We start from the raw sequence: 511,299 nt of genomic DNA, 5'->3' as shown, positions 1-511,299 counted from the left end.
CCTCTCAGGATCCTTTATATATGGACTGTGTAATGGGCAGTTCAGAAAAGAAAGAAAGCCTATTCAGTTATTTAGATAGAGTTGCACAGTCGGCTCAGAATGCACGTATTTTGTATTGAATTCTGTTAATATATTGTAACAAACTGCTTGGTAAATAATCTCCTTTATCAGAGATCGAAAATACCATTAAGACAAAAATAAATGGATAAGTTTGGTTAAGTCTGAAAAATGAAAGTAACGAACTAAACATTAACGCGGGAAATCTTGTACTTGCTTTAGCCAACTATAATCAAATGTGACATTTTGCAAAGAAACTGTATGTCTTTTTGAAAGTTTCCAGTTGTCTGTATTTGTAGCTGCTGTTTGCCGCTTACAACACTGCAAACTCTGTGAGCTGGGAGCTAGATTGTGCGTCTCCATCACTGGCAGACTGTCGAGACAGAACGAAACCTGTCTATTGCCACAAACATTCCTGGTTTCTGATGCAAGATGTAAATTCACTCTAAAAATGATAGTTCCCATCGGGACATTCCTTGGTATAGTTTTTACAACGTTTGATTCATTAACGCAAAAATAAGATAATTTGAGAAAGATAGATAGGATATTTGCAAGTTGTTAGGTGATGGTGTAAGGTATTTATATAAAGAAGGCGTTTGAAAGGGATTAATAGAAAATGGATTTGCATGTGTTTAACCCCTTAAGGACCAAACGTCTGGAATAAAAGGGAATCATGACATGTCACACATGTCATGTGTCCTTAAGGGGTTAAAGGTTTAACGAGAGACATTTAAGAGGAGGGTGCAATTAATTGCTAAGCATTGTGTGAATCTTATCTTTTGTTGAGTTAAAACTTTATATCAAAATAGGAACGTTCTCTAGATGATAAACTATCAAAGTAATATTCCCACCCCATGTGCAGAAAATTCAAATAAAGAGACTTCGTTAACCCTTGCAAGGTCTCTGTCCTGGCTGAAATCATGAATCTTGATGATCTTAGCCAATCCGATGCTTCCCCATAGTGAAGCATTGGCAGGCTAGTGCACATGCGCACCAATCAAATGTGGTCTACGAAAAGCATGTGATGGAATACAGAGTCTAAAAGTTACTGCAGTGAAAGACAGCCACTAGATGTGTGTTTAACCTTGCAACAAAAACCATTGCAGTTTCTAGAAAATAACGGCATTGTTTTTACTTTGCAGGGTTAAAACGACAGGGTCACTCAGTTAGTGTCCCTTTAAGACCAATAAAAACTCAGAGTTTACAGATATGTCATAATACCAAACACTACAAACATTTCTAAAAATGTTCTAAAGTGGCCAGGATTTGCAAATTGAATTCTGCCATTTTCCGTAGCCAGATGCCAGCTGTAACAAAACTGTGCCACTGCTGATAGGTTCTGTTAGCACTTTATGTAATAGAGGCTCTCAAAACGGAATACACAATAAGGTGCGACTCACCATTTCCACCTGTCTGCCATATTGTCGTGCTTTGCGGTGTCTTAAACCTAGCGCCCTGGGAACTGCCGTAGGTCATATTCCTGTTATCACAGCATATTGCTATACAGCTTACTGCCACACGGGTCAGTACCACTAAGACTGAGAAGAAGAATTGACCCAGTCGGATTCCCGTCTCTGATTGGTTCACAGAGTTACCAATGGGCGCGATATTTTCACCTCTCTGTAAATGTATTTTCTGTACAGAAGTATCAACTTAATGACTATTTGAAAGCAGAATTAAAATGTAATTTTCATTATTAGAGATAGTCTATACAGATGTATTAGAAGAACTACGAATATATATTGCACAGTAAATTAAAAAATAAAATGTGTTCTAACTTCTTAGTTCTGAGTTTGCGTGGTTTTTATTCTTGAGACAGTTTGATGTTCTCCATGTCGAAGAATTAATTTTAAGTCGACTTAAAATAGTGCTCATCCCCCTCAATTATCCAATCAGCTTCCACTAACTGGGAGGGGATTCATACTTGATTGCACTTAGTGCCTGAAAAATACAATATACTGCACAACTTCTGGATACAGGTTACATTACAGGGAGGTACAGTAAGTGCAGTAGGTATACAGTGTATGTCTATTTTATTTATATAGCACTAACAGGTGTACTCAGTGCTTTACAGGTTACATTACAGTAGAGGGAGGTACAGTAAGTGCAGTAGGTATACACTGTATGTATAATATATTTATATAGCACTAACAGGTGTACTCAGCACGTTACAGGTTACATTACAGTAGAGGGAGGTACAGTAAGTGCAGTAGGTATACAGTGTATGTATATTATATTTATATAGAGCTAACAGGTGTACTCAGCACTTTACAGGTTACATTACAGTAGAGGGAGGTACAGTAAGTGCAGTAGGTATACAGTGTATGTATATTATATTTATATAGCGCTAACAGGTGTACTCAGCACTTTACAGGTTACATTACAGTAGATGGGGGTACAGTAAGTGCAGTAGGTATACAGTGTATGTATATTTTATTTATATGGAGCTAACAGGTGTACTCAGCACTTTACAGGTTACATTACAGTAGAGGGAGGTACAGTAAGTGCAGTAGGTATACAGTGTATGTATATATTATTTATATGGCGCTAACAGGTGTACTCGGCACTTTACAGGTTACATTACAGTAGAGGGAGGTACAGTAAGTGCAGTAGGTATACAGTGTATGTATATTATATTTATATAGCGCTAACAGGTGTACTCAGCACTTTACAGGTTACATTACAGTAGAGGGAGGTACAGTAAGTGCAGTAGGTATACAGTGTATGTATATTATATTTATATAGCGCTAACAGGTGTACTCGGCACTTTACAGGTTACATTACAGTAGAGGGAGGTACAGTAAGTGCAGTAGGTATACAGTGTATGTATATATTATTTATATAGCGCTAACAGGTGTACTCAGTACTTTACAGGTTACATTACAGTAGAGGGAGGTACAGTAAGTGCAGTAGGTATACACTGTATGTATAATATATTTATATAGCACTAACAGGTGTACTCAGCACGTTACAGGTTACATTACAGTAGAGGGAGGTACAGTAAGTGCAGTAGGTATACAGTGTATGTATATTGTATTTATATAGTGCTAACAGGTGTACTGAGCACTTTACAGGTTACATTACAGTAGAGGGAGGTACAGTAAGTGCAGTAGGTATACAGTGTATGTATATTATATTTATATAGCGCTAACAGGTGTACTCAGCACTTTACAGGTTACATTACAGTAGAGGGAGGTACAGTAAGTGCAGTAGGTATACAGTGTATGTATATTATATTTATATAGAGCTAACAGGTGTACTCAGCACTTTACAGGTTACATTACAGTAGAGGGAGGTACAGTAAGTGCAGTAGGTATACAGTGTATGTATATTATATTTATATAGCGCTAACAGGTGTACTCGGCACTTTACAGGTTACATTACAGTAGAGGGAGGTACAGTAAGTGCAGTAGGTATACAGTGTATGTATATATTTATATAGCGCTAACAGGTGTACTCAGTACTTTACAGGTTACATTACAGTAGAGGGAGGTACAGTAAGTGCAGTAGGTATACAGTGTATGTATATTTTATTTATATAGCACTAACAGGTGTACTCAGTGCTTTACAGGTTACATTACAGTAGAGGGAGGTACAGTAAGTGCAGTAGGTATACAGTGTATGTATAATATATTTATATAGCACTAACAGGTGTACTCAGCACGTTACAGGTTACATTACAGTAGAGGGAGGTACAGTAAGTGCAGTAGGTATACAGTGTATGTATATTGTATTTATATAGTGCTAACAGGTGTACTGAGCACTTTACAGGTTACATTACAGTAGAGGGAGGTACAGTAAGTGCAGTAGGTATACAGTGTATGTATATTTTATTTATATAGCACTAACAGGTGTACTCAGTGCTTTACAGGTTACATTACAGTAGAGGGAGGTACAGTAAGTGCAGTAGGTATACAGTGTATGTATAATATATTTATATAGCACTAACAGGTGTACTGAGCACGTTACAGGTTACATTACAGTAGAGGGAGGTACAGTAAGTGCAGTAGGTATACAGTGTATGTATATTGTATTTATATAGTGCTAACAGGTGTACTGAGCACTTTACAGGTTACATTACAGTAGAGGGAGGTACGGTAGATATGCTCCATTTATATAAAAAATACTGTATGACTGTACAAGATATTAGATGGAAATATACAAAGTGCAGTATACATTTGATGTGTATATATAGCGCTATGGTCTTTGTATAGGTATGAATGGGTTTAACTATTTCTTTTAATCCGTTTATTAATGAGGTACTGCTAGCAGGAATACTGGGTCCCAGTTTAAGAATGCTCTCTGGCTGTGTTCAATGACCATTTGAATTTAATTTTAATCCTCCCTTTAGGATGAGTGCATTCTAAGTGTGACATATATGTATAGCTATTCTCCATTATGCAAATATTATTCCTCCGGTACCTTCAACTTTCTACATCTCCATATCTGGTCCTGACCTTCTTTTATTACATTACATTAACAAAGATAAATGTCAGGCTTCTGCTATATAAGATATTTAATCTAATGTGGACAGCCATGGGAATCATTTCCAAAATTGGTTTGTGTGTATAATTTATATATATATATATATATATATATATATAATTTTTTTTTTTTTTTTTTTTAAAGATTGTGGATATTCAACCAAAAGAGAGTCTAACTGAAAGCCATCTCTCTTCAGAAAGCAGAATTTAACCCTTTCAGTGTCAACTTGCCAAACGAGACCCCCTGGGCGACAATGTCAGCTTTTATTTTATGAATACCACGGGCCAAGCAAGTCCTTCAACATTATTCTTGTTGCCATGAAGTGTAAGAGTTGACGAGGGAAGTGTGAATACCGTGTCAAAATGACTGAACTGGAAACACACATTCTCCAACCTGGCTTTTTCGACTTTTCGTGATCTGCCATTTGTGATTCGAAATTGTAGATTATGCTAACGTAGTGTACTTATAATCTTAATTTTAATAATGACAGGAGGCGAGTATTTTGCATGACTTTCTTTACTCATGCTTCCAGCAGCACAAGTCAATCATCAAAACTTTAAACCAATCATAACAGTGCATAACCATATAAATAGCCTTGTATGTCACATGATTTCCTCTTTCTTTGGTGACAGGCTAGTCCATGTATTGTCTCGAAACAACAACAAAAAGTTCGTAAACATAAAATAGTCCAAACTTGTTCCATGGTAGTTTCAAACTGATAATTCATAACGGTATTGGAACTTGATTCGATAACTTCCACAACTGATGTGTCTTATCCGGATTCCATAACTGTCATCATGCTGCAAAAAACAGAAACGAGTGTAAGAGGATGGAAGTAGACTTATGTCCACATGATATCATCGCTACCGTGTCTATCCATACATAGTATCATAAATGTTAATCTATCTGATATGTACTATCTAGAATACCATAATACAGTCTATCCTCATCTATAAACCATTAACTAATATCAGACAATATACGGCTATTACCTCAAACTTTATCCCTATTCTCTTGATAAACTATAATAGTCATAACTGATCTATAAAACGTTGACATAAGACAACCCATAGAAACGGGAGTGGAGGGTGGGAAAATACTCGCCTCCTGTCATTATTAAAATTAAGATTATAATTACACTACGTTAGCATAATCTACAATTTTATTACATGACAGGAGGCTTCATATTTTGCATTTTTAAAGCTGAGGTAATAGAGAGAAAGATGCGTGTGTGGTTTGACGAAAATAAAATAACCGGAAAGTATCTTCCCGTGTCCAGTCCGCGGAACGTAATATATCCGCTAGGGATGCTCCCGCCGAGAACGCTCGCGATGCGGCTGCGCCCCTGACTGAGTGGGCTCTGAAACCCGTTTCTACACCCGCTAAGGATAGGATCCAACGTACCCATCGCGCCAGTGTAGTGGTGGTAACCGGTTTATAAGGTTTGGTGTATGACACCAACAGTTGACCTCTGTTAAAAGCACGAAGGTTTGCTGTAACCTCCACGTAACGAGTAAGTGTGGAAACTACACATAAACGGGGAACCGTAGGAAAAAAGGGGTAAAATATAGATGTCGAATTAGTTTTAGTTCTTCTAGACACCGTGAAGGTAACCCCTTCTGGTGTTATAGAGAAACCGTTCACGTCGAACGCTCGTACGTCCGAAACTCGTCGAAAAGAGACCAAACATAGTAGCAAGGTGAGTTTGGCCGACAGCTGACGTAGGGATAAGTCTACGTTGTCTGGCCAATTCCTAAGTAAACTGAGGACCACCTCTACGTCCCACATATGATTATACTTAGGTTCCGGTGGTCTGGATAGTTTGATGCCTCGTAGAAGGCGACATACCAAAGGATCCTGACCTACCGAAGAACCCTGTATTGGCACGTGTGCCGCTGAAATTGCTGATCTTGCCACATTAATGGAACGATATGATTTTCCCTCCGTGAAGAGGTTTGACAAATAATTCACCACTGTGGGAATAGGTGCTGTAAAGGGATCACAGTCTCTTCCCACACACCAGCGGGTCCATGTATTCCATGCTGATATGTAACTGCGTCGGGTACCTGGTGCCCAGGAATCCCATAAAAGGTCTTTAGCTGATTGCGATAGACCTTCGACAGACCAGGTTCCCCTGAAAGACTCCAAGCTACCAGTTCTAGATTCTCTTGTAGTATTAGTGGATGCGGTTCCCCTTGCGGGTCTGTCAATAGAAAGGGGAACGATGGTAGAAGTAGGGGATGGTCCTGTGTTAGGGCTAACAATTCCGGAAACCACGCCTGGCTCCTCCATAATGGTGTGATGAGTATCATCGAGATCTTGGTCGCTCTGATGCGATGGATCACTCTCGCTATCATCGCAAATGGTGGGAATGCGTACGCTCCCTTCGGGGGCCACTGTTGTAGGAAAGCATCCACCGCTTCGCATTGAGGGTCCGGCAGCCAGCTGTAATATCTCGGTAGCTGTGTATTCGTCCGTGACGCGAACAGGTCCACGATCAGTGGTCCCCTGATGTCTTTCACTGCTGAAAATATCGACGTGTCCAGTCGCCAGTCGCTGCCGTCTCTCCAGTGTCGAGAGAACCAATCTGCCGTGATATTGTTGATTCCCGGTAAGTATTCCGCCTTGATTGAAATGTTGCGGGGAATACAAAATTGGTATATCTCTTTCGTCGCCTCTGTCAGGTTTTTTGACCGAGCTCCCCCCAGGCGATTTATGTATTGGACTGCTGAAATGTTGTCCATACGTAGTAAGATGCAGCAGTTCGTCATCTCCTTGGCCAGACTGCGAATCGCAAATGATCCCGCGATCAGTTCCAGACAGTTGATGTGGAGACCCTGTTCCTCTTGGGACCATGGACCTCCTGTGGATGTGTGGGCGCAGTGGGCTCCCCAGCCCCAAAGGCTCGCGTCCGACTCCAATACAAAGTCCGGGTTCTTCCCGAAGATGGCTTTGCCGTTCCAGGCTTCCATGTGGAGTAGCCACCATCGAAGTTCCGTCCGAGCTTCTGTGGAGACGGGAATCCAGTGGTCGTATGTGAGTCCTGCTCGTAGGTAGTGAGCCTTCAGTCTCTGCATGGCCCGATAATGGAGCGGGCCCGGGAAGATCGCCTGTATTGACGAGGATAGTAGGCCTACTATCCTCGCTAGTAGTCTGAGCGGTATGGTGTCCCTCCTGAGTATGCGTCGAATTTCCTTGCGAATGGCCGCTATCTTGGATGCGGGGAGGCGTAGAACTCCCGCTTTGGAGTCTATCTCGAACCCGAGGAACTGGACTATCTGTGATGGTGTTAATGCTGATTTTTCTCTGTTCACTACAAATCCTAGCGATTCCAGAAAATGCATGGTAAATCTCGTCTGAGATTGAATTCTGGATTTTGATTCGCAGAAGATCAACAGATCGTCCAGGTAGATGAGGCAACGTATGCCCCTTCCTCTCAGATGTGCCATGACTGGTTTGAGGAGTTTCGTAAAACACCATGGCGCCGAGCTTAGTCCGAATGGGAGACATGTGAATTGACACGGGCGGCCCTTCCAGATGAACCGGAGAAAAGGACGACTCTCTCTTGCCATGGGGACCGACAGGTATGCGTCTTTTAAGTCTAGACGTGTGAACCAGTCGTGTTCGTTCAATAGGTCCCTCAGGAGGTGAATACCCTCCATTTTGAAATGGCGATAAGCCACAAATCCATTGAGTTCTCGTAGGTTGATAACTGGACGATAGTCTCCCGTCTTTTTTCTGACTACGAACATGTTGCTGAAGTAACCTTGGTCGTCTGCGGCGAATTCCACCGCTCCTTTCGCGAATAGGGCTCTTATCTCCGTGTCTATGATGCGTATCTGAGTCTCTGACGCCCGTATGGGTCGTGGTCGTCTGGTCTGGTATGGTGTCTGGGTGAATTCTATCACATATCCTCTCACGGTCTGAAGGATCCATGCGTCTGTGGAGATGTGTTCCCATTCCTGTGGAAAAAGGGACAGTCTGCCAGCAGTTAAACCAGAATGACATAACGGAAGACAGTTCGTGCTCACCTGAGTTGAATCGCCCCCGTCCTCTGCTCCGAGTGCCTCTGGTACGGAAGGATCCCCGTGTGAATGTGGCTCTTGTCGATGGGAAGAACTGCTGAGCCGCGTATGGACGGCTGGGGCCTGATGGCCAGAAGCGGCTGGTGGCTCGACCCCTCTGCCGACCAGCCCTGCCAAAAACACTCCGATTTGTTGGAGGGGTCCGAAAGACCTGTCTGATGGAGGATTGGGCCTTATTTAAAGTAGTAAATAGGCCGACGTGCTTCTTTAGTTCCGCCAGGAAGGGTTCTCCAAAGAGTAGTCCGTCTGCCCAAGGACCTAGCTCCTTCTTTCCCAGATCCAAGAGTTTGGTGTCTATCTTCAATAGAGCTGCCTTACGCCTTTCTGCGCACATGGCTGCGTTTGAATTTCCTAGGAGACAGATCGCTCGCTGTGCCCATTCTCTGATATCGTGCGCATCGAGGGGTGTCCCCTGAGTAAGCGCCAGGTCAGCGAAGTATAGTATCTTTGCCAGCGGGCCTATCATGTCTAGCATTTTGTCTTGGACCGACTTCATGCCTTTTTCAACTCCCTTTCGTGGGTCTCTGCCCGACCGGGACATAAACACCCCTACTGTGGTGTCAAACTCCGGTGTGATGGCAATTTTGTCAGGCAGTACGGGGCGCGGGCATTCTGCTTTAAGCTTAGCCCGGACTTCCTTATCCATTGGCTTCCGTAGCCAGAAATGTATAAATTGGGTCAAATGGTCCGGCAGGTTCCATTCGGACGATCTGGGGTGTCGAATCTGGCGAGGGTCGAACATGGGGATGCCCGTCTCGTCTAGGAACACCCCGTCTTCGTCTATGTTTGTTTTGTGGGAACCCACGTTGCCGGAGTGGCTTGCCCATTCCTGGCTCTGGCTGAACTCTCCGCTTTCCTGCGGTATGTCCTGCCAATCCTCCTCCTCGTCCGAGGGTGAGTTTTCAGCCCTCCATTCGTCCATTATTTCCAACAACGGAGGTGATGATGGTCCCTCCTCCTCTGAAGAGTGGTCTTGTGTAGGGGAGTGATCCAGGTGTCTTGACTGGCGGCTCCGTTTATGCAGACTTCCTCCCTCGTATCTTGGGAGATTCACACTGGAGCCCTTCCAGTGGCGTTTGGACGCCGCTGCCTCCGGCTTACGTTGTGTCGGATCTTTATCCTCCCTTTTTGATGGAGGTCTGGTGTCCGCCGCCTCCGGCGGTGACTGGGTTATCATCTTGGCCAGTGCTTTTTCCACCGATGCTGACACTGCAGCATTGATCATTGCCTGGAAGTCTACTGCTGATGTTGGGGTAGTGTCCGACATTATGTCTGTTTGTTCTTTCCTGTCTGTGGGGAGACAGAGTATACGTCAGTGCGTATATGGTTACACAGTGGCTTCCACGTACAACTGGGGTTCACCCGGTACCCTGTCTTAACAGTCACTAGGGTTGTGACTAGTGTATTATAGAGGGTTCAGCCTCTTAGTGACCGGGGTGTACGGTCAGTAATGGTGGGACGGAGCCCGGTATTGGTCGGGACGGAGCCCGGGTAATGGTCGGGACGGAGCCCGGGTAATGGTCGGGACGGAGCCCGGTAATGGTCGGGACGGAGCCCGGTAATGTGAGGTATCGAAAACCTCAGTACGCTTGTAATGAATTCACCCTTGTAAGTAACTTGTGGAAGGTATTGCCACTGAGTTGCGAGGATCACCCCAGTTGTACTATGGAGGTGCCGCATACAATAAAGCGTACTTGTATTTATTTATTTCTTTATTATTATTATCATTGTCATATTCATTTATTTATTTAATCAGTGTTTCCATCTGTGTGTGCACTCCTGTGAACATCCATTTCATTTGTATTGCAGCCTGAGCCTGATGGGAGTTATCCTGCTGGCTAAGTTTGTCAGCATATAGATCCACAGTGCAGTCTTTCCAGCCCAGCACTGTGACCACTTCCATTTACTTTCAAATCATTATCCTGTGTAAAACCTTTTTACCAATATTATATATGAACTTGGCAAAACGTTAGGAAAATTATGTGTGTGTGCCAGTTCGTGGGAATCACGAACTGGCGAAACCAAGATGGCCACCGAGGATCTCGCGAGATCCAAGATGGCCGCCGTTCGCGCGCAAATTTGCCGTGCGGTCCGCCATCGCGGTCCGCGATCGTGGACCGACGGTATCGGATGGCACCCCCCCCGTGCCCCCCACCCACCCCTCAGTACCCTGGGACTAGTAAGAGCTGGCGGTTCCGCGCGATCGCGGTAAAACGCCGCGAATCGCGTGAGACCGACAGGCAGAGATGCCAGGGAAAACTGGGCTCAGAACAGTAAAACGGCTAAGTGACAAAAACATATATAAGGGTAAGGGGCAATCAGAATAAAGGGGGGTTAACAGATACAGTATAGTGGCCCAAAGAATTAAAGGGGCCACAAGGTAAAAACTTTGCATAAATTGAAATAAGTAGAGAGCTAATACTCTGACCTGTGTCCTGGCTGGAAGCAGCAAAGAAAGAGGAAATCATGTGACATACAAGGCTATTTATATGGTTATGCACTGTTATGATTGGTTTAAAGTTTTGATGATTGACTTGTGCTGCTGGAAGCATGAGTAAAGAAAGTCATGCAAAATATGAAGCCTCCTGTCATGTAATAAAATTGGAATTCCCTAGTCAATTCCTGGTTTAATAAATAAACCCCTGACGACTTCGCTCATGTGCGCCTCTGGCTAATTGGTTCATTAATGCCAGAATCTAGATTCTGCATCTTCGAGGGACACTCCAGATAGAAAGTGATTTCCATTATTAGCACATTATATGTGTCAATACAAATAACACTCACTAATTGGTTGAATCAGACGGAGCCAGCCTTGCTGCTACGTTCCAGAGTGTCAATCACAAAGCCTGCTAGGCTCACGTATCTGGCCTGCGGGTACAGATAGCAGAGAAGAATGCTTTGAAACATTGATCACAAGTTCCCACGGTGTTGCTTGCCTGATCGGGGCCTACATGTCGCGCACACCCGCATGGGAGTAGTTAGCAAGAAGACAAGAACCAAGGCTGCCCAATACTCCATCGTGTGTCTTGCTGTGTGACAGGGATTAGGAATGACAGTGTTTGGGTGTGACTGATGATATATCACATCTGAGAATTGACCCACTAGCACAGTGCTCGTACTTTTGACATACACAGTGCTGTGAACACCCTGCACAGTATGACCTGAGTGGGGCTAGCTGTGAAGGAATCAGTCAACCTGACATACATTCACTGGCATGACTCTATGGCCTGCCAACCATCTCAACTGCCTACCTGTTGGGAGGTATGCAATAAGACCCCTTCGCTGTAATATACAAATTATTTTATTAGAAGTGAGATGACACGGGCGGGGGTGGGGGGAGATGGAAAGGCTGAGGAGACAGATGCAAACGAAGTTGGTTGGGGCCATCAGATGCTTTGTGTCTTATTGCATGTTACTAAGTTCAAGAAAAAAAAAAAAAGAAAGGTCATTGGGGGAACACCCGGAACATGCATTTCTCAGCAATGGTGCTGCTGTAGAGACCAACATTTATACAAAATAATGATTAAGGAACAGCGCAGACACAAAACCAGTTTTACAATTTACAAAGCTACTTTGCTAACCAAAATCTCGTCAAAGGAATAAAGTATTTGAGTAAAGACAAAAAAAGGGAATTTCCAGGGGGCGGCAAAAAAAACCTGCAGTCTCTTTGCCCAGGTAAATACCTTGTTTGCCTCGTTTTATGGGAGCCCAAGAGCTGGCCACATTTGGGCTTCCCCCGGGATAGGCAGCCAGGGAGCACTTTCCCCTGAGCTCTCTGCGCGACTCACAGTAATGCCGGGAGACGGAATATGATGTAATATTCCGGCTCCCGGCATCACTCTGCGGCTCGCGAGGGAGCTGAGCAGAGAGCTCAGGGGAAAGTGCTCCCTCGCTGAAAACTTAGAGCGCCCGCCCGCCTGGCCGCCTTCCCGCCCAGCAGCCCCACTGGAACCCAGGTGAAAAATCCACCCAGCTATCCAAAACGTAGGGAGGCTAGGTGGATTTAAATAAAAAAAAAAAAAAGAAGAAGAAATAATAATTGTGAGTGTGGGGAAATGTGAGTGTGAGTATCAGTGAATTTGAGTGAGTGTGTGTGTGTGTTTCAGTGAATGTGTGTGTCTTTCTGCCAGTGAATGTGTGTATCTGAATGATTGTATGCGTCTGTCAGCGTGTGTCTAAATAATTGTATGTGTGTCAGATTGTGTCAAATCAGTGAGTGTATGTGTGTGTATCTCAGTGTATCTGAGAGTGTGTGCTGCCCTTGAGTGTGTGTCTGTCAGTCAAAATGTGTGTAAGTTAACAGTTAACATTACATTTAAATTATGGAGTGCCTGAAATCTGTCATGCCTAGGGCAGCACCATATTAAAATACACCACTGATTTAACGTGCTATATATGGTTGGAGTCCAGACCAGATTCCTTTTGGGTTGAGCACCCCGCCCGCCCGCCCGCCCTTTGGAGGTGACCACGGGAAAATAGAAATTTGAGGAGGCTTTGGATAGCAATGTCACTTTAATTATAATTTTCATTTAACATAGAGCAGGTATATGATATGCACCGTGAGTATATACATTAAAGCACTTTCATGTACATTTGGCATGGTATATATTCATAATGCTTGTGGCGAAACCGACCTCGCCACGTGTCCTTGGAGGGGGCTGCTTGCCCGCCTCTTGCCTTTGGACTATGGACCAGACTTTATGTGAATGTGTTAACCCAGATAGCTATACCATGGAGCCTATTCATATAATGAAAGACTATGGGAAAGACTTTAGCTCCATGGCAATTGTACTGTGTGAGTAGGATCTGCGCGCTATTCGGTAGTTTTGTGCGCGCAGATCCCAGCTATCTGGGGATATGTGAAATGTCTGTGTGTTATGGATAAAAAGTAACTTTCTGTATTTTAAAGTGTTTTCTGTCTTTCTGTAACCATGTGGTTAATGGAGTCTGTCTCTGTGCTGGAGATAATTGGATTACTTCTCCAGCACAGAAGGCTCTGTAAAAACCGGTCTGAGCTGGAAAGCTAGGGGTTTTAAAAGATAATTTACTAACTTTTGAACCCCTGGTCGGATTCATGCCATTTTTTAATATGTTGTTCCCCTGAATGGATTGATTGTGGATATGTAATTTTATGTGAATGTGATGTATGGTTTTGAAGTTATAAATATTGTGTAAAAAGTATATTTTAAACTGTATGAATAATGGGATTATGTGTCACACTAAGGGGAGGGGATGTGTGGGAGGTAACATCTATGTCATTGGTTATTTTATGCCTCCCCCTGGGTGTGGCCTGTATGTGTACTCTTGTAATAAAAGCCAGGCTGGATGTGCCAGTCCAGAGTTCCTGTTTTACCCTCAAAGTGAAGTGTCGTCTCATTATTGGGGGAAGGATTTATTGCATGCTGTTCCAGTTGACTGCTAGGAGTGTAAGCCTATTCGTATGGTTCCTATTCAACGGTCTACAGCATTCCTATGCTTGAGAAGATTCATATGCTGCATCGGTTCGGTGATTGTGGTGTCTGCCAGAGTGCTTGGAGTCCTCAGGAAGCGCTAGGAGCATCCATTAACGGAGGTACCCAGTCGGGGTGCCAGGCGATCCGTTACAATGCTCTTATAACAGATTTTTTTAAATAGGCTTTAGTTTATTTAGCACTAACACTATTTAATTGGTCTCCATAGGCGTGCGCAGCCTGTTGCATTAGGGTGTGCACCCTAAAGCACAAACACACACGCCGCGTGTATATGTATTTTTATATATACACACACATATATATATATATATATATATATATATATATATATATATATATACATACACACACACAAATACAAGTATACGTAGGTGCAGTGTATGTGTGATTGTGAGCTGAGCTGTGCAGTGTGTGTGATTGTGAGCGGTGCAGCGTGTAAGGGGTGCAGTGTGTGTGATTGTGAGGGGTACAGTGTATGTAATTGTAAGGGGTACAGTTTGTGTAATTGTGAGGGATTCAGTGTGTGTGGGGTACAGTGTGTATGATTGTGAGGGGTGCACTGTGTGGGCGACAGGGGTTAGGAGGGTGGAGGGGCAGCAACAGGGGTTGAGGGGGTAGAGGGACAGGAGGTGGGGGGGTGGAGGGGCAGTGACAGGAGGTAGCGGGGGTAGACGGTTAGTGACAGAGGTTAGGGGGTAGTAACAGGGGTTAGGGGTGGTAGAGGGGTAGTGACGGGTTAGGGGTGGTAGAGGGGTAGTGACGGGTTAGGGGGATAGAGGGGTAATGACAGGGGTTGGGGATAGAGGGGTAATGACAGGGGTTGGGGATAGAGGGGCAGTGACAGGGGGTGGGGGAGTGGATGGGCAGTAACAGGGGTTAAGGGGGTTGGAGAGGCAGTGACATGGGTTAGGGGGGTAAAGGGGCAGTGACAGGGGTTAGGGGGGTAGAGTGGTGTGACAGGGGTTGGGGGGTAGAGGGGTAGTGACAGGGGTTGGGGTAGTGACAGGGGTTGGGGGTAGAGGGGCAGTGAACGGGGTTGGGGTAGAGGGGTAGTGACAGGGGTTGGGGGGGTAGAGACAGGAGTTAGGGGGGTAGAGGGGCAGTGACAGGGGTTGGGGGTGGGGAGGCAGTGACATGGGTTAGGGGGGTAGAGGGAAAGTGACAGGGGTTAGGGGGTAGTGACATGAGTTAGGGGGTAGTGACAGGAGTTAGGGGGGTAGTGACAGGAGTTAGGGGGGAGTGACAGGAGTTAGGGGGGAGTGACAGGAGTTAGGGGGGAGTGACAGGAGTTAGGGGGTAGTGACAGGAGTTAGGGGGGTAGTGACAGGGGTTAGGGGGGTAGTGACAAGGGTTAGGGGGGTAGTGACAAGGGTTAGGGGGGTAGTGACAGGGGTTAGGGGTTAGAGGGGTAGTGACAGGGGTTGGGGGGGTAGTGACAGGGGTTAGGGGGGTAGTGACAGGGGTTAAGGGGGTAGTGACAGGGGTTAGAGGGGGTAGTGACGGGGTTAGGGGGTAGTGACGGGGGTTAGGGGGGTAGTGACAGGGATTAGGGGGTAGTGAAAGGGGTTAGGGGGTTATAGGGGTAGTGACAGGGGTTAGGGGGTAGTGACAGGGGTTAGGGAGGTAGAGGGGTAGTGAAAGGGGTTAGAGGGGTAGTGACAGGGGTTAAGGGGGTAGTGACAGGGGTTAGGGGGTTATAGGGGTAGTGACAGGGGTAAGGGGGGTAGTGACAGGGGTTAGGGAGGTAGAGGGGTAGTGAAAGGGGTTAGAGGGGTAGTGACAGGGGTTAAGGGGGTAGTGACAGGGGTTGGGGGTAGTGACAGGGGTTGGGGGTAGAGGGGCAGTGAACGGGGTTGGGGTAGAGGGGTAGTGACAGGGGTTGGGGGGTAGAGACAGGAGTTAGGGGGGTAGAGGGGCAGTGACAGGGGTTGGGGGGTGGAGAGGCAGTAACATGGGTTAGGGGGGGTAGAGGGAAAGTGACAGGGGTTAGGGGGTAGTGACAGGAGTTAGGGGGTAGTGACAGGAGTTAGGGGGGGTAGTGACAGGAGTTAGGGGGTAGTGACAGGAGTTAGGGGGTAGTGACAGGAGTTAGGGGGGTAGTGACAGGGGTTAGGGGGGTAGTGACAAGGGTTAGGGGGGTAGTGACAGGGGTTAGGGGTTAGAGGGGTAGTGACAGGGGTTGGGGGGGTAGTGACAGGGGTTAGGGGGGTAGTGAACAGGGTTGGGGTAGAGGGGTAGTGACAGGGGTTGGGGGGTAGAGACAGGAGTTAGGGGGGTAGAGGGGCAGTGACAGGGGTTGGGGGGTGGAGAGGCAGTAACATGGGTTAGGGGGGGTAGAGGGAAAGTGACAGGGGTTAGGGGGTAGTGACAGGAGTTAGGGGGTAGTGACAGGAGTTAGGGGGGGTAGTGACAGGAGTTAGGGGGTAGTGACAGGAGTTAGGGGGGTAGTGACAGGGGTTAGGGGGGTAGTGACAAGGGTTAGGGGGGTAGTGACAGGGGTTAGGGGTTAGAGGGGTAGTGACAGGGGTTGGGGGGTAGTGACAGGGGTTAGGGGGGTAGTGACAGGGGTTAAGGGGGGTAGTGACAGGGGTTAGAGGGGGTAGTGACGGGGTTAGGGGGGTAGTGACGGGGTTAGGGGGGTAGTGACAGGGGTTAGGGGGGTAGTGACGGGGGTTAGGGAGTAGTGACAGGGGTTAGGGGGTTATAGAGGTAGTGACAGGGGTTAGGGGGGTAGTGACAGGGGTTAGGGGGGTAGTGACAGGGGTTAGGGAGGTAGTGACAGGGGTTAGGGAGGTAGAGGGGTAGTGACAGGGGTTAGAGGGGTAGTGAAAGGGGTTAGAGGGGTAGTGAAAGGGGTTAGAGGGGTAGTGACAGGGGTTAATGGGGTAGTGACAGGGGTTAAGGGGGTAGTGACAGGGGTTAAGGGGGTAGTGACAGGGGTTAGGGGGTTAGAGGGGTAGTGACAGGGGTTGGGGGTAGTGACAGGGGTTAGGGACAGGGCTTGGGGGGTAGTGACAGGGGTTAGGGACAGGGGTTAGAGGGGTAGTAGCAGGGGTTAGAGGGGTAGGGACAGGGGTTAGGGGGGGTGGGGGGCAGTGAGTGACAGGGGTTAGAGGGGTAGGGACAGGGGTTAGGGGGGGTGGGGGGCAGTGAGTGACAGGGGTTAGAGGGCTAGGGACAGGGGTTAGGGGGGGTATGAGTGCAGAGGCAGGGTGGGGGGGCAGTGAGTGACAGGGGGCAGAGGGGGGTTTAAATACCTGCCCTGGTGGTCCAGTGGGCGCCCTCTCTCTTCAGTCTGCAGCTCCGCCGGGAGTGAGCTGCAGACCACATGGTGAGTCTCGCGATCTCCAGGCAGAGCGTTGCCGTGGCAACGCTCTGACAGGCTGGAGATCGCGAGATACTTCAGTCTGCAGCTCACTCCCGGCGGAGCTGCAGACTGAGGATCAGGGCAGACGGACAGGAGGGGCCTCTCACCCGGCGGCATTGTGTGCACGCCGCCGGCCCCCTCCTGTGTCGGGTCCTCGGTCATAGACCGAGGACCCGACATGTTAGTCTGCCCAAAGGTAGTGCAGCACGGAGGTGTGATTAGGGTGTGCCCAGGCACACCCGGCACACCCCGTGCGCACGCCTATGTTGGTCTCCCATGTTGGTGTAGGACCCACCACCAATATTTAGGTACTCTGAAGTAGTGGTGGGCCTAACACGCTAGGGGTAGATGGTAGAACTGAATCCCCATATTTGTTTGCGGAGATAAGTGATTTTAAGTAGCTGTGTAAAATATAAAACTGTATTTGTGTATGTGCGCTTTTCCTTATTATTGTGAACGGCGTGATACAGTAATGTGAGCTAACTGCAGCTGAGTTTTTATGACGGAGGGCTCTGTAGTTATAGATTATTTCCCCCACTTTTTATTTGGCACTTTTTATTTGGGCAATGATTTTGACACAATCTATATCCATGGATGTATAGAGCGTATAATAACAGCACCCCTGTCTGGGTGGATTTAAATTATATGCAGTCGGTTTTCTCGTAAATCACTAAACAGAACTGAACGATGCGGTCAGGGTGACCTTGAAATAACGCGTACTTATGAGCTTCACCATCCGGCTAGAAGCTTCCTGAGAATCATTTAACTAGCTCTCATTCCCATTTTACTAAAAATCAAATTTACATATGTGCGGCTTGCAAGAATATTCACCATTGGATACATTATAAATAAATATTTTGTTTCTTTATCACCTCCTGCTTTGCTTAAAGAGGCAAACCATGCTGGAAGTGGAACACATTTTAATGCATTAAAAACAAACAATTCAAAAAAATCATCAAATATAAAGTGATACCTTTGAAGTTCATGCATTTGCCCCAGGCTTCACAGCTTCTGCAGAGCAGAGGAACACCTGTTTAAGATTCTTACAAGGATACTTCTCAACCTAGGCAAATTTTCTTACTGTGTGTGGGTTTTGCATTTAAAAATTTAAGCGAAAAAAAAAAAACATCACACACACACACACACGTTTAACTCACGTTATTACCAGCTGATGAAGCTAATCTGGTCTGATTTGCTTTTAATTTAGCTACATGAAATATTCTAATTGCCGCTGCATTTGAAGTTCTTCATTGCCTTTTAGGCTCCTATCCGTTTAGATAAGTGCCGATATGGTCTAAGTGTCTCTGGAGTCATTTAACCCCTTAAGGACACATGACATGTGTGACATGTCATGAATCCCTTTTATTACAGAAGTTTGGTCCTTAAGGGGTTAAAGTAAGCAGGACAGACTGGAGTTCCACTAAGCATATGGCAAGTGCCAAATTTAGGAGCAGAGAATTCTGGATTAGACAGAGTTCCTGTTCAATAAACTGCTTACAATGAACAATAGAAGTAAACAATATACACAGTAAAAGCCAATCAAATAATCCTTAAAGGGACACTATAGACACCAAAACAACTTTAGCTTAATGGAGCAGTTTTGGTGTATAGATCATAACCCTGCAGTCTCTTTGCTCAATTCTCTGCCATTTAGGAGTTAAATAACATTGCTTATACAGCCCTAGTCACACCTCCCTGAATGTGACTTACAAAGCCTTTCTAAACACTTCCTGTAAAGGAACCTAGATATTTTTGGTTCCCTTACTGCCCAATCTGTGTGCCACACCAGTTGGCGATTTCACCATCTGAGTTCTTTGCAAAATATAAAATAACCCAGAAAGTGACAAAGCAATTTTAATGTGCAGTTTTAAAGGTTGTAGATAATCTATTTTACTGATACATGTAATGTAAATTCAAAACGAAAAGAACTGATCATCGAGTTACAATAAACACATTTTTCGTGCATGTGAAAATGTCCTGAGTCTCAATACCGGTGGGTGAATGAAAAAGGCACAGAAAATGAGGGGAGATTGGGAGGTTTAATGGAAAGCAGAACGTAGAATAAAATAAAGAGCAGGGAGATTTAATGAAAAGGGGGTGGAGATGCAGAGAGAAGGTTTATGGAAGGTTTCGAGAATAGCGAAGACAAAGTCAACATTTTTAAAGGTCATTTGCACATTTCATAGAGTGGCCAACTCCGATATGCTTTACAGAATAACTGTAATTTCCTTTCCATTTGCCCATTAAATAAAAAAAAAAAGGTGCCAGAAGGAAATTAAATATGGAGTCTTGGTGACCTCAAACAATGAGATTGAAGGTCGAAGGGACTATGGATGTCTCTGGGATACCTTGGGTAGATTGGAGCTCCTCTATCAGGCTGTTGAGATACAATAACCTGGATTTCTGAGCAAGTTGCGAGTTTTACTACTGGGCTGCCGCAGATTCTTTTTTGCCATAATTAATTCTGTCACCCTTCTCTCGGTGATAAGACTAGAATCTAGGGTGACCGTGACACAATATGGTTTATAAACCATACTGTGGATTAAAAACTGAACTGCAATTGTGTTTTATGATCCCCCTTATGTCACTGAAGTGCATTTCTTCGTGTTCTCCCCAAACATTCATTGTACACCATGTTGTGTTCCTTTCATATGTATGCGTCTTATTAAAAAATCAATAAACAGAATATGAAAAAACAAAAACAAAGTATATTAAATATATGAACTTCAAAATGTAGGTTAATAGAGTGGAGTTGGGGGATTTTTTCCAAATCGTCTTCATGACCTAGGTTTTGTAATTTAGATTTCAATCCTCTACAATTCATTTTTTTATTTATATCCCCCCCCCCTACATTGGGAGGTATGAGATTGGGATGGGGTTGGCGTGTCCTGATGGGTTGTTGAGACTATGAGGTCCTGAGACTATTACCAAGTGACTCAGTGTCAAGTCAAATTACACAATATGAGAATATAGTAGCAGGCATGTCATATATTCCTCATTACACACCTTCAGGTAATGATTAGGAGAAATTATTTTTGTACACAAGGATTATTTTCTATTGCCGGTTAGATCTTCAGGCTTGATTTTGCCCTAGCAATACGCTTTTAAAATAAGTGTATTTAGCTCTTTGAATGACCAGGATTAGGCTCTCAAGTGGTTAAATCATAATGCTGGGCTGGAATGCAACAGTCCAAGAGAGAGGGGAGTGCGGTTTATTCACTAAACTGAGAATTTTGGGGAATGGACATGTCAACTGCAAATGTTAAGCCGAACGAAGAGAAGGCGGCAAAATACTGGACTTGTAGAATTTTCCAGTTCAGTTCTTTGGTTCTAAGTTTGCACTTCCCTTATTCATTCTGTACGAGTCTCAATTTAATCAATGAACCTCCAGATGTCCGATGCCACTAGGAGAGTTCCTCTTTGCTGGCGTTATCGAGTGAACCTCTGGCGGTGTATGCTGTGACTTGAAGCCAGTTATCCTGATCGAGCTTATTAATGCTCTTATCCCAGACTCCATTCCGCTTACCTCTCATATCGCTTAATGAGAACACCACTTGAATACAAATGGGCCGAAGCTCTCTGCAGCCCAACAGCTGGGGATCGGGATAAACAAACGCTGGTGTATTGCTGGATTATATTTCTTGCTAATCCCTTACAGGCCAGAGAGGATTGCTATAAATGTTATTTTATGTGGCTCAGTCAGGCCTCGCAGTTTATGAGGTACTTATACAGATCTCCATTCCATTTTTAAACAAATTCCTCTCGGATTTGTGTTTCCCAATGTCGAATCTCATGATGTACTTTTCTCCTTACATATAGGCCTGCTATTAATGTTTATACAGGATATTCAGTTATTTATCAAGCAGTGCATTAGCCCATCACCTGATTTAGAATGTAATTCCATTCATTAACCGTTCCATTCCTGCCAACATTTCAAGTGGTAAACTATGGAATGTTCTGGTTTTAGGAAATTGGCTGTGTGAGACCGGGGGGGCAGGTCTTTACCGCAGTGCAGTGGTGGGCTATCTGGGGGCAGTCTGCAGCAGGTCACAGAGGGGTGTACAAATCAAGCCCCTCTCACCTGAGCAGGCAGCTGCCTACTGGCACATTGCTTGGGGGGAAGGAGGGGGGGGTCATGCTCTGCTGCTGCCCTGTACAGATGCTGGAACCGGGATGTGATCACAACCCAGCCCGAGCATCAGCTGCAGGCAATCTGTGCAGAGAAAGAGTTCCCAGCAGCAAAGGAATGGAACCCAGGGGTAAAGTACCACTCAAGCTCAATTTAAAGGTAAGAAAAGGGAGAATGGGTGGACCTCTCTATGACAACCCCCCAAAACAAAAACAAAAATATTTAAATCATGTGTGTGTATGAGTCTATGTGTGTGCATATGAAAGTGTGTGTATGAGTGTGTACGTTTACGTGTGTGTTTATGTTGGAGTCCGTGTATTTGTATATAAATTATCTCCAGGGTATTGTATATGATTTGCGTGTTTCAGGAAGCCTAATTCAAAATGCGTGACTTGGGATGTCTGCAATAGCCAAGTTGGGGGATGAGCAATCTCCAAGCCAGGTATGTTTTCAGTTCAACGAATTAGAATTCGACTATTCCCCACTATTATATCATTTAATATTTAAAAAGTCCCAACAGATGTCACAGCGCTGTACAAATGCAAGAGGAAGAGATCATCCTGAAAATGAGTACAATCTAACAATTACAAACCTTTTATACAAAGAGTGCTGATAGGTGGCTTGTGAGCTTACAATCAAAAAAGTTCCGAATGGGGGTTGAGAGAAGAGTCGCAGGGCAGATTGAAATTGATGGTCAGAGATATAGAGGGAATTTGAAAAGCTCTTAGATTTTAGAGTAGTTATGGGAGATTCCAGGCACCTGGACAGCCATACTATAAAGGAAGATCAAGGACAGGTTAGACAGGATAGTGCTTGCCAAATTTAGGGATACGTTGTAGATGCAAGTGGAGCGGAGATAAAATTGAAAAGGGAGGGGAAGATTGGGAGGTAAGCACATGTTCCCTTGCACCTTCTGGAGAGGAGCAAGAAAAAGGAGAAGGGTTCTTTCGGAATAAAAGAACAACAATGTGTGAATGTAATTTTATATTTTTACCACCAGAACTCAGCTACCACTGGAGAAACTCATGTCAGAACCACCGGTCTGGAAAATGAAGTAAAGTCTACATGATGATGGCGGCAAGAATTGAGAATAAGGTGCTGCAGGGAAAAGTGATGGTGAAAGATGATGGGATGAAGAGGCTGAGTTTGAGGTGAAGATGCTGGTGTGGAAGTGGTGATGGCAGCATGGTGGGCGTTAGAAGAGAGAATGACCTAGGGTGACCAAGGAGAGACAATCACGGATGGCACAATCTCCTACCTAAATCTTTTTGGGTGGGATGAAGAGGCTGAGTCAGAGGAGAAGATGCTGGTGTGGAAGTGGTGGGCCTTAGAAGAGAGAATGACCTAGGGTGACCAAGGACAGACAATTATATCACGGATGGCACAATCTCCTACCTCAATCTTTTAGGGTGTGAAGAAGAGGCTGAGTCAGAGGAGAAGATGCTGGTGTGGAAGTGGTGGGCGTTAGGAGAGAGAATGACCTAGAGTGACCAAGGAGAAAATTATATCACTGAGGGCACGATCTCCTACCTCAATCTTTTGGGTAGGACAAAAAAAATGACATGATGGAATGGCTGAATTGATCTGAAATGAGGACGTTGGAATGTTAATGATAATGTTTTAACCATATAATAATTTATATAGCACATCATAGGTTATGTATCAGAAAATCTAATTTTATCCAAGAAGCGTATCAATTATTGTTATTAATGGGATTCCAATTAACCCGTCATGACAGGGTTATAACATCTCATGAAATAATGGTGCATTTATAGTGAATTAAAACATTTAATAGCTTTACAGGTATTGAATGCTTACCCCCTTTATAAAACTGAATGTACCGCTACATTAATGGGACCCCCACCTACCCCTTCCTACACCGTGATCTGAAACGTACCATTCTTCAACCCTTCTCCGCAGTAGATAAAGTGAATATAACAGGATCACGTGGATTTCATATTCTCCAGTACTTCTGAGAAATTAGTATGGATTAAAAAAAAAAAAAAAAATCAGTAAAAAAGAGAAAGTTTCACTTTTTTTTTGTGTGTTAATCGTTTATTATAAAAAATAATAAATAGCAAAAAATAGAAGGGCCAGAATCAATGGTTTATGTTTGGATGATTTCCTGTCTATTTTGCACCAAGCTGCCTGTGATTCGCCACCATCCTCAATACTTTAACTTATCTGTGAGTACGTCTGCTGCATTTGACATTTAAGGATGTAGGCGATAACATCCCCTGCAGCTGATTAACCCCTCCTGTCCCAGGGAAGTGCATTCGTAAAATTTGTTTCTCACCGTATGTTACTCAAATGCCAACAAGCCCTAAGCAGCGCGGTGAGTGTTAACGTGCAAAACCCACTAAGATGACTTGTACGTTTTCTTTGCAGTAACCAAAAAAAAACAAAATTAAAAAGTGATTTCCATAAAGTGATTATTCTCCTGGCTGCTTCCTGCTGTAAGTGGAGATTTGATTTTTTTTTTTTTAAACAGCCATCTATCGGATGGTATTCTGTGCCCTTTATAGGATATTAATTGTGCCCACTAATTGGGTAGAGGAAGCAACAAGTTCATGGCCTTTCACTCTCATACACGGGCTATGCCAAAAGGCTACGGATGTCAGGTTTAATATTTCAACTTTCAGTCTCAGAGTATCATTGCTTTTCCTGTGTCAGTGACGCTAATTAGGAGAGATGGTCAATTATAGATAGGTATAGATAGGTATGGAGACAGCATACGTAACGGTGAAGTGCGCATTATGGGAAAATAAAAGCCAATGAAGATTTTTGAAGACATCAGCTTTGTATTTATCCTATCCTAAGACACAGAGTTATAAATTACATGTGGGGTTTTAGGTTGTTTTTTTTTTTCTTTTGTTAACATGTTTCCACCAGGTTTTGTTCCACAGCAGTTGACTTGCCATTCCAGACTTGTACACCGTTGCTTCCATCTTGCTTCAGCTGTTTTGAGATTGATGGGAGTTACTTTAGTATCAAAATTTGCGGTTGCCATCATAAATTCTGCTGTCAGGAGAGGTTACATGAACCCCTTCCCACCTAACTGAATGTCCATGTAGTTGTTGTGGTGCTATGAGGGTGCGTGTGCTATTTCCCGATTCCAGGTCATTCTATTTTTAAGCTGTTTGACCACCACGGAGGGTCGCGGAGTCACTCACAGCCCTGCTCATACCACATTGGCAACAATCAATATTTGGGTGGCATGGATCGGTTGGGTGTTAAATCTATTTCTCCACAAGGTGGCAGTCTAAACACCGTCACCACTACAGTCTGTTAAAGTGGTTGCAAAGGCAGGAGTCTCTTCCCATCCCATGGTAAGCAGTTCAGCTGTTTTCGAACGATTTAACACTTACTTAAATTATATTTATTTATTTATTGAGGATGGGGAACTTCCTCTTTAGATATATCACGCATGGAGGTCAGCCTGGACCTGAGACATTCTTGAACACTTCATGAATCTGCTTTACAAGGAAACTGCCGCTTTTTTGGCAATGAATAAAACATGGAAAAGCCCCTTTTAACCTGAATTAACAGACTGTCATTTTAAAAAAAATCCAAGCACCATAACCACTGCAGTTTTATGTAATTATGCTGCTAGGAGTGCCCTGGCCCAGCTCAGATGGCACGGCGTTGGCTCTGCAGAGGAAGTAGTGGAGAAGGGAGAAGCACTTGGCGGACTTCAGGTACGATATCTAACCCCCCTAAATGGGCGTTACCAGAACACTCCTGGGACCATAATCACTACAGCAAGATGTAGTAAATATTGTGTTTGGAGTGATCCTTTAATTGTAATATTAAACTTTTAGAAATGGAAATTACAGTCCTGTTCAGCCCTTTTACATCAGGACACATTGCATTGAAGAAATAAAAACAACAAGATGGGGGAGATTTATCAAAATGTTATTTTCTAAAAAGTTTGGCAATCACCATAGAAACCAGTGGAACCAACCTACGCATTCAGTTGCATACTGCTCCCATTTTACGTGTTTGCATTATTTTAAATAATAAAACACTTTGATAAGACTCCCTTATTGGAGTTATGTATAAAAAGTATCTTTCGTGAAACGTGGTGCAAACATGGAAAAGAGGTGGTTGCAATGGTTTCCATGGAGATTGCCCTCTTTTCTTCTCAACGCTTTCCTATGGACGTTCTGCACGCTGAATGCGATTTTCGCATCCAGCATTGCAGAAGCACCTCTAGCGGCTGTCAATGAGACAGCCACAAGAGGCTGGATTAACCCTAAAGTAAACAAAGCAGTTTCTCTGAAACTGCTATGTTTACAGCAGGCAGGGTTAACCCTAGATGGACCTGGCACCCAGACCACTTCATTGAGCTGAAGTGGTCTGGGTGACTATAGTGTCCCTTTAAAGAAAGCGGGTAAGTAAACAGGATATTAAAAATCTTTGGAAGTGATCGTTGTCCTTTCAGTAACCTAAAAAAATAAAGTGACATCATCTGCAGGGACAACATTGTTAGCATTACACGTATCCGCTGGCAGATTAACTATAATGAAATCAAAATATTATGTGGTAAACCGCATTAAAATTCTTAGTATTTGACTAAACTGGATGACGAGCAGACCTCCTGCAGATATAATGACAAAACATGCCAACTAAATGTTGGAGCAACCTCACAACCCTAGAAGGAAGAGACTCTGTACAGTTTATACAATACATACATTGTATGTTTATAATAACAAGCTGGCCATTTATACAGTTATATATCCTACATGTCGGACACTCCACAATTCCTCACTCACTGTACTGCGTATCACACTATACACAGCACGTGTTAGAATTCCGTAACTGTTACTCTGTGAAATGGGTGTTTGAAGACAAAGCACGTATGGTATATCAGGGTTGTCGCCTGGCACTAACGTACAAGGCATGCCATACGGTATATCAGGGTTGTCATCTGGCACTAACGTACAAGGCATGCCATACGGTATATCAGGGTTGTCGCCTGGCACTAACGTACAAGGCATGCCATACGGTATATCAGGGTTGTCGCCTGGCACTAACGTACAAGGCATGCCATACGGTATATCAGGGTTGTCATCTGGCACTAACGTACAAGGCATGCCATACGGTATATCAGGGTTGTCATCTGGCACTAACGTACAAGGCATGCCATACGGTATATCAGGGTTGTCGCCTGGCACTAACGTACAAGGCATGCCATACGGTATATCAGGGTTGCCATCTGGCACTAACGTACAAGGCATGCCATACGGTATATCAGGGTTGTCGCCTGGCACTAACGTACAAGGCATGCCATACGGTATATCAGGGTTGTCGCCTGGCACTAACGTACAAGGCATGCCATACGGTATATCAGGGTTGTCATCTGGCACTAACGTACAAGGCATGCCATACGGTATATCAGGGTTGTCGCCTGGCACTAACGTACAAGGCATGCCATACGGTATATCAGGGTTGCCATCTGGCACTAACGTACAAGGCATGCCATACGGTATATCAGGGTTGTCATCTGGCACTAACGTACAAGGCATGCCATACGGTATATCAGGGTTGTCGCCTGGCACTAACGTACAAGGCATGCCATACGGTAAAGGACAGGATTGCCACAGATTGTCACTAACAAGATCAGATCCCCATGGATTGACAGACTGAGTTAAGAATATCAATCTGGAGATGAGAACTAGCAGGCGCAGGTTAGATTATTAGTTATGTAACATGAGCAAGTCATCAAATATACAGGAATCAAAACGGACCCTTGACAACACAGAAAAATAAATAATGTCCCTCTTACCATTAGTGGCATGCCCACTCCTCTTACCCCCGGGTGGCTAGGGGTCCCTAATCCCCTAATCAGCTCTTTTAATTATATAAGCCTTACCCACCCCTCCTCACCCCAATAAAAGTGAGAGGATCATTTAAAGGACCACTATAGTGCCCTGAGGGTGCCCCCACCCTCAGGGTCCTACTCCCGCCGGGTTGAAGGGGAGGGAGGGGGATTCTCTGAAACTGTTATGTTTACAGCAGGCAGGGTTAAACCTAGATGGACCTGGCACCCAGACCACTTCATTGAGCTGAAGTGGTCTTGGTGCCGATAGTGGTCCTTTAAAGAAATACCTGTAAAAAAAATAAAAAATACAACAACAAAAAAACACAACACATCACATACTTTCATTACTATTAAAAAAAATTACCACCCCCCCAGTTCACAATTTGCAAAAAACTAAAGGAAATTAAAAGCGGCCCGCCATCAAAAACTGATACAAATGAGCCCCTTAAGGGCTCTGTGCAGAATTAGATTCAAGGCGCCTATTAAGCATTTTTACACTTTGAATTCTCATTTGAGCGCTCTGATTGGTTGGCTTGTAAAGTATGTTTTAATGCTTCCACCCCTCCCCACCAATCAATAGGAGCAAAGGTCCCTTAATGTGACTTATTAAAAATTCAGAGAAGGGCTACTAAACTGGTTCATGGATTGCAGGATAAAACTTACCAGGAAAGGTTTAAGGATATTAACATGTATAGCTTGGAGGAAAGACGAGACAGGGGGGATATGATAGAAACATTTAAATACATAAAGGGAATCAACACAGTAAAGCAGGAAACTATATTTAAAAGAAGAAAATCTACCACAACAAGAGGACATAGTCTTAAATAATATAATATAATATAATATAAATAATATCAGGAAGTTATATTATTATTAGTCTACTGAGGGGGTAGTGGATGCATGGAATAGCCTTCCAGCTGAAGTGGTAGAGGTTAACACAGTAAAGGAGTTTAAGCATGCGTGGGATAGGCATAAGGCTATCCTAACTATAAGATGAGGCCAGGGACTAATGAAAGTATTTAGAAAATTGAGCAGACTAGATGGGCCGAATGGTTCTTATCTGCCGTCACATTATATGTTTCTATTTATGTATCTAAAATGTAAATTAGAGCAAGAACGATGTATCTTATTTACAGAGACTGATTTCTAAACACATTTATTGCAGTGTAAAGACACATTACTGGGAGTATTATTGTGTTGGAGCTCTGAGATACACAAACAGGTTTAGTCACTTCAGTGAGAATTCCAACAGATTTATTAACTAATGAGAGAATTCAACGTGAATTTCGAAGGTGAAAGTAGCGGAAATGGAAGCAAAGCCAACTTAAATTCCGCCTCTACCCCGCCCCCCAATTTGTCTACTTTGGCCTTAAATTTCAAATTCAACTTGTATTCCTGAAAATCCCCACGTTCGTAAATAATCCTGCCAGGCACATCAACAATGTAAAGCTCCTAGAAAACAGGGGCAGAGGAATTTGGGGACAAAACCGGGACTGTTCCTTATAAATAGGGACACTTGGGAGGTATGGAATTTCACTTAGTCCTACCCACTCAAGAACCCACTCCCTCACTACATGACAATACGACGTCAGGCATACCAAGAATATTTTCAGACAGACTCTACTGTCACATATCCCCGGTGTAGAAGAACTGCCTTTTATCCATTAAAGAACTACGAAATAAAACCTATTTCTCTTTTATCCATCTGTTGAATGTGGATACACTATATGTGTTACATGTTATGGGTTTGTTAGTTTTTTTTGTTCCAATTTAAAAAAAATATATATTTGTAACTTTAAAAACAGACACTATAAATCTGTGTTTAGGAACATGATGGGATCACGTTTAACCCCTTAAGGACACATGACATGTGTGACATGTCATGATTCCCTTTTATTTAAGAAGTTTGGTCCTTAAGGGGTTAAACCATAGCTGTATGAACAGAACCCCATGCAGTTAATCTGAGACTGCCTGCCCTGCTTATTTCAGATCTCCAGGCTTTATTTGTAACCATGTGATTATGTTGTAACACATCGATTGTCCCTTAAAAACCAGTGACTACAGCTGGGAGTAATCACGCACCACCACGATCACACAATAAAAGCGGCTATAAATAAAACGGCCATTGGTGAAACGGCCATTGTTCAGAGAGGTCACCTATTTTACTAGGGAAAAAAATACACTTTTTAAAGAAGAAAACCCGAGCCAGGAAAAAAAAGCAGTAAATCACACGAATGTTTAGATGAAGTGAGATCTGTTGATTTGAACAAATTAAACTGCGTCTCGAGAGATTTAAAAATAAATCAATACAAAAATCTTACCGTCGCACTAGATTTAAACTCCTGTAAGGCAAACATTTTTCATGTTTTGTTCTTATGGTTTTTCCATTTACTGGTACGATGAAAGCATGACCTCGATAAGCTGATCAATCGAAATCGTTTGTTTTCCTGTGGGCCGTGAGTGACAACTTGACAGCGCAAGCGGCATTATCCCCGATAAGTTTATTTTCAGCAGTGAGAATCTACGGGATGCTTGGGCCGATATTAAACCTTCGTCAGCGTTTGTGTCAATCCACAAGGGATCATTTGTCGCCTGAAATGTGATCGCCATGCAGTGAATCCGTGGTTCTTTAGATCTGATAGTTACTTCGCCTCCATGACACCTAGAATAACTATTTAAGGCTGTATCTTGCCCTTTAAATCCATGCCAATTTCAATAGAAGCACATTGGTTTTTAGTAAGGGCATAAGCCACAACTCTAACTAGAAAATTATCAGCTCAATACAAAATGTCACCTACTAGCCTCTGTATCAACAGACCAAGATAGACAGTTAGCATTAAAACATCTATATTTGCTGCTCCCTACAATGTAGACGTTACAAGCCCACAAAGCACAAAACTGCTGTTCTTAAAGGGGACCGAGCACTTCCTAGGGTTTTTAATATTACGTTTATTTATTATTTGTGAGGTAGGGAGAGTAGAATTCAGTGTGCTTGAATGCCTTTCTCTGTGAATCACAATATATATATATATATAAATAAAACACACCACTAGTCCCTAGCACAGCGGTGGATGGAGGAGGGGGAGTACCTGGACAAACGCTCCCCTTGAGAAGTCAGGCGTACCTGGCCTCTATCAGGGAGTGAATGAATAACCACCCCATGAAATGCCAGAAGCTACGTTAGATCTATTTCTGTGTGTTTGTATAGGTTTGTCTGAATGTGGGTGTAGAGGTATTTGTGTTTGACCACATGTATAAATCTATGTGTGGGTGTAGATATAAAAATGGATACAGTGACAAATGCCTATATGTGTCTGTGCAACTGTACACGACGATCTTCTTAAGATCAAATATGACTAAATCCAGCAGCACCCCTCCGGAATCCAGGCTCTGGATATACCTCTGTGGTGGCACCCCCTCACACATTGCAACGGGAAGGAGGGTTATTATGCTATAAATGCACAAAGGATCAGACATCCAAGGCTGTACGCAGGGTCTGACCAGCTTTACTGTGATAGACAGGTAAGGCATTGGTTATCTATTGTAAAGCATTAAATCTAAGCAGATTGAAGCTTCTATCCTGATGCACAAGTAGATGAATCTGTTTGTATAAGACAGTGATGGCAAATCATGGCACCCAGGTATTTCTGAACTACATTTCCCATAATGCTCAGCCACAAAATCAAGCTCATACACACATGCTGGGTAGAAATCAGGTGGACTCCCACAAGGGTCCCCATGCAGAAAGCTCCCAGGTGGGGACTATGGAACCTAGAATGGGGGCTTCTGCTGGAGGACATGGTAGGTTTTCCCAATGGGACCCATGAACAGGATTTCCATGAGACCCAAGATGAAGACATTTGCTGGGAGGGTTTCCTGACCGGGGCTTCTACAGGGCCCACTGCAACCCATGCCTTGCTGGCCAGCGACTGAAGTCTAGACTCTAAAACAAGACCCAATGTAAAGATCGTAAAGTCAATCTGGAGGGTCTAGTGGGGTGGGGATGGAGGATGGCAGCATGGCTTTAACTGATTTGTCTATAGCAATGGATGCCAAACCAGTTCTCACCCCCCGACCCCACCAGTCCAGGATCTAGGGATTCCCCAGTTGGATCTAAGGTGTTTTTAGAAGAAAAAAAAACACCTTAGACACAACTGTGCAATGCTTAAATCCAGGACTGGTTGGGGGAAAGTGGGGTGTGAGGACTGGTTTGGATAAGACTGGTCTATAGTAAGTAGGCTACCTAAAATGGGTTACACATTTGTATGTAAAATATGTGCACTCTAAAGAACTTTAAGGAAATAATTTGAATTACAGCTTTAGCAGCCTCTAGGAATTGGGTTTTGAGTGTTCATTATAAGCATACAAGATTGTATGTCTGTAAAGCGCAGAACAATGGCAGCACCCTTCCAAATGAGCTTATTGCGTAAATGAACGAGAACAGGAGTTAATGTCATTTTCAACAAGTAATTAAATGTATGATAAATGTGCGTTTCCTTTCTCTCCGAAAATACCATTGCTCACTATAAAACGTGCCTCTCTCAGAAGCCACATAACCAACCCTGGATATCGTCCACGTGGCACAGAGAACCAAAATAAAATGTACTTAATTGGCGCAAAACATTTTTATTGTTTATTCCAAACAGCCTCATTTCATTACCATCTTTACAAGCGAATATAAAAAAAAAAAAAAAAAAAGAACCGTCTATGTTTCAGCTCTAGCTCATGACAATAGACTTGTTTTAGTGTTTGTGTTGGGTTCAGTCTCAAGTCATCAGTTCCACATCTGTTTTATTTATTTTATTTTGTATCTCAAATGAAAATTAATTACGAATTCTCCCGGGGTAAAAAAAAAAAAGAGAATTTCTTTCATTCTATGACATTATTCCAAACTAATCTCGATCAGTTTTGGCAACAAATGACGCACACCAGGGGAAAAACAATATGCAAATCCTAGTGTGGTCTTTTGGACGGGAACAGTATGTTCTCAATGTTAAATAATAGAATAGTACGGGAAGATGAGGGGAAAAGCGCATTTTTAAGAATTGGACAGAAGAATTCTGGGATTAGCCCCCCAAAAATTGACACCATTAGTAATCTGAGCTGGGTTCAAATAAGTTTAACCGTTTCTTTCGTTTAAATGGTAAAAAAATATTACGCAATTTTACCGGTCACAGCGTTAATTTATTACATTACATTAAATCAGCAAATATTATTATATTTGGGTTAATATCATTGTAAAATTACTTCACTTCCAGCATATAAGCCCACCACTACGTTAGACGATATGGCCATATCGTGTTAAGCCCACCATTACGTTAGACGATATGGCCATATCGTGTTAAGCCCACCACTACGTTAGACGATATGGCCATATCGTGTTAAGCCCACCACTACGTTAGACGATATGGCCATATAGTGGAACTGAATCCCCATATTTCTTTGCCAAGGTGATTTTAAATAGCCGTATAAAATGTAAAGCTATTTTTTGGGGGTATGTGCTGTTGCTTTAATCATTTTTATTTTTTTTAATATATGTATATATATTTTGGTCTTGATAGCAGCACCACTGCTGAGAAATGCATGTTCTGGGTTTGACTGCAATCCTCTTTTTGTGTGTGTGTGTGTGTGTATTTGGAGTCTAGATCAGATTCCTCCTGAGTTGAGCATCCTGCCCCATTGAGCCCCTTTAAAGGTGACCACAGGAAAGCATACATTTGAGGAGAGTTCGTAGAAAAATGCAGTGAATATTGCAGTGAACATGCTCATCTCCCACGTTTAAATTACTGTAGGAGCACGCCAATTTTGGGGTACTGTGTCGTAGTGGTTGGCTTAATATATAAAGCCAAAGGAGAGCTGCAAACAAGTAAGTTTAAGTGAAAGCTCCATGATAGGGGGTCCACAGTCCACCAGGAACAACTAAAAATGGAGGTCCACAGGTGTCACAACAGTGAAGGCAAAAAATATATTTATTTGAGATCAAAAAGGAAAAAAAAAAGATACAAAAGTAGGATACATAACTGTAGGCCGAAACGTTGTATCTTTTTCTTATTTTTTTTGATCTCCAATAAATATATATTTTTTTGCCTTCACCTTGCGTTGCGACACCTGTGGACCTCTATTTTCAGGTGAGCTTAATACAATAGGGCCATATAGTGTAACCCGATCCCCATTTTTAATTGCCAAGCTGATTTACCCACAATCCATTATTCAAAAGAATTCCACCGAAGGGCAAACTGCAGACATCATGGAGAGAGGAGAACAAAATTAAGCCGCCCAGGTATAGAGGTCCAGCACAAGGAATAAAAGACAATATAAATAAACTCAAGTGGCAAAGAGGGGGTTATAATCATTAAAAATACAAGGGGCATAAAAAAGGAAAACCAAACCAATTAAAAAAAGCATGGTGAAGTTGGTCAATGGTTGGAGTGAGCCACAACCTGTTTGGACGGGAGTAGCAGTTCATCAGTTATATATATGTATAGATCACATATAGTTTGGATTGGAAGAGGACATGATTTAAGGGTCTTAACTGGTACTTCAGGTCAACAAGAACATGGAAAGGTAGAAGAATAGATCATATTCCTTCAATTGAAAAAACAACTAACTGGACTATGCAGAGGTTTGTGGAGAGGTAGATGTATTTATATTGAAGGGGGGGGGGGGGACAGAGTTTTTTTTATTTAAATCTCTGAAAGAGTACATTTAGAAAGTTCAGATTAAAGCCAGATTAAAATAAATAAAAAAGATTGGATCAAAGCTGCTGCATCGAGACGAGCCATAAAAGGGATCACACTAGAAGACCACGTGCATCTTTTAATATCCACCAAGGATGAATAAACACGTTTTTGAACATCAGAGGTTGCATTCTCTTTGGGAGCCTCCGGCTGATGCCATTAAAGGGTTATGGGAAGCCCAGACGAGGACTGACAGCAAGAGATCAATACACGGTCAATGCATTATGTGTAACTATCCAGGATTTTTGGGTAGCGTCCAGAATTTGCATTAGCTTGCAATTTGGTTCATATCTTATGTTAACCTATTAGCAATTCAATCAATGTAAAACAATCTTTCACCAGCAAGTGGACAGCACACACAAAGATTTCTTTAAAGTTATTTTCTCTTAACAACGTGTATGCTTCATGCATGTCTGCACCGTGCACAAAATGAGAGCATTGAGGCTAAAATACCTTTGCTGACATTTTTTTGGGGGAACATTATTTCTTCTGGGCCTTTTGGGAAGTAAATGAATCTCATTCCTGCAGATCATACTGCGATGTCTAATTTGGAGAGAATTGATTGCACTTATTACGGTTATTGATCAAGTCATCTGAGATCAGTTTGAACAGCAGGCTCAATCTTTCTTTCATTTCTATACAATTATTTTGTGGATTTTAAATGTGCGTCAGTAGATTGCAACTCGTCAGGGCAGCCAGTGGCAATGGCATGAGATCTTACAGCATCGCTATAGTACCCAGGATCACTCCTTCCAGACACTCCAGACTTGAACTATATGCAAAAACAATACATTTTAAAATAAAATAAAAGCACTGTATCTGCTGGAGATCTCTCAGATCAGATCAATTGTTCCTGTCTCACAAAATACAATACAGAGTTCCCTAATGGCGTGCTAAAATGTAGAATTGGCAGGGGCACTGCTAGGGGTGGTTGACAGGGGATGGAGCCCTGAGTGGGGTAATAAGCCCGGGTCAAATGTTGGCACCATTTCATTGTTAACCCTGAGCCTCCTGTAATACTGAGAGAGAAAGAACATCCCCCAACTATATCATTTGTAAAAGTGCACCAAATATGGAGTTCCATATTATACAGCACAGCGTGGGGGTATTGCTGAGAGTGCAGGGTGGGAATTCAGTGGGGAGCAGGGTTAATACAGTATAGCTCTTGGTTAATACTACAGTTATGGGGGTTTTAAATCTAGGTTTGTGTATTCCCCTATATTCAAAGTTTTACAAGTTTTCAAAGATACCAGTTAATGAGCCACTTTGGGCACCATCATTTCCTGACAGAGAAGTTTATTTAAACAATTATAACTTTGATTAAATACCTTAGGTGTTGATGAAGCCCCTGGAAGTGGGACTAATTACCCCAGAAACGCTACAGATAGTGGAGGGGTCAGGAGGGTATTATTATTATTATTATTATTTATCTTACTCAATGAAGCCATCTGATATAAAAAGAAAGATCACTTGTATAGTGCTCTGCAAAGCTACTATGGCAGAGGGGTTGGTGCCCCATTGGTGATTGTCAGGAGGGGGTGCTGGGGAACAGAATATCGCCGTACACCAATCGGTTAGTTGGGTAGTGTGGCAGGATTGCATAGAATACTGTGTGGCATGTGCTTGTTTCCTTCTTTCATTGAGATCCCATGAAGCACGCTGTTCATGGGTAGTGAGGATGGGACATAACAGAGACATCGGTATAGGTCATGACATATCTCCACCTTTCTCTTAGTGTAGGGGTCATTGGGCTTTCCTTTGGTCTCCAGGAGTTTCGGGATCCTAGCAACACCCCTGTTAAATACACTCACGGCAAGCGGTTTGAAAAGAATGCTGTTTGGGGTAGGTCAGAGCCGCACAATGGAGTGAATTACAACAGCAAACCGAAAACATTGTATCGACTCTGACACTGTAAATGGGGTTTATTGGGTGGAATAAAATCCCGGTCCTTGAAGCTCAACGCGCTGACCTGATTTCTCGCAATAGTCAGCAGATGCACACAGGCTTATTCGCCATTACAGATCAATGAACCACTTAAACAGTTAGCGTCTGTGGAGCCTTACTAAGGAACGGCTCACTTAGCCGTGCGTGACAGAGTTAAATGGTTTACCAGAATTTCTCTGTTCGTCTTAAAGGGACAGAAAATCACAGAGGCAGCAAATCGGGATTTGCTTTAAACCATGGGAATTTCTATTTCATTATGACACAATAGGGCTTTACTACAAATTCTAAGCCAGTGCTCTGCGTCGATATGACCCCAAGGCTCTGGATAAGGGAGGCAAATAGCAAGGATATCACTATTCGCTATCTGGCTGCAGACAGGTTGTGAATTAAAAGTAGTTCACTCATTACTGTTGGGGCTGAGACAGTGTACATACCTTTGATACAGAAGTCTTTCTGCCATGAGGGGTTGTACGTGTGGCTCAGGAGGCAGTCTAATGGTTCAACAGTTTTTTGGTGCAAAAACTATAAAGATTTGAGCATGCAAAAAAACACAGCATATTAATGAGGCCAAAATCTAGCAAATGCATTAGAGTTATTGGAGCGCAGAGTGTCCATTTAAGTTATTTAGAAACATTTATAGTGTGTGTGTGTGTGTGTGTGTGTACACATACACACATGTACACACTCTCTCTCAAACAAAATTGTATAAATATATAAATCGGGTAATCTGTCCCAGAATGCTTTGCTCTTAGCATATATTAGTGGATCCCAGACTGTGAGCAGGCAAACAATTAATTTCCATGTGGCTATGCACAGCATGGGGAATGGATCGGGAGCAATAACCTTTTTATTATATCCGCTATTCTGTGCATTTGCTAGCCATCTGACTAGCTCGACGCATGGATGCAGTTATCCGCTGATTTAAGCAGGACTGTGTTAAGTTAGCATGGTCAAATCTGTTATGTTACATGGATTTACAAAAAGAACTACAGCAACGTAACAATTTTAACTACAGAGGAAAATAACATTTTATTCACACCCATGACAAACAAGTCACACGTACTAACTCAGCAATGAAGAGCACAATCACAGCCCATTGATTCCCATTGATCGCAGCCCATTGATTCCACCGCAAGATGTCTAGCACGACTTATGCGGGGCAAAAAGGAAGACGAATCTAGCATTCCCATCGTTATTCTGCCTAATTACCGGTATCTTCATACGAGTTCTATGGTTCTTAGCAGTGGGCAACTTACTCAGATACATCTGGATCTACAATCACTTTCGCAATGTTACAGACTAGGACATCTTCTGAGACATCGCTCCATTCTAAGGACTCGGGTGAAGATGTCAATGATGCGAGACGCTGATGATAAACTGACTCTTAATATCGGGTTTATGAGTGAGAGAAAGGCAATTTCGAAAGCCACATTAACAAAATAAATCTCCCATCATAAATATTTCTGCAATTAGGGAAATAGCACCGGAGGTCTATCTGACACTTTTGTGAAAAGAAATCGCACATCAAGGGGGATTGATAGAAATGTTAGGGGTAAAGCAGCACTATCAATGTATGCAAAAGTCATGTGATGGTAACAGTGCCAGTTCAAATATAGGTCTTGTGACGGCCTTCCTGATAGTTACTAGAGGCTTTTCCTGCTTCTACTATAAGAAGCATTGGATTGGACAATATTGTGAATGACATCAGCTTGATGCTGACATCAATGGAGGCGGAGCTGGACACTAGGTGACTTATCATTTTAACTTAGCAAAGGGGGGTGTGGACAGTCATTACATCGCTAGAAGGCCACCTCTAACCCCAAAATAACAATAGTTAGTTTTGGGACTAAAGGCTCTCTTTAAAATGTATAAATCCTTTTATCCAAGAAAAAAAAACCTTTTCCTCACCACAGTATTTTTAGAACACCTTTAGCATGCTGTGTTATAGACTCTATTGTTAAATCAGTAATTAGGTACAGTTTCTTCTACTCTACAGAACTTTATAAAAGTTAAATTGTCACCGTGAAAGTCAAGAGTGTCTGGTGGAAAATTCTGCAGAGCGTCTGCCTGATTATCTAAGTCCTCACTGTCATCGATGTCAGAATGTGGGCATTTTCTAATAAACAGCAAGCCATTATCACAGTTAAGTGTTGGTTAGCACGTTCGACATATGGTTTCATTTGTAGAAGAATATTCTCTATAAATAGTCTCTACAATTATGCAAAGTATAACCTCATTACGTGAAACCCAGTGTATCCTCTGATAAAAAATTGGCAGAGAAATCTGGCTTCAGTCGTAAAAATAAATTGAGGAATTATGCAAAACAATGGGGAACTAGACCATGAGCGATAGAAATATTAACACCAAATGTATCGACGTGAACACAATATTGATATTTTATAGCATACTCTTTCAATTGTTTGACATAGTGGTCAATCACACCCTCATTCCCTTCATATGTTACTAGTTACTGCAATTATACTATTAAATCTCTCTGCTATAACCTCCAAAACCCCCCCTTGCTACCTCTTGTTTCATCTCCCCATTTTAACCATTAGATTGTTAGCTCATGGGCTATGTAGCAAAGTACTCTATATAAAATATCTTCAGAAGCCAGACCTCCGCTCACAGGCAGGGCCCTCTTTACCGTTTGCATTGGTCTCTTTGAAACACATCAACACTGCAAGAATTGGACTTTAATACAGCTTTGCATTTGCCAATATCTTTGAGAGGTATTCACTAAGGTGAGAAGTCAAAGCAAATTCAAAGTAAATTGAAAATTTGAGTTTAAAAGTCAGGACTTAAATTTGAAATTTACTTTGAATTCTCACTTAGTAAAGAAGCATGTACAGTGCTTGCAAAAGTATTCACCCCCTTGACTTTTTTTTCGCTATTTTGTTACATTACAGCCTTAAGTTCAATGTTTTATTAATCTGAATTATAAGTGATGGATCAGAACACAATAGTCTAAGTCTGGTGAAGTGAAATGAGAAAAATATATACATAAAACTTTTTTAGAAATAGAAAACAGAAAATTGACATGTGCGTATGTTTTCCCCCTTCTTTGTTATGAAGCCCATAAAAAGCTCTGGTGCAACCAATTACCTTCAGAAGTCACGTAATTAGTGAAATTATGTCCACATGTGTGCAATCTGTCACATGATCTGTAATTACATATATACACCTTTTTTGAAAGGCCCCAGAGGCTGCAACACCTAAGCAAGAGACAACCCCTAACCAAACACTGCCATGAAGACCAAGGAACTCTCCAAACAAGTAAGGGACATTGTTGTTGAGAAGTACAAGTCAGGGTTAGGTTATAAAAAAATATCTAAATCTTTGATGATCCCCAGGAGCACCATCAAATCTATCATAACCAAATGGAAAGAACATGGCACAACAGCAAACCTGCCAAGAGATGGCCGCCCACCAAAACACACGGACCAGGCAAGGAGGGCATTAATCAGAGAGGCAGCACAGATGCTAAGGTAACCCTGGAGGAGCTGCAGAGTTCCACAGCAGAGACTGGAGTATCTGTACATAGGACGACAATAAGCCGTACGCTCCATAGAGTTGGGTTTTATGGCAGAGTGGCCAGAAGAAAGCCATTACTTTCAACAAAAAATAAAATGGAACGTTTTGAGTTTGCGAAAATGCATGTGGGAGACTCCCAAAATGTATGGAGGAAGGTGCTCTGATCTGATGAGACTTAAACTGAACTTTTCAGCCATCAAAGAAAATGCTGGTGCAAACCCAACATATCACCCAAAGAACACCATCCCCACAGTGAAACATGGTGGTGACAGCATCATGCTGTGGGGATGTTTTTCAGAAGCCGGGACTGGGAAACTGGTCAGAATTGAGGGAAAGATGGATGGTGCTAAATACAGGGATATTCTTGAGCAAAACCTGCACCACTCTGTGCGTGATTTGAAGCTAGGACGGAGCTTCACCTTCCAGCAGGACAATGACCCCAAACACACTGCTAAAGCAACACGAGTGTTTTAAGGGGAAACAAGTAAATGTGTTGGAATGGCCTAGTCAAAGCCCAGACCTCAATCCAATAGAAAATCTGTGGTCAGTAGTGATGTCCCGAACGGTTCGCTGGCGAATAGTTCCTGGCGAACATCGCATGTTCGCGTTCGCCATGGATGGCGAACATATGCGATGTTCGGTCCGCCCCCTAGTCGTCATCATTGAGTAAACTTTGACCCTGTACCTCACAGTCAGCAGACACTTACCAGCCAATCAGCAGCAGACCCTCCCTCCCAGACCCTCCCACCTCCTAGACAGCATACAATTTAGATTAATTCTGAAGCGGCATTCTTTTTTTTTTTTTTGTATTTTTTATTGTGTGTTTATTATACATTATCCCCCCATAGCCAGTGACCTGTGTTTATTATACATTATCCCCCATAGCCAGTAACCTGTGTTTATTATACATTATCCCCCATAGCCAGTAACCTGTGTTTATTATACATTATCCTCACATAGCCAGTAACCTGTGTTTATTATACATTATCCCCCATAGCCAGTAACCTGTGTTTATTATACATTATCCTCCCATAGCCAGTTACCTGTGTTTATTATACATTATCCCTCCATAGCCAGTAACCTTTGTTTATTATACATTATCCCCCCATAGCCAGTAACCTGTGTTTATTATACATTATCCTCCTCATAGCCAGTAACCTGTGTTTATTATACATTATCCTCCCATAGCCAGTAACCTGTGTTTATTATACATTATCCTCCCATAGCCAGTAACCTGTGTTTATTATACATTATCCCCCCATAGACAGTAACCTGTGCTTATTATACATTATCTCCCCCATAGCCAGTAACCTGTGTTTATTATACATTATCCCCCCACAACCAGTAACCTGTGTTTATTATACATTATCCCCCATAGCCAGTAACCTGTGTTTATTATACATTATCCTCCCATAGCCAGTAACCTGTGTTTATTATACATTATCCTCCCCATAGCCAGTAACCTGTGTTTATTATACATTATCCTCCCCATAGCCAGTAACCTGTGTTTATTATAGATTATCCTCCCATAGCCAGTAACCTGTGTTTATTATACATTATCCCCCCCATAGCCAGTAACCTGTGTTTATTATACATTATCCCCCATAGTCATTTATCGTTGGACCTAGGCAGCATGATGTCTTAGGCCGGCCCAGAGAGTGAGTGAGTGAATAATATAATATATATGTTCAGAAACATATTAGTAATACCGTATATACTCGAGTATAAGCCGACCCGAACATAAGCCGAGGCCCCTAATTTTACCCCAAAAAACTGGGAAAACGTATTGACTCGAGTATAAGACTAGGGTGAGAAATGCAGCAGCTACTGGTAAATTTCTAAATAAAATTAGATCCTAAAAAAATATATTAATTGAATATTTATTTTACAGTGTGTGTGTGTATGAATGCAGTGTGTGTGTATGAATGCAGTGTGTGTGTATGAATGCAGTGTGTGTATGAATGCAGTGTGTGTATGAGTGCAGCGTGTGTGTATAAATGCAGTGTGTGTGTGTATGAGTGCAGCGTGTGTGTGTATGAGTGCAGCGTGTGTGTGTATGAGTGCAGCGTGTGTATGAGTGCAGCGTGTGTGTATGAGTGCAGCGTGTGTGTATGAGTGCAGCGTGTGTGTATGAGTGCAGCGTGTGTGTATGAGTGCAGCGTGTGTGTATGAGTGCAGCGTGTGTGTGTATGAGTGCAGCGTGTGTGTGTATGAGTGCAGTGTGTGTGTGTATGAGTGCAGTGTGTGTGTGTATGAGTGCAGTGTGTGTATGAGTGCAGCGTGTGTGTATGAGTGCAGCGTGTGTGTATGAGTGCAGCGTGTGTGTATGAGTTCAGTGTGTATGAGTGCAGTGTGTGTTTATGAGTGCAGTGTGTGTATGAGTGCAGCGTGTGTATGAGTGCAGCGTGTGTATGAGTGCAGCGTGTGTACGAGTGCAGTGTGTGTACGAGTGCAGTGTGTGTACGAGTGCAGCGTGTGTGTACGAGTGCAGCGTGTGTGTACGAGTGCAGCGTGTGTGTACGAGTGCAGCGTGTGTGTACGAGTGCAGCGTGTGTGTATGAGTGCAGTGTGTGTATGAGTGCAGCGTGTGCGTATGAATGCAGTGTGTGTATGAGTGCAGTGTGTGTATGAGTGCAGCGTGTGAGTATGAGTGCAGTGTGTATGAGTGCAGCGTGTGTGTATATGAGTGCAGTGTGTGTGTATATGAGTGCAGTGTGTCTGTATGAATGCAGTGTGTCTGTATGAATGCAGTGTGTGTATGAGTGCAGTGTGTGTGTATGAGTGCAGTGTGTGTGTATGAGTGCAGTGTGTGTGTATGCGTGCAGTGTGTGTGTGTATGAGTGCAGTGTGTATGAGTGCAGTGTGTGTATGACTGCAGTGTGTGTGTATGAATGCAGTGTGTGTATATGAGTGCAGTGTATGTGTATGAATGCAGTGTGTGTGTATGAGTGCAGTGTGTGTATGAGTGCAGTGTGTGTGTGTGTGTGTGTGTGTGTGTGTGTGTGTGTTGCAGAGCCGTGGGGGATGGGCAACTTTATTTTTATTTTTAATTATTTTAATATTTTTTTATTATTATTTCTTATTATTAAATTTAATTATTATTTTTTTATTATTATTATTATATTTTTTTTTTCGTCCCCCCCTCCCTGCTTGATACATGGCAGGGAGGGGGGCTCCTTCCCTGGTGGTCCAGTGGCATTGGCAGTTCAGTGGGGGGAGAGGGGGCTGGCAGAGCTGTAACTTACCTCTCCTGCAGCTCCTGTCAGCTCCCTCCTCCTCTGCGCCGTCCGTTCAGCTCTTCTGTCAGCTCACACTGTAAGTCTCGCGAGAGCCGCGGCTCTCGCGAGATTTACACTGGGAGCTGACCGAGGTGCTGAACGGACGGCGCGGAGGAGGAGGGAGCTGACAGGAGCTGCAGGAGAGGTAAGTAACATCTCTGCAGCCCCAGTCTGTATTATGGCAATGCAAATTGCCATAATACAGACTATTGACTCGAGTATAAGCCGAGTTGGGGGTTTTCAGCACAAAAAATGTGCTGAAAAACTCGGCTTATACTCGAGTATATACGGTATATGTAAATCGGGTTCATGCAAAGAGTGTGAAAAGGTATTAAAGAAAAACACACTTATTGCATCAAATTTACAAAGCCAAACTTTTAAAAGCTTTCCTCATTTCTTTCTCGGGATGAGGAATATATCGGTTGTAGACTGAGGATTTCCATCTGCCCAATCTTTTAATAATATGCACTGGAGTGTCAGTGTTGAAGGAGACCGAAGCTGCCCCTATTCTAAATGAAAGACCCGAGATATGGATACAACCCAATCTTAGGAGTAGTGTTCTGATGTAGAAGATGAATTTAGCCGTAGTCAGAGGGATTCAGTGAGAGTAGTGGTGAAATGTGTGTGGCATGACTGAGTGTGGGTAAGTAAGAGACAAGTATTTTAACTGGGCACTAGTTCTAGGTGGGATAAAGTGGTATAGCGGATGGATGAGTAGTTTGGTTCGTTTTAGAGGTTTGTAGAGAAAGTATATAGTGATCATGATTTTTAGCGATATCCAATATTTTTAAGGTGGTCCCAGTGCCACCACTCATATCTGGTGTCACAATAGCTTGCATTTAAAAAAAACAAAAAACTTTTTGGACTGTAATATAATAGCAGTCAGTTTCCTTCACACATGTGCGTTTCAGGGCCTGCCAGGGCACAGTGTCACACCAGTGCAACTCATATCTGGTGTAACAGTAGTGTACATTTAAAAAAAAAAAAACAGGGGGCTTGTTGTCACCTTTCGGGGACCCTTGGTGTTGTACGTGGCTGGGTGGAGGAAGAGACCTTCAATGACATCAGTGAGGACAAGGAACGGGACATGGCTAGCTTGGTATCCAACCTTGTGCAAATGGGGAGTTTGCGGTTGTGCAAATGGACTGTTTGCGGTTGTTTGCGGTGCGTTAAACAGGGAGTTTGGTCTGTCACTGTGAAGCGGGCGTAACCCTTACACTACCTGATCGATACAACATCATACCTGATGTTTTAAAGCATGTTATTTCAAACAATTTAGGAATGTTAGGTGATTTATGCCCTTTATGAATTAAAACCAGACTCTGCATCAACTATGTAATTTTCCATGGGAGTTTTGCCATGGATCCCCCTCCGGCATGCCACAGTCCAGGTGTTAGTCCCCTTGAAACAACTTTTCCATCACTATTGTGGCCAGAAAGAGTCCCTGTGGGTTTTAAAATTCGCCTGCCTATTGAAGTCTATGGCGGTTCGCCAGGTTTGCCCGTTCGCAAACATTTGCGGAAGTTCGCGTTCGCCATTCGCGAACGAAAAATTTCATGTTCGCGACATCACTAGTGGTCAGACTTAAAGATTGCTGTTCACAAGCGCAATCCATCCAACTTGAAGGAGCTGGAGCAGTTTTGCAAGGAGGAATGGGCAAAAATCCCAGTGGTAAGATGTGGCAAGCTCATAGAGACTTATCCAAAGCGACTTGGAGCTGTGATTACTGGAAAAGGTGGCTCTACAAAGTATTGACTTTAAGGGGGTGAATAGTTATGCACATTGACTTTTTCTGTTATTTTGTCCTATTTGTTGTTAGCTTCACAATAAAAAAAACAAAAAAAAAACATCTTCAAAGTTGTGGGCATGTTCTGTAAATTAAATGATGCAAATCAAACAATCCATGTTAATTCCAGGTTGTGAGGCAACAGAAACACGAAAAATGCCAAAGGGGGTGAATACTTTTGCAAGGCACTGTACGTGTTTATATTCCTATATTTGTTGTATTTTTGGCTCAGTTTTAACCTTATTTATGATTTAAACACATGATATCCCTAAGCGATTGCTAAATTGGTGTCTATTTTGACAGCACATAAAACAAATTCATGTCCTCGAAGTCGGAGGCACCACAATACTGGTGCTTTCTTCTGGTCTTAAAATAAAAATACTGTTGCATGCTTCGATTATTATTGGACGTTTTTTGTTTACGCCCTCCATAAAAGGTTGAAAGAGGGCATAATGACATGCACTTCCCCTTCATATTGCAACATGCTGTCTTTCTATATGCCTCAAACATTTACAAGTACAACTAAACAACTAGTACAACTAGCCATGTGGACACCAGCTGTGTCCTTGAGGAGATAGAAATACAAAAAATACAAAAACAAAAAAACAAAACAAAAAAAGAAATATGTTAAGAGCTAGGATTCCAGTTGCTAAGATAAAAGGAACCTTTAACACCGCTTGTCATCGAATTCATAGGTTTGTAGTTTTTTAACTCTCAAGCACAATAGTATAAATATAATATTGATGCGGAACAATGATTAACAGATAAAAAAAAAAATACAAACTTCAAGGATAAAAAGATAGAATAGGGACAAATGATATAGCTAGCAATTGCCAATTGCCATCTGTTCATTATAAAAAGTATCAAAAAGAAACAAAAAATGATATAAAATCTCTCTTAAGTTTCGGAAAGGCAATACATAAAAAAATTTAACTTGTTTTTAGCAGAGGGAGATGACGGATTGTATCAAATGATTATCCTGAGCATGTAGCAAATGGTTACTATCACATTGCGTCCTGCAGATACCATCTGTCCGTATGGCATTGTGTTAATCGAAAAGTGTTGGAGTGATGTTCTATTTATTTACTTAGTATAATTAAAGAAATACTTAGAAATTATATAGAGCACCTGATCCCATTCTATAAACGGCAGGACTTAACAAGTTAGGCTTCTGGTTGTGAGTGTTTTGATTTTGGTAGCAGGTGAGTTATCAAAAAATTATTTAGAGCCATAATTTTTGCACGTAGAGGATAATTGTTATCAGGTCGTCTGTAAGAAAGTTAAATAAACATTTTTTTTAAATAAAAATAGATTTATATTTAAAAAACAAAAACAAAAAACTGTTTAAAACCGGTTTCTAAATTGGTTTTGATTAAATAGGATTGTTGATCGGAAGGAGAAAAGCTCTTTTGGATTTTTATTATCCCTCCCATCTTTTGCCACCCTTCAACCATGAGGCCAATCTATGGATAATACACAAAGTATAACTCCCCCTGGTGCTTCGTAACTCCTGCCCCCTTTCCGTCTAATTGACTCCACTTAGGAAGAATGGTAAAAACTCATCCCACACCGAGTGCATATACCCTACCTGGTTTAATAAGCACATAGCTATGTGAATGGAGAAGTGTAAGTCACTCAGATCCTATATTCCTTGGGCAAAGCTCAAGACTATCGGAGTCTCCTACACCCTGGGGATTATCACAGCAACTACATCAAGCTACTGTGAAGCTATGTAGGAGAACAGCATGGAAACTGCATACAGAGATAAATAAGCTTAAACTATTGGTTTAATCAATATACTTTATAAAATATAGTGTCATATAAAGTAAGTAGTAGATTTCTGGGGTGGGGTTCATTTTTTATTAAATTTAAAAAAAAATGTAAACAAACTCACTTTTTGCTAAATTTTCCTTTTATCTATTTTTTTATTAGTATTATTATTTTATGTATTTCATTTGTTTTAATAGCTGCAGCTAGACTTTTCCCAATTTGTAATTTGACCGCCCATCTGCAATCACCAGGGTTATTCACTAGTCAAAATTGTTTGGAATTCAAAGTGGATTTTAAATTGTAGACCGAAGTTGCCGAACAGGAAGTATATCATGGAGAATTTTTACAATTGAGTTACTTTTTGGCCTTACATATTAAATACCCTTTGAATTCCGGACTTTTCTCACCTTCGTAAATACATTCTAATTCCCAGTTTAGCAAAACTCTCCCTATTTAAACCATTTTTTACCAATCAATAATATAGATTTTTCCATGTCTAAAGAGGGTTGCCGTTTTAAGTTTAACTGATATTGTTGTGTAAACTTATTTTACATTTCTGCTGATCATTGCTAGAAAATACACACAAAAAATAAACAACAACAACAAAAATGTAATGAAAAACAACTACCAAAAATCATTATCTGCAAAACACAGGCCTCAAGTTGTTACAACTCAAAATAAAACATAAAAAATATTCAGTTACAAACGGAGGTCATTTGCTAGAAATGTCTCTGTAGAAATATTTAGCCGCTACATAAAATGCTTTCTTCTTTAATAGGAGCAATTTATTTAGACATGTCTTACTGCATTGTTTGAAAAGCAGATGTTCCATTAAGTGTATTGTCCTTTAATCTTTAGCCATAGCTGTGTCTCGAGCCTTTCTTTCATTATTGTGACTAATATTACAAAGCAGTAAATATTATTTAACTGTTCGTTTGATGTCAGAGCAGGTTAGAATGAAACTACTCAGCCAGAAAAAAAGAACCAAAAATTATTAATAAAAAAAAAAAAACATACAAAACCACAGAAAATGTTAAAAAAAATTGAAATAATTTAAATATCAGCAATGTACAGTAAATACAATAAAAATACCAAGGATACTATAGTTGACTCAAATAAGACTCGAGTTGTATTTTGCATGTAATATTTGATTTAATTTTTAATCACTAATATACATCCTAAAAAAAAATTACAAATATAAAAATGTATTAAATTGCATTTAATTCTTTTACCGACATACGGTTTACAAATGCAATTCCAGTGGTCAATATTTGTCCATTGCTCTTGATGAAATGTAATTTAAATATTTGAAGAGTTAATAGAAACACTTTGCTTTTCTTAATAAGTTAACTTAACTTGATCTAATGTAGGGCAGAGCAAACACTGCAGATGGCTTGATTTGCTTTAAATATCTGATTAGATTGCCTTATTTTATACACTCTTCATTTAGGATATTTTAAAATATTAATATAAAACAATATCTATTTTTTAAGGTCACAGAGAATACAAAGCCAAATAGGCTTTAGAAGGCAAGAATGTAATGTTTCACCATGAATGCATGTAAAGCGTCCATGAGTATAGAAGTTGAATTTTCATTTGTGGGTTTTGCACAGGTTGATACATAAGTGAACGTTAGCTATGTTTTGGTAAATTTATTTTTACATTCACAAAATCTTATATGTTATAATTAGTGATGTCACGAACATAAAATTTTTGGTTCGCGAACCGCGAACGCGAATTTCCGCAAATGTTCGCAAACCAGGCGAACCGCCATAGACTTCAATAGGCAGGCGAATTTTAAAACCCACAGGGACTCTTTCTGGCCACAATAGTGATTGAAGGGGGGGGGAGACCTACTCTCCTTCCACCCCCCCCGGCCCCCAACCCTGGGCGGCGGGTGGGGGCCATAAAGATAATGAGGGGGGGGGACCTACTGTCCTCCCCCCCAGGCCCCCACCCCTGTGCGGCGGGTGGGGGGGACCTACTGTCCTCCCCCCCAGGCCCCCACCCCTGTGCGGCGGGTGGGGGCCATAAAGATAATGAGGGGGGGGACCTACTGTCCTTCCCCCCCAGGCCCCCCACCCCTGTGCGGCAGGTGGGGGCCATAATGATAATGAGGGGGGACCTACTGTCCTCCTCCCCCCGCCCCCACCCCTGGGCGGCGGGTGGGGGCCATAAAGATATTGAGGGGGGGACCTACTGTCCTCCCCCTCTCCGGCCCCCACCCCTGGGTGGCGGGTGGGGGCCATAAAGATAATGAGGGGGGGACCTACTGTCCTCCCCCTCTCCGGCCCCCACCCCTTGGCGGCAGGTGGGGGCCATAATGATAATGAGGGGGGGTCCTACTGTCCTCCCCCTCTCTGGCCCTCACCTCTGGGCGGTGGGTGGGGGCCATAATGATAATGAGGGGGGGGGGGACCTACTGTCCTCCCCCCCCTGGCCCCCACCCCTGGGCGGCGGCCATAAAGATAACGAGGTGGGGACCTACTGTCCACCCCCTCTCTGGCCCCCACCCCTGTGCGGCGGGTGGGGGCCCTAAAAAAAACAATAAGGGGGGACCTACTGTCCCCCCCAGCCCCCACCCCTGAGCAGTGGGTGGGGGCCCTAAAAAAATAAGGGGGGACCTACTGTCCTCCCCCTTGGCCCCCACCCCTGAGCGGCGGGTGGGGGCCCTAAATACAAATGGGGGGGGGATGGACCCTAGTCATCCCCTCCCCCCCCAAAAAAATTATCCCCCTACCTACCCCCCTCACCCTAAAAATAATGAGGGGGGGGGGCCTTTAACTAAGAACCTGTAAAAAAATAGAAAAAAACAACTTACCATTCGATGTTTTCTTTCTTCTAAAATCTTTTTTCAGCCCCAAAAAAGGCCAAATACAAAATCCTAATAACCGACGCAACTAAAACAAACAAAAAAAAAGAGCGCAAAAAAAAAATCCATCTTCACCCATGGAGGGCTCCGCACAGACTGAGCTCTGCAGGGCGGGGGAAGGCTTATAAATCCTTGCCACGCCCTGCAATTAGGCTAAGATTTTAAGCCCACCAATCAGAGTGCTCTTTGTCATTTTACACAGCGTGGGAAAATTCCAAAGAACTTTCCCACGCTGTATAAAATGACACAGAGCACTGTGATTGGATGGATTTCAAGCCCACCAATCAGAGTGCTCTTTGTCATTTTACACAGCGTGGGAAAGTTCTTTGGAATTTTCCTACGCTGTGTAAAATGACAAAGAGCACTCTGATTGGCTTAAACCAGCCAATCAGAGTATTCTTAGCCTAATTGCAGGGCGTGGCAAGGCTTTATAAGCCTTCCCCCGCCCTGCAGAGATCAGTCTGTGCGGAGCCCTCCATGGGTGAAGATGGATTATTATTTTTTGCGCTCGTTTTTTTTTTTTTTTTTTTTTTTATTGTGTCAGTTATTATGGTTTTTTATTTGGCCTTTTTTTGGGCTGAAAAAATAAGATTTTCCCCCATTCTGTATGGAACTTTATTGCATCCTTTCTTGCATTCTGTACCCACATGCTTCTTTGTCTCAATAAAAAGAGATTTCAAAATAGAAAAAAGAAGATTTTAGAAGAAAGAAAACATCGAATGGTAAGTAGTTTTTTTTCTAATTTTTTTTACAGGTTCTTAGTTAAAGGTCCCCCGCTCATTATTTTTAGGGTGAGTGGGGGTAGGTAGGGGGATAATTTTTTTTGGGGGGGAGGGGGTGACTAGGGTCCCCCTCGATTTGTATTTAGGGCCCCCACCCATCGCTCAGGGGTGGGGGCCGGGGGGGACAATAGGTCCCCCCCTTATTGGTTATTTTAGGGCCCCCACCCACCGCTCAGGGGTGGGGACCGGGGGGGGACAGTAGGTCCCGCCCATTGTGATTTATGGCCCCCACCCACCCCGCATGGGTGGGGGCCGGGGGGGAGGACAGTAGGTCCCCCTCATTATTTTTATGGCCCCCACCCACCGCGCAGGGGTGGGGGCAGGGGGGGGACAGTAGGTCCCCCCCTCATTATTTTTATGGCCCCCACCCAACGCTCACGGGTGGGGGTGGGGTGGAGGACAGTAGGTCCCCCCATTGTGATTTATGGCCCCCACCCACCGCGCAGGGGTGGGGGCCGGGGGGGGGAGGACAGTAGGCCCCCCCTTATTGTTTTATTTAAAGCCCCCACCCACCGCACAGGGGTGGGGGGAGTAGGTCCCCCCCCCTCAATATTCACTAAATGCCAAACATTGTTATACAGGGGAATATTCACTAAATCCCAAACATTGTTATATAGGGGAATATTCACAAAATGCCAAACATTGTTATACAGGGGAATATTCACTAAATGCCAAACATTGTTATATAGGGGAATATTCACTAAATGCCAAACATTGTTATACAGGGGAATATTCACTAAATGCCAAACATTGTTATACAGGGGAATATTCACTAAATGCCAAACATTGTTATATAGGGGAATATTCACTAAATGCCAAACATTGTTATATAGGGGAATATTCACTAAATACCAAACATTGTTATACAGGGGAATATTCACTAAATGCCAAACATTGTTATATAGGGGAATATTCACTAAATGCCAAACATTGTTATATAGGGGAATATTCACTAAATGCCAAACATTGTTATATAGGGGAATATTCACTAAATGCCAAACATTGTTATATAGGGGAATATTCACTAAATACCAAACATTGTTATATAGGGGAATATTCACTAAATGCAAAACATTGTTATATAGGGGAATATTCACTAAATGCCAAACATTGTTATATAGGGGAATATTCACTAAATACCAAACATTGTTATACAGGGGAATATTCACTAAATGCCAAACATTGTTATACAGGGGAATATTCACTAAATGCCAAACATTGTTATATAGGGGAATATTCACTAAATGCCAAACATTGTTATACAGGGGAATATTCACTAAATGCAAAACATTGTTATATAGGGGAATATTCACTAAATGCCAAACATTGTTATATAGGGGAATATTCACTAAATACCAAACATTGTTATACAGGGGAATATTCACTAAATGCCAAACATTGTTATACAGGGGAATATTCACTAAATGCAAAACATTGTTATATAGGGGAATATTCACTAAATGCCAAACATTGTTATATAGGGGAATATTCACTAAATGCAAAACATTGTTATACAGGGGAATATTCACTAAATGCAAAACATTGTTATACAGGGGAATATTCACTAAATGCCAAACATTGTTATATAGGGAAATATTCACTAAATGCAAAACATTGTTATATATTGGAATATTCACTAAATGCAAAACATTGTTATATAGGGGAATATTCACTAAATACCAAACATTGTTATACAGGGGAATATTCACTAAATACCAAACATTGTTATACAGGGGAATATTCACTAAATACCAAACATTGTTATACAGGGGAATAGTCACTAAATGCCAAACATTGTTATACAGGGGAATATTCACTAAATGCCAAACATTGTTATATAGGGGAATATTCACTACATGCCAAACATTGTTATATAGGGGAATATTCACTAAATACCAAACATTGTTATACAGGGGAATATTCACTAAATACCAAACATTGTTATACAGGGGAATAGTCACTAAATGCCAAACATTGTTATACAGGGGAATATTCACTAAATACCAAACATTGTTATATAGGGGAATATTCACTACATGCCAAACATTGTTATATAGGGGAATATTCACTAAATACCAAACATTGTTATATAGGGGAATATTCACTAAATGCCAAACATTGTTATATAGGGGAATATTCACTAAATGCCAAACATTGTTATATAGGGGAATATTCACTAAATACCAAACATTGTTATATAGGGGAATATTCACTAAATGCCAAACATTGTTATATAGGGGAATATTCACTAAATACCAAACATTGTTATATAGGGGAATATTCACTAAATACCAAACATTGTTATATAGGGGAATATTCACTAAATGCCAAACATTGTTATATAGGGGAATATTCACTAAATGCCAAACATTGTTATATAGGGGAATATTCACTAAATGCCAAACATTGTTATATAGGGGAATATTCACTAAATACCAAACATTGTTATATAGGGGAATATTCACTAAATGCCAAACATTGTTGTACAGGGGAATATTCAGTAAATGCCAAACATTGTTATATAGGGGAATATTCACTAAATACCAAACATTGTTATACAGGGGAATATTCACTAAATGCCAAACATTGTTATATAGGGGAATATTCACTAAATGCCAAACATTGTTATATAGGGGAATATTCACTAAATACCAAACATTGTTATACAGGGGAATATTCACTAAATGCCAAACATTGTTATATAGGGGAATATTCACTAAATGCCAAACATTGTTATATAGGGGAATATTCACTAAATGCCAAACATTGTTATATAGGGGAATATTCACTAAATGCCAAACATTGTTATATAGGGGAATATTCACTAAATACCAAACATTGTTATATAGGGGAATATTCACTACATGCCAAACATTGTTATATAGGGGAATATTCACTAAATACCAAACATTGTTATATAGGGGAATATTCACTAAATACCAAACATTGTTATATAGGGGAATATTCACTAAATACCAAACATTGTTATATAGGGGAATATTCACTAAATGCCAAACATTGTTGTACAGGGGAATATTCAGTAAATGCCAAACATTGTTATATAGGGGAATATTCACTAAATACCAAACATTGTTATACAGGGGAATATTCACTAAATGCCAAACATTGTTATATAGGGGAATATTCACTAAATGCCAAACATTGTTATATAGGGGAATATTCACTAAATACCAAACATTGTTATACAGGGGAATATTCACTAAATGCCAAACATTGTTATATAGGGGAATATTCACTAAATGCCAAACATTGTTATATAGGGGAATATTCACTAAATGCCAAACATTGTTATATAGGGGAATATTCACTAAATGCCAAACATTGTTATATAGGGGAATATTCACTAAATACCAAACATTGTTATATAGGGGAATATTCACTAAATGCCAAACATTGTTATATAGGGGAATATTCACTAAATGCCAAACATTGTTATACAGGGGAATATTCACTAAATGCAAAACATTGTTATATAGGGGAATATTCACTAAATACCAAACATTGTTATACAGGGGAATATTCACTAAATGCCAAACATTGTTATACAGGGGAATATTCACTAAATGCAAAACATTGTTATATAGGGGAATATTCACTAAATGCCAAACATTGTTATATAGGGGAATATTCACTAAATGCAAAACATTGTTATACAGGGGAATATTCACTAAATGCAAAACATTGTTATACAGGGGAATATTCACTAAATGCCAAACATTGTTATATAGGGAAATATTCACTAAATGCAAAACATTGTTATATATTGGAATATTCACTAAATGCAAAACATTGTTATATAGGGGAATATTCACTAAATACCAAACATTGTTATACAGGGGAATATTCACTAAATACCAAACATTGTTATACAGGGGAATATTCACTAAATACCAAACATTGTTATACAGGGGAATAGTCACTAAATGCCAAACATTGTTATACAGGGGAATATTCACTAAATGCCAAACATTGTTATATAGGGGAATATTCACTACATGCCAAACATTGTTATATAGGGGAATATTCACTAAATACCAAACATTGTTATACAGGGGAATATTCACTAAATACCAAACATTGTTATACAGGGGAATAGTCACTAAATGCCAAACATTGTTATATAGGGGAATATTCACTAAATACCAAACATTGTTATATAGGGGAATATTCACTACATGCCAAACATTGTTATATAGGGGAATATTCACTAAATACCAAACATTGTTATATAGGGGAATATTCACTAAATGCCAAACATTGTTATATAGGGGAATATTCACTAAATACCAAACATTGTTATATAGGGGAATATTCACTAAATGCCAAACATTGTTGTACAGGGGAATATTCAGTAAATGCCAAACATTGTTATATAGGGGAATATTCACTAAATACCAAACATTGTTATACAGGGGAATATTCACTAAATACCAAACATTGTTATACAGGGGAATATTCACTAAATACCAAACATTGTTATATAGGGGAATATTCACTAAATGCCAAACATTGTTATACAGGGGAATATTCACTAAATGCCAAACATTGTTATACAGGGGAATATTCACTAAATGCCAAACATTGTTATACAGGGGAATATTCACTAAATACCAAACATTGTTATATAGGGGAATATTCACTAAATGCCAAACATTGTTATACAGGGGAGTATTCACTAAATGCCAAACATTGTTATACAGGGGAATATTCACTAAGTACCAAACATTGTTATATAGGGGAATATTCACTAAATGCAAAACATTGTTATATAGGGGAATATTCACTAAATACCAAACATTGTTATACAGGGGAATATTCACTAAATGCAAAACATTGTTATATAGGGGAATATTCACTAAATACCAAACATTGTTATATAGGGGAATATTCACTAAATTCCAAACATTGTTATACAGGGGAATATTCACTAAATGCCAAACATTGTTATACAGGGGAATATTCACTAAATGCAAAACATTGTTATACAGGGGAATATTCACTAAATGCCAAACATTGTTATATAGGGAAATATTCACTAAATGCAAAACATTGTTATATATTGGAATATTCACTAAATGCAAAACATTGTTATATAGGGGAATATTCACTAAATACCAAACATTGTTATACAGGGGAATATTCAGTAAATGCCAAACATTGTTATATAGGGGAATATTCACTAAATACCAAACATTGTTATACAGGGGAATATTCACTAAATACCAAACATTGTTATACAGGGGAATATTCACTAAATACCAAACATTGTTATATAGGGGAATATTCACTAAATGCCAAACATTGTTATACAGGGGAATATTCACTAAATGCCAAACATTGTTATACAGGGGAATATTCACTAAATGCCAAACATTGTTATACAGGGGAATATTCACTAAATACCAAACATTGTTATATAGGGGAATATTCACTAAATGCCAAACATTGTTATACAGGGGAGTATTCACTAAATGCCAAACATTGTTATACAGGGGAATATTCACTAAGTACCAAACATTGTTATATAGGGGAATATTCACTAAATGCAAAACATTGTTATATAGGGGAATATTCACTAAATACCAAACATTGTTATACAGGGGAATATTCACTAAATGCAAAACATTGTTATATAGGGGAATATTCACTAAATACCAAACATTGTTATATAGGGGAATATTCACTAAATTCTAAACATTGTTATACAGGGGAATATTCACTAAATGCCAAACATTGTTATACAGGGGAATATTCACTAAATGCAAAACATTGTTATACAGGGGAATATTCACTAAATGCCAAACATTGTTATATAGGGAAATATTCACTAAATGCAAAACATTGTTATATATTGGAATATTCACTAAATGCAAAACATTGTTATATAGGGGAATATTCACTAAATACCAAACATTGTTATACAGGGGAATATTCACTAAATACCAAACATTGTTATACAGGGGAATAGTCACTAAATGCCAAACATTGTTATACAGGGGAATATTCACTAAATACCAAACATTGTTATATAGGGGAATATTCACTAAATGCCAAACATTGTTATATAGGGGAATATTCACTAAATGCCAAACATTGTTATACAGGGGAATATTCACTAAATGCCAAACATTGTTACATAGGGGAATATTCACTAAATGCCAAACATTGTTATACAGGGGAATATTCACTAAATGCCAAACATTGTTATATAGGGGAATATTCACTAAATACCAAACATTGTTATATAGGGGAATATTCACTACATGCCAAACATTGTTATACAGGGGGATATTCACTAAATGCCAAACATTGTTATATAGGGGAATATTCACTAAATACCAAACATTGTTATACAGGGGAATATTCACTAAATGCCAAACATTGTTATACAGGGGAATATTCACTAAATACCAAACATTGTTATACAGGGGAATATTCACTAAATGCCAAACATTGTTATATAGGGGAATATTCACTAAATACCAAACATTGTTATACAGGGGAATATTCACTAAATGCCAAACATTGTTATACAGGGGAATATTCACTAAATGCCAAACATTGTTATACAGGGGATGATTCACTAAATGCCAAACATTGTTATACAGGGGAATATTCACTAAATGCCAAACATTGTTATATAGGGGAATATTCACTAAATACCAAACATTGTTATACAGGGGATGATTCACTAAATGCCAAACATTGTTATACAGGGGAATATTCACTAAATGCCAAACATTGTTATATAGGGGAATATTCACTAAATACCAAACATTGTTATACAGGGGATGATTCACTAAATGCCAAACATTGTTATACAGGGGAATATTCACTAAATGCAAAACATTGTTATATAGGGGAATATTCACTAAATGCCAAACATTGTTATACAGGGGAATATTCACTAAATGCAAAACATTGTTATATAGGGGAATATTCACTAAATGCCAAACATTGTTATATAGGGGAATATTCACTAAATGCCAAACATTGTTATATAGGGGAATATTCACTAAATGCCAAACATTGTTATATAGGGGAATATTCACTAAATGCAAAACATTGTTATACAGGGGAATATTCACTAAATGCAAAACATTGTTATATAGGGGAATATTCACTAAATGCCAAACATTGTTATACAGGGGAATATTCACTAAATGCAAAACATTGTTATACAGGGGAATATTCACTAAATGCCAAACATTGTTATACAGGGGAATATTCACTAAATGCAAAACATTGTTATACAGGGGAATATTCACTAAATGCCAAACATTGTTATACAGGGGAATATTCACTAAATGCCAAACATTGTTATACAGGGGAATATTCACTAAATGCAAAACATTGTTATACAGGGGAATATTCACTAAATGCCAAACATTGTTATATAGGGAAATATTCACTAAATGCCAAACATTGTTATATAGGGGAATATACCAATGTTTGGCATTTAGTGAATATTCCCCTATATACCAATGTTTTGCATTTAGAAGAAAAACAAAATAATAATAATAATAATAAAAAATGATTGCAGCTTCCGAATGAATCTAAAATGGATGCTGTCCAGTAGGTGGGAGGGTCTGCTAGGGAGGGTCTGCTGCTGATTGGCTGTAATGTGTCTGCTGACTGTGAGGTACAGGGTCAAAGTTTACTCAATGATGACGAATAGGGGGCGGATCGAACATCGCATGTGTTCGCTTGCGGTGGCGAACGCGAACATGCTATGTTCGCCAGGAACTTTTCGCCAGCGAATAGTTCGGGACATCACTAGTTATAATTTAAAATTGCATGTCTGGCTGTTCTGGCACAGTCAAGGCATGCTATGCAAATTAGTTATTATGGAAGGTATGAAAGCATGCCTATATGTTTGCGCAGTGCTTTTCTGTAGCTGCTCAAGCGTACATGAGCACACTAGGAGAAGGGCTGGTCTCAATCCCCCCATACCTTCCAATATTGGGAGTTATGCTGTTCAGGTTGACATTTCCTCATTAGCTCGAACAGGAAAGAGGGGATGGGTAGCTGGGAATTGTAATTAAAACATTAAAAACAGCTTAATACTGAATGGATGCTAGAGCATGATTAACCATAAGGCAAACCTCGGAGGCCGATTATGGCCCAGGGATTAGACAGGGGTACCAAAATCATTAATTTGCCTGGCTCCTTTAACCATCCCTATGTAAAGATTGAAGGGAGGAGAGGGGGGAACTGGTAATCTGTTCAGGAACCCATGTGATCTTAATCCTTCTCTGATGGAAGGATAGACAGGACTCCTGATACTATAACCACTGCAAAGAGATGTAGCCTCTCCGCCAGTCTTTTAATGGACTACTGAAATAAGGAACGATTCCCCTGAGATCATTCCTTTGCTGGCCAGTTGGCCGGACAATTTTCAGTACTTCTTTCTTTATAAATAGGTATTGTTCACAAAAAGAAGAGAGTCTTCACGTTTGTTCACCTCAAACACTTAATATGGTTTAGATAAAATATATAGTCAACAAGATGACGTGTTTTCTACCCAGTCTGCATCATATAGGAACTGCAGTCTTCAACACAGGAAGCCTGGCCAAATCCCAAATCCCTGGCCAAAGCTTAACACGATATACTGTATATTGATATGAACTGCAGTCTCCTCACCAGTCTTCTTCCTAGAATTCCATTGATGGGAATTTGATTGCATTTTTCCCAAGAGGACGACTTAATCAAAAATTATCCCTGTGCATGAAAACTTTTTTGCTAAAATCTTTTATTTTTGTTATTTTCCATCGTTCCATAGTTATCCTGGTCTGTAGCAGTATGTTTTCAAAAAAATAATTTTTTTACATTAAAATTAAAAAATAAAATGCCATTTGTGTGCAATGAATCTAGGATTGGAAGAGTATTGAAAAGCTGTTGGGAATGACGAATGGACGTTTTTATTTGATTTTAGTTGATACAAAAAGTGCTGTTTCTCCCGCTTGCCTAATTAAAATCCAGGACCCTCATATAAATGCAGCCATTTGCATGTTAGATCAATAAACATCTGTTTTACAGCATCAACGTTTTTTGCCATAACACCTGAGGTGTCTAAATCTTGGTGGGAAATGCTCTCCACCAATAATATTTCCCTGTGCGTGCCAGGACTGAACTGTCACACAAAGATCAGTAGTGTTGTAGTGGATGCTGTGTGTGTAGAGACGACTATGGGGTGTATGGGCTGGTTAAGTGTGTCTGTGTGTGCAGGTAGGTCTGTCTGTATATAATATGTTTTGACATACCCCTGCTTACCTTCACTGGTGGTCCATAGGAGGGTGAGCTGAATTCCTAGTGGTCTGGGAGGGGGAGCTCCATCATCTGTACCAGTATCAAGTAGAGACCACTTTATGAGCACCCTCATTGTTCCTGTGCTTAGTCAATGACTCAGAGTTCCAGATGTGTCACTTTGGATCATCAAGAAGTGCCTGGGGAATTGAGAGAGTGGTCTACATATCCAATGAAGTGAGAGAGCGCAGGGAGATCATTTGATCTCCCTGCCAACTCTAGGAGAGCCCACTCAGAGGTGCAGCATCAGGCCTCTGTCTTAGCCTGGGCCCTACCGTAGGTGGTCGCCTAATGGGTAATCCGACTCTGTTATGGATATCGATTAAAACATCTAGACACCCCTGAAAAATTACTTGTCACCACAAGCCTTTAGGATCCTTGGTTAAATGGCGAAATATCCACTTGCCCGCGACTATAGAGCAAGTGTAAATTTTTAACCCTGGTATATTTAAACATCTGTCCACCGTCGTGGGACACAAGAGCAAAGCGTAGCATGAGCACATTAGTAAACTCAAAGTCAATGCAGTGCATATCTGTCTGTCATACCGTTACATGTGAGCTGGTAATTCCCCTTTCGGGCAGCTCGTATCACCAGTGACATGCATGGACGTCTAAATATTTGGGACATTCTACATCATGTAAACATAGAATATCAGTAAAAGAATATTTCATAGACATTCTTCATTTATGGTTACAACTTGAAAGCAGAAACTTTATGTAGGTAAATATTTATGTTATTGCAGACAAACACAGCTAAAAGTAATTGGTTTTCCCCGTCCCCGTTCCTCATTCCAATTTACAGAAGGACAGTGGCATTATGGAAAATAAACAGTGCCACTTGAGCCGGAAAAGAAATGTGATTCATTCTATTGTTCCTCCTAAAATACTCTTAACAAGCACCAGGACTGAATGCAATTATCATAATTGCAGATTATTTAGAAGCAAAACTGAAATTCTGAGCACAGCCAACACCGGAAAATAATAAGAATGTTTTTACGAGCCGCTTTACCAGCACAGTGTACCCTCAAAAACAAATCACAACTCAACCATAAATAAATGAAATGCCAGACGCATTTTACAAAACGGTCAAGTGTATTTGTGGGAAAAAAAAGAGGCAATAGATTTAATATATGAAAGATTAAGCATTAATCTTAAAGTCTTTGTTCACTTGGTCTATTGGAGCACTAAGCATAAAGGCATACGGCTGTTCGTTCTATATTAAGATTTTCTGGTTTGGTTTTTCGTTTTCACAAATTATTTCCATTTTACCAATAGGAAAGGATGTGATGCAAAGTGATGAATTTAGTACTTCGCGGGGGGCGGAGCCGAGCGAGCAAGCCGGCTGGTCGCATTTCGCATGGGCTCCGGCTCTCAGCGCTCAATAACGTAGCCAAATCGGGACACAGCGATGAAAGAGGCAGGCAACCAAAACTATTGGACTCACATAATGCCGGTGCAACCAACGATACCCGTATCGAACCCCGGCATGCCCGGGAAACGCTACAGCTGGCTTGGGCCTACCGGAGAAGGTGAGGGGGAAGGACGGCCGCCTTCCCGCCCGACTCAAAGGCCCCCAAGCGTACGAAATTCGCTTCCCCCCCCCCCCTATGGACCGGTTGGGGTCATCCCGGTCCCCGCCTGAAGGGAGACCCCACGCGCCGCACCAAACATCGGTTCCTGTCAGCCTTCAAAGCAACGCGGTGGTGAGAGCCCCCAAGCTGGCGGCACTGCCAGCACCAAATATTCGAGACCAACGACGACCAGATCCAACCCCAAGCACCAATGACACTGCTGATGACCCCATCGATGTACTATTCGACCGCTTCTGGGCGAAATGGCTACCACGGTTGCAAGCAGGGTCAGTTCCATCCACACCGTCCCCACAGGAGAAGGTATATGGCGGGAGGAAAATGGGGCCTCCACCTCAGGGCACAGAGGAATGGACAAAAGCGATGCTCCACAAAAGAGACCCTCCCGGGCTGGGAGCAACCAGGGGTAAACCCCGCAAGCGCCGACCACACCGGCGGAAAGATACCACAACTCTCCGCCATTTCCCGACAGGGACGACCATGGGCCACTACGGATCCCAGATCAGTGGAAGAGGGCGCTAGCTCCAATACAGTCCCGGGGCAGAGGGGACCACCCATCACCACAACGCCTTATGACCCCCTACAAGTACCGGCACCCGGCCCAGATAAGAGGTTCAGGGGTCCATCACGCCAGCACAATGCCGGGGCCACAACGGGAGAGGAACGACACTGCTGCTTCAAAGGGTCCCAAGGGCCGAGCTCACCTACCAAGCCTCTACCCAAACAGTGGAAATGAGGCAGAAGATCCTAAACGGGACTGCGACATACCGCCAAGGGCTCCCCAGGATACCGGGCAGCACCCAGAAGGGATTGGTTAAGCATGGGCAATGGCTCTGGACTGATCCCACGGCGATGCCTTGACCCACTCTGCCTGCGTGCCCTTGAGGTCTACCTACCCCGAACGGGCATGGACTAAATGAGACTGACTTGCGGACACATAACCCTCTCTAAATCTACTCTTGCTTTTTATATTCTCAAGGTTTGAAAAGAATCGTTATTTACTTGTGAATGCTATATAGATCTGTACTATAATTATTAGTGTATTGAAAGATGTATAATGTTGCCTCATCTTAGAATACCAACACCTCTTTCCTAACATAACGCTTCTGAGGCAGCTAAGCCATTCTGCTAGATGATATTCCACCCATAGCCTTCCACCATCAGCACTGCAATAGGCGATTGTACTTTCATTCTGACTGACTAATTTGTTATGCAATTTTTCTTGCCTTTTCTTTTCCTTTTTTTTTCTTTTTCTTTTTAATCGTATACACACTAGATGGGCAAGGTACCTAGCATTATAAACCTGCAACACCTTGGTCATTCGCTAATTGTGATCCTCTCAACACACACGTGACCTATTCCTGCTCACAGCCTGTCTTTGCAATGCTAATCGTTGTCTTAATGCTATACCACTTCAGCATGTAATATTAATTATAAAAATGTGCATGCATTATCATACCCCACTCTGTTTTCAAATGTTTATGAAAAAGCGTGAGGATTGCCTTTGGGGTACCTCATGCGTGTTGTTATCTCGTATGCACGACTAAAATAAAGAATAAAAAAAAAAAAAAAAAAAAAAGAATTTAGTACTTCGCAAACATTGTGATCTAAAGTCAGTTTAATTCACCACCATGTGCCAAAGTACTACCGCGTTAACAAGACCTAAAATCAGAATTGTGTACTGTGAAATGTGGGATTACTGCAAAGTGCAGAATTACTGCGAAGTGCAGAATTACTGCGAAGTGCGGATAGGTTTGTTTACTAAACCAAGTATTTATTGTAAAATTTGAGAATTTAAAATTTTGAACCGAAATTTACATTTGCATCTATAGTATACAGTAGTAGAGTGTTTCAGGTACATGCTTTAAATCTTTTTTTATACTTTAAATTCGGCCAGTCTAAGGCCTGTAATACGTTCATATATTTTAGTCAATTCTTCTGAAGTGTTTAACTTAGTTCTGTGTGTTGGGCCACAGCCTTATCCTGACATTATGGCACAGTGGTGAACAAGGTCACATATTTTGTGCCACTGGGCTTCAGTAATAGTCTATACAATGGATAGTTCCCATTTTGATACAAAGGATGGGGGGAGGATGCCCCTGTTACTGTTGAAGGATGGTACATAGTTATGATATGCCATGGGTTAAGGGGTATGGGTCCTGACATAGGGTATGAGCTCTTTAAACAAGTCAGGTTGTTGAGGAATTTTGCCAATATAGTCACTTATTTGTGCATATCAGATTTGTACCATAAAGTTAGGGTTTAGTTGGTCAAGGAATTTGGTGGACCAGGGGCAAAATATGCAGAAAATGCAGGCCAGTCGCTCAACCCCTCATCTGGTGCAAAATGTGGCTTATGAGTCAAAGGTAAGAGGAGTTAGAGGAATGAGGATAGTCCTAGTTTGGTGACCTGTGAGTACGATATCAATGTGACCTTAATAAAGGCTACAAGAAGAACATTTGGTCTGCAGTTGAGGGCAGCTCAACCACAGGAGAGCAGTAAGTGGCCTACCTACTTGGTGTGATTCGATTGATTCCCAAGGTTTCTGTATTCCATCTTGAGCCCACTCAACTACACGGAGTAAGTGACTGGAATGGAGGTAGAGCTTGAAGTCAGGGACAGCCATACCTCCCCTGTTTTTTTTGTTTTTTTTTGCCTGGGTTTGGTACCTTTTCATATAAAATTGATTAATAGAGTGCATAATGAGATAAATAATGATGACGATAAGTTAATTAGAAGGATTTGGAAGACATACAGGTTTATCAGCAATATATTAATTTTAGTAACCTCCATTCATCCCAGGCAGGAGATGTGCCAGCTCGCACACTGCCCTCTTTCGGTAAAATAATTTTGTGGCTTGGGTTTAAGTGATATAGTTAAAATCATTGATAAAGTGTGGGTATAGTGAAGGTGCCAATATTTATAGTACTTAAGGGGCAGGACATCCCTGACTTGGCAGTCTTGAAGGCAATAGCTAGTTCTTCTTGAGTTAGAGGGCCTCCAAGATTCCCACCATGTCGGGTGGGATGTGTTTTTAAACAAATGTGGAGAGGCAAGTTTGTATGTGAGTAGCCTGTGTCTGAACAGAGGCTGGAGAAGCTTGTGTGGGAAGAGCATGAAGAGAAGGATAGCATTGTTTTACAGCTGCAGTTATTTGGTTTCATAGATAGCCTTATTGACTGCTGTAGTTTCTCATTGTAGCCATGTATGATTTGGAGCATTTTTAGTTGATCATACGTGCTAGAAGTATACCACTCTTGTAACGTTCTGCGTAAAATAAGGACTTTCTGCAGAGTTTGCCCTGGTGTAAGATGCTCTTAGAGAGAGTGGAGAGCTCACTTTGTGCTTGGATCATTTTCTCTAGATGGGATTTGTCATGGGTTTCCTTGTGCATGTGTTCTATAATCCCCATCTTTTCCGTCAGGTCCAAGGTGGCTTCATCCTTTGATTTATTAAGGCCCGTGCTTTGGGATATAAAGAAACCCCTGATAATGGTTTTATAGGCTTCACACATAGTGAGTGGTGTCTTGTGATGGATTCTCGACAAAGTAGTGTGTAAGTATCTGCTGAGCTTCCTGTGTTACTAGCTGATTGTAGAGAAGTGTCTCCTGGAGTCTCCAGGTTGGGACTCTAGGCCTGGAGAGAGGGGAGGCTGGCATCATGGTTAAGGGAGTGTGATCAAACCAAGTTGTTGCTTTCTGTATGGCAGGTAGATAGTAATAAGAAAAAAAAATATTCACGTATAGCAGGAATTAGGGGTGGAATAAAAAGTAAAATCTTTGTCTGTGGGGTGTTGGTGTATCGGTTTGCAAATAGTGAGCAGGGTATGAGGCATGGTCCAAGATCGACCAGTGGAAGTATTGACAGTGAGGTGTAAAGCTACGTTGAAATCTTCCTCTAAAACAAGACAAGACATTCTATGATTAAGTCTGTAAGTGCCTTAAGGGCAGAGAAAAGAATTTACCCTATCGGGTATGAGGCACATACACGTTAGCTAGGGTATATGGTCAGTTGAGGATTGTTGCCCAGAAGAAGTTGTAACTGCCTTCCTTATCTTTCAGAGCAGACATGGCATGGCATGGCATTGATCTGTGAATTAGTATGGCTGTACCCCTAGGCTTTCCCTGGGAATTATAACTAAAGAAGCCAGTGTGTATAATTGGGGGTGACCACTGTGGGGTCTATTGAAAATAATTGATTTGTGCGTGTAGGCTCCTGCATTGTCCAAGTGCATGTGACCTCTTTTCTGGGGAGTTTAACCCATGGGAATTTAGAGAGAGAACGTTTAAGGAGACCTCAGCGCATGTGGTTCTGAGTTGGTTTATGGAGTTCAATCTGTGAGAAGTGGGTGCGTAGTGCTCCGTTGTTGCAGCAGGCAGAAGGAGAGTAGAGGGGAAAAAAGGTAAGAATAAGAGAAGGGGAGGGGGTAAAGGAGAAGGGAGTAGACAAAAATGTTACAAACAACATCCTGTCACGACTGCTAGTGTGGTCCAACACGCAGAAACTATGTTAAACATATACATAGAAAATAAAAAGGAAATAAAAGGATAGAACGTAAACCGGTCCTTAGAATAGCCGGACTAATACGTTGGAGACAGAGAATGGTCAAAGGGAAAGCCGAGGTCAAGGAAGCCAGAAAATACACAAATACCGTTTAAACAAGCCGTCAGGGGAACCAGAAATTGGAACAACAAGGAATAGCCAAGGTCAAGATACCAGAATATCAGAATCACAAGGATAAACGCACTCTCGGGAACCAGGAACAGGAAACCACGATGGGGCAAGGTACTGGGGCAAAGCAGGGATTTAAATATCCCTCTCTGGATACAAGCGAGATTTAACCTATTGGTGCCCTTGCTGTCCGCAACTTATACTCTGTAACATATATGTGTATTTCAAGTTTTGCAATGTAATTCTACGATGCTGATTGTTATAATACAGCTAGGCACTTACAACGCAACTAATAGAACGTTTTACTAGATATCAAGCAAACTACAAGAGTATTATAAGCATATTTTAAGCAACATCAAGCATAATACGCGTTGAAACGCGATCTTTTACTTTATTTGCTGTTTCGTATATGGCATTTCATACTGTTAATATAACTAATACGACCTTAATTTTTACTCATTAGCTATGTGCCCCAGTTTTGCATAATCTACTGTCACCCTCTAACTATATATCAGGATGGGCACTACTGTTAACAGTAACACGTTTTTGCTAACACTAAAAAAGAAAAAATGAAGCATCCTTTATCAGGAAATGTAACTGTTTAAGCTACCGCTGTATTCACCCTGTAATGTACCAGATATTGCATTCCCCTCTCTCTATTTTGTACCCAATCTGATATGCTTCAATAAAAGAAAGATTGACTAAATATCCCTCTCTGGGCTCTGATTGGTCAGAGGGTGACCTCTGACCCCAGAACGTGCGCGTGCGTTGGCTTTGTGACGTCACCCGCACGTCCGTATAACTTTTAGGGGCGGAGCCTATGATGGATGCGACCGAATGGTCGGCGCCATCTTTGGTTTGGGCACACTGCCTAGAAAACATGAAGGAGCGTTTCCCGGCTCGCCGACGAAACAGGTAAGCTTGCTTTATCGGCACAGACGCGCCGTGCGGCGGGCCGGGAGCCGTAACACATCCCAGTAACAAAGACTAGATTTAGTTAGACATGAGGCACCAGTGTTGAAAAAGCAGAGGTTCTCTACCACGATGAAGCAGAGTAGAAAAGCCCTCCTCAAGTATTTAGAACACTAACCTCTGGGGGTCACTGTTGGCCCCATGTTAAACAGCAAAAATTCAATATAAATGTGAATGCAATTCAACGGTCTACATGTATAGAAATTGGAAAAATACACAGTAAATGTGAGTAACCCCAAAATGTGTCCAAGTCTGCAGTGGGATCACAACACGAAGGAAGAGACTCTATACCGCTGTCGGAAACCTATCACTGCACCCTCAGGCCTCAGACATACAAATACATGGTAACAAGTAAGTGGCCGAAATTGTTCCTGTCCAGTGGTGACCACAAATCTTGAGTGATAGAAAGTCGGGGTAGTATATGACTTATGTACGCCATACATTCCCATGTTAAGCACAAGGGCACAGGTGAGCCCTGTCTGGGTTCATAATTCTAGGTGACTATGGGCATAAGGTGTTATAATGCACGGGAGGAGATGCAAACTGAAACCAAAAGGTCATTTATGAAGTGGAGTGCCAGGACCATCACAATCTGCAGTGAGCACAGACACAATTAACCTTCTAGTAGAGCTTGGGTATCAGCTACTTAAAGGCAAGATAATGGGAAAACCCTCTCTTTGTAGTAGTAAGTGATGGGGTGCGGGAAGTTGTAAGCAAGTATCAGCAGGCTGGAGTACTGGCTGTAAACCTGAAACAAAGAGAGTGAGTCAACAACTCTGCAACAGGAATCAGAGACAGGTATTGGGCATTAGACCCTGCACCACAGACCATCAGCCTGGCGAGTATAGAAGGGCATATGAATCTGGGGCTTCCTTTCTCCAAGACCCCCAAGTTTAAGGTTAAAGAGACAATTATAATTTACTCATCAGTCCCTGGGTTCTAGGACATCGCCATATCCTGTTGGATCCTCGCTAGGTCTGCAGACTCTGCAGTTGTAAAGTTGGAAGTCAGTCGGTGGCATAGTCTCTCAGTGCAACGGTGAGGGAGGAGCCACAGTCTGTGGTGGTTCTCTCAGTACCCAGCACATTCGCCTTTAGTGGATAACACTGGTGAGCAAATACCCTCCTGGGGGGCACGCTAGAGGGTGCTGTCCGAGCAGTGGCCACTGGCGGCTCGCAGGACGACCGCAAAAAGACCGGGATGATGGCATGGCCGCGGGGGCCTGGGGGGCCCCGCTCGGGGAACCCCGCTCGGGGAACCCTCTCCCCATTCCCCCATCCTAACAACCCCAACCCCGACCGCACACCCCCAATCCCTATCCCCCAGTGGTCCCACGACACACAACTAGGACAGACCTTCACTGCCCGGGACACAGGACGCCCCTATGGGGGCATCCATTTCATATCCAGCACACGCCATAACCAGACAGTCACGCCAGATGAGGGCGTAGAATAAAGAAAAACCAAAACGCCAGACGCAAACCGCAACCGACCCCAACCCAGACACACCCAGGCGACATAACCCCAAGACAGACAGAGACAAACGACGGGAGGGAATACCCAAAAGACCACGTACAACAACACGCACTAAGGCCCACAAGTTCACTTAAGGCTAGTGATCCCTGAAAATAAACTCAAACCTGCAAAGTAGTATCTCCTGACGAAGGAGGAAGCCTCCCGAATAAGGAATCGGACCTATCACAAAATGAAGAGTCCCCCCCCTACCTTAGCGGATACCCCCCTCACCAAAGCCTTCACCATACACACAAAATTGGCAAGACAATGACTTACACAGAAGACCCCAAAATATGGAGTCCCCTCACCACGTCCCACCGACCAACCCAAACTGTCGCTAGCTCACTCAACGAACCCCAAATTCTCTCATCTTCTTCCTCTCTTACCCGTAGTTACATCCTAACCCGGTTAGATGTTCTTAATTACATAAAAATTTGACAGAACAGAATCTTAACAGACGACCTTAAATTTACAACACCGAATAACAGACACATGCTATGGACACCCCTGCAAAGTGTTGTACTGTTATAATTATTGAAATACGGCTTTTGCATAAGCCCATGCATAACCTTAATTAATCACGCCTGTATTTACTGAATCTGTCAATCGAAAAATAAAGAATTTCAAAAAAAAAAAAAAAACACTGGTGAGCAACTCTGCAAAAATACAGCGGTATAACGGTTGTGTCCAGATGGTGAAGCCATGCCTCCATCTACCATTTCCAGAGGTGAGTCAAGTTGTACCACAGCAGCACAGGAGAACAGGAAACCTGTATGGTTGTGTAGCAGTTTGGAAACCAGCCATTTTCCTCAGCAGCCAAGTCACACCCCCAAATGATAGAAAATATATATTAGCAGATTAAAAAATGTAATTAAAAAAGAAAAGCTGAATATGTTTTATGCCATTTCCTACAATTCCTAGTAACTAAATGCCAAAATTATCCATTGCTTAATAGGCACAGCAAATAATTTCGGTTAATTGGTCCGACATTTTATATTTTTACTATGTATAAACTCCATTAAATGAAAAACTTTATTCATTTAACGTGAGTCAGAGTGGTTTTCTATTATAAGGAAAATCTTACAATTCAACAGAAACCCCACAGAGGATTTTAGCTAATATTTATTTTTAAAATCAAACTACAAATCTCACTAACGAAAATATTTATGTATATATATATATATATATATATATATATATAGATTATATATATATATATATATATATATATATATATATATATATATATATATATATATAGATAGATAGATAGATAGATAGATATAGCAGCATATTAACTGATCACATATGAAAGAAGCATCTGGTGCTAACATTTCTGGACACAAAGTGTTCTAAATACGAACGAAAGTTTCCCTCAGTAGAGACTAAATAAAGGAGAGCAGCCCCCCCTCCTGGGAACACACAATCAATCAATCAATACACAAATATATACACAAACACAAAGCCTAGATCAGCTGAAAAACGTTCAGTCTTTTCCTGGTCTGGGCAACAAATCCAAACTATCAACGCATATAAAAATAAAATAAAATAATATTATAAAATGGATCTCTACAAATTCATTTACATTATGCGTAATCAATAATTCATAAAAAACATCATAAACATGCATATTACATTTGCACAGAAAACAAAACCACAAAAATTCACACCATTTACACGTTTTTACTCAAATATCAAATTTACCATCAAAAATATAATTTCTAACATCAGAATTAAAACTTGTGGATGATAACATCCAATGTGAGTTAAATCTAAAAATTCTAATTTTTACGTCGTGCCATCGAAATTGCCAGCAAATATATAGATGTAATATTATACCTAGCGGAGGTTTGTATTTTGTAAGCGTTGGCTTTGTGCTTGGCTGCCCACATCATATTTCAAACTGAGCAGAGAGCATTATCGGATACGCATGGATGCCTGCACATCTTGCTGCCCAGCATAGCTGTGTTTTAGACCTGCCAAATTGTTATTAGCTTCCATTTTATAGCAACACTCTAAGCCAGGGATCACCAGAATTTTGCAGTAGTTATGGTGAAAGGAGTATTTTGGTACCATCTCCATCCTTTTTGTCAAATTGTTTGGGTGGATTGCAAAGCTTGGCCTCTCCCAGCAACCGAAGCTCAGAGCTCCTGTTGCCATGCAGATAATGTGGAGGTATAACTTCTAGAAGGCAATGATAAAATGTGAGCGGCAGGGGCGGGATTTTTGGTGCAAGAGAGCCTCCGTTACACGATTTTTACATTTGCATAACAGGTGCACTGTAAGGTTTCAGAAAATTAAAAACCACATACATATTTTTTTTCGGAATGAAATTACATTTTGAAACGACAAATTACCTATTTCGCACAAGGTTAAAATGATTTATTGCAAACTTAGTAAAAAGCATCGCACGCTGGCTCTCACATTTCCATATTTTATGGAATAAACAAAGGCTTGTTTTGCAGAAACATAAAAATTAAATAAGTCGGCATAGAAATTAAAGGCCGACAATAAAAGAAGCCTCGGCAAAAAGACTATCGTGGCAGCTCAGGAGAAAAAAAAAAAAAAAAGATATAGAATTTGTTTTTTTTTTACATTCTCTGTACCTGTTCTTGCAGGAGCACCTATTAAGGACAACTGACTTTAATATAAATATATATAATATTTTGGGCAAAATCAGTCATTTTTGTCGTTTAATATTGTTTTTTGTATTTTCAATCGCAACAAAATGGCGAAGACAGAAGCAAACAATATCAGTGAGTCCATACACGTTTTCCTTTCATTTATTTGATTTGTAGAGGATGCCCATGGATAAGATTCTCTTAGTGAAGTTTGTTCCAGGTAATTACGGAGACTTACACGGTTAATGCATCAAATTTACCATTCTGAAATACAAACATTTTATTTAAGAGGATGAGAGCAGACTTAATAGCTCCCAACTGATTCCTCTTCTGCAACTGTCACTAGTCTAATACTATCCTTACCTTTTTGTGTCACTTTACCGCACTCCCTCTAGCATGTAAGCTCATTGAGCAGGGCCCTCAACCCCTCTGTTCCTGTGTGTCCAACTTGTCTGGTTACAACTGCATGTCTGTTCATCCACCCATTGTAAAGCGCTGCGGAATTTCTATTTTATAATGTCTCATTGCATGCATATAAAATGACCAAGCTATAGCACAAGTGGGCAATCTTGCTTTAGATTCAAAAAGGTAAAACTCCTAAATCACCCGAATGGGTACCAGTCTCAGCAGTCGGCTTACTAGTACGTGTAGGTAAGGCCACGTTAGCATTTAGCAAGAAGCTTTTTCGTTGAGCACAGTTCCCTGCCTTCTCTATCTCAGTGAGCCAGAAGTTCCTGCTTATCACTCTCAGCCAATGAGCTTAGTCCGGCACTGCAGGCATAACTCATACAGTAAGCGTTCAGCTATCTGGCTGAGGTTAGTAGAGGTGGGAGGAGGCACACAGCAGACCGCAGGTAACAAGTCAAACCGCTCTGTAATGGTGTGACTCCTTACAATAGAGAGGCTTCGGGGAATTCCTGGCACCATAACTACTACAAACATCATGCCACTACAGCGTGGTGGGAAAAAACAAGTGCGCCATCATACAAATTTCTGATTCAAGCCTTTAACAGCAACAGAAGTAGCTGGCCTGGGCGGACAGGTGTTGGATTCAAGACTTTGATACTAAAACGCTCATTAATGGTTTAACACGTTGTGTAAAGCTGGCGCGCACGGGGATCTCTTCGCATCATAAAAACATTGATCCAATTAAGTTGTCATGGAGCCTGGATTTTTTTTTTTAAATGTCAAGAGGCTAAATAAAAATCGTCTAAACATTTTAAAGGCACAGCAATTAAGAACACACACACACTAAAAGAATGCGGAGCTCAGATTAAGACAGTCAGACGAATTTATACTTAAGCAGAGGGGAACTGAAATATGTAAACATGACATTTAATCGTACTGTTTTCTAAGGTGTAGATTAAATTATTGTAAATAATTGCAGTATTACTGACATATCCCATCTTTTCAAGTTACTGTGTGTATCTAACAATGCTGACGTGTCTTTATTGGACATTGCTATTTTCTCTGCACTACAAAATAAAGAAAGACAAAAAGTGAAGCTAGATAAAACGTAAATACATTTCAGAATTCACCATAAAATATATAGAAATAAAAAGATATGAAAGCAAGCCACAGCAATATGACAAAAAAATAAAAATAAGGGTAAAAAATGCAATTTCACAAAGGAAAAAAAAAAAAAGTAAGTCAGATTTCAAGTTAATATGTCATCCAAAATTCAAACTCAATTTTATGCTCTTAGAATTGACATGAACCCAAGTTGGTCATAACAGGTGTATTTAAGAAAAAAAACAAAAAAAAAAACACAAAAAAAACAATCAATTATACAATAGATGTTAATGAGAACAAACAGGAGTAAATGCTTGAATATCGTAAATCTATTTTTTTAAATTACGGTATTATTTATTTTTTTAAATATATTTATTTACGGTTTCTGCTTCCATACTCATACTTGTATATGAATCTGAAGAACTGTATAACATTACTTTTTAAAATGGCTTGACTGGTGGTGTATTTTTATCCTCTGTCATAATGGAGTCGACACAAGCAGACAAATCTTATTATGGTTTGAGAAAAGGAAGATTGATGATCCCTAGCCTGGAGACTTTAAAACACATCTGTAGCGTGAATTATGTGGGAATGGAGAAATTATGGCTTCAAAATCCTGAAAAACAAACATTTTTATACTCAGAAAAGTATTGTCCCCATAATTCTATATTTACTCAGCCTATTTGTCTTTGGCATGTCTGAAAAAAAAATGTGCGAGTTTTATTGTGTGTATAACAATGAAAACGGATCTTCAAAAACCTTCAAACACTTTATGCCCAACAAATAAACAGTTTGTTTGGTTTTAAGTAAATATACTTTATGTGAAGGTAAATCGAACAGAATGGTGTGTAGACAAAACACAGCTAGCTTCCACCTCCCCAAATCGGTCAATTTCTATATCTCGATTACTTTATTCCAGTAGATATTATAGATTAAAATTTGCATTTTATTTGGAGTGCAATCTAATCATATTTTGTCGGCGTTCGAAAAATAAATCAATCTAAAATATTTAAATAAAAAAATTAAAAAGTATAAAAACACCCAACATAAAAACGTGTTATTGGCATTTAATTATTTCTAATCTAAATTTTAGATCAGGCTAAGGGACTAAAATGCTAAATTACAGATAAGTAGTAAGAAAGAGGATGAATGGAAAATAAAGATGAAATTGAAACCAAATGGTGAAGATAAATCAGAACGAAAGGGGGGGGAGAAAGAGAAGACATAAAGGAAAATGGTAATAAAGGAAATTTAAGAGAATCTGAAACCAAGGAAAGGAGGACGGTTCAGGACACCAGTAGACTATGTAGGGGGAAGAAAATAATTGCCAAAAGAGGTAAAAGATAAAGAGCGGAGACGTAAAGAAGAGACGTTGAGAGGAGAGGATTAAAGGACCACTCTAGGCACCCAGACCACTTCAGCTTAATGAGGTGGTCTGGGTGCCAGGTCCCTCTAGGATTTACCCTTTTTTAAATAAACATAGCAGTTTCAGAGAAACTGCTATGTTTATAATGAGGGTTAATCCAGCCTCCAAAACCTCTAGTGGTTGTCTCATTGACAGCCGCTAGAGGCGCTTGCGTGCTTCTCACTGTGAAAATCACAGTGAGAAGACACCAGCGTGCATAGGAAAGCATTTAATGCTTTCCTATGCGACCGGCTGAATGCGCGCGTGGCTCCTGCCGCGCATGCGCATTTAGCCGATGACGTCGCGAGGAAGGAGGAGAGGAGGAGGAGAGCTCCCCGCCTGGCGCTAGAGAAAGGTAAGTGTTTAACCCCTTCCTCTCTCCAGAGCCCGGCGGGAGGGGGTCCCTGAAGGTCGGGGCAGCCTCAGGGAACTATAGTGCCAGGAAAACGAGTATGTTTTCCTGGCACTATCGTGGTCCTTTAAAGGAAGTCTAACGAGGGAAGATTCTTTTTTTTTTTTTTCTTGGCCCCAGCACTACGTAGTTCGACCAATGCACTCTACTATCCAGAGAGAACATCTAGCAAAAAAACAAATAAAAGTAATTCCCCAAACATTTTAAACCGTACACATAAATAATTAATGGTTAAATAGGTAATGTGAGAATGAAAATAAATCTAACATCAGCTTGATCAGTTAGAGCAGTGGTAATGTCACGGCCTTCATTCTGATTCCCGGTCAGATCGCGTCACCAGTGGGCAAGACACTCAACGGTATATATCCACCTACGTCAAATCCGCATAGGTTATACGCTTGTTTGAGCAGGCCCTTCTTCACCTCTTATGTATAACCTTTCTATAATTGTAAAGCTCTGCAAATACATTGGTGCTATATAAAATGGAAGAGTCTTGAGATCAGGTAACCGTTTAAGTCGTGCCTCCCCTATCCCCCCTGCAATCATGGCTTATTATTTCCTAGTATTAGTGGTTACATCCATGGAAATACCAAGTGTCTTCAAAAGTCAGTAACGCCAGACAATATGTATGTGTCATATTTAACTTGTGTGGGCTTGGTGTCACTCGTTTGTCAAAACGAATACACTATTATAAAGACACCGCATGGTGTACTCCTGCTGTGGACAATAATTATAACTTTCCGCAGAGACAAATGTGAACTCTGTGTCAGTTCTGTTCAGAGAACTATAAGAATGCGTAATGACCATATATTAAGCTAAAATAGCCCAACTGATAAGACGGTTGATTGATTCTGTTAGTCTGGAGTAAATGTGCAATTCTCTGGACACTCGTCCACAATTGATATCGCGTGCAATTTATGTTTTTGGTTTACAGGAAACTCACAAATGTGGGAGATATGGGTCGAATTGGAACAGGGTGGGCAATGTGGGTTCCGAAAATGGGCAAGCCCCACTGGAAAGGGCACAGGCTTGCCCATAGAAGGGACTTTCAGCCTGGTGATTTCAATACGTGCCATGCCAGGCACAGATCCAGGGAGGGTGCAACAGGGGAAGTGCATCACCCAAACTCCCAGCTTTTGGCACCTAAGTGTATTTTTTTATATTTTCTATAGTAATATAGTTTAATAATGAATAGGATAATATTTATCCTCCTTGCTGCATGTCAGCAGAATCATTTCTGAGCAAACATGAGGTTGGGTAGGGATCTAGGACGTAGCAGTCAATAACCTGTGGCATTTACCCTGCTCATCTTCCTCTTTGATGAATAGAGGAAGGAGATACATGACATGTGGATCCTTCACTACAAGAAGCAGCAGACGTGTGCAGACCTGCTTGCTTTTAGATCATATTCTGAGGGAGGTAATCTGTGAAAGAAAGCAGGACTGGAAAAGAAATTAAGTGAGAAATGAGGGCTGAATGGAGAAACAATGTGTGTCTGATAGGAAAGAGAGGTTGACTCAAAGAACGGGGTGCGGAAAATTAAATGGAGCTAGAGAAAGTATTAGGGGTATGAGAAGGATAGTAATAGCGAGCCAGTGAAGAGAAAGTATTTAAAAAAGGTCCACTAAAGGTACCCAGCCAGCTACATCTCAATAAAATGGTCTCGGTGCAGTGGGTTTGGTGTATTTTTAGTAAATAAACATTGCAAGGTTAACACTCTTCTAGTGGCCGACTTCCAGAGAGCTACTACAGGCATTTCCACTTCAAGAATGGCGTCCATCTCGGTCCGCGTCGAGAATGGCGTCCATCTCGGTCCGCGTCGAGAATGGCGTCCAGCTCGGTCCGCGTCGAGAATGGCGTCCAGCTCGGTCCGCGTCGAGAATGGCGTCCAGCTCGGTCCGCGTCGAGAATGGCGTCCATCTCGGTCCGCGTCGAGAATGGCGTCCATCTCGGTCCGCGTCGAGAATGGCGTCCATCTCGGTCCGCGTCGAGAATGGCGTCCATCTCAGTCCGCGTCGAGAATGGCGTCCATCTCGATTTGCCGCACATGCGGCCTAACCCCCCAATGCTTCTCTAGATCTGTAAGACTGATGAAGTCAGCCAAGGAGACGGGGTGAATCCGGAGAGAGCATTGGGGCGATGGAGAAAAGCAGCACAATCAATTCTAAGTCAGAGCCTAAAGATACCGGCTATTGGGCATAAGGCAATTGGGAGGGTCGTTAGGTAGCCAGATGCATGATATGTGTCACAGAGCCCAAGGTAGCAAACCCGGTTTCAACCAATGCCTTGTTTATATGGTGTCAGGATACAACTGAGATCCAACACGCAGAATGTAGAGACAAGGTAACGTATACTGGACCTTAGAATGGCCGGACTAACGTATAAGTACAAGGGTAGTCAAAGTCAAGCCGGGGTCAAGGAGTACAGAAAACAGGACAAGCGAAAGCCAAAGCTGGGTCAAGGACCACAGAAAACAGAATACTCATACAAAGCCAAGGTCAAAAGCCAGAATATAAATCACTGAATACAGAATAGCACTATTGGGACCAAAAATGAACCACAACAGGGCAAGGAACCTAACTCATGAAATCCTTTTTATACTGTGGCTGTAGCTTGTTAGGAAGGAAGCCACGCCCCCAAAACGTAATAACTCTGACATTTTGGTGATCCGTGATGTCATTTGCGTCATGACGTCGACGCCCCTTTTTGAGGCATAAAAAGGGGCGGAGCTATCACGGCTGGCGCGAAAACGGCTGGAGCAGGCAGGGGAGACCTGAAGAGGACCTGTGAAACATGTGAAAGGTGAGTAACTTAGGGGACAAGCCTGGTTAACATAGAAGGGATCCTGACATATGGTAGAGGAAGGCATACAAGAGGTGATATGAGGCAGAAGCCGAGATCACAGCCCTCCCAGCCCCAAGTCAATGCGAAGGCCTGCATCCCAGACCTACAGTCTCGGGTCCTCAGCAATGAGTCCAAGTCTTTCCCTGTAGAGGGAAGGCTGAAGCTCCTGATGGACTTTCGCCACCTGCAGCGATGGATCTTCAGCCTCCGTGGTCGATGCAGTGGGAGCTTTTACCTGCTGGCCTTCAGCCCAGGTGAGCTGGACTTAGGAGACTTATTTGCTTGTAGGGAGGCTAAGCCCCGGGGGGTCCACTCACCCCGCTCTGTTCTCTTCTCCTCTCGTGATTCCAGTTTGGTGTTGATGTTGCCGCAGAGCAGGCTTCTATTTTTGCCCAGAAGCTGTGAAAAAGCTCATTCAGGCATGTCAACATTTGCTTTGCTGTACCACAAGGAGCCTTCATGGACTGCGACGGTCCGAGTACCTGATGTGGCAGCCCATCCGCCACCTTGAGGACTTCTGCTGCCAGTCAGATAAGCATCGGAGTGGCTGCCTGATGTCTGCCAATTGATGGTGAGTAGGCCAGCGGGGCCCAGGACAACCCCCACCAGTCCAGAGGGAGGGGGGAGGGGACAGCTGTGTGCAAATGTCACTTTGTGAGTTAGAGAACTGGGAGAGCGGCCGCCTCTCCGCAGCTCATTTTCTTGTAGTCTGGTCAGGGAGGACCACTTGTGAGATTTCTTTTGATTCACTGGAGCCTCCGGATCAAGGTTGTTGTCGTAAGCGGTCAGAAGACACGAGTGGCCTGGGATTAAACAACCCGTTTTTTGGTACCAGATGCAGAAGCTTTCAAAAGCACGTCTAGTCCGATTATTAGTCCAGCTCCGCACTCCGAGAAAAGGAAAGTTAACAGCTACAGGACACTATCACGTTTGGATTTTATAATGCCAAAAGTTTAAACAGTTTGATTATCCCTCATTTTAAAAATGCAAAAAAAAAATTTATGATATGTCTGTATACATGAATGTAGGAGTGTAAATGTTTTTGTACTGTATTATATCACAAATCTTTGCAAAATATCCCACAGGAATAGAGCCCTCAACTCCGTCCATATTTGTATGTCAATTTTGGTATTGTCTCAGATGTATTGTACCATTGTCTTTTTTTCTTGTACTATTTGTACGCGTGTACAGCTCTGCAGAATGTGTTGGTGATTTATTAATTAAGTATAAATAATAAAAAATAAAACATTGCCAATAATAGAAACAAGGAGCAAGCACTTAACAATACGCCTTATGCTCCGTGCTCATGCTGGACCAAGGACCAAGTCATAGAGACTGTCCCGCTGAAAATCAGGACAGGAGGCCTGTAATTGATTAAGAAGGACAAGCAAAACAGCTGGAGTGCCTAGAGAGGGGACACCGTTGTAGTGAAATATTACTTTACAAGTTAAACAACTCCTAATGTGAAAAACAAATATCCTTTGAGAAGTAAATAGACCATATATTTGTCAAACACAATTGTAGAACCATTGAAACATGTGCACGTGGAACACAATTGTCCAACTGGCTGTTTCTCAACACCTGTTCACATTTCAGCAGGTCTGATCAGGCAGTGGTAGGTTTTAGCTCAGGAGAGATTACAGATGCTCCATGTAGAGGAAGTGACCTGCACCCAGCAGACCCCAGGTAAAATGTCAAGCAGTTATCACTAGACTATTCCTGGCACCATAACCACAACAGCAAGTTGTAGTGGTTATGGTGTTTGAAGTGTTACTTAAGAATAATTCAAATATAAAAATATAATATATTCATACACACACCCTACAAAGAGCCACTGTTTAACTAGTTAACACGGGGAGTCATATTTATTCATTAACTCTTCCAGTGCCAGGTGCGCAAGCACGACATCGAACAGCACTCGTGACAATACAAGGGTAAAATGAATGCCCTTTGGAATGTAATGATATATTTGAAGTACCAGTATTATTTCTAGACCAACCATATGTGTCATTTAACAAACTAATTACAGCAACATATGGCTTCCCAGAACCCTTTCGGTCAATTAGACTCTCTAAAATTAAACCGAATGGAGAAGTTGTTGATTGAATGATTCGCTCCCAGGAGGTGAGATGTGCAAAAGAAAATTGCATCCCACCCACATTCTGAATAACATCCTATGTAGAAATAATTAGCCGTGAAAGTTAAAAACCACGCTTTTCTATAGAGGTGTGCTAATCTGAAGGTCTCTCGGAAGACGTAGAAGAGTTACAGCGGGAGGGAGAACAAATCAGGATCTGGCAGAAGAAGAACCTGCATTGTATTAAGTTTAAACAAGGTGTCGAGACTGGAGGACGTAGAGGAGGAAAGTCACAAAAACAAGTAGTTTATAAAAAATAATAATTTATAAGCACGAATGAGTTAGTTCCAATATTAGATTTGAAGTGTACTGCAATTCAACCATTCAGAAAATACCACTATCTGACTGCAAGAGTTAGAGAAACACCATAGCATTAACCATACAAATTTGTATTCCTAACACTATAGTGTCCCTGTCCGTAGTCATATTTTGGTGTGCCCCCACACACCACCCGTTTGCAAATAAAATATAATATAAAAGTTTCACTTACCGTTTTCCATTGCCAATGATCCATTGCTGACCTCTCTACCTCCTCCACGATGGTTCAATCCAACGCTCCTCCACCTCCAGCAAAGACACGGAAGAAGCCTGGTTTCCTCCACGATGGTCCAAACTAATGCTCCTCACAGGGAGCATTGGAAACCTATTTAGTGACAGTAGGTTTACTTTTGGGGAGAAAAAAAAGGATATGCATTTTTTTACCTATACAGTTCCTTTATCCTTGCAATATAAACATTGCAGTTTCTAAATAAAGACATTTATTTTCTTTTACTTGTTACTTCCTTTACATTAATTGAGATGATGTGGCCTGGGGTACAATACTATTATATCCCATTAAAGAGCACTTATCCAGGTAAGCAGAACTTGGTGTCACTTTATAAGAAATACAATTTATTACACACACTGTGCTAGCCAAACTAGCCAGAGATCTACCTACTATTTTCTTGATCTCATTACTCTTTAAGAAGGGAATGGGTGGCTGTGATACAGCTGTACCACCGATTCTATAAACTAGGAATTCTGGGTATGCTGTGCATATAATTTAATTTGGGGCACAGCTACTCCATCCATGGCCAGCAGCAATGTTGGAGGAGGAAGGGATCTGTCGGTAAGCATATATCTTTTAAACTATAATTATTACTAGCAGAATATGTAGAGTTAAAAATGTATAACTATCTGAAGGTGAACTCATGATCCGTACATTTTATAAATGACTGATTTGTTCACTTTAAATTAAAAAGACACAATATATCACGGCAGGTTTAATAGCTGCTGCCACAATTGATGAACCAGCATCTTCCAGCAACCAATGGCGTGATAGAGTTAAATTGTGACCTGTTCTAACGCATTGACAATATGGTGGCAATCTGAGACAGATTTCGATATGTTTTTTTTTCTATATTTTTCTTTCAATGGAATTTCATTTCGAACACACACACGAACACACACAAACACACACACACACACACACACACACATACACCTTAAAAATAAATACATTCAAAAACACCAGCCCCCATTTTGGCGTCAGAGATGAAGGTTACAGAATTCTGCAGAGAATCTAACCTAGGATATATCTGATGATGTATACAGAGTTATCTGTGGATGATAGGTCTCATTGATTGATAATGCTCCTCTGGGAATCCTGGACTTAAAGGCACGTACTTACACAACAGTCGCCCTTAGATTGGCAACATAAATCTACGGCGCACTTAATCATGGGCGATTTCTGGATAAATCCATCAGTTTCAACATTATTGAAAGACTGAATCCGCAAAACCCAACTGAGCATGTTATGAGAATGAAAGAAAATAAATAGATAAAAACGGCTTAACCCTTTCTTTTTTATTTTTTTTTTAAATCAAGGGACAACGTTGTGTTCAACACTAGCAAAAAGCAGTAATAGAAAGTAATCATTTTAAAATTAAGATAAGAATCCGGCAATATTTACAGACAGTTTGTTAAACTGTGTTGTAGAATCCCTTCTAAAAAACACAGACATTTGGAAAAAAAAGTCAACAAAATTTTAATAAAAAAGAAAAAAAAAAAAAAAGTAGATCTCGCACCTGTTCCTTCTGCAGTGGTGTCTACATGAGACCAGGAAGTGCCTACATGCCCCACAGACTGTTCATCTGTATCGGTGCAGATGACATCTCAAAATTATAACGCAAGGAAAATAATGAGTATTCTGTGCTCTGCATCTGACATGAAGTACTTTGAACAAGAAAATTTGCTTTTATGCAGGGGCGCACCAAAGCCATTTTCAGTACATGAGACCGACTAATCAACGGCACTTAAAAGATTTCATCCATCATTTCAAGAGGCACAAGTACCGTCTAAAGTGTGCTGTGACTAATTACAGTCACACAGTATACAAAACAACAACATTAGGAGTGGGCAAGAGAAGAAATGAATAAATAGATTATGTATCTATATGAACACGAGTCCTGGAGCGTCAACGTTGGTTAGGTCCCATTAATGAGGGCATTAAAACCGTCTATGTGATTATGATGGATTACTCCAAAAACAGTGAATCAAAAACATTAATTATGCCACGTCAATTAAAGGACAAGTTTAGAATACTGATAAGATCTCTTCCTTTGGTCAAAATGGTCCTTAATCAAACCACATACTAAATGCCATGGAAAATGCCACTAACAGTTTGCCACTGGCGATTTCGTACTAAAATACTTTAAAGGGACACTCTAGGCACCCAGACCACTTTAGCTCATTGAAGTGGTCTGGGTGTTGTGTCCCTATTGCCCTTAGTGCTATAGGGAAACTGCAATGTGCCAGAGAAACTGTAATGTTTACATTACAGCACTAAGTCTGCCTCCAGTGGCTGTCTAGGGCTTCCTGAATAGAAATGGACCTTTTGACTCAATGCATTCCTATGGGGAGGTCTAATGAGGACGGGGGGGGGTGTAAGGGGGGGGGCTTCGACCCAGTGCTGAGGGTCATCGGCGCTGAGATAAGGTAAGTAAATAAAGGGTTTTTAACCCTTTATTTACAAGGGAGAGGGGAAAGTGAGGGAGGGGGGAGGCAAAGGGAGCGATAGCACGAGGAATACAGCTTTGTATTCCTGGCACTATACTATCCCTTTAAGTAATTGAGTCTATTTTATGTCTGGAATCAGCAGTGCTGCTCACAGACGCATTGAGCTGATGGATTGTGGCATTTGTCGCTCATGTGCTGTGTGTCTGCATTGCTTCTCTACGATTCATGATTTAGTATTTTACTTGAGTCCCATGTTGTGCGCACACATGTGGTTGGAGCATGTTGGCAGGAGAAAAATGACGACAAAAAAGCAGAAATAAATAATTCTCATGGCACAGATCTCTCGTCAGGTCATGGTGATGACACAAGGCAGTGGGTAATTGAGATAACTGGTCACATAGCCGATAGGTATAGCACAATGCAAAATAAATTAGCACCTAATAAATCTCTCTTCTACAACCCATGAAAAGGTATAGAACATGAATTAAAGTGGGGGTGGGGGAGGCAAATCTTGCCGGCCCCCACCTGTAATCCCTGCTATGAATAGAAGGACTGGCATTTTATGCTTCATATGCAAAGTGCATTAGTAAATTGAAAAAAGCTAAACTGTACAATATCTACAATCCTTTGCTGGTACCACCTGCTATCCTAGCAGAGATAACAGAATGAATACATTTATAAATTAAATGATTTTTAAAGACCTTAGAATAATAATCCATTTGATGGACGTTTGAGATTTTGTACCACAGCAATAAGAGCATAGAGGTGAACAGGTCAAAGCTCCTCTAATTAGGGGCTAAATAATTCCAAAGCTAGACAGACTCATTACGAGTCGATCTACAGCTATAGACATGCTCTAGGGTAATTCTGGATCCTTAGTGTGATCCTTCTATGGGGACTGTACAGATTCCGATGAGTAATAAATGGGGGGGAAAAAGCAAGCCAAACAGGGCAGCAATGAATTTAACTGATTTAAACACACACGTTTATAAGAAAGGATTGTTCTATAGACATTGTCGAGCTAAAAATCCACTGATGCAAGAATGTATGGACGTCTGGAAGTTGAAGTTTTGTGACAGAAGGAACGCTACCTGTTTGAGTGTACTGCACCTACGTTATAAAATGTAATGTTCTGCATTTGGAGAAAAAATAACAACACTGTTTAATCATCATATCAATTATGTGAGCATTTCTTTTTTAGTAGACAAATTGAGAAAAGATAATAAAGAAAATAAGACCTTTTTTTCTGGAATTACCTTTTTGTTGGCCGGTACTCTGCTACACATCTTGCAGATCTAGTTTGTAAAAAATTACGCTACTTGTTGCAACTGTGTTTTCTGCGGGTGGTGTGGACTACTACGCTCTCAGCCAATGAACTAATCCTGCACGGTTTTGCTCTGGAAAACTTACAAAAGCTTCTGGCAGAGAAAAAGGTGTACAGCATGTAAACCTGTGAAAACGTAGATAAACCAAAATGTATTTATTGTCAAATAGAGATATAAACATTTTAAAGGCTCTCTGCAGGATTAGTTCATTGGCTGAGAGCGTCAGTCGCTTCCAGCAGAGTGGAGGTGTGGAATGGTGCTCCGCTGACCCCAGAAAAGACAAACTTTTACTCAGTGGTTTGCCTACTTACACCGGGGGCATGCCAGAGCACTTATAGCATCATGACCACTACAACAGGGGTTCCGAACCCAGTCCTCAAGTACCCCCTACAATTCCAGGATTTTAGGATTTCCCTGTTGTGTCTAAAGTGTTATTTTTTCCCCCTTTTCTAAAAACACAGACAAAACTGGGTAATCCCTAAACCCTGGACTGTTAGGGGGTACTTGAGGACTGAGTTGGGAACCACTGCGCTACAATATGCCATGGTGGTTATGGTGTTTGGAGTGTCCCTTTAAATGAATACTAAGCCCACGCACAATCAGTAGAATCACCTTTGCCTTCTGAATTATTTGGGGGTAATCATTAAAAAACATGTGGCTTGCGTTAATCTGTGAGCATTTTTGTTTAATTTTATTTCAACCAAAAGAGGACCTGATCACGGGTCTAACGCGCATGTGAATTTATCTACACATTTCTCCTAATCTCATTCCGCAACTTGACTCTCCCATTGAGATTATTTACTGATGGAGATAAATATATAGAGCCATAAAATATGATATCATTCCATGCGTGGAAATGTATTCCACTGGCGTCATGCCCATCAGCTGGGTGAATTTGTGAGTAAGCTTAGTAAAGGGTTAAACACAAACAAGTCATTAGCTCAATCTGCGCACGGAACAAAATATTAAATAACTGTATAACACCACAAAAGCACTACGATCATCAGGGAGCTCTGTTTGGACGCCGTGACACGAAGAACGCCCAGTGCCAAAAGTACCTTATTGGGCATCAACATTTAAAATGAAGCATTCGCGGAAAATAGGAGGAAATTGACCATTATTTCCCCACGTAGACCTGCCATCAGTCCAAATAATACATTTTCTCCGTCCAATTATTTTTGTGAGCAGTTTTATCAAGCAGCAGGTTGTTGTTGTTTGTTATTTTCACTCTCCACATAAAGCACCACAAATGATTTGCCTGTTCCATACACATCATGATTGGCTACACTGAACAGCTTAATAATATAGATCTCGTTACACTGTATTTTTCTTGTCTGGTATCTCTGCGGGACCATTATGGAAAGGTAAGAGAAAAGTAATCAGTTGACGTGCACCTTTCAATCAGCCGAGAAGCCACTGGGGTATTTCATACATTACATTATAAATCCATTACTCTTATTTAGCCAGATAAGTGAACAGAAATATCGCTAAATTCTGGGCACTCAGTAAGAAACTGCAAAAGGCAATCAGCCACAACATACACACGCTTATTATATCTTCATCTGCAATCATTGGCAATGAAGGACAACCACTGGCAAGGCAGCGGTAGAGGACAACAATTATCATGATGCTTAGCAAGCCACTGCAAGCATGATGATTTATTTAATAACGCAAGACAAAAAAATATATATATAAATCTTATACAATATCACATTGAGTGAATTTGGCAAAAACAGCGTCGCAAAAATTCTCCAAAATCAGCTATTATCAAAGACCGGTCAAAAAAAACAGGGTCAAAATCCAGATAGTACCAGGGAGCCGGGACCCATGACCCGAGTCGTCCAGAGAGCCGGGAACCAAGACCCGAGTGGTCCAGAGAGCAGGGGCCAAAGACCCGAGTGGTCCAGAGAGCCGGGAACCAAGACCCGAGTGGTCCAGAGAGCCGGGAACCAAGACCCGAGTGGTCCAGAGAGCCGGGAACCAAGACCCGAGTGGTCCAGAGAGCCGGGAACCAAGACCCGAGTGGTCCAGAGAGCCGGGAACCAAGACCCGAGTGGTCCAGAGAGCCGGGAACCAAGACCCGAGTGGTCCAGAGAGCCGGGAACCAAGACCCGAGTGGTCCAGAGAGCCGGGAACCAAGACCCGAGTGGTCCAGAGAGCCGGGAACCAAGACCCGAGTGGTCCAGAGAGCCGGGAACCAAGACCCGAGTGGTCCAGAGAGCCGGGAACCAAGACCCGAGTGGTCCAGAGAGCCGGGAACCAAGACCCGAGTGGTCCAGAGAGCCGGGAACCAAGACCCGAGTGGTCCAGAGAGCCGGGAACCAAGACCCGAGTGGTCCAGAGAGCCGGGAACCAAGACCTGAGTGGTCCAGAGAGCCGGGAACCAAGACCAGAGTGGTCCAGAGAGCCGGGAACCAAGACCCGAGTGGTCCAGAGAGCCGGGAACCAAGACCCGAGTGGTCCAGAGAGCCGGGAACCAAGACCCGAGTGGTCCAGAGAGCCGGGAACCAAGACCCGAGTGGTCCAGAGAGCCGGGAACCAAGACCCGAGTGGTCCAGAGAGCCGGGAACCAAGACCCGAGTGGTCCAGAGAGCCGGGAACCAAGACCCGAGTGGTCCAGAGAGCCGGGAACCAAGACCCGAGTGGTCCAGAGAGCCGGGAACCAAGACCCGAGTGGTCCAGAGAGCCGGGAACCAAGACCCGAGTGGTCCAGAGAGCCGGGAACCAAGACCCGAGTGGTCCAGAGAGCCGGGAACCAAGACCTGAGTGGTCCAGAGAGCCGGGAACCAAGACCCGAGTGGTCCAGAGAGCCGGGAACCAAGACCCGAGTGGTCCAGAGAGCCGGGAACCAAGACCCGAGTGGTCCAGAGAGCCGGGAACCAAGACCCGAGTGGTCCAGAGAGCCGGGAACCAAGACCCGAGTGGTCCAGAGAGCCGGGAACCAAGACCCGAGTGGTCCAGAGAGCCGGGAACCAAGACCCGAGTGGTCCAGAGAGCCGGGAACCAAGACCCGAGTGGTCCAGAGAGCCGGGAACCAAGACCCGAGTGGTCCAGAGAGCCGGGAACCAAGACCCGAGTGGTCCAGAGAGCCGGGAACCAAGACCCGAGTGGTCCAGAGAGCCGGGAACCAAGACCCGAGTGGTCCAGAGAGCCGGGAACCAAGACCCGAGTGGTCCAGAGAGCCGGGAACCAAGACCCGAGTGGTCCAGAGAGCCGGGAACCAAGACCCGAGTGGTCCAGAGAGCCGGGAACCAAGACCCGAGTGGTCCAGAGAGCCGGGAACCAAGACCAGAGTGGTCCAGAGAGCCGGGAACCAAGACCAGAGTGGTCCAGAGAGCCGGGAACCAAGACCAGAGTGGTCCAGAGAGCCGGGAACCAAGACCAGAGTGGTCCAGAGAGCCGGGAACCAAGACCAGAGTGGTCCAGAGAGCCGGGAACCAAGACCAGAGTGGTCCAGAGAGCCGGGAACCAAGACCAGAGTGGTCCAGAGAGCCGGGAACCAAGACCAGAGTCGTCCAGAGAGCCGGGAACCAAGACCAGAGTGGTCCAGAGAGCCGGGAACCAAGACCCAAGTGGTCCAGAGAGCAGGGGCCAAAGACCCAAGTGGTCCAGAGAGCAGGGGCCAAAGACCCAAGTGGTCCAGAGAGCAGGGGCCAAAGACCCAAGTGGTCCAGAGAGCAGGGGCCAAAGACCCAGGTGGTCCAGAGAGCAGGGGCCAAAGACCCAAGTGGTCCAGAGAGCAGGGGCCAAAGACCCAAGTGGTCCAGAGAGCAGGGGCCAAAGCCCCAAGTGGTCCAGAGAGCAGGGGTCAAAGACCCAAGTGGTCCAGAGAGCAGGGGTCAAAGACCCAAGTGGTCCAGAGAGCAGGGGTCAAAGACCCAAGTGGTCCAGAGAGCAGGGGTCAAAGACCCAAGTGGTCCAGAGAGCAGGGCCCAAAGACCCAAGTGGTCCAGAGAGCAGGGCCCAAAGACCCAAGTGGTCCAGAGAGCAGGGCCCAAAGACCCATGTGGTCCAGAGAGCAGGGGCCCAAAGACCCATGTGGTCCAGAGAGCAGGGGCCAAAGACCCAAGTGGTCCAGAGAGCAGGGGCCAAAGACCCAAGTGGTCCAGAGAGCAGGGGCCAAAGACCCAAGTGGTCCAGAGAGCAGGGGCCAAAGACCCAAGTGGTCCAGAGAGCAGGGGTCAAAGACCCAAGTGGTCCAGAGAGCAGGGGCCAAAGACCCAAGTGGTCCAGAGAGCAGGGCCCAAAGACCCATGTGGTCCAGAGAGCAGGGGCCCAAGACCAGAGTGGTCCAGAGAGCCAGGAACCAAGACCCAAGTGGTCCAGAGAGCAGGGGCCAAAGACCCAAGTGGTCCAGAGAGCAGGGCCAAAGACCCAAGTGGTCCAGAGAGCAGGGGCCAAAGACCCAAGTGGTCCAGAGAGCAGGGGCCAAAGACCCAAGTGGTCCAGAGAGCAGGGGCCAAAGACCCAGGTGGTCCAGAGAGCAGGGGCCAAAGACCCAAGTGGTCCAGAGAGCAGGGGCCAAAGACCCAAGTGGTCCAGAGAGCAGGGGCCAAAGACCCAAGTGGTCCAGAGAGCAGGGGCCAAAGACCCAAGTGGTCCAGAGAGCAGGGGCCAAAGACCCAAGTGGTCCAGAGAGCAGGGGTCAAAGACCCAAGTGGTCCAGAGAGCAGGGGTCAAAGACCCAAGTGGTCCAGAGAGCAGGGGTCAAAGACCCAAGTGGTCCAGAGAGCAGGGGCCAAAGACCCAAGTGGTCCAGAGAGCAGGGCCCAAAGACCCATGTGGTCCAGAGAGCAGGGGCCCAAAGACCCATGTGGTCCAGAGAGCAGGGGCCAAAGACCCAAGTGGTCCAGAGAGCAGGGGCCCAAGACCCAAGTGGTCCAGAGAGCAGGGGCCAAGAGTTGTCAGTTGCAAACGGAATTGCAAATTTTAGACCAAAATAGCTTTGCAAAAATTCTCCAAGTTTGCTGAAGATGCAGACTGATCTGGATAGCCAGGGCTAAGCACCAATATACTGTGTACGTAGCACTAGTATATAATCTCTACACTAACATTTTTTAATGGTGTTCTCATATACTAAACCCAAGAAATTCTTTGTAGTTTTCTGCATTTTGCTTGAGGTGTCACGGGAATAGAATAAACCTACAAAAGAACCACTGAGACTTGAGCAAAGGCTGCTGCTGAACCTCTTGAGAATCAAGGCTGCCATTCAAGCTCTTCTTTACGAACTGACATCATAATGAGAAATATAAAAATAAATACATATTCTAGAGGTTCTGCAGCAGCTGTTCTGGGTCTGGAGAGTTCCCTTTCCATAGCAGTGTTAGTTTAAGAGTTTGATCTCCAGATATTTGAGCAAACAAGTTAATGGGACACAGTGTTGCCATTCTAAAATAAAGAGAGATAACCTGATCTATGGATCTGCCCCACATCCTAGTGATTTGCAATCCAGGACATCTATCCTTCCAGTTTGCTAGCTGAGAGCTATTGTGTGGGCAGGGGAGGGAATAGGACCCAGCAGCACCTCCTCCACACATACACAGAAGCTGAATGGATCTACATTGAGGATGTCAGCCAGATCCTGCTGCTAACCCTGGTTCAAACAGCAGCTCTTCCAGGTGCAGTGCACACTGACAGTCAGCTGGCTGAGGGTGATCTCCTCTGTACAGGAAGAGCTGGGGGCTCACACATTCCCCAGCCAGCCATGGATTGCCAAGTTGGTTCTAACATGGGGAAAGACAAATCTTCAATCATGAGGAAGAGGGCAGCCCTGCTGAGGAAAGGATGCAGCTTTGAGATACAAAGGTAAGAGGATTTGGTCCTGGCAGTGCCTGGGGTTAATGGGGTTAAACCTTCTGAATGCCAGGGGGCACTAAAAGGGGGAGGGGGATCAGTGCTGGGAGAATTCTTAGAAGCCAACTCTAAATCCAAGCTGTTACAATGTCCCAGGAAACATTTCTGGCTAACTTTATTCAGATTTTATTTAAAATGTGAGCATAGTGTTTAACCCTTTGCTGATACCCAAGGCTGCACTGTACAATCAGATCCTGGAAGGGTTAAGCTCGGCAATGTAGGTCCCAGCTGCTGTTTTAGGGATATAACGCACAATGCTTTGCCACGCAAAGCATGATGGGAGTTGTAGTTCAGAAACAGCCTGGGATCTCTGAATTTAACCATTAGCCCTTTAAGACTGCCAATTGGGACCCTATATCCTGGCATAGCCAAGGTTCAATGGGTTAACTCTGGCTGTGCCCTGGATAATACATAGAATTTTGCAATGATAAATAACCTATTCCAGCGATACTTGCAAACCTTAGCCACTCCAGCTGTTGTGGACAACATTTCCCATGATCCTTTGCCAGAGAGACATTTGTTCCCCACCAGCTGGATTGGCTGGGGTCAGCCATTCCTGCATTATGCTGTGATGTGGCTGTGGCATGGGTTAATAGCTATAAAGGAGGGATTGTGAGAGTGTTTTACTGTACTGGGGGAAAAAAAACACAACACCCACACAGGGAAAAAGGAAAGTTTCCAAAAACCTGCATGGCATGGATCTGCTACACAGCTGATAAAAACATTATCTGACATATGTCAGCGTACAGGGGGAATAAACGCAGTACTGCAATCAAACACACGCTCTAATATTCAGCAGAATAGGAGGCAGTTCGTATATTGTATTAGGTTATTTATTAAATGGACAACAGTACTGAATGAAATCTGAATTGCAAAATATAGGCAAAAAAACAGTCCATTCGTATTATTTCTCCAGCCCCACGATACTCACGGCTTTGCTATTTTAACTTGTGTTTTGTAATTCAGTTTTTAATTCTCTACAGTCCCACGGTTTAGTGGAGAATACACCCTAGCGTTCTGTTTGGAACCTGTAGTGGCTAAAACGGTTTATCACCAACGGTTGTAGAACTACGCCAACTGGGGACATAGCTTTGGATCCCCCCCAGATGTAGAGAAATGTACAGGTATTGTGGCAGCCATGATGCGGTCATTAAATTGGGATGATATGGGTATGTTGGTATTCTGTAGCGGAAGCCAGTGGCTTCTTGGCAGTTGGCAGAGTCCATCAGTGTGGACATAGAGAAGGTTTTTTTTGGTGATTACTACGGTTGTGGCTGAGCTTGAGAACCACTGATCTGTAAATATGTATCTGTAGAAATTATTACAATATATATATATTTTTTTCTAAAATAAAATGTTTTTTGAAGTTCTTGAAATTTCTTGTTCATCTTCATTTACCTTAACCGATGGCAGTCAACGCGTTAAAGGAACACTATAGTGTTAGGAATAAAAACCTGTCTTCCTAATGCTATAGTGCCCTAACCCTAGTTATATATAGCTTCTCCTCCATCCTTTTTCCAGTAAAAGTAATAAAATAAAGCTTTTAACTCACCTTTTTTCACAACCGAGACTCCCTCTGTGCTGCATATGTCTCCGCCTCCTGTGAGGTCATTGAGGAGGCTTGGTCTCCTTTGATAATGGCCCAATCCAACGCTTCTCATAGACTAACCTGATGTGCATGCGGGGCAAGCACGCACACGCATCCAGTACTTTTCATAGGAAAACATTTCATGTAAGCTTCTGCATCACGTGTCAGAGTTTTACTCGGTCAGTGCAGTGGAAGATTCCCTAGTGTAGGGATAGGCAACCTTTGGCACTCCATATGTTGTGGACTACATCCCACATAATGCTCTTATACCCATAATGCTGGTAAAGCATCATGGGAGGTGTTGCCTAAAACATCTGAAGTGCCGAAGGTTGCCTATGCCTGCTCTACTGGATTACAGGAAGATAGCTTCTAGAGGTATATTTAACCCTGGGGCGTATTAGCCGCGAGGCAAACCAGGCATTTGCCTTGGGCGGCATTTTCCAGGGGGCGGCAAAAAAAGCCGCCCCCCAAATGCTCAAGGCAAATGTCTTGTTAGCCTTGCGGCTAACAAGACATGCTGGGCTGCTGCTGGGCGGTCGGGCGGCGCTGCTGGGCGGGCGGCGAGGGAGCACTTCCTCTGAGCTGTCTGCTCAGCTCCCTCGCGCGCCCAGAGTGAGGCTGGGAGCCGGAATATGACATCATATTCCGGCTCCGCCTCCCAGCCTCACTGTGCGGCGCGCGAGGGAGCTGAGCAGACAGCTCAGAGGAAGTGCTCCCTCGCCGCCCGCCCAGCAGCGCCGCCCGACCGCCCAGCAGCCACTGGACCACCAGGGAAAAATTAATCACCCCCCCAGCATTCCCAAAGGTAAGGAGGCTGGGGGGGTTAAAGGAAGAAAAAAAAAAGTGTTAATGTGAGTGAGTGTGAGTGTCTGTTAGTGAGTGTGAGTGTGTGTGTGTCTGTTAGTGAGTGAGTGTGTGTCTGTTAGTGAGTGAGTGTGTGTCTGTTAGTGAGTGAGTGGGTGTCTGTTAGTGAGTGTGTGTCTGTTAGTGTGTGTGTCTGTTAGTGTGTGTGTCTGTTAGTGTGTGTGTCTGACTGTGTGTGTGTGTGTGTATGTTAGTGAGTGTGTGTGTCTGTTAGTGTGTGTCTGTTAGTGTGTGTCTGTTAGTGTGTGTCTGTTAGTGTGTGTCTGTTAGTGTGTGTCTGTTAGTGTGTGTCTGTTAGTGAGTGTGAGTTTGTCTGTTAGTGAGTGTGAGTTTGTCTGTTACTGAGTGTGAGTTTGTCTGTTAGTGTGTGTGTTTCTGTTAGCGAGTGTGTGTTTCTGTTAGCCTGTGTATGCGTATCTATCAGTGAATGTGTGTGTGTGTGTGTATTTAGAATGCGGGGCGGGGTAAAGGTTGGGTGGGGGTGGCGCGCGGGGGGGGGGGGGGGGGGGCGCCGCCTGAGTTTTGTTCTGCCTAGGGCAGCACAAAACCAGGATACACCACTGATTTAACCCTACAGTGTAAACATTGTAGTTTATATATTTTTTAAAAAGTACAATTGTTTACATTGCAGAGTTAAATAACAAGATCACTGCACCTAGTGGTCTGGGTGACTTTATTTGTCCTTTAAGACGCTTCATCAATTGTTACTTCACAAGATATGTATGCAATGTAAGTATTTTGGATAGGTCTTGTGGTTGTGCCAAATGATGAAGATCACACGAATGGCAATAAAGTGGGTCAAAAATAAAGCCCTCACGGTTTGTTTTGCTTTTGGGTCTTCCATGGTCAATTAGAGGAGAACCATTGAGTTGAGTAATAACATTTCTCGTTTTAAATTAACCAGATTGTCCCTGTAACTCAGAAAGCATGGTTTGTTCCTCGCAGACCCATATAAATCAATGTTTTAAGGTACATCTGAAACAGAAATTGGCTTATGCATTTGATCACAAACTTACTGCAGATTGGAGGAAATTGAGTTTTGTGGAGGGTTTTAAATAGTCTGTGAGGCATCAGCTGGCAGAGAAATGTTTGAAATATCTCAGCCATGATCCCTCAGCGAGCCTGCGCCCAAAGAAATGCATTTTAAGTAACAAAACATAGATTTCTAAACCCTTGCTAGTCTCCCATTTGTTCTAGACACTTTGCTTATAAAAGGAATTGCAATGTGCACATTTGTGTGACGTTGGACCCCCTGCGTGGCGAATCAAAAGATCTCCCCTGGCACGGAAATGCCTAATTATATAGTCTATTCAGCCATGTTATAGCAAAGTGTTGTTTAATACTGCGTGTGCACGACAGAATGCTTACTGTGTAAATAGCTAAATAAATACAAAAAAATAAATAAAGGAAAAAAAAATATATATATATATATATATATATATATATATATATATATATATATATATATATATATATATATCTCCAAGAAAGGCTATTAAACAAACAAAACGCCAAAGTAGTGCACCTTTCAAACTCCACTCCCCATATCTAACTTTCCACTTTTGTCCAAATACTTTTTGTGTAGGAGTACATCAAGCTGCATGTGAATTAGTGTATCACAGAGCTCCACAACAATAAAACTCACTGAGCATTAAAGCTCAAAGTAGTGAGTTTTTAAGCTGCAGTAAATGTGGTTAAGAAGTTAGTTTTGTTTGAAAAACAATCACAAATACTTATAAATCTATCTTAATCGTTATTGCAATGCTCAAATCTTTAACCATATCTCCGAACAAACAAAAGTGCCCCTCTTTGCCCAAAAACGACACATTTGCCAGAGACAGCGTGGCAGATACAAAAACATATCAGAAGAGATATCTGAGTATTTAGAGAAGTTACAAAAGTGGTGAAAGGTCAATATCAAAATACCTTGAACTTGATAAAGAAGACTACACATTAAAAGGGACACTCCAGTGCCCAACCCTCCCCCCCCCCCCCCCCAAAAAAAACACAACACTTTTTAGTAGATGTAACCGCAATTAAACCATGCATGCATTTAATTCCATTTGGTGTACATCTAAAATAGCTTGCAAAAGCTGCAATTCTCTTGTCTGCAGCCTTTGAAAGCCCTCCCCTTTTAACCTCACCCAGACTTCCTGTGATTGTCCAATCACAGACTTCCCAATGCAGCTCAATGAGAAGTCTTTGTAAGTCAGGTGCTCTGAGCAATTGCTGCCTCTTGAGTTTAGCTCTATTGAGCTAACCAAACCAGGAAGTAACAGGATCGGTTGTATAATTGCAGTGCCGATTTCTATTGAATTCTGCATACTTCATACATAAAGTACTTCAGCAAGCTATTGTGCTTGGAGTGTCTCTTTAATATTAGTAAATGCACATTCTCTAAACTAAAAATGAATAAGAATTGATGAGGGAATTGCAACTTTTGGCAAAAACTGACAAATTAGGGGAAAATAAATATCTAGAATACAACTGTATTTCCATCCTGGCTATTTTGTCCTAAAACTTGTAATATTCCTTTTATCATTTTCCTACAATTTCTGCCTTACAAGTGTATTTGCTACAGGGGGATTGCATATTTCACAATTACACAGCCAAGCAAAAATAGCGCACAAGATGGCCACACAGTTTCTTAGTGTTTGTATGTCTCTTTAAAGCTGCACTGTCACTGCCTAGGGACTTTGCTGAAGTCGAAAAAGACCCCTGATGGTGACATTGCTGGTGGCGGGGGGCAGTTAAAACTGAGCTTTATTTACATTAACAAGTCAGTCCCGGGCGCAGCCATTTTGTTCCAACGGTTCCTTTTTAGCTCGCCAGGAGCCAATGCCATTGCCTTACTTTCATGCATTGGCGAGAACAGCGTTGAGGTTGATGGTGGATCCTATGAGACCCTAAATAGAGCCAATTCCCTGCAGTCGTCACTTGCAACGCTGGTCGGGATTGACACTGTAGCTCCGCTCAGAGTCAAAGAAAGTCAGGTGGATGAAACTGAGACAAAAATAGTCCCTACTATTCCAACACAGTCAAAACAAGCATTTTAAAAAGATTCTGTATTTATGAAATGCCCATTTTGAAGATGATCAGAATTACTCTTTCATAGGAGACGTGAATGATTAATTTAGCGTTTTTCATTAACAGTAATAGTGGCTTTCAGCATGTTTAAATCGTTGGTATTAAAATTAAACCGGTCTAAATAAGAAATGTGAAATCCATATATGATATCTTTTCATTCCCAGAATGTACATTAACCAGATCCTCATTCGAATTCAAAAAGCTTTTGAAAGTGTCCACACGAAAAATGCGGGTTCTGCAGCCAACCTACAATGAACGTTTCACGTGGATCCTGTTTTAGAAAGGGAGATCTGACACACACATGGGAATGAAATGATCAAAGCTTAGCCATGTGTTGCAGATTGTGCTGGGCTAGGGAAAATTGTTTTATTTATTAAGAATCAGCTGGATCAGGTTTGCTGTGGCCAGTGAAGTCTGACCTTTGACAAGGAAGCGGTTACGTGCAACAAGGCTCACAATGCTCAGTCAATCAAGTGGTTGGTGGAACATAATGAGAATTGCAGTTAAAGGAACAATACAGTGACAGGAATACAAAGATGGATTCCTGTCACTGTATCTGTGAACGCAATGTTTAGCCCCCCTGGCAGAAAAGTGAAGGGTGATTTAACTCAACTTTTTCCAGCACCGCGAGGGCCTTTCTGCGGCTGGCCCCACCCATCCTCCTTGTCTGAGATTATCAAATTTGACTCTCTCAGCCAATCCAATAATTTCAAATAGGAAAGCATTGGAAAGCTATTGCGCATTCGTTGCAAAGTGCTGCACCAACCTGCATTTCTCATAGAGAAGCACCTTTAATTGCCGTCTGAGTGTGTGAGAGGTGTTACTAGGCACTGTAGGCAGTAATGTAAACACGGTCTGTTCATTTAAAAGGCAATGTTTACATTAAAAGGACTGCAGGGGCATCCTATGCACACCAGAACAACTACATTAAGCTGCAGTTGTTCTGGTGACTATAGTGTCCCTTTAACAGCAGATGGAGTTCCAGAGATAAGCCTTTATGTTTACCTGATCATAGAAATCGACAGCAGAAATCTTCTAAGATGGCTTAGCACAATGCGAGCCATATTCCAAGCTAACTAGCTATCCAAAAAGGTATGTAGATTGGATTATAAGTGATCAGACTTTAAATAGCAGTAGATCCATGCTCAGAAAATGGATTGACTCGTATGGAGAAAAAACAAAAAAGGCTTTGTCGAACAAAACACAGACACAGCAGTTTAAACACCCACACACTCAGGAATAAGCCCAGGGCTCAAACTCCCACTACTCTTGGACAGCAGAAACAGCTAGAATATTTATCAGCCCAAATACATAAACAAAGCAAAGTTCCCGGAGCACTATGCCGATTCCCAAGTCACTATGCACATTTAAATAATTAAAGTTTTTAGTATGATTCCAATGGCCATTGAAGTGTAAGCTCACCGGCTGCATCAATGGAAACCTCGTCGTAGGTAAGTGCTACACTAACAATTCCCAGTGTCCATTCAGCAAAAAGGCAAAATCTCTAATTAGACAGAAAGAGGTGTTCTCAGCATCCCCCCACAAACTAATTAACCCCTGATAGGACGCACATGAACATGGCTGCACTGAACATGGCTGTGTAACTGAAAAAACAATGAGCCCTGTGCTCAGACTCCCACTAATATTAGGCAGCAGCAAAGGCTATACAATTCATCATTTCAAATATATATTAAAAAAAAAAGCCCCAAAAAAGGTTCATATCTCACATCCATATGCATTTCCTTAATTTTTTAGCACAACTAGAATTTCGCTACAGGTCAGGATAAAATTACTCGAAAATTATTTACAGTTTTTATTTATTTTCATTTACAACAGGCAAAGTATGTCAATTAGTTATTTCTTGCAGTACTGTATACATGGCGCATGCGCGAATCCGTGGAATTGCAGCGATACAGTGGCGTTTACTGGGGTGAAGGAATACGGAAGTGACAGTTCCCCTTTAAATCACAGAGTTCTAGAAACTGTAGGATGTTTAGAATTGTTTAGTGTTAAATGTTTTGTGTGCTCTCCTGTTCCGCTGATGCTCTCTACCAACTAGGTGGATCTGACTGTTGAGCCTGTACAGCGCTATCTGTTGGTAACATCTGTTATATGCACTACCTGAATAGCAAGACTGTAATTTGCATATTCAGGTAGATTTGCATATTATGGTTTTGCAGGCAGAGGAGATATTTCTTCTCCACCCCTTTATTAAAGGGACACTATAGTCACCAGAACAACTATAGCTTAATGTAGTTGTTCTGGTGAGTATGATAGCTCCCTTCAGGCATTTTCATGCAATTTACATTGCCCCTAGGGACACCTCCAAGTGGCCATTCCTTAGATGGCCTCTGGAGGTGCTTCCTGGTTCAGGGCTGCACAGTAAGCAGCTCTGCCGTTCAGCGTTTGCACACTCTGCATGGAGACGCTGAATTTTCCTCATAGAAATGCGTTGATTCAATGCATCTTTATGAGGAGGTGCTGATTGGCCAAAACGGAATTTGGCCCCGCCCCAGTGACGATTTTAGCCAATCGAATGCTTTCCCCATTGGTAAAAATCGGACAGTTTGAAATAAGGTGAGTTTTAAACTTTTGTAGGGGGTTAAGGGGGAGCAAGCCACCTAAATGGTGGGTTTTGCATTATAGGGTCAGGAATACATGTTTGTGTTCCTGACCCTATAGTGATCCTTTAATATATGGTTATATGTATTAAACTGAGTGTGTCACCATAAGCTTAATGTACAGTGGATAGGGGCTAGTCCCAAGTGTGTTAGTTCTATTGAGAGCTGTGTGTCCAGGCTGGTTTATTCAGGGATCCAACTAAGAGAGTCTTCAAATTGGTTGGCTGATTGGATTGGTCACTAGATCCAAGGACAATATAAGAAAGAGTTAGGTCTGAGAGCCACGGGTGCCTTTGTGAAGGCAGGAACTGGTCACAGTGTAGGCAGAGTTGGGGATACCTGCCTGGGAGAGGAGCTGAAGAGGCGGAGGGGAGGATACATGCCTGAAAGGAAAGAGCTGCAGCCTGCTTCAGGGTGGAAGATGTTCTTAGTGACCCCAGTCGAGCTTCGGTGACTGAGGCTGAAGTGTTCCAGGGCCCCTTAAAACCAGCTAGGAAGCAGAACTGGTGGAGGTAGGTACCCAGTCAGAGTACAGGAGCTCCGTCACAACTATGAAACTAAAGACTCTGCTATGAGTGTGGAAGTGCCTCTAGTGGTGAATTAAGCCCTGCATTTAAAATGTTTCAAAACGTATCTACTAAACAGTAATGTTTTAGACTGCAAGGCTAACACGCCAGGGACACTACACCCAGACCACTTCAATGAGATTAGATTCTTTAATTCTTGAAAATTCTGAGTTTAGTGAATAACTCTGTTGGTATTTAGGAAACTGTTTTAATCTATACCAGATAAGAATAGCAGATAAATAAGTAATATGGCACAGTACATCACATAAAGAATATGCATAAAGAGAGATCCTACGGTTTATATTTCTATTTATCTACAAAAATAACCCCAGTATACCGGTTAATGTTAATGTTAATTTTTTTGATGCAAAAGAAATAGGCCTGGTTTGTTGAAGAACACAGCATTATGTTAGACAATGGAAAGCAGAACCTTTGTACATATTTAAACAAATTATACATATTGCAGAACAAACATGAAGAACAGGCTGTGTAACAGATTAACCCCTTTTCCTACTTATGTATATGCGTTGAAGGTATAGTATTTAAAGTGAAAAATATTTTTTGGAAATGTAGCTGTGAGCCCCAGAAATCCAAAGTACACAACAGTGAACCCCAAAAATCCCAGATTAATGCAGCAGTAAACCCCAACAATCCCAGGTTAACAGCAGCGATCACCAGAAATTCCTTAATAAACTATGCAGTGGGCTCCAGAAATTCAAGGCAAACTCAGCAGTGAGCTCAGCACTGCCCCAAACCCCAGAAATTGTTCAATAGACATATGCGGGCCACAGAAATCCCTTAGTAAAAACAGCACTGAGCCCCATTTATTCTCAGTAACCACAGTTGGGAACCACAGTAATACATCAATTAACACAACAGTGGGCCCTGGAAATTATCAATAAATATTGGAGTGAGCCCCAGAAATCCCCGGCCGTGAACCTTAGAAATCACTAAAAACACAGCTGTGAGACTTAAATCCCTGATAAGCACAGCAGTGAGACTCATGAACACAGCAGAACCCAGTCAATCCCTCAATAGACACAGCAGTGAGCCATAGGAATGCCTGAAAAACACTGGTCCCCATAAATCCAGTACACAGACTAAAGAGCCCCCAAAATTTCTTAATAAACACAACAGCCCCAGAAATGCCTTAAAAAAACACAGCAGTGAAAACCGAAAAAACAAATCAGTGAGCCTGATTAATCCCTCAATAAACACAGCAGTGTGCCATAGGAATCTGTGAAAAAAATCAGCCCCATCATTAGTAAACAACAATGGGCCCTAGAAATCCCTGAAAAAAATAGGAGTGAGCCCCAGAAGGCACAACATTATTGAGCCCCAGAAAACCCCAGTAAACACAGCGATAAGCCCCCTTTTAGATAGTCCAGTGAACCGAAGAAACAAGCAGTAAACAAAGAATTGAACCCTAGTCTGCAACAATGACCCCTCACATAACCATTTTATTAAATAAAGCTACTGACTCTTCTTTTCAACCACTGATGGAACCTCTTGGGCGGGCACTCTTATTCCCATGTGACTAGGTAGAGCCTATCACGTGACATTCTTGCCCAGGAGATTCTGGGAGCTTCAAAATATCCTGTAGATCTACAAGACTTGACTCCTCCAAGCTAGCAACCCAGGCTTCCTCATCCGGTATATTCTAGTCTCATCATGGTGTAGCTGAGTGCAGCATGGTCAAACCATGTACTATATGTAGGGTGATATCCTGCTGTCTGATATAGTAAGAGTTAAAGTTTTTGGGCTCTGCTCCTCAATTTGTTAGAGAATATAATGGATGCACTTAGCATTTGCTGGAAGCCTTTTAATCCTCTAATGCAGCTGTTATAGGGTCTCTATGGCTGCAACGAATTGCGAACCAATGCAGATGATAAATGACCTTGAAAATCAGCTGTACGGTATGACAGCCTGCAAATTGTATAAATCTCTTTTTCTGTAAAACGCAGGGCTGTGTTGAGTAATTTCGGAATTAAGTTTTGCATTTAACTGTCAGGTCTATTTAATATGTAGTTTTTCTTCACCTAGCTTCCTAAATTGCATTACAGAAAAGTATTTTTTTTATATATGTTTTGACCTTATTTCAATTTAGAAAAGGTTGGTAAAAAAAAAAAAAAAAAAAATATAGACAGTGTAGTGGATCCAGGGAAAGGCATCTCAGAGGAGGAGTCACGAACAGGCCAGCAATTTTCATGTGCTGGCCATCAACATGAAGAAGAGATACATGTCCAGGGAAAAAAAAATACTGGTCTAGCAACGCCAACTGAGTAATTTGAATGTATGAAAAATGCACACATTTAAATTCCCCCGCCACCCCAAAAAACCCCAAAAAACTGTCATACATGTTCACATGGAAAATGCTCACACTGAAAAATGCCCACATAGTAATAAGCTGTCTGAGGGGGTGTGATGAAATATTGAGTGATTTAGGCCACAATAGCAGAGTTAAAAGTATAGCTTAATGGGATAATTTGTCCAGCTATATATTACTACAGGTGCATGTTATTCCGTGTGGGCTTTTTGCTATGTGGGCACTTTTTTTGCGTGGGCAATGTTCTGTTTGGGCAACATTCCATGTGGGCATTTTTCAGTTTGAGCAATTTTCCGTGTGGGCATTTTTCAATGTGAGCAATTTTCCGTGTGGGCATTTTTTCAATGTGAGCATTTTTTCAATGTGAGCAATTTTCCATGCGGGCATTTTTCTTGTGCTTATTTATGATAGTGTTTTTATTTTCCTGTGGGCAATTTTCATGTGCGCTGCTTTCATAGATTTGAATTAGTGTTATTGTAACATAGCACAATTATTATTTAATTATACTTGATAAAATCACAACACAAATGTTTTCATATGAATATGAAATGATTTAACCATAAGATAATACCTATTCATGAAGATAATTGTTTATCTACAATTGTAGATTATGCTAACGTAGTGTACCTATAATCTTAATTTTAGTAATGACAGGAGGGGAATATTTTTGCATAACTCTCTTTACTGTAAAATCCAGCAGCACAGATCAAGCAGAAACAACCAATCAGAAACAAGTATCAAACTCTATAAAGGACCCTGTCAGCCTGATCACTTCCTCTTTCTTTGCTGTTTTTGTAGCGAAACAGTATATAACAGTCTAGAACAAAACCAAGTCCTTAAGAACAACGGAACAATCGATAACATCCAGAATTTGAAAAAAAGGTGACCGGAAACTCAATAGAAATAGATCCATTCCTGTGCAGAAGTTGATTACATGGAAAGGAAAGAAAAAGAAGTGACCGATTTTTGCCTGTTCACCACAAAGCCCAAGGACTCCAAAAAGTGAACGATAAAGTGCGTCTGAGAGCGCAGTCTGGACACTGTGTCGCAGAAAATCAGCAAATCGTCCAGGTAAATTAGGCAACGGATGTTCTTTGCCCGAAAGTGTACCATGAGCGACTTCAGCAGCTTTGTGAAGTACCACGGAGCCGAGCTGAGGCCAAACGGCAGACACGGGAACTGGCAGTCCTGTCGTCTCCAAACGATCCGTAGAAATCTCTGACTCTCCAACGTGATTGGTACTGAGAGGTATGCATCCTTGAGGTCGAGTCGTTGGCTTGCAGAAGGTCTCGAAGTAGGTGGAAGCCTTCCATTTTGAAGTGTCGGTAGATCACATAGCTTGGGTTGACGAAGGTTTATAATCTCCCGTCTTTTTCTTTACCAGGAAGATGTTGCTGAAGAATCCGCCTCCGTCCGGAGTGAATTGGAAAGCCCCTTTGTCGAAGAGGGAGAGTATTTCTTTGTCCACCAGGCGGCTGTGTTATTTTGACAAGTTTAGAGGAGGTGGGCGGGAAGTCTGAGCGGGGCGCGCATGAAATTCTATGGTGTAACCCCGAACGGTTTCTAGGACCCACGCATCCATAGTGATGGTCGTCCAGTTCTGAAATAGGAGAGACAACCTGCCTGCAGTAACTGTGGTAATAGGAGCAGACCATGCAAGTCTCACCTCTCGTGAAGCGACCCCGGCCACGTCCTCTAGTGCCTCTTGCTCTGTCCGAGACTCTATGGAACAAGGGTCTTGCCGAGGAAGTCAGGAAGAATGAAGACTGTGGAAAGGACCTGCGGCCCGTAGACCAAAAAACGGCTGGCGGCCTGGCCCCGTTCCCGACCCGCCCTTCCAAAAACACCTCTTGTGGGCGTGGAACTAAAGACCTGCTTGAGTGAAGTTTGTGCTTTGTTCAAGCTGGTGAATAAATTTACATGCTTCTTCAACTCTGCAATGAAAGGCTCTCTGAAGAGCAGTTCCTTGGAGCCCAGGTCTAAGAGCTTACTTAACATACATATGGCGCGTTGACTCCACTCCCTCATGTTGTTGGGATCCAACTGAGTGCCCTGAGATAGCGCCAAATCTGCAAAGTATAACATCTTCGCCAATTGGCCAAGTAGGTCCAGCAGCTCGTCCTGTGCCGATTTCAAGCCTTTCTCGACGCCTTTACGAGGGTCCCGGCCTGATCGGGACATAAACACCACTACCGATGTATCAAATTTGGGAGTGAGTGCAACTTTATTGGAGAGGAGCGGGCGAGGGCATTCGGCCCTGAGTTTGTCCCTTATGTCTTTCTCCAGTGGCTTGCGAAGCAAAAAATGCACGAACTGTGCCAGATGGTCAGGTAGGGACTATTCGGATGACCTAGGGTGCCTGATGGTACAAGGATCGAACAAGGGTTCTCCCAGGTCATCCAAGAAGACACCTTCTTCCGTGTGTTGGTCGGTCGTGTATCCGCTCTTCGAAAGCCATAACCCAACACTGTTTCCTTCACGTATCGGGAATCCAACTAGGGTAAGTCCTGCCAATCATCTTCCTCTGAGGCGGACCTCTCCGTGTGCCATTCATCCACCACTGCCATTGTTGGTGATGGGTAGGGGTCCACTTCAAGGAGTGAACCTGGGGGGAAGGTTCTGGTCTTTCGATTCTTTTGGAGCGCTTGTCTGGGCCTTTGCCTTTAGTCGTCGGGGGGAGGGGTGTTACCCCTTTCCAGTGGTGTTTGGGGCCTGCCCTCTACCCGGCGGTGTCCGTCCCAGTGAGGGCTTCCGTGTCCGGTGCCCCTGACTCTGGGGTCTGTGGCAGCACCCTCATTAAGGCATCTTCCACCAATGCTGCTACGGCAGCGTTGATCAACGCCTGGAGGTCTTGCGTCAAGTGTGGTGTGTCACTCATCTTGGGCAATTAATCCTGTTGGGGAACAGTGATAGTCAGGGTTCAGTCCCCACACATACAATACCCCACTGGGTGCCAGGCTCCTGGTACAACCGGGGTTCACCCAGAAATTGGTCAATGCTGAGTGTGACTCGGAAACCAATCCAAAGTGTCAGTGCCAATATGAGAGAGGCTAATCCTCGAATGTACGGATATCTGAGAGATGTGGAAGTCTCATATTAATATATGGGGAGGTATCCCCCTTGAACTCCCGGGCTGGGAGGTGGTTCCACAGGTGATGTGTATGGATGGGGGGTTCACCCCAGTTGTACATCAGAGCTGGACCTCCATGGTAAACAACAAGCCATGTATACACAGACAGCGTTTGCAGAATTGGACTACATGGATACCATGAGATGGGGCCTTAGGTAACTGGGGGCTCACCCCAGGTGGTGTGCCATGTAAACAGAGGACACCCACATATGGCAACTTATTACTTGGCACAGTAGCTGTATAAAACACTTTTGGTTCAGTAGCAGTGTAATCAGATTACATCCCAGCAACTGGTAAGTCACACAGCAATAGGAACAGACATATAAGACATATGAAGCATTGCAGCATAAATGACAGTTCTCATCCATTAATAGGTACCTGGAAGGTAAGTAGAAGCACTTGCAGGCCAGATGGTACAGCAGGTAAGTAATCCCAGCATCCAGATCGCGATATCGATCTGGAACGAAAACCAAGATGACGGTACTCGCAAGATTCAAGAAGGCCACTGCACGCGCGCAACGATCAGTGTTGCATGCAGCCACAGGCCTGCTGCGGACCACGACTATGCGACGCTAGTGTCCCCACCACCCTCCAAATCCCCACAGAGACCAGGTGCAGACCGTGGAACTGCGAGCGCGGCACACTATTTTGGGTTGCGGCGCGCCTGAGATAAGAGGGGAAACAGGAAGCACACAGCTCTGAGGGATAGTGACAGACTACAGTATAGGAAATACAGTTAGAAAATTAGTAGTCTAAAAGAGGGGTGAGGAGAAGGGAAAAGGAGAGACACAAAAAGCAATATACCTTCACATAAAATTTAAATAAATAAACCACAAAACCAGAAGGTATAACAGATATATAAATATGCAGTAGAAACACTAGGTAAAATACTCTGACCTGTGCAGTCTGGAGCAGCAAAGAAAGAGGAAGTGATGAGGCTGACAGGGTGCTTCATAGAGCTGGATACTTGTTTCTGATTGGTTGTTTCTGTTTGATCTGGGCTGCTGGATTTTACAGAGAGAGTTATGCAAAATATGAAGCCTCCTGTCATGTGATAAAATTATATATCTATCTTTGGTACTTTAAATTGCACATACATCTTGACCTTTACTTGCAAATTTTTATATGTGCATATTATTCCATTTGGGCATTTTTCAGTGTGAGCAATTTTCCATGTGGGTATTTTTCAGTGTGAGCAATATTCCATGTGGGCATTTTTCAGTGTGAGCAATATTCCATGTACGCATTTTTCCTGTGCCATTTATGACAGTGAGTTCTTGTCTGTGGGCAATTTTCATATGCACTTTTTTCTGATCAGTGAGCAATTCCTATTTTTCTCTGGCTCAGCGTAGACATGTTATTTAAAAGGAGCAATCGACGCAGCAAAGGTTTCTGGAACTTGTAAATTAATTGCTAGCTTTTTAGTGCCTCAACTACCTGGTAAGCTACAACTTCCAGAAATGATTACTTTATATACAGTTAGGGTTCCAATCCTTGTTTATATACCGCCGGGGTTCCCATCCTTGTTGATATACAGCCAGGGTTCCAATCCTTGTTTATATACAGCCGGGGTTCCAATCCTTGTTTATATACAGTTAGGGTTCCAATCCTTGTTTATATACAGCCAGGGTTCCAATCCTTGTTTATATACAGCCAGGGTTCCAATCCTTGTTTATATACAGCCAGGGTTCCAATCCTTGTTTATATACAGCCAGGGTTCCAATCCTTGTTTATATACAGCCGGGGTTCCAATCCTTGTTTATATACAGCCGGGGTTCCAATCCTTGTTTATATACAGCCGGGGTTCCAATCCTTGTTTATATACAGCCAGGGTTCCAATCCTTGTTTATATACAGTTAGGGTTCCAATCCTTGTTTATATACAGCCAGGGTTCCAATCCTTGTTTATATACAGCCAGGGTTCCAATCCTTGTTTATATACAGCCGGGGTTCCAATCCTTGTTTATATACAGCCGGGGTTCCAATCCTTGTTTATATACAGCCGGGGTTCCAATCCTTGTTTATATACAGCCGGTGTTCCAATCCTTGTTTATATACCGCCGGGGTTCCAATCCTTGTTTATATACCGCAGGGGTTCCAATCCTTGTTTATATACAGTTAGGGTTCCAATCCTTGTTTATATACAGCCGGGGTTCCAATCCTTGTTTATATACAGTTAGGGTTACAATCCTTGTTTATATACAGCCGGGGTTCCAATCATTGTTTATATACAGCCAGGGTTCAAATTCTTGTTTATATACCGCCGGGGTTCCAATCCTTGTTTATATACAGTTAGGGTTCCAATCCTTGTTTATATACCGCCGGGGTTCCAATCCTTGTTTATATACAGTTAGGGTTCCGATCGTTGTTTATATACAGCTAGGGTTCTGATCCTTGTTTATATACAGTTAGGGTTCCAATCCTTGTTTATATACAGCCGGGGTTCCAATCCTTGTTTATATACAGCCAGGGTTAAAATTCTTGTTTATATACCGCCGGGGTTCCAATCCTTGTTTATATACAGTTAGGGTTCCAATCCTTGTTTATATACCGCCGGGGTTCCAATCCTTGTTTATATACAGCCAGGGTTCCAATCCTTGTTTATATACAGCCGGGGTTCCAATCCTTGTTTATATACCGCCGGTGTTCCAATCCTTGTTTATATACCGCCGGGGTTCCAATCCTTGTTTATATACAGTTAGGGTTCCAATCCTTGTTTATATACAGCCGGGGTTCCAATCCTTGTTTATATACAGTTAGGGTTCCAATCCTTGTTTATATACAGTTAGGGTTCCAATCCTTGTTTATATACAGCCAGGGTTCAAATTCTTGTTTATATACCGCCGGGGTTCCAATCCTTGTTTATATACAGTTAGGGTTCCAATCCTTGTTTATATACCGCCGGGGTTCCAATCCTTGTTTATATACAGTTAGGGTTCCGATCGTTGTTTATATACAGTTAGGGTTCCGATCCTTGTTTATATACAGTTAGGGTTCCAATCCTTGTTTATATACAGCCGGGGTTCCAATCCTTGTTTATATACAGCCAGGGTTAAAATTCTTGTTTATATACCGCCGGGGTTCCAATCCTTGTTTATATACAGTTAGGGTTCCAATCCTTGTTTATATACCGCCGGGGTTCCAATCCTTGTTTATATACAGCCGGGGTTCCAATCCTTGTTTATATACCGCCGGTGTTCCAATCCTTGTTTATATACCGCCGGGGTTCCAATCCTTGTTTATATACAGTTAGGGTTCCAATCCTTGTTTATATACAGCCGGGGTTCCAATCCTTGTTTATATACAGTTAGGGTTCCAATCCTTGTTTATATACAGTTAGGGTTCCAATCCTTGTTTATATACAGCCGGGGTTCCAATCCTTGTTTATATACAGCCAGGGTTCAAATTCTTGTTTATATACCGCCGGGGTTCCAATCCTTGTTTATATACAGTTAGGGTTCCAATCCTTGTTTATATACAGTTAGGGTTCCGATCGTTGTTTATATACAGCCGGGGTTCCAATCCTTGTTGATATACAGCCAGGGTTCCAATCCTTGTTTATATACAGCTAGGGTTCCCATCCTTGTTGATATACAGCCGGGGTTCCAATCCTTGTTTATATACAGTTAGGGTTCCAATCCTTGTTTATATACAGTTAGGGTTCCAATCCTTGTTTATATACAGCCGGGGTTCCAATCCTTGTTTATATACAGTTAGGGTTCCAATCCTTGTTTATATGCAGTTAGGGTTCCAATCCTTGTTAATATACAGCCAGGGTTCCAATCCTTGTTTATATACAGCCAGGGTTCAAATTCTTGTTTATATACCGCCGGGGTTCCAATCCTTGTTTATATACAGTTAGGGTTCCAATCCTTGTTTATATACAGTTAGGGTTCCGATCGTTGTTTATATACAGCCGGGGTTCCAATCCTTGTTGATATACAGCCAGGGTTCCAATCCTTGTTTATATACAGCTAGGGTTCCCATCCTTGTTGATATACAGCCGGGGTTCCAATCCTTGTTTATATACAGTTAGGGTTCCAATCCTTGTTTATATACAGTTAGGGTTCCAATCCTTGTTTATATACAGCCGGGGTTCCAATCCTTGTTTATATACAGTTAGGGTTCCAATCCTTGTTTATATGCAGTTAGGGTTCCAATCCTTGTTAATATACAGCCAGGGTTCCAATCCTTGTTTATATACAGCCAGGGTTCAAATTCTTGTTTATATACCGCCGGGGTTCCAATCCTTGTTTATATACAGTTAGGGTTCCAATCCTTGTTTATATACCGCCGGGGTTCCAATCCTTGTTTATATACAGTTAGGGTTCCGATCGTTGTTTATATACAGCCGGGGTTCCAATCCTTGTTGATATACAGCCAGGGTTCCAATCCTTGTTTATATACAGCTAGGGTTCCCATCCTTGTTGATATACAGCCAGGGTTCCAATCCTTGTTTATATGCAGCCAGGGTTCCAATCCTTGTTTATATGCAGCCAGGGTTCCAATCCTTGTTTATATACAGCCGGGGTTCCAATCCTTGTTTATATGCAGCCAGGGTTCCAATCCTTGTTTATATACAGCCGGGGTTCCAATCCTTGTTTATATACAGCCGGGGTTCCAATCCTTGTTTATATACAGTTAGGGTTCCAATCCTTGTTTATATACAGTTAGGGTTCCGATCGTTGTTTATATACAGTTAGGGTTCCGATCATTGTTTATATACAGTTAGGGTTCCGATCATTGTTTATATACAGTTAGGGTTCCAATCCTTGTTTATATACAGCTAGGGTTCCCATCCTTGTTGATATACAGCCAGGGTTCCAATCCTTGTTTATATGCAGCCAGGGTTCCAATCCTTGTTTATATACAGCCGGGGTTCCAATCCTTGTTTATATACAGTTAGGGTTCCAATCCTTGTTTATATACAGCCAGGGTTCCAATCCTTGTTGATATACAGCCGGGGTTCAATCCTTGTTGATATACAGCCGGGGTTCCAATCCTTGTTGATATACAGCCGGGGTTCCAATCCTTGTTGATATACAGCCAGGGTTCCAATCCTTGTTTATATGCAGCCAGGGTTCCAATCCTTGTTTATATACAGCCGGGGTTCCAATCCTTGTTTATATACAGTTAGGGTTCCAATCCTTGTTTATATACAGTTAGGGTTCCGATCGTTGTTTATATACAGTTAGGGTTCCGATCATTGTTTATATACAGTTAGGGTTCCGATCATTGTTTATATACAGTTAGGGTTCCAATCCTTGTTTATATACAGCTAGGGTTCCCATCCTTGTTGATATACAGCCAGGGTTCCAATCCTTGTTTATATACAGCCAGGGTTCCAATCCTTGTTGATATACAGCCGGGGTTCAATCCTTGTTGATATACAGCCGGGGTTCCAATCCTTGTTGATATACAGCCGGGGTTCCAATCCTTGTTGATATACAGCCGGGGTTCCAATCCTTGTTGATATACAGCCGGGGTTCCAATCCTTGTTGATATACAGCCGGGGTTCAAATTCTTGTTTATATACAGCCGGGGTTCCCATCCTTGTTGATATATAGCCAGGGTTCCAATCCTTGTTTATATGCAGCCAGGGTTCCAATCCTTGTTTATATACAGCCGGGGTTCCAATCCTTGTTTATATACAGTTAGGGTTCCAATCCTTGTTTATATACAGCCAGGGTTCCAATCCTTGTTGATATACAGCCGGGGTTCAATCCTTGTTGATATACAGCCGGGGTTCCAATCCTTGTTGATATACAGCCGGGGTTCCAATCCTTGTTGATATACAGCCAGGGTTCCAATCCTTGTTTATATGCAGCCAGGGTTCCAATCCTTGTTTATATACAGCCGGGGTTCCAATCCTTGTTTATATACAGTTAGGGTTCCAATCCTTGTTTATATACAGTTAGGGTTCCGATCGTTGTTTATATACAGTTAGGGTTCCGATCATTGTTTATATACAGTTAGGGTTCCGATCATTGTTTATATACAGTTAGGGTTCCAATCCTTGTTTATATACAGCTAGGGTTCCCATCCTTGTTGATATACAGCCAGGGTTCCAATCCTTGTTTATATACAGCCAGGGTTCCAATCCTTGTTGATATACAGCCGGGGTTCAATCCTTGTTGATATACAGCCGGGGTTCCAATCCTTGTTGATATACAGCCGGGGTTCCAATCCTTGTTGATATACAGCCGGGGTTCCAATCCTTGTTGATATACAGCCGGGGTTCCAATCCTTGTTGATATACAGCCGGGGTTCAAATTCTTGTTTATATACAGCCGGGGTTCCCATCCTTGTTGATATATAGCCGAGGTTCCAATCCTTGTTTATATACAGCCAGGGTTCCAATCCTTGTTTATATACCGCCGGTGTTCCAATCCTTGTTTATATACCGCCGGGGTTCCAATCCTTGTTTATATACAGTTAGGGTTCCAATCCTTGTTTATATACAGCCGGGGTTCCAATCCTTGTTTATATACAGCCGGGGTTCCAATCCTTGTTTATATACCGATAGGGTTCCAATCCTTGTTTATATACCGATAGGGTTCCAATCCTTGTTTATATACAGTTAGGGTTCCAATCCTTGTTTATATACAGTTAGGGTTCCGATCATTGTTTATATACAGCTAGGGTTCCCATCCTTGTTGATATACAGCTAGGGTTCCCATCCTTGTTGATATGCAGCCAGGGTTCCAATCCTTGTTTATATGCAGCCAGGGTTCCAATCCTTGTTTAAATACAGCCGGGGTTCCAATCCTTGTTTATATACAGTTAGGGTTCCAATCCTTGTTGATATACAGCCGGGGTTCCAATCCTTGTTGATATACAGCCGGGGTTCCAATCCTTGTTGATATACAGCCGGGGTTCCAATCCTTGTTGATATACAGCCGGGGTTCCAATCCTTGTTGATATACAGCCGGGGTTCCAATCCTTGTTGATATACAGCCGGGGTTAAAATTCTTGTTGATATACAGCCGGGGTTAAAATTCTTGTTTATATACAGCCGGGGTTTCCATCCTTGTTGATATACAGCCGGGGTTCCAATCCTTGTTTATATACAGCCAGGGTTCCAATCCTTGTTTATATACAGCCGGGGTTCCAATCCTTGTTTATATACCGCCGGGGTTCCAATCCTTGTTTATATACAGTTAGGGTTCCGATCGTTGTTTATATACAGTTAGGGTTCCAATCCTTGTTTATATACAGTTAGGGTTCCAATCCTTGTTTATATACCGCCGGGGTTCCAATCCTTGTTTATATACCGCCGGGGTTCCAATCCTTGTTTATATACAGTTAGGGTTCCGATCGTTGTTTATATACAGTTAGGGTTCCAATCCTTGTTTATATACAGCCGGGGTTCCAATCCGTGTTTATATACAGTTAGGGTTCCACTCCTTGTTTATATACAGTTAGGTTTCCAATTCTTGTTTATATACAGTCAGGGTTCCAATCCTTGTTTATATACAGCTATGATTCCAATCCTTGTTTATATACAGTTAGGTTTCAAATCCTTGTTTATATACAGCTAGGTTTCCAATCCTTGTTTATATACAGCTATGGTTCCAATCCTTGTTTATATACAGCTAGGGTTCCAATCCTTGTTTATATACAGTTTGGGTTCCAATCCTTGTTTATATACAGCCAGGGTTCCGATCCTTGTTTATATACAGTTAGGGTTCCAATCCTTGTTTATATACAGCCGGGGTTCCAATCCATGTTTATATACAGCCGGGGTTCTGATCCTTGTTTATATACAGCTAGGGTTCCCATCCATGTTTATATACAGCCAGGGTTCCAATCCTTGTTTATATACAGTTAGGGTTCCAAACCTTTTTTATATACAGTTAGGGATCCAATCCTTGTTTATATACAGTTAGGGTTCCAATCCTTGTTTATATACAGTTAGGGTTCCAATCCTTGTTTATATACAGTTAGGGTTCCGATCCTTGTTTCCAATACTTGTTTATATACAGTTAGGGTTCCCATCCTTGTTTATATACAGCCAGGGTTCCAATCCTTGTTGATATACAGCCGGGGTTCAAATTCTTGTTTATATACAGCCGGGGTTTCCATCCTTGTTGATATACAGCCGGGGTTCCAATCCTTGTTTATATACAGCCAGGGTTCCAATTCTTGTTTATATACAGCCGGGGTTCCAATCCTTGTTTATATACCGCCGGGGTTCCAATCCTTGTTTATATACAGTTAGGGTTCCAATCCTTGTTTATATACCGCCGGGGTTCCAATCCTTGTTTATATACCGCCGGGGTTCCAATCCTTGTTTATATACCGCCGGGGTTCCAATCCTTGTTTATATACAGTTAGGGTTCCAATCCTTGTTTATATACAGCCGGGGTTCCAATCCTTGTTTATATACAGTTAGGGTTCCAATCCTTGTTTATATACCGCCGGGGTTCCAATCCTTGTTTATATACCGCCGGGGTTCCAATCCTTGTTTATATACAGTTAGGGTTCCGATCGTTGTTTATATACAGTTAGGGTTCCAATCCTTGTTTATATACAGCCGGGGTTCCAATCCGTGTTTATATACAGTTAGGGTTCCACTCCTTGTTTATATACAGTTAGGTTTCCAATTCTTGTTTATATACAGCTATGATTCCAATCCTTGTTTATATACAGTTAGGTTTCAAATCCTTGTTTATATACAGCTAGGTTTCCAATCCTTGTTTATATACAGCTATGGTTCCAATCCTTGTTTATATACAGTTAGGGTTCCAATCCTTGTTGATATACAGCCAGGGTTCCGATCCTTGTTTATATACAGTTAGGGTTCCAATCCTTGTTTATATACAGCCGGGGTTCCAATCCATGTTTATATACAGCCGGGGTTCTGATCCTTGTTTATATACAGCTAGGGTTCCCATCCATGTTTATATACAGCCAGGGTTCCAATCCTTGTTTATATACAGTTAGGGTTCCAAACCTTTTTTATATACAGTTAGGGTTCCAATCCTTGTTTATATACAGTTAGGGTTCCAATCCTTGTTTATATACAGTTAGGGTTCCGATCCTTGTTTCCAATACTTGTTTATATACAGTTAGGGTTCCCATCCTTGTTTATATACAGCCAGGGTTCCAATCCTTGTTGATATACAGCCGGGGTTCAAATTCTTGTTTATATACAGCCGGGGTTTCCATCCTTGTTGATATACAGCCGGGGTTCCAATCCTTGTTTATATACAGCCAGGGTTCCAATTCTTGTTTATATACAGCCGGGGTTCCAATCCTTGTTTATATACCGCCGGGGTTCCAATCCTTGTTTATATACAGTTAGGGTTCCAATCCTTGATTATATACAGTTAGGGTTCCAATCCTTGTTTATATACCGCCGGGGTTCCAATCCTTGTTTATATACAGTTAGGGTTCCGATCGTTGTTTATATACAGTTAGGGTTCCAATCCTTGTTTATATACAGCCGGGGTTCCAATCCGTGTTTATATACAGTTAGGGTTCCACTCCTTGTTTATATACAGTTAGGTTTCCAATTCTTGTTTATATACAGTCTGGGTTCCAATCCTTGTTTATATACAGCTATGATTCCAATCCTTGTTTATATACAGTTAGGTTTCCAATCCTTGTTTATATACAGCTAGGTTTCCAATCCTTGTTTATATACAGCTATGGTTCCAATCCTTGTTTATATACAGCTAGGGTTCCAATCCTTGTTTATTTACAGTTAGGGTTCCAATCCTTGTTTATATACAGCCAGGGTTCCAATCCTTGTTTATATACAGTTAGGGTTCCAATCCTTGTTTATATACAGCCGGGGTTCCAATCCATGTTTATATACAGCCGTGGTTCTGATCCATGTTTATATACAGCTAGGGTTCCCATCCATGTTTATATACAGCCAGGGTTCCAATCCTTGTTTATATACAGTTAGGGTTCCAAACCTTTTTTATATACAGTTAGGGATCCAATCCTTGTTTATATACAGTTAGGGTTCCAATAGTGTTCCAATCCTTGTTTATATACAGCTAGGGTTCCAATCCTTGTTTATATACAGTTAGGGTTCCGATCCTTGTTTCCAATACTTGTTTATATACAGTTAGGGTTCCCATCCTTGTTTATATACAGCCAGGGTTCCAATCCTTGTTTATATACAGTTAGGGTTCCAATCCTTGTTTATATACAGTTAGGGTTCCAATCCTTGTTTATATACAGCTAGGGTTCCAATCCTTGTTTATATACAGCTAGGGTTCCAATCCTTGTTTATATACAGTTAGGGTTCCAATCCTTGTTTATATACAGCCGGGGTTCCAATCCATCTTCATATACAGCCAGGGTCCCAATACTTGTTTATATACAGTTAGGGTTCCAATTCTTGTTGGTATACAGTTAGGTTTCCAATTCTTGTTTATATACAGCTATGGTTCGAATCCTTGTTTATATACAGTTAGGGTTCCAATCCTTGTTTATATACAGCTAGGGTTCCAATCCTTGTTTATATACAGTTAGGGTTCCAATCCTTATTAATATACAGCCAGGGTTCCAATCCTTGATTATATACAGTTAGGGTTCCAATCCTTGTTTATATACAGCCGGGGTTCCAATCCATGTTTATATACAGCCGGGGTTCCAATCCATGTTTATATACAACCGGTGTACCAATTCTTGTTTATATACAGTTAGGGTTCCAATCCTTGTTTATATACAGCCGGGGTTCCAATCCGTGTTTATATACAGTTAGGGTTCCACTCCTTGTTTATATACAGTTAGGTTTCCAATTCTTGTTTATATACAGTCAGGGTTCCAATCCTTGTTTATATACAGCTATGATTCCAATCCTTGTTTATATACAGTTAGGTTTCCAATCCTTGTTTATATACAGCTAGGTTTCCAATCCTTGTTTATATACAGCTATGGTTCCAATCCTTGTTTATATACAGCTAGGGTTCCAATCCTTGTTTATATACAGTTAGGGTTCCAATCCTTGTTTATATACAGCCAGGGTTCCAATCCTTGTTTATATACAGTTAGGGTTCCAATCCTTTTTTATATACAGTTAGGGATCCAATCCTTGTTTATATACAGTTAGGGATCCAATCCTTGTTTATATACAGTTAGGGTTCCAATAGTGTTCCAATCTTTGTTTATATACAGCTAGGGTTCCAATCCTTGTTTATATACAGTTAGGGTTCCGATCCTTGTTTCCAATACTTGTTTATATACAGTTAGGGTTCCCATCCTTGTTTATATACAGCCAGGGTTCCAATCCTTGTTTATATACAGTTAGGGTTCCAATCCTTGTATATATACAGTTAGGGTTCCAATCCTTGTTTATATACAGCTAGGGTTCCAATCCTTGTTTATATACAGCTAGGGTTCCAATCCTTGTTTATATACAGTTAGGGTTCCAATCCTTGTTTATATACAGCCGGGGTTCCAATCCATCTTCATATACAGCCAGGGTCTCAATACTTGTTTATATACAGTTAGGGTTCCAATTCTTGTTGGTATACAGTTAGGTTTCCAATTCTTGTTTATATACAGCTATGGTTCCAATCCTTGTTTATATACAGTTAGGGTTCCAATCCTTGTTTATATACAGCTAGGGTTCCAATCCTTGTTTATATACAGTTAGGGTTCCAATCCTTGTTAATATACAGCCAGGGTTCCAATCCTTGTTTATATACAGTTAGGGTTCCAATCCTTGTTTATATACAGCCGGGGTTCCAATCCATGTTTATATAGAACCGGTGTACCAATTCTTGTTTATATACAGCCAGGGTTCCAATCCTTGTTTATATACAGCCATGGTTCCAATCCTTGTTTATATACAGCCGGGGTTCTGATCCTTGTTTATATACAGCTAGGGTTCCCATCCTTGTTTATATACAGCCAGGGTTCCAATCCTTGTTTATATACAGTTAGGGTTCCAATCCTTTTTTATATACAGTTAGGGTTCCAATCCTTGTTTATATACAGTTAGGGTTCCAATAGTGTTCCAATCCTTGTTTATATACAGCTAGGGTTCCAATCCTTTTTTATATACAGCTAGGGTTCCAATCCTTGTTTATATACAACCAGGGTTCCAATCCTTGTTTATATACAACCAGGGTTCCAATACTTGTTTATATACAGTTAGGGTTCCGATCCTTGTTTCCAATACTTGTTTATATACAGTTAGGGTTCCAATCCTTGTTTATATACAGTTAGGGTTCCAATCGGGTTCCAATCCTTGTTTATATACAGCTAGGGTTTCAATCCTTGTTTATATACAGTTAGGGTTCCAATCCTTGTTTATGTACAGCCAGGGTTCCAATCCTTGTTTATATACAGCTAGGGTTCCAATCCTTGTTTATATACAGTTAGGGTTCCAATCCTTGTTTATGTACAGCCAGGGTTCCAATCCTTGTTTATATACAGTTAGGGTTCCAATTCTTGTTGGTATACAGTTAGGTTTCCAATTCTTGTTTATATACAGCTATGGTTCCAATCCTTGTTTATATACAGTTAGGGTTCCAATCCTTGTTTATATACAGCTAGGGTTCCAATCCTTGTTTATATGCAGTTAGGGTTCCAATCCTTGTTAATATACAGCCAGGGTTCCAATCCTTGTTTATATATTAGGGTTCCAATCCTTGTTTATATACAGCCGGGGTTCCAATCCATGTTTATATACAACCGGTGTACCAATTCTTGTTTATATACAGCCAGGGTTCCAATCCTTGTTTATATACAGCCAGGGTTCCAATCCTTGTTTATATACAGCCATGGTTCCAATCCTTGTTTATATACAGCCGGGGTTCTGATCCTTGTTTATATACAGCTAGGGTTCCCATCCTTGTTTATATACAGCCAGGGTTCCAATCCTTGTTTATATACAGTTAGGGTTCCAATCCTTTTTTATATACAGTTAGGGTTCCAATCCTTGTTTATATACAGTTAGGGTTCCAATAGTGTTCCAATCCTTGTTTATATACAGCTAGGGTTCCAATCCTTTTTTATATACAGCTAGGGTTCCAATCCTTGTTTATATACAACCAGGGTTCCAATCCTTGTTTATATACAGCTAGGGTTCCAATACTTTTTTATATACAGTTAGGGTTCCGATCCTAGTTTCCAATACTTGTTTATATACAGTTAGGGTTCCAATCCTTGTTTATATACAGTTAGGGTTCCAATCGGGTTCCAATCCTTGTTTATATACAGCCAGGGTTCCAATCCTTGTTTATATACAGCCAGGGTTCCAATCCTTGTTTATATACAGCCAGGGTTCCAAACCTTGTTTTTCTGGACACATACTCCTTATACACATGGATTGGCGGCACAAGAAAAGTGCTGCCCAATGGAATGCTAAAGTCAAATGATGGAGGGATATTAATTATTCAATGGTGAATCCATCAGCAGCACATGAATCCTACATACTGCAGTGCATCACTGTATTGGCAAATATATGTGTTCATTAAAATATGGTGGTCCAGGAAACCCTATACTCAACAGTATTTTTAGACAATAAAGGAGAACATGCCAGAAATGGTGGGCTTATAGGACTTTGCTAATTAGTAATAAAAAAAATAAAAAATTAAATTAAAGATAATAAAATTGTCCAAAAGAAAAATGACTTTAACCAAACCTACACATTTTACCAGACATGTGTGGGTGCCTGGAGTCTCCCTTTAACACTGGTTACAAGCTAGCGAGAGCAAATAGACCCACTAGCAACAATAGCCTGGAGCTAAGCTGACTATACACCTGCTATAGTGACAGGTTCCTTTATGAGATATTTTTGTATCATCTTCAGATCTCTCATAGTGAATAAGAATTTCCTGCAAATGAAATGTTATTCCATTCCCGGGCGGTCGCCGTGCTAGTGTCAAGCCATCGTATATATTGAATTGAAATAGTGCAATCATTATAAGTCGCAAAATGTTGCTTATTAGTATCTCAGATTGGGGATGTAGTGAATGTGAATGTGCAACGTTGATTGATATGATGCTATCATAATCATCTATGTTGGATAGTTTTGTAGTTTCCTTTCTTCATTATTTATTTTATAAAGGTTATGGTGCTAGGATGCTGTCGTTGAAAAAAGTAACAGAATTTTTTTGCCGCATTGTGTGTGTTTTTTTAAGTTCTTTCTCTGAACACTGGGCTTATCCCAAGTTTTGCTCTGATAGAATATGGGGAAATTACCTCATTCTGTCATTCGTACAGCTTGTGTCTACACAAACTGCTTCAAAAGACTTATCAATTGACACAAGCGTTGCACACAGCGTCCCTAGTAACCCAACGGAGAGGCTCTGTCTGGGAGGATGGGGTCTAAGTGGAATGTTCCAGAGTATTTAAAAGCGCTTGATCTGCACCTTAGATGCAGATTGGGTGTCTTGCCAGGCAGACTGTCCTAGTCCTGGTGTTGACAGTGTTTTTGGTATTTGTGCTTTCTAGAACAGTAGTAGATTTTCTGTTCATCAGAGGGTGGTGGTACAATATAGTCTGCGGACCTGTTAATGAGCGCTTAATGAACTGGGTCTGTGATCCAAAAGTGTCATCTCATTTGTTGGGAGATATTTTGACATAGGCATGTTATCTGCTTAAGAGAAGGATTAGGCATAGGGCATGACCTAGTTTCTGGTACGCACACCACAGGCAGGGGGTACAACAAGAAGTGGCTCGCTGGCCACCTTAGTGCTCTCCCCCACCCCCCTCTCCCCCCAGGTAGCGTCTGGCAGAGGGAGAATGGAGGATGAGATGGCTTCATGATCTTCCAGCATTGCTCCTTTGCACGCCCTGCAGTGATGCCAGGAGACGGGTTATGATGTCACTCCTGCTCCGGCATCACTAAACCGCGCATGCAAACGAAGCAGAGCAAGAAGATTACTCAAACCCCACACTGGACCCCAGGGGAAGGATCCACTCCAGCTATTACAAAGGTATGGAGGCTGGGTGGACGTAAATAAAAAAATTACTTAAATGATCATTTGTGAGTGTGTGAGAGAATGTGTATCTGTCCGTCAGTAAGTGTCTTGTCTGTGTCTGTCAGTGAATGTGTGTCCTCTGTGTGTGTGTGTTAGTATTATCTGTGTGTAAATGTGTGTCAGTGTTCTCTGTGTGTAACTATTAAGTCTGTATTGTATTTTCATTTTGTGACATAATACTTCAGATTAATAGTTCATACATTTCTCATACATTATGTCATGTTTATTTTTAAAATATTCTTTACTACCTGTAATCGGGCTTGTTCTCCAATATGGGATTCACTTAAATATCCGTGTCTGTATGTTTCACTTGGAACTGAAATCAACAGAAATAACTTTCTGGAGGCAGGGGTACTTGGGTGTTTTTTAGACCAACACTGGGTTACGACACTTGCTGGTCCAATGGGTTAAGAGCAAGAGCAAACGATGAAACGTGTTTGTGGGAACACCGGATCGTCCCTGGTGGCAGATAAGAAGGGACAGGACCATGAAGTTCAACCTCCCACGCATCGGTTTCTATGGCAGGTCCAAAAGAAAGCAGAAAGAAAAGTATGAATTGATTTCCAAGTATGGAACAATGAAGGAAAAAATGTCCTTTTTGATTCCAAATTGACAGATATCTCTTTGGACTTTCCTCTTGTCTCAAATGTATCACAAAGTAGGGGGTGATACTCTGGAAAAACATGACAGAAAATCATAACCTACTGTATATTAGCTATCTGTATACACTTGTTATATGCTGAATGTCCCGGAGGAAGTTGAGTGAGACGAAACGCGTTGGATGGCTTATAGCAGGGATAGGCAACCTTCGGCAATCCAGATGTTGTGGACTACATCCCCCATAATGCTCTTACACCCATAATGCTGGTAAGGCATCATGGGAGGTGTAGTCCAAAACATCTGGAGTGCCGAAGGTTGCCTATGCCTGGCTTATAGTGATTTGTTTTTACTGAATATGCTGCTTTTTAAACTTATACGTTTAAGTGGATAAATACTTTTTGGATATTTTAAAAGCTACCGTTAGATCCATTAGATTTTTTCACTTCTCTCCATGTTCTACAATGGCCGATACTTAATGGAGTGAAATCGGACTCTTTGGATTTGACCTATTGAGGGCTTGCAACACACCTGCATTTTACTGGAGGTCTTTACAATGCGCATATTGACTGATTAAGCGAGTGGCCAGTTACGCAGTTACACACTATGATTTTTTTTTGGCATGATTTTCACCCCCTATTTTGTATAGCCTATGAATGTAACCAGGGTAACACATGGACTAGAGGGAGTTTTAAATTAAATTAGTGGGTGTCTGGGGGCTCATTTGCCTGGCCAGGAAATTAAATTGTCGCATCCAGTGATTCACTTTTTGTTATGAACTCGGCATAATTATCCCCAATTTGTTATAATCATGCAGTTTGCACAAATAGATGCCCCCCCATTGTGGCTTGATAAGGGCGAGTGACTTGATGAGTCTGATTTATGCATTGCGTGGTTTTGTAATTTCTTTTACCTTGCAGGGAATGTACTCAGACATGCCTACAATTCCAGGAAATTGGTAGTGCTCTGTGATTAAATAGATGAATATGACAGACTCATGTTCTTTAAAGATCAGCTGTAGCAAGAATTCGTTTTCTTTGATTTTTTTCTCTCTCCCTAAAGTCACTCAGCCAATCATGACGCTCACTTGACTTTCTACAATTCTGATATTCTTATCCCAAATTCAGACCCCCAAGTCAAAACATGCCTTAAAGCACCATCATTGTAACAAAAAGGACAAAGTACAGTTTGACAGTTTTACTTACCTGATCCCAGTGTTGAAATCCTTGGTGCTGGGTTGTAGCTCCATGAGGGGGGGCGCTAATGTGCAATATTTTACACTGCAGCACTAAGTGTAATAGGGACACTGTACTCAGACCACTTAAATGAGCCGAAGTGGTCTGGGTGCCTATAGTGTCCCTTTAATTACATGTTAAATCTTTTGACTTTCCAGAACAGCAGAGGGATGCTAAGACAGGTTAACTTAAAGGGACACTCCAAACACCTAAAGCACTTTAAAGGACCACTATAGGCACCCAGACCACTTCAGCTTAATGAAGTGGTCTGGGTACCAGGTCCATCTAGGATTAACCCTGCCTGCTGTAAACATAGCAGTTTCAGAGAAACTGCTATGTTTACATATGGATTAATCCAGCCTCTAGTGGCTGTCTCATTGACAGGCGCTTGATTTTCACAGTGAGAAGACGCCAGCGTCCATAGGAAAGCATTGAGAATGCTTTCCTATGGACTGGCTGAATGCGCGCGCCGCTCTTGCCGCGCATGCAGCCGATGACTACCAAAGGAGGAGGAGAGTCCTCAGCGCAGAGGGAGCCCGCCGCTGGAGAAAGGTAAGATTTTAACCCTCCCCTTCCTCCCCTTCAGCCCGGCGGGAGTGGGACCCTGAGGGTGGGGGCACCCTCAGGGCACTATAGTTTGTTTTCCTGCCACTATAGTGGTCCTTTAACTTGCTTTAGTGCTTTATGTGTGAAGTGTACACCCTCTTTTTTTATTTGACAACAAAATGCAGAATTCAACAGAAACAGAGCTAAACTGAAGAGGGCAGCAATCACCATGCCTTGCAAACACTTCTCATTGAGCTGCATTGGGCAGTCTGTGATTGGACAGTCACAGAAAGTCTGGGCGGGGTTAGAAGGGGAGGGCTTGCAAAGGCTGCAGGCAAGAGATCTGAAGCTTTTGCAAGCTTTTTTTTTTTTTTTTTTTTTTAGATATACCCGAAGGGAAAAATTACCTATAGACTGTAGTTCTAGAATGTAAACTGTAGTTCTATAGCAGTTTAGAACCTACCTTTTATCTATCCATAGCTTCACATTTGTTTTACTCTCAGATTTTCTCAAAGGAAGGGTATCCGTGCCCCATTTCATGTTTTATCTATGCTAATTCCTAATCTCTACTTGAAATGTTCTGTACTGTGAAAAAACACACTTTTCACCGCTTGCAGGTGTGAGCGTCCTTGAGAGCAGAATGTCTCTGATTAGCGTGTTTACTCTGTGGATGGCGACTTTCTGTTTTTTTTTGTTATCACTGTTTATTATGAACAATTAACTTTTTGGTTTTTTTTCATGTGCTCTTCTAATCATGGCTTTTGAAGTATCCCTAATCAGTGATAAACTGCTCTCCTGATTTAATTTCATTATATTTTATTGTTTGTCGTGTAGTTTCCAAAAAAAAAAAAAAGGGAGAAAAAATATGTTTCCATCTGCTGGGTTCCCATAATTTTTTTGCGGAGGAAACAAAAAAACATCTGGAATAGACAAGGGAGCAGAGTATCACGGTACCTTCCCACGTCTGCCTTGTCTATCAGCCTCCACGTCACTCAGCGTCCTCCACATGTTCCTGAGTCCATTTTTGTTGCAGTGTCCGTGCTTCAAAAAAACGATGCAGGACATGGCGTTTCGTCCTTATCGTGGCATGTGGTAATGAAGGAAATGCCATAAATTCCCCTACTTTTATAAAAGTTGTGTTTTGACTAGAAGGCCGGGCCTTGTGGTCTCTGTAATACCCAATAGCGCATTTTCGGTTTATTGTAAATTATTGGCATTTGACCCAGCTTTTCTTGACTATCCTGCTCTCAGTTATCCTCTGAATCGTCTCTGTCTATCAAATTTGTGTTCTTCTTCTGTCTTTGACCTCGGTTATACCCTGGCCATACCTAAGGACTAGTACACTATAGTTTGTGTTTGCAATTACCAGTGATCTCCATAAAAATGATATACGGTAATGTTCAGACAAGCGAATGCTATTGTTTCCACGAAAATAAACTGATGTAATTAGCATATTGCAATAGGGATAAATGAGAGAAAATCAGAAATAAATAATTGATGATAAATATGTACTGCAAAATTTGAAGTTAAAAATGATGAATAAAAAAAAAAAAGTCTTGAGTTCAGTAATTATTTAATCTTCTTTTTGACCTCTCTTTGATTTGTTTCCATATTTGTTTGCTTAACTTACCAACATTACTATAATTGCTAAGGGACGATTTTTAACATTAAAATGAAATATATTTATTTTTGACGTTAGTTTGACGGGTGTTCCTTGTTTAGCTTACATTACTTCAAAACCCATGCATTCTTATCTCTGTAGCTGGATCTTATTGATCTACTGAAAGATCAATAATGGTAATATCTGGTCCAGTTACAAATATTATAGACCTGTAACACGATCCACCAATCCAGTCTGGTGTCTATCGTGCTGTGTGTAGTGATGTTGAATGGGAAAACCTTCAAAAGTTTTTAAGGAGGAAGCGTCTCTAGTGGCTGGCTGTCAGACTGTCAATCACTAGAGGCATGTTTTTAGCTAAATATAAAAATTGCTGTATCTCAGAAAAGAAAAATAAAGAGTTTAAGTTTAAAGTGGTTATGTCAATATTTTGCAAAACAACTGCGGCCACACCACCATCAGCAATTGGTGGGTCCTATCGAGCTCCTGGCCCTCCCTCTGCCAGGACTGCATTGTTGCTGCCACGAGACCGCAAACTCTCCGTAGACCATGCCTTTTTCCTCGCAGCGGTCGCTAGTGATGGCTAGGCGGGAAATGAAAAATTTCAAAATGTCATTTCAAAATTTGACCGGGCCTTTTGTCAATTATTGTCAGGCATATGAAAAGTACATAAGACACAGTAGTTCCTACTTTCCACTATGTATTTTAGGAAAAATAGAAGAGACAGTAATAAAAGAAGAATGGAACGAGAGATAGGAAAAAAGACAGATGAACTGATTGAAGTAAGTATAGTAATCCATATGCGAGTGACAGAGCCGCTTTAATTATCACAACCCTGCAGGTTTAATGGGGGAATTGAAGGGAGACAGATTCTTGCAGTATAACCTCCAGCATTCCCATAATTGCTTGAATTTTATTTCTGATGTTTGAGAAATGGTCCAAACCCTGCAAATAATACAGAGGTAACGGATAATATTGACCTTTCTTACTCCTTCACATCTGTCGTGTTTGATTCCATTTAATAGGGTGATCAAGCCAAAGAATCTCATTCTATTAAACCGAAGACAAACTTCAAAGACTCTCTTATGTTAATGCAGATTTTTATTAGGTACAGACCCGGTTTAAAGTGCCTGGTGTTTTTGCTCTTGGCCATCATTAAACCGTGGACTGACTGATAAGCCCATGATACCTTGCAAGGCAGAAATTGTGTGACTGCGTTCAGTACTCGACTCTCGAACAATAGAATTGGCCTCTGTGAAGCCAACAGTGGTTAATTAGTCTAGATATTATTAAAGAGGTCAGGCTAGCTCAGTAACTCCCGTCTGCATGCGTCTAAAAAGGAAAAGGTGGAATCAGTGATGCAGACCAGTGAAAGATCGGAAGCAGCAAATATGGGCACGTGAGAATGGTATACTTTACTGTGGACTTATATGGCATTAATGGTTTAAATGCTTTATTCAGCAACAGAAATATATTTTAAATATTGGAAATCTCTGCCCTAAATGTACATACTGAATTTTCCTTCTGCCCAAACAATTGCAAGTGCAAGAGTGTATGCTTTTCAGTTAGTGTGGGTTATAGCAGGTGTGGGGAGCTGCAGTGAACGTGCTGCTCAGGTAGTGTGGGTTATAGGAGGTGTGAGGAGGTGCAGTGAGCGTGCTGCTCAGGTAGTGTGGTTTATAGGAGGTGTGAGGAGGTGCAGTAAACGTGCTGCTCAGGTATTGTGGGTTATAGGAGGTGTGGGGAGCTGCAGTGAGCGTGCTGCTCAGGTAGTGTGTGTTATAGGAGGTGTGGGGAGCTGCAGTGAGCGTGCTGCTCAGGTAGTGTGTGTTATAGGAGGTGTGGAGAGCTGCAGTGAGCGTGCTGCTCAGGTAGTGTGGGTTATAGGAGGTGTGGGGAGCTGCAGTGAGTGTGCTGCTCAGGTAGTGTGGGTTATAGGAGGTGTGGAGAGCTGCAGTGAGCGTGCTGCTCTGGTAGTGTGTGTTATAGGAGGTGTGGAGAGCTGCAGTGAGCATGCTGCTCAGGTAGTGGGGGTTTAAAAGGTGTGGGGAGTAGCAGTGAGTGTGCTGCTCAGGTAGTGTGGGTTATAGGAGGTGTGAGGAGGTGCAGTGAGCGTGCTGCTCAGGTAGTGTGGGTTATAGGAGGTGTGAGGAGGTGCAGTGAACGTGCTGCTCAGGTAGTGTGTGTTATAGGAGGTGTGGAGAGCTGCAGTGAGCGTGCTGCTCAGGTAGTGTGGGTTATAGGAGGTGTGGGGAGCTGCAGTGAGTGTGCTGCTCAGGTAGTGTGAGTTATAGGAGGAGTGAGGAGGTGCAGTGAACGTGCTGCTCAGGTAGTGTGGTTTATAGGAGGTGTGAAGAGGTGCAGTGAACGTGCTTCTCAGGTAGTGTGGGTTATAGGAGGTGTGAGGAGGTGCAGAGAACGTGCTGCTTAGGTAGTGTGTGTTATAGGAGGTGTGGAGAGCTGCAGTGAGCGTGCTGCTCAGGTAGTGTGTGGTATAGGAGGTGTGGGGAGCTGCAGTGAGTGTGCTGCTCAGGTAGTGTGTGTTATAGGAGGTGTGGGGAGCTGCATTGAGTGTGCTCCTCAGGTAGTGTGTGTTATAGGAGATGTGGGGAGCTGCAGTGAGTGTGCTGCTCAGATAGTGTGGGTTATGTAGAGTGACAACTGCTACGTGAGATTATTTGCGGTTTATGTGACTTTGGTTCTATATGCTCAGACAATGCTGTAAATATGGGTTTGTTTACAATGTTTTTACTATCATTTTAACTACTGAACTTTTCAATATCCTGACTGATTTGATTTGACAGGCCTTCCTATTTCCAGCAATTCTCAAAGAGTAGGTTTAAACACAGCACAGCAGGCTTCAAGCTCGGAGCATTTCTCCTGTTCTAAGATTTCACAGATCTGTTCCTTTTAGTTCTCTGTCCTTTTAACATTTTTCTGGTTAACACATGTGCTTTGTTGTTGCATGTTTAGACACTTGGGCAAATCCATAAATGCTATTAGTGCACCCATATGACTCGAAATTTAAAAAACTATTCTACAAAAATCATTTAGTTGAGATGCATCATGTAAAATTCAAAATCCAGTATGCGAGTGCATTTCATTAATTATACAGTCTGTCTAAGAGCAGACATAGAAGACACCCTTGACACTGTGCAGTTATATAGATGACATTTTACAGAAATAGAGTAACAACATTCGTTAGCTGTGACATCGCCGACCTTTTAAACTCTTGTTTTGACAACCATCACAACTTATCCTGGCAGCTTCATGCCGGCAGCCCGAACCATTCTGCCATTAGCAGAATCTTCATTGCATATTTTATCATCGCTTATCTGTAAATGCTTAAACGTCATCTTTCACACAGGCGTTTTCATGTTTGAGGTGTAGAACTTATTAAATGTAAATGGTAAGTTTAGAATCTGCTACATAAAAACATAAATAAAACGCAAATGAATTGATGCTCATTTCTGATTTTGTAACACCGTAATAGTATTCTGAAATACCCAATGAAAAACCCATTAACCATTACCAATCTGAATAAAGTTGTTATAGTTCCAGGAGACCCCTGACGCTGGCTTACCGGTAAGTCTTAAACTGTTAACAAGCAATTTAATTTGGTAAGGTAAGCCTGTGCCAGGGACCTCCATGGAAATTATGTTGTTATGGTGCCTGGAGTGTTAATGGTTGGATAGTTACACACTTGACTCCAACTCGCTGAATGAAATTGCCAGTTATTTTCTTTTTTAGTCTGATTAGCACCAAAAATATACCGTGTTACATCAACATCATGTCATTTTGGCGCTGTTCAAGGTTATCGCTATTATAAAGTTATTTCTGAGAGTAATTGTTAAAGGGTTTCTCCAACCTTTTTAAAAAATCTGCGAACAATGCCCTATTGGCATTATTCTTCAGGGTCCTTCCAAAAAGTAAACACGGTTTTACACTTGGACTGATATAGAATATATTTTACCCTTGTTGAATTCTTGTCTCATATGGGTTTGACAATCCCGCTAACTCCATGTCTATTTTCCTGAATGTAACTGAAAAACTAAAAATAAAAAGTGTCCCCCCCCCCAAAAAAAAGGTTTAATTACCTTTATCCAGCTGCCCTTCCTCCTCCAAATAGCAATAACTCTGGATGTGCAGAATTATACGCACTTCAAAATGCGATCATGGTGGTTAGAGTAAACCTTTAAGGTTATTGCAGCACCCTACCATGGATTGCCAAATTTTATCATTGAATATCTTGTTGTAGACTCTAACTTGCACCCCACCATGGATTGCCAAATGTTATCATTGAATATCTTGTTGTAGACTCTAACTTGCACCCCACCATGGATTGCCAAATGTTATCTTTGAATATCTGGTAAGAGACTCTAACTTGCACCCTACCATGGATTGCCAAATGTTATCATTGAATATCTGGTAAGAGACTCTAACTTGCACCCTACCATGGATTGCCAAATTTTATCATTGAAGATCTTGTTATAGACTCTAACTTGCACCCTACCATGGATTGCCAAATGTTATCATTGAAGATATTGTTATAGACTCTAACTTGCACCCTACCATGGATTGCCAAATGTTATCATTGAAGATCTTGTTGTAGACTCTAACTTGCACCCTACCATGGATTGCCAAATGTTATCATTGAAGATATTGTTATAGACTCTAACTTGCACCCTACCGTGGATTGCCAGATGTTATCATTGAATATCTTGTTGTAGACTCTAACTTGCACCCTGCCATGGATTGCCAAATGTTATCATTGAATATCTTGTTATAGACTCTAACTTGCACCCTACCATGGATTGCCAAATTTTATCACTGACATCTTGTTATACTATAAGTTTCATCATTCTCAGCCAGGTAGACCATCCTTTGTTTCCAACACCACACACACTGTGCACAACTTTTTGATCCTATTTAAGACTTAGGGCTAGAGTCGTGTTCGCCAGATGCTCTCACCCACGAGTCGATATTCAAACCTTTTCTATTGTAATATGTGTTGTAAATGTGGCATGTGCACAATAGTAAATATAACTGGAAACCCACACAGACCTTTTTGTAACGTTTGAACTCACTGGTAACTCCCCTACAGCTGTGCTACAGACGGTACTCTGTAATTGAGAAACTAATTTGCTTCCCCTGTGAAGGCAGTCAGGCTTTCATTTACTTGTGGAGGCCTCTACATTGGGAATAGATTACATGAAGTGAATAATAGTAATCTGCAATTTTTCACATTTCAACCAGATTCTAAATTTTGTTGTTTAAATTTCACTATTAAAGGGACACTACAGGCACCACGACCATTTCATATCAATGAAGGAATCTGGGTGAAGTGGCCCTGCTCCCTTAACCCTGAAATGTAAACCATTGCAGTTTTAGGGAAATGTTTATCTTGCAGTGTTAAGACTCGGGATCGACCGTTTATCGGTTTTACCGTTATTATCGGCCAATATTCGGTATTTTCAGCAATATCGGTATAGGCCAATAGAGATACCGATATTGCCGATAATACATACCAGGACCGCCAGTAGGAAAGCATTGAGTCAATTCTTTTCTATGTGGAAGGCCTAAAATGTGCAATGTGTGCTCGCCACGCAATGACATTAGGTTCCCCCCATCAGGTGCTAATGAGAAACCTGATCCAGCTCAGAGGGAAAGTGTCTAAATGGTTATTGAACCCTTTCATGGTCGAGGGGGAGCGGGGGCGGTGTGGGGGTGTTGCGGGTGCAGAGGGTTACTATAGCGTTAGGAATACAGCTTTGTATCCCTAGTACCATAGTGTTCTTTTAAGTAATACTGCCCATCTTCAAGTCCCCTTTATTTGGAAACACTGCTTATCAAACCACAGACCATGCAGGTAATGACTTTTATAAATCTTGATATTCATTGCACAGAGAAGCACTCTGTAACAATATATCAGCTGTTGACTGCTGACCAAATCAGTAAGTGATGATTCCAAACTAACTGGACTTGAAGATGGATGCCCCCACAAAGCATATTGAATCTCTGAGGTGCAGTGAAAAGGGGTATAAAAAAAAAAAGCAATGTTTTCTTTTTAAAAGTTTAAGAGTGAGGGTGCTGAATGGCATAAAAACATGGGTGCGCAGCGCGCTGTGCTAATTTATGCCTGGATGTAAAAAATATTAACGGATGACGAAATATATGTTGTCTTTGTTCATCTCTGATCAAGTGTCAGGGATGTATTAACTTAAGTTTTGATTTCCTGGGATTTGACTCAAGATCTTCACCATTTCCCAAATTATTTTTTTCGCAGCATTTTTACTGTGTATTTTGACAGCCAATGGCCGATTCAGCACAGTTCACTGCCTAGTCGTTAAAAACCCTGACTTGTTATTCCCAATGCAAATGTCGTTCCCTTGGTCAGGATACTTCTTCTGCCACTGACTGAGACAGAGGTTTGAGAAACGTGTTTTGATTCTCTGTGGCAGAGGACATCTGACGGCATATCCATGCTTTGTTTGATTGCTTGTGTATTGTGAATGTACGGCCTGTCAGTGTGTTGGCTATATATGGATGTAGCAGCCCGTGGAGAGAGATTTCTTTTTTTATGCAAGGCTGGTTCTGAGATTAGTTGACTTGCACCTGTCATACATCACATGATGTCACTTGAAAAAGCATAAAATATCATCGACACGTCATGCCAGCAAATGTGTAGATTAATACGGATTTTGTAGGTAATTTGGCTTTACTGGCATATGCTGCTATTCTGGTACCATAGAAGTAAAGATGACATCTAAGGATGCCAAAAAAAAAAAACGCTGTGTGCAAGACCTCCCAAATGATCCCCTAATGATATGCTTACAGTCTGCTATTTTTTTTTCTTTTTTAAACCGTTTTTTTATTGTGAATGCAAAACACAAGTGGCTTGTCATTCATGGTAGCAGCATTAATGAGTCAGACAGATTGTCATGACAATTTCGGAGTGCATATGAAACATTTGACATTGACACCTTTCATCCCGCTACTTTTAACATGCATTGCTAGGCGTGGTGGGATGTGGTTCATCCATCTTGCAACCTAGGGTCCTTATTTGGAATAGAAGAATTCTGCAAAAAGCAGTGTGTCTTTATGTAAGTATTTATTATTACCGTATTTTGTATATTTGATGGCAGTTTTACCGGTGCGGTGCTTATAATATATATATATATATATATTTATATATATATATATATATATATACACATACATACACATACACCTACCAGAATGTCACTTTGATTTGTGGATGTCAACAAGTCCCCTTTAATTCTTTGTCAAGCAGATAATATGCGTCTATTTTTCCTATCACAGTATCAAGCATTTGCCATTAAAGGAACCCCCTGAAACAGTGTTTTATGTTTGTCATGTTTGAAATAAAGCGTAACATACAGTATTTACTTCAAACACTGGAAACAGTGCATGAAATAAGGGAATTATTCAATTTATTGGTGCATTGCTCGACTGATGATTCAGAGAAAAATAGGTTTGGCGTCTTGGAGATAAGGCTCTTTTTACCCTCTTTTGAAGCAAAATATCAGAGTTCCAAATTGTTTAATTTTTTTTACATTCGAACCTATAATGGCAACAACAAAGATGTGATACACTGAACCTCCATAAAGGCTATTATGTGACGTCTGTTAATACAAGACATTGAGTGGCTCATGTTGGGTGATAGAAAATTGCACCCTAAAGAGGCAGTAGTGTAGTGTAATAAGGCAGAATTATTATTTTATTTGTATTTTTTTTTTAGTTCTTTGGTGGGGGTGGGGATGAATAACTGAAATCACAAAATGTTTTAAGTCCCATTTATTTTCTTTTTTGTAAAATATTTTTTTCTAAAACTCAGCCTGTCCTCTCTTGTTCATTTCCCTCCTCTTCCTACACAATAACCCCCTTGCTGGTTCCTCCTCCTTCCTGGTTGGCTTCTTCGTTAGGACATTAGAGTCAGAATGGTGTGACATCTTTCACGTCATCCCTATATTCCTCAAGCAAATGGTAAAACGCTCTTGCTAGAGAATTGCTGTGATGGGGTGCAGGAGAACTGCCTGTTTTTCCCTCTGTAACTATATTTCATAGAGGTAAGGGGATGATTCTGAAAATGTATGTATATATACATACATACATACATACATACATACATACATACATACATACATACCACATAAGTTGTGGTTGGGAAAAAGTGTGGATGAAAACCCCTTCCACCTGCAATAAGTGGATAGTAAATGCAATGTTAAACACAAATACACACACCAGACAAGCCATAAGACTTGCTTTTACCACAGAAATCTCACTTTAACAGCTCACTCACTACTGCAAGGGATTCTGGGTAGGCATATGCAAATGCACTCAACAAAGAACCACATTTATGCCTGTTGTAATTTCAACTCATCAGCACGAGATAGGTTACTGGCTTGCTATGGAAGCTTGGCGTTACTTAAGTACATACCAAATAAGTTGTGGTGGGGAAAAAGTGTGGATGAAAACCCCTTCCACCTGAAATAAGTGGATAGTTAATGCAATATAATTTCCAAACACGCAAATATTTAATATCAAAGGAAAAATATTTTTTTGGTGGCCGGGTTTAGTGTATTAGACAGCGAGACAGATACAGAATAATTAAATAGCAAACCTAGGTTAAAGAAGTACAGAGTAACAACAGGATGAGAGAACAAGCCCTGGTCAGAACATCATCAAGATACAAGACAAATCGCAATCTTGATAAACCAATAACACACAGGAACACACTCTTAGGTTAGTTAAGACTATGACCATGCAATAAGCTCTGCAAGGATCGAGTTTAAAAAGGCCAAGGTCTAACATCATGACTATGGCGCCAAAACATCATAGGACAGCAACGCCAGAATAAGTCGGTGCTTCTGTAATTTTTGCTATAAATACAGTTAATGTTATAGCGTTCCACGTCACTCTTGACGCCAATGCAACTCACAGCGTCAATATGGAGATATGAGTTCAATGATAAACATCTCCTGTCAATCGCAATGCCTTGAGGGTGCAATGCGTCGTTAGGAAGCCCTGCGTCAAAATTGACTCAGGAGTGGCTGTCCAGTATCGTTAAGCTTGGCAGAACAAAGTTATCTTGAGGTGGGCAGCCTGACAATATGTTAGTCTAAATACCATAGCAACTTTGGTAAATGAATGGCATCCCTTTGGCTGAAGGCAGTCTCGCTACTCTGGATAACGCGGGAAATAGGAACATGAAGTCCCTGCAGACTTAAGCTCATTAAATTCCAAAATGAAGCAGGTTCTTCCATTAAGGAAACATAAAATGCCATGTGTTTCCATTAGGAGTTTATAGAACTAACGTATACATAAATGGGAGAAAATGTCATACCGCATATACTGTACTTACAAAAATTGGAGCGTTGATTGTATATTAAAGCAGGTAAGTTAATTTGCTGTAAGCTTCAATAATGCATTGCTCATCCAGGTGAATGGAATGTCCTTTTCACTTATCTATTTCTTTAATTCGCCCTGACTTATACCAAGAATGTTTCCGTCTGTCCCTCGTTATCTGTCAGTTGTCTGCTTTTCCTCCCCCAGGTGGATTCCATAATAAACTCTTTGGATACATTGGAAATAGTTTCCGTTGTGCTGTTGCCAAGCCAGCTTGCTGACACCATATTGTCTGTAGTAATCTTGGCTCTGCGTCCTACTGAAACGTCTCCTGCCCGATACATACTCCGAGAAGGAGAAGAAAGTGATTTATTTTACATGAGCTGAAAAAAAAACTCCGTTCCCAAGAACCTGCTTAGGTTCTTAATTTACCAAATCTGTATAAAGTGTCTGCGTTTTTGGGTGAGATTTTTAATATGTTCATATCATTAAAGGGACACTTTAGTCACTCAGACCATTTCAGCTCATTGAAGCGGTCTGGGTGCTGTGTCCCTTTTGCACCTAGTGCTGCAATGTAAAACATTACAATTCCAGAGAACTGCAATGTTTACAATGCAGCTCTAAGTCTGCCCTCAGTGGCTGTCTACTGCCGAGTGTAAAACTCGGGGCTATGAAATTCTGTGATTTTTATAATTTTGTCAGATTTTACCTAGGTAAGATCCTGGAACAATCAAACATGTCAGCTAAAAACTGGCAGAAACACTCACTGACAAACAAACACACCCTTACTGAAACAAACATACACACACACACACTCACACAAAATCACTAGATTATAAACACTTTTTTTTTATAAATTGAACAAGTTTCTACCAGTGGCCAGCCTTCTCTCTTTCCAACACTTGGCCGCTGGGATATGACGTCATCTATTCCAGCAGCCCTTAACACAATGTGAGCTGATTGGCCGCGAGCCACTGCCGCTCCTCGCAGCTCACATCCCCTCTGAGGCTTTAACTTTAATGAATTACTGAGCCGGCGCATCTGGAGGGGTAAGAGAGAGTGGTTTTATGTGCTCCCGCCGGTCACACGGACATCAATGTGCCTCTCGGCCGGTGTTCCATTAAGATGGTAGCACTGGCCCTTTGTCTGACATCCCCGTCCCCCTCCCTCCCTCTCGCTACCTGAAGTATGCCGCCGCCGCTGCCGTGAGAGAGCAAGATAGTCTCCCTCCTTCAGTTCGTGCTTTCTGAGAGCTGCACTGTCAGAAAGCACGAACGTGAGCATGCCCCCGGATCGGCTAGGCGGCCGCCCGGCCCAGCGGCAGCACGATGATGCGGCCATCCCCCCTCACACCCGTGTATAGGTCGAGCCTGCAATATACCATTAAGTTTGCAGGTAAAATTTCTCTACTTATACACGAGAATATACGGTATTTAATGATAATAATAGTGACCCGGACAGTTGCATAGTGTTGATTTATAAATGGGTAATCATCAGAAAATACTACTCTTCTTTATAAATTTTTGCTTTCTATTGTATTCCGATATATAAATTGGCCATATTTGTTTACAAGACGTAGAACTTGGAAAAGTGATCTAACTTTACTAAAGATTGGTAATATCTGGGCATAGGATTTTGCTTCTGTGGCGAGTCTGTTATTGATTTGAGATATTTTCGATTAGCAATGATTTTTATCTGTTTGTCCTTCACACCACTTGTATGTTACCATGTCTACATATACATTATTTTTTACATACCTTTTAGTGATTGGGGTGCCCAGTGGTAGTGAACAAAGCAACTTTAGCATAATGAAGCAGTTTTGGTGTATAGATCAAGCCTATCAAGTTTTACTGCTCAATTCACTGCCATTTAGGAGTTAAATCACTTTGTTTCTGTTTATGCAGCCCTAGTCACACCTCCCCTGACTGTGACTGACACAGCCTGCATGAAAACAAAATGACACAAATGAAAAAATGTAATCTCCTGCTCTGTAATTGACATTTAATCACACACAGTAGGCTCCTGCAAGGTCTAGCAAGCTATTAATAGAGCAGGATATCAGAAATTCTATATTAAACATAATTTGCAATTAAGGAAGTGTAATCACTAGATGACTCTTTACAGGAAGTGTTTAGCAAGGCTGTGCAAGTAGGGTTGCCACCTTTCTTGATAACAGCCATACTAATTAGCATAATTAATTATGCATTTGTGACATCACAATATGTAAATTACATGGAGTGATATTACAGAAAATCGTCAAAAAACTCCTTACAATTTGATTCTGCTGTAACAGTGATTGCTCCCACTGTCTCTACTGCGCCCAAAGGTAATACGTACATACACCTCAGGGAGGGAGAGTTGGTAGGTACCTCGAAGTAATAAAACAGAAAAAAACAATAATAGTGCAGTACAGTATTAAAGTGCAAAATTTGTGCTGGATAACTGTAGGAAAACCACTCACATAGAGTAGAGCTATATAAGAGCTCTGCTTTGTTCAGTGTGGAAAGTATAATCCCCGTCTAAGGATACAGGATGGTAGGGGTGGTATTGGTCCTCCAGATGCAAATGTAAATAAAAGAGAGAAGTGTCAGTGACACTTTTGATAAAGCCTCTGGAGAGGCGAAATGCGTTAAGTGGGACATTCTTTTTTTATGGACATTTGTACCTATATTGTTATATGTTAAATTTATACAATAAATAGTCTATTTTATTCAACTTAGCCATATATCCTTTATTATTTTAACCTACATTTTATGTCCTGTTGACTACCTGGTGCCACCATATCCTTAGGTGGGGATAGCACCACCCATGCTGTGAATACTAGAGCAGGTCTTGCTCTACAAATTGTAAGTACAATGCTTTGTTCTATTATTCTGGTTTATAGTACTTACTACACTATCAGAGTGCTTCTCTCTTTTATTTACATTTGCATCTGGAGGACCAATACCACCCTACCATCCTGTATCCTTAGACGGGGATTATACCGTCCACGCTGAACAAAGCAGAGCTCTTATATAGCTCTACTCTATGTGAGTGGTTTTCCCACAGTTATCCAGCACAAATTTGCACTTTAATATACTGTATTGCACTATTATTGTTTTTTTCTGTTTTATTACTTCGAGGTACCTACCAACTCTCCCTCCCTGAGGTGTATGTACGTATTACCTTTGGGCGCAGTATACGCCATATTTTTTTCTAAATTTAAATGAACACTATAGTGTTCCCCCTTTCCACCCTTTAATTAAAACACTCACCTTATTGCCTCATGCGCGTTGGGCCTTCCCTAAAGCATTAAAGGACCACTATAGTCACCCAGACCACTTCAGCTCAATGAAGTGGTCTGGGTGCCAGGTCTCCCAGGTTTTAACCCTGCAGCTGTAAACATAGCAGTTTCAGAGAAACTGCTATATTTACATTGCAGCAGGGGTCAAGTCCTGGGGAATAAAGTGTGGGAACTCACTCGAGTTCCACCCTCACCCCACCACCAGAAAAAAACAAAACTTGCATGCATATATAAACACGTACACATGCACACACACACACTCACAGACACACACACAGACTCACAGACACACACACACACAGAGACTCTCAGACACACAGGTACACACACACACATACATACATACACTCAGACACACACACACACACACACACACTCTCACACACACACACATGCATTCACAGACACACGCACTCACAGACACATACACACACACTCACAGACACATACACACACACTCACAGACACATACACACACACTCCCAGACACACACACTTACAGACACATACACACACCCACAGACACACACACACACACACACACACACTCCCAGACACATACACACACACACTCCCAGACAAACACACACACACACACACATACACACTCCCAGACACATACACACACTCTCACAGACACACACACACTCCCAGACACACACACACATACACACTCCCAGACACATACACAGACACACACACACATACACTCACAGACACATACACACTCCCAGACACACACACACATACACTCACAGACACACACACACACATACACACTCCCAAACACATACACAGACACACACACATACACTCACAGACACATACATACACTCACAGACACACACACTTACATACACAAAAATTATTTGTATTTTTTTTTTTAAATTTAAAAATGTCCACCCAGCCTCCCTACCTGGAGAGCTGGCGTGGACCTGTCCCTGGGGTTCAGTGCGGCTGGCTCTTGTCTCTCTGTCAGACACGGCGAGGGAGCTGTGTCCTCTCTGCTCCCTCTCGCCGCGCGGGCTGTCTGCTGATGCCGGGAGCCGGAAATGACGTCATATTCCGGCTCCCAGCATCAGCAAACGGCGCGGCGAGAGGGAGCAGAGAGGACACAGCTCCCTTGCCGCGTCTGACAGCGAGACAAGAGCCGGCCGGGGGGATCACCTCTTGGGCCCCCCATGACAGGGGGAACACGGGGACATTTGGGGGCGGCATTTTTTGCCGCCCCCTGAGTGCCTGCAGGACCATAAACGGGAACGGCGTTCCTGCACTAAAAAAAGTGCAGGAACGTCGTTCCCACTCGTTCCCGCAGGACTCGAGCCCTGCATTGCAGGGTTAATCCAGCCTCTAGTGGATGCCTTCCTGACAGCCGCTAGAGGCGCTTCTGCGATGCTCAATGCGAAAATCACATTAATCGCGCAGAACGTCCATAGGAAGGCATTGAGTAATGCTTTCCTATGAACGGTTTGAATGCACGCGCGGCTCTGGCCGCGCATGCGCATTCAGCTCCACTCGGGAGCTGACGTCGGAGGAGGAGGAGAGTTCCCTCGGCGCTGGATTACGTTAAGGGTTTTAACCACTTCAGCCCAGCGAGAAGGGGGCGCTGATGGTGGGGGGACCTGAAGACTATATAGTGTCTGGAAACCAATGTGTTTTCCTGGCACTATAGTGGTCCTTTAAATAAATGCTTTCCAATGGGGTTTTTGAAGAGGCTGGACATCCTCATGCCCAGTGAGGACGTCCAGCATCGTTTAACTGAGTTTAACTCTGTGAAACAACAGGAAGCGCCTCTAGTGGCTGTCTTGTAGACAACCACTAAAAGGCAGTCTTAACCCTGCAATATGAACAATGTCGTTTTTTTTTTTTAAATGTTTTAGAATGCAGGAGTAAAGGGACAGGGACAGTGCACCCAGAGCACTTTGATGAGATGAAGTGGCCAGGTTACCTATAGTATCCCCTTAATCTCCTGCCCCAACCCACATTATTATTTTTAGTTTTTAAATTACATTACTTCCAGTTACTGTTTAGTGAATAAACCCCAATCTACCAAGGTAACCCCTAAATAAGTTAAACTAGCAGATTGCGATGAGATCAGTTTATATTACACATCAAATGAAACAGACATAAAGCAGTAACAAAATAGACATTGCTGTGGAAACGGCCACTGTTTTGAAACCATAAACTGTACAAAAATATTAAAGGATGATAATAAAGCAATAAAATTAAAAGAACAAAAGAGGATGCATTAAAACCCCAGCACCCAAGTCATTTTCCAAATTCCAAAAATAACACCATTGAATACTGAATGATGAATTTAGATGTTGTTTCATTAAATGTTCTGTTTAAAATTACAAAAGCCTTGTAGACAATCTGAAAGTAATTTGTTCCTCCCCTCCCCCCGCTTTTAGGATAAAACTATGGGGTTTATGAAAGGAAGGCATTCATTTAATAATTTTGGATAATATTTTCAGATGACCACAATCTCGAAGAAAAACTTGATGATTTATATTTCTCTACAAAGTCACTGTTAAAGTCTACGGGAATTTTTGTAATTAACCCCTTAAGGACTGGACTTTTTTTGCGATGTTGTACATTTGCGACCAGGCATCTTTTTGACACTTTTGTGGTGTTTGTGTTTAGCTGTAATTTTCCGCTCTCTCATTTACTGTTCATATACAAATTATATATTGTTTTTTTCAGGACAAAAGGGGCTTTCTTTACATACCATTATTTATATAATCTCATGTAATTTAATTTTTAAAAAATGAAAAAATATGATGAAAAATTGAAAAAAAATACATGTTTTTTGACTTTTATGTGAAAAATCTTTTATTCATCTACAAAAGCGAATGAAAAAAACTGCTAAATAGATTCAAAATTTTGTCCTGAGTTTAAAAATACCCAGTGTTTACATGCTTTTTGCTATTTTTTTGCATGTTATAGGGCTATAAGTACAAGTAGGATATTGCGGTTTCAAAACATATATTTTTAAAATTTATCAATAGTGACATTGTAACACTATTATCTGTCATAAATCGCTGAATAACACCCCACATGTACATATTTTTTTTAAAGTAGACAACCCAGGGTATTCAATATGGGGTATGTCCAGACTTTTTTAGTAGCCACTTAGTCGCAAACACTGGCCAAAGTTAGCGTTCATATTTGTTTGTGTGTGAAAAAAGTAAAAAACTAAATTGAACGCTAATTTTGGCCAGTGTTTGTGACCAAGTGGTTACTAAAAAAGACTGGTCATACCCCATTTGCAATACCTTGGGTTGTCTTCTTTCGCAAATGGTATGCCATCATGGGGGTAATTCTCATTCCTGGGCTACCATACGCTCTCAAAGGCAACGTAACCAACCTGGTCATTTTCAATGTAAAAATATTTGACCCATATATTTGACCCTGTAACTTTCAAAAACGCTATAAAACCTGTACATGGGGGGTACTGTTATACTCGGGAGACTTTGCTGAACACAAATATTAGTGTTTCAAAACTGGAAAATGTATCACAACAATTATATCATCAGTAAACGTGCTGTTTATGTGTGAAAAATGCAAAAAAAGTCACTTTCACTGACAATATCATCGCTGTGATACGTTTTACTGTTTTGAATCACTAATATTTGTGTTCAGCAAAGTCTCCCGAGTAAAACAGTACCCCCCATGTACAGGTTTTAGGGTGTCGTAGAACGTTACAGGGTAAAATACAGTGCTAGCAAATTAAATTCTCTAGACTTTTGGCCTGGGTTGGCAGGCAGGTCCCTTAAATTGCAATCAATAAAATAACTTAATTATGTAAAAATATTACATAAATATGCACGTAGAATTTAAATATATATGCATATTTATATATTTGAAGTCTACGTGTATATTTATATAATTATTTATGTCATTTTGTATATGGACATATGAATAGTTTGTATTCTTTTTATTTATTTATATATACATAGATATATATACAATTTCATTCTAAGTGTATTTTGATATAAATATATATATATTAATATCAAAATACAGTTAGAATAACATTTCGTATAGATATATATATTTTTTTTTAATTTTTATTATTATTTTTAATTTTTTAAATTTAATTTAAATTATTTATTATTCGTATTTTATAATAATATATATATACAATATATATATAGTTATTATATATATTATATATATACGTGTGTAAATTAATTATAAGTGTATTTTTATATTAATATATGTACATATTAATATAAAAATACACTTAGCATGACATTATATATATGATATATAGACATATATTATATAGGTATAATATATGTCTATATATCATATATATACACATATATAATAATATTTTTTTTTTATTCACTATAACTTTAATTTTTTTTTGATTTTACACTGGCAGGGAGACTGCCTGTCAGCACAGACAGTCCCCCTGCAGGCAGAGTCTAGGACACCTATTGTGACCATGTGGTCGCCCTGTTGGGCGATCACATGGCCACAGGGGTCCTAATCCGCCATGGGGAGACTGTCTGGGCTGCAGGCAGTCTCCCCACAACGGGAGCAACGCCGATCGCCGCCGGGGGAACGACGGCGATCGGGTAAGTACCTCTTAAATTTAGGACGGTTCAGGACCGTCGTCGGTCGGCAACGCAAAAATGCCGATGACGGTCCTGAACCGTCCCGCGTCCTTAAGGGGTTAATACCAATTTTAAAAAGGTTTTCCATCGGGTTATGATAATGTGAAAAGCATATTACTCGGCTGTTATTATTATTATTATTATTGCCATTTATATAGCGCCAACAGATTCCGTAGCGCTTTACAATATTATGAGAGGGTGGATTTAACTATAAATAGGACAATTACAAGACAATTTACAGGAATGATAGGTTGAAGAGGGCCCTGCTCAAACGAGCTTACAGTCTATAGGATGTTCTAATGGCTGCCCATACATAGAACACTACTGTAAAGCTTAGATATGAGGTAAAATACCCTGTAATTTTTGCAGAGAGCAGCACTAGTAAGTTTAATTTTGAAGCAGGAAAACATCAGATGATATAGGGGTAGGATAGGGTTAGGACACCTTAAGTATGGGCTATCATACCTCAAACATTGTCTTCTCAAAAAACGAAAAGCCGTGGGTGGGATAATAGATGGTGGGTCAGTGATGTTAAATGTGTCATTAGTGCTGCCCAGAGAGGGAGGGCCACTTGGGAATAGGGTAGGTCTGTCCAAGGTATTGGCAGGGTATCCTGACATGAATGTGTAGGTGCTTTGTGTAGGATCTTAGTGATCTAAGTATGTGCTCGTGTTACACTTTTTGGGGACATTTTCCTGGTGTCCCCAAAAGCACAACACCAGGAAACAAAGTTGTAACGGCGTGACAGGACACTAAACTTGGGACAGTCCTGATGAAATTGGGATGGTTAGGAGTCGTAGGCCACCATCTCAGTTTTGTCATTTCTTCTATTTGCAAGGGCTACATTTACACCCTGCCTGTCAGGGTATGGTTGGGAAGGGGTGCTGGTAAGAGCAGGAACAACCATAAGTAGGAACCCAATATGCAAATAAACCACAATATTCCACAATAACAAAGGGAATTCAGTAGATTAGATACTTGAAAACCAATGAATAACACAAATGCAAATAAGAAGAACAGGAGAACTCAATTCAAGGAAACAGGCAGGTCTTTGGGACACGGGCCTTTTAGTTAAGGCCACCAGGAAACCTGAAACAAATTCAATAAAATGGAAACCAAAAAAGGAGTAAGAATGGAATGGAAGAATGGACTAAATAGGGAGAACATGATTACAAGGCATGGCCGGCTGGGACAGTCAGAGCTCTTCAGTCTAGGTCAGGGATAGGCAACCTTCGGCTCTCCAGATGTTTTGGACTACACCTCCCATGATGCTTTGCCAGCATTATGTGTGTAAGAGCATTATGGGGGATGTAGTCCACAACATCTGGAGAGCCGAAGGTTGCCTACCCCTGGTCTAGGTGCATCAGCCTACAACAGCACCACAGCAAGGTAATGGCACTGTGAGGTACTGCACCAGACTAAAGCGATCAGAACTTGTCCATCATGCAGGGGGTGCACCAGCCAGAAAATAATCCAAAAGATAACAGATCTAGGCACAATCCTCACAGTGATTATTGTGGTTTAATTGCATATTGGGTTCCTACTTATGGTTGTTGCTGCTCTTGCAGCGTAAGGTGAGAGCAAAAGTGGCACATATGAATTGGATCACAGCTGACCTCATTCAAATGTACCAGTTTCGGGATTCTTTGTGGTTAAAGTTCAAGGGTACTGGCTCTATGAACGATCACTGTGCATATAAACAATGGTGAAATGTATGCACTAAACAAACAAAATTGGCCAAGGCCCAATATTTCAACATATCAAACCCTAGAAACTTTTGGAAAATCATAAATAAATTACAAACTCCCCCAATCCACTCCCAACCCTCCACTGTCAAAGTGGACAACCAAACCCTTTCCTTGATTTTGCAAAGGCCACGACATTCTACTGCACAAACTAACAAACTCAGGTATTGGTGATCGACCGCTAACCAGGTTTCGATTATATGTATCAGATCGCTCGCAATATGTGTCCATTTCTGATAGCGACTCCCTCCCTCTCCCAGTCACATGTGGTGTTCCCCAAGGTTCCATTCTCGGCCCCCTACTAGTTACATTATTTATAAATGATCTGCCTAATGTCTGCAAATCTTCAAATGTACACATGTACGCAGACGACACAGTAATCTATGCACGCAAATCCGATCTACCGCAACTTGAGGCTGTGCTCCAAGACCAGTTTACAGAGGTAGAAAAGTGGATCACAAAAAAACAAACTTTTCCTAAACACTGTCAGAATGTCAGAAACTGTCAGAATGATCCTTGGGTATGTTGTTGGAACCCAATCTATCTTTCGGCCTCCACATAGAAAAACTTGCATCTAATCTTTATCCAAAAATAGGTGCCCTGTACAGAAACAAATCCTGTCTAAGCCCTACAGTAAAGGAAAAGATTGTACAGCAAATGCTAACGCCAATCATTGGTTATGGAGATGTAGCATATGCATCTGCACCGCAATCCCACATTAATAAACTCAATACATTGTATAACTCGTTCTGCCGATTTGTGCTACAATGCAGAGGCATAGCGTGGAGGGTGCAGGGGGGGCCGGCCGCACCGGGCGCAACATCTGGGGGGGGCGCCAGGGGCGTATTAGCCGCGAGGCAAACAAGGCATTTGCCTTGGGCGGCATTTTCCAGGGGGCGTCAAAAAAAGCCGCCCCCAAATGCCCAAGGCAAATGTCTTGTTAGCCTTGTGGCTAACAGACATGCCGGCGGGCTGCTAGGCTGGGCGGGCGGCATTGGTGGGCGGCCTGCGAGGGAGCACTTCCTCTGAGCTGTCTGCTCAGCTCCCTCGCGCGCCGCAGAGTGAGGCTGGGAGCCGGAATATGACGTCATATTCCGGCTCCCAGCCTCACTCTGCGACGCGCGAGGGAGCTGAGCAGACAGCTCAGGGGAAGTGCTCCCTCGCCAGCCTGCCGCCCGCCAATACCACCCGCCCAGCAGCCACTGGACCACCAGGGAGGAAGAGAACCCCCCCCCCAGCATTTCCAAAGGTAAGGATGCTGGGGGGGTTACATTTAAAAAAAAATATGTGTTAAAAATGTGAGTGTGTGTGTATGTCTGTTAGTGTGTGTGTGTATGTATGTATGTATGTTAGTGTGTGTGTGTGTGTGTATGTCTGTTAGTGTGTGTGTATCTGTTAGTGTGTGTATGTGTCTGTTAGTGTGTGTGTATGTATGTCTGTTAGTGTGTGTGTATGTCTGTTAGTGTGTGTGTATCTGTTAGTGTGTGTGTGTCTGTTAGAGTGTGTGTGTCTGCTAGTGTGTATGTGTCTGCTAGTGTGTATGTGTCTGTTAGTGTGTCTGTTAGTGTGTGTGTGTGTGTCTGTTAGTGTGTGTGTGTCTGTTAGTGTGTGTGTGTCTGTTAGTGTGTGTGTGTATGCATGTTAGTGTGTGTATGTATGTCTGTTAGTGTGTGTGTCTGTTAGTGTGTGTATGGATGTCTGTTAGTGTGTGTGTATCTGTTAGTGTGTGTGTATCTGTTAGTGTGTGTATGTGTCTGTTAGTGTGTGTGTGTGTGTGTCTGCTAGTGTGTATGTATGTCTGTTAGTGTGTGTGTGTGTCTGCTAGTGTGTATGTATGTCTGTTAGTGTGTGTGTGTCTGCTAGTGTGTATGTATGTCTGTTAGTGTGTGTGTGTGTGTATGTATGTCTGTTAGTGTGTGTGTCTGTTAGTATGCGTGTCTGTTAGTGTGTGTATGTATGTCTGTTAGTGTGTGTGTGTCTGTTAGTGTGTGCATGTGTATGTATGTGTGCGTGTGTATTATGTGTGTGTGTCTGTTAGTGTGTGTATGTATGTCTGTTAGTGTGTGTATGTATGTCTGTTAGTGTGTGTATGTATGTCTGTTAGTGCGTGTATGTATGTCTGTTAGTGCGTGTATGTATGTATGTTAGTGCGTGTATGTATGTCTGTTAGTGCATGTATGTATGTCTGTTAGTGCGTGTATGTATGTCTGTTAGTGCGTGTATGTATGTCTGTTAGTGTGTGTATGTATGTATGTCTGTTAGTGTGTGTGTATCTGTTAGTGTGTGTGTATCTGTTAGTGTGTGTGTGTGTCTGTTAGTGTGTGTATGTATGTCTGTTAGTGTGTATCTGTCAGTGTGTGTATGTGTCTGTTAGTGTGTGTGTGTGTCTGCTAGTGTGTATGTATGTCTGCTAGTGTGTGTGTGTATGTATGTCTGTTAGTGCGCGTGTCTGTTAGTGTGTGTGTGTGTGTGTTAGTGTGTGTGTGTGTCTGTTAGTGTGTGTGTGTGTCTGTTAGTGTGTTACTACATTTGTATATTTGTATTCATAGACCTGCTGAAAATGTGGAGAATGTGTAATGCATGTTCGCACTCAATAAAGTGTTGGAAAATAAACTTGTATTTAGATGCATTTTACTTTAATTAGTATTTTCATAACAAACAATACATGTGCTTGGGGGGTAAGGGTTTCTTTAACTAATCTAGTGGAAGAGACTTGAGTGCTAAAATCCACGGGTTAGGGGGCGCAAATTACTTGCCTTGCCCCGGGTGCTGACAACCCACGCTACGCCACTGCTACAATGTAATTACAGGACCCACCATTGTGATATGCTAAAATAACTAAACTGGCTGTCGCTGGAATCTAGACGCACCCTTTATCTTTCCAGCCTTTAAAAGCTCCCACCCTACCTGAGCAGAAGGCTCTCCCCGGCTGTTCCCACCTCCTATAACCTCCGATCCAGTCCCAGCACTTTATTTAGTCTACCTCAACACAAAAAGAAAGTGTCTTGATCCTCCTTTTCCTGCAGAGCACCGCAATTATGGAACGACCTCCTGCACGCTTTAAAAATATTCCCCAAACTACACGGAACTCTACGACCATAGAACACATCCTAAACACAATCAATCCCACCCGACAGACCCCCAAGACATAGACTCTTATCTCCGAGACATCCCCCTCCCTGCACTGTCCGAAGAAACTAAACAGCGCCTCACCTCACCTATCACAACGGAAGAAATTGCCCTCATAGTTAAATCACTCAAGCCTCATAAATGCCCGGGCCCGGATGGTTTTACGGGCCAATACTACAAATCATTCTCGGCTGCCCTACTTCCACACCTTGCCTCACTCTACAACTCGCTACTCCAGGGAGAGACTCTACCCTCAGATATGCTTAGATCAAACATTAGCCTGATTCCAAAACCAAACAAAACACTCACCGACCCAGGCCACTACAGGCCGATCTCCCTCCTCAATGTGGACTTTAAAATCTTCACGAAACTCCTGGCGAACCGCATCCAACACTCCCTACCCAAATTAATCCACCCCGATCAAGTGGGATTTATCCCATCAAGACAGGCCAATGATAACACCAGACGCACTCTAGATCTCATATGGGTAGCAACACACCGGAAGATCCCGACCCTCCTCCTGTCCATGGACGCCGAGAAGGCATTTGACCGCCTCCTCTGGCCTTTCCTTTTCGCCACCCTCAAAAAATTTGGCTTCCCCGATCCCCTGATTGAGGCCCTGTCCTCCCTCTATAATAACCCATTGGCCACCCTCCTCATACCCAACTCTAGCCCAACATCGATTACGATTAAAAATGGAACCAGACAGGGATGCCCCCTCTCCCCGCTTCTCTTCGCCCTCTCCCTGGAACCCTTCCTACAAAAAATACGCGACCCCATTAATCACCGGCATCACGGTGCGACAAAACGAATACAAAATATCAGCCTATGCTGATGATATCCTCCTCACACTTACAAACCCACTCCAATCCATACCCCCCCTACTGGCACTACTGGACGAGTACGCAGCAGTCTCGGGGTACAAATTAAACCTAGACAAAACCGAATCACTCCCAATCGGGATCCCAGAGAATGACCTGAAAGACCTACGACGCTCACACCCCTTTAAGTACAACGACATCAGCATCCCGTACCTCGGCATACTCCTACCGGCTAACCCCGACTCCACATATGAATTAAACTACCCCCCCTTAATCCGCAAAGCCTACACAGACCTCCAGACCTGGAACACCATGCCTATCTCATGGATGGGGAGGATAGCCTCCATTAAAATGAACTTACTCCCCAGATTCCTGTACCTATTTCAAACCCTACCCATCCCTATCTCCCGAAAGGACTTCAAAGCACTCCAGACAAAAATCGACAACTTCATTTGGTCTAACAAAAAACCCAGAATACGGAGATCCACAATGTACAAAACCACGAAAACAGGGGGGCTGGGACTCCCCAACTTCCTACACTACTTTCAAGCAGCCCAACTGACACAAATACAACACCTACATGCCCCCCCAGGTCTAAAATTATGGGTAGACCTCGAACACGACCTGATGGGTAGTGACCACCCCTCACTGCTCCTCTGGGTCCCCAAACAGTCCAGACCCACCACTCCACAAACGTCCCCAGCCCTCAACACCTCTTTTCAGGTATGGGATAAGACCACACCGAAAACCCGACTTATCAACTCCCCCTCACCCCTAACCCCAATCCTACGAAACAAACAATTTCCCCCCGGGATGAATCCCCGAGACTTCGCACATTTCGAGGACAACGGTCTCCTCCGTTTCTACCACTTCTTTCAATCCAACCAGCTGCTCCAATTCCCAGATCTGCCCCGGCACACGCCGCTCACTACTTTTGACTACTTCCGGTACCTCCAGATCCGCAGTTTCCTACAACACCCCCTCCACTCCTCCACGGCCACCGCTACCCTGACCCAATTCGAACGAGACTGCTTACATTCTCCGATACGCAGAGGCCAAATCTCCTTCATTTACCTACAACTAAACTCTTCCTCCCCGACAGAAGCACTCGCATACACCAAGGCGTGGGAAAGGGATATTGGCCCCCCCACTGACCCGTCAGACTGGTCGGCAATATGGGAGGCAACTGCTTCCCTTACTATATGTGTAAACCATAGGGAACAGGCCTATAAAACGCTCCTCAGATGGTACCTGACGCCCCTAAGGTTGAAACAGATGAAATGCTCGACCACTGACGAATGCTGGAAGGGCTGCGGGTCTCAGGGTACCTATATTCACGCCTGGTGGCATTGCCCCCACATAACACAACTCTGGACAAAAGTGGCAGACCTTACATCAGCTCTCCTACACACTGAGATTCCACTAGACCCATGGATCTGGCTACTATCCAAACCCCACACCCCCCTATTCAGGGCACAAAACAAACTACTCGCCAAGATCGCCTTAGCCACGCGTCGCACAATCGCCGAACAATGGGGCAACAAACACATTCCCACCCTGGACACAACCATCAGGAAAATAGAGGAAGCCAGGGAGATGGACAATCTATCGGCCCTACTCCACGACACAACCCACCACCACAATAAAATATGGGACCCCTGGGTCATTTATAGACTGACCCACCCTTAAAAATTCTCCCAACTCTGGAAGACAATCGCCCCGACCCCCTCCCCCACAAACCCTCCAAGATATCACTGCCCAGACCTTCCCTAACCCCCACACGCCTTCACCAGACCACTGGTAAACGTACCATCAATAGTAGCCCCACTCCATACTAACACCTCAACCCCCCCCCCTCACAAAGCTACCGACTCTCAATCGGAATCAACGGCAACACGTCCCCCCCACAACACCGACCCCTCACCACCCGAAACCCACAAAGGGCGAACACCCCCACCCCCCTCCCTCCCTAACTCTCACCACGAAACCCTCACCCCCCCAACCAGGCTCCTGACCCGAAGCGCCCGTCACAGAGCACTGACTTAGACAGATCAAGGTCTATCCACTGAACCAACTCCGCGCCATGACGTGAGGAACGGGCCTCATGGAGACCACAGAGACCTACGAACGTAAGCGTAACCCCCCCCACCTTCCCACCACCCTGCCCGTCCCTGTAATCCCCCCTAGACGTACAAGGTACTAGCCCATATACACGCCCACTAACTCACAGCCCACCTCCTGAACATTCCGGAGAACAACAGCCAACGTTTCCGCGGAAGACTATCGCTAATGACACCCGATACACCAACCACAACTATCTCAGTCTCCTTATCCCCAATCCGGAAATGCCAAACCGTAACTCACCTGAATATAAGGACAGTACTTGTACCCCCCCCCCCTTCCTTATACTGTATCCTGCAATAACAGTTGTGAACTTTGAAAATAAGGATTGTACTTGTACCCCCCCCTTTTTTTTTTTTTATTCTGTATCCTTCATTAACTGCTGAAAACTTTGAAAATAAGGATTGTACTTGTACCCCCCCCCCCCCCCTTTTTCATTCTGTACCCTGCATTAACAGTTGAAAACTTTGAAAATAAAGAATTTTGAAAAAAAAAAAAAAATATTCCCCAAGCCTAAAATCCTTTAAGAGATCCCTCTCTACACACCTCAAAACAGAATGCACCTGTCACGGTTGATTATATATTTCCTACCTGTTCTATGTTACATTGTGTATTTATTGTGTATTAGTATTGTTTTTGTAATTTATTGTACTCTATTGTATCAATGCAATGTTTTGTGGACACAGGACATACTTGAAAATGAGAGAAATCTCAATGTATCTTTCCTGGTAAAAGATTTTCTAAATAAATAAATAATGGGCTGTGTTTTGGCCATACCGTGCCAAGCTAAGGTTTAATAAATGCCTGGTATGGCCAAAATGTTATCCGTTATCTCCACACTACAAAAAAAGGACCACTTTCAGGATCCTGCAGAATCTTTTAAGTTTTGTTACATTTAAACTCTAGACCAGGGGTAAGCAACCTTTGGCATTCCAGATATTTTGGACTACATCTCCCGTTACATCTCCCTCTTACAGCCAAGATACTGGCAAAGCATCATGGAAGACGTAGTCTAAACCATCTGGAGTGCCGAAGGTTGCTTGCCCCTGGTCTAGACAGTCAGGCCTGCAGAGTGAGTTGAGGTGAGAGGTATGAGAAGTATCATCACTGAGGCAAAGTCAGAAACAGGCTAAGGACTAAGAGTATATAAGAGCGACACAACGAGAAGACAAGCCAAGGCCAAAGAATACCAGTAATAAGAATAGTCCGACAGAACTGGGTAACACTGTGTCAGTATGTGATGGGATTGTGCTGAAATCACGGATGGTGCCAGAAGCGATACAGCGCCCACAATTAACCTGACAGGCTCTTAGTAATCAATGACAAAGAGGCTGTTATCGCTAATGGCACTTATATATAATTTTTTCTGTCGGTTGTTGACTGTTGCCTTTATTTGGAGTAACTTGATCTTGCATTATGATTAATATCCAGCAGATGGCGCCCTAAGACAATAAATTCTTTATTCATTCCACACACACTGTAATAGTATATGTCGATGGATTTTTTTTTTTCTATACATATTTTTATTCTGCCTTCTAAAATGTTACATTTTGTAAATATGTATTTTTGATATCAATAAAAATATATAGGCTACAAATAACCAATCCTAAATTAAAATGTAGTAAGTAGCAACTAGAATAATAAGCATACCTTACCATTAACACAAAATTAATGTACCGTATATACTCGAGTATAAGCCGACCCGAATATAAGCCGAGGCCCCTAATTTTATCCCAAAAAACTGGGAAAACTTATTGACTCGAGTATAAGACTAGGGTGGGAAATGCAGCAGCTACTGGTAAATTTCTAAATAAAATTAGATCCTAAAAAAAATATATTAATTGAATATTTATTTACAGTGTGTGTATAATGAATGCAGTGTGTGCGTATGTGTGTGTGTATGAGTGCAGCGTGTGTATGAGTGCAGCGTGTGTGTATGAGTGCAGCGTGTGTGTATGAGTGCAGTGTGTGTGTATGAGTGCAGCGTGTGTGTATGAGTGCAGCGTGTGTGTGAGTGCAGTGTGTGTGCATGAATGCAGTGTGTGTGTGCATGAATGCAGTGTGTGTGTGTATGAATGCAGTGTGTGAATGCAGTGTGTGCAGGGCCAGTGCAAGGATATTTGCCGCCGTAGGCAAAAAAAAATTTGCCGCCCCCTCCCCCCCCCCATATGTCCTGACTTCCCCCCCTCCTCCCTCAGTGGTCCTTACCTCCCCACCCCCGTGTTCCTTCACTCCCCCCCCCAGTGGTCCTGACTCACCCCTCCCCTAGTGGTCCTTACCCTCCCCTCCCCTAGTGGTCCTTACCCTCCCCTCCCCTAGTGGTCCTTACCCTCCCCTCCCCTAGTGGTCCTTACCCTCCCCTCCCCTAGTGGTCCTTACTTCCCCCTCCCCTCCCATAGTGGTCCTTATCCCACCCCCTCCCTCTTATAGTGGTCCTTATCCCCCTTCTCCCTCCCATAGTGTTCCTTATCCCCCCCCATTCCTCCCATAGTGGTCCATATACCCCCCCCCTCCCTCCCATAGAGGTCCATATACCCCCCCTCCCTCCCATAGTGGTCCTTATACCCCCCCTCCCTCCCATAGTGGTCCTTATCCCACCCCCTCCCATAGTGGTCCTTATCCCACCCCCTCCCATAGTGGTCCTTATACCCCCCCTCCCTCCCATAGTGGTCCTTATACCCCCCTCCCTCCAATAGTGGTCCTTATCCCCCCCCCTCCCTCCCATAGTGGTCCTTATCCCCCCCCCTCCCTCCCATAGTGGTCCTTATACCCCCCTCCCTCCCATAGTGGTCCTTATCCCCCCCTCCCTCCCATAGTGGTCCTTATCCCCCCCCCTCCCTCCCATAGTGGTCCTTATACCCCCCCTCCCTCCCATAGTGGTCCTTATACCCCTCTCCCTCCAATAGTGGTCCTTATCCCCCCCCTCCCTCCCATAGTGGTCCTTATCCCCCCCCCCCCTCCCTCCCATAGTGGTCCTTATACCCCCCTCCCTCCCATAGTGGTCCTTATCCCCCCCCTCCCTCCCATAGTGGTCCTTATCCCCCCCCTCCCTCCCATAGTGGTCCTTATACCCCCCCCCTCCCATAGTGGTCCTTATACCCCTTTTTTTTGTTATTATTAATTTTTTTTATTATTATTATTTTTTTATTATTATTTCTTATTTTATTTATATATTTTTTTTTTTCGTCCCCCCTCCCTGCTTGATATATGGCAGGGAGGGGGGCTCTCCTTCCCTGGTGGTCCAGTGGCAGTTCAGTGGGGGGGAGAGGGGTGCTGGCAGAGCTGTACAGCACTCCTCTCCCCCAGTCTGTATTATGGCAATGCAAATTGCCATAATACAGACCTTGACTCGAGTATAAGCCGAGTTGGGGTTTTTCAGCCCAAAAAATGGGCTGAAAAACTCGGCTTATACTCGAGTATATACGGTAAGTAGAAATTAACATATAATTATAGTTACAGTTAAAGGAACACTTAAGTGTTTGAAATACAAGACCTAAAGTGTCTCTCTCCTAAACCTAAAGTGCCTCTCAGCCCCCGTGGCCCCATCTATGAAAGGGTAAAAAAACAAAACCTTTAACACACCCAATTCCAGCACCGATGTTCCTCTTCGACGTCCCACGTTTTTCCTTCGCCGATGAGGGGACCTAATGTACATGCGCTGCAAGCCGTTGGTTCAATGGGCATTGAATTGCCATTGAATCAGTACTTTCCTATGGGGGTTTTGAAGACGCTGGACGTCCTCATGCAAAGCGTGAGGTTGTCCAGTGTCGTTTCACGGAGTCAAACTTTGTGAAACTGCAGATAGCGCCTCTAGTGGCTGTCTGGTAGATAACCACTAGAGGCAGTCAACACTGCAATGTAAACATTAAAGTTCCTTTAAAACTGCAATGTTTTACATTGTTTGTCTGCCTCTGCTGTATCTGTCTTTCTTATCTGTCTACACATCTACTATGTCTGCTTGTCTGTCAATCTTGTTTACATATCTACTGTATGTCTGTGTTTGCCTTTCTTTGTCTTTCATATCTGTCGACCTTGCCTACTCATCTTGCATATCTATCTATCTTATCTGTCTGCCCATTTTGTTTGCATATCTACTGTATTTTATGTTTGTTTGTCATGTCATTCTTATGCACCTGTCGACATTGTCTACAAATCTCATACATCTGTATTTTTGTCTATCTGATTTGTCTTTCAATCTTGTCTACATAGCTACTCTATCTGTATGTTTGTCTGCCTGTCAATCTTCTCTATGTATGTATCTCATATATCTGTATGTCTGTTGATCTTGTCTGTCTAACTTATCGATTTCTCTCTCTCCCTACATTCATGCTAAGGTTGCAAATTAGAACACTGGGTAGCTTGTGTAGATAGTACAGTTCCCATTAATTTACAACTTCTGTTATACGTACTCTACGGAGCTTTGTATCTACCAGATTAATTTCCATTCAATGCATCTTTTACGCTATTATTTTTAAAATAACCATTTTCTGTTTCGGTTACAAAAACAAATGTTTGTAGATGGAATGTCCATGTGGGCTCTCCCCATAAATAGGACCTTCGTAAAGCCTTACACTGGGAGTGCCAAAATCATAGGTCCCCAGATTACATCATTTAGGATGGCGATTTGGTACCCAGAAACTTATTTATCCTGGTATCGAATGCTTGTCTAATCATTGTTGCTATAGAGTACTGTCTTCCCAGAATTCAATGAATTTTTTTCACTAAACACCAGATTTTGATCAATTGAAAACCAAATTGGAATATTTACTATAATATAATCTAAAACTCAATTGGAAAACTTAATAACATAAGTTATATTCAAATAATGCCTGTTTTAGCTTAAAATTTTCAATTAGTGAATGTTTAGCAAATAAAGCCCAATGAATCGACCTATGGGTTAACTTGAAACTTTTAATAAATAGACACTGTCAATTCTGTATTTTCACTTTTTTTTCATAGCCAAATATATAAAAAATGATAAAATCACCGGAAGCTGAGCAAAAGAGGTCAGCGGATATGAAAATGGAAAAAAGTGGGCATTAGACGCCTTCAGCAGGAAATTGAATTTTATCATTACGCATTTTTGTTGGCTTTTTTTTTTTTTCTTTTTTTTTGTGTGATTCTTTTTTCCTGTCTCCTCATATGAAAATGCTGTTAGGAATTCTGTTGTGATAGAGATTTTTATATCACCTGGACACTGAGGGAGAAAATTAAATAATAGTTTAATGAATAGCATTGCAATTTTAATAAAGTGGGTGTTAATATGGAGGTACATAACATATTAAATCATTCTAGCTAAACAAAACTATATATCCTACTTAGCATATATCAGAGACTATTTTTACTCATAAGGATTTAGTCAGGTAATAGTTAGTTGTGACAATTTGGTGACTTAAGTGCAAACTTTTAGTGCAAAATAAAGCCAGGTTTGAGATTCTTTTATTCATTCAAGCCCGGGTCTTGCTAACTTATTATGAACACAGCTCGTTGTTTCAAGAATAAAATTCTTCTGGGATTAAAAACGATAATTAAAGAAACACTGTAGTGTTAAAACACAATCCTTTGTTCCTATAGCTGTAGTGTTCTCCCCTGCCTTTAGTTTAATCCCCCCATCCCCACCAAATCTAAATAATAAAAAATGAAAAAAGAGATTTTACTTACCTCTTTTCCCACTCCTGTCCTTACAGCCTCTCGATCCACCTCCTGCAACATCACACAGAAGGCACTTTTGCCCGAGTTTAACTCGGTTCTCACAGTTGAAGTGAGTAACAAGGAGACAGCCACTAAAGGTGTGTTTAACCCTGAAATGTAAATATTGCCATATCTACTAAATGGCGAGGTTTCACATTGTAGGGATATAACTGATTGAGCTGAAGTAGGCTTTGTAGCTTCAGTGGTCCTTTAACCCCTTAAGGACACATGACATGTGTGACATGTCATGATTCCCTTTTATTCCAGAAGTTTGGTCCTTGAGGGGTTAAGTACAGAACAAGAGTTGAGGTAGAAGACGAATTAAGACGCAGTCTAGAAAGAATATTCAAGGAGATTTTCTTGATATATTTATCAATATTTTAGTTCAATAAATTCATATAATTGTTAGCTGTGATAGTGTTAGTGGTGGGGGTAGAACCAGGTGAAGTAGTGATTTAAAAATACTACTAAAAAGGGCTCTTGGGTTTAGAGACTAAATGCCTGCATTAGTTCTACTCTCTTGAGGCTTATGTGACGCACAGTCTGGCTCCTCTGTGGAATGGGAATGAGTTTTAATTTTTACTGTTAGGCTTGAGTGTTAAATTGCTATAACGACAAACTCTTTGCAGTGTGGGAGGACACGTATTAATTACAATTTACAAGCTCAAGTAAATACACAAATATTCTGCAGCTTCCATTTACTTCAGGTTGTGTAGGTTCAGGATAGCCAAATCCAGAACTTTTAGTAGATTGTATGACATAATGTAGTGCGTATACCTTCTATACATTAAAGTTGAACTATCACTTCCCGTTATGCTTATTTATTATGTTTAATTATCTCTTGATTTAATAGAAACGTGTTTGTAATGTAAAATATACAATTAAAAGATCACTAAAACTAAGCGGTTTTCCTGACACTATGCCCCCACCCTCAAGGTCCCCCTCCCACTTACCTTAATCCAGCGCCGGGCTCCCTCGGCGCTGGTGACCTCTCCTTTCCAGCCGCCGTCAGCAAGTGCTGCGCGCGCATTCAAGCTGTCAATAGGAAAGCATTTTTCAATAAGGCAAAATATGCCTCCTGCGTCGCAGATGCGCCTCTAGTGGCAGCCACTAGAGGCTGGCTTAACCCTGCAATGTAAACATAGCAGTTTGCATCTGCAGGGTTAAAACCTGAGGGACCTGGTACCCAGACCACTTCATTGAGCTGAAGTGGTCTGGGTGACTATAGTGTCCCTTTAAATGTAGGAATCACACAGCTCTTTACCCTGCAACTGGATGCCTCCATCTTAGTTCCCTGTCAGTGATTGTTCTAAGCTCTAGAGAAAGCATACAGACAAGAGGACAAATGATAATGTTTGTTTGCTATGTTTGCCCTGGCTTTACCTTGTCTGAACTTGGTTGTCATGTGCATTTCTAAATTTTTTATATAAATTTAAAAGAAAATGGAGCATTTCATGAAGAAAGGTTAAAGGTGATTTTCAATGTTTATTCGTTGGTGTAAGTTCCCCTTTAAGGAATGGGCACACCCCCTAATTCCAAGATTTTTCTCCACCGTACTGACAAAAAAGTGCTGATATTAGTATTTGGACAAGGGCTCACACACATTCTCACATGATAATGCGTTTTATATCTACTCTTTGTATAAATAATTAATTCAGATGAAACAATTACAAAGACTCCGTGTAAAGCCTCGGCGATTGACCACATTTCTGATGCCACTTACCGAAAGTTAATTGTCAATTAAGTAACATTTTTTCACGATTTCCAGTCTCGGGTGTGAAATTAGTATTCTGTTTAGATACCAAGTGTAAAAATTATATTGGAAATGGTTAAAGCATGAAAATCCCATATTAGCCCTAACGGTGGACTATGGTTTGCCGACTAGAAGCTTTCTCCAAACCCTGTTAGAGGAAAAAACATAAAAAAAGAACCCAAAAACAAATTAAACTAAAACAAAGATGTGCCCATCAACTGGTAAAACTGGAGTAAAACTAGTTGTTTTCAAATGGTAAGCTTTGTTCGATAAAGCATACGAATGGAGATTATCAGCAAATCGAAAGAACCGATACACTGAAAATTCTAAATTAAATAAATGAAAATTTAGAGTTTTCATTATATGGGTTCTTTTTATTTACTGTCTGAGTGTGTTGTGTGGTCACACTTATACCTTGTGTAGCTTACCTTTATAGATACCCAGTTTGTGCCCTATCTGTTCTGCAGTGGGTTTGGTACAGATTTGATACCATATTCCATACCTTCCTACATTGGGAGGTTTGGCTTGGGACAGGTGGGTGTGCCTTCAGGGGAGGCAGTTTGAGACACTTGTGTCACTGGCAATGCCCATAATGAGCAGGTATTTTAAGAAAGTTGGAGGGCCCTTCTACTGAAAGGGTGTGTCAGACCAGCATTAAACACGTCTTCATGCACTGCCGAAGTACTCTCCATACATTGCGAGCCTGTCTAATGATGTGATAGTGCTGTACTGCACAGGGGTCAGTAAAGCGGGTTGGCCTACTCTCTGACAGGCTCCCTGGCCAGACCCCAGTCTTCAGGACCAATTGAGAGAGTGCTGCTGAAGCGTTCCCTGCATGGTTCTGGTGCCCACTGCACAGTGCTCGCGCATCTAATCGGGATTGTCCTGACTGCATCATTTGTGTGTATTTACTTGAGCTTGTAAATTGTAATTAATACGTGTCCTCCCACACTGTGAGTCACATAAGTGTTGTGTTGTGTACACCCCACCTCCTATAGACTGTAAACTCATTTGAGCCCTCTTTAACCTATTGTTCCTGTAAGGTTTTGTAATTGTCTCATTTATTGTTAAATCTCCCCCTTTGATAATATTGTAATGTGCTAGGGACTGTGCTGGCGCTATATAAATACCAGTAATAATAATAAAATACAATAGCAAAAGGAATATCAGTGGTTTCACAAAAGAATAACTGGGCAGAAGTGGTCCGGGTGCCTGGAGTGACCCTTTAATTGGATTACTACCGTAGACAGGGCCGGACTGGGGATACAAAGCAGCCCTGGAAAAAATATATATGCCAGCCCCATAAGTCAATGCGCCATATATTGTCGCATGTAATATGTAAGGCTATGTCTTGCCACCCCACATGATTGAGTAAAAAAAAAAAATATATATATATATATATATATATATATATATATATATATATATATATATAGCTTTTTCTAATATAAAATATTGGTCCTTTCATAGTAAAACGTTTAATTATAAAGTAAGCATACTCACATGCAGACACAGACAATGTCACTGACACACACAAGTTCATTGATACACAGCCTCATAGACAAACAATCTCACTGATATACATAAGCTCATTGACATAAAAACACAAGCTCACTCACTAGCAGGCACACACACACATGCAAGCAAGCAAGCTCACTAGCAGGCGCGCGCACACACACACACACACACCGCTTAATGTAGTGGTTCTGGTGTCTATAGCCTGTTCCTGCAGGCTTTTCAATGTAAACACTGACTTTTCAGAGAAAAGGCAGTGTTTACATTGCTTCCAAGTGACACCTCCTAGTGACATCATGACACACAGACACACACCCACCCACCATGACACAGACACATACCATGACACACACACACCATGACACAGACAGACACATACCATGACACACACACACACTGACAGCATAACACATATTACCTGTGGGTGACCGGCCAGGGGGGTCATGCAGGGTAGAGAGCTGGGTGTGATGGCGGCCACTGGAGGAGCAGGGATGCAGTGGCGGATCCAGAGCCTGACCTCGGGAGGGGCACTTGCAGATTATTTAGAGAAATAATCCAGACACAATACCCACTACAGCTCAGTGTAGTGGTTATGGTGCCAGTACCCCCTCCCAGAGTAAGTAGTCAAACCGTTTAAGAACAGTTTGACAACTTACCTGAGGTCTGCTTGGAAATGGGGCTGTAGTAGGGCATAGGAGCAGGGGTGCAGTGTGTGTGTGTGTTTTGTAAGAAGGACTGTGTGAGCAGTGTGTGTGTGTGTGTGTGTGTGTGTGTGAAAGTTGCAGTGTGTACGTGAGGACGGCAGTGTGTGTTAGGGGGGGCAGTGTGTGTGTGTGCGTGGCAGTGTGAGTGGGGGGCAATGTGTGTATGGGGGGGAAGCTTGTGTGTATGGGGGGAAGTTTGTGTGTATGAAGCAGTGTATGTGTGTGGGGGGCCAATGTGTGTATTGGGGGCAGTGTATGTGGGCAATGTGTGTGTATGGGGGAAGTGTATATGTGTGGGATCAGTAGTATGTGTGTATGGGGGAAGTGTATATGTGTGGGATCAGTAGTATGTGTGTATGGGGGCAGTGTATGTATGTGGGGCAATGTGTGTGTATGGGGGCAGTCTATGTAGTTGGGGACAATGTGTGTATGTGTGTGATAAGGATGTGGGGCTTTTTTTCAATGTTTTTTTTTTGATAAAATGTTTTTTTTTTTTTAAATATAAATAATGTCCCCCCTCCCTTCTTACCTTTGTTTAGGGAGGAGGGGGGACATTTCTCAATCCCTGGTGGTCCGGTGGGGAATCTCTGGTGGTCCATGTGGTGAGAGTGAACTCTAGCCCCGGTCTCCAGGGCTAGAGTTCACTCTCGCGAGATCCGGAGCGTTGCCGTGGCAACGCTCCGTGCTCGCGAGAGAAGGACCTGGAGGAGCTGCAGACTGAGCTCCCCCGGGTCCTCTCTCTCTCCCTCCCCTGCCGGCGGCCAGCAAACAGTGCCTGCGGACCGGAGAGGGAGATCTCTGATCTCCCCTCCGGTCCATGAAGGCACATTGCAGGGCTGGCACTTGGACAGGCCAGCCCTGCATTAGCCGACAGGGGAGAGGGAGAACTTCGGATTCTCGGGGGGGCACTTGCAGTGCAGGGATGGCGTCCGCAGAAGAAACTGTGCTGGCGGCCGCTGGAGGAACTTTTCTGGCGGCCGCAGGGGAAGCTGTGCTGTGTCTGCTCCCCCGCCCTCACGCGCTACTGAATGAGACCGGGGCTGGAATATGATGTCATATTCCAGCCCCGGTCTCATTCAGTAGCGCGCTGGAGAGCAGACACAGCACAGCTTCCCCTGCGGCCGCCAGAAAAGTTCCTCCAGCGGCCGCCAGCACACCCACATGTCTGCCCGGCCCCAGGTGCCGACGGCCCACCGGGAAATTTCCCGGTATCCCGGTGGGCCAGTCCGGCCCTGACCGTAGATAAAAAAAAATTAGAAATAGTTACATAGGCTGAAAACAGACATGTTTCCATTAAGTTCAGCCTTTCTCATATCTAGTTTTGCTGTTGATCTAAAAGAAGGCAAAAAACCCAGCTTAGAGTGCTTTCCAATTTTGCAACAAACTAGGAAAAAAATCCTTCTTCACCCCAGAATGGCAGTCAGATTTATCCTTGGATCAAGACGCTATTACCCCACAAATTAAAATGCATATCCCTGAATATTATGCTTTTGCACGTATGCATCCAGCTGCAGTTTAAACATCTGTACAGACTCTGAATGAATAGTGAATGTATACTTAGCTTCAGTTATGTTTCGTAGTTGCTTTAGTTCCGGGTCACCCTAAAAGCAGGACACCCAGGAACAAAGACGGCACAGGAACCGAAAATTGGGATGGTTGGAAGGCATGAACTGTTTTTTCATAGACACAAACCTCATCTAGATCTGGTGAGGACCAAACTCCAGGATCCCATGTTATGACGTACATGATTCCATGTCATGACCCTTTGTAGTTCTGGCATTGTTCTGTTCAAAGCAACATTCTGCCTAATTATCAGATTTTCAGATAATGATCCACCCATGTACAAAGCTTAGTAAGCAAATGGAACAATCTACAATGCTTACTTGGCTAATTTATATGGAATACTAACTTGTTTCATCACAATAATTTGCATTATTTAGTAATTTGAAACATTCGCATTTGAGAACCAGAACAAAAACATTTCCGAGCTTAATGGCAGAAATAAGAAATAATTAGCAAATAACTGAATATATTCACTGTGGAAGCTAAAGGGCTAAACAATGTCTGCAGTTTTTTTTTTTTTAAAGATAAATCATGTTCCTGACAGTTGATTCCACAGGTAGTTACAGAAGTTCCGTGTTTACCTATCATCTTTTTCACTAAAAGGTGAGTTGTTGGGAATTCCATGAATTCAAATACAATTTTAAATTTAAATACAAAATAAATAAAAATCACTATTTAGTAGATATACCCCAAACAAAAACTTACATGCATTTAATTATTTATATTTTCATTGGAGTTATAGGTATAATCAGCCTGCCAAACCTGCAGTTCTCTTTTCTGCTACCTTAGCAAACGCTCCCATTCTAACCCCGCCTACACTTTCTGTGGATGTCCAATCACAGTCTTCCCAATACACTTCAATGCGAATTCAGGTATTCTTGGCAATTGCTGCCTCTTGAGGTCAGCTGCATTGAGCTAACGAAACCAGGAAGAAACATTACCTGTTGTCTGCTTCAGAGCCAAGGGGGTGTAACCAGATTAATTTATAAAAGTGTTAATTTCTATTAAAATCGCCACTTTTAGCAAAATGAAAAAAGAGGACAGACTCTTCACACATAAAGCTTTTCAGCAAGCTAAAGTTATTTAGGGGTCTGGAGAGACCCTTTAAGGCCCAAATAGTCAAACTCAAATCAGGTCACTGGGTTTTCACTTGACCTATTTTGGACTAAAAATTTATATTCACCTTGATTTAACATTTTAGTAAATAACTATGTGGCAGTTTTATTCACTAAAGTGACAATTCAATAGAATTTGCTAATTTAAGGGTAAAGTAGTTAGAAGCATAGCGGTCTCTGAGAATTTTTGTGGTTTGGCTATTTTGACATTAAATTTAAAATTTACTGTGAATTCACTCAGATTATGTGTAAATATTTAATTTTAAAATCATCTGCAAATCACTCGAGAGCCAATCAGCAAACACAATCCTAAAATCCCTTTAATCTACACAAGAAGGCATATTTGTCACTTACTCATTAAACCACCAGAGGGAGACATCACTTAACAGTTAAACCTGGAGTTAATACATAGCGCCTTATATAAAAATGTATTCAAAAACAGATTTATCCCTATTTCTGCCACTTTTTCCAATAGAAAAGTGTTCTGTTTCACTTTCATTGGCAATTTCTGAAGAAAATGGCTTAGATCACTTTCATCAAAAACTCTGCCTGCAAAATGTGTACCAATTAAAGAGCATTTGTTGGATATTCCATAATTTTATTCTTAAAGTTAAAACCGAGTAATTTTTGAGCTACAAATTCCTCCTCGGCTTTCTATTGAAATAGTTTTTTTTTTTTGTTCACTTGTATATCTAATAATATCATCTGCGTGGTTAGTCACCCCCTGTTAAAATGTGACTTTAGGAATATTTTTAGAAGGAAGTTTAAAGTATTGATGTCATTTAACTGTTTAACTTTTTTTTTAGAATACTTAGCTAAATATTCCCCATGTGTTTGCACAACATAATGCCAATAATTTAAATCTGAGTGTAGCACAATAGATTGGAAGAGCAAAGGTTCTGTATAACTCAAATGTATTTTATTTATCAAAGTGTGGCCGACATGTTTTTGTGTAATTTTTTTATGAACTTTTACTTTCAATGTGTCAGACTTTCATCGGTTGCTTTATTAACCACCATTTTTAAATATTCACCATTTTTTGGCATTTATCAATCTGTCTGACACTTTTTCTGAAAAAAAAAAACACTTTTTTTTTCACTTCTATTTTCTCTGCCGATCTAACTTTGGCGTTCTTTTGGGATGGACATTTCTGCAAAAATTAGTGGAATTTACGATGTAGAAAATTCTCACTTTTTAGATCACCATAAGAAATGCTGAAATAGTGACAGACTGTAAATAGTCACTTTTTAGAACATTTTGATTAATATCCCCTTTTGCCTTTATGAATAAGAATTACTTTAATACATTTAACACTTGGAAAAAGTTTATGGTGGGGAATAAATCAGCCCCCTATTTTAATATCATTGTATGTTTTCCCTTTATCATTGTGGAGCTTTTAACTCCTTATAATCACAAGGCAATGACGGCTAGAATTTACCATTTTTTAAGTGCATTGCAGCAATAATTGCGTTTAAAAATCAAAAAAATAGCCACTCTGAACTTTTAAAAGATTTAAAAAAAAAACATCTGAAGTTTATTGCATTTGCAATAAATCCCCAGACTTTACATTTGAAGTAGTTAGCGATGACAAGGAAATGATGACGAACCAGTCAGGCTGCACTATACTTTCAAAGAGTTGACTTTATCCAATAAATTCCTGGACAACATAGCACATTCACTCAGAGCTGAGGGTCACTATAGGACAATGCTGTTTGTCCTGTCTTTGCTAACGAGGGTTGCTGTTCATCCACTTACAAGGGCCGCCAACCTGATTTTCAATCGTATTAAACCATGTCACATATTTTATCAGGGGGTGACAAATGGCCATTAGTTCTCCGAGCTTGAAAACCATGTAGAACCAATTATTGGATATACAAGTGAGCAAGAAAACAGTTTCAATAAACAGCCAACGAGGAATTTGTAGCTCGAACGCCACTTGGTTTTACATTTCAGAATAGAATAGTCCGACAAATGCTCTGTAATCGGCACAATTCTTGCAGACAGAGTTATTGATGAAACTCCAAATTGTAGCAAATCGAAATCAGAATGTAAAATTTAGACCAAAATAGCTGCTTTGGACACATTCTCCACCTGAGCTACAGTCCCACCTTGGTTATTTTTACCTCTTTTGCCATTTGGCTTTCACATTGATACATTTAGGACTTCGGTGGATTAACCTGTACGTGTAATCAGAATTTGAAGATCTTTACTGGTAATGTTCACAAGTTTTGTAGAAAATTTGATCTTTGACTTGGTCCTATGTTCCTTTTGTATTGGTTTGTCTGTACTGCACTGTCTATTTACCCTGATTGTACAGCGCTGTGGCATATGTTAGCGCTTTATAAATACCAGTAACAATAATAATAATAATATAGAGATTTCTTCAGAATTAGCCAAGTTGGCCTAACATGTGCTAAAAACCTGCTACATACAAAATAGGCATCAGGCCATCACTTATTCCAATCCAAGCAATGACATTTAGCTTTTCCTATTTCCAAGGTTAATAAAAAGAGTACTATTGAGTTGGGTTTTAACACCTATTCACATTACTTACTGAAACATTTAAAAGAATCTTGATGTATCCTGGTGAAACACTTTGATTATATTTGACCTAATTAAACCCTACATTCTACCCATGATGAACTAATCATTTCATTCCCAGAACACAAGAGCTTGCGTAATATCAACACTCCTCTGCTGAACAACAGGCTTTCTCCTAAATCTCGCAGAAAGCGATTGTATCTCTCGCTGCAAAATGTTTTTAGTTTTTTGTTTTTTTTTTATAATGAAACTTGTTGCAAATGTGATGAGGAAGGCTATAGCGTCAAACGTAGGGAACCGTCTTCACAAAAATGACTGGTAATAAATTTAAAAAATGTAAAAAAAAAAAAAAAAGAAGCAATTGTTAATGAGTTGTTCAAACACAAAGTATTGAACCAAAAAGATACATAAATAAATATCGTGTTTTAGTGAAATAAGCTCAGTGGGGAAAAAAAATAAAAATGATAATGCATCTTTTCTCCTTGGTGTAACTGATTAAATGGCATAGTTATTCTCTCCTATATATTTTATAAACAGATCATGTGTGGATTCACGTAAAGGACCACTATAGTGCCAGGAAAACATACTCGTTTTCCTGGCACTATAGGGTCTCTAGGTCCCCCTCACCCTCAGGGTCCCACTCCCGTCGGGCTCTAGGGGGAGGATGGGGTTAATCCCTTACCTTTCTCCAGCGCCGGGCTCCCTCGGCGCTGGGGACTCTCCTCCTCCTTTCCCGTTATTGACTGAATGCGCATGCGCGGCAAGAGCCGCGAGCGCATTCAGCCAGTCCAAAGGAAAGCATTCTCAATGCTTTCCTATGGATGCTGGCGTCTTCTCACTGTGAAAATCACAGTGAGAAGCGCGGAAGCGCCTCTCGCGGCTGTCAATGAGACAGCCACTAGAGGCTAGATTAACCCATTTGTAAACAAAGCAGTTTACAGCAGAAAGGGTTAATCCTAGATGGACCTGGCACCCAGACCACTTCATTGAGCTGAAGTGGTCTGGGTGCCTATAGTGGTCCTTTAAAGGATCACTATAGGATCAGGAACACAAACATGTATTCCAGACCCTATAGTGTTTAACCCACCATTAAGTTGGCTTGCCCCCTATAAAAGTTTAAAACTCACCTTAGTTCCAGTCCCGCACGGGTCCGCCGGCGCAGGCTCCGTCCCCTTTGTGAAATCATCAAAATGGCCGATTTTTAGCCAACCCAATTGGGAATTGAATTAACGTATCTCTATGAGGAAAATTCAGCGTTCCCATGCAGAGTGTGGGGACGCTGAATGGCAGGGCTGCCTACTGCGCAGCACTGAGCCAGGAAGCACCTCCAGTGCCTCTGAAAAGGCAGTGTTTACATGAAAATGCCTGAAGGGAGCTATTATACTCACCAGAACAACTACATTAAGCTTTAGTTGTTCTGGTGACTATAGTGTCCCTTTAAAATATGCTGGTACAAGCTTGTACGTGTTTTTAAACATATGCACAGATTGAACACTAACAAAAAGGTAAAATAGCAAATTTCTCTTTTGTTGAGTTTTTGGCTCTTAGCTGGTTTACCTCAACACGTAATTGTTTATCTTAAAAAAAAAAAAAAAGATAGAAATCGGACTTCGGGCCACTATACACAGCTAGGGTAATGTAATAATGGATTGAGTAAGTATAACCCTACTATACTCCCACACATACCATGGAACTTTGCACTTAAGTTTTTATATATATATATATATTTGATTCTAAAAATGCCCATAGCCTGTTTAAATTCTTTAGTTGCCTTAACCCCTTAAGGACCAAACATCTGGAATAAAAGGGAATCATGACATGTCACACATGTCATGTGTCCTTAAGGGGTTAAAAGTTTTAAAACGTGACATAATATCAAGATGGTGGTCTCTACGCTGAAAAATGGTCATTTCCTCAATGATTAATTTGCAAAGTTTACTGTAACGTGGCTAAATGAATGAATGAAACTTTATTCTCAGCGAATTTTACGGCTTTAACTGTGCAGGTTTTATATAAATAATATCCAAATAAATTTGTTAATTTTTCACAGCATACACATCACTTTTCCTAATTGTTACTCATGGATAAGTTGTCTTTTGATTGATATGACTTTAACATTTAATTACGTGTAGCATCACCTTATATTGCATGTTTCTCACTATAAAATAAATATTTCATAGAATCTTGTTTCAGTGATTTAAAAGGACACCCTAAACACCAAAACAACTTTACAATGACAACGTTTTGGTGTATAGATCATTCCCCTGCAGTCTTACTGCTCAATTCTCTGCCATTTAGGAGTTAAAGTACTATGTTTATAGAGCCTTAGTCAAACATCCAGCATTTGACCTACATGGTCTCCCTGTACATTCCTATACAGAGAGATCTAATTTTAAACTTTTGTTATTGTACAGTATGTTTAATTTAGAATTTCTTATCTCCTGCTCTGTTACTAGTCTGCTAGACCCTGCAGGATCCTCATGCATGTGATTAAAGTTCAATTTCCAGAGTAGGAGATAAACAGGTCTAAAGTGAACACATTGGAGCTGCTCTTAAATCTGTTCCAGGGTCGGTCGCATGGTTGCGGGGCTCCCGACAATCGAGCTGACAAACCCCTTCTACAAACGAGCAAATACGACCCACATACGCTCCAGATACTCACCGAGACCCACACATCCTCAATGGGTCGGAAAATGAAAAAGGCGAGAGCCGAAAAACCACGACAAGGCATGGATATCGGGGCGATGTGGCGGCAAGCACAGGCCGCAACCGGAGCGCACATGGCGGCCATGCATGGCGGATGCTCTGATTTCTCGGACGGGACCTCTGAAGGAGAGGATGGGGACCACCCACAGCCCGAGACCATACAGGTACAAGCGCTGGTACAGGCACAGCCACCCATGAAAGCACCCACCCCAGTGACTATGGAGGCCCTAGGGGAACTCATGGCAGACCACCATAGAAAGATAGCTGCAGATGTGGCCCTACTTAGGGAGGACTTTAAACTCATCACAACCAGACTGGGAGCTGTGGAAGGCACCGCCAACAATCACACAACACAGATCGCAGAATTACAAACGGCATTACATAGCCTGAAGCAGCAAACCCTGCTCCACGAGCAGCTACTTGCCTCCCAAGAGGATAAACTTCGCCGTAACAACCTAAAACTTAGGGGAGTCCTGGACTCCGTCCCAGAGGCGGAACTACCACATTTGGCCAGAAGGCTTCTTACCACGCTAGTGACCCCGAAAGCAGCCAAGGCAATCACCCTCGATGGCATATTCCGCCTACCAAAGTCAGCGAGAGCCCCACCAACCGCCACAGGGGACCTCATAGTCCGGTTCCAGTCCATCAGTGACAAGCAGGCAATTATGGCGGCAGTTAGAGGCCAACCGACACTTACCTTTGAGGGGATGACACTATCCTTCTTCTCTGATCTATCAGGGGGGACATTGGCGTGGAGGAGATCCCTGGGCCCATTCACATCCCTCCTACGACGACACCAAGTCCGGTACCGCTGGGGTCCAGGGCGCGCCCTTCAGATTGACCGAGGAGGCAGCTTTCATATAGTCCATAACATTCAGGAGGCCACGGAGGCACTAGGACTATTGAACCTCCCCACGACCGCGCTCACTACAGCGACAGACAAGGCTGGATCCACGCGCCCACTAGGGAGGAACGCAGCCGCCGCACCGGAGTTTGTCCCTCGACGATCCCCTGCAAACCCTTACGTGGCAGCCACTACATGAACTGGAGCTCGATAATATGGGACTCACTTTAGGACATACAATACCCCCACCGTCGACCATTTGCATGAGACTCTATATATGTTACAGCTGAAACGATTTCGAGTTTTAATTTTACACTACGGAAATAGTTTAATCTTTTAGTTTTTCTTTTTTTTTTTTTTTTTTTCACTAACCTCACCAGAACGTGCCTAATAAGTCCATGCCTACACATATGTTGACACACACAGTGCACACTATCTTACAGCATAGGGGCTTCCTACGCAGTACCACACCTCCACTGGACCCGCTTCAGCTGCGACGCGCCACCAAACGGTGACATCGGCAGATAAAGGTCTAACGTTGCAGGTCTGGTCTTATGCAGCACTAGGCTGTGACCCTTATGCCTATCACAGATCACCCATCACACTAGGCCGACCATCCTATCTTAGCAGCACTGCTTCCTACACTCACTTTACTCTTAAACCAGACAAAACGTATTACTGTTGACATTTTTGTACATATTACAGGAGCACCCACACTAATACCGACAATCAAAAGCACTCTCACGCCATCTATCTATGGCTCCCCCGAGCTTCCACACAACGCAACACAGCTCATACCAACATAGGATAACTCTCATGAACATCCATGCACGGCGAATCATTATGCTTCAGAACCTAACTCTATGTAACCCATAATATGCTGGCAGCTATTGCCCCCCACAGCCAAACCAGCTACACTCATCATGTGTCATAGCTAGGTGTCCTGCGAATGTTATTCTCACACTGTTTTACTGCCATATGTCAACGCGACAACTTAATGCCAGTGGTGTTACTAGCTTATTCCTAAGTTTTTAATGTTTTTAGTTTTGCGACTGATAACTATCTTGCGAGAGGGTTTGCTTTATGTTAACTAGTTTTTGCTTATTTACAGTAGACGTACTCAACGTCCAAGTATTCACTTACACTCACAAAAAATGTGCAAGAAATCTGTATGTCATGACACTGTTATCTCATGTATGTTAAAATTGGGCTTGTACCGCTGTCGTGGCGCAGCAAGCTTGTTTTGTTCATGATTTGCACAATAAAACAAAGATTGACAATAAAGTGAACACATTGTGCTGTAATATCTGATTGGAAATGGAACCATTTTTTTTTCATGCAGGCTGTGAGAGTCACGGACAGGAGAAGTGTAGCTAGGGCTGCATAAATAGAAACAAATGATTTAGCTACTGCATAGAAAATAATTGAGCAGTGAGACAGCAGGGGCATGATCTATACACCAAAACTGCTTCATTAAGCTAAAGTTGTTTTGGTGATCAGAGTGTCCCTTTAACCTGGTTACACTTACTTGGCATTTCAACAGCCAACAGGTCGTGTTACTTCCTGGTCTGGTTAGCTCAGTGGAGCTAAACTCGAGAAAACTGCTCTATTAAAGGTACAATATAGGCACCTAGATCACTTCATCTTGATGAAGTGGCCTGGGTGTCATGCCCCACCCCCATTACTGTTTTAACCCTGCATTGCGGTTCTGCTGAATGGCAATGTTTTCATTGCAGGGATTAAATACATCTGTTACTCAGCGGCTCTTCCGATGAAACTCTATTATACTAATACCTACGGGAAATCATTGGATTGGCTGAGATCATCAATCATAATCTCAGCCAATGAGCCAGAGCTTCACCAAGGAGAGAAAGGGAAAGTAAAAAACCTCTTTCACTCCATTCAGGTGAGGGCTGGGAGTCTAAATGGCCAACACAACACTATAGTCACCCTTTAAGTTAAAGTTGTTTTAGTGCTTAGAGTATCGCTTTGAAGGTAACCTTTTATTCTGTCCTATTGTCTCTTTTCTCCTACTTGTTACTGCTTCAGGCAAGGATTGAAAACATATCGCTTTGTTTCAAGTTGTATTCATTACATTGATACAATGGCACCAACTGTGCAGTATTTTTTATTTGTTTTACCTTCGTGTATTTTTAAACTTGCCGTACATATATGTTTCATTTGTTATACTTTAACTTAAAGTGAACCGGTCATGGCAGGTTTACTTTTCGTGCTTCTAATTCCATAAGCAATAAATATATATTTGATGATAGGGAGAATTAATATATTGAATTGAACAAGGAACTATAAAAATAATGCTTAGACCAGTTTCAGTACTATCACAGCTGCCATTATGTTGGGTTTCTGGGTGTCATTATTGCATTAATGCTTAACTTCCCAGTGCAGTGTGCCGCCCCTCTATAACACACGGATCCTTCCTTTATAAGGACGCCAAAAGCCAGCTGTGTAGGTATAAAAATAACAAGTGCAGGCCCCCCTCCCACCAAGTCAACATGTTAGTATGTGCTTTCTCTTATAAATCTTATCTTTATGACTGAGTAAAGAGAAATTCCAGTATTAGAAAAAGGGTCCAGGCACTCGAATGTCTTCAGACACCTTTTTTTTTTAGAACAAGTGGAACTCTACAATGTTTTGACTCCCAATGGAGTCTTTGTCAAGCTACTTCACACCAAAGCTTGCAAACATTTGTAAGAAAATGGGAATTAAAAACAGAATGGAACTTAAGACACTATCCTCAAACTCAACCAACTATGGTACTGTGGAGAGCCAACCAAATATGGTACTATGGAGAGCCAACCAACTATGGTACTATGGAGAGCCAACCAACTATGGTACTATGGAGAGCCAATCAACTATGGTACTATGGAGAGCCAACCAACTATGGTACTATGGAGAGCCAACCAACTATGGTACTATGGAGAGACAACCAACTATGGTACTATGGAGAGCCAACCAACTATGATACTATGGAAAACCAACCAACTATGGTACTATGGAGAGCCAACCAACTATGGTACTATGGAAAACTAACCAACTATGGTACTATGGAGAGCCAACCAACTATGGTACTATGGAAAATCAACCAACGATGGTACTATGGAGAGCCAACCAACTATGGTACTAGGGAGAGAATAGGGTTGTAAACCCTTCTCAAATAAAATCAAGTTTAGATCTAAGGCAATACCGATTAGAAAAATAGTACCAGGAAACAAAGTTCATCTAGCCTCTGAAGCCATAAGTAAATCTTTTGAAGAATTCTATGAATCCCTGTAAAATCTACCTGATTCGAATTCTTCTGCGAAAGCAATGCAGGAGTTTTTAAATAAACTTAATCTCCCACAAATAGGGGATTCAGAGATGGGAGAACTGAACTCTCCTATAACACCTGAGGAAATTAGAGGGAACATAAAAAATTTGAAATAAGGGAATCGGCACTTTTCTACTAAAAGTTTGAACCCCTGATCTCCCCGGAGGCCTTAAAAGCATTTGGGTTTGTATAAATGTTTGTATAAATGTATGTAAGCTTTGGTGTGAAGTAACTTGACAAAGACTCCATTGGGAGTCGAAACGTTGCAATGTTCCACTTGTTCTAATAAAGGGGCCTGAAGACATTGGAGTGCCTGTACCCTTTTTCTAATACTGATATTTATTATCTTCTGGGCTTGTGCTGGCCCTTGGTTCAGCTAAGCACCCTATCGTAAGTGAATTGAGTGTGGTTCCTTTTCCATTTTTGAAATGCCGCATGAAATTGCCTGTGGGCCGGTGAGGGATCTTTGATCTCCCCACTGGCCCATCATGGAACACAGCGGGGCCGGCGCTCGGATACCGCTGGCCCTGCATGGACCCGCCGGGGAGGTCCTGTGACCTCCACTGCCGGCCTCGGCCCATGGCCATCATGGCACACCAGGCATTTGCCTGGTGTGCCCGATGGCCAGTCCGGGCCTGGTGCTTGGAGTACCGTTCCGTCATAATTAACCTCTTCATCCAAAATAATCCTTTGTGCAGAGATCATCATATCTTCAGGTTCACACCAGTCAAAATAAACAATTAATTGCAACGAATTGTAAACCAAACTGAAATATAGCTGGAAAGGAGATTTTAGTGTAGCTGTTTTTCTCTAAAATGTTCAGGGCTTTTTCAGTTATCTGCAGTTCACTGTTTAGAGCATATCTCCCAACACTGGGAGATAAGAGAAAGGGATGGCTGGCGTCACTTCCCACTCAAATTCTGGAAAAAGAGGCATGGCCGCCTACTGCAGGGACCTGTCTGGCGAGCCCCCATTATACAGAAAACTTTCCTGAAGCTCTCTCTGCATGGTCCTACTAATATTTATTTACAGTGCAAGTGCTTCTAGTAATGGATCAGGATCGTTGGGGGGACTAGTTTGGTGCGTAAACCTTACTGAGTCCACAAATACTTAAAGGTACACTATAGGCACCCAGACCACTTCAGCTCATTGAAGTGGTCTGGGTGTAGTGTCCCTATTGCCCATAGTGCTATAGGGAAACTGCAATGTGCCAGAGAAACTGCAATGTTTACATTACAGCACTAAGTCTGCCCCCAGTGGCTGTCTCCCACACAGCCACTGGGAGCACTTTCTGGATTGAAACGGACCTTTGGTCCAGTAAATGACGCTGGACGTCCTCACGCCCTGCATGAGAACACCCAGCATCAGATTTTTCCCCATAGGAAAGCATGGATTCAATGCTTCCCTATGGGGAGGTCTAATGCACGTGCCCGCTCATTGCGCAACATCGGAGAAAGCAGAGCGTTGACCCATTGCCGAGGGACATCAGCTCTGGGAGAAGCTAAGTAAATAAAGGGATTTTAACCCTTTATTTAATGCAGGTGAGATGGGGGAGGTGTGAGGGAGGCAGAGGGAGCGGAAGTGCCAGGCATACAGCTTAGTATTCCTGGCACTTTAATATCCCTTTCATTTTTAACTACATCTTCTGTTTGTTTGTTTTTCTAGTTTGCTCCTGTGAAATTTTTTTATCAATTGAACGCATGTTTCAGTGTGCCTGTAAGTGTCTGCTCATCATTGGGTCTTTGTATTGATCCGAGATTCAGCCATAACATTGCAGAGAGTCCAAATGACTGAAACAATTTGGCGTGCCCCACATACAACACAAGTGCACTATGAATGTTCTATTTATTGCCTTTAGCAAGATATTTGTTTTCCCAGTGTTTCGGAAGCCATGATTCTCCACACTTAACACGCATTGGGCTACCTTATTTATTTACCTAGTAAATGCCATCGATTCCTATTAAAACATGTTTTATTATTATTAATATAATGTTGTGTATATGTGAGTTTTTTTTCAGATTCAGATTACATCATGGCATACCTCCCAACATTCCAAATGGACAAAGAGGGAAACTATCATTTTTTTGTGATGTAACATGTGAGTGGGAGTGTGGCCAGGGGTGGGACTGTTCTGAAAATTTGTAGGTGACTTCCGAATAGCAATTTATGCAACTAAAATGTAATTTAGAATATGAACAATGTATTTTATTTACACAGACTGATTTCTAAACACATTTATTGTAGTGTAAAGACACATTACTGGGAGTATTATTGCTGTGGAGCTCTGTCTACACTCTGACACATTACTGGGAGTATTATTACCGTGGAGCTCTGTCTACACTCTGACACACCAACAATATGGAGATCCTAGAAAAGAGGGACATTAGGAGAGAAAAAAGGGACAAAACTGTATGGATTTAGGACCAAAATAGTAATTGTCCCTATTTAATACGGGTACATTCAAGGTATATCATGGAGAATCACCTTGATTGGAAAGCTCTAATATTTAATCTCTTTAGTTTGGAAAAATGTTGCCCTAGAGGGGATATGATAACATTATACAAATATATCCGGGGCCAGTGCGAACAATTGTCTGGAAATCTATTCATAAACAGGGCTATTCATAGGACATGAAGTCACGCATTTAGGCTGGAAGAAAGGAGGCAAAGGAAAGGTTTTTGGTTTTTACAGTAAGAACAATAGGGATGTGGAATTCTCTGCCTGAAGAGGTGATTTTATCAGAGTCCATACAGATGTTTAAAGGACCACTATAGGCACCCAGACCACTTCAGCTCAATGAAGTGGCCTGGGTGCCAGGTCCCCCTAGTTTTAACCCTGCAGCTGAAAACATAGCAGTTTCAGTGAAACTCTGAACGTACAAACTCCAAGTACCATGACCACTGCAAAACACTTTAATGATTGAAGGACTAATATTTGTCCCTCCTTGCCTTAAGGGCTATATTGTACCTGTATTTTACCCTCCCATGCTCTCCAGTTTTCAGTGCGTTGTTTTATTTTAAGATGTGACACTTTACTTGAAAAATTAAGCATTCTTCCAGCTCTCTGTTAATATAAAAAATAGCCTTGTGCGTCCTATAAAGTGATTTATAAGAAAAAAGAAAAGAGGACAATTTAAAAACAAAAAGCAATAAATTGATTTGATGGATGGAATCCAAGCAGAGATCTCACTTCGGAGATCAAGATCATTTTCGTTTATGTAAAACTTTAGCTTTTCAAACCAAATTAGTCATCAGCTTCCTCTTGTCCTGTAACACACCATTTTAGGAAAAGGGTTACGTTAATTGTGCTTGTTGAAAAACTGAGCCCACAGCGTTCATTCCATGCCAATTCTTCAACTTCTCTTCGCTGTTCAAGAAGTGCTTTAAAAAGACATGACTACCTCTGTAGAGGTTATATCGCTTAGACTGCCCTGGTGCTAGCCCCTAGTTTAATGTCAAACAATTTACGTAATCTAGTTTGATATAATCTAAGGCTCTGCTCTGTTCCTAGGGACTACCCAATTTTATATGCATCAATGATGTGGAATCATCAATACACACTATTAAAGGAACACTATAGTCACCAGAACAACTTCAATTTAATGAACCGGTTTTGGTGTATAGGTCATGCCCCTGCAGTCTCACTGCTCAATTACCTGCCATTTAGGAGTTAAATCACTTGGTTTATGCAGCCCCAACCACACCTTCCTTCATGTGACTTACACAGCATTCCTATACACTTCCTGTAAAATGATATCTAATGTTTAAACTTCCTTTATTGCACATTCTGTTTAATTTAGAATTTCTATTCTCCTGCTCTGTTAACACCTTGCAGAAGTCTCCTGTGTGTGATTAAAGTTCAATATACAGAATTGGAGATACAAACTTCAAAAGCAACTTAACATCTGATTGAAAATTAAACCATTTATGGACAGAAAAAAAAGTGATTTGACTCCTAAATGGCAGAGAATTGAGCAGCGAGACTGCAGGGGCATAATCTGAACACCAAAACAACTTCATTCAACTAAAGTTGTTTTGCTGATTATAGTGTCCCTTCAATTTCTTAATCTTAAAAGGGAGATCTTTGCTTGGATTCTATTCAACAACTATTATTATTTAATTTCATATAGTCTAGTTACTTAGAAATCACTTAAAGGACCACTATAGTGCCAGGAAAACATACTTGTTTTTCTGGCACTATAGTGCCCTGAGGGTGCCCCCACCCTCCCACTCCCGTGGCGCTGAAGAGGAAGGAAGGGGTTAATCCCTTACCTTTTTTCCAGCGCCGGGCTCCCTCGGCGCTGGGACTCTCCTCCCTCTTCTTCCGTCATCGGCTGAATGCGCATGCGTGGCAAGAGCCATACGCGCATTCAGCCAGTCTCATAGGAAAGCATTATCAATGCTTTCCTATGGACGCTGGCGTCTTCTCACTGTGAAAATCACAGTGAGAAGTGCAGAAGCGCCTCTAGCGGCTGTCAATGAGACAGCCACTAGAGACTGGATTAACCCACAGGTAAACATAGCAGTTTCTCTGAAACTGCTATGTTTACAGCAGAAAGGGTTAAACCTAGATGGACCTGGCACCCAGACCACTTCATTAAGCTGAAGTGGTCTGGGTGCCTATAGTGGTCCTTTAACAGGACTTATTTATTTAATAACAGACAGATGGTAAAATGCTGAATTTTTCAAGCAAAGTCACGTTATTTGTCCAAGCTGAACGGCAGTGATTGGCTCAGAGTGCTGGGGGCAGGCTAGCCCAGCAATGGCAGCCAATCAATTTCGTCAATGTTGGATGAAATCGACACGATAATGCGGAAGTATAAATTTGGTACTATCCATGTAGCCAATGGGGGAAGAGTCCCCCAGCACAGCCTATTGTTCCTAAACGGTTCAATATTATATCGAGGGACAGAGCTAGGACAGCCTATCCGCCACATAAGATGTCATGTACAGCATTTAGTGAAAATTTGTAGATTTCGAAGGGAGGGGCAGAATAATGGTGGGCTTATGGAAACAATCAATTATTATAAAAAATACAAAAAAAAATATATAAAAAAAAAAAATCAACACACAACTAACTATAACCCAACGTACAAACTGCACCTATTGAGTGAGTGCCTGGAGTGTCCCTTTAATATTTTAAAGACTGTCAAGGTTAGTCAGTTTAGAAACTTCCCAGGTATAATTAGCCTATAGTAATTATATTAATTATGATTGGGAGATAATCCTCTATATGATTCAGATGGAAAAAAATGACCTAATCATAGCTCATTTCGATAATCTTTAAATCTAAGGCTTTATTCACTAAACTAGGATTTGTGCAAAATTAGCCGAGTTGTATAATTTATTTTCATTTTGATTATTTTGGCCTGACATTTCTCCTTCATTTTCTGTTTTAATGAGCAACCCCCCCCCCCCCCCCCCATGAGTCCTACAGAGCGAGGTAACGAGCCAGTCACTCCGTGAACTGATTAATTCTTTCATTTCCATTCTTTCATTTGGTCCTTTTTTTTCTCAATTCCCTAAAAAAATAAATTCTTCCCTGTTTCCTCTCTCCATCTCTTCCACAAAGCACTATCCTCTTTTAAACAACTGCTATGATAACATAAATACACAGCAGCCTGTTATCCAAACCTTGCCCCTTGTTTACGTGGTGTAATCTTAATGACTATTTTCTACGTTTAGGGATTCCTCTGTCTCTGTATCTCTCTTCTTTCTCTCTCTTGTTTTGGGGAAAACGCTGGCTACAAGCCAAACCACAAGCCGTAGCTCCTAGCCGAACTGGAGAGAAAAAAAAAACATCCTCTCCTTCCTAACCCAGTCTAATACTGCAGCGAGTATGCTGCATTGCTCTCCCAGCCTATCCAGTATAAGCAATATTTATCATTTCTCCAAACTGCTACCAGAATTCACCCTGAATTCAGCTAGACGGACCCAGTGCCAATGAATTTGATGAATGCTTATCTGAAGTGGCCTGATACCATCTCTCCCTTTAACACCTTCTTCATATTTGTGTTTGAGACAGTAAAATGGGAAGCGACTGACAGCATGAGGTAAGGGTTGGCTACATTTTTGTTCTGTTTTGGGCTTTTTTTTCTTCTTCTGTGCTGCAAGAAGTGACGGAAGGCATCTTACGATGACCGTTGTTCCTTCTCGTGCGTCGGTTTTGCAGACTGAAAGTTGTAATTCTTGACCCAAGAGATGTCGACCGTTTTTGCATGGAATGTGTACAGTATAATGCAAAAGTACAGGCAAGACAGGGAAAAACTGAATGGCTTTGCTGGGGATTTGCATGATGAAGGTGGCATTTTAAAAACAGCCCCAAGGACTCGTTTGACAGGAAAAAGCACCCTCCAACGTGTACGGCTTCATGGGTGTTTGCATTGAAGTGATACATACAGCAAAAGGACGGGGGGGGGGGGGTGTTGAGGGGAGGTGTGTCTGTGTGGTACGGAGGAGGGGGTACGTAGCTCAGAATCCGACAGCAACATCAGGCGAAGGAGCAAGAAAATCTATAGAGCTCTTTAAACTGGGCTGATGCCCTTTCGAGCATCAAAAGAACCCAACATTCATTAGACAACAGGATCATACTCAACCTTCTGATTGGGTGGGAACATTTTTAGGGGGGGACGTCAGATATGCTGCTCCTGACATTGGAACAGTTTATTTTGGCTAATCCCGTTAATTGCTGCAAATATGCCCTTAATTTTCAGAATTTAACATACATGAATGCCTTCGGCAGTTTCTGTGTCCCTTTTATAAACAGCTGAGTGACACATTTACAAAGCGGCCTAAATGCTGCATTAACCCTTCTAGCAATGGATTACGGAAGGAATGTTTTCCATCACCTGCCCTGTGTTGATATTCATTTATATTCTGTCACTAAATGAGCTCATATGTATATATACAATCCACTGGTGTGCATATCCTCTAAACACCTTACCGCAGTGACAGCTTCTCTAGGCACTCAGCTGCCATGCACTACATTTCCCATAATTCCCAGCCTGCTACGTGGTTGGAGTGCCAATAACAAGTACACAGTTCTGTCTAGGAAATAGATATCAAAGGTTAGGAGGTATTGCTGCACTTACTACCGGGCAAGACGCTGCTTTAAATGTGTCTGTGTTATAATCTTCAAAGGACAGAAATATTGTTAAATGGTGTAAAAATTCATGGTTTTTGTGTTGTTTTTTGTTTTTATCACAGCAGGGCTGTTGTCCTAATCACACCTTCAACTGAAGGTTTTCTAGGGATGAAAATTAATTCTTGAACATACCCAGTATTTTTTGATCGCAGAAAGAAGCTAATCAGGGTTATTCACTAATGTGAGAATTTAAAGTGAATTTCACATTTAAACCTACACTCTCAGCAAATCAGCCTGGCTTGAGAAATATACTTTTCTTTCCAAGCCAGTTTTGTGAATGGGGAGTCACTGATTGGCTGAATGCATCTGTGACAAATGCTCCTTACCCTGGACGTTTGCTACGAACTCCTAAAGGAGTGTGAAAGCTGGCCTACTGCCCACTGACTTTGGGCAATATACATTGTGCCAATCTCCCTATTTTTCCTTCCGTTCGCAAGACATTTCCCTCCTGGTTAGTGGTAAATAGTTTCCCGAACACAAATAAATTTCCCCAGTTCGGCAGTTATAATCTACCGAACACCGACCACCCCGTGGGTCATTAACTACAAAGAAACCACAGACTTCGTTGCTCTACCTGTGTGGCCGCCGTTCGTGTAACCGAACAACACCTGCTGGAGAAAACTGCAGCCATCTTGTCGCACGAACGCAGGCTGCAGGACTTGGTCGTCGAGTGTCTGGAACTATAAGTTGGACACTCGACCTCGCGAACACCGGTAAAATCAAACGAACACCTGCTTCTTCCACGACAAGCCAGGAGCTAGATTGGCCGAAAATGTGAAATTCACTGTGAATTCACTTTGAATGAATAACCATCAAAGATTTAGATGTTTTGGGGGGAGGACCTTTCCACAGATCTATGTGGTTAAGGCAATCGATGGGGCATGTTCTAGTAGGAATTCTAATTTAGGAGATGGTTTATCCTCTTGCCAAGACAGTGTAAACAGAAAAAAAATATTGTCTAGCAAAACCAGCTCCAATTCACTCTAGGGAGACTTTGGGGCTTATGCATAAAGATCAGTGTGATGCTATGTGCAGTAACCATGGAAACCAACAATATGTTATTTCTCTTTGCTTCATACCCAGTAGATTATCCCATAGTTCTCCTATAACCCTTATGTGCTTTAGTATTGTAAATCCTTATAGCTCATTTATAAAGGGACACACAAAGTACTATAACCACTACAGCTTATTATAACAGATGGTGCTAGGAAGCCTCTGGGTGCCACCCTTCTGTATTTTGTTAGAACAGTTTCTAGTGGCTTGACAGGATAAGAGGAAGGTCCGACATCCGTAGCCCACTACCTAATAACGTCATAGTGGAGAACTCCCACTTTTTCTGTCCGAGCGTTGCCATGGGACGCAGAGAAGGATTAGGATCCCACAGGGCCAAGCAAATTCATGGTTCCAGGGTTCCTGTCTGACCTCCGGGCCCAAGGCAGCTGCCTTGGGTCGATTTATGGTTAATCTCATGCACTTGCTGTACAATGAGGGACTGTTAGGGCAAGTATATAGTAGGATTTAGTCATTTTTGGTGCAGAAGAATCTTTGTTAATTCCATGTGGCACCAGAAAAGACAGAATTACCCGACAGCCCACTGAATCCATGACGCAAAACGTCTTAGTTATTTGTTATTAGTATTTATATAGCTCTAACATATTCCGCAGCGCTGTACAATGATAGAAAGGGGATATTTGACATACAGACTATTAACAGACATGTGAAGTAGGCACTGGGCAAATGAGCTTACAGTCTACGAGGATATGAGGCAGGGAGGTATATATATCGTTGGATGTCTTGCCCACCTACTTGACTGGGATTAAAACCTGGATTTCCTGATATAAGACAGTAATGTTACCACTGCTCTAACCAAAACAGGGACACTTGGGAGGTATGCGTTTATGAGGAAACCTATAGCTGCCTTGCAACACATCAGCAAATTAAGTTATAGTGGTTTGGGTGACGTACCGCCCCTTTAAATGATCTGACCGAGATCCTCAAACTGTAACGCACTGCCCCTTTAAATGATCTGACTGAGAACCTCAATCTGTTCTCCTATAGTGCTTGCTATCAGTGGGCCTCTTTTCTTAAAGTGCTTGGGTAATTTAAGTAATCTTGAACCGTACAAGAAGACTCGGAGGAAGGGGAGGGGGGATACGCTGCATAATACGAACTACAGCCGTCACTGGTGACTTACAACCTTTCCAAGGCTATATTTTACAAGGATTGTAAGGCAATTGGGGCCAGCTTGTGAATAAATCAGTATGGCCCTAAGACAGGGCATTAACACAAATATCTCTTAATTAAAGGGTTATTCACGAAGCTAAAAATTGAATTACATGTTTTATGGGGAATAAATCCAAGCTGTAGTTCGCTATTTGATTTTTTTTTTCCAATTTAGTTTGATTTAAAATTCACAGTTTCCTTATCGATTCTCCCCAGTTACCAGTTTAGTGAATAAATCCCTAAATATGTATTTATTTATTTTTATATGTTGACATTTCTATTACATTTATAAAGTGAATAAACCTTCTGGTTTCTTCTGGAGTCCAACTTGTGTCTCGCAGAACTTGGTACTATGTGTCACCTACTCTGGTCACGTTCGATCATTTCAGCATTCTGGAAGGTGATCTGCAGACACATAAAAGGTGTTAATAGCACCCCAGGGTGTTTTTGCCCCCCAGGGTATATATGTGTGACTGCGTTGATGTCCTTGTGTGTGTGTGTGTGCGTGAATGACTGTGGGGGATGGAGTCTTGGTCCCAGGCAGTACAATGTGTTGGGCCAACCCTGTGGAGTTGGAAACATACCGGTAGTCGGAACTGGTTACTGAAATTTTTGAATCCCACTACTTCTAACTCCCCCCAACCTCCTCTTTTTTTTCTCCCTTCTCTCTCATCCTAGTTCTCTCTATATATATATGCTCTGGTTCTTCATGGAGACAGGAGCCCTCCTACATGACTGGGGACTCAGTGTTTAGCACACCTGAGAAATAACATGCTCTTGAGTTTGATTGTATAGCATACTGTCCGAAAACAAGAATAATTTACCTTTCCTGACCTCACACCCTAAATCTATTTTACAAGCTGTCACACTGTCAGCCGGCTGGATATTGGTCACCGAGCCCCTGTAGTTTGGAGTTCAGGTGTTAAGGGGTCTCTTTTTGGTCATTTATAACACTGATAGATTGCTCCTTACCATCGACTGCATGCTATGGGCTTCTTAATATCACTCTTTATTTGTGATGTACAAATGGCAGTCGTGCTTTGGGTTAGAAGCAACATTCCCTCAGTGCTGTATGCAATGCTCTTAAAAGAGGGAAATTTATGCCAAATAAATTTTTTCGCTCGTTCTGTTCCTTTAACTAACAGTGGTACATTATCTAGGTGTACATATTTGCCTAGTTTGATCATTCGTGACCTCGTGCAGAAGATAGAGGTGAATTGCAGAGGTGCATCCAATCCATACATTCATCTTGTTGCCTTTGAGGCCATAAATCATCCAATGCTGTGATTTATAGGAATGATTTACAATACATCAGGTTTAGGTATGGAGTACCTAGTTTGTTATTAAAAATTACCAATTCCAGGACCTCTTCACACACCTCCACCAGTGTCACATTGCCCTGGGTAGAAAAATCAATATTCCCAAGACTGCTTTTACAGGGGGCTTCAGGGGGCAGGGGGAGGGGGTGTTAAGAATTCTACAATTACCACTGAAACAGAATTGCATAGAAAGTTAATATCTAACCTTCCTATGTGCTTACGTTAACGTACTTTTTGTCTTATTCATTGAATATACTATTAATCATAGTAATAAATTATATAGTTTATATGTTTATAGTCACATCCATTCCAGTGATGTCACAGGCGCCATGTTCCACAGACTGCGGGTATTACACTAGTGAGTGTAAGACCCAAATTCTGCCCTGGCCAATATCTCGCCCCCCTCCAGTGCAGTTAGCCCTGCTGAGCTAGAAGCATGCTATGTCGAAGAAGAGGACAACCAGAGGGTTCTCTTGCTTTTCCCTATTACCCAATCCTCGGCATAAAGGTTTATGTCAATAATTGATTGCATCCTATGTTGGGGGAAGGACCAGATCTTTCAGCAAAGTTATTGCAAATTAGCTAGCATAAGGTATTTTGAGTGATGTGTTGCAGTAATTGGGGAGTTCTGGGGATAACCCCCAATTACTGCAGGATGGTGAGACATTGAACTTTAACTTAGGACTGTTTTGCGTAACCTGGGAATGTTGGAAAAATACATTATACAGCTCCAATAAAAGTAATACAGAGTTGAAATGTGACAGCTTTCACTTTTGTATAATTAAAGTAACAAGTTCCATATTTTATTTCTTTCCCTTAATGCTGGCATTTTCCTGGCTGCACAGAGCTACAGCGCACCCAGTCAGGTACAGTCTTATCCTTACGTACTTTGTGATTGTATTCAAGTCCGGATGTATGAAGTGCTATATGTGATGTGAATCAATTATAGACCGGCTCCAATGATTTGGCACCGCTCCTCTTTGCTTTCTGTCTCTCCTCTCTCTGTAACTCTATGTACACCCACCATAACTGTAAACCCCGTAATGTTAACCCTTTATTAACCCATTATGGCAGTCAACCAGTTATTTGGCTAAAAATGCTCAAAATAAAACAGAAAATGAAAGTGCCAACTTCAGACCCAGAATATACCCACTGACCTTGAAATCATTCCCACATATGCTGAGGCCCAGAAAACCAGGGCAAAAAAATGCCAAAGTACCGTTCACCTTGCAGCCAGATCCAGATATATTCCTTCTTGGCGCATTGTGTGTTTTCTTTAATTATTATCAATAACAATTGAAAGATGGCTGCCTCCAGTAGACTGTGTCATTGCACAATCATGCAAATGCAGAGCATCCAGAGCATCTTTGAATGATTACTATGTCAGTCAGCGGGATGCCCCCCTTGCAAATGCAGACCCTTGATCTGTGCATGATTGCTGATAGGTCAGTCTTCCTCTAAACCCACTGTATCTGCCCATTTACCCTGGGACCACGAGAATCTGCACATTCATTCTTAGAATCTAAACATTTACACAGAGAATCTGCCCATTCATCCTAAGAATCTTCGCTTTCTCTTTGACTGTAGCTGAGATGGAGATTTTTCCTATTTTTGCCTAAATTTGGCAGTTTGGCTTTCAGTTCACACAACAGTTGAGCTTGAGATTTATTTATTTTTATTTTTTTGAAAATCTGCCATTTGGCCTTTAAATTGTAAATCCCATGTGGAGACTCCCCTTTCGCAAATTACTGAATTAATTGCCATGTGTTGCTGTCTGTCAAAATTCAATGTGCGTCCCCTTGGCACTTTGTACCCATCGCATGGGATCAATGGCATGGTGGAAATCCTGACAGTCTGTATTTTGTAAAAGCCCTGTCTGCCTACACCTGGCACAGTCTGACTAATTAGCAAGGAGACACCATTGTCCTCCCCAGTTATCTGTTCCATTTTTACTTTGGTTCCCAACTGCTGTATTTAAAGGGGACCCTCACTCAGGAATTTTAATATAAATTTGATTCATCCCCCTATATTTAAAAAGATGTGCTCGTGAGGTCTAAAAAAAACCCACAGAATTATTTGTGTACGTTGTGCTCTTTTGTGCTCAATTGTTTAAGAAGAATGAGTCACACGGAATTCTGTGCTACGTAACTTGAAGGAACAACAATGTATTTAAAGTATTAAATGGTGTTATTGTATGTTTATGTTTGTAATGGTGGATATTGTCTCGCAAAGTCCTTCGTTAATACTTTAGTACTTCTACCTCTGTGATAAATATATTTCCCAGCAAGCTTTGCTCTTCTGTCCCATACTGCTGTATTCAGTTTGCCGCTCAACTGCTACATTACCGTAATTCTTTCCTCACCGCTGGAGTGGGTTAGTTCTGCCACTTCACAGCGCACACGATTCACTGTATTTGTTTACCTATTTTTTAAACAGTTTTTATTTCTGACACCGGAAAACACTCTAAGATGGAAAGCTTAATATTGTTCTTTTTTTTCGAAGCACGCGTAAACCTTGATGGATTATGAGAAAACAGACTGCTCTGACCAGATATCACAGTGCCTATGGTTGTTGACTCCCTGGCCTCCTGGGCACCCTCTGTGTGCTCTGGCATTGTCACTGATACAGAATGCTGTTACTCGGCCCCCTTTTATAACATGTATGGTGCTCACATCACACATGTCGTAAATGTGATGAGGTCACCACTGTGATGTCATGTGAACACGTTCTGACATCTCACTGACCAATGTGAAAGTTTAAGTGCCTATTTAAGCCACTCCTCTTGCCCTGTAGTGGTTTCCCTTCTGGTTAAATCAGAGATTGTATTAATTTCTCGTCTTGATTGCTGGCTTGTGTTTGACTATTCTCCTTGCTGTACTCCTTGACACCCTTGCTTATGTTATCGCTGTCTTCTGTTGTCCTAGACATTGGCTTGTATTCCCCAATTCTATAACCGTTCCTCAGACCTTTTATTTATTTTGCTATTAGTGTTAAGCTTGGCCACCTCTAAGGATAGGGAGTTAAATTGTGTCAAGGTAATTTGCCAGTTGTCTTCTTGTCCATGCTTGTTAGGGCTAGGTTTTAGGCTAAGTTAAAGAAGCATTCATAATCTGTCAAAAAATGGTGTCCTTTATACCCAATGTTGTTGCTACCCTAGTGTTGATGACTTTATGCCGCTGTGCCTTGTGATACTGGAGTCCTGGAGGTGGATCCTCGGTGGCTGCAGGCCTGCAGCACTCTGGTCCACCCAGTTACCTCCCCGATTCTTGTTGCTGGCATGGGGGTCCATTGTGATTAGCAAGATGGAGGCTCAAGCCCGTATGAAGGAAAGAGAGGGAGAAACTGGGCAAGGTGAAAAAGGCAATGCAGGGATGGTGATGTTGCTCAGATGGCACTGAGTCCCTCAGTCACTGCTCTGATTATGGGGGACATTGCTGGTGGTGTTACTTTGTCAGCCTGTTTAATCCTTTTAGTCCCTCCAAACAGTGATTGGATTTTCTAGTTCCTTGCTTTGGACTCCTGGTGTTCTGTATATTCTCCTGCATTTTTACCTTGTTTTTGTCCTAAACTCCAGAGATTGATTTCTGGTTTCTGACTTCAGCTAACCCTCTTGACTATGCCTTCTCACTGCCTGTCCTGACCTTCAGATCAACTGACAACATCGCTAGCTTTTTCCCTCTAATATACAGTTGCTTAGTTCTTTCTTTACTTATTATAAGCCACCGTGCCACCAAAGATCCATCAGGACCTTGTTCCCGCCTCCAGGTGCCCACTGAGGGTAGTCATCGCAAGGGAGGGCTATTCTACAACAGCTGAATTCTTTATACACTACTAGACTTCTAGTGGGTTTTCATACTTGAGCCAGGAAGATGCTGACACCCTCCATGAGTTGGTGACAGTCCCAAGCGCTTATTGCCCCTTCAGAATTCTTGTGCACAGAGGCCTTAGCCAATTCTGGACAAGTCAATAGTGTTTGTACAAGTATATATGACTGTTTATAGTTAACTGCACACAAGAACTTACAATGTGGATGCTAGATATAAAAGTGAGGACCACCGGGAAGTAAACGATCAATGGGGGACCAATGGCAAAGTGAGGATATTTTTAGAATTCTTTTGTTGTGGTTGTCTATGATAGTCCTCAGGCTCTGAATAAGCTATGGTGCCCAGCATCAAAGAGCAGACAATTTAGTTTTTGTGCAAACTCTGCATGGTGCTCTGTTTTAGATGAGACACTGGGAACAGCCAAGCCCAGTCTTTGAGAGTCCCACACACTGACGGTTCAATGTCCTCGCGTGCCTGCATTTATATGTTGCTTTCCATGAAGATTCCTGAAAAGCACATGAGAGAGCCTTGAATATTATGGGGGATGACATTGCCCATTCCTTGAAGAGTTGAAAAATGTGTTTCATACTTGTTTCTGCTGCTCCCCTCCACTCAGTAGCAGGTAATGGGGTGGAGGAATGGATGAAAACCTTCATTAAAGCGATTCTCTCACCATCTATGACAATGACTGTGACTGCTCTGCTGGCAGTACATTGGCTGAGGGATGCAGAGAAAGGTGAGTGTCCTTTGCGGCCGCCACCATCTTCTTCATGCCAGTTGTCTTCAGACAGCCACTAGAGGCACTTCCTGGATCCTAATGGATATGAGGTTGCCTAAATGACACTGGACGTCCTCTTGCTCTGCATGTGGACATTCAGCATAATTAAAATCCCATAGGAAAGCACTGATTCAATACTTTCCTATGGTGAAGGCCTAATGCGCTCTCCGTGCATGCACTTAAGGCCTCCCGTCGCCAGCCCTGAGGGACATCTGCACTGGAATCATTTGAGTAAGTAAAGGGTTTTTTAATCCTTTACATGCCGAGGGAGGGGGGGTCCAGAGGACACTATAGTGTTAGGAATACAGGTTTGTATTCAGGGGTCAAGTCCTGGGGAAAAAAGTGTGGGAACTCACCCAAGATTCCGCCTCCTTCCCCCCCCCCCCCCCCCCCCCGCCTTAAAAAAAATTGCACTCCTATGCATATAGTGCAGTGCAGGGTGTGTATAATAAATTTAGTGTGTTTGTAGTGAGTGCAGAGTGTGTATAATGAATGTAGTGTGTTTGTAGTAAGTGTAGAGTGTGTATAATGAATGCAGTGTGTTTGTAGTGAGTGCGGATTGTGTATAATAAATGTAGTGTGTTTGTGGTGAGAGCAGAGTATGTATAATGAAGTGTTTGTAGTGAGTGCAGTGTGTATAATAAATGTAGTGTGTTTGTAGTGAGTGCAGAATGTGTATAATGAATGTAGTGTGTGTGTAGTGAGTGCAGTGTGTATAATGAATATAGTGTGTAGTGAGTGCAAAGTGTGTATAGTGAATGTAGTGTGTTTGTAGTGAGTGCAGTGCGTATAATGAATGTAGTGTGTTTGTAGTGAGTGCAGAGTGTGTATAATGAATGTAGTGTGTTTGTAGTGAGTGCAGAGTGTGTATAATGAATGTAGTGTGTTTGTAGTGAGTGCAGAGTGTGTATAATGAATGTAGTGTGTTTGTAGTGAGTGCAGATTGTGTATAATGAATGCAGTGTATGTAGTGTGTTTGTAGTGAATGTAGTGTGTTTGTAGTGAGTGCAGAGTGTGTATAATGAATGTAGTGTGTAGTGAGTGCAGAGTGTGTATAATGAATGCAGAGTCTATATAATGAATGCAGAGTGTGTATAGTGAATGTAGTGTGTTTGTAGTGAGTGCAGAGTGTGTATAATGAATGCAGCGTGTATAATGAATGCAGTGTATGTAGTGTGTGTGTAGTGAATGCAGAGTGTGTATAATGAATGCAGAGTGTGTATAATGAATGCAGAGTGTGTATAATGAATGCAGAGTGTGTATAGTGAATGTAGTGTGTGTAGTGAGTGCAGTGTGTACAGTGAATTTAGTGTGTTTGTAATGAGTGCAGAGTGTGTATAATGAATGTAGTGTGTTTGTAGTAAGTGCAGATTGTGTATAATGAATGCAGTGTGTGTGCTGGATTATGTGTGTGTGTGTGGGTGGGTGCTGGATGATTGTGTGTGTGTGTGCTGGATGATGTGTGTGTGTGTTGGATGATGTGTGTGTGTGTCCTGGATTATGTGTGTGTGCTGGATTATGTGTGTCTGTGCTGGATTATGTGTGTGTGTGCGCTGGATGATGTGTGTGTGTGTGCTGGATGATGTGTGTGTGTGTGCTGGATGATGTGTGTGTGTGCTGGATTATGTGTGTGTGTACTGGATTATGTGTGTGTGTGTACTGGATTATGTGTGTGTGTACTGGATTATGTGTGTGTGTGTGCTGGATGATGTGTGTGTGTGTGTACTGGATGATGTGTGTGTGTGTGTACTGGATTATGTGTGTGTGTGTGCTGGATTATGTGTGTATGTGTGTGTGTGTACTGGATTATGTGTGTGTGTGTACTGGATTATGTGTGTGTGTGTGTGCTGGGTTATGTGTGTGTGTCTGCTGGATTATGTGTGTGTGTACTGGATTGTGTGTGTGTGTGCTGGATGATGTGTGTGTGTGTGTGTGCTGGATGATGTGTGTGTGTGTGTGTGTGTACTGGATTATGTGTGTGTGTACTGGATTATGTGTGTGTGTACTGGATTATGTGTGTGTGTGTGCTGGATTATGTGTGTGTGTGTGCTGGATTATGTGTGTGTGTGCTGGATTATGTGTGTGTGTGCTGGATTATGTGTGTGTGTACTGGATTATGTGTGTGTGTGTACTGGATTATGTGTGTGTGTGTACTGGATTATGTGTGTGTGTGTGTACTGGATTATGTGTGTGTGTGTACTGGATTGTGTGTGTGTGTGCTGGATTATGTGTGTGTGTGTGTACTGGATTATGTGTGTGTGCTGGATTTTGTGTGTGTGTGTGCTGGATTGTGTGTGTGCTGGATTATGTGTGTGTGTGCTGGATTATGTGTGTGTGTGTGCTGGATGATGGGGGGGATGCATTTGCTTTTTAACTTTTATGTGTGTTTTTTTTTTTTACTTTACTCCCCCCTCCCTGCTTCTTACCTTGTCAGGGAGGGGGGAGATCGCCTGGTGGTCCGGTGGAGGGTAGCAGCCGCTGCACACAGGGGCCATCACACGCGGCGTTCTTCTCCAGCTCTCTCAGCTTCAACTCTCGCGAGACTCGCCTGTGCGGAGCGTTGCCATGGTAACCCGTGGCAACGCTCTTACAGCTGCGGGTCTCGCGAGATTTGAAGCTGAGAGAGCTGGAGAAGAACGCCGCGTGTGATGGCCCCTGTGTGCAGTTAGCAGGGCAGGTCCTGCAGGACTGGGAACGGCGTTTCTGCTTTGGAAAAAGTGCAGGAACGCCGTTCCCATGCGTTCCTGCAGGACTCGAGCCCTGTTTGTATTCCTAACAATCTAGTATTCCTTTAGATAAAGGTAGCTTCTCCCAGGATTTATCCCAGAATTCCTGTATGTAAACCAAGATAACAAACAAAACATATACAGATACTGCTGCTGCTTAATGGAGAAGAATGGTACATATGGTGCAATACAGAAACCACAATTAATCTGTAAACTATAGGTTAATAGTAAGTATTCAAGGCACTACTTAATATTACCTTTATAAGTGTTATTAACCCCCTTGTTTACAGATTATTTGTGGTTAGTGTATTAACCCCCCAGTTTACAGATTATTTGTGGTTACTGTATTACGCTATATGTACCATTCTCTTCCCTTAGGCAGCTGTGTTTGTTACCTCAATATATCTTTTGACTGGGTTGGAATTTCAGTGGAATTCCAACACCGTCAATGTGAGTATCTTTATGAAATACTCATTTTGGAGGGGAGGGCTGGGTGACAGTGCCTCTTTAAATCAGTCTCCACGTGACGGTTTCCTATTTTCTCCAGTGACCAGACTAGTGACACGCTGGTACAGGGAGCGCAAACTGTGCTTTTATATAGGAATGTATATATTTTGACACTTTTGGAGTGGACACTACAGCTACAGTCATAGATATATACGCTGAATATTGTTTTAAAATAAAATGTATTCTAATTACATCCAGCAGACATTTGCACCACATTTGTTCTGCTATGAAGTACCGCCACGCCATTTTCGCCTGCCAGGCGCCCCTTAAAGCTGTATTGCTGATCTTCGCCTCTTCTTTCAAGGTGAACAAACAGGCTACACAGTATCTTTTGGTAAATGTATATTTTAACATCAGAAGCTTCTGCCAGCTTTGTTTCCCCAGCAGGATTTTTCCATAAAATATTAATGCCCTATCTCATCCAATCATCCCATCAAACAGTAACATTCTGTGTGTTTGATAATAGAACCTCTATCGGGAAGCGACATTGTCTGGAGGAGCAGTTGAAATTCAGCTAAAGGGGATTAATAAAGATCACAGCCATTTTTGCTCTCACTTTTTGCTGCTAATTATCTTCAGACGTTTGGTAAATAAAAAGTAGAGGATGGTTTTTCTTGTATTAAAGGATCACTATAGGGTCAGGAACACAAACATGTATTGCTGACCCTATAGTGTTTAACCCACCGTTTAGGTGGCTTGCTATGGGTGCAGGTGGCTGGTGGATGACGTCTGATACCTGCCTCTACATCACCAGAGAATCACCAGTCGCGGCTTGAGGCTGAACAGTATGACAAGGAGTCTCACTAAGCTCTGGCCACACTACAGGAATGAGCATTCACCTACACAGGGGACCTACCTGCAAGATAGACACTCAAACAGTTATTGATTATGGGTGACATGGCTTATCTGCCAGACTTCCCTGCCCACCTTCCAGGATGGTGGTGGGCCGCCAGGAGAGAAGAATCCAAAGGGCACAGTCAGTGGTGTATTTTGGATTTGTGCTGCCCTAGGCATGACTAAATTTGGGTACCCCCAAAATCTAAATTTGCCCCCCCGATTTGTGTCAAGGCCATTTTTTTTGACTGACAGACACATGCCCTCATTAAAACATGCACTGATATACACTCACTGACACATACAGTCATTGGCACACACTGTTTAACCAACACATACTTTCACCAGCATTTACTGACAGGCACACACTCTCAGATACACATAAAATGACATACACACACTGACACACTCACAGGCACACCCATTCTCACTCACAGACACACACTGACAGCTACACTCACTCACTCACAGTAAGGTGGACAGCCCCAGAACACAAGGCAAACAAGGCATTTGTCTGGGAGTTTGGGGTGGCATTTTTTGGCGCCCCCCCTGAAAGTGCCGCCCTAGGCAAATGCCTTGTTTGCCTTGTGGTAAATACATCCCTGGGCACAGTGCAAGGATGTCCATGGAAGGGGCGCTTCTACCTGGGAAATAAGGAAGTCCACCCATGAATGGACTTGGTCCTAAAGTGGGTGGCCAGGCTTGCCCCTTCAAGGCAGACGGCAGCCGCGACTGGTGATTCTCTCATGATGTAGAGGCAGGTATCAGACGTCCCCCCCGTCACCTGCACCCACAGCACTGTAAACCATTCATACCATTCATTTGCACGTATGGAAGAAATGGAGGGTGAGTGTAGGAGAGTATAGAGGGATTGCGACTGATAGTAAGGCTGCAGAGTGACTAACTATAAGATAATGCCAGAGTCTAATGAAAGTATTTATAAAATTGGGCAGACTAGATGGGCCGAATGGTTCTTATCTGCCGTCACATTCTATGTTTCTATAGCATATGGAGCGCTGCAGAAACTCTCTGAGCATGGTCCTAGTGCTTAGTCAATTCCTACAGAATTTGTCCCTGGAAGCTATTTTTGCTCTGAAAGTAACCCAAAATGTGTAGCTGTCACGGCAGATTCAGGATTGTTGGCACCTGTGGCATGGCCATGGCCCTGTCTGAACTCTTGGCCGCAGACAGCGGCCTTATGGGTAATGGAACTCACAGATGCCAGTTCTCCTGCTAATCAAATTATTTTGAAAAATAAATAGATTATTCTAAACAGAATAAAACTTTAGTCCTTGGTTTCTTTTATATAATGTTCCTTTTTGCCGGTTGCCTCACAGCGGGTTACCTGTCCTTTTTAATAATACTAGACTCGTTCCATAAACACAGCCTCAATAGAACCATGAACTACATAAGTGCATGGCTGATTCTTTTGGGAGAAGTCCAATTTTAACCTTCTTTTCTAGATGTTTAATGTATCAGTGTTTATGTATTCTTCTGATGCTATCCCTTAGGAAGTATGTAATGCAAAAGGGTAATAAGCGCTCTCTTCTCAAGGGTGAGCAGCAGTTCACCAACAAGGTGTTCCCTCTACCTTGTGATAAATGGACAGATAAAATAGAAAGGTGAACAGCGCTGTTCACCTTTCTATTTTATCTTAGGAAGTATGTGTATATGTTCTGTAAGTTAGATTAGGGTGGTTTGCAGACATAAAAATTCTGTGTTACTGTCAGATTTAATAGCCATAAGGAGCAAAAATGCAAAAAATTGTAATAAAAGGCTGCGTCTTCGGGGCGGGGCCTGAGCTTCATGGCGGCTGGACGTGCCTCGTGCGAGCTCCGAGCCCAATCTTCATTCCGAGCCGGAATAATTGCACTCCAGCCAGCCAGGACCCGCAAAAACGCATTGCACTTACCTCAGGAGCCAGCCGAGGTGCCCCGGGTCTGCCGCCCACGGGTGCACGGAGCTTTCACAGAGGGTGCCGGGAGTGAGGCCTAGCAGTGGCGCCAGACGGGTGAGGCGGCCGATCCCCCGCTCTGCGATACCTAGTGCCCTCCTAAGCCTGTAATAAGTGCCCTGTTTCCCCCCCCCGGACCGGTGGGGGTCATCCCGGTCCACCCTAATCCGCACCTGGAACCAAGCGACACACGATAATTTGCCCTAACTAGCCGAGCTATCGAAGCATATACGAAATGGCCGCCCAGCACAAGCCAAGAAGAGGGACCACAGACGGCCACCCACACTCTCCCTCCCTGGAGTCTTTGAATCGACTATGCCTAAGCTTCTGCAAGGCTCTTCATGACAGGGGTTTGACCTACTCTCACGCAGCTAGGGTGGTCGCCTCGTGGATCCGTCCAGCGATACGCCGCCGCCATTACGGACTCCCGTTGCAAGCCTTCAGGGTGGCCAGCCTGCCGAACAAAAGCCGACAACCTAGTCAGCGGAAAAAGGTCCCGAGCAAACTGGGCGCACACACCCAATCTCACCCACGCAGGTATGAGACCAATGGGCAACTCCACAGGCCCAGCCACGCACCCAAACATGGCATCTCAGACCAGCAAGTCACTCGGTCCCTATCCAGGGCTTCAGCAAAACACCACGCCACAGCACCAAAGAACATGGGGAGAAAACAAACCGGAGAGGGACTCACACCCAGTGCAATCAAGATCGCCTTAATGAACCCCCATGTTCCAGATCTTTGTTTCCCAGACTTGGGAATTGGCTGACTGGACGCAGATCATAGATCAGTGAAGTCCCTACTAAGCTAGTGACTTTAATATCCATGATTATAATGCCGGTTTTATACAGTATCACTATCTGTGTATGCTCGATTTGCTCTCAAGTTTACTCCTTATATACAGTACAGCTTTGCTAGCATAATATCTTGTTCACTCGTTTATCCTCATGATATGAAAACCATACTACTGTTATTACTACTATATGATCATACTATGCAGCTACGCAACAACCCACTAGTTTTGTTTAAAGCGAAAAGGTATAACCAGTTATGTTTCAAACTATACATACACTCACGCCATTACTAAGCATTTATACACATCTAGGAATGCATCTATGGCGTATAGATAAGCCTGTAACAAAAAATCTAAAAATGCGCATGTAGCGCTGCCACTGTTTATTAACTCGATGATTTGTACATATACGCTGTTGTGGCGTTCGTCAATATTTCTGTAACCACCTGCGCAACAAAAATAAAGAATTAAAAAAAAAAAAAAAGGCTGCGTCTTCAAAAGCAGCATTTTGACATTGAATGCCCAATATCAGTGATGTTATCAGGTGTTTGCATGCCTCCTGTAGTCCGATTTCCGGACCCTGTCCCGCAGATCTAAGTAAAGAACAGCATGTGCAAAATATTTAATGCACTCGTGCATCTGGGCTTTATGTCTCGTAGATGTGTAGAAAAGCATTTCAGCTTCACTAGAGCCTGGGGCATATCAGCATGGCTGCCCGTGGCGCAGAGTGTGTTTCTGACACTTTACATAGGGTCCCACCACCTCACTGCCCCGCGTGCATGCCTTCCAACTGTGGGAGAGATTTGTTTATGGATTACATTTCCCATGATTATCAGGGTTCCTGAGCAACATCTGTAGAATTAAAATTCACACTGTCACCAGACGATATTTTAAGCACTTAATAACATTTAAAGGAACATAATAGTATTAGGAATAATAAAATACAAATTGCACCCCCCCCCAATAAAGGGTTAAAAACATTTTAAACTTACCTGATTCCAGCACCAAAGTCCCAGCGATGGGAGGAACCTAATACACATGCGCGGTGAGCACGGCACATTTATCAGAACCGCACCATAGGAAAGCATTGTGGTTTCATGGAGTTAAACTCTATGGAAATCTTGGAAGTGCCTGTAGTAGCTCTCTGGAAAACAGCCACGAGAGGATGTCTGAACACTGCAATGGGATGTTTTCACTTGCAGGGTTAAGGGGACAGGGACAGTAAATCCAGACCACCTAAATGACATGAAGTGGTCTCGATGCCTATAGTGTCCATTTAAAATCACATGCAGGGTTATTCTCTAAACACTATTGCAGCATTCGGAAATACGAATGGTGACTTTGAGGCTAAAATATACAAGCTGTGACTATAACGGAGTCTTAGAATTTCTTTAAATGAACTATTTTGCCTAAATGTTTCTATTCTGGTGAATTAACTACAATGAAAAGTTTCAGGAAGAAACTCGTTGTGTTTCTCACCGGGATGGTGCCAAGGTGCCCGTGTCGTTTGTGACTTGTGGTACGCTGCCCCATCTTCCACGTGTGTATTCTGTTATATCTGATGGAAACGGCACATCTTTTTTTGGGCAGCTTTTGAGCTGCTGCTCAAATTATCGAGTATACTAATGACAAAATCATTCTTGATCCTATTTTACCCACAGCCTCTACTAACTGTATGTTTTTTATTTTTATTTTTAAAAGCTTGTTTAATTATTTTAATGATTGATGTTCAGTGACGGTGCTTTGCTGAATTTAGATGACTAGTGTATATATAATTGACTTTCCGTTCCTCTTATGGCCACAGGGGGCATGAGTCATGAAATGCAAAGCATAGCCAATAGGCGGACTTTGGTTTACTGGGCATGTATAGTTGTGCTTTGCAGTCCATTTTTATTAGTAACAATGGATACTGTACATATGCATTGTTTATTTTACAAATATATTCAGGGCTCATTACCGGTATATCTCGGAGACATTTGATTTGGCTTGCTCCCTACATTGCATGAAGTCCCAGGACATGAGATCTTAATTGTGCGTGAGTTCTGGCTGGTAACGGACTAATATTGATGATAATAAAATGTGTTAGCTGTCAAGTGATACTGTTTTTAATTAAACATAATGCAACACAATAACAGATAACCTTCCCAAACTACTAAACTAAATAAATTGCTGTAATTCAGTAAGGAGATAAAATATCCCAAAGAAATGTAAAGTCTGTGATTTTTTTTAATCTTCCAAAGAATCCCAAATATCTGATGTATCCAACGGGAGTAATAAGAATTCCTTAATGCAGTAAAATGTAACACGGAAATGTAAATTTCCTTGTAAGAGTCTTTAATAAAGAAGTACCTTAAAGGGACACTCCAATGCTGAATTTGAAATAAATAAATAGATTTTTAGTCGATATAACCCTAATTAAGACCTGAATGTACTTCATTATGCATTTCATTGGGGAGTATACCTAGAAACAGCTTGTAAAAGCTGCATATCTCTTGTCTGAAGCTTTTGCAAGCCCTCCCCTTCTAACCCCGCCCAGGCTTTCTGTTGCTGTCCAATCACAGGCTTCCCAATGCAGCTCAATGAGAAGTATTTAGTTCTCATTGCATTTGGCTCCACTGAGCTAACAAAACCAGGAAGTAACAGGCCTGGTTGTCTGATTGACAGCCACTTATAAAAGTGACAAAATAAAATATATAACAGCTTACAAATGCAATATTACATAAATTAGTGATTTGTTATTAACGTTGAAAATTGACTAAATTAAGCTTTATTTTGTCGGGTCTACAAATTGTTCCTGCTTGAAGTTGATTGGATGACTTGGTTTCTAGCTTTATTTTGTGAGAAGTGGGTGTGGCATGTAGACCCTGCCCACAACCTTTTTGCTCCCACTCATCCACTTTCCAGTTAAATCCGAACTGTTACTAGTGGGGACTATGGGAGTTTAGTGAAGATGCTGCAATACCCTCCATAAATATTATTGCGCATGCTTACCTTTGCTGCTGGCATTATTAAAACATGCACTTTCTTGTCCATCACTACAGTAGTGATACAGTGCTTTGAGGCAGTGTATCCAGTTCTGAACCAATGTTTATGTGAAAAGATCAAACTTCACAGGCCAGAATTCAAGGATTCTGATTGCAGGAGCCTTTTCCTGGCCTGTGGACAGTGGTGTATTCTAGTTTTGTGCTGCCCTAGGCATAACAAAACCTGGGCACCCCTCCGCCCCCTTTACAAATTTATCTTCCTGACAGACACGCTCTCAGTGATGCATGCACTGACATACACTCACTTACAGATACAGTCATTGCCACACACACAGGGCCGGCGCTACCATAAGGCGGCCCAGGCGGCCGCCTTAGGGCGCACCGGCCCTGGGGGCGCAAAATCAGGGTGACCGGAAGGAGGGAAGCGCACTGCGCTCCCCTCCAACCGACGACCTATTGTAGCGTGGCCGAGCGCCCGGTTCTGCGGGCGCGCGAGGGAGCACTCTCCCATGTGTGCTTCCTCTTCAGCTCCCTCGCGCGCCGCATACTGATACCGGAGCCGGAAGATGACGTCATCTTCCGGCTCCGGCATCCCTACGCGGTGCGCGAGGGAGCTGAAGAGGAAGCACACATGGGAGAGTGCTCCCTCGCGCCCGCCCGCCAGCCAGCCTGCCTACCCGCCCGCCAGCCAGCCTGCCTACCCGCCCAGGAGCCCAGCAGCACCACTGGACCCCAGGGAATCCCTTCAGCACTCCAAAAAGGTAAGGAGGCTGGGGGATTAAATTAAAAAAAAAAACATGTGTTAGTGTGTGTGTGTGTGTGTCTGCTAGTGAGTGTCAGTGTGTGTGTGTCTGCTAGTGAGTGTCAGTGTGTGTGTCTGCTAGTGAGCGTCAGTGTGTGTGTCTGCTAGTGAGCGTCAGTGAGTGTGTCTGCTAGTGAGCGTCAGTGAGTGTGTCTGCTAGTGAGCGTCATTGTGTGTGTCTGCTAGTGAGCGTCATTGTGTGTGTCTGCTAGTGAGCGTCAGTGAGTGTATCTGCTAGTGAGCGTCAGTGAGTGTGTCTGCTAGTGAGCGTCAGTGAGTGTGTCTGCTAGTGAGCGTCATTGTGTGTGTCTGCTAGTGAGCGTCATTGTGTGTGTCTGCTAGTGAGCGTCAGTGTGTGTGTCTGCTAGTGAGCGTCAGTGTGTGTCTGCTAGTGAGCGTCATTGTGTGTGTCTGCTAGTGAGCGTCATTGTGTGTGTCTGCTAGTGAGCGTCATTGTGTGTGTCTGCTAGTGAGCGTCAGTGAGTGTGTCTGCTAGTGAGCGTCAGTGAGTGTGTCTGCTAGTGAGCGTCAGTGAGTGTGTCTGCTAGTGAGCGTCAGTGAGTGTGTCTGCTAGTGAGTGTGTCTGCTAGTGAGTGTGTCTGCTAGTGAGTGTGTCTGCTAGTGAGTGTGTCTGCTAGTGTCAGTGAGTGTGTCTGCTAGTGTCAGTGAATGTGTCTGCTAGTGTCAGTGAATGTGTCTGCTAGTGTCAGTGAATGTGTCTGCTAGTGTCAGTGAGTGTGTCTGCTAGTGAGTGTCAGTGTGTCTGCTAGTGAGTGTCAGTGTGTGTCAGTGAGTGTGTCTGCTAGTGAGTCTCTTACTGAGTGTGTTTGTGTGTGTATTAGTGAGTCTGTTTGTCTGTTAGTGAGTGTGTGTTTGTCAGTGAGAGTGTATGTTTTGTAAGTGAGTGTGTATGTATGTCTGTCGCTGAGTGTGTCTGTCAGTAAATGTGTGTCCGTTAGCTGGTGTGTATGCATCTGTTCGTGAGAGTGTGTGTGTGTCTTCAGCACTTACCTTTCTCCCTTGGCGCTGGGGATTCCTCCGCCTCTCAGCTCCGAGTGCTCTTGCCACGCACGCATTCAAACCGCCCATAGGAAAGCATTACTCAATGCTTTCCTATGGACGTTCAGTGTTTTAGAATAGCGGAAGCTCCTCTAGAGGCTGTCAGTGAGACATCCACTAGAGGCTGAATTAACCCTCGGTGAAACATAGCAGTTTCTCTGAAACTGCTATGTTTTCAGCTGCAGGGTTAAAACTAGAGGGACCTGACACCCAGACCACTTCATTGAGCTGATGTGATCTGGGTGTCTGTAGTGGTCCTTTAAGTGTGTGTGCATCTGCATGCACTGGCGTACATACCGCGGTCGCAGGGGTCACAGCCCTGCGACCAGGTGCCCGCCGCCATGTGTTGCGGCCCCGGCCCGCGCAGAGTAAGCGCGAGGGGGGGGGGCACGGATCAATTTGCGCACTGGGGCCCCATGGGTCATGTGTACGCCACTGCACCTACCCTGGTGTCTGCCGCAGGCTGTGTGGAGGGGGCGAGGATATGAATGACATCATATCCCTGCTCCCTGTGTACCACACAGCGTGGCTGGCGCCCTGTGATGGGGCTGGGCTGCAGGACAGGACTCCAAGGAGCCAGACAGCATGCATCCAGGGGACAAGATTGAACTGATGTAAGTATGTAATTGTGTATGTCTATGTATGTATGTATGTCTCTGTATGTATGTATGTATGTAGGTCTCTGTATGCCTGTATGTCTGTACAAAATGTATGTGTCTGTATGTTTCTGTATGCCTGTATGTCTCTGTATGTACAAATGTATGTGTCTGTATGCCTGTATGTCTTTGTACGTATGTGTCTGTATGCCTGTATGTCTCTGTATACCTGTATATATGTATGTATCTGTATGACGGTATGTCTCTGTATGCGTGTATGTCTTTGTATGCCTGTATGTATGTGTCTGTATGCCTGGATGTCTCTGTATGTATGTTTCTGTATGTCTATGTATGTATGTATGTATGTATGTATGTGTCTGTATGACGGTATGCCTCTGTATGTATGTCTTTATATGCCTGCATGTCTCTGTATGCATGTATGTCTCTGTCTGTGTCTGTATGTCTCTGTATGATTATTTCTGTGTTTGTATGAACCTTATTTTAAACGAGGGTGGGGGGCACCAAAATGCATCTTCGCCTGTGTAACTAAAAATCCTAGCACCGGTCCTGCACACACACTGTTTAACCAAAACACACTTTCACTGAAACATACACATTAACAGGCATATGCACTCACCCATTCACAGTTACACTCACATTCACTGACAGGCACGCATTCACCGACAGACACATACACACACACACACACACTCACTGACAAGACACACATGCATATTCACTGACAGAAATGCATACACACTCACTGACAGATGCACACTAACTCAGTGTCAGACACACTAGGACACACATATACTCACTGACAAACACACATATACAACATTCACTGACAGACATGTATACACTCAGTGTCAGACACACATTGACTGACAGACACGCAAACACTAGCTGACAGACACACAGGCTGTGGTCCATCAGCGTAAGTATGAACTATAAAAATATCTTCTTTTATATATAAAAAATATACATACTATAAAAGTATCTTCTTTTATATAAAATCAAAAACTATATACAATATAGGTAGTTACACAATATGTGTGCAGATTTCCATATTGTTGCACTGCATTCTGGGGTTGTGGTAGAAATACCTGTTTTTATCAGATTGCTGTGTTTTAAGTATATTTATTTTATTAATCAGCTTATCAATTTGTAAATAATATGTTCTCGTGTTTCTGAAGCTATAATGTACGCATCATATACTTATAAACAAGTGTTACAGGGCATATACATAGAAACAAGGGGTTCTGCTCTCTAAAGTGATAGATGTGAGTGAACTTGTGTATGCTGCGGGTTTGATTGCTTTTGCAAATTTGAGATTACATGCTGCATGAGGTCACATTACAAGGGGAACGTTTATTTTTATTTTTTTTTAGACAAAAGGAACTGATTAGCCGAGAACACGGAATCACCCAATCATATACAATTCAGTACATACACATTCTAATAATTTGCATATCCTTTTATGATGTGTTTTATTGTGTACATCTGGAGGGCACGTATTTGTTTTTTGCCTTTTATTTTTTTCCTCATTATATTTTCACAATACTTCAATGTCACGCTGAATAGACACCAAAGTTTGTTTTTATGTGAAAACAAAACGTTGGAAGTGCCACCTGTTCCTATGCATTCTTTACTACCGACAGACATGTAGTCATCAAAATGTAATTCACTCGGCTCTACTCAATCATTCCACTTGTCATTCGTTAACACATATATAGCTGATAATATTGTAAAGCGCTATGGAATCTGTTGGCGCTATATAAATGGCAATAATAATAATAATAATGACTACATATTCAATCCAGCACAAGCCCTCTGACATAACCATCCCTTCATTAAGCCAAGAACCATGTTTTAAGTTCTTTATTTTGCCACCTAATACATCTGCAGTAAACGTTTAATGCGACACTCCAGGCATTGCAACCAGTTCAGGTTATTGTAGTAGTTATGGTGCAAGGAGTCTAGAGGTCCCGTCCATCAGATTTTTGTCTTACTATTTAAATTTAGTTTGTCGAAAAATGAAGGCCTCACTTACCGCAAGCCCTCCTCCTCAACCGTAGAGAGGGTGTGGCCATGGTAAAATGGGTGTCTCCACATGTTTTGCAGCGCCCACAATGCCCTTATAGCCATAATGCTGGCAAAGCACTGTGGAAGATGTAGTCCACAACATCTGGAGAGCCAAAGGCTGCTTGCCACTGTTAGGATATCCCCCTTTCCCACTTACTTTATTCCTTCTCCCAATTTATTTTTTTTACTTTTGTTTTGTGCTGATGTGTATGATGCTTGACCTCGGAGTGTAGAATGAAACAAAAAAAAGTATTACTCCACTGTCCCAATCCTAAAATGGAATGCCCATGCACAGAGAGGTGTTAAAGCATGGGCCGAATGCCTTGAGTATACTTTGCACAGCCCAAGCATGTGTCAGGGTGGCGGTCCGGTGCCCGGGACCCAGACACAGTGTCCAGGCGGCGGCGCATGGACCGGCACCCAATATGCCTGATGTTAAGTGGGAGTCTTCAGCGTGGAGGTGGATTAGCAGGGTCTGGTGCAGGGTAACCGCACGCCCCCTGGTGTTGAGCACCAGCGTTTGTGCAGCCACATACCAAGACCCTGATTCAGCTTAAGCGGATACCAGGAACTAGGAGTATGGAAATTAGCAGACCTCCCTGGAGCTGAATTGGGAGGCTCTGCAGCAAGATTGTATCCAGTACTAGAAACAAGGCAAGACTAGAGATAGGCACCAAACATGAAAACAAGACAGAACTAATAGAACCCAGAACCAGAGAAGGATAGTAAGCTAAACCCAGAACATATACACAAGACATGAGGAAAACATGAACATAACATGGGCATGACTGGACAGGACTGTACATGGACTGGGGATACAAACTAAAACAAGACAAGTTAACATAGGCAAAACAAGAGGAGAAATAACTAAGTACTAGATATGAAAATCATGGGGATTTAGTCACACTATATGATCATACATTGCATAAGCCTGCCAACAACACCAATGTACCCCATATCTGGCAGGTCCTACACTGCCTAATGTATGCTAAAATAACCACAGATTCAGAACACATATATAGCACTTACCTGCAAGAAAGGGCAGAAGCAGAGAGCAGCTGCCTGCAGGAACACTGAAACATAATGAATGACTGAAACAAACGAGTGTGGCAAATAAAACAAACATTTAAAGGAAACCTGGAGACTGGGAAATCCAGGGACGAACTATAGGAATGAACCCAGAAATCCCAGCATAAAGAAAACCAGACATAGAATAGAAAACCAAAAACCAAGAAAAAACAAACAAGAATTGAAACAAAAGTACAGGATACCAGAAGCCAAGTCCAGACATCAGAACAGAGCAGATCATGACAGCATGTTTGTTGATGTGCGAGCACTGTGCTTATTGGCGGCCATTTTTCTGGTGTTCCTGTTGAGAAAGGAGCTCTAACTTTGAAACCGGAACTATTATTATTAAGTTATCATTTAATTGTTAATATAATATGTTTAACACATTGTGCAACAGATTATTTTGTTAATTTTAGATGAACTTGTTTCTCAATTTATGTTCTGCATTTCTGAGTGGCCGTTTGTAAATATTTGTGGTTCCCATGATCACAAAAGTTTGTACAAGGGGACGTCTTGTTTTAGTAGTGTCCTGCAGACTGCAGCTTTTTTGGTCATTTGTAGGTGACCTCATAACCTATTGTAATAAAACAAGTAGTTTTGAACAAGAGAAAATTATTTAATATATATGCATTATTATTATTATTATTATCGCCATTTATATAGTACCAACAGATTCTGTAGCGCATTACAATATTATTAGAGGGGGGATTTAACTATAAATAGGACAATTACAATAAAACTTACAAGAACGATAGGTTGAAGAGGACCCTGCTCAAACGAGCTTACATTCTAAAGGGGATGGGGTATAACACACATTAGGACAGGAAATAGCAATCTAATAAGGTGGGAGTGAAGCAGAGCTGGAGGAGAGTAGAGTGCTGCCCTTTAGGAGAGAGTAAGAGACAGGTATGTAAGGTAGAGGTTACTCTGGGAGGCCATACGCTTTCCTAAAGAGCTGGATTTTAAGGCACTTCTTAAACGATTGAAGACTAGGGGAGAGTCTGATGGCGTTAGGCAGGCTATTACATAGGAAGGGAGCCGCCTGCGAGAAGTCCTGCAAGCATGAGTTGGCCGTACGGGTGCGAGCAGCAGACAGGAGAAGGTCACTGGCAGAGCGGAGAGACCGAGAAGGGGCATACCTATGGATCTGTGAAGACATATGAGGGGCTAGAATTGGTCAGTGCTTTATAGGTATGGGTTAGCACTTTGAATTGACTCCTATAGGATACAGGGAGCCAATGTAAGGACTGACAGAGGGGTGAGGTGAGAGGACCGACCAGAGAGGAAAATCAGTCTGGCGGCAGCATTCATTACAGACTGTAGCTGGGCAATATGGCTTTTGGGAAGACCAATCAGGAGAGGGTTACAATAATCCATGAGGGAAATTACTAGAGCATGGACAAGCTCCTTGGTAGCATCTTGCGTAAGAAAGGAGCGGATGCGGGCTATGTTTTTAAGATGGAATCTACAGGATTTGGTAACAGACTGGATGTGAGGCTCAAAGGTGAGGCCAGAGTCAAGTATTATGCCAAGACAGCGTGCTTGCAAGGATGGACTGATGTGGGTATCACTGACTTGAAGGGAGAGTGACTTTTGGATCAGTATTAGAAGGAGGAAAGACAAGGATCTCTGTTTTAGAGAGATTATGTTTCAGAAAGCAGGAGGACATCCAGTCAGAGATGAAAAAGAAAGGCAAGCAGTGACACGTTGCAGGACGGCAGGGGAGAGGTCCAGGAAGGAGAGATATAACTGGGTGTCATCAGTGTACAGGTGGTAGTGGAATCCAAATGAGGTAATAAGTTTGCCAAGATGGGCAGTATAAAGAGAAAATAGAAGGACAGAAGTAGAAGGACAGAGCCTTGGGGGACTCCAACCGAGACAGGACGAGGGGAGGAGGTATCATTAGAAAAAGAGACACTGAATGAGCGTTGGGAGAGATAAGAGGAAAACCAAGAGAGGACAGAGTCACAGCGACCGAGTGATTGAAGAGTTTGAAGAAGGAGAGCATGATCAACAGTGTCAAAGGCAGCAGAGAAGAATTAGTATAGAGTAGTTGCTTTTGGATTCATTTGTAAATGCTTAAATACATTTATACACACCACGCACAACTGTGGGTTTTATTGCTATGAAAAACCACGCTAAGCTAGCCCGGACCTACCTCACATAACCTTAGTGCTCACGAAAATTAGGGACAACTATCTCATGGACAAATTAACCGCACAGGTCCAAAAAAACGTCTCCACCTTTACCAAGGTATGGGAGCTGTGGGAACAATACTATGATCCAGCACTAGACACATGAGAGATGCCCAAACACACACACGCTTCCATTCGCACTAGGACCTGACATTTCCACTTAGGGAACATAATGAAAGCCCTCTAGAATGGCAGAGCCGTTTACATCTCTGTTCTGTTATCACTTTATTTATTTATGTAAGTACTTTATTATTTGTATTAATTGTAAAAAAAAAACTGGCAGACTGTCATGGTACAGCACTCCAATTGGTACTATAATGCACAACCACTCAATTACCTTTTCAAGTATGTACAATGCTATGTATAATGCACTTATGAACATTGGCTTCTGCGCAAGCCTTGGAGTATACCTCTGTCTTACTTTCTGTCAATGCAAAAATAAAGAAAAAGAAAAACACACTAAGCACCATAACCACTGCAGCACGCTATAGTGTTTATGTATTCAGGAGCTGCCTGGCACGGACCCTTTCACCAAACTGTATGTAGTCAAACTGATTTAGAATAGTTTGACTCGTTACGCCAGGCACCGCTCCCTGTCTGCAGTTTACAGAGAGCCAGAAGCTCACTGTAGGAGCTGAGCTGGGCGGTACAGGACTTACCTCATTGGCTAGGTCAGCTGACAGGCAGCGATCTAGCCCTGGACAGCAGGTCTTCGTTCCAGAGAGCTAACAGAATCTCCTAAGCATGAGTTTCTGGCTCTCTGTCGCCTGTTGTGGAGATAAGGACTGTAGTGGTTATGGTGTTTGGAGCGTTTTTTTAAGCTCATTGATAAACTCATCACAACAAAAATGTAACTGTGAGATTTCTTGCTGTGGAGCTTTGTGATTATCATATATACCTCACATGACGGCAAAGTTCTGAATTATTTCATGCTAACTGCAAATTCCTGTGGGTTTTATTGCTGCGGAGCTCTGTGATGCACTCATAGACGGAGCACATTGTTGTGAGTTTTATTGCTGTGAAGCTCTGTAATTCATTAATATACACTAAAGATTATGAGCCCCTCTAGTAAAGCATAATGCAGCCATCCAAAACTAAGAAAGATCTTTCACCGCAAGGAAAATAAATCAGTCAGTTTTACAAAACAATAAACAAAATGCACATCAGATTTAACAAGTGGTATAAAAGAATAAATATCAACAATACAGCGTAAATCTTCAAAACCCTTGAAATGGGAAGTATCATATTGTGAAAATATATTTAATTAGAAGTTTATCACACATATATATAAAAGGAAAAGGGCACTCCCTTAACAAGAAAATGTCTCAATCCGAAAGTCATCCAAACGATTAAAGGGACACTCGAGGCACTATAACCACTTGATGTGATTATGGTGCCGTGTCTCTCCAGGCACTGTCCTGCTCAGTGTTAAACCAGATCAGGATGGTTTAACGCTGAATGACAGTCACCACCTTTCCTGCTTTTCCTTTGAAAGGAGAAGTGTGTTTACCTTCTCGCACAGAGGAAATCGCTCCTGTCTTTGTGGTTTGTTACATAAATTTGTGTCAATCTTGAAGATACATTATTTGCAACGTGTTTTTTCTCATTGCGTAAATAGCATCCGGTGTAATGTTTTTGCTAATGTGTCGTTAGAAATACCATTAAGGAGGAATTTTCACCTCCTAAAGCCGGCTGCTATGAATAAGAATTGTCAGAACTATCATTCAAGGCTTTTCTTTTTAACCTATATTAGATTTTTCCCTTTACATTTTCTATTTTAAACATGATTTTTTTTATTTTTGATGTGACTTTTTATGGTCATTTGGTTCACAGGACAGAAATGGCGCTGAATATCTTTGTTAAAGGGACACTGTAGGCACCATAACCACTTAAATGAATTGAAGTGTCTTGGGGTCTGAAGTCGGTGAGCATCGAGTCCAGCATCATTGCTTTACTCACAGTTTAGTAGAGATGCTTAGTCCCTGGCAGCCTACAATCTCCAATAACATTCCTCCCAAAATTTGAAATAGACAAAGAAGGACACTTTAATTTTAGGGGTGTGTGTGGGGGTTGTGACCAGGGACAGGGCTGTAATGAAAAATTTGAAGTTTCTTACTAATGATTATTTATGCAACTAAAATGTATTTTAGAACAATAACAATGTATTCAGGGCCGGACTGGGACAAAAATTCAGCCCAGGCAATTAAAGGCAGAGCAGCCCACTATTAGGGGCGGGGTCAGAAAGGGGGCATGTCATGTCACCACCATTGACATTGACCCCTCCCCCCCACCAAATGAGTATGTTAATGTCACGCTTCTCCAGAGCATCTAGTGCTCTTAGATGAAGTAAATGGCATGTTGTTTCTTTTGGGGCGCAAGCATGCGCTGTGTTTCCTGGCGATTTGTCTCTGGTGTCCTCAATAGTGGGATACCAGAGATCAAAACAGGAACAGGGCTGTTAAAGTGTTGTGCATGTGTGGGGATGTTCCCTGTGGTGTTGTATATGTTTGGAGGTTGCATGTGTGTAGAGTGTGGAGTGTGTGGGCCTAGGGGCTGTAGTGTGTGCATGTAAAGAGCTGTACTGTGTGTTTGTGAGTGTATCTAAGGGCTCTAGTGTGTGTATGCATATAGGAGCTGTACAGCACATGTGTATAGGTGCTATAATGTATGCATAGGTGGTGTAGTGTGTATAGGGGGTGCGGAATATGTATTTATAGGGGATATAAATTAGTGTGTTTGCATGCAGGAGGTGTAATGCATGAAAGTGCAGGTAGTGTAATGTATGTTTAAGGGGTATAGAGTGTGTATGTGAGTGCCAGAGGTATAGTGTGTATATAAGGGGTATAGAGAGTGTGTGAAGTGTGTTTGTGTGTGAGTGCAGGAGGTGTAGTGTGGATATAGGGCTATAGAGTGTGCGCTGTGTGTTAATGCAGGGGCTGTAGTGTGTATATAGGGGTATAGAGTGTGTTTGTGTGTTCGTGCAGGGGGTGCAGTGTGTTTGTGTGTTAGTGCAGGGGGTGCTGTGTGTGTAGTGTGTTTGTGTGTTAGTTCAGGGGGTGCTGTGTGTGTAGTGTGTTTGTGTGTTAGTTCAGGGGGTGCTGTGTATAGTGTGCTTGCGTGTTAGTGCAGGGGGTGCAGTGTGTGTAGTGTGTTTGTGTGTTAGTGCAGTGTGTAATGTGTTTGTGTATTAGTGCAGGGGCTGCAGTGTGTTTGTGTGTTAGTTCAGTGTGTTTGTTAGTGCAGGGGCTGCGGTGTGTTTGTGTGTTAGTGTAGTGTGTTTGTTAGTGCAGGGGCTGCAGTGTGTTTGTGTGTTAGTGCAGTGTATTTGTTAGTGCAGGGGCTGCAGTGTGTTTCTGTGTTAGTGCAGTGTGTTTGTTAGTGCAGGGGCTGCAGTGTGTTTGTGTGTTAGTGCAGTGTGTTTGTTAGTGCATAGGCTGCAGTGTGTGTGTGTGTTAGTGCAGTGTGTTTTTTAGTGCAGGGGCTGCAGTGTGTTTGTGTGTTAGTGCAGTGTGTTTGTTAGTGCAGGGGTTGCAGTGTGTTTGTGTGTTAGTGCAGTGTGTTTGTTTGTATGTTAGTGCAGTGTGTTTGTCTGTTAGTGCAGGGTGTGCAGTGTGTTTGTGTGTTAGTGCACGGGGTGCAGTGTGTGTGTGTGTAGTGTGTGCATGTGAAGGGGGTTGTATATAGTGGATGATATGGCCATACATTATTAATTTAAGAATTAAACAAACAAAAAAAAGTTAAAAAAAATAAAATAAAATCCCATTTACTCCCGTTTAACTTGGTAGAAGAGAGAGGAAGCATTCACATACCTGGTGGTCCAGTGAGGGGGGCCACACCACGCACCGATCCCTGGTGGTCCAGCGACAGGTAATTCAGTCTGTACCCCGCAGGGTACAGACCATGTTTCTCTCCCTCTCGTGAGCTCTGTTTTTTACCATGGCAACACGGGTTACCATGGCAACACTCTGATAATCTCGGCGCTCGCGAGAGGAAGAGAAGGAAGCTGCTCTGCGCTCTCCCCTCCGGCCCATGATGGGAGACAGGACTCCATCTTGGGGCCGGTGCTGCGCTGCATGGGCCTGCAGGAGAGATCTCTTGATCTTTCCTGCCGGCCTCGGCCCATGGCCATCGCGGCCCACCGGGCCTGAATGTATCTTATTTACACAGACTGATTTCTAAACACAATTATTGTAGTTTAAAGACACATTACTGGGAGAAATATTGCTGTGGAGCTCTGTTATACACTCAGACACCAACAATATGGAGCTCCTAGAAAAGAGGGACATTAGGATAGAGAAGAGGGACAGAGATTTATGGGCACAAAATAGGGACTGTTCCTCATAAACAGGGACACTTGGGAGGTATGCAATGATGAAATTGCAAAGGTGGAGGTATGCATCACTTGATGCCATACCAGGGGCAGTGAGAGTGTCAGTCAATCTGTCCCAATCCCTGTTATACATTAGTATGGTACGAGGTGGAAGCTTAGCTTTGCCTACACTATATCGTCATTGGAGACCGGGCTGCCAGGGACTGAGACACCATAATCACTTCAATCAGTTAAAGTAGTTATGGTTCCTATAATGTTTCCTTGACCACAATTTACATTATGCTCAGCAAGCCTCCAGGTTCCTGTGATGCTAAATCAGCCTTAAGACGAGCTGTGCATCATGGGCAATATATCCTACAAATATCTTCAATCTTCAGTATCATGGATGCCTTAATGAGGAATCTTTAATTTCCTTTCAGAGTTATTCTCTAAGTGATTAACTGTTGGCAATTTAGACTGAATTCATAAAAAAATTAAACATTTTAGACAGTCGCCTATGGTTTCAGTTCAGCTTTATTGGTATAGAATGTCACATTCACTCTGAATTTCAGATAATTGTGTTACATTACCAATAAAGGCCGTGCGTGTAACTGCAATGGAGTCCGTTCTCTAAACAGTGAGTTTTTATTCCAAGTACCATACCCACTTCAGAGATTTAAAGTGATCATGGGGCCTGACATCTGTACGTGCAGCATTTTGCTGTGACACTTTGCACATACAGAGACAGAGTCCCTCCACCCCCATGACTCCCATATAGTCCCCTAACATCTGTTACCTTCAGGGGAGCAACGTCAGCAGAAAGACTGTCTTTTCTTAAAACACTGTTTTTGTTGTTGTTGTAGTCCTTAATTTAAGCCTGCGTTTTAGGAGTCGGTTGTCAGTTTACGGTTTACTGAATCACCCCCACTGTGATATTAAGCAGGTCTTCAGAGTTCCATTGCAGTAGGTTGTAGACTCCCACTTATTGACTTTTATAAAGCTTAAATGGACATTCAAGGGCATGAAGCACTTGTACGCTAACAGCTACTTAAAAAGTCTTCACAGGCTGTAACTGGCATACTTTGTATACATGTTTTAGTATGACTGTAAAGTTATTGTAAACAGACACGATAATATAGACATATATACATGTCCCAGTCCTGCATGAGATTAGTGGGGGTTACAGTCCGAGGTTGCAGCTATTTCAGCTGCCATCATTAAAACGTTTACTGGCACTACTCAGAAGTGTAACTCCCATTAAGCACTGTGCCCTGCTTGTGATTAGGGAGAAAGAGAGATACTTAATGGCACCACTTGCTGTGTCTATCTCTCTGTGTTTATGTATCTGTATGCGTCTATGTTTGTATGTCTATATGTGTATGTCTATATGTTTATCTCTGCGTATGCGTGTGCGTGACTATGTGTGCATACCTGTGTTTGTATATGTGTGTATTTGTCTTTTGCTGTGTGTGTGTCTATGTGTGCATACCTGTGTGTGTATATGTGTGTATTTGTCTTTTGCTGTATGTGTGTCTATGTGTGCATACCTGTGTGTGTATATGTGTGTATTTGTCTTTTGCTGTATGTGTGTCTATGTGTGCATACCTGTGTTTGGATATGTGTGTATTTGTCTTTTGCTGTATGTGTGTATCAGTGTGTATCTATGTGTGACTATGTGTGCATACCTGTGTTTGTATATGTGTGTATTTGTCTTTTGCTGCATGTCTGACTATGTGGGTATCTTTGTGTGTGTCTATGTGTATTTGTCTTTTGCTGTATGTGTGTATCAGTGTGTATAACTATATGTGTGTGTCTGTGTGCATGCCTGTGTTTGTATATGTGTGTATTTGTCTTTTGCTGTATGTGTGTCTATGTGTGCATACCTGTGTTTGTATATGTGTGTATTTGTCTTTTGCTGTATGTGTGACTATGTGTGTATCTATGTGTATTTATCTTTTGCTGTATGTATGTATCAGTGTGTATAAATATATGTGTGTCTATGTGTGCATACCTGTATTTGTATATGTGTGTATTTATCTTTTGCTGTGTTTGTGTATCAGTGTGTGTCTATGTGTGCATACCTTTGTTTGTATATGTGTGTGTTTATCATTTGCTGTATGTGTATCTATGTGTGTGTCTATGTGGGGATTCTCTTGCCAGGGAGTATGTCTATTCTAGTAGCTGTGTAACAAAGTTACAAATAAATTAATCATATGAAAAGCTATATAAGAATGACATCTCATAGTTCTGGTGTATAGTCGTGTGGTATACGATGGCAATATGTCCCTTTAATGGCATTATTCTCCATTAATCATGATCATTATATATACTATATATCTTTACATAAATGTGAGAATTAATCATTAATCCCTTCTGCATGAAAACACAATCTGACAAACTTGAACACCTCTGAGACATACACTGATCAGCCACAACATTAAAACCACCTGCCTAATATCCTGATGGCCTCCCTTGTGCTGCCAAAACAGCTCTGAGGCATGGACTCCACAATACATCTGAAGGTGTCTGTGGTATCTGATACCAGTACATTAGCAGCATATCTTTCAAGTCCCTCGAGTTGCGATGTGGGTCCTCCATGGATAGAAGTTGTTTTTCCAGCACATCACACATGCTCAATTGGATTGAGATCTGGGGAAATTGAAAGCCAAGGCAACACCTTGAACTCCTTGTCATGTTCCTCAAACCATTCTTGAACGAGTTTGGCAGTGTGACAGGGTGCATTATCCTCCTGAAAGAGGTCACTGCCATCAGGGAACACCATTGCCATGAAGGGGTGTATGTGGTCTGTGACAATCTCTATGTAGTTTGTACGTGTCAAAGTAACATCCACATGAAGGGAAAAAAACCCTCCCTAGTTGTTAAAGAACTACAAATTCCATCATCCTTCGCCAGTAGGGATCGACCAATATTGTTTTTTTAGAGCCGATACCGATAATCTGTGAACTTTCAGGCCGATAGCCGATAACTTGCCGAAATTCTGTACATTTACCATTTTGAAAAAATAAAAAATTTCTAGAGGTAAATGCACAAAATATACATGCCACATGTAGTGGATGCAGTGTGTTTAGACAGGGGAGCTGTGTTTGTTTGTGTAGTGGATGCAGTGTGTATTTGTGTAGTGTGTATATAATGAATGCAGAGTGTGTTTGTGTAGTGTGTATAGTGAATGCAGTGAGTGTTTGTGTAGTGTGTATAGTGAATGCAGTGAGTGTTTGTGTAGTGTATATATATAGTGAATGCAGAGTGTGTGTGTTTGTGTAGTGTGTGTATAGTGAATGTAGTGTGTGTAAAGTGAATGCAGTGTGTGTATAGTGAATGCAGTGTGCGTAAAGTGAATGTATATAATGAATGCAGAGTGTGTGTGTTTGTATAGTGTGTGTATATAATGAATGCAGTGTGTGTGTTTGTGTAGTGTGTGTATATAATACAGAGTGTGTAGTGTGTGTATATAATGCAGAGTGTGTGTAGAGTGTGTGTATATAATACAGCGTGTGTGTGCGTGTTTGTGTAGCGTGTGTATATAATGAATTCAGAGTATGTTTGTGTATATAATGAATGCAGCGTGTGTGTTTGTATATTGTGTGTGTGTGTTTCTGAAAGGATGGAATTTGTGTAAAATGGGGGGGGGGGCGGCATTTTTAATTTTAATATTTATATGTTTTATTAAAAAAAATGTGTCCCCCTTTCCTGCTTGTTGCCTGGCCAGGGTGGCGGGCTATGGCATCCCCTGGTTGTCCAGTGGTATGTACTGAGCAGTGGGGGGGCCTGCAGCAAGCGGTTACTTACCTTTCCAGCAGCGTCTTCAGCTCCCCAGTGTAAATCTCACGGCTGCATGCCTTGCGGAGCGTTGCCTTGGTAACCCGTGGCAACGCTCTGCGGCCGCGTGACTCGCAAGATTTACATTGTTGAGCTGAAGGAGCTGCTGGAAAGGTAAGTAACCACTTGCTGTGTGCCCATCCAGTACCGCCGGGCTTGTAATGGGCCTGGCGGTCCTGGTATGTATTATAGGCAATATCGGTATCTCTATTGGCCGATACCGATATTGCTGAAAATACCGAATAGCGGCCTATAATATCGGTAAAACCGATACTCAGTCGATCCCTATTTGCCAGCATCATGGAAATTGCAATCTACAACATCTGAGCATCTACCTGAATGACTGCATCCAAGGTTTCTCAGCACGAGCAAAGCATTGCCCAGAACATAACACTTGATGTGAAAGAAAATGTGATACATCAGCCCAGACAACCTTCTTCCATTTCTCCCTGGTCCAGTTCTGACACTCACATCCTCACCTAAGGCACTTTCGGCGATGGACAGGAGTCATCATGGGCACTCTGACCGGTGTGTGGCTATGCAGCCCCATGTGCAGCAAACTCCGATGCACTGTGAGTTCTGACACCTTTCTATCATGACCGGCATTAGGTTTTTCAGCAATTTGAGCTTCAGTAGATCTTCTGGGTGATCAGAACAGACGAGTTTGCCTTCGCTCCCTGCATGCATCAATGAGCCTTGAGATTCCATGACCCTGATGCCAGTTCACTGGGTGTCCTTTATTGCACCACTTTTGGTAGTTACTAACCACTGCATACTGGGAACACCCCAGAAAACTTTCCATTTTGGAGATGCTCTGACCCAGTCGTCTAGCCAACACTATGTGGCCCCTGTTAAAGTCACTCATATCTTTTCGTTTGCCCATTTTTCCTGCTTCCAACACACGAAATTCAAGAACCGACTGTTCACTTGCTGCCTAATATATCCCACCCCTTGACAGGTGCCATTGTAACGATATAATCAATGGTATTCACTTTACCTGTCAGTGGTTTTAATTTTGTGGCTGATCAGTGTTTAACTAAGATAATCAATCAAGTTGCATATAAATTCACTAAGAGGTTGTTGTTTTTTTTTAAAATTTTTTTTATTATCTGCTCAATTTTTAATACAATCAGCCATTGTTCATACTAGTTATGCAAGTAACAATTTCAAACGGCTGCTACTGGTGAGGTGTAATATATAACAATATGGCTGCCCCCGCAACCTGTTCAGTTTATTTTATTATGTATTAGAAAGTTAGTATGTCAAGGTGGTTTGTTGCAAGCACTAAATACCTGAGACCAATCTTAAAAATAGAGAGGAAAAAAATGTCTATTAAACAAATATAGTTCAGTAAATACCTCCCTCAACGGAGTATTGTGTATTTAAAATATTAGGCCAAAATTTCCGCATTAAAAACAAAGCTGATTTAGAAAATGTTTTAATACGGTCTCTTTTTACCTAAAATTTAAAAGTCACTTTGAATTCGCTCTGAATTCCTGACGATTTATTACACTTTAGCGAATAACTCTGCCTTGTAGACACGTCTCGTTAGAAAAACGGAGCTAGATCCATCCGAGATTGGTGGCTTGTTGGGGCACTGTGCTGTAGGAAGTGGTGACTACATTGACTGCATTCAGCCTGTGAATGTTACAAGACCGGTTAGTATCTTGCTGCATACAGCTGCCTTTAGATGAGCAAGAGGAGGAGGGTGGAATGGGGGGGGGTTGGTTAAAGGAGGCCGGTCTGCCCTGGGAAGCAGGCGGGATCTTGACAAGAGAGAGAATGTGATATGAATATTGGAGTGCAGAATGAAAGTATTAGGCTAGTAACAGCAGGCACCAGGCATTGCCTCAATAGAGCTCCAAGTCACGTCCAGCTACAGAAAGGAGCCCCCCTCCCCCTTGCATTATTCTCCCCCCCTCTCTCCTCCCTAAGCCCCTCCATCTATCACACAGGTACATTCTAAGTAACCAATAGCATAGGGCAGCCTAGCAAAATGACTTGTGTGTGAGAGAGACAGAAGACACAGGAGAAATTGGAGCTTTGGCAAGAGATACAATTTGGGGGACGGAATGCCCCCACACAAGGAACCCCTGTAAAACAAAAAAAAAAAATCAACATAACAAAAAAAATATATATAGATTATTTGCTTTGAGCTGGGCAATAGACACGAATGGATCATGGAAATGTCCAGCAATGACCCTGCTTCTACAAAATTACTGAGCTTCACCCAACGGTAAAAATTGCACCTTTAATTCTTCTTCTTGTTTGTTGTAATGATTTAGTATAGCTTTTGCATACCATACCACAGGAAGCGATAATGTGGGGAAATATCTGCTTGTGTTAGTGCTTATAGCAATTCAGGTTTTACAGTGTTGGTGGTGGGCTAGAATATATAAATATACATGTTTATGTTGTGTTGTGTTGTTATATATATTTTTTTTTTTTTTAAATGATGATGTTAAATCTTCATTAATGCTGTTTTATTATAATGATACATAGTACCTGTTAGAAGATAAAAGAAGAAAAAAAAAAAAACATTTTCTGTAAGGCTTGAATAATGTGGGCCAAGGGTTTAAACAAGGGTTGACTAAAAGGTAGATGCTCAGCTGTTGTAGACTACAATCCCCATGATTCTGGCAAAGGATGATGAGATTTGTAGTTTTTCAACAGCTGGGCAGTAGGGTCTTTCTTTAGGTACATGCTTACAGCCTTAAAGTGCCAGAGAATAGTGCATACATTGCTTAATTTTGTGACATTTAAGGGTTTGAAGGATTTGGAATAATCCCAGGATATATATATATATATACTAAAAACCCTATAAAGGGTGGAGGGATGTTTTGCAATCAGGTGATACCCCTGAAGACCTCAGTAAGGTTATTTCTGGTGAGATAAGTGAGATTCATTCTTTAGGATTTCAGCACATCCTCAATTCTGCAAATTCTATCGGTCCTGGTATTGATTAGAGATGCAATCAGTTACTGACCTAAAAGTAGTAAGGGAGAGATAACCCAATGTTGCTTAGACACCTGCCGCTGAAAAAGCCATTAACAGGAAATTAGTGGAAATAAAGGAATTCATTCAGGTGTCCTGCACACAATTTTTGGAGAGAAACACTGCTGATCTGCTTTTCCATTTAATTATCGCTTTTATTAAGATATTGTCTCCTTGTGATTTCTGCAGAACAGTGTACAAAGTCAAATAGGTAAACTGACACTGGAAAAGTCATCGCTCTGGGCTTCATTCTGGGCAAAGACCAGTCATCACTACAGTGACTGAAACTGCATCATACAGGCTTATTTGCTAAACTGAGAATTCAAAGTAAATTCCAAATTTAAGGCCAGAGTAGCTGAAGTGAAAGTAGAGATGATTTATAGCAGTGTTTTACAAACCAGTCCTCATGGCCCACCAGGAGTCCAGGTTTTGTCAGTATCTCCATTGGAATAAAACAGGAATATACCTAAATTCTGGACTGTTGGTGGGCCATGAGGACTTCTTTGGGAAGCACTGACTTCAAGAATTTTTCCGGTCCAGCTATTTTGACCTTTATTTTGAAAATCACTTTAAATTCTCAATATCATAAATAATAACCCTGATAGAATCAACAGCGCAACTTGGAACAAATTCTCACATTTATGCTGATCGTAGTCGTGTAAATTCTATATTTGACTGTGTGGTGAACAGTTCAATAGCCATGATCCAATCTTTGCCATCATCTTAGAGGCATCACTCTTATATAAAATAATTACTCTTAAATACATTTTATTTTATGTGTTTTGTTGTTGTTCATTTTGGGGGCGGGGGGAGGTCACGCAACAGCCCAATTTGAGTTTTAGATTTTTATGCTTAAGAGATGACTGTATGTATCTGCTAATGTGATTTGCTGGTTCATTTGGTTGGCCAGATATAATCGGAGTAGATTCTCCGCAGAGGAATTTATCAGCTAGTTATGTTATTGACTTCGTACAGACCTGCCAGTTGGTCAGGGTGTGGAAGGACTTAATGGAAGATCTCTATGTTTTTCCGCGGTTAGCATAACGCTAAAGTCCTTGAGTACTGCACAGAATGCACTTTTCATTCCATGGAGACGTGATTCTCTGTGACCTTTCAAACTAGATTGCATCAATATCTTTTCCGTACTAGGAAAGACCAATTCTTTAAAACATCTTGGCGTCCCTTGTGGTTAACCAAGGTGGAACGTGTTTCCACTCTTCATATGCCTCGTCCAATGCTGGCATCTCCAACCTCCTTTCGAAGGAAATTAACCACTAGTGGCCATGATTAGAATCTTGCTTTCAGGTGGTCATTTTCCAATATATTTCTTACAAATCTTGGTGATGACTTACTTGTCATCCCAGATGTTTAGGAATGTTAGGGAGTTAAATAGAGAGACAGTCTATTGGTTTCCATGGTGATTGCTCCATAGTTAGCACTGTGCCCCAGAATAGCACCTGTTATTGCCTCAATAAGTCTCTCATTATATAGAAATATTTTTTTATCAGAGACAAAACTAGCCAATAGGGTAGTAATTAGCCTTAAACAGTTTCAATGTTTGGTTATGTTCTAAAGTCTTCTGAACTTGGCCATGGGATAGTATTGCCTGAACCGCCATGTTTTCCTGGACTTAAATAATATCTTTATGTTGATGGGCAAGTATGTGAAAAGTGCCACCTTGAGGTATGTATTTTTTTTAAGGATAAAAAGAAATATCGAAGACAACTCCTCTGAAGTTCCTCTGAATCTTCATTTATGGATTTTCTATATACCGTCTATATGGTCTATATACTGAAGAATAGTACTTTTCTTCTATTGTTCATCATCAACATGTAGAGGTCACATAGGACAAAAACGTGGAGAATTTGGTAACCCTGCTGTAGGGAGTGTTTTTCTGGCTTTTCTAGCAAAAGTTAGTATGCGTGGCCCTCAACTGACCCAATATACTGAGATTTGGAGAACCTGACCTGATGCTTAGGACACCAGGGAATAAAGCCCACGCAGGATTTCTCTTGATACAGAGCTCTTCAACCTGCACATAGGTAGCCCCGATGGGGTGATTGCCATCATGGTTAAAAGTCATCACTTTTTTTTAGCAGAGCCTGCCACCTACTGCATTACTGCTGATTTCATTGCTCCCAGTGTCGGGAGATATGTGTTTGTGAAGGCAAATTAGGAAGTACCTGACTTAAATCTCTGTTTATGTAATTATACAATCACACTAACACGGCTGTAGTCTGCTATAAAAGAGAGATGGCTTCTCCTAGCAACCATGTTTCGTTGATTAGTGTTCTAATCCAAGTGCACATTCTAAAAAATGCAAGTGGCACAACATTATACAAACTGAATTTTATTCAGACATCTGCTGAAAATGCAGGAAAAGTCCATTAAAGCATTACATTTTTCGATCGAAGGAAAGTGGCAGCGCAGTGCCCCCCCATTTCTTTTCGGTGATAATGTAGATCAAACTGAACATTTAATAACACACCCCCCTTTGCTAATAGCTACATTCTAATCTGCAACTTTGCCTTAAAACATAATCTCGCTTAAGACCTGGATTTTAAAGCTGCTAAATTGTTTTACCACAGAGCTGTGAGCGAGTGGACTAGTCAGGAATTTCTCTCGGAGGCATGTTGAGTTGATGTGTGAAATTTACCGTAGGGAATCCCGCAAAATCAATTTAATAACCGTTGAGAATTTTGAAAACCTTAAAATCCAGAACTTGCTTACAATTCCTGCCAAACACATACTGCAATGAATCAAGAAATGAATTAATGCTGGCATAGCTGCCCAGTTGCGTTCATACTACAATTCCCATTAGCCTCAGCCTACTACGGCCTAGTGTAATTTTATTATTTTATTTCCATTTGTATGCTGGCATGTTCACGCCTTACATCAACTAGTTTCGATCTTGAATTCCTATAATGCTTGAACAGCCTTTAAGGGTTACTCCATCTACCATGACCACTTCTGCTTTTTAAAGTGGTTATGATGGTAAGCGCCTAGATGTGCGGTGTTTCTGCTTAAAAATTGCACATCTAGAGCAATTTGCAATTGGGTGCTGGGGACAAGTTGGACCCCCAGCACATGTGACTTAGGCCTAATGTCAATTCTGTGCATAAAATACATCTGTCGTCTGTGCACACTGCAGACAGACCTAACTGCTTCTCTCTAGCAGGAAGAGCCCTCCCACACCACGCTGCAGGAAGCCTTTCCACCTCTCAGTCCTATCTGCAATTTTCTTTTTTAAGAAACTCACTTTCCCTCTCCCACATGCACCCTGAGCCGGTAAAATGGTCTAATCATTCTTGAGAAGCCTTTGATTGGTCCTCAGTGCAGCTGCCGTGACATCAGACAAGGTGTGCAGAGCAGTACTGGGGAACTTAGCTTGGTGCTGGATTAAGGTATGTAAACAAAACGCAAAAAAGCTCTTTGAGTATTTTTGTAGTGGGGAACCAATAGAATAATCTCAATAGGGTATTATTGTATCATCAGTGAAAAAGGGTTGGAGAAAGCCCTTAAACGAGACACTATAAACACTGTAACCACAGCAGCTTGTTGTGAGTCTATGGGTGCCACTCCTCTGGTTTGACATGTTTAAATAGTTTGGTACAACTTTATGTAAGCTCCAGCAACCCTAGTCTGTCTCCTCTGCTGCCACAGAAATAGAGAAATTGGGCTTCTTCATTATCTGTCAAAATTTGCATGGCAATTATATAAGGTGTGTATGCTGGGGACAGCTTAGTCTACCAACTTTAGCCTGTCCCGTTTTAGACTACTAGATTTCTATGCCTACGATCCACTTGAGATTCCTCCTGGTCTCTCTGCTCAATTTGGACTTCACCAGATCTCATTGCTTTTTTTCAAACCAACCTGCCCACTTCAGGGTCCTCCTTGTCTCTCTTCTCACTTCATACTACACCAGATCCCTTTGCCTACGTCAGACCAATCTGTCCAAATTCTTCAGATTTTTATTTTTACTTTAGTTTAGTCCCCACTACTCTGAGGTTTTCCAACCACCTCACCCTTGCTTGAATTCTCTCTCAACTCAAACAATCTGGTCCATGGATCTAACCTCAACTGAGAGCTCACTCTGCCAGTCGGGAATACTCCATCCTTAACTCCCATCTCTTGTATTCCCCATTGACTGAAAAATGTTCTTGTACAATTTCGTTATTATTGTTAAAGGATAACCGCAGGGTTAAAAAAAAATATATATCATCAAGGTTTTAGTGAGTTTTAATTCAATTAAAAGACACATGTTCTTTATTAGAGAATATGGCATTGGCGAGGCAAAAAACAAGGAGCATTCTAGTTAATGAAAGTCCATTTGTTACATCTGATGGGACCCCTCTCCCTCCCCACCCCTAGGTATATAAGAATACTTGTTTTACATATCTTTTTTCAGAATGTTGGATTACCAGTGAAATTCCAGTGTAACATATGGGTGGGGAACTTCTTCTATTTAAACTGTGGTATAGAGGAACCCCTTTAAAATTAATCAAAATTAGGTCAAAACCTGATATAATATTGGAGAAAGTTTAGTCTTTCACAAATTAAAATGTCTGAAAGGGTCTTTTACCTTTTTAGGCAAAATTGTTTTTGCTCTCATGCTGTCACCTACTTTGTACATGAGATCTATTTTGGGCTTCTTTTTGGGATATTCACCTTTCCAAGAAACGAGTTTATGTTCATGCTGTAGAAGTTCAGCCGATAAATCGGTGTAACAGGTTTCTTGCCAAAGTGTGAGTGCTGCAAAGCTAAATGAATCATATGTAGGACCCGATACAGGGTAACACGAGGACAGAATGAGTGATTAATCCCGCAGGGATTAAAAAATCCACGTAAACGTGAAATGGGGATCTCCTTAAAGTACACCTGTTCTAAGCATATTATTTATTCATATTAAGGGACAGGGGAATTACATTTAAAATGTACATTGTGCTAGTAAAATTGTAAGTAAATCTATATAACAAATTTTGCAAAGGCTAGTTTTAACAGGCTTTTAAACTATCTATCTATCTCTATTTATTCATCCATTTATCTATCTACTTTATTAAAAAGCATGCAAAATAGGTAATGGAGTTGAAGATATCAGAATGCACATACATAGACACACGCACACACGCACACACGCACACACGCACACACGCACACACTATGACAAAAAAACAATCTTTATAGATAAAAACAGGTTTTTTTTTAGATGTGTTATGGAAAGCAGACTTGTCAAATAAATCAGTCGAGCATAAAAAAATTTTTTTGTTGTCTTGTCATTTTTTGAAATGGTTCAGCAGGTTTATAGCTTTTTTTTTTTTTTTTTTTTTTTAGAACATATTTGCCTTTACATTTTCTGGTTAAGGCGATAAATGGAATTTATTTTAGGGACTGTAATAATTCCATAGATAAAATAGGAAGGTCAGTAATTATGTATGTATGTGGTTTATAGACAGGTGTGTTATGTGTGTAGTTAATAGATGTTATGTACCACACCTGTCTGTCCTAAATTCCACTGGATTTAGCGTGTCAAATTATTTGCCCATATTGATAAGCTAAGATCTCAGCCATGAAGCATACATTCAAAGTGTCCCTATTTAGGCAGGACAGTCCCTATTTTGGGCAAAAATTCCCCGTCCCTCTTTTCTAGGAGCTCCATATTGTTGGTGTGTGTGAGTGTATAACAGAGCTCCACAGCAATAATGCTCCCAGTAATGTGTCTGACTGTATAACAGAGCTCCACAGCAATAATACTCCCAGTAATGTGTCTGACTGTATAACAGAGCTCCACAGCAATAATACTCCCAGTAATGTGTCTGACTGTATAACAGAGCTCCACAGCTATAATACTCCCAGTAATGTGACTGAGTGTATAACAGAGCTCCACAGCAATAATACTCCCAGTTATGTGTCTGAGTGTGTAACAGAGCTCCACAGTAATAATACTCCCAGTAATGTATCTGAGTGTATACCAGAGCTCCACAGCAATAATACTCCCAGTAATGTATCTGAGTGTATAACAGAGCTACACAGCAATAATACTCCCAGTAATGTGTCTGTGTGTATAACAGAGCTCCACAGCAATAATACTCCCAGTAATGTGTCTGAGTGTATAACAGAGCTCCACAGCAATAATACTCCCAGTAATGTGTCTGACTGTATAACAGAGCTCCACAGCTATAATACTCCCAGTAATGTGACTGGGTGTATAACAGAGCTCCACAGCAATAATACTCCCCGTTATGTGTCTGAGTGTGTAACAGAGCTCCACAGTAATAATACTCCCAGTAATGTATCTGAGTGTATACCAGAGCTCCACAGCAATAATACTCCCAGTAATGTGTCTGAGTGTATAACAGAGCTCCACAGCAATAGTACTCCCAGTAATGTGTCTGAGTGTATAACAGAGCTCCACAGCAATAATACTCCCAGTAATGTGTCTGAGTGTATAACAAAGCTCCCCAGCAATAATACTCCTAGTAATCTTTCTGAGTGTATTAGAGCTCCCCAGCAATAATACTCCCAGTAATGTATCTGAGTGTATACCAGAGCTCCACAGCAATAATACTCCCAGTAATGTGTCTGAATGTATAATAGAGCTCCACAGCAATAATACTCCCAGTAATGTATCTGAGTGTATACCAGAGCTCCACAGCAATAATACTCCCAGTAATGTGTCTGAGTGTATAACAGAGCTACACAGCAATAATACTCCCAGTAATGTGTCTGAGTGTATAACAGAGCTCCACAGCAATAATACTCCCAGTAATGTGTCTTTAAACTACAATAAATGTGTTTAGAAATCAGTCTGTGTAATAAGATACATTGTTCTTGCATTAAATTACACTGTAATTGTACAAATTGTTATTAGTAAGTCACCTAAAATTTAAAAAAACACACTTCATGAGTTGATATCAGCTCCATAGTACCAACTGTAACATTTGGTGAATGAGGAGCAATGGTCTGAGATTTTTTTAGATTTTCTAGGCTAGGTTTCTTGGCTTGTGTGGCTACAGCATATAAGGACATTCTAGGTGTGATTTTAACTTTCTGGCAGAAGTCTAGGGATCTCACTAATGGCGTGGACTCTGAATGGAAGCAGATCCTTGCAGCAATGTTCGAGTCTAGTAAATTCTATTTCAGAGAACTGGAGGCTGTTATAATAGCAAATAAGTCATTCCTATTGTTATACCCCTGTTGCTCCCACCCCACCATGTGAGTGAAATAATATGGTCGTTTAAAAAAATATCTGTAATGAGAATAACACTACTTGGCCTTGATTTCATTTTGCCGTATAAGATTTTTCAAATGATTTAATATTTCTGGATAATATATATATAAAATTATGTTCTGAAAAATATTATAATTTTGTAATATTTTTTATACTATATTGATTTTTTTATTATAAACTACACATTTTTAAAATATTTTAATATGTTGAAACAATAATTTTAAAACTTTATTCAAACATAATAAATAATTTCAAAAACATATCAATATCAAATATTAACATCAATATCAAATCGAGGCAATGTGACTGATTATTTAACATTGTTTATTAGATCCCTGATAGGTGTACCACACCCCAGTTTGTACCAATGAAGAATAAATTAATGTAGAGGAGCAAAATATACATCATGTCAAACACTCCAAATAAATAAATTAAAATTCACATTTATTATCACCTTACAATGTACATACAAGGTCATTGAAACACAGTCGGCCTTTGATTAGAAATGCAAAAGCAATTTTAAAGAAAGTACTATATAAAAAAGTACTCAGTGTAAGCTTTATCAGTCTATATCTAGATACCATAGTACCTCTAGTCTAGTGCAATCCCTTTTCATTGAAAAAAAGTTTTAACAGCATAATAATACATAGACGTTACACAGCAGTGCCACCATTACTATACAAATTCAACAAAACAACTCTTAGTCCCCAATCCAAGTAAAATATCTACCCCACAAAAAAAAACCACCATGCCCTGTGCTGTACAATAAACACTTATTTATCTCTTTATCTTCAATCTCATCCTCCATGAATCTAACTGTATAGCTCCATCCTCCATCCTAAAGGGACACTAGAGTAATCCAAACCACTTCATCACATTGAGGTGGCCTGTGTGCAGCGTCACTGGCCCCCTTAGTCCTGCAGTGTAAAATATTTCAGTTTTAGAGAAATTGTAATAATTACCTTGCAGGACTAACACTGCCTCTGGTGGCTGTCAGTCAGAAAGCCACGAGAGGCACTTCCTGGATGCCTCTTGTGGTGTGCATGCGCATTAGGCTCCCCTGTCGGAGGAGGTGGAGTGCCGACCCAGCGGAGAGGGACATCAGCACTGGAAACAGGTGAGTAAAGCTTTTTAACCCTTAACATGGTGTGGGACGATGACACAAGAGGGCACTATAGTATTAGGAATAGAGATGTACATTCCTAACACACTATATAATCAATTTAACCTTGTACCATATAGTATTTTTTATTTTGCTTTGATATCTTTTTCTTCTGTGTTAGTTGTTGTACGTTCACATTAATCAGTGTTATCTCTGTTTTGAAAAGCATGAAAAACATTTAATAGAAACTTTGATATCGATCTATCCTTTTGTATTGTACCATACAATAATAAATTACTTTCTATATTTAGGAAAAAAAACACAATTAGTGCCACATTAAAGGCATGCTTTGCTTTATCCTATATTTTGTATGTTATTATTTTAGTTTATCAGTGTTTTGTATGGGTTTACTTCAGTTTTGTATTGTTTGTAGCTGGGGAGACAGACAGTGTGAATCGTTCCCTAAGCTCTGGAATATCAGTAATAGGAGAGGGGTTCAATTACAGGGACACTATAGTCACACACAAAAAACCCACATGACAGGAGGCTCGTATTTTGCATATCTCTCTTTACTAACTCCATACAGCAGTAAAGAAACACATAGAAAAAAGAACCAATCACAGGAGAGCAGGATGTACACAAGGCAATGTGACCTTATCATTTCCTCTTTCTTTGCTGCTCCATCAAGCAGACAGGTCAGAGTATTAATCTCCTCCATTAGTTTATGTTTCTATTGCCTCTTTGAGGTTGTTTCTGTATTATAAATTTTTATATACTTTGCTGTATGTTCTTGCTGTGCTTCTGTACTATGTGCAGCTGTGTTTTTGTCTTTGTTATTTCATAGATATTATGTAGATTTAATGTTATACTTATTTCATAACCTTTAGTTGTGATTGATATCACTTGTAATTTATCAGTTTTATAGGCATTTCATCCTTTGTTTTGATAAGTATTATATGTACTTTATATGTATTTAATAGATGTCATATGTATTTTATAACATGGATTTAATAGGTGTTAGTTGTAAATTTTATTATTGACTTGATAGGTTTTATGTGTAGTTATGGTAGATGTACTTTATACCATATGTATCATGACTTTTCTGGCGATGTTCCTGGCCTTCTATACCTGGGGCATCTGGGGACCCTCTTTCACCCGCTTTCCTCCTTCCCCCCAGGGTCTCATGGGGATTCTGGGTCTGGCTGGGGCCTTCCCTCCCACGGTTCCCACTGGCTCCCGGGCATTAACCCCTTCCTCCTACAACCCTCAGGGGACGGCCGACTCACTGCTGCCCTCGCTCTCTCAGGCTGCCCCATACCGTGCACCCGGTAATGTGCTGGATGCTTTCCAACATCCACTACCTTGCTGTAGGGCAGTCTGTGGGGCGACCGAGCATGACACGGCGGCCATCTTTGATCCCGCGTCTACCGAGACTCCAGGGACCATGTTCCCCCTCCTTTACCCTTGGCGGCCATCTTTAATCTTGCGTCTTGCGAGATTATGGGCGGCCGTTTTTCTACTCTCGCCCACCACGATTTCGGCGCTCGAGAGTAACATATACCTGGGCTGTCAGTTATCCTTGCTGCTCACGATTCTCTGACACAGACGTTGGACCCCAGAGTCCCAAGTTCGAATCCAGGCAAAGGTAAGTATTCTTACTGGCCTATTATTTACAGATTTGAGTCGTACTCATGTATAGTGGTTCGAGGTACTGGAACCTTAAAGGGATATCACCCCCAAAAAATCCCTTAAAGGGATAGCATCCTCAAATTCCTTAAAGATACTATTCTTGGACCCTTAGAGGGAACTCCTTAAAAGGATACCACTCTGGAACTACTTAAAAGGGATACCAAATCACCCTTGAATTCCTTGAATTCCTTTAAGGGATAGCACCCTTGGACACGGAGTATCAAGATGGTACTGTATAAATACATATCAGTGATGGGAGATTTGAAGGGATATCACCTGGATCAGGGTTCAGGAATCTACAGCAAGACTCTATGTCTGGTAATGGATGCTCAAAGGGATGACCCCTATCACTTAAGACTACCTGTCAGAACACGACAGACGACGGAGCTTAGAGCTAGTGTTATATCCTATTATCCCTCAGAGGTCAGTCACTTTTGTCTCATTACTGCCATATTAGGCACTAAAGGGCTTATTACCCTGTGCCTGTCTGGGGTGCTGCCCCTATTACCATGCTGCTTTTTGGAGGTCACCCTGTGGCCACCTCTGTGATCCTGGGTGAGGCCCAGTTTTACAAATCCCAATATTGTGGTTTGCCCTGCTGGGACAATTTGACAACACTAAGTGACAGATACAGAATACCCTGCCGGGGTTATTACACTTACTGTCATTTATACAGACCCTGCTGGGGTCCACTGGCATTATTTACAATACAACAGATACCCTGCTGGGGTACCCCATATCACACACCCTGCTGGGTTTGTTTTGATACTTTGAGACAATAAATTGCACACTACTATACCCTGCTGGGGTCTGCATGGTGAATTGCACACAATGAAATGGATTGTGCTCTCATCCAGTCTGTTTTATTTGCCCGCGACCTACGCTGGACGGGTACATACCCCGCGCACCTGAGGTGATCTCTGACTAGGTATAAGCCAATCTATTCGGCAAAAAAGGGGACAGAGTCGCAAGCTTCAGCGAAGAATATCCCCCATGGCGGTGCATTAATTAATGATAGAGCTGTAGGACACTCTCTATCAGGCTGATGGCCAGCACTGATGGGTTCATACCCTGTGCAACCGGGGTGAGCCCCCTACAGCACTGCTGCTTCTACTCCTACCCCTCTCAACAGCGAACTCGAGGATTGAAATTCCGAACTTCGGATCTGGGACCAACACTTACAGGTTCAGACCTGGTGCTCTTGGGGTGAGACCCCTACGATAGGCGAGTCACACTACCCGACCGAAGGAAGTCTTACGGCAACAGCCTCTACCTATAGCTGAAGGAATACCTCCATTGATAATGAATCATGATACGGTACGGGTTTATGCCCTGTACCTATTCTGCGGCCTGCAGTGAAAGGCCCACGCCCGATGCACCAGACCTGGCTAGGCGTGCACTGCACTAAAATGACGAACAGAGGCATGCGGTTACAACCGCTGAACAGGAGTTCTGAGTCGCCTACTTAACGATATATATTCCCCTTGAGGTGAATTAAATAATGGAAGAGGTGACTGACACTCCCTATCAGGGCGATGGCCAGCACTTAAGGGTTCATACCCTGTGCACCCGGGGTGAGCCCCCACTATACGTGCGCTGCACGGTGCTGCTGAGCGGAGGCAATGCTATGGCAACCTCTATGTACTGGGTGAGCCCCAGTTTTATTTGGCCACGATTCGGAATAGACCCGCAAGGGTTTCCGTGAACACTGCCTACTGTCATAGTAGACTGATCTGTTTGCCCTGCATCCTGTGCCTGAATACTGGTTTGTACCTTACACAGGGGTATTCCTTACTACGATAAACCTACTTGACAACGTTATGCACTCGTGGCTTTGCAGCCTCTTGCTTAGAATGTCCATATCCGCTGATGGTCGGACAAACCCATGCCCTTCCATGCCGGTCAGAACGGCTCAGACGACTATAGTGACAGAGAACACGGTACACACAGATACCATCAATATACCTCCTATTACATCCACAGGGGATTTCACCACATCTAGGTGAAAGGCACTCAATCCTGGGGAAGACCACTTTCATGTAGTCAACCGACTTGCCTTCAGGACCTAAAGACACGTCAGGACGGTCTTCTTGCTTCCCGCTCAACCACCTTACCCAGTTTTCAGGGGACATCCTCTCCTTCCCGATCCAGTAGCTCGGAGCCTGGTGGGCCCTGATAGACTACCGAAAGAAGTAATGAATACAGGCGGGGAAGACGAGACACTCTCTTCCGGGAGAACCTCATTCAGATCACTCCAGGGAACTGAAAACTCGTCAACACCCACGTTCATCCGAGATCCGTCTGGAACCTCTTGTAGAAGACTATTCGCTCGGAGGATTCGTAGACTCTTCCACAACTTGGGAATATTCGTACGACTCTCCGCGGCACCACTGTGACCCTGTACGTTGTATACCTAGACTTCTTGGTCCTATACTTCACAATACATGGATTGATAAATAAGTACTAGATCGGCTGCACCCTACTGCAGGTAACCACAGATTAGGCGGTCAGGTTTCACATCCACCGGGATGTACCAACTCACATTTATCAGACAACATGTAGGCTCCTTCGATCCCGTCTTCTTCACAGAAGATCAACCCGTCTCCCGGGGGAGACACTTCTCATAGGGGCCGACTGATTTGGATATTACCACTCGTCACAGTATAAGCCGAGGCACGATGGTGATCGCGCTCCGTCTGACCTGACCTCCCCGGAGGACTTATGCTTCTCATGCTTACAAGGTCTACAGTAATTCTCGAGCAGGCGAGGATCTTCTCTTGCTACATTCATGGCAAACAATTCCTCACGGAGCCGTAGGGTACTCACATCTTCTATCCCAGGAGGGTCGACTACCTGAGGACCTGGATCCACTTTGGAGGTTTCTTGGCAGGTCAGCGGACGATCGCAGGCTGCCGGGGACCTCTTGCGAATCTGGGAACCCAGGGATGCGACGACCCTACCCCTACATCTGGACATTCCCAGCCTGTCTGGTTCGGTCCTGCACCTTGATCCCTTATGTGAGGATGGAGACGGAACTGCAGCCCGTATCACTACCCGAGGATGCCCAAGGGACTTGGATCCTCTAGGTCGGATACCAACTACCAAATGTCTCCAGCTTATGAGTTTTGGAGGTCGTTCTCCTTTCACTCTACGGGACTAAACATCCTGCTGACAAACGGTTAGTCTTGGTCTTGTATAAGTTCCCGTTAGATGGTGTATATGTGGGCGCTCAACGGGGAAGACCTCCCTACAACACCGAATACTGGGTCTCTCGGCACACCGTAGGACTCTTATTATGTTCTATACTCTTTTCTCAGCGTTAAAAATGCAAAATACGAAGCCTCCTGTCATATGGTAAAATTGAAGATTATGCTAGCTTTAGTGTACTAATAATCTTAATTTTAATAATGACCGGAGGCGAGTATTTCCCCCCCCTGCTTCGCTGACCACCCTTTCTATTCGTTTGCTTTGCAGATATCAAGTACTAAGGTAGGTTTGCCTCTCACATTGGTGCTTATATGATATGTTCGTACTTCCATTAATATGGAATCCTCATTAGAGTTCTCATTACAACTACTCAGTTATCAGATTATGGTTACTATATTCTCCAATGGGATGTTAGGTGGTACTTTAATTGGAGTTACATGTTCGTGACTATGTCTAAACCTGTCACACATTCTCTTTTCAGTATGATTCGTCTCTGAAGATAATTGGCAGTTCACGTGTAACTATTGGAGATTTTATCCTTCGGATTTGTCTCAACCCTGAACTCTTTTTCGTTGTTCGAATAGAATTCTTTGGAAGTTTGCTCCTTCGCACATGGGAACTTGGAGTTATTATTAGTTTTATTGTTTGCTATCTATTTACTTCTGCTTGTTGTCGCTTTCTGAAAGAGGAAATGATAAGGTCACATTGCCTTGTGTACATCCTGCTCTCCTGTGATTGGTTCTTTTTTCTTTGTGTTTCTTTACTGCTGTATGGAGTTAGTAAAGAGAGATATGCAAAATACTCGCCTCCTGTCATTATTCAAGTTAAGATTATTAGTACACTAAAGCTAGCATAATCTTCAATTATCTGCCATTTCGGAATTATGTCACTTTGTTTATACAGCCATGGTCACACCTCCCTGCATGTGACGTACACAGCCTTCCTAAACACTTCCTGTGAAGAGAGATCCAATGCAGGGCCGGTGCAAGGATTTTTAGCTACACAGGCGTAGATGCATTTTGCCCCCTCCTGCTCCCACCCCTGCAAAAAAAAAAAGTGCATCTTCACCTGTGTGTCTTCAAACCTCCCCTTTGAATTTCTTACTTTCTTACCCCTTAGTGTTTCATATCCTCTCTTTTGAATGTATTACTCTTTTATGCTTTAGTGTATTTTATTCCCTCTTTAGTGTGTCTTACAACCCCTTTTGTCTCTTACCTCCAGCCCCTTTATTTGCCTCTTTCTCCACCACAGTCCCTCTGTGTGGCTCTTTCTCCCAAGCCATGTAGACATAGATATACAGGCAAAATATATACATACTTACACAATCATAGATGCAAACAGGCATTGTTTTTCAGGCACACAATCAAACAAAGTCATACAGGTACACTGACATACAAACACAGACATATTCATGCAGAGACATACAGACACAGAGACATAAAGACATACAGAGACAGTCACACAGAGACATACAGACACAGACAGGCAGAGATATACACACACACCGAGACATACAGGCATACCCAGGGGTGTATCCTGGTTTTGTGCTGCCCTAGGCAGGACAAAACTCAGGCGCCCCCCTGGGCGTTTGGGGGCGGCTTTTTTTGCCGCCCCCTGGAAAATGCCGCCCAAGGCAAATGCCTTGTTTGCCTCGCGGCAAATACGCCCCTGGGCATACCTTATTGTAGAGCCGGCCCTGATCCAATGTTTACACTTCCTTTATTGCACAGTCTGTTGAAAAATCATGTAATTTGAATAAAGGATAAAGCCGAAGCATCTGTTAGGGGGGCTTTGTTTTTTTAGTGACTCCAGAACCCCATCGATGATGTCTTTATTGTCTCACCTGTAGGGTTACAGCGTAACCATGTGGAAATGCACTTTACTAAAACAGAGACATAACTTGTCTACTAGAAGCCAAGTTTGGGGATTATAATATTTCCGATCCCCTGGTCACTCTTGGTTGTGATTGCGTAAGGTATTACAGAGGCTTCCAGGTTGGCAGCTCTGAATCAAAGGGTTTCTTGGCCTTACCATTGTAAATCACAGGCTTATAACGAACAGAGAGAGCCCTGTTATTGTTCACAACCCACAAATTAGGTTACTGGAGTAAACAGCCTTAGTCAATGTTCCCTGTAAGAACTTTAGCAAAAACACCATAATACCACACCCCACAGTTTTTATAGCAACAAAAGATACTTCTTTTAAACTGCATTGTGTGTTTTCCGTAGATTATTTTTTAATTATTTCAGTGTCGGAGATTAGCAAAAGCAAATTCAGGGAACAGTGGTTTTAGCATCTCAAGGCTCAGTTTGAGAATTAGAATGTTCGATAATCACTAATGTGAGCTGGAGGTGATTTGGTGGAATCTTATTGCACCCACTGAGCACAATTGGAAGTTGATTGACTTCTGAAACAAGCAGTTATACCCTGGTATAACTAATTTAAAGGAACAGTATAGCATTAGGAATACAGATATATATTCCTACCGCTATACAGTCCTAGTCACAGATTGAAAAAGACCAGCACTGTCTGGGTTAAAAAGTTGTTAACATATGATGCTATAGTGGAAGGAATTCAAAGCTGTATTCCTGGCACTATCGCCTACCCTGCCTCCCCCTTCCGTGCACCTCCCCCTCTCCCCTGGACACTGGACACAGATTACTTCAATTAGCTGACGTAGTTTGGGGTGCCTATAGTGCCCCTTTAACTTTTCTCCCTCACTGCGCTGGTTTTTCCCAGGAAACTCTGCCTTCAAATCTGAGTTCGTCAATTTTGGGGAGGCTAGTGAGCATGCGCGGCAAAATGAAGAATTGGGCCAATCAGATGGTCTCTCCTCTGAGAACATTTGATTGAAATAGAAGAGGTTTAATCTGCTATTTCATGGAAGTGCCCCAAATAGCTGTCATGTTCACAGTCACTAGAGACAAGGTAACACTACAAAGACAACATTGCCATTCCTGCAGAACAGCCATCTATTTAGCTGCAGGGTTAAAATGGGGGTCACGTGGCACTCAGATCACTTTATTGAGATGAAGAAGTCTGGGTGCCTATAGTGTTCTTTTAATACATTTTCATGCAACAGTCATTTACATAATATACATTGATACATCCAGTGGCAGAACTAACATAGAGAGGGCCCTGGTCCAAGAATTTCTTTGTGCCTCCCATCGCATGGTTGGCCAAAGGATAGATCCCCATCGTTGTACAAGTCCCACAATGCTTTGCCAGCTGGGAATCTACCATTTTCCAATCCGTGCAGGGTTGTATTTAGCACTGAGCAAACACACCCCTACATTCAAAAGCAAGCACTACACACAAGTACACCACTGCTTTCAAATGGCACATAAAATTGAACATAAAAACACCTCTACATTCAGACACATACTTCACACAAAAACAAGCTTACATTCAAACACACACTGACACACATGTAGAGGCACATATACAAACACTGACATACATACAGATACACAAACATGCAGAAACACATACGGACACACATGCAGATACAAAAAGAGATACACACATTGACACATGCAGATACATAGATACAAACACTGACATAGATAAACAGACACACATGAAGATACAAAGACAAACAGATACAAACACAAACACACATCCAGATACAGAGACACACTGAAATACACATTGAAACGCATCCAGGTACACAGATACACAGACACACTGAAACACACACAGATACACATGCAAATACATTGATACAAACACTGAAATACACACAGACACATAGCAACACACACTGACATACATGTAGATACACAAACACACATATAGACACATTGAAAAACATACACATACACAGTGACACACATGTGGATACAGAGACACACAGATACAAACACTGACACACATACAGATACACAGACACATAGAAACATACACCAACACAAATGCAGATACACACACAGATGCACATAGACACACACAATGACATACAAACAGACACATCCTGATCATCTTTTAGCTAACCTCCTGTTTCCTACCTTATGGGTGCAGGATTGTGGCTTCTGGCTAAGGTTGCTGGGAGTCAGTTCACACACCCCCTTTCTCACTATACTATGAACTATTGCTAGATACAACTATCCATAATATATATTACTTTTAAAAAATTGGACACTCTAAGTACCAGGACATCTGCAGCCTGTGGAAATGGTGCAAAAAGTTTTTTCGGAACCCCCTGACAATTTTCAATAACTCAGAAGTGAAACATTGGATGGGACCAGGGAGTTGGCGCTAAAAGGCATGGAACCCAAAGATTCCTTGCATCATAATAAGGTGTAGTGGTTATGGTATTTAGATTGTCCTTTTAATTACCGGAAGATTCTTCCCAATTTCAAAGGGGTCTCCTATGCACTGGAGAAAACTGAGAGGCTACTGTAAACCCCAGTTTTGGTTTCTGACCCAAGAGTAGAAACACTACTCAAAACATAGTGTCAGGATCGGGACAGGGATCCAACACGCAGAGTACAAACAGGTGGTAGGTACGTATACCGGACCTTAGAATGGCCGGACTTAACGTAAGGAGTAAGCAGAGAATAGTCTAGGAACAAGCCGAGGTCGAGGGAACGAGAGGACAGGTAAGCGAGAGACAAGCCGAGTCAAGGGGTAACAGAGATAAACAGAGTAGTACAAACAAGCCGGGTCAGAACCAAAGAGACAACTAGAATACAAGAGCACTGAGTGACTAGACAGGCTAGAACCACGACAGGGCAATGAGCAGATGCCGAAAGCCTTACTTTATACCTGGTTCTAGAGGGTAATCACGCCCCCGACGAGTCCTGATTAGTGCTCGGGACTTGACTGACAGGTCGTCCCGGGTTGGCGTCATGACGTCGACTATTGAGCGTCGCGTCATATAAGGAAGTGGATCCCTCGCGGTCGGCTTGTAAATGGCCGAGGGAAACGCGAGGAACGGAAGAAACTTCCCCTCTGGGAGGATAAACGTCTAAGTCTCTCACCTCCTCTGAGGTAGAGACTACAGGTACCCTGACACATAGGGATGATGTGGATCATAGATGCAGTTCAACAGGTGTGTGTGTGTGTCTGTGTGTCTGTGTATATATATAAATTATTTTTATTGTTTTTAATAATTATTTATCATTATTATGGTCTTTAATAAAACAAGTATATCTTCAATGTCTGCTCGCTCTCTCAATATGGGATCCACTTATATGTATGGAGATAAGCCAGCAACGCCATGATTGGGTCTATTTATAGCCAGGAATCAGTGCTTCTAGAAACCTGGAGAATATTAGATATTGTTCTTCTGTTCAGACGCAGCAGGCGCTGGGTTTATGCCTTGTATCGCTGCATGCTTGGTCGGGTGATAGCCTTCTCTGTCACATTGACATTTTATGAAAGACTTGGCTCTTGCTGGCTCATCTCCATTATCAGCTTCAAATATCTCCATGTGCAAAGCATGCCATCAGATTTTATCCCGGAATACGTAATTAAACTAATGATTATTGCTTATTTCGCTTCCAAGGGAAAAATACAGTGAGTTTTAATACAGTGGAGCTTTGTGATACACTTACATATATTTCATATTGCTGTGAGTTTTAATACAGTGGAGCTTGATTGGAGTTTTGTAATACTCTCAACCACAAGTATATTATGGTGTTTTATTGCTATGGAGCTCTGTGATACACTCACACACATCATAATATTGTAAGTTTTATTGACGTGGAGCTCTGCGATAAACTCATACACAGCATGTTTCTATGAGTTGTATTGATGTGGAGCTCTGTGACACACTCACACACTGCTGGGAGTTTTGTTGCTGTGGAGCTCTGTGATACACTCACACACATCATAATATTGTAAGTTTTATTGACGTGGAGCACTGCGATAAACTCATACACAGCATGTTTCTATGAGTTGTATTGATGTGGAGCTCGGTGACAAACTCATACACACTGCTGGGAGTTTTGTTGCTGTGGAGCTCTGTGATACACTCATACTCACTGCTGTAAGTATTATTGCTGTGGAACTCTGTGATACACTCATACACATAATAATGTGAGTTTTAATTGCTATGGAGCTCTGTGATACACACATCATAATATTGTAAGTTTTATTGACGTTGAGCTTTGCGATAAACTCATACACAGCATGTTTCTATGAGTTGTATTGATGTGGAGCTCTGTGACACACTCATACACACTGCTGTAAGTATTATTGCTGTGGAGCTCTGTGATACACTCATACACATAATAATGTGAGATGTATTTGCTGTGGAGCTCTGTGATACACTCATACGCTGCACATTCTAAGATCCTAGAAATCCAAAGAAAGTCTGTGCTGCCCAAAAAAAAAAAAAAAACCCTGCAAAAAAGGATGACCAGGGAAGTACTAAATTGAATTACACGACAAACCATAATGCACATTTATGTAGGAAAGAAACGTGGTATATTTTTGACATTGATGAATAGAGTTTTATAGGTGTGATTTATCATGGGTAAACGGGAGCACTCACAGGGGAATGGTGAGAAAATATTCTAATATTACTGGATAAAGATAATATTTCATCTTCCTTGACAAGCTGGGTAGTGATTCCGTACGTCTGATTTCTCTGTTGATTCTCCTTTCTATCTCCAAAATCTAAGGGACTCCATTTTTTTTTTTTTTTTTTTTGACAGAGCATCCAATAACACACATCAGGTTATTCACAAAAATGTGAATGGGAATTTAAAATGAATTTAAATCATTTTGGCAAAAATGGTCAGACTGGGAAAATAGTTCTAGATTTTCGATTTAACTATTATAGCCTTAAATCTGAAATTCACTTTAAATTCTTGACAATTCACACAAATAACCCTAATAAAATTTGAAAAAATAGCCAAGCTAGTGGATAGCTCTGATGTCTTCTAAAAATTAACCACATTTTGGAGTGGCTCTGTCACTGTCTGGCGTATTTGCATAATTTGTAAAGATGCTTATCTGTGACATTGCCGCTAGGGGTCCGGTGGCCATGGGGGGCAGAGAAAGGTAAGCTATACTTACCCGATTCAGTCCTTCGTGGGCGCCACCATGATCTTCTGTCTGGTCCTCTCACTCATGCGCCAAGACATTGAGCATTGAGCATTGAGCTTTTATCTCTACATCTGTCGTTGGTGGTATCTCCACCTAGTGTCCGGTGGAGGAAAATACTGAGACAATGTTGTCCCCACTTTGTCTCAATATATCTTTTGGCTGGGTTGGAATGTCAGTGAAATTCCAACATGGTCAATGAGTATTCTATCTATATTATTATGTCTATATGAAATACTATTTTTGTTTATGGGGATGACAGATACGCCTTAAATAAATAGATATTTATGTAATATTATTATTTATAAAGTGGCAAACATCTTGACCTGTCCTACCTAATGCAACAGAGAAATCTAGATGAAAAAGCCAAAGCAAAAAAAAAACCTGCCTGAGAGCCCAATTACACCAGATTATGGTCTAGTTAAATTAAATGTAAAATGAGAGCTTGTGCATGGGCTGATGACACTTAATTTCAATGTTCTCCAGGCCTGGACTTGCCCACTGGTCCTGCATGTAGGGGCTGGCCAGAGAGGCTGCACAGTCCAAGTGTGTCTAATGATAAGCTCGCGCTGTGCTGCTGGAGGACAGAGTTCCCTTCAGGTCGGATATCAGGGAATTAAATCGGGATAGTGGGACCGGACTCCGAAATCGGGCCTGTTCTGTCAAAAGCAGGACTATCAGTGGCCCTGTATAAAGTCACACCTTACGACTAAAGCAGTCTACATCTGGCCACCCTATGTATGCACCATGTGAGGAGAATCATCAAAGTAGAGATCTGTGAGGGCATTCACTTATATTTGGCCATTAGGCATTACAGCTGCTTAAGATAGTACACTGCGGAATACAGCCTCACATAGGTGGGAGCTATGTCATGACAATGGGGGGAGCGGTTTGTATGCCTAGTTGACCGTCAGCCATGCCTTCTTGTCCCCCCCAGGGCTGCCCACGAACAGAGAGCACTGCTAAAATTATTTTGTATATTCTGCGCATTGCGCCAGATCAACAGGTAGCCCAATCAGCATTGCACATACATACATACAGCTTGCTACTGAAGAGCTCAGGCGTACATTTTTTGTCCTCTTACCTGGGACCCACCAGTTGCCGAAACCTCCTACAATGTCAGCTGGACCAGTATCTGTCTTCTGCAGAGCTGCCGAAAATCCAGATTCTGATCCTTCTGTACATTCACTGGCTGAATTCTCTCAGCCAATGAAATGAAGAGTATGGAATATACACAGAATTAACATTAACCAGTCCAGAACTCTCTTTCTGGGCTGGCTAATAGAAGCTGCCAGAAGTACAAATCCAATTCAAAATACCTTAGTATGTGCAGCTTAACGTTTCATATTAAAACTGCGCATGCAGGGTCCTTGCACTACAACCACTTCAAAACGCAAAAGTGATCATGGTCCTTGGAATAACCCTTACAAAAATTTTTTTTTTACTTTCCCTCTCTTGTGATAATTTTTGCAGATATATTTTGTTTTCTGACTTTCCACTTCCAATATCTTAGTGTGGGAATTAGCTTATTTGATGCGTCTTTTTTAAGAGCCGGTATCCTTCTGCATACCATGTCTCTTGGAAGTCCCTTATACACTAAAACTCCTAATTAACATATATATTAGATTCTGGGAAATATGGAAGAATGGGGTGGAGGGAGAGGAGAGCTCGGGTTGAAGCATTTGAAGCCGGAGCGATTGTTTCATTTCGCTAATAAATAAAGATCCATGGTGGGTAATCTTTTTTGATGGGTCATGTTTTGCATTATCATTACTGTTGCTTAGCAACAGGGTGAAAGGATGCAAGGAAGGGTACAATGTCATACCTAGGGATGGGGTGGGGGGGGGGGGAAGCTTTCTAATGAGAGTCGTGTCAACATCATTTGACAAAACTAATCAGCCTAATATGGAGGAGAGTCATTGATCTCCGACTGAGCTGAATGTGTTTTTTCCATTACTATTCCATGCTCTAAGCTCAGACTTTGTTGCTTTGGAAGTCATGTCAACAAAACCTTTATCATCTAAATCTAAAGTAAGACGTAAAAAATAAACTAAATATATTGGGGTTTATTCAGTAAACAGTGATTGGGTTGGAGAAAATCCTCTTACTCTCATTGAGTGAGCGTCATATTAACAACGAGGGCCCCCTTCTTTTTACATGCAGTGCACCCTTCTCAGATCAACGCTTAATGTACCTCTGCCAAAAACATATTGTCCCCCGGCATTGAAAAGGTTACAAAAAAAAAACCTTAAAGGGACACCCCTAATGCACTTTAGCTTGCTGAAATTTCTGTGTAAAGAGTGTGTCCTGTTTTTTTCATTTTGACAGTTTTATAAATTAACCTGGTTATACCCCCTGGCTGTGAATAAAACAATGATCCTGTCACATCCTGGTTAGGTTAGGCCGCATCTAACAGGGAGACAGCCAGTGGCGGATCCGGGGGGGGGGGGCAACGGGGCAATTGCCCCCCCCTGAGAAAACCGGTGGTCTCCCTCTCCCCTGCCAGCACATGCAGGTGCTAGCCCTGCAATGTGCCTGTGGACCGGAGGGGAGATCAGAGAGGGAGACAGCCAGTGGCGGATCCGGGGGGGGGGCAACGGGGCAATTGCCCCCCCCTGAGAAAACCGGTGGTCTCCCTCTCCCCTGCCAGCACATGCAGGTGCTAGCCCTGCAATGTGCCTGTGGACCGGAGGGGAGATCAGAGATCTCCCTCCCCGGTCCGCAGGCACTAAGCTGGCAGCCGGCAGGGAGGGAGAGAGGACCCGGGAGCTCTGCCTGCAGCTCCTCTGGGTCCTACTCTCGCGAGCATGGAGCGTTGCCGCGGTTACCATGGCAACGCTCCAAATCTCGCGAGAGTGAACTCTAGCCCTGAAGCGCGGGCTAGAGTTCACTCTCCTTACTGGACCACCAGGGATTCCCCACCAGACCACCAGGGACTAAGAAGTGTCCCCCCTCCTCCCAGTAAAGGTAAGAAGGGAGGGGGGGGGACATAAATATATATTTTAATTAAATAAAAATATATATATATTGTAAAAAAAGCCCCCCTACCCTTATCACACACACACACACATTGCCCCCCATACACACACATTGCCCCCCATACTGCACCCATACACACACACTGCCCCCCATACTGCCCCATACACACACACACTGCTTCATACACACATACTGTCCCTCAATACACACATACTGCCCCTATACACACACACTGCCCCCATACACACACACACACTGCCCCCATACACACATACTGCCCCCCATACACATACTGCTCCCATACACACATACTACCCCCATACACACACACTGCCCCCATACACACATACTGCCCCCCATACACACATACTGCCCCCCATACACACATACTGCCCCCCATACACACATACTGCCTCCCATACACACATACTGCTCCCCATACACACATACTGCCCCCCATTAACACATACTGCCCCCATACACACATATTGCCCCCCATACACATACTGCTCCCATACACACATACTGCTCCCCATACACACATACTGCTCCCCATACACACATACAGCCTCCATACACACATACTGCCCCCATACACACATACTGCCCCATATACACATACTGCCCCCCACACACATACTGCCCCCCATACACACATACTGCCCCCATTCACACATACTGCCCCCATTCACACATACTACCCCCATACATACATACTACCCCCCATACACACATACTGCCCCATATACACACATTGCCCCCCATACTGCCCCCATACACACACACTGCCCCCATACACACATACTGCCCCCATACACACATACTGCCCCCATACACACATACTGCCCCCATACACACATACTGCCCCCCATACACACATACTGCCCCCCATACACACATACTGCCCCCATACACACACACTGCCCCATACACACACACTGCCCCATACACACACACTGCCCCATACACACACTGCTCCACATACACATACTGCTCCCCATACACACACTGCCCCCCATACACACACTGCCCCCATACACACATACTGCCCCCCATACATACATACATACTGCTCCTCCATACATACACACTCTACACACACACTGCTCCCCATACACTGCCGCCCCATACACACACATTGCCCACACTAACACATACACTGCAACTGTTACACACACATACTGTCCCACACATACACTGCATCCCTGACATACACTGCCGCCCTCACTCACACACTACAACCTTCACACACACACACTGCTCACACACTGTCCCCCTCACACACACATACACACACACACTGCACCCCTTACACATTGCACCACTCACACACACCACTGCTCCTATGCCCTACTACAGCCCCATTTCCCAGCAGACCTCAGGTAAGTTGTCAAACTGTTCTTAAACGGTTTGACTACTTACTCTGGGAGGGGGTCCCGGCACTATTGACACCAAAACCACTACACTGAGCTGTAGTGGTTATTGTGTCTGGATTATTTCTTTAAATAATCTACAAGTGCCCCACCCGAGATCAGGCTCTGGATCCGCCACTGGAGACAGCCTCGCGCTGGGGGGTCCATCAGGTGGCCATCAGCATATACGGTCTCCAGTACTGCGTACAATACTCCAAGTGAGGTCTCACCAGTGCTTCAATGGCATGAGCACTTCCCTCATGCTGCTAGCATTTCCTGCTGCTCTATTACATTGTCTGCCTACCTTTAAGTCATCTGAAATAATTACTCCTAAATCACTTTCGTCAGATGTTGAGGTTAGGACTCTATCAAATATTCTGTACTCTGCCCTTGGGTTTTTACGTCCAAGATGCATTATCTCGCACCTATCCACATTAAATGTCAGCTGCCACAACATTTTTCTAGTTTACCTAAATCATTTGCCATTTGGCTTATCCCTCCTGGAGGGATCAACCGTGGATATCAACCCTGTTACATATCTTAGTAGCAGACCTTCTGCAATATCACTAATAAAAATATTAAAGAGAATGGGTCCAAGTACAGATCCCTGAGGTACCCCAATGGTGACAAGACCATGCTTCGCATATACTCCATTGACTACAACCCTCTGTCTGGCCTGTCACTCAGCCACTGCCTAACCCATTCAACAATATTGGAATCTAAACTTAAAGATTGCAGTTTATTGATAAACCTTCCATGTGCAACAGTGTGCAACAGTGCCAAGCAGACTGAAGTGTTACTGGTGCTTAGAGTTTAACTTTAAAAAAACACCTGGAGAGCCTCAGCTGCTCTAGACCAGGGGTCCGGCCCGCCAGCGTCCTGAACCCGGCCCAAGCATTTAGGGCCACCTACATATGTATGTATGTACGTATGTCAGTGTTTGTATGTATCTATTTGTATGTATGTCAGTATGTGTGTGTGTATGTATGTGTTTGTATGTATGTATGTCTGTGTTTGTATGTATGTCTGTCTGTGTGTATGTATGTCAGTATGTGTATGTATGTATGTGTGTGTGTGTATGTATGTCAGTATGTATATATGTCTGTGTGTGTATGTATGTATGTATGTATGTCTGTATGTATTTCAGTATGTATGTATGTCAGTATGTGTGCCTGTGTGTGTATGTATGTATGTATGTCAGTATGTGTCTATATGTATGTATGTATGTTTGTATGTCAGTGTGTGTGTATTTCAGTATGTATTTAGGTCTGTGTGTGTATGTATGTGTATGTATGTCAGTATGTGTTTGTATGTATGTCTGTCTGTATGTATTTCAGTATGTGTGTATGTATTTGTCAGTATGTGTCTGTCTGTGTGTATGTATGTATGTCAGTATGTGTCTATATGTATGTATGTATGTTTGTATGTCAGTGTGTGTATGTATGTATGTCAGTCAGTGTGTGTGTGTGTATGTATGTATGTCTGTCTGTGTGTATGTATTTCAGTATGTATGTATGTATGTCAGTATGTATATGTTTGTATGAATGTCAGTATGTGTATGTCTGGCAGTATGTATGTACGTGTATGTATATGTCTGTCTGTCTATGTATTTCAGTATTTATGTATGTCCTTATGCGTGTTTGTGTCTGTCTGTATGTATGTTAGTATGTGTCTGTTTCAGTATGTATAGGAATTTGTTCACATTTTTTTTAAAACTATAGTCCGGCACCCAACAGTGTCTGAGGGACAGTGAACTAGCCCACTGTTTAAAAAGTTTGAGGACACCTGCTCTAGACTATTACATGTTATTTAACAATTAAGGTGATAATGTATTAAACTTTGCAGTCAGTAAAAAAAATCCCATCACTTACAAAAGGTATATAGTAAGAAGCACATCTAGAGATCTCTAGATTGTAAGCTCCTTTGAGCCAGGCCCTTGTACTTCTTGTTTCTATTTACCATAACTTAATAGAGTAGTAGCTTATTCCATTGTGTCAGTATATTTGTAAGTGTTGTACATTAGAGTGTGGACATAAACCATAATTTGAGTTTGAAGCAGTAATTATGCATTCTCGTGCGGTTGAAAGATTATGTAACATTAGCCTTAGCGCAGGATGATGTTGAAACGCAGAATGAAGTTTAACAATTAAAAAGTACTCAGTAGAAAGAAGATTTGGAAAATGTATCCGGCATAGTTACGAGGTCAATCAATTGTCTGGAGAAGTGAAACTCTATAAATGATTGAGCCATATATGTCAAAATCTGTTAGAAGTTCAATATATTATATGACAATCCAGTATTTATTTATTTTTTAGAAGGCAAAAAAACTATTCTTGCAGAAATTCTAGAAAAAAAGCAGATCTTATGGTTTATAAAGGATTTGAACACTGAACGGTAAAGTTTAGACCAAACTAGGTGCTCTGTAAATATTCACCAATTCAACTTTTTTTTTTACATTTTGCTAATTTGACCTAAATTTTGCAATTCGATCTTTGGTTCTGCACCATTCAGTATTTTTGTGGCTAAACCCTTTAGTCTCTAAACCATCGTTATTACATTCAGCATCTGAGCGTATGGGGAATTGTGTGAATGGTGAATTAAAGACTGGAATACAGATAAAGTGGTCTGGGTGTGTTCCTTTAAAAGTATCATAGACAGTAGATGATAGAAGTCCAAAATAACTGAACTGAAAAACTTCTCTAAGTGAGCTAGGCTACCAGTTCGACTACTTTGGTTTTCAAGTTGAAAGTTACTTTGAATTCCCAACAATTGTAATTGTTAACCCTGGTCGAGACACTTGAGTTTCCGAAACACCATCCCTTCTTCCCCATCCTTTCACCTTCCCTCCCCCTTTTCCTTTCATATCCTTTTTACCGCCTTCTCTATGAGATTTGTGCACGAATGCATTTCAACTATTACGAACGAATCAATGCCTTTTAATTTGCGCATGAACAAATTGATCTGCTCAGCATTTACCTGTGGAGTCATATTCACTATTTTCTATAATTAATCCCCTGAATTTTCACCCTTAATATTTCCCTTCTTCCCCCGTATCCTGTCCAATACTACCTAAATGTCTACAGACCAGATTTAAAGCGGCACTGTCATTCATCTACCAGACTGTCTGTTCATCTGTGAATCAAACTGTCTATCTGTCTTCTCCTGTTAAAGCCACCCTGAAAAAAATAGTATTTCATAAAGATAGATTCTTTATGAAATAGTCATTTTGATTGTGTTTGAATTTCACTGAAAATCCCACCCAGTAAAGAGATATACAGAGACAAAATATAGACTACTTTATCTTTGTAGTTCTCTTCCGCCTGACTCTAAAAGTCAATCCTGACAGCTATTACGAGTAGGGACCCTCCATAGACCTCAATGCTGCACACTCACGCATGCGCAAGAGTACAGCAGTGGCCGAACAAGATGGCCTGCTCCCTCGTCCACCGGACCTCCAGTGGTGATGTCACCGTCGGGGGACTTTGCAAATTCAGCGTCGCTTTAATTTGTTTTCAGCTGCAGTAATAAAGTGTATTTTTTTACAAAGATTTATCAAGCTACAGAATGAACAGCGAATTCAAAGGAGGAGACCAGGTGCATTCATGTCGTTGATTATCCCTTTGCTGCCGGGAGAAAAAAAAGGCAGTGAAAATATATGATTAAAATATGTTAAAGTGAGGAAGCTGCTTGTAGAATGTTAACACATGATAGTATTGGTGATGAGCAGTGATTAAAGGAATAGTCATAATTTACTATTAAAAATAAAAGATGATGTGTATTATGGCGTCTGTATGTATTATTTTATAATGCACTTATATAAAGAAATATATATTTTCGGAGTATATCCTGCCTTACACTTGCTCCAAAGAAGCAGCCATCTTTAATACCTCTTTGGTCAGAAATACCTCTCATCCAACCAAAGACTGTAGAGGAAACTGAGAGCTTGTGCGTGTTTATTCTAGCATCAAGTGCGAGCAGCGGGCATATAAAAAAAAAATGCATTTTGCCATAATTAGAAAAATGCAAGTAAAATTAAATCTGTTGCATCTCTTCCATCTGCCTCTTTGTTCCTTTTTACAAGAAATGAAGCAAAGAGTGCTGTTTTTCGGCAAAGGTGGAGAAACCCTGCCACGAATTAGACACTGGCTCCAGTTATACGTCACGTATACGGCATGTTTATGTACGGGAGGCAGGAAGGGGTGACAAATGACCCAGCCATGTGTCTGCTCGTTAAAAAGAATCCATACACTGAAAATTGCATTCCCCTGGGATAAGGCAGAAAGGCAATTCAATTACGTACCACCAGCAACCTCTACCTCTCCTTTATTAATTCCATAATGATTAAATATTGGATTTAAAACCCAATCTCTGGGGTTGCCAAGGCCGGCAGCACATGGTTGTGGGGCGAGATATTTTACTCTTCAAAAACCCTTTCCTATCCTCGTACAGGCATGACCAGGTTCATTTAGGACCCCCCGTTAGCGAGACGTTCATTGGTTCTCATCGGAGAGATGCGACAAACTGCTGTGGCTGCGAGAAGCGAGGAGTCTCCCCTGCAGTGATGAGATGGCGCACTACAATACGTGCTCATTTCATCAATGCAATTTGTTTAGATTTTTTTCTATTTTGCCAAGGATAGCTGAAACTCTGTAGAAGGTTTTTGGACCACTAGTTATGTATACTGATGAAGCGTTTTTGTTCCAGCTCTGTCTCGGAGGATCTGGGCTGCCGACGGGGTGAATTTAGCAGGAAACACTATGGGTCTGTGGAGCTGGTGAGTTAAATCATTTATATCCTTTTACAAAACCTTGCTCAATGACAGTATTGATTGCAGTTTTAACGGCTAGCTAGAGAGAAGGAAAAATAAAGGAAATAAATAAAACCTCTCTCTTTGTATATTGAAACATGTATATAGCGTGTTGTATATCTTTGTATATTTTAAAAAATATTTTTATGACTTCATGCATTTTGTTTATGATTGTTATGTATTTTTTTTTAAAGATTTTTTTTTTTTACTCTAAATGAATATTCCATATTGTTGTTTTTTTGGGGTCTCATCATCAAGCTACACGTTTCCTTATTATTTGTTTTCCTGAAGGTATGATGTATTAAATAGCAGCCAGTCACAAACTTGTTTTGAAAATCCAGAGTATTGCTCTGTTTGTTTTTTAATCTTTTTCCATTTTTACCATGTAACTGCTTCAAATGTTGTTTGTATTGTATACAATACCATTATGTGTGCATGTAGCTTGTATCACTGTTACCTCCTATATGCTAATAGGGGCTAAAGGAGAGGCAGATGTTGTGTTGTGCTTCAGAGGGTTACTCAAAGGGTTTATAATTTATATATATATATGATTTTCTTTGTTGTGGTCTGGTAAGGAGTCTTGGGCTATCTAAATTGTCCCTGCAATTCTGCCCAGAAGTAGCATTTAGTAGGTGTAAACATGTATTTTATAGCAAGATTTTTGGTAAATAAATATTGTATCGTAATGTGACCCCTGACATAAAATGACAGTGCCCCGGGTGGACAATTTTATAGATGAGCCCCCGTCATGTTTGAAGGATGCGAAAAAGCTGAATGCCCTTAGCTAATTATAAAATGAATGAGTCTTTATTTTTCTTAATGATATAACTCTATACATCCCAAGCATTCTTAATTTCCTTTATTTTTGTTACTACCCCACTGTTAGGCTTTTCCAGGTATCTACTACCTCTTCTGTAACATAATATTTTGTCACCTTGCCTCTCCACATTTCCACCCAGGAATGTCAAAATATGCATCTTATTTTAGGTGGCAGAGCAGGTGCACAGCCTGGTTTTAGCTGATATTTAATTGTTAATTATGAACAACGTTATAGCAGAGATGGTTAAAAGGTAGATCCAGCTGTTTCAATCATATAACTTTCATGACTCTGTAAGCCTTAAAGGTTTTGCAACAGCTGTGTTGACATGCAAGATGCAAGTTGTGAACAGCACTTAATAAATTTCTTGTTTAAAAATGTGTAAAAATTAATTGCTGCGTGTGAATCCCGTCAGCCGTTTAACCCTTTTTAAAAGAAAAAAACTGTATAGATACTCGGTGGTGTCTTAAATTACAAATAAAAAAGAAATTCTAAATTTTTTATAAAAAGTCAAAGAAGAAAAAAATGATAAATCACTGTCCCATATAGGATTCATTTACTAAACTGGAAACTGCAGAAAATTTACATAGAAACATCAAATTTAAAGGGACACTATAGTCACCTGAACAACTTTAGCTTAATGAAGCAGTTTTGGTGTATAGAACATGCCCCTGCAGCCTCACTGCTCAATCCTCTGCCATTTAGGAGTTAAACCCTTTGTTTATGAAACCTAGTCACACCTCCCTGCATGTGACTTGCTCAACCTTCCATAAACACTTCCTGTAAAGAGAGCCCTATTTAGGCTTTCTTTATTGCAAGTTCTGTTTAATTAAGATTGTCTTATCCCCTGCTATGTTAATAGCTTGCTAAACCCTGCAAGAGCCTCCTGTATGTGATTAAAGTTCAATTTAGAGATTGAGATACAATTATTTACGGTAAATTTCATTTGTTTGAAAGTGAAACCAGTTTTTTTTTCATGCAGGGGAGGTGTGGCTAGGGCTGCATAAACAGAAACAAAGTGATTTAACTCCTAAATGACAGTGAATTGAGCAGTGAAATTTCAGGGGAATGATCTATACACTAAAATTGCTTTATTTAGCTAAAGTAATTTAGGTGACTATAGTGTTCCTTTAAATGTACAAATTCAATGTTAATTCTTACCATTTCCCGGCTTGGTGAATAGCCCATGTTTAAATACACCACAGTTTAGGCTGTGGATATAAATGTTGAGGATTTATCTCTTGAATAAACATGAGGAAAGAATATGATCTAGCCCCTCATTAATATTAATGGATTGCGTCAATAAATCTTCATGTTATGATGACAGATAGCAGGATGTGTGAACAGGCGAAAGGTCGGGGAGATTGGATTTGGCGCTGGCTTGTAGACTATTGTTTCAGATATTGAGTTGAAGTTTGCAAATGATGGATGGTGTTCGGGAACGAGAATGAATATTGCATGGAACTTTGTATTCAGCCAATCGGAAACAACAGATTATTCCTGATATCTATATTTAACCCCAGATAACACAGAGAATATGCTGCTGAGTTAAAGTAATCATAATTACGGGCCTCAGTGTTACAATCTAGATCTGAAAAAGAAAGGGTGTATTGGCTTGCGAGGTGGGCCTAATACTGTGCCCATTATAATGCGCCATGGAATATGGTATGCTTTTTAAGTAAAATAATAAAATAGATTGTTTGGAGCCTTGTGGGTCCTGTGGTCTCATGTGGTCTCATGTGTAGTTTAGGTTACAGTTAGTTATACTGGGTGGGTTTATATTATTAAAGGAACACTCCAGGCTCCCACACATGTTAGGTGCACTGTGTAGGTTAGGTTACAGTTAGTTATACTGGGTGGGTTTATATTATTAAAGGGACACTTCAGGCTCCCACACATGTTAGGTGCACTGTGTAGGTTAGGTTACAGTTAGTTATACTGGGTGGGTTTATATTATTAAAGGGACACTCCAGGCTCTCACACATGTTAGGTGCACTGTGTAGGTTAGGTTACAGTTAGTTATACTGGGTGGGTTTATATTATTAAAGGGACACTCCAGGCTCTCACACATGTTAGATGCACTGTGTAGGTTAGGTTACAGTTAGTTATACTGGGTGGGTTTATATTATTAAAGGGACACTCCAGGCTCCCACACACGTTAGATGCACTGTGTAGGTTAGGTTACAGTTAGTTATATTGGGTGGGTTTATATTATTAAAGGGACACTCCAGGCTCCCACACACGTTAGATGCACTGTGTAGGTTAGGTTACAGTTAGTTATACTGGGTGGGTTTATATTATTAAAGGGGCACTCCAGGCTCCCACACACGTTAGATGCACTGTGTAGGTTAGGTTACAGTTAGTTATACTGGGTGGGTTTATATTATTAAAGGGACACTCCAAGCTCCCACATACGTTAGACGCACTGTGTAGCTTAAGTTACAGTTAGTTATACTGGGTGGGTTTATATTATTAAAGGGACAGTAAAGGCTCCCACACACGTTAGGTGCACTGTGTAGGTTAGGTTACATTAGTTATACTGGGTGGGTTTATATTATTAAAGGGACAGTAAAGGCTCTCACACACGTTAGGTGCACTGTGTAGGTTAGGTTACAGTTAGTTATACTGGGTTTGTTTATATTATTAAAGGGACACTCCAGGCTCCCACACACGTTAGGAGCGCTGTGTAGGTTAGGTTACAGTTAGTTATACTGGGTGGGTTTATATTATTAAAGGGACACTTCAGGCTCCCACACATGTTAGGTGCACTGTGTAGGTTAGGTTACAGTTAGTTATACTGGGTGGGTTTATATTATTAAAGGGACACTCCAGGCTCTCACACATGTTAGGTGCACTGTGTAGGTTAGGTTACAGTTAGTTATACTGGGTGGGTTTATATTATTAAAGGGACACTCCAGGCTCTCACACATGTTAGGTGTACTGTGTAGGTTAGGTTACAGTTAGTTATACTGGGTGGGTTTATATTATTAAAGGGACACTCCAGGCTCCCACACACGTTAGATGCACTGTGTAGGTTAGGTTACAGTTAGTTATACTGGGTGGGTTTATATTATTAAAGGAACACTCCAGGCTCCCACATACGTTAGATGCACTGTGTAGGTTAGGTTACAGTTAGTTATACTGGGTGGGTTTATATTATTAAAGGGACAGTAAAGGCTCCCACACACGTTAGGTGCACTGTGTAGGTTAGGTTACATTAGTTATACTGGGTGGGTTTATATTATTAAAGGGACAGTAAAGGCTCTCACACACGTTAGGTGCACTGTGTAGGTTAGGTTACAGTTAGTTATACTGGGTTTGTTTATATTATTAAAGGGACACTCCAGGCTCCCACACACGTTAGGAGCGCTGTGTAGGTTAGGTTACAGTTAGTTATACTGGGTGGGTTTATATTATTAAAGGGACACTCCAGGCTCCAACACACGTTAGATGCACTGTGTAGGTTAGGTTACAGTTATACTGGGTCGGTTTATATTATTAAAGGGACACTCCAGGCTCCCACACACATTAGATGCACTGTGTAGGTTAGGATACAGTTAGTTATACTGGGTGGGTTTATATTAATAAAGGAACACTCCAGGACCTAATGTCCTCCCCCCGGCCCCCACCATGAGTGGTGGGTGGGAGCCCTAAATTAGAATAAGGGGAGGGACCTATTGTCCTCCCTCCCGGCCCCGACCCCTGAGCAGCGGGTGGGGGCACTAAATTAGAATAAATGAGATCTATTGTCCTCCCCCGGCCACCACCCATGAGTGGCGGGTGGGGGCCCTAAGTTAGAATAAGGGGGGGGACACCTAGTGTCGTCCCCCCAGCCCTGAATGGTGGGTGGGGGCCCTAAATTAGAATAAGGGGGGGACCTATTGTCCTCCCCACCGACCCCCACCCCTGAGCGGCAGGTGGGGACTCTAAATACCAATAAGGGGGGGACCTACTGTCCATCCCCCTGGCCTCCACCCCTGAACGGTGGGTGGGGGCCCTAAATTAGAATAGGGGGGGGAACCTATTGTCCTCACCCCTGGCCCCCACCCCTGAGTGGTGGGTGGGTGCCCTAAATACCAACAAGGGGGGGGGACCCTATTGTCCTCCCCCCGGCCCTCACCCCTGAGCCGCGGGTGGGGACCCTAAATAAAAATGTAACCCCCCCAGGTGACTAGGGGTCCCCAAACCCCCCTCCCAAAAAATTAACTTCTACCTACTCTGATTGGATGGCTTAAACCAACCAACCAGAGTGCTCTGAGCCTAATTGCAGGGCGGGGCAAGGCTTTATAAGCCTTCCCCCGCTCTGCAGAGCTCAGTCTGCGTGGAGCCTTCCATGGGTGAAGATGGATTATTTTTTTTGTGCTCGTGTTTTTTTGTTTTTTTTTTAAAGTGCAACTGTTTTTTGGGCCTGAGAAAAGAAGACATCAAATGGTAAGTTGTTGTTTTTTTACCGTGAGCAGCCACAGGCTGCTCACTGTTTAATAGACAAGCCCCTACTCGCGGTATAGTGAGTAGGGGCAGAATTTACTAATACTAACTAATTTTTACTTAGTATTAGTACATTTGGCTGAAAGGCCAATTTAGATCTTTCAGTCTTTTGGTAGATAACTCCCTAATACCGTGGCAATTAGGGAGTTATCCACTAAGTGGCTGCAAGAGAAGTGCCGACGTTGCTGAAGTTCCAAAGTGTCGAAGTTCTGAAGTGCCAAACCGAACCGAAGTGCCGAAGTCCCGAATTTGGGAATGCCGAACCGAACCGAACCGAATATTTTCCCCATGCACACCCCTAATGGCAATCAGTTTTAGAAGCATACAATTGGCACACCATGGCAAACAGTTTTAAAGGGATACAATTGGCACACCAGGGCAATCAGCTTTAAATTAATAAACTTGGCACATCATGGCAATCAGCTTTAGAGGCATACAATTGGCACACCATGGCAAATAGCCTTAGTTTCATAAAGTTGGCACACAATGGCAAACAGTCTTAGATGCATAAAGTTGGCACATTGTGAAAAAAAGGGTTACAGGGTGGGGGCATGGGGAGAAAGGACTACAGTGGAGGGGGCAGGGTGAGAAAGGGTTACAATGGGGGGGCAGGGTGAAAAAGGGTTAGTGTGGGGAGGGGGGCAGGGAAAGGAGGGGTTACTGTGTGGGGAGGGGGGCAGGGAGAGGAGTTACAGTGTGGGGGGCAGGGAGAGAAGGGGTTTCATTGTGGGTGGGCGCAGAGTGTGGGGGGCTGTGTCCTACCTTTATTAAAGTCCCTGGTGGCCCAGTGTCTCTCCCTGGTGTTCTGGTGGGTTAACTCTGCGGTCTGCAGCTCCGCCGGGTATAGAACTGCAGACCGTGTGATAGAAATCTTGCGATAGAACCCAACGCTCTGGGTGCTCACAAGACTTCTATCACACGGTCTGCAGCTCTGCACCCGGCGGAACTGCAGATTGGAGGGAGCCCGGCGGCATACAGGGCAAGGGCCTGACTAATCAGTCTGCCTGCCTGTCTCTTAGGTCCCCAGCGCCCTGGAGGCGTAGGTCAACACAACCCACTGGGAATCGCCCTGCGACCCACACTTTGGGAAACCCTGCCCTACAGGATCATTTGTAATCAGTGTATAAAAAGTAACCAGTTCTAGAAAAATATTAGAAACGATATGAATATATTAGCCAATTGGAAGCCACTTACATGAAGGCGATACCTAGAAAACACTGGGTAGCACTATGGTTAGAATATATAAAACCACATATAATTGGATAATTACCAAGATTTGAGTAAATATTTGGAATATTCTAGATATTTATTACAAACCAGTTTATTGAAGATTTTGAAGGCCAAATATTAGAAGGAGAAAGGACGGGAAGTTACTATTTTTTGGTGCCTTTAAGGAAGAGACGTTTGTTATCTTGTGTAGATTGGTATCAGGTAAAGACATAATTGGAAGCATTGCAGGAGCAGAACAAATATTTATAATAAATACACATTTTATAAAAGTCAGTGCTTTATACACTAAGCCTGGAATTTAGAGAATTTGGCAAGACAACTGCAAGCTCTAGGCTAAGATTCGCTGAGCTGGAAAAATAACTATAGATAGGGTATTTTTTTCAGTTTATCTATATTGGCCAAAAATGAGCAGTTCTCTTGCCAAATCTTCTCAATTCACAGCTTAGTGAACAAACCCCCACAATGTTGGCACATTTGTGTGTTTCAACTGCAGTTTGAAAAATAAATAGTGTCTTCAATGTTCCTACAACTAATCTGTAAAATCACTAAAGGGTTTAGAGCCGTGTGCCCGTGTTAGGCAACTTTGGAACTCCAGATGTTGTAGTCTACATCCCCCATAATGCTTTTAAAGCCATAATGCTGGCAAAGCACCAAGGGAGATGTAGTCCAAAACATCTGGAGTGCTGAAGGTTGCCTACCGCTGGTATAGAAGCAATGGCCAAGCCAAATGTATACATCCACAGGCAGGAAAAAATAAGGATATGGGGTAAAGAAAGAATTAGATTTTTCTTGTTCATTTGTTTGCATGTTAAACTGGGCCTGTCATGGTACCAATATGATTTAGGTTTTATGTAGGTAAAATCTCCTCTATAATTTTCTAACAAACTATGCAGTATATAGTCCTTCCCTTCACCTGTCCGTCACTTCTCGGCATTGTGGCCGAGAAGCATTGAGGCCTCTACAGCAGAATTGAGAGACAGGAGAGAACATGAGAACCCTCCTAAAGCCTGTTCTCTCAATCTACATCACAACAACTACAGCATATATGCTGTAGTTGCTGTGATTATTCCTCTGGCACTCACATCTTGCACGTTGCTGGATTAAAATAGAAATGCAATGAGAGATGTCACTGTTTTTGGGATGCTGACATTGAAGTCAGTGTGTTGGTATTATGGGGGAAGGTGCGTCCTGATCAGGGAAGTGTTCTCAAGCAGGTCCTATTGGGTAGGAGCATCGTAGGGACTGTGGATTACAACAGCTGGAACGACAAAGATTAGCCACCACCGGGCTCAAGAACAGTGTGCACCACTTCTTGCAGTTCTCAGGAGTAACGCGGTTTGGAGAAGTATTGGTTTGCCCGGCAGTAATCTTCTCGTCTGATTTATCAAGATAAAGCAATGTTCCCATAACAGGGCTCGGGTAGCTGAGCACGGAGACGCCACATTCCTTGTATGCATGCTGATAGTGTCCAGATGACCGTTATAGTCATACTGCAAATGAACAGTTTGTTCCTGGAGGCAGCATAACATCATTAAATCTCCGAGTGAGTCATCGTTCTACTAAACTTCTGTTTAATCCTACTTTTTAATCTCTCACCTTTTTTTTTTTTTTTTTTTTTGTGTGTAAATAATCTTAGCACCCTTAGGTAAAATAAGACTCATCATAGTACTGTATAGTGATTATTACATGGGATTTTAATGAAATTTGTCGGTAGGAAACAAACTTATCAGAGAGTGAAAGTCATTTGGTAATACGCACAGAATCAAATAAGCAGAATGTACACAACAACAAATAGGAAATACAAGGGTGAATGGGTGTCACTTCAGGAGGATGAGAACTAAGGTAAATTCTAAATTCAATGATCCCATTGTTTGAGGAGAGGACATTTCTACCAGGATTCCATGTTTTGTGAAGTATCAATACTAATGAAGAGCTTACTAGAGTGAAGAGTGCAATGGGGTAATACATTCCTCCCAAGTGTCCCTATTTAGGAGGGACAGTCCTGTTTTCCTCTATCCCTCTTTTCTATCCTGATGCCCCTCTTTTCTAGGAGCTCCATATTGTTGATGTGTCTGAGTGTATAACAGAGCTCCACAGCAATAATGCTCCCAGTAATGTGTCCGAGTGTATAACAGAGCTCCACAGCAATAATACTCCCAGCAATGTGTCTGATTGTATAACAGAGCTCCACAGCGATAATACTCCCAGTAATGTGTCTGAGTGTATAACAGAACTCCACAGCAATAATACTCCCAGTAATGTGTCTGAGTGTATAACAGAGCTCCACAGCAATAATACTCCCAGTAATGTGTCTGTGTGTATAACAGAGCTCAACAGCAATAATACTCCCAGTAATGTGTCTGAGTGTATAACAGAACTCCACAGCAATAATACTCCCAGTAATGTGTCTGAGTGTATAACAGGGCTCCACATCAATAATACTCCCAGTAATGTGTCTGAGTGTATAACAGAGCTCCACAGCAATAATACTCCCAGTAATGTGTCTGAGTGTATAACAGAGCTCCACAGCAATAATACTCCCAGTAACGTGTCTGAGTGTATAACAGAGCTCTACAGCAATAATACTCCCAGTAATGTGTCTGAGCGTATAACAGAGCTCCACAGCAATAATACTCCCAGTAATGTGTCTGAGTGTATAACAGAGCTCCACAGCAATAATACTCCCAGTAACGTGTCTGAGTGTATAACAGAGCTCTACAGCAATAATACTCCCAGTAATGTGTCTGAGGGTATAACAGAGCTCCACAGCAATAATACTCCCAGTAATGTGTCTTTAAACTACAATAAATGTATTTAGAAATCATTCTGTAAATACGATACATTGTTCTTGTTCTAAATTGCATGTAAGTTGCATTAATTGTTATTTGTAAGTCATCTAAAATATCTACGAACTGCCCCGCCCTTGGCAACACCCCTTCTCAAACCACTACTTTCAAGGATAACAGGACGTTGGTAAATGGAGATATCCTAAAAAAGAAAGCATGCTTTTCTCAATTCTAAATGAGAAAATGTAAATGTGAAGATTTTGTACAAGTGCTGACCCAACTGACTCCCAAGAATTAATGCAATGCCAGAATTACACCGGTCCGTTCATCTTCGATTTAATTAAGTTATGATGCACAGAGTTTGATAAATTGTTATCTTTGAAACGTCCTTTGAAAACCAATTAAATATCTTCCCCGAACTCTGCTGAAGGAGGAAAGCAAAACCAACATTTTGTAATGGTAATGGCGCCCCTTAACTCTCTGCGCGCCGATGCAGTCAAAGACACTTTTCGGCCATAGAGTGGGCGTTGTTAACAGGTGATACAGACCTGCTGAGAATTCCATACCTCCCAAACGTCCCTATTTAAGAGGGACAGTCCCTATTTTGGGCCCAAATGCCTCTGTCCCTCTTTTCTATCCTAATGTCCCTCTTTTCTAGGAGCTCCATATTGTTGGTGTGTCTGAGTATATAACAGTATATAACAGAGCTTCACAGTAATAATACTCCCAGTAATGTGTTAAAGGGACACTATACGCAATCAGACCACTTCAGCGTATTGAAGTTGTCTGGGTGCGATGTCACTGTCCCCTTAACCCTGCAATGTTAAATATTGCAGTTTTTGATAAACTGCAATAAATAAATTGCAGGGTTAATACTGCCTCTCGTGGCTGTCAATCAGACAGCCACTAGAGGCACTTCCTGCTTGCTAGTTGACTTTTTGTCACCTGACGCTGGACATCCTCACGCTCTGCATTAGGACACCCAGCATCACTAAATCTCCATACAAAAGCATTGCAGCAATGGGCAGGGCCTAATAAGCTTGTGGCACTTGCTGCGCATGGGCATTAACCCACCCATCAGGTGATGTTGACAGGAGGAGAGATCCGTGCTGGAATCGGGTAAGTACAGTAAGGGTCTAGTAACCCTTACAATGTGGGGGTGTGGGTACGAGGAGGGGGGTTATATTCCTCTGCATTCCTAGCACTATAGTATGCCTTTAAGAACATATCCTTCACTCCTACTGAAAATAAATCACCATTTCGATTGGCTGAGCAACTTCCTAGGCTAGGGATTTGTAGCAAATTCACAATAGCAATAGTATCTATCTATCTATCTATATAGATAGTAATGTATTAACTATATAATTCATTACAAATTGTGAGTCACCTTTACCCTGGAGTGTCCCTTTTATTTATGGAAAAAAACAGAATTACTTGTCAAGGCATTAAAGAAAAAAGCATTAAGCACTGTAATGAGCTCATATTAGTATACCCTTAGTTTAAAGAAATGAAAAACTCTTTCTGATAACTTTCTCTACCTTTCTGCAAACAGAGAAAGATGCTCAAATAAATCTGAGCAGTCATCCTTGTGTTTTTATTATTATTTTTACTTATTTTATTTTCATTCCTGTGAGGCACTATACCTAAAACAATTTATTTTTTATTTTATTTTTTATGTATTGCACACGTCAAAGGCCATATTCTGAAACATCGGGATTTCAACTAAAACGAACGCAGTACGCTTTAGCTGCAGGGCTTCTCACCTTAGATTTGTGAACTACTTAACCCATCTTTCCTAGTTGTCTTTTTAAGTAAATTTTCTCCTTCGCCCCTTCATTAAAATGCAGTTCAAGAAATCGCATCTCATGTGTTAATTTAGTGATGAAAAAAAAAAAAAAGAAATTAATTTTCACCTGTAGCAAGTCCGACATTGTTTAGTGAAAAATATTCTACAAAATCTTATGTTTAAAAAAAAAAAAAAAGTAGGGTGGGGAGGTTAGCTAAAATTGTTTAATTGTCAGAGGTTGGTTACTATCAAATGCTAATCAGGTCACTGTTTGTTGAAATAATTATTTTATACCTGTCATGAAATAAAATTTAAATTCTCTTCCGGTTTCTCATCCACGAAAATGTGTAAATCATGTGCAAAAATGTCATCCCTGGGGGTGGTGGGCTGAACTAATTGCCAATTAAGCCAAGTCATAAATGAATTCTTATGTGATGTTAGTAGAATATTTCCCTAACACAGCTGTCAAATTAAAATGATATACTGGCAGATTTTTACTCTGCTGAGTTTAAGGGTGCAACAAAAACATTCAGATGAATGCACAAAGCTAGAATGTAAGATCTTGGGGTAAGAAAATCCCTCCTTCATATTTTACCTCTTCCTGCGTCATCAACTACCTTGGAAGTTGTTGGAAGAAATTAATTATCACTGTTTGTACGATGGGAAATTAAGATAGAGGCCTGCAGCCATAGCACGAAAGGTAGTATAATACACATTTCATTTGTGCTATAGTGCTTACTAGAGTCAAATCTATTGGTAAAGTCCCAAATTGGGGTCTGTCACTGGTTCATTTGAATATTGTATTTGATGTCAAGCTTCTGGGGACTGTTTAAAACACTACAGGAAAGATCCCTAAAAGCACAGCGCAATGGGCGGTACCATCTGGAAAGGGGATGGGCCATTTGAAAAAGGGATGTGTTGTCCTGGCATGGACTAGTGCAGTGCTGGTTAAACAGCCAGGACATCATTGAGTAGACTCCCTCTTTTCTTCCCATGTCAGAATGTTGCAGGTTAATGGATCTTCCAACTGCACGTGTGACTCAGCAAGGCATGCCCAATGTACTTTTACAGCATTCCTAGGGATAGGACACTGATTGGTTAGATTAGTGTCCCCTTGGAATGGGTGTGAAAAGCATAAGAAAGAAGAAACAGGTATAAAACAAAAAATCATATTTACCTGATTTTGTTAAGCCTGCAGAATGGTGCAACTATCTCATTCAAAGGTAAAAAGTCTTAAAGTGATGCATGTCCTTTTAATGATACAGGAAGTGAAAAGCTCTGATTATATGAACTTATATTTAATTCATTGAAAGATAAACCGTGCACAGCAACGAGCATAGCTCAGGTACATCATTAGATGCACTCACGCTATTCTCAGGGTACTACAAACCTGCAGAGAGTATTGCAAGTGTTCCATGCATAGCCTGTCCTTGGTAGGCCGTCCGAATTGATTGGCTGGTAGACTAGTGTGCATTTACACTGACCTATCAATTTTAAGGGTAGACCTATACCCCTTCTGGGTGCATCCGCCCCCTTTGGGCAGAACAAGTGACGCAATTTACCTGCCCCTTTTTAGCCCTCCCACCGGGGACCCACTATAGAGGATGTGGAAGTTGGAAGGTATGTTAAATATTCAGTATCTGCAATGTTATAATGTGTATTACGGTTAGAATAGGCAGTGGGAGGGCAGATTTTAGGAACTTTAATGGAATGGAGGGAATGGGAAGCTGATTGGAATGACCAATCACTATCAAAACACTTTCCGAGTAAATTGTCCTTATAGCAAAAGACAAGTTTTCGCCACAATCGTGCCAATACTGGTGCTTGTTGTTTTGTGTGGTTTACAGCTTTTTACATGTACTCAAAGGTGTACTTAGAACGTTGAGATATACCCGTGTACCCATAACCCACCAGGAGAAGCTGCGGAATGCAACACCCAGACTGCAGCATGGATTTGCTGAGATTGAAAGGAGTTGCCGCATGTTGATTGCATGACGTTAATACTTCCCTAAATCAATGTATCTCAAGTACTTTGTGCATTCCATCCTAATCAGTTACGACTCGGCATTGACATTTCTCTTTATAACTCACATTTAGATTATAAAATATTTCCTGCCAGATGTACAGAAATTGCATTAATGAGTTCCTTTCCTCTTGCATTCCCAAGGGAGCATTTTGCTGTTGCGATGTTTAGTGCAGTGGAAAAGGCATTTTTTTTTGTTGTCTCCCTTTATTGTATTTGTACCCTGGCGACGATTGAACGGACTCGTAAAATGCAGACTGTTCTATTTCAGTGAACTGCTACAAGTTTGTGTATATGTTTTAACTTAATAGAAAGTAACAGATCAAAGAACACGGTGTAGTTAATATAAAAAAATTAAAATGGGCAGCAACATACATATACAAGCGACTAAATATGAGTGTAAGCTCACGATATAGAATGCATGTGCGCTCCTAAATAAACTATAAGGATAATCAAAATTTATACAAATATAAATGTATTTATTATTCAATGATAAATAAAAAGATAGCTCAATAGATCTATAATTGATAAAGTTAATATAATATTAGACAAATGACATAATAAAGCTATCTAGATATATAAAAAAAAAAAACACACAATTATATAAAAATGAAGCAAAAATATAAATGAGAAAACTCAATAAAAGTACCTAACCTCGGTGGGGGCCCCCACCGAGGTATAAACCAGAGGAATGCTCGGGAGCAGGACGAAGTCCGACGTGTGAGGAGTGTAGTGCTGGACCGCGGTCGGTGTCTTCTAAAAAGACCGCGGTGAATAGAGAAGGCACTCCAACAGGGGACGCGTTGCACCACGGTCGGTGCCTTCAAAAAAGACCGCGGTGTGTGGAGACCGGCCGGCAGCAGAACACGCCTCAAGTAGATACTCACGGGGATTCCTGCACCCGACCTCTTCCTGTAACAGCTGATCGAGGTATCAAGCTAGCAGCTGTGGCTCATCGACGCGTTTCGTCCCGCCCACGGGACTTTCTCAAGATGCAGAAACAGCCACAGTTCGAGCCTGACATTAGTGAGTATTAAATGCTGATGCAGATCTTCTCCCACGTCTCTGTGAATTGTAAACAGGGGTGTCTCTGATACAGACAATTCAGTGTCCCTCCCCTCCCGGCACTGGAACCTCGATTTTCAGTTTTAAAAGTGGTTATCAGTAGGTTCCTGGCGTAGGTACCTTGTGCTTTATGCATTGCTACTTAAAACGTGCCCGAAGGCAGTTTCAAACACTGTGGTGAACTGCAAGTGGCATCGTAGGAATGCGTTTGCTAAATCCCAGGATAACTTGGGCTTGGGTAAGTCTCCAGGCGCATTTAGAAAAACCACAGAATGCAGCATTTCTAATGATTATTGTAGAATCAGAATCCATTATTTAAACTAATTCAACGAAATAGAACTCTGATTTCTATACAGAAGAACTAATAGTCCAAGTAGGATTGCTCCCTTAACTATGAATTGTGTAGCGATTTTAAGCTGTAATATTGTGATCCATAATTTGTAACCGTAATGTCAGGTTTACACAATTCCTGGTGTAGAGAACCCTACAGGTGTCAGTTGCTGAGATTTTTAATATTTGTTTTCCAATAGTCAGAGAAATGAATGGATAACGGGTTGAATTTAGGAAATAGAAGTGAATACCAGAGATTTAAAGCATGGGTATTTCGATGTTTTGTTTCACTTGGGGCACAAAATACTGGATTTTTCAAAGAATAAAGTAATTGTTCCAAATGTATACAAACGTCCTTTGACTCTTGAAGTGGGCAATGAGTTTACATGTTGATTTTGTAAAAGGGCAATGAGTTGGCTTTAGTAAAGTTGATTTAAGACTGCAGTTCACGTGCCATTTTAATTCTATTCCACGGATAGACGTTCTAGACCTGCAATTAAACATTGTAAATAGGTTTCTTTGAGTTGGGTAATAGTAGGAGCTCGTTTTTATCATCGGGTTGACCAAAATGGACCTTTCACGTGTGTTTGTTTCCATTTTTATTAGCACACAAACAAAATACATAATAAATGGAAATAAAAAAATGCTCAAACATGTCATTGGTTTATAGTCCTTCCCAAAGCAGATCTTGGTGCCATTGTCTTCTCCTCACAACTCCACCACATGTACTTCTGTGGACCTCACTGTGGTTGATCTGTTTATTTTACATTAAACATACAAAATCCAGCACGCCCACACATTCACTAACACCAGCTATAAAGCTCACAGAATGTAATTGTTTTTTTTTTTTTTTGTTTTGTTTTTTAAAACATCGGACAGGCAAAAATAATGGGCTTTAGTTACAGTATATGATCATATATTGCATTAGCCTGCCATAACGCCAGTGTACCCTAATTCCCTGAATTAATTTTCAATTCCATTGAAAATCAGGTTTATTGTAAAGATTTTAACTTTCAGCTGTTTGCAATAAACAAATCAAACAAAAGCAAATGCAATAGCTCACCAAAACCAATGCTTTAAGTGGTTTCCCCAAATTCAACTGAAAATGCAACTTATAATGACTTCTCAAGTCTCAAAGGTAGTCAACCCCAAATTAGAATCCCTCACAACAGCACAAATATGCAAAACGGTTGTCTAAAACACACCTGATGCAACTAATCAAGGGCTTCCTTAGTTGCACCAGGTGTGCTTGAGCTGAAACACTTGAAGTGCCTGAACTGGCCGGTGGTTTGTTGAGTGTCACGTTTGACTGCGTGTTAAAAATGGCTAATTTAAAAGAATGGTCCACAAAGTTAAGAGAAGAGACCATTGCCCTTCACAAGCAAGGAACCGGATACAAAAAGGTAGCGAAGGCACCGAATGTTCCTAGAGACAACATTGGAAGCATAGTTCGTAAGTTCTTAGTTGAAGGAACAGTGGTTACACTTCTTGGACAGGGCAGAAAAAGGAAGCTCTCAATGGCTTCAACTAGATGTCTGAGAAGACAGGTTGTGAAAAACCTTAGTGTGACTGCAAAAGACTTGCAGCAAGACTTGGTGGCAACAGGCACTGAGATTTCAGTGAGCACATTTGAATAATTTTGATTACAACTGTAGTTGTGTGCGTGCAATGGTTTGCCAGTGGACACTATATTACAGATTTTCTAAAAAGCAGTAATATAAAATACATACTTTTTTTATGTTCAAAGCATGATTTTATTGCATCTAAATAAATATTTAGCGGCTAGTTCCCTGTACCCTTCTCTGCCCCAATAACCCTTTTCTTCTGAATAATTAAACACTGAATATGTTGTGACTATTTTCACACTAATCCTGTAACAGTTTTATATATTATTTCACAACCTAACACACATACATGATATATCACATTAAAATGCGGGATTGTAAGCACAAACCTGATTTATATATCGCCCCCTCAGCCATAAAAAAAAAAACTGGAGCTATAGAAGTACTGTGAACAATCCGACCCTTTAAAACATACAGCTAATCTAGATAAATATTCCTAAAATATAATAAAAAAAAAATTAAAAAAAAATAATAATTAATAGGCTGACTTCTTGTATTTGTCATTTAATTGTTAGGATGGCAATAAAAAAAATAGAAATAATAAAAAAAAAAAAAATCATGCATTGATTCACAATGCTTTGATACAGCTGGAAACCACGGTCTGTCAAAATGTAAATATATTTTAACATGCAAATTACTGTAATTAAGGGCTGAGTTACACAGACCCCATTTTAGACTCTGGCAGGAATTGTCACTACAATCCATTAGATTTAAAGTGCATGTATCACCTAGAGTAAAAACATGTGGGTTTGAGTGTTTTCTATTATTATGAAGACATTACTGTTTGCTCCTCTAGGTGAAAAATATATATTTTTTTCGTTGGACATTTTCCCCCCTATTATAAGCAGCATTCTAAAATGTATTTTATTAGATTTTTTTTTAACAGTAAACATATATTGAACTGTCTCTTGTCCTCGGGAGCAAAGTTGTCTTTTTTCGATCCTCAGAGGGAATCGACATTCTGAAGGTCAGCAAATGCTCATATTGACTCTTATTCTCTTCTTACCTAATATATGTGAGCAAAATCAGCACACGTGGAATTATTTACTAAACCTTGAAATGTGCAAACTTGCCAAGGGCAATGCATGTTATAGTCCAAATTTAGGCCAGAATAACTAGCGTTTGTAGCAAAGTTGGAGAATTTACCAGTTCTCCAGAAATCCTGATTTAAGGAATCATCTGAATATTATTTTCTTCTCTTGAAGAAGCAACATACTAACTGTTTTTTCTTCTTCTTCTGATGAACCCTGTTATTGTTGTGTAGATATGGAGGCTCTTTTATTATTTCTAGAATGGTTTGTCTTCTCAACTGGTCCAATGGTCTCACTGTGGCAGTTTCTTCAGAGCTGCAAGCCGGATGCCGATTCCACCAGTCGATGATTGGCTGAAAACAAGAGCTGGGCATGCTCAGCCAATGAATGGCCTTCTGTGCATAGGAATATGCCCAGAATTGACATTAGACGAGTCCTGGACTGGCAAATGACTCCCCAATGATGGTGGTGGAGTTAAACTCCGTAAATGGAGTGTTTCATAGCGAAACGCTGCACATACAGACTCCAGGCCCCATGAACACTTCAACGTGTCCATTGCCTTCCTGACGTATACAAGAGACGTTTCCCTGTGAGAACCGAGTCAGACTAGATTCTCGATCAAATGTTTCTTCTAGAAAACATCTGATTGTTGTAGTCTCCCAATACGTCCCTGTGGGAAAGAATTGGATTGGCTGAGATTATCATTCTTGGTGATCTCAGCCAGTGAGGTGGGCCAGCCGGGGCAAACCAGCGGGGCGAGGCAGTAAAGGTAGGTAAATCTCACCTTTTAACCCTCTGGTGGGGGTGGTGTACATCGAAATAGGTAGGATAAAACTGTAGCATTAGGAATACATATTTATATATTCTACGGTATTCCTTTAATATTATAACATGCATGCCAAGATCTTCTGTTGAGTGTATAAAATCGATCAATAAAGACTTGCAAACTCACTCGTCACTGATCTGTAGTTTCAACTCTGTCTGTGTTAACAATAGATTCTATAGGAAATATCAGCAGATATTTGGCAGTGCTTTAGAATCCATACACAAAAAAAAGTCTCTCTTCCTTAAATCAACTTGGAAATGCCCAGATCAATCACAGCTGTAACTGGCAGGCAAATGAATAAAATGTTGACAGCTTTTAAAATATGCAAAGCAATTTCCTACTAGACAGCACATTTATATTCATGATGTCATTTATGGATTGTTTTGCATTTTTAAGAGGGTTAGGGACACTCAACAAACCCTTGTTTGGTTTAATACTGTGTTATTAGTAATTAGAGAGGAAAGCTTAAAGAATGGAAGAAACACAACCCCCTCTTCTCCCCCCATCCCCCGGTCACTTGGATTGGGTTCTTAATTCTCTACCGTCTACCGTTTGTCCAATAACATAGTTGGGTGTTTTCCATTATTGTACAAAGATATCCATTTAACTTGGTATTTAAATCCAGAGTAATTGGCAGATATCTTCTTCTGTGTGTGGTACAACCCCAAATTACACACAGCTGCTAATGGGAGGGAGTCGCAGAGCTTGGTGACAGTAGTAATGATTGTGCCATCTGAAAGATCGGGGTACCACCACTAGCGGGCACAGAAAAATGGTAGAGAATAAAAGCACGAGTTAAAAATGGTTCCTATTTCTAGAGTAAGAAAGATAGATTGTGGCCAGAAAGAAAGAAGTTACAACATTTTAAAAACATGTCCAATTGGCAAAGGCTTTAGTAATTTTAAACTCTGCCTATTCAAAGACACATTGGCAATTTAAACGTTGGCAATTCAGACATTGAGTGGCATTGACTTCGGTCATTTAAAAGTCACCTCTAGTTGTCAGGGACATTGACATTTCAAAGATTCTGGTCAAGTTTAAGGACAGTGGAAATTTTGACACAGAAATTGATCAAACTAAATTAAAAGTCCCGTAAGATTGCCAGATAATTTGGCAATGTTAAAGTCCTGGTTGATTTACAGAGATAATAGCAATTTAAACATTCCGATTGACCGGGGAGACTTTGGCAATTTACATATCATGGTTGATTGGTGGAGGCATTGGCAATTTGAATGTCCTGTCTGTCTGGTAATTTAAAAATCAGGTCTAAATGATAGAGACCTTGATTACGTGCCATGGAAAGTCATTTCCAATTGGACTAAATGTTTGCCATACAAAAATCAGGGTACAGCAAACTTCCGTCTTTGTACTGTCTATGTGTTGCCTATCAAAAGAAAGTCATGCAGTTGGTCAAATTTTACTTAATGAAGTATTAAAAAATGTACATTTTTCTTATACATTTTTTTTCTGTGATAGGTAACAGAGGTATTTTGAACAAAAATAAGTACACATTAAGTTATTAATTTAATTTTGAAAGATTACTACCACCCCAAAAACAGCTCATTACATTTTTTATGGGGCAGCAGTCACCACCTTACCTTCAGGGGTTAAACCATTTTTTTTTTTTTTTTAATTCTTTATTTTTGTTGTGCAAAAATTTGACAGACATGCTTATTTTGTCACGGTAACATTTAAAGACATTTCACATGCGTTATGCTGTGACATATAAGAACTGCACATTTTTATGTAACTAACAGGATAATAATACAGGTTGTGTCAGAGAATGGAAAGGCAGTAAGCTTGCTTAAAAGTAGTATAGGCTGACATTAACTGTATCAAAGAAAGGAGAGTTATATAACATGCTTATCTATGATTAGCTCTGTATTAACCACTGGGTATTTACGTTTATAGAAAGTAGAAATAGCTTTTTTTTTTTTTTTAATACATGTATAATTTCTAGGCATGGTATTTGCTGGTTATGAACAGTAGGTAACATGCTAAATTATCTTGAGTGACAGAGAAAGATAATGGCGGAGACTAAGGCAGGATCAAAGTGATAAAACAAGGGAAAACTAATATGAAAAGGAAATAAAACTAAAGCACAGTTTCCACTGGTTGTAAATCTGCATTGCCTTAGAGAAAAACCGCAGAGGCATATATCCTGAGCTGATTGTATTACAGGTATGACTGCTGAGGGGTGAAAGTAAAACACAAAAAATAGGAAAAAAAAAAAATACAACAACATAGCCTTGCATTAAAGCTTTGCATTAAGGGGACTATGTGTCTCTGCCAGTGAATGCCTAACCAATGCCTGCTGATGGTAGACTGTCAGCATTGGGGGACCTGAGTCCATCATTCTGCAAATGAGAGCCCCTTCGGTCCCAGATGCCTGTTTGCTCCTGTTCTGCGCCAATCAACAATCCATCTAGTCCTGTAGCTGGAGCTTGGTCTCTGGGCTTTATCTGTGCTTTTGATCTGCGCTGCCATACGTGGGCCCTGCGACGGAGTAGTTTGGAGCGTCGTGCTGAGAAGCCGCTGCGAGATGGTAGGATGGGGGGGTCGTTGTTGGCGTGTCGCCTTGCGGTTCGGTGCCGGGAGGGCCCGCCGGCGGTCCCGTCTGCAGGAGGGGTGTGACTCTGTGTGGGCGCTGGGTCGGTAAGTTGCCGGTTCAGCCTCATTCACCTTCACAGCAAATGGATCTTTGCGGGCGGCTTTATTTTCCATGCGCTTAAAGAATTCCTGGCAGACTCGATCAAATCGAGCTTCAAAGTGCTCTCTCCAGGTCTGGGTCTTAGGGCTTGATCTTGGCTGCAGGGGTTGCTGCTTGGCAGCCATCTTTGGCCCGATCTGAGGTCCCCATTCCGGCAGGTCAGCTATTTCGAGTAGGTTTGTAAGATTCCCCAGCGGGGACCGGGATGACCCCCACCGGTCCAGAGGGGGGGGATGCGGGACGTCAGGAGAGCTGCTGCTTATAGCGGTCCCCAGGGCGGGAGATCGGCCGCCTCCCCCTACCACTAGGCCACTTTCTTCGCTAGGCCGCATTTGTGGAGTGTGTTGTTTCTCGGTAAAAGTTTTAAATCAGGTGTCCACACACCCCTACACGATTCCGAAAGCAGTTATTGTTGAGCAAGACTGCTATTTTTGAGATTTTGGCCAATAATAGCCAATATTAGATTTGTTTGTGTTGGAGCTCTCTGCATGTGCGTCTGCTAGCTCGGCTCAGGGGTTAAACCGTTTTAACCCCAACGTTGCTCTAGTACCTCTCTGATACTGAATTTCAGTTTCCTTCCTCTCAGCCCTGCAGAAGAAAGTGTAAACCACAATTTAAAAAAAAAAAGAAACATTGTATACCTTTTAATGCAGTACAAGGGGGAAAAAATAATATATTTTACTGAAATAAGAATTCAAAGTGAATTCCTAATGCATTTTATATTTAAGGCCAGAGTACATGAGTGCAAAGCATAACTGACTTTCCAATTGGACTAGTTTGGGCTTACATTTTAAATATTGCAGATTCTATTCACATCTACAGTCACCTTATGGGTATTGGTGAACAGGGGCCGGTGACTTCCTCCCAGATATATAGTGTGCCACGCAGGAGGGAGTAGGAGACACAGGCAGGAGGGGAAAGAGCTGCTCCAGGGCCCGCACTCCCATCATCCGCAGACACTAACAGGACCCAGGGAAAAATTATGTATGCGTGTTTCAGTGTGTGTATTTGTTTGTCAGTCTGTGTATCTGTTTGTCAGTGTGTGTACCTGTGTATGTTGCAGTGTATGTATTTGCCCATACATAGCAGCAAACTCTAACACTACATACACACAACCTTGCAAACGCAAACATTACATACAAACACATTCCTGCAGTCAAATGCCAAAATTATATACAAAAACAACCCTACATTCAAACACCGGTACATTGAAACACCAGTACTGCAATCAAGCACAAACATTACATGCAAACACACCTCTGTATTAAAATGCCAAAATTATATGCAAACACACCCCTGCATTTGAACACAATCATTAGATAGAAGTACACTACTGCATTTCATTGGCAACGGTACATACAATGCAAATACACTCCTACATGCACACACTCACATGTTCCATACAAAAACATACTTACAAACACTGCTCACAAATTCAACCCTGCAAGGTAAGTCCCCAGCTGGCATAGCTGTACGACAAATGGGGATTTACCTTTTGACAACCCTTAGACGGGGGGGGGGGAATTAACATTTCTTGCACCAGGGCCCCTGTCTACATTAGTTTTGTCACTGGTAATGTTGGTGCCTAAAGAAAGACAAGTAATGTATCCTCTGGTATCAGAAAATCCATTGGGATATTTGGGCCTTAAACCTTAGGAAACTGGTGGCTGTTAAGAACAGATCAGAGTGACAGTAAGCTTTTAATATGAATATTCATCCCCACATTAGTAGGAATGAATGCAGGACTTCGGGTGGAGGGACAGCATTTCAATGTTCACCAGGCTTTGACTGGCCACCTGGGATATTCCCTGCTGGACTTCAATGTGGTATAATAGAAATCAAACTTGGGATAGGACTGTTTGGTGGTATGCACCAAATCTGGGACTATTGGGTGGTATGCACCATTACTTCCCTCCAAATCGTTGCACTAGTGTCATCTTCCAAATGCTGGTTAATTGAACAATATTAAACATACTTCATGCTGCCCAGTAATGCAATTTAACCAGTGTCAGGCTTGTTTAATATTATTTATATCTAGCTTAGATGGTTGATTATCTAAAACAAAGGTGATCCTACATGTGTATTTATTACATCTGTATTTCCAACAGTTGGTAAGATGGGGACCAAATGTTAAGATTGTGGGTTTTATTCCTTCATAATTTAATTTTAGCTCTTGATGAGAATGCATTTCCGTTCAGCCTCTGTCAGAAGGTATTGCGCCAGTCACTTTTCATATCCGTATCTTGACTTCCAGGAATCTATGACGCAGTTCTTGGGCACACAGATTATGCACTGCTAGAAAAACCTAAATCAAGCTCTCATCTCAAAACCTTCAGGTTGTCGCCAGTCTTGGGTCAGCACCATGGCAAAAAAAGACAAACACCCACACGAGGCTTGAATTTTAAGATACAGCAGCCATCAGTAAGCTTAGTGGAAAAGTAAAAAAAAGAAAACACCCTCTCTCTCTCTCTTTCATTTAACAAACCTACACTTGACATGTTTATAGCTTTTAAAAGGCACTCAGAAGGCATTTCATGTAAATAAGCTTTTCCCATGATCCTCGCATGTAATATTGTGCCATATGTTATGTTTAGTTCATGTTTACAATTTTTACCTTCAACGAACCTAACCTCATAGAAATGTAGAGAAAATGGTGATTAAAATCGCACAAACAGAAACTGGCAATTTATTGTCACAGGAGAATTTTGGGAACATTATATTGATTTGTATAAATGTACACAGGTCTGCATCATTTACAAACGTAACTCATGTGAGAGTGCAATTTTATTTATCAAATTAATGATCTCTAACAGAAATTAAATACATCTTTAAAGGAACAACAAATATTCATTTGATTGGGTAATGTCCTAACTCAGAATGTTGAATGTCTCGCTGACAGGTAGAATTCTCAAGTATATAAAGTAAAAAAAAATATTTTTTAACCTCTTAAGGACCAAACTTCTGGAATAAAAGGGAATCATGACATGTCACACATGTCATGTGTCCTTAAGGGGTTAAAGTACATGAAACTTATTTATTGCTAATGCAGCCGTTCAAAAATAATTTCCTCTAAGCAATTTTGTTTTAAGAGTCCTAAACTAACACGCTCCTGAAAAGAAGCTGGATATCAGCTACAGTCCTGAGCATTACTCCTGTGTTTCAATGCAAACTGTAGTGTGTGGTTCTTAAAAATACCTTTTATTTAAGGTTCCAGCGCTAGTGAATATTAGCAAATCACTGCAGCTTGCTTCTCAAGCCATTTAGTGAATGGAGAGCCACTGATTGACTTAAGGCATCAACTGCCGCTGAGTTTGTTCCCTGGTGTCCTGCATTTGGAGACAGCAATAGTTTTCTAATGTCAATTCTGTGCAAATTTTCATGCATGGTGTGCCATTCATTGGTTGGAAGCAGTCAGCTGATGCTCTCAGCCAATAAACGTTTACTAGATAACTTCTGGATTCAGAAGTGTGTCACCCAGCAAGAGAGAAGCCTAAACGGTTCCCCATTACTAAGTTCTCCTGGCATCATAATCTCTGGGCAGTGGTGGTTATGATGTTTGGAGTAACTCTTTAATGGAGTTGTTTTGATCTCGGGTACCTAGAGAAAAAGATGACCTACTTTCGGATTGTGCCTTTGCTTCTAATGGTTCAATAGTCCGTCCAAAAGAGTTACTACAGTTCAAGAAGACATTGCAAGCCGCGAACTCCGCACCTGCTAATGTACGAGAAGTACTTACCACCTGCATCAAAGACGTTGACTGCTCTCCAGCTGTACCAGAAGTTGGTGCTATGGAGCCTCACACTGAAAAGGGACTCCACACTGGGGACTTTGACTACAAGGACTTTCTTGATTTGGAGAGTGAACCCAATAAGGAGTACTGCAATTATAAAGAGCCTGTTTACACCCAGGGGCCGTTCTTAAAGGGGGAGGGGGAAACCGTGACACCCAGGCGTGGTCGCTCCAGAGGTGCCCAACAGGGGAATTGAACCTGGATCCTTCTGTGTCCTGGACCTATTGTGAGAACTGTGACACCCAGACGTGGTCGTGGTTGTTGCAGCCTGATGTTTATCCTTGCCTCGTCTCCAGCACTGGGGGCTGAACTTTTCCTGTGGCCGCTCCAATCAATCTCGGTCCACCTGTAGCATATCGCTAATTAGCCAGGTATAAAACACTGCCTCTCTCTGAGGGCAGTGTCAGTTCATTGACTCTGGTTCCTGTTATTGTGTATCTTTATCCAGTGTTCTCCAGACGGCTTCCAACCTTGGCTTATTTCTTTGTTTACTCTGACCTCTGGCTTCCCCTGACTCTGGCTTTCCACGACTACTCTTCTGCTTGTCCTTGCCTGTATTGCGACTTGGAGCTATATTTCTGCACAGCCCCCGTGCACAGAGTCACAGCCCAGGTGACTTCTTACCTGGTCACCTGACAACATCAGAGTGGTAATTGAACTTTAATGACACACAGAAGGCTCTTTGATCGGGAGACAAGAAAGTCTAAATAAAACACACTGTTCAATAAAAGAGAATTGAGACGTGAGACTGCAGGGGCATGATCTACATACCATAACCACTTAATTAAACAAAAATAATTTTGATGCTTAGAGTGTCCTTTTAATAGAGCCTCTAATAAATTCAAAAGACAGTTGACAGACTTAGTTCTTATACTTATTTCTAGTGTATTGCTGACTCAATGTTATTTGCCTTCAAAAACAACGTATTGTTAAACAGCTGAACTGACAGGTGAAAAACTATAAATGACTTCTTGTTGCGCAAATCCCTCTTGCCAGTAAGTAAAATAAGATCAAAGAAACCTTTTTGCCCTCCATCCATATTTTGTAGTTTGTCTTCAGTTGTTCAACTGGGAAAAACGAAAAGAAAGTAATCTATTTGCCAGATGTAATATAGATCATTTTGAAATGCTCCTGCACCGCCAGAGGTCTTGTTTTACCTGTAAGCCTTTTGGAAATATCTATCACAAAACAGCATGGAAGCATGGTCTTTCTAATAATATCTTGGGGACTTATTCACTAAGCTGTAAGTGCCGATGACTTATAAGCAGCTTGTAAAACTGTTATGATTTGTGTTATTGTGAAAAATAAAAGATTACATGTACTATTGCCTCTGTGTGTCTTGTTTCATAATAATGCATTCATATAAGCATTGTTTTTTTCAGTGCGTACCATGGCTCACTATTAATGGAAGAGGCCAGGTTATAAATATTTGAATCTCATATGTAGTTTTATGGAGATTGCAAGTTGTGTAATCTGATTTGTTTTGTCTGACAAATCTAGATACTTGACAACTACGGTGTGATGAGTAAAACTGTGGCTGGGGCTAAACGTCTGTGAGACAGATATTTATTAAAATTTCTACTCACCACCAGCAATGGGCAAGTGAAAATTTACCCCTGGCGAGTAGAGATTCACCCATGGTTGTGTGACATGGCTCTCCAAGCCAGGCGAGTAACTTTTAAAGCATGACTAGTGGCGTTGGGCTTGAAATCTTAAACTCAGTTTTTGGGATACAATCAGACCTTATAGATGGAATGAGGGGCTCCTGATTGGTTTAGCCTCATTCTGGTCTGAGAAGGAACTACCGGCTTCTGCAGATCCCTGTGAAATGGCAACGGCTTTAAGAACTTTTAAGAACCTCTAAAGTCACCCAAACAACTTCATCTCAATGAAGTGGTCTAGTGCATTGACCTGATCTCAATGAAGTGGTCTAGTGCATTGACCTGATCTCAATTAAGTGGTCTAGTGCATTGACATGATCTCAAACAAGTGGTCTAGTGCATTGACCTGATCTCAATGAAGTGGTCTAGTGCATTGACCTGATCTCAATGAAGTGGTCTAGTGCATTGACCTGATCTCAATGAAGTGGTCTAGTGCATTGACCTGATCTCAATGAAGTGGTCTAGTGCATTGACCTGATCTCAATGAAGTGGTCTAGTGCATTGACCTGATCTCAATGAAGTGGTCTAGTGCATTGACCTGATCTCAATGAAGTGGTCTAGTGCATTGACCTGATCTCAATGAAGTGGTCTAGTGCATTGACCTGATCTCAATGAAGTGGTCTAGTGCATTGACCTAATCTCAATGAAGTGGTCTAGTGCATTGACCTGATCTCAATGAAGTGGTCTAGTGCATTGACCTAATCTCAATGAAGTGGTCTAGTGCATTGACCTAATCTCAATGAAGTGGTCTAGTGCATTGACCTAATCTCAATGAAGTGGTCTAGTGCATTGACCTGATCTCAATGAAGTGGTCTAGTGCATTGACCTGATCTCAATGAAGTGGTCTAGTGCATTGACCTCATCTCAATGAAGTGGTCTAGTGCATTGACCTCATCTCAATGAAGTGGTCTAGTGCATTGACCTCATCTCAATAAAGGGGTCTGGATGCAGTTGTCCAATCATTTTAGTCTTGCAATGTTTACATATGCGGAATGGAGGCAGCAGCGAGGGCGCTGGGAGGGAAAGAGCAAGAAAAGCAGGAAGATGACAGGATCATAGCAGCCAAACTGGACCCCAGGGAAAGGATCGCCACTTGACCCCAGGGAATGAATCCACTCCAGCTCTATAATAGTGTTTTATGAGTGTATGTGAAATGTGTGTGTGTGCACAGAGCAGCGCTCCCCTTCTGCCGGTCACACAGCAACTGCAGGAACCAAGCCGGTGCGGCTGTGCACTGGCAAGAAAGTAATGCCGGCGGCCGATGATGGCAGGATTTGCAGCTGTGGCCGAGCCCCCTGGAGTGATTGGCCCTGTTGCAGCTGCAAATCCTGCGACCCTGGTGGGTACGCCACTGTCTTATCAGTGAGTGTATGTCAGTGCATGTATCAGTGAGGGTGTGAGTCTCAAAGTGTGTGTTTGTCTTAAATAGGAAGAGGTGTGGCTTTGAAGGGAAGGGATGGGGTAAATGTAAATTAGGGGATGCCTAATTCTTAGCGCAGCACAAATTCAAAATACAGCACTGTTGGCACTGGGCATAAGGACATAATCTTTATTTAACCTAATTTATTTTCATTGGTATAGAGGAATGGACAATGGTCACAATGATAGAAAAACAATTGTTATTTTCAGGACTATTTATTCCCTTTAAAAAGACGTTATATGGTTTCCTTTTTTTAGTGCTTTGAATTAATTTTTTGAAGATGTGGATCAAGTTATTGTAACCATTTGCTGCCAAATAGGGCACATTCTGTGCTTAGAGAGCTTTTAAATTCATATGTTCTGTGTTCAAAATGAACAACAGATTTGCAGTGATGAATTCATTCTCTGACTAATTGTTTAATGATAAAGTGCAAATTCCCTGAATAAACAGATGCCTGTTTGCCTGGCGATAGTCACATTTTCTTTTTTAAATTTAGTTAACAAGGCAGAGGGTTATTTAATTATTTAACAAATCTTGAGATGTACAACACACACATGACGTAAGGTTGCTGGTTGTAATGGAAATAAAGCTGTGGCCGTTGCCCTTACCCACTACTATGGTGTTGCGTTGTTTATTGGGGATAGGGTCAACGTGTTTATGTATATATATCATCACGGAGGTATCAGCAGTCATGTAGACTAGTGATAGGAATATCATATTATATCATTTACAGCTACCTTGATGCTTTACCATTTTGGTTCTAGAACATCTAGGGATGTACTTTTTGGGGAGGGGAACCTGATATGGATCTTTCTGTTATATTTTCACCTAGGCCTTATATGCAAATTTAATTTAAAAAAGTTAATTTGCATAAGCGGTATGGCGTGATTTCATAGAACAGAGTGGGCAACAGAATTTGATTTCCTTCGAGAAGCTACAATCTCTCATAGTCAGTTTCTGGATTAGAACCTTATGACACTTTTCATCATGGATTGTCTTAACAGGACCCTTATGATATATTTAAATAACCGCTATAGTTTCTACAATTTTTTTTTTTTTTTTTCCTAAAGACTAGGGGTATTTTCTTCTACTGATAAAAGTACCTGAAAGTTCTGGTGCAACGTGTGTTTTGTTGGGGGGTTTTCTCACAGTATCCAAGCACAATGCAAGGACAGGTCCACAGCTGTGTCTTATAAGCGACGCGTCACATATGACATATGTAAGACAGATATATATGTAGAAGTACTCATCAGTATTGCCTCTCTAATGGAGACACTAAACTTTCCACATAGAGATACATTATTGATCCAACGCATCTCTATGAGGAGATGCTGATTGGCGAGGACGGCTTTTGGCCTCGTCCCGCCTCCTTAACGATCTCAGCCAATCCAGTGCATTTTCTATGGGAAAGCATTGGATTGGATGAGATGATAAATTCTGATTGTCAGCCAAAGAGGTGGATCGGGAGTGGGGCCAGTGCCGGCAGGCCCGCGCAGCGCTGGCAATTAGGTATGTTTTCTTTTAGCTTTTAAGGGGGGATAGGGGGTAAGCCGCCTAAATAGTGGTTTTAACGCTATGGGATCAGGAATACACGTTTGTGTTCCTGACCCTATAGTGTTCCTTAACCACATTGGACAGCGGGGGCAGTAGCAGTGACATCCAGTAGTGTCACTGACAAAGTGTCGTGTCTGTGATCTACAGTTGTGCACATTGCCAACCAGACCCCTGTGCCAGATCTTGCTTGGTCCCATGTGCCTATAATGACATGCTTACTCTGTAATTTGGGGGAATTTACTGGTATCTCCAAGAAGTGAGAAGAACAACAAGGCAGTGGGACATGAGTTAAAAATCAGCACAGTCCCTCCAGAGTCAGGGCACTTGGGTGGTGTTGAATTCATACTATGTCACACACAGCCTTTAAAAATGTATTCAGTATAGTTAAACCCATGGGAATATCACACAGACCACGGTCATCCAGAATCTCTTTGTGGGTCTTCATGCTGCCATTTAGACAGCACCGATATAAATTATTCATGACATTCTACACAGCTTTTGGCATATGCACCAAAATGTATATTCATTAATATTTTAGAGTAGAGTAGTTTGCTTAATCAGGCAAATTGTTATGTAGTGCATAATTCTACCTTCCTATTGCTCATTCAATGAATTTTTTAAGATGTTCAACACACATAGCTAAACTGAGTATTTCTAGGTCGTGTTGTAGACTTGGGTTTTTGGCAACAACAAAAAACGGTACATATTTCAGCAACTTGTCAGTACTATTTATTATATATGTTAGCTTTCTTTTAATTCTACTTTTTCATTTCTCAGCTTTCATTTGCCAGTTAGTATTTCTTGGTGGTTAGGATTTTTGAAGCTATAGATGTAATTCTCATATAGAGGAGATTTATTCGGCATTCCAATTCTAGAGTATCTTCATTGGGGAGTTCTATCCATTCTGCAAACTTGGAATTTAAAGGACCACTATAGTGCCAGGAAAACATACTCGTTTTCCTGGTGTCACGTATTCATCCGCTTATAAAAATGTGGTTAATGGCATGTACTGTCAACACAGGAAAAGTTGTGCCGAGCAGCAACCAAATCCAAAGAAGGGTTAATGCTGAGCAGCAATTATGCAAATGGGAAACTGGTAACTGCCTTTGGGGTCAAAGGCCGGTTACAGCCTATCAGATCCAGAGGAGGGGAATTTAGGCCCAGTTCTCATCCTGCTCAGTGCCCTGTCGTGGTTTCCCTTGTGGTTGTCCGAGAGCGCGTTCCTGATTCAAGTTTCTTCTGGTTTTTGACTTTGGCTTTGATTTTGACTTCCCTGTATTCTGTATCCCTGACTTCTGGCTTTCTCTTATCGTTGTGTCTCTTTCTGTGTCCCCTGACCTTGGCTAGTATCCTGACTCTTCTTTGGTACGTTAAGTCTGGCTATTCTAAGGCCCGGTAATACATTACCTATTAGTCATCTGTGTGACACAATTCTACGTGCTGGATCAACTAGTAATCCTGACACCTGGCTCTATAGGGGTTAAATTCCTACCTTTTTCCAGCGCCGGGCTCCCTCTGGGGAATCTCCTCCTTCTTCTGCAGTCATCGGCAGCGCGCATTCAGCCAGTCTCATAGGAAAGCATTCTCAATGTGAAAATCACAGTCAGAAGTGCGGAAGCGCCTCAATGAGACAGCCACTAGAGGCTGGATTAATCCTAAAGTAAACATAGCAGTTTCTCTGAAACTGCTATGTTTACAGCAGAAAGGGTTAATCCTAGATGGACCTGGCACCCAGACCACTTCATTGAGCTGAAGTGGTCTGGGTGCCTATAGTGGTCCTTTAAGAAATAAGGATCGGTGGCTGAGATGGAGGTGTGCCACAGCCACACACACGGTCTGAAAGAAGGCATGTCAACCTGTGCACATATGTCCCAGGTTGACCAGTAGACTTGCATGTCCGAACATCACTGAAGAAGTGCTCTCACACAAGTTTGCACAGAGCTGGAAAGTTAAAGGGACACTATAGTCACCAGAACAACTACAGCTTATTGAATTTGTTCTGGTAAATAGAATCATAACCTTCAGGCTTTTTGCTGTAAACACTGTCTTTTCAGAGAAAATGCAGTGTTTACATTACAGCCTAGTGATAACGTCACTGGCCACTCCTCAGATGGCTGTTAGAGATCCTTCCTGGGTAATGGTTGCCTAAAATGCATCCAAACATTCAGTGTCAACTCCCTCTGCATGCAGACACTGAACTTTCCTCATAGAGATTCATTGATTCAATTCATCTCTATGAGGAGATGCTGATTGGCCAGGGCTGTGTTTGAATTGTTCTGGCTCTGCCCCTGATCTGCCTATTTGTCAGTCTCAGCCAATCCTACGGGGAAGCACCGTGATTGGATCAGGCCACCACTTATGATGATATGTGCAAAATAAATATATAAAAACATTATTAAAAAGCTTAAAGGACCACTCTAGGCACCCAGACCACTTCAGCTTGATGAAGTGGTCTGGGTGCCAGGTCCTTCTAGGGTTAACCCATTTTTTCATAAACATAGCAGTTTCAGAGAAACTGCTATGTTTGTGAATGGGTTAAGCCTTCCCCTATTTCCTCTAGTGGCTGTCTCACTGACAGCCGCTAGAGGCGCTTGCGTGATTCTCACTGTGAAAATCACAGCGAGAGCACGCAAGCGTTCATAGGGCATTATGAATGCTTTCCTATGTGACCGGCTGAATGCGCGCGCAGCTCTTGCCGCGCGTGCGCATTCAGCCGACGGGGAGGAGAAGAGGAGGATCGGAAGAGGAGAGCTCTCCGCCCACCGCTGGAAAAAGGTAAGTTTTTACCCCTTTCCCCTTTCCAGAGCCGGGCGGGAGGGGGTCCCTGAGGGTGGGGGCACCCTCAGGGCACTCTAGTGCCAGGAAAACGAGTATGTTTTCCTGGCACTAGAGTGGTCCTTTAAACACTGCTAAACCCTACATTTACCTAGGTACAACCCCCACCCACCCCCTTTTCTTCCCGTAACCCATCCTAGGAATTCATATTTCTATGTCTCTATGTATTTGAGTATCACCTGACTTTATTTTAAATGACAATCACAATGGAAATGTGTATAAACTTAATTTGATTTGCTTTTAGCTTCTTTTTTGTTTTTTACCCCACTCCCCCCCCCCATAATTTATGTAATTTACTGCCATTTTATATTGTTTTGTAGTATTCTGATAAAAATATGTGAAAATACACTTTATTGAGAAAATAATAATAATCCTGAATTGCTAAAATATGAATATTGATACACTCTTGCACTTTTCAGGATTACCACATGGCGTTATAAGCAATTCATTATGTAATCCCTGGTTTAGACACTCTAGTCTAGATGACTATTCAAGGCTTTCATGATATTTCCATAGGTAGGTTAGAAATGTGTTGATTGAATGATCGTTAGCCCCTTCAGGACGGAGTCAATAGTACACGTTCTGATCAAAACAAAACGTAAACAAAAACTGGAATTTGCGCTATATGTCTGTTCAACCGTAATTCACCTCTTTCATATAAAATGCACCCACACTTATTATATATCATTTTGTTCAGGAGAAACAGGGCTTTCATTTCATATAAAATATTTATATATGAAACATAATTTATTATGAATAAAATAAAAAAAACTGTGAGAATTTTTTTTTTTTTTAATTTGTAGATCTGCTTCACATTTTAGCTGTAAATGTCATTATACTGTGCAAAAAAATGCACATATTTGTAATCAGCGATGTCTCACGAGTAGAACAGTACCCCCCCATTAACAGGTTTTATGGTGTTTTGGAAAGTTACAGGGTCAAATATAGAACGTTCCATTTTCAAATTGAAATTTGCCAGATTAGTAATGTTACCTTTGAGACGGTGTGGTAGCCCAGGAATGAGAATTACCCCCATAATGGCATACCATTTGAAAAAGTAGACAACCCAAGGTATTGAACGTGGGGTATGTTTAGTCTTTTTTAGTAGTCACTTAGTCACAAACACTGGCCAAAGTTAGCGTTCATATTTGTTTTTGTGTGAAAAAAGCAAAAAACTAATATTTGGCTAGTGTTTGTGACTAAGTGGCTACTAAAAATTATTGGACATACCCCATTTGCAATACCTTGGGTTGTCTACTTTTGCAAATTGTATGCCATCATGGGGGTAATTCTTATTCCTGGGCTACCATACGCAGTGGTGTATCTTGGTTTTGTGCTGCCCTAGGCAGGACAAAACTCAGACCCCCCCCCCCCCCCCCGCGCGCACGCGCGCCACCCCCACCCAACCCTTCCCCCCTGCCCCGCCTTCTAAATACACACACATTCACTGACAGATACGCATACACTAGCTAACAGACACACACAGTCAGACACACACAGTCGGACACACACACACACTAACAAACACACACAGTCGGACACACACACTAACAAACACACACAGTCGGACACACACACACTAACAGACACACACAGTGAGACACACACACTAACAAACACACACAGTCAGACACACACACTAACAAACACACAAAGTCGGACACACACACACTAACAGACACACACAGTGAGACACACACACTAACAAACACACACAGTCTGACACACACACTAACAAACACACACAGTCGGACACACACACACACACACACTAACAGACACACACAGTGAGACACACACACTAACAAACACACACAGTCGGACACACACACACTAACAGACACACACTGTCGGACACACACAGTCAGACACACACAGTCAGACACACACACTAACAGACACACACACACTAACAGACACACACACACTAACACACACAGTCACAGACACACACTAACAGACACACACACACACTAACAGACACACACAGTGAGACACACACACTAACAAACACACACAGTCGGACACACACACACTAACAGACACACACACTAACAGACACACACACTAACAGACACACACTGTCGGACACACACAGTCAGACACACACAGTCAGACACACACACTAACAGACACACACACACTAACAGACACACACACACACTAACACACACAGTCACAGACACACACTAACAGACACACACACACACACTAACAGACACACACAGTGAGACACACACACTAACAAACACACACAGTCGGACACACACACACTAACAGACACACACTGTCGGACACACACAGTCAGACACACACAGTCAGACACACACAGTCAGACACACACACACAGTCAGACACACACACACTAACAGACACACACAGTCACAGACACACACTAACACACACAGTCACAGACACACACTAACACACACACACACACACTAACAGACACACACACACTAACAGACACACACACACACACACACACACACTAACAGACACACACACACACACACTATCAGACACACACAGTCAGAGACACACACACACACTCACATTAACACATTTTTTTTTTTATTTACTCCCCCCCCCCTACCTTTGGGAATGCTGGGGGTGGGGGGGTTCTCCCATTCCCTGGTGGTCCAGTGGCTGCAGGACGGCACTGGCGGGCAGGCTGGGCGGCCGGCGAGGGAGCTCTTCCCCTGAGCTCTCTGCTCAGCTCCCTCGCGCGCCGCCCGCAGAGTGAGGCTGGGAGGCGGAGCCGGAATATGACATCATATTCCGGCTCCCAGTCTCACTCTGCGGGCGGCGCGCGAGGGAGCTGAGCAGAGAGCTCAGGGGAAGAGCTCCCTCGCCGCCCGCCCAGCAACCAGCAACCAGCCCAGCATGTCTGTTAGCCGCAAGGCTAACAAGACATTTGCCTTGGGCATTTGGGGGCGGCGTTTTTTGCCGCCCCCTGGAAAATGCCGCCCAAGGCAAATGCCTTGTTTGCCTCGCGGCTAATACGCCCCTGACCATACGGTCTCAAAGGCAACATAACTAATCTGGCAAATTTCAATGTCAAAAAAATGAAATGCAAGCCTTATATGTGACTCTCTAACTTTCCAAAACACCATAAAACCTGTACATGGGGGGTAATGTTATTCTTGGGAGATTTCACTAAACACAAATATTAGTGTTTTAAAACAGTAAAACATATTACAACAATAATATAGTCCATAAAAGTGCCGTTTGTTTGTAAAAAAAATGCAAAAAACGTCACTTTTACTTAAAATATCATCGTTGTAATACAATTTACCAGTTTTAAACACTAATATTTGAGTTCAGCGAAGTCTCCCGAGTAAAACAGTACCCCCTATGTACAGGTTTTAGGGTGTCTTGGAGAGTTACAGGGTCAAATATAGTGCTTGTGAATTAAATTCTCTGCACTTTCTCCCTGTGTTGTCAGGCATGTCAATCAAATTTTAATTAATCAAATGACATAATTATGTTAAAAAATTACTTAAATATACACGTAGAATTTTAATATATATGCATTTATAGGTATTTAAATTCTACGTGTATACTAATGTAATCTTTTATGTAATTATATGTATCTCTATATATATATATTTGTGGTTATTTGTATTTTATATATAGATAGCTATATATAGAATGTCATTCTAAGTGTATTCTGTTTCCAATATATATATATTAATAACAAAATACAGTTAGAATGAAATTACATATGAATATATAATTTATTTTAAATTTTGTTTCAATATTTTATTTAATTATTTAATTATTTTATTTATTTATTATTGTAATTATACGTATATATATAATATATATATGTAGATCTATTATATATATAATATATATACATATTATATATATGTAACGTCATTCTAAGTGTATTTTAATATTAATATATATACTTATATTAGTATTAAAATACATTACGTATGACGTTACATATATATAATATGTATATATATTATATATATATAATATATATACATATTATATATATATAAAAAGGCATTTAATTTATTTTATAACATGTTAGTAATTTTTTTTTTACACTACCTACCAGCAGGGGGACTGTCTAATATTTTAGACAGTCCCCCTGCTGGCAGATCCATAGCCAGCTATAGGGGGCCATGTGATCGCTCTTTGAGAGCGATCACATGGCCCCCGGGGGCCTGATTTGCCGGAGGGGGGCTGCCTGGGCTCTCAGTCAGCCCCCCAGAAGAGGATCGCGGCGGAGGTGAGTACGCCGGACCTCCAGGGGCTGCAAGCCGTTACGGCGTTCTATGCCGCCACAACGGCTTTAAAGCCCTTTAAAGCCGCGACGGCATAGAACGCCGTAACGGCGTTAAGGGGTTAAAGGATCACTATAGTGTCAGGAAAACAAATTTGTTTTCCTGACACTATATAACCCTTAGGTCCCCCCCCCCTCCCTTGGCGCTGAAGGGGTTAAAACCCCTTCAGTTACTTACTTTAATCCAGCGCCGGTGACCTCTCCTTCCCGCTGTCAGCTCCTGAGTGGAGTGTAATGTGCAAGATCCGCGCGTGCATTCAAACAGTCCATAGGAAAGCATTTCTCAATGCTTTCCTATGGACGTTCTGCACGCTGAATGTGATTTTTGCATCCAGCGTCGCAGAAGCGCATCTAGCGGCTGTCAGGAAGAAAGCCACTAGAGGCTGGATTAACCCTGCAATGTAAACATAGCAGTTTCTCTGAAACTGCTATGCTTACATCTGAAGGGTTAAAACCTGAGGGACCTGGCACCCAGACCACTTCAATTCTAGAGTATCTTCATTGGCTAGTTCTATCCATTCTGCAAACTTGGAATTGGAACATACTAGTTTTCCTGGCTCTATAGGGTGCTTGGGTCCCCCTCACCTTTTGGGTCCCCCTCCCGCCAGGCTCTAGGGTGAGGAACAGGTTATATTCCTCCCTGCGGAATCTCCTCCTTCTTCTGCTGTCATCGGCTGAATGCGCATGCGCGGCAAGAGCCGCGCGCGCATTCAGCCAGTCTCATAGGAAAGCATTCTCAATGCTTTCCTATGGACGCTGGCATCTTCTCACTGTGAAAATCAAAGTGAGAAGCGCGGAAGCACCTCTAGTGGCTGTCAATGAGACAGCCACTAGAGGCTGGATTAACCCTAAAGTAAACATAGCAGTTTCTCTGAAACTGCTATGTTTATAGAAAAAAGGGTTAATCCTAGCTGGACCAGGCACCCAGACCACTTCACTAAGCTGAAGTGGTCTGGGTGCCTATAGTGTCCCTTTAATTTGACCCTGCAGGGTATAAAGAGGCCTTGCTGCATAATATCATAAAAACTTTTTTTTTTTAAATTCTTTAAAAAATTTAATTTTTGAAGCGCATGAGGGTTACAAACATTCTCGCTATGCCTTGCCAGCTATAGCAAGAAAAGAGTGAACAATGAGTTGAACAGAAAAGGCATAATAGCATATCAGCGCACATTTTTGTGTTAGTGGGTCAAGAGAGACGTTGTTTTAAAGCATCAAGTAATATTTAGCATAGTATTAATACATGTGTCATGGCAAAGTCCAGCCGGAAAGGGTACCGTATTGGGCTTGTTTGCCCGTCGCTGTGGGTACCTGTGAGCGCGGTGCAGGTAGGTGGTGCTCTTATCCAGGACTCTAGGGCTCCCCGTGGTTTTGTCAGCCTCCGGCGCCGCAATGTGGGTCTGCCACTCGGTGGTTGCTCAGCAGGATTCCGTTTCGTGCTAGGTTGAGATGGGTCCTGTAGGTCCCTTCGAGGTTGCAACGCCGCTCGGTGTAACCTCTTGCGGGCAGGCGGGAGATGTCTCCGTCTTCGACGCCATCTTTGTTTGCCTTCTTTTGAGCGGGGTTGAGCTTGGCTGTGGCAGAGGCGTGGGGGACTCTCCCTGGGTAGGTTCATTTGTGCTTTGGCCTGCCGCTCTCTGTCTTCTAGTTTCGCCCAAAAGGCGTTGAAGATGGCATCCAGCTTTGTTAGCGTGTCGGTCCCCACTGCATAGCCTTTGTGGTCATCCGTGGTGTCCGCCATAGTGTGGGCCTGTGGAGCTGTGAGTTGCTTGTGAGGTTCCGCCATCTGTGTCAGCCGTGGCCTTTGTGTCTGGCGGGGTTGGACCAGGATTACCCCCACCGGTCCTGAGGGGGGGGAGCGGGTGTTCAGGGGTGCAGTGCCCCCGGCGTAGAGGCGAGGAGAGCGGCCGCCTCCCCCCATCCCCATCCACCGCAGGCCGCAGCGGGCCTCCTCTGTTTCACGCTTGCGGGAAATACCGGAGTCCGGTATCGGTCGATTCGCCAGGGTGCCCCTATCTCGGGCAGCTATCCCGGCATCAGTGTGAGCATTGGATCCGTAAGAATTTCCCTAAATTCAACTATGGTTGTGGGAGCTCCGCCGCCATGCGACTATTCAGTTTGCCGTTCAGGCCTCGCCCCCTATCATAAAAACTTTTCCTCATTGTAATGCAAAAAAGACAGGGGCTTACTGAAAACAGCTAATCTAGAAAAGTTTAGAAGCTTCTTAAATAAGAACCACCTTCATTTTTAGACGATAATAAGCTTAAAGCCCTTAATGCCATAATCTTGACCTTGTATAGTTTATTTTTGAAGAGCTATAATCACTCAAACGACTTAAATAACCGGTTGGATGCCCCACTAAAAGAGGTGTATTACTCCCGTCTTGCACGCAAATGGTTAAACGTGAATTAGTGCGAAAGCTTTGAACGCGGATAAAACAGGATACACCTTTGGGGTATTTCAGGACGAGTCCAGTAACAGTTCAGCATTACACAGATATATATTTCTTGCAGCCGATTCACATAACCACAAGGTTTTTCTAGATAAGACAAGGCTAGCTCGGGAGAGTGCGAGAGTTCATGTTACAGTGTTCTTGGCTAAGTGTCTTTTTAAATCTCAACTTCTGGTTTATTTTTTCTAATATTTATTGAAACAAGTCTTATATGATTAATTTTTGTTTTATTTAATATCTGTTAAAATGCAGCAGCTTGTATAGTGTCAGTATAGTTAATAGATTACAGCCGTTCAAATAAAACTGACGGTTTAGGCATCATACGGCATCATAACAACTTCAACTAAACAAAGTTGTTAAAGTGCGAAGAGGCCCCCGGGTGCCTTCTTATCTTCAACGAATCAACCGTTTTTTAATTGTTTAACCCTGAAGTTGCCTCCATACCCGTCTCTCTTTTTTTTTTCTTTTTTCATATTTGTATTTAATACGTAAATAGTATTTTTTTTATCTATTTTTTTTTTTTTTTGCTGTATTGAAATCAAGTGAAAACTACCCAAAGACTAATTGGATTAATATCTTACAGCCTTTATATAAGAATACAAAATCTAATTATTCAACTCAGTGAAAAAGGTCCCAATTATTCTGTATCGCAGACCTCAACGTACAGTACCTATTGATTATGTTTATAGCTAGTTGAGATCGATCGTTAACCTGATCATCCTTAATCAGATGCATGTACCGGTAGTTTCTATTTTAAAATAATTTTACCACAGTACTGCAGTTAGGAGATGACTGCGAAAGGTAAATATATAAAAGTAAATTCCGCATGTAATTAATGGTGATAACTGTTATAGACAGAGAATGGGCATTCGTGAGTCGTTATGTCATTTTCAGATGTCTGATGATGTCATTGCTATGAGAAATATGGCAGCACAGTGCATAAAGAGTTAGTCCAAACAACAAGACCACTTCAGTGCTTGAAAGCGGTGATGATGCGTGCAGTCTGTATGTGTATTGTTGCAATATGTAACAGTACACATGCAGAGATATTTAATGACGCTGTTGAAGGTGTAACTCCACACCTGGTGGCGCTTTAGTTCATCATCAAATCCATGAGGCCTGACGCCCTGCAGGAGCCAGGTTAGAGCAGAAACTGTTGCAAAATGGTTTGCCCCACTACTGGGGAACCGCACCAGGGTCCTCCTGGCACCATAACCACTATAGCGGGCTATAGTGGTTATGATGTTTGGAGTCACCCTTTAATGTTAAATTGAGACATATGCCAAGTGTCATGGCTGAATGGCATTGCAGGGTCACCTATTGTTTACCATTATTGGTACCACCGCAGACCGCATATTGATGCTTTATATTACATTAGAACACATCATAGTGTGTACGGTTTAATTTAAAAGGACGCTTTAAACACAAAATCAACTTTACCATAATTATAACTCTCAACATTGTTAGGCAGGCGATCAAGATGGGTTGGCGGGCCTGATTGACTTGCGTCGCTGGCGATGTCCATAATGGCGCTTCCACCTAGAAAAGGTGCTAGGACTACCCACCGAAGGACAGAAGGGGCCAGTCTGGCTGGCCACCCACCTGCCGGACCTTGCAGAGAACGCTGCTAACAAGCCCTCTGAAGGTTTCTAGTGCCCTGGCACAGAGTAAGCACGTCTAATGATGTGCACGTGCTGATACGGGGTACAAGGAAACTACATAGGGCCTGGACCTTGATATCGGGACTGTTGGGGGCCCTGCATAATGAAGTGGTTTTGATGTATAGATCATCCCTCGAAGTCACAGCAAAGAGAGGTGCGGGTAGGGTTGGAACAAAGTGAAATAGCAGCTATCATACAGTATACAGATAGGGTGTGATAAAACATTGGTATGTAACAAAGACAGAGGGAGCCTGTATTTATTACATAACGTATTCCCCCGTTGATAAACTTTGTTAGGAAGTAGTAGAGTGACTTTGTAATGTTTTTTTCGTAGGGGGGAGTAGGTCGGTCCAAGCCTGGAGCAGTTGTCAAACACCCCCTGCAATGTATGCTACAATTCCATCTTCCCTCTATTCATCTTTATTTCAAAGCAGTATACATTGTAGCCATCTGTAGGCTATTCACTGAAGTCTGAATTGTTGGGAGTGGTAAGTAAATTCACATTGAATGTAAAATGTTACGCTAAAAACAGCAGAAGTGAAAACCTAGGCGATGGGGAATTTTTCCATGTTCGGCTAGTTTGGCCTGTACTTTTAAATTCACTCTGAATTCTCTGTAATCCACACTTTAGTGAGTAATCTGGATATAGCTGGTCCATTGTAATGGTTTATGCCAACTTCCCCCCCTGTCGGAGCAGATGGTGTCTTCTTTACTTAATGGAAAATGAGCACTCTAAGAAGCGTTTTTCAGATGTTCTTAGACGGGAGACAAAGCCAATTTCAGTTTTATCTGATACCGCCCTAAAAGTCTGAGCTTCAGACAAGGAATTGGTTTAAGCATCAGCCACAATCAGCAATACCGTGGAAAGACAGAAATCTGAATTATTAAATGATGACAGACCAGAGCAGGTCGACAGTTACAATCTATCAGAAGTAATAACGTCAGCCTTGGGATGGCATCGCTACTGTAACACTCGCCTCTCTCCATCAGTATTAATTGCATCTTCGTTTTTCTTTTCTTAGAACCTGGAGGAAAGTAGAAAGATTAGAGATGCACAAAATGCTACATAAACAGGGATGGCAGCCCTGAGTGGACTGCAATTCCCATAAATCTCTGCCTGGAGATCCTGGAGTACCAGTGTTTGGAATTGTATAGAATCAACAGAGACATTTTCTTTGCACCATGACATTTCTTTACGAGCGATGGCTAAATCTACATTTTCCAGATGGTTTAGAACTGCAACTCACATAATGCTTTGCCAGCCTAAAAAGGGAACTGCCCCTTCTCTGGAGTTTACAAAACTCTGAAAATCACCTATAACTTGTGTTAACATTTTGATGTCTGATTGCATCATTTTCTTTTAAAGGGTCTGGTGTCCATAGCATGTCTCAGCAAGCTGAGAGATGTAAACCCTGCTTTTTCAGAGAAAAGGCCGTGTTAAAATTGCTGCCTAGTAACAACTCTAGATGCAGTCACTCAGATTGCCACTAGAGGTGCTTCCTGGTCCAGTGCTGCACAGTGTGCAGCATCTCCGTTCAGCATCTGCATGAAGACGCTGAACACTCCCAGTAGGGATGCATCGATTCATTGCATCTCTATAAGGAGATGCTGGTTGGCGCAGTGCTGCGTTTTCCGTTAAGTCTCCTAATGTTTACCTATGGGAAAGCATTGGATTGGCTGAAATCATCAAAACTGATTATCTTAGCCCCTAAGACCAGTGCAGCGATGGAGAAAAGGTAATTTTTTTTACTCTATTTTCAGGAGAACAGGGACCTAAGTTGCTAAAACAACATTAAAGTGTTTGTAGGCGTTACACTATAGTGTTCCTTTAAAGGTATATTAAAGACATAGGAATTAATATCTTAATCCAGTTCAGGCCAGGCACGGCCATGGCCAGGGCCGGACTGGGGATACAAAGCAGCCCTGGAAAAAAAAAATCTATGCCAGCCCCATAAGTCATTGCGCCATATATTGTCGCATGTAATATGTAAGGCTATGTCTTGCCACCCCAGATAATAGAGTTATGTTATATATATATATATATATATAGCTTTTTCTAATATAATATATTGGTCCTTTCAGAGTAAAACATTTAATTATACAGTAAGCATACTCACATGCAGACACAGACAATCTCACTGACACACACAAGCTCATTGATACACAGCCTCATAGACAAACAATTTCACTAATATACATAAGCTCATTGACATAAAAACCCAAGCTCACTCACTAGCAGGCACACACACACACACACACACGCAAGCAAGCAAGCTCACTAGCAGGCGCACACACACACAGCTTAATGTAGTGTTTCTGGTGTCTATAGCCTGTCCCTGCAGGCTTTTGAATGTAAACACTGACTTTGCAGAGAAAAGGCAGTGTTTACATTGCTTCCTAGTGACACCTCTAGTGACAGACACTCAGACGGTCACTAGAGGCGCTTCCTGTGTCGGTGCGGATTGGCTGAGATCATCAAGCTTGATGATCTCAGTCATAGAGGCAGAGACCAGCACGACGTTGGAAAAAAAAAAAGGTGAGTAAAACATTATTTTTAAAAACACACACAGACACCACAACTGACACACACACACACACACACACACACACACACACACCATGACAGACACACACACCATGATACAGACACACAGCATGACACAGACAGACACACACACACAGCATGACACAGACAGACACACACACACAGCATGACACAGACAGACACACAGCATGACACAGACAGACACACCGCATGACACAGACAGACACACCGCATGACACAGACAGACACACAGCATGACACAGACAGACACACCGCATGACACAGACAGACACACCGCATGACACAGACAGACACACCGCATGACACAGACAGACACACAGCATGACACAGACAGACACACCGCATGACACAGACAGACACACAGCATGACACAGACAGACACACAGCATGACACAGACAGAGACACAGCATGACACAGACAGACACACCGCATGACACAGACAGACACACAGCATGACACAGACAGACACACAGCATGGCACAGACAGAGACACAGCATGTCTTAATTAATTTAACCCCGTAAGGACCAAACTTCTGGAATAAAAAGGAATCATGACATGACACACATGTCATGTGTCCTTAAGGGGTTAAACAGCTAAAGTAGCAACCATCTCCATCATTGAAGGACTTCTTGAATCTACTAAGTGTTGTAATCTGACACTGGCCAAAGGGCAGCTCATGTCTATCTGTGTCTTAATATTCCAATATTTGATATCTCAAACTCTTGGCAATGGTTTGGTAATCAAGCTATGGCAAGATTCCATTTGTGCAAAAAGTATTGATTGAAATTTTCTTTTTTTTGACGAGGATAAAGCTATAGAGTGAATGTCTTGCTGTTTCTTTACTTCCTTCCACATCACTTCATTTTTCTACCAAGATGACCTTTAACTCAAGTCAAGAATGTGGCCACCCAGCAGTCTAGAACCCTTTATGGTTTATCTCCGAGATTTCCTTCTTGAGTTTGGTAATGGAACAAAGTTGGTTTCAGTCGACATTGACATAAAACATTCAGTCCGTTAGCATTAACTGTAAATGTGAGCAATCAGAAGAGACAGAAGACAAGTTCCATATAGACACTGCAAACGAACGTCCGTAAATTATTTACAAGGTACCTGTCTTCCAGAAAAGGTGTGTGTGACAGGGTCCATTTCGGGTCAGCATCCAGTTGCTGGACTAAAAGCTTGCTTCCTTCCCTACGGTTCTGCTTTCCACCTGTTCGCACAAGGCTAAATGCAACATTTGCACAAGGAAGCTGCACTTCGAACGGTGGGTGGAAATGTATGCGTGGTCTCCATACATGCTGTCGAAATATAAGCTAAAAATCGAGTCTGGAAATAAAATATTATTTGTGCATTTGTTAGAATTTGAGGGTATCGGTTCATTTTCTTATCAACTGTGTAATTTATGTATGGCAAGAGTACTTGACAACTTACCTTGGGACCATTGGGTCTCTGCTTCTAAGGAAGTCTGGAAGTCCCCAGTAAAAATGTTGAACTGTTTGTAAACGATGTGACTACTTAGTGGCAGGATGTTGTGGGACTCCTGCCACTAAGTAGTCACATCGTTTACAAACATAACGCTGCACGCTGTATTGGATATGGTACTTGTAGTGTATCGTTAAAATGTAAAAAGATCGAAACTCCCCTGCATTCTGTAGTTGCTATACATACATCTCTTGGGCTGGTAGAGAAATATTGTGACCTGTAGATTCTCAACAACAGTATGGTCGAGGTTGGACACCCTTGCTCTCTCTGTATTTTACCTGATACGCGGGCTTCTAAAATTAGATTACCCTTTGTGATACGGCTAATCTGAAAACATGAAACAAGGTAACAAGTCCAGTTTCCACCTCACCTCATTATAGAAAAAAGTTACAGGCTTGCGAGAGCTATTAAAGGCACACGGTCTAAATATATTTGAGCACATCTGACATTTTGTAGCTATTTAATTCGGAGGGAAATAACACAAGAAGGTCATCTCGTTAACCATAAAACCATCCAGTCAACGTGACTTCTATTCATATGTAGGCGGATTGAGAAATAATGACCTGTACATTTGAGAGGCATTCTGTATGCTGCCTAATGGGTTCCTTGCAGTCTCCGTTAGCTACCCATCTCTTCCACCTGCATTACTTAGGAATGGTTCCGTACACAATAAATATTGACTCTGGTTTCCAGCCTAATTGGTGGAGGTCATTTCATCATCAATTGCTCCAGCTTCGACTCTAAGTGGGTTCAAGGGTTGTGGCATATGTTCTCTTGATGCTAATAGAAGACACAAGATGGGCAAAAAAAACAGCAAATAATAACATATTCTGACGTCTTGTGGGGTCAGTCTGGGCAGTTTCATATACATATATTTCTGACATATATGCAGCTTCACTCATCACGAATGGACTATTTTTTAAATATATTTTTAATGAACAGTCTATTTGCTTTATGGACTGATCGTTATAAATCCAGAGATGTGCATGTTTCCCAGCTCCTGGAGATGTCTGTCTGTCTATCCTAGTCTCCCAACTATCTCACTTTCAATTAACTGCCCCGCCAACCCCTCATCTGGGAACACCAGGGAACTGTCCATGGGCAGCACAGTGCAAGGTCATCATCAGATGGGGGCCGTGTGAGTCACAAATTGTAACCCCTAAACATCAGAGAACTGATCTGCACACCAAAACTGCTTCATCAAGCTGAAGTTGTTTAGGTGCTTGATTTTCTCTCTAACTCACGTAAACGTAATTCAATGTAAAAGTAAGTAAAGTTGTTTAGAACTTGCCAAAACTTTGATACGTCAAAACATTGGTAGTCTATGTATGGTTTGGTTGTGCAACTTGACCCATATTTTTTCTTCTGAGATGTGTATATGTGTAAAAGTACTTTAATTATTTTTTCTCATTAAAATAAATACAAAAACAACGTTAAATACAAAACGTAAATGCTTGGAATAATCTTATAGTAGTTTTTGATTATGTAGATATAGAATAGGTTAAGTTATTGTTTCAACAAACATTCAAATGGGAAAGACAAATGATCGTTTAAGGACTTTGACTATGGTGTGGCTGCAGGAGCCAGATATTTTGATTCCAGTACCTGGGGTCCTCGGTTTTCCTAAGCACTACATCAGGCCAATTGTCCCAATTTCAGCAGGAGAGTTTCAATGTCAGGGTCCTGTCCTGCCATCCCAAGTTTTATCCCTTTTGCCGATGTTGTGGGGCATAAGTTTACTGAGATTGGTGCAAAAATAAAACACATTGACTGACTGGAAAAAAAATATGAGTTTTTAGATGACGTAATTAATAAGGTTGATCATCAGCTAGTTGTTTAGCTTTAAAAATGCCCATTATACAACATACATGAGCTCTTTAGCTATTCATATCTGTTTCATCAGCTTCGGTTGAATATCTATTTCCACTTTCCCGTCATCAGCACTGGTAGAAATTTCTCTAGTGTTAATTTAGAGACTAGAATTTAATTTGGTAACTGCAAATTTGTTTTCCACTGCTAGCTGCCCATATAGTACTACATTCAACATTGAGAGATTTGCGGGATAATTAAAGACATCTTGAACCAGAAAGTGAAGGTGACCATATATTTTATTATTTATTGACTCTGGTTGTCCTCTGCTATATCATAGTTTACTCATTTTTTGCAACTGGTCAATAGTAGATAGTTTGATGAGTTGGTAAGATTTAGAGTGAGCATCTTTAGATTGGACATGGTGAGAGTGAATTAGTACGGTGCAATCTCAGTGGTGGAACACGGATTGAAAAAAACTGGTTCATAGTTGACAGAAGGCCAACAAGAGCAGAGACTTAATTATTTGTTACTGCAAGAGAGAGTCTTATTGTAGATTATGGTGTGGAGATAAAGAGGAAATATTTGGAATATTTGCCACTTGGATAAAGAGGGTGGAGGGACTACAATGGAAGTTTAGGAAAATAGCTCTGAAATGAGAGAAGGTGACTATCACAGTGTGTTGGAGAAGAGGTCCACTTTGTGATGCCAGAAGAGGTTAGAAATAGAAGTTTGAAGTCAGAATTCTTCCAGCATAAGAGTACATTTCTTGGAAGAGTTCTAAGCTTTATTTTAAAGGTTATTTAGTTAAAAATAAGTATGTGATATAGGTGAAAATAATGGAAACAACTAGTGAAAAATCAATAGCAAACACAAAACAAAATTTTTTTGTATTTGATATGTCCCAATAAACCACAGCATCTCTCAGAACCCATCTTCTTCTTTTCTTTCTCCCTCCGACAGTTTTGAGTAATTGGCTTTGGCTACAAATAGACTCTTGTGTGTGCCTGCGTTGTATTATGAGACAATTCACGGCAAGGCCTCCTGCGCCCAGTCTCTCCGGTGACCCACAGAGTGACTGAAAATAACCGCCTTCTCTGTTGTTGAAAAGCTATTCACTGTCTTCTCTAGAGGCAACCTATGCCACTCACTGACTCCAACTACTAATTGTTACTAGGATATGCCTTGAAAGCTTCCTCCTTTTGGTTGGCTGATACCAGGAGCTCACGCCGCATTAATGCCTACAGTGAATCTAATACCCCTAGGTGAATTCACAGCATGTTTCAGATGGAATCCTGTTAGCAGATTTCCTGCCCTAACTGCTGTCAAAGCCTTTTCCCTAACTGCTTTATTTTGCCAGTGTCTTTTCACACATTTCCATCTGCTGTGTCTATTGATGTAGTCTAATCTTGCTGTGTTGAGACAGTTTTCTTTCCACAGCTCCCTGTAATTACAAACAGGATGCTTTTGATTCCAGAATGTTGTGTGTGTGTGTGTGTGTGTGTGTGTGTGTGTGTGTGTGCGTGCGTGCACGCATATATGTTTGTAGGGTCATGGATGATTCTTAACCTTTCGAGGGTCAGAGGTTTTAATACATAGATCATGCTTAAAATAAGGATATTTATTTATTTATTTATTTATAAAATATTTCACCAGGAAAGATTCATTGAGATTTTTTTCTCGTTTTCAAGTATGTCCTGGGTCCACAAATCATTGCATTGTTACAGTTAGTGTACAATAAAATACAAATACAATATTAATATACAATATATACAATATATATGTAAAGAGACAGATGTAAAAGCCGGTTGGTTTAACTAGCAGGCATTGATCTTATTTTATTACAATAACTAATGGACATTTATGCCTCGATTTAATATGTTTGGATAAGCTTGCCCAATTTAATATTTTTGATAAACTTTTGGGGAAAAAAATATATATTTTGAAAAGTTTTAATATTTAGATTTTTTTTTTACATATGATATATTTTTCGATATTTGAATATTATGAAAAAAAACCATTTTATTTTTTTAAGTGTATCCATAAATATATATATAAAAGAAATCTTGAAAATCTTATGCAAAAATATTAAATTGAGGACTTACTAAGAAACACTCAAATGTAAGGTGGGCTGGAAACAGTGACATCTCTAAAGTTGAAGGAATAAGAATAACATGGACTAGGTCTCCAATAATGCCCTTACAGCCATAATGCTGGCAAAGCATTGGGGCAGATGTAGTCCACAACATGTGGAGTGCCGAAAGTTGCCTACCCCTGCTCTGGAGATGTGTGTGTAAAATTCCAGGAGATCAACATTGTCTGAGATAACTCAAAACATTCCACAGCCAACGTCTTTTGTATTTTTTTCCCTACCGTGGTTTGACCAACTTATTGACCATGTCTTCGTGCTTTTGCACTTTAAGTTGCCATTACAGAATATATTTGCATTAACGAGCAGGTGTTCCTAATTAAATTGAATGTACATTTGTTTTATATTTTCTAAATGTTGGCCAAGTGCGGAATGCTTACACCAGACATGTACTAAGGACGTAGCTGTGGTTTGATTTAATTAGAGACGTTATTTTAATGTAATGCAATCTAATTTTGCCTTCCAAGACTCTAATCCTTACAAATTTTGTGTGTAGACGAATTGAATAGAAAACATGCCTTCCATTAACCTTACCAAGCCTATTACTGTGTAATTATAGCACAATTTGTTTATCCGAGACGTGTAATCCAGTTAGGGATTTCACCTATCGGTGCATTTCACAACAAACCAGCCATTTGAAATCATGGAAAAAGTAATACATGTTTGTAGTATTAACTATGAAGAAGAATAATACAACGTTTTTGTTGTGTTTTTGTCTATTTTAGTTTTCCTGAAAGCACATTGTGTATACTCTATTATATTTACATATACATTAGATCAATGATATCAGTATATATGTTAACACAAATAGTCAAGTTGCGAGTGATGTAGGTATTTAACTCACTATAACATTTTAGAAAGGGAACGACAAGCCATGTAAGCAACTTTGAGTGAAATATGATTGTTGGTTTCCGTATCTCAGTGACTTTGTGAAATTTGGATACACAACATTTTCGAGAGCAGTGGATCCAACCTTTTTTTCCCATGGGACCATTCATAGCCTCATCTAGATCACTGCTTAGTCAATTGTCCACTTGGGAGACTTGCAGAACCTGTGGCCCCATTGTATCTGCAGTAAGAATGAATGGCTGGGGGAAATAATTCGGCATCTGTGCAGAGTTTCCTCGTTTAAAAAAAAAAAAATCAATTGCCTTTATTTAAAATTAATGTTCAAGTAGAGATTGTAACCTATTAGTCTAGTGATGTAGATGTAAAAAACAGATACAATTTGTATCTTGTAATACCTTTTTTATTGGACTGACAGAATTTTTCTTTTTAAATGTATTTATTTTTTAAATTCTTTATTTTACTTGTGCAATTTATTATATAACAGAGAGACCTGTAGCGCCACGACTGCGTTTACAGGCGTTTCAATGGCATACATAGTCATGGCATAAATTAACCGCACATTTTTTTTTCCCAAGAGATAAAACAGGTTAGTGACATATTAAGGTTCACAAACATACTAACTAAAACGTTGTAAGCTCAAGCTAGTTGATTGGCTAGGCAGGATTAATTTCAAGCATTAGGCAGCCAATCTGGCTGTTAACGGAAATGCATTCTCAAAAAATCCTGTATTACACCGTTGGAGACAGAGAATAACAGTCTTAGCATTATAGTCAGGTTATAAAACAAAAGCATGTCATACTTGGCTGTTTATCTGGCTAGATATGGTTAAGTTAACTAGATGCATTTGCTGGTACCGAGATTAGGCTGGCTAAGGTCTCAGATGTTATCTTGCTAAGATGTGCATTAAAACGATGTAAACAAAGGATCCTTTCCACAGATTAACATGCCTAGCTAGCTGGTTTAAGTACTGTTCGCTTTAAATCAAGTAGAGAAATAACTGCCCTCCTGAACATTACTAAGTCTAAGGAGAAGGTTGAGCAAATAGGCACAGAAGCTTATAGAATTATCTGATTGTCGTCTGTATCGTCTCTTCTTCTGTGGGTGGTCTGAGTCAGAACCGGTCCCCAACACAGTCCTCTTTGTTCAGCCTATGCCGCCCCTGGAGGCTGGACAGGTGTGCTGGGAGTGAGGGCTGGTGAGATTGACGGCGGGGAGTGCTGCAGGGAAGCAGGTATCGCATGGGTGAGTCAGGTTGCATAACTCCAGTTTGGGCTTCTCTGCTCCAATTCTCTCCACGCTGTTTTCGCTAGTGTACAGTTCACGAGGAGTGGTACTGCTGATGCGCAGCCAGGCAACCTTCTTGCCCCAGGCCTGCGTCGGAGTCTGCACGATTTTGCCTCGAGCTCGGGCCCCTTTGGGGGTCAAGTCCTTCCCATCAGGGAGAATGCCGGAGACTCTGTGCGGCCTGTGTTTTTGTCTGCGTGGTCTGTGAGTCGGTCGCCTGGTGGCCTTAACCCCATGAAGGCGTGGAGTGGGGTATGCCGTCGGCTGCGGCATCGATTCGCTCGTGAGGTGCTTCTCAATTCTCTCCTTGCGTCGCTGTTTTTCCCCCACCTGGGGGACCATATCTGAGGTTGCGTGCTTTGTCCTCTTCTCCAAGGCAGCCTACCAGCGGTTGAAGACTGCCTCTAGACGGTCTGAGAGAGTGCCGCTTTTGTCAGGTGAGTTCGTTTGGTGTGGGGCCTGGTCTCGTGTCTCTAAGACAAGTGCGTCCGCCATCTTGTTCCCCACCGTTGGGCAATCTCTGTGTGATTCTGGAGTAGCTCTCCTGTGGTAGTCAAGTGCTGGAGAGTATCAGCAGCAGTAGAGGTGGGGACCGGGATAACCCCCACCGGTCCAAAGGGGGTGGGGTACACGGTTCCGCCGCAGTTAAGCCTGTTTGGCTCCGCTTAGGAGGTTGGCCGTCACTCCCAGCCGAAAGCGCACCAGGCCGCAAGGGAACACAGGTACTAAAGGACACTGGGAGACCTGGGGACACAGACACTTGGGGACACTGGGAGACATGGGGACACAGACACTGGGAGACATAGGGCCACTGACACACTAGGGGAGATATGTGGACAATAGGGGACACGGAGACATGGGGACACTGGGATACACGTAAACAATAGGGGGCACTAGGAGAGACACTGCAAGACAGGGAGAAAGTGGGAGCAATCCCCCTGTACAGCAAAATCAAACTGTAAGTAGTTTTTTGGGTGATTTTACATACATTTCTCTTATGTCACTCCTTGTGATTTACATGATGTGAAGTCATGCATACATTATTAATTATGCAAATTAGTATGGCCAGTATTTTTTTTCTTCCCAGAAAAGTGGCAACCCTATGGTGGATTGGCCTGAGGGGAGAACTTGGTCACTGGATTAGAGTTTTGGGGGTTTTTTTCCACTCTGATTTTTGCGAACCAGCACAATAAGGCTTACTCCAACCTAACCCTTTAATTTTTAATTATGTGCATGACAGAATATCCGCAATCAGCAACTTCTTGGGAGGTTTCAAGTTCATGACAAAAAGATACTGATATGATATCAGTGACATATGGTGAATTCTCGAAGGGATATTTAGCATGCCTTTCTAGTAAATGGAATTTAAACTGTTGTGATCTGTTTCTGCTGACAACAATCTCATAGCAAATTAAACCTGAAACTTTCACCATTCCTATACCAGTCCAGCTGATTTTATAAAGAGATACATAACTTTGGTTTTGACATAAAAACCTTTCTAAGATGTCGCTAATACTAATGATTTCATTAGGCCACACCCCGGTTTCAGCAGTTTAGACATGTGCAGGTTAACAGCAGCTAACAGACCGTTATTTCATGCCATACTCACAGTTGACCCCATTTGTGATCCCATTTGTGATTGGAACTTGACCAGGTCCACATTGGTGGAGTAAAACTCCCCTTGAGACATAATTCTAAATAATCATGCAATGGTTAACATTACAGGGTTTAATATAAAGGACCATGGCGTCTTGAAAATGAAACGACATAAATCACCAATATTTGACAGTATTGCCAGTTTGGTAAATACCTGTACACAAATGGTCTAACTCTAAAGTCCAGCATCAGACGCCAATCCCTCTGCCCCCTGTCCTTCTGCCGCTAAGCTTCTTGAAAGAGGAAGCATCGGACTGTGGCCTACTGATTGGCTGAGATCGTCAGCTAAAGTTCTAAGCCAATCAGTAGCTCTCAGCCAAAAAAACTCCCAAAAAACAACAACGTACGTTTTTTCAAGCTGTTTTGTGAATGGGGAGCTACTGACTGGCTTAGAGCGTCAGCCCTTGTCCGAGGCTTCCTCTTTCTAGATTCTGAGCAGAGGAAGGACAGGGAAGTGTGATTGGGAGCTAAATACTGGACTTGGAGGTTAAACCATTCGTGAACGGTTTACCCCCATGAGGTAAGCCAGCGCCAGGGACCTACTGAAACCATAACAAGTTCATTCCAATGAAGTTGTTATGGTGCCTAGAGTAATCCATTAACTGTTTAGGACCAAGTTTTGCGATTTAATTTTTCCTCCAATTGCTTTTTAGTGGATAATCCAGTAGTCATTTATTACTTTATAGATTTTGTTTTAGCTCCCCCAGCATTTTGTTGATACATTTAAAATGAATGAATCCATTACCACTATAGCTTCTAGCACCATTAAATACATTTACAAAAACTACCTATAGTGTGCTCTTTGACTTTGGCACTAATTCTGATTGAATAGCCGTCATCCCTGATCAATGTCAAGAAACTTCCTAATGGAAGAGAGTAATCGCTCAGATCCCATGGCAAGTAGTTAAGATGGCTGTTTTCAGAGGTATGGGAAATATATGCAGTATCTTTATAATGTATACAAGGTCGTTAATTTAATGTGAAAGGTTGGCATCTGAAAGTATTTGAGAATCCTGCTATCCAAGTTTGCTACTGGTTGTCTCCTATTCTGTAATGTATCAGAATTTGGGACCTAATATCCAAATGAAAAACAACCTTATTGAATTGCTTGCAGTCAATAGGTTTTCTTGATTGCCACTAGAGCCAAATGTGAAGTTATAACCTTACAAAACTGTGCGAAATATTTTATATATGACATGTGAAGTTAGCACGTTCGCCCCCACAAGGAGAAATGTGGTAATTGCAAACATTTTACTTATCTGAAAGCCTTAGGCACTGTGTTGTGCCAGCTAGGTCATTTGGCTTTGAAAATCGCCCCCTCCTCCACGTTTTCTGTTTACCCTCGTCTTGTTTCTGGTTTGTTTTTGTTTTTTTTGTTTTTTCTTTAAACATTGAGGGGAAAAAAAATGAAATTCTGATTGCTACACCTTTTATGTATCTGCAGTAATTCACAGGATAAATTACAAAGAAACCCTGGCACCGTTCTTTAATGCACATTTGCAACACAGTATGTTATTAATGCGGTTCTTGAACCGACGCCAATTCTTGCCATTGAAAACGAAAAGTAGTTTAGAGTGCTAACAAAACTGCGACACAGAGAGAGAGGGGTGGGGGGATAGGGTTGTTGCTTTCAAAATCATCAACAAGGCACAGGAGGAAAATATATTGCTTTGAAGAAATACTATAACAAAGTTTGATATTTTAAATAGAAGTTGAAAGAGCATATATTGAATTTATAGACAATTACTGCATCGGAAAGAGTGGTTGGTGCATTGACTAACAAGCCCCCTCCCTCCGTTTAAAGTAACACCTGTAAATAAAAGTTTTTACTCCCCTTAAATAAAGCACCAGGTTAAACTCCTGGCGCTGACTTCCACACCCCTTCCCACATTGCAGGGGCTGCTCTTGGTGCAATCATGGGCTTGTCATAGAGCCAGTTAGACCTATTGCAATGCTCAGAGCAAATGCGCACACTCCAGGCTGGCGAGTAGGGGAAGGGAGACAGAGGTAGTGGGGAAGAGGAGGGAATTATTTTAAATTAACTGTGCAACAGTGGAAGGCGGGAGGGGATGCATATTGGGAGGGGAAAGCTAGCTTCATTTTGCAGGCACTCTGCATGTATGTATGTATGTGTATACATACATACATACATACATACATACATACATACATACATACAGAGCTTGTCTGTAGTGAGCTTGTATGTGTGTGTGTGTGTGTGTATACACACAAAAATGTGATACTTTGTTTAACTAATTTGATTTGCATATGCCCACCCAGAATCCTTTGCGGTAGTAACATCACTGCAAATCTGTGATTCCTGTGGGAAAAACAAGTCTTATGGCTTGACTGGTGTGCAGCTTTTTGTTTTAACATTGTATTAACTATCCACAGACTTCAGGTGGAAGGGGTTTTCACTCACAATTTTCCCCCACCATACCTTTTTTGGTTTCTGCTTCACAGGCACTCCCAAGCCTCACTAGCAAGCCAGTAAGCAACCTCATGCTGATGATTTGCATTAACAATGAAACAGCTGTCCATGAGTGGTTCACTGACTTTGCATATTTTCCTAAGTTGTGTTTTAAAGCTGTTGTTAACAGCAAACACAGACTCAAAGGAATCCATGTTTAAAATAGAATGAGGCAAAAATGTGATTCTTTGTTGAACTAATTTTCATATGCCCACCGCGAATCCTTTGTGGTAGTAACATCACTGCAAATGTGTTATTCCTGTGGGAAAAGCAAGTCTTATGGCTTGACTGATGTGCAAATGTTTGTTTAACATTAAAGGAGCACTATAGGGTCAGGAACACAAATATGCATTCCTGACCCTATAGGGTTAAAACCACCATCTAGCCACCCTGGTCCCCTCATGCCTTCCTAAATATAGTAAAATCTTACTTGTATTCAAGTCTGCAGCTTCTTACTTTCTCCCTGTTTCCTTTAGACCTGCTCACTGCCTGCTGACATCATCAGAACTGGTAGCCTGATCCAATCACAGTGCTTCCGCATATGATTGGCTGAGACTGACAAAGAGGCAGATCAGGGGCAGAGCCAGCACAATTCAAACACAGCCCTGGCCAATCAGCATCTCCTCATAGAGATGAATTGAATCAATGAATCTCTTTGAAGAAAGTTCAGTATCTGCATGTAGAGGGAGGAGGCACTGAATGTTTGGATGCATTTTAGGGAGCCATGACCCAGGAAGGATCTCGAACAGCCATCTGAGAAATGGCCAGTGAAGTTATCACTAGGCTGTAATGTAAACACTGCATTTTCTCTGAAACAAGCAGTGTTTACAGCAAAAAGCCTAAAGGTAATAATTCTACACACCAGAACAAATTAATAAGCTGTAGTTGTTCTGGTGACTATAGTGTCCCTTTAACAATATATATATATATATATATAATACAAAAAATGGAAACAATATGGCACTCTACCTTAAATGTACTAAACGTTCAATAAACCATGGTGCTGCACAGTGTATAATATAGAAAAAATTAATGAAGAGAGGGCACTCAGTGGATTTTTTCAGAGTTGTATTCGTGAAGAATTAGGCGATCGCCTAATTCTTCACGAATACAACTCAGAAAAAATCCACTGAGTACTCTCACTTCATTCATTTTCTCTCTCTCTCTCTCTCTCTCTCTCTCTCTCTCTCTATATATATATATATATATATATATATATATATATACACACATATGCACAAACTCACTACAGACAAGCTCACTGACACACACATGCTCACTGCATACAAGTTCACTGCATACCAGCTCACTGACACACACACATGCTCACTACATACAAGCTCACTAACATACACACACATGTTCACTACAGACAAGCTCACTGACAGAAAAGCTCACTGACACACACACATGCTCACTAACATACACACACATGTTCACTACAGACAAGCTCACTGACAGAAAAGCTCACTGACACACACACATGCTCACTAAGACAAGCTCACTTACACACAAACATACAACTCATTCACTAGCAGGCACATACACACAAAGTCACTGACAAATTAGCTGAAGCTTACCTGGCACTGAAGACTGTGGGAGCCATTTCTTGACCTCTTCCAGCTTGAGTGTGGGGGCAGAGCCTGCATAGGGGCGGAGCTTATGTGCAGGAGGTGGTGCTTGCATGCAGGGGTGGAGCATGGACACAGAATTGACGAGAATGGTAAAAGGAGCCTCACAGTGCTCACTCCGGCCACCATCACCCTAAACGCGGCTGCAGCAGCTGCCAGCACCCCATTCATTAATCCCCTTGGACTGACACAGGCTGTCACAGTCTGAGGGGAAAATTATTTAAATGGCATTTTTATTTCTACAGCTGTCTGCCTGGGTGGTCCAGTCCCTCTCCACCCAGGCTCAATCAGGCCGCATTGCTAGCTGTCCTGGGCAGGGGTTGGACACGGGCATTCCCAAATCCCTCTGTCACTCTTTTTTATCCTGATGTTCCTCTTTTCTAGGAATGGTGTGTCTGAGTTCCACAGAGCTCCACAGCAATAATACTCCTAGTAATGTGTCTGAGTGTATAACAGAGCTCCACAGCAATAATACTCCTAGTAATGTGTCTGAGTGTATAACGGAGCTCCACAGTAATAATACTCCCAGTAATGTGTCTTTAAAGGAACACTATAAGGGCAGGTCACTATTTAGGTGTTCTGCCCCTCCACCCCCCCCCCCCCCACCCCTGTGCTTCCTTGGATAGGGTTAAAATTCACTTTTACTCAGGTGCCTTGTAGGTTTGCCGGCGCTGGCCCCACCCCTGGTCCTCCTCTTTTGGCTTAGATCATCAGAATTGACAATCTCAGCCAATCGAATGCTTTCCCATAGGAAAGCATTGGGAGGCTAATGCGCATGCATAAAAAAACTCTGTGCTAGCCAATCAGCATCTCCTCATAGAGATGCATTGAATCAATGCATTCCGAACATCAGTGCTGCACGTTGTGCATCAGACTGTTGTTGTTATGGTGACTATAGTGTCCCTTTAAACTACAATAAATGTGTTTCGAAATCAGTCTGTGTAAATAAAATACATTGTTCTTGTTCCAAATTACATTTTAGTTGTAAAAGTTATTAGTAAGTCACCTAAAAATGACAAAGCAGCCCCGTCCCTGGTCACACCCCATTGAACCCCTAAAATGAAAGTGTCTCTGTCTCCATTTGAAATGTTGGGAGGTATGTTAGTGAATACATAACCACAGTCAAATTTGGGATTTACCCAAAACATTCCAGTATTGCAACCTACTAAAGACTCTTCCTGTTTTACTGAAGGTAAATATGACATTGTATTCCCTATAAGCAGTGGACCTTGCTCTCATTGAATGCTTGGCTGACAGGTCCCCTCTGGCTATGTCTGTTTATGCACAACATGAATGTGGGGACCGTATTGTAAAACTCTGTTAATTTGTCTTCCAGCTTATTTCAAGTGATGCAGATGGGGCCATACAAAGAGCTGGGAGATTCCGTGTGGAGAATGGATCCTTAGATGAGGTACAGCGATATGAATTTGAGGGAGATTCACTAAGAGGTGTACAGCTCTGTTTTTATGATATGCAAATGGATGCCTGCTTTTGTTTCTGCGGTAAAATCTTCTTATCCTAAAGCAAACAACAAAAGTCACAATGTCTAGTAGTTTATTTGTGTACAAAATACATTTTTAGGATGGCTCATCCCGTTAGCATCTAATAAACATGACTTAAAGGGCACGCTAAGCACCATAACCACTACAACTCACAGAAGTAGTTATGGACCAAATAGTCTGTGGTTGCTGTCCCTGGGTCTATGTCAAATCATTTTCAATTGTCCCCAGTGCTCTGTCTATAATTTTCGCCCAATATTGGATGGGCTGATACAAAGTCCATTTCCGGGCAGTTGGTACTTTGTGAGACTTGGTTTTTGCGGCACCCTTAATAGAGAGATTTTTCAAACTTGTAGCCAAACAGACCTATACGTTTTAATTACTTTTCAGATAAAATTCCCAATTTTTTTGGTTGACACGTTGAACGACTGCATTTAAACTCTTACATCACCGAGGCGCCACATAATATGTGGGATCTTAGAAATAGTAATGTTTTTCAGCCAAACCAAACTCTGCGTTTTTCAATACGTTTTCAATACGGTTGCCATAATTTAGACCAATGTAAATGACTTGGAAAAATTCTTGATGTCCACTACAGTCACAGCCTTATTGTTTTAGCCCATGTTTTGGCGTTGGGACTTCTGTTCACTACAATTTGGTGTTTAGTGAATTTTAATGTTTAACCCCTTAAGGACCAAACTTCTGAAATAAAAGGGAATCATGACATGTCACACATGTCATGTGTCCTTAAGGGGTTAAAGGGACGATGTACTGTAGAGTGCCAACCACTGTGCATTAATCATTGAATTATTTGCCCTAAAAGGTTACACTACTCTCCTTAGATAGGAGTCAGATATGCAGTGATAGATATACAGGAAATATGACATTCTATGTATATTACTGTGCGGCCTCGGGTCCTGGCTGATACTAACTGATGGGTCTGGGCTTGGAGACTGCACAGCAGCCAGGCAGTAGGGGACCTAGAAAATGAAGAGCAAGGCTGGCAGAATGCTGTAAGCTCTCCCTACAGGAGGCTTGCAGCTGCTGGCCCTAAAACAGATAACAGACTTGCCTGCAGTAGAGCCAGTATCCTTTTTATGTTATGTAAGTATGCCTGTGTGTGTCTTTCTCTGTGTGTATATGTATGCCTGTGTGTGTGTGTGTGTGTGTGTGTGTGTATGTATGTCTCTGTGTTTACCTGTCTGTTTCTCTGTATGCATGTATGTGACTGTCTGTGACTGTATGTACCTGTCTGTATCACTGTGTGTATATGTCTGTTTGTGTCTATTCCAATCTGTGCTTGTGTGCCTATATGTGTGTGTCTATCTTTGCATGTGTTTGCTTGTGTGTATGTGTTTTGTGTGTTTGTGTCTGCCAGTCTGTATGTATCTATGTATGTCTTTGAGTGTGTCTAGAGGTTTGTTAAGGAATGGTGTTGGGGAGAGGGGCATGGAAGGTGCGTTTGGAAGGGGACACCAAATTATTTTTGGGCCAAACCTTAGCAATGTCTCTGATAATATATATTGTGTATATGGTAGGGATCGACCTATATTGATTTTTTTTAGAGCCGATACCGATAATCTGTGAACTTTCAAGCCGACAGTTGACACCTTACCGATATTCTGTACATTTACTGTATTTTTTTTTTTTTACAAATCTTTTTTTATTAAGTGGTAAATGCACAAAATATACACGCCAGTCAGATTTGTTTTATGTTTTTAAGAATATTTATATGTGTGTGTAGTGGATGCAGTGAGAGTATTTGATTAGTGAAGGCAGTGTGTGTGTGTGTGTGTGTTTGTGTAGTGGATGCAGTGTGGGTGATGGATGCAGTGTGTGGGTGTGTGTGTTTGTGTAGTGGATTCAGTGTGTTTGTTTGTTTAGTGGATGCAGAGTGTTTGTGTGTAAAATATGTGCGGTAGGAGCCCCCCACCCCCCCACCCCCCACACTCTTTACCTGTCTCTTAGTGCCCCTCCATTCACCTTAATGTTCCTTTCCCTTCTCTTTTAGTGGTCCCCCCTACCCCAGTGTTCCTTTTCACTTCCCTCCCCTGTAACTTAGTGTCTTCCTTTAATGTTCCTCTCTCCCCCCTAGTGTCCTTTCCCCCTCCCCTGTCCCATAGTGTTCTTCACCCCCCTTCCCTGTCCCATAGTGTCCTTTCCCCCCCCCCCCCTCCCCTGTCCCACTGGGTTCCTTACCAACCCACTTACATAGTGTTCCTGTCCACCCCCTACCCCCATAGTGTTCCTTACCACCACCCCCACCCCCTGTCCACAGTGTTCTATCACCCTGGTCCCATAGTGATCCTTACACCCCGTCCCTTAATGCCCCTCTCTCCTCTCCTTGATCCCCGTTGTGTGCCTCCCCTCCTTGGTCCCTGCTCCCTGGTTTGTCTCCTGGTATGGTAGTGTGGCCGAGCGGAGCAGATTCAGTCTCCTGTACCCGGCCTGACTGACAGGAAGTGCTCTCCCAGTGAGCACTTCCTTTCAGTTTGGCCGGGTACAGGACGGATTCGGGGGCGGCCCTGTGGACGGACTCGGGGGCGGCCCTGTGGGCAGACTCTGAGGCGGCCCTGTGGGCGGACTCGGGGGCGGACTCGGGGGCGGACTTGGAGGCAGGCCCCAGGGGCCCAGACCTTGAGCTGTGTCAGGGGCCCTAAAATGTCTGATGGCAGCCCTGCAGACACATAAAAAAAAAAGAAAGCAAACATTGGGTCGTCTTTGGACAAAATTATATATTTTGAATAATTAATATAAAAACCAGAGGAATGGTATGCATTTAGCAACTTGCTTGAGAATTGCCCCAGTTTCACTTTAATAAATATGGCCCATTCATTTTAGCAGACCATTGAAATAGGCATTTATTTCCTGGTGTGTTTAATCTTCCATTATAATCATAACAAGATCGGGAGTTGAATTCCGCCTGGGTTCTTATACTGTCTATTTTATTCAATAACATTGGTTTTCATAATGGCATTCTTCCTCTGTCCCAAATGACAAAAATACGGGTTTCAGAGGACAATTTGGCACCACACAATTAGATCTCAATTTATTAGATGCTGTCTATAGAGCATTTAAAATGAAGTAATTTGTTTAATTGTATTCAGACTGGGAACACAATGCATATTTTAACATGTTTGTTTAAAAAAAAAGGAACATAATAATAATAAAAACTGGTAAATTGTCATAGATCACACATTGCCTACTAGTTTGTTTAACCCCTTAAGGACCGGCCTGTTTTTGCGATGTTGTACGTTAAGGACCAGTTCGGTTTTAACACTTTTGTGGTGTTTGTGTTTAGCTGTAATTTTCCGCTCTCTCATTTACTGTTCCCATACAAGTTATATATTGTTTTTTTCAGGACAAGAAGGGCTTTCTTTACATACTATTATTTGTATCATGTTATATATTTTACTTTAAAAACAATAATAAAATATGGTGAAAAATTAAAAAAAAAAAAAACACATGTTAATGAAAAAAACTGCTAAATAGATTCAAACTTTTGTCCTGAGGTTAAAAACACCCAGTGTTTACATGCTTTATTGTTTTTTTTTTTTGCAAGTTATAGGGCTAGTAGGAATAAGTACAAGTAGAACATTGATGTTTCAATATATATATTTTAAATCTATCAATAGTGACATTGTAACACTATTATCTGTCATAAATCTCTGAATCACACCCCACATGTACGTATTTTTTTTAAAGTGGACAACCCAGGGTATTCAATAAGGGGTATGTCCAGTCTTTTTTAGTAGCCACTTAGTCACAAACACTGGCCAAAGTTAGCATTTATATTTGTTTGTGTGTTAAAAATGCAAAATGAACCGCTAACTTTGGCCAGTGTTTGTGACTAAGTGGCTACTAAAAAGGCTGAACATACCCCATTTGCAATACCTTGCGTTGTCTTCTTTTGCAAATGGTATGCCATCATGGGGGTAATTCTCATTCCTGGGCTACCATACGCTCTCAAAGGCAACCTAACCAATCTGGCAATTTTCAATAGAAAAAAAAGTAAAATCAAGCCTTCTATTTGTCCCTGTAACTTTCAAAAACACTATAAAACCTCTACATGTGGGGTACTGTCATACTCAGGAGAATTCGCTGAACACAAATATTAGTGTTTCAGAACAGTAAAACGTATCACAGCAATAATATCATCAGTGAAAGTGCTGTTTGTGTGTGAAAAATGCAAAAAACTTCACTTTCACTGACAATATCATCGCTGTGATATGTTTTACTGTTTTGAAAGAGTAATATTTGTGTTCAACTAAGTCTCCCAAGTAAAACAGTACCCCCATGTACAGGTTTTAGGGTGTCATAGAAAGTTACAAGGTTAAACACAGTGCTAGCAAATTAAATTCTCTGGACTTTCGTCCTGGGTTGTCAGGCAGGTGTAGCGGTACTTACCTTATCCGGGGGCCGGACGCGGTCCTCTCTTCAAGCCGCGCGCGGTCCTGCGGCTGCACGAGCCGCGCGCGGCTCGTCCGACTGTTCTGACAGGAAGGCGGGCAGTGACCGCGAGAAGCGGTCACGTGTCCCGCCTGCAGCTAAGAGCGCGCCGCGAATCTCGGGCGCGCTCTTAAAGAGACAGTGGGAGCCTAAATTGCAAAAAGGCTCCCATTGGCTCCTGTCATGCCAATCACCCCATACACTTACCTGTTGGGGGAGTGGAAGTGACAGGAGCCAATCACATTAGTTTGAAGGCTACTTATACTTACCCTTTTCCCTTAGTTCCTTGCCCTATCGTGGTTTCTGCTACAGTTCCCTTTAGTGCTTGTTGTGTTCAGTTGTGTTTCTCCGTATTTGACCTTGGCTTTGTATTCTGACTTCGTTTTCGCTTTATCCTTTTCTGTACTGTTTGCCGGCTTGCTGATTCCTGTGTACCAGTCCCCGGCTAGTTTTCGTTTACGCTGTCTCTTTGTGCCCTCGACCTCGGATCGTTCCTGACTCTGTCTTATCCTATTACGTCGAGTCCGGCCACTCTAAGGTCCGGTAGACGTATCTCTCCTCTGTACTGTCTTCTGTTAGGCTGGATCCTGCGTGTAGGGGTATATACTCGTTACATTACGATAGGGCCATGGACCCCGCAGATTTAGCTCAACAGATGGCGACCCATGAGGCTAGATTTGTAGAGCAGGATCACCGTATGGATCAAATAGCTCAGGCTCTCCAGACGCTCTTAGCTAGAACCATTCCAGCAACCGCACCTAACCCTCCTGCACCCCTGCTTCCTGAAGTATCGACTATGCCTAACGCTACAGCACATTTAACGCCTCCTCCTAGGTATGGAGGGGATTCTAAGACATGCAGAGGGTTCATTAACCAAATAGAGTTTCATTTTGAAATGTATCCACGTTCATTTCCCACAGAGAGGTCTAAAGTTGGGTTCTTTATGCACCAACTTACCGACAAAGCACTTGAATGGGCAAACCCTATTTGGGAGGCTAATGGACCTATGGTGCATAACTTTCACAGTTTCCTAACAGCTTTTCGCAGAACTTTTGATACTATGAAAAGGTCTAAGAATGCCGCTAGAGCATTAATGAGGGTTAAACAGGGTTCTAGGTCTGTGGCTGATTACGCTATACAGTTTCGTACCCTTGCCTCACAGGTCGATTGGACCAATAACGGGATATTCTGTCACTTTATCACGATACTAAGACTGCTGGACATCCTGGTATTTCCAAAACAGTGTCAGCCGTTTCTCGGTATTTCTGGTGGGATACCTTACGTAAGGATGTTACTGACTATATAAGTGCTTGTACTACTTGTGCATGTATGAAAACCTCTCGTAGAGTTCCTTGTGGGCTGTTGCATCCGTTGCCCGTTCCCGAGAGACCTTGGTCTAATCTATCAATGGATTTTATTGTTGAATTACCCCCTTCGAATGGTAACACAGTCATCCTAATGATAGTAGATCGGTTTTCCAAAATGGCTCACTTTGTGTCTCTTCGCAAGTTGCCCACTTCCAAGGAATTGGCTCTTATCTTCGCTAGAGAAGTGTTTCGATTACATGGTATTCCCTTATCTATTGTATCCGATAGGGGTAGCCAATTTATTTCCAGGTTCTGGAAAGCCTTTTGTTCGGAGATGGGTATTTCCCTCTCATTTTCTTCCGCTTACCACCCCCAGTCTAATGGAGCTGCTGAACGTGCCAACCAGTCTCTAGAGCAGTACCTCCGTTGTTTTGTGTCTCACCATCAGGACAATTGGTCTGACCTGCTTCCTTGGGCTGAATTTGCTCGGAATAATGCCACTCATGATTCTTCCGGCAAAAGCCCTTTTTACGTTGTCTATGGCCAGCATCCCGTTGTTCTTCCGGCTGCATTCTCCTCTCAGGGCATGCCAGTTCTGGATGAGCATTTGGCTGGTTTGCGTAATACTTGGGAGCAGGTTCAGCGTTCTTTGGTGGACTCTGCTGCCCGCCAGAAGGCTCAGGCTGACAAGCATCGCAGATCGGCTCCTTCCTATGTTGTGGGGGACAGGGTTTTGCTTTCCACACGGAATATTCGCCTCCGGGTGCCTTCTATGAAATTGGCTCCCCGCTTCATTGGTCCTTATCGCATTATACATAAGGTTAATCCCGTTTCTTATGCCTTGGGTCTGCCTAAGAATCTGCGTATACCCAATGTATTTCACACCTCTTTGTTGAAGCCTTACGTACACAACCGCTATACCCGGCATACTCCCCCTCCCCCTCCTGTCTCTGTGGAGGGTCATGAGGAGTTCGAAGTATCTGCTGTTATTGACTCTCGTTTTCTTAGGGGTCGGCTTCAGTACTTGGTACATTGGAAGGGTTATGGGCCTGAGGAGCGCAGTTGGATTTCTGCGGATGCTGTTCATGCTCCCCGCCTTGTACGTTCTTTCCATTCGCGTTTTCCTGCCAGGCCTGGTCCTGCCCGCCCGGAGGGCGTGTCCTCAGGGGGGGGTACTGTAGCGGTACTTACCTTATCCGGGGGCCGGACGCGGTCCTCTCTTCAAGCCGCGCGCGGTCCTGCGGCTGCACGAGCCGCGCGCGGCTCGTCCGACTGTTCTGACAGGAAGGCGGGCAGTGACCGCGAGAAGCGGTCACGTGTCCCGCCTGCAGCTAAGAGCGCGCCGCGAATCTCGGGCGCGCTCTTAAAGAGACAGTGGGAGCCTAAATTGCAAAAAGGCTCCCATTGGCTCCTGTCATGCCAATCACCCCATACACTTACCTGTTGGGGGAGTGGAAGTGACAGGAGCCAATCACATTAGTTTGAAGGCTACTTATACTTACCCTTTTCCCTTAGTTCCTTGCCCTATCGTGGTTTCTGCTACAGTTCCCTTTAGTGCTTGTTGTGTTCAGTTGTGTTTCTCCGTATTTGACCTTGGCTTTGTATTCTGACTTCGTTTTCGCTTTATCCTTTTCTGTACTGTTTGCCGGCTTGCTGATTCCTGTGTACCAGTCCCCGGCTAGTTTTCGTTTACGCTGTCTCTTTGTGCCCTCGACCTCGGATCGTTCCTGACTCTGTCTTATCCTATTACGTCGAGTCCGGCCACTCTAAGGTCCGGTAGACGTATCTCTCCTCTGTACTGTCTTCTGTTAGGCTGGATCCTGCGTGTAGGGGTATATACTCGTTACAGCAGGTCCCTCAAATTGCAATCAATAAAATTACTTAAAGGGACACTATAGTCACCTGAACAACTTCAGCTTAATGAGGTTGTTTAGGTGAGTGCTACAGCTACCCGGAGCCTTTTTCTTGTAAGCACTGTATTTTCTGAGAAAATGCAGTGTTTACATTGGAAGCTTGGAACACCTCTTGTTGCAGTCAATCAGACTGCCACCAGAGGGACTTCCGAGTTCAGAGGCCCTAAAAAGGCCTCTCGTCCGATGCATTCTGGGTGAATGCATCAGACGGGCTATCAGCACACAAAGCACTGTGAACGCGCTTTGTGTGCTGACAGCCTGTCAGCACTGCTGTGGGCGTGGCTTCAGCTGACAGCTGAAGCCCGAACCCACAGGGATGCTGTCTGGCCACAATAGTGGTTGAAGGGGGGGGGACCTACTCTCCTCCCCCCCCCCGACCCCCACCCCTGAGCGGTGGGTGGGGGCCCTAAAAATAAGGGGGGCACATACTGCCCCCCCGGCCCCCACCCCTGTGCGGCGGGTGGGGGCCCTAAAATTATCAATAAGGGGGGACCTATTGTCCCCCCCGGCCCCCACCCCTGTGCGGCGGGTGGGGGCCCTAAAATAATAAATAAGGGGGGGGGGACATACTGCCCCCCCCCGGCCCCCACCCCTGTGCGGCGGGTGGGGGCCCTAAAATTATCAATAAGGGGGGACCTATTGTCCCCCCCGGCCCCCACCCCTGAGCGGCGGGTGGGGGCCCTAAAATTATCAATAAAGGGGGACCTATTGTCCCCCCCGGCCCCCACCCCTGTGCGGCGGGTGGGGGCCCTAAAATAATAAATAAGGGGGGGGGACATACTGCCCCCCCCCGGCCCCCACCCCTGAGCGGCGGGTGGGGGCCCTAAAATTATCAATAAGGGGGGACCTATTGTCCCCCCCGGCCCCCACCCCTGTGCGGCGGGTGGGGGCCCTAAAATTATCAATAAGGGGGGGACCTATTGTCCCCCCCGGCCCCCACCCCTGAGCGGTGGGTGGGGGGACCCTAGTTAACCCTCCCCCCCCCAAAAAAAAACTTATCTCCCTACCTACCCCCCTCACCCTAAAAATAATGAGGGGGGACCCTTTAACTAAAAACCTGTAAAGAAAAAAAAATAAGATAAAAACAACTTACCATTCGATGTTTTCTTTCTTCTAAAATCTTCTTTCTTCAGCCCCAAAAAAGGCCAAATAAAAAGCCATAATAACCGACGCAATAAAAAAAAAAAACCCGAGCGCAAAAAAAAAAAATCCATCTTCACCCATGGAGGGCTCCGCGCAGACTGAGCTCCGCAGGGCGGGGGAAGGCTTATAAAGCCTTGCCCCGCCCTGCAATTAGGCTAACAACACTCTGATTGGTGGGTTTAAGCCAATCAGAGTGCTCTTTGTCATTTTACAAGCGTGGGAAAGTTCTTTGGAATTTTCCCACGCTTGTAAAATGACACAGAGCACTGTGATTGGATGGATTTCAAGCCATCCAATCACAGTGCTCTTTGTCATTTTACAAGCGTGGCAAAGTTCTTTGGAATTTTCCCACGCTTGTAAAATGACACAGAGCAATGTGATTGGATGGCTTGAAATCCATCCAATCACAGTGCTCTGTGTCATTTTACAAGCGTGGGAAAATTCCAAAGAACTTTCCCACGCTTGTAAAATTACAAAGAGCACTGTGATTGGATGGATTTCAAGCCATCCAATCACAGTGCTCTTTGTCATTTTACAAGCGTGGGAAAGTTCTTTGGAATTTTCCCACGCTTGTAAAATGACACAGAGCACTGTGATTGGATGGATTTCAAGCCATCCAATCACAGTGCTCTTTGTCATTTTACAAGCGTGGGAAAGTTCTTTGGAATTTTCCCACGCTTGTAAAATGACACAGAGCAATGTGATTGGATGGCTTGAAATCCATCCAATCACAGTGCTCTGTGTCATTTTACAAGCGTGGGAAAATTCCAAAGAACTTTCCCACGCTTGTAAAATGACAAAGAGCACTGTGATTGGATGGATTTCAAGCCATCCAATCACATTGCTCTTTGTCATTTTACAAGCGTGGGAAAGTTCTTTGGAATTTTCCCACGCTTGTAAAACGACAAAGAGCACTCTGATTGGCTTAAACCCACCAATCAGAGTCTTCTTAGCCTAATTGCAGGGCGGGGCAAGGCTTTATAAGTCTTCCCCCGCATTGCGGAGCTCAGTCTGCGCGGAGCCCTCCATGGGTGAAGATGGATAATTTTTTTTGCGCTCGTTTTTTTTTTTTTTTTTTTATTGCGTCGGTTATTATGGATTTTTATTTGGCCTTTTTTGGGGCTGAAGAAAGAAGATTTTAGAAGAAAGAAAACATCGAATGGTAAGTTGTTTTTATCTTATTTTTTTTCTTTACAGGTTTTTAGTTAAAGGGTCCCCACTCATTATTTTTAGGGTGAGGGGGGTAGGTAGGGAGATATTTTTTTTTTGGGGGGGGGGGGGGGAGGGTTAACTAGGGTCCCCACCCCCTTTGTATTTAGGGCCCCCACCCACCGCTCAGGGGTGGGGGCCGGGGGGGGACAATAGGTCCCCCCCTATTGATAATTTTAGGGCCCCCACCCACCGCTCAGGGGTGGGGGCCGGGGGGGGGCAGTAGGTCCCCCCCCTTATTGATAATTTTAGGGCCCCCACCCGCCGCACAGGGGTGGGGGCCGGGGGGACAATAGGTCCCCCCCTATTGATAATTTTAGGGCCCCCACCCACCGCTCAGGGGTGGGGGCCGGGGGGGCCTACTGGGAGCTCGGCGCTGGGAGCTCGGCGCTGGAACGGAGGTACGTTTTTAATTTAAAAACACCTCGAATTTTTTTTTAATTAAATGTAAGTTCATATAAAAGCAAGAAGGAAGGCTGGGGGACCTGTCTTTCTTGCTTTTATATGTAGACTATAGAGTCCCTTTAATTATGTAAAAATATTACATAAATATGCACGTAAAATTTAAATATATATATATACATATTTATATATTTGAAGTCTACGTGTATATTTATGAAATTATTTATGTAATTATGTATATGGACATATGTATATTTCGTATTATTTTTATTTATTTATACATAGATACATTTATCATTTCATTCTAAGTGTATTTTTATATAAATATATACATATTAATATCAAAATACTGTTAGAATAAAATTATATATATATATATATATATAACTTTTTTAAATTATTAAAAATTATTTTTAGATTTTTTTAAATGTATTTTTATTTACTTATTATTTATATTTTATAATAATATATATAGTTATTATATATATTATATATACGTGTGTAATTTAATTATACGTGTATTTTTATATTAATATATGTATATATAAATATAAAAATACACTTAGTATGACATCATATATATATATATATATGAAATATATACATATATTATATATAGATATAATACATGTATATATATCTTATATATATACACATATATTATTATTTTTTACACTGATTAATTTTATTTAGCACAGACAGTCCCCCTGCAGGCAGAAAAAACAGGCACCTATTACGGCCATGTGATCGAGCAATCACGTGGCCGCAGGGTCCTAATCTGGGCAGACAGGCAGTCCCCCCAGACCGGGTGAAACGTTGATCGCCGCCGGGTGAACAATGGCGATCAGGTAAGTACCCCAAGACCGTTATGACGGTTAAGGACCGTCATCGGTCCTCAAGGGGATAGAGTCTGTATCTTTGACGTTTTGCTTTGAAACGTTGCACATACAGAGTTTAACCCCTCTGATGCCGGAGGTGGAACATTGGTGTGTCATCAGCCAGCCTGGAAATTGAGTTCGAACTCCAGAGAACTCTATTTCCAGGCTGGCTAATGGAAATTTTGAGCGGCTGTTGTGCTGACGCTCTCAGCCAATGAATGTAAACAGCCACAACTTACGGTTTGCTTTTAAGGGGTTTTGCCAAGTATCACAACCACTAGAGCCTGCTTTAATAGGGAAAACATTTTGCCATTGTGTGCCCTCTGACCTGGGTCACGCTGGGTGCTGATGGTTGTTATATGGTTGCTTAATCACATCTGGCTTCTCAGAGCTGCAGAAGCCAGATAACGATACTGTTGTTCATTCATTGGCTGAGAATGTCTGCTGATTGCTCTCAGCCAATGAATGACCCAAAGAATTGACGTTAGCCAGCCCAGATCTCTAGTTCCGGGCGGCCTAATTATGTACTAATTACACTGGCTTGCACTGAAGTAGCCTTGGTGCTTCCAGTAACCGTTTAACCATAAGTTACTTGTTTTTAAATCCAGTTTAGGTTACAAATTCTAGTATTCTCAGTAAAAATTTACAAATCTGGAAAATGAAATTGATATCAGGGTCAAATTTAATCTAATTATTTATTCCGTATTTGGATTTCATGGGTTCAATGAAGGCAGCCAGACAGTCAAATGCCACCCACACCAATGGCATAGGATCCTGGGAAACAAGTGTCCGATGCTTTACCTGACAATGTGGTGAATTAAAGGTGTAAACGGTATTCTGCTCAAAAAAACTGGATGGAAAAATAATAGGATATAAATCAAAATCTTCTTTCTCACCATTAAATTAAATACCAATTTGGGGTATTTACTATTCCCTTAATGGGTACGTTTATGATGGCTCATATGTTTGTGTGCTATTGTTCTGTTAAAATAGAAAATGGATTTCAATCCAATCCTCCAGCGTGCAAGTAAAATATGCTCATTTTTGTGCTCTTAGTTAGCTTTTACATCTGATATGGCTACACTGTTTCCCCCTGGGATGGATTCTTCCAATATAGGTTTAACAGCAAGACTTGTAGGATCAAAACACGTTATCTTGACTGTTATTTGACTAGCAAAGAAAAACTCCTGTACTCTGGTTGAAAATGCTAAATTAGGCATCTTCGACTGCAAGGAAGGAGCGAGCATGATTGATGCATGGTATGGCAAACTATTTTGAATTCACTAATAATCCTGTCATTATGCTTTCCCACCTAGAGAGAAAAATCCAGCATAATTTAAAGGAGTTGGTTACAGATACACATGAAATCTAGATTTGGACCATTAGGAGCAAACAACTTCATTCTTCGGATAAATCATGCCTGAAACACGGGTGAAATTCTCCATGCTTCTATGTCAAGTAGTCAAATTAAACTTAATAGTAAACATTGATGTATGACAGTGGCGTCAGACTCTAGTCCCTGAGGGCCGCAGACTCATAGGGTTTTCAAGATAATAAATGGCACATTGGTCTAGGATACCATGTTAATTTCTACAACACACGATAATAGGGGACATCTTTAAAGGGACACTCCAATCTGGAGAGAACTCTTCTCCTACCTAAGCAAATACTGAGAATATGAGAGCTCTGAAAAAGGGCATGAGCTTAGAGGAACTCAGTAGCTTGCTGTTCATATAATCCCTGCTCAGGCCTTATACTCTTTGTTTTTGTTGCAATGCATTTACTTAGTCTCTCCCTAAGTTAAATTGGACAAAATGATTGTCTGGGGTCACTGTATCTCTCGTGCATAGGCATTGCCAGCATTTCAGATCTGAACTGCCCTAATGGGTAGATATGCAGATGGTATAGGTTCTCTCTGCAATGGCACAAGTGAGCAAAAACATTTTTTGAGATCTGACCAAAGGGCAAGCTATGGAGTTTCTCTAAGCTTTTGCCCATTGGTAGAGTTTTCATATTCTCTGTTTTTGTTGCAACCCACATAGAATCAACATGCTAATTAGGCTCTATAAATAAAAATACAAACCCTACTGGAGTGGACAGTCTTCACGAGTGTTTTTGGAATTTTGATAGATTAGAAGACTTCTCCTTCCATACATAATTATTTAAATCAACTTCGTGATGATGCCATGAAAGGGTCAATTCCAATGTAATAACTTGATGGAATCTCATTTTGGGCATGGATTAGATAGAGAGTGGTAGAGAATGCCCAAAACACCCACATTGACCTCAAATTAGCAGCTGCTCCATGGCTCAACTCTCATATCTTTTGTTTTTTTTTCCTCTTGCAAGTTTTCTGACCGGGTGAATATATATATATATATATATATATATATATATTAGACTGAGCTCTGTGAAAACGCTGAGATAATTTAACTCTAGGTTGCTCTGAAATGAACTGTTTCTTAATTCCAGGACCTCGCCTATTCATGGAAGAGCTCCTACCCTTGAAACACAGAGTTGATGATTTTGTTAATACACCCTTACAGGCGAGAGACAAGTGCCCTGAATATTAACTAGGCTTCGTTTTACTGCCAAAATGAAGGTCAATGGTGCCAGTGAGATAAATGACTTGTAGAGCTTCTTACGTCTCCACGAAAGGCAATAAAATGTTTCACCCCCAGATCTGCAACTTTCTCTTGGTAACATGACGTAATTTAGTGGTAAATTGACAGCTCATTCCGTTAATGGCCTCTGTCATTTATGTTAGATAATGTCTGTGTGATACAGAACCAGGAAGAAGAAGAGCCTATAGCTAGAGGTGATAATAAATTAAAACTCCCATCAGTCTCAGCTCGCTGAAGCTTAAATAGCTAAATATGAAGACTGTTAATGTTGAATGAACGGTCAAGTCCATATTTTAAGAAAACAAGAAGAAAAGACCCTTTAAATAATGTGCAACTTTGATTTGTGAAATTTTATTTGATTTTATTCATCCATTAATCATTGTTTTCCATGGTGCTATTTGGTGTTTCTGAGAGAATATAGAAACATGGGCAGCAGGTGAAAGCTAAGTGTCCTATTGTCAGGGGTGGCGGTCCGGTGACCGAGACCCAGTATGCCTGATCTTGATAGTAGGAGCCACAGTGTGGAAATAGATTATCAGGGCCTGGTGCAGGGTAACCACATGCCCCCTGGTGTTGAGCACCAGCGTTTGTGCGGCCACATACCAGGACTCTGATGCAGCTTCAGCGGATCCCAGGTGCCAGATGACAATAAGCAGACCTCCCAGGAACTGAATAGGGAGGCTCTGCAGCAGATATGTATCCAGTACAGAAACAAGGCAAGACTAGAATAGACACCAAACAAGAAAACAAGAAAAAACTAGGAGAACCCAGAACCGGAGCAAGGCAGAAAGCAGAACCCAGAACATGTACACAAGACATGAGGAAAACATGAACAGGGCAGGACAGGACTGTACATGAACTGGGAATACAAGACAAAATAAGGCAAGAGATACAAGGCAAAACAAGAGGAGACATAACTAAGTACTAATATGTGCAATAAACATTGGAGATTTAGACATACATAAAGGTCCAAGATGTATGCAGCCCACCAACTGCGGCAAAGTACTCCAATTACGGTGGGAAAAATATGGATTCCTAGACTGCCTAGATATGCATGACTAAATAAACTATAATAAAACACACACAGCACTTACCTGCAAGAAAGGGCAGAGGACTTGAAACAACTGCCTGCAGGAACAAACTGAAACAAAAAGGATTAATGGAAAAGGAACTGGGGTGGCAGCATAAAACAACCATATAAAGGAATCCAGGAGACTGGGAATTCCAGGAACGGAATAAAGGAATGAACCCAGAAAACCCAGCATAAAGAAAACCAGACATGGAATAGAAAACCAGAAAAAACAAGGAAAACTAAACAAGAATTGTAAAAAGAGTACTGGATACCAGAAGCTATTGCCAGAATGATCCGCAGCTAGGAACATGAGGTGACACCTATCTAACCTTCCTTTAGGGATCTGGAGTTTTCCTTTAATCTGCCCCATTTGTAGGAACCAGAGGAAATATGGATATGTTAGTTTGTCACCATGAAAAGTAATTCAGACCTTAGAATATATGTGGAATGGATTACTTTGAACTTGAGTACACTAACAGAGTCCTGCCTTGAGCTGGATTCTCTTCTCAATGGTAAGACCATACAAATCCACCCTTTAACTATCAAACTGTAAGGAATTTGTAGATTCACCAAGAAACTTCTAGACTTATTCCAATCACCTTATATCCTGAGATATGCCTATGCACAACGCCATCCGGAGACTCTGCCCATTTTCTCCTGACCAACTACACTAAGAATCTACTCTTTTCTCCTTTGCTCGAAGAATCTTTAGACTCGCCTTGAGACATTGATATCAGAGTAAAGACCGTAAAGACTTTCTCCTTCAGACCTTGAGAGTTCTAGGTGAGGTTTATAATACTTGCATGTTTTTAGGATTATTTAGTGGCAGAGCGGAGGACCCCTATGTATATGTCAAGTCTTGTTCAGTTACATGAGTTTAACAACTGTTTTATTCATCATTATCTGCTGAATAAAATAATATAGAGCTGTAAAGGGCAGGTGTGATCTCTTGTGAGCGATGTATCAAACAGCCCGATCAAAGGGCTGTGCACAACACGCAGAAAACCCTGTTTATTATTTATTTCATTCACAATGAGAACAGATGTTTTAGAGGTGATGAAAAAAAAATATATATATATGGTTCTGTGTTTTTTAAAAAGGCTGCAGGGTGAGTTTAAAGTAAATGCCCTTTGAGTAGTGGAAATATGAATAATGATGTCGGTAGCACAAGAAGAAAGTTTCAAAGAATATTTCCAGACTAACAATCTCTGCTTCTCCGGGAGTTCTTTTTATCTTTTTCCTTTTTTGATGCTAAAAGATCACGTTGTTTTTACGGACGCACTGCATCCAGATTGCAGACATTAAAGAGATTCGGGGCTATTTTTAAAACAGAGCTTTACTGACAAAATATGTGCATTTTACCATTCATAATATTGACCCACGATATCATTGACAGAAGGTCCATGTTTTAAAAATCTTTTTTTCAAGCTCCTGCCATTAGAATAAAATGGCAATATTTTTAGCACAGTTCCTCTATAACACCTAAATCCGTTTGGTCTTATTTTTTACTCTGGTATTATTTCCCCAACATAGGCATCCCGTGAGGTGACCAGTATTAATAAGGGTGGACTGGTGACACATTACTCGCATTCAAGAAAAGAGGTTAGGTCCGCCCAGAGAATTGGCAGGCCAGCCTGGTGTGAATATAGGGCAGAATGCATGCCTATCAAGCAGTCTCGCACATCAAGGGCAGACCATGCAGGGACCACTGTTTCAGTGCTCTCTGCAATGTCCTAGTGCCCTGAGCATAGCATGAGGGCACCTAGTAATGCCAGGGAACAAAGTCGAGCTGATGTGGCATGACCTTGAAACCAGGTCCTGAATTTGGGGATGTTGGGATGAACGTGGAACCCTCCTGCATTCTTGGAGCTCAACGTTTTTGCTTGTGAATCATGATTATTGAGGAGATTTATCTAACCCATTACTTAATTGAATGTCTATTAATTTTCACATAGTAGATGTGTATGCCAGGTTTTTAGTTTGACACCTTAATAAAGGAGCACACTCTGACTCAAGGTTCATACTGGACAATTTGTATCTTTGGTATTGTTTCTGGTTGTTAGTGGAACCAGCGTCCATGCACGGTGGGTGGGCAGTCATGCATGAATAAAACATGGAGATCCACAACAATAAAATTCACAGCAATGCACAGTGTGTCAGTGTATGTGAATGTATCAGAGATATCCACAACAATAAAATTCACAGCAATGCACAGTGTATCAGTGTATGTGAATGTATCAGAGATCTCCACAACAATAAAATTCACAGCAATGCACAGTGTGTCAGTGTATGTGAATGTATCAGAGATCTCCACAACAATACAATTCACAGCAATGCACAGTGTATCAGTGTATGTGAATGTATCAGAGATCTCCACAACAATACAATTCACAGCAATGCACAGTGTATCAGTGTATGTGAATGTATAAGAGATCTCCACAACAATAAAATTCACAGCAATGTGCAGTGTATCAGTGTATGTGAATGTATCAGAGATCTCCACAACAATAAAATTCACAGCAATGCACAGTGTATCAGTGTATGTGAATGTATCAGAGATCTCCACAACAATAAAATCCACAGCAATGCACAGTGTATCAGTGTATGTGAATGTATCAGAGATCTCCACAACAATAAAATTCACAGCAATGCACAGTGTATCAGTGTATGTGAATGTATCAGAGATCTCCACAACAATAAAATTCACAGCAATGCGCAGTGTATCAGTGTATGTGAATGTATCAGAGATCTCCACAACAATAAAATTCACAGCAATGCACAGTGTGTCAGTGTATGTGAATGTATCAGAGATCTCCTTAACAGTAAAATTCACAGCAATGCACAGTGTGTCAGTGTATGTGAATGTATCAGAGATCTCTTTAACAGTAAAATTCACAGCAATGCATAGTGTATCAGTGTATGTGAATGTATCAGAGATCTCCATAACAATACAATTCATAGTGATGTGCAGTCTGTAGTGCATACCTCCCAACATCGGCTGTTTCAGAATTGGGACACCGGTTGGAGTGGAGTAAAGGGGTGGGCCAGTGGCACAATCACGTCAGTACTGCCTGGAAAGAGGGCATGTCCACCAATATCCTGGCAGGTCAGCCTGGTGTGACAGGCTTTCTGCCAATCATTTTAACTGGCTTACTGATGACAGAACATCCACTGAGGGCTGTTTTATGGCCCCAAACAAAGCGCAAGCACTTCTAACAATGCGCTCGTTCTATGATTGTTCGGGACAGTTTCCTGGTGTCCCAAAAGCGGGTGAAATCAGGACGGTTGGGAAGTGAATTGCAGAGCTCCACAGTAATACAACTCAGCAATGTGTTGTTTTTATGAGTAAATCATGGATCAATACAACTGTCAGGGTTACTAATAGATCAAGCACACAGAATTCTATCACACCTAGGACTAAAGGTAACGTCTTACCGGGCCTTAGAATGGCCGGACTTAACATACTAGAGAATAGTCAGAATACTTGCCGAGGTCAGGGACACAAGGAGAGGATGAATATGTTACAACAACTTGAAGTAATATGCAATGTGTATCGGTGAACCACAGAGCCCCACAGCAATTAAACTTAACAGTAAAGTGAAGTAAATGTGAAAGAATCACAGAGCTCCACAGAAAATAAATTCCTGGTAATGTGCAGTGTACGAGTTATTTACCGAATTCCACAGCAGCAAAAGTCACAAAAATGTGGATTATGTATGAGTGTAAAGGGAGTTAAAAAAATAAATAAAGGTATAGAAAAAAAAAAAAACGTCACGGTAGTGTGCATCATGTGTATACAAGATGATGGATGACAAATATTGTCTGTGCACCAAACAATATCTTGTGGAACGGAATAGTATGGTCCATGTACTTTATACTGACAATGGTTCAATAACATCGTAAAACTCACAGCGTTTATGAATGTATGAGAGCTCCACAGCAATAAAACTCACAGGAGCAGACAGTGTGTTTGGTTATTATAGATGTCCACAACAATAAAATTCATTAGTTTGCATGGTAAATGCATATGTGACAGATGTCAACAGCAATAGAACATGTCTGTAATGTGTCTTTTAAAACTGCACTAAATGTGTTTATAAATTAATTTTTTGTTAATAAAAGCCTTGATTTATTAGTTTTGGATAAACCTTTAAAATAATATATTAAATGTTTAAAATTATTTAATACTTAGAAAAAAAAAAATTCATATATATACATACTTTATATTTGAAATATTTAAAAAAAAAATAAATAATTAAAAAAAGTTTATCCAAAAATATTAAATCATTTGGAAAGCTTATCCAAAACAAATATGAAATTGAGGGCAACATTCTTTGTTTTCGCTCTCCATTTGCATAAGTAGATTGGGTTACGAAATCATATTTTATTTCTACCGATCCATCTGTGTTTGTAACCCAACTTGCATGCATTTAACAAAACGCTGACCATTGACGTCATCGTTAGAAAACTAGATATGAATTTCACATATGGTATAGCCACCAGACTGTTTATACAATTTAAATAGCCTAGTCCTGAGTCTTTAGCCACTCAGTAACCTGCTGGAAGGGGTGCCGTATCCTTATTTAACACCCAGCGCTGACTCTATTTTTTTCGTTTTTTCCTCGTTAGAATATTGAGTATACACCAGGGACCTGGAGAAGAACAGATGTGCATTTGGAAAACCCTGAATATCACACCAGATGGTACTTCAAATATTTTCTTGGGAAAGGTGATTATAACTCCACATCGTTTTGAAATGTATCTGTCTGTGGATTTGTATGGAATGTCAAACAGAGCAGACCCAACTCCCGAGAGTTCCGAGCCTGGAAATAAAAAATAAACTTTAAGACAGGCAGTGGGAGAGACTGGAAAACGATTGGCTATTACAAAACTGTTTCATTTTCATGTCATATTCCACAATTCCTGATTTATTTTATAAAAACAGAAAATACATTTTCTGGGTTTTTTTCCCTTTCTTCCCACAAAAAAAAATCACATGATGGACAAAGTTATTTAAACTATAAAAATCTAAATGACATTACATTTCCCGTTTTATTAGTTTATTTATCATTTCATACGTTGTTTGGATTTTTTTTACACCAGCCCTGCACAACTTTCTGTTTGATTTTACGCCTTTTTAAGTTCTATTGGACGTGGTATGTGTGAACTACCCAAATTATGTGGTAGTTCACGCTTGAATGTAATAGTGGACTTCAGGAGATCTCCAAATTGAATTTCTAGCTTCTGTCCTAAATGTATCCAAGAGGAAATTAAACTAGAAAAATCAAACGACACAGTGATAGAGCAAAGCAAGGATTGCACTGCCTAATACTTAGTCATAAGCTTGTTTCATCATGATGCTTATAACGAAGTGCTTTGATGTAACGTGCTTGATCTATTCGTGGATACAAGAAACTGCTGATGTAATCAATTGTTTTGCATTTCTTCGTACACATACCCTGTTGTCTAGTTCATGTTTACCCTGGCATCAACTGTGTCTCATGGACCTGGTGTCTATCCCAAACCTATAGTTACCATTTTGACTGGCCGTCAGAGGCCTGCCTCTTACCAGTGGGTTGGTTGCTCAAAACACATACACGGTATTTCTTACCGCACCTACACACAGTCTTCAAATTTTGTACCATACACCTCAGTTGTAGACCGTGACTTCCTCCATAAACCCTTGTCCTGTATTTACCAACTCTCCCTGTACTGGGCAGCCAGTGCCAAATAGAGGCATATGGAAAAAATGATTTTTCTCTTATATCTTCCAGTCCATCAAAACTACATTGGAACAGATGCAGAGAAGAACCCTTTTTTTCTTTCTGTGGTTCTCTCCGACCAGAATAACCAGCGAGTACCACAGTACCGCGCAATTCTATGGAGAAAAACAGTAAGTGAAAGGGCAGCCCCTGGGCCTAGTAGTAGATATATCTGCATATTGGATAAGTCGTTTGCTGGCTAGTTGGCAACTGTGCTCTTTACAGATGGCTAGCATTTTTAGCCCAACCTAGGTCAATGAAAATTCGAACCTAATAAACATATTAACGCAGACATGTCTCTCCTGAACACATGCTTTTCTCAGTTAATGCTATGTAAAAAAACACTTGTGGTAGGTTGTATACACATGAGATTAAGATATATAGAATAATTTTATTTGTATGCCAGTGGGAGCAGCCATTTTAATTTCTTGTTGCAAAAGTGCCAGGATAACTCCTCCCCTTTCCTGTATGCCACAGAAATTTACCAAAAGACAGCATGGCACCGTGGGGGCTTCAAGAAATTTGGACAGCCTGGTAGGTGACATGAATTAAAAAAAAAAAAAATCAGTTTTCTTGTTTATTTATTATTATTTTTTTCTTGAAATACACATCCATTAAGAATATCTGATTAGCTATTGGGCTGTTTCTAAACATGGACGAGAAAACACAACAACAGGTGGTATTCATTTCTTTAAATGTTAAGTGAGCGTCCATGTTATGTCTGCCTTATCCGAATAATATCTGCCTGCTGTAGGACCTCATCATCTATCTAGATGATTATTTTTGGATGGGAGGATACAATATCCTAAACAATATTAAAAAAACTAGTTTGTTGATGGGTAGAATTGGCACTGAATACGCAATCTCACTAAATCCCTCTGTGCGTGATGCTCGGTGGAGACACACATTTAACCATGAGCTGTAGACTTGGCATTGTGTTTGATGAGATCATACGGGCAAGGACGCTGGAAATAGTCCATGCCATCAGACATTCGCCCGGGCAGCAGCAGCAGCACATCGATGATGTTTGCCTTTCAGCTACATTATGTGTGATAGAAACAGAAGGAAAACTCTTTAGGATTTAATCACACAGAGGGTTGGAGCTACTAAGCAGTACTTTAACCTGGCCTGGTTTCAAATCACCTGAAACACTAAATTATTAACGCTAAATATTTCTCTTGTAATGTATTTAGTGCTCGATCCTTTGATTATGTAATCTACAAGCCTCAATGATTCTCAAGTTAAACAAAAGATAAGAAAGCAGGGATGCGGGAAAGATGATGAGATGTAGAATTTTCATAGAACTACTGTTAAGCATATGAATGGACATGGCTATAGCATAGATCCTAATTGGGAAGTAGAAACCATAATAAGGGGATGCTTTGCCTTTCTGTCTTACACTGCAGGTGCTAACGGGTCAATAAGGAATATTAAAGGGACACTATAGTCATCAAAACTACTTTAGCCTAATGAAGCTGTTTTAGTGTATAGAACGTGCCTCTGAAGTCTCACTGCTCAATTCTCTGCCATTTAGGTTTTAAATCACTTTTGTTTCTGTTTATGAAGCCATAGCCACACAACCCTTGGCTGTGAGTCACAGAGTCTGCATTAAAAAAAGGTTATATGTTCAATCAGATGTTAACTTACTTTAGATAGTTTTATCCCCATCTCTGAGGGTGGTTCTGCAGGGTCTAGCAAGCTATTAACAGTAAAGGAGATAGATTCTAAATTAAACAGAATTTGCAATAAAGGAAGTTTAAACTCTCACTTTACAGGAAGTGTTTAGGAAGGCTGTGTAAGCCATATTCAGGGAGGTGTGACTAGGGCTGTATAAACAATGTTATTTAACTCCTAAATGGCAGAGAATTGAGCAGTGAGACTGCAGGGGCATGATCTATACACCAAAACTCCATAATTAGGCTAAAGTTGTTTTGGTGACTATAGTGTCCCTTTAAATAATCAGTTAATGTATTTTGCTTTACGTCTTCTCCACTAAAATATATATTCTATAAACCTCTGCACAGTAGTGATTTGTGGGAAACTAATTAAGCTCCCATGGATGGCTTTGGCAGCATATAAATCGAGAAAAACGTTTCAGCTACTTCTTGACAGGTGTAAATCACTGCAGAGACGACAAATTTCGGGACGTTGCAGCAAACCAGGAACTGCAATGGTGATTTTTTTTTTTTTTTTTAAACAAAATATTTTCTCCCAAATCCTTTTTTAATGCATTATCTATAGAATTCTTTAAATACTTGTATTAAATGATGGGTCACTTACAGACTGGAGTTTCCCTTTAGTATAGCTTTTGTATGAAGGAATACTCCCAGACAAATTGACATCTCTATATAAAATTGATGGGAGAGGCAAGAAGAAAAATCAATAACTGACTCTATGACAAAGTCATATTGTAAGTCCAACAAATAACTGCGTATGGATAAGAAATAACATAACACAAACTAGCGAGGAATTTGATTGGAGGAGGTAGATAGAAAACAATCTTTTAAAAAGGCGAGATATTCTTCGCGGTGATATCGTTCGTACAAATTGGTTTTAATAAAAGAGCTGTAATGAAAAACGCTGGAGCGTAAGCACCACCACTGGAGCATTCAAGTTAAAATAAAATGAAAATTATTTGTTTTAGACGAATACAAGTAGCTTTCAGTTTTCCCAAATGTATTTCCGTTCACAACACAGCACTTAAAGGGACACTATAGTCACCTGAACATCTTTAGCTTAATGAAGCAGTTTTGGTGTATAGAACATGCCCCTGCAGCCTCACTGCTCAATCCTCTGCCATTTAGGAGTTAAATCACTTTGTTTATGAACCCTAGTCACACCTCCCTGCATGTGACTTGCACAGCCTTCCATAAACACTTCCTGTAAAGAGAGCCCTATTTAGGCTTTCTTTATTGCAAGTTCTGTTTAATTAAGATTTTCTTATCCCCTGCTATGTTAATAGCTTGTTAGACCCTGCAAGAGCCTCCTGTATGTGATTAAAGTTCAATTTAGAGATTGAGATACAATTATTTAAGGTCAATTTACATCTGTTTGAAAGTGAAACCAGTTTTTCTTTTCATGCAGGCTGTGTCAATCATAGCCAGGGGAGGTGTGGCTAGGGCTGCATAAAGAGAAACAAAGTGATTTAACTCCTAAATGGCAGAGAATTGAGCAGTGAAATTGCACGGGAATGTTCTATACACTAAAACTGCTTTATTTAGCTAAAGTAATCTAGGTGTTCCTTTAAGATTTCTCCTAATCTCCCTTATGTTGTATATGTTGTACCAGTCACAACCTACTGTACTCCTGCTGTTAATAAAGTACATCCCCCATCATCCTTTGCATGCGACTGCAAAGATAATTCATGATAGGGAATATATAGAAAGGTACAAATAAATTTGAGTTTTGTATGTTGTTTACATGTATGTGTTTACCCTTTTCTTATTATTTTACTCTTTTTCTTTTAAAGTTTGACAGCTTACTGCTTTGGGGATGTTTATAACAGCCGGTGCAACGTTAAATGTCTTCCCCCAGTCCGTCCCTTCCCTGCTAAAGAACTTTCCAATATTGAAAAAAAAATCTGTCACGTCTTCGTTCCTAGGGTCTACTCAGAGACCGGCACCGCTTGCTGCTTAAGTTTTTGCATTTGCTATTTGTATTGTGCTCTTAAACGCGTTAAACTGCCCTTTGTTTTTGGTGCAATAAAGATTATTATTTTTTTCACACAGGGCATCAACATGCTTGTAAAATGACACTGTGATACTTAGAAACAAAAAGTGATCTGTGATGTGTGTGGCAACCTCTGCTAGTCAGCCTATTAAATCAGTAACACATATAAAAAAAAGTACACGTCGGGACTGTATGTAGACAGAATACTGATGTCTACATTTTGCCCGGTACAGTCCTAAGGAATGCATTTTATTTTATTTATTTTTTTCTATCCTTTTTAAATCTGGCATCCCCATCACTGATATTAGAATAGCCTAATAATGCCTAATAATGCATATTTTATATAAACTACATTTCCTATAACGAAGTTCTGGGGTTCCAAGCTTAGTTAACAATCCATTAATTGCGTGCTCTAATGTTTTAATATACTGTAGGTAGGTTGAAGTGATACATCATATTTTTTTAAAGATATTTTCTGTATTTATATCTTTCAGGGGACACAGAAAATATGCCTTTCATACTGCCCAACAAAAACTCTGTCTGTGAAATCTATATTAAGGTAAGGACTTTCTATTCTGCTGCAGCTAAGACATTACTGGTTGGAAGAGACATGGAATTAAGTTTAACAAGATGTAGTGTTCTGGTGATGTCGATTTGTAACCTGTATTCGTTTAAGAACAGTTTCCCGTGATTTTGAGTTTGTAGTGCCAGACAAGTGCTTTTCAACCACTTAAGGGACTTGCTCATTAACATTCTTACATATACCCTTATTGTGTAGGTAACTCACTTTCACAGTGATTTCCCTTATAGATTATCAGTCAGGGCTTCAGTGAGGGATTGGGAGGGAGACCTGTATGGAATCAAAGTCCCTTTACTTTAGTTTCAAAAGGAACCTTCCCCTTCTGAAGCATTATCTATTATTTATTAATACATTCTAAGACCAAAAATATTTTCATCTTAATGAAGTGATTTTAAAGGTTTAGACACTGATCATGCTGTTTCTGAGAAACTTTACATTTTGCAATTTCCGCACCAACTGGTACCCGTCAGACAGCTGCTGGGGCTTTGACCTAAAATAGATTTAATTATTGAATTTTTGTTTACATCTGAAATTATGATGGAAAGTATGCTGAAATGGTATACTTTGTGTGCCAAATGCTCACTGTATGTCTACATGGTCAGTTCCCTCACTGAATGTCCTCAAGGTCAGCATCCTCTCTGAATGTCCACATGGCCAGCTCCCTCACTGAATGTCCACATGGCCAGCTCCATCACTGAATGTCCACAAGGCCAGCTCCCTCACTGAATGTCCAAAAGGCTAGTTCCCTCACTGAATGTCCTCAAGGTCAGCATCCTCTCTGAATGTCCTCAGGGTCAGCATCCTCTCTGAATGTCCACATGGCCAGCTCCCTCACTGAATGTTCACAAGGCCAGCTCCCTCATTGAATGTCCAAAAGGCTAGTTCCCTCACTGAATGTCCTCAAGGTCAGCATCCTCTCTGAATGTCCACATGGCCAGCTCCCTCACTGAATGTCCAAAAGGCTAGTTCCCTCACTGAATGTCCTCAAGGTCAGCATCCTCTCTGAATGTCCACATGGCCAGCTCCCTCACTGAATGTCCACAAGGCCAGCTCCCTCACTGAATGTCCAAAAGGCTAGTTCCCTCACTGAATGTCCTCAAGGTCAGCATCCTCTCTGAATGTCCACATGGCCAGCTCCCTCACTGAATGTCCACAAGGCCAGCTCCCTCACTGAATGTCCAAAAGGCTAGTTCCCTCACTGAATGTCCTCAAGGTCAGCATCCTCTCTGAATGTCCACATGGCCAGTTCCCTCACTGAATGTCCACAAGGCCAGCTCCCTCACTGAATGTCCAAAAGGCTAGTTCCCTCACTGAATGTCCTCAAGGTCAGCATCCTCTCTGAATGTCCACATGGCCAGTTCCCTCACTGAATGTCCACAAGGCCAGCTCCCTCACTGAATGTCCAAAAGGCTAGTTCCCTCACTGAATGTCCTCAAGGTCAGCATCCTCTCTGAATGTCCACATGGCCAGCTCCCTCACTGAATGTCCACAAGGCCAGCTCCCTCACTGAATGTCCAAAAGGCTAGTTCCCTCACTGAATGTCCTCAAGGTCAGCATCCTCTCTGAATGTCCACATGGCCAACTCCCTCACTGAATGTCCACAAGGCCAGCTCCATCACTAAATGTCCAAAAGGCTAGTTCCCTCACTGAATGTCCATAAAGCCAGTTCCCTCACTGAATTTCCACAAGGCCAGTTCCCTCACTTAATGTCCACAAGGCCAGCTCCATAACTGAATGTCCACAAGGCCAGCTCCATAACTGAATGTCCACAAGGCCAGCTCCATAACTGAATGTCCACAAGGCCAGCTCCATGACTGAATGTCCGCAAGGTATGCTCCTTCACTAAATGTCCACAAGGCCATTTCCCATCACTGAATTTCCACAAGGTCAGCCCCCTTACTGAATGTTCAGAAGGTCAGCTCCCCCAGCAAATGTCCACAAGGAAACCCACCACTTACTTAATGTTCACAAGGCTAGCACTGCCTGCTCCCAAGATCTTTGTAATGTAACAAACACCCCATCTACATGGTTACTCTTACTTAACAATGAGTTATTGAACATCTGAGAGGTCAACTCCCAGAGAGAACTACAGTTTAAACCTCCCCTCCAAATTCGAGTGGCCATTGCAATATTTTCTACCATCTTTACTGCATATTTTTTGGCTACACATATTCCTGCAAAATAAGAAAGTGTCTGCATCATTTAAAAGAATAATATATTATTCTATATTCTAAAGGTATATAGACTTGTTTTTTTTTGTTTTCCTCTCGTTTGTCAGAAAGGAGCTTCTGTATAATTGTAAACAATGGGTTAAACCTAGAAAGCAGGCCCCCTCTGATGACCCGTGAGTAATGATTTCAATTGCTTTTCAGTGCCATGAACCTTGACCGATTTGAGAAAAGCCCCAGGGAAATTCTCAATCCAGAGATCCAAAAGGTAAGACCCCAAGCCCCCCTTCCTCTCTCTGTGCTCATGTAGATTTAGAAAACAAATAACTAAGTGAGTTAATTATCCTGACAGCAAAGCAGATTTATTTTGTGTTTTATATGAAATGCTCTGGTCTGCAGAAATTAGTGAAACTGAAAGGTTCTCTTCTAATCTAGTATGCTAACAGCAATAAACTATTATTATAATTTCACTTTTAAAGAAAAGACATCATAAATGTAAGTTTTGAATTGCAGAGAAATGTGGTTTTACTAATCCTGAAAGTAGCAGGTTCACCATCCTGTGACTAACTTGCCCTGGCAAACACATACTTTATAAATGGCAAGGACCCGTTGGTGCTGAGATGGCTTCGACTATCACTATATATGTTCTGCAAGACTATGAGCAGACAGAGAATACAAGGCATCGATCACTTAGCAAGTGGGAGGTTAAATGAGTAACTGTTTTCTGAAATATAAACAAAAAATAAAAGGAAGATAATTAAATTGCAATTATTTATATATCTTTAACATATGTTTAACATACCCCCCTACACTGTACAATAGGTAAAATAAAGACAAACAATACCAAATACTTTTAAGTAGTAAAATAAATATTCATTTGACATTTGATCTCATTGATTGGTCCAATAAATACTTTACCTCTTGTCCCATGAAAATCTGACCCACACAAAGCAGGCCTATTCATCACACATTGTACCACCAAAATATTCTTCCAAAGATTTAACACTCTGGAAATGGAGAGCGTTTTTAGTGGATCCATTCATGAGCAGTTGGTTTTCTTTCATTATTTTAATGCTGGTGTTGTCCTGTGCTTTCCGTAGGACCTGCTGGTTTTAGAAGAACAAGAGGTAAGCGTAACTAATTATTGCCAACTCTGTGGATCATTCAGCAAATTCTAGGATCACATCTCCTGAAAAAAAAGTGGAGATTGCTCTGAAACCTGGAATTAGATTTTTATTTTAGTTTTTGTATGGTTTATGTGATTGGAATGGTGATAACACTGGCATAGTATAGTCAGGAGCCCCTGGGGCAATGTAGTATGTAATTATCTGCGATTTTGCTTCTAAATAAACCAGAGAAAGTCTTAAAGGCAGAGCATTATGGGAAATGTATTTTAGAAACACTTGGGCTCGCCAGATATAAATATTATAGTGCGGAGTTGAAATCCACAATAAGATGCAAAATGATGATGACAAACATTAGACTTGGAGTAACAAAACAAAGCTGGATTATATTAATTCATATCTTCCAAACAAGTGGTAACCTGCCCATTTTTTGTTAATTCTTCCACTCGTAACATTTTATAGTTTTTGTACTTTATTTTTATATGTTGTAAAAGTGAAATTCTCATGCCAGGTTCTTCTAAGTGGATAACAACTCCTAAACAAAGGACTAAATGATAAATTGTTTTAGAAGCTGTTCGTAATGTGCCAGGGCTGTAATTATTGGACGTCTGGGGAAATTACATTATTGTGACGATTTCCTCCTATTCCCCCTTGCTCTTGCCGTTCTCTAACTCTATTAGGGGAATTTTTCTCCCTAAATCTGGTGACGTGCTGATTGCGTTGCCAACACACAGCGTCAGAATGGAACGCCATCAATCACATACCAGAAAACAAATTCTACAAAATAACATCACACAAGACTAGAACATGTATATGTATTTTATTTTATTTATTCTTTTCTCAGTGCTTTGTGAATTGTTGTAGGTATTACCTTTCACTTGATTTTTACTCAAAGTGTCTGTTTGTGAATATTTACAGGGCTCAGTGAATTTTAAGTTTGGAGTTCTTTATGCCAAAGATGGCCAGCTTACCGATGATGAAATGTTTAGTAACGGTAAGTGCCAGCGACAATTATTGGGGGGGACATATTGGTTTTGTGATCATTTGTACGGTGGTGCAATCTCTACTGTTGGACAAATTCCTGCTGAATGCCATTGACTTATTCTACTCTAAGGTAGACAAGCTGTGATTTAGAGCCTCTGCTTAGAGAATCCTGCCGTAGTGTTTAGTGAAGAATTACAATTTTTTACTTTCACAAAAATTGTCAGCATGCCATATAGATTTAAAAAAGACTGGATCATGCATGTGCTCTTTCAACTGCATAACTGTGCTGAGTGTTTAAGTCCGTAATAGAGGACGATGTTGCTAATTAAGTTTAATTAATGGGGTAATAGCTTCTCGATTCAAGGATAAATCTGACTGCCAATTTTGGGGTCAAGAAGGAATTTTTTCCTAGTTTGTTGCAAAATTAGAAGCGCTTCAGACTGGGGTTTACTGCCTTCTTTTGGATCAACAGAAAGGCTGAATTTGATGGACGCAAGTCTCTTTTCAGCCTATGTAACTATGTATGTAAGTGGAGTGATCTCTGTTCATTTTGCATGTATTAGTAATGGTTACCACATTCCATTTATGACTCCTTCCCATTTACAACTTTGCACCATTTTTTAGAACAGAGCACTTGTGATAAATCTACCCGTATGTATCATTCCATCCAAATACCCTAAGTATGCCATTGCTTTGGGTCAGGATTGGGACGTTTGCCAATTAAAGCCTTAGGGCATCGCTATGTCCCATACATTAGCTGGCCTGCCCAGCTGGTAGAGCACAGATATTAATGCTATTGAAATCAAATTTGCATTTAAACATATGCCATCAAGGTGGACGTTTAAAAGTAAAAAAAAAAATAATGTAAGAATGTGCCCCACTGTGCCAAGTCCCAAACGCAGGGAAGCACATTATTAGTTTAGTGAAGTGATTGGCTGTCTTTGGCAAGGTTGTTTTAGTGTGTTGGTTTGTAGATCATCAATGCTCGGAAGTAGACTGGTTTATAAAATCAACACTCGTGTCTTCTAAAGTATCCGCCTAAAGAATGCACGAGTCCCTTTAAATTGGCCTCGCATAAGTATTGAGATGAGAAATGCTGTTTAGACAGCTCGTACAGCAACTGTGACTCACTGAGCTGCCATTGTGTGACCTAAGGATCCCACATGCATGTTAACGTGCCCTGGATGTAGGAAAGAACGCTCCGAGAACTTAAATATGCATCAAATACCTACCTGCCCGGTTCTTAAACATCTAAAAATCAATGAACGGCTTATTGATTTATAAATAGCACTGTGATTCGGTGAGGATGTTCTACAAAAATTCTGCAAATGCATGTGTCTGCCAAGAAAGCACGTTATAGAATCGCCTACTCCCCTCAACTCGGATAATTAAACCTGTGAAGTATTTGCATTGCAAGTTGTCCTTTTTTTTAACCTGCAATCTTTGCTTGCACTTATGGAGATATATGACCATAGTATGGGGTGGTTTTATATTTCTGCCTGCAGCATCTATGTTTAACCCCTTAATGACACATGATGGAAATATTCAGTCATGATTCCCTTTTATTCCAAAAGTTGTGTCCTTAAGGGGTTATTATTATTATTATTATTATGAAACCAGGAAATCTTGTGAACAGGAAAAAAGGAACCAAGATAGCTGAACTGGAATAGCTTTCTAGTTCGGCTATTTTCCCTGTTCAGCTTTTTTTTTTTTACTTTAAAAGGACGCTCCACTAGCCCAAAAATAAAAACTGCTTAGTAGATATGCCCCCAATGAAAACATGCATGCATGTAATTATGCATTTTTTTCATTGGGGGTACATCAAAAACAGATTTCATTTTGGCAACTCTGGCCTTAAATGTAAAATTCACTTGGAATTTTTGGTTTAGTAAATAACCCTGTAAGCATTTGAACGTTTGGGTGTCACCCCTCTTTTTTAAGTCTAAAACACTTCAGGCTTAAAAAAAAATTTCACTTAAAAATCCTGTTAGTTTTGTCAAATTTTAATTTTAATTTTTTTGTCAGGCATGTCACCAGTCTACAATATTGTGATTTTGAATGACGTTCATAAAAATGCACTTAGAAAAAAAAAATCCTGTTTGTCTTCTAAGTAGCGGTATTAGCGGTATTAAAAGAAATTTCACTAAAAAAAATTATTTTTAGTGTCATCTTCCCAGGAGATTTATATTAATCCACCCTTCTTCCTCAGAAACCCTAAATAATGTTATAGTGTCATAGATTTTTTTTTCTGTCTACCACAGCTTATTACTTTAGAGGTGCAGTCGATATACATAGGATAGATGGAATAAAACATCCAACCATGGTTCTACTACATGGGTGTGATGCATCTAAAACACAATGTAACGACAGTCAATGTGGTATGACGCCATTTTTTTATTCCTTTTATGGCACTTAACCTCTGCATTTGCCTTCGTTTTGTTTCTGTAGAAGCTGGGAGTGAAAGTTTTCAAAAATTGCTAAGTTTACTCGGAGACACTATCACGTTGAAGAGCTGGATAGGCTATCGAGGAGGACTAGACACCAAAAGTAAGAAACCTTTCTTTACAGCTTCATGCTTGGAATTCACAAAATTAGCACAGACTTCATATTTACGGTAAACTTCATGAATGGGGGATATGCAAAAAACAAATCATCAAAATGCAATAGCAAAAACAACAAAAACAAAAGGGGGGGGGGGGGGTAGAGGTCTCATTTCTGGCACAAACCCAATACTTGCCATTGAAGGTGGTAAGGTAGGTACTGCAGTAGTCTTGTGCAGTTGATAAGTAGGACACAGTAGCCCAGCATTCCACTGACTGTACTGTTCGTTTTTTGCCTATTTCATTCGACTTGCTCTATTACACACAGAGGACCCTGGTGTATGAAGCAAGTTTCCTCTGCTCTTGTTCTGTAATTGAGCACTGTACAATGCCTAAGTAAGAGAGGTGTATGGTGCTTACGGCGCAGATCTGCCCCCAGGTCAGTCCACCAGGGAGACATGGGGCTACAAGCTGTGCAGAATTCATGAGGTCGAGTTGTCAAATCCCCTCCAGCAGTTGCTCACTGAAAAATACCAAGTGCAACTAGATCTTTGAGCCTTCCCTTTATTCTCATGGTGAACCATTCATAATCATTGCTTTGTCGTAGGAGGTCATGTAAGAACATCTTCTTTTATCAATGAAATACCAATTCACAATATAAACATATAAGTCTCGGGTGTTGCGGTGATATCCAATAGCTAACACGCTCATCTTTCGAACAATTAAATTGGCCTTGCCGTGAGCTGAGTTACAATCTCACATGTACTGTACCGTACACGCCTTGTCAGCATGAATTAAATATGGCTTACTCCTGTTTACTGTTTTAATTTGCAGATGACACAACAGGAATACATTCTGTCTACACGGTTTATCAAGGCCACGAGATCATGTTCCACGTTTCGACTATGCTACCATACTCTAAAGAAAACAAACAACAGGTAAGTTACGACCCATGCGTCCCTAGAAGCAATATGATATTCTAACTAAAGTGTTACATTTTAATTAGCAAACGTAAGACTGACGTAAGATCTATACATGATTGGCATTAAGAGAAACGGTAGGGTGAAAATTATTCTCCATTTTACTAATGCTCAACATAGACAATGTGTAAAAGAAATAAAAAAAAAAAAATGTTAAGTTAAAAAAAAAAATGCTTATGTGTTAAGATCCTGGAACTTCACAGATTAGGTAAATGTACTGCGGTTTCAGGCAGACCACACCTCTTCACAAACCGGGAAGAGGCTCAACCAATCAGGAGTCTACCATTTCGGTCTATGGGGTGTGATTTTATCACATACATTTATGTCCAGCAGATTTTATTGGATAGGTAGTTTATGTCACAACAGTTCCAATCATCACATTGTAAACTCTAATCCCTTGTAATTTTCCTGGGGACTTTGCAAACACCTCTAAATGGCAACTCTAACATCCACGCAGTCATAAAGACAAAGTTAAAAAGCAACAAGTGTGCTTTTTGCTCGAAACTTTAAAAGCGGGCTGATAAACTGTTATGATTGACTGACAATTCCTTCACCTTCTACCAAGAGATTTTGCCACAAGCTGTTTGTCTGTAAAAGCACAATGGCCATCCCACAGGAATTATCGGGAAAACGCACGCAAAGCATTCTGTTACATGGAATTTAGAATCTAGCCATATTTGTAACATTCCAAAACATAAATCTTTTATATTCCTACCTCTGTTCCAAGTGATCATTTCCCTCATTCTCCACATTTTCGTTTCTGATAATTATGTCCCGCTGTTACCGTGGTATACATACGTTGATTGTTTTAGTTTTTTATCTGATTTATATAACACGTAAACAAACAATGAATTTAAAACAAAAACACTAAAAAAAAGGAATTGAATTTCTAAATTAACATACCTATAAATTTGCCTGCAAAATGTACCCATGAATTGTGTACGTTACACTTTAAAGGGGAGCTTTTATAAAAAATACACTTTTAGATATTAATGAAGGCTACTTTGCCAAGGTAAATGACCATAGCTCTTTAGATTAAAATATGTTAGATGTTTTTATCTCCCCCTCCGGACTCTGTATTGTCAGTGAATGAGCATCCGTACCTCCGCTAAGCAGTGCATATCAGGCTGCTGCCGCTGATCCAAACAGTCCGTTAGATAGACTGTATGCTGCCTGTAGAATACTAATCAAACACTGCTGGTAACACAGTCAGACATTTAACGAAAATGCCCAATATCTTTAACACTAAAGCAATATAGGCATTATAGCTTAACTGCTGTCTACAAAATACTATGACAAATATGTAATAGACGTTTGTAAACTTACTATAAACGTAGTCAGATTGCATTGTTTGGCACGCCTCTTCAGCCTCCTTCCCTTTTTCCATCTTACCAAAGCCATCTCAGTTTCAGACCAGTCCACTAATGACAGCAACAGTTCTTTATTGTGCAGCAGCAGGAGAGAGAAACCCAACACTGGAGCCTGGTCTGCATGATCACACTGATCTAAATCCCTCTCTTCTCTCTCTGTCAGTAGTTTGCAAGGTGAACAGATCTTCCAACAACACATGTGTAAATCTGTCCGGCATGAACAATGCACTTTTCCAGGATCCTTAGGGATAGGGCACTGATTGGTTAGATCAATGTCCCCCATGGAGTGGGTGTGGAAAGCATAAGATAGAAGAATCAGACAAACATGGGGAAAAAACATAATGATCTGCTTTTTTAGCCTGCAGAGTGAGGCAACAGTCTCATTCAAAGCTAATTTGAATGAGACAGTTGTCTCAAAGTGGTGCTGGTCCCTTTAAGTGTCAACTCCTTTTAATAATGTGCCAGAAAACTGAAGTGTATTGGAATGGCGCAAACCTTTCACATTCCAAAAATAAGACAAAGTATACAAATGTTTATATGTGTAGCTTTTAATAATGCTAGTACAATAAAAATAAGTTTATATTTTCCATTACTTCTAGGCTCATGTTAATATGATTAAATCCACGTGTGACAAAGTAACCTGTAATCATAGGGTGGAATTAACAGACTCGGTTCGCAAATCTCTCGGAAATTCTGTCTGTTGTTCCAGCCTTTGTCCCTCAAGGGTAAAAGTCCTGAGAGGGACAGAGAATCAAGCGTATTAGAACAGACTGCAATATTTCTCTTGGTATTATAGATACATTAGTGTCCTGGCTCTCATATCAAATTTAGAGATATCCGGTATCAAATGAAATTAAGTTTTCGTCTAGAGTCTGGAACCTACAGTACATCTTCCGCTGCAACAAGAAAGGCTGGTATTTGTTTTGATATCCAATTAATCAATAAAAACAAATGTGATTCCTTCGAATGTCATTTGATAAGCTGTGTGTACTTAGATTAAATTGGATGCTTTTGTCTGGGTGCCCTTCTTAATAAAACGTAATCATTCTTGCAAGAAAGCATCGCAATAGACAGACGGGGCTTATTAGCTTCCTACCTGCTCTTAACGGAATATTAATGCAGTTATTCGGAAAGCTTCCCAGCAGCAGGGGTGGGCTATGGTGGGCCAGTGGAGTATGCCCCATGCACGTTACGGATTTTAAGGTTTTGGGTCACAAGCTATTTTTTTGTTGGTTTGCTATTGTTTATGGAATTTTGAGATCACAGTAATTGTGACTAGTCAGAACTAAAGCGTCAATTTATTTTGCATAACACAAAGCGAACTAGCTCGCATTGAGCAAAATGGCGCATACGCTTTATGATGACGGTTGACGTCATCTCAATGTGAACGCACGGCAAGCCTTAAAAGCAGAGTGATCTTTGGTCAGGTAAGGGCTGCGTCTGACTGAGGAATCCTTAAAACGAGAAAATATGGCTGTAGGAATTTGAAGATAATATATACATGCTTAAATAAATACACAGAAATCTACATAGGATAAACTATTATTAGAGAACATATCACAAACTTCAGTTACATATTTAGAAATCACGTTTAAAAAAAAAAATAATGATGAATGGCATGGTACATTGGGAATTTGGTTAACACATATTCATTTTCTGTAACGTTGATTGTATTACGATGGTAATTACACCCTCGAATGATCTCCCCTCTTTTTCAGGTAGAAAGGAAACGTCACATTGGTAATGACATTGTCACAATAGTGTTTCAGGAAGGGGAAGAATCATCGCCATCTTTTAAACCATCCATGATACGCTCTCATTTTACACGTATCCTTTTACCTACTAAATTGGAAACATTGGCATGTAAATAACATAGGGGAAAATGTTTAACTAAAGGATTCTAAACAGTAAATGGACCCAGGGTCTCTCTCTATCCCTACGCATCCTCTTCTTCTCCCCAGTGGTCTAAAGAGACGTGTTTTTGGTGTTGTCCTCCCTCTGTGCGTTAATTCTATAACACACAGTAAGCTACTGTTTATGGTGCTATAGAAAACATCATTTCGAAAAAAAAATTCTATTTCTAATTAATTACATGTTTTTGATAAATAAAAAATATTCTGTGAATGCATTCATAGCCACTGAATATATATATATAAAATGTGTAGGTGTGCTAAATAAAGAAAGAGGGACTTTTTAATAAAATAAACACAGCAAAAATTGCAAATTTTCAATGGTTCTTAACAGAACCCCGGGGTTTAACCCCTTAAAGACACATGACATGTGTGACATGTCATGATTCCCTTTTATTCCAGAAGTTTGGTCCTTAAGGGGTTAAAATAATGATGTTTTATTTTATTTTTATTTTCTTTTTTTCCCCACTGATGATGGAGAGTTGGAAGCTCTCTGCCTAAACTAAGCCCTGCAGGCTGAGAGTGATCAGCTGACGCACTTAACCAATGATCTAGCCATGTCTTGTGTGGTCCTAGCATAGATGAGTCAATGAAAGAACCTGCTTAGACGTCTCTGGCTCTCAGTAGCCAGTAGTGGAAGTTGTCGATCATCCTAAAAAAGTTTGACTCCTTACAATGGGAGACGTCATTGCACTTTTGGCACCATAACCACTACAGTGAGCTCTTTAGGTAACAAATGACTTACTCAGACCAGTGGAATTTCCTTAAACCTGATTGCAGATATTTTTGCCTTAGTGAGATACAATAAGCAGAATGACAGTTACAGGTAAGCTCCTAGAGAGATTTAAATAATTCTTAGCTCACAAAACATGATTAACCTCTTCATTACCAAGTTTCTTTCTTTTTCTAAACCAAACAAATAGCAAAGCATTTTTTGACACATGAGGTAACACATATAGGTTAATGAAGATTGTCAAATTACCTGCTTTTTATTGTTTGTAAGAAACGTGGTGGGATGTCTGGGAATATAGATTTCTAAAAATTCTATCAGAATGTGAAAAGATGTGTATATGGACATAATGCCTCTTTAATCTCCCCCCCCCCCCCACCCCCCCTTTGCTGCTAGAATGCAGCCTTTAAGTTAGACATACAAAGTGTTATGTAGAGTGTGGAATGGGCACAATTCACTCTCTGAACATGCCGGGGGTGAAGAGGTTAATTATGATGCATATAGTACTGGGAAGGGGTTAATTAATAATGTATTCAATACAGGCTTTTTCATCTGTCGCTCTGTGATTTTCAGCTCCGTAACTGTGGCTGTTAAAAAGTGTGTTTGGAAAGAAAGAAAGAAATAGGTCACTGCTGAACCAGATGGTTTAAACTGCTGTTAAAAATCTAATATGTTTTTTTTCTATTGTGTTTAATCTATATTTGGCCAACAGGCTAAAAATATTTTCAGAAGAAAGCGTGCCTCTCTTCGGACCTCCCCTCCCATCCCCTCCTGTCTTTACAGATCACCAAGAATTCAGGGACTTTCTTCTAGTTAAACGTGAGTTTTTGTTGTTGTTGTTGTTGTTGTTTTTTTTTCTGACCGTACCATTGCCTGGGGCGGAATTAATGCACCACTAGTGAGAGGGCTTCCCAAAGACGTCAAGAGGTTCAGGGCAGCTTAAACCGCTTTTTTTTTCGGCTTTCTATGTTCGGATGGATGTTTTTAGTCTATATCCATATATTTGAAAAAAATATTAATAGATCATGTTGTTTTCTTCATTTAACCCCTTTGTCTGCCATATGTGATAGACTAAAAAACTTAATTGCAAAGGACTGTCTGCCCTGGCATTGTAGGATTAATGGAAACATTATCTCTGTAGACATGTCTGAGATATATGAAAATGCTAGGACTGTGTCATTTATCACGGAAGGCTGGATGACCAATCATTATTGGTATTTTAGTAGCAGTTTAGTTGATTACAGAACTGAATGTTCCTTTATAGAATTATGAGGAATGCTATAAAGTACCGCTTATGGAAGGACAGACACATATGGGCACTTAGAGATATTTGATAGATATCGGACTAATGGGATGCGTAACATTTTAACTGCAAAGTAATGCCTTCTGGACACACTGGCAAAGCAATGGTTAATAGTGATTTTCTTTATTCTTAGCCATTGGTTTGATCTATCTATACACTAAACTGTAGTGGTTATCGTGGTGCTAGACTTCTCGTTAGAGTGTGCTGTGCAGTGTGGTATTCAGCACCGGTGATTCAAAGCGCAGAGTGTAGTAATATTTTGTGTACTTAGTAGGTTAGCAGAATTGGAACATCTGCTGTAGAGGGTGTATGACCTGGACGTTATAATTATCACATTCCATCAAACGTTTATCAATATTATTTTCTGTTTGTATGTCAATCCACCTACCCAGGAACATGTCCCACCTACCCTAATATCCATCCATGTACCCTCCCAAACAGAAAACCACCTATTTACCCACACATCCAAACAACATCCCTCCAATGCATCTAACCACACACCTATAAATCCATGCAACCTCCCATGCACCTAATCACACATCCATCCATCCTACCATCCATCTTTCATGCACCCAATCACACATTCATCCATCCATCCAATCTTACATGCTCCCAATCACCCTTCGATCTGTCTGTTCATGCATCCATCTATACATAAATCACACATCTCTTTCTACATTCTCCCATACACCCAACCCCCCACTCATCCATCAATCCATCCATCACCCATTCATTATCCCACACAGCCAATTACGCATCCATCCACGCACCCAATTTGTTGTCTATCCTCCAATGCACCCAATCATCCATCCATTGTACAACACAACTAATCCACATCCATCCATCCATCCAATCTTTCATTCTCTCAATCACACATCCATCCATTCAGCCATCCGATCTTTCATTCTCCCAATTGCAGATACATTCGTTCAGCCATCCAATCTTCCATTCTCCCAAGCACAGATCCATCCATCCATCCAATCTTCCATTCTCCCAATCACACATCCATCCATTCAGCCATCCAATCGTCCATTCTCCCAATCACACATCCATCCATTCAGCCATCCAATCGTCCATTCTCTCTATCACACATCCATCCATTGAGCCATCCAATCATCCATTCTCCCAATCACACATACATCCACTCAGCCATCCAATCTTCCATTCTCCCTATCACACATACATCCTTCAACCATCCAATCGTCCATTCTCCCAATCACACACACATCCTTTCAGCCATCCAAGCGTCCATTCTCCCAATCACACATACATCCATTCAGTCATTCAATCGTCCATTCTCCCAATCACACACACATCCATTCAGTCATCCAATCGTCCATTCTCCCAATCACACATACATCCATTCAGCCATCCAATCGTCCATTCTCCCAATCACACAGCCAACCAATCTTTCATTTTCCCAATCACTCAACCTACCATTCAGCCATTAAATTTTTCATGCACACAATCACACATCCATCCTCCCATACACCTTACCACCCACCCATCACTCCATCCATCATCCATTCAGTAACCCAATCCATCCATCCTGCCATCCTCCGTGCGCTTACTCACCCATCCATCCAGCTAACGTTATCTTCCTTTTAATTCCTCTTAATCTGTATATTTTCTTGCATTCAGCAGTTTCATTTGCCTATATTTATGCTATAATAACTATTTAGATGGCAGGGCCCTTATATCTAATGCCTCCATATTTGCTGTGTCTTGTGTAATAATATGTAATACACTTTATATACCTCATCTATAGAACAGTGTCAGTTTTAAAGCACAGTATGTGTTTCTTTGAACTATATGTATAAAAATATACACACGTGCATTAATTTTCTATTGGCCGCAGTACTACGTAACACTTCCTAAATATATCCCGAATTTTTTATGTCCTAGTAATAAATGGTGAGAAAGCCACTCTGGAGACGCCAACCTTTGCCCAGAAAAGGCAGCGAACTCTGGATATGCTCATAAGATCGCTCTATCAGGATCTCATGCCTGATTTACATAAGGTAATCCTGATTTATTATGTTTTCCGTTAGCTGTTGTGAAATATTCAGCTTCAGTGTAGCCAACTGTAGAATCTGGCGGATCATCTATTTATATGCAACATCTGTTCGGAGCCGACCAGCCTGCCAACGTTCTAGATTCCAGTCCAATACATCCATATGCTAATATTGTTATAAGACGTGCGCCTGGAATGTACAAAAAAAACCTATTCTCTCAATTTAAAGATGTACATGGGGTTATCTCTCGGAGAACAAGAACAAATTTGCACAGCAATTAACACCTTCGTTTACGGAAGACTGGAGAGCTTATTACATAGTGTCTTGTGAATTCAAATGCTACAAGTGTTTCTTGCATTGCTAATGACTTGAAGGGAAACTTCCACCGCAAATGGGGGGAAAAAAATAGAAATACTTAAAATATAGTATAAAAAAAATATATAGAGTGCTTTATACAACATTATATTTTATAGTTAGGAAGAAAAAGGTGTTTTATGTCTTTTTTTTTTTTTTAACACCTTAAACATCTGCTGATTTAGATCTCAGCATTGTAGAAGAACATGTGGTATTTAAGGTCCACCTTCAGGAGTGCACTCCGCAAGCTGCTGGGGAGAACTGCCTGACCAACCCAGGGCCTCCTTATGCCAGGGTACCAGGGAGCAATTGACCTGCACTGCTTGCTGGGGTAGATCACCTCTATCGCTTGTTGAGAATAAACACCTTTTTGAATACCTCTTCTCACTCAAACACACTACAGCACAAACAGCCATCTCTACTCATGTACAATACACCTAAAAACAGTCCCTTCTACACATACATACAATACATCAAAAACAGCTTCCTTTACACACACTATGTCACAACTAGTCACAAACAGCTCTTTACACGACAGCAGAAAGTCTTGATGAGTACCAGCTCTTGTGCCAAATGTGCGATGTTATAAGTACAGCCTGATGATATCCTGCTGTCGTGCAAGCCCAAACGTAGAATTATTTATTTTCTGCATGCAAACACAATTTATTTTCTCTGTTGGCTGATCTTTAACAGAGTAATTAGGAGTTATTACCATTATCATTTTAGCAAACTTTTTAATAAAATTGCTTATATATCACGGGTCCTCAAACTCCGGCCCCCCAGATGTTGCTGAACTACATCTCCCATGATTCTTTGAATTCCATAGATAGCCAGAGAATCGTGGGAGCTGTAGTTCAGCAACATCTGGGGGGCCGTAGTTTGAGGACCCCTGTTATATATAAATGTTGGTAAGAACAGAAGCTGACTCTAAATTATATTTAATTCAATCTTGTCCTCAGAAGTGTTAGTATTGTAATTTAGAGAAGATAACTTGTCCCCCAAAAGTTTGAGAGTTTTGATTACATTTATTTTTTTTGCATCCGAATTTAAACATTATTTTAAGGAAATTTGGTAAACAAGTTTGCTAAATGATATCAGACTCCACTGTAGCAGCAACAAGCTCACTGAGGCTATAGTAAAATAAGAAGTGTCAATACTGAATTGTGCTCAAATCGTTTAACTTTCCACTTCGAGAATCTTCTCTTGTAAACACTTGAGGTTATTTACACAATTCCAAACTGGTCAGCAATATACTCATGATAAAAAGGAGGAAGACGTGTGATTTTATGATTTATTTACCATGAATAAATCTTGGACAAGAAAGTAATCCACCATACTTTGCATCTGTGGACTCTCATATGACCAAAACGGAATGTACTGGCGACTTTTCCGAATAAAAATGTGCTTAAATCTCTTTTTTCAAGCGGAGCTCCTACTAAATTGAATCCATCATGAGGGTTACAAGGAAGCTTTGCACCTCAAATTGAGGATGCAATGATTGTTCCATCTCTTGAGGAATGTAGATTATCCTGGGTAACAAGGCTAATGGTTAAAACTTTGTGGACAATTGTCCTTGTGTCTCCTGTAATCTCACCAAATAGTCCATTATCTGCCAGCCTACACTGCATTGCCATCTAGTGGGGAGAGTTTGCAAGTATGCTTTGCAGGGAAGTTCTTTTAAAGGGGTTTAGTTTCATTAAAAATCAAGGTCAACTTAGAATACAAGTTATATACAAATCAGAATTTAAAGCATTTCTTATGTTTTAGAACATGCTCAATAGGCGGTCCTTCAGTGATGTTCTTCCAGAATCACCAAAATCAGCCAGGAAAAAAGAAGAGGCTCGTCAGGCAGAATTTGTCCGAATTGGCCAGGTTAGTATCACATCAAAAAACAGAAATTGTAGTGTGATCTGGAGAATGGTGGTTTCTTTTTCTCAGGAATATGGTCCGGATACAAGAGCTGAGTAACTGAAACGATTATCATTTTCCCCCAAAATATTAAAATATCACAAAAAATAGCTTATATATATATTTTTTAAAAAATCACAATATTTAAATATTTTTCAAAATGTTAAAATGTAACCATAAAATATCTAATCATTTGGAAACCGTATCCAAATATATTAAATCAAGGTCTTAAGAGTCGCCAGGGTCAAACAGGGAAGATAGTGAAAAATCAGGAATCAGGTGTATTAGATTCTTAGTAGAAGGAATAAGTGATGCATTATGTATACTATTGTAAATCTCTTAAAATCTGTTGCACTTTTTTGGAAATTAGAACACAGCGTAAACGGGTTTACTCACTAAAGAGGAAACTGTGGAGAATTTACATACTGTTTGCAAATTTTAGACTACATTATTCAAAACGGACATAGCTGGAGTTGGGAGTTTCTTCCGTTTTTATCTATATTTGCCTAAAACTTGGAAATTGTTTGCGAATTCTCTATCATTACCAGGTTAGAGAATAAATTCCACTGCTTTTTGTGTAGCACGGATTCAGGCTACCAGTCTCCTCTCTTTGTTTTTTAGGCTCTGAAGTTAAAAACCATCGTGAGAGGTGATGCCCCAACAAGTCTGGCCACAACAGGATTATGTAGGAAAGAGGTATGTGGAACATAGCAAGGCCTTCTTTGTTCTTAATTATTGTGTATTGCTATAAAACGAATAGAGTGTATCATTTTGGTTAAGTTTACTATTGACAAATAAAAGCAAGTTTAGGCACGTAGTATGTTTTTTTTGTTTTTTTTGTTCTGTCATCCTCTTTCTAATTGCATTTGTCATATTCTGCAAGTTATGTCTTTATTATTACTGATCGTTATACTAATTAACTTAATTAAGTGGCTTGCTGTCAATTAGCAACATACAGGATAATATAAACATACAAACAAATTAATGGTAAACAGAATGATCTTAATTTAAAGGGAAACTTTAATGTCAAACTGTTTAGGAGTGGTGTGACAAAAACCCAGGGCTTCTCCTGGCTCACATATCCCACCCCACTTGCACTAAAAATAGGAAACTATACTTCCCTGTTATCAAGTGCAAGTTGATCCAGCCTGGACAGCAGTGATAATCTGAGAGCACCAGGCTAGCCCACGCCAACACTCTCAGCCTATCATTACTGCCAGGAGTCGCATTTGGTAGTTTGAAAGTGCATTTTCCACATTACCAGTGCGGCTGAAGAGGGGGCGAGCTATGGTGCATTAAATAAATCTCTGATGTATTCAGTATAAAGTTTTGAATTAGAGGCTCACCTTACCTCTGGTCCACCGCTGCCACGTCCTCAGCTTTGTGGGTGTTACTCCTCTTGTAACACCCACCACCAGTCACCGTCTCTCCTCCTGCAGTTTTCTTTCAGTTGCCCTGCTTGCGGAACCGTGCCCGAGTAGGGCAATCCTCCTCTGTGACGCCGACACGCTTCCTTTGGCGTCAGCATCTGAACGCAGTGACCTCAGTCACACCGTTCCTACCATCCCTAGCCAGCACAAGCGGAAAGGACTATGGGAGGTCTCTTCTACTCTCCCTGTCAATCAATCTTTTGGCATGGAGCCTATGCCGTACTATTGAAAGACAGGTGTTTAAAAAAAAAAAAAAAAGAGCTATTTTTAAAGATTTTTCTCCTAATCTATACATTTTGTAGCAAACCTGCTAGCACAATGTATAGATGACATGTTACGCTCTTTGAGAGGAGCATAAGTTCTAGGTACAATGACATGTATGCTTTTAAAAAATATTTAATTCTTTAATATTTTTTATAGTATGTGCAAGATTGAACTTTTCTTTTTTAACAATATACCATATACATTAGAACCCCATAACATTTTACTCAATGTAATTAGAGGCACAAGGTTAAAAGGTAAAGAAGTAACATCAGTCTGGTTACGCGGGTACGGTAAATTGTAATAGATAAACACTTAACAAGTGTTAAATTTATCTAGAAACGAAAGAGGAGTCTAACAGGAAGAGGGAAGGGTTGGAGGAAATAATGTTTAATGATTAAAAAAACAGATTAACTTTCTACAAACATAAGATGTAATCTTGTGCTGAATATTGCGGAAACCGTTTTGTAGCACAGGGTCCTTTAACTTCTTTCCTTTTGATGAACGCATATTAAAGCAATCTAACACTGCCCCTTTTTGATTCTTATCCTCATTCCTGCTATTTCCAGAAATGGATTCTCCTGGCACAGATCTCCTTAGAACCACACCTGTGCTGCCCTCCTTATCACTTATCATTGTTTCTAACTGTAGCGAGATAAAAACGAGATCTGTTCACCAGATTTAGACTGATTGTGTTCGTTTTTCAGCCATGGGAATCCCAGTGCTTCTGTAATAGCTTCCCCCATGAAGCCATTGGTGGCGATTCGTGGGGCCAGTCTTTGCTCATTTCCACAGACGCTGGGGTCTTGCTAATAGACGGTAAGTACTTCTGGAAAGGGTAAATTGTCTGCATAATTACCATGTCTGCATGGCATTGTGGATTGTTTTTCACTGGGCAGACAATATAGTCTGTAATAGTGCACTGAGTGTTCCACATGATGTCTGGTTAACCCCACAAGCTACATGTCTACCCTTAAAATACCCATCGTATGGTACCCCAATGCTCCAGACCCAACCCAATTCTTCATCTGCTCTTCCAAACTTTCTGTTTTCATACCATTTCTTTCTGCTCCTGTATTTGACGTTTTGAAAATTGACCTCTACTTTCTTCGTTATGGATTTTCACCAGCTTTGACCATGAGACCACAATTATTGGCATTGACCATATTATTGGCTCTGATGCGTCAGACTGCTGAGATTTCCGAGACGGACTTCTAGATTCTCAAGTCTTTTCTTAATTTTTTTTTGCTGTTCTGCTACTACCTCCCTCTCGCTTTGAACCCTATTAGATTTTAAATATTGTCATTTATTCAATATTTGGATATGCAGAGAGGCACTATCCAGCAAGCATCAATGGTAACCCTCCACCATCATAGTTTCTGGTATAATGAATACTTATATCCAATATTTTACAGTATTATAAAAAGGTGATGCAGCAGTTTTTGACCATGTTAAGCCTTGGCTTGACAAAGACCTAAAGAAGTAAAAAAAATATGTAATGTCACCATTTTTTGGTACCTGAATGAAAGACCAGGAAATCAGTCTTCTCGAATAGTCAGAATTCACAACGGTTGTCCTCCTCTCTGTATCCATTTCAACCAATAAACCTACTGATATGAACACCCCAATCACTGACCAAACTGTTGCTTATTTTTGGTTAGGTAAGTCAAATTTAAATATATAACCTTACAAAATTAAGCCCTGTACTCAAATTTCCACTAATTCTTGGCAGCGGCAAAGACCACAGTACATAATAGCTTACAATAAAAAACAAAACAAAAAATTACTTGTCTGCTATCTCAAATCCCTATGCAGAATAAATATTCACCATTAAAGTGCCACTTCAAGGTAAAACCTCTTCGGTGAGTCCTACACTAACAATTCACCTTGCTTCTTAAGCAGTAAGGCAAAATCTCTAATGAGACAGAGAGTGTAACAGAAATGTAAAACGCGTTGCTGACTTTTCTAATGAAACAGTCTAACTTTCCATACTGTCCAGTTGGCTCCAGAATTCATGCATGTCCAACTCGTTTTACAGTGAGTAATTCAAATATTACAAAAACTTACAGGGTTAATCCTGCATGTCCAACTCGTTTTACAGTGAGTAATTCAAATATTACAAAAACTTACCTGGGTTAATTGATAAAGTGTGAAATCAAAGTGGATTTCTAACTTCAAGACAAAAGTAGGCAATCTGAATACAGAGCTGACTTTGAGAAGTCGCTTATTTTGACCTTAAATGTGAAATTTGCTTTGAAATCTCGCTTTATTAAATTACCCTGTTAGTGTAAATCTTTTCAATGCCACTTGTTACTGAACTCTGGGTTTGGTGACTCGTATGCTGCCGTGTACACCCTCCATTCAAATATCCTACCCATATCTGCCAAATCCACGAATTCATTATCTAATAAACTATTATGTCAAGGCTTATCATTTCTACTCATTTAGTCTATATAAATTAAACATTTAATTATGTAAAGGGTGTTATATATTTCTTATCTACTTGTCTATCTGTCATAGTGCCCACTGAGGTCGCTCTGGTTCGGCGTGTTCTGGTGAGGCTCGAGCGCCTGCCAGAGCAACCTTGCATGTCCCATGGCCACATTCTGAAAGACGTCGTCCACTTTCAAACAGAGCCCACATATGGCTGCGAAGTCACCGCCCTGATTCTTGCCGCTAATGACAACGCATGCACGTTTCAGTGTCACATGACAGCTGAGAACCTATCCCTGTCAACCTAGAACTATTTAAGCTCATTTGTATCTTTTCTCAGTGCCATGTCAAGGTTTATCTTGTGGTTATGTGAGAGCACATTGTATTTATTGATTCTATTGTATTTTGACCCCGTCCTGTTCCTTGACTATTCTTCCTTCTGTGTTCCTTGCTTCTGGCTTGGCTTACGTTTACATACACTCTTCCCCCCTGACCTAGGCCTGTTCTGTATTGTTCTATAAATTAAATTCGGCCATTCTAAGGTCCGGTAATACGCTTTAGAATTCTGGTTTAATTTTATTTTGATAAATCCTGACTATCTATTTATCCATCGTCTATCTATCTAGTGTGTGTGTGTGTATATATATATATATATATATATATATATATATATATATATATATATATATATATATATATATATATGTGTGTATCTATATATGTATAATATTTTATTAACCAGTATGGAAACCCATTCACCTAGAATGAAATAGTTTATAATAGCCCCAAAAGGGCTATTATTGATCTGTCACTTCGGCAGACATACACATTTTTGTATTGACTGTGCATCGAAATGCGTCAGGGTGTAGTTCTGGCCAAATTGGTCTCAGAGGGAGACAAGTAGTTTGCCCATTCTTGATTTAATAACCGTTATAAATTACAGACCAGAGACAGGACATTAAACATGTCTTTTCCCATCGCCCCTAACAAGATGTCGGCACCCTGCTTTACACTTGTATTTTATAAGTCTATGACTAACGATAAATAAAGAGAATAAACCATATAAAATATACAATGCCTTGCAATGGCATTCCTCTCCTGTACAATCATATAACAGAATTACCAGTGGTAGACTGATAGTCTATCCTCTGAGATAATATTAATATCCGGAAACGTAAAATGCTTTATTTTATTTTGAAAATATGACAGTAACCTTAACCCCTTATGTACCAAATGTTATGCGCCACATTCATCATTCTGAGCCTTAAAGGCACATTTTCATTCATTGTAACATTGAATGTGATCTCATGCAATATAGCCTGTGTGTGTATTATTTTGTAAAGCATACATACAAGTGAATAACTCTTTTTTTTTTTTTTTTTTCTGTTAGCAAATCTCCTGGCTTAGCTTGGCTCTATGGGAGCGGTCTGCAATTGTTGATTTAGTGGGTAATTACATTTCGGAATATGGTCCTTAAAGATCACATTGTTATGGTGACGTTGATCATCATTAAACTTTAAAGAGACCCTGCAGACACTATAACTTTTTATGGGTGCTGTATAGTTAATTTTTTTTTTCAAGAATATTTTCAATATGAAACAAATCTAACATTAAAATAAAAGTTTTACAATTTCTTTACAACTGAAAATGAGATTATACCTAATATAGCTAGTTCTGTGTATTACTTTGTAAAGAAAATCTTTTGGTTTGTAGGGGCATTCGTCTTTAGCCCTTTGCTCAGAAGCACCTCTTATCTGTTAAGGCCGTATTTAATGGTAAAAAACAATCCAAGAACAAAGGTTTGTGATGCTAAGCACTTGTGCGTGTTGTCAGGATTTGTGAATGCATATCAGCTCTTAGTTACCTAAATGTTTTAATCAGATAAACTCTGCTTTTGAAGACTTAAATATGGTCCCCTATAAAATATACTTCAATATGGGTTCCTGCCAGGCTTCGATGCTCCCTGGTGGTCCAGGAACAGGCTTTAGCAGGCGCCGAGAGCCGAGAGTTGCCCCCATTCATTGTCTTAGAATGTTAGCTGATCACGCTCAGCCAAAGACTGACATTCTGTGCAGCAAAAGTTTTTTTTGTTCCAACAAGAATTGAGATTAGGCTGGCTGATGACACCCCTATGATTCTGACAGAGTCATAGCGAAACACTGGACAAACTGAAGTGGTTATGGTGCTTTGAGTAACCCTTTAATAGGTTTTGCTCTGAACAAACATGTCAAATTCAGTAGACCCCTGTGGCAAGGGTGGATAAAAGACTGGCCAAGAATCATAGGATCTGCAGTTCTATAACTGCCAACTGTCTGCTTTTTAATTACGTTTTTCTTTTTCGTTTTTTTTAATGGGAAACCTACAGGATTGTCTCAGGGGGCCGATAAAAACTGTCTTCTTAAAGCACAAAGAGTAAAAGTATCTGGTACACCCCCTCTTTCCCCCCATCTCATTAAACCCCTCTGGTTCTTTGAAGCTTCTCATTGATTCATTTATTTCACTTGTTTTATTAATGCTATGTGCACAAGATCAATTACAGCTTTATTTTTAGCCACTTCAAGTGAAGGCTACAAATTAGCAATCATCTTAAATCGCTCTATTCTGCTCCAGGGAAACGGCTACTTACCGTAGTTAGAACTACAGAATTTTTTGGCCGCCACAGGGACAAAAAAATTATCTAAAAATAACAAGAATGAATACAGGATTCTGCTGTTCTTTAAATGGATACATTATATACACATACATACAAAAACATATGTGGCAGGTTAACCATTTATGAACGAATAATATTTTGTGCTTTAACCATAATCGGAGGCTGCTTGGAACACAGCAACGACGTCATGGAACATTGTGCGTGCGTTTATCTACAGATCGCTACTAAATTCAGAAAGAGAATATCATACATCCCAATATTGGGGGTTTGTTAATTTTAGAAGGTGGTTGTGAAGTAATTTAACATATTACATTTTTTCTAAAATGCCATTATTAACCCATTTTAAGACAAAAAGCCCTCTCTTGACCAAAATTGCTCTAATTATAGCTACTGATCTATCTCTTTTAATCCTTTTCATTTTCAGCTTGGATCTATCCGAATGTCTTACTTTTTTTAAAAAAAATTCTGACTTTGTACTTGGCCATCTTTAATCTGGTCTTTAATCTGGTTTATGCTTTCAGCTATCTGTTGAAACTGCTGTAACTAGTGATCTATAGTTAATCTCCTTAATGATCGATGACCTTCTTTTTCTCTTAACAATCTACTCTTTAACCCCTTAAGGACACATGACATGTGTGACATGTCATGATTCCCTTTTATTCCAGAAGTTTGGTCCTTAAGGGGTTAAAGAACATATGCGAAATCCAAAGGTTACCAGTCTCAACTAATGTTTATTCGAAATTTTTTTGCTGCTTCAACATCTAAAATTGAACGAAATATAATGTAGTGCAGAAAACTCCTTTTATAATAAGAGAACTTTGTTTAGGAAAAAAACACTCAGCATATTTAAACTCACATTTAACAGAGCCATAAAAATCCCAGCTCCCTGTGTTTCAGGAGTTGGATAACCTCCAAAAGATAAGGAGAGAGAAACATAAGAAAACCCAATTGTGTTACACGACAACACGTAAAACTCTTACTTAAAAGCAATGTGAGCTCTTGATATAAAAAAAACTCTTGAACAGTACTTGAATGTGTGGGCTTTGGATTACTTTCAGCAGAGTAGCCTGCTGCTCATCAAGACTCGCAGGTCATATGTTATCTTTTGGCCCTCCTTCTGTGATGTAATTTGTGACGCGTTTCGCTCCCCGATCATGTGGGTTTCTTCTGACGACATCTTTCTTCCGCTCTCCTCATTATATAGCCCACTGACTTGCCCTTAGTTTATTTTCATTGATTAAATAACAGTGTTTAATCGATAATTAATCACATAATCAAATTCAGAGAACTGATAAAGAAATGTCAGCTTTTACGTCCGATAAGAAGAGTTGGGGGGAAATATAAAGCTGAGTCAGATTTTCTCCATTTTGGCTATTTTGGCCTAGAATTTACAATTAATATTTTACATCTCCATGATTCCTAATTTAGTGGGAAAACCTCGCTTGACCCTTCTATGAATTTTTACCCGTGGACCACCCAGTTTTTCTTCAAACACTTCACAATGTTGGCATCCAATGCACTGCACTCCTAAGTGTCAATGTAACTCTCCCACCACTCTGTCAAAGTGTCTTTTTTTGGGGGGGGGGAGGGGTGGGGGCTCGTCCTCCTCTCTGCTATCTGTCAAAGTACCCGAATGTTCAGTCTTAGGATCCCCTTTTTTTTTTTTGTGTAAATGCAGAAATAGAATCCTCCGCACACGATATTTAGTGAAATTATTTTATTCAGCCATCAAAAAGCAAACCAGGCTAATTTAGAGGTTTGTTGAACAGGAACTTTAACTGCGGCACATACACCTATATGTAGGAGTTATTTGGGGTGCTCCCTACCACTTTATTACTGGCTTTTCTATATGTAACTACTTCCTTTGGCTTTCATTAGCACTTATATGATGAGGACCCTCACGTACACTGATCGTCTTGTAATCTGTTATTTTAATCCTTCCTGGATTGTGTCCTTAATTGTCTCTCCTGTTTATCTAACTGTACGACTATTGGCATTTTGGAGAAAAATAAAAATTTTCTCCCTTTCTACCACTAAATCCCCTTCTTTCTACCACTAACCCTCATTCTACTTTTTCTTTCTACCACTAACACACTCTGTGGTAAGCGGTGCCACAATCGGTCCTACCCAAGCTTGTGTTCTTGGTATCATGTTCAACTTTGTTACAAGCTCTTTTACAACCATTTCATTTCCAAATCCTGACATTTATTGCTTTAAACATTGCTCATATTCTCACGCAAGAAACATATAATGCTTTTGCTCGTAGAATCATTATCTTTGATGTCAATTACTGTAACCTTATCTTCATCTGCCACACTTGTGCCCACGTTACGCTCTTATGGTTTGCTAAAAACACTGCTACCCAATTTGTGACTTCCTGCATTTTTCATATTAAATATAAAAATCCTGGTTTTTCATTGTCATACGTTTCCCCAACTATGCTCCAAGATTGTCTGCAAAGTTGATTCTCATTCACAAAAAAATTGCTAGACATTCACTTACATTGTCCCTAAGTAGTCTGGGATACAGTTTGTAGTGACCTAGCAGGGAAAGCTAAAAAAATCGTCATCCTCCGTTTTGTATATTCAGTGTATTCTCTATCTATTGACAAACTGGGAGTGCTGAAGTATGATGCCATATTGGAGCTTTGCTCTCTCTCTGAATTACATTTCATTGGGGAGAAGTTTGTTTAAAAGGAGAGGAAATATATAATAATAATCAACCACTTACTTAAGAAATGTTAAATCACTTCACGTAGGGTAAATGTTGCTGCTACACTCTGTGCAGTCCATGTGGATACGCCAATGACTTAATCTGGTTTAGAAAAGAGGTGAGGTCATTAATAAAATGCTCATTAATAAACACGGAACTCCCCTTCTACCCTTATTCATAAAACAAAAATGTACTGTCAACAGCTTCTTTGTGTTCCATCATCTCTATGTTTGACTTTTTTACATTTTTATATATCTTAATGCAGATGGCCAGCCATCAATACCAGTATTCGATAAAACAATGCAGGTCAAGCAGATTCAGATCCTCGAAAACTTGGATCTACTAATTGCTCGAGCAGACAAAGGTAAGATTTCGCTGTCCACTAGCATTCCACCATGAATACATTTTCACAATGAAAACGTGAAAACGATTTGACCTGCAATTATCGTGGTCAATCAATCAAGTTCCCGCCCCTCTTACACTCAAAAAGGTTAAATGCTCCCCATAATTCTTCTTTACTCTAAAGTGGACATCTTCCTGTAAATTGGCCAAGACAGGTGAATTTAAGTGCCAGTGGACTACAAATCAAATAAAAATCTAACCAGATGGGATAAAAATCCATAACCGATTAATTTCAGCTCAGTCTTCAATGTGCTCTCCACCATTTCAGGAATCAAAAAAATAATAATTACATTGAGACTATGTAATTGTTATCCACACCATGTAAAGAACTTGAGATTTCATAATAGCACACATTCACCGCTTTCAATCTCGCCAGACTGCACTTTTCGATTAGAATTGACATAAGCACATAAAGACATTTAAATATTTCAATCTTCTTTCTTTGCCAGAGATAGTGCTCACAGAAGGGGCGAGTGAATAGATTGATATAATATAAGACTTAAGAAGCGTATTGCCGATATAGATTTATTTATTTCGATTTTCTTTTGGCCCTCCTGAAATTTATAGAATTTTATAGCAATCCCTGAATAGTTTTCTCTTAAATATTCCATAAATCACTTTTGGCAAATAAACAATAAATGTCTTTGTTGAACGTTCATTTGGTGTGCTTCCTACTATAGTGCTTATTACCCCTATAAATGATGTTAATCCAGTATACCTAGTGTGTACCCTCGGAGCTGCAGTTGGTAATTTACCTGCATTGCAAATTGATGAACGTCTAGTGATGGATGGCAAATAGGGAAGGGATAGATTTGCAACCAAATGTTTTCCAGCTGATTACCCCACACTTGCCTGCAGCTGTATTCAAATAAAGGTTTTTTTTTTGTTGTTTTTTTTCTACATAGGAAAAGTCAGAAGTTATTTACTAAACTGAGAATTCTGGAGAATTAAAAAGGGCATTGCACATTTTCAGCCAAGCTAGATGACCAGAAATAAATTGAAGAATTTAGCTAGTTTCACTATTTTGGCCTTTAAGCAGATCTATCTTTTTTTTCTGACCCAGGGTCTATATAGCCCCCCTCCGACCCTCCTCAGCTAGCTCAGGCCTCGGGACCAGTGAAACATATTTTTCCTACAATGTGCCGGTCCCGGCGGTTTTTCTCTCATGGTGCCAACATCTTTTTGTTCCTAAGATGGCAGCAATAGGAATTCCAAGCAACTGCCCTTCCTCAGTCAAGGGGGCAACTATGAACATGCCTTCATGAAATAAAAGTGGCAGATATTTAAAGTGGTTCTGTCACCTTCCGATGTGTTTTTATAATCTCCAAAGATCGTTGACGGTGACTTTGCCGCTTGGTGCTTCTTTTTATACAGAAATTATATCTTAAAACATTTTTGTTTTAAGCTGCAAAAGAGCTTAGATGATAAGGGTTAAACAGAAATCTATATTTTAGAAAGAGGTTGTCTTCCTTGTGCACAGAGAGCAAGGATGAAATAGTTGTGGTGTGCGGCAGAGGAAGCGGTCTGATTGCACCCTGCACGTTAGCCGTCAGATCTGCTTAATTGCCCAGAACTGCTTGGTTCTAGCAGATAACGAAGCAAGCAATTAAATATTGTCCACACAGAATTCAGGGACTGACTCATTTTGTGCAAGATCCGATTAGAGCATGTCGGCAGCAATATTTAAACACTATTATTTTAATTTTTGGTCTGTATCTTATATATTTTGTTAAAATGAAAATATGTTCACCCTGCAACCTTGAAAATAAACACAATTATTTATTATGCAGATCTGTAAGGACAGACATTATCTTTTGCTGTAAAATCAATTGTGTAAAAATCAGCCTTTTTTGAAAATAGATGATGAAAGATCTTCTTACCAGTGATAAAAATTCGGCATCAAGTCTTAAAGAAACACAATAGAATCAGGAACACAAACATGTATTCCTGACCCTATAGTGTTAAACTATCTGCCCCTCCCCTTACAACAAAATCTTGGTGGTCCAAAGAACGGGAACCCTGTATGCCTGATGATGATTATAGGAGTCTCAGCATGGAAATGGACAATCAGGGCCTGTGCAGGATAACCACCCGCCCCCTGGTGTTGAGCACCAGCGTTTGTGCGGCCACATACCAGGGCCCTGATGTAGCTTCTACAGATCCCAGGAGCTAGATGATAATAGGTAAAACTGCCAGGATATGGATAGGGAGGCTCTGCAGCAGAAATGTATCCAGTACTAGAAACAAGGCAAGACTAGAACAGGCACCAAAGAAGATAGCAAGACAAGACTAGAAGAACCCAGAACCAGAGAAGGACAGAAAGCAGAACCCAGAACATGTACACAATACATGAGGGAAGCATTAACAGGACATGGTCAAGACAGGACTGTACATGAACTGGGAATACAAGACAAAATAAAACAAGACAAGAGATACAAGGCAAAACAAGAGGAGACATAACTAAGTACTATACATGTAATAAACATTGGAGATTTAGACAAACATAAATGGTCAAGTTGTATTCAGCCCACTACTGCGCCAAAGTACTCCAATTACGGTGGGTCCTAACTGCCTAGCTATGCATGACTAAATAAACAACAATAACACATACACAGTACTTACCTGCAAAGAAAGGAGCAGAGGAAATGAGACCACTGCTTGCAGGAACAGACTCAAACAAAAAGGATTAATGGCAAAGGAATGGGTGTGGCAACAAAAAAAACAAAACCAATTTAAAGGAACCCAGGAGACTGGGAATTCCAGGAACGGAATAATGGAATAAACCCAGAAAACCCAGGATAAAGAAAACCAGACATAGAATAGATAACCAGAAAAAAAACAAGAACAACTAAACAAGAATTGTAAAAAGAGTACTGGATACCAGAAGCCAAGGCCAGACATCTGAGCAGAACGGAACAGGATGTGACATGCTGCTGCTGACTCTGACCCTGTTCTTCCTGCTTGGCTGACATCATGAGAAGTGGTAATCTCAGCCAATCACAATGATTTCCCATAGGAAAGCATTGGGTTGGCTTAGAGTGTCAAGGAGGTAGATCAGGTGCAGAGCCAGCACAAGCCAAACACAGCCCTGGCCAATCAGCATCTTCTCTCCTCATAGAAATGCATTGAATCAATGCATCACTATGAGGAAGGTTCGTGTGTATCCATGCAGAGGAGACAATGTGCAGCACTGTCCCAGAAAGCACCTCTGGTAGCCATCTGATGAGTGACCACTGGTGGTATCCCTAGGCTTTAATGTTCTTTTCTCTGATAAGCAGTGTTTACAACAAAAAGCCTGCAGAGACTGACTATACTCATCAGAACAACTACAATAAGCTACAATAACCATGTAAGGCTTGACGCTGAAATGTTGTATAGAATTTTGTTCTCCTCATCCTGAATAAAATGCTTCCTATTTGTGCTACTCTGGAAATCTTATGTAATTTGATTTTGAATACTTCTAAGGGACAGCAGATCCTTTCTTTGGTGCTTCAGGCCTGGTGGCAGACTATGTTGGGTTCCTTGAGTGCAACCTTACCTTTGGGATTTAAATTAGAGGGGCAGAGGTTTAAAAATAATATCAGGAAGTATTACTTTACTGAGAGGGTAGTGGATGCATGGAATAGCCTTCCAGCTGAAGTGGTAGAGGTTAACACAGTAAAGGAGTTTAAGCATGCCTGGGATAGGCATAAGGCTATCCTAACTATAAGATAAGGTCAGGGACTAATGAAAGTATTTGGGAAATTGGGCAGACTAGATGGGCCAAATGTAGATTATAGTGCGGTTTAAGTGACAAAGACCTACACCTATAAGTGGAGCGCTCAAACACATATACAGCTTACCAAACGTAATTCCGTTCAATGATGCAGTATAAAGTACATGTCAAAAAAATACAAAAAGATACAATATAGTGCAGATGGTATATAACGTGGCAGTGCAATAATAATAATAATATCATAGTGAACTGTACACTCACATTTCAAGGAGCCTGTATATAGAAACACTGGCTCCGTATTGAGACTTGTGAGCTTATTATGGTAGCACCACCCTTCTACTTCGACTCGGAGTAATTCTCAAAGACATAAAAGAGAATGGACCAATGTGTAGATTTTGGCAATGAAAGAACACTGGTATGTGTTAATAAATGTGGTGCTCACCTGGTCCTGAGCCTATGGATCCCGGCTCTAGGTATATAGGTTTAATGCCAATTCAAATGGGGATGGCACTACCCCTATGAAGATTCCTTGGAGGCTCCAAAAAAGGACTTGGATAGGATTGAAAAAAGTAACAAATGTATTGATATATATATATATTTATAGACACATTTATTTTATCTTTATTTATTATATATCAATAAATGTATTACTTTTTTCAATCCTATCCAAGTCCTTTTTTGGAGCCAGTGTTTCTATATACAGGCTCCTTGAAATGTGAGTGTACAGTTCACTACGATATTATTATTATTATTGCACTGCCACGTTATATACCATCTGCACTATATTGTATCTTTTTGTATTTTTTTGACATGTACTTTATACTGCATCATTGAACGGAATTACGTTTGGTAAGCTGTATATGTGTTTGAGCGTTCCACTTATAGGTGTAGGTCTATGTCACTTACACCGCACTATAATCTACATATTCGTTTTAGTGGAATTGAGGATATTTCCACACAAGTGTATAGAGCTGCCTGTAAATCATTTTCCTCTTTTAAGCACTTTGTTACACACATTCCTCCGTAAAAAGAGGTAACCTGTAACTGGTATTCATAGATAGGTCAAATGGTTCTTATCTGCCGTCACATTCTATGTTTCTATGTTAGATTGTGTGTTTTCTTGCATAGCCTGTATAAAGTTAGTCTGCAGCTTATAACCCCTTGGTTGGGTCCTCATGCTATTTTTTAAGTGGCGTTTAAACAGGTACATCATATCAGTCCCAGGCAAGTGCCGGCATTAAACACATGAATTCACTAAACATTGAACGGTAATGAATGTGAAAACCAAATTGCAAAATGTAGACCAAATAGGTGATTTTGAAAAATGTCTTAACGCTAGTCATAATTTGGCTATTTTAGTTGAATATTTGCTATTTGGTTTTCAAGTAGCACTAATGTGCTTTTTTGATGAATGACCGCCTGCTCTTTCCCTCTATAACCATGAGAAGACCCTAATGAAGATGTTTTGCATGTTTTAATATATATTGTATCAATTTGGAGCTAATTGTAAAACTGATCTGATGTGCAACTCTCACAATTCTGGCCCGTGTGAAAAAAAATTATTAAGACGCAATGACAAAAAGAAATGACAAAATTGTGTTTAGGTGAAGGAATTGTTTAACATTTTGTTTAAAATGCATTTGTGGGTGTGGTTGTAATATGTAACACGTATGTGAAAGTATTGTATGTGAATGTAATATGATTTTAACATGTTACTTGTAGTGTTCTCTTATATCCATAAATGATAGGCCTTAAGGAGGCATACCTAATTTCTGGAGAAAAAAAAAATGAATTGAAAGGAAAAAAAATATTTAAAAAAGGATTGAATAAAAGAAAAATATAGGAAAATAAAGATATAAGCACATAAGAGAACCTTGAAATGGTTGGAGGGTGGATAATAAGTATTAATAAAATATGACCTTTCGGTAGACACTACTATAACTAACCGACACGAGCATGATAGGTATAGGCCTTAATACTATAACTCAGGATGCCATACTAACAAGTACCAACAAGGTCAGTGCCGTTACCCGTGTTATGCCTGCAACTATTGTGAAACCTGTGTTTTACTCACCCATGTGTCACCAGACGCCTGACTAACATGACTTAGCGAGTTACCAATCCGGATCTTTTGATCCTTAGCTTGTATTTTCAAACCGAAGTTTAACTACAATACATATAAAAAAAATGAGGCATAGAAAATCTGGAAATGTAATCTAACTTTGCGTATTGATGTACCAACCCTATATTGTAAATTGCTTAAACGTTTCCTCCAGTTTCTCTTCTGTATCCCATACTACATGCCTTTAATAAAAGAAAGATTGACAAAAAAAAAAAAAATAAGTATTAATAATTAATCAATTATTTCTGGCATTTTCTATTACTTACAATTAAAATCACGTGAGACCTTAGTTAATTATTCAAATGTGTTACTAACAGGCTGTTGGAAATTACATTTGAATTTAAAGGGAATTTCAAATTCTTGGCCAAAAAAGTCACATTGGAAAAATTATCGCTATTCTTTCAGATTTTCTGTTTTAACCCAAGATTTGAAATTCACTCTGAATTCCTGCCAACTCACAGCTTAGTGACTATCTCTTGGAATACGTTTTCTGTGCAGCTCTTGTAAAACTGTTGAGGATTGAAATGCGTTGGAGCGCTCTCCTTGCAAAATGCATCAGACTCAGTACTCTTTCATTGCCCCCTCTGCCTCCAGGAAAGGATGCACGACTGTATGTGTTCAGACTGAGCTCTATCAGGAAGGGACTGGAGGACAAACAAGTTATGAAGACCAAGTATGAATGCAGAGACAATAAACTTGAAAAAACAAAAGGCAAGTGTTTATCTTTCTTTGGGTCTGCTTAACTTATTTATTTGCCTTCTTCAGAATTATGTAATGTATTTTTTTGTGGCAAGAATCAAATTGCCATTTTATATTTTTTTGTAAGTAGTCTACTTGATGCGAACTGTGTCGCCTGCCCAGCGCGGCCTCACCGCTTGCAAACCCAAAAGGCTGGCCCTGTAGAGGTACCTCCCTAGCTAGTGGCCCCCAGGGCGGACCACCCCCACCCGTTAGTACGCCACTGCTCGTAACACACCCCATGGAGGATACCCCACCTTTTTACCCTCCATTCTTCCTTTCTTTTATCTTGTTTTTTTTGTTTTGTTTATTTTTAAAATCGATTTAGCTCTCATTAGGAGGCCATATTGTTGTTCCGTAGATTTAAATATTTGTATCGGATGCTCTAATGTTTAGATATGTGTCTTTTGGTCCTGTATTAAGGCTTGCCGGGGACATACACCTACGCCAGTCATTACATATTTATATATTGCAACCAAAAGCTTGCCATGCAGCCTAACTTGTGGCATGGTATACTTGCTGTTATGAACTATAAGACACATAGGGCTTTAATGTTTCGCTATGCTTGTTGGTGCCATAACTTTTAATGCCATCTCGATCTGTTTAAAGCCAATTTCAATATGGCTGCAGCCTTGTTTACCTTAAAACACATGTATGTTTGTTTTTTTAAAATCCTATTGCCGGTTACATTATATTCCTCATAATTCCTCCTTATTTAGATTGACCAATTTGTAAACTCATACTCGTAATATAAGGAAGCTCTAAAAAAGCTAGTTTTACTGGCACAGTATAGTAACATAGTACTAAAATATATTGAACCCGGGGGCGGAGCCTGACTAGCAAGCGAGTAAGACGTGCTCTACTCGAGCTCCCGCCGGACGGCAACATAAACGCCAGAAATCGGGGGGTGCAACCCTGAAACACCCGCAAAACGAGACTACTCAGCTTGGGGAACCCAGTGCACACCCGCAGATACCTGACTTGCCACCCGGAATGCCCGGGATCCGAGGCGGAAGATTGTGGCCTACGAGAGAGGACGGGCTGGGAAGATGGCCGCTTCCCGCTTGCCGCTCAGAGCCGCAGACAAGCACAAATCAACCCCCCCCCCCTGGACCGGTGGGGGTTAACCCGGTCCCTGCCACACAGAACCGGCCCGGTCCCTACTCTGCTGATGCAGCCAGCAACCTCAGCGGACGGACTGGAGAAGCAGGCCTCTAAGATGGCGGCCACAAGTGACGACTACACTCCTGGAAAGCAGCAGCAGCCTGCATCACCAGACCTCAATCTACCGGTGAGAGACTCTCTGGACGCGATTTTTGATAAATTTTGGACCCAGCTACTGGCCCACACACGACTAGCTGCTGCCATACCTCTCACTGGCCCACCTACAGCACTAGCAGGCAGCTCCAAGAGGATTGGTAAACCTCAGAAGGGCACCAAAAAACGCAAAGCCCCAGCAACTCGCATGAATCGCCCACCTGGGCAGAGGGCAATGAGGGGATTGACCCGCAGGTACCGGCCACACAAGCGGAGGGCCGCAGACACCACACGGAAACACGCGCCATGCACAGCCCAACGCACCCGCCCGCCGGGAAAGACCCTGGCCCTGAAAGGACCCCAGGCTCGTGGCAGGAAGGTACCAGCCCTCACACTGACCCAGGGCCAAAGAGGCACCATGTCCACAAAGGGCTGCTTAGCCGGCTTGCTATATATCCTCGACTGCTCCTATACCCACCAGCGTACAGGAATCGGATGATCTGTCTGGCTGGGAGAGGCAGCTGCAGTGTGAGGTTGGAACTGCACACAGCAGGACTAGATTGTTTATAGTATACCGGGACACTCCACGACCTAATTGAACTCTAAGCAATGTATTGCCCTATGCGGGGGTAGGCTGACTACATCTAAGGGAACAATCAGTAGGGAGACAGTCAATGCTGCGTGCCCCACTTAAACGTATGGGACTCAAGTATCCACCTTAGCGCTCATGCTGAATCATATTCCTTGTGTTAACTTTAATTTTGATAATCTCGTTCTCGCACTAATTTCTTCACTACTAGGGCAGCTGATATACGTAAGATGTTTGTGTGCTTGAGGGGCTTTGGGGGTCTTGGGCTCCTGGTACCTGATAAGCACTATAGCCTACTTAATTCGTAGCCCTATATTCTATTTTATAATCCTGATTACCACCACTAGCACCTACACACGTTGGACCCAACACCTGTCTAATGTCTCAGGCTCAACATACCTCACGCAACCCAGTACACCAGACCCACTAGACTAGCCTATCTTACTAAATATGTTTTCTTACCTTCATAACTCTATCAACATGCCTAGGATTCTGAACCGCCTAGTCGAATCAACCTGTCGAATGTGTAACCTAGACATGCTTTGCTTAGCTTGTAATCTACCTTGCTTAACAAAAAAAAATACCTTGTAACTTGTAAATGTCTACTCAACTGCCTGATCAGTGCTTTGCGTATTCTGTTCTGTTCCACATAATATGCAGTTACTAAGATATAAGCAATTTTTATTTTTCCTAAAAATGTGCTATGACCTTACATGCCAGACATTTGTAACACCGATGTTTATGAGGCTAGCAATAGCTGTTGTGGCATTGCCTTCATGCCAAGAATGCAGATTTCTTTTTTTTAGATATTGTATTTGAGATACATTGTAAGAGATGTGTTGAGTAAAATCCTCGATTTAATTCGGTCTTCAACGATTTCCAAGTGATTTTAGATTTTTGGTTAAACTTTTTTTAAAGGACCACTATAGTGTCAGGAAAACAAACTCGTGGTGACCTCTCCTCCTCCTGCCGAAGTCAGCATGGAATGCGCATGCGCGGCAAGAGCCGTGCGCGCATTCAAATTGCCCATAGGAAAGCATTACTCAATGCTTTCCTATGGACGTCCAGCATCTTCTCACTGTGATTTTCAGAATTTGAGAATCGTGGAAGCGGCCTCTAGTGGCTGTCAGGGAGACAACCACTAGAGGCTGGATTAACCCTTAGTGTAAACATGATTTCAGCTGCAGGGTTAAAACTAGAGGAACCTGGCACCCAAACCACTTAATTGAGCTGAAGTGGTCTGGGTGCCTATAGTGGTATTTTAAATGATTTTCCCAACATATTATAATTTGAAAATATATCAACATTTTTTTAAATGTCATAATGTTAAATTATTATAACAAATTATCCAAAAATATTAAATCATTCGGAAAGCTTTACCCAACAATATTAAATCCGAGGCTTTAGTACTGGTGGTCTCAATTCTAAAACTCCTTCACTAATGTGCAATGCTCACCATTTAGTGAATTAACTACTCTTTTTTACTTTCCTGATTGCAGATCTTGCCTTCAGCATTGAGAAGTTTAATAGGATGTCCTCCTGTTTAAATGAACAGTTTATAAAATGCTCTGTTTAATATTTATACGTTTATTTTTTTTAATTTTTTTTTTTACGCTCTTGCGCAAAAAGAGTTCTTATATGCTCTGTCCTCACACAGAGAATAGATAGTGGGTTAACACCGTTATTTAAAAATCCCTGTACAGGATGCCACTTATATGCTATCAACACCCACAACAGCAACGAGCTGAGAATTGTAGCGGCCATAAGGAACAAATTGCTGCTTATCACACGGAAACAGACTCAACTCAACACTTTTACTGGCTTCACAGTTAACTCTCCTTCAACTGATTCTCCCGTGGATGAGTTCCAGTACATCAGGGTAAGATCCCTTTAAATTGCAATGATAATCTTCCCGAATGCTACATTTCACACATCATCTTGAATTTTAAAACTATCTAAGGGAATATTTTGTTCAAAATAGCCATAGTATATATTGCATAATCAAATATGCTTCCTGGCTAAGTAATAGAATAAATAATAATAATAATAATAATAAAAAAAAAAATATTGTAACATTGGGGAAAAAAAACAATTTCCTGTTGGATTTTGTGAAAAGTATCTAAAAATAAATTAATAAAATGGATAGTGTTGGAAAAATGTATTAGTGTGACAGAGGAGGAAGCCCCCAAAAAGTGGACAGGTCTTAATAATATTTTTGGTAGGTTAATAGGATAAAATTAATTTCCTAAAATCTCCATTATTTTTGTAGCAGACTTTGTAACACTAGGAGTCTATGTAACTCTGTCTCATGACGTTGTTCTTGCTACTGTTTCCACAATGGTAGCATTCGATGAACGCAAACAGGCAAAACGCATTTAATGAGCACTATTGTCTTTGCAGGAGATCTGTCTGTCTGATCCTCCAGTACTGATGACCCTTGTGGATGGACCGACTGGCGAGAATGACAACACAATCTGTGTTGCGTACAGACACCAATTTGATTTGGTGAACGAGAGCACTGGAGAGTCCTGCCGGCTGCATCATGTTGATGCGAGTAGGGTGAGTCCATCTAGGCCTCTATATGTCAAGGATAGACTATCTGAAGCTATTTTAGTAAGAAATAATGTTCAAATTACAAAATGCAGGACAAGATAACTGAGCGTAAACATTTTCTATCTCCGCTATAGACATGCATTGATAAAGGGGATAACCCGAAACGTTTGTACCTTATCCTTGTAAATAAATATTCCTGAGGCACTTGGTGTACACATTTGCAATTGTTTGTGCTGCCCTCATTTTTTCTAATTTTGTGGATTACTTTACACTGCTTGGAGCTGCAGAGGGAGGTGTCAGCAGCACAATAGGAATAGGTTGTATATGGATTTTCTCTGGGTACTGCAGTAACCCTTACCTCTGTGTGTGAATTTTACTAGCACTTTAATTTGATTAATGTATATATTACTCTGTGTGTAACACTGAATGCACATATGGATTAGCACTTTAGATCATTGAAAGCCATTGCTTTACATCAGCACTTAAGAAATTTGCAATACATTGGTAAAGAATTAATTTTGTCCAAGTGCTACACTTTTATTGAATTGATTTTTATATACAATTCTGCTCGCTATATGACAAACCCATGTATATCAATATTTTTTACTGGGACACATACTATAAAGGGTGAAAAATGGAAATGAGATGATTGATCTAATGCCCATTGTTAGCCCTGAATGGACTTTTGTGCCCATTTACGGGTACAGTTTGCCAGATTGTAGATTCGAGGAATGTTATGTTCAGTATCAAGGAAAAGCCTCTCTTGTTATTTCCTAATTCCACGCATTCAGCAGTTTATTCACCATGACAGCTTTCCTTATAATTGGCTGTGCACCTGTTATTCCCAAATCTGCACAGCCGGCAAAAAATAAAAAACGAGACCCCATGTAATCATTCCAGTTCCTTTTTGTGCAATCAGTAGCACGCCGAACTCTGTCATTATTTTGTTCAGCAGCGGCAGAGCTCAGCTCCTTCCTTTATGTGGTTGTTTCATTGCTAAGTAACCAATTTTTTTTAGACAGCTCTATAAATACTTGTTTACATCCATGTTATCAAACAGACGGGATACTCTGCGAGATTAAAATTTTATTGCTTTCAGGGTGAGAAGCAAGAATAATGGACGTTGAGCCATTAAAAAAAAGAAACGATTGCTCCGTAGAACAGCAAGCAGGTCCCATGGTAGTCGAGAAAGATATAATTCTTAAATTTATGGGATTCAGATTTAAGCGCGAGCACAGCTTTAAGTAGTGGTGCTTTGACAGCACACCCATGATGTTTGGGGTACCTTAGGTTCTCGAGGCTAGGAGAGCAAAGGACTTAAAACTTGGAGTGGACATTGAAGATGTATCTAGATGTTCTGAATAGGTTATCTGATTGGTTGGACACTGAGACATGGCTTTATTCTACAGAGATGGAAGGTGCTTTTCTCTTGAACCTTTCCCAAGCTCGCTGTATGCCAAACACGATTTGTTAGAATTAAATGTGTGTCTTGTTTACCTAATGTACAGCGCTGCTATATATGTTGGTGCTATATAAATAATCACAGCTGTGATTGCTTTTGTTATAAACCTTCCCACTCTTAGAGTCGTCAAAAAATAAATAGATAAATAAATAAAAATTGGTTATTATAAGGTTATTAAGTCACTCATATCTCAAGTTACGAGGTTGCCTAAAACAGAAGAAAAGTTTAAATTAAAAGTCTAATATGTACATGTTCTTTTCACTCAGTCAGTATACAGCTTGAATTCGGATCTTGGTCATTGACCACGCACACATGGCACCTATGTAATGGTAGCCTCCTATCTGCTATAAAATTTATACGTCATGGAGACATTAACATAAAATGATTGTTATACCAGCTTTACACATCCTCAAATTTATTCAAATCTCTTTATTTGAACAAAATCATATTACATTAAACATTAATGTTAAAAAATACCAGAAATGAATGTCATTGTAGTCAGAGAATATCACTGTCAGTTGATTTTAAGGACATCTTAAAGGGATGCTCGCAATAATGGTTATGTTGCCTAGAGTTCAGGTGCAGACCTTCAGTTTAATTTCAAACCACATAGGATTGGTTTGGCATAAACTAGATTCTTCCCAGAATTCAGGGTATCGCAGTTTGCTGCATATGGGGCTGCGTAGACACAGATTGGTCAGAGTGCCCACTGCCAAAAGCACCTTTAACGGGGATGTGACTTTCAGAACTGGACCATGGAGCAATCAAAGAAGGATGCCTGGTCTGATGAATCACTTTTTTTTAGATCAGGTAGATGGCTGGTGCATGTGCATTGTTTGCCTGGTGAAGAGGTGTACTATTGTAGGAAGGAAGGCAGGCGGAGTCAGTGTTATGCTCTGGGCATTGTTTTGCTGAGAAACCTTGGGTCCTGGGGTTCATGTGGACGTTATTTTGACACATACCATCTACCTAGAGATTGTTGCAGACCATGTACACCCCTTCATGGCAATGATATTCCCTGATGGCCGTGGCTTCTTTCAGCAGGATAATGCAACCTGCCACAGTGCAAAAATTGTTCAGGTGTTTTTTTTTGGCCTCCAAATTCCACCGATCTCAGTCCGATTGAGCATCCGTGGGATATGCTGGAACAACAAATCCTATCCATGGTGATCCCACCTCATACCTTGCAGGACTCCTAATGTCTTGGTGCCAGACACCACGTTACACGTTCAGAGGTCTTGTAGAGACCATGCCTCGACGCATCAGAGCTGTTTTGGCAGCACGAGGTAGACCTACATGATATTAGGCAGGTGGTTTTACTGTTGGGTCTGATCAGTGTAGTATGTTAAGTTATTTGTAGTTTACTATATATGTCCTCATAAATGAATATATTTTTGCAGTACAAATATAAATCTACTCATACATTATACATCCCAATATGGTTGATGTGTGTTATAACCAAAGGGAAACCCTATAGTAACATATATAAGACATACAGTGAATGCATGGAAGTCAGCTGTGACAAATGCTGTGTATTATGTTAACTTCGTGCACTAGCCCTTACACATTATCATTGCAGGTTCATTTTGTTGCAGCTATTGATGTATATGAAGATGGTGAGGCTGGTTTATTGCTCTGCTATAACTGTAAGTGTTACGGATTCATTGACACGTTATGTAATATGTTGTGTCATTTCAAATGTAATAACGTACTTAGAACTTTTCTCCTCAGATCTGGCATTGTCATTTTTTTTTTATGACACTCTTCAATGATTGTTAAAGTGTCTTTATTATTTTTGTATTCGTTCATTTTTTAAAAAAGCGGATATTTTCTGAAATGCCTGATACGGTTCCAAAAGTTAGTATAACAGAGATACCAAAATATAGCTGAAACGGCTTGAAAATCTGTAATAATATCAAACAAGCCTTAACCCCTTAAGGACCAAACTTCTGGAATTAAAGGGAATCATGACATGTCACACATGTCATGTGTCCTTAAGGGGTTAAACCCTTGGAGATAGTTTAGTAGATGAATTGAAACTAATACTCCAAGTACCATAACCACTGCAGATGTATGTAGTTGTCATGGTACCTGAAGTGTCCTTGCGGCTCGCAATGTTAGTAGTCAAGCCATTTTCTAATAGTTTGGCTTTTTACCTGGCGACACCACAAGGTGCTCCTTGCTCCTTCCCTTCTCCTCTGTGAGCTGGAGCTGCTAGAAGCTTTCGTGAGTTCTCTTGAACTAAGCCAGACGGGACAACCAATGAGTTGGGCACTGCGCTGCCATGGGGTTGGGAGCAGGTGTCTGGTAGACTTTAAATAAGAAGTTAAAGGAACACTATAGTCACCTAAATTACTTTAGCTAAATAAAGCAGTTTTAGTGTATAGATCATTCCCCTGCAATTTCACTGCTCAATCCATTGTCATTTAGGAGTTAAATCACTTTGTTTCTGTTTATGCAGCCCTAGCCACACCTCCCCTGGCTATGATTGACAGAGCCTGCATGAAAAAAAAACTGGTTTCACTTTCAAACAGATGTAATTTACCTTAAATAATTGTATCTCAATCTCTAAATTGAACTTTAATCACATACAGGAGGCTCTTGTAGGGTCTAGCAAGCTATTAACATAGCAGGGGATAAGAAAATCTTAATTAAACAGAACTTGCAATAAAGAAAGCCTAAATAGGGCTCTCTATACAGGAAGTGTTTATGGAAGGCTGTGCAAGTCACATGCAGGGAGGTGTGACTAGGGTTCATAAACAAAGGGATTTAACTCCTAAATGGCAGAGGATTGAGCAGTGAGGCTGCAGGGGAATGATCTATACACCAAAACTGCTTCATTAAGCTAAAGTTGTTCAGGTGACTATAGTGTCCCTTTAATTCATTAGCAAACTCTTTGATTACTTACAGTGGGGGGTGCCAGTCACTACTGGCATTGTAACCATTACAGTGCACTGCAGTTGTTATGGTGCTTGGAGCGTTACGTTAATGCATCAGCTATAAAATCCTGTACAAACTTTGGGATTGCAGGTTTGATTCCTTCATTCACCCAGAGTTAATAAAATGGGTACCATTAAGCTAGGAGATTCTAAAAATAAAAAAAATAAAAAAAAGTTTAATTTTGAAATAAAGCCAGAACAGCAGCCTAAATGTTAAATTCTAGCAGTTTTCCCTTTAGTGAGTTAACCCAGTGTGTGACCTTTGAAAATTGATCACTGAGGGGTGTATTTATTTAACTGGAAATTGTGTGCAATTGGTTGACAAGGGCATTGACAATTTTTGACAAAAATAGTTAAGGTGGAAAAAATAAATGAGATGAAAAATATTTTAGAACCGAGTGTGCAATTTTCTCTCCAATTCTTCACAATTTCCAGTTTAAAGAATAAACTCATATTAACAATATTATATGAATGTATCAGGTTATTCATTAAAGTACTGAACGGGGCAAAGTTTTTCACTTGTGGACGGGGCCATGGGGACTGCAAAATCCAGACATCATTCAGTGTATTTAACAATATCTGGCTTTTCCATTTCTGGCCCTGAATGCGAAAAATTGTATCCGGATTTCAGCTGGTCCGAACCATGCCATATAGTAGAAATCCTAACTTGTATTTTACATTTCTGAACTCTTATCCCATTGGCAGCGCTAGTAGGGTTGAATTATCTTGTGTGTTCTATGCCTTCTAAACACTCGGTAGTGGGTTCTGCTGGTGTAGGGTTGTTCCAGCAAGAGGTGGTTGCTTGAAAGATTCCGCATGACACTGGGCATGTTTTATTGATTTTCAGACATATGTTACTACAAAAAGGTGTGTCCGTTCAATGGCGGATCCCCACTGATCCAGCCGTCTGCATCTGACTTCCATTTTAGCTGGAACCAAGTCCCCAACGCTGTTGGTAAGTACACAAAATATTCTAGTCCTAACAAAAGAGCTAGAGAAAAACACAGTCTGGTATACTCTTCTTAGCTACATCTCTTGCGATATATCACAAGGCACCATGATGGAAGATTATAGGAAAATGTTGGCAAAAAAATGAATGAAAAGAATGTTAAAAAAAATCTGATATTCAGCCAGGATTGAGGTCTTCTCCAACCTCACCTGTTTACACAAAACTGTTGCAGATCAGTTATCAACCGATCATAACTTGCAGTTCATAAATACAATGTTTTGTTCATAAGATACTAAATGGTATTTCAAAAACACAATAGGGTTGGATCTGCTAGGGGAAAATGAGAAGAAAGGCACAACATAGTGCCTGTGTTGATTTTAAAATTAATGTTAGGTATAACTGTCCACTCACACTTTATATGCCAAGTTCAAGCCTTCATAGTATACTTTATGATGTCAATAAATATCTCCTGTTGCTGTGTAGCCTCAATAGCATTTGACCATAGATGTTGGGAAACAAAAGTGCAAAAATATAGTGCAAATACCAATAAAGTGCAAAGATAATTTTAATCACTTACATATAAGTTAAAAACAGCAAATGTGGTAGTTAAAAATACCAGTCTTGTACTTTAACTACCACACTTGCTGTTTTTAACTTATGTGTAAGTGATAAAAATTATCTTTGCACTTTATAAAGGCTTTACCCTGGCATTCAAAGTGTGAGTGGCCTCACACTTGTTATACCTAAACATTAATTTTAAAATCAACACAGTTAAGCACTATGTTGTGCCTTTCTTCTCATTTTCCTTAGCAGATCCACCCCATTGTGTTTTTTTTTGTTATGCTTGAAGATTGAGGAAGTCTTTGGGGTTGAGTTTTCTGCAAGTAAAGTTTGATTCTAATTTGTATCTGCATTGTCTCACTGTTTATGGGTTGTGATTGTCACTTTGCATATTTTTATAAATGGTATTTTATAATTTTTACTAAAATTCATTGCCAGAATAAATGTTTTATGTACAAAAGAACTGGATTTGTCTAAAGATGGTAGCACTTTCAATATAAAATAAATTATAACCTATGGGGCCACAAAAGACATGAATCGACTCCCAATTTTACTGAAATAAATAAATAATAGAAAAAATTGAAAAGTCTTCACTTGCAAACATCGTTACAATCCTATACTTGCCCAGCAAGTTTTAGCAGATTGAGGAGTCCCCACAGACTTGGAAGAAACTCCATCAATCAGAAGTCTCTCATTCTGGTCTAAGGGCTCTGATCTTTTCCCATAAACCCCTGTCCAGCAAGGATTTACGGGACAAGTAGTTCCCCCCTGCCCCCCCCCCCCCTCCCCCCAGAACAGTTTCACGTAGTACAAAGAAACTGCTTTATAAGTGGGTAACAACCACATCGCTTCAGATTCTACACTGCCGTGTTCATAATTTTGTGACGGTCAATGATTATCAAAGCCTCTAACAATCTTCTCTGTTGTACGTTACTCGAGGACATCCTTTTTATTCAGATCAGAAATGTAATCAAGAGCTGATATAGAGGTTCAGTGCAGACAAAAACACATTATTCGTACGTACAAAATTAAATCCCTGCCTGCACTACTCCTGGGCGGCAGCACTGACTATAGTAGAATGGCCATTAAAGTGTAAGCTCACCTGCCAGGTCAAGGCAAAACCTCCTAGGTGAGTCCTACACTAACAATTCACCTTGCTGTCTTCAGCCAAAATGTAAAATCTCTAATGAGACAGAGAGGGTTTTCTAAACAACTACACACGTATTAACCCTTAATAGGGAGCACATGGCAGCACATTGATATTCTTCTTTTACCCCAAAAAACTTACATAAACACACTTATCAAAATGTCTTTTGAATGATCGGAAATATCACTGAAAGTCCAAGACAATTTAAAGGGACACTATAGTCACCAGAACAACTACAGCGTATTGCATTTGTTCTGGTGAGTAGATTCATTACCTTCAGGATTTTTGCTGTAAACACATTTCAGAGAAAATGCAGTGTTTACATTACAGCCCAGTGATACCTGCACTGACCACTCCTCAGATGGTTAATAGAGGTGCTTCCTGGGGCAGTGCTGCACACTTTGACTGACATTCAGTGTCTCCACCACCTGCATGGATACACTGACCTTTCCTCATAGAGATGCATTGATTCAGTGCATTTCTTCGAGGAGATGCTGATTGGCCAGGGCTGTGTTTGGCTTGTGCTGGCTCTGCCCCTTATCTGCTTCATTGACATTCTCAGCCAATCCTATGAGACAGCATTGTGATTGGTATTGAGCAACACTTCTGATGATGTTAGCCAAGCAAGCAGATCAGGGGCAGAGCTAGCAGCAGACTAGAGTAAAGGTAAGATTATACGTTATTTAGGGGGAGCAAGGGTTTGCCAGGAGGGCTAGATGGTGTTTTTAATACTACTGGGCCAGGAATACCTGTTTGTGCTCCTGACCCTATAGTGTTACCTTTAATTTTTCATAAAGACATTACCTTTAAGAAACAATAGAACATTGAAAGTCTGCTTGGTTTGCAAGTAATCTTTCCATTCATCACAGCAAGATCTGATGCAGAGGTTACATTGTCCAAAGGGCAGAGCCGGCAGGTAGTGATGATAATGTACCATTTTTTTATGCCTTTTCTTTTAATTGCAGTCTGTGCGTTCCCATACATTTTGGCTTTCACCACCGACTCTATAGAGATCAGATTGGTTGTGAACGGCAATTTGGTGCATACCGCTGTTGTACCTGAACTGCAGCTTGTGGCATCCAGGGTAAGAAATGATTTTAATTTGACAACTAGTAACGTTTCCTTACCAGCAGCTTTGGTTCTTCATGTGTGGAGCTTTGATAAAGTGTAACTGTCACATGAAAATTTAGCACATCTAAATAACTGGCATTTTTTGCCTTCTTAACCAGTTTCAATATTGATTTATTTAGTTTGGTGTGCATTACCTAAAGAAACCCGGTATACAGCTTTACGTCTTCTCTGTTTATGTGAAATAAAAACTAAATAAACAAATCACACTGTAGTCTTGACTTTTAACCAATTTTTATGGATGCCTATGAGGGAAATACTACTCAGACATGTTTCTAGAATAATATATATTCAAGCCAGTTTGCTCTTTACTACAGCCATTCTATTTAAGTGGCGATAGTAACTTCCACAATGCAGTTGGGTAGTCTAATGTAATTAAATGTAATTAAATGTAACTAATGTAATTCAAATTTACACAGTATCATGGTAAACTAAAGTTGCTCCCCTCTATCAATCAGTTAAGAATGTCAGACTGCATTTCTTTAAAGAAAATAAATGATTGTCCAGGCACTCGAAGTAAATCCAAAGTGAGCAGGTTTATTTTCTTATTATTTTTTGGCATTTAAAATATAAGCCTATTTATTATTATTTTTATTATGTTGTTAAATCTTTACTTGTAGCTTTTACAATAAACATGGGGGATGCTTTGCCAGAATTGAGAGGAACAGAGTGATATGAATTCGATGTATCCCATTTTGTAATAGGGATAGTAGCATGCTTTTCCTCTGCAATGCTCTCAGACTCCAACCCCCATAATGCTCAGAGTGGGTTCAGGTGGTCAGTCATCGTTTGATTTAATAGCAGCTGGGGAGCTTCAAGCAGAAGGCTTGTGATTGGATATTCTATAGAAAGATTATTAACGTGACATGAGCATTGGTAACCAAAGATTTACCACACAGTTAAAAAGTGACACACTTGGAAAGCAAAATGTATACCGGTAAGTGATGTATTATCTTCGAAAATACCTTAAAATATATAAAAGCAGAAAAATGCACAGAGCAGTATTTTTTGTCCAAGCTCTATAATAAAGTGCTAATCTGCCTAAAATCGCACCCACATTTGCAGACTCCCGTAAGTACCCAGAGTCTTGGTGTAACATCTCCTATGTAATAAAGGGCTAATTGGCCATGAATATTCTATGACGGTGATCTACGTGGCCAATAAAGGCCAATAAAATAATGGAACTAAGTGTTGATAGAATGAAATATGATTAAATAATTATTCATGTAAACCGGTAAGACTTTACTTTGAACCTGCAATTTTTTTTGTGTGTGTTAATTTATAGATAACGCTGTACTAAAGAAAGCAAATGTGTAGATGATTCATTCAGCCACATATGTGCCACACCCATAGCGACACTGTCATGGCGCAAATGTACCTGTACTGGGTTGCACTGGAGACTTTCCCAGAATGCTCTGCACGTGGCACACCATGCAGTGTATGAAAAAAATAGTTGATTTAAAAATAATTTTGATAATAATAATTACCCTTATATTCAATTAAAATCCTGTAAATATAAAATCAGGAAAAAAACATAGGGTAATAACGTCAAAATAAATTATAAATGGTGAATAAATGATCAAACTCACATATTACTGAGTCACTCAAAAGCTGACTCAGACTAGAAGCGTGGAATGGATAAAAAGTAGTGGTGGCTGAAATCAAATGCCAACTGTTTGCTTGTTCCTTCTTTAAAATGCCCAGGATGCAGGTTATTTTTAAAAAGGTTTTTATTACATAGTAAAAACAGCAGCAAAGATTAGAAGACAGCAAGCCCAGTCTCCACACACTGACGCGTTTCACCCGAAGCTTTTTTCAAAGTGTAAATCCATTCAGTTCGAACTTGCTTTAAATAGGAGTCCTTTTGCGCCCTTTTTCCGCTTTTGATTTCGGCTCCTCCCTTTTCTTTCTCGACGCAACCGGCAACCGGGCATCCTAGGGTCTATAGTTACCACCTTCACTTCCGCATTCGTAAGAGTGACGTAGGGGTGTGGGAAGAATGTCTCTTGTGCCGAGAAATCTTGGCGTTCCCAAAAGTCTCTCATTAAAAAGTGCAACATAGAAACATTCAGACATTACAACAAATTTTAACAATCAAGTTGATACATTTATCTCTCCTATATGCACAAATAGATACAGTAGTTCATGCAACCTGCATTTATCCACAGTCTAACATTGCAACTCTCTGACAATTGGAATGATACTTTTACTCACTCTAAATATGAAAAATAATCAACATCAATTAATATATACATTTCCTCTATATCAAGGGATAAATGAAGACATATATTTAAAAACATTGTACTCTTATTAAAAGACAAAAATGGAAAGAGAAGGAGATATATTAAAATGAGTTCATAACATAAACATACTTCCAAATTCATTGTCATTCCTAGTAATCAAGAGGGAAAAATTATAAAGAGGAAAAAATTAATTATATAATTAATTAAGTCTTGATAAAAATTGTATTTATCAAATATATAGAAGATCATTAAGAATCAATAAAAATAATAAATAAATTAATAAACTTTTAATTACCTGAAAAATATAGACGGTTTTTAAAAACATAAAAATCTTAAAAAATTCATTAAAAAATACCTACAACTCATATATGGTTAGAATTAATAGACTTATTACAAAAATTCCCTAATCATAGTGTGTCCAAACACTTCATGGAGTATCATAACGGAGATCCGAGTTATTTAGATTTTTTTTGCAATTGACCGTATAAAAATCCATTGGAGGGGTGGAGATAAGGAAAATGTTCGCAGCAAAACAGAAATGAGATGGATTTTCGATTTGGACACACTTATACCAAGGGGGCTTAATGCCGACTTTGAAATAAATACTTATATTTGAATCAGATTTTTGTAATAAGTCTATTAATTCTAACCAAATATGAGTTGTAGGTAATTTTTTTAATGAAATTTTAAAGATTTTTATGTTTTTAAAAACCGTCTATATTTTTCAGGTAATTAAAAGTTTATTAATTAAAAAAGCTTCGGCTGAAACGCGTCAGTGTGTGGAGACTGGGCTTGCTGTCTTCTAATCTTTGCTGCTGTTTTTACTATGTAATAAAAACCTTTTTAAAAATAACCTGCATCCTGGGCATTTTAAAGAAGGAACAAGCAAACAGTTGGCATTTGATTTCAGCCACCACTACTTTTTATCCATTCAACGCTTCTAGTCTGAGTCAGCTTTTGAGTGACTCGGTAATATGTGAGTTTGATCATTTATTCACCATTTTAAATTTATTTTGATGTTATTACCCTATGTTTTTTTCCTGATTTTATATTTACAGGATTTTAATTGAATATAAGGGTAATATTCATTATTTGTGTGTGCTCTCACCGTCTATTAATATTATTTTGTTTTCACTGATTTTATGTGTGGTGGAGTGACCCCACAGGTGATTGAAGCACTCTAATTTATTGTATTTTAATCCAATATACGCACTTTTCTTTGTATTAAAAACAATTTTGCCCATGTTGTATATAAGAGTCCCTTTAATTATATGCTAACATAGTTCATTTTTGCCGTTTTCAGTCAGATATTTATTTTAAAGCAACAGCTGCAGTGATTTCCTCATCCAATAGCAGTTCAAAGGACACCAGTTCCCACAGCTCTCCGCAGACACCTAGCGGATATGAGTTGCCTGTTTTCCCCTCACCACCGGTAGAAGGTAAAGTGTTAAACAAAATGTATTTTGGATGTACAGTATATAGTATCCATATATGTATTAGTCCAAATGTCATTGAAAGGTATGTTAGTGGGGAGAGCCGGGGGATGCAAAGTTAGAGTTTGGGGCGTTTTTAATTTCTGCCCCACACACTAAAAAAAAAAAGGATTTTTTTTCCCAGAGAGAAAGATGGAATTGGCCAAACACAGTCCAGGTGAACCTCAAATGCTGCACTATTTACCATCATTTATATTACAGTAACAGATCTTTTCATTAGACACTGATATGGATTACCAATTTCTCCTCCAGGCTGTGATACGGGGCAAGGTATTTTTGGAAAATGTGTTCATTTAGGACTGATTGGGTTTGACTTGTAAGAAATATCGTTTCCTAAATTACCAGTGTCAGCTAAGAATTAAAACTAATTAGCACAAAGAAGAGCTTTTTCTCTGGGGACAAACATAATTTAACTCAACCCCAGTCTTTTCTCCACATCCCAGACTAATGTGAATACAATAACATAAGGGAGGGCACAGTCACTTTTGTAAGTTAACGTTTAGAATATGGAAAATCTAATTCCTTGATAGTAAATATTTATATACAGTCAGGGACGGGTTACATTTCAGGTGACTGTAAACACAGAAATCTAAGGTGTCCTCGGTTTGAATCTGTGAGTATAGTGAGTGTATGTATCTGCGTAAATGCATGTAGGGTTAAGGGGGGCTGTACGGTAAAAGAGAGGTTCATGTCAGAGTTAGATTATATTCTGCCTGTTGAGAGGGATTATAGTGGGGTTATACTTAGCATTGGGTTACATGGGGTGCTTAGTTTTAAAGATAATTTAAAATTGGGATTAAGGTAAAGTGTTTTTGTGTGGCACTAAGGAAAGGGTTTGTAAAGGTTTTGAAAGTGGGGGTTAAATGTAGGGTAATGAGAAATATGTGTTTAGGGCATGCGGAGTTTGTAGGGCTTCTTACTAAGTACTCACCTTCCTATGTCTTCTATAGTCCATTCACCCTCCTATGACTGATAACAGAGATGCAGGAGCTATAATACAGTGTGTATCACTCGGCGCTGTCCTCGTGCTGCCTCTGCAAGACACTTCCTGTGTGAGAGGCTACTAGTGGGCAGATGGGAAGTGATCCCTTCCACTTCCTGTCCAGCCTCACACACAGACACTGGAGGAGCTGGGATAGCAATCAGTTTTACACCCTCCATAACTGTTCATGCAGCTCTGCTAGCAAACATAGGAGGCTAACTGGGTTACAGAGGGCACAGGCCAAAGCTCCTGGTACTTCATCTCCCCATCAGCCCACGTAGCCTCCAAAAATGCACATTAAGTGCTGTAAAAGGCACCCTCTACAGGACAGGCCCCAGTTATCTGGAAATCCACCCCGTTAGCTAGTTCATGGATATAAATATTAATACTTACCAAGAAGAACTGTCACTTCCCAGGAATTATAATGCGTTTAGTTTACTTATCTCCTATATTTCCTAAATGTGTGTTTTTGAGGCCTGGAAAATAAAATAGCATGAAAAGTAGAGATCCGCGGTATTCGGTTCTATGCTGGAATTGAGTGTCTTTGCCTTAACTCAACTGGCAATCATTGTAATAAGCGCTGCCCTTTGCTGTCATTTAAAGAAAAGATACATAAAACAAAGTATTTGCAGCTGTCAGTCAGTATTGATAGACAGGAGGAGAAACACAAACAATGTATCTATCACTCATCGTCCAATGCAATGTGTGCCCTGTTTGTGCCAGGACTGAACTAAATTGTAATTTATATTTAAAAGAAAATAGAGCATTGCATGATATAAGCTTATAGGTGATTCTCACTGTTTTATTTTTAATTCTTTAATACCTTCTGTTTCTTAAAAGGTGAAGTGCAATGCAGGAACATCTACAAGATTCCTCTCAGTAACTTGGTTGGAAGGAGCATTGAGCGACCTTTAAAGTCACCGCTGGCTCCCAAACTGATCACTACACCCACATCTAGCGGCATATCCTGCATCCCTGTCACACACTCGCTGTCACTATCCCGTATGGAAATCAAAGAAATAGCCAGCCGGACGAGGAAAGAATTATTGGGTAACTTGATATTTGTTTTGATATAGTTTTCACGCAGTGTTTTGTCTGTCTCTATGTTTTGTATTTATATTATACTTCTATTATTCCATGTTCACTGTAAGCACGTGTTGTAAGCAGACCAGCACTAAAATTGCCAAGAAAAAAAAAAATCGACCTAAACATACCCTCCAGATTAACATTGAGTTATTTTTTTGTTCCTGTTCACAATGTTGGGTATGTTTTGTATAAAGATCCTTTAACTGTTTCTTCTGGAAGTACTTTTCTGAAGGGTCTATTACAAACACAAACGGTTTGTGTGTATTGTACATATCATCAGAATGATTTGTGGACTGTTTTTTTTTTTTACTGGAAGATACATAAAATGAAAATGTATGTGGATATGTATGTGAGTGTTCTAAATTAGAACACAATGCGTCCAGTTATATGTAAGCAAGCCGGGGGTTCTATTGGCTTCCTGTCTATAGCTTGCCGGTCTATATTTTCTGTATCCTTCACTTATTATCTGTGATATGTGAGCAAGGCATAATGTCAAAGAATGCTTCAATAGGATTATTCGTATGAGTAACAGAATTAAAGGGATACTATAGTCACCAAAACAACTTTAGGTCGATGAAGCAGTTTTGGTGTATAGATCATGCTCCTGCAGTCTCACTGCTAAATTCTTTGCCATTTAGGAGTGAAATCACTTTGTTTGTCCAGCCCTGGGTACACCTCCCTGCAGGTGACTTGACTTACACAGCCTTCCTAAACACTTCCTGTAAAGAGTCATCTAATGTTTATACTTCCTTTACTGCAAATTCTGTTTAATTTCTAATTTCTAATCTTCTGCTCTGTTAATAATTTGCTAGATCTCCTGTGTATAATTACAATTCAATTTACAGAGCAGGAGATATTAACTTTTAACTACTTAAGGACCGCAGGCGTACCGAGTACGTCCGCAGCAAATATATTAGTTACCCGATCGCTGCCGTTCCCCGCAGGTGATCGATGGTGCTCCAGGTCTGGGGGGACTGCCTGACAGGCCAGACAGTCCCCCCCTCTGCAATTTATGCCTCCGCGGGCCATGTGATCGTATGTATATATATATCTATGTATCTTTTATATATAATGTCATACTAAGTGTATTTTTATATTAATATATACAAATATAAAAATACACTTAGAATTAAATTACACACACACACACACACATATATATATAAATGAAAGCAAGAGGGCTGCACTCACCTGAACATGCATACATTATAGGGTGCTGCTGGGCCAAAATATACAAAATACACAATTCAGCGCACTCGCTTATTCACTAAACAATTATTTCAAATCTCACAGATTGTAATAGTTTTATTTAAAAACACCACACCTAGGCAAAAAATAATGGGGGTTTAGTTACATTATATGATCATATATTGCATAAGCCTGCCACAACATTAATGTACCCCAGAGTAGGACTTGATGGGACCTGGGACCTTGACAGAATCCAACCATTTGTTCTGGCCGCACAGAAGGGGAATCCTGTGACAGTGACTATACCAGTGGACATCCTGTCCTTTCCAACAGTTTATATACATTATGTTATGTTGCTTTGTTTCCATGTCTTTTTCCACTACTGTTTCATTAATAATTTAATTTGGCGTGTCCACAGATGCTCCCATTACTAAGCAGCTTAGCCGTACCTGCTGGCAAGTGGGATTTACACCCCCACATTTTTCTAACCCCTCATCCCATTACTGGTCTGCGCTACCTTGCAATCTTCCCCAAGCCTATGTGGGTACCAGCCTCTGATCACTGTACCCTGGCATAAGTGCCACTGACCCTACCTGCAGTTTGCAGAGACAGCTTGCACTCTCTACCCGGACATAATACGTAGATATGTCCATAATTCACATTATCTGAGAGAGATGCGCATCTCACTACGTTAACTCCTACATAATTTACTTACATGTTATTGTTTTGCTTTTCTACCCTCATACTTCTACACTTAAAGGATCACTATAGGGTCAGGAACACAAACTTGTATTCCTGACTCTATATTGTTAAAACTGCCATCTAACCCCCCTGGGCCCCTCATGCCTCTATAAATATAGCAAAATCTTACTGTACTCAAGCCTGAAGCTGTAAATCTGCATGCTGTTTCACTCAAAAAAACAAGCAGTCTGCTGACATCATCAGAAGTGGTAGCCTGATCCAATCACAATGCTTCTCCATAGGATTGGCTGAGACTGACAAAGAGGCAGATCAGGGGTAGAGCCAGCATGATTCAAACACATCCCTGGTCAATCAACATCTCCTCATAGAGATGAATTGAATCAATGAATCTCTATGAGGAAAGTTCAGTGTCTGCATGCAGAGGGAGGAGATACTGAAAATTTGGATGCATTTTAGGTAGCCATGACCCAGGAAGGACCTCTAACAGACATCTTAGGAGTGGCCAGTGAAGTTATCACTAGGCTGTAATGTAAACACTGCATTTTCTCTGAAAAGACAGTGTTTACAGCAAAAAGCCAGAAGGTAATGATTATACTCACCAGAACAAATTCAATAAGCTGTAGTTGTTCTGGTAACTATAGTGTCCCTTTAATATAAAAAGAGGCAGACAACGCAAGGAGATCCTTGCTCACAGCTCCGTTCTCTAGAAATATACCTAAGGTGTAATGTTGGAATGCTGTCTTAATATCTCATAATCTCATGTCTCCATTTTTACTGTTGTACCTACAATTTTGTCTCAATAAACAAAGATTGACAAAAAAAAATAATTAAAAACATTGGGTATTTCTAAACTCAGGACAAAATTTAGAAACTATTTAGCATGGGTGTTTTTTGGCAGTTGTAGATGCGTAACAGATTTTGGGGGTCAAAGTTAGAAAAAGTGTGTTTTTAAAAAAACAAAAAAACATTTTCATCATATATTATACATTTTTTTTTATAGTAAATTATATGATATGATGAAAATAATGGTATCTTTAGAAAGACAATTTAATGGCGAGAAAAACCCGTGTATAATATGTGTGGGTACATTCAATGAGTAAGAGGAAAATTACAGTTAAACACAAACACCGCAGAAATGTAAAAACAGCCCTCGTCCTTAACGGTAAGACAATTTAAAAATGGTCTGGTCACTAAGGGGTTAATGTAAGTTACACCTGACAATTTTGTTTTTCTGCTGGCTGTGTCAGTCACTGCCAGGGAAGGTGTCGCTCGGGCTGCATAAACAGAAACAAAAGTGATTTAACTCCTAAATGGCAGAGAACTGAGCAGTGAGCCGTGATCTATACATACAAACTGCTTCATTAAGCTAAAGTTGTTTTGGTGACTATTGTTTCCCTTTTTAAAAAATGATGGACTAATTAACTGATGTACGTCTCCATCAAAAAAATAACCGTCATGGCTTTTACAATCCTGTGTCCAAACAGTTTTTCTCCATGGACATTCTCACAACATTTTACTTACTTTACTAAATCTACATGTAATCTTATTTTCAACCAATATCTGTCCAGGCCTTTCTCATGAACCAACAACCAAATCAGAGGCATCGCAAAGACAGAAAAAACTTGCCAGGAAACAACCAGAGGAAGAATCAAAACAGGAAGAAGCAGTGAGATCAACCAGCACTGACAGGTGAGCTGAGTTGGCAGAAGTTCCCATAAGGTAAAATAGTCCGGTATCTAGTTCAGTAGGTCTGATTTGATAGCCAAGTGTAAATCTATCCGTAGTAGTAAAAGGTTTTTAATACACAAGTTGTTTTGCCAGCACAGACTGCAATCCGTTTCTTATGAATAAAATATTATTATTTGAAAGTGATTTTCCTTTTTTTTGCATAATTACAAGGTCAGGGACGAATTGTGTACCCGTTGCAGTTCTGTGACTTGTGTCCGCATACATTCTCCCTCCTCCTCTCACAGTCCTTGTTCTTTCTCTTTTTTTATATTGTTAAAAAATGTGAAACAGAAAGGCATTCTGCAACTCCTACACTCTTCTAGAAACAGTCTTGTTGGTGTTTGGATTCCCTTAAATGAAACTCATTTTTTTATTACTGAAAACTAAAGGTGGCATGTAACATTGCAACAGCATTATGTTATCGTCATTTTGCATTATTATTGAAAATAAGAGTACATGTTAAGTAGCCACAATGTGTATTATTTTGAAATGCATGCATATAAGAAAACACCTTTTTTCAGGGGACCTCCTGGCTTACATGTACTCAGCGGGGGCCGCCATCTTTAAGTTGTAAACGGTACTTCCAACCAAGGAGGCGTTAAAGATGGCTGCCCCCACGGTGCGGCAGATGTCCATAAAAGTGTTATTTTTATGTAGGAATTATAAAAATGTGCCCACATAGGCTTTTAAAAATTGGCAATTTTCCTTTAAGCAAGTCGCCTGTTGAAGGATGAATTTTACCTGTGATATTGTAGCATGGAATGTATCAATCAGCAGACTCCTGTCGCTGCCAATAGATTTATATGTCATGTGAAATCTTGCTCTGTCTAGGGAAATAACACACACAGATCAGTGTGCGCTGTGCCCTATGGGCATCTTAACAAGAGGAACTGTCTACATGCCAGTTACTGTTTAATACATTTATGACGGCTAGAGAAACAATGCCCTAATACCCACCGTAGAGTTATCCCATCGAGTAGCTCTGGGAACAAATGTGGTAATTTTCCTAGTTTCGCCTGTTCATTGTCGCTTACAGCATCCAGTGATGTTTCACACGGCGACATGTTGGACCTAAATAGTACTCTGCTGGCGTGTAGTGCTTTCATTGGTAAAATCACTAATGAGCTTGAAAAAAATAAAAATAAATGTCAGTTCAATAACTTCAGACACCTCTGCCTTCCCTTTAAAGGCATACTGTAGTGCCAGGAATACAAAGCTGAATTCCTGGCCCTACCAATCCCTATGCCTCCACCCTCACTCACCTCACTCAAGAACCCTTTATTTACTTTCCTGATCCCAGAGCCAATGTCACTGGGCGCTGGGTCGATGCTCTGTAACCCCCTCCTGCGTCCTGCCATGAGCTGGGTCTAATGCACATGCGCGGGAATGCCGCGTGTGCATTAGACCTCCCCATATGAAAGCATTGAATCAATACTTTCCTATCGGGAAAATCTGACGCTGGAGGTCCTCATGCAGAGTGTGAGGACATCCAGCATCAGATAACGGACCAAAGGTCAGTTTGGATTCTGGAAGCCCTTAAGTGGCTGTCTGTTAGACAGCCACATAGGGAAGACTTAGAGCTGCAATGTAAACATTCTCTAGAACTGCAATGTTTTACGGACACAGCACCCAGGTCACTTCAATGAGCTGAACTGGTCTGGGTGCCTACAGTGTTCCTTTAACTGAGAAATATAATTTTGTTTTTTTAATTGTCTCATTTATTGCTAGATCTCCCCCTCTTGTAACATTGTAAATTGCTACGGAATTTGTTGGCGCTATATAATTGCCAATAGTAATATTAATAATTACACACAGAATACGTTTATATCCACTTCCAGTACCTCCAATGTCTGCAAGTATTCTCTAGAACACAATTGTAAAGTAAATAAAGTTTGAATATGAATATATTAATATATCTCCTTTGTTTGTTCCACCAGAATAAATTCAGGCTCTTTTGAAAGTAATTCCGAAGGGCAGCGTCACTGTTCCACCAGTTCGGACCCAGACACTAATATCAGCGTGGAGGAAAGTCCCCCCTTCAGCAGCTCCTTTCCGATGGTCACTTCCTTTGATGAGGAGGACATCATTGACCTGAAGTGAAGACAATCTCAGCAACCCTCGTCCTTCTCTATCCTCTTTCCACCCCTTTCTGACAGACGTTAGGGTCCTGGGGGAATGTCACAACACTGCTTTATGCGATCCGGTGCTCGGAAAACCAATCAGAACGTTGCAGAACCGCGGCTGAACAATATACGCTGCTAGCGTCATAGATATACTTTCTATGCCCATAGATGGATCACTTTGCTACATAGTTACCAACCCTGGTTTGAAACCAAGTGTGTATCACCTTTATTTCAATGTATTTATAAATGTCTATCTTTATATATCACTATGCCTTCAGAGAGTGCTACGTGCCAGTTTCACTAGTTGGCTCCTGGCGCTAGGCACACTCTACTTTAAAAAGGGCCAAACAAGAGTGTCACGCCCTGATCTACATACCCATCCAGTTGTGTTATGCTGCCCGAGAGGCAATCAACCAATTATAATTGGATCTCAGGTCCCGCTGAGGGTGAGCCCATTAACCCTGTGCGTTCTAGTGGAGGGAGCAACACAATAAATTAGTGCCTTGCACACCACTCTGGCACCCATAGGGTTACAACAGATCATAACCTCAAACTAGATAAGAAAACGATTCACTTTAAAATGATTGTTTGCTCGCAAGGCATTATAAAATACAGGGGCATTCTTTTTAAGAAATATTTTTTTACATGGATACAAAAAAACAAAAACACAAAATACCCCACCTTCAAATCTTATCCCTTTACAAATATCGGAGCTGCTAATTAACTCTCTCTGTTCGTTCCCTGGTACGGTTGGAACGATCCCCCTCTGTGAGAGTAAGATACAAGGAACCAGATGAAACTGCGCACATCTGCGTAGGATGTACTAACAACGCCGTTTTTAAATGCGACAATGTTTTACCATTCACCTATTTTCTCACTTAAAACGTGCCAAGGAACAATCTCATTTGTTTTCTACAGATTCACTTCCATTTTTTTTTCTCTCTTCCATCAACAAAAATAATATATAAACTTTGTTACGTGTTCTAAAATAATAATAATTTTATATGTATATATGTATATATATTTTATTAGACTTATTTGTATAGTGACGTATGTGCTCAGAAATTGACTATCACTTTTGGAATGTAAGCATGATTTCACTCTACTTTGAAGCCTACATAAGAAATTCCAATTCATTCCAGTCCAGATTTTCTAAATTGCATTCCACACGCGCAGTTTTTTCCCCTTCCATTTGGTTTTTATGGACTTGATGGGGACCCACAAAGCCAAAATAAAAAATCTCTGATTGCCACCTAGTGGAAGATGCAGGATATTCAGGAAAAATACAGAGATAAGAATAGCAGAGTTTATTAATAGTAAATACTCAGGTTTCTTCCTGATAAATAGCCTTTCAATGCAGATCTGAATACTACAAAGTACATACTACAAGTACGTTATAAATGCATGTTTCACGTCTGTGCAAAACAAAATATAAAATGGATAAAAAACAATTTTTTTTACATGGAGAGATAGCTTAGTGGTTAGTACTCTATTTGTAACCCTAACCCTAAATGTCATAACTACTGGTGCTGTTGTACACCCCCCATTACTAACCTTCACTAACTTACCTTGCAGGACCTCTGTTGATCAGCGCTCTTCAGACACTAGGCATGTTTGTTTCTGAGAGATCAGGTATCCAATCTCTGCAGTAACATGTTATAAATGACAGGCTAAAAACCATTTGTCTAAGTTAGACAAACTCATGCGGCATTTACCCCCTGTTTCCCCTTTAGAAAAATCATTTTCAAAATTAAAAAGGAAAACCTTAACCCAAATTGTCAACCAATGCCCCACTTAAAACCAATTGTAGCTAAGTTACTATAGTAAACGTTTTACCTTCAGACATTCTCACGTATTATTTGGATCTAATTAGGATATGAAAGTCTTAAAACGTACCTGGCATGGTACGCACATTTTCTTTCAATTGAAAAGCATTAAATTTCATCTGTACATTGTGCTGACAAAATGCTAAAAAAAAAATTGTATAGGCTTTAACGTAAAGCTGTTTAAAAGGTTGATTGACAGTGGAGAGCAGGAGAACCATCTCCTAGGATGTTCTCCTTTTCTCCATAACATATATTCTACAGGAAGCGTTTCTCAAGCTTCCATGAGGAATATAGGAATGGAGTGACTGATGTCACTCTGTTCTGATGCCAAAGTTCTGGAAGTGTGACTTTACGCAGAGCCAGTTCCCGTGCAGAGGGGCGGGGAGTAAGAAATACCGAATGATGGATCTAACAATAGTGTTCAGAGGAGTCGTTTGGGGACGGTGGCACTGGAATGGGAAGCAGCAGGTAAGTATGTAATGGCACTTTCAATATATATTTTATTTTAAAGGATTACTTAAAGCACCATAAACACTTCAGTGATTTAAAGTGATCATGGTGCTTGGAGTTTATATATGCAGCATTTCCACTATGTAGAAACCGAATGCGAGTAAGCCACCGTTGAGGGATCCAGGTAAAGGATTAACCTTAATAAAGTCGGTTTGCCTTTACCGGGAAATGGCGGCAGGGTTTTCCGTGCATTATAACTACAACAGCGGGCTGCAATGGTTATGATTCTTGGAGTAACCATTTAACAATGAATTCTAGAGATTTTGCTTTGGGAGCTGAGCAGGGCATGTCAGGTTCACTTTAAACCGTGTCTCATTACAGGAAGGCTCCATAGCTTTTTATACACAGACAAAATAAGGCACCAAGAGGCCTGAAAATCTGTACAATGAGGCAACTATGCTGCTCCCTAGAGATGGATCTAAAAAGGTTCTTTTGTTGTAGTTCTGCAGCATAAAATTCCCATGAGATACATTAGTAAACCTATACTCATTCTATTTCTACACATCACGGCCATTGCATCATTACTCTTACAGAAATGGTACTTGTCACAGAACATTCCATAGCGTTTCATTTAAAACATGTTTACATATAAATTAATCTTTACACAAAAAAAAACTTCTGAAAAGTAGTTTCATTTTTTGGAAATTGCATTTCCCTTGCTAAAGTCACAACGACTATCTAACTTGCCATCTTTTAACGTCATGTAAAATATAATTACGACACAACTGTTGCGGTAAAACCATTTCTGTCCATCTCTCCAGCCACCTCTTCGTGTTACGTGCAATGTGACCGAACGAGCTTTATCTGAAACCTACAATCTAGATAGAGGTGTAGGTTGCTCTGGATCAGACACTCCAGAAAAAAATAACAGTGTAGTAAAAATGTACATACTAGGCAGACCACTCCCTCCCATGCTGGACTTTCGCACCATTCGTACATACAATACAAAGAAGGACAGTTTAATTTTCAGGCTGTGGTTAGGGGGCTTTATGCACCTAAAATTTAATTTAGAATGAGAACGATTCCTAAACACATTTATTGTAGTTTAAAGAAAAATTACTGGGAGTATTATTGCTGTGGAGCTCTGTTATACACTCAGACACATTACTGGGAGTATTATTGCTGTGGAGCTCTGTTATACACTCAGACACATTACTGGGAGTATTATTGCTGTGGAGCTCTGTTATACACTCAGACACATTACTGGGAATAGTATTACGGTGTAGCTCTGTTATACACTCAGACACACCAACAATAAGAAGCTCCTAGAAAAGAGGGACAAGGAGATTTGGGACACTTGGGAGGTATGCATCTGTTGTGCGGGCACTGCTGTTCCTAACAAACACTCTGGCACTTTATGTACATTTGCTGGAATGTCTATATTGAGAAATCTCCTTCCAATGCATCACTTTGTCACCCACTGGAAGGAATTTTTATTATTCAGGTGGAACCTGAAGAGTGCGATCAACAAGTCCATAGTTTTAACTCCTCCCACTCCCCGAGTCATGGTAAGAGGAGCACCAAAGACCCCAGCCAGAAGAGGTTTATGTGCGTTGATCAGGGTATATTAGATTATAAGAGATGCTTAGGATATTGTAACAGTGCCATTGGTGGGCAGTTTCATTTCTAAGTGATTAGTACCAGGGCATAACCCTAATTCATCACAGCTAGGACAATCAAAATAACTGATCTAACAATTGATACATTTAGTGCTCGAAATACTCTGTCCTAAAGTCTGCGACTCCGTTGGCAGTTGTCCATAATTCACGGTTTAGTAAGTAAAGTATAGGGATGAGACAGTCTGGTTCCTTCATGGCCATTTGCCAAAAGTTCCATAGAGTTATTTACTGGATTCAAACCCAATATGTAAACATGGAGCACCAAAAATCACGCTACCATGTTACTTCTTAAAGAATCAACATGGTAATAGTAAATTTGTCAAGTGCTCACAGTGACTCTGGTCTAATATCACCCTACGTTAGTTATTCTCAGACTAGTCTCCGGCATCACGAGTGGTTCAGAATTTTGAAATGACCCGGTTTTATTCAAATAGAGATGCTGATAAAGCCTTGACCATTGGTGAACCAGAAGAGCTGTGGGAGGACAATATACCAACTCAATCGCCAATACTCTGTCTTCTAAAAACCTCTTATAACAGATCGTAGGTCCCATACAGGGCTTCACAAAAAGCTTAATCTCTCTAAAACCATTCTCCTTGCTCACCCATCTTGATGACTCACCGAACCAATACAGTCTCTATTTCCCAATATATTGTTACAACAATGCCAAATGAGTGGAGCGCGTGGGGAAAGAATCAAGTCAGCACCACAGCTAGTGTTGTGACACCTATCAGATTAACGTGGTGATCTTTGTGTTGTATTGTGACAACCCTACAGCACAGCCTGTATAATGCATGCCTGCTTCACCCTCATTCTTGCTTATGCACTTGAACAAAATCAACAATCTATTGTTTACCTGTTTCAATGTGAACGCTCAAAACACTACAAATGAGCCTCGAAGAGAACATTTAAAAGGAAAAAAAATATATATTAAAAAAAAAAAATTATGGGAATATTTTTGCAAATTTGTTATTTATTAAATATTTAACTTGTTGAATGGAAAACAAATGTTAAGAATCTGAGGTTTGTACAAATTATTATTTTTTGTTTATTTTCCTTTTTGTTTTATTCTTTTTCTCGTTGTCCCTGTTTAAATTGTCTTACTGACACCCTGAACTTTTAGCAGTGGTTTTTGTACCCAATTATTACGTACTAGTAGACTGTTGCTAAACCTCTATGATATTAAAAAAAAATATATATATATACACATAAAAACAAAAAAAACTACCACCAAGTGTCTTAAACGATATTGTTTCGCCATTGTTACTAATGCCAAGTGATACTGTAAAATGTTTTGTGTTTCAAATGTGGCCTGTAAAAATACTGAAGTATTAATAATTACAACAATATTTTAAGTGCTGTGGGATCACTGCTGTGGAGATAGGTACTGTTGTTCTTGATATCTAATAAATATTTATGAAATTTGATTTTGTGTTCTTTTCATAGAGGTTTGCTGTAATGTATATATTTGTGGTTGGCAACATAAAAGCCGTGATGTCAAACTAGTATTGATGTAAGTCGTTTGGGGTGTGCTGAAACAAACGTTCGGATAGGCCTGTAAATAAGAGTGCCCGTCAAAGTAAAGGATTTAAAAGGGGAGAGGTGGGTGGGATGACCAGAACGGTGCACCCCAGGTAAAAGGGAGAAAATTGGTATTTATTATACTACACACATTATTTGCTAAAGGGACACTCCAGGCACTGTCAGAGGCCAAGGACCCTCATTCAGGCATTAAATAATTTGAAAATGATTTAACACTGAACGGAGAGGCAGCACCAGAGGTCTCCAGGCAATATATCCATGTACGTGAGACATGTCCTTTTAAGACCGTTGGCAGAATTTGGTGATGAGGTGCTCAGAGAGTGGGTTATGGAGAGCCAGTTAGTGACAGGAAGGTAAGGGAAAGTACACTAAAGAGGTAGGGAGGAATATGGGGGAGAGAGATACATGGGGATCATGACACAAGTAGGGGAAGTACACTTTATAATGTCCCTTTAATAACAATTGGCAGTTACTAGAACAGCTACAGATTAATGTAGAGAAAAGGCAGTGTTTACATTGCCCCCTAAGGACATCTGCAGTTGCCACTCCTCAGATGGCCTCTAGAGGTGCTTCGTAGGGCAGTGCTGCAAAGTGTGCCTCACTGTCGTTCAGCGTCACCACACTCTGCATGGAATTTTCCTAATAGAGAGGCATTGATTCAAGGTATCTCTATGAGGAGGTGCTGATTGGCTAAACTGGTGTTTGGCCCTGCCTCCTTGCCGATTTAAGCCAATTACAGGAAAGCATTGGATCAGCTAAAAATCAAATTTTGATGATGTCACCAAGGAGGTGGATTGAGGTGGGGTTTTTAACACTCTAGGGTCAGGAATACATGCTTGTGTTCCTGAACCTGAGTGTTCCTTTAAAATATAAAAAGACCAGGAAGGACCTGCGTGGAGGTCAAATATTTAGGGAGGAGGGGGGGTAAGGATGTGCAGTTTGGAATTTCTCCTTGGTAGCCAGGTTGTATGGAAAAGCTGCCCTGGTTGGCACATGGCCATTTCTTCCACCAGTCATGTAGAGTAAGTGAGTGTCTTGTGACAGACAAAACATGGGGGCATCTATTTGGGGCAGTGGCGTACAGAGTAAAGATCTTGTGTATGAATACTGGCTCACATGCTCACTTCTACAACAAATCCCCCCAATGCATGGCTCGCATGGCTCTCTGGGAGGAATAGGACAACCGAACATCACTCAACTGCAGTTTAGTGTGTAGACCTCTATGTATGGAAACATTGACATTTAGATTATTTGCGTTGCATTTCATATAAAATCCCTTGGGACTGACAAGTCGTACACATCGGGGGCAGTTTCAGATTTATAAACCAATGTGCCACTTCCCATTCTATTATTTATTTTCAGATTTTCACACAGGGTAAACAGGGGGTATATACATATATAATTACTAAATACAGATTAATTTACAAACAAACAATGAATACACCAAATCATTGAATATACACAAAAACAATCTCAGATTCATTTTTTAATTTCTTGTTCTAACTTTATTAGTATTCTTAAAGTTTAAAATTTGTTGTTTTTTTTAAACAACGGCAGCAGATAAGATTCCATACAATTATGAGATGTGCAAATTATTTGTAAACCTAATCCATTGTGCGATTGGTCCAGCAGAACGCCACATTTCTAGTTTCCATATTTATTGATTAAAAGAACACGGACAAGCGGTAACTTCCTCTCCAACAGGGAATACAAAATGTGGCAAATTAATAAATTGCAAAGGTTTCAAAAAAATGTAATAAAATAATTTTTCCATTAGTTAAATACTGTGGGTGAAAAAAACAAAAAACAAAACATGACTTAACGTTGGAGAGTGTAGTGTGGATAAATAAAAAAATCCCCTCTGAAAAACATGATCGAAGTGATTTTTGGCCTATATGTTTTATACATAACAGAAACATTAACTAAAAAAAAAATCATTTCTACTGCTGCCAAGTCAGTATAGACATTCCAGTTATCATCTCCTTGTAACAGAACACTAGACAATGCATCACAAAAAGCCCCGAAGATTCTTTAATAAACACATGTTTTCAGTGTTTTTTGGTAGAACATATTTTAGGTCTTTAAATCGGTATGACATGCATGATTAACATGATCAGGTGGAACCAGTGGGTTGTTATCCAAGCCCGAAGAACTTCCAACATCCATGATGCTCTATCAGAATTTGAATAGTCTGACTGTGATGAAAAAATAGAATACTTTTTTTTGTGTTGTTAATCAATGGAAAGTCACCAACTCCACTATAGCGTTAACAAAAAGTCCAGGGCTAACAATCCCTGTTGTGATAAGTTTCTGTTATCATTTTGGGGCAGAACAAGCAGCCACAACACAAAGAACACAATCTGCATGCACAAATATATACTGTCTGTGTAAAACATTTATATTAATATCACATTATCTGCATACAATATTACACGCCAAAAAAAAAACCACGCAAGACAGTCTGTCCCTGGTGGACAGGACATGTATGGTTTCTTCCCACAAATCCAGTGGATCCTGAACTTCACCCAGAGAAATACAATGCTATTTTAGCTTCAACAATTCCCTGTGAGTAGGTAGCCATTGCAGCTCAATTGCGTACCCCTCAACGGGAAAGGACGAAAAACACACACATATACACATTATATACCGGTATACATAGAAATTCTTAGACGGAAAAACAAAAACATTTTTGTAGTATAAACAAACATCTCAGAAACCGTTTTTAGACCCAAAGTTTGGTGTGGGGTTATTATGTCCATTTAGTTATTAAACTACATGTACTATTCACTTGCTGTGAAATAATAAATATCATGGATGAATAATGCACACTGAATAAAGAAAATATATTGATTGTTCCCGGCCACTACTGACACGTGCAAGTCACAACTCAGGATATTGTTTAAATTATAGAAACTCGGGTAGTGGTGTTCAGCACCTACAGGGCTCCCTGCTCAGCAAAAGGAGAGGAAGAGTTTTTCAGATACTTCCCCAAAAATAATGAAAATTGTAACAATCTTTGTAGGAGAAAGGGTAATTTGAGTAACAGCCATTACTTAGCTACATATGTAAAAACTGAAATGCAGCAAATGTTTAAAATAAACCCAAAGAGTCTGTATGTTCAACAATTCTCTAAAATACATTTCATATCAAAAGTTCTATTATTGTTGTCCACAGCAGGAGCACAACGTCAGGTTTCCCCTCTGCTACATAAGCACACGGTCAGAGACGATGAAAGTTATGATAAATGAGAGCACCAGTTCACTCCTTAAACAGGCAGATGTGCTGAGCTTATTATGTAGATGCTACCAACAGGAGTTGGAGCAATACTAGACCAGAAAAAATAAAGGCTTCAGAATTATGGGTCAGTGAGTAAGACTACTATACACAAGTGTACAAAGACAGAAATCCAGTAAAATATACTACTAATATTTGCCCAAATACCGCTAATAAAATCTAATAGTTTACATTTAATACGACATATAGTGCAATAGCATTTTCTAATAAGCTTTTTACAAAAAAAAAAAGAAGAACTCAAATGAAAAAGTCTCACTTGGAATTAACTGTGAACCCATTTTTGTTTTGTGTTTTTGTTTTCCCCTCTTTGGAAAAAATTTTAAAAAATTGAAGAAACCACAAATCGACAGTAATTGACAAAAGGGATTCATGTAGGATATTTTTTCCGCCCGCATTTCCTTGGGAGAAGGCTGGTTTAGGAAAGTGGCGTGACTAGGATAGAATGGAGCATCACATCAGCGAAAACATAATTTCAAAAATAAAAACCATTAATATCATTTCACAAATTGAACCTATTTGCTTTATATTTTAGAATGCTAAATTAGATGTGGTTTTAATAAGTTTGAATACCTACCAACATTTGGAGGTATAAAAGACACAGGGTGGGAGGCCCTATGGGCAAGTGCCAGCGTTGCCACTTGTGTCACTAGCAATGCCCAAAAGGGGAGGTCCCACCTGAAAAGTGGGAAAGACTGGCTAAAGAAGGGTTGGGCCAGCACATCACGCTGACAGCCCCACTCAGGGCAATACATGCGTCGAGTGCTTATGAAGTGCCCTGAACATGGGCTTAATGCTATCTTATGGGACCACTGCAGACACCCTAAAGCATTTTTTTGTGTGTAGAATGTGTCATTGTTTTTTTCATTTTACAAAGGTGCAACAAAGGTATGGGAACCATGGGATAATTACACGGACGACTAAGTAGTCACGAGTGACGTCCAAGACCACCCTTTCCTCCTCCCCCCCCCCCCCCCTCCTTCCGACCAACAGTTTTCCACCACCCCTTCCCTCAATTCCAGGCCGAACTCACCGGTAACTCGGCCTATACGTTCAACACACCCGCACCATTGCAACAGAACGTTAATGTTGTAAAATTGTTATTTGGTCAAAAGTTGTAAGCTAAAGTTATCACTGTTCCTAAGTGTTGTTCATACTTTAATATCGAAAAACGATGACAGACAGATGTTTAATACGTATGATCTAAATGGCTGATTATGTAAACCACTTGTACTTTTTTGAGGCTTCTGCGCAAGCCATATAACTGAATAACCTACATATGTCTGTCATTGACAAAATAAAGAATTATAAAAAAAACAAAAAAACAAAGGTGCAGATATCAGTAGAAATTGGCAGTATAATAAATTAACTTTGTTACCCCATCTGGCTGTTAGCCAGACAACAGGTCTGTGATTGGACAGTCATTGAAAGTCTGGGCGGCGTTCAAAAGGACTGCAGACAAGAGGAGATCTACAGCTTGCACAACAACATGCACAATTAAGTGCATGCATGCTTTTATTGGGTGATATCTAATTATTGGTTTAAACCCAGGAATTGCCAAAAAAATTAAATCTTCATATTCTTTAGGATTGCATTTACCCATGATGCTTAGCCAGCATTTAGCCTGCTTTACACCCTGCTCAAAAATCCCATTCAGATTTTTCTCTCGCTGATGATTGCACCAGATTATCAATGGATATAGAGTATTTTCGATAAGTTTACTGTTGACATTTTTATGTAAACCTGGAGCTGCACATTAAATATACAGCCCCCTAAACACCCATTCAAGTGAACTGGGTTAAAATTTTAAAATAAAAAAAATCCTCAACACACCTACGTCAATATCTGATTCACAGATAAGCGTCAGTCTTTTCTCCTCTGGACATTGGAAAAGTGTGACAGTGCCGATGTCGGACACTGTATAAGTCTATTCCTGTGCTGCCCAAAAAACACAGATCCAGCTCTTTTGCCACGGTTCCTCAGTCTATTAAACCGAATCGGGAAAGGAGCCAACAATCCGAGGCCCTTGAGATTGCTGGAAATATCTTTCAATCTGCTCCAGTGTTTTTCCTTTAGTCTCTGGCACGCAGAACACGGTAAACAGGACATTCAACACGCAGAATCCGGCAAAGAGCCAGTACGTGCCATACGAGGTCAGATAGTCCTAGAGAAACAGTTCAGAAATAGGAAATACATGAGGAATGCACAAGTAGATCTGATCTCATTTAATACAGGTAGTCTTAAAGATCCTAGGGTTTTTTAGAGAACATATGAATCAGGGAAACCTCATGTGAGAATCCCTGGTTTGGAATTTCATAAAACTAAGCATTTGATTGAATGAAATGTCTTCAACAGTAAACAATGTGTTAGAAGATTGCTGCAATAAAGCAAAAGATAACCATTTAACCGTCTATTCAATGATAGAACAGGCTTTATTTATCCATTGCCAAAAATGAACATAAAACAGACAGTTGTATCTATATGCCAATTAGATATAGTGATCCTAAAAATCAAGCCAACGGGTGATGTAGATTTGTATAATAAACATCCCTTCAGAATCATTTCATAATTACAATGTTACAATTACAACAACAACAACAACAACTAGTATTTATATAGCACCTTTCTCCCAGTGAGACTAAGCACTTTTTAGCACACGCTCTCTCGGAATTACCTGAATCGGCAGCAGAATAATAACAGATGCTATTATTCAATTAGTAAAGCTGTATTTTTTACCAACAGCAATACATGCATCTGACTGTACCCCCAAACCATAGAGCATCTACAATTGCTACCTCGTATTTTAGGAGGCCATGTATGACGTGGGGAGTCGGATAAGTGCTGTACCCTATACCTTAATAATATAATGGAACAAGAGCATTGAAATGAGAGATAAACCGCAATAAATAAAATTATACGAAGGTATTTTATAAATGTATATTGCGGTTTTAGACTTTGTTTGCTGGTGTTCCATTTATCTCAGATTTGCTCTAATTACGCAGTGTACCACATGGTCCCCTTTTCGTAAGACAATCTGTGGTTCCTTGGGAGTGCGGCGTTGTGAGTTTTCCTTTTTTATTTTTTACGGTTACCTTTCTCTCATATTCCAATGTTATTTCATTATTGGTTTTTTTAATTATTTTTTTTTTACACTAGGTTTTGAAGTGTAGTAGATTTGTATTTGCTTTTAATCAAGGATTCCATCAATAAACACAAAATGTCTAATCCCAAGTCACTTACCATGAGATTGTGGAATTCCTTTGTTACCAGGAAGGCACAACCCCAGTTAGTGACAACACAGACACCGCTCGCTATCCCTCGCGCACGCAGTGGGAAGATTTCAGACATAACCAGCCACGGGATAGGACCCCAACCAAGCGCAAACCCTGTTAAGGGAAAAAAAAAAGAGGAAGAATAATGTGAAAACAGCAATGGTGTATTTTGGCACCATACGAAGATCAGGGAGGGATGTCAGGAACTATGGTTTGGCCACCATTGGTCGTTGTCTGTCCCCAGCATGCTATGCGGCAGGAAAGAGCTTTAATTCTTTATGTCCAGCATTTCAAACTGAAACGTTGAACATGCAGATTCCAAGCACCATAACCACTTCAATCCAGAAATATTTATACTTCGGTCAGTCCCCCACCATCATACTTCAAGTGCTTATCCCAATATTTAGGAATGCGATTAGTGTCATACTAAGATATTTAGTCACTAAAATGTTGATTTATCAATAAAATTGCAAGCTTTCAGCCAAAAATATTAATTTGGGGGAAAAATCCACAACTCAGCAAGTAACAGCATATCTATGTTAGTCTGCATTCTGAAATTCAGGTTTTTTTTTTATCACCAAAGTTCACCGTTTAGTGGCTAAACCAGTCCCTTAAAGCCTAGCGCTATGAAATGTTCAGATTATTTTCCATGGAAACAAGATGCTCTGCCGAGAAAAAAGGCAAGTGAATGGGGAACAACCCCCCTATTCTGCTTTATCATGAAAAAACAGGACCAGCAGACAATAATGAAGGTCATTCCATATAGGATCACAAATAAGTTGCCTCCATTTTACATTTATACCAAGACCAGATTATTTTAATGTTTCTTATAGGTGTGTTCCAGCATATAACTCTGCCAGTGTTGGCCACCATATTACTGGGTCGTTTGTCGAAGTTGCCCCTCCATATGTTATTTTTTTTTTTTTTTTAAATTTAAAGACAAATTTCTTATTTTGTCAACATCTGGTTATCAGCCTTAACCTGAGCAATCAAGTTCCACCCTAATAACAATACACCTACACCTTCTGCGGAGATGTACCTACCAGTTATGAAGAGACACATGCTGGCAAGTGCCAACCATGCCAGGTGGTCCACTGGACTAGGGGGCAAATCCGTTGGTGGGAGAAGAAGTCTTGAGGAATTGTTGACAGGTATCGCTGAGATTTTAAAATACAATCCAAACAGGGTGGCACTGATGGCCATAGTAATTCCTACGGAGAGAGACGAGATAAAAAAAAAAAAACACATTAATAATAAGAATGCAACGGCCTTGTCAGATTTGGTAGCATTGTATCCCGGAATAATTAACCACGTGGGGTACCGGTTGTATTTTTAGATGACGCAGCGGGAGGCTGGCAGAGTTATATGCCGTGACCATAGGGACAAGTAAACTGGCACTTCATTGGCATGGACTATGGATCCCATAATGCTGAGCAAACTGGTTAACTGAGGCAGCTTCATGGAAAGTTTATTTCGCAGTCAGAGTGCTTAAGATATTAGAGTGTCCAAAGCCCTAACACGTACTGCAGCGCTGTACAAAGAGTAAAAGAAACCCACATCTTACTGCAGCAAGAAAATTTTGGCAATCGGAAAAAAAATGGTGATATGGGCCTTGCTCAAGCATAACGGACAGTGTTGGCTTGCCTTGGCACTGCAGCTGGGGAACTACATATCCCATGATGCTCAGGAAGTTAAGATGTGTTCGACATTGCAGAGATTTGTAAACTACATTCCCCATGATGCCATGATGTCCAGGCAGCATGAAGCAGGAATGGCCAAAGGTAGATCATCAGCTGTTAGAGAACTTTAATTCCTGTGATGCTTTGCCAATATTTATTCTAATGCATTCTAAATACTTATTTTTGCACACCAAAGTTTTCGGTAAACATTTTAGCTATATCCCCGAACCTGGTAATCTGGATATTTAATTGACCAGGAGATTGAGAAGTAACCTCAAAAGTTGGAAGCCAAAATAAGCAAAGTAATGGAACCCCAACAGCAGACTATTCGGCTCAGGAGATTAATTCCACTAAAGTTGGAACCCAGCAACGTTTCAGCCCACAATGAGGAATCGACAACACCCCACTGCAGGTGGAAATATTGTTGGTTCAATAAATGCATACATTTTTTGGCTCCATTATTCAACCCCTTAAGGACCAAACTTCTGGAATAAAAGGGAATCGTGACATGTCACACATGTCATGTGTCCTTAAGGGGTTAAACGCAGCAAGCTGATCTGGTTTTATCTTTGTTTGCCATTATTAACAGTGTGAAGGGCCGATCTAAGACAAGTGTTTGGTTTAGCAGCAATCACCACCCTAAAACCTGAAGACAACTTTTTGGGGGATCAAGTAGCGCTAAACACACCAGGGAATAGGGTTAACCCAAGGGAACAATCTGCCCCCAGATGTGTATGCATCCACAGCTAAAGATTAAGGCTTACACCAATATTCCCACCAAAACGAACGACCAGACAGTTTTGTGGTGTATTTATTTATTTATTTATTATTGCCATTTATATAGCGCCAACAGATTCCGTAGCGCTTTACAATATTATGAGAGGGGGATTTAACTATAAATAGGACAGTTACAAATAAACTTACAGGAACAATAGGTTGAAGAGGACCCTGCTCAAACGAGCTTACATTCTATAGGAGGTGGGGTGTAAAACACATTAGGACAGGAATTTACAATCAAATAAGGTGGGCTGCCCTTTCGGAGAGGGCAAGAGACAGGTATGTGAGGTAAGGGTTAGTCTTGGAGGCCATAAGCTTTCCTAAAGAGATGGGTTTTAAGGCACTTCTTAAAAGATGCAAGACTAGGGGAGAGTCTGATGGCGGTAGGCAGGCTATTCCATAGGAAGGGAGCCGCCCGCGAGAAGTCCTGCAAGCGCGAGTTGGCCGTACGAGTGCGGACAACGGACAGGAGGTGGTCACGGGCAGAACGGAGAGACCGAGAAGGGACATACCTATGGATCTGTGAGGAGATATAAGAGGGGCTAGAGTTGTTCAGTGCTTTATAGGTGTGAGTTAGTACCTTGAATTGACTCCTATAGCATACAGGAAGCCAATGTAAGGACTGGCAGAGGGGTGAGGTGTGAGAGAAACGACTAGAGAGGAAAATCAGTCTAGCAGCAGCATTCATTACGGACTGTAAGGGTGCAGTACGGCTATTGGGGAGACCAATCAGGAGAGGGTTACAATAATCCATGCGGGAAATTACTAGAGCATGGACAAGCTCCTTGGTAGTATCTGGTGCAAGAAAGGGGCGGATGCGGGCTATGTTTTTAAGATGGAATCTACAGGATTTGGCAACATGCTGGATGTGAGGCTCAAAGGTGAGACCAGAGTCAAGTATGACGCCAAGACAGCGCGCTTGCAAGGATGGACTGATGTTGGTACCACAAACTTGGAGGGAGAGCGAAAGAGGAGGATCAGTATTAGGAGGAGGAAAGACAAGGAGCTCAGTTTTTGAGAGATTGAGTTTCAGAAAGCGGGAGGACATCCAGTCAGAGATGGAAGAAAGGCAAGCAGTGACACGTTGCAGGACGGCAGGGGAGGGGTCCGGGGAGGAGAGATATAGCTGGGTGTCATCAGCGTACAGGTGGTAGTGAAATCCAAAAGAGGTAATAAGTTTGCCAAGAGAGGCAGTATAAAGAGAAAATAGAAGGGGACCAAGGACGGAGCCTTGGGGAACTCCAACTGAGACAGGGCAAGGGGAGGAGGTATCATTAGAAAAGGAGACACTGAATGAGCGTTGGGAGAGATAAGAGGAAAACCATGAGAGGACAGAGTCACAGAGACCAAGCGATTGAAGAGTTTGAAGAAGGAGAGCATGATCAACGGTGTCAAAGGCCGCTGAGAGGTCAAGAAGAATTAGTATGGAGTAGTGGCCTTTGGATTTAGCTGCGATTAGGTCGTTAGTAACTTTGATAAGGGCAGTCTCTGTAGAGTGGAGAGGGCGGAAGCCAGATTGAAGAGGGTCAAGGAGAGAGTTGGAATTGAGGAAATGAGACACACGGGTGAAGACAAGTCTTTCCAGAAGCTTTGAGGAAAAAGGGAGCAGGGATATGGGACGGTAGTTAGAGGGGGTGGATGGGTCGAGGGATGGTTTTTTTAGTATAGGTACTACAGTGGCATGTTTAAGGTCAGCAGGGACGATGCCAGAGGAGAGCGAGCAGTTGAAGATGTGTGTTAGAGAAGGCACGAGACAAGTGGAGAGAGATCTAATAAGGTGAGATGGGACAGGATCGAGCGGGCAAGTGGTGGGGCGAGAGGAGCAAAGAAGAGCAGCCACCTCTTGGTCAGTAGCTGGGGAGAATGTCTGAAGGGTAGGAAAGGCATGATCTATGTGTGATTGAGAAACAGAAAGGCAAGGAGGGGAGAATTCTTTCCTTAGCTGTTCAATCTTGTCAGTGAAGTAACATGCGAAGTTATCAGCAGTAAGGTTAGTTTTGGGGGTGGCCACAGCAGGGCGAAGAAGAGAATTAAAGGTGTGAAAGAGACGCCTGGGGTTGCGGGAACATGAACTAATGAGAGTGGAAAAATAGGACTGTTTGGCAAGGGCAAGGGCTGCACTGTATGAACACAATATGAATCTATAATGGAGAAAGTCTGATTGTGTACGAGACTTCCTCCAGGAGCGTTCAGCACAACGGGAGCATCTTTGCAGGTAGCGCGTTGATTTAGTATGCCATGGTTGGGGGCGGGTCCTCCTCGAGGTGCTTGTTTGGAGTGGCGCTGCAGTGTTCAAGGCAGATGTAAGAGTAGAGTTATATATGGAGATGGCCTGTGAAGGACAGGAGAGGGAAGGGATGGACAGCAGTTGTGAATCAATGTCAGCTGACAACTGTTGGAGATCAAGAGAATTAAGGTCCCTCCTGAGTTGAGGGGGGTTAGGCTGAGGTTTTTGGGTGAGGGGGTATGTGAGAGCAAATGATAAGAGGTGGTGATCAGAGAGTGGATATGGAGTGTTGCAGATATTAGATACTGTACATGCATAAGTGAAGATTAGGTCAAGGGTATTGCCAGCTACATGGGTGGGAGAATCTGCCCACTGCGATAGCCCGAGGGAGGAAGTCATGGAAAGTAGTTTGGTGGCTGCAGAGGTCAAAGGTGGGTTTATAGGAATATTGAAGTCCCCGAGAATTAGGGATGGAATGTTAGAAGAGAGGAAATAGGGTAGCCAGGCAGCAAAGTGGTCAAGGAAGAGAAGAGGGGAACCAGGGGGGCGGTAAATAACAGCAATGTTAGCAGAGAAGGGTTTGAAAAGGCGAATTGAGTGTATTTCAAATGATGGGAAAGAGAGAGAAGGGGGGTTGGGAAGAGGTTTAAAAGAGCAGTGAGGGGAGAGGAGAAACCCAACACCACCACCTTTACATTCAGAGTTTCTTGGGTTGTGGGTAAGTTGGAGACCACCGAAGGACAAAGATGCAGGGGTGGCAGTGTCAGAGGGGGAGAGCCAGGTTTCTGTTATGGCTAGTAAATCTATAGAACGAGAGATGAAGAAGTCATGGACAGCAGTGGATTTAGTTATATTGCAAACAGAGCGTGCGTTCCAGAGGGCAGTATTGAAGGAGGATTTAGAGGAACATGAGATGGGTATGAGATTAGTGTGGATCCTTGGGTTAGTATGTGCTGAGTTTGTTGCGAGGGGGCCGGGGTTAGGAGAGACATCACCAGCAGCTAGGAGCAGAAGGATAGAAAGGAAGTGAAGGTGGGAGTAGGATTTGAAAGTTTTGTAGGAGGGTATGTATGTAGAGGATTTGGGAGGAGTTGGTGGAGATAGGCTGGAAAGGTATGTGTAGAGTGCATGAGATGAATAGAGAGGGGAGGGGAGTAAGGTGGAAGTAATAATTATGGTGTTGCTAGGGACAGGTGAGTGAAAGGATAGGGATATTTTAGTGATGAGAGAAGTTAGTGTTAAAGTGAAAAATAGAAGGGAGAACATTAGAAAAAGTGTATTATATAGATATGTAGATCATATATACAAACACACAAATATCAATGAGTGATTAAACCAATGTTAGGATGCAGTGTGTTAAATAAATTCAGGTGAGGAGAGGTTTAGTGATTTGATTGGTGTGTTAAGGAAACCAGCTGATGTGCACTATCTATAAGTAAGTTGTCGACCATGGGGTGGGATGGTGTGGGGAGGGGTGGGTGGGCAATCTTCCAGAGATGATACCTCTGCTCTGAAGATTCAGCAGGACTGTAAAGAGTAGAATTAAGGTCATCAAAGATGGCAACACCAAGGGTGAATAGATCTCTTCCTCCTACTGCTAATTGACCAAACATGCTACGTGGGGAGTCTCAATTTACTCTAGAGGTGTTACAACAAACACGTAAAATACCTGATATAATAAGTAAAACTTTCCTCCCTGCTTTATCCATAATTAGTGCGGCCACTGCTGTAAAAAACACCTGGATCACCCCAACTATCACGGACGCCAAGCTGCTGTTCTGCAAGAAACCAAACAGGAATCAGTTGCAGAAGATAAGAGTCAACAGAATAATGTAGACAGTGTTAAAGTTTCCAAGTACCTTAAAATTAGCCTCCTCAAAGATGGTGTCTGCGTAGAACATAATGGCATTAATTCCCGTGAATTGCTGGAATACCATCAGAAAGATCCCAATCAAAAAAGGCTTGTAAATGGAAGGGTTCCGCAACTCTGCTATTCTCAAACTGCTCTCCTGATTGGACAAAACAGAGGAGTGTTTAGACATTCACTTCAAGCTTTTTATGGTTAACGAACTAATAAAGTTTGGTTTTGTTATTTACAGCATTGCTTAAATATTAAAAAGTTCAGAGTCTCCATGAAGCAACGATATCCTACACAACTAAAACAATGTGTCTATCCCAATTCTTCTAGATATCTTCCTTTATATTAGCCTCTACCATCCCTGCTGGTTTGCTACTCCATGCATCTACAATTATTTTGGAAGAAAAAAAATATATATATATTTTCTGTATATATATTTTCTCCCGCCAACTTCAGGACACTAAACCCACTAAAATTGGCCACAATATTTAAATTAAAGCATTATCCTTCTAACATCAGCTCTCGTGATTAGAGGCAGGCTGTCAGCATTTATCTCGGTGTCTCACAGAATCTCTGTTGAGTACCCCACACATTCAGTCATTTTTTTGTCAGAGTTTAAAAAGCGAGCACTGTCAAACACACAGTGTGTACACACCTGATCGTCCCCGCTGGATTCAATCTGTCTGTATTCCCATTCGTGATCAGCCTCTGGACCCCGAAGGAACCTCAAAGCGGATAATGCTTCAGAGAACTTGTCCTGATTGATCAGATATCGTGGTGTTTCCGGCATGAAGCACATAAGAATCAGCATAAAGATTGGGGGAACACTGCAGAACACAGCAAGCCAACGCCACTCCAATATCATTCCTGCATACAGACATAAACAATATAACCACTAGGGGGAGATTCAGAGACGTCTACATTCACAGATGCACCTTACAGTTTTGGGCTTCATCTGCTTATAAGAATGATGTAAATTCAAAGGAACACTCCAAATAGTGCTCACTGTAGTGGTTATGGTGCCCAGCACTAAACATTATAAGCAGTCAAACAGTTTTTAAACAGTGCCGGAGAAGGACACATTTTTGTAACACTTCAAATTAGCTGAAATGAGCCTGATCATGGTGGTTTTTCGGTGACAGATTCACTGAAAGATGTGGAGTGGTCACTTTTGACCATCTTTGGTCAGAAGCGTAGTTTATCCGATCATAAAACTATACGGTAGTTAAAAGCCACTGACATGCACTTTGGGATTATGAAGTCTTAGCAGATAAGATGTGCTTCTGATCAAAAATGTCCTAAAACACACTAAAATGTTTTTAAGCTATATGTATAATAAAATAAGAAGTTTTGAAATAAATCTGCACTCAGTCGGCAGTCAGTATTATGCGATACACATCATTACCTGCGACGTATGACCCCAGTATCCCAGTGACAACCATTAGTTGAACACATGACCCAAGAGTCCCTCGCACTCCGGAGTGTGAAGTTTCAGAAATATAGACCTAAAATTGTATAAAAAAATAAATAAACCGGGATGAATAAAAACACATCTATTTCTTATTCCCAATTTAACATTCCTCGATGCTGTAAATTCTCTAGGAACAACATATATATAAATTGTACCAATAGCTCATTATAGGGTGAAAATGTACAACTATTTCTGGCAATTAGTGTTCCTCTGGACAGGTGTGATCCAATAAATCTTGGCTGAAAATGTTGACTCTTGATAAAAAGAAAATGTTTTTATTTTTTATTTATTTTTTATTATAAAAATGGCCGCCATTATTTGCCAAACGTTCTAACAATAAATAACGGTAAGAATAAATATGGCTTCCATTTATTTGCCATCTGTTATAACAAGCTAAATGGCTGCTGTTTACTGTATATTACTTACAGGGACAACTAATGAGGTGACTCCACTTGCCAGGCCATTAAGAAACCGGCCCCCGAAGAGCATCCACACATTCTGTGCTGCAATAATAAGCGTGAATCCAAGGACGAATGGTACCGCACAGAGCATGAGACTGAGCTTTCGGCCAATTCTGTCCACGATCCAGCCGCCAAACACTCCGCCTACTGCAGCCCCGATTGTTACAATAGACTGCAGGAAGAAAAGAATAAGGAAGGAAGAAAGAAAGAAAGAAAGAAAGAAAGAAAGAAAGAAAGAAAGAAAGAAAAAAAGAAAAATGAATAAAAAATAAAAAAACATGAATTGTCATTTTTATTGCCTCTGCTTTAGATTCTGCTATTGTCAGCAGTAATGCTCTGTCTGTGACATGACTGTTAAACCTAATGCAGGCACACTAATGTTTTGTGTGTGAACATAAATTGTGTACGTTCAGGAATTCAATGTAGATTTCATATGTTAGGTCAAAGCAGCCAATTCTTGGAGAATTTCCCCAGTGCAGATATTGGCACCTGAAAATTTAAATTAAATTTGAGTTCCCGATAATTTTTGCTTTTGTAAATAACTTGCATTGGATCATCACTAACGTAATAGAGCACCAGTTGGACCCAGGTCAAACCATATGAAAATGGTCTGACTTTAACCCAGGAGATGGTGCCAGGGGACTCCTGGCACCACAACCACTACAGTACGTACTTATGGTGCTTAGGATACCCCTTTAATATCCATTTCTAAATTGTTAGGTCATTTGAACATGGTCATCGCCACTTGTTTTGTTAAATTATTTTGTCCACTCATTGTACAGCACTACAGTGCTGACGCTTGAAAATAAAAATATTAAACAGTGTTTTTTCCACCACAATGTTTGCCATTTGCTCCAACTCATTTATTGTCATTGTTGTCTCTGTCACATTTTGTGTTGGAATATACTGACACAGGAAAAATTTAACTTCCTGTTTTTTTACCCCATTCATGTGACCAAGCATTTTATTTTGCACATTATGCTCTTTCCTCCTACAGCATGCAGAGTTACAAATTATATCCTCGATTTAATCGTGTTAGATAAGCTTTTCATGATTTATTACGTTGAAAAAATATTTACAAATATTTTTTTTTTCTATTTTTTATCTAAAATATATCTGTTGAGATTTTAATATTGCGGATTAATTTTTTTTCTTTTTTAAGTTTACCAAATATATTTTATAATTTGAAATGCTTATCCAAAAATATTAAAATCAAGTCCAATGTTAGGAATGGAGCAGGTGCATTACCCCAAACCAGGAGGCTGCATTCTTGTCCAATACCAAGCGAGGGTCTTCTGCATTCTTCAGATCTGCAATCGCAGGAGAGCTGTATCCCAGGACAAATCCAAAACTCAGGGGGCCCAAAACCGCGGCAAACGTCGCCAAATAGAGATTTTTGTTTTGAACTTTCCTGCAGAATGCAAGGTGACATGATGTACAGGTTAATGGTATATCTGTAAAAGATATTATTAAATTTAACAAAATTCTAACACTTTAGGAGTTAAAAAAGTAGAACCAACTGATCTTCAAACTTGTCCCCACGCATTGCTTTACTGTATAGGACTAATGTAACACTAGAATGCACCGAGTTCGGCCACAAGTATTGCAATATGGAAATACAACTTAATTATAGTTTATACTTCATTGACAACGGTATAACGGTACGTTTGGAGATTGCGATATGTTGTGATTTATATTAACATTCCCAAGAGATACGGCTAGAACAGTGTGCAAATTACAGTCCTCTATAACAGGGCTCACTAGCTTCTAGCATTGAAGAGGGCTTTGAACATAGTACACAAGTGCTGCCCAAAATGAAGTTGTTTTGAAACTACAGCTTCCACAAAGCTTTGTCTTTCAGAGGACATGCAAAGCATCATGGGGTTGTAGTCCTACAACATCTGGGGATCTACCTTTTGGGCACCCCTGTAGTACACCATCATGGCACATTACTATCCTCATTGTAGATTATCTGCATTAGAACACAAAACACATTCAACATTTAGAGTTTATATAACGTGGTTCATTCGCTTACTTTAAATAAATGTTCTGTGGACTCTCCCGTGTGTGCCTATCAGGATCTAGCAGAGGCTCGTAGTCTTCTTGATCCATTGTCCTGAAAGAAAAAAAAGAGTTGTGGGTTTTATTTTCTACACTAAACAAAATTGTTGCACGGTAAACACACCCAGCTAGCAATGCATTACTCCTTGTTAAATCCTCATGTCATCCAGAGAAGAAATGGACAAGATAAATGGAGAATACGCTCATTGACTTCAAGAGTCATCTCATAACACACTCTAGGACAGTTTCAGGCCTTCAAACTGTGCGCATTCTGAGTAGACTAGAGGTACTCCCAAACTAAGAGGACCTAAAACTAAAAATTGCCGCCCCAACGTAGTGAATTTAGATCTGTGCAAGTTGTGTTCCACAATCAATTTGTTAGTAATAGCTTTTATATTTAAAAGACTAAAAACAGCAGATTAATTTATAGTGACTAGTGAAGACAATAACTTTTAAAACAGAACTGCCCAGAGGCCAGGGCAAAGATTCCGTTACGATAGATATCCAATTAGACATGAATTTATTATTTGATGTATTAAAAGCTTTAGGGCTATTCTCACTACACAAAAGTGCAAATTTAAAGAGAAATTGGTACTTTTGCAAAGTGTCTGGGTTGCACCCTTATAGCTGTCAATAGTGCGTTCTTCCTGTTTGCTCTGACCCCTAGCACAAAATTGAAGACAATGCTTCTTATAAAGAAGCATTTGATACATCCTAATACTTCTAATTGGATTGAATCTTCTTATTTAGGATACGTCCTAATACTTCTGATTGGATTGAATCTTCTTATATAAAATACTGACTGTGCTAGAATTTTATTGAAATTCCAACGCACTGAAAACATATAATACAAAGCAGGAACTACTTTGCCTCACGTCAGCAAAACTTGGCAAAAGTGGCAAGCTGTCAGTTCTCAGAGTCATAAAATGCAAAGTCCCCCTTAAGATGACACAGACACTTTTATTCCCAATTGCGAAATGTAATCAGGCTAACTGATATACAGCAGACCCATTTAAATATGTATTTGGTTGAGACTTCCAACTACCGGTAAATGCCAAACAGTACAAAAGTGAAAACGTAAGTAAATCCACCTGATGTTGATGAAAAAGGACTCTTGTGATCCATCACCGGCCTGTATGCCAAACAGCTGGTAAAGTATAATAAGTCAATAGCTAAAGTCAAAGGCAGCCCCTAGCTGTAAAATGCTAAGAATCTGACAGACAGGTGCAGAAACAAAAACACGTGAAATACCCAGGGCGTATGCATCCATTGCATAACAGCCTTTATTTATTTTTAGTGCCAGTAAATTGACGCTGGGTCCCTTATTAAATGTGTCAGTGTGTGATTGTGGTGGGAATGCGTGTAGTGAGTGTGTGAATTGTATCCGTATGCTCACTTTTTCCTCACCACCTTCTTCCACACTTTTTTTCTGCCCTCTCTCAAATTTGGATCTCCTATCCATATGTTCCTGTCTCACTCCTATTCCCACCACTTATTATTATTATTTTATTATTTATATAGCGCCATCGGATTCCGTAGCGCTGTACAAAGGGTGGACTAACAGACACGTAATTGTAACCAGACAACTCGACGTACAGGAACAGAGAGGTGGAGAGCCCTGCTCAATGAGCTTACATGCTAGAGGGAGTGGGGAATTTGCTTCCTTGCTTTTGTCTATCTTACCCTTATTCTCCCACTCTCTTGTGGTTCCCCCCCTATTATTACCCATTTTTGTGTATTTCTCACCTAAACCCTTGTGTCCACCACCTTCAGCAGGACCTATCGGAAGTGCAGCATGGCCAAGGATGAACAAGCTCCACTGCCTAGTCTCTCAGTACAAGTCCAATTGCACAGTATGAAAGGCGAGCGGATACAATACACAACAACTAGTATTAAGTCAAATCCCATCCACGCGCAGGTCACATCCCAACTTCCTTCCACTAGCAGTCAACATTGCATACCCTGAGCTCCAAGCATAAACAGGGCAGAGAAACATGTTTATATTTTGCCAAAGACTCCCTTAAATCTAAGACAATTCAGGGCAGAAAGGGGATATTCTTGGCTCCCTGCTTGCAGCTGCCATTTAATACAGACCCCCTCCCCCCTTAGTATGTTACGGTTTACATTATGGGCTTTATCTTTTACCAATTAAAATGAAATCCAAATTTCAGCAACAATAGTGCATATGGGTGGGGGGCTCTAAATCTCCTACAGTCACAGCTTTGCAATTCAGATTTCTTATTTTAGCAAATAAACACAGAAATAAAATCCTGTTATAAAAATTAAACTCAAATGTCCTAAAATAACATTAACATATTGTTTTATTAACAATAACATATTTTTTTTCCCCCAATTATAATAACAATGCAGCTAGCAGTGCTACTGTGTAAAATAAATAAATATAGACAGATATACATGTAATAAAACTGATAGCAAGGAAGTAAAGCTCTTTCTAAACTCACCTAATAATCCTTCTGGCTCTTTGTCAGCAAAGCTGGTGGCACAGCAGGTCATGTGACTTGGTCAGAAAGCAGCTGATCACGTGATGCGCTCCACCACTCTCACCCAGCTTTCCTCTCTGAGCTCTGAGTTCTAAACACAAGAGACCTAGTGTTTGCAGACAAGTGTTCTAAACGAGGCTACAAAGAGAGGATTATCAAGGCATCCTATTGTATAATGGGTTATAGAAATAATAATAAATGGGATTTTTAATTTATTTTTTTTAATTCTTTTTAAATTGGAATGATTATATTAAAGCAGTTTGAAGTCCTTGCAGTCTCTGGAAATGCACATACAAGCAGCAACTGCTATAGTGATCCGTGCCTTTAGGACAAAGTTAAAGGGATTCTATAGTGCCAGGAAAATGTCCATCGGTGCTGGCTCATCTCCGCCGACGTCAGCCGGTGGTGAAGACCTAACGAGCATGCGCGGCAATGACCGCGCTTGTATAAGGATTTCCCCGTAGGAAAACATTATTCAATGCCTTCCTATGGGGAAAATCTGATGCTGGAAGTCCTCACACCAAGCGTGAGGACGTCCAGCATCAGATAACAGACCAAAAGTCTGTTTCAATTCCGGATGTCCCTCTAGTGCAGGCTTTCCCAAACTCCGGCCCTCCAGATATTGCTGAACTACAACTCCCAAGATTCTATAAGTGAAATAGGCTGATAATCATAGGAGTTGTAGTTCAGCAACATCTGGAGGGCCGGAGGTTGGGGAAGCCTGCTCTAGTGGCTGTCTGGTAGACAGCCACCAGAGGAGGAGTTAACTCTCAGAGGTAATTATTGCAGTTTATAAAAACAGCAATAATTACCACTGCAGCCATCACTAACGACAGCTGTGGCCTTTGATACTTCTAGATGGCGATTGCACTGCCCAGTGTCTAGAAGTGTCAGGTAAGGGAAATATATAGAGACAAAATAGTTCCTACTTTGTCTCAGTGTATCATCTCTTGACTGGGTTGGAATTTCAGTGAAATTCTAACAGTGTCAATATGAGTATTTCATAAAGATTCTATATTTACAAAATACTAGGTTGGGGGTAGGGGGGATGACAGCTGCATGAATACCCCAGTTTTCTGGGACACCAGAGCAAACCCCTCGCAGATACTAAATTCACCATTTAAATGTCCACTGATCCATGAATTGTTGTGACCTGATCAGGGAATGCATATATTTGGCTATTCTGGCAATACCTTGCTCAATATCCAATATAACGAATAACTGTGCACAGAGCTAATTTTACAACAAATACCTGATTTAAAGAGTTTTTTTTTTTTTTTGGTTTTATTTGTATTGGCAAAGTCTCAGGACATGTAAATGTATTCAGTGCAAGCAGAGACCACAGCAGCTCTCATTTTTATCTCTAATTTTAACCAAACCCCATTCATTAGTTAAACTCAGTACATTGTGCCAGTTGAAATCTCCCTGATACTATTTATCCATTTGATTATTTTTTTTAAAGTATGGGCAAGTTATTCCCAAAAGAAAAATGGCGCCTCCGGGAAATCTCGCGAGAGCGCTCTGTGAGTTGGTTTGTTAGCCAAGGGAGTGTAATCGAACGGAGAGCAATCGATCCCATTCTTTCTAAGTACCAAAGAGTGCATCGATGGTGCGGCGGCTAGGGTCTGCTGTGGGAGAGAGGGAGGAGCCGGCGGGAGTGCGATCACCCGCCTCTAGCAGTATGGCTGCCGTGAGTAGAGGAGAGAGCCCACTTGGAGACAGGTATGTCCTGGGACAGGTTCCTTGCAAGGCCTGGCAAGGTTAGTCTAACATGACAGGCCTGACCGGAAGAGACCCTCTGTGGCACTTCCGGTTACCCAGAGTCAGCCATTACCTGCCCTCTAACAGCATCACTCCAGGCTGCAGGCCAGGGGGAATACAACTTAAAATCTAAAATTAACATCACAGTTAATATTGTGCTATTAAATACACCTCATTGCCATCACTAAATATCATGGCTGGGGAAGTTCCCTCTAAATCAAAAGTTTGACATTCCACCCCCCCTCCCCCAGGATACTGTAGAACTTCAAATCCCATGATATGTAGCATGTTCTACATACATTTTGGCCACACAAGGTCTAAATTAATTAAAAGTTGCATTACGTCCTGCATTCATTATGTTTGGTTCGCTAAACACCACATAGTGACGTGAAAACTAAAAAAGGTTATGAGCTAAAGTCTGGATGGTTGAGAAATAAAAAAAATAATTGAAAGGGAAATCTAGGTTGTAGGCCATAATAGCGGATTTGGACATATCCTCTAGACCAGTGATAGGCAACCTTCGGCACTCCAGATGTTGTGGACTACATCCCCCATAATGCTTCTTTTACGCCCATAATGTTGACAAAGCATCATGGGAGGTGTAGTCCAAAACATCTGGAGTGCCGAAGGTTGCCCATGCCTGCTCTAGACTGTAAGCTCGTTTGAGCAGGGTCCTCTATTTATAGTTAAATCCCCCCTCCTCCCCCCCACCCCCCCCTCATAATATTGTAAAGCGCTACGGAATCTGTTGGCGCTGTATAAATGGAGATAATAATAATATTTCTGTGAACCTGCTATAGTCGCTGCTCTGCTTTATCCTGAATTGTGCACGTCAGTATTTATTTTACTATGATCTGAGGTTAGGCGCTAATCTCTTTGCAAATGAATATCTAAAAGACAAAATGTAGACTAAAAAAAAAAGTTGGTTTGGAAAAAAAATCTTCGGCTCAGCTGTGTCTTGACACTTCGCCTCAGTTTTGTTATTCAGATTTTAATGTGCAACAATTAGATGTTTATTGAAAAGCCATTTCAGACATATAAGGACTTACCCTTATTTTGGTCCTAATTATTTTTGATTTAATAAGACAGGTAACAATATTTTTTTTGTTTTTTTACATTTAATTGCTATCCATAAAATCAAAACTGTTCTGCATGTTCTACAGCTAAGCAGAACCACACCATATTTGCCCAACACTAACTTATTTTTATGCTCTGCAATGGCCAGTCAAATACTTAATATAGAGAATGAATCAAAATTATTCTGTACTGCAAGAAGTGTTGGGAATTCTTAGTTTATTCATAGTGAATTTCATGCACTGGAGAAATATCCCTAAATCTAAACAATACTTCCAGTTCAGCCGTTTTAGGCTGAAATTTTAAATTAATTTTGAATTCTCGACAATTCTGACTTCAGTGAAAAACTCTGATAGTGGACACCGTGAACACATTTGGAAGCTATGAAACGTTTATAAAAATATATCGTAATAAAAAATTATTAAAGGACCACTCTAGTGCCAGGAAAACATACTCGTTTTCCTGGCACTAGAGTGCCCTGAGGGTGCCCCCACCCTCAGGGACCCCCTCCCGCCCGGCTGGGGAAAGGGGTAAAAACTTACCTTTTTCCAGCGGTGGGCGGAGAGCTCGCCTCCTCCGATCCTCCTCTTCTCCTCCCCGTCGGCTGAATGCGCACGCGCGGCAAGAGCTGCGCGCGCATTCAGCCGGTCACATAGGAAAGCATTCATAATGCTTTCCTATGGACGCTTGCGTGCTCTCACTGTGATTTTCACAGTGAGAATCACGCAAGCGCCTCTAGCGGCTGTCAATGAGACAGCCACTAGAGGATTAGGGGGAAGGCTTAACCCATTCACAAACATAGCAGTTTCTCTGAAACTGCTATGTTTATGAAAAAATGGGTTAACCCTAGAAGGACCTGGCACCCAGACCACTTCATTAAGCTGAAGTGGTCTGGGTGCCTAGAGTGGTCCTTTAAATATCGGATCTTGTACAAATTACTTCTCTTGTAGAGCAGACAAGTCACAGGCTTGTAAGCTTTAGTTTCTATTTTCAGTTTCACACAGGAGGCTACATTGCTATAGAAGGCTTAGGTTAGTGGGGGTAATGTTATTGCACTATCACAAACAAATTATTTCCATATGTTAAAGGGACACTATAGTGACCCAGACCACTTCAGCTCAATGAAGTGGTCTGGGTGCCAGGTCCCTCAGGTTTTAACCCTTCACATGTAAACATAACAGTTTCAGAGAAACTGCTATGTTTACATTTGGGGTTAATCCAGCCTCTAGTGGCTGTCTTCCGGACAGCCACTAGAGGCGCATCTGCGACGCTGGTGGTGAATTTCGCCTCCATCATGCAGAGCGTACATAGGAAAGCATTGATAATCGCAGGACAATGTTTAAAGGACCACTCTAGGCACCCAGACCACTTCAGCTTAATGAGGTGGTCTGGGTGCCAGGTCCCTCTAGGATTAACCCTTTTTATTATAAAAATAGCAGTTTCAGAGAAACTGCTATGTTTATATTAGGGTTAATCCAGCCTCCAAATCCTCTAGTGGCTGTCTCATTGACAGCCGCTAGAGGCGCTTGCGTGATTCTCACTGTGAAAATCATTGTAAATGCTTTCCTATGAGACCAGCTGAATGCGCGCGCAGCTCTTGCCGCGCATTCAGCCAAAAGGGAGGATCGGAGGCGGAGAGGAGGAGGAGAGCTCCCCGCCCGGCGCTGGAGAAAGAGGTAAGTTTAACCCCTTCCTCACACCAGAGCCCGGCGGGAGGGGGACCCTGAGGGTGGGGGCACCCTCAGGGCACTATAGTCCCAGGAAAACGAGTATATTTTCCTGGCACTATAGTGGTCCTTTAATCTAACCAAGCTGTGTTATATGGGTAGGCAACCTTCGGTACTCCAGATGTTGTGGACTGCATCACCCATGATGCTTTGCCAGCATTGTGGTTGTAAGAGCATAATGGGAGATGTAGTACACAACATTTGCAGTGCTGAAGGTTGCCCACCCTGCATGTGGTAGATTTAGAAATCATTCTCAGTTGAAGACCAATGAAGAGGTGGTCCGTCTTGGAAATGAATAGTCGAGTTATTGGCTTTTAAAACAGCTTCATGAAAGTTGAGCTTTGTTTCTTAAAATATCTGGAAAGCACCAAACTTTTATGTTTGGTTTTCTTTGTCACTATACTTTGAAAGGAGAGAGAGAGAGAGAGAGAGAGAGAGAGAGAGAGAGAGAGAGAGAGAGAGAGAGAGAGAGAGAGAGAGAGAGAGAGTGTGTGTGTGTGTGTGTGTGTGTGTGTGTGTGTGTGTATAATTTGTGTAAGCTTGCTTCTTGCTGCATTTCATATACTGTAAGATTTACAGCGCAGAAATATTATTATTTTTTTAATTAAAACTATTGATTCCTTAAAGGGAGCTTGCCATAAAAACTAAGAACAAACTAAAGGGGCCCTTTATTTTTTATTTATTACTGGCATTTATAAAGCGTCAACATATTCCGCAGCGCTGTACACTTGGGAGAACAATATAGACCAATACAATAGGAAGATGGCCCTGCCCGTGAGCTTCCAATCTAAAGGTAAAATAGGGAAATGAGACAAGAGGTAGCAGAGGAAATTGAAGGTGATGGCAGAGAGAATTTATAGTGTGACTGCAGTGATTAATAACATGCGATTGGCTGTGGTTGGAAACAGCCGCAGGGTTCTGCAAACTCTGGCCCGGCACATAATACTGGTCTACAACTCCCATGATTATCTTGCTATCTGTTTTATTCAAGAACCATGGGAGTTGGGGTTCAGCAACATCTAGAGGGCCAGAGTTTGTAGAACCCTGTGCTATAGCAACGCATCCTCCTGTGCGGGAGGCTGAAACAAGAAACTAAAACATACGTACCTACTCCATAACTTTATATAAAGCTTACTCTTCACAAATGCCGTATATATATATTTATACAGGTATGTGCTTCTTGTTCCACCTAGGTTCATTTTATGAAATATATATTGAGCCAGCAACATCCCTGGACCTTTAAGGAAATGTAACAGATACGGTACGTATATCACAACTGTCCAATGTCTTTTCTTTTACTTTTTAACCTGTGATTATGTTAATGCTGCACGTGTTTTTTTTTGTCTTTGATATTTAGTATGTTTTATACCTTTTCCCAACTCATATTAATTGGCAGTAAATGGAGTATATGATAAAATAAGTTTGTGTGTGTGTGTGTATATATATATATATATATATATATAATATAGGCTGTAGCTACAGTGATCTTGACATGTCAGTCTACCAATATCTGATTGTGTTCTCTTGTTTCGACACAGGTAGATGCTTCCAGAAACCTATGGAGAAAAAGGAATTTGAGACATGGCTTGAAACCCTCTCGGCTGCGTTTTATACCCTCACTGACCTGCAGAAGAATGAAACTCTGGATCACTTGATCAGCCAGAGCGGTGCTGTTCAGCTAAGGCACCTCTCCAATAACTTAGAAACTCTACTGAAAAGGGATTTCCTCAAACTTCTTCCACTGGAACTTAGCTTCTACTTGCTGAAATGGCTTGACCCAGAGACCTTACTCACGTGCTGCCTTGTCTCGAAGCAGTGGAACAAGGTTATAAGTGCCTGTACGGAGGTGTGGCAGACGGCCTGCCGGAACCTCGGCTGGCAGATTGATGATGGCGTGCATGAGACCGTGCACTGGAAGAAAGTTTACCTGAAGGCGGTTTTAAGGATGAAACAGCTCGAGGATCATGAAGCCTTCCAAACAGCGTCGCTTATTGGACATAGTGCCAGAGTTTATGCACTTTATTATAAAGACGGACTGCTTTGTACAGGTACCAGACTTGGAGAATGCTGTCCTATGCAATTGGGATTTCTCTTAGATTTTTGTGGTTTATATAGAGAACGGCAGCTTACCTTTAGGGAAAATTCCAGTGATTGTGGTACTAGGAGTAATATATGTAAATACGAGTTACCTGCATGGTAAAGCTTTTACACATAATAGAAGCTAATCGTGGCTGTATTGTGTGTGCATGACTGTCTCACATTCGGGTGTATGGCAAAGTGTCTAGTGTACGCAGTTTAATTTTACTGCAAGACCCTGTCTACTGATAGCATTACCAGGGGAGGCATTAAAATAGTTTTGCACATTTACATTTTTTATTTTAGTAAATAGACTACCTAGTGTCTTATTTTATGAATCCTCGATTTTCACTTTTCCTCGTGGAGAATTATTGTTAAGGTCTAGCAAAGAGCACTGTGAGACATATTGCGAATTCGGGAGTTTCTCCTGAATCAAGCTTCTGAGACAATTGTGGCACCCCTCACTGACTGTAACTCTTAGTGCACCTGGAGGTTATTGTCATGGATCTGCTGCGTTGGCTGTAGTTCAGTGAGTGAGTTGGATGTAGAGTATATAAAAGGTTTAAACTTGAATATGATAATACTTAAAGGGGCTCTCCAGTGCCAGGAGATTCAGGTCTATTTAGAACCAACCTGACAGATACTTTTATAAATCAAAGACTGCTACTTTGTAACGACTGAATACACAGCACGAGAAATGTATCTTTATTAACAGCACAGAGAAAAGTCTATCTGACAAACAAAACAATAGGAGGATTGCATCCTAAGTTAAACTCATAATTGTAACTGCTTTATATGACACAAGGAGGCACCTCAGGACTGATTATCTCCTTTAGTAATTTTGATTGATATTGGCTAAATGTACTATAGACCAACTTTGTAAATAGGATCTGTGCTGGTATCTTACAGACAGATTTGGGACTACTGACCCTATTTTAAAATTGCTAGTCACACTTGTTTTATTTTATGCATTAACATATTAAAAGTTAAGTTTTATTAATAGACATATTAAGACAAAATTTCGATTTTTTTTTTTTCCCCTAACCTCTGGTTACACCTACTGGTAGTTTTTTGTTACTACAATTTTTTATTTTTGTTTTATTTCCAATTCTTTTGCTGTTTAAGACAATTAATACAAGAGCTCATGCTGCATACCTTGCGTGTGTGGGAGGCATCTTTCTTTAATATTTGGTCAAAATTATTCATATCAAATAGACACAACATTAAAGGAACACTAAAGGAACCAATGTATCTCCACGAGGAAAATTCAGTGTCCCCATGCAGAGCGTGGGGACGCTGAACGGCAGCGCTGCCTACTGTGCAGCACTGAGCCAGGAAGCCCCATCACTGGCCACTTGGAGGTGCCCCTAGGGGCAATGTAAACACTGGATTTTCTCTGAAAAGGCAGTGTTTGCATGAAAATGCCTGAAGGCAATGATTATACTTACCAGAACAACAACATTAAGCTGCAGTTGTTCTGGTGACTATAATGTCCCTTTATAGAGTCTCTAATAAAATATACTGTCAGTGTGACCACCAATCGGGTGAGGTGTAGTTACTGAGCAATATTTATGGATGGCCAGAAATTGAATCTCTAACTTGTCCAAATAAAGTCATGATGTCAAGCTATATTTCCCCATCCTCGCTTTCATGCAAAACAGTCCCCGCTCTGCATATATAATCTGTAAACCCGCCACAGTAAGGCTGAACATGACTAAGCTTGAGAATAAGGAAGCCTTTTATCTGGCAATCACAGATGTCATGTTGTGGTTAGGGCAAGATCGAGAAGGCATTCCTATTAAACGTATCAAACTTCCTCGGAAACATTTGCTAAATGTTGTCAGATAAAAAAAAAAACTTCTTAAAAGTGAAAGTGACGTTCAGCTTATTCATTCAGTGACACTTTAGCATTCAAATACATTTATTTTTAAAGTTAATACAATGTTAAACAAATCTGCACACCAGTCAAGCTATAAGACTTGCTTTTCCCACAGAAATCGCAAATCTGCAGTGAGGTTACTTCCGCAAAGGACTCTGGGTGGGCATATGCAAATTAGTTCAACAAAGAATCACATTTTTGCCTCACTCTATTTTAAACATGATTTCCTTTAAGTCTGTGTTTGGACAGCTGTTTTTTTTTTTTTTTTTTTTTAAGATAGAGAGTTCCTTTTTTTATTGTAGATTACTGGACCCCTGAATTGAGAAAAAGAAAGAAAAAGTTTAAGAAAAGCCATACAATTTACCTTTTATCCACATGTCTTGGCGCTCTCAGCACTAACAAACTATATAGATTTAAAGGGACACTATAGTCACTCAGACCACTTCAGCTCAATGAAGTGGTATGGGTGCCAGGTCCCTCAGGCTTTAACCCTTCAGATGCAAACAGAGAAACTGCTATGTTTACATTTGGGGTTAATCCAGCCTCTAGTGGCTGTCTTCCGGATATAACACACAGGCTTTTGAAATCTCTGGTCAAGTAGCTGCCTTGTTTATGTGTTTTTACTATTTTATTTTTTATTATAATATTTTTTTTTTGAGAATCAGTGCCTAAGATGATGTCTTGAGCATTGTTTTAATCAAAACCTGGTCGCGTACTGAGAATTCTTCCTCCTTTTGTGTAACCGGTTCAATGATTGTATGGGCCATCAAGGGAATAGACGGCTAGTGCACATAATGGAGCTTCTAGTACAGGGGTTAGGCAACCTTTGGTACTCCAGATGATGTGGACTACATCTCCTATAATGCATATACAGCTATAATGCTGGACTGCCAAAGGTTACCTACCCTGCTCTAGTACAATCTCTTATGTTCAGTATCAAACCCGTGTGGACACTGATCTGCGTATGGCTTGAATACCTGTTAGTACTGTCTTAGAAAGGGGAAGAACCAAGGACTATGGATAAGGATGTGCATAAAATGTACTAACAATCCATTTATATACCTTTTTGTTTCACGGTACAATGAAGATTGTTCTTTATGTTCCTCATGTTTCTGTATTGCAGGTTCCGATGACTTGTCTGCAAAGCTGTGGGATGTGAGCACTGGTCAATGCATATACGGTATCCAAACGCACACCTGTGCTGCAGTGAAGTTCGATGAGCAGAAACTTGTAACAGGGTCCTTTGATAACACAGTTGCCTGCTGGGACTGGATTTCAGGGGCTAGAACTCAGCACTTCCGAGGACATACTGGCGCAGGCAAGTCATATGTCTTGTGTGCAGATGAAGATGCTGTAGTGTTTACAATGTGTTGGAAACGTCAGTAATCTGTAGATATAATGCCTACATGTAGAGACAATTGCCCCTCTGGAAAGTAAGTGTCCCCTTCTGTGCAAGTTTTGTGGTTTTTGTTCTGGTTTTTGTGCTAGATAATAAGTAATATGCAAGTTTGCATATAGAGACTCTCCACTGCACAAACAAATAGAAATCAATATTTAGGAGATATGCCCCCAATGGAAACATACCTGCATTTAATTATTAAAGCGGCACTGTCATGCCGAATTCCGTTTTTTTTTTAACCCCCCTCCCGCCTCAACTACATCCAATCGACCCCCTAGTCACCCCCAAATGCCCCTATGCCCCCCACATTACCTATTTTTTATTCTTTATTTTCTGCCCGATCTTTATTCAGGGCGCCGCCATCTTTGTGTGGGTAGGTGAAGTCCCTGTGGGACACGTCATCTGCCCACACTAGATAGCGCTGAGATTCCCGCACATGCCCAGTGAAACACCTGGACATGCGAACGGCAATTTCACCTATTCATTCATTCATCAGACAGACGAATGAATGAATAGAAAAAATCAGACGAACAAACTAACACTGTGTATCACTGTGTATCAGTGTTAGTTTGTTCGTTCGGTTTATTACAAGGAGGGAGCTATCGGCGTGCAGCTCCCTCCTTGCATTATGTAAAGATAGAAACGGCAGGGAGCAGTGCTCCTCGCCACTTCCTAAGCCCCCCATGTCCCCCCTCACTCTATGGGGGTCAATATGACCCCCATAATAGCACAAGGGAGATTAAAATCTCCCCAATGCCCCTACTCGCTATATCGCGAGTAGGGGCATGTCCACTAAACAGTGAGCAGCCTGTGGCTGCTCACTGTAAAAAAATAAAAATAAAAAAAAAATAAAGGGTAATAAGGGGGGGACGGGGGGCCTACTGTCCTCCCCCGCCGGCCCCCACCCCTGGACGGCGGGTGGGGGCCATAATGGGAATGAGGGGGGACCTACTGTCCTCCCCTCAGGCCCCCACCCCTGGGCGGCGGGTGGGGGCCATAATAGTAATAAGGGGGGGGGGGGACCTACTGTCCTCCACTCCCCGGCCCCCACCCCTGGGCGGCGGGTGGGGGCCATAATAGTAATAAGGGGGGGGGGCCTACTGTCCTCCAGCCCCCGGCCCCCACCCCTGGGCGGCGGGTGGGGGCCCTAATGGAAAAAAGGGGGGGGACCTACTGTCCTCCCCCCGGCCCCCACCCCTGGGCGGCGGGTGGGGGCCATAATAGTAATAAGGGGGGGGGGATCTACTGTCCTTCCCCCCCCCCCCCGGCCCCCACCCCTGGGCGGCGGGTGGGGGCCATAACGATAATGGGGGGGGACCTACTGTCCTCCCCCCGCCCCCACCCCTGGGCGGCGGGTGGGGGCACTAAGTAAATTCCCCCCCCCCCCCATCAAGGTGACTAGGGGTGCCCAAGCCCCTAGTCACCCACCCCCCACCCAAATAAAAAATGCCCCTACCTACCCCCCTCACCCTAAAAAATAGTGAGGGGGGAATAAAATTGCTAACCTGTAAAGTAAAATTAAACTTACCATTCGACGTCGTCTTTTTTCTAAAATCTTCATTTTTCAGCCCCAAAAAAGGCCAAATAAAAAACCATCATAGCCGTCGAACTAAAAATAAAATAAAAAACCCGAGCGCAAAAAAAAAACCCGACGAAAAAGAAAAAACCCGACCGCACAAAAAAATAATCCATCTTCACCCATGGAGGGCTCCGCGCAGACTGAGCTCCGCAGGGCGGGGCAAGGCTTATAAAGCCTTGCCCCGCCCTGCAATTAGCCTAAGAACACTCTGATTGGTGGGTTTAAGCCAATCAGAGTGCTCTTTGTCATTTTACAAGCGTGGGAAAGTTCTTTGGAATTTTCCCACGCTTGTAAAATGACACAGAGCACTGTGATTGGATGGATTTCAAGCCATCCAATCACAGTGCTCTGTGTCATTTTACAAGCGTGGGAAAGTTCTTTGGAATTTTCCCACGCTTGTAAAATGACACAGAGCACTGTGATTGGATGGCTTGAAATCCATCCAATCACAGTGCTCTGTGTCATTTTACAAGCGTGGGAAAGTTCTTTGGAATTTTCCCACGCTTGTAAAATGACACAGAGCACTGTGATTGGATGGATTTCAAGCCATCCAATCACAGTGCTCTGTGTCCTTTTACAAGCGTGGGAAAATTCCAAAGAACTTTCCCACGCTTGTAAAATGACAAAGAGCACTCTGATTGGCTTAAACCCACCAATCAGAGTGTTCTTAGGCTAATTGCAGGGCGGGGCAAGGCTTTATAAGCCTTGCCCCGCCCTGCGGAGCTCAGTCTGCGCGGAGCCCTCCATGGGTGAAGATGGATTATTTTTTTGTGCGCTCGGGTTTTTTCTTTTTCGTCGGGTTTTTTTTTTTTGCGCTCGGGTTTTTTATTTTATTTTTAGTTCGACGGCTATGATGGTTTTTTATTTGGCCTTTTTTGGGGCTGAAAAATGAAGATTTTAGAAAAAAGAAGACGTCGAATGGTAAGTTTAATTTTACTTTACAGGTTAGCAATTTTATTCCCCCCTCACTATTTTTTAGGGTGAGGGGGGTAGGTAGGGGCATTTTTTATTTGGGTGGGGGGTGGGTGACTAGGGGCTTGGGCACCCCTAGTCACCTTGATGGGGGGGGGGGGGGGGGGGGGGAATTTACTTAGTGCCCCCACCCGCCGCCCAGGGGTGGGGGCGGGGGGAGGACAGTAGGTCCCCCCCCCATTATCGTTATGGCCCCCACCCGCCGCCCAGGGGTGGGGGCCGGGGGGGGGGAGGACAGTAGATCCCCCCCCCCCCTTATTACTATTATGGCCCCCACCCGCCGCCCAGGGGTGGGGGCCGGGGGCTGGAGGACAGTAGGTCCCCCCCCCCCTTATTACTATTATGGCCCCCACCCGCCGCCCAGGGGTGGGGGCCGGGGGGGGGAGGACAGTAGGTCCCCCCCCCCTATTACTATTATGGCCCCCACCCGCCGCCCAGGGGTGGGGGCCGGGGGGGGGAGGACAGTAGATCCCCCCCCCCCCTTATTACTATTATGGCCCCCACCCGCCGCCCAGGGGTGGGGGCCGGGGGGGAGGACAGTAGGTCCCCCCCCCTTTTTTCCATTAGGGCCCCCACCCGCCGCCCAGGGGTGGGGGCCGGGGGCTGGAGGACAGTAGGTCCCCCCCCTTATTACTATTATGGCCCCCACCCGGCGCCCAGGGGTGGGGGCCGGGGGGGGGAGGACAGTAGGTCCCCCCCCCCCCCTATTACTATTATGGCCCCCACCCGCCGCCCAGGGGTGGGGGCCGGGGGGTGGAGGACAGTAGGTCCCCCCCCCCTTATTACTATTATGGCCCCCACCCGCCGCCCAGGGGTGGGGGCCGGGGGGGAGGACAGTAGGTTCCCCCCCCTCATTATCTTTATGGCCCCCACCCACCGCTCAGGGGTGGGGGCCGGGGGGGGGACGACAATAGGTCTCCCTCCGTTATTTTACTTTACGGCCCCCACCCGTCATTTAGGGGTGGGGGGCAATATTTTTTTTATTTTTTTTTTACAGTGAGCAGCCACAGGCTGCTCACTGCTTACTAGACATGCCCCTACTCGCGGTATAGCGAGTAGGGGCATATTATTTACTAATACCAAGTCATTTTTACTTGGTGTTAGTAAATTTGACTGAAAGACCAATTTAGGTCTTTCAGCCTTTTAGTAGATAGCTCCCTGATACCGTGGGAATTAGGGAGTTATCTACTAAGCGGCTGCAAGATGCAGCCGCGGCAATGAATAGGATCGGAGTTTCATTCATTAGAATGAAATTCCGATCCGAACAAAGTACCGAATTGCATCCTAACACCAATGGAGAAACAGTGCTCATTCTGTTAGGATGCAATTCGGCAGTTTTGCCGGCGTTCTGTCTAAGTGACAGGACTTTCGGCAATACTGACAGGAAGTATTGTGGGAACTGGGAGGAAAGCTAGGGATCATGGGAAAATTGCTCTGACCAGCGGAAATGAAGCACACTTTGCTCCTCCGCTGGTCAGAGCTGGTCAAGCGGAGGAATCCCATAAGACAAAGAGTCCCTACTTTGTCTTATTCTTTTCTTCCTGTCTTCTTTAGTTTTCTTTAAAACCATAACAGATCCTGAGAGAGGGGGAGAAGAGGAAGAGATTGAGGAAAGGTAAGTTCGGCATGACAGTGCCGCTTTAATGTTTTCATTGGGGGTGTATCTAAGACAGCTTGAACATTGTGCAGATCTCTTGTAATCCCTTCTAGCCCCGCCCAGAATTTCTCTGGCTGTCCAATCACAGAGTTCCCAATTCAGCTCAATGAGAAGTCTTTGCAAGGCAGGTGCTCTGGGCAATTTCTGCCTCTTGAGTTTATCTGCACTGAGCTAACCAAACCAGGCATTTACAGGACTGGCTTTCTGACAGTCAGGAGGTGTAACAAGGTTATTTTATAAAAGTTCTAACTTCTTTTGAAATCTGCACTTTTTGCAAAATGGAAAAAAAGGACACACTCTGCACATACAAAGCACTTCATTAAGCTGAAGTGTTTTAGTGGTCAGAATTGCCCCTTTAATAACGTAGCAGGATACATGGTTTGAGCATATTTTCTCTTGATCTACCCCTAACATCGTTATTTGTTTGCTTCCAGTCTTGAAATTTTGAGTGTCACATATAATCCAGCTATTTGTGTTATTTCATTATAGCAGATCTGCTTTATATAAGCTTTGCACAGGGTAGTGGTAGGCAACCCTCAGTAATCCAGATGTTGTGGACTACATTTCCCCTGATGCTTTGCCACCATCATGGCTGTAAGCGCTTTATGGGTGGTGTAGTCTACAATGCCTTCCTACCCCTGGCATAGGGTATGGTGCAAGAAGGTGTCTCCGCACATAGTTGCTTATAATTGCAGACATTTGCAAAAAAATTCTGGAGCTATAAAAGTGGGCACATCTCTGGAACAGAAAGTGTTAATAAAATTACATGCATGTATGTGATAGTTTTGTATACGTTAAACTTTTTAGAGCCCATTGGGTATACATTTAACACTGAGAGTGTTCTTACAGATAGACACACGGGGACCTGTGCCGTTCTTTTAAAGCATTGTTATGCTTCCCAAAATGTGAGGATAGGGAATCGTCTATGAAGGAGGCATAGTGGTAGTGTTCGACTATAGAAGCTAGGAGTTAAGTATGATAAAATGCAGGTCAGGTAAATAGAATAGGTTTGCAAGTACAATGAGTGGAATAATTTAATGCATAATAAACCCAAAGATGAAACAATTGAACCCGGTATGACAAGTTCTCAATTATTCTCATAATTTCTCATTTTTGCTATTGTGTTTTTCATATAGATTTTGATTTTCCTATAATTCCTTGAATGTTACAATTTTTGTCCTCTGTTTTATTCTAGTGTTTAGTGTGGATTATAACGATGAGCTAGATCTGTTAGTCAGTGGGTCTGCGGATAACACTGTGAAAATATGGGCCTTATCTTCTGGATCATGTTTGAATACGCTCAATGGCCACACGGAATGGGTCACTAAGGTAGGTTTGACCTCGCATGCTGCAAAGCTTCATGAAACACCACCTGTTAGGTTAAGATACATTGGGGGGTTTTCTGGGCACTGCTTATGTCATAGATTGTAAATCCTTTCTGTTATCCAAAAGGCCGATTAGTAGATTTTCCTCCACCTGCGTATAGATTCTACTACATACTGCAAGGCATCACTATTCATGTACTGTTCAACAGCGTGAAGTATAGATGTGTCTGGGGAACCTTGGTGCAACTGCTGATTTTACTTCATGCAAAGTATTGATTGAAAGAGGCTCAGTCGTGTAGTATCGTGTAGAATCCTGATTACATAGTCTGATTGCTTCCTCTTTGCACTGTGCTGGCCACAAGTATAACAAATATTTTGATTTCAAGATTTTTTTAAATTAATATTTTACACCTTTGCTGCTTCCACTCTTTTGGCTGCATTGTAAATATATGTAACTTTCAGTATCACTCTAAGCAGGCTATGCTTTGATAATAGTCCCTCACTTAAAGGGAATCATAATAAAGAAAATGTAGTCACTGCCTGTAAGAATAAATTATCATGCTCTATGGCCAGAGTAAGGCAATCTGAGGCACTCCAGATAATTTGGACTACATCTACCATCATGCTGGCAAAGCATCCGGGGAGATGATACTAAGATATGTAACAGGGTTGATGTTCCAAGAGGGATAAGCCAAATGGCAAATGATTTAGGTAAACTAGAAAAATGGTCAGAGTTGTGGCAACTGACATTTAATGTGGATAAGTGCAAGATAATGCATCTTAAAAAACCCAAGGGCAGAGTACAGAATATTTGTCCTAACCTCAACATCGGAGGAAAGGGATTTAGGGGTGATTATTTCTGATGACTTAAAGGCAGGCAGACAATGTAATAGAGCAGCAGGAAATGCTAGCAGAATGCTTGGTTGTATAGGGAGAGGTATTAGCAGTAGAAAGAGGAAAGTGCCCATGCCACTGTACAGAACACTGGTGAGACCTCACTTGGAGTTTTGTACGCAGTACTGGAGACCGTATCTTCAGAAGGATAGATACTTTAGAGAGAGTTTAGAGAAGGGTTACGAAACTGGTTCATGGATTGCAGGATAAAACTTACCAGGAAAGGTTAAAGGATCTTAACATGTATAGCTTGGAGGAAAGATGAGACAGGGGGGATGTAACGGACCGTTTCAGCAGACAAGGGGTTAAAACCGCTTAGACAATAATCCCCATTTTCAGAGACAGGCACAGCTACTGTAGAATCACCAAAACTCAGGAATTGGATATAAGTGAATGCACCAAACTCCCGAACTGCATACAAGGGAATAAGGTAGCACTCCAAACTCCCGAACTGGAACCTCACGAATAGCTGCTAGCAGACGAACAGGAAAAGCAGACAAGCAGCTTACACTCCTGGCAATCAGTCTCTATCAGCATACAGTGAATCCCCCCCAAGAACGAGACAAGGCTCCGTGTTGAGGGTCAAGTGGCCTGTTTTACTCAGGGCTACCCGCCCAGTATTTATGCAGGTCTCCCACCTGGTGGACACTCCCCTAGGGGACCAGATGGAAGACTGTGACAAAAGACAGACATGTATCATTTTAGGACATACAGTCACAATACTTTCCCACAATGCATCCTGGCTTCCTCCCCTCTGCCCTGGAGATAATTGAGAAGTAATTCAATTATCTCCCAGGACAGAGGCAAGCCTCCATTATGCACGTGGTGAACACAAGATACAATATTACTTTAAAATACATAAAGACACATTTTGTACATAAAACACAGACATGTCACATATCCCCAGATAGCTGGGATCAGAGCGCACAAAACTACCAAATAGCGCTCAGATCCTATTCACACAGTTCAATTGCCATGGAGCCGAAGTCTTTAACTACACAGATGGGCTCCATGGCATAGCTATCTGGGTTAACACATTCACATAAAGTCGAGTCCATAGTCCAAAGGCAAGAGGCGGGCAAGGACACGTGGCGAGGTCGGTCTCGCCACAGGGGATATGATAGAAACATTTAAATACATAAAGCAAATCAACAAAGTAAAGGAGGAGACTATATTTAGAAGAAGAAAAACTACCGCAACAAGAGGACATGGTCTTAAATTAGAGGGACAAAGGTTTAAAAATAATATCAGGAAGTATTACTTTACTGAGAGGGTAGTGGATGCATGGAATAACCTTCCAGCTGAAGTGGTAGAGGTTAACACAGTAAAGGAGTTTAAGCATGCGTGGGATAGGCATTAGGCTATCCTAATTATAAGATAAGGCCAGAGACTAATGAAAGTATTTAGAAAATTGGGCAGACTAGATGGGCCAAATGGTTCTTCTCTGCCGTCACATTCTATGTTTCTATGTAAGTAGTCCACAACATATGGAGTGCCTCAGATTGCTCTATGTAGTACAGAACTTTGCCCAGCAGGAGGTGTGACTACCCATAGGCTGCAAGTGAATGCTTGCATTAATGGATCGGCCGGCTTACCAACAAAAATATTGTTTGAACCCACGACTGCCATATTAGAAAGATTGGCTTAAAGTGATCCTTGAAAAATAATAATCTAAAACATTTTTAAATGAATATTCGTATTTATAAAACTGCCAAATTACTGGTCACCTGTTAAACCAAAGTATCTCAATGTGCACGGACTTTGTGGGTTGTTTTTTTTTGGGGGGGGGGGGGATTTTTTTTAGTTAAATAATGGGCATAAAGGATGAGTGTAGTTTCTCCATGAATTCACATGATGCGATCAATACAGCCTATGGCTGCATTGAAAATGTATTGGATGAGATGAGTCTGTCCTATAAAGATGGTTTTTTTTTTTTTTTTTTTTCTCTAAATCTTTTCTCTTTTTTCCCGCAGGTAGTTTTGCAGAAATGTGAAGTGAAATCTATCATGCACAGTCCCGGAGATTATATACTTCTCAGTGCTGACAAATATGAAATCAAGGTCTGTGTGCTCCCTTCCTAAATAATAGCTCTTTACATGGATAGCCCTAGTGTGAAACTTGTCTGGAATTCACATCTAAGGCCAAAGTAGTCAAACTGGATAATATTTAACTTCTGGAGATTCTAGATTTTTATAATTGATATTTTGGTGAATAACCCTGCCAGTGAATCTAAAATGTCAGGCCAATAATAGCAGAACAGAAAACCTAGTTTACTTGGAGATTTTTCCCATGTTCGGTTGTAAAATTTAGATTTCCTAAACATTTGCCTTTCATTGCATTAATTTGAAATAGTGATAGTTAATATTTGTGGCCTAATGTCCAAAATAGACATTCGGTAAGGTGACCTATTCACAAAATAGTAAGTTATGTTGCGTTGAAAGAGTTGGAGAACATCTTGGTAGATTATGTGCCCAATAACTGTAATAACGGAGTTGAAGTTTCCATTCCCAGCATTGTTGACGTTACATCATTCCAAGGTCAATAAAACGAGTACGATTGAGATACGTAAAAATATCTGTAAACCCCAGACTAGTTGAAATTGATAATGAACGTCAATGTATCCTTCTTCCTAGTGTATATTATCTCACTTCTCAGTGAATAATTCCTTTTACATCCCAAACACTAAGCTTACATTTTTAATTAATATATTTTGAGAAATTTACCGTAATAGAAAATGAAAAATGTATCTTTGTGTTGTGAATTTCTTCTGTACAATAAAAACTGTGTTTTTTGTGTTTTGTAAATATTCTGGATCCTATACTTTTGTGTGTAGGGTTCAGATGTGAAAAACACTTATTTTAAACCAAACACTTAATGCATCCAGCTGATTGATGCAAAGTTAAACTGGGTATGTGCTGTGTTTTAGTACTGAAATGCTGTCTATGACATGTCTATGATGCTTGGAGCCGCCTTTTTAAATGAAAATGAAATCAAATGACTGAAATCTGACCTTCATTCTCGAATATATCAGTGATGTCTGATTTTGGAATCAGGACAGGCTGAGCAATAAAGGCCAATGTAGACACTAGTGTAAATGTTCACAAATGACTGACCTGGTTTGTTTTACAGATTTGGCCGATTGGGCGAGAAATTAACTGCAAATGCCTGAAGACTCTATACGTCTCGGATAATCGCAGCATTTGCTTACAACCACGGCTGCATTTTGATGGCAAATACATTGTGTGCAGTTCAGCTATAGGCCTATACCAGTGGGACTTTGCTAGCTATGATATCCTAAGGTATTTATGGCTGTGAATTTAAATATGGATGAATTGTTGGAAAATATTTAATATTTTTTTATTATTTCTCTTTAGTACCCATGAGTGGAAATTAAATTGCCCCCAACTGGAGCCATTACAGTTGAAAGTTCCTCCACAGCACCCACACATTGCAGCTGCACATTAGCACATGGTAGAGTGTAGGAAAGGCTACCAATCTCCTCATAGATGCATCTCTGTGAGGAATGTTCAGTGCCCCCATGCAAGTCGTGAAGATGCTGAACATGCAGCACAGACCCAGGAAGCATCTCTAGTGGCTGTTTGAGTGTCTGCCTCTGGAGGTGTCACTAGGCACTAATGTAAACATTGTATTTTCCCTGAAAAGGCAGTGTTTATATTGATATGCCTGCAGGTACAGGCTGTAGACACCAGAACAATTAGATTGAGCTGTAGATGGTGTGATGACTACAGTGTCCCTTTAACCTAACTTGCCAACTGCTGCAGGTTAACACAGCATTGCCCTGTGTGCACTTCATTGCAGAAGCAGGCCGACTTGTCAATGTGTGTGTCTGCAGCCCTCCTCAGTATTCAAGATAGCCTTAACATTATCGGTTATATATGTATCCATTGTTCCCTTCTACCTTCACACACTGACAGGGCTGCCTGCTGCTTTTATGAAGTGTGCATAAGCCAGTGCTGTGATTGGTCTGTGTGGTTATGAAGTAGCGAGCAAGTTAGTCTGACAACATGGCCACTCAGCCAAAGAAAGTGAGAGATACATATGTCTCACTTTCTTTGGCTGAGTGGATATGTATATATGAAGTGAAAATTTGATGACAGCTGTCCTTTAACTAAACACCATATTGTAGTGACATTTTTTTCAGTGGCTATCCCTGCCAGTACCGATCACAGTTGGCAAGCTCTATATGAGTAGACCGCACGCCCCACTTGTTTGATGGAACAGTTGTGTTATGGGGTTGGAGAGTAAGGTGGTGAAAGTAGACCTTGAGTTATAAAAGATTTTAGCATAAAATTAGTGGCGTATGTATTTCACAACTATTTATCTGCTGTCTTTCTCCCCACAGAGTTATAAAAATGCCGGATTCTGCAAATCTTTCCTTACTTGGCTTTGGCAATATCTTTGCTCTTCTCTTCGACAACCACTACCTGTACATCATGGATTTAAGGACAGAGAAACTGATCAGCCGATGGCCTCTGCCAGAATATCGGAAATCCAAAAGGGGCTCGAGTTTTTTGGCTGGAGAAATATCTTGGTTAAACGGGCTGGACGGTGAAAATGATATTGGTTTGGTCTTTGCCACAAGTATGCCAGATCACAGTATCCATTTGGTATTGTGGAAGGAGAATGGTTGACTGCCACGAACAATGGCAACTACTGATTTTTAACAGAAAATTCAGACTGGTGTAATAGCAACGACTTTCTGAGCCTACCTTGCATGAACCAAAGTTTCACATCCAGTATCCCATCATGCAGTGCACAATCTTTTACCTTTTGGTTTCGGGTGGAACAAGGGAGTGTTTATGGAACACAAAAAGCAGTCTGCATGCTTACCGAATTTCACTGGAAACTCACATTTTGAAACTTTGCTGTTCTTATTTGCATCCCAGACACAAGCAAACTGCTACATTTTAAGAATATACATATAATATATTCAACACATTTTACTGTAACCTCTAAATTCAGAACAGCAGTCATTTCCATCTTACAGTCCATTTGTACTATATATTTCAACATTCAATAGTGTTTATACATGTAATCTATTTTAATACAAAACAAAATAGTCATATTTAACAAACTTGGTAGTTTAACTATAATGTACGAATGCACCATCGTAGACACACAATTTCAGCAGGGGTTTATATCCTTGTTTCACATCACTTCCCCTTATTTTAAAAACAAATAATAATGATTAAATGTAAAGAAAGGCCAATGGAAGAAGATTCTAGAGCAAAGCGGTCTAAACTTTTGTCACTATAGCACTTATGGACTATACCCCCAACGGCATCATGGGAAATATACTCCACCAAAGTTAGCCCCATCATCTTTCACGTGCCAGGAGTGCACCCCCATCTGGAACTTTAGGTTTGAGACAAGGGGTTTTCACTAAGCTACAGCCATGATGAATCATGTTTGACTGTTCTATTGAGAAATGCAGTGAAAGTGTGATGTTAAAAGTACATTTAAAGAAAAGGAATGTTAAAAACATCTTTTCTGTTACCCATCACCCAAATAAAATTTCAGATATCTTGACTGGTGTGGTTTCCAGGGTTCTCTAGATCCCGTGCCATGTTTGGGCCCAGAAGTAAACGGGGTTACATTTCCAACCGGGTGTTAAAATGCCCTCATTTTTTTGGAGATTGTTAGACGTGTGATTTAAATATATGAAAAAGTCTATGGGATCTCAATGTAACTGTAGTTTAGCACAATATGAAATCTGTGTGTTACAATCACAGTCATTTGCTACATTGTGTATTTCACATTTCTGTGTAGCTATTTTGGCCTACAATTCACTTTTCGGGTTATTTTCTTTAATTGGAAATCCAAAGTTAATTTCAGATTTATTTCTCTAAATCAGCTATGCTCTCAGTCCAGCTACTTGGCCTAAGATTATAACCTATAACTCTGGCTGTGCAGTGTTTTACTATAAAGCTGTACTATAGCTCCCCCTGCTGCCCTATAGTGTACCTTTAACCCCTTAAGGACACATGACATGTCATGATTCCCTTTTATTCCAGAAGTTTGGTCCTTAAGGGGTTAAGCAACTACTAAAAGGGACACTCCAGGCACCCAGACCACTTCTGCTCATTGGAGTGGTCTGGGTGCCAACTCCCACTACTCTTAACCCTGCAAGTGTAATTATTGCAGTTTTTTATAAACTGCAATAATTACCTTGCAGGGTTAACTCCACCTCTAGTGGCTGTCTACTAGACAGCCACTAGAGGGAACTTCCTGCTCTATAGCACAGGAAACCTGTGCTAGAGTGTCGCTGGACGTCCTCAAGCTGTGTGAGGACCTCCAGCATCGCTCATTTCCTCATAGGAATAGCATTGCCGCTAATGTGCATTAGGTCTCCTCGGCCGGTGGGCGGGATCAGTCTCACCCACCGGCCGCCAGACAGTAGGAGGAGCGGCGCGGAGGAGGAGACAGCGACGAGGGACATCGTCGCTGCTTCAGGTAAGTGACTGAAGGGGTTTTCACCCCTTCAGCAACCGGGGATTGGGGGGTGGGAGGGAGAGGGTACCTCCAGTGCCAGGAAAACGGATTGTTTTCCTGGCACTGGAGTTTTCCTTTAAAGGAACTGTGATACTTTACCCTCATATGGATTTATCACCTGTGGTTTAAAAAAAAAAAAAAACTATATATATATATATATATATATATATATATATTTGTTTTGCATCTGTTTACACACAGATATTCCGTAAACTGAAAAAACTGTTATACATTCTTAAATTGAGATGTATCAGTGCCTGCTATACCCTTATAATAAAATATCTCAGGATGTGACTGTCAGCAGGAATTGGGAAGGTATACAAATTTGATTGTTTACCTATCTATCCATAGTTTTGCTTTAGACAATGTAGTCAATGCAGTTTTCAATATAATATAAAAATATGTAATATGGAAATACGCTATTGCTACTTACCTTTGATGTCCCTGTTTATGCTGCAAATCAACATGATTTGCTCCTTCTACAATAAGCTTTACTGAAACTCTAGTCAATCAGTTCTAATAAAAGCCTTCTATTGATAGCTGTGCAGACAACACTAGCCTTCATTTAAAAATAAAATTTAAAGAGACACTCCTGACAGCTTATTGGAGTGGTTATGCCGTGGGAGGTCCAGATGAAGTCACTCCAATTTCAAGCATTTTAGTATAGCAAATAATAAAGCTGTATTCTGCAGCACCTAACCTTCTACCCCCCCCCCCCCCCCCCCCGGAATCGGAAGTTTCACCTTCGCAATTGTGAGCCCGGTACTTTTTATTACAGGATGACCAGGCGATATGTGGCCACACCATGCTTTGATCAATTCAACATAAGAAGAGAAGTGCATGCTAAAATACCACATATGCTTAGGACGTCTTGGAATTGACATGCTATTTGGCTGTGCAGAAAAGCTGCAGGGTTTCATTACAGCCAGATCATCTTAAATACCAGTGCTCAGAGTCCATCATTGTGTTTACAAATAAATAGTTTAATACAGGAGTGATCTTATTCTTTATGAAGTGGGAGGCAGAAGGCTTAGAGTAACAGGGAATCCTCCAGTTTTGTCTAACACGCAGCCTTTTCACACCATAACCACTAGATGTAAAGTTATGGCGTTTGGTGTGCCCATTTATAATACTTGCCCAAGGCATTCGAAGAATTTTCAATAACTGAACTGGCTGGAATTCGCCAGGGAAAATGGAATATACTGCCCAACTGTTTGGGCTGGATACTGTTTGCATTTCGGCTAAAATGTACTGCAATATAAAGATGTATATTTTAATAGGACCTTTACAGTGACCTCAGGCACCCACATATGGTTTTACAGTTGCTTATGAATTTCTAGTGAATTTTATTTTTGCCATCTGCTCCTCCTACCACCAGCACTCCTTTCTGCCCCCATTATACAGATCTAAGTACATCACATTTCTGTAAATTCGCAATGTACTGCTCAGTCCTCATAGCTCGTTGCTGACTTGCAAATTTGACAATGTGATTTTCACTTACTTGGCACTATGGAAGCTCAGAAAAGAAAAGTACCCCATGATGGTATATAAATTTGTTTTAAACGTCGGTATTCCAAACGCTGCAATTAACACGGAAAGGTTTATGTGCTTTATTTATTTTTTTCAAATTAAAGTGGGGTAAAAAACAAAAGTAAAAAAAAATTAAATAAAACACTACTGAGTACAGGTAGGGTCAAATATTAGAAAATAAAATAAATCAAAGTAGTACTAGTACTGAGATCAGTAGTGAAAGAGTATCTTTTTTTTTGTTTGTTTTTGTTAGTACACCGTAAAATTCTGGAAAACAGACCACAATCATCTTTCATCTTCCCTTGCCTTAGGTCCAAGTGAGGGAAGAGAGAGACAGGATACAATGTCAGTGTGAATACGTAACATTGTATCAGCCTGTCACAGTGATCACGTGACTCCGCTCGCAGTTTGCCTGAATTGCTAGGCGGTTACCTCCATCTGATCCAGTGAGGTAAGAATAATTCGTGGGCTCAACCGGCACAGACATTAGGAAGTGTCATCATGCCTTGACATCGTTAAAGCCAATGCCGTTCAGGACATAGTGACACGTCCTAAGGGCAGCATTGGGTTAATGTATATTTATCAGTCTACAACAACTGGAATATGGAAATATCTAAATGGTTATTGGCTTCACACCATCTTTTATTCTGTTAGATGGACAGTATACTGTAACTGTGCCATGAGCTACAGCAACCAACACGCAGATACATCCCACCCATAGCAACACAACTACTGGCTACATAAATAACACAATACTTATTTTAATGGTTAGTAAAAGAAAAAATACTAAAGAAACATTAATATAAATCATTTTCCTGATGACTTCTTGAAATGCTTGGCTTTCTGATGATGTTTCTTAAACTTCTTCTGGGCTGGGCCCTTCTGCTTCTGCAAAGACAAATACCAGGACTCTTGCAAATCTGCATACAGATCAAACGATTATGTGCTCCTGGCTCTTTAAAGGAACACTATAGTCACCTAAATTACTTTAGCTAAATAAAGCAGTTTTAGTGTATAGATCATTCCCCTGAAATTTCACTGCTTAATTCACTGTCATTTAGGAGTTAAATCACTTTGTTTCTGTTTATGCAGCCCTAGCCACACCTCCCCTGGCTATGGTCGACAGAGCCTGCATGAAAAAAAAAAAACTGGTTTCACTTTCAAACAGATGTAATTTACCTTAAATAATTGTATCTCAATCTCTAAATTGAACTTTAATCACATACAGGAGGCTCTTGCAGGGTCTAGCAAGCTATTAACATAGCAGGGGATAAAAAAAATCTTAATTAAACAGAACTTGCAATAAGGAAAGCCTAAATAGGGCTCTCTTTACAGGAAGTGTTTATGGAAGGCTGTACAAGTCACATGCAGGGAGGTGTGACTAGGTTTCATAAACAAAGGGATTTAACTCCTAAATGGCAGAGGATTGAGCAGTGAGGCTGCAGGGGCATGTTCTATACACCAAAACTGCTTCATTAAGCTACAGTTGTTCAGGTGACTATAGTGTCCGTTTAAAGACGGACTAGCATTACAATACATGAAGCTGGAGAGGAGGCTGCCATCTTGTGGTCACTTTTGCCAACCACATGGATTGGAGCTCTGTTTCTAGCTACTTGGAAGGGTGACCCCACGCAATCACCCTAACGGAAATATTCTTCACTGTTCCACCATCAACCATGCATAATGCTTGCTGACTTTTGGGAAGAATGAAGCGGACGCTATGGAATATGGCAGCCTTCACTTCAGAAGAAATGTACTTAAAGGGCACTAGTAGTAGCTACAGAGGTCATTAACTCCATTATTCAATATGCGGGAATGGTTTTGTTTGAAGATACCAGGCCCTTTACATCCAGCCATATTGCATTGTTATGAAAGCTGGACCTTTTCTGGTCTTCTAGTTCCAGGCCACAGTCTCCAAAGGTTAATGGTAGCATGGGTATCTATTCTTGCAGTTAGGTAAATGCTGAATGTGAAATTTAGATACTTTAAGCGGGTCTGCCATTTTTAAATATTTCATAAAGATATAAGTTTTATGAAATACCGATTAAGGTTGTGTTGGAATTTTTAGGACAGAATAGGGACTGCTTTGTCCACTGGTAAAATCTGAGGTTGACAAAAGGAGGAGCTCCTCCGTAAACTCTTGGCCAATCCCAGCAGCCATGAGAGATGCAGGCATTGTATATGACTTGATCCCTGCAGTCTCGCGGGATCCTCCATAGACCTCAGTTTTGGACTCCTGTGCATGTTCTAGAGTACAGTACTGACGTGACTCTTGGCAACTGAAGCGCCAGGAGCCAAAGAGGATCTTAATAAGGCGGCAGCTGCAAGGAACAGCTGTAGGTAAGTAAAACTCACCTCCCCTGCACCCTGCAGCCACAGAACCCCATCAAATCTGTCCATTTTAGGGGTCTTTGCAAAGACACCTAAAAATATATATTTTTTCATCTAATCCTTTAATCAAGCATTGAAAGGAAATAAACCAAAAAAAAAAAAATATATATATATATATATATATATATATATACAAAACAAAAACGGTCATATACTAAAGGGTGGGATGAGTTTCTCATTTTTGTTTTTACATATATTTCATTTTGAAAAAAAAAATCTATTTCGCTCAGTACTTGGGAAAAAAATTTAGATTTAAAAAATATTTTGGAAGTGACAGCTGTCCTTTAAAGACTGACAGGAATTGGAACGATGGTATTTAATAGTGCTGATGGATACTTCCAAATTATCCTCATGAAGTGGGCCAGACCGTAACTACCCAACTGATAACTTAGGCCATCTTGAGAAGTTAAGTATTTTGTATACAAAACATGAATCTGAATATTTATTCCTTCATCTGGTCACGGGCTCATTCCTCAGATTACCCTGGGACACTACACAGCACAGGAAGACGCTTCTAAAACACTCACCTGTTGACGTTTATTTCTGTTCTGAGTTGGTACACTGTCCACATCCATATCTTCATCACTTGACTTAATATTTCCATTCAACTCGTCCTTAGTGGTCTTCTTTGTGAATAGTTTGTCTGCACCAAGAGGAGAGAACATTAAGCAAACCATGTTGAATATAACCAAATATTTTTCTCTAACAGAAAACTGTAAACTATAAAAAAAAAAAAAAAAATATGTTTTTAAAAAAACTGGTCTATTACATATATTTGTGAAATAATGCCGACACTTACTATCCGGTCTAGTTACAGTAAACTCAGGTTTAAGAGTTACTGTGGAGCATCTTATTCAATCTTTTGGGCAAACAAGTGTCTGATAGAACAATTTATCATGCAAACAAAATCGCAAAACACATTTTATACAGTCAGCTAGGGCAATAACAAATAAACAAGGATTTTAAGCATTACATTGTATGTAATGTATCACTCGCTAACGGCTAATGGTGAGTAGAAATGTTTTTTTTTTTTTTTTTAATTCTTTGTTTTATTGAGGATAAAGCAGGTTATTACAGGGTTTGCATTGAATGTTTAAATTACCATAGGTTCTATAACAGGTATGACACATGACATTCATATTCATCTGTCCTCTTTTTTTGTTATTTAAGACATGTTTGGGTCAGCTAGGGAGTGGTATAACAGGTGTTGGTGGTCCAGCTGCGCTCCTGTGTCGGGGTGTGTACGTTGTGTTCGTTGCTTGTTTGTTGTGGTAGTCTCTCAGGCAGGGTGCGCGTTTGGTTTTAAGGTTGTGATTGTGTCCCTTGGTGTAGACTCCTGGGGAGGTCAGCCTAGAGGTGGGTAGGCCCGTATTAGTGTCTGGTTGCCCTGTCTGTGAGTGCTCTGGTGTCTGTGGTTGGACCCGTGTTTTGAGGTTCGTCCTCCGGGTTCAGGCTGTACGAGTGTCGGTGAGTCGTATTGGGTACTGTATTGTTGGGCCAGGTATGTGTGCAGTCGCTCAGAGTGTAGGGGTGCCAATGACGGCACTCAGTGTGACATGGGTGTGTGTGGTTAGTGGTCGTAGGAGGTCGTCCCCTAACCTAGGGGGACACGGGGGGAGGGAGGGGGAGGGTACTATGGGTTGTGAGAGTCTGTCTCCCGGCCTCAGCAGGTGATAGAGTCTGCGTTAGGTGTTGAGGCTCCCGTTGGGGTGCTAAAATGTTCGGTCTGGTAAGGTCCGATATCCGTCATGTGGTTGCAGCGTTGGGGGGAACTAGTGTGGGGTTTACTATAAACTTGGGCAAAACCTAGTGGAACAAAACATAATGCTTGTGTGAAAGCTAGTCATCTCAAGTTGGTGCCCCTCTATCTTCCCGTCTCCTGGGGGTGAATGGCGTTATTCTGTCCGGATCCCAAGCATGGGGGGTGGAGGGGGTCTCCGCATTTGCAGGTCTCGTGTATAGCCCCAGGGCTTGCAAAAATGAGTCCGCCTCGTTAAGTGAGGAGAGTCTATGGGTGGTGCCCTCCTTGGTTACTATCAGGGCTCTTGGTAGTGTCCATCTATATTCGATGTCTGCTTCTTGTAGTCTCCTTGTCACCGAGCCTAGGGACCGGCGCCATTGGAGTGTGTTCCGCGTGAGATCTTGGTAGAATGAGAGGTATGAGTTCTCAAAGGGGAGCGGGGTCTTCCCCCTGACCGCGGCCATAAGTCGGGCTTTATCGGTCATAGATTGACAGCGGATGATGACGTCCTGGGAGGCCGTTTGTGGGACTTGTCTGGGTTTCTTGATCCGAAAGAATCCGTCCAGTGCTACCTTTTTTGCCTGAGTGGGTGGTAAGAGCGTGCTGAAGAGGCGCCTAAGGTAATGGGCCAGTTCAGTCGCGTCGACTGCGTCAGGGATCCCCCTGATTTTGATGTTAGCGCGCCTGTGGCGGTCTTCTGCCTGATCTACTCTGGTGGTTATGGTAGTTTGAGAGGTTTGTAGGTGTTGGACCATTTCTTTTAGGCTTTGTACCTCTTTCCGGAGATCTTGTATATCTTCCTCTGAGGCCTGTGTGCGTGCAGTCACCGCTTGTACCTCTGTTTTGATCAGGTCCATATCTGCAGCGTGCATCTGCCGCATTTCTTGGAGCAAGTCTGCAATATCTTGCTTAGTGGCTGGGTTTAGGTTTTCCCTTCTCTCTACTGTGGGGTAGTGTGGCTGTTGGGGTTCCGTCATCTCTTCAGACCGCTCCTCTGGGTCTTCCAGATTGCTGACACTATCAGGTGGGTTCGCCATTTTGGAGGCCGTTGGGCGCTGCAGCATGGTGCTGATATCTAGGGAGTCCCTATTAGCTCCTTGTGGGGGTTTCTGTGACCTTCGGCCCATGTTGCTTGATTCCCGGTGAGGGGTTTCCCCGTGGGTGAGCAGTGGGCTGGATACTGCAGCCGTCAGTGCCAGTAGGTCTGGTGCAGGCCTTGCCGTGCGATATTCCTGGTAGGCCCCCGATCTCCGCCGGGTTTTTCTGCCCGTTTGCGGGAACAGAAATGGCATCTGTGTCCGGCTCACCACCCTGGGGGGTGAAGGGTAGGTGTTGTCGGCGGGTAGGGTTCCGTGGGGCTGTGGATGGTAACGGGTAGTATCCTCAGTTACGGGAGCTCATGAGAGTTGCTGCCATTCAGTACGGACGCTTGGCTCCGCCCCCGTGAGTAGAAATGTTGAGCCCTGATATATACTATATTGAGAGATAGCACAGTATCACAGGGTTTCTTGGTGTTGAACATCGGCCGACAGATTTCCAGAATAGGACCGACAACTAAACTACACCTTACTATGAAATTATTTATGATATTTTGAAAGTTATTGGATAATCAAGGAACTTTAAATTGAGTGTCTTTTCTCTCTCATCATTTTAGCATTAAAGGGGCACTTTAATATCAGGGACACAAACATGTATTGTTGACACTATAGTTCTAAAACCACTGTTTAGGTGTGTGTCCCCTCCCCTCCCCTCTCCCCTGACCTCTGGTTAGGAAGATGATCTACTCACCTTTTTCCAGTGCAGGGTTCCTCGCGTCTGGCCCCGCCCCCAATCCACCTCATTGGCTGACATCAGAATTGACAATCCCATAGGAAAGCATTGGATTGGCAGAGATTGTCAATTCTGATGCTCTTAGCCAAGGAGGCAGAGCCAATTGCCGCCCTGGCCAATCAGCATCTCCTCATAGAGATGTACTGAATCAATGCATCTCTGTGAGGAAAGTTCAGCGTCTCCAGGCCGTGCGTGGAGACGCAGAACGTCAGTGCTGCACAATGTGTAGCACTGACCCAGGAAGCAACTCTAGTGGCCACTAGGGGTGTTCTTAGGCTGTAATGTAAACACTGCATTTTCTCTGTTTACGTTAAAAAGCGTGCAGGGACAGGCTATACTCACCAGAGCGACTACAATAGGCTGTAGTTGTTCTAGTGACTATAGTGTACCTTTAAATGACGAACGTAAGTAGTTTATTTTTGCACCTGGGTACAAGTCACTCATGCTGTCCCCTGAATCGCTGTCCTCGGAGTTGCTAATCGTTGGCTCCCACGTATCTTTTTTACCCGTCGGTCCATCACCACCAAAATGCTTCTGTCTTTTCTTTTGTAGAAGGCAAGCCGGTACATATTCCTTTCCTTCCTTCTGACATTCCTGATCTATTAAGAGAAGAGGTAACATTTGGTGCTTTTCAGACAGGAACTCAGCAAATAACATGTATGAACTAAATTCAGGTCTATGTAAGACTCGAGTGCAAGGGTTTTTATTAAATGTAAAGCAAGCTATGTTTTTACTGTTTAACTCCATGGCTATAATTCTAACTTAGGTAAGGAAGTCTAAAGTGGCCAAGTATGGATACCTAGTATACCTAAACAAATTTAAAAATAAAATAAAAGTTAATTATTTAGGTGTCAATCAACTTAATAAAACCTCACTTCAGTTGGTTGTTACATGGAATTAGAATCTAAAATTATGTTCAGATAAATAATACAAAGAAGAATTCGGAACCTTAATTTTTGATCTTACATTTTATCAGAGCTTTCTGATAGCGCTTGCCCTCGATATGCCTCTGAACCTCTTCTGGGATTTTGTTCATGTGACGAAGTGTTAGTTTGCAAAACAGCTGCTTTCTAAAATGAAATAAATTTGTCAAGATTTGTCATAATGAAAATATGGCAAAAGCTCATATTTTTGCCCCTGTGTTACGCCTCCAATTCTCAGCTATAAGTTGTTGCATGAACAGCTATGAGTAGTTAAAGAGGACCTGCAATTTGCAAAGTGTGTTAATCCACTCCAGGCACCAAAACAACTTTATCTCAATGAAGTGGTTTTGGTGTATAGATCATGCCCCTGCAGTCTCATTGCTCAATTATCCACAATCTATGAGTTAAATTACTGTTTAGGTGTCCTATCCACACCCCCCACACCCTCACAAGCTTTCATGGAAAAAAATATATTTAATTTTCAATCAGATCTTACAGCAGAGTGTGTTTGCTGTAGAAGTTAATATCTCCTACTCTGTTACTTAAACAGTATACCGTATTTTTAGCTCTATAAGACACACTTTTCCCCCCTTAAAAAGTGGAAATGTCTGTGCGTCTTATAGAGCGAATGTGTAAGTTTACTTACCTGTATTGTAGCGTGGGCTGGCAGAACAGCGCGCACCGCGGTACAGGAACTTAAATTTCAGTTTCCGGTTTCCGTCCTGAATGAAATGAAGTGCGCACACTGAGATCTCCCTCACTGGCCCGCTGGCACTGTAATGCTGCAGCCAGCAGGGGAGGGTGGAAGAGAGGACACGGGGAGCTCTAACCTGCAGCTCCGCCGGGTTCTCCTCTTGCGAGCCCGGAGCATTGCCGCGGTTACACACCCTGCACCCCTCACATGCACACATATTACACCACACACACACTACTGCCCCTATCCCATACTACAGCCTGTCTCCCGGCAGATATCAGGTAAATTTTCAAACAGTTCTTAAACAGTTTGACTACTTACCCTGGGAGGGCACTATGGCACTACTGGCACCATTACCACTACAAAGTGCTGTAGTGGTCATTGTGCCTGGAAGTAAGTAGAAGTATAGATCAGGGTGTTGCAGTGGATGTGATCTATTTGGATTTTGCCAAGGCATTTGATACAGTTCCACACAATAGATTAGTGTTCAAACTCAAGGAAATCGGTCTAGATGAAAATGCTTGTTCTTGGGTAGAACATTGGCTTAAAAACAGAGTACAAGGGGGGCGGAGCCTGGCTGTGGAGCTGAACGGACGCGTGTAGCACGAGCTCCCGCCTGGAAATCTACTTACTTCGATTTAATCGTTGCTCCCCGATTACAAAATCGACTACAAATACAATACTCACAAAGGGGAAACGAAAGAGCACGAAATGAGACCACTCTTGAAACGCTGAGCCACCGCGAACGTTGACTGCAGGGACGGGGCCTGCTGCAAAAACGACTGGCCTAAACGGAGCTCTGGGAACGGGTGAGGCGGCCGACCACCCTGCCCTGAACGCCGACATGTCCTATGCGGGGAACCATACACTAGCCTTCCTCCCTCCCCCCCCGCCGGTGGGGGTTATCCCGGCACCTGCAGCATACCCACCGTGGACACTCACGTCCCAGGGACTGCGCACATCAGGAATCCCTGACACCAAAATGGCGGATGCCTCGCGCCAGTCAGCAAACACAAATGCAGATGGCGAACTAACAAGCAACCTGTTAACTAAGCTGGACGAAATCCTTGCAACATTCTGGGCTCGGATTTCGGAGAGGGCACAGGACACAGCTAACACCTTGTGGCCTACACCAGCAGGCACACCCCCGGCTACTGCGGGCCCCGACCACACGAAGGGTACAACAAGCCTAGATAAGACGGCATCCCTACCTTGGAACGGTCAACGAAGCCCGGTCCCTACTCACCAACCCAGACCCAGAGGTATACTTACAGGCCCAAAGCTGCACGCACAGCGGCAGAGAAGCGGCACTAAACTGCCAAGACGGATCGCCCGACGCCTCCGACATTTACCGGAGGTCACTACTGTGGGCCGCCCACAATGCCTTCCCGGGTTGAAGGCCACAGGGAGTCAAACTCCGAAGCGCCAACCACACCGCCGGAGGCCTGCCCGCCGAACACCCAGGCCTCACACGGCGCCCAACGCCGGGTCGACCCGGCCTCTACGAGCAACCGAGTCGGTGGCATACAGGTGCAGGCCTTTGTGAAGACCCGGGGCCGGAAGGCGGCCACCATCAACCCGCACCATGCTGCAGCCTCGAGGATTTCCCTTGATAACGTACATTCCACCCCACTGGCCCTACCTAGTAGCGGCATCGGATAAACTCACTTCTGGGACTGGCAGGCCGGTTTATACCGCGCACTACCATGGACTATCGGGGACCTACCTGACCTTAATGGCAGGCATGAACTCCCCTTCCTGGACTCCCGCCCGCAGATGCCCACAATGCATGACTTAATGGTATTATCTAGTGATTGCATATAGTTCATACGTGTAATAGTTATGTTTATCGCTTTGCATGTACTCATTGTTCCTATTCTGATGAAACCATATTTAGTCTTTGCACCTTATCATTTATACCACGACCTAGGGACGCAAATATGGGACCTAGCCACTTACAGTCGGTTTGACCGGCATAAATGCCGATGAGCGAGGCAGCCCTTTCACACTGAACTAATTTTGATTAGGGTCAAGATATGTTGGCCTGTCCATAACGCCACTAACACATTTGGGCTCTAAGGTCAGAATTACAACTAAAACATGACTGCCTAAAAACGACCATTCCTGAGAACTCGCTACATGAGCACATGCCACTATATACTGACTGACACTTTACTGTGCCCTAACACACATGCCACACTAGCATATCTGTTGCAAGATAAACTTCTCCTCCAGTATAGTTATGTGCAAGTTCACTGGTTCACTAGTTCCCACTCGTTACTAATCTTGGGTTTAATTTAAGCCCATAGGATGATATACTTCTGGACTACTACTCGCTTCAATTTGAAGAATAGGCATAAGCATTATCACACTTTAGACCAATTTGTCATATCTTGTTTAGCTATGAACACCAGACGTGTATATGGAGCCTATCTTTATTACTTTTGTTTTTCAACCAAACTTGTATCACTCTGTTTGCATGATTGTTTCACAAAAAAAAACAAAAAACACATGGCAATCTTTCTTTGAGGTGCATTGCATACCATCTTGTTATCGTTAACTCATGTTACCTCACAATGCCTCCTCTTTCTCTTCCGTACCCCATAACGCATATGCCATAATAAAAGAAAGATTTACAAAAAAAAAAAACAGAGTACAAAGAGTTGTCGTTAATGGTAAATTTTCAAGCTGGACAGAGGTGGCAAGTGGTGTCCCTCGGGGGTCTGTTCTGGGACCCCTTCTATTTAACTTGTTTATAAATGATCTTGAAGACAGCATTGAAAGTCATGTTTCAGTGTTTGCAGATGACACAAAACTCTGTAAAATAATACAATGTGAGCAAGATATTACTTTGCTGCAGAGGGATTTAGATAGACTGGAGGACTGGGCACTCAAATGGCAGATTAAATTTAATGTGGAAAAATGCTAAGTTATGCACTTCGGCGTAAAGAATACAAAAGCAACGTATACCCTTAATGGAAGCGAATTAAGGATAACAACACACGAAAAGGACTTGGGAATTTTTATAGATAACAACCTATGCAACAATGTGCAATGTCAATCAGCAGTGGCCAAGGCCAGTAAGGTATTGTCATGCATGAAAAAGGGCATTCATTCTCGGGACGAGAATATCATTTTGCCTCTTTATAAATCACTGGTAAGACCACATATTGAATATGCTGTGCAATTTTGGGCACCTGTTCTAAAAAAGGATATTATGGCACTAGAAAAAGTGCAGAGGCGGGCTACAAAATTAATAAAAGGAATGGAACAGATCAGCTATGAAGAACGGTTAACAAAGTTAAACCTATTTAGTTCAGAAAAACGTTGCCTGAGAGGGGATATGATAACATTATACAAATATATTCAAGGCCATTGTGTGGAAATCTATTCACAAACCTGCCTTTACATAGGACACGAGGTCATGCGTTTAGACTAGAAGAAAGAAGATTTCGTCTAAGGCAAAGGAAAGACTTTTTTACTGTAAGAACAATCGGCATGTGGAATTCTCTGCCTGAAGAAGTGGTTTTATCAGAGTCCATACAGATGTTCAAACAGCTACTAGATGCATACTTGCAAAAACAGAATATTCAAGGATATAATCTTTCAATGTAGGGTAATAACTGCTTGATCCAAGGATATATCTGACTGCCATTCTGGGGTCAAGAAGGAATTTTTTTCCTAGCTTGTTGCAAAACTGTGCTTCAAACTGGGTTTTTTTTGGCCTTCTTTTGGATCAACAGCAAAAAAACAAATGTGAGGAAGGCTGAACTTGATGGACGCAAGTCTCTTTTCAGCTATGTAACTATGTAACTATGTTTCTTTAAATAATCTACCAGTGCCCCTCCCAAGATTAGGTTCTGGATCTGCCCCTGAACGGCAAGCATTTCTGCCGAACAGGGGCCCAGTATATGCCGCAGTCCTGTACATATATACAACCTAGAAATGTTTTTGACTTGGGGCGCCTTGGAAAAATATTGAAATATTAAGGGCGCCTTGAACCTAAAAAGTTTGGGAACCCCTGGTGTAGACAATAAATAGGGTAGCAAGCAATTTTTGCATTGCAAAGGCACATATAGATAACGCACGTTACCTCATATTTCTGTTCCAATTCAAAGGTTTAAAAAGATTGTAGGGATGTCAAGTGTTCACTTTAACCCTTTAGTGACCAGACCGTTTTAAAACTTTCTTACCGTTAAGGACCAGGGCTGTTTTTACATTTCTGCTGTGTTTGTGTTTAGCTGTAATTTCCCTCTTACTCATTTACTATATCCACACATTTTACATACAGTTTTTTTTGCCATTAAATGGTCTTTCTAAAGATACCATTATTTTCATCATATAATTTACTATAAAAAAAAAAATTATAAAATATGATGAAATTTGTTTTAAAAAAAAAACACACATTTTCTAACTTTGACCCCCAAAATCTTTTACGCATTTACAGCAGCCAAAAACAACCATGCTAAATAGTTTCTAAATTTTGGCCTGAGTTTAGAAATACCCAATGTTAACATGTTCTTAGCTTTTTTTTGTGTGTGCAAGTTATAGGGCTATAAGTACATTGCGGTTTCAAAATATATATTTTTAAAATGTATCAATAGTGACATTGTAACACTGTCATAATTCTCTGAATCACACCTTACATGTACATATTTTTTACATAAGTAGACATCCCAGGGTATTCAATATGGTAATTTTGGTAAGTGTTTGTGACTAAGTGGCTACTAAAAAATACTGGACACAACCCATTTGCAATACCTTGGGTTGTATACTTTTGCAAATGGTATGCCATCATGGGGGTAATTCTCATTCCCGGGCTATCATACGGTCTCAAAAGACAACATAACCAATCTGGCAAATTTCAATGTGAAAAAAAGGAAATGTAAGCCTTATATTTGACCCGGTAACTTTTGAAAACACCATAAAACCTGTACATGGGGGGGATTCGGTTTTACTTGCGAGACTCTGCGGAACACAAATATTAGTGTTTCAAAACAGTAAAATGTATCACAACAATTACATGGTCAGTCAAAATGCAAAAAAGGCACTTTTACTGATGATATCATCTCTGTTATATGTTTTACTGTTTTGAAACACTAACATTTGTGTCCAGCGAAGTCTCCCAAGTAAAACAGTATCCCCATGTACAGCTTTTATGGTATCCTGGAAAGTTACAGGGTTAAATATAGGGCTTGCAAACCAAATTCTGCCTGGTGTCACGACTGCTAGTGTGGTCCAGCACGCAGAACTATGTAACGTCTACATAGACAGAACCTTAAAATGGCCGGACTAATACGTTAAAGACAGAGAATGGTCAATGGATAGCCAAGCTCATGGAAGCCAGAAATACACAATATCATTTAACAAGCCAAGTCAGGGAAACCAGAAATAAGAGTAGTCAGGAAAAGCCAACCAGGAATGGAAACCACGACAGGGCAATGAACCAGGGAATTTCAGGGATTTAAATATCCCTCATTTGGCTGTGATTGGTCAGAGGGTGACATCTGACCCCAGAATGTGCGTGTGCGTCGACGTTGTGACGTCTCAGGCCCGGTCGCGTGAGCCTAGGGGGCGGGGCTATATATGGCCGCGACCGCGTGGTTGGCGCCACAGTGATTAAGGGCAGGCAGACAGGAGGATCTGCCGGAGCGGTTCCTTACTCGCCGCTGAGCAGGTAAGCTCAGTTCATTGGCACTGTCGTACCGGTCGGGGGGCCGTGACACCTGGGTTGTCAGGCAAGTCCCTCAAATTGTAATTAATAAAATAACTTAATTATGTAAAAATATTATATATACATACATATGTACACACACACATTTTTTTAATTTTATTTATATATAGTTATGTTTTTAGAACGTCATTCTTAATGTATTTCGATTTAATATATATATGTATATTAATATCAAAATTCAGTTAGAACAAATTTAAACCGGTCTTTTTTTTTTTTTTTAAACTTTATTAATTTAGAATTTATTTTTTTTCCAATTTATTTCTATAATATATATATATATATTCTAGATTCACTATTATTCTTATATAGAATAGTTCAGCTCTGGTTTCTATTCTCCAGGTTGTATTTTAATTTTATATGCTTATTGGATGTGGTTCCCACTTTCCTGTTTTACTGAAGTGGTTATAGTGTCTCGAGTCCCTTCCATTCAGTGCAAAGTGTTTTTTAATTCTTAACGAGAGTGCTGCTTGGGCTAAAAAGGAAGCATTAACCTGAGCATCAATGGGCAACTGTGTCTGGATCAGACGGTCAGCTGGTCGCCTTCAGCCTATCACATTGTCCACTGATGGTACAAATTGGTACAGCTACAAGGAAGTATGAATCTCTGCCTTAGCAATATCTCCAGTTGGGGCTGGGCTGTTGTGGCCAGTGACCCTCATTCAGTGTTGATTTGTTTGAGAATGGTTTAACACTGAAAGGAGGGACAGTGCCAGGGGACTCCAGGCACTATAACCAATTCAATGAGATGAAATGGTAACAGGGCATACAGTGCACCTTTATTCCTCAAGAATAAAAAACAAAATAAAAAATATGCATCCCAGACATTGTACATCAGTGGTTCCCAAACCAGTCCTCATACCCCCCTACCCAGTTGTGCCCAACGTGTTTTTCTTCTTCTTTTAAAAACACCTTAGACTGGGTACTCCCTAAATCCTGGACAGGTAGGGGGAGTGAGGACTGGTTTGGGAACCACTGATCTAGGTCTTTGTGGGAACTGAACTTGTTCAGGATTGCTTTTACACATTAAATACAAACAAAAGGGCACTTTATATAGGGTTTGTGCAATTAAGGTTTTGAAGAGCCAATTAATGGGCAAAAGCTCTAGTGGACCATAAATATGTAGCCTCCTTTCACCTGTAGGATCTCGCTGAGAAATAAAGGTCATATTTGCTGCTGACATTAACACATTGTTTACACTAGCTACAGAAAAAAATATAAACAATTTTATAAACTACAAGCTAACCTCCCATTCCCTATACCCAAAACAGAAATAAAATAAAAAAAATTGAAGTCATATAGCTGATTCTTATTTTGTGCAATCATAATTAGCATAATTAGAGCTCTGTGGAAATCGGAAACATATCACAGAATTTTGCACGAAAGCGTTAGAGATCATGAAGTTCTATGTTGCCTCACAGATACCTACGGATTTTTAGTGCTGACGACTATATGTGGTTTGAAGACACTGTAATCATAGGAGCCAGAAGAGTTCAGCTTCTTGTATTTTTTCCCTTCTGTGAAGACTTTGAGTTCAGCAAGTCTGCATGGCAATTCATGGCCAGTTAACTTACATTTCACCTACAGGAAAAGCAAGGAAGAGTAAAGATACAGGAACGCACCTATTACGCACCTATTACGCACCTATTACGCACCTATTATTATTATTAGACATACAATTACTATTTTAGGGACACTATAGTGGCCTAAAATACTGAATTGGATTTGTGACAGTATCATGCAATCAGTCATTATGATTTCTATTTTTATCTGAGCGTGCGCAGCACTTGCTGGCCACAAGTAGCTTCATTCATGGAAAAACAGAAACGAGGCTATTTGCAAAAGTTAACCAATACTACCAGAGGATTTTTTATAAACTTGCTTGAATAGCACATTTGTGTTTTTTTCCACAGGTGCATTGTGCTTGGAGTGTTCTAAAAGGTAGATCCCCAGATGTTGCAGAACTACAGCTTCTACGATGCATTGTCATTTTAACCCCTTAAGGACCAAACTTCTGGAATAAAATGGAATAATGACGTGTCACACACGTCATGTGTCCTTAAGGGGTTAAAGGCATGCAAAGCATCATGGGAGTTGTAGTTCTACAACATCTGGGGATCTACCTTTTGGGCACCCCTGTTTTAAAGTAAAGACTGTGCAGCTCGAGACGGGCAAATTGCCAAGCAGCAGACAGCCTCCTTTCAGACAAGGAAAAGTGATCAGCAATCAACAGTCTCTCACTCTGGTCTATGAGGTCTGATGTTATCCCATAAACCCTCGTCCATGTGGAATTTACGGGATATGTAGTTCAGCGGCTGGCAGCGGTCCTATTCATTAAATGGATGAGTTAAACTGCTGAATATGCTGACAGAAGACATTCCCCTCCAAAGCCTGCGTTTATTGACAGTACCAGTTACAGTTTGTAGGGGAGTTGCACTGAATTATCCATAGGCGCTGGTCATACATTCATGCAATCAGACTTCTGTAGACATAGTGCCAAACATGAGCACACCGTACACAAATGTTGGATAGATTTAGAAGCAAAGGGAAGAATTTATATACACAACAGTATATAGCTTCTCAAGGGAAAGGTATTTGTACAACGAAATTATGGGGGTTTATTGCATGTGCCCAGCTCTGTAAAGGAACTCTATAGGGTCAGGAAGACAAACATTTTTTTCTGACCCTAGTGTTAAAAACACCATCTAGTCACCATGCCCCCCAAATATAGTAAACTCTTACTTTTATTTCAGTCTACTGCTGCTGGCTCTACCCCTGATCTGCCTGCTTGGCTGACATCGTCCGAAGTGTTATTCAAATCCAATCACAATACTTTCCCATTGGAAAGCATTGGATTGGCTGAGATTGTCAAGGAGGCAGATCAGGGGCAGGGCCAGCACAAGCCAAACACAGCCCTGGATAAATCCGCATCTCCTCACAGGAATGAATTGAATCAATAAATCTCTATGAGGAAAGTTCAGTGACTCCATGCAGAGGGTGAAGACACTGAATGTCAGTCACATTGTGCAAAACCGCCCCAGGAAGCACCTCTAGCAGCCATCTAAGGAGTGGCCAGTGAAGTTATCACTAGGCTGTAATGTAAACACCGCACTTTCTCTGGAAAGACAGTGTTTACAGCAAAAAGCCTGAAGGGAATGATTCTACTCGCCAGAACAAATACAATAAGCTGTAGTTGTTCTGGTGACTATAGTGTCCCTTTAAGCCAATTGTATACATTGTTACTATTGCATCCTTGGTTTTCAACCAATCCACTTTTGCCTTTTTGTGGCAGCTATTATATATTTAAATTGGTCATGAATAAAGCTTTGTGCTAAAGATTATAAGTGGTTTGCCTCCTTTTGCTATTTGTACATACCTTGTTTTGAAGCTAGGGGGATTATCTTTCTAGGGCAGCACTTTAATTATTATTGTGTAAGACGTTCCATAGAGAGAATAGGCAGAATTGCAGCTGCTAATTGTCTTGCACTGATAAGGCAGCTCTCTCTAGCTTCGGATAAATCTTTGAATGAAAATCAATTAAATGAGAACTTGTTGCTCTGGTGTTTTGAGTGTCCCCCTTAAAGAGAGACTACAGTTATTAACAACTATGTATCTGTTATGTTTTAAAGCAGACCCTCTGACCTTGCCGCCCTGTATGAGCTCCAGGCTGGGGTGCTGCACCAGGAGCGCCCTCACTTCCTCAGGCACAGAATCCATCGCTGTCAGAGAGCAGCAAGCAGGCACCCACGTGGAGCAGCTGGGACTCCTCTACCCGGAAGCACTCAGAACCATAGAGAGGATAAGGGAGGATAGAGAGGCCAGGCTGATACATTGTAACAGAGGGGGAATTGGGGGTAACTGGGGGAGGGGGCTTCACATCCCATATAGGTAATAGTAAAGTAACTTTTAACCCTTTCTGTGCCAGCATGTATTTTAATATTGTTTAATTGCATATTCCCTTTGGCAACTAATGGGTTAACTAGTGTCTGCCTCACTTCTGCATACAACTTGTGTCTATTTTATTACATATTTTTTATATATAATTTATTATAAATTTGTATCATTATATATTTTCTATATATACTTGTATTTTTAATATATATATATTATTTGTTATTTATTTTTTATTACATATTTTTGTATATATAATTTATGATATTTATATTATTATATATTTGCTATATAATTTTAGTTTTATTATATATTATCTGTTATTTATTTTTTATTACATATGTTTTATATATAATTTATGATATTTATATTCTTATAGATTTGCTATATATAATTTTAGTATTATTATATATTATTTGTTATTATTATTTTTTTTTATTATTATTATTATTTTGTTTTACTGGCTGTTGGTTTACAGAAATTCTATGTTTCCATAGTTTCCAGGAAGCTTGCCCATGTGACCCGGAAGTCATTGGCTCCTGCCAGGAGATAGGAAGTGTGTGCCACTTGTGCACTGTGTGTTCCTGTAATAACAATGGCTGTACTGAGGCTCCTGCTGGGGTCAGCAGGGATCAGAAAGCTTCTGGTGGCCCCCAGTACCAGAAATCAGGTAAAAAACTGCCCCCAAACCCCATATTATCCTATATGATCAGCCCAAAACCTGCAGAGGTGACCTCTGTGCTGTCAGGACTTTCTTTACTGCAATAGCTGCTCAATGCTTCATATTTCTAGGGAATTGCCCTAGCAGTTGCCCTTTTATTTCTCCCCACAATGTGCGTTATCTGTTAATATCTGTATGTTAATATTGTTTAATTTAAGTATCTATGTGAAGCATTGCACTGTGTACTTTCTATAAGTAAATTGCAGTGTTCATTTTTTTGTTTGGGTTTTAACATTTCCATGTGTTAATCCAGAAATCTCAAGAACCATTGATATCCATGTGTTTTGTTTTTTAAATTGATCTGCGTGCCATAAAATTATACTTACATCAAGCTGCAGTTTTACAAAAGACAGAAAGTGGACCTTTCACATCATTATCAAACTTTTGTACATGCAGGGCACCTAATTTTACATTGTAGTTATTTACGAAGCAAGGTCTAAAACAGTGATTCATCTGCAGCTTTCTAAATAAAATATAAAAATGCAGAGTCATCTAGGAGACTCCACCAAGGAGTAGAGTAGGAAGTGTCATGTACAGCAAAAATAAATAAACGGCACAATACATGTAACTAATCAAAATCGCTATATTTTATAAACCTGGTATTTGTATTCATAGTTATGTACAGGTATTAATTGCCATGAGCACTCCAGACACCATAAACCAGGCTTCCCCCATCTTCGTCCCTCCAGATGTTGCTGAACTACAACTCCAATGATTCTCAGCCTATCTCTTTAATTCATAGAATCATGGGAGTTGTAGTTCAGCAACATCTGGAGGGCCGGAGTTTGTGGAAGCCTGCCATGAACACTATAGAGCAGCAGGCTAGATCAGTGCACAGAGCATCTGGCTCGCCTGGAGGAGATGACTGTCGCCCAGTGAATCCCAGGTAGGTTGTCAAACCATTTGCAGACAATTTGACTACTTACCTTGGGAGAACTCCAGGGCACTCCTGGTACCATAACAACTACAGCGCACTGTAGTGGATATGGTGTTTGGAGTGTTATATTAAGCTTTCATTCTCAAATCTGCTTTTTATTACAGGCTCTAAACAACTATAGCAGAATATCCAAAGTCACATCTATCTGCCTCCGGACAGAGCCATTCCAGCTGCGTCTGCAGAAAGGTGAGTCTGAAAATAGCGGGAGTTGGTTGTAATCAGGCCTGCTTAGGATGGGGGTATTGCCGTAGAACAGATAACTAGAGACTGTCAAATATGAACCAAGGCAAGAACACACTGTATGTAAGAATGATGCACAAAGGTTGCAAGGTTTATTTGTACAAAACTGACAAAGAAAACACTGCTGAGTATTTTAGTTTTTCCTTTTAGTTTTGAAATTTTTGTTCTTTGTCTTTCATCCAGATCTTGGTTTTAGGTCATTGCGACCCTTTGGTTCTGCATCCAAAGTTGCTGAGTCCAGTGAAGACAATGCTCTTAAATGGCTTCTTCTTCTGATCCCAGTCTCTACGTTTGGACTTGGCACCTGGCAGGTAAACTTAAATCCACTGCAACATATTTACGCAGGCAGGTAGTTAGACGGTTGTATGAGACACTGCATATGTTAAATTGGTCTACTGCCCCTTTAAATTAACACACCATAACTACTGCATCCCACTGTAGTGGTTATGGTGCTAGCAGTGCCCTGGTGCCTTCTCAGTGTAAGTAAAACTTTTAAAGAACAGATTGACAACTTACCTGAGGTCCACCTGGTGCCCACCACTGCTGCCTCCATTTTACAAGGAGGCTCCCAGACAATTCTCACCTTCGTGAAAAACCTTGTCTGTGTTCCACTTTGACCATAGTGCTAGTGAAGCCTGTAAATTATATACATGTTGGTTGTATGTGACCTGTTCAGTGAGGTATATTATTTCCAAATGTCAGGATATTCCTAAGAAGAGGGAGCTAAGTGGTGATTGAAATTTTTAGGGATAAGCGGTCTGTGAACTGAAAGAAAAAGGAATTCACCAGTTGGACCTACCAGGTGTATTGGTCCAGGGCTTAAACCTAAAGTCAACTATAGAAATAATTTGCAGTTCCCAAGAGAATACAGATGGGAAATGCTACCTGAAATAGCAAGTAGAACAGACGGTAACCTTGAAATGCTTAACTAGAACTAGTAAAATACATGGAACGTGAAAAATTGTAATTTAAAAAAAGGCATTACTGATCTGTTTAGTGATCCCAGATATCAATGAAATAGGAGGAGTATAAAAAGGGCTTTATTAAAGTGTTATTTAAAAGGCATGGCTTTCATTCCATGCACCAATTTACTACCAGATAAGACGGGTCTGTAGGATTGCTGTAAGGTCCTTTCAGCATCAGACCATGGCAATCTGAACCATCATTAACATGTGAACATACGTGGGGAAAGAATTCTCTCTAGGTAGCAGTCAAGTTACGGTACTTATATATGTTAATAAAATCTTCATATCTTTTTTCAGGTCCAGAGACGCAATTGGAAACTGAAACTCATTGAGGAAATGGAGTCTCGAGTGAATGCCAAACCTGTTCCACTCCCTATCGAGTAAGAGTGGGTAATTAACCATTCGTAACACAACCCAAATTGCATACATTACCATACTTCAAACTGTTAGCGCAGTGACCCATTTTCAATATATAATAATTTGTTAAACTTAATTTATCTTCATTAGACTCTCCCCAGTTTGTGGTATGGAAGTGGGGGAGGGTCGGTGATGGTAATTGTGCGATTTTAAACTGGTTCATGGATTGCAGGATAAAACTTACCAGGAAAGGTTAAAGGATCTTAACATGTATAGCTTGGACGAAAGACGAGACAGGGGAGATATGATAGAAACATTTAAATACATAAAGGGAATCAACACAGTAAAGGAGGAGACTATATTTAAAAGAAGAAAATCTACCACAACAAGAGGACATAGTGTTAAATTAGAGGGGCAAAGGTTTAAAAATAATATCAGGAAGTATTACTTTACTGAGAGGGTAGTGGATGCATGGAATAGCCTTCCAGCTGAAGTGGTAGAGGTTAACACAGTAAAGGAGTTTAAACATGCGTGGGATAGGCATAAGGCTATCCTAACTATAAGCTAAGGCCAGGGACTAATGAAAGTATTTAGAAAATTGGGCAGACTAGATGGGCCGAATGATTCTTATCTGCCGTCACCTTCTATGTTTCTATAAACAATTTATTGTGTATAGCTACCTAGGGCCTGTATGAAGTGACATACCTCTTTCAATCAATAGTGACTCACCAAAATTGAGTTATTGGGGTTCCATGCAGAGGGTGGAGACCTTAACCTGCTGCAATTCAGAGTTTTGTGAATAAATAAACCCTTGGATAATGAAAAGTGATGTGTTCTGAAGCTTAAAAACATTGTGCACCACTTTCCCTTTCATCACATATTCATAACTCGATCAGGCAGGGCTGCCCCCTTTATACTCTCATATTTGTTTGGTCTCTGAAACCACTGTCTGAAGCCATCAGACAAAATGGCAGCATCCTGGACATTAAGAGTTGAGTACAAAATAGTCATCTATGGGGATTACTTTTTGGCTTTTGTTGGTCAGACAGTTATTTCACTCCCAAGCACTTTATCTGGATTCAGGAATTAAGGGGCATTATCCAAACTTAAACTGAACAAAGATAAACAATCTGAGTTGCTCATTCACGGAATGCAATGAAGAGAATTGTGAGAGAAGGGACCTCCCTTATATTTTCAGTAATGCTGTTGCACGTTTCCATATTGTTCCTCTTGAAATAAAAAAACAAAACATTTGCACAATGCAACTAAGTTACTAATTCCTGACCCCAGGAAACCGCAGCCACCTACACGTCACCCAGTGGATTGTCATGTTAGAAAGATTGAGGCAATGGAAGCACTCACAGTCGATTTAGTGGTTATTGTGCTAGGAGTCTCCTGAAGCTACTACTACATTCATTGTAACTAGTTAAATCGTTTTCAATCTGTTTGACATCTGGATCTGTTATATGCATATGGTACTCTCAGTCTACGGATGATGTCCAAGCAGGTTCAAAATAAATATTGCAAGTGCAATGGCAACTTTTCCTTCAGCAATATTCAGTAAACCAGACGGGCCACATGCTCCTGTGAGATTCAGGTGTCAAACCATTTAAACACTGTTTAACTACTTAATGAGTGGCAACGTCAGGAGACTCCTACATCAGGTTTACATATGGTCCTTAAACTGACCCTTTCACCTTTAGTCGCGCCAGTTTGATAACCGTATTACAAAATGTAGGGGGGTGGGGGTGCAAAAAGCACAAATCAGAGATGGATAAAATGTAATTTGTTTTCAATGTAGCTATTTTAACCTAAATTTTGCAGCTTAGTTAAACTTTTAAAATTTTAACTACCGTTCTATACACTAAGACCATATCGCATGTACCGGCAAAAGTGTAACATCAATTTACTTGACAGCAATGCGCCATATAGCACTATATACGATTTATTTTGCTACTTAAAACACATTCACAAAATAAATATGGAATCCTTCTTCTTGTAAAATTTATATTGTTTCACTTTTATTTGTGTAGCTTAGAACCTTGATACTTTATTTTATACACTGTTCGGTATTATTTATTCCTTCCAGCCCAGCAGAGCTCAGGAAATTAGAGTATTGTCCTGTTAAAGTCCGCGGTCACTTTGATCACTCCAAGGAACTTTTCATACAACCTCGAACATTGCTGGATCCAGAGAAGGAAGCTCGGCAGGCTGGTCAGATCTCCTCAAGCACAGAGAGTGGCGCCCATGTGATAACCCCCTTCTACTGCACAGATCTGGGGTATGTAAATCATTAAACTAAACAGCTTTTTCACTCGACCAGCAGGTCCGGTGAAAAAGAATCAGAGAGGATAGTACCACTGGTAATATCTGCATTTTAATATTGTTTAATTTAAGTATCTATGTTAAGCATTGCACTGTGTACTTTCTATAAGTAAATTGCAGTGTTCATTTTTGGGCCTTTTAACATTTTCATGTTGTATCAGATGGTACCAGGGCTGTCCTAAAAGACTGTAATACTATTACAATTTGTGTGTTGTTTCTGTTTTTAGGTTTAAAATGTATGTGGGATTCGTATGATTGTTCGGTAGTTTCCATCCGTACTCCATACGAATGTAAACTACCGAACCAATAGACCACCCCAGAGAGAAGTGTGTACCTTATTAAGCGTTCACATTTCTCTAACCGCAGGTTAATCGGTACTTTAGTGATGTATCTGGGTGGCCGCCGTTCGGTATCCGAACACGTGGCGGCGGCCATCTTACGCACGAAAATCTCAGCGGTGTTTGGTCGTCGAGTGTCTGGAACTCAAATCGGACACTCGATTACCCGAACATCGCTGAGACCTCCATGGCTCCAATACTACCGAACGGGAAGGCTAATCAGCCTCCCGTTCGGTAGGTTTAAAGTAGCAAACAAGGGGATTCATACGAATACAAGATTAATCGTGGATGGCAGTATTTGATGTGTGTTTTACCTCCCGAACGAAGACCGACCGCAGGGCCAAAACCCATGGAACTCTTTTCGGATACCACCTCGTGTGCGGTCGGTCAAATTACACCCTCCACCTAACTCCCGAACCTCTGGTCCGATCTGGGTGATTTTTGGATATGTTAGTCACCCAGATCAGGGCTACCAGGGGGTACCCCCAGTATTATTGTAACTGCTTGTTTTGGGGTACATTCAGAACTCGGTGAAAACTACAGTATGTATAATGGGATTAAGTGTCATACTGAGGGAAGGAGATGTGTGGGAGGTAACTGTTACACTATTGGATACTGTACTGATTAATGTGAATCCCTCCCTTGCATGGGAGAATGCTTTATAAGGAGACTGTGTGGATTAAAAGTCAGTTCTGCTCCTGATGCTGTGTGTCGTCCAGTCATTGGGATCTGTATGGAGATATTCGTGGATTACTTTATTTGCTGGAATTACTGCTTCATGGTGTTTTTACTACTTGTTCCTGAGCCTCACTGGGATCTATAGTGGAGATAACCTGTGGAATATCAGGCCTCCGCTACACATGTGTTAATCTAGAAATCTAGTCTATCCTGGGCATGAACCCTGTAGATTAGACATTTACAAAATGGTGGAACACTAGGTTCCAAAAACTCAGTAAATGTTGTATACAGCATAAAATAAAGTATCAAAGAGTGTACGGGGTAGCTAAGGGAGGGCTAAGTCTAAAATTAGTAAAATTCAGCAATACCTGGCAGGAGCACTTGGCCCATATATGAGTGGTTCTAGACAGGATTAGGGAGGCCGGTTTGACACTCTTTGATACTTTATTTTATGCTGTATACAACATTTACTGAGTTGTGCCTCAGATACACTAACTGGCATAGACAAAATAAGAAATTGCAGATAAGGGGGAAGGAATCTCAGAGAACAGTGCTAAGCCAGCAACTTACCAATACCAAGACGAAGGTGCAACTAGCACCTAAATGGCTGTTGGACTCACTTGCTCTTCTTTCCTTAGACTTTAGTTCTGATGCTATTTCTATGCTATTAGCTGCACTGGTTGGTCTATGCAATTTCACAGTGACCAGCATGGCGTCCTGCAGTGACTAACTGCTGGTGAAGCATTGTGGGAGCGAATCAAGGTTTGGTTTAGCACAGGCCTACCCCGCTTTACATACACTCACTTTACATACACTCGCGAGTACAGACATACCCGCACCTCTTCTGTTTGCGAGTGAATAGGAAATGGAAGGTTCTATTCTCACCGGAGCAGCTCAGTTCAGTGTCATTGGGGCAAGAACCTATCACACCTTCTGACATGGCACAGGTTAATCATCTCAAATGTATAATGTCTACTCCTAGCTGAACATATATATATATATATATATATATATATACATATATTTGTTTTGCCCATACATTGTCCATATTGTGCAATTGGCTGCCATTTGGTAAAAGGGTTTACCCTGCCATTTTCTATAACTATGACTTAGCAGCCTAGCTGCATTAGCCACAATTGTGAGGATTCAAAGTTAAACCATAAATGCTTAACGTGTTGAAGAGGTGTTTCTAAAAAAAAAAAAAGTGTGCAACTAAACAATTGACACTGTATTGACACAAAATGGGCCTGTGGACAGGTTTATTTTACTTTTCCTCCCAATTTAAGGTGGTCAGATGAGTAAAACATTAACCCCTTAAGGACACATGACATGTGTGACATGTCATGATTCCCTTTTATTCCAGAAGGTTGGTCCTTAAGGGGTTAAAGATGAATGGCACAATCTGGAATAAGATATATATTTTTTTTTACGGTTTGTTTTAACCGAATAAAAGCCCACCGAAAATCACTAAATAAATCACTGGAAATAAAATCACTGGAAATGTGCAGTTTGCAGTATCAGTAATGCCTGTAAATTACCATTGTAATGCAGTACATGCATTGGGAAGTGAATAAATGTATTGCTTCACTTTAAGTACATTTTCGTTTTACATACATGCTCTGGTTCCATTGTGTACTTAAAAGTGGGGTATGCCTGTATAACTTTTTTCTGTACATTTGCTGGTAATGCGCCTTCTTTTCCCATGACAGAATCACTATCCTGGTGAACAGGGGATTTATTCCACGAAAGAAAATAAATCCAGAGACAAGGCAGAAGGGACAGGTAAGGGTCAAGTGTGGTCCTCTTTAGTTTAGTATCAGGTCTGATTGTTTCAGTGGTGCAGACTCTGTACTCTGTATAGTATGAGAGGTAATGTCTGGAAAGGTTTCGTGAGCAAAGGGGAGCAGAATCGCATGGCTGATCATTTCTGGGCAGCAATGTGATGATGTCTAAATTATATTTTGTGTGTGTTTGTGTGTGTTTGTTTGTTTGAATTTATTGTTTCCGGCACTCCAGGGTTTTTCACATTTTCTTCCTTTCTTTATCCAATGTAATCCATCTTGCAACATGGTCAACGTTTCAGTTCCCAACTGGAACTTTCATCATGAGTTGGGAACTGAAACGTTGACCATGTTGTAAGATGGATTTCACTAAATAAAGGAAGAAAATTAGGTAACAACAACAACTTTTTTTCTATGTTGGAGTGCAGAGTCTGTGATATATATATATATATATATATATATATATATACATACAGAAATAAAGAGATGCACTCCAAGGACTTGGTAGATGAAAAAAATGGTAGTTTATTCCAATAGGTATAGCATTAAAAAATAGCCGACGTTTCGACCTGTTCGGGTCTTTCTCAAGGTCAATGTACCTAGCTACAAAAGTTATTATTTATATATATATATATATATATATATATATATATATATATATGAAATAAAAAAATGTACTCACCAATCGTGAAAAAACCCTGAATCCCTTCGTGCACACCCGGAAATGAAACAGGAAGTGAAAACACCACATGCCCCTGTGGACTCTCATATGTGGGTAAGACCGATTTGACATTAAGAGAACGCATAAGGGGACATCGGTCGACCATAACTACAGCGTTTAGGGATCAATACAGCGACAAGCCAGTTGCCAAACATTTTTTACATATGCAACACAGACTCCCTATGCTACGTTTTATGGGCATTGGCCATGTTCCCAATGCCTAGAGGAGGCGATAGATCAAAGAAGCTACTTCAATGTGAGGCACAATGGATTCATCGATTACACACAGGGACACCAAGAGGACCTAACGAAAATATTATGCTCTCCGTGTTTCTTTAATATTATTTTTGTCTTTTTCTTCATCTTTATCTACTATTTTATTATTATTTTTATTTATTTATTTATTTATTTTATTTTTTATTATTATTTTTATTTGGTTTACTTTAGTACATTTGTTGATTCATTTTGCCTGTTTTTCTATCTTTTTGGTTATTTTTTTTGCAAATACTTAAGTTGTAAGTTGATAAGTTGTATATATTTTTTTCAGTTTAGATAAGCTTTTTGTTTCCTTTAGTCTTAATATTGTGAGCTTCTGAGATCTATCACATCTATGATTTAATGAGATGCTTATAATTGTATATAGAATGTACTCTATTAGAGATATTTTGCCTGTGACATCTATATGATGTGCTGTATTTGTCTTTTGACTCAATTTTTTCTATTTGCATGCCTGCTGTTCTTTTCTGTGTTCTGAGTCTTTGCCTTAATAGCCTTGATTCTCCTCTTTAAATTGATTTATAATCATTATAAGATATTTTAAGTAACGCCCATAATCTTGATATGGTATGTGAAATGCTTTTAACACACCTTATTCTGGGTCACTCTTCTTATTGGGTATTAAGTGACACCTTCATAGTATATATGATGAAATTATTTTTTTCTATTTTTTTGTTCACATCTTTTTAATTTTTTTTTGCTTATTGCACTTTGCACTTTACATTTCTATATTTCTATGATAACAGTCCATGAAGAGATTTCATGCATTTCACTGGCACACTCGATATATACACGCCAGAACATTATACCGATCTTCTAATTGTGTTTGTTTACCGGTATCCTAACAACACCATGTCATCACACACGCATCACGTGACCGTGGTGTTTTCACTTCCTGTTTCATTTCCGGGTGTGCACGAAGGGATTCAGGGTTTTTTCACGATTGGTGAGTACATTTTCTTATTTCCTATATATATAACTTTTGTAGCTAGGTACATTGTCCTTGAGAAAGACCCGAACGGGTCGAAACGTCGGCTATTTTTTAATGCTATACCTATTGGAATAAAGTACGCCTGTTTTCATCTACCAAGTCCTTGGAGTGCATCTCTTTATTTCTGTTTATATATTGTCAACGTGGGATTGCACCCAGGCTGAATTGAACTATGCACATGAAAGGGTGAGTGCCAAGAAACACTGTTTGAATATATATATATTTGTGTTCTGGGCAATATTGCTCTAATGAATGAAGTTATAGACAAGTATGGATCTTACACAATAGTAAATAGCAGTCGTGGTGTGCCAGAACCGACAATGCGATAGGCCTGTAATAAAGAGGGAAAAAAGAATGGGAACCATATAAATATATTTATTCAGTCTACAATATAACATAGTCATTACTTCGTCAAAATAAAGACATGCTGGACTCATATTATTTTTCTTTATGCTGGTGCTGTTATATTTGTGCAAATGTGTTAGAATTCTGCTGTTATGGCAACAGTACATCTCAAAGGAATACATTGTGTGCTACTACGGGGTCTACCATTGAATCTATCTAATCTCTGCTTGACTCATTGGGTGGTGGTGGCATAACTTTCTTGAATTGGGGGAAAAAGCTGATTGTTTCCATGGCATTTGAAACTATTAAATCCCTAGCCAGGCAGTGATTACATCATAGGAGGACTCGTACGAAACAGGGTAATGGTAACCGAGTAAATAATTGTTATGTTTCCAACATGTATGTTTGTCTCTCTGCAGGTTGAAGGTGAGGTTGAGCTGGTGGGAATTGTAAGGCTGACCGAGATTCGCAAGCCTTTTGTTCCACAGAATGATGTTACACGGAATCGATGGCATTATAGGGACCTTGAGGCAATGGCGAGAGTTACAGGAGCTGAACCTATACTCATCGACGCAGGCAAAGGTACAGTGGACACAATACAGTTCACTAATTATGTACAGAAGTACTGAGTATCTTTCGTCTTAAACTTTTTAATCATGGGCTACCCAAATATAGAGTGAGGCAATAAAAATGGTATAAATTGCCTTCCTATTTAGGATTGCTCTGTGAGTGACTGTCAATTGGGTAAATAGAGGTATAGATATCTTGAGTAAATAGCTGTAAAAACCCCCACTGAGGATCTAAACTGGCAGGTATCTATACCTCTATTTACCCAATTGACAGTCACTCACAGAGCAATCCTAAATAGGAAGGCAATTTATACTATTTTTATTGCCTCACTCTATATTTGGGTAGCCCATGATTGTCTCCAGCCATAGACTACAAGGAGGGGACTTTGCTCTATTTATATATATTTTTTCTCTACAATTATAATATATGCAGGTCTTTTTCCAAACAATTACTTTTGACTTTGATTCTCTTTATGCCATTATCTATGCTCCCAGGCAGATACATGGTCGACTTGTCCCAAGTGTTATGGTACTTTTTAAAAGTAAACCAAAATGTTTAAATGTCTATCTGTTCCTGTCCAAATTAATAAAATTGAATTGCGTATATACGCTGAAGTAATTAAGTCTGACACACAAGGTTCAGGTTAAAATAACTTCGAGAAAGTTTATTGGCAAGCAAGTAAAAAGCGGGCGCGCAGGCCCTTTTAAGAGGCATTTTGCGTCATCATTGATTATTAGAATATCAGCAAATAAACATCATCAATTGGATTAATTGTTAAGTGTCGGGGTTAGTGTCTTACTTATTGGTTCAAAAAATTAAGAGGTTAGTCCCGTGCCCACCCACCAGAGGTGGGATTGTTCTGGACACGGGTGGGGATAAGGGGGTCTTGAGCGTCATTTTACACGGTCAGTGATATCAGGCCTCATGTCCAGGTGCAAGGTCTCTTATGAATAGAACATTTCATTACTACTGTGTTCTCATGGCCTTCAAACTATACTATCTTACAAGTTTAAGGAGTAGTCAGCAACTCCTGTGTTAATCATGTCTTTGCAGGAAATACAGTCTTTGTCTATTATACTAATTGGGTTGAGAAATTCAGTCACGTAAGGTGGTTTTAAAATGAACAAGTTAAGTCATGAGGACAAAATGGAGGACTGAAGAAGTCAGGTTAGGAGGACAAAATGGAGGACTGAAGAAGTCAGGTTAGGAGGACAAAATGGAGGATTGTCACAGTATAAAGTTAATATGGAGTTAGTACAATAATTCAATACAAGTACAATAAAGATTTTTAATAATCCCACATCAGTCCCCCCTATGAAATGTTAGATTCTAAGAGATAAAACTTTATTTGTTAGTATCAGAAGACGTGTTAACCCAAAGGCACAGAAACCCCGTGGCCGCTAGCTAGGTGTTAATGCAAAGTGCAAGTCTGTCCCTAGAGCTGACCCTAATAGGCTAACTCATCCGTCAGTATGGCTCTCGAACACTTCACACCCATGGGTGTCCCATGGCAGCTAACCCACCACTTCTCCACACGGGGCCTTTACCATTCACTGACAGATGCTGTCCCTAAGCTAGTCCCTTCCTAGAATTCCTGCACTTTATCAACAAAAGGGATTGTTTGCAGCGGCAGACAGGGTGAGTTGATGTCTTGGAATTCTTGGTCATCAACTTCGAGATGGGTGAAAGTGGGTGCCGCTTGGTCAACAGTCTTCATGAGGGATTTTCTCAGACATGGGAGGATACAACAAAAGAGAAGAGCAAAGATAAAAAGGAAAATTAGTATAGCCATACCAATATGCATTAAAGCCTTTTGCCATCCTGTCATCCAACCAAACCATCTTTCCCAGGGATCTTTTATCCCAGAATTCCTTTTTAATTCTTCAGACAGGTCATTTAATTTCTCTATGGCTAATGTAACTTTACCATTAGGGCCTGTGTTTTCTGGGATATAGGTACAACATGTCATGGTGTCGGGCAAAATTTTACAAACCCCTCCTTTTTCGGCTAAGATCATATCTAGGGCCATTCTATTCTGGAAAGCCATTTGGGATGTGGCCTGCAGCTGTTCGGCCAACCCCTGGAGGGCGTCTCTGGTATAATTAACAAAACGCTGTTGATTATAATAAATGTAATTTATCCAATTTAAATTCTTGTTTGCGGTAACTATGGTAAAAATTGATTCAAATCCTGCAGCAACTTCATCCCTTGCTTTAAACTCATTGGGCACCCCCCTAGGCACTCCAATGGCATCAATATACACATGAGGATCAAAACTTCCTTTCACTGGGGCGTCACGCTTAACCTTAGTGTGCTTGGACCCATGGGTGACGAGGTGTGTGTCAGAGATGATATGTATAGGCATAATGGCTTTAGCCAGAGTACACTCCCCCCACCACTGCTTGTCCATTCTGGATCTTAGCTGTAAATCCCCACACAACCAGTAAATATCCCCTAATGACCTGGTGTGAAACTGCAACAAGTCCATAGAGACATTTCTGTAGGTAGCACAATACCCCTTAGAGAAGTTACCCAAGAATTTACCTATTCCATCGTAATTAGCATAACAAGTGTAATTACCTTTATACACGGTAATACCATCTGGGGGTTTGACATCCTGGGTTAGGAGAGGATATTCTTTTGTCCATGCAATACATATGGACCTGTTAAAATTATAGTGATAGGCAAAAAGGCTTAAAACACATTCTTCTATATCTACTGGTAGGATTAAAGGCACAGTACCCAGGTGAGGCCGGGCACCGCCACACACATAGCATGCAGTCTTATTATGCTTATTAGCATTATATTTCATCCATTCTAACCATAGATTTACATCATTAAAACCTGTTTCAGCGGCCATGGTATCTTTAAAGGTGGTATTAGCAATGGCCATCATGTCTTGAAAGGTCTGGATATGAGGTTTTAATGGGTTAGGGACCATATGGGTGGCCCCTTGCCACTCAGAAGAGTTGCACATATCTTTGAGGTAGAAATGCCCTAATTTACGGTAGGAACCCTTTTTCCAATACATTCCCATCACATACTGGTCTGCATCTGTTGGGCTTGGATGCTCAATGTTAAGGATTAATTTCATTGGTGTACTCCCCCCAGGCTTTCTCAAAGTCATTCTCTGGAGAAGAGATCTACCATGATCATCTACTTTAGATACGGCACTTTTTGGTTTGTAACCCCAGGCAGGCCCGGCATTCCATCCCGCCGCCCCCCAATGGTCACAATTGTGCCCCCATTGCTTGTCAACTACACAAACATATGGGTCTTTTGAATGAGGGATATCTCTATAGATGCTCTGGATTTGTGGTGTGGGAAATGGGCATTCTACAATATCACAGTAGTCAAAGGTATAAGTAGCCACCTGGGTGCACGATGAATTATACCAGAAGGTGTACCCACTAACATCTTTGGTAATGGCTACTTGCTGGGCCTTTATGAGGCTAATTAAGGAGAGGGTGTACCAGAGGTACATGCTTGTGCGGTATCCGCTTCCTCTGGGGCAGGAGATTTCTTGCAGTGGGAAGCGTGGATCCAATTTGGCCTACCGGCCAGTTTGACGGAGGTTGCGGTAATCAGGAGAACTTGGAATGGACCGTCAAATCTTGGTTCCAGAGTATTTTTCCGCACAAACTTCTTGACCAGGACCCAATCTCCGGGAAGCAGGTTATGGGTACCTGTATCCAATTCGGGATCTGGAATTGAAGAGAAAACTTGGGCATGTATTTTGTTTAAAACACTTGCAAGTTCAGTTACATAGTCTACTAAAACATCTGATTGGAGCTGCAACTGCTGCGGATAATAACAACCTAGTCTGGGTGCTGTCCCAAATAGAACCTCATATGGGGACAGTGAATGCTTCCCTCTAGGTGTGTGCCTAACACTAAATAAAGCTATTGGCAGGCTTTCTGGCCAGGGCATCTTTGTTTCTTGTGACATTTTTAACATTCTGGTTTTTAAAGTGCCATTCATGCGCTCCACTTTACCACTACTTTGTGGGTGGTAAGGGGTGTGGAAGGCTAGAGTCACCCCTAGAGCAGTCCAAATTTCTTTAGTCACTGTTGCTGTGAAAGCTGGGCCTTGATCACTTTCAATGACTTCTGGGAGTCCGAACCTACATACCATCTCTGTAAGTAGGCGTCTTGCGGTTGTTTTTGCAGTGATATTGGCCACTGGGTAGGCCTCTGGCCATCCTGAGAACATGTCCACTATGACTAGTGCATATTCATGGGGCCCACTCTTGGGCATTTGGATGTGGTCAATTTGAATTCGCTGGAAGGGGTATATGGGCTTTGCCAGGTGTTTTGCAGGCACCTTGATTGGTTTTCCTGGATTGCATTTCGCACAAATGACACAAGCTTTGCAGAAGCTATTGATCAATGTTGTTACTCCAGGTGCTTCATAATACTTCTGTATGAGGGCGGCCATCAATTCTTTTGACAGGTGTGCAGGCCCATGTGCCCATTGGACAACTGCTGGATACAAATTTCTGGGAAGACAAAATTTGAAGTTGTTGTAATATATTCCGTCCTTTTGGACAGCTCCTTTCTTTTTCCATTTCTGGATTTCTTCAGGAGTGACTGCAGCTTGCTGTTCTCGTAAAATTCGCAAATCAGTAGGAAGAGTTTGCAGAGCAAAAATAGGGACTTCTTCTTCTTCTTGTCCGGACACTTCTTCATCCACTTCCTGCAGATCCCTGGCTGCTAGCTTAGCAGCCTGATCAGCCAAATGGTTGCCCTTTGCTTCATCTGTATCCAATTTCCCATGGGCCTTGACTTTCAAAACAGCCACTTCTTTAGGGAGTAGGAGGGCATCCATTAGCTCCTTGATTGCAGTACTATGTTTGACTGGTGTACCGGCGGTGGTGAGAAATCCTCTTGTCTTCCAAATTAGGCCGAAGTCATGTGCCACGCCCAGAGCATATCTTGAATCTGTATAGATGTTGGCACGTTTTCCTTCGGAAATTTTGCATGCTGAAGTCAGAGCCTGTAATTCAGCTTCTTGCGCAGACATTGCTGGTGGTAAAGATGATGATTTGATAACTTCATCTGTTGTGGTTACGGCATATCCTGTATGGTATCTTCCTTCTTCATCAGCATATCTTGAACCGTCCACAAACAGGGTAAAATCCGGATCTGGTAATGGATTCTCATGTACAGTTGGTAAGTGCACTGTTTCCATTTTCATCTGTTCGAAACAGTCATGAGGTGTTTCTGGGTCATAATCATTCTTTATGACCAGATCTTGAAATTCTTTTTCTAGGAAGTGGCGTGGCCATGCTTCCAGAAGGTCAGTTGTTGGGTATTTGACAACACCATTTTCCTGTAGCTGTTCTTCATCCATGGTGGCCCATAGCTTTGCCATGGGCCCAAGATCATTCCATGACCTTGTCTTCAACTTGGTAACAGGAATATGTGGGATAGCAGTATCCCAATGGCGGTAGAGGTAGTTGAGTTGTTGAGGTAGTTGGACCAAGACCATGCTATTGCCTTCAGAATCACAATAGAAATCCTGTGCAGTGAGCTTTACATCGGTCCAGTGGTAAAGCTCATCTTCATAGCAAGGTTCAGGAGTAATGTTCGGCTTGTACCACATGGTACAGAAGGCGTAGTCCGGGCCTTCACAAAGAGGTGTCTCATCTTCATAAAATGACAAATGTGGATGCATGACTTTCTTGATACATCCACAGAGCAGGTAAATGTAGGTTTCCTCCGTGATAAATCCATAATAGATACCCCCCTCAGGGAGTGGAAGAAGAGTGGATGGATTAAGCACTTGACATCTCTGGATGGAAATGTTGTCAGGCAAAAGAAGATGACACTGTAGGCGTAGGTGTCTGGCTGGAGACACGTGCTTGAGCTGGACTTGGTTGATGATGGCAGAAATGTCATGAGGGGCCAAAACAACCAGAGGGTGGCCAAGGACCAGGTCTGAGGTTCTTTCTATGAGCTCTCTTGCAGCAAAAACAGCCCTGAGACAGGAAGGGGTCCCTCTGGCCACAATGTCCAGTTGACATGAGAAATATCCAATAGGCCTCTGGCGGCCTCTTAAGTCATTAGTCTGGGTGAGAACTCCTGTTGCATGGCCTTGTCTTTCAGAGACAAATAATTTGAAAGGTTTGGTGTAGTCAGGTAGGCCCAGGGCAGGAGCAGAAGCAATGGCACGTTTTAGAGCATTGAAATTGTCCAGAGCTTCATTGGTCAGACAGAATGGGTCAGACTTAAGTGCATCATAGAGAGGTTGCATAAGCAGAGAGGCTTCTGGGATCCATGCTCTGCAGTAGGAAATGAGGCCTAGGAAGGCATGAAGAGACTTTGAAGTCCTTGGAGGTGGAATGTCCAGTACAGCTCTTACCCGGTCCCGAGTAAGGTGTCTGGTGCCTTGGGATAGGCAATGTCCAAGGAAAATCACTGAAGATTGGCAAAATTGCAGCTTGATGAGTGAAGCTTTGCATCCTTGTTCTGCCAAATAGGAAAGAAGACTAATTGAACACCTTTCAGTAGTGGGTATATCATCTCCACAGAGCAGTAAATCATCCACATACTGGAGCAAGACAACTTCTGGGTGCTCAGCTTGCCATGGGTCAAGGATGGTACCCATGGCCTTTGCAAATTGACTTGGAGAATTTTGTGCCCCTTGGGGCATGACAGTCCAGGTATACTGTTGCATCTCATGAGTGAAAGCAAACAGGTATTGACAGGATGGGTCCAGTGGGACACTGAAAAAGGCATTGGCCAGGTCAATGACTGTGAAAAATTTTGCAGATGGTGGGACTCCAGAGAGCAGAGTATGGGGATTTGGTACAAGAGGGGTGTCCAGGACGGTAGCTTCATTGACAGCACGGAGATCCTGGACCATCCTGTACTTCTCTGGCTCACCTTTTGGAGTTTTCTTTTTCACAGGAAATAATGGGGTGTTGCATTCAGATTTACATTTTACCAGGGCACCCTTCTCTAAGAGTGCCTTGATGTGGATAGAAATGGCAGCAGACTGTGCTGGTTTTAATGGATATTGTGGCTTTCTTGGCAATTTAGCTCCTGGAATAAGCTTTACCACCACAGGGGGGACATTTAGGTGACCTATGTCCTCTGGGCCTGAGGACCATAACTTGGCGGGCACCTGTGTTTTTAATTCCTCTGGGAAATTGGACCTTAATTCTGCTGCTTCCTCACGGGGCTTTTCTAAATGCAGCATCAGAGGCAAGAAGCACAGGGCTGAGGTGTCTGATACAGATAGAGGTGTAAACATTTCTACCTGCCCGTCTGGGGTGAAGGTGATGGATGCTTGCAGGCGTGAGAGAACATCAGCACCTAACAGGTTAATTGGGCATGTGGAGGATACCACAAAGCGAGCAAGCAGGCTAGAGCCAACTCGTAGTGGAGTTGTTAAAGGGCTATGTCTTGGCTGGCCATCCACTCCAACACAAGAGACATCAATATTGGACAGGAAGGATGGGTCTGGCAGGTCTTGTTCTCGCAGAACACTACGGGCTGCACCTGTGTCAACTAGAAATGTGGTAGGGTGGCCTTCAATGGGTAAAGTCACTGTGGCAAGTGGCCCCCCCTTATCCCCTGTAGACATTGCCATGACAGGGGTTACGGACACAGGCTTGCCAATCTCCTAGTCATCGGGTTCCTCAACTATTGGAACCTGTTTGGTGGCTTTGGGAGCCGGGGCAGGCTTGGGTGGCTTTCTGGGTTCCCTTTGCTCCCTTTTTGGTTCTGGACAGTCTATTCTAAAGTGCCCTTTTGCTCCACAATTAAAGCAATGTCCCCCCTCCTCCGGTCTGGTACCTCTTGGGACTGGAGTGGAGCGGGATACCATGAGAGGAGCTGAAGTGGGTCTTCTTGGGGTCTGAACAGATTCCAAACCTCTAGCAACTAAAAGCAGGGTATCCAGGGGAACAACCTTATATTCAGGGCGTGCAGCAATGATTCCCTTGCGTATAGAGTCTTTAACGCCTTGGACAAACGCACCTGACAGCATTTGTGAATGAATTTTGTCAGTAAGATCAAACCCCAAATCTGTAAACATTTGATACAGTCTTGCATGAAACCTTTCCACTGATTCTCCTTTATCTTGAATAACATCAGTAAGGCCAGCAGCCTGATCTGCAAGTTTGTCCTTAGCCCATTCTCTTAATTGGGTGCAAAAGGTTACCCCGGAGGGGTAATCAACATCACTGGAAAGCAGATCTGTACTGAGGTGACGGGCCATGCTCGGCCAATACGCATCCCCTGCTTTAATAGCACAAATGCTCAGTAAACGACGCCATGCGGCGGAATAAGTCTTTTGAATTTGAACTATCCCTCGGTAAAAAGGCATAGGCTGTTTTTCTGGGTCAGGGAGCGATTTCATTAATGCACTAGCTTGAGTGGGGTTAGAAGCAACATACTTGGGAGGGGTCCGTTCTCCCCGACCCTTGTGTCCAAAGGGATCATCGATAGAACGATGAGCTGAGGTTCCTGCAGCGGCTCCTGCAGCCTCCAATGAGTCCTGGGATAGCCTATCCTCCTCTTCCTCATCTAATTCTATGATCTGGGCTCTCTTGCGTGCAGGGCCCGGGTGAGGTGACAGGACCGGAGGATGAAAGGGGGTCCCAGATGCAGGGGTGGCTAGAGAGTCATAACCTGGGGATAGGTAGTCACCGGGAATTACCGGCATCAGGGCTGTACTGGGGGCCGCCATATTGGTGGCCGGAAAAGGTACTGCATTAGGATTAAGGGAAGAAGTGGCGGCCATGTTGGATGTGGGCACATCCGGGGCAGACTGTGCCGGACTGGGCATGACCGGAACCTGGGGAGTGGCTTGGGGAAGGGGTAGTGGATACCCGGGATAGGGCAGGGCCATGGGATATGGGAAGGGGTAGGGCCAGGCTGGGGAGGGGAAGGAGGTGGGGTATTGGACTGGGGTGGAGATGGGAGGGGACGGAGAGGGATTGGTAGAGGTGGGTGTAGAGGGAGGAGCCGGGGCAAGGGTGGAGGAGGTGGTTAGCTGGGCGGATGAAGAGGGGAGGGGATCATTAACGGAGAGAGAATGTAGGGAAGGAATGGCAGATGAAATGTTAGGAGGAGGTACAGCAGGTAGCGTAGGGATGGATGAGGATGATGGGAATGTTAGAGACGGGGAAGGGGAAAAGAAAGATCCATCAGAATTCAGGACCGGGCAGACAGGGGAGGTGATGGGATGGGTGTTAGGAGGATTGGGAGTGGGGAACATAGTCAGCTGGCTATCACTTATTGCTGACTGAACCTTGGGGATAGACATTCCCTGGGCGCCATTTTGGGGCGCTGGCTGAGGGTAAACCCCAGTAACACAATTATTATGATACACAAACAATTTCCCACCTTTGTGATTTATTTCTTCCTCAACCCAACCTTCTAGCTGAATAGCCTTCGCTACTCTGTACCATGCTTCAGCAGTCTTTAATAAACCATTATCTGTAAGTTTGCCTTTCTTTTCTGTCAGTAACCTACGCCAACTTTCTGGTTGCAATCTTCCACATGTTGGTACAGCAATTTTACATACTTTTGCAATCTTTTCAACACCTTTAACCATCTCCTCGCCCTCTCTGTCCTCAACTAAATCACATGCTAACCAGCCCTTACTGGGCTTGCTTAAATCCTGCCCCATAATCCCTTTCCCCCTATACCAGCGTCCTAGATACAGGGAGAGAGAAGGAAAACTGAACAAGAACGTCTACAATGCTCGACTGCCACCCGAGAACCGTGGGACTTTCTCAGGTGCGTCTTCCCAAAACGTAGACTAGTCACTGAATCCGCCTACCCGGGGTGGTAGACACGGATTGGAGCGAGGTGAGAAGTGTGTGACCAATCACTTCTCTTTTAAGAGAAATAGGAGTGGATAGTATAATAATATAGGAAGTGTAGAAAAGATGAAAGGCAAGGAAAATCCTTAGAGACAGACACAGGAGTGCATGAGACTCCTAATTAGACAAACAAGACAATTGAAATACAGTGCATGCATCACAGTTCAAATGAAATCAACAATAATCCCTTTCCTTTACTCGTGTGCTTACTCCAAAGTCACCTCCCTCAACCCCGTAGTGTCTCCGCTCGGAGAACGACTTTCACAAGTCTCACTACCAGCGGCCACGGAAAACAACTGACACCGGTCCAAATTCCGTCAGCCTCCCTCTACACAGTAGTCCACAAGAATGTGGCCACCTCTATCCTCACTCCCGTAGTGCCCCTATAAAACCCACTTATAGGTCTCACTACCTCGTGATGCGGAAAACAAGCAATGCCTACTTGAATCCCCCCAGGAAACAGAGTCCCCTGCAAGACTAAGTCCCCTACCACAAATAAACAGAAAACTGGAATTCCACCAGCCCCAGCGCTCGGGGTTGTGGTTACCAAAAGAAAATTGGAATTCCCTCAGCCTCCACACTTGAAGCTGAAGGGTTACCACGTGCACAAAGAAGCTAGCTAGGCTCTCAAAGTGACACAAGAAGGATCACAGGAAATTATAAGTCTACACAAAATCCACATCCAACAATCCCCTTTTTCCTTACAGCCACAGCCACGAGGCTCCTAAAAGAGGTAAACAGGCAAAGAAGACCCCCAGGAACGCATCCACAGGTCAACCCCCCTTTTTCCCTACAACCACAGCACCGTGGTTCCTAAAAGGAGTAAAACAGGCAACAGAAGACCCCCAGGAACGCATCCACAGGTCCACCCCCCTTTATCCCAAAAGGGGTAAAATACAAACAGATAGACAGACAAACTGAAGACCCAGGCAAATCCCCTCAGGTCCACCCCCCTTTATCCCAAAAAGGGGAAAACAAGCAAAACAGAGAACCCCAGGCAAATCCCCTGCAGGTCCACCCCCCTTTATCTCAAAATGGGGAAACAGGCAAACAATTCAAACATACCCAGGCAACAGATAGACTAAAATGCAGGTAAACAAGTGAGTAACGAGACACCGGGCAAGATATTACCTGTCTTTGATGTCCTCCCGGGAAGCAGTCACAGACACGTGGACGGGTCAATCAAAGGGGCCGGAACATACCGGTGGCTCTGCAGAAGTCTCTACCGTGTACCTGGAGGTGATCAATCTCCTTTCCTTCCCCCTGGATTCCTCCGTCCACCCTTGTCTTCCTTAGGACGGCTCACCGGCCGGACATAGCCCGATGCCCCACGTTGGGCGCCAAGTTGTTATGGTACTTTTTAAAAGTAAACCAAAATGTTTAAATGTCTATCTGTTCCTGTCCAAATTAATAAAATTGAATTGCGTATATACGCTGAAGTAATTAAGTCTGACACACAAGGTTCAGGTTAAAATAACTTCGAGAAAGTTTATTGGCAAGCAAGTAAAAAGCGGGCGCGCAGGCCCTTTTAAGAGGCATTTTGCGTCATCATTGATTATTAGAATATCAGCAAATAAACATCATCAATTGGATTAATTGTTAAGTGTCGGGGTTGGTGTCTTACTTATTGGTTCAAAAAATTAAGAGGTTAGTCCCGTGCCCACCCACCAGAGGTGGGATTGTTCTGGACACGGGTGGGGATAAGGGGGTCTTGAGCGTCATTTTACACGGTCAGTGATATCAGGCCTCATGTCCAGGTGCAAGGTCTCTTATGAATAGAACATTTCATTACTACTGTGTTCTCATGGCCTTCAAACTATACTATCTTACAAGTTTAAGGAGTAGTCAGCAACTCCTGTGTTAATCATGTCTTTGCAGGAAATACAGTCTTTGTCTATTATACTAATTGGGTTGAGAAATTCAGTCACGTAAGGTGGTTTTAAAATGAACAAGTTAAGTCATGAGGACAAAATGGAGGACTGAAGAAGTCAGGTTAGGAGGACAAAATGGAGGACTGAAGAAGTCAGGTTAGGAGGACAAAATGGAGGATTGTCACAGTATAAAGTTAAAATGGAGTTAGTACAATAATTCAATACAAGTACAATAAAGATTTTTAATAATCCCACATCACAAGTATTCATCATACTTGAGATTCACAAAACAGACCTCACCTAAGATCTAGACCCAGTGTGTGTAGCACTTTTTTTGCACTTATTTGGGTTATAGTATATCGTTTTTTTTTTTTTTTTTTTAACATTTTTCTAATAAAGATTTATTATTATTTTTTCTTATACCATGGGACTTGAGTTATTTATCCCTATGTATGGGCACACCCTCTGTTAGCGTTTGTTGGAAGCTGGACTCTTGCTCTCCCTTCCAAGAATCCTAACGTTTGGGAATTTTTCTTTATTGTTTATTGCTCTGGGTTATGCCCACATTTGTCGCCCATTTAGTCCTCCTTTTGACTTCAGGGTCAGTTTTATCTCACTCTGTAGTCATTTTTCTTCATATTTAAAATCGCTTTTTTTTTTTTTTTTTTTTAATTCTTTATTTTTGCTGTGCAGGTGGGTACAAGGAATCAACAAACGCCACAACAGCGTCTTGTAAGATATACATTGGCATAACAGTGGCATGAGAGACTGCACATTTTTAGAATTATAACAAGCTTGGTTAAAACAGTTGTGTCGTTAGCGTGAAGGTAAATAAAATGTAGCAAGATAACTGTCGTTCAACAGGGCTAAAACGCCAATGGTGTTAGGTATACATGTGAAATACAAAATAGTTAGCTGTATGTTGACGGTCCAACTTAGATTAGGTTCATTATAAATATTAGATTACTGTAAGCTCAATTAAGGTTATCCACCAGGGGGCAGCAGAACGTCAGGCATATTTGTATGCCCAGATAGCTTAGTTACAATAGGCAGAGAGCTTAGAACACCTACCACGTCACATTGCAAACTTTTACAATTGCACACCTCTTTATATAAAAAAAAAAAAAAGAAAATGCCATAAACCAGGGTTAGTAACTTCTACTATATAATAGATTTGGGTGACCCTGTGTATGCCATATACCAGCTAGATTGATGCAAGAGTAGTATTGATAAAGTGTATTCCCCTCTCTAATGGCCTGGCAGCGCCTGCATAAGACTGCTGCAATGGGACAGTGGTTAGGCATACCAGGGCTCCGTGGAACAACAAATCAGGGCATGCTAAACTTAAGTACCGGTATCCATTATGTAGGAACCGAGCTTAGTTGCGGTACAGAGAGTCTCTATAGCTGCAGTCCCCGGTTCTGCGAACAGCCGCACTTTGACACAGACTGTGCAAAGGAATTTTGCAGTGTCTCTGCCTTTGGTCCTGCAGGGGCACAGTCTCTGTCTGGGTCGGTCCTCTTCAGTCAGCCGATGCCGACTTGGGGAATTTGGCATGTGGGCTCGGGACGGTGGTAGGGTGCGTGGTTTGATTGGCGTCTGTCTCCCAGGGAGGGTCTCCACATGGTCCTGTCCTCTGTACAGACCCGCTCGATGTGCCGATTGACCGTGCTGTCTTCGGGAGTCTGTGGAGGCTGGGATGTGCTTCGTTGGTTGAGGGCTTTAGGTGCCGCCGAGCGGTTAGCGGGTCGGGCGTACTTTAGAGTCCCGTGTTGGCATGTACGAGGGCTGGTGTTGGCGTCCGCCATGTATGTAAGTACCTGCTTCCCCGATCTCGCACCTAGCCTTCGTCTGCGGGCCCCTCTGGGGGCTTGGGGCGGGTCACTGCTCATTTGGCGCCGGGTGGCAGGGCGAATCCACGCCGCCATTGCTTTTGTCGCCTGCCTGTAGAGCCATCTCCTGGTGCAGAGTTTGGTCCACAGACCGGTGCACAGCCGCTCGTAGAATTCCAGCGTGCAGTCGGGTGGTCTAACAGGTAGGCTTTTAGTCATGGGTTGTGCTTGTGGCGCCATCTTGCTTGGGCCCCTACTGCCTCGGTGTCCGGTTAGTGTTTTCGTTTGGCCTTATCACGCTTTGGGGGTGTTCGTCCCCCACAAGGACCGGGATATCCCCCGCCGGTCCAGAGGGGGGGGTTGCAGGGCTGAGTTAATTTCTCGCGTGCAAGCGGGTCCTGTGCCGGGCGATCGCCCGCCTCCCCCAGGCTGCAGGTCCCACTTCAGTTTAGGCCGCGTGGCCGATTCGAGCGCTCGTGTGGCTTGTCGGTACACTTTTGGTACCGTTTTGGTCCTGGTGTGGTCCAGTATCCGTTTTTGGGCACCATGGGTTATTGGCATGGGTCGTTTCTGTAGGGTTCTCGTTTTTATGCCCACTGATGCACCAGCTCTTAGGGAACACGTCCGGCCATCTTGGCTGTCAGGCCCCGCCCCCTTAAAATCGCCTTTTACCTAGCTGACAGGGGGGCCGGGTATGGCACAATTAGACACTTATTCCTGACACTAGAGTGTTCCTTACATGTACTGCACCTAAAATTAAAATCTCATGTAAATGTGTTATGACCAATGTACTAATAATCAAAGACTCCAGTTGTATCTGTGATGGCCTCCTACTGTCCTGTGAGCACTTTAGTAATGATGATTTCCTACTACTAGTACTGCATAGAAATTCGATTTTTGTCATCTTTTAGGCTTGTGTTAGGGGTCTAATATGTTAGCCAGGATAGTCTGATATGCTGACTACAGTGGGGAAAAAAACATAAAATAAGAAAAGGTGTTGCTCTTTTCCAGGTACTACTGTCCCAGGAGGACCTATTGGTGGGCAAACCAGGGTGACCTTGAGAAATGAACACATGCAGTACATTGTAACATGGTAAGTGATCCAACTGCCTATTTTACTATGCTTAATATTTAATGTATCAAACTGACATATTTTATTTTTCTTAGCAGACAGGAAACTGCCATTAGTATTTCCTAAGCACTAACCTTAAAGAGTCAAATATGTGTTCGTACTGCTATAGTGTCCCTGGTTGGATTATTGCGACCCCCCCCCCCCCATGAGGTAAGTAAAGCGATTTACTTACCTTGTCTACATTGCCTTGCCTATCTAGCCGCTCTATCTCCTTGGCTGAGATCATCAATCTTGATGGTGTCAACCAATTCAATAGGGATGTGTTAGGAGGCTAGTGCGCATGCACGGACAAACTCCATTCTGCACCAATCAAATTCTCTTCTCTTTATCAGCAGCATTTAAGTAACTGAGTCTGACTTGGTTATTTAGTGGAAGCACCTCTAGTGGCTGTCAGGAGTGTTCACCCTGCATTCATACCATGGCTATATACGGTAGTGGGATTCAAAAATGTCAGTAACCAGTTCCGACTTTTCATATGTTTCCAACTCCACAGGACCGTCCCAAGACAATGTGCTGCCTGGGTCCAAGACAGACAGACACCTCCCCCCCCCCCCCACTACGTCCCCTGCAGTGGGGGAACTAAAGTAGAGATATTCAAAACATACATACATAGCCATATATACTGACATATTGGCAGATACATACTGAGACACAAATATATACTGGCAGACATATTGACACACACACACACACACACACCCCTGACACAGTCACACATATATGTCCTGGGGGCAAAAGGAATGCTATTAATGAATCCAAAGCATAAATTTTGTATATCTTGTCAATGAGCAGAATATACAAAAATTAGGCATACCATGCAACGAGCAATAAATGCATACACTTGGTATATCACGCCAATGGAAAGTAAATGCATACACTTGGTATATCACGCCAATGGAAAGTAAATGCATACACTTGGTATATCACGCCAATGGAAAGTAAATGCATACACTTGGTATATCACGCCAATGGAAAGTAAATGCATACACTTGGTATATCATGCCAATGGAAAGTAAATGCATACACTTGGTATATCACGCCAATGGAAAGTAAATGCATACACTTGGTATATCACGCCAATGGAAAGTAAATGCATACACTTGGTATATCACACCAATGGAAAGTAAATGCATACACTTGGTATATCACGCCAATGGAAAGTAAATGCATACACTTGGTATATCATGCCAATGAAGCAATAAATTCATAACATTTGTATAACATGCCAATGAGCCACTTATGCCCCCAAGCAGCCTACCAATGCCATTCTGCCCTTAGCCTGTGTGTTCCATCTTTCTGCCACCAGCATCTCTCTGCCCTTAGTCTCTCTGTGCTATCTCTCTGCCACTACCCTCTCTGCCTCCAATGAGGGTGACAGTGTGTGTTGATGGTGACCGTGTGGGGGGGATGTTGAGAGTGTACGTGGGAAGGTGACATCCCACCTTCCATCTATGTCTCTCTCCACCTCCCCTCCATGTCCCCTTTCATATATGTCCCGATCCCCCTCCACCTAAATGTCCTGCTACCTCTTCCATCCATGTCTCTCCCCTTCATGTCCCTCTTCCCCTCCCCTCCATGTCCCCTTACAAATTCCATCCATATACCCCTTCTTAACATGTCCTCCTCCATGTTCACTAACCAATTTTATCCATGTCCCCTTCTCCTCCATGTTCTCCTCCCCTCCATGTCCACTTACCAATTCCATCTATGTCCCACTCTCCTCCACGCCTCCCTCCTATCTATGCCGCCCTCTCCTCCATGCCCCCCCTTTCCTCCATGTCCCCCTCTCCTTAAGTGCAACATATGTCATTGCCTGTGGTGATCCCCCTGATCACTCAATGCATGCCAAAAACACTTTTGGGAAATAATGGAACTTTCATTTCAATTGTAGTTTCTCTAATCTCACGGAAATTACCTGTACCACAGATAGGAGTTATGTAATGTGTATTTACATATAAATCACATTGAATCATTTAAGAAGTTTTATGTCCACAGTGTTCATACCCTTTTTATCTGTATAGATATAGAATAAAATAAAATAAAAAAGTATCTGCTTACCTGTCTAGGCAGGGGAGAGGACCTCTCGCTGTCTGGCGCGCTCTGCTTCCTTCACTCTGAGCGCCGGGTAGTCCCGTGACACCCGGCTTTCCTACACTGAGCGCAAGGGGGAGGCGCTCTCCAGCTGGCTTAGTGTGCGTGCGGTTCCCTTATGGAGCCGCACTCTGCCTGCATGTCGAGGGGAGTGTAGAAGTCAGTTGTCAGATTGACAACTGATTTTTGCGCTCCTGGTGGTGGGGTTTCGTAGACAGTTCGGCGAACTTGTTAAATGTTAGTAACAGGTTCGCGCGAACCGGCTGAATCCAACCACTGGCTATATATAGTAAACGCCAATGTTTTAGATTTCAGGGTTTACACTAAAGGGGCACTGCACTCGGACAATTTAATCTCAGTGAAGTGGTCTTGGAGCCTGTAGTGGTCCTTTAAAGCATAACTGTCACTAGTGCTTACATCAATAGCTAACTGAAAGCTCTATTTTTAATTTAGAGACCACCATGGAACTGGGCACATCATTTGTCATTTGATGAATTTTGTACCCGCTCCCATCAATCTGTCATGATCCCATTTTTAACGGTTGACTTACTTTGAAGTCATCAGTCACTTTGCCTTTTGTCTTCAAACCATTAGCATGAGTATGTGGTTTACCTCTTCGTTCTTCATTTTTAGGTATGGTCTATGCGCAGCTACTACCTATATGTGGTGTAAGAAGTTTGTGAAGAAGTTGGCTTAGTAACGCACAGTCTCAAATCTTTTAGGAACTGGTAAAAAGTAAAGCAATCACACTCCAGGATGGCTGCCACATAAGGATGATATATTACAGGACATTTGGACTGGACATGCCAAGACATAACAGATGGACAATATAATAAAGACCTACGATGCAGAAGGTTTGAGAATAGAGAAAGTAATGAGATACAGATTCTTGTGCCTTGTAATCAGTTGACGGCACAGAAATTCTATAGCCTTGACATGGAATTAATAAAGAGACCTAAAAATGAACTGTGACTCTGCAATGGAAACCGTTTCGAGTTTACCTTAATTTACTACATTGAGGCATCAAGAATATAGACTGGGCAAGACAAGCAGGCTGGATGGTTTCTCGATACAGTTCAATCCATCAGTCTGCTTTAATATGACGTTGATAGTAAATGCACGAAAGGGCAAGACCTGCAGGTTGGATGCATTTCATACTACAGCGAGTGCTTAATTATTACCTAATTTAATAGGTGAACATACCAACTTTATCAAGGAGGTTTGTTCTTTCACACAGCTACAGCCAAACTTTTATTACATTTTTTTTTTTTTGTCCTGTTTGTTCGTTGAGTAATTATTAACCAGTATGTGAATGATACCATGCCACAATTGTCGTAATATAAAAGGAATTGCAAAACCACATGTCATAAAGGTGTCATCATAATGCGTGCCCAAAGGTCTCTTTATTTTTTTTACTGACCCTGTTGAAGTTTTGAGAATTTGTCTAGTTTACACTTTTCATACAGTGCTTTCACCCAGCATTTCTGTATGTTTCATACCTTCCGTAGGTTCTTTCTTAGAAGTGTTTCACTTTAAGTCCTGCTATTTTCTTGCTGCCATACTGTTTACTGTGGGAATTGTATATATGCTGAATAAACTAATTTAACAAACATGATGCTGGGCCATTGCCAGATCTAGATTCACAAGCAACAAAGTGATTTTTGCCTCCAAATTTAGCTGTTTTTTTTGCTGTGGGGACCTTGATTTAACTTCATCGGAATATCTACGAGATCATGATAATTATTAAGCCTTGTCCTACTTCCAGGCAAGTTTTTTCATCACGTCAATGGCCGTTAATAACTATTTAGGCTAAAATCCCTGGGTACATCATGTATAAATAGAGAATCTAGATTTTCATAAATTTTATTTTCATAAATAATGATAAACCATGACCTTTTATGATCCTTGATATTTATTTTGTATCAAAAAGAAAACCATGAAGGTTTGGTAAATGTGTCCATCAGGACCCCATATTTATAGGAACACTATAGTCACCTAGATTACTTTAGCTAAATAAAGCAGTTTTAGTGTATAGATCATTCCCCTGAAATTTCACTGCTTAATTCACTGTCATTTAGGAGTTAAATCACTTTGTTTCTGTTTATGCAGCCCTAGCCACACCTCCCCTGGCTATGGTTGACAGAGCCTGCATTAAAAAAAAAACTGGTTTCACTTTCAAACAGATGTAATTCACGTTAAATAATTGTATCTCAATCTCTAAATTGAACTTTAATCACATACAGGAGGCTCTTGCAGGGTCTAGCAAGCTATTAACATAGCAGGGGATAAGAAAATATTAATAAACCCCTTAAGGACACATGACATGTGTGACATGTCATGATTCCCTTTTATTCCAGAAGTTTGGTCCTTAAGGGGTTAAACAGAACTTGCAATAAAGAAAGTCTAAATAAGGCTCTCTTTACAGGAAGTGTTTATGGAAGGCTGTGCAAGTCACATGCAGGGAGGTGTGACTATGGTTCATAAACAAAGGGATTTAACTCCTAAATGGCAGAGGATTGAGCAGTGAGACTGCAGGGGCATGTTATATACACCAAATCTGCTTCATTAAGCTAAAGGTGTTCAGGTGACTAGTGTCCCTTTATAATAAAGGTTATTCAACGGCATGAGAGACAAGTTCATCCTGTGAGGCTCAGAAAAAGGGATTAGCAGTGACGTCAGAATGTTCTAAAAGGCGTTGGCAACTGTGAATATCGTTTGCCATTGTGAATCTTGGTATATGTTCCATAGAGAGAAAAAAAATAATCAAGGTCATAAAACAAACAGCATCTTTCCTGATCATCTCGTCGACCAGTCATTTAGCTGGTGGGAATTTCAAAGAACTGCCGCTCATATGTTTACGATAATTTTCTTCAAAGCGTTCTCTCTGTGAATCGGTAAACAGAGTCTTCCAATCACCCACCGTACCTACCAAGGAAAACAAAATGTGCGGCAAATTAGGAAAAGGAGACCAGGTGCATTCTGAGAAATATATTCTAAGTGCAAGAGACATCTAAATTGTAATATTTGTTTTAATATGTTCATACAAAATATTCAGTTTGTAATAATCCACAGTGCTACATATGGTTTAATCGAGAATCTTTTATGGTCCCTGCCCCCACTTTATCCGATAGATATTATTGATCACTTGTCTCATTTACTAATACTCTGATGTCAGGAGGTAAATCGATTTGCTGCACAGCTCTACTAAACCGTAGATCGTAAAAATAGAAGTCAATAAAGCAAATCATATTTTTCAGGACTGAAGCCAGAAAAAAAAAAAGTTTACTTCCCTATTAAAGGGACACTCTAGGCTCCCAGACCACTTAATCTAATTAAAAAGGGTTTGGGTGCAATGTCCTTTTTTACCTTGACACTACAATGTAAACTGCAATGTTTACATTGTAGTGTTAATACTGCTTTTAGAGGCACTTCCTGCAGTCAGACTTTGCATGAGGACCTCCAGCTTGTTGAAAAAACCCAAAAGCATTGAGCCAATACTTTCCGACGGGGAAGGCCTTAAAGGACCACTCTAGGCACCCAGACCACTTCAGCTTAATGAAGCGGTCTGGGTGCCAGGTCCTTCTAGGGTTAACTAATTTTTTTATAAACATAGCAGTTTCAGAGAAACTGCTATGTTTATCAATTAGTTAAGCCTTCCCCTATTTCCTCTAGTGGCTGTCTCACTGACAGCCGCTAGAGGCGCTTGCGTGATTCTCACTGTGAAAATCACAGTGAGAGCACGCAAGCGTCCATAGGAAAGCATTATGAATGCTTTCCTATGTGACCGGCTGAATGCGCGTGCAGCTCTTGCCGCGCGTGCGCATTCAGCCGACGGGGAGGAACGGAGGCGGAGAGGAGGAGGAGAGCTCCCCGCCCAGCGCTGGAAAAAGGTAAGTTTTTACCCCTTTCCCCTTTCCAGAGCCGGGCGGGAGTGGGTCCCTGAGGGTGGGGGCACCCTCAGGGCACTCTAGTGCCAGGAAAACGAGTATGTTTTCCTGGCACTAGAGTGGTCCTTTAAGTGCACTTTGTACATGTGCATAAGTTCCCCTCCGGCGGAGGAGGAGCCCTTCTAGTGCTGAAGGACCTTAGTGCTGGAATCAGGAAAGTGAAAAAGTTTATATAACCCTATACACTGCCCAGAGCGCAGAGAGACACTATAGTGATAGGCTGTATTCCTAACACTATAGTGTTCCTTTAAAAGATTTTAAACCTGCTACAAAATATTAAGACAAGCAGGCAGGGTTGTTTGCTAAAGGGAGAATTTACATTACATTTTAAACCAGAGAAGTTGAATTAGCTATTTTTTTCCCCAGTTTGGAAATTCACTATGAAGTCTCAATTTAGTAAATAATCTGGACTGTTTAGACTTTTCTGTATGTTATGTTATAAAACTGAGCGACTTTCTCATATTTCCTATTAATGTCAGAACATGAGGCAGGCCTGCTTTTGGGTCGATGAGTGCAGTGCTTGCCTGCTAACAGTCACAGATCCAGTTATTTCAGAGTCCAAACTCGTCAGGATCATCAGATTTCAACTGGATTTGCTATGCGACCATAACAAAAAATAAAAAATAAAATAAACAAAATTACATAAAACTTATCTTCTATATCTTCAGTGTGAACCGAAGCACAAAGTAACATTTAAAGCTCATTCTGTGATACTGAATTGAGTCTTTGGCCCAGTTAGCAAGATTAAACAATGGTGAAAGGACAGGGCTGTAATGGAACATCGAAGGGTCATGGCCAATTGAAACCTCACTATCCCGCACTCCCTTATAAATTCACGGAGTCCATCACAACTCCCCTGTTTGGAGGTCTATTTCAAAACTGAATTACTTTTGCCAAAATATTAACATAATTGTACAATTTGTTCCTGCACTTTGTCCAAAAGAAATAAACCCAGTCTGAATTGACCTGGTTTTTGTTTGCAGACTTGTATATTTTCTTTTTCCTTAAATGAACCCTGTCATGGTTCACCAGTTTGCTTTTCCATTTTATATTTAATTGTGCAATGAATATATAATTTCTCATATTAATGATATTTTGCTTGTTTTGCGAGTTATTTATTAAATAGTTAAAGGAACACTATATCGTTAGGAATACAAAACGGTATTCCTAATGCATAGTATGCCCTGTACCTATTACTTTAGGTCCCACCCGTGTACATGAAAGTGACGTAAAGCATGAGGATGTCCAACGTTATTTCATGGAGTTATACTCTGTGAGAAGACAGGAAGTGCCTCTAGTGGCTGTTTGGTATACTGCAATGTTTTTATATTGCAGGTTTAAGGGGACTGGGACACTGCACCCAGACCACTTTAATGAGATGAAGTGGTCTAGGAGCCTATAGTGTCAATTTAACCTATCCAGCCATCATCTTGTGAATTCTAAACCTGCATGCATTCAAAAATACTTTTTTCCATTTGGAGTATATCTAAAAATAGCTTGCAAAAGCTGAAGTTCTCGTCTGTCGCCTTTACAAGCCCTCCCCTTCTAACCCCGCCCACACTTTCTGTGGCTGTCCAATCACAGACTTCCCAATGCAGCTCAATGAAAAGTCTTTGCAAGGCAGGTGCTCTGGGCAATTGCTGCCTCTTGAGTTTAGCTCCACTGAGCTAACCAAACCAGGAAGTAACAGGACTGGTTGTCTGATTGACAGCCATGGAGGTGTAACAAAGTTAATTTTTAAAATTCCAATTTTTATTGAAATCTGCACTTTCTGTAAAATGAAAAATAAAAAGGCATAAAACACTAAACCAAGTTTAAGTGCTTAAAGGGTCGCTTTAATTTAGAACAACCTCTGTGTGCTATGATACCGCTCTACTAACCTTTTCTCATGAAGTTCCCCTCTGACTGGTTCAGGATCTCCTTTGGGAAGGTGGAGTTGTTGGCCATGGGATTATCCTTCATCTGATTAAAAGAGCTTAAATGTGCAATCTTATTCAGTACATCCTCAGAAAAATCTTTATTCAAAAATCTTGCCACTTTGCGAACTTCTTCAAGCAAATTCTAAATAACAGAAAAGTAAAAAGGGTGGGAGTGGTGAGCAAAATAAATTGTGTTTTAGAAACACAGATCACACAGAGATATATAATTTGTTTCTTTGGAATATATTTTTTTCTAATATTTTCAAATTTCAAGATAGTTTACTTGGGTGGTAAATTGATATAAATTCACAAAATCAAGAAAAATACAAAATAAACAAAGTGAGAGGGTAAGGGAGAAATGGAAACGTAGAAAGAGATAAATGGTGACAAAGAGGAGTACGTGTCAACATCCACTGAGAGATTGCTGGATATGTATTTGCCTCTCTACATCGTACATACTTCCCCTATGGCAGTGGTCTCTTTCAGCAGGATAATGCACCCTGCAACACTGCAAAAAGTGTTCAGTTTTGGTTTGAGGAACATGACAAAGAGTTCAAGGTGTTTCCTTGGCATCCAAATTCCACAGATATCAATCTGAGCATCTGTCAGATGTGCTGGAACAACAAAACCGACCCATGGAGGCCCTGCCTCGCAACGCGCAGGACTGCTAAAGACTTGCTGGATATCACAGGACACGTTCAGAGGTCTTGTGGAGTCCATGCTTCGACGCATCAGGGCTGTTTTGGAGGCACAATATTAGGCAGGTGGTTTTAATGTTGTGGATGAGCAGCCCTTTTCCAATTAGGGTCAGCTGCACCTAATTAGCAGGCTGTAAAAGCCAGCCCTGCCTGAGACCTAGTATCTGGTCATTTTGCCTGTTTGGTGTTTCCTGCCGGATCTTTGATTTGCTACTGACTGATTTCCTGGACTCTGACCTCTGCCTGATTTACCGACTTTGTTACTCCGCTGCCAGCCCTGACTTCTGCTTCTCGCCTGACCCTGCCTTTGGATTTTGCCTTAATCTGTACTGTGTTTTGGACTTTAGTAAGGAATTCTCAAGAGTTAAAAGGTATTTGGGAGGGAGGGCGAAAGTCCAGCTTCCAAATAACACTAAACTCAAGGTGTGCCCATATCGGAGGTAGCAGTTAGAACTCCCCTGGTAAAAGGAGGAAAAAGGAAAAAAAAATAAAAAAAATCTTTAATTAGACATAAATAGAGTAATTGTGCAGAGAGTGTATGCAATACACTGGGTTGGAGTCTCAAAGTGAGGTATAGCTTGTTGGGGTATATTATATATATATAGGCAGGAGGCTTAGTAAGGTGTAAGTATTACTGTGGAGGTACGCTGTAAAAATGATAGGACCGTACGTCCGCCTGAGGGTTTAGCTTCTCGGTGGAACATACAGAGGAGAAGTGCTTACATAGAAAATTCAGAGCTGCTGTTCTAGAAGAAGTTTACCGCTCTTGATAAAGGCGCCACATAGCGCCGAAACGCGCGTCGAGTAGGACGCTAGGCTTAGGCTACTACCTCAATACCATTTGAGTAGGATGTTAGACTTAGGCTGTAGTTTACTTTATTTCTTATATCACTATGGGTTGGTGAACCGTGGGTCTCTGGCTTGTTAGTTTGGGGTGACGTTTTTTATTGGTTGGGAGGCGGGAATTTTTCGCTTTCACATACAGCAGTAATTTATTCACTCTCCGGGTGACGTTTTTTACTGTTTGGGAGGCAGGAGAATTTCACTTTCGCTTTTGCATACAGCAGTAATCTATTTACTCTCCGGGTGACGTTTTTTTGCTGCTTGGGAGGTAGGGGAATTCCGTTTTTCGGACCCATCTACCAGGTTAGCTATCTTCAATACAGCAGCAACCTATTCACTCTCTGCACTTTATTGCCTATTACTTTTGCAACATTGTATCCCTAACCATCGGGATACTAAGGCCATGCAAGTAATAGACTAGAGAGTGGTATGCATCTAATCTCTGGTGCACACTTAATCATATATCTCTCCCCTCAAGCCCTCAGGATTGGGGCTTTATAATTGTCTACTAGGCTAATTGAGATATTAGGGTATCTATACATTAACCCCTTAAGGACCAAACTTCTGGAATAAAAGGGAATCATGACATGTCACACATGTCATGTGTCTTAAAGGGGTTAAGGGGGTAACTAAGACTTAACTTAGATACACTACTTTCTTCACCCCTTTTATTATACCAAGATCCCAATCATTCTCACTAGTACAATCAATTGAGGATTTATTTACTAAGTATGACTAAGCTCTGACTCAGATCCAAGTAAAACTCGGTTAGCTGTGTACTTCTTCTAGAACAGCAGCTCTGAATTTTCTATGTAAGCACTTCTCCTCTGTATGTTCCACCGAGAAGCTAAACCCTCAGGCGGACGTACGGTCCTATCATTTTTACAGCGTACCTCCACAGTAATACTTATACCTTACTAAGCCTCCTGCCTATATATATAATATACCCCAACAAGCTATACCTCACTTTGAGACTCCAACCCAGTGTATTGCATACACTCTCTGCACAATTACTCTATTTATGTCTAATTAAAGATTTTTTTTTTTCTTCTCCTTTTACCAGGGGAGTTCTAACTGCTACCTCCGATATGGGCACACCTTGAGTTTAGTGTTATTTGGAAGCTGGACTTTCGCCCTCCCTCCCAAATACCTTTTAACTCTTGAGAATTCCTTACTATTTATCGCTCTGGGTTATGCCCAATTTTCTGTTGCCCATTTAGTCCTTCATTTGACTCCGAGGGCTAGCTTTGTCTAACCCTGTAGTCATTCTTTTCTCTTTATGTGTTTTGGACTTTGCCTGCTTCTTGTGCCATCTGCTGCAACTGGGCTCCAACTCCTGGTAAACTGTTCCATAAGTCCCCTGGTGACTGTTACAGAGAGAGGCCTGCCCACTGGAAGCTTCAGGGTGGGTGAAGGACGGTGAGACCCTGGCACAGCTGCATCGCTGGATGTGTGGTCTGCAGTGCTGATGGTGTCGGTTGGAGTGCCTGGAGTCCTCGGCAAGCGCTAGGAGCATCGATTGGCGGAGGTACTCGGTCGGAGTGCCAGCGTTCTGTCACAATCACCATGGCTTATTAGTATCTCCAGCCATTTCTGGTGAAAAGGATTTTAGTTGATGACTATAAGAGTAGTCCCATAACACACTCTGTCTGCAATATTACAAATCCACTGCTGTCCATGACCTGTTCATCCCTCTTTCCCTAGACTTACTAACCTTAATAGAAACATGTCTCTCCCTCTCTGACACTGCTACCACTGCATAATTTTCTTTTGGTGGCCTTTAACTTACCCACAACCCAAGACACTCTGAATGTAAAGGTGATGGTGTAGGTTTCTACTCTCGCCTCACTGCTCTTTCAAACCTCTACCCCCCCCCCCCCCCCCCATACTTTTCCTCTCATTAGTTCATACTCCCACAATCCCAGGTGTCTCTTTGACACCTTTAACTCTCTTCTTCGCCCTGCTGTGGCTGCCTCTCAAACTAACCTTACAGCCGATAGCTTTGCATGCTACTTTACCAACAAGATTGAACAGCTAAGTAAATAATTCTCCCCACCCTGCCTTTCTGTTTCTCAACCACACGTAGATCATGTCTTTCCTACCCTTCAGACTTTCTCCCCGGCTGCTAAACAAGAGGTGGTTGCGCTTTTCCTTTCCTCTTGCCCGCTTGATCCTGTCCCATCTCACCTTATCAGATCTCTCTCCCCTTGTCTTGTGCCTTCCTTAACACACATCTTCAACTCCTCTCTCTCTTCTGGCATTGTCCCTGCTGACCCTAAACATGCCACTGTAGTACCTATCCTGAAAAAAAAACATATCTCGACGCGTCCTCTACCTCTAACTATCGTCCCATATCCCTGCTCCTTTTTTCCTCAAAGCTTCTGGAAAGACTTTTCTTTACCCCTATGTCTCACTTCCTCAATTCCAACTCTCTCCTTGACCCTCTTCAATCTGGCTTCCGCCTCCTCCACTCTACAGAGACTGCTCTTATCAAAGTTACTAATGACCTAATCGCAGCTAATTCTAAAGGCCACTACTCCATACTAATTCTTCTTGACCTCTCTGCTGCCTTTGACACCGTTGATCATGCTCTCCTTCTTCAAACTCTTTAATCACTCCGTCTCTATGACTCTGCCCTCTTGTAGTTTTCCTCTTATCTCTCCCAACGCTCATTCAGTGTCTCCTTTTCTATTGATACATCCTCCCTTTGTCCTGTCTCGGTTGAAGTCCCCCAAGGCACTGTCCTTGGTCCCCTTTTATTTTCTCTTTATACTGCCTCTCTTGGCAAACTTATTACCTCTTTTGGATTCCACTACCACCTGTATGCTGATGACACCGAGATATATCTCTGCTCCCCAGACCTCTCCCCTGCCGTCCTGCAACATGTCACTACTTGCCTTTCTTCTATCTCTGACTGGATGTCCTCCCGCTTTCTGAAACTAAATCTCTCTAAAACTGAGCTCCTTGTCTTTCGTCCTCCTAATACTGAACCTCCTCTTTCACTCTTCCTTCAAGTAAGTGGTATCCACATCAGTCCATCCTTGCAAGCGCACTGTCTGGGTGTCATATTTGATTCTGGCTCAAAACAACAGCACATGGAGAGACCAAACAATATAAGAACAGCCAGGTGCAAACCATATAAGCACTCCCTCAAGTGCTTTAAATATTCAAATGTAGAATACAGAATGCACACCATAACAATCTCAAAAAAATATTAACATTTTATTACGTACAAAAAAGTACCAGAATGTAAACATATAAGAAAAAATGAATATAAACAAAGTAACAGAAGCAAAGGCAGATACAATAAAATAATAGTAATAAATTACCACAAAAATCCTTACAAACTTTAGACAGAAACACGAGTCACCAAACCCCCCAACGTTTCGGCTTGTAAGGATTTTTGTGGTAATTTATTACTATTATTTTATTGTATCTGCCTTTACTTCTGTTACTTTGTTTATATTCATTTTTTCTTATATAATTACATTCTGGTACTTTTTTGTACGTAATAAAATTTAAATATTTTTTTGATATTTGATTCTGGCCTCACCTTTGAGCCTCACATCCAGTATGTTGCCAAATCCTGTAGATTCCATCTTAAAAACATAGCCTGAATCCGCCCCTTTCTTACGCAAGATGCTACCAAGGAGCTTGTCCATGCTCTAGTAATTGCCCGCATGGATTATTGTAACCCTCTCCTAATTGGTCTTCCCAAAAACCGTATTGCCCAGCTACAGTCTATAATGAATGCTGCCGCCAGACTGATTTTCCTCTCTATTCAGTCCTCTCACACCTCACCCCTCTGTCAGTCCTTACATTGGCTTCCTGTATCCTATAGGAGTCAATTAAAAGTGCTAATTAACTTTAAAGCATTGACCAATTCTAGCCCCTCATATCTCTTCACAGATCCATAGGTATGCCCCTTCTCAGTCTCTTCGCTCTGCTCGTGGCCTTCTCCTGTCTGCTGCTCGCACGTATACGGCAAACTCACGCTTGCAGGACTTCTCGCAAGTGGCTCCCTTGAAAGGAATAGCCTGCCTTCCACCATCAGACTTTCCCCTAGTCTTCATTCGTCTAAGAAGTGCCTTTGAACCCATCTTTTTTGGAAAGCTGATGGCCTCCCAGAGTAACCTCTACCCTCACATACCTGTCTCTTGCTCTCTCCTAATGGGCAACACTCTACACTCTCCTCTTTTCTCACACCTTATTTGTTTGCTATTTCCTGTTCTAATGTGTTTTATACCCCACTTCCTATAGACTGTAAGCTCATTTTGGCAGGGTCCTCTTCAACCTATCGTTCCTGTAGGTTTTCTTGTAATTGTCCTATTTATAGTTAAATCCCCCTCTTATAATATTGTAAAGCGCTACAGAATCTGTTGGCACTAAATAAATGGCAATAATAATAATAATAACACGAGGACTGATTTAGAGCCGGTCACTGACAAAAGAAATCTTAATGTTTCTCACCCGTTTGAGATCTTCAAAAAACAGGTATAAAATATTGCGTTGGCTTTTCTGCTCCCAAAATCCTTTCACGTGGTCATACCAAGAACCCCAGCCAACTATGAAAAAGATAAATACATTAATTTGTTTTAGAAGTCATGAGTAAAAAATGCATGTATTATTTGTTTTAGTCTGAGAAGGAATTAATCATAAAAACAGTACATAGAAAAATGCTGGAATGCACAGAAGCATGCAAAGAAAGTAGCAGGTTTGAGGTGGACTGGGGGGTGGAGAGGCATTTGATGATGATCATGGTTTGACAGATAGGGGCAAAGTACACAGAGGGACCTTGAGTGTTTGAAGTTGGCAGTGGGTTCTTAAGCTGATTAAGTAATCTCACATTTATATGGGATTCTAGAATGTTTCATAAGTGTGTTCTGAAATATGTAGAAGAATCTGAATTAACCTTGGTTGGAATTGGCAGAGGGTCCTGAAATGTATTTATGGATCTTGAGTGCTCTGGAGTTGGTAGGAGATCTTTTAAGATCTTATTTGGCCAAAGGGTTCTCTGATGAGAGCATATGGTTTAGGTAGTGTGATCTGTAGCGAATACTAATAGAGGGATTTGAAGGAATCTAGTATAAGAGGCATTTTAAGTGGGCAGTAGTGATGTCGCGAACATAAAATTTTGCGTTCGCAAATGGCAAACGCGAACTACCGCAAATGTTCGCGAACGGGTGAACCGGGCGAACCGCCATAGACTTCAATAGGCAGGCGAATTTTAGAACCCACATGGACTCTTTCTGGCCACAATAGTGATGGAAAAGTTGTTTCAAGGGGACCTGGACAGTGGCATGCCGGAGGGGGATCCATGGCAAAACTCCCATGGAAAATTACATAGTTGATGCAGAGTCTGGTTTTAATCCATAAAGGGCATAAATCACCTAACATTCCTAAATTGTTGGAATAACATGCTTTAAAACATCAGGTATGATGTTTTATCGATCAGGTAGTGTAAGGGTTACGCCCGCTTCACAGTGACAGACCAAACTCCCCGTTTAACGCACCGCAAACAACCGCAAACAGTCCATTTGCACAACCGCAAACTCCCCATTTGCACAAGGTTGGATACCAAGCTAGCCGTGTCCCGTTCCTTGTCCTCACTGATGTCATTGAAGGTCTCTTCCTCCACCCAGCCACGTACAACACCAAGGGTCCCGAAAGGTGACAACAAGCCCCCTGTATTTTTTTTTAAATGTACAATACTGTTACACCAGATATGAGTTGCACTGGTGTGACACTGTGCCCTAGCAGGCCCTTAAACGCACACGTGTGAAGGAAACTGACTGCTATTATATTACAGTAAAAAAAGTTTTTTGTTTTTTTAAATGCAAGCTATTGTGACACCAGATATGAGTGGTGGCACTGGGACCACCTTAAAAATATTGGATATCGCTAAAAATCATGATCACTATATACTTTCTCTACAAACCTCTAAAACGAACCAAACTACTCATCCATCCGTTATATCACTTTATCCCACCTAGAACTAGTGCCCAGTTAAAATACTTGACTCTTACTTACCCACACTCAGTCATGCCACACACATATCACCACTACTCTCACTGAATCCCTCTGACTATGGCTAAATTCATCTTCTACATCAGAACACTACTCCTAAGATTGTGTTGTATCCATGTCTCGGGTCTTTCATTTAGAATAGGGGCAGCTTCGGTCTCCTTCAACACTGACACTCCAGTGCATATTATTAAAAGATTGGGCAGATAGAAATCCTCAGTCTACAACCGATATATTCCTCATCCCGAGAAAGAAATGAGGAAAGATTTTAAAAGTTTGGCTTTGTAAATTTGATGCAATACGTGTGTTTTTCTTTAATACCTTTTCACCCTCTTTGCATGAACCCGATTTACATATATTACTAATATGTTTCTGAACATATATATTATATTATTCACTCACTCACTCACTCACTCACTCTCTGGGCCGGCCTAAGACATCATGCTGCCTAGGTCCAACGATAAATGACTATGGGGGATAATGTATAATAAACATAGGTTACTGGCTATGAGAGGGATAATGTATAATAAACACAGGTTACTGGCTATGGGGGGATAATGTATAATAAACACAGGTTACTGGCTATGGGAGGGTAATGTATAATAAACACAGGTTACTGGATATGGGGGGATAATGTATAATAAACACAGGTTACTGGCTATGGGGAGGATAATGTATAATAAACACAGGTTACTGGCTATGGGGAGGATAATGTATAATAAACACAGGTTACTGGCTATGGGAGGATAATGTATAATAAACACAGGTTACTGGTTGTGGGGGGATAATGTATAATAAACACAGGTTACTGGCTATGGGAGGATAATGTATAATAAACACAGGTTACTGGCTATGGGGGATAATGTATAATAAACACAGGTTACTGGTTATGGGAGGATAATGTATAATAAACACAGGTCACTGGCTACGGGGGAGATAATGTATAATAAACACAGGTTACTGGCTATGGGGAGGATAATGTATAATAAACACAGGTTACTGGTTGTGGGGGGATAATGTATAATAAACACAGGTTACTGGTTGTGGGGGGATAATGTATAATAAACACAGGTTACTGGTTGTGGGGGGGAAATGTATAATAAACACAGTTTACTGGCTATGGAGGGATAATGTATAATAAACACAGGTTACTGGCTATGGGATGATAATGTATAATAAACACAGGTTACTGGTTGTGGGGGGATAATGTATAATAAACACAGGTTACTGGTTGTGGGGGGGATAATGTATAATAAACACAGGTTACTGGTTGTGGGGGGATAATGTATAATAAACACAGGTTACTGGTTGTGGGGGGAAATGTATAATAAACACAGTTTACTGGCTATGGAGGGATAATGTATAATAAACACAGGTTACTGGCTATGGGATGATAATGTATAATAAACACAGGTTACTGGTTGTGGGGGGATAATGTATAATAAACACAGGTTACTGGCTATGGAGGGGTAATGTATAATAAACACAGGTTACTGGCTATGGGATGATAATGTATAATAAACACAGGTTACTGGTTGTGGGGGGATAATGTATAATAAACACAGGTTACTGGTTGTGGGGGGATAATGTATAATAAACACAGGTTACTGGCTATGGGGGATAATGTATAATAAACACAGTTTACTGGCTATGGGGGAGATAATGTATAATAAACACAGGTTACTGGCTATGGGAGGATAATGTATAATAAACACAGTTTACTGGCTATGGAGGGATAATGTATAATAAACACAGGTTACTGGCTATGGGAGGATAATGTATAATAAACACAGTTTACTGGCTATGGGGGGATAATGTATAATAAACACAGGTTACTGGCTATGGGAGGATAATGTATAATAAACACAGGTTACTGGCTATGGAGGATAATGTATAATAAACACACACAAAAAAAAAAGCAGCTTCAGAATTAATCTAAATTGTATGCTGTCTAGGAGGTGGGAGGGTCTGGGAGGGAGGGTCTGCTGCTGATTGGCTGGAATGTGTCTGCTGACTGTGAGGTACAGGGTCAAAGTTTACTCAATGATGACGAATAGGGGCGGACCGAACATCGCATATGTTCGCAGTCCATGGCGAACGCGAACACGCTATGTTCGCCAGGAACTATTCACCAGCGAACCGTTCAGGACATCACTAGTGGGCAGAAGAATCTCAAATGGACACATAAGATTATCTTTCAGCAACTGAAAAACTTATGTAATCCCTGTCTTTTCATTATAACAAAGAATTTTTTTCATTATGACTGTTGTCTGATTTTCAGCTGCAAATTAAATGTTCACTTGTTTTAAAATAAATATTATCTTTGGAAGTGTTTGGCTTTACAGGAAAGCTTTACGATTAGTAGATGAGTTGGCATTAAATCCTTAAAGGACCACTCTAGTGCCAGGAAAGCATACTCGTTTTCCTGGCACTAGAGTGCCCTGAGGGTGCCCCCACCCTCAGGGACCCACTCCCGCCCGGCTCTGGAAAGGGGAAAGGGGTAAAAACTTACCTTTTTCCAGCGCTGGGCGGGGAGCTCTCCTCCTCCTCTCCGCCTCCGTTCCTCCCCGTCGGCTGAATGCGCACGCGCGGCAATAGCTGCGCGCGCATTCAGCCGGTCACATAGGAAAGCATTCATAATGCTTTCCTATGGACGCTTGCGTGCTCTCACTGTGATTTTCACAGTGAGAATCACGCAAGCGCCTCTAGCGGCTGTCAGTGAGACAGCCACTAGAGAATTAGGGGGAAGGCTTAACTAATTGATAAACATAGCAGTTTCTCTGAAACTGCTATGTTTATAAAACAATTAGTTAACCCTAGCTGGACCTGGCACCCAGACCACTTCATTAAGCTGAAGTGGTCTGGGTGCCTAGAGTGGTCCTTTAAAGGTGTATTTCCAATCCTCTGCTGAATAGACTTATACAGCTGGTTTTTTTTTTATCTTAGTGACATAACCCTTACTTTTTATTAAACCAAAATGTGAAAAAAAAATTTGAATGCTCAAATTGGATTTTATCCTTGTAGCCTTGCCCAGGGCTCCAGGACATGCCACTGATATAATAGAATGCTATGTTACCGTTGGAACATTTGTATTACGTAAATCAAAGTTTTATTGAGTAATATATGCAGGTATGATTCAAGTCAACATACGCTGCCATATGAATACGACTCGCAGGTCTCAGTGCTAGTTAACAGTAACATGGCCGTGCTTGGCTCAACAAATATAACCTAGTGCAATACAGACATTTTTGCATGACTGAGTAACAGTAAGTGGGTATGAGACGTGTAATGATTCGTATGAAGCGGAGGTATGTGATACCTCAAAACATGGTATAATAGGTGAAAAGGTATAGAGGGAGGAAGGATGGAAAGGTATGTGTCTACCAAAGCTCACATTTCGAGGACACTGTATGGGTGCTAGGATCGTTGTATGGCAGTAATGGGAAGCCCGTGGAACATCTGGATTGTTTCTAGATAATCCAAGCTATCGAAATAGAACACATGTTTACATGTTTGGCGCTTAATCATAGGCCATTGTGACATGACAGATGTTTGTGAATACCGTTTTCTTTTATGATGCTGGAATGTATATTGGGAAATGTAGTTCCACAAACATATATAATTTGCTTAATCACTGTGTGTTCTTCTCCTTCTTACCATCACCAATCATAAATCTTTCTAGATATTCCGCAAATGTTCCTGGTTCTGGATGGATTAGAGCCAAATGTTCAAAATGATAGAATGAGGTGACCGTATCCTTAGCATTTCGAGCCACATAGATCACCTTTAACAGAAAGGAAATATACAAAGTTACAAATGGAAGAGAAGATCAGAAGAGTGGTTCAATTATCATTGGCAAACTTGTGTTCTTTTGATGTCCCACAACGTTCTCACTTCAGACATAAAACATTTTGGGAGATTTGTGAAAAAGTTGTGGTCTGAAAAGTAGTTGTAAAAGTGGAGTGATCACCAGTGGAGTGTGTGGTGGAACCAGCCTCGCCACTGGGCATTGGAGAAGACTGATTGCCAGTCTCCTGCCCTGTGACTATGGCCCCATGTTGAAATGCTTGATTTTCCCCTGCAAAGAACCGAAAGCCGGGTCATTCGGTACTTTCCCTATGTGAGCAGTGTTACCCCGATAGCTATGCCATGGAGCCCATTCTTATAACGAAAGACTATGTGAAAGACTTTGGCTCCATGGCAATTGAACTGTATGTATGGGATTCTACGCCATTCAGTAATAATGTGTGCTCAGATCTAAGCTATCTGGGGATATGTCGAATGTACCTGTTTTATGCAATAGCTGCACAGTTATATATTTTTATGTATTTGTGACGAGACCAATCTCGCCACATTGCATTGGAGAAGCCTGGTTGCCCGCCTGTTGCCTCTGGACTATAGCCCCATGTTTAAAAGCTTGATTTTCCCCTGCAAAGACATGAAAGCCGCGTCCTTCGCTACTTGCCCTATTTGAATAGTGATACCCCAGATAGCTATGCCATGGAGCCCATTCGTATAATGAAAGACTATGTGAAAGACTTTGGCTCCATGGCAATTGAACTGTATGTATGAGATCTGAGCGCCATTCAGTAATAATGTGCGCTCAGATCTAAGCTATCTGGGGATATGTTGAATGTACCTGTTTTATGCAATGGCTGCAGTTATATATTTTTATGTATTTTATTGTCTTTTGCTGCCATGTGTTCAATGGAGTTTTGCCTCTGTCCTTGGAGATAATTGTAAGCCATGCTTCATTTGGTCACAAAGGACTACGATCTATCTTTTGAACCAATGGACCAATTTGTATGATTTTGACGTATGTTTGTATTTGGAGTATGCTGATTCTGAAAATGTATGTGAATGTGATGCATACTTTTAAAGTTATGAGTTATGTGGAAAAACTGTATTTCTCTGCCTGTTATAATTACATTACCCATTGTGTAAGGTAATTGTATCACAGGCAGAGGGGAGGATTTTGTGTGGGAGTGTCTGAGTGTATTGTACGTGTTTATTGGTTGTTTTCCAAAACCCTGTGGGTGGTACTAATGTGTATATAAGAACAATAAACCCACAGCTCTGTCTGTTCACTGCTTGACCCTCAACACGGAGCTTTGTCTCGTTCTTGGGGGGATTTACTGTATACTGTTAGAGACTGCTTGCCAGGAGTGTAAGCCGCTTGGGTGCTTTTCCTGTTCAGCTGCTAGCAGCTATTCATGAGGTTCCAGTTCGGGAGTTTGGAGTGCTACTTGGTATCCTGTTCGGGAGTTTGGGGTTCTGCAGTAGCTGTGCCTGTGTCTCTGGAAGGGGAAGATCTACTAAACGGCGGTTTAACCCTTTTATGCCTGGGGGTGCCGTTACAGTATTTTATTGTATTTTGCTACCATGTGGCTAATGGAGCTTTGCCTCTGTCCTTGGAGATAATTGGATTGCATCCCAATTATCTCCAGGATAGAAGACTCTGTGAAACTGGTTTTGGGCAGAAAAGCCCTGCTTCATTTGGTCACAAAGGACGTTGATCTAACTTTTGACCCACTGGACCAATTTGTATGGTTTTGACTTATGTTGGTATTTGGAGTATGCTGATTCTGAAAATGTATGTGAATGTGATGCATACTTTTAAAGTTATGAATATTGTTTAAAACTGTGTATTTTCCTGCCTGTGATAATTATATTAACCCATTGTGTAATGTAATTGTATCACAGGCAGAGGGGAGGATTTTGTGTGGGAGTGTCTGAGTGTATTGTACGTGTTTATTGGTTGTTCTTCAAAACCCTGTGAGCAGTACTATGTTTGTAGAATGTGAATAAAAGAGGCTGTAAGGGCCAGTACAGTCAGTTCTTCTTCACCCTCAATCTAGAGTCCTGTCTCTTATTGGGGGAATTGCTATATCACTGCAAGGGATTGCTATGCTGGTCATACTCCCTTGCTAAATCACTACTAAGCTCTTGTAAGAGCTTGTTCCTGCCTTGCTCTCTGGAGGAGTCTACGGTGGTTATGGTGTCTGCTGCAGTGCTTGGAGTCCTCAGGAAGCGCTAGGAGCATCATTCAACGGAGGTACCCAGTCGGGGTGCCCGTCGATCCGTTACAGAGTGTGTTTGCTGTTTCCACTTGTTTCCACAGCGATCGTCTCACTTTTAGTAATTTGCTCTTTTCAGATAATGACCCTTTAATAAATCTCCCCCCAATATGTGTAAATATAGCAGATAGCAAGTGGCAATCGCTAAATAGTCTGCAGCAATATTCCATTGGTTTTTATGGTGACTCCTCTATATTTTTAACTTTTCCCACAAAATTACTTTTTTTTTTTTTTTAATGTTGTTCATAGTAATTATTATGGTGATTTATGAAAGTGTTAAGAAAAATGTTTTCTTGTCTATTTTGGTCTGTAAACCATTCATAGTCATTATATCGCTCTCATAGTGGCCTAAAACGCGTTGGCTTTTCTTTACCTAGCTTCTGTAATTATTTTGCAAAAATACCCATTTCAGAAAATGTCACCAATTTTAGAATAGTGGGGATCAGCACCCAGTGGACCCAGGTAAGAAGTCAAACTTTTCAAAAATGGCTTTGAGGAACTCATTGCACTACAGCTAACTATAGTAATGATTGTTTTCGGAGTGTTAATTTAACCAAAATCATCATTTTCTGTCTGGTTGATGTTGACAACACTGGAAGATAAAAAGATCCAATGTTAAGGTCAACAAGAACCCATATCCTAAAGCAAAAATTACAGCATACCTTGCAGTTGTGTTTCCAAAATGAGTCTGGCACAAGTTGTACGGGCAGGTGGGTCTTTAGGGCTCGTGGTGAAGGCATTGCATTAATCGCTTCCAAATCTTATACAATAAAAAGAGGAAAACGAAGCAGGCATATAATTCAGGAAAGGTGAGTAGGCATGTTTCTTATAAATGCATTCACATAATTAGAAATAAAATAAGTATTCATTCTAACAATGTTTATAGCTGCAAGACAAATGTACTAGTAACTGTGTTGTATTATTGGGAAATATGAAATGGTTTGGGGGAGGTTTATGGTGACACTGCGGTGAAGAGGAGATGAAGATGCTGGAATGAGAGGGCGATGGTGACACTGGATTGAAGGAGAGAAGGTGAGAAGCTGATGGTGACACTAAGGAGAAGGGGATGGAGATTTTTACATGCCAGGTGAAATTCAAGTAGAGGACCAGTATTGGAGAGTTTACTTGTTACATTCCAGACTATTGGCTTGTAGTGATGTCCCGAATGGTTCGCTGGCGAACAGTTCCTGGCGAACACAGCGTGTTCGCGTTCGCCACGGACGGCGAACATATGCGATGTACGGTCTGCCCCCTATTCGTTACCATTGAGTAAACTTTGACCCTGTACCTCACAGTCAGCAGACACATTCCAGCCAATCAACAGCAGACCCTCCCTCCCAGACCTCCCACCTCCTAGACAGAATACAATTTAGATTAATTCTGAAGTTGCATTCATTTTTTTATTTTTTATTTTTTTTTGTGTTTGTGTTTATTATACATTATCCTCCATAGCCAGTAACCTGTGTTTATTATACATTATCTCCCCCATAGCCAGTAACCTGTGTTTATTATACATTATCCCCCCCATAGCCAGTAACCTGTGTTTATTATACATTATCCCCCCACAACCAGTAACCTGTGTTTATTATACATTATCCCCCACAACCAGTAACCTGTGTTTATTATACATTATCCATCCCATAGCCAGTAACCTGTGTTTATTATACATTATCCCCCATAGTCATTTATCGTTGGACCTAGGCAGCATGATGTCTTAGGCCGGCCCAGAGAGTGAGTGAGTGAGTGAATAATATAATATATATGTTCAGAAACATATTAGTAATATATGTAAATCGGGTTCATGCAAAGAGGGTGAAAAGGTATTAAAGAAAAACACACTTATTGCATCAAATTTACAAAGCCAAACTTTTAAAAGCTTTCCTCATTTCTTTCTCGGGATGAGGAATATATTGGTTGTAGACTGAGGATTTCCATCTGCCCAATCTTTTAATAATATGCACTGGAGTGTCAGTGTTGAAGGAGACCGAAGCTGCCCCTATTCTAAATGAAAGACCCGAGACATGGATACAACCCAATCTTAGGAGTAGTGTTCTGATGTAGAAGATGAATTTAGCCATAGTCAGAGGGATTCAGTGAGAGTAGTGGTGAAATATGTGTGGCATGACTGAGTGTGGGTAAGTAAGAGTCAAGTATTTTAACTGGGCACTAGTTCTAGGTGGGATGAAGTGGTTTGTTTTAGAGGTTTGTAGAGAAAGTATATAATGATCATGATTTTTAGCGATATCCAATATTTTTAAGGTGGTCCCAGTGCCACCACTCATATCTGGTGTCACAATAGCTTGCATTTAAAAAAAAACAAAAAACTTTTTTGACTGTAATATACCGGTAATAGCAGTCAGTTTCTGTGTGTATAGTGGATGCAGTGTCTGTGTGTAGAGGATGCAGTGTTTGTGTGTATAGTGCATGTAGTGTCTGTCTGTATAGTGCATGAAGTGTCTGTGTGTACAGTGCATGCCGACCGTGTGAGTGTGCATAGTGAATGGTGACACAAAATGTAACCATCTTGTAAGGCAAAGAAACATAGGTCAATAAACACTTACCTGGCTTCATTGCACCCATTAATTCAATAAATGGAACTCTCTCAAAAATGGCACCTCGTCTGCATATGGCCTCATCTCCATTGTTCAGTATTAGATCCACAATTTCTTGCATCCAAGTGGTTCCTGATTAAACAGTGATAATTGTTTTCAAATACACTGATATATTTAAATTAATTTCAAGGCCCAAATCTACAAGGTTCTGTGGGTGACAGGTTTAGGCCACAAGAGCTTCTAGCAAACCCATCGCTCCTGGCTGTAAGGAGCCTTAATGCGCACACCCAGGTACAGAACGGTTACAACTAATAGTGTGCCTCTTTACGAACATTGACAAAGACCTCTCGGCAGGTGAAACATTGCTGTTCTTTTTTGTACCATTAAATCTGCCTACGGCTTGAACACCCTGAGTGCCTGGAGGTTTTCTTTTAGTTGCCTTATCGTTTTGGGATTGCTGGTCCTGTTCCAGTGCGCCGAGCACTCGCTGGGATTGAGTGCGGCTCCTATCTAAATCTTTACGAACATTTGGCTTTTTTCTACCGTCAGGTCAACTTAAGATTCCAGGTTAGGTCAACTTTAGCTGCCATCTTCGGTCAAATTTAGCTACCACCTTGGTCAGCTTATACATGCTAAAGCATGTATTAGATTAAATGTAGCTTTTAGAACAATCATGGGCAACCTTCGGCACTCCAGATGTTGTGTACTGCGTCACCCATAATTCTTATTGCCATATTGCTGGCAAAGCACCAAGGGAGATGTCGTCCACAGCATTGGAGTGCCCAAGGTTGCCTTAACCTGCTTTAGAAAGTACCTACCTCAGTACTATCTAGCTATGAGAAGGGATGTATGTACACTGCGGATTGGATGGCACTATACATGAATAGGTGAGCCACATTATCACAGTGCCATGAATTAATTTTGAGCTCCCAACTATTCTCAAATTAGTGAATACTCCTCCCTAAGGACAGTGTTTAGTTAACTCTAAAAAAATATTTAGTGAGAAGGTCTTTAACAATTACACCACTAAAAGACTGGCAAACAAAAAAGACAAAATGAGAAACAAAACATACTCTTGCGTGTGATTTTCAAATAGAATTCTGTAAATTCGAACAATTTTATTTTTAATTTATAATAGATTCATTAATTTATAATAGATTTTTGTAAAAGATTTAAAAAAAATAGTAAAATTGCCTATTTATCAATGGTTGTAAATAATCTGAAGAAATAAGCCTTACTTACAGCCGATGCCATTACATTCACAACTGTACCAGTCAGTGGCATGACCTGCATCAGTGGTGCCAAAAACAAAGGTGGACCAACATGGGCAGAGGACAAATCAACTCAAAGAATTGGCATGACACGCTGGTATGACTGCACTACAGGCTGCATGCCAATCATGCTGACCTGCAGCATTAATGGCGGACCTTGCACCGAGTGCTGTAACAGTGGTCTCTGCGTGGTCCTGATGCCCTTAGCACAGCACGAATTTGCCTAATGATGCACTTACTCTGTGTTTTCTGGGAATAGTTCTTTGGTGTGGCAAGGGACAGCAGGACAGGACCTCAAAATCAGGACTGTCTTACCGGAATCAAGACAGTTGGGAGGTCTTGCTACTCCAAATCCCATGCTTTAAATGGGAACCCTGGGGTTCCGTAAGAACAAAATTGGGGATCCGCTGCGATTTGCCCATGTACTTAGGGCCACCTGATCAGCATTATCACTAACCAGGGGTTCGGTCGGGAGCCGCAGCTCTTTATAAGTGGAACCGGGTCCCTGCAGTATCGGCGGACTTGGAGGAAGTGACAGCCTAGATTGAGGAGGCTAGGGGCAGCAGCACACAGCAGCATGGAGGCAAAGGAGAGGTAAGAGTGAGTTGCTGCTGCATGCTCACTCCCATCATCCTCAGCCAGGACCAGAACCCCACGCAAGCCACCATCCAGGACACCAAGGTAAGCTAACAGGAGGGTGGCTGCAAATGCAAACATTTTAACATGTATGTGTTTATGTATGTCAGATTGTTTGTGTGTATCTTTCTCAGTTTGTGTATGTGCCAGTGTATGCATTTGTGTGTCAATGTGTATATTTGCGTGTCAGTGTGTGCATCTGTGTGTCAGTGTGTATCTGAGTATGTGTAAATGTGCCAGTGTGTGTATCTGTGTTTGTATGTGCCAGTGTGTGTATCTGTGTGTCAATGTGTATATCTGTGTGAGTGTATTAGTTTTTTTTGTGTGCGCATCAGTGTGTGTGCATGAGTGTGTGTGTACCTGTTTTTAGCATGTGTATCTGTGCGTCAGTGTGTATGTGCCAGTGTGTGTATTTGAGTATGTGTTTGTGCCAGTGTGTGTATCTGTGTGTCAGTGTGTATCTGAGTGTGTGTATCTGCGTGTAAGTGTGTATATCTAAGTGTGTGTGTATGTGCAAGTGTGTATATCTGTGTGTCAGTATTTGTATCTATGTATCAGTGTGTTTACCCAAGTGTATGTATCTGAGTGTGCGTATGTGCCAGTTTGTGTATGTGCCAGTGTGTGTGTGTATGTGGCAATGTGTGTATCTGTGTGTCAAGATGTGTGTATGTGTCAACGAACAATTAAATTATTAAATAAAAAGTAACACAAATACATTTTAAACAGAACAAAAGTGACAAGGTAACACATTAATACAGCCTGCAGTATACATTACCCATAAGAAACACGGTAAGATTCATTCGTGCAGCCAGCAGTATACCTTTTACATTCGTATTAGGGAGAGAAATGTATGCAGCCTGCAGTATACATTATCCACAAGCAATGGGGTAAGATACATTAATGCAGCCAGTAGTATACAATTATTTATAAGCAGCAGGGTAAGAAGGCCCATAGTATACATTTGGTATTGCTATAAGCAATACATTTGAAATACTATTTATCTTAGTATAATAATAAATACATTACTTTTTCTCATAGTATTTAGGTTAAAAATGTCATTTTCATTTAGATGCAAAAACAATCCTCACCAGATTTGGGATATGTAGCAATCAATATGTCCTCAGGTCTGGCATCAAAATTCTTAATTTGCTGCCAATCTCTGGTAATTACATCTGAGATAGGCACTCCTTCGACAAGCTCGAGTTTTCCACGCATTTTTGGAGTGGACAGAAGTTTAGTTCTACTCACGATGAGTTTGAATGCGCAAACTGGAAATGTCCTGCAAGTGATGCCAGATTAATTTAAATTTGATCTTGCCAAAAAGAAGGGGGGTGAGGGGAACTGGCAAGCAGCAGAGGGGCGTTACTTTATCAAATATCTTGCGAGGCAAAAATAAGGCAAACATTACTGAATAGAAGGTTTATCATTTACAGTTTGGTTTTACCATTGCTATAACAGAGGTCTATTAAAACTGTAGTGGTATTAAAAAAAGATCAAAGTTGTCTAATTATACCATGCCACTCATTGCAGGGTCAATTTGCGCAATGTGCTAAATAGTATACGTATACATTCAAATTTTGTCTGCATTGCGATTTGGCTGCACTTTGCGCAATGGTCGACTCGTCCAAATTCGGTAACCATGAATTGCCAAGTGACTGAATCTAATTCTCGGAAAAAAAGATTTTTGGGGGGTGGCAATTTGCCACATTGGACAAGAGATCTGCACAATGATGTAGGCTGTATCTCCTGTCTAATCAAGAGGTGAAAAAATGATAATTTATGGTTAAAGGATGGTCACTAAATATTGAGTGAGAAGTGACTAACAGAGGGAAAAAAGGAGGAATAGCAAAAAGCAGGATTTGTCCAGCCACTTTGACTTCAGCTAGAAGAGAGAGAGAGAGAGACCACCAAACAGTGATTAGGTTTACTATAGAATATTGCATATTCTATGTTTCTATTGATTATATATGGATGTGTGGATTGGCATAAGTAACAGATGGTATCAATAAGTCACAAGGCTTTCTTTGTATGAGAGCTCTGGAATGTGGATTTGGGGTTTTTGTTCTTATATGGCTAGAGTTATGCTCTGACGTCAGTATGGGCATTTCTATATAGTAACTGAACAAAGATACACAAGGTCTCTTGTCTCTCTTGGCTCTTGGCTCTCTCTGGCTCTCTCTCGATGTAAAGGTGCAACGATGTAACTCTCCCATCAGAAGTCCAGCAAATACCATCTGCTGTTGAACATTCATTATCCTATAACATCCTTTGTTGTTTTATTATGTATCAGTAACTAAGAATAAACCTGAAGAAACCGTAAGTCAGATTGCGTATTAGTACTTTTCATTAATATAGACATATATTAATGTGGCGAGCGTTTGGCCCAAGACTATATATACAAAAGACGTATATATCAATCAACTGACGACAAGAAGAAATTAAGAAGATTTAACGTTAACGATCATTCCAACAACATTTTACATTTACTATTGCTGTAACTATGAGAGAAATAGCCTGAGTCATTGATCCTAGTGGGAGATTGGTTGGGTTACTGCTGTGCCAAATTACTGCCTGTGCCACGTACACAAACTTTGAGAGGGAGACACCCTGGGCAGTGGTGTATCCTGGTTTTGTGCTGCCCTAGGCAGGACAAAACTCAGGCGCCCCCGTCCCTCCCCCCACGCGCCACTCCCACCCAACCCTTCCCTCCGCCCCGCTTTCTAAATACACACACACACATTCACTCACAGATACGCATACACAAGCTAACAGAAACACACACACTAACAGACACACACTCACTCACTAGCAGACACACACACACACACACACACTCACAGGCAAACACACTAACAGACACTCACAGTAACAGACACACACACACACACTAACAGACACACACACATTGAGCAGGTTTGGAAGTAAGCAGGATTAAGGAGTAATTAAGGCTGGTATTGAGCCGGTTTGGAAGTAAGCAGGATTGAGTAGTAGTTCAAGCTGGTATTGAGCAGATTTAGAAGTAAGTTCAGCCTAAACTTCTCCTCAATCGTGCTTCCTTCCAAACCTGCTCAATACCAGCCTGAACTACTCCTCAATCCTGCTTATAGTGATGCCGCGAACACGAAATTTTCGGTTCGCGAACGGGAACTTCCGCAAACGTTCGCTAACCGGCGAACCGGGCGAACCGCCATTGACTTCAATGGGCAGGCGAATTTTAAAACCCGCAGGGACTGTTTCTGGCCACAAAAGTTATGGAAAAGTTGTTTCAAGGGGACTAACACCTGGACTGTGGCATGCCGGAGAGGGATCCATGGCAAAACTCCCATGGAAAATTACACAGTTTATGCAGAGTCTGGTTTTAATACATAAAGGGCAGAAATCACCTAACATTCCTAAATCACAATGGATATGGATTGACACCTGACATATGACATATTGACACCTTGACATATGGATTGACACCTTGACATATGGATTGACACCTGTCCTCAGAGACCCTGATACACACTGATACAGAGCAGAATAGGGACTGTTCCCCCTACATAGGGTCACTTGGCAGGTATGGATTGACACCTGTCCTCAGAGACCATGATACACACTGACACAGAGCAGAATAGAGACTGTTCCCCCTACATAGGGTCACTTGGCAGATATGGCGTGGTCGTGGGAGGAGGAGGATGACTTTCACCTCTTCCCCTGTTAGATTCCCATTGTGCTGTGACATCACCCTTATACGCTGTGTAAAGCATACTTTTTAATTTATTTTGCAAATGCTGCATCCTTTCCGACTTGTAATTCGGTAACATTTCCGCCACTGTCTGCTTATACCGGGGGTCTAGTAGCGTGGACACCCAGCACAGGTCGTTCTCTTTCAGCCTTTTTATACGAGGGTCCCTCAACAGGCACGACAGCATGAAAGACCCCATTTGCACAAGGTTGGATGCCGAGCTACTCATTTCCCGTTACTCCTCCTCACACAGAGCAGAATAGGGACTGTTCCCCCTACATAGGGTCACTTGGCAGATATGGATTGACACCTGTCCTCAAAGCCCCTGATTCACACTGACACAGAGCAGAATAGGGACTGTTCCCCCTACATAGGGTCACTTGGCAGGTATGGATTGACACCTGTCCTCAGAGACCATGATATACACTGACACAGAGCAGAATAGGGACTGTCCCCCCTACATAGGGTCACTTGGCAGGTATGGATTGACACCTGTCCTCAGAGACCATGATACACACTGACACAGAGCAGAATAGAGACTGTTCCCCCTACATAGGGTCACTTGGCAGATATGGATTGACACCTGTCCCCAAAGCCCCTGATACACACTGACACAGAGCAGAATAGGGACTGTTCCCCCTACATAGGGTCACTTGGCAGGTATAGATTTACACCTGTCCTCAGAGACCATGATACACACTGACACAGAGCAGAATAGAGACTGTTACCCCTACATAGGGTCACTTGGCAGATATGGATTGACACCTGTCCTCAAAGCCCCTGGTACACACTGACACAGAGCAGAATAGACCTCTTTCCCCTACATAGCGTCACTTGGCAGGTATGGATTGACACCTGTCCTCAGAGACCATGATACACACTGACACAGAGCAGAATAGAGACTGTTCCCCCTACATAGGGTCACTTGGCAGATATGGATTGACACCTGTCCTCAAAGCCCCTGATACACACTGACACAGAGCAGAATAGGGACTGTTCCCCCTACATAGGGTCACTTGGCAGGTATGGATTGACACCTGTCCTCAGAGACCATGATACACACTGACACAGAGCAGAATAGAGACTGTTCCCCCTACATAGGGTCACTTGGCAGATATGGTTTGACACCTGTCCTCAAAGCCCCTGATACATACTGACACAGAGCAGAATAGGGACTGTTCCCCCTACATAGGGTCACTTGGCAGGTATGGATTGACACCTATCCTAAGGATCCCTGATACAAACTGACACAGAGCAGAATAGGGATGTGGAATAGTACCTGGGGAGCTGGGGGGTGCCGTTGATGTGGAGCAAGACGCAGCAGCAGAAGAGGACTCAGCTGAGGAGGTTATGGAAGAGGATGTAGTAGGAGGAGTAGAGGAGGTGGCAGCAGGCCTGCCTGCAAGTCGTGGCGGTGTCACCAACTCCTCTGCAGAGCCACGCATTCCATGCTTGGCAGCCGTCAGCAGGTTTACCCAATGCGCAGTGTGGGTGATATACCTGCCCTGACCATGCTTTGCAGACCAGGTATCAGTGGTCAGATGGACCCTTGCCCCAACACTGTGTGCCAGACATGCCATTACTTCCTTTTGCACAGTCGAGTACAGGTTGGGGATTGCCTTTTGTGCAAAGAAATTTTGGCCGGGTACCTTCCACTGCGGTGTCCCAATAGCTACAAATTTTTTGAACGCCTCAGACTCCACCAGCTTGTATGGAAAAAGCTGGCGGGCTAATAGTTCAGACAAGCCAGGTGTCAGACGCCGGGCAAGGGGGTGAATTTCTGACGCTTGCAGACAACTAACTGCTATTCAATCTATAACAGTGAAAAAAGTTTTTGGGTTTTAAATGCACGCTATTGTGACACCAGATATGAGTGGCAATGTGCACTGGCAGAGGTCTGCAGAGTACACGCTGTAGGCCTGACACCCGCTTGAAGACAACTAACTGCGATTCAATCTATAACAGTGAAAAAAGTTTTTGGGTTTTAAATGCACGCTATTGTGACACCAGATATGAGTGGCAATGTGCACTGGCAGAGGTCTGCAGAGTACACGCTGTAGGCCTGACACCCGCTTGAAGACAACTAACTGCTATTCAATCTATAACAGTGAAAAAGGTTTTTTGGTTTTAAATGCACGCTATTGTGACACCAGATATGAGTGGCAATGTGCAATGGCAGAGGTCTGCAGAGTACACGCTGTAGGCCTGACACACCCGCTTGAAGACAACTAACTGCTATTCAATCTATAACAGTGAAAAAAGTTTTTTCTTTGTAAAGGCACGCTATAGAGACACCAGATATGAGTGGCAAAGTACACTTGCTGAGGTTGGCAGAGCACACGCTGAAGGCCTGACACCCGCTTTAAGGACACTGACTGCTATTAGCTTACACTGAAAAACTTTTTTTCTTTGTAAAAGCACGCTATACAGACACCAGATATGAGTGGCAAATTACGGGGGCGTGGCTAACCGCCGAGCTTAATGGACGCACATTAAACTTGCTGCTCTCGGCCCAAATTCAATCCACAGCAATCGGCGAAATTTATAGATCATGGGTAACCCCAAAACTAACTCCCAAGGACAGTCATGGAAGACACCCACGGCGAAATCGTGATCCTTAACCCGTTACTTCAAAGAAAATTCAGACCGTATGACGGAGGCCGCGGCCGCGACCTCGAGCATGGCTGAAACAGAATCTCCCTCGGATTCCCAACCCCGTAGCCCTTGCTACTCAGACTACTCACAACCAGCAGACAAACAAGATGATACGGACATCCGTCTAATGATTAAAAACTTACCATCCAAAGCTGATATCCAACAGATGCTGAGCAAGATAGAATCTTCCTTCCAATCCAAAATGGAGGAGATGGGCACTGACGTCCAGCAACTACACCTACGGGTCACAGACCTGGAAGAAGAAAAAGACGTGTTACAAGCACAGATTACCAATATAACAACAACTCTGGACTCACAAATCTTGAACTGGGCATCAACACAGCGACATATTGATGACCTCGACAATAGGGGAAGAAGAAATAACTTGCGAATCAGAGGGATACCGGAGATTCAAGGTGAGGACACTACTCTGATTCTCTCGGAGCTTTTTAATCTAATTTTGGAATCCCCTGCAGACAATCCTATTTTATTAGACAGAGCCCATAGATCACTGCGTCCGAGAGGACTATCACAAGATTCGCCAAGAGACATCATCTGTAGATTACACTATTACAACGTTAGGGATAATATAGTGAAGGCCCTTAGGGACATGACCCAACCGCTACTCTTTCATGGCAATCCAATACAAATATTCCCAGATCTGTCCTGGTACACTCTCCAGGCGAGAAGGGCACTCAAGCCGGTTACAGAGCTTTTACGACAACGTAACATACGTTACCGATGGGGATTCCCCTTCGCTTTAAATGTATCTATTAAAGGAAACATTTACTCCATCTCAACGTTCCTGGATGTAACACCATTCCTCAGAGCGCTCGATCTTCCTAACACAGCTGTTATAGATTGGAATACCCCTCCACCTAACCAGGAAGCACTTCATCCTTCTCACCAGCAAGAAAAAGGCGCCCGGATCATAGATTCCAATCTCCAAACCAGAGGCAAAGTAAAATTCCTACAGAAGGCACTCCTCAGAGGCAACGCCCAAAGGATAGCTGTCTTAACTAACAACCACAAATTATACCCTAAAGATCTTTCACCCTCTCTACTCTTGAGGAACTTCTGTGATTTCCACCAAAAGAAATTCTCTATCAACATGACAGAATCGTGGAAACGGCATTTTCTACCCATCTGAACTTTAATCTTAGCTTGGGGACTCTTAGACTTTCCTAGATACAACGCATCAAATACTTAATTGTTGCAGGGGACTTTTAACCCATGAACTCTTCCTTCCTATCACCTCCAATCATATCAAGCAGAGGCCTGGGAAGACTTAGCTACGCAGGTCGTATGACTGTCTAAGTATACCTACTATGTTTTCAGATATCAACATATCTTAACGGGTCGAAAGGTATAACAGTTAAAAAATACTGTATATTACCGCCAATAATTATATTCACCTTAGTTGTTTTAAGTTACGAAATAATCTTAAATCGCTAAAATTTATAGTTACCCACAAGCCCTTTTCGGAACATCGAAACACAAAATGTTTTTAAGAATAATGGGTTACCATAATGAACTCCGTCAATGAGAGGTTACAAGCTACTATAATGCATAACACCACGATAAGATTTGTACACAGGGCTTTGTATATTCCTTCTGACCTAGAGCAGAAACGTTATAATCACTATATAATATCTTCAACAGTTTTCACATATATAGTCTCTGTTTGCCAGAAAACAATATTAACTTGCTAAGATGTATTATATCTTGCACGCTTTTCCCTGTAGATATCAATGTTAAAATCTTCCAAAGGTATTATGTTACTATAATAAGCTCTCATACCAGGACATTGGATGTTAATACATTACACGACACTTTAATAAGTGGTAAATGAGTGACAACACGTGACTTAACCGACCTGCAGTTGAACATTATTGACCAAACCGCCATGGACCCTGCTAATCTTAGGGGTGCCTATTATAAACCCACAACAACAGAAGGTGATACTGTTTTGCTCAGCACATAGTAGCTAATGCATTTAATTTGGAACTCTTAGCGAAATCGCACTTGACTTAACGGGCTCAAAGATTCCCACCTTTTTGCTTATCTCATATCGCTCTCATACAGTCACTTTCTTTCTATCAATGCAACGAATGATGAAGTTATATAAAACTCTCATCACCATAAGTTCTTCATTTCTTACCCAACAAAATATTATTTAAAAAAAAAAATATATATATATATATATATAATAAAGGAAAGACGAAATTTAGAATTAAATCTAATTGGATATTTAGTTATCTAGAGAAGTTAAATACGGCGTTACTACATATCACACAACGCCACTACATAGATTCCACGATTTTCAACATTGACCCCGACCTAATAGAGACTTTTCAGTCCCCTTCACCGAACGAGAAAAGGTTCACAGAGGCCTAACAAACCTCACCAGTCAGAGAGGGAACTTACTCCTACTCATACCGCTATTCTCCACTACAACTAGTTATTATACTGGATTGTGACTTGGGCCACCAGCTTAAGCGCAAGCACACAACCCCAAATACCTATTGGTTCTTTCTCTAGCGTCAAGATTGAACTACATTCCCTATAGGGAAAATTCCTCCTAATCTTTCTAACTTACATTTCCCTCCATCTTCCTCACTCCCTCTTACCTTCTACCCCTCCCTTCACGTCTACTCTACCTTTTTTTCACCTACTCTTTGCTTTCTCTTC

The 511,299-nt window shown here is 41.5% G+C and overlaps 7 protein-coding genes across 13 annotated transcripts; 4 read left to right on the top strand and 3 right to left on the bottom strand.

Annotated features, from left to right (window-relative positions):
- The first annotated feature begins 77,180 nt into the window (after positions 1-77,180).
- On the top strand, positions 77,181-88,380 carry LOC134573700 (collagen alpha-1(I) chain-like). The gene is made up of 3 exons (XM_063433482.1): positions 77,181-77,242; positions 78,585-78,674; positions 85,293-88,380. The coding sequence occupies exons 1-3, from the start codon at positions 77,181-77,183 to the stop codon at positions 88,378-88,380; spliced, it is 3,240 nt and encodes a 1,079-aa protein (XP_063289552.1).
- A 635-nt stretch (positions 88,381-89,015) lies between these two features.
- On the top strand, positions 89,016-385,019 carry GARNL3 (GTPase activating Rap/RanGAP domain like 3). Of its 5 annotated transcripts, XM_063432803.1 has the most exons (31): positions 89,016-89,252; positions 180,815-180,835; positions 242,689-242,758; positions 300,416-300,490; positions 320,205-320,304; positions 321,350-321,468; positions 321,815-321,871; positions 325,501-325,565; positions 327,959-328,022; positions 328,855-328,881; positions 329,797-329,872; positions 332,311-332,409; positions 333,237-333,340; positions 336,471-336,579; positions 337,443-337,488; positions 338,105-338,211; positions 340,601-340,716; positions 342,832-342,936; positions 343,594-343,668; positions 345,371-345,482; positions 352,727-352,825; positions 359,295-359,411; positions 362,988-363,163; positions 363,685-363,843; positions 366,879-366,945; positions 369,086-369,193; positions 371,861-371,979; positions 375,570-375,705; positions 377,582-377,791; positions 381,286-381,406; positions 383,383-385,019. In XM_063432803.1, the coding sequence occupies exons 1-31, from the start codon at positions 89,152-89,154 to the stop codon at positions 383,543-383,545; spliced, it is 3,123 nt and encodes a 1,040-aa protein (XP_063288873.1). In that variant the 5' UTR covers positions 89,016-89,151; the 3' UTR covers positions 383,546-385,019. The 5 variants fall into 5 exon arrangements, with proteins under 5 accessions (XP_063288873.1, XP_063288875.1, XP_063288876.1 ...); XM_063432805.1 differs by lacking the exon at positions 180,815-180,835; XM_063432806.1 differs by lacking the exon at positions 321,815-321,871.
- Positions 385,020-394,130: 9,111 nt separating this feature from the next.
- On the bottom strand, positions 394,131-408,699 carry SLC2A8 (solute carrier family 2 member 8). Its single transcript, XM_063431563.1, has 11 exons — positions 408,625-408,699; positions 406,137-406,217; positions 405,350-405,512; positions 404,067-404,273; positions 403,575-403,674; positions 402,825-403,036; positions 402,171-402,320; positions 401,981-402,089; positions 396,672-396,839; positions 395,597-395,742; positions 394,131-394,520 (listed from the first exon to the last, which is right to left on the bottom strand). Exons 2-11 carry the CDS (start codon positions 406,211-406,213, stop codon positions 394,344-394,346), a joined length of 1,509 nt encoding a protein of 502 aa, XP_063287633.1. The 5' UTR covers positions 406,214-406,217; positions 408,625-408,699; the 3' UTR covers positions 394,131-394,343.
- A 1,602-nt stretch (positions 408,700-410,301) lies between these two features.
- On the top strand, positions 410,302-430,556 carry FBXW2 (F-box and WD repeat domain containing 2). 3 transcript variants are annotated; one of them, XM_063432802.1, is made up of 8 exons: positions 410,302-410,385; positions 414,419-414,486; positions 414,768-415,273; positions 418,304-418,498; positions 423,983-424,120; positions 426,984-427,066; positions 428,136-428,305; positions 429,370-430,556. In XM_063432802.1, exons 3-8 carry the CDS (start codon positions 414,784-414,786, stop codon positions 429,656-429,658), a joined length of 1,365 nt encoding a protein of 454 aa, XP_063288872.1. In that variant the 5' UTR covers positions 410,302-410,385; positions 414,419-414,486; positions 414,768-414,783; the 3' UTR covers positions 429,659-430,556. The 3 variants fall into 3 exon arrangements, with proteins under 3 accessions (XP_063288872.1, XP_063288870.1, XP_063288871.1); XM_063432800.1 differs by having other exon boundaries at positions 414,764-415,273; XM_063432801.1 differs by having other exon boundaries at positions 410,315-410,423; positions 414,764-415,273.
- A 3,227-nt stretch (positions 430,557-433,783) lies between these two features.
- On the bottom strand, positions 433,784-450,138 carry SURF2 (surfeit 2). Its single transcript, XM_063431562.1, has 6 exons — positions 450,002-450,138; positions 447,789-447,940; positions 439,978-440,081; positions 439,437-439,610; positions 435,968-436,083; positions 433,784-433,937 (listed from the first exon to the last, which is right to left on the bottom strand). Exons 1-6 carry the CDS (start codon positions 450,074-450,076, stop codon positions 433,857-433,859), a joined length of 702 nt encoding a protein of 233 aa, XP_063287632.1. The 5' UTR covers positions 450,077-450,138; the 3' UTR covers positions 433,784-433,856.
- A 621-nt stretch (positions 450,139-450,759) lies between these two features.
- LOC134573220 (surfeit locus protein 1) lies at positions 450,760-479,874 on the top strand. The gene is made up of 9 exons (XM_063432808.1): positions 450,760-450,920; positions 452,013-452,094; positions 452,332-452,459; positions 453,411-453,493; positions 455,560-455,751; positions 458,521-458,593; positions 461,345-461,507; positions 476,048-476,129; positions 478,893-479,874. The coding sequence occupies exons 1-9, from the start codon at positions 450,846-450,848 to the stop codon at positions 478,954-478,956; spliced, it is 942 nt and encodes a 313-aa protein (XP_063288878.1). The 5' UTR covers positions 450,760-450,845; the 3' UTR covers positions 478,957-479,874.
- Positions 479,875-480,505: 631 nt separating this feature from the next.
- Positions 480,506-503,510, bottom strand: LOC134573216 (sulfotransferase 1 family member D1-like). The gene is made up of 7 exons (XM_063432799.1): positions 503,315-503,510; positions 500,329-500,451; positions 498,430-498,527; positions 495,348-495,474; positions 490,137-490,231; positions 484,087-484,267; positions 480,506-481,184 (listed from the first exon to the last, which is right to left on the bottom strand). Exons 1-7 carry the CDS (start codon positions 503,439-503,441, stop codon positions 481,072-481,074), a joined length of 864 nt encoding a protein of 287 aa, XP_063288869.1. The 5' UTR covers positions 503,442-503,510; the 3' UTR covers positions 480,506-481,071.
- Between the last annotated feature and the right edge of the window lie 7,789 nt (positions 503,511-511,299).

The sequence above is a fragment of the Pelobates fuscus genome, chromosome 9, assembly GCF_036172605.1.
Source record: "Pelobates fuscus isolate aPelFus1 chromosome 9, aPelFus1.pri, whole genome shotgun sequence".
NCBI classification, from domain to species: domain Eukaryota; kingdom Metazoa; phylum Chordata; class Amphibia; order Anura; family Pelobatidae; genus Pelobates; species Pelobates fuscus.
The sequence above is the reverse complement of the archived record's forward strand: the minus strand, read 5'-3'. Positions and strand labels throughout refer to the sequence as shown.

Bases quoted from the DNA above. Each gene is read 5' to 3' on its own strand.
- SURF2 (XM_063431562.1), bottom strand. From the start codon at position 450,076: ATGGATTCTGTGCCTGAGGAAGTGAGGGCGCTCCTGGTGCAGCACCCC. The intron at 440,082-447,788 runs GTAGGTATCTGT...ATTTCATTTTAG, and splicing joins GTCGTCAGCACTAAAAATCC to AAAGCAGCTGTTTTGCAAAC. The intron at 436,084-439,436 runs GTGCAAAAATAA...CTCTTGGTGCAG, and splicing joins CATGAGTGACTTGTACCCAG to ACAAACTATTCACAAAGAAG.
- LOC134573700 (XM_063433482.1), top strand. From the start codon at position 77,181: ATGGATCTTCAGCCTCCGTGGTCGATGCAGTGGGAGCTTTTACCTGCT. The intron at 77,243-78,584 runs GTGAGCTGGACT...TTCACATTTCAG, and splicing joins CCTGCTGGCCTTCAGCCCAG to CAGGTCTGATCAGGCAGTGG. The intron at 78,675-85,292 runs GTAAAATGTCAA...CGAGTCGTCCAG, and splicing joins CTGCACCCAGCAGACCCCAG to AGAGCCGGGAACCAAGACCC.
- GARNL3 (XM_063432803.1), top strand. From the start codon at position 89,152: ATGGATTGCCAAGTTGGTTCTAACATGGGGAAAGACAAATCTTCAATC. The intron at 89,253-180,814 runs GTAAGAGGATTT...CTGGCTGCACAG, and splicing joins TGCAGCTTTGAGATACAAAG to AGCTACAGCGCACCCAGTCA. The intron at 336,580-337,442 runs GTATCCTTTTAC...ACCTGATTGCAG, and splicing joins GATACGCTCTCATTTTACAC to ATATTTTTGCCTTAGTGAGA.
- LOC134573216 (XM_063432799.1), bottom strand. From the start codon at position 503,441: ATGCGTGGAAAACTCGAGCTTGTCGAAGGAGTGCCTATCTCAGATGTA. The intron at 500,452-503,314 runs GTGAGGATTGTT...CTGTTTAATCAG, and splicing joins TGCTACATATCCCAAATCTG to GAACCACTTGGATGCAAGAA. The intron at 495,475-498,429 runs GTATGCTGTAAT...TTTCTGTTAAAG, and splicing joins TTTGGAAACACAACTGCAAG to GTGATCTATGTGGCTCGAAA.
- FBXW2 (XM_063432802.1), top strand. From the start codon at position 414,784: ATGGAGAAAAAGGAATTTGAGACATGGCTTGAAACCCTCTCGGCTGCG. The intron at 424,121-426,983 runs GTTTGACCTCGC...TCCCGCAGGTAG, and splicing joins GGAATGGGTCACTAAGGTAG to TTTTGCAGAAATGTGAAGTG. The intron at 428,306-429,369 runs GTATTTATGGCT...TTCTCCCCACAG, and splicing joins GCTAGCTATGATATCCTAAG to AGTTATAAAAATGCCGGATT.
- SLC2A8 (XM_063431563.1), bottom strand. From the start codon at position 406,213: ATGGATCAAGAAGACTACGAGCCTCTGCTAGATCCTGATAGGCACACA. The intron at 403,037-403,574 runs GTAATGATGTGT...GTCTGTATGCAG, and splicing joins ACTGGGGTCATACGTCGCAG to GAATGATATTGGAGTGGCGT. The intron at 402,321-402,824 runs GTGTGTACACAC...TTGTCCAATCAG, and splicing joins AATCCAGCGGGGACGATCAG to GAGAGCAGTTTGAGAATAGC.
- LOC134573220 (XM_063432808.1), top strand. From the start codon at position 450,846: ATGGCTGTACTGAGGCTCCTGCTGGGGTCAGCAGGGATCAGAAAGCTT. The intron at 453,494-455,559 runs GTAAGAGTGGGT...TATTCCTTCCAG, and splicing joins CCTGTTCCACTCCCTATCGA to CCCAGCAGAGCTCAGGAAAT. The intron at 461,508-476,047 runs GTACAGTGGACA...GCTCTTTTCCAG, and splicing joins ACTCATCGACGCAGGCAAAG to GTACTACTGTCCCAGGAGGA.